This window comes from Rhineura floridana, chromosome 6 (genome assembly GCF_030035675.1).
Source record: "Rhineura floridana isolate rRhiFlo1 chromosome 6, rRhiFlo1.hap2, whole genome shotgun sequence".
In the NCBI taxonomy this organism is placed as follows: Eukaryota; Metazoa; Chordata; class Lepidosauria; order Squamata; family Rhineuridae; genus Rhineura; species Rhineura floridana.
The window spans coordinates 132,077,140-132,653,855 of NC_084485.1; the positions used below are offsets into that span (position 1 = coordinate 132,077,140).

Genomic DNA, 576,716 nt, shown 5'->3' on the forward strand with positions numbered 1-576,716 from the left:
TGCTCTGTTTATACTGTGATGTCATCAAGCCTGGAATATTAACCCAATTGTTGCTGAAATAAGAAGTGGTTCTTCTTTATTTTTGTTTTGCTTTGTTTTCGTGGTTTTAAAAATGGCAATCAAGAAAGTGGCTGAGAATCTGGAAGTAATTATGTTTCAGAAAATAATGGATGAGATTGAGATAACGAAACAAACCCTGCGACAGGGTAGTAAGGAGCTGAAAATTGAACTGAGCAAAATGACGCAGGAGCTTAAAGAAATAGGGGACCCTGTGAGAGAGGAGAATGAGATCAGAGATGAGAAAAGAAAAAATAAAGGGAAGATACAAGCCCTGGAGATTGGAACAAATGTGGAATTGGAAAAAGATCTGGAGTTTATGGATTTTAGAAATAAAATCTACTGTTTGGAATTTAACGTTATCTCTGAAGAAATTAATGAAGATATTAGAGATAAAGTTATCAATGGCTTGGATAATTTTCTGGACTGGAATGATGTGATGGAGCTTGATATAGAGAAAATCTATGGAATTAACTGCAGCCATGTGACAATGGAAAAACTCTTAAGAGATGAGCCAGTGCATTTTGTAAAAAAGAAGAACACAGATATGACTTTACAACAGTATTTCAGCAACTTATTCAGAATGGATGGCAAGAAAATATTTGGGATAGAGGAAATTCCCATCAGACTCTTATTATATGACTATGGCTACAACAGCAAGATTATTATGGAATACTGATAATGGAAGATTGGACACTGAAATTACTGGACTTAACAGGACTATTGAAGATGGAAGATGGAACTAATAGGGATAATGGAATAATGGCTATTGAAATTATTGGACCTAACAGATTCTGATGAGATGGATTAATCGAAATGTTTATTTGGACTATGGTTATGACAATAAGATTATTATAATTATTAACGAGATGGATTAATTGACATGTTTATTTGGAGAAAAATTGATAGATATATTTTTTAAAGAATTGAAACCTCTCTTTGACTTTTTGTGGAAAGAATAAAGTAATGTTTATGAGATTTGATGATTAATTAAGATAACTACTGGAGGAAAGTGATTTTATAATATGATTTAAGAGACAGGATTGTTATATATTGTAGACCTATAACTGATTTGATATGTGACAAATGGGAAGTCAACATTTTATTTTATTTTATTTTATTGTTTAATCATTTTTGTTTTGTTTTGTTTTTTGTCTTTGAATGTTTTATGATTTTGTTTTCTATGTTTTATGAAAATTTGAATAAAAATTATTGTAAAAAAAAAAAAGAAAATTCATCAGCATTTTAATATGAATTTCTCCTAATAAATACATTTTTGTGTGCAGTTTTGGCTAGTGTAAACTTTTTTGCAAGCAAATTCTCCTAATATACGGCATTTTTGTATGTTATTTTCACTAACATATTCATTTTTATACACATCTTCCCTTAATATATGCACTTTTGGAAACAGTGTCCAGTTGGAGAACTGCATGATAAAATTCAGATAAGTGCAAATTTCAAAGGATGGCTGTGTTTCATTTCTCATATTGTTTTGAAAAGTGCAAATGTCATAAATTTGGCTTTAAATGTGAACTGAATCGAATTTCTCCTTCCTCCCTAGCCTAAACATGTGCAGACCAGGACTCAAGAATCTAAAATGGCTGGCAAAATGCAGCTATCCCAATAAATAGCTTCTCAGAATACTGAGCTACATGTTCAAAGTTTAGAAGAGTCCATTTTATGACTATGGGCCTCTAATGTTGCCTTTGTAGTAGTGTGTAAGCTGCTGCATTGCATCTCCTTCCCACACAACCCAGTGGTGTCAGATGCCTGAGGTCAAGTGACAGGAGTCCATGCAATGGGAGATAGGGAGGTGAGCCAAATACATGGTCTCAGTTGAGGCACCTCATTGAAAACAATCCTTCCCCCGCCATTCACTACCTTTGCTAGTATGTACATTGCTGGGCTAAAGAGCGAGGGTTTTTTTTCTTCACTGCATTTTATCCTTGTTTTAATTTGTTTATTTATAAAAATATTTGTAGACTGCCCCCTCACATAAAATATCAGGGTGGAATACAACAGAATTCACAAGCACAATAAAATGTAAAACACTAGAAAAAGAATACAAGACAATCACAACAATAACTTACTCATGTTGAAAAAGTTTAAACAACCAAATAGGCCTGTCGGCATAAATAGGTTTTCAAGAGACATCTGAAAATGAGTTGCAAGGATGTGTGCTGAATCTCCACCAGAAATGTATTCCGCAGCATGGGATTAGGTTTCAAATGAAAGCATTTTGTGAGGAGCAGAGGAGAGGTCACACATCCTTGACATTAAGGCAGGGATTGGGAACCTGGGGCCCTCCAGCTGTTGTTGGACTGCATCTCCCATTATCCTTGACCATTGGCCATGCTGGAAGGGGCTGATGGGAGATGGGAGTCCAGCAATATCTAGAGGGCTACAGGTTCTCTACCCCGGCATTAAGCGGAGATACTGCATATTAATACAGATTTAGACTGGATAGTTGTCTATTGTCAAGGTATTATTTATCATATTTCCTGGCTGAAGAATGGTGCTCACAAATAGTTGAAAAACACAAAAAGAGATGTGTATCTTATTTTACATGGATAGTATTATTATTCTGCTTTAACGGAAGGACAAAAGACATTTATCTGTAGAGCAACAATGAAGATATATATTTGGATTACATAATGTTTTATCCCATCCGACAGAGGTTAGTCATATTTGAGGTGAAGATCAAATCTCTTTCTCTCTGATGGAGTCTATAATGCTGAGGATAATAAGATGGAAAATTCTACCTGTCATATGTGGTGAAGCTCTGACTCAAAAGTACTTGGTACAAAGCAAATCTTCACCTTCCCTAGATAAAATGGTTTCTTTAAAAAAAATTAAATAACATTTCTGTAGACTGACATCTCTGAAAAGTCCTTTGTTTATCCATGAACAGGATGCAAAATTTATGCTGGTTTTATTCTGATAGAAATTGAACAGTTAGTCTTGTCTTGTATGTATGTCTCATGGTATCCTCAGACAAGAAACCTTCCCACATTTTTGCCAGAAATCGCAACTGTTTTTTCTTATTGATTATTAAGGGCTATTAAGATTATTATTATTCCTGTTAACCATGGGGAGTGCAGTCACACAACCGATCCAGGCAAAAAGCAGGACTGAAGTCACCACTCATCAGCTGATGAGCACAAAGGAGGTAGCTTACCCCTGTCCTGCTGGCTCTGGCCCCACCACTAGGACTTGTAGCCCTGACAGATTACTGAGGGAATGACGGAGCTCACCAGGAAAAAAAAAGGTTCCCCACCCCTGTTTTATGTGATTGCATACATAAATTGCTTAACTAGAATCAAAATAGTGAAAAACAAGATTTTTACAAAACCAACATATTATAGACTAGCAGCCTTGAACCCGGCACTGCTCAGGAAGCCTAAGAAATCCCCCAAGTTTGTGCAGTTTTGAAATCAGCTGCTAAAATCCGTGCAGTTTTTTTAAGGTGTGGTCCACCATTTTGATTCAAAATGGCATCCAGTTGCATCCAAACATAGATGAACCCTGTTCCTTCACAGCCTTATAGCTGAGAGGTCAAATGGGGGCCCTGCTCCCCTTAGAGCTGTGCTTTCCCCCCTCCCCTGATTTTTGGGGAAAATTGTCATCATTTTAATTTGTGACATGACAGGCAATAACAACCTTCATTTAAAGAATGACAGCTTGTTTTAAGAACTGGAGCAATTTAAGAATAGTAGCGTCTGAAAAGTTCAATGATTAAGGTAGGGAGAGCGCACAACAAAAGCCTCATCTGGAAGAGCCCACAAAAGTCTACAAACTCAAGATTTCCCCTGATTGAAGGGTTTGTTTGTTTTTCATTATCATAATCACTTTATAATTACTTAAGTAATCCTGAAAATAATAGCCTGAATAGTAACACGACCCTTGAAGAGTTAAATATATTAGAACTTTGTATTAAGGGCTAGAGTTAGCCTCCATCCCTGGGACTTTCCTTTGCTCTGCTTTTCAGTTTCTGTTGTGTTCTCTATCCAGCCACCAATAAAAAAGCATGTTTGTTTGCCTGCAGTAAGAAGTGAGAGTTTGTTTATTCTGCATTTATCATAATGAATAGAGCAGGATTGGGTGGCTATTGCTAAAGGGCAAAATAAAGAGATAAAATGAAATGTAAAATGGCTACCCTAAGTTACCCTTTACTCTCTATAATTATAATCATAGTGGCTATTTTTTTTCTTGAGCACTTGATGGCAAAGGATGAAACAACCCTAGAGGAAAAGAACTATTGCTATGTACACTACAGTTACTGTGCTGGCTGGCTGGCTGGCCACCTGGGCTGTAACTCAGGCCTAATTTCTGATTTTCCCAATATGTGCAGCCCAGCATGAGGCCTTTTCAGGGATTGTGGACAGAAAAATCAACCAAGCAATAAAAAAAAAACCAATTAGCTTCCAAAATTAGTTTCCAATTGCTTAGATAGCCCTTTAGTTAAAAAGTTTTCCCTTGATTGTCTAACAGCAAGGAAAAGCGGAAGGTCAGGAACAAGTTTCTCAAGGAGGACGTAACAAACACACCATAAAGCATTTATTTTCTCTCTGCCCTTTGCTAAACTTGTAGTATGGACAACTTTGTTTTTCAGGTGGAACCTAAACCTGAGATACTTAATGCAGCATCTAAGCCAAGCTCAAGAGCTCACTGTCATTACCAAAGCAGTCCAGTTCAAAAAAATCAGAACACAGGGACAATCCTAGGTGAAAGAGGACTGTAGCTATAAGCAAAGTCAAGCTTTTGAGGATGTCTCAAAAAAGGGTGAGACAATTCAACAGATGAAACTCCATTCATGTGGAGGGAGAAGTGATGGGGAAGGTCACTGCCTTTCCCTTCCCCTGGCCAGGCCCTCACATCCTCTCTACCATGTGCCTCTCGCCCTCAAATGCCCCACCTAGAAATGTGACTGCCCCACCTAACAAGGAAGGCTGGCTACAGGGCTGCTCCTTGATCTCAGGGACCAACCATCATGCAAAATTTGGTTATGATATCTTAAGGGGGGTTCCAAATGTGTAGAGATCAGACAAACAACTTTCCAAAACATATAATAGTTTATTTATGCAATGTTCAGTGAAAAGTTTCCCGTTCGCTCCAAAAGTATTCCACCTCTGGGCTGTTGCTGTTTTCAATTAAATTTTGCCCTCTACCATGTAGGAAGCCCCCCTTGCTTTTATTACAACTATGACTATGATTACTACATTGAATTTATATCCCACCCTGCCTCCTGAAGGCAGCAAACACATAACCAAAATGATACCATACTCATGAGAGAGAACACACCAACCCACCTACTCCTCTGCTTGCATCTTATGTAGCCACAGTTGAATAGTCACTTAACACTCTACAAATCACTCCCTCACCTGTAAAAACCTGGGTTCAATGTGAATACTCGCCTCATCTCAAAAAGGATATTATAGAGTTGGAAAAGGTTCAGAAGAGGGCAACCAGAATGATCAAGGGGATGGAGCGACTCCCTTACGAGGAAAGGTTGCAGCATTTGGGGCTTTTTAGTTTAGAGAAAAGGAGGGTCAGAGGAGACATGATAGAAGTGTATAAAATTATGCATGGCATTGAGAAAGTGGAGAGAGAAAAGTTATTCTCCCTCTCTCATAATACTAGAACTCGTGGACATTCAAAGAAGCTGAATGTTGGAAGATTCAGGACAGACAAAAGGAAGTACTTCTTTACTCAGCGCATAGTTAAACTATGGAATTTGCTCCCACAAGATGCAGTAATGGCCACCAGCTTGGACGGCTTTAAAAGAAGATTAGACCAATTCATGGAGGACAGGGCTATCAATGGCTACTAGCCATGATGGCTGTGCTGTGCCACCCTAGTCAGAGGCAGCATGCTTCTGAAAACCAGTTGCCGGAAGCCTCAGGAGGGGAGAGTGTTCTTGCACTCGGGTCCTGCTTGCAGGCTTTCCCTAGGCACCTGGTTGGCCACTGTGAGAACAGGATGCTGGACTAGATGGGCCACTGGCCTGATCCAGCAGGCTCTTCTTATGTTCTTATGTTCTTAATAATGTACATAGTCTCACTTTGGTGCAAGTAACCCAGAATCTGAACTAGGGACAGTGTTTCAGGGAGTGGTGGTGATAAACTGAACAAAAGGCAAACCTTCTTTTCCAGACATGGCTGCAGGTATTTAGAATTTATGCTCTGGCCATTTGATGCTCCACACAATTCAAATCTGGAAGCTGCTTCTACAATACATAGCATAATATCCCACAAAAAGGCCAGAACAAGATGGATACTACTCCTGTGACTATAATCAGTTTCTGCTGCAATCACTGAGTGGCAGAGGGCCTTGTCAGGCGCTAATGAGAGAGACAGAAGGTGCTAAAATTGAACACGAAGGCTTCTCGGCCTATTAGTATCTCTGCCAAGTGAACAACTTTACTGCCCAAGCTTTTAAGAGGTTCATGTAGTTAAATGGGTCTGTCACATAATCCTTGTCTTGAGAGCCCTAGCAGAGGAGTCGTTGGCTGTGAAAATTTCAGACATGTTCCTCACTATTTAGCGACACTTCTTGCTTGAAAATTTTGTACTGAGCATAGATACTTGAGTACTGTATAAAAAAAAATCACCTGTTTTGCACGGGCTCAGAATGGTGCGTGCATGTACATTTCAATCACCAATGTTCTCAGCAAAGTGCACAGGGTTGGGATCTAAAGGTCTACATACGGTATTCAATGCATGCATGTTTGTGTGTTGTTTTTTAAAAAACAAACTAAGGGAATTACTCCAAATAATTAATACAAGGCCTCAGCACCAGGCCTTCCCCTTCTTACCACAGCCTGCTGTTGCCGCCTTCTCCCACAAAGCCACTCGTAATGTGAGGTGAGAGACCCTCCTGAATGGCTGGTCCCCTCTGCAACAGTACTCTTGAGTATTTTAAACAGAATACTGTTTCCATCACATTTGGATACAAAGGCGAGATACACATTTTAGATTTTTTTTTAATGTGCTGGTGCCATTTGTCTTGCAGTAAGAATATAAAACAAACAGGGGAAGGGGGATCCAGATGATCCATCTTGTCTAGCACACTGTTTCCAACAACAGCCAGTCAGATGTCTCTGGAAAACCTACAAGCAGAGCATGAAAGCGCCTGATCTCCCCCACTGTTGGTATGCTGTACATGGTCTTCAGAGCTGGAGTTAGAGAATTCAGTTTGCTATGATGACTGCCACTGATAGAGCTATCCTCCAAGCATTTGTCTAACCACTTTTTAAAGCTACCGAGGTACAATGAATGTTGGCCTGCACTTTCGTGTGATAGTGAAGTCCAGAAGTACATTGTGCATTACGTGAAATGGTACTTGTTTCTCTCCATTCTCTCAATCACTTTCATTGGGGGAACCTGAGCTTAGTATTACTCCTCCACAGGGATGGGGAACCTGTGGCCCTCCAGAGGTAGTTGGACTCCAACTGTCATCAGCCCCAATGGCCAGTGATGATGGGAATTGTAGTCCACCAATTATAGTGGACCACAGGTTTCTCATCCCTGTGGCAGACTAATACTGGAACTCAGGGTCTACCACATCTGTGGACTCTGTGACAATTTAAGTCTAAAGAAGATGACATTTTCATTAAGAGGCCATCAGAAGGCTATTTTCCATCTTATTTTTTAAAATGCACATTTTGAAAATATGTGCACAAAGATTATGGAATGCCCGACATGATCAGAAACTGCTTCTACATCCAGATAAAAATTAATATACAGATCTCCCTCCAATCGCTTATGTTTGCATGCCCTTTAACTGATTTGTTAAATACCTGGTTTATATTGTAGAGCATCAGTGTACATGTAATTTGGAAGGAAGGGGGCTGATTTAGAAAGTGTGGGATAACATACAACGTAATAAAACACAAGATGTTCTGATTGTTAGAATGAAAGAAGTTTTTTTTAAAAAAAATCAGTTGTCAACAAATTTAGAAGTCTGGAAAGCATCCTGTTACATTAACTCACCAGAGCTAAAATATCTTTAAAAATAAACAGGCTTTGTGGAAGATCCAGATTGAAAGGTTAATTGTTTTCAACTGAGCCATTTCAGCTTCTGTTGCCTGTGGTTCTTATGAATATTGACACTGCCTTATATCGACTCAGCCTGGTGCCATCTATTTCTGACTGACAGTGTCTCTCTGAGGTCTTGGGATGAGGTCTTTCCCAGACCTATTATTTGAGATTCTTTTAGTAAAGAGACTGGGAACTGAACTTCAGATCTTGCAAGCAAAGCATGAGCTAGGGGCCTTCCTCTGCCTTTCTGACTGTTAGAAAGAAAGGCACAGGATTTAAATCCTGGGAGAAAAAAGGCTGATAGTCTGGGATACAAAGAGAAAGCGAAAAATCCATTTTCAGGGAACTCTTTAAAAAAAAAAAATATCAATGTTGGCAAAAGGGGATGCACTAGCTAGCAAGGCCATGGGCTGCTGAGAGGGTTTAGCCCCAAATCTCTGCCACCCGAACTGAGAGTGCCAGTTCCGACCCGAAGGATCTTGCTGCCTGAAACAGGGCTGAAATAATGGGAATACCACCACCCCTCGCTAGGGGTAAAAGTTTGCATCCCTAAACTCTGAGATGTGCCAAAGCACTCTGATTACAAGGGCTGCTTGGATTCTTCACATAGGCAGGGATGCAAAGGATTGCACAAATAGTTCTGTGTGTACCCAAGCAATATTTGGGTTTGAGTTTAGGTACGTAAGATGAATATTCAGACAAGCTCTCTCTCACACACACACCAGAAGCAGCTTGCCAGGTAGGGAGGAGCCACTGTAGTAGCTTCTCAAGCAGGTGGAGCACTGTTGCTTATCAGGAGGGAGGGGGAAGGGGCAACAGAGGAGGTTGACACAGTGCAAATGCACTGGGGGAGCCAATCCAGTGCTCCTGCCAATGCATATGCACCGCACCGACCTTCCCGCTACCTCACCCCTCTTTTTCCCAGTAAGTAACAGTGGCGCACCTGTTCTGCTCCCCTCCCAATTTAGTGTACTCACGAGAGTACAAAAGGGCTTGTATTCCCTAGCCATTCTCCCAAGTGGATTGCATATCCAGCATTAGTGTGACAGCCTAGTCAATCACTGAGGAGCCCTATATGCATAGCTCCCATTCTATGCTGATGCTAAATGTGCAGGCATCAGGGGTGTTGAAGAATGTGGCAAGAGGGGAGAATATGATTCTCTCTAGGATTCTCTCTCACTGAATATTTATTTATTTATTTCCTGCCCTTTCTGCCAGAAGGATCCTAGGGTAGCAAACAAGTGATAAAACACTAAAAACACCTTTAAAACATCTTAAAAACAAAACATCTTTTAAAACATTTCTACCACATCTAAAAACAATTCCAGCACAGACACAGACTGGGATAAGGTCTCTACTTAAAAGGCTTGTTGAAAGAGGGAGGTCTCCAATTGGTGCCGAAACGACAACAGAGATGGCACCTGTATAATATTTAAGGGGAGGGAATTCTAAACTGTAGATGCCACAACACTAAACGTCCACTTCCTATGTTTTGTGGAACAGACCTCCTGCTGAGATGGTTATCTGCAGGAGCCTCTCACCTGCAGAGCACAGTGAGCAGCGGGGTACATAAGGGATAAGATGATTTTTCAGTTATCCTGCTCCCAAGCTGTAATAATAAATAAATAATAATAATAATATTTAATTTGTTTGTCGCCTATCTGGCAATTAGCCACTCTAGGCGACGTACATTAAAAGAGATAAAATACAATAATAACAGATGTAATCACATTAATAATAGGTAAAATACTGGACAGTCATCAATACATATAAAAGCAATTATATTAACAACATACGATAAATGACAGAATCATGGTGATTTACCCAATGACCTCAAAGGCTTGCTGGAATAGCCACGTCTTCAGGGCCTTGCGGAATACATCTAGGGAAGGGGCATGTCAAAGATCACATGGGAGGGAGTTCCAGAGAGTGGGGGCCACCACAGAAAAGGCCCTCTCCCTAGTACCCACCAACCTAGCTGTTTTGGTTGGCGGGATTGAGAGAAGGCCTTGTGTGGCTGATCTAGTTGGGCGGCATAATTGGTGGCGGTGGAGGCGCTCTTTCAGGTAAGCTGGGCCGAAACCGTACAGGGTTTTAAAGGTTAAAACCAACACCTTGAATCGGGCCCGGAAAACACCCGGCAGCCATTGTAGGTCAAATAATACTGGCGTGATGTGGTCCCGTTGGCGGCTGTTGGTAAGTAAGCGCACCACTGCATTCTGTATAAGTTGTAATTTCCGGGTCATTTTCAACTCTCTCAATGACCTTGCCCAAGAATGGTAAGTTTGAAATTGGGCGGAAGTTGTTTAAAATCTGGGGATCCAAGGAGGACTTCTTTAAGATGGGTTTAATAACCCTTGAGGGCTAGTGGCATAACACCCTCTTGCAAGGATGCATTAACCATTGCCTTGATCCCCTCACCCAATCTCTCTTTGCAGCTCATAAGGAGCCACGATGGGCAAGGGTCATTTAGACAAGTGGTAGGCTTTACAGATGAGAGCACCTTGTCCACATCCTCAGCAGGAAGAGGCCGAAATCGATCCCATTTGACCGGTTTGCAACTGGTTAACTCTAGCTCACTCACTGTATCCACGGCACACGGAATCGAGCTCCTCAGGTGTTCGATTTTATCAGCAAAGTGCTTTGCCAATTTGTCACAGGAGGCCTTAGACTGTTCCAAGGGTTCCTGAGCAACTGGACCGACCAGGCTTCGGACCACCTGGAACAACCTCCTGGGACAGCACTCAGCTGATGCAATAGAGGCAGCAAAGAATTCCCTCTTTGCTGCCCTTACCGCCACTTGGTAGGCAGCTATTGCTGCTCTAACCTGTGTCCGAGCATCTTCGGAGTGCGACTTCCGCCACCGGCGCTCTAGTCATCTCACCTCCTGTCTCAAAGTATGCAACCGTGGTGTGTACCATGGTGCTACTTGAGTTCTGTTCAGGGGGAGAGGACGTTTCGGAGCCACTCGGTCTAATGCCCCGGCGATCCTCTCATTCCACTCCATCACCAGGGCATCGACCGGGTGACCTTCAGCAGGTTCCAATTCCCCAAGCGCTGTCAGGAAACCATCTGGATCCATCAGGCCCCTGGGGCGGACCATTCTAATAGGACCTTCACCCCTGCGGAGGGCATGCGGCATCGAGAGATCCATCTTTACCAGATAGTGGTCTGACCATGACACAGGGGTAAAAGACTTAGCCCCTAACTTCAGCACACTACCCTCCCCTCCTGGGACAAATACAAGGTCAAGAGTATGACCGGCTACATGGGTGGGCTCAGTATTACTAAGGTGCAGTTCCCAGGAAGCCATGGTTTCCAGGAAATCCCGAGGAGCTCCAGTGAGAGTGGTCTCAGCGTGTATGTTAAAGTCACCCAGAACTAACAGCTCCGGGGACAACATTCACACGTCTGAGATCACCTCGAGCACCTCGGCCAGGGAGTCTGCCGTGCAGCGGGGCGGGCGGTACACGAGTAGGATCCCTAAACTGCCCTTCGAGCCCAACCTCCAGTACATACAATCAACAAAGCTAGTCCCACGAAAGGGAGGTCTGGCAAAGAATAACGACTCTCGGTAAATAACTGCCACTCCCCCTCCCCGCCTTCCGACCCTCGGCTGCTGTGCGTAACGGAAGCCTGGTGGGCACACAGCCTCAAGAATAGGAGCTGAGGCTTCGTCCAACCAGGTCTCCGTAATACATGCCAGGTCTGCACATTCATCCAAGATCAAATCATGAATGGTAGATGCTTTTTGTACTACAGACCTGGCATTACACATCAGCAGTCGAAGGTCAGTAGGAATCCTGCAGCCCCCAGCTTCCTTCTGGTTCTGGACAGACCTGGAACAAGGGATGGATATTATGTATCTATCCCTTGTTCCTCTCCGTTGACATGGTCTGCCCCCAGCACCATTCCAGCGCCTGCCGCCCAATCTTGTTATACTTTGGCCCCCATCCCCTCCCTCCTCTTCCCTCCCTGGTTTACACATGCCCCTATCTCCTCCGCAATCAATCAACAAGCCCAGTTGAAAAGGTCAAAGATGTTGTAAAAAATATTAAGGGATGGGTAATCAGGTCCAGTACACAACCCTTGGGTTAGTCAGTCCTTCCAATCATGCGACTGCATATACATAAACAATCATTCAATACCTTCGTACCATAAAACAACCAATCATGCAACATTCACACCACACTAATCCATACATGCATGTATACAACACAACCAACGTTAAAATTAGTCCTCTTCCAACATACAACAGCACAACAACACTTCAGTAGCAGCAGCAGACGGCACCACGCCCACACGAGCAGCACCATGCCCGGGCACTCCACTGGCAGCAGGACCGGCATGCAAGCAGGTAACGACAGGCGATGGCACGACCACAGCGACGGTAGCCAGGCAACAGCACAGTTCACAACAGCAGCCGTCCACATCCACACACGAGCAACCAGCGAACGACGTCAACGATACACGGCCGAAGGACGATCCTCCAGACGCCAACGGCGGCATCCGCATGCAATAGGCAGGAAGCAGCGAACGGCAGCAGTACAAGGCCGCGAAGTGGCATCCCGGCAGCGGCCGCAACACAGCCCGCAACAACAGCCACGGGTAGCGGCGACAGCAGCGATGCACGCTGAAGGAGGCGCGAGCCGTAACGTTGGAGACCTAAGCGGCGCCCAGCCCGAACGCGAGCACGCGGCAAGATGGAAACAAAGGCCGCAGCGGCACCGCAAACGGCCCCTCCAGCAACACTCCCGTCCCAGCAGAAAGCACGAGACACAGCAGCGACACAGGACAGAACAGCAACAGAAGAAAGCACGGCCAAGAAGGGCGGCTCTCACCCGACCCCACAGCACCGAGGGAGCGTCTCTCACCCAACCTCCGCAGCACCTGGCTTGGCAACAGATGGTAAGTAAGCTTCTGTCTGCATCGTTCTTGTGTTATTTTGTTCTTATTATGGCATTGTTGGCGTTCGTGCTGCGATATCCTTGTGCAATTTATCTTCCAGTGGTAAAAAAGGGGGGAGGAAAATATTCCTAACCCCTAGGAATGATGTTAAATGATGTTAAAGGTAGAACAGTGACGGAGCTCTAACAACAGTGAGCTCATTACGCCGCCATCTTCAATAACAGCCCTGTATAGGCCTTTATAAACCAAAACCAGTCCCTTGAACTTAGCCTGGTACTAATGGGCAGTGGGTGGGTGAGGGTGTCATTTGCCTTGGGCCTAGAAGAGCCCTATCACAATGTTCACCAATTTTGGGTCCCCAGATGTGGCTGGACCATTGGCCATGCTTGTTGAGGCTAATGGAAGTTGGACTTGCACAACATCTGGGGACTCCAGGCTGGAAAAAGCTGCCCAATTGGATCAGACCAAGAGTCCATCTACTCTAGCATCCTCTTTTCCAACCAGACGCCTCCAGGGATCTCAGAAGCAGGATATGGAGGCTGCAGCCCTCCCATGCTGTTGCTGCCGCTGCCCAGCAGCTGGTGTTCTGTGACATGCTACCATTGAACTTGGAGACTCCGTACCACTATTATGACTAATTGCTTACCTATTCTCCATTAAAAAATATTCCTCCAGTTTCTTAAACAGCAACTCATTATCCCATATTGCAAACTACTGTTGTGGAACAGCACAGGGGACCCTGTTCCAATTTTTAAAATAGGTCAAAGGCCCCACTGGGCACTCTCAAGCCTTCAGGCATGTCTACAGTTAAGTAGCTCTTTAGCAAAGGAAAAAGTCTCCTTAGAAGTTGAGATTCTGCTTCTGAAAGGAGCTTGCTAAGTGACCATATTATCACTTCCCTAAGAACCACGCTGCAAAAGGCTCACTGCGTCCAATAGCTCTACGCAGCACTCATGCCTGTAAAAACCTAATTTGACTCTTGGGTAATTGCTCAGACTAACTCAGTCAAATTTATTTTACTACCATATGTTTAGTCAGGAGACATGATGTGGGCATCACTTTTGGTCTAGAAGTGCTTTTCAATAATAATAAAAATAATAAAAAAGATGCAAGCTCTCAGAATTCCCCCGAAGAAGATACGGCAGACAAACAAGGGAAGGTTTAGATAAATAGATTGGGGGAGATATTTATAAAGTCCCTAGCCTCCCTCACTTCATTTCCATGACTGTCATTATAAGAGATTTGGGGCAGCGGTGAGGAATGCATCTGCCTACCTTGGGAAGTGTAAGTAGGAAGTAATTAGCTTCATTTCCCCACTCCATTTATTTATTTATTTATTTATTTATTTATTTATTTATTTATTTATTTATTTTGGAACCCACATCACTACAAACTCATTAAAGTTGTAAACCTACACATGACATTGGCAATGTGATTAGTAATTGCATCATGTGTTGTTTTTTAAAAGTATTCCCAGGTGCTATGGGGTGGAGATGGCAACATGGGGTGGAGATGACTGTATGATGTAATTAACTTCTGTTGATTACATCACACAGTCAGACCACACCTTACATATAAAGCAGTATTATAGCACTCAAACAGTCATGCTTCCCCCAAGGAATCCTGGGAACTGTAGCTTGCATAGGGTGCTGGGAGTTGCTAGCAGACCCATATGTCCCTTCACAGAGCTACAATCGCCAGAGTTTCATGGGAAGACAGATGGAATGTTAAACAACTCTGCTCCTATAGGAGTCTCATAATAATTCTCAGCACGCTTAACAAGCTAGCGTTCCCAGGTTTCTTTGGGGGAAGCCATAGCTGTTCAAGTGGTATAATACTGCTTTAATGTATAGCACGGATGTAGCCTGAGTTACCATTGTTGGACCAGTATTAGCTGCATCCATGGTTCTTCATTTTGTTGCTGTTGACCTCTGTTGTTGAGTTTCATTTGCACTGGCTGGCTGTTTCTCTTTGTGCTTGATTTCTTTACTCCATTGTTTCCCCTTTCCCCTCAGCTGCCCTTCACACCCCTGTCCTTCTCTGCCTTTCTCTATTCCACAAGCTGACCCAAACCAAGCAACCAACCTTCATCATTGCAGTACTCTATACCCTGCATGAATAGACCTTGCACAACACCAGTGTGGTAAATGTCCACAGAATACTTGTCTACCATCTGTTGGTGAGAGAGGAAAGCATCTCTGGCTTATTTAGCAAAGAATGTTGTGGTAGTTCATTTATAGATTTATTTATTTTCCTTTCATGTTGTGGTTGGAACAATTTCATAATATAGGGACAATATGCCACTTTGGAGTGCTTGAATACATTCATTTATTATTATTATTATTATTATTATTATTATTATTATTATTATTATTATTATTATCATCATCATCATCATCATCATCATCATCATCATTATCATTATTATTATTATTAATAACCACAATAACAATAACAACAATAAATTTGTGTTAGGAAATTTCTTTGGCCCACTAGGTTTCTCCTCTCATTCATGCTCACTGTGTGCTGGGAAAGGAGAACCCTTTCTCAGTGCATGAATGAAACATAAGCCGAGCTCCCTCTCTCTCTCTCTGAGACAGAACAGGGTGAGTCTTGTATCCTTGTCTTATGAATGCAGTGTGTGTGAGAGAAGAGGCTGTATGTGGATTGTAGTCAACAAAGTCCTCCTCAGAGTAGACCTGTTTCAATTAACAATTTAATTCAAATTCAGGGTTCTGGTTTTGGTGTACAAAGGCCTATACAGCTTGAGACCAGGATACCTGAGAGGTCATCTTAACCCTTATATACCCAGGTGAGAGCCTGCTGCAGATACCTAACCTAATCCTGTATATTAACTTCAATGGGTCTACTCTGAGTAGGACTAACACGGAATACTATCCTGTGTGTTTTGGCCTCTGCCCCATATGCCAGCTGTGAAATAAGAAATAAATCAAGAAATTAAAGCAGGATAAGGAACATATAAATGATTTTTTTATTTTATGAACTTTAGGTTTATGTATTTTTGCATGGGTTTTGTATTTATATCAGATTCAACAGCTCTAAATTTGAAAAGAGTGTGATGCAGCTTTATACATTATGTAGATCACAATATGTCTAATATAATAAAAAATATTGAGTTCCGATTTGTCACAGATCAGCTATAAGTATATAGTATATAACAGACCTGTCCCTTAATATATTACAAAATCACTTTCCTCCAGTAGTTATCTTAATCAATCATCAAATCTCATTATCATATCATTTTGTTCTATCTGCAAAAAGTCAGAGAGGTTCCGCTCCTTGAGAAATATATCCATCAGTTTTTCTCCAGATAAACATGTCAATTGATCCATCCCTACCAAGTCAGCTAAGTCCAATAATTTTAATAGCCATTCTTCTATTATCAGTATTAATTCCATCATCCACCTGCCATGCTTGCACACATGTTAATCTTGCTGTCATAATCATATAGTAAGAGTCTGATGGGAATTTCCTTCATCACAAATATTTCCTTGCAATCAATTCTGAATGTATTACTGAAATGTTGTTGTAAGGTCATTTCTCTGTTCCTCTTCTTTACGAAATGCACCAGCATATCTCTTGAAGATTTTTCCATTGTCACATATCTAAAATTAATTCTGTAAATGTTCTCTATTTCAAGTTCCGTCAAATTGTTCCAGTCCAGAAATTTTATCAAGACAGTAATAACTTTATCTCTGATATCTTCACCAGTTTCTTCAGGAACAGCATTAAATTCCAAACAGTAATCTTTGTCTCTAATATCCATCACGGCCATAAAGTCCAAATCTTTTTCCAATTCCACATTTGATATATCTGTTCCAATCTCCAGAATTTGCTCCTTCCCTTTAATTTCTTTTTCATCTTGTATTGCTTGTCCAATTATATCTTTGGTCCCATCTGCTTCTTTTCTCATATAATCCTTTATTTCTTTCAGCTCCTGTTTCACTTTGCCAAACTCAATTGCCATTTCTTGTCTACTCTGTCTCAGTTCTTGTTTAGTTGTCTTAATCTTGTCCATTATCTTCTGAAACATATCCAGAGGTGCATCCAGGGTCTCTGTCACTTCTTTGATTGTCATTCTTAAAGCCGAAGAAAAAACCCTTCAAATTTCCAATACAGCCACAATTCCCAAGCAGAGAATAATTTGCTTCTTTTCCCAGCAATAAGGGAGTTAATATTCCGAACCTGTTGACATCATCATCTTAGACAGCACAAACTGCCTTATCTCTTATGTGTCCAAGAATGCAAAACAAATTTAGTTCACAGCATCAAAATAATTAGTGGCATAGAGAACAAGCAGATTCGTCACAAACAAAAAGTAGACTGGACAAAATAGTCCCAGACATATAATTCTCAAATATTCATATAAAATCAAATTTTTGTCTTCAGATTAGATGCCCCTCATCTGTTTGTATCTTTATAATGCTCAATTCCAGGTCAGCTTTTTGCTATAAAGCCAAAGATAGGCTATTTCGATTTTCTTCCTCCTTAATTCCACATATAAAAGAGAAAAGTATGACTCACCCAGGGATTCTTTATTGCTGATTCTTTAACAGATCTCTTTTGCTGTAACAACTTAGTCCAATTGATAAGAATAGACAGAAGAATGCTTGCCTGTTAGAACCCGTTTTTCTTTGAAGAAAAAAAAACGTCTCGCTTAGTCAGTTTGAGCTTGCTTGAATTCCTTGGCTCCGTCTAGCGCTGCTGGCTGCACCTTCGTTCATAGGCGATCCTAATGAATTCCAGTCCCCAACAATCACAACGAAGCTTTTGTGGAAGATCTCTTCATTTCTCCCTTACCTGGGAGAAAGTTTTTACCAGTCAAAAAACTCTTCTGGCTGGTTTTAAAACTGAAAAAGCTTCCTCTGAGACGAGAGCTCGTCTCAGAGGCAGTTACAGGCGGAGCAATCCTTCCGGGAAGAATATTTCAATATTTTTTATTATATTAGTTATTAATTTGTTTTCCCTTTGTTTTGTTTTGTTCTTTGAAACTTTGAATAAAAACTAATTTTTAAAAAAAACAATATGTGTCCTGATACCCAATCCTTTTAGATACTTAATAGTGAACTTTCGTTAAGCTATTAATTCCAGGTACGGAAATGGTTAATGCCATTATCTGCTGCTAAGGTATTGTGTGCAATCACTCATGGGCAGCTTTTCATGCTGCATTTGCAGCATGGGAGCTGTTTTAGCACAGGTCTTTCACAAGCCACTTGAGCCATAGATCAGCCCCTTGGACCTGTGAATGAATCCCCAGGGTGTGGCTCTTCCCCATGTAGGGTTGCCAGATCTCTAGTTTTCACCAAGAGACTCTAGTTATGCGGGGTCTCCTCCAGGTCTCTGGGTGAGTCACCTTAATAGCCAGACTCTTAGCTTTCATTTTAAAAAAGAATTAAGTTTCTAGGTGGTCTGGTTCAAAAGATATAGACTAAAATGTCAGCCACCCCTCCCCGCAACTTCTGTTAGTATTGACTGCTTTACTCCCTGACCTTTCAGGTTTTTAGCCAATAAGTGAAGTCAGGGTTGTCATTGACAAGATTTGTTGACCCCCATGCAATACCTAAAGCCCATTTCAAGTTCTGAGAACAGTTTCTTTTTCCTGCTTGACTCTCAACAGGAATTCAATAAATTTATAGCTTTCAGTAGTATAAAGAGTACTTTCTCTGTATAAGATTGGGACTTGCTTCTGAGTAAACATGTATAGGATTGCACTACAAAAAAAGATCACAGCAGGATCTTGATGAGAATATACAGTAAACAATTTTAGTTATAATTATAATAAAAGTGTGTATGCATGGTTTTTAATTATTATCAAAAATGGCATATTAGCCATTTTATCTTTCGATTAATTTTTGAACAGAAGTTTTAAAATATGTACAAGCTGCAGTGTTATACTTTTCTAATTAAGGAGTCAAACAAGTTTAAATTTTACTGAAATGTTGAAGAGGACAGTTTATTTGTCTTAGTCATAACCTGTTTTGAAAACCGTCCCAATTTAGGGTTGCCAGGTCCAGGGCCTGAGACTGATCCTGTATCTTTAGGAGAAGAGAAAGTCAGCCAAGTGCAGGTGTTCTTGCAACACTGTAATGGGAAAAACCACAAGGTGGAATTCTCCCTCCCCTTGCACAACTTTTAAAGATACAGAAGACCTCATGGTTGCAATGCTAATTCCACATACCTGGCAGTTACCCCCTTTGAATTCAGTAGGACTTACTTTTGAGTAGACATGGTTAGGGTTGTGCTGAAAATCAATGGAACTTTTGAGTGAACATAGAAAAGGATTGTGTTGTAAATCTTTTCCCCTCCAATCCTTTTTTAAAAAAGCAGTTAGGCAGGCTTACTTAGCTGTCACTGCTTTTATTTGGCAGGAAACTAATACTTAAAAAAAAAACACTCTGCAATGGCCAACTGGTATTGACAATAAACTGTTATATGGGTTGTATGTATTTTTATATCTCCAGTGTGCATGTGTATGAAATATTTCCAACAATCCTGTGAGGTGGGGTTGGAAACCAAGGTAACTCACAACAAGAAATAAAGCCATTTAATGTCCAATAACCATAAAACAAGTATAAAACAGTTGCAAAACAGCTTGAAGTTGCATGATTCTAAATTCTGGATTGGGTGAGTGAAGTTCCTTATCATTGAATTGCAGTCCCATGTATGCCTCCCTGTCTGAGTAAGCACCATTGAATACATTGGGACTTGCTTCTGCGTAAACATGCATAGGATTGCACTATAAATATCTTTACAGGTTTTGTAAATAATAAACATATTTGACATTCATGCTTACATAAATATTTCTTCATACTATGTCTTGATATGTATCTAATTTCACACTATGGTTGTAAATTATTATTTATACATGATTATTTCATCTACATTTTAAGGGTGCCCATCTTCCTTGGGGTGGCCATGGTCCCCCTCTGTTGTTTTCACCCTGAGGGGCAGATTAGGCTGAGAGATGGTGCATAGCCCATGGTCACCCACTAACCTTTGTAGCTTATTTCCATTAAAAATTAATTAAAATGATTTATATGCAGGCAAAGTTTATGAAGTAATGCAGATCCACATAATACATTTAAAGCACAACCAACTTGCATTTAAAGCACATGACTTCCCCTAAAGAATCCTGGGAAGTGTAGTTTCCCCCTCACAGTTGTAGTCCCACCACCCTTAACAAATTACATTTCCCATTATTCTGTGGTGGGATTCGTGCTTCAAATGTATGTCAAATGTGCTTTCAATGCATGGTGTGGATCTGCCCTAGTATGCTGTGCATTCATTAGTGAACTGGAAAGAACAATTTTAAAAGATACTTTTTTAAACAGGGCCGTAGATCAGTGGTAGGGCACATGCTTTGCATGCAAAGGTCCAAAATTCAATCTCTGGAAGAGACTATTGCCTGGAATCCTAGAGAGCCAATGCTAGTCCATGTCGTCAGTACTGAGCTAGATGTACCAAATGGCTTGAGTCGCTATAAAGCAGATTCCTTTCGCCCTATCAATAGGAAAGAAACCCAAGGGCCACAGTGACTCCAAAATCTGTTTATGTATTTTATTTTACAACATTTATATACCACTTTAGTGTAAAAAAACCTCAAAGCAGTTTATAGAATGAATTAAAACAATAAAATTATTAGCAAAAACAGTTAAACACGGGTATTTTGAACCATTCAAAATAATAAAACCAACAATGAGTTAAAACAGATAAAAAGCATAATAGCTTCTGCATGCCAGAGTAGGCTTGCCTAAACAAAAATGACTGTAGCAGGTGCCAAAATGAGTACAATGATGGTGCCTGCCTAATGTCAATAGGCAGGGAGTTCCAAAGCATAGGTATTGGCACACTAAAGGATCGATTTCTTACAAGACCAGGACAAGTACCATGTGGAACCCGTAACATGGAAAGCACACCTTGAATTTGGCCTGGCAGCAAATTGGCAACCAGTGCAGATTTCAGAGCAGAGGTATTTTGTTCTGATAGAGTCTCACTCATGTCAGCAATCATGCCACAGCATTCTGCACTAACTGCAGCCGCTGGATCAGGTTGTGCTGCATGGGGATTTCTATGACCTTGGCTGACTGGCTACCAGGATTTTTTTAGTTTTGGTTAGGAACACTGACTGGCTCTGGAATGCAGAGTTTTCTGCTTTACTCATAGGAATCTTGTTGTGGTTGGATTTAGTGTCTTTTGTGTTTCATTTTCTATTTGTATTTCATTTATCTCCCTGGTCGCTCTGGTGGATGATTTAAGGAGGGCGTTGGATAGGGGAGAACACTCCTTCCTCGTCCTCCTGGATCTCTCAGCAGCTTTTGATACCGTTGACCACGGTATCCTCCTGGATCGCCTGGAGGGAATGGGAATTGGGGGCACTGTTTTACGGTGGTTCCGTTCCTATCTCTCTGACAGGCACCAGAGGGTGGCATTGGGAGAGGAGGTTTCAGACCCTTGGCCTCTCAATTGTGGTGTGCCACAGGGTTCTGTCCTCTCTCCCATGCTGTTTAACATCTATGTAAAGCCGCTGGGAGCTATCATCAGGAGATTTGGGTTGCAGTGTCACCAATATGCGGATGACACTCAGCTCTATCTCTCATTTAAGTTCTCACCGGAGTTGGCTGTGGAGACTATTTCCAAGTGCCTGGAGTCTGTAAGTGAATGGATGGGAGGAAACAGGCTGAAACTGAACCCTGACAAGACCGAGGTACTGCTTGTGGGAGATAAGAGAAGGATAGGAGATATTGACCTGACGCTGAACAGGGTTAGATTGCCCCTGAAGGACCAGGTTCGCAGCCTCGGGGTCATTCTTGACTCCCAGCTGTCCATGGAGGCTCAGGTGTCAGCGGTGAGCCGGGCAGCTTGGTATCAATTACATCTGATACAGAGGCTGCGACCCTACCTTCCGGTCCATCTGCTCCCACGGGTGGTGCATGCCCTGGTCTCCTCTCGCATAGACTACTGTAATGCGCTCTATGTGGGGCTACCCTTGGAGACGGTCCAGAAATTACAAGTGGTACAGAATGCGGCGGCACGGTTGATAAAAAACAGCCGCCGCCGGGATCATATCACCCCAGTGCTGGAAGATCTGCACTGGCTACCAGTTGTGTACCGAGCCCAATTCAAGGTGTTGGTGTTAACCTTTAAAGCCCTATACGGTGTCGGTCCAGTTTATCTAAAGGAGCACCTCCAGCATCACCAAATATGCCGCCTGACGAGATCTGCCTCACAAGACCTTCTCTCGGTCCCACCAGTTAAGACAGCTAGGCTGGTGTGGACCAGAGAGAGGGCATTCTCAGTTGTGGCCCCCACCCTCTGGAACTCTCTGCCATACGACCTTCGCCATGCCCCCTCCCTGGTAGGTTTCTGCCAAGGATTGAAAACTTGGTTGTTTCAGCGGGCATACAAGTCTCCTAGATAATTTTAGTTTACAGTGTATAGATGTAGGTTGGTGGATTATAATTTTTTTATATGTTAAAACTGTATTATATGTTGTATTTTTAATTATGTACGCTGCCTAGAGTGGCCGTTCATTCGGCCAGATAGGCGGCCTAAAGATAAAATTTTATTTATTTTATTATTATTATTATTATCTCTGATCTTACTCCCTTATATCCATAGAAGCAACCACAGTGGCTCCATGAGGTCAGCTCAACACACTTAAACCCAGGGCTGGTTCTAAAGGGGGGCCAGGTGGGGCACTAGCCCAAGGGCCCCTGGAACTACAGAGGCCCCTCCGCTCCCCTTCCACGATCCATGGCTTCCGAGCTGCCGGCCATCCCCCCGCTTCACCTACCTTTCTGTCTGCTGTTTTTTGCAGTGCGTGCAGAGTTGCCATAAATCAAGATGGCGGCTGAGGTTTCCGTAAGGGGCTGAAGCCTCTGTCACCATCTTGGTTTATGACAGCAATGTGTGTACATGTGTGCCATCAACCAAGATGGCAGCAGAGACTTCAGCCCCTTACGGAAACCTCGGCCGCCATCTTGATTTATGGCAACCCTGCACACAGTGTGCGCAACTGCAAAAAAACAGCAGAGAAAGGTAGGTGAAGCAAAGGGATAGCGGGGGGATGGCCCCTGCTGCGGATCGTGGAAGAGGAGCAAAGGGACCTGGGGCAGGCTGGTGCCTGAGGGCCCTGGCATGCCTGGAGCCAGCCCTGCTTAAACCCACTGATGATGCACCTTGTTATTTGCATGACAGTTTGTTTCTTGCCCAATAGTGGCTGACATCACCGCCCTCTCCTTCTTGGTCTTCTGCTCTGCAGGTTGGCACCTTGCAGGACCAGGCCCCAGGTACTCAGCCAGCTGTGGCTGATATTGTCCCTTCCTCGGAGGGGATACATAAGCCAGCTGACTGAGGTGGCTCCTGCTTTGTTTGCCTTTTTGTGGGTCTTGAATCATGTGCCTGGGAGAGAGGATTCAGAGCCAAGTGGGGAGACTTGAAAGGGCCCCAATTAGTGACGGGTAGAGGAGGATATGTTGTTGTGAGGAGGACTTGCCAGGTAAGGGGAACGCGGCCCAGGCAGTTAACGGCTGTGCCTTGTCCCGGTCCTCCCCACACCTGCAGGTTTGTTGGTTGCCCTATCAGCCAGCTCTCAGGCCTCCAGATGATGCTCCTAAATGCCAGATCGGTGCATAATAAGATCTCCCTGATTCACAATTTAATTGTGGATGAGGCAGCAGATCTGGCATGTATAACCGAGACCTGGGTGGGTGAGCAGGGAGGAGTCAGTCTCTCCCAGCTATGTCCACCAGGGTACCTGCTCCAGCTTCAGGGTAGAACTGAGGGTCGGGGAGGGGGGTTGCTGTGGTCTATAGGAGCTCCATCTCCGTCTGCAAGCACACTGTCCATGTGACTTCTGGTCTGGAGTGTTTGCACCTTGTGTTGGGTCAACGGGACAGACTGGAGATTCTGTTGGTGTACTGCCTACCCGCTGCCCAACAGACTCCCTAGCTTTGCTGACAGAGGTGGTCTCGGGTGTACTGTTGAGATCCCCCAGACTGATGGTTCTGGGGGATCTCAACATTCATGCCGAGGCCGCCTTATCCAGGGCGGCTCAGGATTTCATGGTTTCCATGACAACCATGGGACTGTCCCAATATGCCATTGGCCCAACACATGTAGCAGGGCATACTCTAGATTTGGTTTTTGCAACTGGACATGGAGTTGGTGATCTGAATGTGGGGCCCTTACATCAGTCCCTCTGTCATGGACAGATCACTGCTTGCTGAAGCTTAGACTCACAGAAGCTTTTCCTCTCTGCAAGGGTGGGGGACCTATTAAGTTGGTCCACCCCCAGAGACTAATGGGTCCGGATGGTTTCCAAAGGGCTCTGGGGAGTTTTCCGGCTGATAGGGCTGGTGCTCCTGTAGAAACCCTGGTTGAACTGTGGAATACAGAAATGACCCAGGTGGTTGACATGATTGCTCCTGAGTGCCCTCTCCTGTGTAGAGCTCGTACGGCTCCATGGTATACCCCAGAGCTGAGAGCGATGAAACAATATAGGAGACAGCTTGAGTGCAGATGGAGACGAACTCCTGGTGGATGCAATTATACACTGGTAAGTGCCTATGGTAAGCTGTATTTAGGGGCAGTAAGGGCAGCAAAAAACCAATATTTTGCTGCCACTATCGAATCATCACTTTGCCGCCCAGCGGAGCTCTTCAGAATTGTCCGGGGGCTATTACACGCTGGCCCCAGGGACAAGGTAGAACCATCTGAGGCCCACTGTAATGAATCTGCTAGGCACTTCCAGGATAAAATCTTTAGCATTCGCCAGGACTTAGATTCCAGTGTTATAGCAGATGAATCAAGCGAGGTATCCAGAGCACAGCCTTGTCCCGACTTCTTGGATGAGTTTCAGTTGGTGCAGCTTGAGGACATTGACAAAGTGCTTGGACAGGTTCGTGCAACCACTTCTGTGCTGGATCCTTGCCCTTCTTGGCTAATAAAAGCTAGCAGGGATGGAACAGCCGGCTGGGCTAGGGAGGTGATAAATGCCTCTCTGCGAGAGGGGTTGGTCCCTGGCTGCCTGAAAGAGGCAGTAGTGAGACCACTCCTGAAGAGACCCTCCCTGGACCCAAAAAATCTTAATAACTATAGGCCAGTAGCAAATGTTCCATTCCTGGGCAAGATCCTTGAACGAGTGGTTGCGGGTCATCTCCAGACACTCTTGGATGAGACCGATTATCTGGATCCATTTCAGTTGGGATTCAGGCCTGGTTTTGGCACAGAAACAGCCTTGGTCGCCCCGTATGATGACCTTTGTTGGGAGAGAGGCAGGGGGAGTGTGACTCTGTTGATTCTCCTTGATCTCTCAGCACCTTTCGATACCATCGACCATGGTATCCTTCTGGGGAGACTGGCTGAGTTGGGAGTGGGAGGTACTGCATTGCAGTGGTTCCGCTCCTACTTGGCAGGTCGCCTCCAGAAGGTGGTGCTTGGGTAACATTGCTCGTCACCCTGGACTCTCCAGTATGGGGTTCCACAGGGGTCAGTTCTGTCCCCCATGCTATTCAACATCTACATGAAACCATTGGGTGCGGTCATCCGGAACTTTAGAGTGCGTTGCCATCAGTATGATGATGACACGCAGCTCTATTTCTCCTTTTCATCCTCTTCAGGTGAGGCTGTCAATGTGCTGAACCGGTGCCTGGCTGCAACAATAGACTGGATGAGGGCTAATAAACTGAGGCTCAATCCAGACAAGACTGAGATGCTGCTAGCGGGTGGTTCTTCTGACCAGATGGTGGATGTTCAAACTGTCCTGGATGGGGTTGCACTCCCCCTGAAAGAGCAGGTTCATAGCTTGGGGGTCCTCCTAGAACCATCTCTGTCACTTGAGGCTCAGGTAGCCTCGGTGTCACGGAGTGCCTTTTACCAAATTTGGTTGGTGGTCCACCTATGTCCCTATCTGGACAGGGATAACCTGGCTTCAGTTGTCCATGCTCTGGTAACTCCAAATTAAATTACTGCAATGCACTCTACGTGGGGCTGCCTTTGAAGATGGTTCAGAAACTGCAGATTGTGCAAAATGCACCGGCCAGATTGGTAACAGGGACCAGACGGTCCGAACATACAAACCGATTCTGGCCAGCTTGCACTGGCTGCCTGTATGTTTCTGAGCTCAATTCAAGGTGCTGGTTTTGACCTATAAAGCCTTACACGGCTTGGGACCACAATACCTGATGGAACGCCTCTCCCGATACGTACCCACCCGTACACTACGTTCAAGATCAAAGGCCCTCCTCCGGGTGCCTACTCCAAGGGAAGCTCAGAGAATGGCAACAAGGGAGAGGGACTTCTCAGTGGTGGCCCCCAAATTATGGAATGATGCTCTTGACGAGGTGTGCCTGGCACCAACACTGTTATCTTTTCAGCGCCAGGTCAAGACTTTCCTCTTCTCCCAGGCATTTTAGCATGTGTTTTATACTGTTTAAATTTTTAAATTGTGTTTTAAATTGTTTTTATAAGATCTGTTTTAAATTGTATTTGTTTTAATGTTTTTAGTTACCGTAAACTGCCCAGAGAGCTTCTGCTATGGGGCGGTATACAAGTATAATAAATAAATAAATAAATAAATAAATAAATAAATGAGAATTCACATACTGGGAAGTGTGGCTTCAACTGCTCTTGTTCCCAATCTACTGCCTGTGAAGTTAGACCAAACCATGAGTGTTTTCTCTCTGTCCATTATTACTCACTGGAATTGGGTTGGCTGTCAAAGTGAGTTTAGAGCAGCCAACAGAGTAGGCAGGAAAGAGTAGAGAATCTTAACTCTTGCTCATTTCTCAAACCTCTCTCTGCAGTGAAGGGTCAAGTCTGTAAAGATGTTTGGAGCAGCCATGTTAAAAGGTAAGAAGGGCATTGCAGGCAGGGAAACCTGCTTTGATATGGATATTTTTGCAGAAGATCCCTAGTCAAGCTTTACCAACAGCACAATCCTAACAGTATCTACTTAGAAGTATGTCCTCTTGAGTTCTATGGGGCTTAGTCTCTTAGTAAGTATATTTAGAATTGCAGCCTTTAGGGGCATCCATCTTTACTCTGAGAGCTCCCATCTAACATCTCCACAACACTAAGCTTTCTTTCTACAATGGCCTTCTGGTGAGTGGCCTGGCCTGAGGGCACTTAAACCTTCTTGACAGAAGCAAGTAGGCTAGATTAAATGTTCCTGACTCAAGCTCTCTAAGCAGGTGAGAAGGAATGATCCCGTCACTTTGGTTGGACCTGGGAACACCCTCATTTAATAAGATTTCTATCTTAATTTCCAGTCAGAGAATTTCTCTGTTTGTGTGGTATGCTCCAAGGAGCTGTGGTTAATGCTTAATGTACCATGGTTAATGACATCACTAGGCCCTGCCCCATGACATCACTAGGGCCCACCCCTGAAATCTCAGGGTTTGGGATGCTTCTGACCTTTCAATCCTATCCCCATGTCAATGTCATCATAGCTTCCAGGGAGTCTCATTGGTGTGGGCAGAAGCCACAATATTAGGAAGAGATAATGGATTATGATGCAAACCTAATCTTATTTACTTACAGTTAAGGCCCAATGAATTCATAGAAACAGAATTGTAGAGTTGGAAGGGTCCTATAAGGCCACTGAGTCCAACCCCCTGCTCAATGCAGGAATTCAATAAGACTCATGTTGAGTAGGCATGGTGAGGATCGTGCCTTTAGCCTATTTCTGGACTGAATCACTTTTACATGTCTTCACCAATAAGTCCATGTGTCCTTTGTAAGAAAATTAATCCACAATAAAAACAACTGCACAAAAATTCAGATTTAAATATGCATTTAAATACACATTGTAAAAACATATTTGTATCTCAAAATACACATTTCTAGAGTATTTTCTCTCAACATTTGCATTTAAAATGTATAGTGATGTGTTTTTGGTGCTGTGAACTGCATTGGGATATTCGGGAAGTGTGAAATCTGGTAGATAACAATACACATTTGACCAGGTCATCTGAATTCACAGAGATCCTTTTCCACTAGCATCCCTAGAGGGTCCCTCGCATTCATCAATCAGCACGGAGAGGAGCTATGTCCCAACATTCCATGTGCCATGAACATGAGGAGCCCAGGAGCATTATGAGCAGTGAGTTTGATATCCTGATTAATAAATGAACTGGGAAATGGAAATACCTGGTTCATCTCTCAGCTCAGTCAATGGGCGATCTTGGGCAAGACACATGACTTCAGCTCCCTGGATTCACAACATTTATTTATTTATTTATTGTATTTATATAGCTCCCCATAGCCGAAGCTCTCTGGGCTGTTTACAATAACTAAAAACATTAAAAACAAATACACATATATGCTGGATTCCTATGCAGAGTTGTTACAGCAAGGCCAGCATCAGGCATGACTGGGCTTTTGCAGGCATCGCGGGGCTTAAATAGGCCCACCTGCTCCATCTGCCTCCTATGTGAGCAAGGCAGTGCACACACACCGTGCATGCATGCCTGCCATCACTCAAAATGGTGGCAAGGGTGATAACCCCTTCGGGACACCCCCATCACCATCTTGGGTTATGGCAGGCGTGCGCGCACAGCATGTGCACTGACACAGCAGGTAGGTGGGGCGGGCAGGTTTATTTAAGCCTGCACTGCCTGTATCAATGGAGAGGTGGAGGGCCTGGGAGCTCCTGCTCTGTGATCCACAGGTCCCACAACCTGATACTAGTGCAGAGCGGCCCAACCTGGCCACCCACTGGCACCAGGCCTGGTCCCAAGGAACACAGATAAAAAGAGCTTTGAGCATTTATGGAAAGCATTATATAAATACCATAATAAAAGCATTTGAAGTGTTTAAATTAATACTGTATCCTTAGGGCCTTTTTTGCGTGAGTGCTGCTGCTGCTGCAAGTGACAGTAGTACCAATTGTGTTGGCAGTCAGGCTACCCCTTTACGTCTTCCAGAGTTCCCCAGATCTAGCATTGTTCCAGGACATTGGGGGGGGGGACTCTACAAAATGGACATATTTTCTCAGGGAGTAAGAAAAAAACTCAAATTTTTTCGAAAAATGACATTTCAGCTCAACTCTACTAGAAATGGACAATATCTGTCATTTTTTATTTCTCTCTCATTTTTCCAGCCTTAAATCCAGTTCTTCACAATTCTGCAGCATTTCAGTCATCATGAAAACCTGTCAGCATCTGAGTGTGCATTTCTCCTTTATAAGCAATGGCCCTTAATATAATGTATTTTATTACTACTTTATACTAGTACTATATGCATTTTTATGCACACTTTCTCCAAATGTATGCATTTTGTGCACATTATTTGGTTAGAGAACTGCATCCCCAAATGGTAGAACTCCCACAGCTTGGAAAAGTTACTTTTTTGAACTACAACTCCCATCAGCCTCAGCCAGCATGGCCACTGGATTGGGCTGATGGGAGTTGTAGTTCAAAAAAGTAACTTTTCCAAGCGTAAAGTAACTGTGTTTCAGTTTGCATAATGGTTTGGGAAGTGCAGATTAGGTAGGTTTGCATTGAAATGAATAAAATGAAACAAAATTGAACTGACTCTCTCTCCTATCCCTACTGCTAATCAATTTCTGTCAACACAGCTTCTGATTCAGTGTTTTGTTGCTGTTTAATGAAAACTGAACTAAACAAAACTGTTACAATGTCTGGAGAAGCTGGCCCAGAAAAAGAAAATATCACATAGCTTTTTCTCTACAGTGAACACAAGGCTCAGACGTCTCTCTCTAGCAAACATCTGTCTCTGACATATTGACAACACACACAGCATGGCTACAACATGTGCTAATAATGGAGCACTGCAGTAGAACTACAAGTAAATAATTGATTTTTGGAATCATCCATGACATCATAAGAACCTCCCTGCACACATCACACTACCAAGCGATATATGAGGCAGACCGCATCTCTGGATATTTTCAAATATTTTTTACCTTGACTCCCCAGAAACTAATAGCAGTTGGGATCTGGTTGTGTGGTCCGGACTTGGTGCCGGCTTGCTTGTTTTAATGATGTAAGCTTATTTTATTGAGATGTGTTTTAAAGTTATTTATTGTTAATTATTCAATGTTATTTACTATAAAGAAAAACACATATGCCACCCTCAGCCACTTCACAATGATAAGGCAAGCTCAAAACCCACCAACATTCTAAAGAAATTGTTCAGTGCCCCAATCACAGCCCAACAACAATAAAAATTTATTTAGTTGCCAAGGATGTTTGAATGACTTTAGGGTATATTGGGGGTGCTAAATCCAAAAATGACATTAGTTTTGCTGAATTGGCTCTAGTTTTTGAGATAATGGATACCCCTCAAATGACAATTGTACCCCAAAATGACCAGTAGCTGCTGACATATGCAACAGGGTTTGGTCTGTCTTTTTACTCTTGAACATTGTTTTGCAAGTTTATCCATTGCATATAATATCATATTGATACTTTTTTTTTTTTGAAGAGGAATATGAGTTCGTCACGAAGAGGCTGCTTAAACAATCCTAATGCATTCTGCTACGTTTGTGGCGAACAGGGCCAGTTCCAAAAGGTGGCCAGGTTGGTCACTGGCCTGAGGGCCTCGCAGCTCTAGGAGCACCTGGGGGGCCCTCCACTCCCCTTCCATGATCCCGCGGATCACAAGATGAGCTTCCAAACTGCCTGCCATCCCCCGCCCTTCACCTACCTTTCTCTGCTGTTTGTGCAGGGTTGCCATCAATAAAGATGGTGGTCGAGGTTTCCGTAAGGGACTGAAGCCTCTGCCACCATCTGGGTTGATGGCAGCAATGCGCGCGCTGCATGCCATCAACCAAGATGGCAGCAAAGGCTTCAGTCCCTTACGGAAACCTCGGCCGCCATCTTTATTGATGGCAACCCTGCACAAACAGCAGAGAAAGGTAGGTGAAGCACTGGGGATGGTGGGGGGTTCAGAAGCTCGTCTTGCGATAAGCGGGATCACGGAAGGGAAGCAGAGGGGCCTGGGGCAGGCTAATGCCCAAGGGCCCCTGCATTCCTGGAGCCGGCCCTGGTGGCGAATACACTCTGCAAAAACAAAGAAAAAACATCACTGACTTTGTAAAACATGCATATCTTGCTTATTTTGGATTGAAGCTTGGAGATCAAGGTAAGTCTTGGGCTCCCCATAAGGTTTGCAAAACCTGTGTAGAGTGCCTACGACAGTGGGAAAATTGAGAAAGGAAACGTTTAAACTTTGGTGTGCCTATGGTGTGGAGAGAGCCACAAAACCATCATGATGATTGTTATTTTTGTGTTGCGAATGTGAAGGCTTCAATCGCTACAAGAAACGTAAGTGGGAGTATCCTGATTTGGACTCAGCAAGGCGACCTGTGCCACACAGCGAAGACATTCCCATACCAGTGTTTACCTCACTGCCTGACCTTCCATTGTCAGATGTTGGAGAAATGCTGGGCATGGAGTGTAGCACAGGTGGTAGCCCTGGAAGTGGATATGAAGAAAGCTTTTCAACACCTGAGCAGTTCTCCCAAAAAGAACTCAATGATCTGGTACAAGACATCAGTCTGTCAAAGCAAGCATCTGAACTTTTAGCATCCAGGCTAATGGAAAAGAACTGTCTACAGCCGGAAGCTAACATAACAGCTTATCGGACAAGAGAGGAGGGACTTCTTCCATACTTCAGCCAAGATGAAGAACTTGTATACTGCAATAACATTCCTGGACTTCTTCTCCAAATGGGATTACAGGAATATCAACCAGAAGATTGGCGGCTTTTTATAGACAGCTCCACCAGAAGCTTGAAATGTGTTTTATTGCACAATGGTAACCGCTATGCATCTCTTCCAATTGCTCACTCAACAAAACTTAAAGAAGAATATGAAAATATCAAAATGGTCTTGCTATCATGAGCACCAGTGGTCTATTTGTGTTGATCTAAAGATGGTGAACTTCTTGCTTGGGCAGCAAAGTTGATACACGAAGTACCCTTGTTTCATCTGCTTTGTAGGGCAAAGCGAGATCATTGGAAAAAAGTGACATGGCCTTCAAGGGAACACATGACTAGGTGCAGCGAACATCATTAACAAGCCATTGGTTGACAGAGAAAAAATCATTCTCCCACCACTCCATATCAAGCTTGGACTGATGAAGCAATTTGTTAAGGCCTTGGACAAAGATGGTGATTGCTTCAAATACATTTGTAGATCGTTCCTTGGACTGACTATGGAAAAACTAAAAGCAGGAATCTTTGATGGCCCTAAAATTCATAAACTCATCAATGATTTGAATTTCACTAAATTTATGAATGATGTTGAAGCTTCTGCCTGGTGCAGTTATGTCTCAGTTGTCAATAACTTCTTGGGTAACCACAAAGCAGACAATTATGGAGAATTGGTGCAAAACATGCCCGCTAACTTTAAACATTTGGGTACTAATATGAGCATAAAGGTACACTATCTCCATAGCCACTTAGACAGATTTCCAGATAATCTTGGTGATTTTAGTGAGGAACAAGGGGAGAGGTTCCATCAGGATATAAAGGTGATGGAGGAAAGGTATCAAGGCAGATGGGACAGACACATGATGGCAGACTACTGCTGAAGCCTCCAACGTGATTGTCCTGATGCCCCACATAAAAGAAAATCGTACACACAGCGTTTTTCTATGCATTCATTGTGATTATCTGAATCAGCTTACTTTGTTTTAATGTTATTGTACTGAATACAACACCATTAGGTATTTCATGTGTTTACTTTTGTATGATTTGAGACAGTTTCCATGTCATTTGTGGGTAGGCTATGTCTGACCATTAAATTTTTTGAATTTGTTATGTTTTTCAATGGGGGCATCCATTATCTCAAAAATTAGAGCCAATCTAGCAAAACCGATGCCATATTCGGAATCAGAGACACAGAGTTACCCTAAAATCAATCAAACATCATTGGCAATAAAATTAGTGTTGACCAGGCACTTCAGAATTTCTTTAGAATTCTGGTGGGTTTTGAGCATACCTTATAATTGTGAGGTGGCCAAGAGTGGCATGTACATCTTTTCTTTCCTGTAAATATTTCTCTAGCACTCTGCAACCTCCCTGGCTGTCCACACTTCCTGTTCTGAAAAAGCCCATGGGAGGAGTTACCTCATGACTTCTTCCCCTTGGCTTTAAATTAAGTGCAGGCAACTGGGAAGGCTGCAGAGTGCTGGTAAAATCATTTGCAGAATGAGAGAAAGGACACTTACAAAGATTCTATGATTCTTCAGCCACCGCAAAAGAAAGGTAAGTACAACAAAAACCATGCACCCAGTGCATGGGGAAACCACCAAACGTTTCTTCCACTTTGATTAGTTTTGAATGCAATTTCTTTTCTCACTGATTGATGGAGATTGGGAGGGGGGAAACTGGGATAAATGTTGAGTACAGGAGTAGCAAAAACACATAACATAATGGACAGTTTTAATTGCAATCTGCTAACATTATTATGGGTTGATATGTGGCTAAGCAATTGGAGGAGTGCCAGCAATATGACAGCTGCAAGCTCCCTACCCCTGTCTTAATTGGCTATTAGTTGGAAAATTACTTTTAACATAACATTAACAGAATAGAGATACTTTTTTGAGTCAAATGTAACTTTAAAAGACTTGCATTTGTGAGCTGATAACCAACTTTAGCCACAGCAAGATAAAATAGCTACAGGTTTTAATACAGAGAATTTAGTTGGAAAAAAGAACTAACCATGCATAAGCCAATTTGTGTGTGTTTCTGTGTGTCTGTGGTTGCTGGAGCTGTTATGTCTTGTTTCCAAAATGATCTGCAGAAAAACTCTCCTTTTTGTGTTTAACATACTGTGGTTTATCTATTTAAAGGCAGACTCTTCCCACAAGAATACAGGCATACCCCACTTAACGTCACTTCACTTAACGTAGCCTCACTATAACATACATGCTCCATATGCCTGTATTTCTCCAGAAATGCAGTGCAGCAGCAGAGGCTTTAGCACGTGGGGGTGGAAATCAGAGCTTGGAAGATTACTTTTAAAAAGTAATAAATTACAGTTACAGTTACATGACCCAAAAAAGTAGTAATTACCGTTACAATTGCAATTGCTCTGAAAGTAACTGATTACTTTACTTTTCCTCCAAAGTAATCACTACAATTACATTTCAGTTACTTTAAAAAATGCCTACAAGGTGCTGGCCTTGGCTGCTGCACATCTAAGTAGCCTGAAACAACATTAAAAATAAACAAACACATACAGAGGTAGTAGAATAATTATTTTTATTCATAAGATAGCAATGGTGGTCTCTCCGCTGGTAAGGGTGGTGGGGAGGGAGGCTGAGGCCACTACTCAGATCTTTGCACATCAAACCAAGTGCAACACCCCCCCACTCAGCCAGCCAGCATAATCTCTCTCACTTAACCACCTCCCAGACCCTGCCCTGCCACCAGCTAAGAGACACTCACTCAAGCAAACATTTTCCCCTGAGATGCAAAAAAGTTAAAATACTGCAAATGCAGCACAGTAGCCAGAGAGGGTAGTGGAGGCCACTTTGTGTGCCAAGTGCAAACACAGTATTCTCTCTCTCTCTCTCTCTCACACACACACACACTCACACACTCACACACTCACACTCTCACACTCTCACACACTCTCACACTCTCACACTCTCACACACTCACACACTCACACTCTCACACACTCTCACACACTCTCACACACTCTCACACACTCTCACACACTCTCACACACTCTCACACACTCTCACACACTCTCACACTCTCTCACACTCTCTCACACTCTCTCACACTCTCTCACACTCTCTCACACTCTCTCACACTCTCTCACACTCTCTCACACTCTCACACACTCTCTCACACTCTCACACACTCTCTCACACTCTCACACACTCTCTCACACACTCTCTCACACACACTCTCACACTCTCTCACACACACTCTCACACTCTCTCACACTCTCTCACACTCTCTCACACTCTCTCACACTCTCTCACACACTCTCACACACTCTCACACACTCTCACACACTCTCACACACTCTCACACAGTCATCTTTCACCTCCACAGTTCTTTATCTCCATTCTGCTGCTGCCTCCTTCTCCTCCTTTATCCATGTTCTTGACCTCCGGATCCTTTTTCCCTCCGCTCCATTCTTCACCACCACTATCTGTTTTTTTAAAATAATTGTTTTCTCCACTCCAACCCGTCTCACTCTCTGCCTCCTCCCTCGTCACCTCCTACCCATCCACAGAGCATGAGGAATGAGCGACACTGCACAGAAGCCCAGTTTGAGGCACAAGATTTTCATCCACAAATCAGAGGAGCAGAAAACTTCCCCTGCTCCCCCCCAAAGTAATGCCCAAAAGTAATTCTGGAAATGTTACAATTACTCCACAAAAGTAGTAAAATTACTCCTAGTTCTATTACAATCAAAATGTAAAGGAATTACCCACTCGTTACTCAAAAAAGTAATGAATTACAAGTAATTCGTTACTTGTAACTAGTTACTTCCAAGCTCTGGTGGAAATAGATGTGATCGCGCCACCACAAATCAGCTGGGAGGCGCGATCACAATCAGCTGGGAGGCGCAGCAGCGCAGCAGCAGAGGCTTTAGCTTGGGGCTTTGAGGCTCCGCATGAAGGAGAGGTAAAAAAAAGTTTTAAAAGGTAGTGCGTCACTTTAAGGACATTTTCGGTTTACGTACTCGCTCTGGTCCCATTGAATGCGTTAATGCAAGGTATTACTGTATTGTTTTGCCAGACAGATTATATAGCCACGAGAGTGGCTGTATACTATAGCCAGTAGGGATTTTTCACGTTCTACCATGTTAAATGAAAATACCCACGCACACACCTTTCTGGTGCTTTGTGTAGTCCCAATTCAAAATAAAAACTTATAAGTCTTATACTGTTGGATTCAGAACCGCTTGCTCTACAACCCTGAAAGTTTTCTTGGTGATACACAACCACCACCACCCCCGGAGAATTCTCAAGTTAAAGTGAAAAACAGGAGAGAGAGAAACAAGAAGCAGTATGGACTTTTTTCTTCAGAAGTTCTCATAATCTGTTGAAATTCATTAAAAATCAGAGATGACTGCAACATATCTCTAATCAAATCCCTGAGCTTGCCCCAAACACAGATCTTAATCTTCCGTAGGTTTAAAGTAAAAAAAAAAAGGCATGGTTTATTTTTAATTAATTTGTAAAAAAAATGCATTACAGTGGATAACATCACGCAAGTGCAGTTGTAACCAGTTCTTTCCTTTCCCTCTGACATGTGCCTTGCACTAGGCTTCTGTACAGTGTTGCTCTTCCCTCGTGCTCTGTGTTAAAAGGAAGGAGGGAGGAGGTGAAGAGCCAGGCGGTCATGGAGAGATAAAAAATGGATGGTGGAGGGAGAAAGTCAGAGGGCAAAGATGAAGAAGGCAGCAGCATAATGAAGGTGAAGAGCTGTGTAGGTGAGTGACGATGATGTGTGTGTGTGTTTGTTACCTCCCACCAGCGCTCTCTCCCCTTGCCTGCCATCCCCACTCGCTCAATCGCGTGAGCTTTTGGGAAGGAAAGAGGCAAAAAACAGGGGGGGGGAGCTTTGAAGGACTCACTGCAATTTTTTAAAAGTCTACTCAGAAGTAAGTCCCATTGAGTGCAGTGCTTCTGTGTGCTGGCAATGAGTGAGTTTGAGGAAAGGACTGAGAAAAAATGGGGGAGAGGAGAGAGCTTTGGAGGATTCACATTTGAATTTTTAAAATGTCTACTCAGAAGTAAATCCCACTGAGTTCAGTGGGGCTTACTCCCAGGTAAGTGGAGCAGAGCTTCTGTGTGCTAGCAATGAGCTTGAAGGGAAGAAAGGAGGAAAAATGTCTACTCAGAAGTAAATCACACTGAGTTCAGTGGGGCTTACTCCCAGGTAAGTGGAGTGCCTAAAAATGAGAGCGAGACCTGTCAGCAAACCAGTGCTAGGGCTGAACTGTTTAAATTGTTGACTCTTTTTAAAAAAAGAGTTTGTTTTAGAAATTTAAATGGAGTTAAAGCCTATTGTGGGTTCAGACAAGTGAAAACTGCTATTTTGAGAGAAGGGCAGAAGGAAGCAGTAATCAAAAAGTTAGTGAAGAGAGAGAAGGGGGAGAGATTCTGAGGGTTTGCACTGTAATTCTACAAATCTCTACGCAGAAGTAAGTCTCACTTAATTCAATGGGGCTTACACACAGGTAGGTGGAGTTAGGATTGCATAAAAAGTATGCGTTCTGTTAGAGAAGCTAGAACTAGACAATTTTTTTTACAAAATTAAGTTTGATTACATTCATAGTACAATCCTAACCCCAAGCCTAGTCTAAAGTAAATCCTATTCAGTTTGGTGGGACTTAGTCCCAGGTAAGAAGGAGTAGGATTCCAGCCCCTTGGAAGAAACAGTTGGGGGGCAGAGAAAGGGAGGGGAGTTTGCCTATGTGTCTGCTCATGTTGTTGTGTTGGACTGCCTTCAAGTTGATCCCGACTTATGGCGACCCTATGAATAGGGTTTTCATGGTAAGCAGTATTCAGAAGGGGTTTACAATTGTCTTCATCTGAGGCTGAGAGGCAGTGACTGGCCCAAGGTCATCCAGTGAGCTTCATGGCTGTGTGGGGATTAGGGTTGCCAGGTTCATGGCCTGAGACTGATCTTGTATCTTTAGGAGAAGAGAAAGTCAGCCAAATGAAGGTTTCTTGCAACACTGTAATGAGAAAAACCACAAGGTGGAATTCTCCCTTCCCCCTGCACATCTTTTAAAGATACGGAAGACCTCTTGGTTGCCAGACCCACCACATGTTACCAAATTCTTCCAAGCTACACAGCAAGTGGATTGGATTGTGAAAGACCAAGCCAAATTGTGTTTGCATTTTGACAAATGTGCAGGGCAGTACAATATCTCAGAGAGGAGGTCAGGTCTCCTGCTCCCCTGGTGCATTCCCTATAGCTGCCTAATTTCCCTGCTTTTTAAAGTTTGATAGAAATATCTGTGGGCTATAGGTACATTCTTAAACCGCCTATTAGAGCCAGTGTGGTGTAGGGGTTAAGGTGTTGGACTACAACCTGAGAGACCAGGGTTTGAATCCCCACATAGCCATGAAGCTCAGTGGGTGACCTTGGGCCAGCCACTGCCTCTCAGCCTCGTGAAAACCCTATTCATAGGGTCGCCATAAGTCGGAATCGACTTGAAGGCAGTACATTTACATTTAGTGAATAATAACTGGGATGAGCATAGTTATTTAGATTACACACCTTCTTTGACCCTGCTGGGTGCCAAAAAGACCTGCTTTGTTTCAGCAAGTTGGTGGCCTCATTTGCCTCCAGACCATAGCCTGGGACCAAAGCTTAAGCTGAAATCCAAAACGCACCCCCCAGGGAGCCTCTTCTCCGTCGGAGAAGAGAAGCTCCGACGGAGCTCAGGAATGTGAGCAGCGCCCGCCCAGCTACCACTTCGCAGCCCAGGAGCTCCACACCATCCTTTACGGGTCCATGCCAGGCGTGAGGCAGCAGAGCACCACTTGGGGAGTCAGACATCCTCCCCGCAGCCCAGGCAGGTGGACCAGCTCACCAAAACAAGGAGAGGGACAACTTGTCCGATGACATTATGCGCTTCTGAGAAAAGGAATGTCTCTCCTAAGACCACGTCAGCCAAGTGCAGGTGTTCTTGCAACACGTAATGGGGAAAACCACAAGGCTGGGCCTGGCAACCAAGAAGTCTTCTGTCTCTTTAAAAGGTGTGCAGGGGGAAGGGAGAATCCCACCTTGTGGTTTTTCTCATTACAGTGTTGCAAGAAACCTGCACTTGGCTGACTTTCTCTTCTCCTAAAGATACAGGATCAGTCTCAGGCCCTGAACCTGGCAACCCTAATTTTTTACTGGTTATTTCTTATGTAATTTTTTTTTTTGTAATATGTTTTAATATGTTGTTCACCACTTTGAGGGCCTTTTGGCGAAAACGTGGTATATAAATAAACTAGACAACTATACATTAACCAGTGTTATAGTTTATCTATTTTTATAGCCTTGGTAAAGTGCTGATGAAGAAAAAAATGTTCATGAGGGCAGAGGGGGGCATGATTAGTCCACATTCATTTCATATTGTCTTTTGTTCCTCCTAATTAAGATGGGGGAGAAAAATGGGAGCAACCCTTTTGACAAGGGGTGGGGAAGCCTTTTGGCCCAACAGGCCAGATCTTTATCTCCACCCCACCCCCCCACCGAACAATCATCTGATGTCATAATCATGGCCAGCGATTGAAACCTGTGAACATGCAGTGCTTTGCTCGGTGCTTCCCAAATGCCTGGCAATCCTCTGCTTGTTGGGTGCTTGGGAATCACTGTGCAGTAATCACTGTGCAAGTCTTATGCTTGGTGCTTGGGGAGTGCTGAGCACAGGGCTTGCAAAGTGCTTTGTGCAGTACTTCCCAAACCCCAGACAACCAGCTGATTGCTGGGCTATTGGGAAGTGCTGGACAATGCACTTTGCAAGCCCTGGGCTCCATGCTTCCCATGCACCAAGCGCAGGGATTGCAAAGTGCTTTGCACGGCATCTCCAAAGCACCTGACAATCAGCCGGTTGTCAAGGGTTTGGGAAATGCTGCGTAAGCAACTTTGCAGGCACTGCCAAGCAGCAGTGCCTGCCAAGCCCCTTTTCTCCCAGCCCACTCTTACCTAGCCCATGCCTGATGTCATTTGTGATGGCAGGTGCAGAGCAGGTGGGTGCAGCTTGGCTGAAATGGCATGGGGAGTGAATGAGGAGACACAGTGGGTCAAATTTAGCTTTGAGGCAAATTTGAGCCAGAGGTTCCCCACTCAAGCTTTTAACTGTTATTTAATTTCAGTACCACACATTCTGGTGCCATAATCTTTAACAATGTACGTGGCTAGAAACATTTCCAGAATACACTCTCTTCTAAATGACCCCAGTGTGGTAGATCAAAGTTCCACAATCCATAGTCTGCCATTTATTGATGTTGGTATGTAAGCCTGACTTCCATATACAATTTTGCACGAGTGGTAACAAATCGTTTCTATTTCTTAAGGCTGCCAAGCTGTCATTACCTCGGCAGCCTTGACAAACATTACTTGTACTAAACCTGCCCAAAGACTGACATGGGGGAGCACAGAGGGTGCTTTGCTGAGCCCCCCCCCAAACCCTGGTGTCAGCTCTGCCTGCTAAAATCATTTTAACAAGAGATGCTCATGATGGGCAGAGAAATCCTAAGCCTGGCTGGACAGCAGCAGGGTGTGACGGAGCAGCATAGCCGCCGCCGCTGCCTCTGCAGCGCTGCTGCGCATGCCGATTGGAGCAAAGGCAGGACGGTGTTTTGGCCCAATGTTACCAAATGAAGACAGTGGGGCCAACACAGGAGTCAGTGGCTTTGGGGCTGTATCAACCCCTCCCCACCCTGGAAAATCTCCATTTTGGCATTTCCATGCAATCACGTCCGTGGTACTTTCGTATGCCGGTGTTTTTGGCAGGCGGACACAGGTGTCACCCAACAGCAGGCAGATGGAAGGGCCGTAGCTCAGTGGTTGAGCATCTGCCTTGCATGCAGAAGGTGCCAAGTTCAGTCCCCGGCATCTCCAAGTAGGGCTGGGAATGTCCCCTGTGTAAAACCCTAGCGAGCCGCTGCCAGTCAGTGTAGGTGATACTGAGCTAGATGGATTGGCCTAAGTGTATGGCAGCTTCCTTTGCTCCTAAGCAAGGAGATGAGGGCAGACAAAGGGAGCAGTTGAGGAAGGATACAGAAGATGCAGGTCTTCTGCAGCCTTGTGACATTTAAGAGAAAAAGCTATTTTAACAGTAGGATGAAATCCCCCAAAGAAAGAAACTACACAGCATAACCTATTTGTCATTCCTTAGCTATGACTTTCAGCAATAGTAGTTTCCAGATTGCACCATTAGCACCCATCTCGATATCTGAGCACTAAGGAATATGGAAGGGAAACTCTTTTGTTGTCATTATTATCATGTATTCATTGATATAGCACCATCAGTGTGCATGAGCCTTTACAGAGTACAAGAGGACAGGTCCCTGACCTCAAGGAGCTTATATATGCTGCCCTCCCCACCCTGATCACAGAGCTGTAGTAATGAAAGACATTGTACCTGTTGCACATCTCCTTTGTCAGTTTATGACATTGCGTTTTATTTAAGGTTGGGGGTCTTACAAATTTTAAAAGCTCTTTGCATTGGAAATGCCATCACAAGCGGATGTTTTCACACCATTATCATGTGATTGGGATGGTTTCTTTGCATGTGATTTAAATATTGAGTGTGCATGTGTTGGGTGTGTGCATGTGGGGCGTGCACTCTTCCAAAATTTTAAGCTCCTATATTGTACAGCATTAAATGCTCTCCTCATGGTGGCATTTCCACATCCAAAGTAACCATTTTAGTTAATCCTTAGAGAGCTAAATACACATGATTGCAAAAACACAGGACTATCCAAAACATTTCCTTTCGTTTCCACAAACACAACATTTGTGGAAGTTTGGGGAACCACTTGCTTTAGCCTCTGAGGTTAAGTAAGACCAATGGGGCTTAGTCCCAAAGATGTGTGCCTCTGGAGTGAAGGCAAGAGAGAGAGACTTTGCATTTGCCTTATGTTTAACTAAAAATATTTGGGAATGCAGCAGGAACCTATTAAAAACCAGAATGCACGGATGCCAATTGGATTCAGTTTATCCAATCTGAATGAACGTGATGGGTCTTTTGACACAAGCTGTACTGACTAATTATTGCCTGTTTGGGTGCACTAAATCAGTGAGTGCAGCAATCAGGGGAAGGGAGCCAGACATTCAGAGTTTCTTTGATTGCCCACAGCCTAAAGGTTGGGAAGAAGATGTGTTCCGCTGATTGACTTTATTAGCATCTGTCAAGGCACCGCATGCATCCGAGATGCAACTGTCAAAATAAGCATACTGGCTCAAATTCTTCCCTCATGCTCGGTTTCCCACAAGATAGAGCAAAGTGGAGGAAGTGCAACAGTGTAAACCAAGATTCCCAGAGAACATTGAAAACCTGAGTTGTTGTGAGCACCTGATGGCTCTACTGAGGGGAAAGTGTGTATGTTTACCCACAGATGTATTTACATCCCAGGTTCCTTTTGCTAGTGATTTGTAATAGCAAAACACAGCAACATCAATTCCACTCCTCCAGAGAGGCAAAAGAGTCTTGCTTTCCATTTGAGGATTGTACTAGCACTAAAAATGTGAGGGCCAGAAATTGGTGTAACGTAGTAGCTAAGCTTGTGACAATAGCAAGCAATACAAATCTGGCTCTTGCCAATCACTCTAAGCAAGCCATGACCTCTCAGCTTTATCCCCTTATACACACACTCACACTGCCTGCAATGTGGTAAGCGGTGGTAACGCAGCCGAAGCTCTGCTCACTGCCAGAGTTCGATTCCAATGGAAGGAGGAAGTCGAATCTCCGGTAAAAGGGGTCGAGGTCCACTCAGCCTTCCATCCATCCGTGATCGGTAAAATGAGTACCCGGCATACGCTGGGGGGTAAAGAAAGGCTGGGGAAGGAATTGGCAATCCCACCCCATATATACGATCTGCCTAGTAAAAGACGTCGCCCTAAGAGTCGGAAATGACTCACACTATAAGTTCGGGGACACCTTTACTTTACCTTGCAGGGTTGTTGTAATGATTGCCAAAACAATGTACAGGAAGTACAGAAAAGCAAAAAAGCATTCTTATTTCTGTAATAGTCTAAGAAAGTATTTCAGTCTCAGCTTGGAAGACAGATACATGAGTAAGTAAATATTATGGGTTTTTCCAGACTTTTTTTTAAGATCATACAGAGATATCATGGCACAACCACCTAGAAGCAACGCCTTCTCATGGAGAAATCTTGCCTGTTGACCCTAGGTGAGTAGCTGTGTGGTTGTTCTTCCTTAACGGTGAGAGCAAATTACTCCATATGTTCAGATGCACAGCATTCAGAACAATCTTTTTCAGCAAGCCTTTAATTTCTTATTCCAGTGTGCTATCTATATCAGATGATAGATAGATGATAGATAGATGATAGGTAGATGATAGGTAGATGATAGGTAGATGATAGGTAGATGATAGGTAGATGATAGGTAGATGATAGATAGATGATAGGTAGATAGATAGATAGATAGATAGATAGATAGATAGATAGATAGATAGATAGATAGATAGATAGATAGATAGATAGATAGATAGATAGATAGATAGATAGATATGGTGTTTTTATTCATGCTTCATGGGAAGCAATTCACAGATTTAAAAAGTAAATAAAATCTTATTTTAGACTTCTCAGTGGAAAACCCAAATGAATTCAACTGGCTCCCAAGTAAGAGTGTATAGATTTGCAACCTTAATTGCAGCCAGCACAATTAAGGGGTGAGATTCACTTATGCATCACAGTCCTGTTGTGGAAGCTGCTTTTGGTAAGTTCATCTCATGGCACATTGAAAGGTCCACAACCACTTTGACAGGGCCAGTCACAATGATCAGTGAACTGGCCTTACCTGCATGGTTTGTTTATTTATAGCACAAGCCTAACCACGTCTCCTCAGAAGTAAGTCCCACAATGGCGCTTGCTCCCAGGTAAGTGGGGTTTGGATTGCAGCTTTAGTTACTATGTAACTAAGGATGCTTGCAAAGTTTAATCTTGAAAATATATTTAAAATACTATTTAAATGCTGGTTAAAAAAACAAATTAGCAGAAAGTAGATGAAGCACTCTGGGTGGAACCATAGCAACAACAAAAAATGAAACCAGTAGCATTATATCAGCAATCTTTATGGTTGATTGATCCAACAACATCTGTAGGGCCCCAGGTTTCTCACTCCTGGTCTACGTGCTTCCAGGTTTTAAATGAGCAGATGTTTCCATGCACCAGTTTCACCACATTGTTATACTGGGCTTGAGTTTGCATCCCCATATGTAAAGCTGGATCCGTTACAAGGAGCTCAGATCCAAAATTACAACTGAACAAATTAAATGGCTTGTTGATATACAATAACCAATACAGGAACAACAGTGAATTAATATTGTAGGTGCAAAATGTTTTCACAAGCACATAAGGAAACATCTATTCATATAGCACAACATGATAATCAACAACATAGAGGAAAAGCAAAGAGATAAGGAAATAATCCTGTAACAATGTGAATAAAGAAATCATTATAACGATGGCAGAAGGACACAATCAAAGCAACCAGCAGCAGTCTATGAGGGGGACAGAGCTACTACTGCCAACCCAGAGCTCCCTTGACCTCACCATCACCTCACCCTGACCAATCCCCATCCAGGCAAGCTCAGGGCCTGTAAGGACACCACCATTTCATCCCCTTGATGCACTGTTTCTGAAAGCGACTAATGGAAACAATGAGAATAATAGTATTGTCAGCCCTAAAATGCATTTTCCTACAAAAATGGCCTCCAGCGCACCTAGTGAGAAAACATCCTAAGTTTCCTAGGTGTTCTAATTGAGTAGCATTTGAGACATTGGATTCATAGCTACCAATCCAGTGCAGCGAGTCACCAATAATAATAATAATAATAATAATAATAATAATAATAATAATAATAAACTTTAATTTGTTAGTCGCCTATCTGTCCAATTTTTGGACACTCTAGGCCACTTACAGCAGCAACAAGAACAATGTGCAATACAATAAATACAACCATATTCATCAATTAAAACTAACATCAAAACATCAGTTAAAACATTACAAACTAATCTAGCTCAAAGTTCCTGTAGGCCAAGGATCCCTTTAATCACTAGGAAAATGGGAACGGGGGAAAAATGAAAGAAAAAAGAGAAAAGAGTGGGAAACCAAAATAGCCTAGCAAGACTGAGTCTCACTCAGATGGAAAGGAGGGAAAAGATGAAGGCAAAAAGCAGAATTATAGTGAGTCTGGCCTCATCTCTTTATAATGATCAGAGATAGGGCTGGACTGTTATGTCATTTTGGAACTGAAACTAGAGGTGGTCACTAGAGTTTCTCTGCCAGCTCCCCAAACTGTGTGCTCCACCAGCCCTGTCTTCAACATCTACATGTTCAGCCTTGAAATCTGTGGACAGGAAGCCTAGATGTGTGCAACTGCCCATGAATGGAGTTCCACATGATTGGGGACTCTGTACAATGAGGGTTCCCTGTTGTGTGGAAGCATACGCATGGACAGGCTTCCTCTTTGCAGATGTCCAGGCTGAATATGTGGGTGTTAATGAATGGGCCATGTGATGGGTGTTTGATTGTCATCCTTTCTTCTTAAGTCAGCCGAATGAGTATACCTAATTTTATGCCAAAGGTTCACATCTGTTCTGGTATCCTTTCCCCAAAACATTTTCTCCTGCTTAGAGTTCAAATGCCACACCTTTCTCAATTCAACATTATCATTTTTCAACACAAATTCTGCTCCCTTTTTAATGTTTGTGTTATTTGTTTTGAAGTGAAGAAATCAACACAAGTTCCCTATCATCCTGAATTAAACTCACAACTAGGAATGGAGACATGAACCTGATAGGCTGGTGCTCTTGTCAAAACCCTGGTTGAACTGTGGAATACAGAAATGACCTGGGCAGTTGACAAGATTGCTCCTGAGCACCCTCTCCTGTGTAGAGCTCATACGGCTCCATGGTATACCCCAGAGCTGAGAGCGATGAAGCAATATCGGAGACGGCTTGAGTGCAGATGGAGACGAACTCCTGGTGGATGCAATTACACACTGGCAAGTGCCTATGGTAAGCTGTATTTAGGGGCAGTGAGGGCAGCAAAAAATCAATATTTTGCTGCCACTATCAAATCATTAATCTGCCACCCAGTGGAGCTCTTCAGAATTGTCCGGGGGCTATTACACGCTGGCCCCAAGGACATGGTAGAACCACCTACGACCAGCTGTAATGAATCTGCTAGGCACTTCCAGGATAAAATCTTCAGCATCCACCAGAACTTAGACTCCAGTGTTATAGCAGGTGAATCAAGCGGCGTATCCAGAGCACAGCCTTGTCCCAATTTCTTGGATGAGTTTCAGTTGGTACAGCTTGAGGACATTGACAAGGTGCTTGTACAGGTTTGTGCAACCACTTCTGTTCTGGTTCCTTGCCCTTCATGGCTAATAAAAGCTAGCAGGGATGAAACAGTCGGCTGGGCCAGGGAGGTGATTAATGCCTCTCTGCTAGAGGGGGTGGTCCCTGGCTGCCTGAAAGAGGCAGTAGTGAGACCACTCCTGAAGAGACCCTCCGTGGACCCAGAAAACCTTAATAACTATAGGCCGGTGGCAAATGTTCCATTCCAGGGCAAGGTCCTTGAAAGAGTGGTTGCGGGCCAGCTCCAGACGCTCTTGGATGAGACCGATTATCTGGATCCATTTCAGTCGGGTTTCAGGCCTGGTTTTGGCACGGAAACAGCCTGTATGATGACCTCTGTCAGACAGAGACAAGGGGAGTGTGACTGTGTTGATTCTCCTTGATCTGTCAGTGGTTGCCCCCAAATTATGGAATGATCTCCATGACAAGGTGTGCCTGGCACAAACACTGTTATCTTTTCGGCACCAGGTCAAGACTTTTCTTCCAGGCATTTTAGCATGTGTTTTTAAATTGCTTTTTAAAAATATGTTTTTAAATTTGTATATTTGTTTTTAATGTTTTTAATTGTTGTAAACCGCCCAGAGAGCTTCGGCTACAGGGTGGTATACAAATGCAATAAATAAATAAATGAACAGTCCTGGCAGGTGATGTCACCCTCATTCTTACTGGGAGCCAGGACTGCTACATATCGAATGTGGCACAGATTAAGGGGGGGTCATGTTCTGTCATTTCTGTCCTTATATTAGGCAACAGTCCTTGTCATGCTTGAATGTGATTTCTGGAAGGAAAGGGTGTGGGTGCATGCAGGGGGAGGTGGACTCATTATTTCTGCCTAAAATTCATTAGCACAGTCAAATAAAAGGTTGCCTCTTATTTTCAGGAAAGCCATTGATTGCTTTCATGGCAAACAAGCCACAATGACTGAAATACAGAGAGAACCATTAAATGTAATAGTGTGACTTTTTTTCTCTCTCCCTCTGGCTAATGCGGCTCCTGCTCTTCCCTTTTTCCTCTCTTTAGCAACTCCAATGTAGAAAAGATAAATTTAACCTGACAGCGCAAGATAATGGGGGAAGGATTCTGGAAACATTACTATGGGTGATGAGCTGTAACATCAATTAATTTGGGAATTAAGTTTACTGAACTAAACTTCGACCATACAGTATTATATATACCTCCAATCTTTTAGGAAAGCTGTTTGGAAATGGAGATTAACTGGAAGTGGTTCCACCATAAAGTAGTTTGCATGTTTATATGAGAGAGAGGGGGGGGGTTGCTGTAAAGGGAGAACTTGAGAACAGAAGTCCAGGGATCCAGTATGCAGAGTAAAAGACTAGCTTGCCACCACCAACCAGGGCTTCTAAAAAAGTGGGAAGGGACTTCCGGGAAGGGTGACTTAGCCTGTGCCTGCTTTTGAGACGGGCTCCTGCCTCAAAAGAAGCTTATTCAGATATATCAGTCAGTTTTTTCTTTTTTTTTTTTGACTGATTAAACTTCTCCCGGGTAGGGAGAAACGAAGAGATTAACCTCAAAGCCTATTTTTGTTGGGACGACCAGATCTCATTAATTTATGGGACGAGGTCCAGCCGACGAAGGTGGGACGGATTTTCAACAGCAAGCTCTATCTGTTAAAGCGAACGTTCATCTTATCTTCTAAGAGAGAACGCACTAACAGGCAAGCACCCTTCTTTCTATATTTTTCTTTTACTTGACTTAAATTGTTGCTGTTTAAAAGAGATTTGCCAGATTGATCGGTTTTTGACATCTCACTGGGGAGCCATAACTTCTCTCTGCTACGCACTAATTAATAGCTTATCTCTGTTTTTGTTGCAAAAAGCTGTCCTGGATTTGCATTCTAAAGATACACACAGAAGAGGGATTTCTATTCCAGATTTTTATTTTGAAAAATATTATACTGTTTTGAGACTACTCTCTTTTTGGTCTATTTTATTTTGACGAATCTGTTTCTTGACGATTGCCATTAATTGTTTCGATCCTGGGAACTGCATTTTGTTTACTTAACTATTGGAGAGATAAGGCTGTCTGCTCTGTTTATACTGTGATGTCACCAAGTTTGGAGTATTAACCCAATTGTTGCTGAAATAAGAAGTGGTTTTCCTATATTTTTCTTTTAAAATGGCAATTAAGAAAGTGGCTGAGAATCTGGAAATAACTATGTTTCAGAAAATAATGGATGAGATTGAGATAACGAAAATTGAATTGAGTAAAATGAAGCAGGAGATTAAAGATATAAGGGTCCCTGTGAGAGAGGTGACCCTGGAAGGGGTCCCTGTGAGAGAGGAGACCCCGGAGATTGGAACAGGGGTCCCTGTGAGAGAGGAGACCCTGGAGACTGGAATAGGGGTCCCTGTGAGAGAGGAGATCCCGGAGATTGGAACAAATGTGGAACAGGAACAAGATTTGGAGTCTATGGACTTTAGAAATAAAATCTATTGTTTGGAACTCAATGTTATCTCTGAAGAAATTAATGAAGATTCTAGAGATAAAGTTATCAATGGCATGGATTATCTTCTGGACTGGAATGATGTGATGGAGCCCAATATAGAGAAAATCTATGGAATTAACTGCAGCCATGTGACAATGGAAAAACTTTTAAGAGATGACCCACTGTATTTTGAAAAAAAGAACAGAGATATGATTTTACAGCAGTATTTCAGCAACCTATTCAGAATGGATGGCAAGAAAATATTTGGGATAGAGGTAATTCCCATCAGACTCTTACTATATGACTATGGCTTTGACAGCAAGATTATTATGGAATACTGATAATGGAAGATTGGATATTGAAATTACTGGACTTAACAAGACTACTGAAGATGGAAGATGGAAAATGGAACTAATAGAGATAATAGAACAATGGCTACTGAAATTACTGAACCTAACAGATTCTGATGTGATGGATTAATTGAAATGTTTATTTTGACTATGGTTATGACAATAAGATTATCATAATTAGTAATGAGATGGATTAATCGATATGCTTATCTGGAAAAAAAAATTGATAGATATATTTCTTAAAGAATTGAAACCTCTCTTTGACTTTTTGTGGAAAGAATAAAGTAATGTTTATGAGATTTGATGATTAAGTAAGATAACTACTGGAGGAAAGTGATTTTATAATATGACTTAAGAGACAGGATTGCTATATATTATAGACTTATAACTGATTTGATCTTTGACAAATGGGAAGTCAATATTTTACTCTTTATTTTTTATTTTTGTTTTTTTTTCTTTTTTTCTTTTTGTTTAACTATTTTTGATTTTGTTTTTTGTCTTTGAATGTTTTATGATTTTGTCTTGTATGTTTTATGAAAATCTGAATAAAAATTATTGAAAAAAAAAAAAAATAAAAAAGTGGGAAGGAATGGTGCTGATGGTGCAGCGCCAAAGGTTCAGTGCCAAAGGGGCCCAATGATGTTCTGTTGCCCATAGTCCCACACGAATCAGCTCTACACATTACCATCTAAGTGGAAGGGAAGCAATTTCAAACTACTCCTGTTTTACTGTTGGCTCTTGTACCTATAGCAAACTTTATACACTAGTTCAATAAGGCTTAAGCATCTTCTAAACAAATCTATGGCTCTTAAAATCTTTTTCGGCTTTCAACTTTAGCTGTGCAGGGTACTGGTGCTCTTGATATGTTTTCTTATATTCCCTGGAAATTACATCACTTTTAATCATGGCTTAATTAATGTAGCAAATTTCTATTGCTGATTGGTTGTCCTCAGACACTCAATGGTTATGGTAGGGTATTTTTGTGCCTCTTCATTCACTTATATTTATTCATTTAGGAAGGACCATTTGGAACGTGATAATGGAGCTTGATTTCATGTTAGATCAGTCCTTGGACTTTCTTCAGGCATACTGTTCATCTCTGAGGTCTTCTGTGACTACTTCTTCACCCCCTTCATCTGGAGTCCCAGAGCTTGGAAAAGTTACTTTTTTGAACTACAACTCCCATCAGCCCCGGCCAGCATGGCCACTGGATTGGGCTGATGGGAGTTGTAGTTCAAAAAAGTAACTTTTCCAAGCTCCTGTATGCTATACACAGCTGTTGCTTCTGTGGTTTGACTTGGTGAGCTTGGTTTGTTTGTGGTTGATGTGGTGGTGACAGAGTGGCATCCTTTTCCTCTTCCTCATTGTGGGGTAGTGGCACTTACTGCATGTCCTCTTGCTTCCCAAATGTATCTCCATTCACAAAATTCAAGATTTTCATCTCCACCATAACGTGGTGGTGCTCTCACTTGTGCTCACAATCTCGAAAAGCAGCCAGAATGCTATCACTGTCAGCAAATGGCTGTGCCATGATTAAAGTGTGTCTTCTATATCTACTCTCCCTGCTTCCCAGCTCCCTGGTTGAGGTCACTTGATTGTTTTCTGTAGGTTCTAAAGTTCTATCAACACTTTAGACCAATATTTAGAAAAATTGATTTGCTGCAGTTTATCAAATCTCTGCTTCAGGGCGCTATTGCTGCTGTCCCATAAAGCCCCACGTTGGGTGCCATCTATTATCAGCAAGATTACTCCCTTGCCAGTGTATGCATAGGGTTGAGGGTTCTTGCTTTCTCCCTTCCCTCGAATCTACACACTCCTTGTATGTCGTACGTTAGGTCACCTAAGCTCACAGGTTATCAACAGCAGTCGTCTAGTGTAGGTGGACAGTAGAATAGAGGAGATCCCACTCAAGAATTCTTGAGTCTTGGGAACTTAATGCTATAAATACAACAGGAACACAAGCGAGATTAAAGTGAGGACAAGCCGGCTAGAAGCCGTCGGGCGGGTGGGCGGACGCCCGCTGCCCAGCTGATCGGCGGGAACGAGGAAAGGAGTTAAAGGGACTTCAAGGAATGGCAGAATAAAAGCAAACAAGCAACGAGGGAAATAAGCAGAATGATCGCGTCTGAGCACCGACGACGCCACGGAGCGAGGACAAACCGCACAAGCCGCGAGGCGAGAAAGGCAAGAGCGGGAAGAACGGAGCAGCCTTATATCTGCTGCCCAGCGCCTTCCCTGATAGGATGATTGATCTCACGTGGCTCCTAGCACTTGATTCGAGAATGTTCCCAAGTCTTCCCTGTAATTATGGTGGAGGCAAATACGCCCCTAATTAGGAACGACATTCTAAAATCTTTCTCTCCAACTCCGAAGGGAAGCAATTTCAGACTACTCCTGTTTTACTGTTGGCTCTTGTACCTATAGCAAACTTTATACACTAGTTCAATGAGGCTTAAGTATCTTCTAAGCAAATCAAAGCATATGTAAATGAATTCAGCACATTATATGCATATTTTAAGCCATTATCTGGATCTCGCCATTACAGGTAGGTGGGTGGGGGTGTAAAATCATTAAGTGCAGAATCCAAAATAACCTAACTCATCCACTCAAGGGGGGAGGAAGAGAGCAAGATAATTAATTGTTCTTAGAGTTGTCATCTAAAACATCTGGAAAGCACAAAGTCAACGAAGGCTGATTGAAGAGGTTCTGCTTAGTTAGGCTGGTGAGCACATGTGACAGGGCCTTATTAGTGGTGGCCCTATAATTGTGGATCTCTATTCCAGCTAACGTTCATTTGGCCCCTTCCCTTCTGGCATCCAAGAAGGACTTAAAAACTTATCTTTTGCCTTACTTAAGATAGTTTTGGCGATCTCAGTCACACTCTGTATCCTTTCAGTGCTTCATACTCTGCCTGAGGTTCTATCATTTTCATTTCTGTCTATGCACTACTTCGCCCTGAAAAGCAACTAAGAAATAAATGGAATGAATAAATAACCATTTAAAAAAATCATACCCAAACTTTTCTCCAAAGGTAAAATATAGACAAAGCCAGGACTGTAATTTAATGGGAATTGTTGTTATGTGCCTTCAAGCTGATTAAGACTTATGGCGACCCTATGAATCAGTGACCTCCAACAGCATCTGTCATGAACCACCCTGTTCAGATCTTGTAAGTTTAGGTCTGTGGCTTCCTTAATGGAATCAATCCATCTCTTGCTTGGCCTTCCTCTTTTTCTACTCCCTTCGGTTTTTCCCAGCATTATGGTCTTTTCTAGTGAATCACGTGTCTTCTCATGATGTGTCCAAAGTATGATAACCTCAGTTTCATCATTTTAGCTTCTAGTGACAGTTCTGGTTTAATTTGTTCTAACACCCACATATTTGTCTTTTTCGCATTCCATGATATGCGCAAAGCTCTCCTACAGCACCACATTTCAAATGAGTTGATTTTTCTCCGATCCGCCTTTTTCACTGTCCAACTTTCAAATCCATACATAGAGATCGGGAATACCATGGTCTGAATGATCCTGACTTTGGTGTTCAGTGATACATCTTTGCATTTGAGGACCTTTTCTAGTTCTCTCACAGCTGCCCTCCCCAGTCCTAGCCTTCTTCTGATTTCTTGACTATTGTCTCCATTTGGTTAATGACTGTGCCGAGGTATTGATAATCCTTGACAAGTTCAATGTCCTCATTGTCAACTTTAAAGTTACATAAATCTTTTGTTGTCATTACTTTAGTCGTTTTGATGTTCAGCTGCAGTCCTGCTTTTGTGTTTTCCTCTTTAACTTTCATCAGCATTCTTTTCAAATCATTACTGGTTTCTGCTAAGAGTATGGTATCGTCTGCAATCTTATTGATATTTCTCCCTCCAGTTTTCACACCTCCTTCATCTTGGTCCAATCCCGCTTTCTGTATGATGTGTTCTGCATATAGATTAAACAAATAGGATGATAAAATACACCCCTGTCTCCCACCCTTTCCGATGGGGAACCAATCAGTTTCTCCATATTCTGTCCTTACAGTAGCCTCTTGTCCAGAGTATAGGTTGTGCATCAAGACAATCAGATGCTGTGGCACCTCCGTTTCTTTTAAAGCATTCCATAGTTTTTCATGATCTACACAGTCAAAGGCTTTGCTGTAATCTGTAAAGCACAGGGTGATTTTCTTCTGAAATTCCTTGGTCCATTCCATTATTCAATGTATGTTTGCAATAAGATCTCTGGTGCCTCTTCCCTTTCTAAATCCAGCTTGGATGTCTGGTATTTCTCGCTCCATATACGGTAACAGCCTTTGTTGTAGAATCTTGAGCATTACTTTACTTGCATGGGATATTAAGGCAATAGTTCAATAATTACTGCATTCTCTGGGATCCCCTTTCTTTGGAATTGGGATATATATTGAACACTTCCAGTCTGTTGGCCATTGTTTAGTTTTCCATATTTCCAATTTTTTGTCAAAATGTGGACAGATTCAGTCTCAGTACCTTGTAGCAACTCTATTGGTATGCCATCTGTTCCTGGTGATTTGTTTCTTCCAAGAATTTTAAGAGGAGATTTCACCTCACATTCTAAAATTTCTGGTTCTTCATCATATGGTTCCTCCATGAATGAATCTGTCATCCTGTCATCTCTTTTATAGAGTTCTTCAGTGTGTATTGCTTCCATCTTCCTTTTATTTTTTCTCGGTCAGTCAGTGTGTTCCCCTGTTGATTATTCAACATCCCTAATCTTGGTTTAAATTTCCCTTTCATTTCTCTAATCTTTTGGAATAGGGCTCTTGTTCTTCCCATTTTGTTGTGCTTTTCTTTTTCTATGCAATAACTATTGTAATAGTTTTCTTTGTCCCTACGTACTAGTTGTTGTATAGTTGCATTTAGAGTTCTGACCATGTTTCTATCTCCTCTTACTTTTGCCCCCATCTTCTGTTTCCAATTGTATAATCAATTTGATTCCTATATTGACCATCTGGTGATGTCCACATGTACAGTCGTCTTTTTGGTTGCTCAAAAAATGTGTTGGCAAGAAACAAATTATTGGCTTCACGGAATTCAATAAGTCTTTCTCCTGCTTCATTTCTGTCTCCTAAGCCCCATTTCCCCACAATTCCTAGTTCTTCTCTGTTCCCTACTTTTGCATTCCAGTCCCCCATGATTATTAGCACATCTTGTTTTGGTGTGTGATCAATTTCCTCCTGTACTTCTGCATAAAATCTCTCCAATTCTTCTTCTGTGTTTGATGTTGGAGTGTAGACTTGGATGATGGTTATGTTAATAGGCTTCCCATTTAATCTCATTGATATCACTCGCTCAGACCTTGCGTTGTAGCTCCTAATTGATTTTGCTCCATCACTTCTCACTATTAAAGCAACCCCGTTTCTTCTTGATTTCTCATTTCCTGCATAAAATATTTTGTAGTTGCCTGATTGAAAATGTTCCATTCCTGTCCATTTTAATTCACTCATGCCAAGTATTGTAATGTTGATACGTTCCATTTACTGCTTGACAATTTCTAACTTTCCCTGGTTCATGCTTCTCACATTCCATGTTCCTATTGTGTGCGTCGTACATCTCCAGACTCTCCTTTCGCATCTGTGCGCATCAGCCTCTGGGCTTCCTTTCGGCTTTGCCCCAGCTGCGTCATTAGTCACAGCGCTACTCATACTTGTCCTTTGTTCTTCCCCAGTAGCTTGGTGAGTGCCATCTGACCTGGGGGTCTCATCTTCCAGCACCATCTTGTGTTGCATTTTGGATACTCTGTTCATAGGGTTTTCGTGGTAAGAGGTATTCAGAAGTGTTTTACCATTGCCTTCCTCTGAGTTTGGATGCATCTTAGTCTGGTGTCTCAGCTTTGACCATTCTGCCTTGGGTGCCCCTGCTAGGAGTCTAGCCTCTTGGTCTAGACTCCTGACGGCATTGCTCTCAGCTTCTTTGACACTCTCAAACCCCCTCACCACGTTAAGGTGTGCATCCGAAAGGGGGTTAGTGGGAATTGTTATCTGAAATCCAGGATAGTATGTATGGGACATCTGAGCATATGTGAATCCACAAAGTAGAATATATTCATGGCTTTCTTTCCCACAAGTGATGTGTCCCATTAGGGTTAACTGTATCATTTCTTCCACAATTATTATTGTGTTCCACTTGAGCCTGGAAGTCCACTGTAGATCCCTAAGATGTCTGTGTAGCTATATGGCTATTCACACGCTATTATAAGACTAATTGGACTTGTATATGTTTCGTTCAACTTCTAGCACAGTTTTCAAAGGTGTGATTTTGCTTTCATCTTATTTTTCATAGTAGCTAATTCTAACCTGTTCATTAAATTTAATGAGCAATCACACCAGCTAACTGCTGTTTCCTTACTGAGACCTTACCTATGCCAGAGCATGAAAATGGGACACGTGCAAACATTCAAAAATATTTAAAACTCTGAAATGCTGGGAGATTATTTAATCAAGGCCAAGTTACATCTGCCTTTTAGTGTTTCTTCCGCCCTTCTCTGTAAAATCTCTGAAGGAAGAAGGAACAGGAAGCTTTATCTTCCTCAAGGCACCTTGATCCATTTCCCTAGGATGGGCGATATGTGCAAGTTCTTGACTGGGTGGGGGAAGTTTATACATCTCCCTAGGTGGGAAATGCACACATTATCTTTCGATTGTCATGCTGTTCCTATACCATACAGAGAGGATAACAAATAGAAAAATAATGACAGCTTAGAGGTGCTCAAGGCAAACTCGCAAATATGGGAAATGTGTATCTGTGTGTACCCATAGGGTGGAGCATGCTGGTCATTGTGCAGTGGAGATGTATGTTTTGACTTCTCCCATTTCTCGTTTTTCCAATCTTCAGTTCAGTTCTCCACATTTCTGCATCAGTTTGTGAGTTTTTTTAAAAAAAGAAGTCCTTACAAAAAATTGTAAGCACTTTAGTTCACGTGTCTCCTCATATATACATTTTTGTGTAGACTTTTGCCTAGCATACACAATTTTGCAAGCAAATTTCCCCAATATAATGGTTTGCATATTATTTTAACTAATATATGACTTTTATGTGCATATATATTTTTGTCCACTTTGTGTGTGCTTGGTGTGTGGGAAAGAACTCAATTGCAAAATTCTGAGAAGTATGAATTTTGAAGGACAGCTGGCATTTCAGTTCATGTGTTGTTTGGGGAAGTGTGAATTAGCCAGGTCCCCAATAAAATGCAAATTTTGTCCCCTATCCTTAATGTGCAGCAACTGTAATGACATGTGGCAAAATTATATGCAGAAAAGGAGGAGAAACGTTGTATCTCCCACCCTTCCCAAAGTGCATGAGAAGAGCTACATTTGGAGCTCTGACTGCTCCTTTCCTGTAAATCTTGTAACTCGTATTTGAGTGACTGAAGTGATGTTGGCAAAATTCTCCATTACCTGCTTGGGGCATATCAGTCTGCCCTGTTTGTAATGATCATCTGAAATACAAATGATCTTCTTCAGCTCACATCTTCATTGAAGCCATTGTGTCTCCTCCCCAGTGTTTACAATGCTGCCCTTCAATGTCCTGATGCTAAGGAGGTAGGCCTTGTCAAAAAGGCCTGCAACTGACACCACAAAGCCCAATGAACAGAAGAAGGGAAGGGTTAAGGCTCAAGATTCAGGGGAACATAGGTTTGAATGAGGGTAGGTTTTTAGTAAGGGTGTGTGTGGCTCTGTGCAGAGACAGAATAATGCATCCTTTCCCAACCAGTGTGCCTCCAGATGTTGTTGGACCACAATTCCCATCTTTCCTGACCATTGGCAATGCTGGCTGAGGCTGATGGGAGTTGTAGTCCAACAACATCTGGAGGCACACTGGTTGGGAAAGGTTGGAATAATGAGACAAATTGGGGTGATTTAAAGAACTTCATCCCCTCCTGAATCAAGTTGAATTGGACCCCCTAGAGAGTCTTGTATCAGTCTGTCACTCTTGTTTCTGTAACTTATAGGTCTATGTTTTCCTATATCTCTATGTGTTCCAGGTCCATGGGCTTTGTGAGAAGCCAGGCTTGCCAAATTATTCCCTACACAGCATGGATGAAGTCTGTGTTGTTGTTGTTTTGTTAAGCATCAAATATTTTTTTTAAAAAAATTAAATCTTCATTTGACTTTTAAAAAACCCCTGTGTTGCTCTGCTTTAACAAAAACTTTATAAAACCAGAGCTCTTCAGAACTCCCCAGGCAACATTCTGTACAGCCTCAAGGTGGCAGAACTAATGGAGCACACAAACACTGTAAAGGACAGGCTAGTTAAAGATTTGAAACATGTATAAGAAAGAGTACACAGCACTTGAGCACTTCTTAATTCTTTTGGTAAGAAAGAGCAAGAGACAAACCCCACTCCCCCCCAAAGAGATTGTAGGGGAGAGTGAACCCCTTTTTCTTCTCCCACAAATCAACCCTTGACCTATTTGTCTGCAATTCTGCAGGCTTAATCCACTCTTGAGGGATTCTGGTGCCTGTAAATGTCATCCACTTTGGCCAAAAGGGGGGAAATTATAGCCGGTTTTAGCTTCTCCATTATAGCGAATGGAAAACACAGCTTCATTTTACAGAGAATGACTCAGAATGTGACTTCCGGGAAGGGTGACTTCGCTTGTGCCTGCTTTTGAGACGGGCTCCCGCCTCAAAAGAAGCTTATTGAGATATAAATCAGTCAGAACATTTTTTTTTTTGACTGATGAAATTTCTCCCGGGCAGGGAGAAACGTAGAGATCAACCTCAAAAGCCTGTTTTTGTTGGGAGGACTGGATTTCATTAATTTATGAGAAAAGGTCCAGCCAGCAATGCCGGACGGACTTCCGAACAAGCTCTATCTGTTTAATGCGATACTTTTATCTTTTCTTCAAAGAGAAAACAGACTAACAGGCAAGCACCCTTCTTTCTATTATTTTTTTTACTTGGTTTAAATTGTTGCAGCAAAAAGAGATTTGTCAATTTAATCAGCTTTAAAGAGCTTCTGGGTGAGTTATAACTCTTCTCTGTTATTCACGAAATTAACAGCTTATCTCTGTTTCTATTGCAAAAAGCTGTCCTGGAAGTGCATTCTAAAGATATACACAGAAGAGGGATTTCTATTCCGAGGAACATTATATTGTCTGGGACTATTCTCTTTTTGGTCTATTTTATTTTGACGAATCTGCTTCTTCACGACGCCGCTAACTGTTTTGATGCTGGGAACTAAATTTGTTTTGTATTCTTGAACATAGAGAGATAAGGCAGGCTGCTCTGTTTATACTGTGATGTCATCAAGCCTGGAATATTAACCCAATTGTTGCTGAAATAAGAAGTGGTTCTTCTTTATTTTTGTTTTGCTTTGTTTTCGTGGTTTTAAAAAATGGCAATCAAGAAAGTGGCTGAGAATCTGGAAGTAATTATGTTTCAGAAAATAATGGATGAGATTGAGATAACGAAACAAACCCTGCGACAGGGCAGTAAGGAGCTGAAAATTGAACTGAGCAAAATGACGCAGGAGCTTAAAGAAATAGGGGATCCTGTGAGAGAGGAGAATGAGATCAGAGATGAGAAAAGAAAAAATAAAGGGAAGATACAAGCCCTGGAGATTGGAACAAATGTGGAATTGGAAAAAGATCTGGAGTTTATGGATATTAGAAATAAAATCTACTGTTTGGAATTTAACGTTATCTCTGAAGAAATTAATGAAGATATTAGAGATAAAGTTATCAATGGCTTGGATAATCTTCTGGACTGGAATGACGTGATGGAGCTTGATATAGAGAAAATCTATGGAACTAACAGCAGCCATGTGACAATGGAAAAACTGTCAAGAGATGAACCAGTGCATTTTGTAAAAAAGAAGAACAGAGATATGACCTTACAACAATATTTCAGCAACTTATTCAGAATTGATGGCAAGAAAATATTTGGGAGAGAGGAAATTCCCATCAGACTCTTATTATATGACTATGGCTATAACAGCAAGATTATTATGGAATACTGATAATGGAAGATTGGACACTGAAATTACTGGACTTAACAGGACTATTGAAGATGGAAGATGGAATTAATAGGGATAATGGAATAATGGCTATTGAAATTATTGGACCTAACAGATTTTGATGAGATGGATTAATCAATATGTTTATTTGGACTATGGTTATGACAATAAGATTATTATTATTATTAACGAGATGGATTAATCGACATGTTTATTTGGAGAAAAATTGATAGATATATTTCTTAAAGAATTGAAACCTCTCTTTGACTTTTTGTGGAAAGAATAAAGTAATGTTTATGAGATTTGATGATTAATTAAGATAACTACTGGAGGAAAGTGATTTTATAATATAATTTAAGAGACAGGATTGTTATATATTGTAGACCTATAACTGATTTGATCTGCGACAAATGGGAAGTCAACATTTTATTTTTTTTGTTTAATCATTTTTGTTTTGTTTTGTTTTTTGTCTTTGAATGTTTTATGATTTTGTTTTGTATGTTTTATGAAAATTTGAATAAAAATTATTGTAAAAAAAAAAGAATGACTCAGAATGTGAAACACAGACTGAAGACAGCACAGAGTGAAACATATCAATTTTTTTTTAAAAAAATGCATGGATACAGATACAAGGTGAATCTTGGGGTGATGCATTGAGTAGTGTAGTGGCAAATTCAGAAGCACAGGGTCCCTTCGTGATACGCACAGCCATGGTCCCCCTTTTGCTGCTCAGTTGTAAATGAGATCCTTGTTAATGCTTTGTCTCACAAGAGATGTCCCTAGGTGCCAATCAGCATGAAAGGGGAGAGTGTTAACTACTGAAAAGAGTCTTCTCAATTGCTGATTCACCACTTTTTACTTTGATTGGCTCCAACCAGTAGGAAAAGACAAGGAAGCATGTTAGAAGACTCTTCTCAGTGGCTAACACATAGGTTGCTCATAAGATGTTGGAGACATAGGAACCCTGCTGGGACCCTACTCCCAAAAAAGTAAGGGGCCTAAGACCTCCTGAGACCCTGGACAACTACATCCCTGGATGCACCTGCCCAATTTCCCTAATAATGTATGTAACTGGGAGTGCAACCAGGTCCAAATTTTGAAATTCGGCTTGGGAGACATAAAGCTGTTTTCCAATTTATTTTAAAAATAACTCAATTTGCCAAGCTCAATTCCAAATGAAGCCATGGGGTGGCATTCACCAATTACTAGATGAAGCATGTACTTGGTATTTCAAGTTTGTTTAATTGAATCAGGTTTCTGCAAAATACAATCACTCATAGTAAACAATGCAGAGGTGATTTTAAGTGTAATTTTTCATGAGCTCTAAGGCACTTGTGATAGAGGCAGGCTTCAGATGTGAAGGGATTCCTTAGAAGAAAAGCAATAATATAACTGTAAGTTGTTGGTCTTGATGATCATGTGTGGAGTAAGACTGAATACCTGCAGCAGTCAATATTTCTAAATGTCTTTACAAAAAAAAGAGGGTGTATTGAAATATAGGAATAAATTGGAAAGTAACTTTTGAATCATGCAACCACAATTGAGCTAGGCCTTCTTTGGTATGAATCTCTTTTAGCAAAAGCAAAGCAAAGCAATGCAGAACCATGCTGTGAGCTGGATTATCAGTGAGAAAACATGCTAGTCGAACAAGAAAGGGACTCCTGAAGCTGTAGCAGGATGAGATTGCAAAGCCTTGTATAGCTTCATGACTGATATCCTGAAAGGATAAGTTTTATAACCACTTAAAGAATGTTCTCGCTCTGAACATTTCTGTTCATTACAGAATGGGAACTCCAAAGATGCAGAGTGGGAGGGAAAGAGAAGGAAAGACTGAGGGGTAATTAAACTTTGCACCATCAGGGGTTTTTTAATAGCATTTTTGGAAGGTAAGGCTATATGGCTGCTAATCATGATGGCTATGTATGCCTCCAGTACCAGAAGCAATATGTCTCCAAATACCAGTTCCTGGGAATCGTGAGTGGGAGGGGGCTATCCCACTTGTGTCCTGCTTATGGACTTACCATAGGCATCTGGTTAGCCACTGTGGGAACAGATGAATTTCGTCTTTGTCTGATCCAGCAAGACTGTTAGCATGGGATAAAGTGTATCTTCGTATCTGGCTTGCCTGTTATCAGAATACTGGGTCAGTATTATATTAGGATGCATCAGAGTGGCAAAAGGTGGTCCCAAGGGGCACCAATTCATGCCCACAGTTTGAGACAGTTGCCTCATTTTGCCTAATGATAGGGCCAGCCCTAATCATGCACCCTCAGGCCATGCCCTATTGTATCCCTCTGGAGTCAGGTTGGTCAACAGGTCCACTGATAAGCAGTGGTGGCTGGTGTACATTGGGAATGGTAGGGTGGAAGGCAAGGAGGCTGACAGTAGATGCAGCCACCCCTTTACTGGGTTGCCAGGTGTCTGCTATTTGGCCAGAGACTCCAGTTGTTGGGGGTCCTCCAGGTTTTGGGTGAGTCACCTTAATCTCCAGACTTTTAAGTTTCATTAAAAAAAAAGTTTCTAGGTGGTCTGGTTCAAAAGATATAAAACAAAATGTCACACACACCCCGCAATTTCTGTTCATTGCTCTAATTTCTGCTCCTATCCCTGCCCACGGTTGTGACTGACAATAGAGAGAGCTAAACCTCATTTAACGTTCTGAGAATAGTTTCCTTTTCCTGCTTGTCCCACATCAGGAATTCAGTAAATGCTTTCATCAGCATTAAGAGTACTTCCTCTGTACAGGATCGGGAACTTGCTTCTGAGTAAATATGTATAGGATTGCACTACAGCAGTCAAATAAAGTTTAAATTTTACTGGACTGTGGACAAGGGTAGCTGATTTGTCTTATTCATAACCTGTTTTGAAAACGTTTCTAATATGAAATTTTTCTGGGAGTAAAGCTGCAATGCTAATTCCACATACATGGGAGTTAACCCCATTGAATTCAGTACGACTTACTTTTGAGTAGATGTGGTTAGGATGGTGCTGAAAATCAATGGAACATTTGAGTGAACATAGAAAAGGATTGTGTTGTAAATATTTTCCCCTCTGATCCCCCCCCTTTTTTAAAGCAGTTAGCAGGGCTTACTTAGCTGTCACTGCTTTTATTTGGCAGAAAACTAATACTTTTTTAAAAAAAACATTCTGCAATGGCCAACTGGTTTTGACAATAAACTATTATATGGCGTGTATGTATTTTTACATCTCCAGTGTGTGCGTGTGTATGGAATATTTCCAACAACTCCGTGAGGTAGAGTTGGAAACCAAGACAGCTCACAGCAAGAAATAAAGCCATTTAAAATCCAATAACCATAAAACAAATATAAAACAGTTGCAAAACAGTTTGAAGTGGCATGATTCTGAATTTTGGATTGGGTGAGTAAAGTTCCTTATCATTGAATTGCAGTCCCATGCATGCCTCCCTGTCTGAGTAAGCCCCATTGAATACACTGGGACTTGCTTCTGAGTAAGCATGCATAGGATTGCACTATAAATATCTTTACAGGTTGTGTAAATATTAAACATCTTTGACATTCATGCTTATATAAATATTTCCTGATACTATATCTTGATATCTATCTGATTTCACACTATGGTTGTAAATTATTATTTACAAATGATTATTTCATTTACATTTTAAGTGTGCCATTCTTTCTTGGGGTGGTCATGATCCCCCTCTGTTGTTTTCACCCTGAGGGGCAGATTACACTGAGAGATGGTGCGTGGCCCATGGTCACCAAGTAAACCTTATAGCTTATTTCCATTTTAAAATTTAATTATAATGATTTATATGTAGGCAAAGTTTATGAAGTAATGCAGATCTACATAATACATTTAAACCACATCCAACTTGCATTTAAAGCACATGACTTCGTCTAAAGAATCCTGGGAAGTGAAAGTTTCCCCCTCACAGTTAATGTTCCCACCACCCGTAACAAACTACAGTTCCCATTATTCTGTGGTGGGATTCATGTGCTTTAAATGTATGTTGAATGTGCTTTAAATGCATGGTGTGGATCTGCCCTAGTATGCTGTGCATTCATTAGATAATTGAAAATAACAATTTTAAAATACACATTTTTTAAAACGGCTGTAGCTCAGTGGTAGGGCACATGCTTTGCATGCAAAGGTCCAAAATTCAATCTCTGAAAGAGACTGTTGCCTGCAATCCTGGAGAGCCAATGCTAGTCCATGTTATCAGTACTGAGCTAGATGTACCAAATGGCCTGACTCAGTACAAAAGAGGAAAGAGACCCAAGGGCCACAGTGACTCCGAAATCTGTTTGTTTATTTTATTTACATTTATATACCTCTTTATTGTAAAAAACCTCAAAGAGGTTTATAGTAGGAATTAAAACAATAAAATTATTAGCAAAAACAGTTAGTCAGGTATTTAAAAACATTCAAAATAATAAAGTCAACAATGAGTTAAAAACAAATTAAAAACATAATAGCTTCTACATGCATGGGTAGGCTTGCCTAAACAAAAATGTTTTTAGTAGCTGCAAAAATGAGTACCATTTGTCAATAGGCAGGGAGTTCCAAAGTGTAGGTACTGCCATGCTAAAGGATTGATTTCTTACAAGAGCAGAACAAGTACTATGTGGCATCCATAACAAGTTCAAGTTCAAGCACACCTTGAACTTGGCCTGGTAGCAAATCGGCAACCAGTGAAGATTTCGGAGCAGAGGTATTATGTGCTGATAGGGTCTCACTCTTGTCAGCTATTGTGCCACTGCCTTCTGCACTAACTGCAGCCCCAGGGCAGGTTGTGCTGCATAGGGATTTCTGTGACCTTGGCTAGCTGGCTGCCAGGATTTTTTTAGTTTTGGTTAGGAACCCTGACTCATTGTGGGATGCTGCGTTTTCTGCTTTACTCATAGGAATCTTGTTGTGGTTGGTATGGTATTGCATTTAGAAAATCATCACTGTCTTTTGTTCTTTTTCTATTTGTATCTGCCTTTGACCTTACTCCCTTATACCCATAGAAGCAACAACAGTGGATCCATATGGTCATCTCAACTCCCTTAAACCTACCGATGATGCACCTTGTTATTTGCATGATGGTTTGTTTCTTGCCCAATAGTGGTAAAAGAGAATTCACATCCTGGGAAGTGTGGCTTCAATTGCTTTTGTTCCCAATCTACTGCCTGTGAAGGTAGACCACAACATGAGTGTTTTTTCTCTGTCCATTATTACTCACTGGAATTGGGTTGACTGTCAAAATGAGTTTAGAGCAGCCCAAAGAGTAGGCAGGAAAGAGTAGAGAATCTTAGCTCTTACTCATTTCTCATACCTCTCTGCAGTGAAGGGTCAAGTCTGTAAAGAAGTTTGGAGCAGCCACGTTAAAAGGCGGGCAGGGCATTCCAGGCAGGGGGTTGCCAACCCTGCTTTGCTATGGACATTGTTGCAGAAGATCCCTAGTCAAGCCTTACCAACAGCATAATCCTAACAATATCTGCTTAGTCCTGTTGATTTCTATGGGCTAGTAAGTGTATTTAGAATTGCAGTCTTCAGGGGCATCCATCTTTACTCCTGAGTGCTCCCATCTCACATCTCTACAACATTAGGCTCCCTTCTTCCTACAATGGCTTTCTGGTGAGTGGCTGGGCCTGAGGGCACTTAAACCTTCTTGTCAGCAGCAAGTAAGCTAGATTAAATATTCCTTAGCCAAGCCTTACCCTAAGCAGATGAGAAGGAATGATCCCGTCACTTCAGCTGGACCTAGAAACACCCTCATTTAGCTAAGATTTCTATCTTAATTTCCAATCAGAGAATTTTTTTTGTTTGAGTGGTATGCTCCAAGCAACTGTGGTTGGTGCTTAATGTATCATGCTTAATGACATCACTAGGGCTGCCCACTATGACATCATTAGGCACTTCCCCTGAAATCTCAGAGTTTGGGATGCTTCTGACCTGGCAACCCTAGTTGTAAATTAGAAGGTGGAAGGTGGGGGCTGCCTAAGAGCTGACTGAGGTTGGTGGGGCAGTGCCCCATTTGCATTAAATGACCACCCTCCACTACTGATATATGAATGTGGATTCACATGGAAACTATAATCAGTTGGTTTAATGTGTAAAAAAATAGGAATATCCCAACTGGTCTATCCAACATAATCAGAAAAGCTATTGTCCTTATTTATAGCTTTAAAAAATCAGTGTATGAGTGTAGGGGAACCTCCTTTAATTTATTGATTTCTGGATTTATTGATATCTTGGGTATTTCACATGCAAGGTAGCAAAGTGAGATGGTGATAATAATTTAGTCTCCCTTGTTCACATACTGTCAAGCTAGCTTATGTACTAGAGGACCATTGAGAATGCATACATAAAATACATAGAATCTGATTCACACTCATTTGCACTCATCTGCAAAGGTAAATTGCAAAGCCAGTGTAATGTAGTGGTTAGAGCAGCCTTTCCCAACCAGTGTGCCTCCAGATGTTGTTGGACCACAATTCCCATCTTTCCTGACCATTGGCAATGCTGGCTGAGGCTGATGGGAGTTGTGGTCCAACAACATCTGGAGGCACACTGGTTGGGAAAGGCTGGGTTAGAGTGTTGGACTAGGACCTGGGAGGCTAGGGTTCAAATCCTTGCTCAGTCATGAAGCTTACCTTGGGCTAGTCACAATTTCTTAGCCTAACCTACCTCACAGAGTTGTTGTGAGGATAAAATGGAGAGGGAGGAGAACCATGTATGCCACTTGGAGGAAAGTGGGATATAAATGTAATAACAAATAGGAAAGCAAATTAAGCTGTAAATTCATCCCTTTAGAATATGTCTGGGATCATTTTCATACAGCTGAGGCATGCAGAGATTCCTCCATTGATCTTTTCTTTGAGATGGATGACACAATCTTACGCATGTTGTCTCAGAAATCAGTCCCACTGTGTTCTATGGGGCTACTCCCAGAAAACTGTGCCTAGGATTACAGCTGTAGTGTTGGTGAAGAATACCTGAAAGAGCTGTCTGTTTCTAGGCAATTTTGTACTTGGAGCAAGCAACCTTCTCTTTCTTAAAATGGCAGGCAATTTACTTTCCATGCCCTGGTCCCTCCCCCACTGAGATGGTGAGTTATATCTTAGCTTCCTATCATAGTGACAGCTCTACTTTCACTGTTATTTAAGAACCCAGGGTATCTCCTTTCTACTTGAAGCATCAATTTGGTGCCTCCCAGGTGCTCCAACTTGTCTAGGCTACTACAGCATCCAGAACAAGTGATGTACTTAGAGAGAGAAGTCTTGAGCATTTCAGTTTGCCACATTTAATTGACAAAACTGAAGGCTCGTCTTTGAGAACCAATGAATATTTTCCTTTATTCTTTTTCTTTATTAGAAAGGGGGTATACTGGGAAAAGTAATTAAGCCTACTCTCCCCTAAAGTAAGCAGAAAGCAAAATGATGATAAATGTTCTGTCAAGCCTTGTGTTTACAGTATACTTAGGGAAGTGATTAATTTCTCATTTTCATGTTATCTGACTACAGCTTCTCAGCACAGATGTTTTTGTTTTAAAATCATGAAGAAGCTGGAGTGATTATCCTCTCTACGGAGAAAAAAAAATACCAGATGAGTATGAGGAAAGCAACATTTTGTCAGCCACCAGGGAGTATAATGTCTGGCAATCAGAAAATATGTGTAAAAAGCAGCTGAGTCTGTCAGTATATGAGATGTCTACGTTTCATGAACTATTAAGTGAGCGTTTCAAAACTTCTGTATCAGTCACTGATGTAGAATATGATTAAAGCTGCAATCCTAGTCCCCCTTACCTGGGAGTAAGCCCCACTGAATTCAATCAGACTTACTCTTGAGTAGACATGAATAGGAGTTTACTTAAGGCTGCAATTCTATACACATTCACCCAGGAGTAAATCCTACTAAACTCAATAGATATTACCTTTGAATTATATAGGATCCTGTGTGTGTACATGTATATATATATATATTCATAGTCTTTGACCTCACCTGCTTCCTGGTTATTAATGAAGATACCAGGGATTGAACCTGGGACATTCTGTATACAACAAAGCATGCGCTCTGCCACTGAGCTATTGTCCCAGAAGATTACAGTTTCTACCTAGAACAGGTAGTGGGTTAAAATGCGGGTGGAATGTCAGCCCTTGGGTTGCATTGGGATTTCCCCCCTATATTTTCCTAGTTCCTATCAGAACTAGCCGTGCTTTATGATTGTGTGGAAGAGCATTTGAATTTATCTGTAATTATCTTAAGGTGTCACTGTTGTATTCCAGGGGATGGGCACAGCTAAATGGGGGGATAAAGCCCAAACACGGGTTCCAGAAGGAGTTCAGATATAGGCAGAACCATGGACAGCTCCAAGTGAAACTCAGGCTGGCAACACAATAGAAGCCCAGTAAGCTCAAATGTTGCTGAAGCAGGAGAGACCTCTACACTGAGGCTTAAATAAGGCTGCGGCTCAGTCTGAGTGGGTAGCTCCACCTCCATTGGGAGAACCCTTTTATCCTTAAAGGCCTCGCCCAATTTAATAACTGTTTGCTCTGACAACATTGGGGAAAAGGTGGCTTTGTTAGGGTTTCTTGAAGGGAGTCCTTGCCCTCTTCAGTAAATATGATGGCAGTGAGAACTCTTTAGGCCACAGAGGTGATGACAGGATGGACTTCTGAGACTCATAATGCACAAGAACTCCCAAAGGAGTCAGATTATCCAGGGTTGATGCAGAGGGATAATTCTATCTCTTACTACATCTCTTTCTCAGAGTCTATGACCTCATCCCCCAAAGGTGGGGAGTATGGCCCCAAGTTCATGAGAGCCAGTTGTTTCCAGCCAATCCCAAATTCCTAGATACTCTCCAGAAGCAACGCTAATAAAACTATGCTTGGGATTTTGTATCAAATTAAACAATTAGTTTAATTTATTAATATAGGGCGCAATCAAGCCAATCTTAAGCATCTTTAACTTGTTGGGCTTCTATATTGGGTTGAATCCAACTAAGTCATATTCAGAGTAGACTCATTGAAATCAATGGACAACTAATTTATTCCATTTATTTCAATGGGCCTACTTTTGAGTTGGATGATATAGTTGGATCCAATCTATTGTGTTTTTTCTTTCTTCTGTTTACATTGTAATTTTTTGTAGTTTGTAGTTGTAATCACTCCTATTCTGTGTTGTACATAAAAAGTTATCTCAAGCCGCTTGAGTTTTTCAAGTGTGTTCTGCATTTGACATTCTATGGTTTGTCATTTAAATTAGTAAAGCTTTTTAATTCTAATCCATCTCAGTGTTCACAGCTATTGAAATTTAATGAACTGTAACCAGGCTCCAAACTGGGGTAATGTTTAATCCTTAGAATATTGGTCTCAGCTGGGGTTTACAATTTCAAAGTAATAAATGCAAATTAGAGTATTACAAATATATTTGTAATGGTGGGTACAATCTCCCCATGTCTACAGGGTCTCCTTCAGTTCTAGAAGGGAACTGCAACATCAATACAAAACAGAACAGGAAGTCCCCATGTACAAGATGTTCTGTATATATTTCAAAGCTGTTAGATCAAAGACAATCTTGTAACATAGTGATATGTACACATCTAGTTCAATTTCAAATAGGAAACATATATGTATTAATTAGAAATATAAATAGATGCAGAAACTCAGCTTTGGGTTTATCTTTGCCATTTGCACTAATGTCTGGACCAGATCATCCTGACTCAGTCATTCCCTGAAGGTCTGGGGCTCTATAAATATGAAGCTCCCTCACTCTGAAATATTTTCTTATTTGCTTAGTGGGAAGAGCATGTGAAGTGAGTGCTCAGCTGGTGACTGTCTCTGAGAGATCTCTGCCTCAGAGGAAGTTTTTTCAGTTTAAAAGCCAGCCAAGAGGAAACTTTGACTGGCTTAAATGTTCTCCAAGGTATAGGAGAACCGATCAGATTTTCCACAGGACTTCGTTGAGCTGTCGGCTGCTGGAATTGATCAGGAAATCCCTGAGATAAGAAGGCATGCCGATCAGCTGAAGATGGAGTCAGGACTTCCAGCGAGCTGTACTGGAAAAAAGCGAAGCTTTTTTTTTCTTCTTAAAAAAACGTCCTTAACCAGCGAGCCTACTTCTGTCTAAATCTTATCATTTGGCTTAAATTACTACAATAAAAGGGATTTGTTTACGAATCAGCAACTGAGAAATCTGGGTGAGTCATACTTTTTCTCTTTTAAATATAATTAAGGAAGAAAGAAAATGTAAACAACTTATATATATTATTTTACGACAAAAAGCTGGCCTGAATTTGGAGTTTTAAAGTTTAAAAATGGATGAGAGGTAATTATTATTAGATGGAAATATATTTTGGACTATTTTTCTCCTTGGACTATTTCTTTTTGGACGAATCTGCTGTTTGTATATGTTACTAATCGCTTGGTGTTGTGAACCAGAATTGTTTTGCATTCCTGGATGTAGATAAGAACTGTGCTGTGCTGGCCGGACTATAATAACAGGCCTGGAATATTAACTCTTTTGTTGGTGGAGGAAAAAAAAAAGAAATAGACTGCCTCTAGGTTTTGGAACAGTGGTTAATATCAGAAATTAAAGGCTTCTTTCGAGAATGACAACTAAAAAAGCAACTAAGGCCCAGGAGCGAAGAGGTTCAATTGACCCACAGGAAGGGGCTATACCCCCAGATATGTTTCAAAAAATAATGGAAGGGATTAATGATATAAAACAGGAAATGAAAACTGAATTGATAGATATAAAAGACTATATTAAAACACAAGTGGATGAGATTAAAGGGACAATTGGGCAAATAAAGGAGGATGCAAAAAATACTAAAGAAAAGGTACAAATCTTGGAGAATAGAACAGATATATTAAATCTGGAATTAGAAAAAAACTTGGACTATATGGCTGTGACTGAAATGAAAAATAAAGAACATTGTTTGAGATTCCGTGCAATCCCTGAGGAAACAGGTGAAGATATCAGAGATAAAATTGTTAATGCTTTAGTAAAATTTCTGGATTTGAATGAAGATCGGATGAAATTTGAAATAGACAAAGTTTATAGAATTAATTCCAGATATGCAATGAAAAAAATTCCAAGAGATGTGCTTGTTCACTTTATAAAGAAGACGACCAGAGATATGGTATTACAACAACACTTTAAAAATACCTTTAAAATTGATGGTAAGGAAATACTGGTGATGAAAGAAATTCCTATTAGACTTTTACGTAAGAGAAAAGAATATGCTTTCTTTACAGAAAAACTTAAGCAATGCAAAATTCAATTTAGATGGGATGTTCCAGAAGGAGTGATCTTTACATTCAGACAACAGAAATATAGATTGAATACTGTTCAAAAAGCAAGGGACTTCTTGAGAAAAGCTTCAAAAGACATGGAAGAAGATAAACTCAAAGATATGGATATAATTCCTGGGAAATAAAGTCAACAAGAACATGCAGAGGAGGGGAAGGAAGATGATGGATTAAAAGGAGTATCAGGCACATTTTAAAATACACGCTTAAAGATGGATTACAAATATCTAACTTGGAATATAAATGGAGCCAACACGGCGCAGAAGAGAAAGAAAGTGTTTCATTATTTGAAAAAATTAAAATTGGATATAATTTGTTTACAAGAAACTCATATTAAGAAGAAAGATTCCAAATATTTGATTTGTAAAAATTTGGGTGAAGAATTTATTTCGGCTGGACCAAAAAAAAAAAAATGGAGTTGTTCTTTACATTAACCCACAATTGCTTCCTAAATTGGTATTACTGGATGATAGTGGTAGATTTGTGGGGGTTGAAATTACTTTACAGGGTACAAACATTTTGATAGTGGGTATTTATGCCCCCAATGAAGATAAAACAAGGTTTTACACAGGACTTATGGAAAAATTGTCAGAGTTTTCATATGATCATTGGTGCGTCATGGGTGATTGGAATGGGGTAATCTCACCAAAAATTGATAGACTTTCTGAAAAAAATATTAAAGAGACACAGGGTAAATTACCGAAGATCTGCTTTGAACTGATGGAACATTTAGAATTGGTGGATACCTGGAGATATATAAATGATAACGCAAAGGAATTTACTTATTTTTCAGAAAGACACAAAACATTCTCGAGGATTGATATGATTTGGATGTCTAAAATTCTAGCGAAGGATATTTTAAAAATGGATATATTACCAAAAACTTTTTCGGACCACAATCCTGTGATATTAACTTTAAAAAAAAAATATTGGATTTAGATGGAGACTAAATGAATCTTTATTACAGAATGACAAAGTAGTACAAGAATGTAAGAAGAAATTAAAAGAGTTTTTTTAACAATTTACATAAAGGAACAAATGAAAATATCGTTTGGGATACAAGTAAGGCATTTATGAGGGGATATTTTATTAAATGTAACTCTGAATTAAAAAAAAAGAAACAACAGAAAATGCAATTAATTTTGGAAGAAATAAAACAAAAAGAGGAAGAATTGAAAAAGAATCCAACTAAAGTTTCTATTGTAAATCAAATTAAAATGTTACAGAAGCAAGTATCAATGCTGACAGTTAGAGAAATTGAAAGGAAACTAAATTTTGCTAAACAAAGGACTTTTGAATTTGCAAATAAACCAGGGAAATGGTTAGCATATAAATTAAGAAAAGAACGTCAAAAAATATTATTTTAAAGATACAAGAAGGAGATGAGACGCTGACAGATAATGTAAAAATCAAAAAGATTTTTCATCAATATTATTCAACATTGTACAAGTGTCAGGAAATTCCATCTGAAAAAATAGAAGAGTATATATCTAAACAGAATTTGCCTAAAATTACAGACTTTCAGAGACAAGCTATTAATGGCCCTATTACGTCAAGAGAGATATCTGAAGCTATAAACAAAATTAAATTAGGAAGGCGCCAGGACCAGATGGGTTATCTGCAATGTATTATAAATGTTTGGAGGAAGAACTCTTGCTACCTTTACAGTCTACAATGAATTTTATTCTGCAAGAGGGAAAGATACCGGATAGTTGGAAAAATGCTAACATAACATTAATACCTAAAGAGGAGCAAGATTTAACTAAAACAAAAAATTATCGGCCAATATCTCTATTGAATAATGACTATAAAATTTTTACAATGATCTTGGCAGAAAGATTGAAAATAATATTGCAACAATTTATCCAGGAAGATCAATCAGGGTTTTTACCTGAAAGACAATTACATGACAACGTCAGGAATGTCTTGAATGTGTTGGAATATTTAGAACAACGAAATGATAAACAAGCGGCTTTGATTTTTTTAGATGCTGAAAAAGCATTTGATAATTTGAATTGGAAATTTATGTTTCAGGTTTTGGAGCAAATGGATTTTGGAGACAATTTTATAAAATGGATTAGATCGATTTATACATCTCAGAAGGCTCAGATAATTGTTAACGGAGATTTAACGGATTCATGTGAAATACAAAAGGGTACAAGACAGGGATGTTCATTATCTCCCCTTTTATTTATTCTGGTCTTAGAAGTGCTGCTTAGAGATATAAGGCAAGATAAAAGGATTTTGGGATTAAAGATAAAAAAAGAAGAATATAAATTGAGAGCATTTGCTGATGATTTGATAATTGTACTAGAAAACCCTTTGGAAGGAATTAATGTATTGATGGACAAATTAAAAGAATTTGGACCGTTAGCAGGATTTAAGATCAACAATCAAAAAACAAAGATGTTGGTGAAAAATTTAACTTTAAGGGAACAGAAAGAGTTAATGGACAAGACAGATTTTACAATAGAGAAAAAGTTGAAATATTTAGGTATCATTATGACAAATAAAAATTCAAAGTTGTTTCATAATAATTATGAAAAATTATGAACAGAGATTAAGAAAGATTTGCGAAGATGGGATAAACTACAATTGTCATTCATGGGTAGAATATCTTTTTTTTTTTTACAATAATTTTTATTCAAATTTTCATAAAACATAGAAAACAAAATCATAAAACATTCAAAGACAAAAAACAAAACAAAACAAAAATGATTAAACAAAAAAAATAAAATGTTGACTTCCCATTTGTCACATATCAAATCAGTTATAGGTCTACAATATATAACAATCCTGTCTCTTAAATCATATTATAAAATCACTTTCCTCCAGTAGTTATCTTAATTAATCATCAAATCTCATAAACATTACTTTATTCTTTCCACAAAAAGTCAAAGAGAGGTTTCAATTCTTTAAGAAATATATCTATCAATTTTTCTCCAAATAAACATGTCAATTAATCCATCTCGTTAATAATTATAATAATCTTATTGTCATAACCATAGTCCAAATAAATGTTTCGATTAATCCATCTCATCAGAATCTGTTAGGTCCAATAATTTCAATAGCCATTATTCCATTATCCCTATTAGTTCCATCTTCCATCTTCAATAGTCCTGTTAAGTCCAGTAATTTCAGTGTCCAATCTTCCATTATCAGTATTCCATAATAATCTTGCTGTTGTAGCCATAGTCATATAATAAGAGTCTGATGGGAATTTCCTCTATCCCAAATATTTTCTTGCCATCCATTCTGAATAAGTTGCTGAAATACTGTTGTAAAGTCATATCTGTGTTCTTCTTTTTTACAAAATGCACTGGCTCATCTCTTAAAAGTTTTTCCATTGTCACATGGCTGCAGTTAATTCCATAGATTTTCTCTATATCAAGCTCCATCACATCATTCCAGTCCAGAAGATTATCCAAGCCATTGATAACTTTATCTCTAATATCTTCATTAATTTCTTCAGAGATAACGTTAAATTCCAAACAGTAGATTTTATTTCTAAAATCCATAAACTCCAGATCTTTTTCCAATTCCACATTTGTTCCAATCTCCAGGGCTTGTATCTTCCCTTTATTTTTTCTTTTCTCATCTCTGATCTCATTCTCCTCTCTCACAGGATCCCCTATTTCTTTAAGCTCCTGCATCATTTTGCTCAGTTCAATTTTCAGCTCCTTACTACCCTGTCGCAGGGTTTGTTTCGTTATCTCAATCTCATCCATTATTTTCTGAAACATAGTTACTTCCAGATTCTCAGCCACTTTCTTGATTGCCATTTTTAAAACCATGAAAACAAAGCAAAACAAAAATAAAGAAAAACCACTTCTTATTTCAGCAACAATTGGGTTAATATTCCAGGCTTGATGACATCACAGTATAAACAGAGCAACCTGCCTTATCTCTCTATGTTCAAGAATGCAAAACAAATTTAGTTCCCAGCATCAAAACAGTTAGTGGCGTCGTGAAGAAGCAGATTCGTCAAAATAAAATAGACCAAAAAGAGAATAGTCCCAGACAATATAATATTCCTTGGAATAGAAATCAGGAATAGAAATCCCTCTTCTGTGTATATCTTTAGAATGCACTTCCAGGACAGCTTTTTGCGACAGAAACAGAGATAAGCTGTTAATTTCGTGAATAACAGAGAAGAGTTATAGCTCCCCCAGAAGTTGTCCAAAGCCGATCAATCTGACAAATCTCCTTTTGCTGCAACAATTTAAACCAAGTAAAAAAAATAGTAGAAAGAAGGGTGCTTGCCTGTTAGTCCGTTCTCTCTTTAAAGAAAAGATAAACGTATCGCTTAAGCAGATAGAGCTTGTTCGGAAGTCCGTCCGGCATTGTTGGCTGGACCTTATCTCATAAATTAATGAAATCCAGTCCTCCCAACAAAAACAGGCTTTTGAGGTTGATCTCTACGTTTCTCCCTACCCGGGAGAAATTTCATCAGTCAAAAAAAAAAATGTTCTGACTCATTTATATCTGAATAAGCTTCTTTTGAGGCGGGAGCCCGTCCCAAAAGCAGGCACAAGCGAAGTCACCCTTCCCGGAAGTCCATTCATGGGTTGAATATCTGTGATAAAAATGAATGTATTACCGAGAATGATGTTTTTGTTTCAAACAATACCTGTAATATCCTCTGATTTACCTTTTAAACAATAGCAAAAAGATATCTCTAAATTTGTATGGCAAGGAAAAAAACCAAGAGTTAAATTTAAACTACTACAAGATGCCAAAGAAAGAGGAGGACTGGGATTACCAAATCTGAGACTTTATTTTGCTGCCTGCTGTCTAGTCTGGATAAAGGAATGGATCTTATTGAGGAATAAAAGACTATTGGATTTGGAGGGCCATAATTTGAAGTGGGGATGGCATGGATATCTATGGTATGACAAAGTAAAAGTAAATGTAGACTTTAATAATCATTTTATAAGACGTCCTCTGTTGAAAATATGGAATAGATATAAACCAAGGTTTTATTCGAAAATACCATTATGTGTCTCAAGTCAAGAAGCGTTTTACAGAAGAGAAATGGCTGGAAAAGAGAAATGGTTAACTTATCAAGAACTATTAGAAAATGTACATGGAGAATATATAATGAAAGAGAGAGAACAACTGACAAAGGAAGGATATAGTTTTCAATGGTTTGCCTATTTACAATTGTTAGAAAGATATAAAATGGACAAGAAAATGTATGGGTTTGAAATAAGTAAATCTCATTTTGAAATAGGATTGTGTACAAATGATGAAAATATAATTGTGAAAATGTATAAACTCTTACTGAAAATGGATATGGAGGAAGAACAAGTAAAAGAGTGTATGGTAAAGTGGGCAAAAAAATTTGGTTATAACATACAAATGGATCAATGGGAAAATATGTGGAAAAAAGGCTTGAGATTTACACTATGCTATAATCTTAAAGAAAATTTCTATAAAATGATGTACCGTTGGTACATGACTCCAGAAAAGTTGTCAAAAATGTATAGTAATGTTTCTAATGTTTGTTGGAAATGTAAACAACAAGAAGGATCATTTTATCATATGTGGTGGCTGTGTAAAAAGGCAAAATCATTTTGGGCACAGATAGGTAGGAAGATGCAAAAAATTCTAAAGATAAATATTCAGTCAAAACCAGATTTTTTTTATTGGGTTTTATGGATAAACAAATAGAAAAGAAATATGGAAGAATAATATTATTTATGATTACGGCAGCAAGATTATTATATGCACAAAAGTGGAAAATGGAATCAACACCAACAACGGAAGAATGGCTATTGAAATTAATGGACTTAGTAGAAATGGATAAATTGACATGTCTACTTAGAGAAAAATCGACAGATACATTTCTTAAGGAATGGAAGCCTCTCTTAGACTTTTTGTTGAAAGATCAAAATAAAATGATGATATTGGGATTTGACGATTAACTAAGACAGCCTATGGAGAAAAGTGATCCTGTATGTATACATTAAGGGACAGGTTTGATGTGTATTATATACTTATAGCTGATCTGCGACAAATCGGAAGTCAACTATTTTATTTTTATTTTGTTGTTGTATTGTTATGTTTTTTGACTTTGTTTTGTTTGTCTTTTGAAAAATTTGAATAAAAATTATTAAAAAAAAAAAAAAAGGAAGAGCATTCCATGTCAATAAAGGGATACATACTTGAAGATCTTGTCTCCATTAGGGATGGTCAGGGATTCGATCTTTGAAAATCCCTATACAAAATGTCCTAATCTGTGTTTCTTGGCCTAATGTGTAGATCAGACCATGGCTATTTGGCACTTCTCTGAATGTATTCTCTGAATTTGGCACATCCTGAGTGTAATCCAGTGGACAGTGGAAGCCATAGAATAAACTGAACTCCCCTCTCCAACACTAGAGACAGCACTATGACATCGGAGAGGGAGATCCGATGTCTGATTCCAACCACCCAACCACCGTTCTCCTCCAGGACCCTGGCCTAACAAATGCCTGAGCTCTGATACTGGTAGGTCCTCAAAGGAGGAGGGTTGGGAATGGTTTATGGGTTTGCTAAAGAGCGACTGGAAAATGGCTGGGATCCAAAGGATCCAAAGCCATCACAGTCCTCAGATTTGCCCCTGAATCAGGGGGAAAGTTAAATATACTCTTGACTTCTCCCTCCCCCTTCCCTCCTCTTGTTTCCAGTGGGAAGGAAATATTTGAAAAGCTAGCCTGGAAGTGGATGGAGAAATGAAAGATGGTTCCTCCAACCCCCATGCTGCCAGCTTGAAACTGACAAGAACTTAGAATGTGGCAGTTGAACCACCTTCAGATTCCATCCCCCACTTAGGGCTGAAGCTTAAATGTACCAAAATATATGTAAATCTCTGTACTTGAGAGAAAATGCACATTTAAACATAAATTAAAATAGTATTTCAATCTGAGTTTTTATCCCCTTCCCCCTCACACATGCACACAGAAAAAGCAAGTTGCAGATTATTGCACAAACAAAATGGAGTGAAACTATGCAGATCCAAAATGGAGTGAAGCTGACATGGGCTGGAAATAGAGCCATCCATTCTTGCCCCTCTTCCCTGCTGCAGAGATACAGAGTCCAGACTCCTCCCATGAGAGAAGCTTCAGGTATGCATTGCCATGCAGAGACCATTGAATCAGACGGAATGAGTTAATAATAAAATATATTAGGTAACATAAAAATAATATTAATGACTTTTTTCTGTAACACACAACTGAAAATGCTTTTTTATTCTTTAATAATTGTGAAATCTTAATTCCAGTCATTGTGAAAAGGTTAAGGATTAAGTTTCATCAGTCTCTTTAAAAGTCAATTTAATTTTGACACAGAATTTAATAAAGCCAGGATTTCTCAGGAAGAATTAACAATACCAAAGCTTTTTATTATTATTTTAAAAACCAATATCAAAAACATTTCTTCTTTTTGGCAAGCAGAACAGTACTGCTGACACTTAGAGGCTTAGAATCAATGCATTTTTGTTTGCCAAACTGTGGCCAATAGCTTTCTTAGCTTCCTAACATGCTGAAATCGCATGGTGCCCACCCTTATTCAGGCCGGTTTTAATTATTTTTTTTAAAAAAAATAATCAGTTGAATGTCGTCTTAGCCTGGAACATTGTTTCATTGAGTTATCCAAGTTTTGAGCAAAGAAAAGCTTTCATATAACCAGGCCAGCTCCAGACACTCTTGGATGGGAGCAATTTTCTGGATCCATTTCAGTCGGGTTTTAGGCTTGGTTTTGGCACAGAAACAGCCTTGGTCACCTTGTATGATGACCTCTGTCGGGAGAGAGACAGGGGGAGTGTGACTCTCCTTGATCTCTGAGCGCCTTTTGATACCATTGGCCATGGTATCCTTCTGGGAAGACTGGCTGAGTTGAGAGCATGGTGGTGGTTCCACTCCTGCTTGGTGGGTCTGATCCAGAAGGTGGTACTTGGGGAACATTGCTCTGCACCCTGGACTCTCCAATATGGGGTTCTGCAGGGGTCACTTCTGTCCCCCATGCTGTTCAACATCTACATGAAACCGTTGGTTGCGGCCATCCAGAGTTTTGGAGTGCGTTGCCATCAGTATACTGATGACACGCAGCTCTATTTCTCCTTTTCATCTTCTTCAGGTGAGGCTGTCAATGTGCTGAATCGGTGCCTGGTTGCGACAATGGACTGGTTGAGGGCTAATAAACTGAGGCTCAATCCAGACAAGACTCAGATGGTGCTAGTGGGTGGTTCTTCTGACCAGATGGTAGATGTCCAACCTGTCCTGGATGGAGTTGCACTCTCCTTGAAGGAGCAAGTTTGTAGCTTGGGGGTTCTCCTAGAACCATCTCTGTCACTTGAGGCTCAGGTAGCCTCGGTGGCACAGAGTGCTTTCTACCAGCTTTGGTTGGTGGCCCAGCTATGCCCCTATCTGGACAGGCATAACTTGGCTTCAGTTGTCCATGCTCTGGTAACCTCCAAATTATATTACTGCAATGCACTCTACGTGGGGCTGCCTTTGTAGATGGTTCAGAAACAGCAGGTTGTGCAAAATGCAGCGGCCAGATTGGTAACAGGGACCAGACAGTTTGAAGATATAAAACCGATTCTGCGCCACTTGCATTGGCTGCCTGTATATTTCCAAGCTTGATTCAAGGTGCTCATTTTAACCTATAAAGCTTTACATGGCTTAGGACTACAATACCTGATGGAACACCTCTCCCGATATGAACCCACCTGTACACTATGCTCCACATCCAAGGCCCTCCTCCAGGTGCCTACTCCATGGGAAGCTGGGAGTCTGGCAACAAGGGAGAGGGCCTTCTCAGTGGTGGCCCCCAAATTATGGAATGATCTCCCTGATGAGGTGCACCTAGCACCAACACTGTTATTTTTTTGGCGCCAGATCAAAACTTTCCTCTTCTCCCAGGCATTTTAGCATGTGTTTTTAAATGGCTTTTTAAAAATGTGTTTTTTTTAATTTGTATATTTGTTTTTAATGTTTTTAATTGTTGTAAACTGCCCAGAGAGCTTTGGCTATGGGGCGATATATAAATGCAATAAAGAAATATAACTTGAAGTATCAGTACATGCCATCTACAATACTGAAAGAGCAATATATGATAATGAACAAACTCCCCTCCCCACAATTTGCTGGAGATGGATAGCCCAGTATGAAAACACTTGGTAAAACTATTGCAAATCGACTTCCAGGTATGTTGCAATGTATTAGACTGGCTTAAAATATGGCACGCTTTTAAAAGGACCTTTCTGAAGCTAACATAGAATATCGGTATAAAGTGGTCTGGAATGAAGCATTGTTAGATTAACTAACACAAAAACGCAGAGTCCCTAGTGGTCAAAGTAAAAGAGAAACATTTATTTTGATTTGGTATGATTTTATTTATTTACTTATTTATTAAATTTATATCCCACCCTTTTTCCCAGTAGGAGTCCAGAGCGGCAAATGATTTTGTACAATACACGAACCAGGAAGAACCGGATCAAGTTTCTTTGCCAGCATATAAATGGATATGATTTCTTTAAGTGGGTCTTTCCCCTCTTTTCTGCTTTATCCACACCCAACCCCCCCCAAAAAGGGTAATAATAAGCACAAGTAAAATAAGCAGTATACTGAAAATGGTAAATGAAAATATCCTGGCTTTAAAAGTTGAATTCCATAAATGGAACACCAACCAATATGAGTATTTTAAATTATTTTTGAGTATTTAAGTTTGTTAATGTTGCATGATTTATATATGATGTTTTGATTATGTTCAGTAATGGTGTAAAATTAATAAAGAATGATTAAAAAATTCAAGTGTTTGTGTGTGCATTTGCATGTGCGTGTGTGTGTGTGTGGTCTAAGACCTTGGACACCATTATCATCTGTAACAGAACTAAGCAAACCCTCAAGAGGATTTTTATGGCTCCAGGAACTGATAGACAGGCCCAGTAATGCTACCAAGTGTTGGTGGGGAAATCAGCTGTACAGTACCTGAGGTTGTGTGCCCAAGTTCTGAGGAGATTCCCAAATCTAGGCAGCCATTTGCTCAACACAAGACATTTTATGGCAGCCACCTTCGCCAGCCTGGTGTCCTCTAGATGTTTTGTACTACAACTCCCAACAGTGCCAGCCAGCATGGCTGTGTTGACTGGGGATGAAGGTTGTTCTCCAAAATGTCTGGAGGGCATTAAGTTGGCAAAGCCTGTATTATATGTTGTGCTAGCTGTCCACCCCTTGACCTAAGCTTTCCTGACTTTTTAAGCTTATAGTAAAACAAAAAAGAGTCCTGACTGCAAAGCCCAGCATTATACGCTCATCCCAATGGGAAATGACATTCTCATGCACTGTGCCTCCGCATCTGCAACACCTTGTCTGAGCCAGGTGTTCCATGTATAAGTGTAGACATGTGTAGATGTGCTTCATGTGATCTTTCTGCATTTGATGAAGAGAATGGCCACAGGCATATAGGCCTCCCTCTCCACACAACTGTGATCAGATGGAGGGAGACATCCTCCACCCAATGGCCTTCTCTCCCTGCCCCTGCCTATCCACATGCCAATACTATCAGGGTTTTTTTAGGAGTCACCCCAATACATCCTCCTCTAGGATGCACACTTTAACGTGGTGAGGGGGTTTGAGAGTGTCAAAGAAGCTGAGAGCAATGCCGTCAGCAGTCTAGACCAACAGGCTAGACTCCTAGCAGGGACACCCAAGGCAGAATGGTCAAAACTGAGACACCAGACTAAGATGCATCCAAACGCAGAGGAAGGCAATGGTAAACCACCTCTGAATACCGCTCACCACAAAAACCCTATGAACAGAGTGTCCAAAATGCAACACGAGATAGTGCTGGAAGATGAGACCCCCAGGTCAGAAGGCACTCACCGAGCTACTGGGGAAGAACAAAGGACAACCACGAGTAGTGCTGTGACTAATGACGCAGCTGGGTCAAAGCCATAAGGAAGCCCAGAGGCTGACGCGCACAGATGCGAAAGGGAGTCTGGAGATGTACGATGCACACAATAGGAACATGGAATGTGAGAAGCATGAACCAGGGAAAGTTAGAGATTCTCAGACAAGAAATGGAAAGTATCAACATTACAATACTTGTCGTGAGTGAATTAAAATGGATGGGAATAGGACATTTTCAATCAGGCAACTGCAAAATATTTTATGCAGGAAATGAGAAATTAAGAAGAAACGGGGTTGCTTTAATAGCGAGAAGTGATGTACCAAAAGCAATTAAGAGGTATAACACAAAGTATGAGTGAGTTATATCAATGAGATTAAACAGGAAACCTATTAACATAACCATCATCCAAGTCTACGCTCCAACGACAAACGCAGAAGAAGAGGAATTGCAGAGATTTTATGCAGAAATACAGGAAGAAATTGATCACACACCAAAACAAGATGTGCTGATAATCATGGGGGACTGGAATGCAAAAGTAGGGGACAGAGAAGAACTAGGAATTGCGGGAAAATGGAGCTTAGGAAATAGAAATGAAGCAGGAGAATATAGGAATCAAATTGATTATATAATTGGTAGAAGAAGATGGAAAAGTTCTCTCTGCGAAAACAAGACCAGGAGCAGACTGCGGTACAGATCATCACTTGGTAAAATCAAAGCTAAATAACAACAACAAAGCAATCATAATACCAAAATACAATTTAAATAACATCCTAGAAGAATATAAAGATCAAATAAGATTTGAGGCTTTACACTTAGTTGACAGAGAACCAGAACTATGGAGTGAAGTCAGAGACATTATCAGGGATGAATGCAAAAAGACAATACCTCTCATTAAAAAGAAAGACCTCAATGGATGACTGAAGAAACTCTCAAAATGGTTAGAGAGAGAAGGAAATAAAAAGCAAAAGGAGATAGAAACACGGTTAGAACCCTAAATGCAACAATACAGTGACTAGTATGTAGGGACAAAGAGAACTATTACAATACTTATTGTATAGAAATAGAAGAGGACAACAAAAAGGGTAGAACAAGAGCCCTATTCCAAAAGATTGGAAAAATGCAAGGGAAATTTAAACCAAGAGTAGGGATGTTGAATAATCAACAAAGGAACACACTCACTGACTGAGAGAAAATAAAAGTAAGATGGAAGCAATACACACTGAAGAACTCTATAAAAGAGATGCAAGGATGACAGATTCATTCATGGAGGAACCATATGATGAAGAACCAGAAATTTTAGAATGTGAGGTGAAAGCTGCTCTTAAAATACTTAGAAGAAACAAATCACCAGGAACAGATGGAATACCAATAAAGTTGCTACAAGCTACTGAGACTGAATCTGTCCAAATTTTGACAAAAGTATGTCAACAAATATGGAAAATTAAACAATTGCCCACAGACTGGAAGTGTTCAATACACATTCCAGTTCCAAAGAAAGGGGATCCCAGAGAATGCAGTAATTATTGAACTATTGCCTTAATATCCCATGCAAGTAAAGTAATGCTCAAGATTCTACAACAAAGGCTGTTACCATATATGGAGCGAGAAATGCCAGACATCCAAGCTGGATTTAGAAAGGGAAGAGATACCAGAGATTATATTGCAAACGTACGTTGGATAATGGAACAGACCAAGGAATTAAGGAAATCACCCTGTGCTTTATAGATTACAGCAAATCCTTTGATTGTGTAGATGTTGAAAAACTATGGGATGCTTTAAAAGAAATGGGGGTGCCACAGCATCTGATTGTCCTGATGCACAGCCTATACTCTGCACAAGAGGCTACTGTAAGGACAGAATATGGAGAAACCAATTGGTTCCCAGACGGAAAAGGTGTGAAACAGGTGTCTATTTTATCACCCTATATGCAGAACATAGATTACAGCAAAGCCTTTGACTGTGTAGAACTGTAGATCATGAAAAGCCATGGAATGCTTTAAAAGAAATGAGGGTGACACAGCATCTGATTGTCCTGATGCACAACCTATACTCTGGAGAAGAGGCTACTGTAAGGACAGAATATGGAGACAACGATCAGTTTCTAATCAGAAATGGTGTGAGACAGGGGTGTATTTTATCACCTGTTTGTTTCATCTACACAGAACATACCATACGGAAAGTGGGATTGGACCAAGATGGAGGTATGAAAATTGGAGGGAGAAATATCAATAATTTAAGATATGCAGATGATACCATACTACTAACAGAAACCAGTAATGATTTGAAACGAAGGCTGATGAAAGTTAAATAGGAAAACATAAAACCAGGACTACAGCTTAACATCAAGAAGACTAAAGTAATGACAACAGAATATTAATGCAACTTTACAGTTCAGAATGAGGACATTGAACTTGTCAAGGATTATCAATCCCATTAACCAAAATGGAGACAACAGTCATGAAATCAGGAGGCTAGGACTGGGGAGGGCAGCTATGAGAGAACTAGAAAAGGTCCTCAAATGCAAAGATGTATCACTGAACACTAAAGTCAGGATCATTCAGACCAAGGTATTCCCAATGTCTATGTATGAACGTGAACGTTGGACAATGAAAAAAGCGGATAAAGAAAAATCAACTCATTTGAAATGTGGTGTTGGAAGAGAGCTTAGCGCATACCATGGACTGCGGAAAAGACAAATAATTGGGTGTTAGAACAAATTAAACCAGAACTATCACTAGAAGCTAAAATGATGAAACTGAGGTTACCATATTTGGAAACATGAGAAGACATGTTTCACTAGAAAAGACAATAATGCTGGGAAAAACAGAAGGGAGTAGAAAAAGAAGACCAAGAAAGAGATGGATTGATTCCATCAAAGAAGCCACAGACTTGAACTTACAAAATCTGAACAGGGTTCATGAGAAATGCTATTGGAAGTCACTGATTCATAGAGTCGCCATAAGTCCTAACCGACTTGAAGGCACATAACAGACCCCCCCCCCAATACATGGATGGCTAGTGGGTGGTAAGGAACAAGCCAGCAAAAACAGCTCTATCTCCCCCTCTACATGATTGGAAATGCAGGGAATTGAATAATTTAATAAGGCTTATGTGTGAACAGCTTGGCTCATATACAATGACTTATGCACATGTGGATAGTGAACACAGTCACCTGCACCACAGAATGATGTGTGTGTGTGATCCATTATTTAATCCTTTCATCAACCTGGTGCCCTCCAAATTTTTTGGACTGTAACTCCCATTATTCCTGACTATTGGCCATACTGGCTTGGGCTGAAGGGAGTTATAGTCCACAACATCTGGAGGGCACCAGGTTGGCAAAGGCTGATTTAGTTGGTATGAAGTTCTGAAAAATGATCAGACTTTCCTGACATCTTCTTGTGCCTAGGGAGCTGCCCCTTCCACTGGAACAAATGTGAAGTACTCTGTGTGTATCTATATGTTGTATTTTATGTATTTTAAGGTGGGATAGAAATATTTTAAATAAATAAACAGATAAATAAAAATAAGTATCATAATGAAAAGAATCACAAGCTGAGAGATGTTTCACACAAGATATACCTTCTACTTGGAAGTGATTTATTGGAAGTAAATTTATTGTATAGTTTTACTCCATGTACAAATGGCTTAAGAGCCACAATCAACAGCTAAAGAGAAGAAAATTCCACATAGGCTATCTTGAGTGATTTAGAGGAAAGGGAAGGGAATAGAAATATTATGGGGGGGGGGAAATAGATGCACTCAAGTTTGGAAGCTGAGAATGTGGAAAATTTGAATGGAAACTCAGAGACAGATTCTCAGAGGTGTAGTTTCAATCAATCACTTATGCCAATACTAAGGATAAGTCACTTTGGCCACTGACAGCCCATCTTTCTTCTTGGATTGACTCACTGGTCTTAGCCAGATCCTCACTTGAAGAGTGATTGTCATCTCTCTGTAACTTAATCCTCAATGTTAGCTCCAAATACTTTTTGATGTGCATCACTACAACGGTTCTGTACTACTGTGTTGTTACTGTTTGTTACAATTTCAATAAACTTCAAAATAATAAAAATTAATTTGCTGTATCAGTCATATATTGAGGAGTACTTGTGATCAGTATTCCTTAGTGCCTGTGAGGGATTACCTAGAGCCAGAATATCATTGTGTTACTGAAGCAGAGATATCATTTTCTGTATGTTTAAGAAACAGAATGATGAGTCCAAGTAGACAAGACTTGATTTTATTAATAAAATGTATATATTTTTTTCCTCTTTGAGGTGACAGTTACAAACTTTGGTTTTTTAAAAACGGAATTCTGAATAGCAACCTGTTGACTTTAAAATCAGTTGTACATATAAAATGTTTGCATGATTTAAAAAAACAGCTGGAAACAAACTAGCGGAATGTTATATCAATTAATTTAAACAAATTTATATAAGAAATAGTAACAAACAATTTTTCAAGTCTTACATATATTACGAAAAATAAGTACAAAAGGATTTGTGTTGTTAAATTAGTATCTATTCTGACTACCTGGAGAAAAAAAAAGTGTGGTGAGGCCAGGGCAAATTAGTCATTTAGAAAAAAAATGCATTGCAAATCATGACTGTTCAGAAAATAAGCTCTATAACTAGCAGCTTCCTCATTGGTTGCTTGGCATCTAGGTAGAATCACGTGACCTAGACTTATTTGCCACAGTCCAGCAAACAGGATTTATGAGCAGACCCATATTTCTATTCCTGCATCTCCTTTACTGAGGGAGCAAACAGATTCTAGGAATGCATATCTAGAACTTGGGATGTATATATGGGGTCCTCCTCCTGCTCTGCCTGCACACCAGTGACAGGATGATCAGTACTGACTTCTGCACCAGCAATGTGGCAGATTCAGTGTGGCAGATCCAGTGTGGATTGCCAACTGGCCAGAAAATAAGCAACAATTTGACCTGATCTACTAGTGCAGCTTTTCTGCAAAAATCATCAGGTGAAGCTTTTAAGGTCATGTTAATATCTGCTCATCAAGCTCCTGTTAAAAGACACAGGGCAGCAGCAGGTATGCAGGTTTCCATTGTGCTCAAATATCTCTTGATTGTGACTCAAGGCATTCGGCTTCACCTTGAAGTTACAGGAGGAGAAGAAAAAAAACATATTGATGGGATGGACATATAAAATCTAAGACTTACTGTATCAAACGATGTCCAGTACTGGGCAGGAAACATTGACTGCTTTCATATAATTTAAGTACACCAGGCATAATTACATCAGATAATTGATATGGCACAATCCATAAATAACTGTTTAGAATCCAGTTTCAGTATCTATGTGACAAAATTCAGGCATTCAAAAAGGTGTGAACAATCTTGGGATGGGCCATGCATACTGGCTCTGTTCCCACCCACTGTCCCTTCTCCACTACCTATGATACTACATATAGAACATGATGAGCAGAGCATGAATGCCTCTCCACATAGATCTGGTAACATCTGACAATCCACCCATATGAAAAGAGATCCTGTCGCAACTCCTCCACATACCATCATCGCTCCAGGTTTTGGGGCAAGCACCAACATTAGTGTGGGAAGGAGCCACAGCATGGACTCTTTCCACATGGCCCCATCCAATATTACCAGAGAGGAAAAGGAAGAGCTTATGGTGCAAGAGCTCCCATACTCTCTAGACAGCAGAAGGGGCCCTGCATCACATCTTTTACACATTAGTTTTAACCATGCATATATTTCCCATTCCCAGATGTAAAATTTGATTGTTTTAGGTATCTCTGTATATGTCTATAATTTCTTGAAATGTCCTGCCATCAGAAAAGAAAAAGAAAAAAGTTTGAGGTATAGCACCATGGAACAGCACCTCAGCTGGTACTCTCCTTATTGGAATTCCTTATCACAAAGCAGTAATAGCAGAGAAGTGTGCTACTAAACTGTTTCCAGTTTTGCCACCTGAGGTTTTCCTGGTGACTTCAAATACCAAAGCTCTTGAACATCAATATATACAGAGGGATTTATTAATAATAATAATAATATTAATCAGAAAAAATATGGAATTGGACTCACTGGAAATTACAACTTTATTTTTTTTTCATAATACATACACAGTATTGACAACATAATTTTGAAATTATTATAATGTAAGAGCCAGTTGCAATTCAGGAACACATGCAAGTTTTAGAGACGGATATGGAAAGGGCAGCACTGTACTGTACATAGCATAATTACAGTTTATTAAACATAACTTCTTAGCACCTTTTATGTTGTAATAGAAGGAGCACCATGACACTCAATTTTACAGCACCAAAAAAAAAAAAAAAAATCAAGGGAGGGATGGGGTGGTGAAGGACATTCATAAAATTAACCCTGTGTTGCCTGTCTGTGCAACAGGATCCTTCATAATTTGCCAAACGAGTTTAAGTCATGTGATTCTGGCCCTACAGGAGAAATGGGTGTTTTCTAGAGAAGACATTACATGGCAAGACATATTTTCTATCCCATCCTTATTCAAAACTTGCATGTGGCATCAAGTGGATTGGTGGTAGCACCAAGGTGCATTTTTTCTTTCTTGAGGATCTTCTCTTTGCTCTAAGCTTAACCCAGGAAGCAGACTGGACCAACTTCAAATCCAAACTTCTGATTCTGATCACCAAAGTCATTGATCATCACATCAAAAATAGGCAGTTGGTCAATTTTGGGGGTATTGATTTCAATAACAGTCTTTGCATAGCCTTTTCTTGACTGTAAAAAAAAAATACACAGACACATAACAAAATGAAAAAGTTGTCAGTTAATGCAGTAGAAATCTGTAAGTTTGTCTTGGATTGTCTAGAACAGTATTAGGGAACCTTCTTTATGTCTAGAGCTCCACACCAGGGATGGGGAGGGGGGGGTCAGTGTTGAAGTCAAAAATGGTCCAGAACCAGTAGTGAGCCCACCTCTCTCTTTCTCCCATCTGTTTCTCTCCCCCCCCCGGTTGAAAACAATCCTTGAGCAGTAATTAGGCTTAGAAAAAGAGCTCCCATGGCACCAAAGTGCTGCATTGTGTGTGGATTTTTTTCGGGTGGTCACAACAAGGAAGAGAAGGATTAATGTTCCCCTCCCTGTGCATTATGACCTCCTCAAATTGTTCCCTGTATGGCAATTAGGCTTAGGGAAAAGTTTCCATCAGTGCCAACAGGAGCATCCCCCTGCCCTTAGCAAGCCTAGTTGCTGCCCAGGGGTGTGGCCCAGGAGGGGAAGCCACAGGCCGGATCTGAAGGCACTATGAGCTGGCAGGTTTTCCTGGTCTAGAATTAATCAGGCTGTGGACTGTAGTGACAGACCAGTAAGCAAACCTGGAGGTTATCCTTGATGACCAACACCAAGATTGTAGGCAGCTACCATGTGGCAAAGAGATACAGCAGCAACTTGGTCACTCAAAAGCAGGTAGGACTCTCAAGGGCCTCAGAAATGTACCTAATAAGCTGATGCATAAAAACCTGAGTTACTTTTTATGCATCTTAACCAAAGCTTAAATGACAGCCTGCATTTTGATTGGATCTAGCTCCAGAACTATGTTCCATGTCTGGCTGGGGTTCCTGCCAAACACAGCAAACAATCTAGCCTTTACGGGAGTTGGGGAAGCAGGATGGGGAGAGGGAGGATGGTGGGCGACTGGGGAAATGCAGTGATGGATTAGAATTTAAGAAGAGCCCATCTAGTCCAGCATTCTGTTCTCACAGTGGCCACCCAGGTGCCTATGGGAAGCCCAGAGGCAGGACATTAATAGCAACAGCACTCTCCTCTGCGGGGGGAGGAAATGGGTAGACTGGTGAAGGGGGTGGGTTGTCGGGGCACCAGAAAAGGTAGACAAGTAGGGGACACATTAAAAAAGAAGTTTCAAAGAAATCTATATAGAACAAGGAGAAAGACTCACATGGACACAAGTACAACCAGTGTTATGTAACCTACAGGATTCTAAAGGTTATATTAGTAATGACACAATATTTATTATTTATATTTTATTTATTATTTGATTTATATCCTGCCCTTCCTCCCAGCAGGAGCCCAATACTTGTGAAGCTTCTCAGACATGCTTTCCTTAATACCATTCGACCCCTATCAGATTTCAATGTCACTTCAAATGGCAGCTCTTCAAATATGAAGGAGATAAAAGTTAAAAAAAAAAAAGCTTTGGCATTGCTTTCACTTGCAGTTTCTGCTTTAGCGAGAAATTATATTAAAATGAGGGAAGGGGCCTTCCACTTGCAGTATTATTCATCTTTTACTGCAGCATTTGTAGAGTATAAATGCTTTCCAATTACTAGCTCACATCTCAGCACTGCCTTCTCAAGTGACTTCCCCTTGTCAGTGCATTTAGAAAAGAGCACAGTCTGACGTGTTTTGTCTTTCCTTTGCCTTAAGTTATAGCTAAGATTTCCCCCCTCCTTCTAATGTTTAAAAGTTTATTTTTTACTATTATTTTTAAAAAGAGAACAATACTGTGTGGGTGAAGAACAAACTACAGAAATGAAAGGAGACGTCCAAAGAAAGAAAGGTCTCTGGAGAGATGCATAAGAATAGTATTAAGCTGAACTCATTTGATTACTGAGCTCACTTTCCATCTTAAAGCAGAAAAGAGTATTCTGGGCTTATACTTACTGAGCAGCCATCTTGAAGAGCTTTGATGTAAGGATTGTTGTCATAAGACATCTCTTCATCGTTTGAGCCTAAGAACCTCAGTGCTTTGTCATAGCTGTCAGAAGACACATCATGCCATGCCACTGACTGATGACAATTGTACGTGAAGTTCTGTTGGGCGGAGGCACTCAGTAGTTTAAGGAATGTCATTTGGACCATATTAATGGAATTGCCTTCAGCATCCACATAAGAAAACTGAGGAGGTAAAAACAAACACAGACTCGCAAACAGGCACATAAACATGTGGTTGGTTCTCCTCTCAAAGTGCAAAACAAGATTATACTTGACACAAAAAACACATTAGCTGGCCTCCCTATAAATCAGCTGACACAAGCCTGTTTGTTGTCCCATTAAGAATTCAGTGGAACTATGAATCAGTAAATAGATTTTCTTTATGCAGCATTACATTATTATGCATTTGGGCTGCACAGTATTTTCAGAAGCTGAAAACCATCCCAAATAATGTGCTGTAACCTTGCAACAGGCAAACATTATTCTAAGGACACAACTTCAGCTCATTTTAACTTGGTGGCCTGGTTTAGAGGCTTCCCCAAGTCCTCTTCCTATTGTGAAGAAGCATATGCATCCTTTCTTCTATGCCAGTCATTGATGTCACTGTTGGTCCCAGGGGAATGATTGTGAGCATTGCATCCCAGAGTATGGTCTACAGGCACATGAGACCAGCTCCCTGCTGAAGCTATGCAGGGTCAGGTCTGGTCAGTGACTGGATGGGAGACCGCCTAGGAACTATATGTAAGCAGCCTTGGGTTTCATGAAAAAAGAAAGGCAGGGTATAAATGTAATAAATAAATAAATAAACAAACAAACCACTTTGCTGAAGCTAAGTAGGTCTGGGTCAGGTCAATGCCTGGATGCAACACCACATGGGAGCCACATATATGGATTTCATGATGGAAGAAAGGCGGGACGCAAATGTAGAAAAAATACCTAGCTAACTAAAGGGGATCCCTCTACGTATGCATAGAGGCCTGAATAATGCTATCCTTCATGTTTGAAAAAAGGGGGTGGGGGAGATCGCACACAGTGTGGCCTTCGGTGCATATATATGGGTGTCTACATTGAGCCGATTCCACATCTTACATTATGAAATGGTGGATGGGAGTGTGCTCACCCACTCCTACACTATATGAACAGAATGGCTGGCCTGGGTAAGCATCTGAATTGGGTCCAAATAGGCAAATTAATTAATTATCAGTAATGATTTCAAATTATGTGGAATGATGCACAGTATCAGGATTCATCCTTGATCACAGTAAAGTGAAGATCACCAAGGACCAGCTCAAGCATAATCCTTTTTTCACTTCAAAATGGTCACAATGGGTCCAGAGTGACTTTGGATGTAGGCTGACAAATCTAAACCTTAAGGCTTGCTTATAAAGATGTCCTTCAGGTCAAGATGGCAATTAAACTTTTGCATGCAGAACTGTGAGTAGATTCAAACATTCAGAAAGGGGCGGGGGTCTGTCCTCAAGGGACTTGTTACTTCAAAAGATATATTGGTGCTGAAAATTTAAAGTGCCCCCTCCTTTAAAATCTCCTTGCAAGGCAAAAGTTAGCATGTCAGGGAGATAATGCTTCCTCCTTAACATTTTAGCTGGAGATTTTAAGGTAAACATACTTAACTTAGTAGTTAAGCTGTGCTTGCTAGTGCCATTCGGTCTTCTGTACTCTGAACAAGCTAACTGAAGAAACAGAATAAGTGCTGGAAAGAAATTTAACTCTGAACATCTGCACATTTCCAGCTTTAGCAACTTACTATTCTCCACGTGTGGTAAAAAAACCCCTGTTTATTGTAAAATACTTTTGTTCTTGATAATGTTCCTACATTAGCACTTCAAATCGATTGCAGATTGCATCTATATCACTTCAGCTGAACTAGGCATTTGAAAAACTGATTTTACTAGCACTACATTTCTTTTACCAGTATTATATTTTGAATAACTTTCATAGTGGAAATGTGTTTTCATAGTCAGCCATACATTCTCCATCAAGAGCATGTTGAAAATAAAGTCCTCAGCAGAATACCCATTTGAAATTTAATAATCTTGCTTCTTACATTGAGGGAATAAGTAAAAAAAAATTCTTGAAAAAGAAGCTTTCTGTTGGGAATAAAATGAACATTATTTGCTGGGATATAACATATTTTCTGACCTTCCCCAAAAAATAAAAAGCTCCAAATTTGCCTGTATTTTAAAATATTCCTCCGTATTCTATTGAAGCAACTGAGAACTGCATTTATATCATGGAAACTAACTTTGAGTACATCTTTGTAGCACTATGATACTGTAGATTAATAGGCATATTTTATTAATTGTTTAGGACATGGCTCATAACAACAAAATGCTGTCAACAATTCAACATACTACTATAGCACTAAATGTTATAACACTGACAAATAGGACCAGTTCATACATTTGGTGGAACCCTATGCAATCAAGTTTTGGGAAAGCATGCAGTCATCACCATGCTTGTAGACTGCCTTAGCATGAGGCATCCATAGATATACTATCCATGTGCTTAAAATGCTTTTAGCGCTTTTGCTTGCTGCCCTTTCTGGGCTGCTTCTGGGAGGCAGGGTGGGATATAAATTAATAAATAAATGTGGAGGTGCTGGCACATAGGCAAAAAAAGTTCCATCCACTCAATACCAAACATTGCAAGCTTGGTGAATGCCTTCTTCTGAAAACTAGCAGAAGGGGAACACTGAATATAAGAACCAAGGCATGCAAAAACTGTATAGAAGGTATATAAAAACAGAGGGGCTCAACCAAAAGTGGCTTGCCCACTGGGTGGAGCCACAGCATTGACATCAGGCAGGCAAGCCTACCCAGACACATAGAAGCTGATGTGTTTTAATCTCTTTTTAGTCTACTGTTTTTAATTATTTTAAAAAAATGTTTTAATGACTGTTTTTAATGGTTTTTATTAATAACTCTTTTTGTTCGAGGTTTTTCCACCATCAAGCAGTATATAGATTCTGTTTAATACATAAACAAACAAACACACACACATGCACACACTAGCTTCTCGGCAGCAGCGTTGCTGCAGTTTACTGGGAGGGAGAGGAACAAGGTGACGGGAAGGTCAGCGTACTGCGAGCCCATGGCAGAGCCAACCCAGTGCTCCCACTGCTGTACCTGCATAGCACCAATCTCCCCACTGCCTCCCCTCTCCCGTCCAGTAGGTGGTAAGGACACAGCAAACGGGCAGCAACAGGGGAACACATTGACTGACCGAGATAAAATAAAAGGAAGATGGAAGCAATACACTGAAGAACTGTATAAAAGAGATGCGAGGATGACAGATGCATTCATGGAGGAACCATATGATGAAGAATCAGAAATTTTAGAATGCAAGGTGAAGGCTGCTCTTAAAATACTTGGAAGAAACAAATCACCAGGAACAGATGGCATACCAATAGTTGCTACAAGCTACTGAGACTGAATCTGTCCAAATTTTGAGAAAAAATTGTCAACAAATATGGAAAACTAAACAATGGCCAACAGACTGGAAGCGTTCCATATACATCCCAATTCCAAAGAAAGGGAATCCCAGAGAATGCAGTAATTATCGACCTATTGCCTTAATAGCCCATGCAAGTAAAGTAATGCTCAAGATTCTACAACAAAGGCTGTTACCATATATGGAGCGAGAAATGCCAGACGTCCAAGCTGGATTTAGAAAGGGAAGAGGTACAAGAGATCATATCGCAAACGTGCATTGGATAATGGAACGGTGCAAGGAATTTCAGAAGAAAATCACCCTGTGCTTTCTAGATTACAGCAAAGCCTTTGACTGTGTAGATCATGAAAAACTATGGAATGCTTTAAAAGAAATGGGGGTGCCACAGCATCTGATTGTTCTGATGCACAACCTATACTCTGCACAAGAGGGTACTGTAAGGACAGAATATGGAGAAACTGATTGGTTCCCAATCGGAAAGGGTGATAGACAGGGATACATTTTATCACTCTGTTTGTATAATCTATACGCAGAACATATCATATGGAGAGCAGGATTGGACCAAGATGGTGTGAAAGTTGGAGGGAGAAATATCAATAATTTAAGATATACAGATGATACCATACTACTAGCAGAACCCAGCAACGATTGGAAACGAATGGTGATGAAAGTTAAAGAGGAAAGCACAAAAGCAGGACTACAGCTGAATGTCAAAAAGACTAAAGTAGTGACAACAGAAGTTTTATGTAACTTTAAAGTTGACAATGAGGACATTGAACTTGTCAAGGATTATCAATACCTCAGCATTAACCAAAAATGGAGACAATAGTCAAGAAATCAGAAGAAGGCTAGGACTGGGGAGGGCACCTATGAGAGAACTAGAAAAGGTCCTCAAATGCAAAGATGTATCACTGAACACTAAAGTCAGGATCATTCAGACCATGGTATTCCCGATCTCTATGTATGGATGTGAAAGTTGGACAGTGAAAAAAGCAGATAAGAGAAAAATCAACTCATTTGAAATGTGGTGTTGGAAGAGAGCTTAGCGCATACCATGGACTGCGAAAAAGACCAATAATTGGGTGTTAGAACAAATTAAACCAGAACTATCACTAGAAGCTAAAATGATGAAACTGAGGTTATCATACTTTGGACACATCATGAGTAGACATGATTCACTAGAAAAGACAATAATGCTGGGAAAAACAGAAGGGAGTAGAAAAAGAGGAAGGCCAAACAAGAGATGGATTGATTCCATAAAGGAAGCCATAGACCTGAACTTACAAGATCTGAACAGGGTGGTTCATGACAGATGCTCTTGGAGGTCGCTGATTCATAGAGTCGCCATAAGTCGTAGTCGTCTTGAAGGCACATAACAACTCCTGTGCAACACCCAGAAAAATAAACCTACATGCAGAAACCTTGTTTTCTCACACTGATTGACTTTGCTGGGTCTGGGCACTTGAATATGGACCATGTATCCTATTAATTCCAAAGAAAAAATGGTAATTTACCAGCTTGCCTCTCTTAAATTCACTAAACCAGGTTCCTGGATTTTCCTTTGGCCATGATGAAATCCTTACCTGTGAGAGAGGAACAGATACAATGAGTGTTAATTATGTCAGCAAGAAATAAGTGGGAATTAAGAGAGTTTACATAAACACTGTTAAATTAATCTCCTTTTTAAAAAAAAAGCAGCCTGGGCTCTCTGCCTAGTTTTAATCATATTTGCAGTTCTGCAGAGAGAAATTTATATCCAATTGTCAGATTACATATTAAGAAACCAAATACATTAATTGGATTGTTCAGACAGATCTGTGGGAAACTGGTTGTGACTGCTTCATCTCTTGGCAGAGGGTTTGCCCAGATGGTCTTTTGCCCTCTTCAAATGTTATGGTTTTGTGATCTGAATTGAATCAGTTATATCTTCCAGTAAGACAGAGGGATGAACCATTAAAAACTAGCAGATAATATATATTATGTTGACCACAGTAGCTTAGGCATTGGTGATGTCAAGGCTAGATTACTGCAATGCACTCTATGTGGGCCTTGACCTGAAAACTGCAGTTAGTGCAGAATGCTGCAGCACGGAAGCTGACAGGAGTGAGACCCTGTCAGCATATAACATCTCTGTTCAGAGATCGGCACTGGCTGCTGATTTGTTACCAGGCCAAGTTCAATGTGTTACTATTGATATAGTGTTGGTATACGTGAGACCAGTTTACTTATAGGACTGTCTTACCCCATACATGTCCACTCATCCACTTTGATCTGCAGAATTGGCACTGTTACATTTGCCACATAATACTTGTTCTGCACTTGTACAAAATTGTTCTTTTAGTATAGCGGCACCTACACTTTTGAACTCCCTGGCTACTGGCATCAGGCAAGTGCCTTTTGCTGTATTCTTTTTGGCGCCTGCATAAGTCATTTCTGTTTAGGCAAGCCTAGCCAGATACGTACATGTTGGGTGTTTTAATCTTTTTTTAGTTTACTGCTGATTTTAATTGCCTTTTAAATGTTTTAATTACTAGTTTTTAACTGTTTTATTGATAATTTTAATGCTTCTTGTAAACTGCTTAGTGATTTTGTTCCAATCAAGTGGTGTATATAACTTTTGTTAAATAAATACAAAACAATTTTTATTAACTAAGATAAAATAAAATATTTCAGCTGTACAGTCTCAGCCGGGGAGGGAACAGCCATGGAACAAAATGTAAGGTGCTTACAGCTTCCCTTTGAGTTTAAATGAATTTGCTCTTCTCCTGTGTGATATTTTGGAGCTAAATATTCTTTGGATACTCCCTGAATATTTGGTTTCTTCTTTTGAGAAGTCCTGGCGTTCAAATTCGATTATTGGTACTTGACAGTAGGAAAAGAGGAGTCCTGCTGAATCATACAAAAGATCCTTCCAGTCCAGCATCTTGTTTTAAAGCAATACCTTGATGAGCATTTGGATGTACATTTAGTCTACGTTTACAGCTCTCAATGCAAGAAGTAAATCATATTTTGAGTGAAAATAAGTTTAGAAATATGCCTTATACAATAAGTTTAAAATCCATATTTTAACACATTTAAATGTGAATTTCAATGCAGATTTTTTATTAAAATAATAATAATTGCATATTAATGTAGAAATGGGACAGAGCAGAAACAGAAAGTGAACAGATGTGAAAGTGACTCGGACTAGAAAGAGATGTACAGTATTCTTCTATCCCTAGTCCAATGCATGCAGCGATCAGCTTATGTGCTTGGCTCTCTTCTGCAGGAGTTGGACATGAGGCTATAGGGTGGATATGCCCAATGTAAACTGTAGTCAGACGATAAGATTTAGCAGCAGAAGTCATTGGCTCCTTTCGGTGAGAAAGGACAGGAAAGCATTTCATAAATACACACACTGAAATGATTCCACAGAAACGGTTAAGAAAAAGAACTAAAAAAAGAATGACTTTGTTTTCCAGGACTGAGACTGAGCTTCATGCCCTCATTACAAATAGCTGCACAGCTGTGGCATGAGGATGAAACACGGTGCTAGCAAGCAGGTGCAGCAAGCTAACATCTGCACTGAATGAGCATTTGAGTCCAGTGGGGAGGGGCTCACATCTTTACTAACATTGTATTACCTTTTCACCACCTTGTTTAAGTTTATGTATATGTATATGTAATGGAGAAATTATCTTGCAAGGAAAGGTGCATGAACAATAACGTGACAGCATTTTAGTCACAATCTTGAAGTAACACAGCAGGAACAATCAACAATGAGCCCCGGAACAATTGGTACTTACTCCTTCTGACTTCTTATCTGGATATATGCAAGTTTGCCCGCCTGCTGTGAAATTACAGTACACTTTGAAAGAGTCCCCAGAACAACCCTGGTTAGGATCAATCCAATACTCTCCTGGAATGAATAAGAAGGGAAATTACTTCAAAGAATTCATTTGGCTGATTCTCGGGCTTTAGTGCCATCAAAATGAGGTTATAAAAAAAATTAATGATAAAATTAGACATTTTGTAGCTATGCACAGAAGAAAATGTTCTCCAATTCTTTTCTACTTTTCCAATATAAGCTTGCAAATTTGCCTTGTGGTTCAGAAAGCTCGGGCAAGAATGTTTGAAAAACCATATGGCAGTGCTGCATGGGAGCCACAAACTGAGTAGAAAGGAACAGCAAGGCACATACAGATGTCAACAAGTACTTTCTCCTCGGGCGCATACCACACTTGTAATGGGTGGCCAGAAAACAAGGATGCACAGCATGGTCTGGTGCATGATCATACCTCCATCAGGCATATGGGGGATCTCTGAAGGCAAAAATAATCTGTGCAATTTAACAAGGAAGCATTAGTTTACACATTTAGAAATATGGTTCTGCCATCTCAGGACTGTACTGCTTCAGAATGTAGGTGAGGAATCACATTTTTGAATCGTTCTCATGTATTTCAATGCTCCCTGCATGTAGAAAATCTGCATGTCAGGAAGAAGGCTAGATCTCCTTAATGCATTAGGTTTCTACAGACAAGGATTTACTGACATGGGGAAATACACAACCATATGATTTCCTTAAAAAAAAATGGTGTAGTCCCATCAGGAAGGTACTAGATGCTTCAATGAATGTGCAGGTCAGCTAAAGAGGAATGTAGCAGAGGAAGAAGACTTGATCAAAAGAAAATCGTGCCTTTGAGATGCAAGCCCAGTTTTGATACAATAGAAGCAATATTGTCTTTGATGATATCAAAACCTAAAGGTTGTATTCAACTAAGTCCTACTCAGATTAGATCTACTGAAATTAATAAACCTAGGTTAGTAATGTCTGTTAACTTCAATGGGTTTACTCTGAGTAGGACGAGCACTGGATACCACTCTAAGACTGGATCAATAAGCAATATTATTGTTTATAAACTGTAAAGTTGTGTAGTACTTATAATGAATTGCATTATGCAGCATCACATAAGACTGCTTAACTCCTCCTGAAGGCCACATATTTTTTCTTTGTGATGAAACCAATATGTTTTATACAGTGATCATAATATTTTTGTTCCCGTAAGAGAAAAAGATGTAATGAGGTGGAAACATCATGTGATAAAAGGAATAGCAAAGCAGGAAGGCTGCATGAATGCTAGCCCCTTCATTTAAACCTTGCCAGAGGGTTAAAAATTCCATTTAAGCCAGAGAACTATAAATCAGTTTCCTCTTGAACAACACTGCCTATTTCGTATTGTTTTACATCTTACTAGTTAAACCTAGTAGTGATATAAATACTATTTAAATGTAATAATATATTTGCTATTTAATGTAGGGCTACCCTTGGGTCTGGTCTGGAAGCTTCAGTTGTGCAGAATGCTGCAGCTCGCCTGGAGATGGGAACAGACTACAGGCAATACATGACATCAGTCTTAAAAGACCTGAATTGGCTTCCTGTCTGCTACTGGGCCACATTCAATGTCCTTGTACATAGGAACGTAGGAAGCTGCCTTATACCGAGTAAGTTCATTGGTCCATCTAGCTCAGTATTGTCTACACTGACTGGCAGTGACTTTCCAGAGTTTCAGGCAGGGGACATTCCCAGCCCTACCTGGAGATGCCAGGGATTGAACCTGGGACCTTCCGCATGCAAGGCAGATACTCCACCACTGAACTACAGCCCTTTCCTAGAAGTTGTACAAAGTTGTACAAAAGCTCTGAACAACTTTGGCCCAAGAGATGTTAAGGACTGCCTTACCCTGTATATCCTATTGGTCATAATCTGGGGAAGAACTGAGATAATCTGGGAGAGAACTATTAGTGGTCCCCCATGAATCAAAAACACAACTCATGTCAACGAGGAGTTGTGCCTTCAGTGTAGTGGGTTCAACTCTACGGAAATCCCATTAGAAATCAGGCAGGCAGCGTCTCTGCTAAGGTTCAGACATCAGGTTAAAACCGAATGTGACCATTGGGCCGAAAAGGTTCCCCATTCCTGCTCTGAAGGCATCTATGCTATAGACAGAAACTACCAGACCAAACAGATACATGAATGGCCACATGGTCTATGGTACTTCCCTTGGCTGGTAGCTGCTTTCTTCTTCCAGCACCCAATGAACAGATTGTTCATTGGCCGAAAATATTAAAAATTCATATGCTAAGTCTTCCTATAGTCACTGCCTGATCACTGCTTTGCAACCCTGGTGTAGTCAGACATTTTAGCAGGTTCAAGGAGGGCTGAATTTCGGGGGTTGCATAACATATTCAGTCTATTAATGCCCTTCTCAGCTAAAGCAGGAGCAAAGTTGTTGCTGGTAATAATTATTTATGTGAAGATAATGCCTGCACACACTCCCACCTCCCTGCAAAAATCTGGCAGCGGTTGCTAATGACTAAGTGAGCTCCATTCCTCCTTCTCAGTTGCTCCTTAGCAATAGTGCTGAGTGGTGCAGTCTCCTCCTCTGTCACCATTGTGTCCAGTTATAATCCCTGAAAATCTGTGGTGTCTGTCTTTGATCATGCTTTTGAAAAAGAATTCTAAACTAATGTTCACAGTACCTGTAGCACTTTTTTGCACTGTAAATTATTTTTTATTCTTTAGCAAATATTTTATAATAATTATAATATATTTTATTTGCTCCTCAGTAAACAACCTAACAGTTTTCTCTAGAACCAAAGTTTCTTCAGCTGGTATTGAAAGGTTTTAACAGGGGGGTTTTTACCTGCAAGAATGGATTTAACAAGCATTTTATTTAGCTCTTTGTAAATACTTTATTAGCCATTTAACTAGAATAAATGACCTGACATTATAACTTAGCAAATCACAACTTCAATATATTTGCCTTTGTCATGTAACGTTAGCATACCATCTGGGAAGTCCTGGTGACAGAGCTGTAGATCCTTGCATGTTCGGGCTGGATTGTTCTGAGTACCCATTGGGTATTTCATGTGCTCAATGTCCTGCTTCAGAGAGTTAAGTGAGCCAAAGATTTCTTCCATGCCATCAGTGTAATCAAGGATGCTATCAGCTGCATCAGACAACATGGCATCTGAAGATCTTCTGGTCTTTTTGGGTGACTGGATCGGCAAAGGTTGAATAACCTCACCTGGAGGGCCCTGGGGAAAACAAAACCAATGACCATTTTCTTTGTTACATCTGTTAGAAAGTCACACACATAAAAATAAAGATTTGGTAGAAAGGGATTTTAAACTATTCGCCTGGATTCAGGGTGTGAAAACAACATCTTTGTAAAAACAAGACTGCCAATTGGAAGTCCATGCACCACAGAGGATCCTCTGAGGTTCTCTGCAGGGGATGGGCTTCCCCTCCCCCCTTTGGATTTTCAGCCCTGCAACGCTCCAAACTCAGGTTAAACAAAGGCAGCCACAAGGTTTGTCTCAGTTCTGGCCCTGTTAAGCCTTTGAAAACCAAGCACAGGAGGCTTCTGAGCCTCCACATTCCCTTGTTGTCAACAGCTTTGCATAGCCAGGGGAGAGCTGGTTTGAATTTGGACTAGCTCAGAAGTGAACTAAGCTAATGTCTGTCTTGTTTAAATAAATAGCACACCTTATTTTTGAGATAAAGTGGCTCACTCATTTGTACTTGTGGCCCACTAAGTTAAACATAGCCCACTAGCCATTCATTGTGGCATGACAACCTCTGTGTTTTTGCAGGCCTAAGCAGGCAGAAAGGAGCTGCTGCTGCTCTTTTTTAGCATTCTCTTTTTTGTTCTCAAAAGCTATCATACAGATACAAATGCAAGCCAAAATGAATAATTACAAATAGAACAGGAGCTGTAGTGAGCCACTGTTGGGCCTTTGTATATGACACATGATAGCTGGGTTGCATTTGGGTCACAGACTGGGCAACAGTCTTAGAGTTAGTGAGGCTACTTGCTGATTTGTATTTACAAATAAACAACACTTAAAAGTCAGCCCAGAGTCAATTCAGGCTATCAGAAAACCAGTGCGTCTTTTATTTCACACCAGGCAGATGTCTTGGTCTGGTTTTACTGCTGCAGTATTTAACTGTGAAGTATGTGTCTCGAGTGGGCTTGATCAAATATGCACCCAATGAAATATGAACACTGACAAATTCTCTATTACTGTAAATTATAAAAGCCAATTTGAATGTTTAGTTTAAAAAGTCAATAATTGGGGGGAGAAGTCTTATCAGATTTTAAACTTCACATGACAGCTGCACTTTTTAACAGTTCCCAGTGTTGAAGCAAAACTCTCACATATCCCTATGATTTGATGTATATCTAGCGCTGCATGTTCTCCATGCTAAAGCAATTAAAGTTCTGCAGCCAGGCAATCTTAGTTGCTCACAAATAAAATAAATAACTATTGGTGATCTATATGAATCATGTAAATTTGCATCATTTCCCTAATTCTACATAATTTATTTAACATTTTACTATGTTGCTAGTCATAGCAAGTAGCTATTAGATATACTTCCAACACTGAAAAACTTAATAAGCAACTGTTATAGCTTCTGAGACTTCAGCAGGAATTGTCCATGCACTTTTAAGCATATCTGTGCAATCATCAGGGCTCTCTCTCTCTCTTTCTTTTCACAATAAAATGTGAAATACCCAGGAAGTTCAATAGCACTATTTGCTATCTTTTTCAAGATCCTGCAGAATAACAGCATACCAGTAACCATATTGATCTGCGTGAGTGTACAAGTTCCCAATAGTCCATAATGCACTTTAACATGCATAAACACCTTGTAATAATTTCTGCTTCAATTTTTATTACAGAACATTGGCCCTCCATCTACATCCCACAGAGGTCAGTGGTAAATATCCCATTATTGTTTAACGGATGTGGTTTGCGCCCAATATTTAGCATAGCATACACAACATTTGTTAGGTAAGAAGCTGCTTGACTTACAGGAGGCCCAGGGGGACCAGGTAAGCCACCATCACCCTTCTGACCACCAGGACCCTATGAAAGAATGCAAAAGAAACACCATATTAGCAGGTTCTTTAAAGAAATAACTTCATAAATTCAGTTGGAACAAGGAACAGTAAACAATGCAAAAAACGAGATGAATTTGAGAGTGAAGTGACTTACTGTTGAACCTTTAGAGCCCTTGGGACCTTGAGGACCCTAAAAGAAAAACAACACATAGGTATCAGTAGGCAGTGTTGCCTTTGTCAAGGTGCAAATGCCAAAACTGATGGGCATGGAATGAGACATATTGGGTATAGCTACTTACAGGTAAGCCTGGCGGCCCAGGAGGACCAATTGGACCAGCAGGACCAGAAATTCCCTTGAAAAGAATGGGTACAAAGTCAAGTTATTCTGGGCCACTCTCTGTTGTTTATAGAACAACATAAAAGCTAAGAGCTTACTCTGGTGATACTATGCTCCAGTAAAGTTTAGACAACAAATGGAACTATTGAATGTATATCAAGCTAAGAACACAGGTTTTTTTTTTCATAATATGGATCAGTAATATTTTATCAAGGGTTGCACTAGAATGTAATACAGAAAGCTAGCACAAATTTGTTGACCAGTGTTAAGTGCAATTGTGGTAAACGACTGAAAAAATAAAGAGAACTCTTCAAAAGAGGTGTAGGGTTAGATTTGGTATGTTATTCTGATGAATAAGCCAGCGGGGTTTAAGCAACTGTAGATAAGAAAAAATAACACAGGCTCCCAATTACTAGAAAGTTGCTAATCAACAACTTTTGGGGGGGAGCAGGACTAACCCTACTGAAATGGTATGTGGTGCTCTATAATTGTTTTTGGAAGTAATATTTCAGTGGGTCTACTCTGAGCAGGACATAGCTGAAAGCAACCAAAGTTTTTTTTGTGTTGTCTTTGTTTTGCAAATACATTAAGAACATAAGAAGAGCCTGCTGGATCAGGCCAGTGGCCCATCTAGTCCAGCATCCTGTTCTCACAGTGGCCAACCAGGTGCCTGGGGGAAGCCCGCAAGCAGGACCCGAGTGCAAGAACACTCTCCCCTCCATTTGGGTAGGGCATGGAATGCACATGGGGGCGAAGAGGCGGGGAGTTCTGTTGCACAAGCGGATATCCTTGCACTGACAGAATAGTTACTTAGCGCCACATTGGATACAACCAAATATATCCAACATCAAAACCCTTCTTGTTAATGTTAGGATTACAAGAAATAAAAACTTTGTAGGCAAGTTCAAGAGATCCATGGGATACAGTTATCCCTTCAGCCTCTGGATGAAATGGACGAGGAAGAGTGCTTCCTTTGAGGGTGGAGGGAAGAGAGCTACCCACTTTTGCTGCTAGACTGTCCTTCATGTTCTTGAATGGACAGATGGGCTTGTGTTCAAGGTGCAGAGCTGGCCAGGCAGGAATCTCCCCCAAATTGTTTTTTTTAAGTGTTTTTAAATTTGTATATTTGTTTTTAATGTTTTTAATTGTTGTAAACCACCCAGAGAGCTTCGGCTATAGGGCAGTATACAAATGTAATAAACAATAATAACAATCCCAAACAGTTGAAGCTATCAGGATTATTTCTTTCTGTTGATCCTCTGATTTTAGTAGTATAAGTGGAAATGTGCACAGAAGACTCCTTGGCCACTTTGTCATTGATCAACACTGACACCTGAACTCCTCTACATGGTGATTTTCTTGTACTTCAAACAAATCCCTCACCAGATTGATAATTTCAGTATCTGGCAAATACCCAACAGAGAAGGTCCACTTTAGTTCTACCAGCTCAGCTAATCTATGACAGAGTTCCATGTTCCACATAGGTGCTCCTCTACCTAATTAATTAGCTCACCAGTAACCTAATACAGTGAAAATTATTCTATTCTGATAGTTGATGCAGAGCATTGTCAAGGTGTTTTTGAAATATGAATAAAGAAATGCCATCACCACACCCTATCTCGAAGTTCTAAAGGGCCAACTGATAGCACAAATCCTGAGTGGAATAATGCTTCTTTAAGCCTCTGGTCTTTGGCTACGTGTTCTTGTGCCACCAACTTCCACAATGAACTTCCTAACCAGAGGCTGGAGTCAACAACCTATAGATCTATATCTATAAAAATAGCATCTCCTGTTGGTATGAGCATCTCCTATTGGTATGGAAGTAGCCTCATTTGAATGAAATTAAAAGAAATTAAAAGAAATTAAAAGAAGACAACCAAGGACACAATCTAAAATGAAGTTCTATGCAAGCTCTGCTGAAATGAAAAGGAGCCGAGCTGCCCAAGAGTATTTCTATGGACATTGGGGGGGGGGGTTAGCTCACTAATAAAATATAGGAGCTCACATTTCCAGTATGCAATTACATAAAGAATTTCCATTGTTAGATCAGACTGTAGTTCTACCATTCATATGCCATCACAAGTCTTAGTTTCCCAGTCTAATAAGCCTAAGTCCTATGCAAAAAGTTGATAGTTTGGAGAGAGGCTTGACAGTGAAAATGAATGGAGCCGATAAGCTTGTGTGTGTGCATGTCTCTGTGTGTTTTACTAACTGCATCTCCTTTTGGTCCAGTGGATCCCTGTGAGCCAGGCAGACCCCTGTCACCCTTTTCTCCCTGCTCCCCTGGAGGTCCAATCAGACCAATCAAACCAGGATGTCCCTAGGAAAACAAAAACAAAATATAAGATTACAGTTATAATAAAAAGGCTGAATGGACAATATCAAATTAAAAATAATTACATTACAAGAAAACGATGCATGAAATAGTTTTTGTGAGGGCTGCATACAAAAGACATATTTTCACGTACCTTTTCACCCTTGGAACCTGGATCTCCTTTCAGTCCAGGCAAACCAGGTGGACCCTATGGATATCAAGGAAAATAATGTTACATGGAGACATTCATTTTCGAATTCATGATATTTACCTGAACCATGAAAGGCCATACAGTGCAGTCATAATCACATCTTACAGCATTCAGCAGGTGATGTCAGTACACGCACCACAGGGCAAAAAGACAACCTTTACAATCTGCCCTTACAATCAGCTTATCAGAGTAGATCATTGCACCAATGGTAGACATAATTTTGACCCCACCTTAAATGACATTTAAAGTTCCCTGTGTGGTACTGAAGAGGCTCACTGATGCATGAGCTGTTTAAATAAGTTTTCTGATATATTAACATATGTTGCTATTCTCTTCATTTTGCTTTTGAACAGTTTCATTCGACCAGCACCAGGATGTGTGGGGTGCCTGAGAGCAACATCCAGCATATGATTGGTGCTGTCATCTCTGACAATGATGATCACTTGGAATCTAGCTGCAAACATTCCCCTGGTATCCCCTCCAACAGGTGATCAGCATTGTTGGATGACAGCACTGATAAAATGTTTATCAAGGAAGGAGATTGGATCTGTGGCCTACACTCTTCCTGCCCCTTGCAATAGGTTCACTGTAAAAACTAGCGGTGGGCCCAATGAGAACTTTCAACTCAACATTTGGGAGCAGGAACAGGAGACCCTGGAATGGCGTCAATGGATGGGGGGTTGGGGAGAAGCAAAGTTCACCACAAGATTCAGGGCTCTTGCTATTGTGGTGGTGGCACAAGGCTCTTTTTTCTTTCTTTTTAAAAACTATTTTTGTGCTGCCCAGTAGAGGGAAAGCTTTTGGCAACGGCTTTTTGGCAGTAGTCACAACTTTGGAGGGGTGTGCCATTGCCTTCCCCATAACACTAAATTATGGCATAGCATTGCCCCCAGGAATTGTGGGGTGGTAGGAGTAGAATAGTGGCCACATTATGTTGTAGGATTCTAGCTCCCATCATCCCTGATCATGGTGGCTAAGGCTGACAGCAGGTGAAGTCTTCAAATCTTTTCCAACCTGCAGAAAGATACTAGTGATGTTATTTGTACAGAATAATTTTGGGAAAAGCCATACTGGTCTATTGAGGGACAAATTTAGCCAGAGAAAGATATCAGTTTATTTACATTGACTAAGCTGCAATCCTAAGCACTCTTATAAGAGTGTAAGCCTCACTTAACAATTCCTTGAGCGCATGCTTGTGAAGATTTGAGGGGCTGGGGATAGGGGTTTGAAGTGACTCAGGCTGCAATCCTGAATTCAGTCAGACTTACTTCAAAGTAAACATAGACAGGGGCTCTCAGTATATTCTGACTGCTGGTTGCCTGCTGGCGGCAGACATCTGTGAAATCACAGTATGGTTAGGAATTATAAGTGACCCTTTCAACCAAGTGCAGATTGAAAAGAGGCCTAACTCTTCATGTGCAAAAACATTATTCAGTGTGTATCTTTTCTGTTTCTTCTTTAGGATATTATTAGATGCAGAAAGCCCAGGCAAATACATAATTCATGGACAAAAAGTGAAATGGCAGTGGTACAGGCTCTTTTTTAAAGGCGTCTGAGATGCAGAACACAATTTTCACCTGCAGCATGTTCTGTCCTCCTACTTTATCTAAGGTTTGGTATTCTCCTCACAAATGCAGTCGATTGGATATAACATGGAGTCAGCATCCACACCAAAGTTAAATCCAAAGTTTACCTTTTCATGAATATATAACTAACTAATAATACTTCTCCCCTTGCCTTTTCTATCTCAGCTTCCACATTATGAAAACCCCATGGTCTCTTTCTCTCCTTTACAATACCTTTCCAAAGCACAATCAGGCAAGCATATATATGAGATATATAATCATGTGGCTCTCCCTGTCCCCAGTTCCCTCAGAGATACCAAAATACCTGAATGAGAGAACTAGATGTGAGAGCCAGTTCAGCCATAACTTTTGTTTGCACAGATTCAGAAGCAGGAGTCACATTGCAAATGAGATCTGCATCTTCAGATTTTGCATATTACTTAAAGTGTGATGTTAAAACATGTTCCGGGACATGGCTTGGATCCTAAGGTAAGTTAAATTAAGGAAGTTCAGTTAGGTTTACCCATCCCATTCTCTTGCCTGCAGCCACCTGTCCTCCGAAAATGGGTCTGGGAGGTATCCTGAACAAGGTGGGCTGCTGAAGGGAGGGGGAAAAAAAGGAAGAATAAGTTAACTTTTCTTAGGATCAAAGCTATTCTCTAAATGAACAGATATCCAAGATATCCAAAATGATATTCAAGTTCTCTTGGCTTTAATTTCATTCAAGACATGTAGTGAGGATCAAATTCAAGTTCAGGGAAAGGAGATGAAGGCTGTAGTCCTACATAACGCTTGTCACAGTGAACTCAATAGGGCATGCTTCCGAGTATACATACACCTACCTGGGCACAATCAGTCAAGAAGTTCTGTGAAAGCTTGGACAAGAGAACCTCCTAGTAGATTTTGCAGCAAATGTCCAAATGTTTGCAACCTTGCATTTGAGATGTAGAAAGGATGCTGCACTGAATAATGTTGACTTTGGAAATAACCTTGGATTTATTCTTTTAAAAGGAGGTACAGTAAGGATCCTGAGCATGTAACACTCTACAATAGTGATGGACTGACTTCCTGGTATGCATGCCCTGACCTTTGAAACAGATTCCAGAACAGTTGTCAGGCCTGTAATAATAACACTGAATCTGTGCCTTTGATGGTGTCTTTCATCTCTGCTGCAAACCAAATAGGATTGGCTGGTGGAAGTAAAAGGCTTCCCTTCCTCCATCCCTGCTTAGCTTTATGCCCATTTATTAATGGTTCAGAATCTTTGCCCTTTGTATCTCATCACCCAAGCAGCTGCCAGTGATTAGCACTGCATATGATGCTGCTGCCTCTATCATTACTATTCGTTACCTGTTTTGGTTATGTTTTCAGAACACCCCCTTCCCCACTAGGCTTTTCCCGATTGTTAAAGCTGGACACTGTCTTCTGTATATTAGAATGATTTATTGCATTTTTGTATTTTTACTGCTGTTCTTAGTAGTTTGTACTAGTGGTTTTATTGCATATTTTTGTAATATTTTTGTTTTTTTAATTTGCTGTACATTGCTTAGAAATATTTTATACATCGTGGTATAGAAATGGTATTAGATAAATAAAATAAAAATAAAGGCCTAAAGTGGCAAGGGAACATGCCTTCGTTGTGCACTAGTTCTTGATGCACATGTGCAGAGGCTTCTAACATGATGTCACATGGTGCCATGATGTCACGGTGCCATGTGGTGCAGGATAGACTTCTGCAAATCTGAGCTGACTAGAGAAGCTAATAGCATGGCTCCATGAATTGCAAGGTCCTGACAAATCTGGCGAGAGTTTCTGGTAAATGCTGGGTTCAGTTTGGATCCAATTCTATGTCAACTACAGCTACAAAACCCAGCAGAAATGCTAATTTGGCCTGTAGTTTGGCAGCAGCCCTAATGCCTGGTGCATTATGAAGGACTCATCCTTTTAGAAAAATCCCCACAAGGAACGGTACTCACCATGGGTCCTGGTGGGCCATCCTGACCTGGTGCTCCAGGCAGACCTTGTTCTCCCTATAGGAAAGAGACAAATTAGGATTCTTTGCTAACAGCATACTATGGAACACAAGAAGTGAGAGGCGTTTAAGTGTTGGTCAATGCACTCACCACAGGACCAGGAATGCCTCGGAGTCCTTCTGGGCCAGGTTTTCCTGCAGGGCCCTGTGGTCCAACTGGGCCTGTTTTCCCTGGAGCACCTTCTGAACCAGGTTCCCCCTATAAAACATACATCAGCTGAACAAAGCAACTTCAATGGATTGTTTGGCCATTGACTTCATAGATGAAGAAAGAGGTTGTGAAGAGTTCTTCATTTAGTAAAGGAATTGGTCATCCTGTGATCTCATGTGTTCAGGATGCAACGTACTGACAACGATCCTTTCCCAATTTCTCAGAAAACTCTGCCCTAGATACGCTTGATGGCCTCAAATGCATCAGGGAAGAAGCCATGTTGCATGCCCATTGTTTAAGTTCCACTTAATGAGCATCTTTCTTACTAGCATGCCTAATCCTAGGTGTGGACTGAAAGTGAACACCATCAGTCAGCTGTCAATCTTTATTTTGTTGCTGTGGCACAGAACTCTGTTTCTCGTGTGATAACTGAAACACAGCATGGAATACAGATATAATGCACATAACTTTCTTATCATGCCGACACACTGCCCACTAATAAGGGGCAAGCTGATAGAGTAATCATGCTGTTGCTTGACAAATGAGCAGCTCATCTTTTCATATGCATTGGCCCTCAGTGCATTTAGATTAGTAAGTAAGTAAATAAGTAAATTAACTTTTATGCTTGTTTTAGGAAGCTAGGGGTACAAGCGAAGATTATTAAAAGAGAGGCAATTCCTCTGCAGCTAACACCAACCACAGCAAGTGCTCTGGAGGAAGAAACAACATGCTATTTCTGTAGCATAAAACACATCAATGTTACCTTTGCTCCCTTTTCGCCTTGCCTTCCTTCCGCACCAGCTGCTCCTGGAGGCCCCTGTCACAATAGGGCAAATGTTATGCATGTGCGATACATGTTTTAAATATACATCAAATTGAAGAAAAGTATGATCAGAAGACTTCTTTAGATTGTCTAAAATGTCAGAGGAATAAAAATAAGAAAATAATCAACTACAAAAACTGAGCTGGTTGTTTTGCTTTGACTGTCCTGCAAAAAAGCCATGGTTCAAATGTTGTTGGAAGTTCAAAGGCTTGATACATTTAGAAAAGCATCTATCTGTAAATGTTTCACATCCAATTTTCCATTAAAAAAACACCGCCAAATAAATAATAATAAATAAACTTTAATTTATAGGCCGCCTATCTAGCCCATGGCTACTCTAGGCGGCGTACAATAAAACGTAATAAAATACAATGACAATATAGCCAGTACAGTACAGTAAGAATTACAGTATTTAGTAGATCGTTCGTATTACAGTTCCAGAACTAATTCATCTTGGAAGTCTCAAGGATCGTAAAGGCCTGATGAAAAAGCCACGTTTTCAGGCCCCGTCGAAATACGTCTAGGGAAGGGGCATGTCGAAGATCTATTGGGAGGGAGTTCCAAATCGTGGGGGCCGCCACAGAAAAAGCCCTCTCCCGAGTCCTCACCAACCTAACTACCTTAGTCGGCGGAACTGAGAGAAGGCCCTGAGTGGCAGATCTTGTAGGGCGGCATACTTTATGACGTTGGAGGCGCTCCTTCAGGTATACTGGGCCGGAACCGTATAGGGCTTTAAAGGTTAATACCAACACCTTGAATTGAGCCCGGAATACAACTGGAAGCCAGTGAAGATTGTATAACACTGGGGTAATATGATCATAACGGCGGCTATTCGTAAGTAAACGAGCCGCCGTGTTTTGTACCAGTTTTAATTTCCGGACTGTTTTCAAGGGTAACCCCACGTAGAGCGCATTGCAATAGTCTAAACTAAGCCAAAGTGGTTTACAGTAAAAACACATAATAAAGAAAAACATAACATGAGAACAGATTACAACACTACCATCATCATCATCATCATAGATCTCAAGGAAGGTTACACTTCAGTCAAAACAACCATAATCCACAAATTTAGATGAAAGAGCAGTTAAAACAAGCATAAAATAAGTCATAAAAACTCCACAGAGCCTGCCTTGGACCTCATTGCAGTGGCAAACTAAAATCCTTCAAAGGCTTGGGCATACAGCTAAGTTTTTTACTTGGTGTTGAAGTGCTAGTCATGCTTTGAAAGGGAGGGCATTCCATAATCAGGGTGCCACATGGAGAAGGTTGTTTCACATCACCACATGATGTACCTTGCATAGTGGCGGGACCATGAGAAAGGCCTCCCTTCCAAAACTACGAGCCTTAGCAGGCTAATAGTAGGAGAGGTTTTTGCTTGAGACTTGGGTCTCAAGTTGTTTAGGGCTTTAAATGTTAATACCTGAACATTAAATCCATGTAAGTACCATCAAGAGCGCCACTGATTCTAGGGTGAGAAGACCCTACATGATCCTAGTGAAATTAATATTGGGACCCACAAAGTAGGAACATCAGGCCTGCAGAGCATGGGCTCTTGGGTTCCCCTTATTACATGTTCCTAAATCAGAAAGCTGGGATTGACTGAGGCTTGTTGTATGCTCAATGGCAAAGCCCAGCAAACAAATGAGGGTACAGATAATCCAGATCTCCTGAGCATGTGTTTTCCTGATCTGCAGCACCTACTGAAAACAGCTCCATATAAGCTTGCCCATGAAACAGAAAACTTGCCCCAACATTGCAGTCAATGGAAAAGCCTATGCTCACCCAAAACTCCAGATTCACAATGGGTTGTCTATAGAATTTTGGACTGATTTTAGTAAACACACCGCCCATTCTAATTGTGGTTGCTTATCAAAAGCAATAGGGCAATCCCTAATAAATTGGATTAGAATAATAGAATCATAGAATTGTAGAGTTGGAAGAAGCAGTGTACTCTTAAAAATGTGAAGTTAATGAGTTCTTTTACTACACAGTACCCACTAGAAGCAAGCTTGTAGTATGGTTAACACCAACTCTCTTCCAGTGGGAGAAGCCATGGAAAAAGTCATAATAACTATAAATATGTTTCTTGCATAATCTAGGAATGCAGCTGCAACATTAATTAGCAGAACTTAAGAACACTGATCGCTAAATTATAAGTACAATGAATCATGATTGCTAAACAAAAGGGGTGCATTCGTTATCAAACAGTGCCAATCCTGCATGGAATGCAAAGTAGGTAAATGAACAGCTCTTATTAACACACTATGATTGCCAACATTCCACAGATGGTGCTTCTACAAAGGAAAAATGACTAATTGTTATTTATCTTGCTTTCCTAGATGGTTTTGTAGTATTGTAGAATTTTCCTTTTTAACGGGCACAAAAGATCTCATCAACAAGAACATGGAATTAATGTATAAGTCTCCTATCCCCAGGCTCTGATCAAGCTGTAGTGAAAGATTGCTGGGCGACCCTGGGCTAGTCACTCTGTCTCTGTCACGCATAGGGTTGCTGTGAGGAAAAAATGGGAGGCAAAGAACGTGAGCTCCTTGGAGGAAGGGTGGGATAAAAATGTGATAATAAATAAATAAATAACAATAGTCAAACAACCAGTCTTGCTAATAACTAATGTCCTCCAATGTGCACTGTCACCTGCATCAAAAGATGCATCCTGTCACTTCAATGGGATATTTCCATGTGAATCCAGATGTGCATGGATAATTCCCATGGGAAGCCATTTGCCCATTGCAAAGGGCTGCTTACACGTCTGGTTTTCTTTTGCTGGACTGAGGCCCAGGTTTATTGCATATTTATTATTTCATCTTACACTTTGATGTGGGTGCATTTATCAAATGCAAATGTTACATGAGTCGACAAAGTGGGCAGTGGCAACTTTTCTCATTCCGCCTATTTTGCATGTTAACCTCACAAAGTAGTTTATCTTCATCTTATTCTTCAGCCTGAGGGCTTCCCTTGAAAACATGTCCGAAATGCTATTTGGAGTCATCAGGTGATTGAAAATATGCTTGATTGACTTTTAAGCAAAGTACCATTAATTATTTATCAGGCACATAAACATGACACAGCCATTTGTTAGGATAAAACAGCAACCACACGTTTGCCATATTATTAGTCTCTCTCTCTCTTGTACACACACGTACACACACCTCGTTTACAAGTTCTAGGGATATCCTGCTGAGGCAGCAAAATGCTTTGTCCATCAGAGAAAAACAAACCCAGCACAAATCATTTAAAGAAAACTGGCAGTTACCTGATCCAGCATTGTATGTTGGACCCAAGTATCTAGTACTGAGCTAGATGAACAAACAGTAGGTGGACAAACGATGCAAGGCAGCTTCCTATGACTTAACTATGCTTCAGTTTTACTTCAGCCCACTTGCACACATAGGCTTGTAATAGTAATTTGTGACACTGATAGCCAGAAACTCTTCTAGTTCCCAAAAAGTTTCCTGCTGGGCAACCTAAAGGCAATTCTTATTCATGAACAATGAAGAGATCATGTCTGCCCACAAGCCAGGTGATTAAGATTTAGATCCTATAGACAGGCATAGCTGCAAAAGCACAGAGAGATTATCCCTCATGTCATTCTCTAGCCTTGCCATTGTAATGCCATGAGAACTGATTAGGTGAATCTAGGTCTGCACCCATATCATGGGCTCTGCAGCAGGCTTGCAAAAGCTGAACAGGCTTCCAAAAGCCGAACATGCCCAGTTCCACCTCCAATAGGATCCCACCAGTCAATACTACGCTCTCAATAGCTCTGGGTAATGCAACTCTCTCTTTTGATGCTGACTTCTTCTGCGGCAGCAACGCCAACCCAAATGGTTGTGCTGGTAGCAGGACAACTTCAAACTACAGTCCTATGCAGAAGTGTGACTTACTTCTGAGTAAGCATGCATAGGATTGTGTCATTGGCTATTGATGTTGTTGCTCCGGAAAATCATTTGTTCTGTTCCTTCCCCAAACCTGTTAAACATTTTCACTGCAAGCTGTGTGTGCTGCTGTGTGGCTTGCCCTGCCCTTCTTAAGCTGCCCTGCAATCCTCCAGTGCACTGAATCACCAGTGTTAGAGCAATTTATCTGCCAGCTTAGACAACTTTTCTACATGGAATGGGTGGGCACCATCTTGTACTTACGTTCAGGTGACAAAATGCCTTTGGCCAGCCCTGGGAGTGAGAGGGAGCTGCAGTATGTTGGAGTTGCAAATCTCGTCTCCTCAAGAGCTCAGGAGTTTCCTGGAATGGTGCCCTGAAAGCTCTCAGGGACTGCCCAGCCTCTCACTCTCAGCCTCAGGGAGGTACTGCACATTTCCTTCCTAGGGTCTTGCACTTGGATGAAGCAAAATTACATGGGAAAAAGTCTTTTGGCTCAGCTCTAGCAAACTTATTCACTGTTAAATCTTCAACTGAGTCATATTCCAGTTCTGGTGAAAAGATTACTAATGACACTGTAATCATTTTCAGTGTTACAAATGTGCAGTAAGTTGGTGGAACAAATAGATTATTGTGTAAAATAGATAAAGCTAATTAAGCATGTCTGCTCACTCAAGCCTATTATATAGAACAGTTTATCTCATTTTGTTAAATAGATTACAGCTTACATTTAATGCTGCTGTATGTTTAAAAAAACTGTTCAAATTCAACTAATTGCTTGACAAAGAAGGTTTAGATGATCACACATTTGCAGAGATTATTCAGAGTGTGTATGTGTAAGACTTCGAAAGACTAATGATAGTGAGATAACTGAAGACCTACCAATGTTTTTGAAGGTTACTAAAACATTGCTATTTTTTTTCAGAAGACATTGCTTTTTATTTGGCAGTGACTATTATTCTATTTTACACCATGATCTGAAACATATTACTTAGGAGTAAACTCTACTTAAAATAATGTATTTAGAACTACTGTGTTTTCTGAGCAACATAATATAATGTAGTGGTGTGTGGCACCCTCCTGCTTTCTCAGATTGGCTCAGAAAAATTAATGGAACTTTTTCTCTCCAAAACTGAGAAATACCTGCTATATCTGGGGGGGGGGAAGAGACAAATCCATCTCCCAATCCTCCTCTGAGTCTCCAAACCTCTTCTCCTTATCTACCACCAAGCCTCCTTCCCTCCTCACTGCCTTTATTTGACATTCCCTATGAAAACAGCCACTTTGCTCCTCCCTTCACACAAGCCACGCTTAAACCAGGAAGTCTCTTATTAAACCACAGTTTCTCATTTTGTCTGAAACAGAAACTATGGTTACAGCTATGGATAATGCCAAGATATTTGAACTTGGTTTATTATCTTAGCTTGTTCCAAAGCTGGTAACCATTGCTTCCCAGTTCAGAAAAAATGGGACACTTTGGTTAAATAGAGAATTTCTCATTTGGTTGCTGCATGCTGTTAAGGGAAGAGTAGAAGCTATGTGTGTAGGAAAAAGTCTTGTACATAAGTCATCTTAAGAAGTCAATGTATGATTGCCTGAATGTGGCCAGTAAGAGAGCTTCGGCTATGGGGCGGTATATAAATGTAATACATAAACAAACAAACAAATAAATAAGTGCCGGTCACCACCATAAATATAAACTGACAAGATCAGATTATCTTGTGATGATTTCACAATCAGTGACTGATGTGTGGATTTTTGCAGTCAGGATATGTTTCTCACTCCTACCCACTTCTCCCATTCAGTTTTGTACTCTATAGCCTTTATCATCCTAGTTCATTATGCATCTACATCTTTAGTGAAATGTTGAATACTTTTCACTGGTAACGCATAACACCCCCACCCCCACCCCCATGTGGTAGTACTGAGTAGATAAACGTTAAAGGGTTCTGTATCATCAGATCTCGATAAGGTAAGTATAGTAGATTATATGGCACAATTGCATTTAACAGCCAGGTAGTTCTGGGTACATCACCACTGTTAGAGGACAATGTCAGTATACAAAGGCAATAATGTAACTAAGGGAATTGTGTCCTTGGCTTGGGCCCTCTCTATTTATCTGATCGTATTTCCTTCTACGAACCTTCTCGGCCTTTGAGGTCCTCTCGTGATCCTCTTCTTGTAATTCCTTCAACCTTTAAAGCTCAGCTAATGGGAACCAGAACAAGGGCTTTTTCTGTGATTGCTCCCATACTCTGGAATTCTTTACAAGTTGAGGTGCGGCTGTCTTCCTCTCTTTTAGTTTTTTGACGCCAGGTTAAGACGTTTTTATTTCATCAAGCGTTTAATTTAAGTGATGTATAAAATGTTTTTTAACTTTGATAGGTTTTTATGCTGATTACGTTGAGTTTAATACTGTTTTAGTATGTTAATTTTAACTCTTGTATCTGATTGCTTTGTTTGCCGCTTTGAGTTCTTTGAAAATAGAGCGGGATATAATTTTTTAAAATAAATAAATAAAATAAGATAGATGCCCTGTCCAAAAGAAACATCCCACAACTCTGACTAGTTGGCTTGATCTGTACTGCATTCATGCTTGAATGTGATTAATTAAAATCAGTTGAAGGAATCAACTAGAAGCATAATTTTATATTCTTTTTCATAAGAAGGTAGCACACATACGGTAAAGAATTAGGAAAATGAGCTGTGTGCCACTGAAATAATACAGATTTAGTGGTTCCAATAATAATTGCTACTACTAATCAATATTTTTTAAAAAGGCTTCCATTTCTGGATACTTTGTTTGACTTGCAGACTGGAGGGCAATTTATGTGGACCCTCAGCTCTTTCTAGGATCCAGACTGGATCCAAATTGGTGATGTCAGGTAGCTCATTATAGTGGTCTGATATGTGTCAGTCAATCTTGCCAAGTGCGGGTATTTTATGAGCAAGGCTAAATGCCACAGACAGTATATATATATATTTCTATCTTTTATATAGTATCATAGTAATACTTCAGTTAATGAATCCTCTAGAAATGAAGCCCCTTTTAAGGACGACTTATTTTAAAGTGAAACTGACTAGGTTTGGTTTGATAAATCTTCAAGCCTGTGCCTTTGCTTTCATATAAAACTTTCAAGCCTGTGCCTTTGCTTTGCCAGGGTGAAACTGATGAGCCTGTGTGTTTGCTTTGCATTAAAGAGTTCTCTTCTTTCTCCCAGGGCTGGAGAGGGAAGGATCCAAAGCATTCAGAGGAGAAGGGGAGGCAAAGGGCAGGGGTGCCAGGTAGGCACCCTTTAAAGCTCCTGTTGAATCTGCCCCCCACCATCTATGAGTGGGTGTAGGAACCTATCCCTATTCTTTTCATGTTATTTCTACCTCTGGTACCAAAGTTTCTGTTAAAAAAGTAATGTCCAGGAACGCATCTATTTTGTTAATTGAGCTATTACTGTATTTCAATTATTGTATGATTGGCAGGTATATCAAGCCAGAAAAAGTACCTTGGCTATTTTTCTTGTGGTTCCAAGATAAAACTGTAGAATGCATTTTTGTTTGGGCTGTCAGTCAATAGAATAATTTTCAGTTCATTAATCTGCCTTTTAAACTAATTAACCAATTTAATTTCAGTGAATTTGTATTTTACGAAAACTTTCATAGAGATAAATTTCTGAGAGACTGAACGAAGTTCAAGATAACTTGTAAGTTAAGAAACAAGAGCTAGTGATAGAGGAGGAGACCATCAACAAGACAGAACACTTCTAATTATTACATACAGCACACGGGTGGGTGGGTGTTATGACATATCATAAGTGAACTACAGCCTACTCTTGAGAATGATCCACATCTCAGCCACAGGAGGCAGACCACTGTTGGCATATAGACAGCCACCGAACCTGGAGCTACTACTTACTGGTGACAAATACACCTCGTCAACTTCACGAAAAGGAAGAAGACCTTGTTAGAGACCCAAATGTCAACTATTTCCTCTAGTCAATGTAAACAGCGTCATGTGTGGACCCCAATGGTGCTATCCACCACATCCATGGCACTTTATTTATTTATTTATTTATTTTATTATTGTTAGATTTATATTCCGGCCTTCCTCCCAGTAGGAGCCCAGGGCGGAAAACAAAAGCCCTAAAAACACTCTAAAACATCATAAAAATAGACTTTAAAATGTACTGTATTACAACAAAACATCTTTAAAAAATATCAAAACAAAACATCTTTAAAAACATCTTTAAAAACAAATTCCAATTCCAAGAGATTGCAGCAAGCACAGCAGCACAAGACAGGAGCGAGGTAGGTGAAGCATGCAGTAGCCGCACGCCCGGGACAGGCTGGTGTCCACTCATGCCTGGCACCGACCATGCATGCATGCAATCAGCGAAGATGGCGGCAGGGGTATCAGCCCGTTAGAGAAGCCTCTGCTGCCATCTTTGTTGATGGCAGTGTCCTGAGCACCCAGTGCACTGGGCATTCACAGAAAAAGAGAAGAGGAAGGTGGAGCAGTCCCACATGGTCTGGGTGGGGGCTGGGAGCAGGGAGGCTGGGGCAGGCAGGCACCTAAGGGCCCAGTCATGCCTGGTGCTGGCCCTGGTCACAAGTCAGATATGAAGAACAAAAATACTAAGAAATCAGTGGGTGACCATTTTGATCTCCCTGGAAACAGCATTGCAGACCTCAGAACCACTTTTTCTTATTAGCTCTGTATATGCACAGCATGAGATTTAGTCAAACAGGAGTTATAGAGAAGTGAAATTTGATTATAATAATTATGGGGGCTTAACAGGGATTATAGTTTCTTTGCACATTAAAATCATTCTGTTATTACTCCTCCTTTAAGAACTTTAGAATGTTTTCTCTTGAAGAGCTTTACACTAGTTTCCCCTAGTTTCAATTCAGCATCTGAAGAAGTGGGTTGTCACCTACAAAAGTTCATGACATTTTGTAATAATAAGGTTATTAAAAGTTAGTCTCAAGGGGCCATCAAAAATATTTCTTTTTACAGAAGCCTAATATTGCTTTCATATCCTATAAATATTTTAGTTTTTATTCCCTGTAGCAGTAATTCATCAGAACCAAAATAGCATCAAAAAATAAGCAAGTATGCCCCTAAGCCATAGATTTGCCGATTAAAATTTGTCCCAATTAAATGGATCAAAACTTGCTGCACTAGTTTCAATGAGTTAACATATGATAATGAGTAATAGCCTTTTAGAGAAATGCCAATTCTAGAAAAAATGACAGAGCAGGAAGAGTTTAATAATTCATTTGCACTAAATGTAAATGTACTGCCTTCAAGTCGATTCTGACTTATGGCGACCCTATGAATAGGGTTTGCACTAGGGTCTCCTAAAGCATAAAAATTGCCATACACTCATTACATAATGCAATCAACATGCATTATAGCAAGGCTGACCTTGCTCTAACATACAGTAATTGCCCATTATCACTCACCCTGTGATCAATAACTCAGGTGAGAGGATGAATTTAAGTTAGGTGTATTTATACTCATGGAGGTCAGTAGTATCAAGTGATTGCTCTGATGAAATATAACCCACAATTAATGATTCCTCTGTAAGTATGGCTGGAAACAACACGTCTTCCAAAACACACCACATGGTAGGTTCCTATTAAAATGGTTTACTGTGTACAAGTTGGATGTTAAAGTTGAGGAAAAACATATCAACTGATTCCTGTAGCCTTGCTCCTTGACATTATTCTGAAAAGAAAAATGTGTATCCTGTGCCTTTCCAGTAGACTGAGCCCAGATTGTGGGTATGTGGAAGAAATCAACTTAATCACTTCATTGGAAGCATTATAAAAGTAGTTCATCTGATTGAAGAAAACCACAGAGCACTTTGCTGTCACAACTACACCTTTATATGAATTTGAACAACATTATATCAGAAGTTGTCATGAATTATGGCATAAAGTATCTCTATATATTTTAAAGACAATATATTCTGACAATCACAAAATGTTCATATTTGTTGAAATGTGCATGGCCTTGCACTCACCAAACTAAACAGAATTCACCAGTCATGAATTTTGACTTGACAGCTGATTGACAACCTGTCTTTTTTGCTGCCACAAGCAGGCAGCAAAAGACAGGATGCTCATTGAGAGGGGGTTGGGCATGCTTAGGGATGAGTGAATCTGTCACTTTCTAGTTGTGTCATATTCATATATTTTACCTGTAGTTCCATTCTTTCTGCATTGATCTACCATTTTTCAAAAAACAATTAATCTCTCAGTATGTTTAATATGCATTTAATGTTTAGTAAATACATAATTTTGTTCGAAGTGCACATACACGTATGTATTTTGATACATTTCAGTTGATGAGAACGGTGTCTCAATATTGGAAGTGTGAAATCTAATAGCTAAATTCCCATCTGCACATTAGTCTGAGAGGTATGAATAAAAAAAATGTTATGTCAGAATTCACAGAAGGGGTTGTTCACAAGCTACATTCAATGAATGTACAATCTTTGCATCTGCGTCCATGATAGCTGAGCTGTACAAATTGACAAGTGTACGCTTTCACACAAATACTTGTAAATGAGTAGAGACAGCTTGTACCTCTGTTCAGTGTAAAATGTGAACAAGACTAAATATTGAATTCCTCAAGGTTCCCTAACTGCATTTGGGGTGTGTGTCACAAACTGTACAGGCCTAGTAGAGTCAAATACTACCTAGCTACGGCAAATCCATGACACACTGGGAGGTACAGAAAACTTAATAAAAGATGGTGAGTCTGCTCATATGTTTAAGAGTATTTAAGTAAATATAAACAGTCTCAAAACTAGAAAATAGTCTCCCTGTATATTTTGTACTAATTTTAACAGGAAAACAAAACATTGAGTGTGGACAAAAATACAGGAAAACAACATTCAGGTCAAATGCCAGAAAAACTTGCATAGAGAAGCATGACTTACTCTCTTTCCAGGAGGACCAGGAGGGCCTGCTTCACCTGAAGGACCTGGTGGACCCTGAAAAAATTAAGTGTCTGTATTAATATTGTAGAGAATCTTGGTGAGTGCCATGGAAGATGAAAAATTATTATCTTGACAAAAACCATTACAACACTTTCAAACATGCTTGATCTGGGATCCTTTGTGGAAACAGTAGTAAGCACAAACAAATCTCTCAAATTTGGTTCCTCATTTTTCCAGTTTTAAGTTCAGTACATCCAGTTTCTGCATCAGTTACTAATTTTTGCATGAAAATTTATTTGAATTTACACATGCATTTCTCCCAACATACACATTTTTATGCAATTTTGCCAAATGTACACATATTACAAGCTATTTTGCCTACTGCAATGCATTTTGCATGATACTTCCAATAACATGCCCCCTAATATCGGCATGTTTCTTTTCATTTTTTGGATTGGAGAACTACACCACAAGATTTGGAGAAGTGCAGGATCTGTAGGGTAACTGTGTGTTGGTTGTGTAGTGTTCAGGAAGTGCAAGTTAGGTAGCCTTTGCACTGAAATGCAAACAAAACAAATTTCTCCCCCATCCCTAGATAAATAGGGTCTCTGCCATAGGTGTCCATTTTGTATTGTTTTTAACACATCTTCTGTTATTTTTTGTGCTGTTTTGTACTTTTTTTTAGCTTTTATTATATTGTCTACATCACCCTGTGACGTATGTGGAAGGTGATTCAACAACAATAACAACAACTGCATGCACCTCCATTATAAGTGAATAATTGACCAGAAGGTCAGCAAGCTTTTCTTTCATCATGCCCCGGACTTTTTATTGCATACATCTAAGTTCCATAGTCAGCTGAATTAAGCACGTAATTAAACAGAGTAGCATTTCCTCTTTTATGACACTTATGACAGAGACATCACTGAACATCCCCCTTGAACAGGTGTCGAGAACCTTTGGCCCTGCAGATGTTGCTGAACTACAACTCCCATCAGCCCCAGCAAGCGTGACCAACTACCAAGGATGATGGGAGATCTAGTTCAGCAACATCTGTAGAGCTAAAGATTCCCCACACCTGCCCTAGGAAGTGGAAGTAACTTATGCATTTTACTGCCTATCAAAAACACCCATGGAAGTCATGTTAGTACAAACTACCTCTGGTGCTTATTCATCCATTTCCCCCACTTGCTTATCATTGAGAAAAAAGTTTAAATTTGAAATAAAATGTCACCCATGGTTGTGGGTTTGTTTGTTTGTTTGCTTTGAGTCCTCGTTTGATTCAGAAAAGCAACTTGCAATTTTTCAAAGGGTATATATAAACAATTCAAGCATTGGGACTTAATGAATGCTTGGCTTTCCCATATGCAGTCCTTAATAGTGAAAACTCCACAGTCCAAATACAAAAGGATTAAGGAGATTTTACTTACAGGTTGGCCTGGATCACCATCTTCACCTTTCTCCCCTCCTGTGCCATCAGTCCCCTAGGAAGAAAAATATATTATTCATCTCACTTACCATGCTTGAACTTTGAATCCTATACAAAAGATGAAGAGCTGTCTCATTCTTCTCTGATGCTGTTTGGGCTGGATAAATTCTGAGACAGTACCAGTGACACACCAGCCAATTTGTATAAAAATCCAATGTGATATAGTAGTTTGAAGAGGAAGGCAATGGTAAACCACCTCTGAATACCTCTTACCATGAAAACTATGAATATATTCTTAAGATTCATAGGGTTGCCATAAGTCGTAATCAACTTGAAGGCATATAACAACAAATAGTAGTTTGGATGTTGGACTAGGAGTGTGAGACCCAGGTTCCAATTCTCATCCTTTTTATTATTATTATTATTATTATTATTATTATTATTATTATTATTATTATTATTATTATTATTATTATTATTGGGCCAGTCATTATCTCTCAGCCTCTTAGGGTTATTGTGAGCATAACATGGGTATGTTTGGGGGGCCATGTATGCTTCCTGACCTCCTTGGACAAAGGGTCGGATATATATTAAATGAATGGAAAACACCTGCCCATGTTAAGTGGTCTATGAATGGTTAGATCTGGATTCTTACAACAAGATAATGGCACTTTTCCCATTAAAAGAAAAAAATGCAAGCAGGTCAATCTGGAGCAGAGTTGTTTGCTCAAAGCACAGTATTAACAATCAACATAGTATATTATGCATAGCATATTGTTTCAGACTCTAAAATGACAGGCTTCCACCATGCCGTATCCGGCATCAGTTGAAGCCAATGGAATTTCACTTCACTATGAAAATAAAAGTAGCCTTACAGTGCAATCCTATCCATGTCTACCCAGAAGTAAGTTCAGTGAGACTCACTCCCTGATAAACCTGTACAGGATTAATGCTCTTTATCAGAATTTTCAAGATACTCACAGCAGGGCCAGGTTCACCAGGGGGACCAGGGTCACCAGGGAAGCCAACAGGACCCTACACAAACAAAGCAAGGTAAGGCTGATGTCATCATCAACTAATGATAGGTACAAGTAACAACAAATAGTAAAGCAGGTTATGAGACTCACAGACAGGGATTTTTTAGTGAGAGAAGGAAACCTGCAATAAACGGGTTAAGCAGAGCAGAACAGAGCACCAGGTTTGCCAAGGTCAGCAGCTGGTGGGCAAGTAGATAAGAAGGAACTTGCAGAAGCTCTAGTGTGGGGGGAAAAGTAGTTTGGAGAGAGAGAACTGTGTTTTATATTTTGTCAGTGAAGACTCTTACAAGAAACTTGCCTGGCCTGGCTTATTTACTGATCTATGCGTCCCTAGAATTTCTTCTTTGTATGATCTCTATACGCACACACCGACAGGGGTTATGGGCCCAGCTTATCATACAAAGTAAGGGGTTCGAGTGACGTTGCTGCAGAGAAAAGAAAGTGCAAGAAAGAGGCAAGTAAGAGTGGACAACATGGCTGTAAACCTGTCATCCGGGATGCCGATGGAGAGACTGAATGCTGTAAACTACTCCAGCTGGAAATGGAGAATGAGAGCAGTTCTGATTAAAGAAGATTTGAATGATGTCGTAGAAAACCCCCCTCCGGCAGCTCCTTCAGCAGCGTGGATGAAGAAAGATGAGAAAGCGAAGGCTTTTATTACTCTGGGGCTGTCTGATTCTCAACTGTTGCTGGTGAGTAATGAGCCGACAGCTAATCAAATGTGGGAGAAGCTAAGGGCCGCTCATGTGCAGCAAACCGCAGGGAGCCGGCTGTGTTTAGCACGGAAACTTTATCAGATGCGTTTTACAGATGAAGTGACTATGACAGAGCATCTGGCTGAATTTCGTAGATTATTTGCTGAACTTCAAGAAAGAGGAGTGCATCATAGTGACATTCAGATAGTCTATATCCTGTTATCTTCATTTGATCGAAAATGGGATGTAATGGTCTCGAGCTTAGAAACTTTACCAGACGGATCTTTAAATGTGGACTTTGTAGAACAAAAACTTCAACAAGAATGGAATAGGAGACAAGAGAGTAAGAAGACTGAATTAAAAGAGACTGAGGCTGTACAACAACATCAATATCAAAGAAACAGGCAAGAGAATAAAATATGTTATTTTTGTGGGTCCCGAGGACATATACAGAGACATTGTTTAAGTAAGAAGAGAAATAACAGGGACTTTGGACGTCAGAGAACAAGCGTAAACTTTATTACTAAGGAGGACAATAAACTAATTAACTAAATGGCTGTTAGACAGCGGAGTGTCTAATTGCCTGATCACAGACTCTAGTTTATTTTACACATCAAAGCCAGTGCAGGAGAAGATTTATCTGGCTGACGGATCGACTCAGGACGCAATTGCAAGAGGCACGCTCAAGTTAAGTAATTTGGGAACTATATTGACAGATGTGTTATTAGTTTCTGGTTTAAAATATAACATTCTATCAGTACGAAAACTAGCTCAAATAGGTTGTAAAATTACATTTGAAGGGAATAGATGTTTTGTGAGAAAAGATGGTGAAATCTGTATGCCAGGGAAATTACAGAACCAAATGTTTATGGTAGAGAGCAAGCTTGATAAACACACGTGTGCCTGGATAGGAGTAAATCAAAACAAACACGAAAACTGCATACATGGATGGCACAGAAAATTAGGGCACGCACATTTTGAGAAAGTGAAAAATACCCCAAAGCATAGTCAAGATTTGGAACTAACACATTGTGAGCATGTGGATGAATGTGAGGTATGCTATAAAACAAAAATGACGGTGACTCCTGTCAATAAGAGCTGTGAAAGTACTACCACTAAACCCTATCAGCTCATACATGTGGATTTGGCTGGACCTTTCCAGTGCTCAAAAGGTGGGGCAAGATTCTACTTAGTGATTGTAGATGATTTTTCCAGATTTACACATGTATTATTATTGAAAAAGAAGAGTGAAGCAGAAGATAAATTAAAGGCATTTATACAGAGGACAGAGACACAATATGGGGTTGTTATCAAAAATATCAAATCAGATCAAGGTGGGGAATTTACCAGTAATTCATTTAAGACATATTTGGAAAAGAAGGGAATAATACAAAGTCTCACTGCTCCCTTCAGCCCATCCTCCAACGGAACTGCAGAGAGGAGGAACCGGTCACTGCAGGATTCAATGACAGCCATGCTGGCTGATGCAGATATGAATAACACTTATTGGGGTGAATGTATTCTGTACACTGCTTACATTCAGAACCGCCTTGTGCACAGAGTAATAGGCATGTCTCCATATGAGAAATTGACTGGAAGAAAACCCAGGGTAAAACACATAGAGCGTTTTGGAGCAAAATGCTGGGTGCATGTGTCAAAGCAGAAAAGGCGTGGTAAATTAGCTTCAAGAGCTCAGGCAGGTCGTATTTTGGGATTTCAGAATTCATATTATTGAATTTTGTTGCCTGAGAAACAACAAGTAGTGTTAAGTAGAAGCATAAAGGTAATAGATAAACCTTGGAGAGACAGTCAAACAGTGATACTTGATAGTGCAAGCAAGCAGGAAGCAGCAGATGTTCCTTTTGGGCATCAAATACCATTAAGAACCGCATTGACTGACTTAATTCAAAGTGGCAAACGTACTGTGAAAAGACTGAGGAATGAAGACATGGCAATGCAAGATAAAGAGGTGCCAGGTACTAGTGCAGGAACAAGTGCAGACACAGGTGCAGGACCAAGTAAAATTGAAAGTGAGGAAGAAATGGAAATAGATACTGTTAGATGGTCAGAAAGAAAAACGAAAGGAAAACCACCTCATAGATTCACATTGAACGTTACACAAAAGAATGATGAGACAGATGAATATCCTGTAGAATGGGAAAAAGAAGGGCCAATAGACAAAGAAACAATGGATCTCATGTGGAAATACTGTATTGAAGAATGAAATATAAATGAGTGTTATCAAATAAAAGTGAACAAAACTCTGTAAAACTTGTATGAATAAAGAACAAAAAAAAACTGAAATGGAAACGTAAATAGATACTGTAAGGAAACATGTACTGAAGTGTATTGAAATGAAAAGTTAAGAATGTATAAAAGTAACAATGACATGTAGTTTTGTAATCTGTGAGTCTCAGGTGGGGGCTGTTGTTCAGTAAAGCAAGTTATGAGACTCACAGACAGGGATTTTTTAGTGAGAGAAGGAAACCTGCAATAAACGGGTTAAGCAGAGCAGAACAGAGCGCCAGGTTTGCCAAGGTCAGCAGCTGGTGGGCAAGTAGATAAGAAGGAACTTGCAGAAGCTCTAGTGTGGGGGGAAAAGTAGTTTGGAGAGAGAGAACTGTGTTTTGTATTTTGTCAGTGAAGACTCTTACAAGAAACTTGCCTGGCCTGGCTTATTTACTGATCTATGCGTCCCTAGAATTTCTTCTTTGTATGATCTCTATACGCACACACCGACAGTTATTATTAGCAGATACACTGTAGAAACATGTAAGATAAGAGTCTCTGGAGCAGAGATGGGAAAGATTTCCAGTTGACAGGGGCCCCACGCCCTTGGAGCTAATCTGCTGGAGGTCTTGTATCAGAAACCACATGCCAACTGTGGGCAAGGCCAAAGCCAGAAGCGGTGGAGTCAAAGCCAAAAGTGGGTGGGCCATCACAACTTCTCTCTCTATTTGTCTTTCTGCCACCACCACCCTCTTTTTGATGTCCTATTCTCTCTCTTCCTCCCTCTTCCTTCTGAACTGATTGCTCGGAGAGGGCTTTCAAAATAAGGCCGAGGGCCACATAAAGTTATGCTGAGGGCCCCATGTGGCTCTAGAGCTGCAGGCTGTCCACCCACAGTAAAAGGTGTTGGCTCTATGACATTATAAACCAATAGCCTTATTTAAAAAAATAGTAGGGTCACTTACTGGATTACCCTTAGGTCCATCATCACCTGGAGGTCCTTTAATACCAGGAGGTCCAGCTGCCCCTGGTGGTCCAGCCTCACCTTTTTCACCCCTTTCCCCTTTTGGACCCTGTAAAAGACAGGCATAATTGTGATGGCTTTATGAAATTGACACACCACATAGGGGTAGGAAAGGAAATACCTTGTAGAAAGTTCTGAAGAGGTACGTCTCACATTTTTATTGGAAAAGTGTTACTGAAACATTATAGAGAACTTCTCTAATCTCCCCCCCCCCAAAAAACCCAAAAGTTCTGTAGAACACCAGGAAGGTTCATATCAGCATCCAGTTCAGAAAGTAGGCCCACTGTCAATCAAGTTTTGAAATAATTATTTTTCTGATTACAAGAAAAGGGGGAAAGCAATGGAAAGAAATGTATGAATGTGCAAGGCTTGGACCAGCCATCCCTTCAAACAAAGGACTAGCTTCTGTAAAGTAGGACATACAGCCACACTATTATAGGCAGTTCTTTAGTCAAGAGAATACTGGTAGAATTCAATCCCTAAGATTGTAGGCCAGAGCAAGTAAAAGTTTCTGGGCATGCATAGGTTCTTGCAGAATAAAGCCCCAGGCAAGCCAGCTAGGACCTGGACAGTAGATGAACCTTGGCCATTTCAGCTCTCCAGATCAACAGGCAAGAAGACCCAGTGGGCCACTTAGGTCAGAAAAATAGGCAGTTATCAGATGGGGAATCCAGAAGTTGAGGTGGACTGGAGAGCTGAAGAAATATATGCAGCCTAATGATCTAACTAACAGTCCCCCAAATCCAAAAGACTAAGTTTCCAAAGCCTGCTCAGGATATTCAGGCAGTCTGGTGATATAGGCCTACTGATGAACCAGGCTGCATTTCATTACCAACTAGAGTTACCAGATCTCCGGTTTTCGGCTGGAGTCTCCGGCTTCGGGGGTGTTTTCTGGCTCCCCGGCCAGAACACACCCCCTGTCTCTGGATCTCTGGATTTTGGCATGGTGTGGCATGGCCACCCAGCAGGGCTGGCCGCAAGGCAGGAGATCCCAAGCCCCCCGCCATTCCCCCGCTCTACTTACCTTTCTCTTTACTGTTTTTTGCAGCACGCACAGGTTTGCCATCAATCAAGATGGTGGCCGAGGTTTCCCTAAGGGGCTGAAGCCTCTGCCGCCATCTTAGTTGATGGCATGCATGTGTGCTACATGCTCGTATTACTGCCATCAACCAAGATGGCGGCAGAGGCTTCAGCCCCTTAGGGAAACCTCGGCTGCCATCTTAATTGATGGCAAACCTGCGCACGCTGCAAAAAACGGCAGAGAGAAAGGTAGGTGAAGCTGGAGAATGATGGACTGCTCTGAAGCTTCTGCCCTGCTATCCTGCCGCGGATTGCGGAAGGGGAGCGCAGGGGCCCCGCAGCTGGTCAGCCACTGTGAGAAGAGGATGTGCTGGACTGGATGAGCCCACATTGGCCTGATCCAGCACTGCAGGGCTCTTCTTAGGTTCTTAACCCACTATCCTCCATGAGGACTAGAGAGTTCCCTCCCCAGGACTGATAGGGTGCTGCCTGGATTAACCACCCTCTAATAGTCTCCCGCCCCCCTATCCCAAAAAACAAAACTGAACCAAACCCTCCTCGCACACTTGGGTCAATGCAGGTGGGCACCCCCTCATGCCACACCTCCTTGCAGGTTGACTTCAGTTTGGGCTCCTGCCAAAAGAGCCCCCCTTCCCCCAGTTTCCCTTCTCCCTCAAACATATCTTGAGCCACCCCTGGCATCCTTTCCCCCCTCCGGAACTCCCCACACTCCCTGGGGAAGGACTGTGGCTGAGTGGGCAGAGCACCTGCTTCACATGTAGAAGGTCCCAGGTTCATCTCCAGGTGGGGCTTGGGAAGACTCCCTGCCTGAAATGGAGGAGAGCTGCTGCCAGTCAGAGATAGATGTACCCAAAGGTTTGACTTGGTGGCAGGCAGCTCCCTATGCCCCCCCCTTCATTGACTGCACCTCATACACTGAGGCTCAGGTACATTGTCCCTCCTTTTGCCTTAAGATGCTGCTGGTGACGTGCACACACCGTGCACTAATTAATGCATGGCACATCTATAATCATTATAGGTTTGTAGACTCTGTGAAACAACTGCCCTGGTGTGCTTTCCGTTGCTAGACTAGAAGAGATGTGTTCCATACTTGGGTTTAGGCCTCTAGTGCTTGGAGCACTCCAGGACAACACATTTTAAAATAAGAAGCATGTGTGGGAGAGTGAATAAACCTAGAAAATGTAAAAAGTGGAGGGATTTTTAAATGAGACTAACTAGTGCTTCCAGCATAAGAAAAATATATTTCAGAAGTTCTGTAATTAATCTATAATATATCATTTATAAAATGTAAAATTTTATAGGAGAGCTTTAGATTTTAACATCACAGGATTTAGAAAAATGTTATTGGCTTAAGCAGAGGGTAATGGGAATGTACAACATGGTGTGTATAGTGGAAGAACTATTTCTCCTAAGGATTATCATAGTTACCTAAAATAATTCCTGCAGTACTTTGATATTCATCAAATCTGAACGTCTAGGTATTTGTGCAAGAGATTGGATTTATTATCTGGATAGACCATATTTCATGCTCCTGTATCCCTCTAAGATGCAATGAGTGATTTAAATAATTCATTAATTTATATTATTTGGTGGAGCTAGTGTTAATGTTCATTTATTGTTATTATTATTATTATTATTATTATTATTATTATTATATCCCGCCCTTCCTCCCAGCAGGAGCCCAGGACAGCAAGTAAACAGGACAGATCTGTCCTTGAGAGAACCTCTCTCTCTCTCTCTCCACACACCCCTCCCAATATCCCTAGGTGTCCATCTCTTGAAGTTTGCAAAGAATTTACTGGGTTCTTGCACAGAAGTCGAGAGAAGGTGTTTTGGACAGGAAAGGCATTTTTTTTGTTTGAATGGTATGCTCCAAGCAACTGTGGTTGATACTTAATGTATCATGCTTTATGATGTCACTAGGGCCCACCCTGTGACATCACTAGGGCCCACCCCACGACATCACTAGGGCCTGCCCCATGACATCACTAGGGCACGCCCCATGACATCACTAGGGCACGCCCCATGACATCTTAGGTTTTGGGATGCTTCCGACCTGGCAACCCTATTACCAACAACTTTGGGACTAAATGTTAGCAAGGGCTCAATCCTGAATATCTTTTGCTAGTTAACATACATAGAAAACAGATATAATACCTGATATAAAGGAATGACATGCCACCCCCTTAATTGTGTAGAACTATTAAAGCTCTGCTATAATCACACTTTTTCAAATGCTATCTAAAAACAGCAGTACTTACAACTGTACCAGCTTCTCCAGGAGGCCCAGGATTACCAGCTTCTCCAGGTTCACCCTATAATAATCCAGAATAAAGTTAATGCATTATGATTTCTGTTATTTGAGAAAAATCAGACACTATTTTCTACTATCACCTGAGCTCTCATCAAACAGTATTTTCTTTTTTTTTTGTCTGAAAGTAAATCCATGAGAATTAGGAAATGCTAATGGAAACCTACTTCAAAGTGATTTAATTTAATTGAAAGTGATGTTAGGTGCTCAAACTAGGGAAATAATCATAAATAAACATAGCGACAAATAATGAAATAACATGCCGACAAATAATAAACTCTTCATTGCAGGCCTCAAATGCAAACATAGCACAATTTATTGGTGATGATAGCTCTTTAGTAAACCAGATGGCTTGTAAGCCATATGTAAATCATCTGTGGTAAAGCAACATTTATACAGTAATAAAGAAATGTTTAAGTTAATTTATTCTTCCCGAGCCCAAACTCAGAATTACACAAAACCTAAATATATAATTCCAATAATGAGGACTGATGGGTGAGCTCCCCTTGGCTTGATTTGGAATTGGCTCAGAATTTATGAGGTTTCTTGGCAAGCATTTGGGAAAAACTCTTTTGTTTTCTGAGTGTTTCCTCTTAGCTTGTGACCTTGTTGTGAGCATGCTGAGGGCACTATGCACAAACACATTATCTCACTGCTCCTTTAGGAAATTGTGATTTGGTACCACCTGAATGACTGAAGTTGTAATGAACTCAAATGACACAACAAAGGCCTCAGATGTTCCCCCAGTTCATTTATCTATGCCATTCAGTAAATTAAAGGATCAATGACATTTTAGGAAGAAGCTGCCTTATTCCAAGCCAATTTATTTGTCCATCTAGCCCTGCACTGTCAGTTTTGACTGGCAGAGGTTCTCCTGGGTCTCAGGTAGAAAGTCACTCATAACACTTGCAACCTGATCCTGTTAACTGGGAATGCCAGGGACTGTTCTACACACAACGCATATAGGCTTTGCCACTGAGCAATGCTCCCTCCCCTTTCATTGAGAGCCAGGGGGTAACGTCAAAGAACTTCTGTGCATGCATATATGAAGCAGCTTCCTTTTGGGGCCTGATGTGCTGAATGCTGAGCATGCATGAGGAGAATTTCATTTAACAGTCCAGGCTGGTGGGAAAAAGCCCAGGAGAAATGATGGTCAATTTCTAATATACCTGAGCATTATATGCTGGATGAATGTGTATATAGAGCCAGGTAATTATAAGCTTTGGTGTCACCGCTCGTTATGAGTGACTATATTCTAACAACCTGATCCTTTGTGTCTAAGCTCAGAGGAATGAGTGGCATGGCATCAACACTCCTGATTCCACCCACTGTTGGCAGAAATCCTCTTCAGCCCTTCAACTGTGAAAGGGCAATTTAAGTAGAAAGGGCTGTATTTAAAATCCCTTTAACCCTGATTCTGCAACCACACAGCTTGTGCCAGTTTCCCCGTGTCCTAGTATAACTTCTGCAGCAGGGAACCTTTTCTATTCATGGAGGCTCTTTGCACAATGAAAAACTCTATTCAGAGGCCTAGTTTATATTTTTGTACTCTACTCTGTGCGATATGCTGCTTTGCTCAGGACACAGTGACATGTTACCCAAGACACAGGACTGCCACTAAAACAGCACTCCATGTAGGTTTCTCCCCCAGCTCTTTCGAGTACATGGTGATTGGAGATGCCTTGGCATCCAATACCAGTGCAGGTAGACAAAGTCCCTTCTTGAGTCTAGAGCCTGACTATCTCACTCTGCTGGTACTGTGCAGCAAAAGATTGGACATGGGTGTGAGACAGGGATGGAAGGATCTGTTGTTCAGTTCTCTCAGTTTCTCATTTCTCCAGTTTTAAATTTGGTTCTCCACGTTTCTTTGAGATTTTTTTTAAAGAATCCTTGTGAAGATTCTTCAGCATTTTAGTGCAAATTTTTCCTAATAAACATATTTTTATGCGGTTTTGACTAATGTACACATTTTGCAAGCCATTTCTCCTAACTGAATGCACTGCGTATGTTATTTTCATTGATATATTCTTTTTATGTATACTTTCTCCTAATATATGCATTTCTGTAAACTTGTTTAATTGGAGAACTATATTTTATTTATTTATTTATTTATTTATTTATTTATTTATTGCATTTGTATACCGCCCCATAGCCGAAGCTCTCTGGGCAGTTTACAACAATTAAAAACATTAAAATATACGAATTTAAAAACGTATTTTTTAAAAAAGCAATTTAAAACACATGCTAAAATGCCTGGGAGAAGAGGAAAGTCTTGACCTGGTGCCAAAAAGATAACAGTGTTGGCGCCAGGTGTACCTCGTCAGGGAAATCATTCCATAATTTGGGGGCCACCACTGAGAAGGCCCTCTCCCTTGTTGCCAGACTGCCAGCTTCCTTCTCAGTAGGCACCCAGAGGAGGGCCTTGGTTGTGGAGCATAGTGTATGGGTGGGTTTATGTCAGAAGAGGCATTCCATCAGGTATTGTGGTCCTAAGCCATGTAAGGCTTTATAGGTTAAAACCAGCACCTTGAATCGAGCTCAGAAACATACAGGCAGCCAATGCAAGCGGACCAGAATCGGTTTTATATCTTCGAACCGTCTAGTCCCTGTTACCGATCTGGCAGCTGCATTTTGCACAAGCTGCAGTTTCCGAACTGTCTTCAAAGGCAGCCCCACGTAGAGAGCATTGCAGCAATCTAACTGCAGTAATCTATATTGCAAAATTCAGATAAGTGTGAAGTATGAATGTGAACTGAATCGAATTTCTCCCTTATCTCTAGTCTGAGACTAGAAGAGTTTTACATATTTCTAGGAAAAGCAACTGGGTCAAGGGTATAAGCACTGATCCACCCATATCTTAGGGCTACAGGTGCTTATCATCAATATATAAACATATAAAATTGCCTCATACAGAGTCAAGCCACTGATACATCAAGGCCATTATTGACCTCTCTGATTAGCAGCAACTTCAAGCATCGGGGGAGGTCTCCATTAGCGCTATTACCGGAGATCCTATTAATTGGGAGGGGGGTGCCAGAGACTGAACCTAGAACTTTATGCAAGCATACTGCTCCTGGGCTATATGCCCTCCTATCAAAGCCACCACAAAAACAATCCATGCCTTTGTAAGATCAGAACTGAAACAAGAGCACCATCAGTTTAGTGATGTCTGTATGTCTCTCCAGGTCAGCATTCCTTCTTCCCTTTTATGCACTGGTGAAGAGCTTCCCCTCACCAGTTCAGAACACAGCCACTATGTGTTGTTCAAAGCCTTCCTTTCTTCTCCTTACCCCTTTCCTTAATTCCAAACACGGCTCTAAAAAGGAGAGTACTTTGGGGAGAAGTTGTTTTTTAAGCAGTTTGTGCTTAAGTGTAATAGAGGCACTTTAGAGTTCTAGCCTATGTATATATTGGTTTCAGTGAACGAATGTGATCAAATGCTGTTCTCTCAGTCTGACTAATTTGTTGGTTCCTTTTAACTATTATATATCATAATCTTACTACTGTCTATTTGTAGTCTGTGCAGGGAATATTTATTGATGGGTGGCTATACAAGTTAAATTAATTACAATAACAGAGGCATACCAAAATCTACTTCCACTCTCTACATCAGGCTGTGAATTCTAGGAAGCTGAGCATAGCCTGAAGGGGAACTTTAGGCCAAAACATGCTTCCACAAAAACACCATGGAAAGGAAACAGAGAAGAGATCAAGAAATATATAGCCTGATCTTATGGTGTTTACAGTGCAAGGAACCTTGCTGTTCCTGGAGGGTGAGCAAATTTTTAACACTGAATTTTGTAGAAGCTCAGAAATCTATACCTCTGAACTTCTATAAAATTCAGAATTTTCTTTGCACTTACAAATTTTCTTTGTGTATTTTCTAAACCTGAATTATAACTCACACAGCCATTTTTTTTTTTAAAAAAAGAAAGCTCTAGGAAGTTCCTTTGGGTTGTATTCAACTATGTCCTCCTCAGAGTAGACCCGCTGAAACTTAAGAACTAAGTTAGACATGTCTATAAACTTCAATGGGTCTATTCTGAGTAGCACTGAATACCACCCTGTGTAATTATGTGTAGTATATGGGCCCTTCCCGCTTTGGGTTTTCTAGACTTTTGTTAGAGAACTCTTAGAAAAACTTGGGGTCTTTCAGACAGTTCTACAAGAAAGCTGGGGGAGGCCAAGCCCAGGGAGGGGGGGTTGTTGACTCTTGTCCTTCCTGCTAGTCTCTGCCTTCCCTAGCAAACCTACCTTTGCACAGTCATGTGTTTGTATTGAACTGAAACTGGAGAGGAGTCTGATGATAGGAGAGGCCTTGCCGGCCTGATTTACATATATGGGAACTGTAGTTTTCAGTGCCTCCCAATTCAATGAACTAGACTGGAAATTTCTGAATTGCCCCAGTTCCAAAATTTGTCAACATTGCTGTTTAGTAATGAAGTTTAGTTGTAGGTTTTGGTTACAACCCTATACACATCTACCTAGAAGTAAGTCCCATTAACTCAGTGGGATGTACTTCTGAGTAGATATGCTGAGGATCAGCCCATAATGCATTTCTTTCAGGAAAAAAAGATATGTAAGCCTTTTGTGCCAAACGATCATGATACTGTATTTATGATGCGCTGTGCACTTCACAATGTTGATACCAGGAAGTGTCTTATTCAACAGAATTATTCAACAGAAAAAATGATGAAGCAATGGGGATAGTTTGGAAGCCTGTGATAATAGAGGGGGGATGTTGCCTTAAGGGAACCTATAGAAATAATGGGAGAAGGGGAAAAGATAAGCAGAACCAAAGTTTTGTGAAGGATGTCAACAGCAGTGGAAAATATCATTAAAAAGATTGTAAGAGGAAAGGAAAACCCAATGGTCCAGTGAGTTACAGTTCTTATTTATTTTATTGGCTTAAAATAAGTTGAAAGTATCCAACTAAGTGGCTGCATCTTCCTTTAGACAGAAAGGAAAAGTACCTGGGGCTGTAAAATAAAGAACTGCCCCCACTTTCTGGGAGTGATTAAAAAGTGCCCCATGACAAATCTATATGATTTCAAATGACCTGTGCCTTCAATCAGTAGATCTGCACCTGGAGGGACAAGAGCTGAGTAGTGTGCCAAAAAGATTATGGAAAGGACTCATGGTGCTCAGAGGCAAAACAATTTAGAGAGGGCTTCATCCGTGAAGAGTGTAAAGGGAAAGTTCAAGAGGGCTTTGCCTCTTTAGACGATTGCTAGGTCAAGAAAACAACACAGATTGGAAATCTTCTGAAGGGCCTTCAGAGTATCTTGCTTCTTTCACTGTGCCATATCCTAACACTCACAAGCAAACAAATCTACCCAGTTTTAAGTATCTGTCTGGATAACAAAAAAAAAGTTATTACTGCACAACCCATGTATTTTCATTTTTGTTCAATTATGCTGCAACTACATCAGAATAAATTATATTTCTCTAGGACGTGCCCATGTCTCAGCCTTTTGTCTTTTATATTGCTATTAGTCCTTAATAACAATGAAGCCATCTACAAACATAAAGCTTGGGCAGATCCTTCAATATGGACAGATATACTGAGTGTGCATAACGAACTATGCATAAAGCGATAACTTTAGATTTAATTTGATATGAATTTGAAGTATATCATCTCAATTTTAAAAATTCCCATGCCTTGACTTTGAGATCTTAAAAATCAGAAGGGAAAACTTAGATTTTTAAATCTGTGATTCCTCTTGGCATTACCCTCATCGGAGAAAGGTGGGGCTCAGATGGGCGAAGTGAGATAGAAACCATTTGTAAAATGTGTTTTAAAAAAGATTCTGAATTTGATCATTTCAAATATGAGACACTATTTGCTGGATTTAGATACAATTGTGCTGACATGTGCTTCTCAAGTTTATTTTTGACATGTCAATGCCACAGAAGGTACCATTTTCATTTTGTATTAATGGGTGTGAGGGTCTCCTGACAGTGCCCCACATGGCGACATCTGGTACTTACCATCTACCTATTAAAACCCAAAGTTATTGGATAAACCATTATCTAGCAATGTGAGCCAAATGGAAGAAGGCTTTGAATGTGCCACTGACTCTGGGGTTCTCAAGATTTGGACACTGCAAAAAAAACCAACTGACTGAACCACTACACTTTGGACTCCTTAATGTAATCTATTTCCAAGGATTTCTGCCACCAGTGATAGGGAAAGTTAAATCTGGTAAATGAGGTAAGTCTGATGTGTGTGTATTGCCCCATATTTTTGAGAAATGAAAAATGAAAGTCCAGCAGTGTTTAACCTTCTCAAAACTCATTTTTCCATTTCTTGTTTTTGTATTAGCTCACTATGTTAAAATGGTATTCTGTGATTCTATTAAAAAATAAATAAAACCAATATCAATACATTGTACTGCATAAATGTGTCCTTTCCCCTACATAACTGGATGAAAAAGGTCTATACTGGTTGCTAATCTACCCAGTGGTGTAGAAAAAATAGTAAAATGCACCAAATAATAAGACCAGTCTTGAAAGGGTCTTTATTTTGGTAAAATATTCATAGGTTGTGCAAAGCATTTAAGTCACTGTTGTCTACTATAAATTGAATACAAAACCAAAAATAGGTGAAATCTCTGGGATATGAGCTCATATACCTGACAAAGACACTTCCTACTGCAAAATTCCAAATGCTATTATCAGTATCAACTCCGCAGTAAGACTGATGCTGACTGATTCCCATGCTATGTTGTAAAAGCAACAAAGAGTCTTATAGCACTTTAAAGACTGTCAAATTTATTATGGCATAAACATTCAATGAGTCTGATGACATGAACTCAAGTCCATAAAAGGTTATGCCATAATGAATTTCTTGCAGTGCAATTGTGCAGGTGTCTACACAGAAGCACCCCTGAGTTCAATAGGACTCCAATAAACGTGTGTATAGAATTGCAGCCCTAGTCTTTACTAAACTACAAAATTCTTTGTTGGGATTGCTGAAGCAGACAAACATGGCTATCTCTTTGAATGATATTCTGTGACATGGTAAACTTTTGCCGAAAGGTCTTTGTCATGTCATTACAGGTGTGTATTCTTGTGCAAGAAGCTCCCAGGCAAAAAAAAATTCCTGGAAATTATGGGTGTGTGGGATATAATTTTGAAGTGTGTCATAAAGACATAGATGCATGCTCCCACCTCCCCTACTCAGCACTGCATGTGTTTGGTAAATATGTGAGTGACAGGAGTGCTACTTAGGCCCAAGCTGCATGCCTGTTCTTCCTCAAAAACTCAAATTCTGCAATATCTACTGACCTGAGCATGAGTTACTCAATACTTTGTATGCACGAGGAGAGCCTACATGTCCTGGATCCCTGGACAAGGAATATATGCACTAGCTTTCAGTCTCTTAAGTTTCCTAATCAGTTAGTTCTGGCAGCTGTTTGAACCTCTTGATTTTTAGCAGTGCTCTGTGTGCATGTTTGTGTGTAATGATGCAATCACATAAGGAGAGCTGTGTGAATTGTATGCTACTCCCCTAATCAAACTGCATGCAAAATAAATTATGCAAATTGCGCATAAAGGGAGATTTCACTTTACACAATTTTTTTTCTAATTTTAAATATGGACTGTTGGGATGAAACATGGGTCTCAGAATTCATGCCTGTCCACCTACTGTTGGGGCAACTGCTTCTCCTCATGCTGTTAGTCTACAGGATGAAGAACGAGGAGGTGCATCACTTGGAGGATTAGGCTTCCCCCATTTGGCAGATAAGCAATACTCCTATCTATGAACAATCCTCACCTCATCTTTTGTTCTGTTCCTGCTTTGCACATCTATAATTAGTACAGTTAAAAAGGTTGAATTATCCCAGTGAGAAAGAGAACAGTGGGAACGCCCTGTACAGAGCACTCACTGGAAGCCCTGCTATCTTCATTTTGAATTCTGATCCCCGACCAGACGCTACACATATCTCCAAATTTTCTCTTTAACCATGAAAGACAGTAATTTGGGTTTATTTGTGTAAAACAACCCCCCCCCAAAAAACCCCCAAGTGTGTTTCCAAATTACGACTTTATTGAGCATTCATCTTCATTTGTTTGCAGGGAGATTAGACAACATTGGCTATTTATTAAGCATTCATTGAGATTTGTTTGCAGGGAGGTTAGATGGTGTGGTGTCAAAGCAAGTGTTATCCCACACATTCCAGTGCATTCTCCCATCACTTTCCTAATTGCAAAAAGTCCAAACTTTTGTGGAAGTGGGGTTTTGGTGCAAGACCTCCCAACCAATTATAATTACGCTTCCTGAATATGTGATTGAACTCCACCAGAAAATAGCAACAATCTGGAAGTGCTCCAACTGACTGGAATATGTACACTGCCTTGCATCATAAAACGTAAGATTAAAATCATTTATATACATATGTTCTTTGCCACCCCATTCATTATAGTTGTATTTTTAAGTTGTATGCTTACTTACTTTCTCACCAACACCCCCAACAGAACCAACTGACCCTGGTGGACCTTGAGGACCCTAGGACGATAAGAACATGTAAGTTAGGTCACATGCTAATTTTTAAAAAGAAAATATGAATGCAAACACTGTTGGAAGGAAACGTTGCTTACATCAGCTCCATTTGGACCCTGGGGACCTCTTGGGCCAGGGGGACCAGGGGGACCCTGTAGGAAACAAAAAATAATGATTCAGGTTTACATTCACAAGGCTCTTTGGCATAGACTTTCACAGAACTAGCTAAGAGCTACCAATATATGACAAAGGGAGTCACAGCTACATTGTATGTACTTATTCCTGTAGTATTTAGATGGCCATATTTGGGTGGTTCATAAACTCACTTAGAAGTCTTAGATGCCTGGAGCGAGGCCTCATCTGAGAGTCTTATGACCAAAGGAAAGTGGAAGAAGGAAAGGGTCCCTGTTTTGTATGATACTCTATGTCAGTGGGACATAAGAGCCTGCTGGATCACATAAGTGGACCATTTAGTCCAGCATCCTGTTCTCACAGTGGCCAACCAGATACCCATGGGAAGCCTGCATATAACTGCATATAGAAGACTGAAGCGGGGGACGATGACTTACCATTGGACCGACATCACCATTTTCACCTTTTTCGCCTGGTGGGCCAGGAAGACCCTAGTGAGAGAAAAAGAGATTTTATATATTTAATTTTCTCAAACTCAAACAGCGCAAATTACAATCCCTGATAGATACATCTTTAAATGTAAATTTAAAACATTTCCTTATCAAAATGAATGTCGTTCTCTGCTTCTCAGTTATTCTGTTGCAGCTCTGCCTTCCAAGGGTTCATGTAACAAGTGTTGAAGCCAGTATTGGTAACTTGACCAATGTATAGCACTTTGTATGTCAAATTGTGTGAGCACTGCATCAGTTTGACAGCATTTTATTCTGTTCTGCATATTTGTGTATTTTGAAGACAAATACTTTGCTTGTTCAAAACAGTCTGCTTACACACTACAGGGCATGGAAACGGCATGTTCTGCTAATATATTGAATTACATTGAATTATACAAAGTCACAATTTAACATATAGTTTTTGTTCCAGGCTGTGTGGACCATGTTGTAGAAATCGTACAGCATGGTTCCAATATTCTCACATTACTAATCTTTAAAAAAACACCTCACACTTTACTCTGAGATTGAATGGATAACAGATTCCCTCTGTGAGGTTAAAAATTCCACCGCTGTGCCCCATGTTGTAAACGATATGCCATTTCATGATCCTTTCTTCTAATAACCCAATAAGGTTGGAAATCTTTCTCCCCAGAAGGAATGATATTCACAGGGTCTGTTTCTTACAATACATTCTAGGACTTGAAATTCATGTTCTTCAGAGGGGAAAAATGTTCTAGCATGACCTGTGGACCACTTATGTTCATCTTCTGCTGTCTCGTCCCAAGACAGGTATAAGTGAAGGTGATGGCAGTAGGGGACTAAAGCATTTTATGAGAGTTCACAATTAATGCTGACAAAAAGCTCAAGCCTTTGTGAGAATTCAGTTTTAATGCTTGCAAAAGCTCAACCACTTCCAGGGCAAGCATCAAGGTGCTTACACATCCCTAATTGTCAACATACATTTTGTGCATTCCATGTCTTGAGATCCTTTGGGTCTTTTTCTCACAAGGGCAATCCCAGTACAGCCAGGGTTATGTAAAACGGATCGTGAGTACTGCGTTTTTGACTATTAGAGTTGAGAAGCTTTTTTTTTTTTTAACTTGTTGCTGATTTTATTGTAATTTTATTGTAATATTGTATTTTAATCTTGTTTTGTTCACCGCCCAGAGAGCTATTCGCTATGGGCGGTTTAAAAATGAAATAAATAAAATAAATAAATAAATAAATAGAATCTTAAAAACACTCCCACGTGGAGCGTTTGCTTAGAGCTGTGCAAGCAGCAATTGGTGCCCAGGACTTAGACTAATAAAGGGTTATCCTGTTCAATTGCTGATTGTGTTGTTATTAATTGATGGATTTTTTAATAAAATATTTTTATTTTATTTTATGATTGTTAGTAATATTTTATAGTATTTGTAAACCACTTAGAGGTTTTTTTTAAAAAAGTGGGATATAAATTATCTAAACAAACAAACAAAAATATACTTAATATAAAGAAACACTGGATATCTGCAGAATCTCATTTTTCATTCAAAGTCAGAATTTTTTTGAAGGAAATAGTCTTCTTTTCATATTGAGTTCAAGCATTAGGATGTTATTCAAATTTATATTCAAAACCGGTGAAATTATGTTTCACTGGCATCATTGAACACAACAGCTAAATAGAGTCCCTTTGTCAAGCCTCCTTTTATCAGCTAGGAGAAGGACCAATCAGGCATTTATTTGGAAGGCACTTACAAGGCCCCCAGATTGGTCTGTTCTGATGTTTCTCCCGTTGGTGACCTGTGTGAGCGGGATCCATGTGCAACTGAGTGGCAATCTACACATTATGATAAAGATGCTTATAGGCATGTTTAGGGAATTACTTTGATTCAGTGTTGGTCATTTGTTATGTATTTATGATTTCATAATTTTATGAAGTTTTTGTTCTTTCATTGTACACCACCATGATATTTTCTTATGAGTTGGCAGTTCATACACAAACAAGCCACTTCTACACTGGCCATCACTATTCTAGAGAAAAAGCAAGAACATGGACCCAATCCAGAAAATGCTACCAATCCTCAGTTTTCTGCTGAAAATCACGCACCCTGGCTGCCATTCGAACCCCCCCCCAAAGTGCTGTTTGCAGTAAACAGTATCTTTGGAGACATATAGCAGAATGTTTTTTAAATGTGTGTTTATTGGAATGTGTAGGATGGCCCTTCACCTTCTTCAGACCAATTTTCATGAGGAAAGCTTGGTTGTTGCTCAAGCAATGAAACTTTTTTTTTTTGCATGTCTGCAGTGTTGAGTAGCAGCCTCACTCAGCCTCCTTGGGAGGGGACTTGCAGGAGCTCCAGTCATTTGCTAGGAAATGAGCCATGGAGCAAGCAAAGAAGTCACCCCGTTACACAGCATCACAATGCTTGTGTCATCCTGTGTGCTCTTTTATACACAGTTACATCTTCCTATATAAAGATGTTACATCGTCACGGAGTAATGATGTGACATACCGTGACATGGGGGCATGGCAGATCAGGGCAGCAAGCGAGGTGTCCGGGAAACAAAGATGGCTGGCATAGGAGGAAAGTGACTGGGTGGCTATGGATTGAGGCAGATGAGCAGGAGTGGATGAGTAAGGGGTGGATGAGCAAGGGAAGTGGCTGTGGGGTGGATGAGTAAGGGGCAGACGAGTGAGGGAAGCAGCTGTGAGGTGGATGAACGAGGGGCAGATGAGTGAGGGAAGTGGCTGTGGAGCAGACAAATGAGGGGAGGCGGAGTGAGGAAAGCAACTGAGGGAGGACGAGCAAGGGGCAGATGAGTGAGGGAAGCAACTGTGGGGTGGAGCAAGCAGGTAAGCAGCCAGGAGGCAAATAGCAGTGCCAGCACCGACCTGGGTGGAAAGCAGATAAGTGGGCTATGTGGGAATGAGGCCTAAGTGCACTGTGTGGCAGTGACAGTGCTGGCCTGGGCGGGAGGAGATAAGCAGGCTACCTGGAGGAGTGCCCTGGAATGGTTTGTGAATACCTAGGAGGAGGTGAGAACAGGGAGAACAGTTTGAGAGCACCTGGGAGGAGGGGAAATGGTTTGAGAGCACCTGGGAGGAGGGGGGAATGGGATGAGAACACCTGGGAGGAGGGGGAAACAGTTTGAGAATGCCTGGGAGGAGGGATAGTTTTAGAGAGCCCGGGGGATGGTTTAGGGGGGCTTAGTAGTGGCAGGGGTGAAAGGGGAAAGTCCAAGGGGTTACCATGGGTGGAGTGGGGGTTGATGAGGGGTGGGGGAGTTTGGTGAGTGGTGAGGGTAGTCAGGGTTGGTGAGTGAAGCGAGCACGGGCACAACCCCTCGTTATCTAATATGCATGAATGAGACAATCTCACTTTTCCTTACTGTAAGGTTTATCCATTTCATCCCAATTGTTTGGAAGTTTAATAGACTTTGGTGCATTCAAACAAATGGCTGTAATGGATAGTAATATGCATAACGAAATATATATATTGATTGCAATAGATGCAGGATGGCAGAGCCAATGCATTCTTGTCTCATTGCCAGTTTCTAAGTAGGAAATAATGGCAGGTGTTTCATTTGTTTAGAGGTGCACTAAATGTGGGTGTATTACTGGATGTACAGCACATCATACATACATATCCGCTGATGTGCTTTGAATTCATTCAGAATTCCAGCATATATGGACACTCAATCATTTGGATCTCTCTTCCTCTCCTATTAAGTATATATTTATTTAGTGGTTTTATTCTTAAAAGTTCACAAATATTTGCTATAATCATGTAACAGAACAGGGGTAAGCAATCTTTTTTCTTTCAAGGGTAACCTGTTAGGACCACATGCTGGACACAGTGGTGAACAGAACCTGAGTCAAAAGTGGGCAGACAACCCTTCTCTCTCTCTCTCTCTCTCTCTCTCTCTCTCTCTCTCTCTCTCTGCCACCTCATTCTCCCTCTCTATGCCAGCCCCTTCCCTTCATTTTCCCCCTTCTTTGCCACCAAGGACAACATGAAATTAGGTTGTGGGCCACATGCAACCTTTGGTCACAGGTTGTTCACCACTGTAACAGAGCCTTAAGAAGGGTTGTTTTTCAAAACGAGTCTTTCCAACACCTCAAAACATCAGCTTGCACAAAATATCAACCCTGACTGCCTAATCCTTATCAGCACAAAGACAGCCTTGTGCCTGCAGAATGCCAGTCTTCCTGTTTACAGTATTGGCCTATGCACGTGCTAAGGAAGGGGATAAAGGGAGAAAGACGCCATTGGTCTGCATTGTGATTCCTCCACTTGTACATAGCTGAGTGCCCATGGGGACAGGAATTGTGCTCTGAGTGTTAAATTAAATTCTTACATTATTTCATCAACAGATAACGTATATTATTCTGAGCAGAACATGCACTATAGAGTATCTACAAATTCACTTCCTTTGTAGGATTCCACGGGCTCCTTTTTAAACAGACTGAAAATGTAATTTTAAGGAACCATCCAAAATGTAGAATCCCATTTTGTGTAAATTACCCATCTAGGCTGCAATCTGCAATGGGAGTTTTGCTACACACTTCAATAGAAGCAGTATTTCACCCTTAGTGATCTCATTCTTTAGAAACAGGTAAAATCACAATCCATTTGTGATGGATAGTCTCTGGAGGAAAATTTGATACCAATTTGCTCATTCAATAACCAATATGCTCAGCTGTTGAGATCCTCTTCTTTATAAAATTGAAAAGATTGGGCTTCATAGTTACAATGATAATGTGTCAGTTACAGGTGACAGCAATTTGGCATTGATAGTTTAAAAGTGGGTGATGTGCATCCTGATCTGCTATCTAGTTAAATTGGTAACCTTAGATTTAAACTGATTAGAGTCCCATTGAAGTCAATGGTACTACATTTGATTTAACTGGGTTTCAGAACTGACTGCAAGTTACTCATTTTTGGAACTCAGATTATCCAGTTCATCACTTGCATTGGAATAACTCTGCAGGATTTAACCCTCTAATATATGTAATGATGCTGGCCATGATCTAGCAAGGCAGCCTTGGCTACTGAAGTAGCCTTCCCTATTGTTACCTACATAAGAGGAAAATATCCTGTGTATTTGCTTGAGCCAGAAGTGAGGGGACCACATGCTGTGAGCCTCTTAGAAGGGAGGCTTGTGAAGTGGATTGAGGCAAGAATAATCCTGCTCACAGTCAGCCATGAAGCTTACTGGGTGACCTAGGGCAAGTCACTATCACTCATCCTACCCTACTTCACAGGGTTGCTGTGTGGATAAAATGGGGGAGGGGATGAGGAACCGTATAGTCTGCCGCAAGTTTCTTACAGGAAGGGAAGGATATAAATGCAATGACAAAAATATGTGTTCAAGTATATGATCAATTTTTCTACGAATACACCGGGATTAAAAAATGCTTAACTTGATCTGGATTATGCCACTGTGTTTAGGATGGGGTTTCAAGCCACACAATAAATACTCAACTATGGAAGAGGTACACTGATGACAGAAGGGTTAGAATAATTGCAGCCAAAATGTCTTGGATGAATAATTGCCAACAAATCACTCATTTGTAGGTGTGACTGTGGAAAAGGTAAAGATCTCTGTGTTATGGATGCAAGCATCTCATCAATTACAATTTGCTGTCATGACAGATACTAACAACTTACCCAACAGTTTGTTATTAAGATTTATTGAGACATAAACCTGCCTTTAGTAATTCACATTTAGGCCCTCAATTATTTTGAAAGTTACATGCAAGTTCAACTTTTTAAACCTGTAAATGGTACTATTAATGACAATGGAAGAATAAACATGCTTCAGGTTAAATATGTTGGTCTTTGCCAAATCAGTCTTCAAATACAATCTTGCAAATAATTACATTGAAATATGTTCACTCCTGAAACCAGTGGGAACTTTGCTGCTTTGCTTTTAATGGAGCCAATATTCTCTTCTAAGTCACGAGCAGTTGTATCTGTTATGAAGTTCAATTTATTATTTTTTTAATCAATGAGCCATTTTCTGTGGTGGTTGCCAGTGCTTCTAGGGCATTTAAGTAAAAATCCACATTTTTGTTCATCCCACCTGATCAGTTCTACCTGTGATATCAATTTACATGTGTTCTGAAACATGAGTAGGAATTTCCACACCTCTCTAAATGGTATCTGTAATAGGATTAGGCAATCAATATTACCATTTAAATACAGGGAGAAACTATCATCATCATCATCACCATCACCATAATCATCATCATCTGGAGCCAGCCCTACATACTTTGTCCTGTTTCTACATACAGGTATTTCCTAGAATGCTTTCCTTTGACTTTGGTCCAAAACCTTCCCTTAAACTAAAGTCCAAATGCCCTTTCACTTGTTTACTGCTAATGATTTGTAGTTTTTGCATTAGACTTACATATTTTGTATTGTATGAATGTTTTGGGTATTTTGAGTTTTGTGACTGCGTTATATTTTTTATTGTGTAAACCAGCTTAAGAGGGATTTTGCCCCTAAAGTTTGCCTAAAATATTTTTGTCATAAAATAACTCTTATATTGAGCACTTTATTAATATTATGAAACATTTTATGATGTACATTATTAATTAAACACATTATATTTAGAGTATTGATATACTCAAGACACTGTAGAAGACAACTTTTTAAAAAGTATTTAAAACATTATGAAATATAGGGTGTGCATTGCCTTCAAACAAATCTCAGACAAGGCAGGGTGTCACAGAATAATTTTGGGCTTGTCTAAAGTGGAGTGATACCTGTATGAGGCTGCACAAGTTGAAGAAGGGACCCCTGAACTGCTCTGTGCTGCTCTGATGATCCGGACATTAAAAACATGCTGCAGACAAGCATTTACTAAAAATGAAACTATGTTTCTACACTTACCATATAAAGAAAATGCCAGGGTGTGGGGGAAGAAGGAGAAGCTTATTTCTGTATTTAATGGAAATGCCAGGATTTGGAGATGAAGCTCCTTTATGACTGACAAATCTAGCTTGTGATTAGAGGGAATGATTTTACCAGCACCCTCTGGTCCCAGTGCATTGGGGGAGGGAGCATCTTTACATGAGTGAAACTTAATTCTTTTAAGCATATGGAAGATGCCAGGATGGGAAGGGGAGACAGCTGAGAGGGAGCATGAATGACATGCAAATGTGAGACCATGAGGACAATTTCAGTACATCTGATGTGATTTTATTATTGAGAAATAGTATAAATAAAAAAGGAATAAGCTCTGCAAGGGTTTTACTTTTTATTGTGAGAACGGCATTAGCAACTAAAACAGAGCTCTTGATTGCTCAGTGGTCCTTTATTATCATCATCGTTTTTGGTATCCTTAGTACACTTGAATGAAAATGAGATTCAAGGAAACATAATTCAACGTTCATTATTTTAAGCCTCTAACTAATGGGTAGTTACCCTTATGTAGCATTTCACTAAATCAAAATATACAGAGGTGAAGCATATTACTCTTTTCAATATGAATCAAATTTATACTGTGTTTCCATTCCAAACACCTAAAAAGAGTGATGTTAATCAGTCCCTGAAATTTTGAGCACATTTCAAGCTGTGCTATATTTATATGATCATATCTTAAAAACCAAGTCTCTTGACTTAGAAATAAAGGAAAACATGTTTGATTTCCTATCCAAAAGCATTTTTATGCTAATTAATAAAAAGAAGAGTGCTCTAAATGTTGCACTCATATCAAATGTTACACCCTGATTATGTTGCTGTAATAAACTATACAGCACATTGTCTGACTGGTGCTACCTTCTAGAATCTTGCTACTGGAGAGCCCAGGAGGATCAGTCTCATGAGGCTGATGCTCATGGATCTACTGTAAAGCAATGTCTACGAGAATAAGTTGTGAGCCAATAGAGTATTAAAAGAGCCCTATTCAAACAGGATGAGGGTCCATGTAGTCCAGCATTCCTGCCTTCAAAACTGACCTGCCAGTTATAAGCAAAGCATGAAGGGAACAGACTTTCCTGACAAGGTGGAGGAGTTGTAGATGGAGGGGGGGATTTCCATATCTAACAATTGTGGTGGTTACCTGCTCTGGATGAAGGCTGCACTCCCCTTAGGGAGCAGGTATGTAGTCTAGGAGTACATCATTGTTCACAGCTGGTATGCCAGCTACGTCCATTCCTGGACAGAGATAGCTTAGCCACTATGTCCCATGCACTGGTAATTTCATGATTAATTATTTTAATGCATGTTACATGGGACTGCCTTTGGGCTTGGTTTAGAAGCTGCAACTGGTGCAGAATGTGGCAGCAAGGTTGATGAGTGGGGTGGCTAGCTGCAAACATATAACACTAGTTCTGAAGGAACTGCACTGGCTGCCAGTTAGCTACTAGGCCAGGTTCAAGGTGCTTGTGTTGACATATAAAGCCCTATGGAACCTAGGTATTTAGTCGACCGCTTACATCCCCATACACTAGCCCTGTCTTTGAGTTTAAGTGGAGATGCTTAATAGTGACACGCTTGCCAATTATGTGTTATGTGGCAAACATGAGAGGGTGATCCCTGTTGTAGCACCCAGTTTCTGCAATGTCCTCCCCTCACGGATATGGCTGATGCCAACTTTTATGAATTTTAGATGTCTTTTAAATACATTTTTATTTACTCAGGTATTTGGCTAGTTGACTGGAGGAGATGTTTTGTCTCTCTTGTGGTGCTGTAATGTAACTTTGAGTTTTTGCTGCTGTGGTTTGTGGCTTTTTTAAAAGAATGATTTTTATTATTTTTAAAAAACAATCTGAAGCCCATATTTTGTTGTGCCCCAGTCGGAGGGAGAGCTAGATCAGGGAGGGGAGTCAAATGAGGTTCCTTGGGGAGCTGGAGGAAGGGAGATGAGCGGGGAGGGTTCTGGAAGACCTCAAACTCCCATGCCCAGCACTTCCAAGGAGGCAGTTCCTGCTCCTCCTGCAAGTCTAATGCCAGAGCAGTTGGGACACAACTCTCCGATTCAGCCATCCATGCCCATGCAGGAATCCCCGCCGGACACTTCAAATGCTTCCCAGCCAATCAGCATCCAGCTTCCAGAAGTTGTGCTGTCACCTAGTGAAGCCCCATTGTCAGATGTGCCATCTGAGACTCCCCCCCCTTGCCCTGCACAAGGAGGCAGAAGAAGAGAGACTTTCAAAGGGTAGAACTCAGGTGGAGCCTTCGCTTATGCACAAAACCCTTTCCTGCTTAAGCAGGTGTCGCCCAAGGCACAAGTGCTGAGTCAACTCTCCCCAAATGCTGCAGAGACTGCTTAGTTAGGATAGTTAGGGAAAGCAGTGAATCAGAGTAGACAGATATATGAAGCACACAGCTTTGGATGTAACCATAACTTTAATAAAAAGAGAAAAAGACATCACCTCGCCTCAGTCTGAATCCTTTGGCTTTGGGCAGGACATATTGGGACTGATTTTAACGAGGTGTGGTTTATAAATCACCAAACTAAAAGCAGATCTCTACCACTTTTTATCCCCAGCATCTGGTACTGAGAGGTATATCCCCCTGAACATGGAGCTTCCATTTAGGTATCTCTTAGCCTGTTAATAGACCTATTCTCCATTAATCTCTCTAATACTTAGGAACCTAGGAAGCTGCCTTACACAGAGTCAAAACACTAGTCCATTTTGCTCTACATTGTCTGCTAGTGGCTCCTTAGAGTTTCAGACAGAGGTCTGTCCCATAGCTACCTGGAGATGCAGAGTCTGAACTTGGGACTTTCTGCATACACAACATGTGCGCTACCAATGAGCTATGGCCCTGCTCTAAATGCTGCGCTGGATTTACTTTTTAAATTGCCATATTGGCTACTAGCTACCACAACTTCAGTGAATCCCATTCACTGATTATGTGCAAAGAACTTTCTTTTTGTCGGTCCTGAATCTACTACCAACCTGAATTCCAGCGTTATTCAAGAGGATAAAAAATGTGTCTATTCAGAATGCCATCTAGCTTGTCCTCAAAAAATGTTAAGTAAAGCCAGTTGACAAGTTCACAAAACAAATCCATGTTTCCACTTGCCAAAGGTGTACTGACAATTTCACTGAGAACTGGTACAAATTCATAGTTTATGCCACTTGTCGACACATTGCTAAATCTCATAAACCATTCTGGTTGGATAACCTATCCTCATATAATTTCACGGCTACTCTGCTACAATCCAAAGTATTTTTTCTGTGCCCTGGACCTTTATTATTTCTACTGCTGAATTTGTGCCCTTGTTGTTGTCTTTGTTGTATTATTATCTCCTCTGTATGTTTACAGCATTTTAAAAATTATTTATTGTCAACAACTTTTTTTAAAAAAAGTTACAGCCTCTATGCACCTCTATCATGTCTTCCCCATCCATCATCTTTCCCCCCCTCTTTAAACTGTAAAGCCCAAAGACTTCAGTGGGGAAGGCACTCTAAGCCCCTTGATCATTTGGGCTGCTGAGGATGTTCCCAGTTCAAATCTCACCTTTAATGTACTGACAAGGTAGCCTTAGCCTAGCCACTATCTCTCCCTTTATCTGCAGTATTCACCTACTTTACAAGGTTGTTTGTAAGGATTACTGAAATAATGTTTAATAAATGATGACAATAATTAGTATTTTTTTCATATACGCTATTGGTTGTTGTTACATTACCACTAATTTTAATAAAAGGCCCCTCCAGACAGCTGTTTTATTGTGGGTATATTCTGCAACATATTCTTGACACAATAATAGTGCATTAGTGGTGGATTTACTTTGCTTTAATTTGTTCTGCAATGCTTCCTCAATGCTACCATATTATCATTGTCTGGAGGGGTCAAAGAGCGACAACAGGACTGAAATAAACTAGAACATTTGTAGCATAAAAAGTTACAGGATTTCAGCAGGAATACGGGATATGGATGGACTGGAAATGAAGAAGTGTGACCACCCCAAAACTTTAGGAGGAGCAAACAGTATTGAAAGTGGGGTTGCATGTGACTGCCCTGATAGTATCATGAGCACAAATCATCAATAATGTGCTATAAAAAGGAAGTTTCGAGCAGCCCAAAGACTGCTCATTCTCCAGTTATGAAATCCAGAATAAGCATATGCCAATTCTTTTGTGGGAAAGGGTAGAGGGTACACAAAGCAAATACAATGATATAACATACCTGAAGACCAATGGGTCCTGGAGGACCAGGAAAGCCTCGTGGACCTTCATCACCTTTCTGCCCAAACATCCCTTGCTGTCCTCTTGGGCCGTGTTCTCCATCACCTCCCTAGTAGATTAAAACAGACACAATTACCACTATAATTACACAATCCCAGATTAGTGAAAGTTTTAAAAAGTACAACTAATGTCACTTCTGTTCTGATTCAAAATTATGTGCATTCAGATTAATGAGATTTAATTCCGCATAATGTGGTTGGGATAAGACTTTGCATTTATAAAAAGAGAGCTACATTGTGAGAACATATTCTGATTTATTCATTCAACAATTACAATGAACTTAGACTTATGTTCTCTAAATACAATTAAAGTAAGTGGCCCAGTCATAATAAAGTCACCAAATGAGATTTGTTATGTACTCCATTGATCAATACAGCTACTGTGCTTAAGAGTTGGCAGATGCTGGTTAATTCTAATTCAGGAATATTTATGCTAAAAGAACAACAGTTTTCAATAGGTTGATCTGAATTTTTGATTATTTAATGTTCCATACTGCTGCTGGTTTTTAAATTGTTTCTACTAAATGGTTTAAATTGGCTTTATGTGAGAGTTGTGCTGGACTATGAAATGTTTTTAAAAACTACTATTTTAATAGGCTATGCCCTGAATGGCATCATAGAAATTTTTAAAAGAACGAATGAATAAACTATACAGTAACTTTTTAGCTACATTAGTTCTGTGAAAAGGACTGCCCTGACAATGGGTGAAAAAAAACAGCATGAATTTTGACTGCAGTTCTGTAGGCTACATACATACTACTTTCAGCTACATTTAAGCAGCTAACCATGTACTAGACTGCAATCTTTATTCCATCCTTGCAAATAAACCTATAAGAATTACTAGCTTGCAAAACAGACTTTTTAACAGAGGTCATAAAATGGCATAGGAGTTCAGGTGCTTGTCCCTGTAATGTCATAGGTACTATTCACTAGGGTACATTCCACACAACTGTAGTATCACAAATGATGTATCTTATGTGAAAGGACTAAATATTTATTTTTGAATGCAGGAAATACAATAAATTCATGATATTAGCTCTATGTTCCAAACCTCTCTAGAATACTTACAAAAGTGGTGCATTTCTTTGCCTAGAAATTGACCTGACACGTTCCTAAGTAAATAATGCATCCAAAGAGCAGGTTCCCCTACTTACAGCGTAATCCTAACAAGGAATAAGTCCTAATGAATTAAATGAGGTTTACACAGGTAAGTAAGGCTATGAATGCAGTTTGTCATATGTGCATTAAATAATGTTTTTAAAAGTTGGAAACCAGCAAGGCAGGAACCTGCAGTTATGGGTTCCTCTTTTTGTGGACACATTCCATATCTTTTACTATGTATTAAAATTGGAATATTGGGGAAATTATTGAATGTTGAAGATCAGCTTACCTACTTGATAATCTGACTGCATCATTATTTTTTTACATCAACCCCTCACATGACTATGATAAAAGACAGTGATGCTAAATCTGGCCTAGAAATCCAGGGTTGTATCCAAGCTTAGTCCTACTCAGCGTGTACCCATAAATGGATATGGCTAACTTAAGTCCATTAATTTCAATGGGTCTATAAGAAGGAGCAAAGTTGGATACAGCCCCTATTTTAAATGCTGCCCCATACACATCAACAACAATTATCAGCAAATGTGAGGCTGATTCACACATGTATGAATCCAACATCAAGTGATGGCTTGAATATGTGAAAAGACAACTCAATGTCATCTCTTTTCAGTGGAGTCAATTTACATATTCTACTGCAACTCATCAAGTGATGAGTAATTAAGTGATGAGAAACAGAGTGACCATGTGGACCAGCCCTTGGAAATACCAGCCCAGCTTCCATATGCATTCAACAATACAGCTTGGAATTAACTGAACCAAGCATTATCCCAATGTTTGTTCATTCCTTTGAATTATAACACTTGTGCAAGACTGAAGCAGCAGAATGTTGACTCAAGACTGGAGCCTCAGTAAGCACAGGAGCACGCACACACAGATGCCTTGAGGTTAGGATTTAAGAACTTCTCCATTGTATGCTACATAAATTATGTCTGAAGTTTGGTATAACTAATGAGAATTCAGGGGAAAGCGCTCATTCATTATGTGTAACAAGCAGATACTTACAGCTATACCAGGAGCGCCAACAGGACCTTGAAGACCTAGTGGTCCAGGAGGACCCTGAAATAAAAAGAAAAAAAGGTAATGCTGGCATCTAAAGCCAGATGAACAGCAGGTCCATAGGAGGGTATTTTGCATTATTCAGGGCTAATAAGCATTTCCACTTTTCTCTGGAGAGATGGTGCTGTTGCTCCAAGGTCTTTTACATTCAAGGCAGTCGAGCGTTATTTGCTCATCTCCCAAAGTCTTAAACTTGCTAGTCTACAATACATTTGAAACTGACATTTATCAATGGTAATTATGCTTACAGTATTTTAGGATATTTAAAAGTGGATGTGAATCACGACCTGCCCTGGCTTTTATTGAACTAAAAATATATCAGCCCTTTTGGAGGAGATTTATATAGAGAAAAATCAACGATAGTTTGGCTATCCATATCCAAAATGAATGCTTCTCGTTAGAATCATATTTCCCTAAAGAGGTTGTAAATTGTCTTTGGGATTGGCCATAACCCCCCCCCCTTTCAAAAAATAAAGTAGTCCAGGAAGGAGTAATACTATTTATGCTATCCTAGAAAAAAGGCATTACCGACAGAGCTGGTTTTGAGTTAGCCATGCTTGGACATATACTTAAAATGGAATTTCAAATTAAGCAGCCCACCTTTGCATGCCAAACAAGCCTGAGTAATTTCTCCCCAGAGGGGATTTTCTTTTATAAACTATATATTTCTTGAAAATATTACCTTAGGACTGCTTGTTTTCAGTCTGATAAAATTAAATGGAGCCTTGCATTTTATCACAGGAGAACACCTTTTTAAGTAGGTAAGAAAATGTAGGTTTATATGAAAAGATTATTGAACAAATTGGAATAGTAGTAGCTGTAGTAGTAATAGTAGTAGAAGTGATGTAATTGCTTCCCTGCAAGCAAATAAGAGATCCAAACATGGAACTAGGTGAAAGGGAACTGTCAACAAATCAGAAAGGAATAGTGACAGACATCTGAGACACAACCCAAATACAGCAGGTGAATATCTGGAGATGCCTATGCAAAAAAAGTGCTAAGTAGAAATTCAGGAAGAAAAGCTATTTAGACAGTGCCTATATCAATTTTTACCTAGCCCCTGACCATCATTATACAATTGATGATACATTTGATGACAGATACACTTTTTATTTTATTTTGGTTTTGCCAATCACCTTGTGTATCCCAATGATGGGATAAAAACATTTTTTAATAAGATTAAACTCAAAAGAGAAGAGGAATGCGATGGCTATGGAATCTCTCTGACTTTTACACTCTGAATACAAATCTCCCATCTTTATAGGGGAAATTTTCAGCAGAACTTTTACAATGCCTTCTTTGAAATTTGGAAAGGTTGCCAGGACAGCCACATAACAACTAACTAGCTACTCTTCCTGAACTTCTCATTAGTACTGTTTTCAGTGACTGCTTCCAGATATCCACCAGATTTGTCTCAAATGTGTCTCAAATATGCATCACTGAAAACATCTTCTACTTTAAAAAAAAAAAATTATCCCAGTATTAATACACTCAAGGTGACTTGCAAAACCAAAGTAAAATAGCAGTAAAACTGATCCATCATCAAATACTTCATCGATTTGCAGAAATCCTCACAGCATAATGATGTAAAACACCAACCACATATGCAAGCAGCAGCAGACTATAGGCAATTGGGCTTTTCTACTTCCAGATGCCATCATGAAATAAACAAATGTTTTCTCCATCTGTTGAATGTCCAAAAGGAAGTAAAACAAACAAGTCTTTTGGGAGAGGGAATTCCAAAGCCTAGAGGAGGCTCTTTCATCCATGTGCCCCTGCTGCCCTACTTTGGAGTTGAGTGAATTGACAAAGACCTCCAGTGACAACCTGAGTGATTGGGAATGTCCATGTTAGAGGATGCTGTCCTTAAAATACCCTGGTTTGAGACCCCAAGGATGCTCAAAAGATGCTAAAAAGAGAGAAAATCCTATGCTACTAGAAGATGCTGGCTTTATTTGAGACCGTCTACAAAAGAGCTGGTTCTGGAGCAACATATGTGTCCATGTCTGAAGGACAATGGTCACTGAGAACACAGAAGTTGGTCAACCCCGATAAGCATATAATACTGCCATTTAAAGGTGTTACAAAGTAACAGTGAGCCCTATTCCTCTGCTTTTATTGTTTTGGAATGCAAATGGCTCTGCAAAACAATGCCCTTTTTCCTGCTTGTTCAGCATATTGGTTTTTGAATGCTGTCTTCATTCATTTTTCCCCACCAATAATGGGGGAAGGGGGGAGGAAGCAATATAATGAAGTCAGGAGTCAGAGAAAAAGAAAACACTCACATTTTCTCCCTTGTCACCTTTACTCCCTTTTTGACCTGGTTCTCCAATTTCACCCTGTAACAGAAAGAAAGATGATAAATTTCTCCTTTAAAAGAGCCTGCTTTTCAGTTAGCTATGGTCAATACTGAAGTATCTCTAAATGTCACCTTATTCTCTGCCTCATGCCACCATTTTGCAAGCAAAGGCCTGAAAGGGGCAATTTTGCATTGATCAATCACATTTGTGGTATGACAGGTCAGTGTACGTATTAAATACCATGGTTCATAGCACAATCTGGTATTGAAACTAATTAGATTTTGAATGAAGGAAACTTCTGCTTTTGTTTATACCTCCTCATGTCTCCTTCAATAGAAAGTGGCTTTAATTGCAGTCAACTGAAGAGCAGCTTCTTGCTTCTGTCCACAACGTATCACAATTCATATTATGAGCAGCTATGTCAGAGGATTACTGTTGACTATATAAGACTCAGGTCATCATATCTTGGCTTGAAAATGGAAATGGACTGCCTTCAAGTCGATCCTGACTTATGGCGACCCTATGAATAGGGTTTTCATGGTAAGCAGTATTCAGAGAGGGTTTACCATTGCCTCCCTCTGAGGCTAGTCTTCCCCAGCTGGCTAGAGCCTCCTCAGCTTGCCACAGCTGCACAAGCCAGCCCCTTCCTTGTCCGCAACTGCCAGCTGGGGGGCAACTGGGCTCCTTGGGACTATGCAGCTTGCCCACGGCTGCACAGGTGGCAGGGCACGTAACCCCTGAGCCACTCATTGTGGGGATGATCTTTAGCTGGCCCTTTACACTCAGGAGACACGAGCAGGGATTTGAACTCACAGACTCTGGACTCCCAGCCAGGCTCTCCTCCCCATTGTGCTATACCAGCTGTAATGTACTGTACTGAGACGTAAATAAACCTTTTTGCTACCCCCCTTTGCTTGTTCCTTCACATGAGCCACAATTAAACTGAAGAGTCTCTAATTAACCATAATTTTCCATTTCATCCAAACCAGGAAACTATGGTTACTAGCTTCAGAAAAAGCCAGGATCTGAAACCATGGTTTGAAAGTGGTTTAAGATCTTGGCTTGTTCTGAAGCTGGTAACCACAGTTTTCCAGTTTGGGCCAAACTGTGGTTTTAATTAATGATTTCTGCATTACATTCAGGCCAGCTGTGAAGGGAGAAGCAAATGGATCGCATGTGTGAGCAAAGAGGTTCATTAATGGATTGTGTGTGGAGGCAAAGAGCTCATTCGTATCTTGGCACATTAAGCAGAAATATGATAATCTGAACTGGGACAATGAGAATGGACTGCATAACTGAACAGGTGGATAGTGTAATGATGGGAAGCTTGCCAACGACTAAAGGAGTGGCAAGGGAACACTTGCATGGGAAAAGCATGGGGACAGGATGGGGACTGATTATCTCTTCCCTCAGCCACCACATTTCCTTTGCAATGCCTTCTCCCAGCCAGAGTTCCTAAATGCGTTTCCTGGATAACTGGGAATAGCAGTAAGGAGAAAGGGATCCAGAAGAAAGGGAATTCCTAACACAGTTTCTGGGCAAGAAAAGCACATCTCCCCTTCAACGATACCCCTTTCTTTGCATGTCAGTGGCAAACACCAAATTGAGAATACTGTTTTCTCCTAAATATCTACTTCTACCCTATAATTCTCAAAGACTTTTATCTTATGCTCTGTCAGGAGTTTCTAAACATTTTTTGTAAGGATGCCAGTCTATTGGGGACCACATGAAAGTGGGCTGGGCTCCTGCTGGGAGGAAGGGCGGGATATGAATCAAATAATAAATATACATAAATAAATAAAATATTTGCCTGATTGGAGAGATTCACATAGCAAGCTCCCTGTATTGCATTATTCCCAACACTTGCTGCTAGTGGTTTGAGTTTGATATTTTGAGACCCCAAGCAAAATGAAAAGTATGTCCCTTCTCCCATACTTGGATATTTTCAAGTGGCTCATCATCACAAATAACATGGATCCATGAGAATAGAACAGTATCACCATTGCGTCTTGCATGTTTCATGTGCAATATTAGATAATATACAGCATCCCAGGCTATGGTCTGAAGGCACATAAGGCCAGCTCCCTGAAGCTAAGCAGGGTCAGGTGTGGTCAGTGCCTGGATGGGAGACCGCCAGGGAACCATATGTAAGCCGCCTTGGGTTTCAATCATGAAAAGAAAGGAGCGGTAGAAATGTAATATATAAATACATAAATAACCACACAGATTGCTGTTGATAATGGGCCACTCTGTTCTTACACTGCATACATTTGAGTTCTGCACAGAAATGCGGCACACCTGTTTCTTCTACTTGTACTTCATGGCCCTTTTGCCTTACTGTTTATTACCTTCCCTCCTTTCTTTCTGCATTCTTGGTCAACTGAGGACAACACGTCATGCTTCTGATTAAATCTGTTGTTTAAGATTCTTTGTTGAGTAATCCGACTTAAAACATACACACATACAAAGTTTCTGGAGTTTTGAAAGGATAAAAAATGATACATCATTGCAGTCAGCAGCAACTGACCTTGTCACCATCTTCTCCAGGAGAACCAGCTGGACCAGCAGGGCCAGGAAGACCTACGGGCCCCTGAACTCCATCACGTCCAGCTGGGCCCTGAGGACCTTTTTCACCCTGTTTTCAATAACAAAATATTAATAAAAATATATTATTGCTTGTGAATAATTGACAGTGCAGAATATTGAACTCAGCAAGGAAATATCATTCAAGCATGTTGCTATCTATAAATGTCAAACTGGTCCAATGAATGGTCAAAGCTTGACAGCTAGGAAAGTTCTGAGTGGCCTTAAAACAAGTTGCTATCTTCCAAATGGATATCCGTATCTGTAACTTTGTGGTTGTCTATAGAGGCCCTTCTCTGGGTTTACCTGCCAGCTGAAGTTGCCCGCTGAAGTTGAGACTGCCTTCTCAGCTGTGGTGCTCTGCCTCTGAAATGCCCTCTCAGAGAAGCTTGCCTGGCATCACCTCTGATGTCATTTCCATGCAAGATGAAGAGCGTTTCATTCTCCTAGGCTTTACCTATAAGCTAGATGTAGCCTTGTTTTATCCATTCTGCTAAATGTCAGATGGCTCCTCCCATCATTGCTGTCACCGTGCTCATAATAACTTCTGTGGCATCTCCACACATACAGAAGGCTCCCTGGGGCAGAAGTGATGAGAAACGCAATGACAGCAGGAGGAGCTGTGCAAGTTTGGGAGTGGGGTTAAGCATGTGGCTCTGCAGTCCCTGTCAGCATGACCACCTTCTTCACAACAGTAATGTGTGCAAAGGGCTTGGGCGTCCCATTTTTTTGACCGATACCTTTAGAGTAATACACCTGTGTTTTGATTTGTTATTATCATTAGTGGATGAAGAGGTGGGGCAGCGGTACTTACCTGACTCCTGGCAGTGGAGTTGCTGCTGCTTACGAGGAGGGTGGGAGGGGCTAGGTGGCAGCGAGGTTGGTGCTGGGCAAGTGCACCAGCAGGAGCACCATACTGGCTCCGCCTGTGTGTTTACACAGTGTCAACCTCCTCCATCCGCTCTCCAAACCCAGTAAGCAGCAGCAATACCACTGCTAGGAGGTCACCCCCATCTGCTACTGGTTACTACCAAAGAGCAAGCTTTAATGATATATTTTCATCAATATTATTCTCCTTCATGCACTATTTTAAAAAGCAATTCAAAAGAACGTAAGAAGCTGCCTTGTACAGAGTCAGACCATTGGTCCATCTAGCTCAGTAATGTCTACCCTGACTAACATCAGCTCTCCAGGATTTCAGACAGGGTTCTTTCCTAGCTCTACTTGGAGATGCCAGGGATTGAGCCTGGGACCTTCTGCATGCAAAGCAGATGCTCTGCCACTGAGCTACACACCCTTCACCAACTCACAGGTAATGTTTTCATATCTCAATGTTTTTTTTTAAAAAAGAGAGGTTATCCAATACCACCTCTCTTACCTCCATCTACACCTTTTCTCACTTCATTCATTCCACATAACTGTTCTCTGCTTAAAAGCATCTATTGATTCCCCCCCCCCTGTCACTTTTACTTCCATGCCTGGAACCATCTTGCTTCCTCTACCTACTCAATCCACCAACCTTCCCTCCTTTAAGTGATTTACAAAGGCTAGAAGGGAATGGATATCTGTGATTTTCATTTTGGCAAGCAAAACTAAGGGCTGGGGTACAAACACACATTTGTGCTTGTGTTGGCTTCAGTACGTCTCCAGCTCTGTTTTCTAAAGCTGGAGACACATGGTGCTAGTCAAACTCTACCCCTTTTTACTCCAAAACCTAGGGAAATGCAGCTCTAGTGTGTTTCTCCATGAAATCAACATGAAGTTGAAATCAAAACTGGTTGCTAGATCAACCCATTGCCACTCCATGGTGTGTCCAGTGAGAAAACGCTTTGCTGTAGGTGGGCAGACACAATGATTGGCCAAACACTTTGCTGTAGGTGGTCCTAAAAGGTCTGAGTTGCCCAGCAGAGAAGGGAGATGTGTTTTAAACTGAAGCCAGAGAAAACAGTCTGGCTGCTTTTGAGGCAGCTAATGTGTCAGCAGCTTTGATAGCCACAAAATAAGCTTTCCAAACTGTCATCTCTCTCTCTCTCTCTCCCACACAGACCTTGTTACACAATTAAATCTAGTGCACTGGGAGTTACTTGAGAAACAGATCTGCTCGGTACTCCACATGAGGAAATTTGATGAGTAATATCCTGGCATAATAGAAACACCCCCTTCCAAATGTGCAAGCCAACTGCTCACCCTCAAAGAAGAAACAATGTGCAATTGATCCCAGCCATCTACGCCTTTCAATCACAAACCATGCATATCTCATATTACTTGCGTCTGTAGTGCCTCCTGAATCTCACTACTCCTGTCTCCACTTCTCATTTGCTGTCTTTGACCTCTCTCTGCTCCTATCCTGCTTGTAAAGTATAAGCCTCTGAGCATAGACTTGCTCCTATTAAATGCTATATAGTGGTAGCTGCATCATTGTCAGTTTTTATTTATTTATTATTATTATTTGTATTTCTAAGCATACAATTTATCCAGATTTTTGACCCACGGAGCCCCAATGCAGCTAGCATTTGTAAAAACAAAAGAAAACAACACAAGCTAACAGCCAAACAATAATAAAATAGCATAAAACTGAAGAGCAAAGAAACAAATGCTTAAATCTCACTTAATATGTCTGCATAGATAAAATGCCTGGCAATGAAATTACATCAGAATAGGCACAAGCCAAGCCTCCCTGGGGTGTGCATTCTAGAAGTGGAATGCCACAAATGAAAAGGTGCCCTTTCAAGTTATCACCCACCATGCCTCTGAAGGCAGGGACTTCCTACTGAGATCTTAATGGATGAGCTGGATCATATGGAAGAGGGCAGTTCTTCAGGTGTATATGACCCAAGCCTTGTAGGTATCCACCAGCACTGTGAATTGTTCTTGGAAATGGATAAAAAGTCAGTTGTTTCAAACCTAGCAATATATTTTGCATGAATTGAAATTTCTGAACAGTATTCAAAGGCAGTCCCCAGTATAATACACTGTAGTAGTCTAATCTGGAGGTGTTTGGTAGAGACTTGTATTACATTCCACCTGACTGGCTACAGTAGACAAAGTTAAATATGTGAGCTGTGAAGAATAGAGCTTCAGGTCACTGATTGGCTGCAGTGGGTTTATTTCCAGTCTTCAGAATGGTCACATTGACACAATACATTTATTCCGCTATTATTCCACTTTAAAAAGTCATGGCTTCCCCCCAAAGAATCCTGGGAAGTGTAGTTTGTGGAGGGTCCTGAGAGTTGTTAAAAGGTAAAGGTGTCCCCGCACTTGTAGTGCGAGTCATTTCCAACTCTTAGGGTGATGTCTTGCGACGTTTACTAGGCGGACCGATGTTTACTAGGCAGACGGTATATATGGGGTGGGATTGCCAGTTCCTTCCCCAGCCTTTCATTACCCCTAAGCATATGCCGGTTACTCATTCTACCGACCACGGATGGATGGAAGGCTGAGTGGACCTCGACCCCTTTTACCGGAGATTCGACTTCCTCCTTCCGTTGGAATCGAACTCCGGCCGTGAGCAGAGCTTCGGCTGCGTTACCGCTGCTTACCACTCCTATTCTCCTCACTGAGCTACAGTTCCCAGAGTTTTCTGGGAAGAGAGACTGACTGTTAAACCACTTGGGGAATTGTAGCTCTGTGAGGAGAACAGGAGTCTCCTAACAACTCTCAGCACCTTTCACAAACTACACTTCCCAGGATTCTTTGGGGGGGGGGAAGCTGTGACTGTTTAAAGTGGAATAATAGTGGAATAAATGTATCATGTGAATGTGACGAGTAGCTTTACTATTTTAGCCATCTGATTGCTGCATTCACAGGTTTACTCTGGCAGATTCAAAGTCAGTGTTCAAGTTTTCTAAGAACCCTGCTCCTAGTAGCTCACTCAGTCACGATAAGGACTCATACATATAAATTGCAAAACTCAGAATGTTACATTGCAAAACAGCTTAAGTTGTTATAGTAACCATTGTCTGCATTTCAGAATTTCAATACATTTTTATGATAAGTACATGATAAATAACACAGAGAAAACAAAAATGAAAATGCAGATAATATACCCTGCCAGAGATTATAGACAGAAATATAAATGAAAATCTACCAAAGCAGGAAAGGAGGAAAATAATCTCAGGAATACAATTTTCCAATCTTATAGTTAATGGGATATATGTTGTCAATATAATGTAGTTAGTGTAGCGTCAATACTTATTTGGAGGCAGGGCACAGCATGCTCATGTGGGGAGGAGACCGAAATGAAGCTGAAAACACTGGCAAGATATCTACTGATGAGAGTTTATGTGAGATTTATGAAATCGATTTACAGCACAATTCTATGCATGTTTACTTAGAAGTCAGTCTCACTGGGTTTACTAGAAATCCCCTGTAAATGTACATGGGACTGCACAGCTTCAGTTTCTTACTGAAGAATGGAGTGCCTATATAGCAGGGGTAGCCAAAATGGTGCCCTCCAGGTGTTGTTGGATTACAACTTCCATCATCCCCGACTATTCACAAGCTAGCTGGGGTTGATTGGAGTTGGAGTCCAAAAACATCTGGAGGGCACCATGTTGTTTACCCATACTATAATCATCATTCTATGGACCAACAGCAAACTCTTTTTCTGAGTTTTCACCAGTATGTAGCCAAAGTGCAAGAGGGAGGTAACGGCAGGTTCAGGAAAACCTAAAGAATTGCAGAGGAACATAAAATGTTGGGGGGGGGGGTTAAGGGGACTTCCCCAAGAAGTGTACAAGGACTGTGCATTCCATAGAATGCTGGATCATGGGGGGTGGGGATGGAATGGAGTACCCTAGAAGAGGGCATTAGTCTGGATCTTGAATAAATTATCTTGAATAATATAGTTCTATATTATATAGTTCTTGACAGTTTACCTGGTCTTCATAAGGCTAAGGCTTATAAAGTTCTTGACAGTTTACCTGGTCTTTATAAGGCTAAGGCTTGACATGCGACTTTACAGAAGAAACAGATATTAATACTTGTTTCTGTTAAACTCTGGAGGATTTGTTTTCTTCAAGACTTTCTTTAAAACTTATTTAGAAACTGGTTGGTTCTCTCTCTGTGTGTGTTTTAATACTTAAGGAGCATTTACATTTACTTGTAATTTGAGGCCTGAATCCAAATTGCTTCTTAAACTTTGAATCGAGTAAGATGTTATTAGAAATATATAGTTGCTGCCAAAAACAGCAGCCATGTAGGTTTCCTCTTCTTCTTCTGTAATGTACAGTAAAACATATCATAAGCTGTGATTATTATGCTGTGCAAACCCTGCCCAGTGGATTAACTATAGTTTCTTTACGGACAACAAACCATGATATGAAGCCATGGTTCGTTGTTGGCTTATGAGCCTTGGCTTGTTTGAACGATGACTCAGTGTTATGTGCAGACCTAGCACCCATTCTTAATGATGGTTTGTTTAACCAGCCCACCACAGACACTCACCAAACTACAAAGACACAAGACAAGAGCAGCTGGAAAACAAACTGAAGTTTGGAGAAACAGTCCATTATTTGTTTGGTTGTCTGCGGGACAACTCATGGGTAGCTCATGGTATAACTCCATTAGGTGTGAATCAGGCCAATGTTGTGGAATGGAGGCGAGGAAACACTGGATGGAATGAGTTAAATTCTACAGCTAGACATTACAGAGGGGGAACTCTATGTTGTTTTCAGAATCAGCCATGTCTTTTACTTTTATTTTTGTAATGTCTAATTCCACTGTCATGTTTTGCTTATGCAGTGAAATTTTTAAACTTTTTTTCCTTTGAACTGTAGAGCTCCATGCCATGAAGTGCGTTTTGAAAATATCCTCAGCGTCAAAAGCTGACTGCCATGCACCATACTGGGGGGGGGGGGGAGGGGGGACAAGACCCTCTTGAGCTCACAGAATTTGTTTGATGAATTCTGATCCCAGGTTTCTTCTTCTACATATGCTGAGAGCATAAAAACGAGAGCTAAAAATCATCACACTTTAAAACTGTATAGTTTAATATTTGTTAGCTAATACACAGCATTTATCTTTTAGATACAATTAACACATAGAGGCATTTGTTCATAAGATGGCACTGAACTTCTAAAAATGAAGAACATGCAAAAGCTGCTCCCCTGTATCTGAGGGATATATCCATCTATCTATGTATAGCAGAGATGGCAAACCTGTAGCCCTCCAGATGTTGCTGGACGTGGGCTCCCATCAGACTCAGCTAGCATGGCCAATGGTCAAGGGTGATGGGAGATGTAGTCCAACAACATCTGGAGGGCCAGAGATTTCCCTTCCATAGTGTATAGGGTTTCACTTATAAGTTACACTTAAATAAAAACACAGCAGAAGTAAGAGTAGCTGGTGATGAAATCTGATAAGGAAATGAGAAATAAAGGTGCATTTTGTAAAACAGACAATTGGGGCACTAAGTATAAATCAGAGCTATGGTTTGACAAACCACTATTGTGCTCAGCTTTGTTTAACCCCTCTCCCTCAGCCTTAGGGTTTGATAAAGTGTGCCAAAAAATGTCACCGAGTTTAATTAAATTTATGCAGTACTCTATTGTAAATAGAAAGGGAGTATGCCAGGCACATATGCAATACAAAGGTATTGGAGTGTGAAGAGCTAACATTACTGGATATGAAAAGTAATAACTTCTGTAATATAACGGTCTTATGCGCTCTCTTTCTCTCTCTTCAGAATTACTTACCGGAGCTCCCTTTTCTCCCGCTGGCCCAGGAGGACCCTGAGGGCCAGGACGCCCTGGTAAGCCAATTGGGCCAGCGGTACCTGCTGGGCCACGTTCACCAGGTGAACCCTAGAATTAAAAGAAATAATAACTGTACAGACCATTTCAGGATCAGTAATGTAGCACATTTATGGATCAATATTGGCAAAGATTGGCAGGTGCCCTGATTCTTCCAATGAGATGCCCCACACATCCATGGTACAAGACAGGAAAGAGGAACCTCCTATCCAGGGCCAAATTAGGTCTCTCAGGAGTCCTAATTTGGCCTGAAAGGCTATTATCCCCCAGCCACAGTCAGGTGCCACATACCTGATGTCATATGACATCAGGTGTGGGCAGGTAAAGCGGCAGCTGCATAGAAATAATTGGGAGTCTTGGAATGTCTGCAAGCAGGATTTGTATTCAGTACCATTTAGATCTGGCACCAGATGCAAGCCCCACTGTGATTGGTTCCACTCAGCAGTTCCTGGCCAAAAGCAGGGCTTGCATTCATCACTGAATTTAAATTCATCACTGAATGTAAGCTCTGCTAGGATTGGGTCAACTAGGAGCAGGTTCAGGAAGTGCCAGAAAGCAGTGGAATCCAGGCCCACTCCAGAAATGCTTTGGTCCCCATCAGAAATCATGATTCTGGCTCAGATTCAGGGGCAGAATTCCATCCTAACCTTTAAGATTTGCCATTGAGTGTATATTAAACTGGAAGGCACAGACACTCCCAGTTCCTGAATTAATGTAATTCTGTCATATATGATTCCAAACATTTCTCTCCATCACATTCACACTTTACATTTTTAGGTATGCATCTGAAAGAGCTAACGGCCAAAATTTGTCACTGGAATTGCCCTGTCCCTGCTGCATTTTCTCCCCGTTTGGGTTACTGCTGCTTTATACTGAGCTGGGCCATTGGTTCATCTAACTCAGCATCATCTATAAGACCTAACAGATAGGAGCCTTCCTTGGCCTCACCCAGAGATGCCAGGGGTTGCATCTGGGACTATTTTGCATGCAGGGCATGTGCCTGAATGCTGAGCTATGACTTCCACAAGGGCCAATTTTCAGTGAAAAAAACTCTCAGAGCACAAAGGGTTAAGAAAACCCACGATTACATGCAGGACTTCTGAGGCAGTGAAAGCCTCTGCATCTGCATTGTGTGTGTGGGAAAACCAGAAGCAAATCTCTGGGGTAACTATCCATGATTCAGTGTTATGGATAGTTTGGCCCTCAGGTGGAGACTGAACCAATGTAATGTGTGAAGGAGCCCTTAGTACAGGGGTGGCTAACCTGTGGCTCTTCAGGGGTTCTTGGACTGCAACTCCCAGCAGGGATGATGGGAGTTGTAATCTAGCAACATTGAAAGGGCCACAAGTTTCCCGCCCCTGCCATAGTGACAGAGCCAACATTGCTGACTTTTCCTTATTTGCTCAACTCAAAATGTGGCCCTGTTAAAAATTAGCTGCTGATCAGAATAATATCTATTTATGAGTCACAGGATTCCTGATGCTTGTTTCTAGAACGTTTCAAAGACACTGGTGTTCAAAAACCTTTTCTCTTTGTGTCTGGGTTCTTGGAAATTGCATCCATCTGCACTGCCTACATGAGGGGATCGTTTTTTAAAATGCCCATAATGCAAAAGGTTAATGTTTGTTTGCTTCTCTCTCTCTCTCTCTCCACTTTCATTTCCTTCTGACAGAGGTGATCATATCCCTGAAATACCCAAGTCAGAAACAGGATGGCAAAGGATGAGAGCTGGTCTTAAATATTGACGTGGCATGACTGAAAAGCATAGAAAAGGATTAATGCTGTTTTGCTTTGATTAGGATTCCCAGGAAGCAAGAATTAAATTTCATAGCAATTACAACCTCACCCCACAGAGAGTAGCTGCTTTGGTCTCACATGTTTGTTCAAAAATGAATATACATGTGAAAGGCTTTAAAATCAGGCAAAAGTATCCCCAAATGTAAAGTAAAAAATAAAACCAATGAGGTAGTGGTCTTACAGCCCCTCCCCTGTGTGTATTTTACGAGTCCCTAAGGAAATGAGAGCCAAGCTACATGATCAAGAGATTTGCATACTGCATCATTTGACAGTTCAGGCACTATGACTAAACAGGAAACATCCATGAATGCAGAGGCATGAGGCCCCGCCCTCAGCATCCCTGTGCACACAAGCCCTTCCCTCTCTGTTCCTGATCTTCCCATGTTGAAGGAGGAATGTCTGAAGAGAGCTATCTACCCATGTGCACTTAAATGTGAACAGACCTCTCTGAGAAATCAGGAACCCAATACAGCAGAGGTCCGAATTACACTACACTTTTACTGTGGGGTAGAAGCCCCCCCTTCTCTGCCCCCTGCAACACAGGAAAATAATAGACAGAGAGCAGGGGCAGGGACACAGGGGACTATATGGGTTGATATTGTCCATTAAAGCACAATATCTGAACAGAGATTGTGCCACACCAGGATGTCTACAAGTAGGGAACCAGAGGAGAAAGCTAGCCTAGCCTTTTGCTCCCTCACATGTCAGGAAGTTGCTTTTATGTAGGAGAGCACACACACATGTGATCTCCTACCTCTTGTTAAAAGTGGCACATGTCAGCATGAGATGCACCACGTGATCCTGTTGTTTGGGCTATTCTGCTTTCAGTCAGATTCTGGAAGGATGGGAGGGAGGAAATTTTTACTGTACTCAGATGCAGAAAATTCTCATCTTGCCTCTCTCATCCTGGACAAAATCCACCTGTTTACATCAGACCAGAAGATTGTGTATGACTCTTGATGCACAACAGCTTTACTCTTTTTCCAAAACTTTGGACTTTCTGGTCAGGCATAAGGGTGGTAAGAAGTATTGTCTATTGCAGTTAGGGATGGAAAGATCTGTCAAATGTTAGTTCTCTCTGTTTCTCATTTTTCCGGTCTGAAATTCAGTGTTTCTGCTGCAATTTGTAGTTGTTTTTTAAAAAAATGATCATGAAAATTCTTTCAGCATTTTAGTGCAAATTTCTACTAATAAGCATATTTTTGCATGCCATTCTGACTAATGTACACATTTTGCAAGCCAGTTCTCTAATTGAATGCATATTAGATGTTATTTTCACTACTGTATTCATTTTTATGAACATTTCTCCCTAATATATGCATTTTGTAAACATTGTTTGATTGGACAACTGCATTGCAAAATTCGGATTAGTACGAATTGCAGAGGATGGCTGTGTTTTGATTCTCATATTGTTTTGGAAAGTGCAAATTTGATAGTTTTGGCTTTAAATGTGAACTGAATCAAATTTCTTCCCAATCCTTAAGTATGGTCCAACAACTGCAAAGATGGCAAGAACACTACATCTATGTTGATGTGACATATTGTGAATCAGTATAAGCTCCTTTCCTGAAGGGTTGACTGAGGAAAGGATGGGTGAACCAGTTTCTACCCTTGGGTGTTACTGCTGCTGGAAGCTGCTCAACCTTCCCCGCTTTGATTTCCAGTTCTGACGGTGTATGTTGTGATTGCTGTCATAGCAAGCTACCAGACATGAGCAGGCATTTGCAATAGCATGCTAAAAAAGCCAGTCCTCACAGAGCTCAGCATGCATCATGCGGTTGTTTCTACATACTCCCAGGACCGGAAGTCAGCATAGAACAATTACTCTCTGGCAACAACAGTCAGACCCACAATCCTGAAGATGCTGTTTTTAGCAAAGAATAACTTCAGGGGCAAAGAGCAGTGGGATGGGGGGGCACAATGATTTTCAGCAGGAAACTGAGGTAGGGCCCTGATCCAGATTAGGAGCATGTTCCCGATGAGGGCCCCCCATTGGCTTTTTCTTTAAAATAAAAATGGGCAGTTTAAGCATGCTTCCAGTCTGGATCAGAGTCCTGCAACAGTTTTCTGCTGTGTATATACGAATGAGCATATTTTTAAAGAGTGAATAACATCACCGACATAGGAACGCAGGAAGCTGCCTTATACTAAGTCAGACCATTGGTCCATCAAGCTCAGTATTGTCTACACTGACTGGCAGCGGCTCTCAAGGGTTCCAGACTGGGTTCTCTCCCAGCACTATCTGGAGATGCCAGGGATTGAATGTGGGACCTTCTGCACGCAAAGCAGATGCTCTACCACTGACCTACATCCCTTCCCTAATAGTTTGGGCCAAATTTCCATGTATTTCAGAAAGAAAGAAATGCTGGACAGGATTGCATAGCAATATTAATACACTTAAGTTTTTCAATTTACTGCCACTAGAGGTTGCTTCTCTCCCCCATCCCCCACCTTGTAATAACTAACAAAACAAGGAAACAACAGGAGGTTTCAGATGAGCCAATATGTTTATGTTCATAGTTTCTTCTGTTTGTGGACTCGTAATTACTAGAGGACTGCTACTGACAGATCTGAATGGCATACATTTGTATACTGTTCACAAGAGTACATACACATATATAAAAAGAGAAGTCATTATTCATACTAATATTTGTTCCCATGGGGGAAAACCCCATTGTCTTAAGTATCCTAATTCTACTTACCACTGGACCTGGTGGACCTTGTGGACCTTCTCCTCCTTTCAGCCCAGCTGCACCCTACCAAAAGCAGAAATGATTTATCATCATCATCATTTAAAGAACGGTGCTGCACAGCATTTTAAAGTAAATGAATACTTCTTTATTCAACTGTATCTGTAGCACATGAATATGTGGTCTATGGGTTATTTACTGCAGAACCCTTTGCTTATAAACCACCCTGAGAGTTCTACTGTACAGCAAGATACAAATTGACTAACTGACTGACCAAATAAATAAATAAACGTACAAATAAGCTTCATTATATTAAATGGGGCTTACTGTCAGGACAATGGATACAGGACTGCAGGCTTACCATCACCCCCACAAACCCCAAATCTTTATTCTAAACTGAAGCTTTTATCACCATTTAGCTTAATTAAAAGGTTGTTGTCTCCTACCACTTGTGACAAGCACTTAACCACTAATTAAGTCTTTAAGAGTTAGGCAGTCAATATTTTAAAGTGGTGTTTAGGGCTGTAGTTGTCAGCTCCTTGAGCCTGAGAGGTTAGACTTTCCCTGGCAAATCAAATCAGAGGCCAGATCCCCCTTAACCATATCACCGTTGCCTCCTGCCCAACAATGGGTTGGGGAGGCCAGCCCCTCCCCATCTCAAGAAATTGATACAAAATAGTGTTGTGGCCTGCCATCTCAATTTGGCATGGGGAAGGTGGCAGGGAATGAGAAAAAAGCAAAACAGGTATGGATGTGGCCCATCCTTGTCCAGAATGGTAAACGGACTGGATGATGAGAGTTACAGCCAACAACATTTGGAAAGTGCCATGTTGACTACTTGTATAGTACATTATTGCCTTCTCTGATTGGCAGAGTCTGAGCTTCAGAAATTATTCCAACCTAAATACCTGAAATCTCTATAACTGGAGACGTTGGGGCAGAACATGGGACCATCTACATGCAAAGCTTGAGCTCTACCACTGAACTACCTGATCCATGGACTGCTACTTGGCCATTACTAGTTTAGAGCTATGTTAATCTGTGCCCTTCTAAATTCCTGCTAATTGAAAATGAGAGTCCCAATCCAGAGAAGCAAGAGGGTTATACCCCACATAGCACAGGGCATTTGATTACTTTTTGCAAACAGCAAACCGTCACTCTACTCTTTAAGCAATCCCAAGTTTAAATAGCAGGTTCTGGTGTAGCAGGCTTGTAGACCGTGTGATCCAAGCTGAACATAGCCCATTAGCCATTGTCTGTGGCCTGTAAGAGGTTTGCCTCCCCCTACTTTTGCATTCAAGGTAGGCAGAGAAACCAGAAGGTCTATTGAGCCTCTGATGGGTTTTGTTGGTCTTGATGAGTCACAAGTTGTGTAAGCCTGATGTAGCGTGAAGAAGCTCTTAGGTGAAAAATGACATGCCTGATCAAGAGGAGAAAAGGGGTAATGTCTCCATGCACAACAGGACTTCCACTTTTATGTACCAAACAGCTGCACTTCACTCTGCACTGCAAGCTGCTCTTTAATATCTCTCATGTTTAAAAAGTGGCTCGTGGTGTAGTTGACAGAGTGCCAACCTTGAACTAGAGAGGCCAAGTTCAAATCCCCACTCACCCATGGCACTATCCTTGAGCCAATTTCTCTCAGCCTAACTTATTTTTCAGGGCTTAAGTGGGATAACTCAGCATCTGATGCTTTGAACACTTGGAGAAAGTATGAGATATAGTGTGAGGGACCACCTGAGTGCCCCACTCCAAACGCACAGTTGTGGGGGGATGACTGATCTTTATTCACAGATAAAGAGACTCACTGGACTAAGACCCAATTAACTCACAGAAATATGAGTTAATTCATATGACCTTCATTCTTATCTGTTAATTAGTGGTCTTGCACCTATAATACACATTATCTATGAACTTTGTTCTCTTAACAGTTAACATATTAATGACTTACAATGAGGTCCTATTGAATAACTCTCACATAAGTGAAGTTAAGGTTTCATCCTTGGTACCATACCTGAGCTCCTGGCAGGCCTCTTTCTCCTGGGAAACCACGAAGTCCTGCAGGTCCATCTTTTCCAGATATGCCTTGAGGACCTGGATCACCCTAAGGAAACAGATCAAAAACAAATTGCAGGCAGTTCAGCTATGATTCATCGTATATACTGGGATTTTAATAGCAATGAGATTCTGCATCCAGTCACATAAAAAGTTCTGAAAACTATGCCAGATTTTAAAGAGAAATAAAAAGTCATAGCCTTCTTTTACCTACCAGTAAAGATCTGAGACCTGAACATATGCAAATGCATCAACATTTCCAAGTAAGCTTCCTCTGCCAACTTACTTATCATTGTTCTTTTCATCAAGGAAGTAGTTACATTGGAATTATCATGTCATCCATAATCGATTCAGCTCTAAACTACCTTTAAGTGTGGATCAGTACTCCTAAGTGCACAGTCTCATGTTTCAGTGTACCTGTACAGCTTCGTCAACAGCATGTGCTGCTGGTGAACATTTTAGAGCTTTACAATGTAGGCCCACTTATATGCTAGAGAGCATCTTTCTCCCATTTGAACTTCACCCAATGTTGAGATCAGTGGGTGAAGCCCTGCACTAGCAAGGTAACATCTGCAGGTTCACAAAGAAGGGTATTTTGGCAGTGACACTCCAGTAGTGGTAGAATGTTATCCCTGAAGATAAATCTCTGATTTATGTAATATATATATAAGTGCAGTAACAAATCCCATGCTGATCTCTGAAGCTGTGGAAAACTGCCCATGAAGATCACCGCACAGGAAAATACTAATGCATTCTGCATGCTAAGGACAGCATACATCTTCATGTATCCATCAAAAGTGCACACATCAGCACTCTTACCTTAGCACCTTCTTTCCCAGCAGCACCTGGAAGGCCTTGTTCACCTGGTGGACCCGGAGGGCCAGGGTGACCTCTTTCACCAATTGGACCAGTCTCACCAGTGGGGCCCTAAAAACCAAAACAGCAGCACTATTTATTCCACGCCACCAACATATTCACCTTCACTTCCAAACAGAATATATTTGACCAAAGATCCCCACACACAGTCTTACCAGGATGCAACTCTACCCCCAAAGACAGGATGTGGTAGTACCATGTGCACACGGAAGGAGCAGTGAGCAGGGAGTAGGGAAGGAAGAAATAACTGAGCCAGCCTTCTCCTCTCCACTTACTTCCTTTATTTGCCAATCAGTGATAGGGGGAAATGGAGTGCCCACCAATAGGCTCAAATTAGAGATGTTGGAGGATTAGGGATTCCGGTCCTTACCCCCATGCATGGAAACTTGAACAAATTTATGAACAAATATGTGCATCGTACTTACAAGGTGGCCTGATGGCTGCTTCTGCCTTCATGCTTTTCAAAAACCCTTTAAAGCTGCTTAAATCAACTAGTAACTTTATTGTCACCCCATGTACCTATGGGATTAGCCATCTTTTCCCCATAAAATTCCTCAGGAAGGGACTGCACATAGGGATGTGGGAGAAATTATATATAGCAACCAATATATGAACCGAAACACAGCTATTGTCGGAAATTTGTACTTCTCTGAATTTGTGATGGAGTTCTCCAAGAAGAAAAGGTTTAAAAAATATACTAGTGTAAGTGTCCATAAAATGCATATATTAGTGAAAATAACATATAAAAATGCATTGTATTAGGGAAAATTGCTAGCAGAAATGTGTAGATTAGTCAAAGCTGAATATAAAATGTGATTGGGAGAAATTTGCACTAAAATGCTGTCAAGTTTTCATTAAAAATCACTAATTTGGACAGAAATGAGGAGAACTGAATATAAGACTGAAAAAAAAGAGAAACTGACAGAAGTGAAATTGACAGATTTATTCATCCCTAACTGCAGGTTAAGACATATGTTTGCTTCCTGGGAGCATTTTAAGTGACTTTTTGCCTGTGCAACATTGAACTAGTACATCGTTGTTTAGATAAAAGACTCTTTTAAAATGCTCCCAAGAAGTGACTGTGCATTATAACATAAAGTCTCTTCTTCGGAACTACATGGGGAACAAATTGCTGCCCCCATATACTTATGGGGCAGCTATCTTTTTCCTCCATACATTATAATGTATAGTCACTTCCTCTGAGCATTTTAAAAGGGTTTTTATCCACATGACGATGAAGTCACTAGGTGCTCTAAGCTGCTTTAAACTGCTTTTTTTTAAAAAAGAAAGAAGGCAGAAGACGGTTCTTGGATCACCTTGTACGTACAGGAATACCCCGCTATATGGACCTTCACTTTACGGACACTCACGAGTACGGACATATTTACAGTAGCACCATTCCCGTTTACATACACTCGCTTCGCCAGAACGGACACTTAACAGCATGACGCCACCGCCCAATCAGTTTCCAACTACAAACTTTTTCTTTAAAAAAGGCCTACTGTGTTTATTTTAGTTATAAATGCATTATTTATATCACTTATGCCCGTATATGACGATTGCAGCGCAGCATATGCATCGATAAATGAAAAAAGGTAGTGCTTCACTTTAAGTACATTTTCAGTTTACGTACTCACTCTGGACCCATTGCGTACGTTAATGCAGGGTATTCCTGTACAGTATTTTGTTTGTACCATGAGGATTATTTTTTTAAGGATTTTCCCTTCAAAATCTATACAAAAACAGGATAAGATGGTCCCATTACTGAATGCATGCAGGGCTGGCAGAGGGCAAAGGTGGGCTGATCCATCCATGCCTAGCTGTCACTGCTGAATTGTAAGAACATGATGAGAGATGAGCCTGCCTACCCAGCCTAGTATTTAGTGTCACGCCTTTCCTGCTCACCAGAAACTCACTTCCCAGCTTCTGCCACTCTTCAGTAGGCAGTGAGTGACCTACACCCTCCCACATATAGTGCCTTCCAAGGCACATGTAGCATGCATATGTTCACTGAATGTGGCTAATTTATTTATTTATTTATTACATTTATATACTGCCCCATAGCTGAAGTTCTCTGGGCGGTTTACAGCAATTAAAAACATTAAAAACAAATATACAAATTTTAAAACACAAAAAACAATTTAAAAAAACAAAAACAAACAAACAAACAAAAACAATTTAATAGCATGCATTGTTGGCCTGGCCAAGGGGAAGCTCCAGTGTGTAGAGTGAGGAAGCGCAAAGTAGGTCTGTATGGATATACTGTTTCCATTGACTTGTCATAATGGGAGCAAGCTCTGTAATCAGGGAAGGATGACTCCATCAGGTGCCACTGCAAAAGCCTGATTAATAGGCCTTGCTTAGTTATAGATGGGCTCCCAAATGATTCTGATGGGGCAATCTGCATTTAGCTCACTGCCCACAGATATGCATTGGAAACCAAAGTAGAGGCAAACACCATCGGCTCCAAAATATACCAAGCACTCCTTCTGTTTGTAAGGCATTATTCTAAAAGATTATAAAACAAAATTTAACACAGTGTTTTGCTACTACACTTTCATTACTCCTACTTAAGGATAAAGATCAGAAACATCAACACAGAATTGTAATTATATTCCTGATAGAAATTCATGCCCAAGCATCTTCTGTGTTTGGATGGACATAATAGAATTCATTGATTCTTTTCTTATGACAACAATGGGCTTTAAACACACACACACACACACACACACACACACACACAAATAAGAAATAAATAAATAAAAAGCCCTCACATGGAAAACAAATATAGGGAATACCAGTCCTGAGGATATAACTCAGCTGGGTTTTCGGTTATCTTTACTAAGCACTCAAACACAGCATGGTCAGACATTGGAATTTAAATAAAGCTTAGTCAATTAAAAAAGAAGAAGAAAACACCAGATAATTCAGATAAAATGTACACCAAGTAAGACCCCTGCTGTTTCACTTCACTGAAGAAATAAACAAAACCCCCCCCACACACAATTCATGTGCCTCCTGTAGTAAAACTAGTGCTGAGAGAACTTCAGAAAGGTCTAACAGACTAAAGCAGTGGAGACTGGTGGCACTGATGTCTGTGGGGCAGTGGATACACTATAGGTTTTAGTCGGAACTTTCAAGGAATTCCTTGAAATTTCAGACTAAGACCCGGAGCAGATTCACTGTCCCGCTGACATTGGAGCTGCTAGTCTCCACTGGTTTAAAGGCATTACTTCAAATGCTTGTTATAACAGTGTTTCTGGTCATGCCTGCCTTTGTGAGTCTTGAAAAATACCGTGGACAAGATTCAGAGTTCCCATAAGTAGAACTCCACTAATGGCACACTAGCAGTGAAGGAAGGTAGATGTTTTTCACCAGTTCTTCCTTTCCCATGCAGCTCTGCTCTGGAAGGTTGGGGAACCCTCTTGAACACCAAAGAAGGTGGCATGGGGGGGGCTGCAGGAAGTAGGGAAGTTGGGGGAAATTGCCTTCCCTGCCCCATGCTCTTCCTTCAGGAGAAGCCTCCACTAAATCTCAGCCTCTTCCACAAACTGAAGGAGCCCTTCTGTCTGCAGAAGAGAAAGGTTGAATCCAAGCTCCTAAATTCAGCATGAATTGAAGATGCATGTAGATTGGTCTCCATGAACCTGCCTGCTATCATCCCTCATAGGCTCTGCTTGTTATGAACCCCATGGTATCCTTTTAAAACTCTTCCACTGCTATTAGTGGAGTTTCCCATGGTTTACTGACTCCATGATTTCATACTCCACTTAAATCAGGTACATTTCCAGCAAACACTCTTATGTTCAGCATGCAAACCTTGTCCATTTCAGGGGGCTCACTCCAAAACAAGTCCATCTGATTCCAGTCTCAGTTCTCCAACTAGTATTTGGAACAGGACAAAAATCTGTGGTTTAGTGTGGACAGGTGTGCAAACTTTTCCAAGCACTGGTTCAATCACTTATGTTTTGATGAGATGATCTGAGGAATGCATTTCTCAAAAGTGTTCTCTGTGTAATAGTTTAAAACTGCTTGGACCAGCTACAAAGCATGCCACAAGGGGTACAAAAGGAGCAGCCACACATCACTTACTGAGCAATTGTACATACAGTAGGATACACTAAAGGATGTTGTATGGGAAAAAAAGATGGATGCCTAACATCAGTACATAGGGGCAGCCATATATTTCCACACATAATTACCTAGGAAACAACAGCACACTGTGATGTGCAGTAAAAAGCATTTTCATCCCATGTGGCAAGTGCCACACTTTAAAGCTGCTCCTAGCAGGTGTATATTATTAAACAAGGAAGGAAGGAAAGAAGGAAGGAAGGAAGGAAGGAAGGAAGGAAGGAAGGAAGGAAGGAAGGAAGGAAGGAAGGAAGGAAGGAAGACATTATAGGAACTCTCAGACCATAAGTAGTAGCTACATTTATTTCAATAAAATTATTATTATTATTTCATTTTTTCTGTGTATACTTTTTAGGATTTTTCCTTTTAAAATAGTCCACATGGAATAGGGACAGAATGGACTTGTTCTGGAGCACACACAGGCATGGGGCAAAAATAGACTTAGGCTATTCATCAGTCCATCGTTAGGCTATACCTGGGTCAGCTTGACAGAGATTGCTGTGTGAAAGGTACGGCCAAACTAAATGTTCCCTCCATATTTTGTAAAGCTAAATTTAGATAGAAGCATCGTACCTGAGGTCCAACAACGCCGCCAGGGCCTGGAGGGCCAGTTTTGCCTTGGAAACCCTAAGGAATGAAGAATACAATAGTTACTAATGCCAGCGCTTCTGCATATTCCAATGACGTTTCAGTGTTGAAGAGATGACAAGCACAAAGAGCAGTGTCAGGGGATTCATCTTTTTCCAAGAATAAAGGCTGCCATTTCTGTTATTACTGTATGCGCTTAAATGTAAAATATTGAAGACTCTTTCAAAGATCTATCATTTCCAATCATTCTGAGCTCTGCTCTGCCAATGGTGTGGTTCAAAGTGGTAGCTTTCACAGGTCGCACTTTCTGTGAAACTGATTAGAGGGCTATGATTGCACAAATGATATTGCTCAGATTCAGTCCAAATATATGTTGCAGACATCCACACAGATGTGTTAAAAGCAGACAAGCAAGAAGAGCTATAAAGAGATGTACTTAAAATCAGGGCAGGAAAAGCAGATGGATGAATCCTAGAAGATGTGGAAGGAATATCAATTGAGGTAGTAACAGAGAAGAGTGTGGGGAAGAAGGAAGGAGAAGCGAAGACATTTATTCCCTTTATAAAGTGGACTAACAACTTGTATAAGTGTTTTCTGTACATCCCAGGGAGGAAAGAAATGAATTTTCTCTGAGAAATTTCACAGGTCTCATAAAAAGTCTTCTAGTTCCCCCCACAAATCTTTGGGATGTTTCATCAGTGTAGGAGCCTCCAAACCAGCCATGAAATTTTGCTGAAGGCAAAATCCAGTAGCAACTCGAGATATGTGATACAAATACTACTGGAAGTAGCACTAGAAGACGGATGTTCTCCTACAGCAGTGTCAAACTACACATGTAAAAGAAAGAGATCAGCAATGCTGCAAAGTGATGGAATACATTTGAAGAGAAAACATACAAAAGTCCCCTATGGCGTGTTCTTTTGAAGGCCTATTTAGAGATGATCCTTTCAAGGAACAGTTTTGCCAAAGAATCAAGCTGTCCCTTGAGAAGTGTCATGAACCAGCAGCTCCTCTGCACTCCCTCTAATGCACACACAGTGCTTCTTCTTTAGCAGAGCTCCACTATGGCTTTCCAAGGGCAGACATAGGCATTTGGCAGCAGAGAAGAGTCTGGCAAACCTCCATTGCTGGAAGGGTCCGGGTGCAATTTTCAGTGGAGAAGCAGCAGGTAGGAGAGAATGTGTTCGGCAGTTCACCTTTCCCCTAGCAAAGAGCTCTCCCAGCCACTTCTCTCCCAAGTGGGGTTCCCACATATGACTTCTGATCCATTGTGAGGAAAAGTGAAGAGGCAGAGGAGCTCTAAGGGGAAAGCAGCAAGTGGAAGAAGAGGCAAGCATCTTCTGTGCAACCTGCTCAGTTCTTTACTGGAAATCTCAGCTGACTCTTCATGCTTTGCAACTGGGAACAGGGTTCCCAGAGTCACATCTGGTGCCAAATGTCTAGTTCTGGCCCAGGGGAATGTGTAGTGTACTAAAAAGATCACCATATAGAACAACATAAATAATACACTTACAGTTTCACCCCGCTGTCCTGGGTGCCCGGGCAAGCCATCCTTCCCAGGTGGACCCTGCAATGAGAAATAGAAACAATCAAATGATGGTTCTGAAAAGCAGACGCTATCAAGTCTAACAACCTTTGTGTTCTCTCCAGTGTGTCAAGCTGGCTTTCAAGCATCCTACTGTGGATGCTGACTAGGGGACCATCCTTTGTTAAGCTGACTGTATTCTCATCATTAAGGATGATCAATTAATAGTCACTGAACAAGAAAATGGCTGAAAATCTCTCTCCTTTGCCTTTGGAAGGCAACGCCCATCTGCTAATGGAACACAGACACAGTGCTGTTGCATTTTGAATAGGAAGGCAGATGGAGTGAATCCGAAGGCTGGGACATTTTTTGGAGTTGGAGTTTAGCTAAACTGGAAGCAGCTGGGTGGGGGCTGCAGGAGTCTGAGCATTTGCTCTCTTAAGGAATCTAACGTAGGCTCTGTGGTTTTGCTGCCAGCTGTAGGGTCCTATAGCTTCCAATATGACCTGCTATATTTGTAAATAAGAGAAATAGTAGAAAAGATACCATAAACCTCTGGTGCTCTCTCATCCAACAGAGGCAAAACTCTATAGAGCATGCCCACATTTTTTTCTTTTAGTGGGGCAGGGAGAATGTAATAGTACCGTTCTGCTTCTCCCCCCTTTCATTGATTTATACCCCCCAATTGCATAATGATTTATCCAAAGGCAATCCAAATTCGTAAGAGTGCTGGCATCTTTTTAAAGTGTACTCCATTCAATCCCAGGTTTAAACTTATGGGATTTAACAGCATGGCAAGGGATGGGTGTGTGATATTAAAATATACATTTATCAAAACACACATACACAAACAGAAAATTATTCAAGGAATCAATGATGGCTTCCCCATAAGTACATGTTACACACAAATGTGTGGAAGCTTTGGAAAAATTTGGAGCAGGTAAGTGGGAGTATTTGTGCTAAAACCTTTACTAACAGCCACTTCTTCAACCCATCCCCAACACGCGGCTTCCCCTCCCCTCACATTCCATGAGGCAAATACAGGTTTTCATTCTGTGATTCAATGATGGACATATAGATCCCTGGAGTGGGATGTAGTAAAAGTGAAGCTAGCAAATTCACTCTTGAAGTGATGTTTTGTCAACCAAGGGGAATAAGAACGAGGGATGGGGGATCAATATGATTTCAGGCTGGCACATTCTACACACTCAGACTTATTCTGCAAAGCCATATAAACCTGATCTACAAGTGGAGCTCAAACAAAGTTTCTTCCCTCCTAAGAGTTGTATGAGGGAGAAACACACAAGGCAGACCACTGATTTGACTGGCGCTGATCAATTCTACTAAGGCAAATGGGACCCTACACATTATTCCAAGTCAGTGAATGCTTCACTTCCATTTATGAATGCAACATTTTAAAGTCAATAATCCAGCTAGTGTGTGTTGTGTACTCGTTTTGGTGACAGTCTGCCAATAGCAGATCTAATAACTTTCACACTAATTTCAGCAATTTTTTTCTTGTTGGTACTGGGATTGATATAAAATGGAGAGCGACCTCTAGTGGCATCTGGTCATCCCTACAGAAAAAGACATTCTGCAGATATCTGTGTGCCAGCCAAGTTGTTGGTATCTCAACAACCTTCGTTACCATACAAATGACCTCATTTAGAGCACACAATTTTTTTTCAGTAGTAACTATGTGTGCACAATGAATGTTATAAACTGCACTGTACAGGTTATGCTACATAGGTGTATTTCAGCTAAAGCTGCAACAATGGCAAAACAGTAGGAGTGATGAGGCACACTTTTTTAGACTCCATTGCTGCACAAAAACATCAAAACTCTGCATTCTGATCACCTTACATTATTTTGATTTTTTAAAATCTATACTGTGTCTGTTATTTGTTTCCAGCAATGTCCTAGGGCTGTTATCAGATTTCCCAGCAAACACTTCTTTAAAAAAATATTAGGTTCACAGCAGAACTAGCTCAGTTATAGCTACTTGCTAAACAGGAAACTGCTTTGGGCTAATTTCATGATGCTTGAATTCATTTCTCCATTCATTATAACAAGACATACAATGTGTACTCTGTTGGCCCTGGGATGTAACTCCCCAGTTTTAACTATTTTATATACTAGGAAAATCATCTTATGCGTGCCCCCATTAGGCTGATCATTAAGCTTCTCTGAGCTGCTCTTCTACCTTTTTAAAGGAGCAACTACACACAAATACAACTTTGGAGAAAAAGTTCCATAAAACTCAGTGGGACTTGGGGCAATCCTAAGTTTTTCCCCAGCCCAGTGAGGCTTTACAGAGTGGAGGCACTACTGCCACATCTGCAGACTGGCCACACAGAGTGGATGGCAACCTGAAACTGGTGCAGTGATCCTGCCCACATTGGGCCAATTCTGTCACACAATGGTGGCCAGGCCAGCTTGGGATCACTGTCCCTGGAAAGAGTCTTTAATGGGCAGAAGGTGGAGCTCTGCACCAGCTCTAGTGGTGGTTGGCAGAGGTCAGCAAGGCTGGGTGGAAGGATGTCTTCATTCAATCCAACCAACCCCCAGCCCAGCGCAAAGAGGGCTTGGATTACTCTGCTGCTCATCTGTCTGCTCATCCATCCAGATGAGAGGGTATGTGCAAACAGGCAACCCAGAGAAGGGAATCAGGATAAGGAATCTAATTTTCTTACTGCTGTTCTTCACAACCACTTTTAACTCTGCTTTCTAAAGCCAGTATATATCTCTTAATACATTGATAAACAGTGCTTGCTACAGTAACTAGTATTTATTGCAGTCAAGTTCTGCATCACATTTGTTACATGATCATTGCATTTATCTTACGAAAATACTTACAGGAGGTCCCTTTGGTCCAGGGAATCCGACAGGCCCCTGAGGCCCTTGTGGTCCCTAATAGCAATCAAAAATGAAAAGAAAAAACATTATTAGTAGCAGGAGGAGGAAGATGGGAGCAGAAAAACTTGTGATGCAATAAACCAGCAGGGACTATGAAATCTAATGATTACCGATTGCTGTTGACGAGGTAAGCCCTCACTGAAAAACATTTTTGCTTCTGCAAATATATCCAGACACACACTTAAAATCCTGGGCAAAATTACTTGCATACAGATGACACAGTGCAAAAGTTGTCTAACGCTGTTTGGTGTAGGATGTTTCATTTCACTACAATGTTGGTGGACAAAAACGCTGTTAGCAATTCATTATAAATATTGGTTGCAAAAACAAGGAGCCCAGTATCAGCTTTACAGCGCAATCCTATGCATGTCTACTGAGAGGAAGGTCCACTGAATTTAATGAGAGTTACCCCCAAGTAACTGTGTGTAGGAGTGCAGGTTATTTTAGATATTTAAAGCACATCCAATGAACATTTAAAGCACATGACTTTCCCCATAGAATCATGAGAATTGTAGTTTGCTAAGGGTGCTAGGAAAATGTAACTATAAGAGGGGAAAACCACAGTTCCCAGGATTCTCTGGGGGTAGGCATGCATTTCAATGGGCATTGGATGCGATGAATTTAAAGTATGGTGACGATTTGCTCCTCAAAATGTCAAAATTACACACTCTCCCACTAATTTTGAAAGTCAAACTTGGAGGTAGGAACACAAGACATCTCCTTGCATCTCCTGCCTGAAGCAATTACCTCCCATTGCTTCATGGTAAAGCCAGCCCTGTGACCGCAGTTCCTTGTAAAGTATTTCCTGCTACTCTAGTAAAAAAGACAGACTATCTCAGGGTTCTTTTAAGTTCTCTCACTGCAGTCTGGCATTAGATGAAATGCATGGGGAGAATCAAATTACAGCTGTCTCTTGCAGCTGGAGAAATGTATGGGGTGTGTGCAGGAAAACATTCTGCATGGAAGGAGGAAACAACAAACAGACTGGGAGCAAACCTGGATCCTGTTTAAAATGCAATTATCATTTATATATTGTTCACATTCAGCCAAGTGGCTGCTTGGAAGAGCATCTACAATTCCTACATTCAACTGACAGCATTACAGCTGAAAACAAATGAAGGGGCAGAAAACTGCTTACAAAGCCAAAATGTTTGCTTGAAGATAGAAGCACCTTAAAAGAAGAAACATCTATCTTACGTTTTAAAAAAAATGGTTCACTGACTGCTCAGAGTCTGTCCTCCCTCCCTCACACACATTTTCAAATAAGGCGAACATAAGACACAATAATGGTTTGTTCTTTATATTTTTCCCTTTTACATTTCTGATCATCAAAGTATGGCACATTTTAATGATTTTTTAAAAAGTAGTTTGTTTTTATTCATATGAGTTTACTGATTTTAAGTCCTTGGGATGAATGGATCATATTCATTAATTCATTACATTTAGGAATGTGTTAGAATTCTGCCCAATTTGGATTTGGTACCAAATTTTCCATTAATTCACTTATTCTCTATCATTGCAGATTGGATTTTTATGTAGTGATTTTTCACAGATATTTTTGAAAAAGGATTTTTTTTAAAAAAAATCCACCTCTAAAATATCAAGAATGATAATTTTGTTAATATTTAATTTATCAATATTTTATTGATTATTAATATCAATTTTTTTGCAAAGAAAAAAAAAACACCAGTAAAAACAGCAGCTGGCAGACAAGAACCAAGTTCAATCGATATTGGCCTGTTAGGTTGACGCAATGCTTTCGAATTGGTACTGGCCAACGGATCCCTCCCTAATTACATTTATACCCACATTTTTATCCAAGCAATTCAAGGCAGCATACATAGTTCCTCTCCTTCCCAATTTATTCATCACAATGGTCCTGCAAGGTATGTTATGCTGAGAGCTAATAACTGACCCAGGGTCACCCAGTGAGCATCATGACAGAGTGAAGAGTTGAACCCAGGTCTCCTAGCTCGGCACCCTAACAATTACCCCACACTGCCTCTGTGAAAACAATATGAAAACAATGTTTGGTAATAACAAGATCACATTGTTTTATATTTTTATGTCATCATTTTCTGCCTGTTCTTTACCTTTCCTCTGATTTCTTCATTCGTGAGCTGTTAAATGTGAGAAAAATCATTCAATAAACTATTGATAAAATTGCCCTTTAAAAACCGGGTGGTTTTTGGGGAGTTTTTTTTGTGAACAGCCTATTCAGTTGTATGTAGTCATTAAGGGTATGCCAAACCACTTTCATTTTGAAGATTTTCTATGTCCTGTGCCCTAGTGGTTAGAGTGTTGGACTACAGCCTGGGAGACCAGGGTTCGAATCCCCACACAGCCATGAAGCTCACTGGGTGACTTTGAGCTAGTCACTGCATCTCAGCCTCAGAGGAAGGCAATGATAAACCACCTCTGAATACCGCTTAGCATGAAAACGCATAAGGTCGCCGTAAGTCAGAATAGACTTGAAGCAGTACATTTACATTTACGTTGCATTTTCTAAGGTCAGCCTTCCTTTCCCCCCCCTCCTCAGAGCTGCATGTAAAGAACTGTGTACTTGTTCTGCATTGGAAAGGAAAATTCAGTGGTATGTGGATTCCCCCCTTAAATTATTACTACTATTATTACTATTATTATTATTATTAGCCTTTTGGCCAAAAGACCCTCAAGGTGGCTTACAAAAAATAAACACAAATATAGAAATACAGTAGGGCCCCGCTTTACGGCGCTTCGCTTTACGGCGCTTTGCTAATGCGGTGGTCTCAATTAGACGCAATTAGACTAAAGCCCCACTCATACGGTGGTTGTTCCGCTTTTACAGCGGTTTTCAGGCGTTGTGCGCCATTCTATTAAATGAATTCCGCTTTTCAGAGGTTTTTGCTTTTTGGTGGAGATCCAGAACGTAACCTGCCATATGAGGGGCCCTACTGTACATATCAATAAAAACAGTACAATTAAATAACAAGGTAATAACATTATTAAAAAGCAATAATAGGAACTTTAAATGAAAATACAATAACAAATCACACTTTCCTAACACTTTCCTAATAAATTCCTAACAATTAGGCAATGTCTACTAGATCTTAAACGAAGCCACTGAGGAAGACTGCTGCGGATTTGTAACCCTCCTTAACTCTACAATCTAGAGAAATGTGGCCTAGAAATATAACAAATGAATGAATACACATACTTCAGGGGCTGTTCAACAGGTAGTTACTGGGGGTGGGATGGGATACTGGATGAGGGCTGATAGTCATGTTTAGAGTATCCTTCAGAAAAAGGAGGAAGTAAATGTCATAATACTGACATTTTAAAGATTTTATAACTACTTTATAAGGTTCACCTGAAAAATCAGTATAAGCATACCCAAAAATGAAAGAGGTGATTTATTATTTATTAAATTTATGTCCTGCCTTTCCTCCCAAAGGAGCCCAGGATGGCAAACACACAAGCGATAAACAGTTAAAACATCTAAAAGCAATTCCAGTATAGAAAGAGACTGGGAAAGATCTCTACTTAAAAGGCTTGCTGAAAGAGAAAGATCTTCAGTTGGTGCTGAAAAGACAAGAGAGATGGCACCTATTCCCTAACAAATATACCTGTATGGTACATGTGTTTGCATACACATTGGCATTCACACTTTACATTTTACATCTTAGGTGGTGCTCTTCTCTCAGCTTCCCAACAGGATATCTCTTGTCAGCAGGGATCACAAAGTGCAGGGATTATCACTGGGACCATAAAGCTGATGTGCTATGTCAGCTTTCACTAACCTGATGCCTTCCAGGTGTTTTGGACAACAATTCCCATCAGCCCCAGCACACACAGACATTGGGAGTTGTAGTCCGAAACATCTGAAGGGCACCAGGTTGGCAAAAGCTGGGCTATATTGAAAACAGATGAGTGGCTTATTAACCAGATACCGTATTTTACATGAATTTCACTAATGTATTTCTTTATGTAAATTAAAGGCTTCCTAGACCAAACTGTTAGCATTCTCTTTTGTGAAATTATCTTTTATAGCAGGGCTTTGATGTTTACCTTTGCATATTAATGCAAAACCACACAGATTTCATTATAGGTCTGAGGAGATGTTTATGGAAAAGGTTATATAGTATTTTGCTAGCACTCAAGTAGGATGAAGTAAATTGAATACAGAATGGAGGGGGAAATCTCCTGTGATTGGTTCATTGTTAGTTTTCTGTTGATGCCTGGCCTACTGCCAGCTGGAGCCTGGATTAACGCTATTTGAGGCACAACAGGGTGAGACAATTAATTCTAGGAAAGCTGTTACTTTCAACAGACTTCTTCCAGTGTCTGTTAATTTAAATGGCAGTGAGTGAGATGGATACAGTCTCAACAGTGGTACTCTCTGCCATGTGTTTATTGTGGTTCAGCCATACCCAGTGTTGCAGCTATATAGGCAAAATGGTGAAGCAGCAGCAGGCAAAATGAGAAAATCTCCACACAGTATTTCAATGGGCAGATTGGATATACTAATTCCAGATCTGTGAAGGAGGGCAAACACACTTTGTTCTTCCATGGGTTGAGTAAAAGTACTATCCAGTAAGATTGAAATGGATCCTCTTGAATTTACATGTTTTTACATGGGGTCTCCCCCAAATCAACATCAAATTAAATCTTACACTGATAGACCAAACAGTAAAAATCAGAAATCTGGTACTTATTATGCATGTATTCCCAAAGATCTTCCTAATGTTTGCACAGGATGGCCACAAAACCACCAAGAAATCATAGAATGTGTCTGTGACCATGGAGGTGACATTTGATATGACTTTTTTTAAGGGATCTTGTTCAAAAATTAGGATCTATAAGAATCTGTGTCTTGGATCCATGTTTTTGTGCCATGAAAGTACTAGCACTGAATGCATGGTTTTTATGGTTTATTCAGTGGAGGCAGATATGGTCTGTAATTTGATTGCAGTGTGGGGGACTAACCAGTGGAAATAATAAGGAATTTAAAGAGGAACAATTTTACTGGATCCAGGTGTGCATGCTTATGTGTACGGATACTTTCTCTGGCACTCCATTCTCTCTTGCTCTTCCCTCTGACTCCTGAGGCATCTCCATTCTGAACCTATTCAGCACTTTGGACAGCTCCTTGAAAGTTCTGACAAAAACCCAGGGCAGATTCCACTGCCCTACTGCCATGGAGCCACCATCCACCACTGTCTCCTTCCACCTGCCAGATATTTTTCCTTCCCCTCTTACCTTCCCCCTTTTGCTTTCAACAGTCACTCTGCTTTCTGTTAAGCTGCTCAGGTGCTGATCTGAGCTCTGAGAAGCACATAGAGCTGAAAGAGGATGTGGGGGGAAGTGTCACTGTTCTTCTTTCACCCAAGGCTTTGATTGGCAGCTCAGGTGCTAATTTGAAAAAAGAAAAGTGGGAAAGGGTATTACTTTTCCATCTTCCTCCTTCAGCTCTACGTACATATAAGGAGGTGGGAAGGTAACCACTCTCACCACCTCATGACAAAGGGGACAGAAAGCAGAAGAAATTCAGAGGCTTTGTGGGTGCCAGGGAAAGTCCTCATGTACTCATGGGCACGTCTTGGCAACTCTAGTCCAAATTTATTGATGCAGAGAACAGGCAGAAACACAGGAAAGACCTTGTTTCATGCTTCCCTTTTGCCTCACTTCCTGGAGAGGTTCTGGAGTGATGTGACACCATATTCTGTCGTCTCTGAAGCCCTTCTAGGAAGGGTAGAAGGAAAAATGGGCATAGAGTGGCTCACACTGCTGTAAGTGGCTTGTGACACTTCTTTTAGAGGTTAAAAAAAAAGCAAAACAATCTTGGTCCGGGGGGTCCTCAACTCTGTGGGAGGGGCAGAAATGTCTCAGCAACCTTTGACTTCTGGGTTCCAGGAGATGCCTGTTTATGTCATCAGGTATGCACTGGGACCTAGAGGTCTCAGATGCAGATCTAAAGATCTGGATTAATTTGGGATCATATGGTTTGTTTCCCATTTCTGTCACATGGAACATATCATATTAACACTGAAATTCCTCAGGGTAGGTGATGGGGAGTTCCATGGGGTAAGGGTTATGGGGCAAAAAAAAGCATGCCTATTACACTAATGTCCACTGCGTGAACTTGCAAATTAGGCCTAGCTCCTTGTGTACTACAATTGGAAGCCACAGTCCATTTTACAATAAAGCTTTCGAGGTACCATTTACCATATGATAGTGTGTTTACTGGAGTGTGGATAACTTGCAGTTTAATAATAAGCAGCCCATTCTACTCAACAGCATGCATTTTCAAGCGAACAAAAGTGTATTTAAGATACTAATTAGCCATTAGGAAAAAAAAGAAATTACATTTAGTCAGTTGGTATATAAGATCCTAGATGGTTAGCGTGTAAAATCCTCTTTGCTTATAACAGTTCTGCTGACAAAAGCACTTTTTATTAGTTTGGGTTCAGAAAGCCACAAACACTTCAGAAATGTAATTAGTTTTACTTGGGAAAACACTCAAATCCTGCCACTCTTAAAACCTCTTAGGAAAGTGTCTACACATTAACACACACTAAAGTTAACCAATAACAATTTTTCAGGTTGAAAGGAAGGAAGGAAGGAAGGAAGGAAGGAAGGAAGGAAGAAAGAAAGAAAGAAAGAAAGAAAGAAAGAAAGAAAGAAAGAAAGAAAGAAAGAAAGAAAGAAAGAAAGAAAGAAAGAAAGAAAGAAAGAAAGAAAGAAAGAAAGAAAGAAAGAAAGAAAGAAAGAAAGAAAGAAAGAAAGAAAAATTATTCCCATTGGATAACTTAAAAGATGAGTTAAACGTTGTTAACAGATATAGGGACAATAGATTCTGTGGTAAGTTCTACACAGGACATACAGTGTTAGTTTCTTGATATGATTTACCAAATGTCTTGTGAACAGGCATCAATATCTAAAAACTGCTCTGTGTTAATAGCTCACAAAATCATGATAAGCATTTGGAATCTTCATTTTGTACGGAAGAATACAGCAACATACATCCTTGTGGACATAGGCCACTAATTCATCTATGATCTAATGTCTGCACTGACTCCTTATTACATGCCAGACATAGTTCAAGATGTATCTTCTGATGTATGAAACCCTGAATCGATACCGTATCCTATGCATTAGGTGAGAATTATTGGTAAAAATGGAACTACACAAACAACATCTGGAACAGATAGGAATGCTAAACATAGAACAACAGGAAACACAGACTAATATGGACATTAGATCTCAACAGCCTTTTGTCCACTTCCTTGAGAACGATAAAAAGTATACGATGCACACAATGTACACATCCTACAAGAGCCTCCAGTGATCTTGGATGAGTTATGGACATGAATATTGTTGCATGTTAACTGTCTGCCTCTTATCTATGTTAAGTCACAGTAATAGCTATTTATTTAATATTTTTAAAGTTACTGACAGCTTTTTAAATTATGTATTTTTGTGCTGCCTAGTGAAAAACTTTCTTTTTAAAAGGTTGGATATAAATTTATTGTACAATAAATAAATAAATCTTGGGTCTGATGTATCACAGAGATAACCCTCACATCCCACAATATGTTCTGATATAATAACTACTTGTAGATGTTGAAACTCTGCCGGCAACATAGAACTTGCCTGCCCACAAGAACTCCCTCATTCAATGGAGAGGAAGCTCCCTTTGAAAAGACATGGGCAGGTAGAACTGATGTGAATTGGAGGCCTTGGTGGAGCTGTCTGGGCTGGACTTTGATTCAGAAGGCCAGGTACCCACTTAGCAGAATGAGGAGGAGGGCCCTCAAACACAGCAGGGTTGGCTTACCACATTTTGAAGTAAATGAAGTAACACACATTACCATCTAAAGTTGGGTCCCCCATAAGAATATTAACTCCAGAGTCTAAAATTACCTAACTATACATTGGAAAGATTGCACATGGATGTACTCTCAGTATTAGAAAATAATCTGGGAGATTATCAGTTAAAACCAGCCCTGTGATGGTATAATTCAACCCCCAGAGTAAGGTTTTTACTGCATTCCACAAATATCTGAAATTCAACAGCAGAGCTAGGGTTCCGACAAAGAGAGACAATCTGAATTTTTTTAGGGGGATTAGTTTCACTAATTCCCCAGAACATTGTATCTGGATCTGACTTCAGTCCTTCATCATGTCTGATTATGCTATGTTTACTGAAAGGCTAGGACATATATTATCCAAAAGATCCAAGATAAGTTAGTTGCATTTAGTGATCATTGAAATCAATGGGACTTCACTTAGTCACATTGATTTCAATGGGAACTAAGTGCAATTAATGTAGTCTGGACCAACCCAAAGTATTATTAGTATTTTGCATATTAAGAAAATCTATACAGATAAACAATTTAACCCAATGCATATTAACTCAGAAGTAAATCCCACTGTGTTCAGTGGGGTTTACTTCCAGGTAAGTGTGCATAGCATTGCTGCCATAACAGATGAATGAATCTGTTAACTAAAATGCATACTATCTGGATGCAATCCTATATACGTTTACCACAGAATAGGTCCCACTGAACTCAATGAGACTTATGTTTGAGCAGACATGCACAGATAGATTACGCTGTTAATCAATTATAACCTTCATTTTTACATGTTGTCTCTTGTTCCAAGTGGTAAGTCACAAACGGAAGAAATACAAAAATAACTTAAAGGGATGGATGACAAAATGGAGTTTAGTATGTTGAAAAATTGAAGAGGGTATAAATCAGACAAATGAAAAATAAAATAAAAGATATAAATATTTTACTCAGAAGTAGAGTAAAACCCATCTTTTATACATTGCAGGATCAGTTTGTATACACAAACGCATGTCTGGTTTGCAGGAAAGAAAAACGCCCTCCATTTTTGTATACTGTTTGCATCTGTGTGTTTACAGTTCCAACCAGAGAGGACTCTTGAAAGGCATTGATTTGGGAAAGAGGGATACAACTGAAATATAAATTGCTCCTTGCATACCCTTTCACCTGGTGGGCCAGGAGGTCCGTCATTGCCAGCAGTCCCCTGGAAAAGAACAAATCATTCAGAGATGAAAAGGAGGTTTGCATTAAAAGGAAGAGCTGGCTGTGATACTGTTTCCTAGGTTCTGTCAAATTACCTTTGGGCCAGGTTTGCCAGTTGGGCCTCTTGCGCCCCTTGACCCGCGTGGTCCCTATTGTGTTGCAAAAAAGATGCAATTTGTAATTTTTATTATTGGGCATAACCGTAGAGAAGAATAAAAAGGAAAACTTCCAAATACCACAAGGATAGCAATTAATATGGAAATGCACAAGGTAATATGAAGGGGAAGCACGGAAATTCATAGTACATACTGTGGGTCCTCGTTGTCCCCTTGGGCCTGGTTTGCCGTGCAAGCCCTGCCAAAGAAAATTCATACAAATTATGCTTAGCATTCAGTGTTTGTTTGTTGTTGTTTTGCTTGAGAAGAAAGTTTTGCTGTTTCAAAGGGGCAGAACAGAACTCTGCTAGGGATCAAACGCTATATGGGATGTCTAACTACCTCCTTTACATTTAAAGTTTAATAAATAGCGCCTTTAAATATTTACCTCTTTTTCTTAAAGGACATAACTACAAATGACAGGGGAAACATAACACTAAGGTGGGAGCAGCAGGGTGCATTTACAGAAGAGATTGGGTAGACTGCAGTGAGTGCTTGAACCTTCCCCTACTTGCCAGCACTCCCCCTGCAATCTCTTCATCCCAGATGCCCCCTCCATTTTCTCTCCACTCATTTATTTCTTCCAAGGCAAGAAAGAAAGAGACCAGGGGAGAGATAGCAAAGAAGAAATGGCAAGTGAAGAGAACCAAGAACCCTCCTACCGTATGCCAAAGCTCCCCTGCAAATGCCCTTAGTTGCCTGCATTACTGTAACTAGAAAATGCTTGCTCAGTATGTCCACCCTAAATCAAAAGCTTCTCATTTAGATTCAGGCATACCAGACTCCAGTTTCTTTTTATGAGGAACTTTCCTTCCATTTGAAATGATTTTGCGTAGTAGGCTGTTACCTTGGAGTTTACAACCTGGATAAACTGCTGCATGCCCAGCAGCATGGTGGCCCAGCAGGAACACAACAACATTGTATGTGCATTTTTGTAGTTCAGTGTTACTATATTCATTTTGCTATTGCATTTATGGATGTGTGTCTGTATCTCTGTGTGTTAGAAAAGAAGCTTACTTCATCTTCATAATTTGTATTAGTTTTTACAGCTACCCGAACCTCCCCTCCTTGGCTCTGTATGTTTCTGCCTTCTTGTTGATTGATCTGGGCTGCCTTGTTTGTTTCCTCAAATGATCTTCCCTCCCGAGGGCTCCCATTGCACATTCTGAAGCTTGGGGATTTGAGAAGCACAGTCTGATTCAGTTACTAGAACTGAGATATGAAATTGCATCATCATCAAAATCTAACTCCTCCCCCTGCCCCAATTTGAAACGACTAAAACCAAAATACCCCCAGGTATTCATTTGCTTATAAATGTGAGTTTTATTATTTATACTTGACTATTGCCATATACAGCAGAGATCTCTCCAGGCACAATTCATTTGAAAACATTTCCTTGCAACCCCCATTGAAATGAATGGAAGGCATACAAGAGCGTTGTGCTGTCCTTCATATCAATGAGTCATGCACAAAAGAACTTCCCCATGGATTGCATCTGATGTTTCCCTGCCTGAGTTTTGAAAAGGATCATTAAAAGAACGGCAATCCTTGCCCTGAGTTCAGTGGAGTCAGGTAGCAGCTTCAAAGCGCCTTCCCTCAGTATATAATCCATTAATGCCCACTTCAAGAGGGCCCTTTTCATCAAATGTATGATTGTGAGTGCAATGAGTAAGCAGACACTCTGCTGGTAGGAAGCGGGTGAGGTTGGGAACTTATTAGGCAGAGGTGAGGAGCTGTTTTCAGCTCGAGGGCTGCATTCCCTTCTGGGCAGCCATCTGGAAGGGGCCAGAGGCAAAGGTGGGTGGAGAAATGGATGTGACCCTTACCTTTGCACATGCAGGCATGCAGAAGTGAGAGTTTTTTCATATCACCCCACCCTCCACATCATTCCATCCTCCATCCATGATCACAATTCAAGGATATATTCCAGCCACTACAGGAGTGAGCAGGAAGAGTGTGATCGGAGGAGGGGGCTTGGCCTAGAGACAGTTCCAAGGGCCAGAAAAAGAGGCCTTGAGAGCCACATCTCACTTCCACCCCCAGCCTAGGGAACCTGAGATGATAACAGATAATTGCAGGCAACAATGGGCCCCAAACCTCTATGGCTACAGATTCAGGTCAGCTGAACGGATGCATTTTTTTGTAATTGATAAAAACATCAGTCTTGGGGCTCAACGAGACCCATAATTGTGCGAATGCAATTAGCATGCATGTTTCTTGTTAGGCAAATAACAGTTCTGGGGAACCTTGAGCACTCTTGGGACAATGGGGGGCAGTGAGGAGAGAAAGTTTAACTCTTTCTCTCCCTGTTGCAGTCCTGGCAAAAAACACCTATCTGAAGCTGTTTGTATTTCAAAGGAAACCTCCATTGGCATTCCTAGCTGTAAGTAAAAAGGGGGGGGGGAATTGCTATTCACTGAACTAAACAATTACTGGAGTGGGCAGGGGAAGAATATCATAATCTTGCAAGGATGCTGGAAATCCAATTCTCTCTCATCAGCTTCATATTTAATCCGGTGAATCTGCACACCTGTTTTTGTGTTAAATAAAATGGAGGGGTAGCCAAAGTAATGACATACATTACTTCAGTTTTACTTAATGACACACTAAGCTGCCATCAAGCACTATTTTCAAGCCATCCTTTCCCCTTTGATAACTTCATCACGTTCCTACCACAAGTGATCAGCCACATCCAGTTGAGCTTTATAGATAGTGATGCAGTGACCTTCTAGAGCTTGCAGACTCTGCATTACAGATTCCACCCACCAGCTTTAAATAAACAAAGCAGATACGTCTTGACTTTTTACATCCATTTAAATATGTAATCTTCAGCATGTTTGCTATATTGTTGCCTATTTGACTGGAGATTGTTTGGCGTGGGTTTTTTTGTAAATAAAAGAAGAGTACTGGTAAATTAGAATGCACAGAGATTTCAAGAGAAATCCCCTTAAGGATGAACTGCAGTCGGGCTTGATAATTCACAGGATATAGAAGGAACTCTCAGCTGTTTACTCCCCCCTCCCCACCCCCCATTCCACTGTATACTTCCTTACTAAATACTCAGCACCAGATGCTTGAGGAGAAAGGTGATGCCAGCCCACCCAGTGCATATGATCCCAAGTTTAAGCGCCTCCGGAAAAACCGTCAAAAGTTCCATGTGTTTGCTGCTTTATTTATACTTTTCTGTCAGACAATGGGCTGGTTTCACAGATGTCTTTTCATCATTAGGTGCTGGCAGCATCTAGTGGGGACTCGCATGAGGCAAGGAGGGGCCGTCACAGATATCATGCCACCTTCATGTTGCTTCCCTGCCATTTCAAACATAAGGGCTTTTCAATGGAGTCAGGGCACACCAGATGTGACGTTAAATGCATCTTTGCATTTCACATACAGGTTTTTAAAAATGAAAACTGGATCAGCTAGGGCACCCTGATAATTATGGGGAATGCAGTAGGTGTGACAGGGTGACTTAATTCTTTCTTCCCCTACTAAAATTCTGAGGTAGATTCCTACTCTGAAGCTGGTATTTGCAGGAGGGTGGGGAGAGATAACTCACTGGTGCCTATGGGGGACTTCCACCCAAAAGCAAACACCAGCTTCACAGAAGGACTTTTACCAAGGAAAGAAAGAGTTAAATCCCCCCCATGCTTGCTGTGATCCTCCTAATTATCAGCCTTCACTTGATACTACTTTCATTTTTTAAAAAATCTTGCTCATTAAATTTTGGCTCTCAGATTATATTTTATCTGCCCCAAAATCAAATGACATACATAGACATGTGAACACGGTTAATACTGGAATGAATGAGGATCCCCTCCTTTTATGGAGCTTCACATTGTTTTGACGGTGGTAATAACAGAAAACTGAAGAGGAAATTTCCCTGTGGGAAAATCACTATTTAATCTTCTTCAGCAACAGTCTTTTTATTCTTTCTACATTTTGGTCACTATCAAATATGGACAATATTCTTATAGCATTAATGGTTAAATATTCCTTGAATTCACTTGGCAATGAACTCTACATATTAGTAAAATACATTATGAAAAACACTATATCATACCCTTGCACCTTTCTCTCCATTGGCACCTGAAAACCCAGGGAACCCAGTAGAGCCCTGTAGAGGGGGAAAGCACAAATACATGGTTTATTTAAAACCTATTTATTTAATAACTTCTAAGTTGCTTTTCAAGCAATTTTTTTTAAAAAGCCCCCTCAAAAGCAGTTGACTATATATCAACACATATACAATACAATATATTAAATAATTAAAAACATTAAACATCCGTTTCCTTCAAAGCAGCGTTAAAAGCCACCATAAACCTTACAACAACAATAACTCAGTCTAATTCTTATGATCACAAAATGAATTCTGCAGCCCAGGTCATAATTAATTCCTATCGGCCATGGTGAAAAGGTGAGTCTTTACGGCCTATTTAAAAGTATAGAGGAATGGGATTGCCTGATACTAAAGGTAAAGGTGTCCCCGCACTTACAGTGCGAGTCGTTTCCGACTCTTAGGGTGATGTCTTGCGATGTTTACTAGGCAGACCGTATATATGGGGTGGGATTGCCAGTTCCTTCCCCGGCCTTTCTTTACCCCCCAGCATATGCTGGGTACTCATTTTACCGACCACGGATAGATGGATGGCTGAGTGGACCTCGACCCCTTTTACCGGAGATTCGACTTCCTCCTTCCATTGGAATCGAACTCCGGCTGTGAGCAGAGCTTTGGCTGCGTTACCACCGCTTACCACTCTGCGCCACGGAGGGTCATTGCCTGATACTACTTCGGATCAAACCCCACAATTGTGATGTCATTGCTGAAAAGGTACTATTCCACGTGCTCACCAATTGGATTGACTGGATAGCAACAGCTCAGACACCTGATGCATCATTTGCTCACTATGGATTATAATAGCATATCAAATAATTTCTCTAGACATACAAAAAACAACAACATAACAATGTCATGCAACAATAAAACCATAATAAACTAGCCGAAAAACCCACATGCAAAACCAGCACAATAAAACACTGCATAAGACACAGAATGAAAACCATCCAGTACATATGTATGAATTACCAACTGTACCACAGGCTTTAAAGGCCTGGGTGAACAAAATTCTTAACACAGTTCCCCAAAGAGAAAAATGTGGGTGCCGGACAAGCCTCCCTAGGAGGAGCAGGCCATAGCTGGGAGTCCACCAGTGATATATCATGAGGATCCTAAAAGGTTCAGTAGGGCTATCCATTATTCAGCCAATTACAAATCAGTTTATTGGACCAATCTCAATTATTGTGCCAGCAAGCAAGTGCTTAACTTTCAATGGCCACACCACAACACCAAGTTCCAACAGTTCAGATTAGAGGCCCCATAGGATGCACAGAATACAGGAAACTGCCTTATACTGAGACAGATCACAGATTCATTGGGCTCAGTATTTTTGACACTGAGTGGCAGTAGCTTTCCAGGGATTTAGTTAGGAGTCTCCCCCAATCCTAGCTGGAGATGCCAGAGGTTGAGCCTGGGACCTTCTGCATGCAAAGCATAGGCTCTACCTCTGAGATACCTATAAGCAACATAGAGTGCATTGCAGCATTATATAATTCAGTTGAAATAATATAACAATTGGTATGAACATGGTTATTGATAGATGGTTGCTTGGTAGCTTACCATAATGCTTCATGTCTGGAATGCATTAAAACATTAAGAGCAGTATCATTTTAAACTACTTCAAAACAACCTAATGACAAATAAACTCACTCGGTAATATCCACCCTCTGGCAGAATGGACTTCTGCTAGCACCAGGGCTATGGAGTCGGAGTCGGAGTAGTGGAGTCGGAAGCAATTTTGGGTGGAGTTGGAGTCGGTAGAAATGTACCGACTCCGACTTCAAAATAAATTTTGATTGACAACTTTTTTAAAATATAAATTCAAAATGTCAAAGAAGCTTCCCATGAAGTCAGCTGTAGTTGAGCATTTCACCATAACTCAAGATGGAAAACATTTTGTGTGTCATTGTATGACAAAGGACCCAGATGAAGACAAATGCTGTGATGCCAAGATCAGCGCATATTCAGGCAGCGATAAAAATGCTCCTATGAGAGCTTCCAATTTAAAAAGACATTTACAGCCCTTTCCAGGGCTGTGGAGTTGGAAGCAATTTTGGGTGGAGTCAGAGTCGGACAGTAGAAAAACAGAGGAGTCAGAGTCGGAGGTGAAGGTTTGGCGTACCAACTCCACAGCCCTGGCTAGCACAACACAACCTTTTATCCTCTGTGCATAGTCAAAAGCTGCTCCAGAGAATTAGGGTACCCTCTGGAGCAGATGTGGGGAGGGGTTGAGGGGTGGAGAGGGGGTGGAAGTCCTGTTGCATGAGTCTATACCATTCCATTCACACAGCATTATATATCTCCCATTATCAGTAGAAATAAGCGCTATAGAATTATAGAATGGGTGTGGCTCAGATGCATATCCAGTACAAATCTGTTGTCACCAATCTGCACATCAATCTATACCATACAGACAATAATATACCTCAAGCAAAGAACAGGTGCCCCCATAGAAAGGGGCTTTTAGAACAAATAGAAACAAACAAGGCCAAAAGGAAAGTAATTTCCAGTAATTGAGTAGGTCTTTCATTTCTATCACGTCTGATTATGCACGCATGTGTACATGTGCAAGCATGAACACACCTACAAAATAAGGAGGCCATTGGATTTTTCTGGATTTTTTAAATTAGTTTTGGATACACAACTAGCCCTGGTTTTCCAGTAACTTGAAAACAGTGTTCATAACAATAGAGAACATCAAAGACGTGTTTATTTTTAGCTGAACTCAGAAGAAAATCTGTTTGAAAATAATGACAATTTTATAAGCAGAAATACTTCTAATGTCTCATTACAATAATTGCTAGCAAAATTCAGTAAAAATGGCTAAAAGATGAAGCTCAAAGAAATAATAATAATAAAGACCTATACACAATTTGTTTTCTTAATGGGTAGATAATACTTGATGGGAAATAATAATTGGCTTTGGATATGGAACTATAGGAAGACTGATAAAAGAATATTCATGATCAGAAGTTAACCTGCTGCATCTACTGCTATGAAACATTTTTTTTACCCTGACTGCTGCAGAAGAGTTCACATTATACAATTTCTATGGGCAATTTAGGGAAAAGGGCATTAGTACCCAACATAGTCATTATAAATATTTTATTAATACATGTGTAAGTATTCCCCAAACTATAAAGAAACAGTTGCATAAAGATAAACTGGTGGAGTTGGAACTAATGGAGTTGGATAACTTGAAAAAAGCCATGCAATAACTTTTTTAAAAAAAAACCTTAAAAAAACATTTTTTAAAAAAACCTTAAAAAAACTTTTTTTAAAAAAAACTTAATTTTGTGGGGAGTCAGTTGTCTGCAACCTCCAGCCAACCAGTGAAACCTACAGCTACCAACAATTTCATATGTTGTCTGTACACTGGAAGAATATGCTTATTGCAGATATAATGTGAGAAGGGAATTCTAACATCTGCAGAAGTAGAGGGCAGCATCATTGGGTTTAAGACTATCACTGGGTTTAAGACTGCTATACTGGATGTAATTTTATTCCATAAAAAATGAACGGTCAAATCTGAAAGAATTGTTTAAGATGCTTGCTGAAGACTTTAAAAAAAAATTCTGCAGGCATTCTTTGCAGCTTGATCCAACCATGAGATGTATTACTGGACATGATGTTACAATTTTATCTTGTATTTAATTTTTGTTCTATGTTATGTTGAGTTTCATGTTTTTAAATTGTACACCATTTAGGCATTTTTATGTAGATTAGATAGACAGACAAACAGACAGATCTGATAGTTGTAGATAAAGTATATATGGTGTGTGTGTAAGTCTATATTTATATCTATCTATCTATAGAGAGAGAGCCAGTGTGGTGTAGTGGTTAAGGTGTTGGACTACAACCTAGGAGACCAGGGTTCGAATCCCCACACAGCCATGAAGCTCACTGGGTGACCTTGGGCCAGTCACTGCCTCTCAGCCTCAGAGGGAGGCAATGGTAAACCCCCTCTGAAAACCGCTTACCATGAAAACCCTATTCACAGGGTAGCCATAAGTCGGAATCGACTTGAAGGAAGTACATTTATATGTTTTATCTATATACAAGTAGCAAATAAGAAGGATGGGGCCCACTGACTAGTCTGTTACACAATCTTTGATGTTATTCCAGGCAGTAAGATTAACTGAAAACATTTGATTAGCGAGTATCTTTGGCTCCTGACCTTAAGTATCAGGACTAGTATGTACTAGGGCTGAGAAAAACAAATATAGATTTTTGTGTGTGTTTTTTTGTGCAGGGAGACATTAAATGAGTACCCGAACAGAGGGATGACTTTTCTAATTTCATGAGGGATGGTAAACTGAATTTGCCTCCATTGGGGTGGAGGGAACCCTTAGCAGTGCTAGTGGCACCTTCCTTAATTTTTCTTTGTGTGTGTGTGATGGGGGGAGGGGGCATTGCAACAGGCAGCAGTGGCCATGGCACAGCTGCTCTCTTGACAGCCATGGAGCTATTTTCTCTTCCCCAGAATTCTCCAGACACAGAGTCACACAATATTTTGTGGTGGCTGCCACAAAAAAAATGGCAACTACCACTCAAAACCCTGGCATCTTAAGCATTCTGGGGGAAAGAAAACGATGACTAGGTCCCTGAGAAGTTCTGACATCATCACCATCATCATCATCAAAGTTGCTCCTGACACTGCTAAGCAGAATCATCCCTCAGGATGGTGATGAATTGCTGTAATACTGGTACAATTTTTGTTAGTCAAAAAAACAAAAAAAGGCAAAAAATATTGATGTGCACCTAAAGGGCAGGAACACACTGCCATGCCAGAATGGCTGCAACATGAGCGGCTGCAGCTAGCACAAAACTCCCATGATTTTCTGGGTTGCCAAGCTTACAAACATTATTTCTGGAATCATTTATCATGGAATGAGTGCTAAACTTCCACTATATTCCACTAGTTTTCTGGAACTAGCTTTTATGTTGTGTGAAAGATCAAATAAAATGCACAAATTACGAAGCAAGAAATTGTCAGAGTAATGGAATAAAGTGCAGTGTGAAAGCAGCCATTTTTTCTAAGCTTTTGTTTTTACTGCTATTCTTGTGCTTTTGATTGCTGTCAGGGGAGCAAAGGATTGCAACTAGGGATACACTAGCACCACTTTGATATTGTGGCTACTCAATGGAGCAGGTCCGTATAATTAGGAGGCCCATCCATAAATTCATAATGTTATGTCCTGCAGCTATTAATCTACTTTGATGCTAATATTAAAACAAGATCAATGGTGGCAAACTAATTTCACTTTTAATATAATGAAGATTTAGCTTAGCAAAATTCACACTGGCATCTGTGTTTTTTTGCGGGGTGGTGGTGGGAAGACCACACGTTTTCTTTGAAGTGTGTATGTAATTTGTGTTCATGCTTCTGAATAAAGGAAAATCTCTTTGATCTTAAGAAATTTCCAGAGAGAGTTTTGAAGCAGCGACAGACAAAAAGAGAAGACTGAAATCTCCGGCATTTTGGTTAAAAGGCCAATGCATCAAAGGCCTTCTTTGAGAGATGAATATTCTTGATGAATATTTTCCTTAGCAGTAACAGTATATTGCATTAACACAGAGTGTTTACTGAAAAAAAAATAACTTGGAGTTCACCCAGGTGAAATGAAAAATAAACACAGACTCCCAATATTAAAAAGGCTAAGAAAAATCAATGTTACTTTACAATTTAAAACAATATTATTTCTTAAATGTATTAGCAATGATACTTTGCATAATCTACACACATACAGATAAAACTAGTAGCTTAAAGTGTGAATCCCAGCAGATGGGCTTTTTATATGTATTGTACTGTCACATATGTTATACTGACTCCCTGTTAACCACAGTAAACAGACTGGGAGCAGCATTGTATATGCATCCTCCCTTGCCAAAGTCTCCTTTTTTCCTCTCTGCAATACATTTCTCTCCCCCTCCCCTTAGAACAAAGAATAGATTATTAGTACTACTAGCTGCATATAAAGTTGCTCTTTATCCAGGACATGAAACCTACTATGATTCCAGTCCTTTCATTTGTTTCCATGCGGCTTCTGATGAAGAACATACTGGAGGATTGTGCCTCAAAGTAAATGTCAAAACCTCCATGGATTTAATAGACTGGGATCACATCCAAAGATGCACATTGGGGCTGAGTCTGATGTACTGTTTCAAGCTTTTGGAAGTCATCATGGAAGCACTGCACATTTGGAAAACTTCCATCAGAACTGATCGTCTATGGGCTTGTCTGCATGAGAGCAGTATCTTGCTGCAAAGACACTAATTCTACCTTCAAATTTTGTTACAGTGGTCCACACAGTGGGTTCAATTCAAGCTGGAAAGCTGGTATTTTCTAGCCATACCAGTGGGCGTTCCAGTGTGTGTTGGTTCAATCCTGAAGTTTATTTGTTGTCCCGCCTTCTAAATTGATATTCCCACTCCTTTCTTTTGTGAGCGAACTGGGCATGTGTAAAGTTGTTTGACCTGTGTGCATTAAAATGTGTTTCCTTCCAAATGTAGACATTTTTTATATGGCTTGTTTGTGCAGATTTTCTTTTTTCTTTTTGCACAAATCTGGGGGATCAAAAGAAATAGATAGATAGTGTTCAGGAGTGCACTGGAAAAAGTTACGAACGCAGCCAGAAAAGACATGAAAGCATGCAGGAAGTAGTGGGTGTGGAAAGGGAAGTAGCAGAAAGTGACAACTGATCCACCCCCAGAAAAACACTGAAACAAATAGTCTGCCACCCCAAGTTGAGCAGTATGGAGCCAGATTTTCCCCAACTATCCCTATATCGGGTAAAACTGAATTTACAGGGGGAAAGCATCAAGACTGGTGTTGTTTGAGGGTAATTAAATTAAATGGGAACGCAAACAGCTGCAAACACACAGTGAACTCCAGTGTGGACAAGCCCCGTATCATCCTTGCAGGAATGATATGATACTGACTCAGGTCTTAGGTTACTGTTAGATTCTCCTTCTGGAAACAGCTGCTGAAAAATTTGATTGCCAATTCTGATTTTAGGTTTTTCACATGTGAATGCTCCAGGGATGACTTCCAAATGTAATAACGTGAGCTCAAACTGTTGCATCAGAACTGGTGTAGCGAACACAGCTCTTTGTAGGATCCAGAGCTTAGTCTTTATGAATGAGTGAAGTCAGCAGAAGTTTTGCTTCTCATAGGGTAGAAACATACTTACTGTTCTGCTGGTTCCAGTGTGTCACCATCTCTCTCTTCTGAAAACGGGAGCACATGACGCTAGTCAAACCCCACCCCTTTTTACTGTAAAACCTGAGGGGGGGGGAGCAGCTTGAGTATATTTTTTTCAAATTCAGCTTCAAAGAGATTTTGCAACTGATTGGCAGATCAACCCGTTCCCCCTCCAGGTGTGGCTAATGGAAATGGTTTGCTGTGGCGACTAGTGTGTTCACAGCCATAGTTTCATCGAGTGCAGCTACTGTTGAAATCAATGCAACCTGCATGCATATAACAGGGACTGCAGGCAGAGTTCACAGGGATTGAGGTCTCTGCTTTTTTAAAAATAATTGTTTTATGTACAGGAACATAAATTCACAGAAATAAAAAAGCAATATTTATTATGGATGAGCATTACCTTGTACCTCATTGTACCAATATACAATACAGTACATAATGCTCTCTGTTTTGCTTTTGTCTATGCTTTCCTTTTCTAGAAGTATAGATTACACAAAGTTATAAACCAGAAACGAAGAAGGTGCCCAGTGAAGAGGTATGATGAACCAGAATGACATAAAAAAATCCAATCACTTTACAATCAATGATTCAGATGCGTGGAGAGTATTATATCACTGCCAATGGTTTTTGAGTGAGTAATTTTGTGAGTGAACATGGTTGATATCAACCTCATCAAGTTGTAGGTTATTTGTTTACATGGTCACTGTGGCCTATAGAAGCAGGTTGCCAAATCCCAGATCTGTATCTGCATGAATGTTAGTGTGCCAAATCAATATGATCATCATGGTTAGGGCATCAACACTGAATTACATTATTGAACTAGACTTCCAATAAGGAGTTGTCAGGAAAATGTATATAACTTTTGGAGTTCAGTATAATTACATTTGAATATCCAGCATCTGCTTTAAACTAATGTTCCAAATAACAACAAAACTGTAACAATCAACTTAGCACATCTGCAGACTGCTCATCAATACTGTACATTTTTCAAAGTTGGAGAGCTAGTTTACCTTTGGGCCTTGTCTTCCTGGATATCCTGGCAATCCGGGAACACCAAGTTTACCCTGCAGTTAAAAAGAAGTGTAACTCATTTTTCAGTAGCTACAACTCAGTCAATGCCCCATTCCCTCCAGAAGAAAGATGTATTTTATAAAGTTAGACTGTGATGCTAACAGGCATAGTTTGGGAATTATAGTATATGTAGTGTTAATTTGACACAGCATAGAATGTGTTAACTTGAGATAACATAGAACCAGGAAAACAAAATTCCAAGGTGCATGTGAATGCTAAATGTTCAGTTGGTGTTTGATACTTGAATGCTAGCCTTCCCCCCCATGTAACAAGATACTATTCTAAATAGATAGTGGCTCACTGGAATGCACAGCGCCAGGGGGAGGTAGGGACAGCATGGCTGAGTGATCAAGGCCAGGACGTTAGCTCAATGCAAAACAATGGAGAAGCCTGAGAAAGTTACTAACAAGAAGGAGGGGCTGTTTTAGGAGGGCTTGAAGGCATATATCACTCGTACCTTTGTAACTATGTTTTAGACTGGTTTTCAGGCAGGAGCCGAATATACCTAGTCTCTCTTTTGCAAAAGATAATCAATAAAGGTGTTGTCTTATATTTTCTGGTTTCCCATCTGGTGTTATTGGAGTTTCCTCCAGATGTAAAAGAGCCTTTTTGGTGTAACAAGACCAGGATCCAAATGAACCTTTTGCATGGTTATAAGGTATTTCTTGGTTTTTCGTGTGTGTGTGTGTGTGTGTGAGTAGTTCTATAGCTAAATAATTACTTGGTCTTTAACCAAGATCTGGCTGTGTAGATGGTTCTCCTGAATGTCTCATAAATGGATTCTTTGGAACATAGCCTTTAGCTTCACATTTCAACTATACCAAGTTTACTAGATGATATAAATACTAGCCATTTTCAGGCATTTCCTATTGTAATCATGTGAAGGGGGAGAGCAGAGCCGCACCAGCCACTGAGAATCCTGCTGGCCCTGCCTCCCCACATTTGGGGGGACATATGTCAAGGGAACCCTGCTGCACAAGCATACACTCTTGGCATGATCAGGAATTCTGTACAGTCAGGATATGTAGTCATGGGGAAGGCCAATGGGAAATATGAGGGAGGAGGTAGGGACCAGCAGGCGCAGCCACGTTCTCCCTTCCATATGATTAAAACTGCATGGAGGAAATGCATGTAGAGTGCTATAGGAGAGTTGGCATCATAACAAGTAAGGCTAAAAACCAAAAATATTCTTTTTAGAGTGTTGGAAAGTGGTATGAAAGACTACCTATGACAGCCACTTCTGTTAAATAGGTTTTGTAGATATTTTAGTTCCATACACATGTGAATCCATTTGACAGAGGTAACAAGTAGGGCAACAGAAAAGGGGTGTGTGCCATGTGCAAGCATGCTTTTATTATGACACTTCCTACTGCTCCCAGTTCCCTGGACTTTTCCTTCTGCTTGCAATTCTTTGGATCCCAATCCTATACCTGCCATAATATTTCCCTACTGTCAGCCCCCAGACTGAAGAAGCTCAACAGGAATTTGGTTTAAGCAGTTTTGGGGAAATGATGCTCATCTATTCTTGTTTTAATGGAATTGGAATTTAATTGGAATTCAGTGATGACATTCCAATTATGCTTCCATTCATCCATAATTATAATATTGGCTTTCATGATTCATGACCTTGTTAACAGCTGGCAAGATGTCTTGCAACATTGTGGGGATCATTAATTCCAAAATAACTCCCCACAGTTAAGTGAAGCTGAAAGGAACACTTTCTGGAATGAATGAACTGACTTTTAAGGTATTTTTATGATAGCTTATAAAAGTTGCTAGCATCAAATCATAATGCCATCCTTTCCTTCCCTCTCCCTGCCCCATCCATAAATTGCTCTTCCTCAAAGGAGTATGTGTGCAAAACATACAAAGTCATTTGGTAAGACCTCTCGAAAAGATCCTTACAAACAAACATGGCTTCAGGCAGGGTGCCATTGTAACCAAGGATGAACATGCTTGAATGAAATCTTCTCTCAATAATTAGAGACAACAACTTGCCTATGGAAGAGTGGGAAATAATGTGTGACAGGTATAAGTACTTGCCTAGCTGCATACACAGGATTCTTATTCAGAGGCACAATCCAACAAAAGTCCATTATGGAATGAAATGATGAAGATGGTTTTACTCTAGGCCCGTGTAAGCATTAAGAATAAGTGGACCATGTATATGGTGAGAGGGGGGACTAGGGTGCTGGATCCACCCGCGTCACCATCCCCATCACCCTGCCCAAATCAGAAGGTGACTGTCTGCAGCAGGGAGCCTGCTCTGCTCATGAAGGCTCACTGCACAATGTCGAACCCTGGAATATCAGGGTTCTAGATCATATAGGGAGCATCCACAAGTACAGGAGGTTCCCTGCTGTTAACAGTTGCCCTCTAATTCATTGAAGAGACTTGCATGTTCTGCTTACTCATGAGCATAATGTCTACATAGGGCTTCCGTTAACATTTTCAGGAGAGAGAGAAAAAGCTCAAGATAGATGTTATTCTCTCCAGTAAAAGGGTGTGCATATTCAGTCTTATCTTTAGGCCCATATTAAAATTACCCTCCATTCCTGCTCTGTATATAGAACTATTAAAAACAGACATATGTAACTCAACAGTGATAGATGGAGGTTAAAGGCAGGAAAATTGTTCCTACCCTAGAATCAGCAATCCAGAGGAAACATTTCTATTTGCTATAAGGTAAGGCTGTCCTTGCTCCCTCTTTTCTTTAATTTTTCTGTTTCCAGTGAAATTTATTATAATCATTTTTATATCTTCAAAATACTCAGACCACTTCAAGTAATTTAGCCTTAGTAATTTAACTAGAGCTTTGTAATGTAGGCCAGTATTTATCTCCCTATATTGCTTATGATGGGGACTGAGGCTAAGAGACAGTTCATTGCTGAGATAAGATTTGAACCTAGAGACTTCCTCATTCACACTTCCCACTGGAATAGCCATAACACTACAAAAGTGAATGTTGAGCTGAAGTGTATTACAGATAGAGTGAAAACATGCTGTCATAAAGATTTAGTTCCATATAGATCTTTATGAGAACTCATGTCTGGGATCCACACATGTTCCATGGACATGCTCCACAGATGGTCCTATTCGGATACCGTAACGCTGAATGAAAAACGGAATCATATGTAATTTGTGCATCCACTTTTTATGCCACATACTAATTTGCCACATGCAACACTACATTGAAAAGATGTCATGATGCCACCAAAGAAAAGTCATATTATTGGGTGACTAACCTTTTCTCCAGCTTGGCCAGACCCACCTGGGTCTCCTGTTGGGCCTGAACGTCCTTTGGGGCCTTCAGGACCATCTTCTCCTCGAGGACCAAGAGGGCCAACTTCACCCTTTAAAACAAATTTAAGGTGTAAACATAGGATGTAATAACCAGTCAACTGTTTCTGTGAAAGGTATTTGTAATCATTGCTTAAAATTATTGGATTGGCCCTTAATGGAATCCAAAGCTTGCTCCTGACTCCTCCTAATTTTAGCCAAACCATGGACTCACTGTAATTTCTAAAACCAGAATATAGGGGGGAACTGGCATAAAACTTAAGGAGGCTGGGGCCCTTCTGGTCACTCTGTAATTTGAGCACTTAGGCTGCATACACATGGATCATTTAGAGCACAATTTCCCCTCCCAAAGAATCCTAGGAATTGTAGTTTGTTAAGGGTGCTGGGAATTGTGGCTCTGTGAAAGATAAACTACAATTCCAAGGATTCTTGGGGGGGTGGGATGTGTTTAAATGTATGGTGTATATGCAGCCCAAATGTAATCAAAGATCTAGTTGTTCTGTCTTAAACCACAAAAACCGACACTATAACTAAAACTATAACTCTCATGGGGAAAAATGCATGTTCAGATGTGCAACTAAAACATTCTTGTTATGGAAGACTTTTAATCTTCAGTTTTAATCTTGGTTGAGGGCTGCACTGTATTGTTTCTCGGGACTGTGCTTTGGTAATATATTTTGCTGGGAGGTTTTTAGTAGTTATTGTATTATTGAAATTTAATGCAATATTTCCATTCTGCTTTGATGATAACATTATAGAAAAGCTAGCTATACAAACGCTGTAAATAAATAAATAAATAAATAAATAAATAAATAAAAAGTATTGCTTGCTGGTATCAAGCGTAACCAAATTTTATGAAGTGTCAACTTTTGAACATAGCGTATGCACATACAAGTTGGCAATGCTGAATAAAACACAATGGCTGAGTTAGATTTCATCCATTCTTTCATTGTTCAAAACCCTTCCCAAGAAACTTTTTCAAGTTCCATGAAATTATGACTACCAGCTCCTGGTTATTCCTACATGGTCTACACACATAATTCATCTACATGGAAGAGTGAGTGAAAGAAGCTTGCCCAGCACATGCATTCCTATAATGAGAACCAATGAACACAAAACTAATCGCATCAAAGAGCAAGGCAAATGGGATTGATGCATATATATTGTGCTCTTTGGGCCCATCTAGCTTCCCAGCAGGTGGGCTAATGTTGCTTAATGTAAGAGAGGAGGAAAGGCTAGGTGGCAGGGAGGTCAGTGTGGTGCAAAAGTACCAGCAGAGCCAATTCAGAGCTGCTGCCAGTGAGTTAGCACCACACCGACCTCCCCTCTTCCTCCAGGTAATCAAGAGCAACCCACCTGCTGGAAGCTAATGTAGTCACATACAGACACACATGGAGATGTGACAGAGAAATCGAGCTAGAAATCATCAGCATATTGCAGGCACCACGCTCCAAATCTCACAATGACCACTCTGAACAGCTTCAAATAGATGTTAAATAGCAGTGGGGTCAGCATAATCATCTATGACACTACATAACACCAAGTGCAGGGGGATGACATATGACTTTCTATCTTTAGATGCCAAGCAAAGACCGTCCTTTTCACTCAGGCCTGTGGCATGCTCTCTTAGTTCTTATTGTTTGCGTTTTAAATTTTGTATATTGTATGTTTCTAAATTAGTTTTATACTGTATAGTTTTAAAATGTGTTTTAAGTTGCCTAGAACCTCTGGGTATGAGACGACTAACAAATAAAATAAAATAAATAAATAACATTATCTGATACTGATCTCACAAATAGGAATTGAGCCACTGCAACACAGTGCCCCCAACTAGAAGTCATAGAGCGAATCTAGGAGGATGTCAGGGTTGATGGTATAAATTTAAACCACAGAGAGGTCCAGCAAGATGAATACGATTGCCAGAGCAACTCACGCTGATTCAGTCCCCAAACCAGACATGAACGCAGACTGAAATAAGTGTAGATCATCTGTTTCCTCCATGTGCACCTGGAACTGGCCCCCAACACCACTTCACATAGCATTATGATGCAAGTTATTTTTTGAACTGAATATTGTAGTACTGAGAATACTCGTATGCACTATTTTGTTTGCTTCAATTCTGTTCAGTATATGGTGAATAGCTTCCATCTTATTACTGTTATAATATCTTAATTTATCCTACCCACCCATGTTTCTTGAATTGCAAGCAAATTTACATTAGGAGAATTTGGTGGATAACTCTCAGAGTTTTAGCTCTGGTTCAAAGCCACAAACACAGGAGGAATGAGAGCCAATGCCTGGAATCTATAGCAAAGAGATTTCTTGAATGACCAGGCACCCCATTGCAGAGGGGTTTTCTTTTTTGGGGGGGGGAAGAAGAGCGACAACATAGATTTTCAAGAATCCCTCTCTCTCTCTCTTGATCAATCTGTCTATCCTGTATAGACTCAAGAGCAGGTCTCTAAATCTACTCAAAAATTTTGTTGTCCCTCATCCATGCCCCCCCAAATACTGTATATAAATGTCAGCAGGTGGATATATTCAAAATCAGTGGAAAAGAAGAATTCAATTTTTAAGAACAGTTTTGCGGTCATTTTTGTACAACTAATATAACCATAGCAATGTTGTCAGACACAGGTCAAATGTACCATTGGTCTCACCTGAAAGGTGATTTTCATAGGAGTGGGCCATCACTACGGGTAATAGCTCCACCTATCGTGCGAAGGCAAGAATGTTTTTGAAGTCAAGACTAGGGGCGTCAGGCCCCTCCCACTCTCCAGTTCATTCGTGGCGAGTCTAAAAAGAAATATCTAAAAATACAAGAACAAGGCCAACAGGCCCGCAAGGAAAATAACACAATAGTCACATGCATAATAACGTGACTCTATCATAACAATATAACAGAACTAAAAGTCTTGACTTCACTCTTACATTTAAATATAATAGCGTAACAATAATATGTAACCGATTAGAAAATATGTAACCCATTAGAAAATATCTAGTCATCCTCCAACTGGGAGGGCCGTGATGGCCCACTCCTATGAAAATCACCTTTCAGGTGAGACCAATGGTACATTTTCCATAGGAGGAGGGCCATCACTACGGGATGTACCAAAGCAGCCCATATAGGGAGGGACCACCCACGTGTTAATCCTTATTAAGAACCTGTTGCAACACTCGTCTGCCGAAAGAGGCGTCAGCAGAGGCATAACGATCAATTTTATAATGCCTTATAAACGAGTGTGGGGTAGACCAGACTGCAGCCCTACAAATATCGGCGACAGGAGCATTAGTGGCAAAAGCAGCCGAAGTGGCAGCTGACCTGGTAGAATGAGCCGTTATACTAGCTGGAACTGACAGCTTCAGAGACTCATATGCTAAAGTAATACATGCCCTTAACCAACGGGATAAGGTAGGATTGGATACTTTATGCCCCATAGACCTTGGATGAAAGGATACAAACAGAGACTCCGTTCGTCAAATCTCTTGGGTCCTAGACAGGTAGGTCTTGAGAGCCCTCCGGACATCTAACGAATGCCAAGCCTTCTCGAGAGGATGGGTAGGATTCGGGCAAAAGGAAGGCAAAACAATGTCCTGGTTGCAATGAAAGACTGAATCGACCTTGGGACGGAAGGAAGGATCAGTCTTCAGCACAACAGAATCCTTATGGAAGACGCAGAGGTGTCGAGCAGAAGACAATGCGCCCAATTCCGAAACGCGTCTGGCAGATGTGATTGCGATCAGGAACACGACCTTGAAGGACAGCATACGTAGGGGCACAGTCCTGATGGGTTCAAACGGAGGGCGTTGCAAAGCCTGCAGAACTTTCGGCAAACTCCATGAGGGAAACCGATGGACAACAGCCGGAGAATGTAGGGCGACTCCCCTCAAAAAAGTTTGATGAACGGATGTGAGGAAATATGAGCTCCAGGAGAGGACACTGAGAGAATGGACAACAGAGTGGACGCATGTCGACGTAGAGTGTTGGGTCGAAGTCCCATCATAAATCCGCTATGGAGATATTGCAGCACCTGATGCATAGTGGCCTGAGATGGATCGTGGTGGTGGGACTGGCACCACTTGGAGAAAGCCACCCAAGTATGTTGATAAATACGAGTGGTAGATGGTCTTCTCGAGGCTAAAATAATATCAATCACAGCGTCAGACAGTCCAGCTGACCTCAAATGTCCCCGTTCAAACGCCACGCTGTTAGATTGAGCCAAGTAGGGTCCTGGTGCCATACTGGACCCTGGAATAGAAGGTCTGGCCTGACTGGAAGTGTCCAAGGATCCATCATTGACATTGCCAGAAGATCTGAGAACCACGGTCGGCGTGGCCAAAATGGTGCTATCAGAACCAGCTGTGCCCTCTCGGTTCGCGCCTTCCTCAAGGTTTTGGCTAACAATGGTATGGGAGGAAAGGCGTACAAGAGACCGTCTGGCCATGGTGTTATCAGAGCATCCACTGCTTCCGCTGTTGAGTCCAGGTATCGGGCAAAGTACCTGGGAAGCTGGCAATTCCTGGGAAGCAAACAGGTCGACTGAGAGGACGCCGAACCAACACTGGAGACGATAGAAAATGGCTGGATGAAGTTTCCATTCTCCCGGAAAGACCTGTTGTCTGCTGAGCCAGTCTGCTGTCACATTCCAAATCCCTCTGAGATGTTCTGCTTTCAGGGATTGTAGATGTTGTTCTGCCCAGACAAAGATGAGGGAGGCTAAGTCCTGCAGAGGACGAGACCTGGTGCCCCCTTGTCTGTTCAAATGTGATTTTACACACGTGTTGTCTGTTCGAATGAGCACATGGTCCAAAGGGAACAGAGACTGAAAATGACGCAGAGCTAAATGGACAGCCTTTAGCTCCAGCCAGTTGATGCTTTGAGATTGCTCTGCGGTGGACCAAACCCACTGGACGTACTGGGAGTTGCAATGGGCTCCCCAACCTATGAGGCTGGCATCTGTGGTTACAACGGTTCTGCGGGGTTCTCTGAACGATGTGCCCTTGGAGAGGTGTTGAACCTTGGTCCACCAGCGGAAGGAGAGGCGCAGTGCGGGGCTCAGATGAACTTTGCAATAGTTGGAGCTGGTAATGTCCTGTTGAAAGGGCAGCAGAGTCCACTGAAGGTGCCGAGTGTGGGCTCGAGCCCATGGCACAATGTGGATTGTAGAGATGAACATTCCGAGCGCCCTGGCGAGAAGCATGACGTCTGCGGATGTTTGTTGCATCAGGGACCTTGCGATGCTCGTGATGGCAGTGATGCGATCTGGAGCCAGGAATACCATTGCCTGGAGGGTGTCCAACATTGCCCCTAGATGTAGTAGGCGTTGGGTTGGTTGAAGGTGGCTTTTGTCGAAGTCGACAATCCAACCGTAGGTCTGCAAAACATTGAGGGTGATCGTTAAATGATGATGAGCCAGCTCCTCAGACTTGGCCCATATTAGCAGATCATCCAGATATGGGTAGAGATGAACCCCTTGGGTCTGGAGATAAGCCACTAGGATGAGTAGCACTTTGGTAAACACTCTTGGAGCAGAGGAGAGGCCGAATGGCATCGCTCTATATTGAAAGTGCTGGTGGCCAAAAGCAAACCGAAGAAACTTTCTGTGGGCTATGCAAATGGGCACATGGAGATACGCTTCCTTAAGGTCAATAGAAGCCAGGAAGTCTCCTTCATGTAAACTCTCTGTAATGGAGTGGAGTGATTCCATTTTGAACCTGCGATATGTTACAAAGCGGTTGACAAACTTGAGGTCCAATACCGCCCTCCATGATAAATCTCGTTTTGGTACAGTAAATAGGAGGGAGTACACCCCTTCCGACCTCTCAGTTGTGGGGACTGGCTCTATTGCTGCTATGTCCAAGAGGTGGTGTATAGCTGTCTGCATGATTCTGTGCCTGGCTGGTGCCCTTGGGCAAGGGGACGGATGGAATCTGTCTGGTGGGGTTGCCCAAAACTCTATGGCATAGCCATAACTGAAAAGGTCCCTGATCCAGGAGACCGTAGTGAGGCGCAACCAACGGTCTCGAAAATGAAGTAATCTGCCACCTATGGGAAGTGTGTTAATACTGCTTACGTTGGCGAGGGCCTCCCCTATATGAGGACGATGAGTTGCCCCTGCGCCCTTGGTACTGACCTCTGCCCTGGAAGCGTCGGCTCCAGGAGCCCCTGAATGAATTGGGGTCGTAGGATCTGAAGTCACGGCCTCGTCCTCCTGGCCGCGTTCCTCGAAAGGGCTGGTTAGAACGGAAGGGAGGAAATCGCCTGAAAGGCCTGTGGTCGATGTTCTTGACAGTGGCCAGAACCGGTTTGTGGGCATCTTTGGGATCAACAAGCACTGCCCTTTAGAGCTTCCTCGCCGAAGAGTAAAGATCCGGAGTAAGGAGCCCTGGACAGATTCATTCTGGCCGCTGAATCAGCCTGCCAGTGGCGAAGCCAGAGGGTCCGTCGAGCGACTATCTGAGCTGTCATGGCTCGTGCCCCCAATTGAGTGGCATCCAAGGTGGCATCGGCCACAAAAGCTGCTGTCTTACGTAACTTTATCAGTGACCTTCTGAGAGCAACAGGATCAGGGTTAGTGTCCTCTAGAAGATCATCCAGCCACATCATAGCTGCTCTGGAGAAAATGGAGGCCGAAGCCGAGGCACGCATGGATAGGGCAGTGGCCTCGTGATTTTTGCGGAGGGCGAAGTCCATTCGTCGCTCAGTAGTGTCCTTTAGTTGAGATTCCCCTTCCCTGGGCAAAAGAGAACGTGAAACGAGACGAGCAATTGGTTCATCTATGCCAGGGACGTCTAACTTGGTGGCAAAGTCCGGAGCTAGGGCGTAAAACCTGTCAGCCAGGTTCTTGAAGCGGCGAGATTGGAATGGGTGAGCCCATTCTTCAGAGGCCAATTTGGCAATTGGATCCGGCACCGGAATGTAGTGTTCAGTAGGTGCAGGGGATTTGAGGACCTTGGCCCCTTTTATAGCTGGGGTGGAAGAAGTTGAAGGTGCAGTCTGGAGACCAAGGGTATTAACTACCCTGCGTGCCAGGGGCTGATAGTCTGAGGCATTAAACAAGTGATACGATGTATCCTCCTCATGATCTGAATAGTCGCTCCAGTCGTCATCTCCTTCAACGTGGTCAGTGAAGGTTGACTCCTCCGCATACGAGGCTTCGTCAATACATCTGCCTCTGGCTACATCAAAGGGATTTGGTGAACAGGAAGGATGAGCCTCATGACACGCACGTTGATCCGTGTTGAGTTGAGGTATGGCAGGGACTTGTGGTGGTGACTGCATTTGGGTGAAAAATGTCAGCATGGCTTGAAGTTGGGAGAGGAAATCAGGGGACAGCTGCAGCCCAGTTGTGGCAGATGTTTGTGCCTGAGTGGCTATTGGAGCAGATGTTTGGGGCGGTGAAATGGAGGGAGGCTGGTTAGGCGAAAGCCGAGTGGGAAAGCCAGCAAAATCTTCCTCGTCAGAGGAAGCAGCAGGGGAATGAAATATATCGCTCATGTGTGCCTGAGTTGCTGAGGTTGGCACAGAGACATAGCGCGGGCGCTTTGGTTTGCTATGGCTGGAAAGGTGTTTTGTCTTAGCCAGTGCTTTAACATGCTTAGTTTTAGTCGCCTTAGAATGTTGCGGCTTGGCTCTTTGTGACATGCCTGGCTGATCTGGCATCATATTGGCTGATTGCAACATGCCTGGCTGTTCTGCCATCTTATATTAACTTGGGTACAGTACATGGCCACAGAGGGGGCAGGATGTAAAGACCCGAACTGGCACAGTGTACGACCACAGAGGGGGTAGGATACACTGGCAGATGGCTAAGTGCACGGCCACAGAGGGGGCAGGATGCACTGTGGTATCAGCGTTAGTATAATATAGACTGTATAATATAGTCTGTATTTTAGGCTTGGTACACGGCCACAGAGGGAGCAGGATGTACAAAATATAGTTCAGATTAGTGCTGTAGGCTGGATTTAGGCGTGGTACACGGCCACAGAGGGGGCAGGATGTACAGAATATAATTCGGATTTAGTACAAGGCAGCCACTGAAATTAAAGCTCCAGCCTTGATAATACAGACACAGTAGATTTGTGTGAGTCAGCCACTGAATTAAAGCTCCTGTGTGTAAGTAAGCCCTGTGTAAGTCTGTCTACAGCCCACATACAACACACATAAAGATAGCTTGCAGGGAAGGTATCCGTTGGTTAGTAAAGGGGTAACAAAAAAGGCGGGAATTTTGAATCCAACAAAAATGGCGCCCGGAAAAAAGAGCGGGAAAAAAAATGATCCAAAAATGGTGGAGGGAGAAGAAGCAATGGCGGCCGTCTGGTAACGAACTGGGGGAAGGGCTGCCCAGCAGAGTCTCGCAGGAGGAGCCGCGGGGCTGATAGCTGCACTAGCAGCTCTAAAAAATCCCAAGAAGGAGACTGCCGAGAGAAGCCTGTGTCGGAAGAAGACGCAGGAGGCAAGCCGCAGTCGCCGCCGAGTACAGAGCTCTCCGCGGCGAAAATTAAAGACACGGAGAGAGAGGGAGAAAGAGAGCCGTAGCAACAGGCTCCGACGGGGCAGTACTCCGGCAGGCTAAAGTTGGGTGTCAGGGAAAAAAGGCAGGGAGCCGCAGCCGCAAGCTCCCGCCTGGGAGAGAATCGCAGCCGCGGTCTCTCCAAGAGCTCATCAGAGCGCTGCTTGAGAGAGCGCGGCACAGGAAAAAATAGATCCACGAGCTCCTGATGGATGCAACAGAGCCAGGGGGGAAAAGCTCAAAAGCGGCCAAAAACGAAGAGAACCGCAGCCGCGGTCTCAGAGGGAACCCTCAAACTTAAATGGAAAGTTAAATACAAAACAGAGAAAGGAAGACAAGTAAGGAAAATAAACTGAAATGAAAAGCTCAAAAATTGGCCAAAAACGTAGAGAACCGCAGCCGCGGTCTCTGTGGGGACCCTCAAACTTAAATGGAAAGTTAAATACAAAACAGAGAAAGGAAGGACTTGGAGACAAATAAACAAACAAATACGAGAGACTTAGATAAATGCTACGCTATAGATCCAATCTTGTTCGTACGAAGGCAAGAATGAACTGGAGAGTGGGAGGGGCCTGACGCCCCTAGTCTTGACTTCAAAAACATTCTTGCCTTCGCACGATAGGTGGAGCTATTACCCGTAGTGATGGCCCACCTCCTATGGAAAATCTGTGAGCTAACAGTGTGATGTGGCTGCAAAAAAGGCAAATGCTATTTTAGGCTACATTAACAGAAGTACAGTTTCCAAATCATGTGAAGTATTGGTTCCTCTCTATTTGGCACTGGTCAGGCCATCACCTTCTTTGTAAAGCAAAAGGATTTGTGCCTTTGGTATGCATATGTATTATATATGTCCATTTAGTTGTTCACAAGAAGTTGCTCGCTGCATAGCAAGATGGGAAACCTGTGGCTTTCCAGTTGCTGGATTACTACTCTCATCGCCCTGACCATCAAAACACTGCAGGTTTGCCCGCCCTTTAATGATGCCATCTAATCCATTGCTTTAACCTTCCCTAGCAATGCACGGCAACCATGCACTCACCTAGGGCTGGGTTGTCAGCCAGCTCCCTGACCCTAGCCATTGAGAAAGGCTGCATCTATCTACATAACCTTGTCTCATAAGAACAAAGGAAAAGACTGCTGGATCCGGCCAATGGTCCATCTACTCCAGCATCCTGTTCTCACAGTGCCAATCAGTTGCCTGCGGGAAGCCCACAAGCAGAACATGAATTCAACAGCACTCACCCTTCCTGCAGTTTCCAGCAATTGATAGTCAGAAGCATACCACTTCTGACAGGGGAGATAGAACATAGCCATCATGGTTAGTAGTCACTCATAGCCTTATCCTCCATGAATTTGTCAAATTGCTTTTTAAAAATGTGTTTTTAAATGTATATATTTGTTTTTAATGTTTTTAATTGTTGTACACCGCCCAGAGAGCTTTGGCTATGGGGCAGTATACAAATGCAATAGATAAATATAATAAACCTCTTTTAAAGCCATCCATGCTGGCAGGCATCACTGCCTCTTGCAGGAGCGGATTCCATAGTTTAACTATGTGCTCTGTCTGCCCTGAGTCGTCCAACATTCAGCTTCAATGAATGTACCTGAGTTCTACTGTTAGGAGAGAGGGAGAAAAACCTTTCTCTATTCACTTTCTTCACACCATGCATAATTTTATACACCTCTAGCATGTCTCCTCTTAGTCACTTTTTCTCTAAACTAATCTCTTCATCTGAAATGTATATGACAGGGAGGAAGAGAAATACTTACTCTGTCACCTTTAAGGCCCATGTCACCTTTAAACCCGGGGAAACCATCTTCACCCTTATAGAGGGAAAAAACATTATATTTACTTATCTGTTACTATGTTATTATTTATTATTTATATCCTGCCCTTCCTCCCAGCAGGAGCCCAGGGTGGCAATTATAGAGTCGCTTATACCAATAGAATGAAAATTATTAAAGAATCTGAACGAATGCGTGAGCATAATGCATGCAGCAACTGTGCCTTTTTACTGCAAGTCACAATAATATACACTGCTAACGCTGGATCATAACATGCCAAAAAATTTAGTACAGCAGTTTCTCTACCAGAGAGGGAAAACATATTGCCACAGCTGAATTGGATTACTTTTCAGATTTAAAGAGGAGAATGAATAATGAGAAAGGTGCTTAAGGCAACAGACAAATTCAAATTCAAATTCAAGAAGCTCTTCATTATGACATTACTCTTCTGGATTAAATGTCTTCTTTATATGTTCAGTTTTAAAATCTTAGGCTTTTCCCTCATCAGATGCTGCATGTTCAAAAGTCAATTAGGATATGACCTCAAAGACACCGACTAGCGATTAAGGGCTGATTAACACAGCCACATTTTCTCATGTCATTTAGTGATGACACCGAAGTTAGGAATGAGGAGTTTCAGAAGTTAAATTCTCTGGATGTACAACTCTTTAAGCCAATTTCAAATAAAGCTCAAAGTCCATAAATTTGATGCCAGCTCAGAATTAAGTCACTATGTTTTCAGTCCTTCTTTCTACTTCTCACCTGAACTTATGTGGTGATGGTGGCTGCTGCAGCAGCAGTCACAGGGAAGATGGAGATGGTGCCTCTGTTAAATTATAGAATGTTGTTACAGTGCATCCTAGGTGTCAGGAGCCTTGGGAAATATAATCCTTTCTAGGGATGTTTGAAGCCTATAACCATATTTCTCAGAGTTCAATGGAATCCAGGATGTTGCTGTACATGTTCACAATCACACCCCAGGTATCAGGAACCCTGAGAAACAACATTCTCAGTCCACATGGCCCCACTAATGGTGATCCACTGAAGGGGTGAGACTTTCCTTTTCAAATGTATACAAGTATTCAGGAACTTAAGCAGCCTGCTAGAGACTGTCCCGATTCCCCCTTGGAAGCCAGCCTTAAAAGCAGTTTTGAAGGCATGTGGACCACACCAAAGAAGATTTGGGGGCATGCAGGTGGGGAGGAGAGAGAGAGGAAGTTCTGTTGCACTCATGTTGTTATTTAGTTAGATACACCCAAGAAAACCAGTGATCTACACGGGGAAGACCAACTTCTCTATTTTGAGAGCTGCTCCATTGTCTAGACAGGTTTAGGGTGGTTATACAAACTAAATGACCCACGCACAGGGGGTGAGGCTCCATAGTACACCTGGACATGGCAATAAGGGTTGTAACAATTGCAGAAGTTGTGAACTCAGGCACAGCTAGCACTTTACTTACAAACCCCAGAGATGTTATATTAAAGTGTGAAATTTCACTCATAACCTCTGTTCCTTAGAAATGAAAACAATGGCTAAACCTTCTACTATACATTGATCAGAATGTGGGCCACCAGGGGCCATATAAAATTGCTTCAAAGGGCTGGATCCACTTGAGTCACCAGTTAGCTAAATAATCATTCCATGAAAGATTAGGGCAAGCAGGTTTGTGTCAGGACCATCTGTATCCTGAGGTAAACACTATCTCTGGGCTGAACAAGCTTATAGCAGAATGATTTACTTTAACGCTTGTGTGTTTCTTCCAAGTGATTTATAAAGTGAAGTTATATTGCTTGCTGTCAGGTAAGAAGGTCTGAAATGAATGACTGGCAGCGAGTAGCAGCTGTTGTTAAGAAGATGGCATGTCCGCTGCACTTCTCCAGTTTGTAGGAGTCGTCTATGCTGTAACTACCTCTAGTCAGAAATGCCTTCTTTTCCATTGCCAAATGTGAAGACACTTGTAACATCTGGCAAGGCTAAAACAATGCTGCCTTGCTACTCTATTCAGAAACCAAGACAATTTCTTTTTTGATTGCCACATACAGCAAAGGTGCTTCCATCCTAAGCGAGTACCCAACGGAGAAACTATTTAGATGATTTTGGAAAAAGAAATTCCAAACAACTTAATCCCAGAGCCAAAATGAAAACAAGCTAAGTGAAATCTTATGGCATGGGGCTTTTGGACAATAATGCTAAAATAATGCATGGTATCTTTTTTCAGGTCATAAATTAGAATTCTAGGTCATAAAGGAGATGTTATCCTAGAATTCTCACAATGATGTACTGATGTGGAAAACAGACCAAAAAAAAATAAGCTTCTGTTGTTGGTTTCAGAGACCAGGCAGCAATGATCAACTGATGGCCTGTGATTACATGCAGCTCTCCAGCTGGTGGCATCTGGCCTTGAGCATACATCCACTCACAGATCAGCTACTGATGTCCTGAGCAGCAATCCATCCCAAAGACTCTCTTGGGAAATAGCTCTGCCCTGGACAGCTCAGTGGGGTGCCATTTCTGACTCAGGAAACATTATCTTGCATTCCAGAATTACCTGCAGAGATGTCCAGGGGCCTTTACACCAGCACAGCAGCCCTTGGGATGTCTCTCCGTTCTAGCGCTGGGACAAATGAAGTGCAGCTGGCCAGTTCAGAAACGGTCCACATCTCATACATGTGCATTCTCCTTGGATTGCACTGCTCTCCAAGGACAGCTCAAGAAGTAGAACAGCAAGAGCTAAATGCAGAAACTCACTCTTTCCAGCACCAGAATAGAGAGTCACTCCACAGGCTGCTGTGCTGATGGGGCTTTTTTCCAAGTAGTGCTGGGACAGGTGAGGTGCTCCCAGGTTGGCTCAGAAGTGGTATCTAATCGGCAGCTGCTGGGTTAGATAGCAAAATGCAGCTCTGCACAGGTCAACAGCAGCATCAACTTGTAACACAGCAGATGCCCCTATTAGCACAAGAACAGAGGATCACTTCTCCCTAGGTGGATCACCTCTCTAGGAAGTGGTAGGCAATGTGGCATCCTCCAGATGCTGTTGGACTCCAACTCCCATCAGCTCCAATAAGCATGGCTAATGACTGGGTGATGGGAGTTGTAGTCCAACAGCATCTGCATGATATCACATTGGCTACCTCTGCTCTAGGATGCTTTCTCCTATACCTGTACCAATAGCTGAAATCTAGGAAATACTGATGGTAACCTTGTTTGAAGGAGAAAACTTGTGTCTACAAGCATTCCTTCCAGGTAACAAAATAAAGCACAAGACTTTTATTTCCTGGACATCCCTGGCATCTCTACAATATGCATCCAGTCTATATCCCATGAAGTCTATTGAAAACTCCTACGGAACTTGGTAAAGCAGGATTTTATCCTTAATAAATAAACTTTTCTGGGCCATTTCACAAACGGAAACTACTCACTTCATGATTCAGAGTGACTTTCTCTGAGCACTGGACCAAATGGGAAATTAATGAGAAAAGACATTTGGTCTTACCGTAAAACAGTTTTCTCTGTGCATGAGATCTGTGCATGATCTCAGGTGGGTAGCTAGCTCCAACTAGCGGCTGAAGGCAGAAGAGTGCTAAAGAGGTTTTTTTTTTTTTTTTACAAAGACTCTGTGCAGCTCCTTAGTTCAGTTTTTGATAACAAGCCAACCAACAGGAGGAAAGAACAAAGAGAAATAATAGGAACCATCGACACAGAACAGGAGACAACAGCACTCATACGCTCTCTGCTGTAGGCCTAAGATGAAAAAGACAGTGATGGCAGCCCAGCTCTCCTAGGGAGTGGCCCTGAGATCAGCTTTTGACATGCACAGAGAAAACCATTTTATGGTAGGACCAAATGTCTTTTCTCCTGTGCATGGAAAAGCTGATCTCAGGTAGGGCATACCAAAGCTGATCCATGTAGGGTAGGAACATCGCTGGGCTGATTACACTAGTGATCTGGGAGAACGTGCTGTAGCACTCTCCTCCCAAAAGCTGCCTCTGCTGATGCATATGTGTTAATCTTATAGTGTTTAATAAACGTATTAAGAACATAAGAACATAAGAAGAGCCTGCTGGATCAGGCCAGTGGCCCATCTAGTCCAGCATCCTGTTCTCACAGTGGCCAACCAGGTGCCTGGGGGAAGCCCGCAAGCAGGACCCGAGTGCAAGAACACTCTCCCCTCCTGAGGCTTCCGGCAACTGGTTTTCAGAAGCATGCTGCCTCTGACTAGGGTGGCAGAGCACAGCCATCATGGCTAGTAGCCATTGATAGCCCTGTTCTCCATGAATTTGAATTAGGTGCAGCCCATGTAGCTGCTCTACAAATCTCTGTGATAGATGCATGTCATGAGAATGCTGCTGATCTGGCTGCTGCCCTAGTTGAATGGGCCACTATCCTGACCGGCTGGGCTAACTTTAGAGAGGCATAGGCCAGTGTGATACATGCCTTGATCCACCCAGCGAGCATGGATGAAGACACTTTCTTCCCTAAAGACGGTGGGTGGAAGGAGACAAATAAACTATGTGTCTGACTGAGATGTTTTGTTTTAGAGATATACACTTTCAGGGCTCTTCGCACATCCAATGAATGCCATGCTTCCTCTGTGGGGTGAATGGGATTAGGACAAAAACAAGGAAGTACCAGCTCTTGCTGACAGTGGAAGGTAGACAGTACCTTAGGACAAAAAGAACGGACAGTATGTAGGACTACTCTATCCTTATGAAACATACAGAAATTCTTGTCAACAGACAGAGCATTCAACTCAGACACTCTCCGGGCCGAAGTAATGGCCACAAGGAACAAGACTTTAAGGGATAGGAGATGTAGGGAAATTTGACTTAGGGGTTCAAAAGGGGGCTTTTGTATGGCCGTTAACACCTTGTCTAGATCCCAAGTTGGGTAATGATGGATCATAGGAGGTACCGATACCATTGCCCCATGTAGAAAACTCCTGAATAACGGATGAGATTCCAGCGGTTTCTCTGGAGATGTAGACTGAACCGCCGAAAGGGCTGAAGCCTGGCGTCTGAGAGTGTTTGGCCTAAGACCCAAGGACAAGCATCCTGTAGGAAGCAGAGAATGTCCTTTATACCTGCTTTCCTTGGCATTAAACCCTTCTTTTGTGACCACATCGAGAAGGCCTTCCATGTAGTCTCATATATTCTAATTGTGGAAGGGAGTCTTGAGGCCATAGTTTCTGCCACTTGAGCTGGAATGCCTCGGTTTAAGAGGCGTCACCTCTCAATCTCCAGACATGAAGCACCAGCCATCCCGGGTCTGGGTGAAGAAGCTGTCCCTGCGACAATAGGTCTTCCCTGTGGGGAATTTGCCATGCAAGATCGAATGACAGATCGACAAGGTCTGGGAACCAGGGTCTCCTTGGCCACCAAGGAGCTATCAGTAGAACTCTTGCCCTTTCGGCTCGGATCTTTTGAAGTACCCTGGGAATGATCGGAAGAGGTGGGAAGGCGTAGAGTTGTCCTTGGGGCCACTGGGACGTCAGAGCATCTATGCTTTCCGCCTCTGGTGTCACATATCTGGAGAAAAACCTTTTCACCTGGCAGTTGATGTGTGTGGCAAATAGGTCCACCTCGACTCTGCCGAAGTGTCTCACTATTTCCTGAAAGGCCGAAGGGTGAAGCTTCCATTCTCCCTGATGCACCTTCTGTCTGCTGAGCCAATCCGCTTGGCAGTTGTCCTCCCCCTTGAGGTATTCTGCGAGGATCGAGTTCACGTGTGTTTCTGCCCAGTGGAACAGCAGAGCAGCTTCCTTCTGTAGTTGTGGAGAGCATGTGCCTCCCTGATAATTCAAATGTGATTTGGCTGATACATTGTCTGTCCTGACCAGCACCGCCCCCAATGTTTGATCTCCACGAAGTGCCTCAGGGCTAGCTGAATTGCATGAAGCTCCAGAAGATTGATTGGATGTACTGACTGCTGTGGTGACTGAGTCCCTTGTATCATCTGGCCATCACAAATGGCTCCCCAGCCTGTCAGACTGGCATCTGAGGTGATCAGGGTCCATGGAGGGTCCTGGAATGGTACTCCCCTTAGTAGATTGGGTTTGTGCACCCACCATACCAGGGAGCAATGGACTTTGAAAAGGCAATAGCGCCCACTAGAGTGGTCGAAAGTGGTGGCGCGTCCATGGTGTAGTACGATAGGTTGAGACCAACAACCTCAAGATACCTGCCAGATGCATAAGATCCACCAAAGGCGAAGATAGGAGCTGTGTAACAGCTGTAATTATCTTGTCTACTCTGTCTTGAGCTAACGTTATGAGTCCATGCAGTTAGTCTATGGTGGCCCCCAAATGTATTATGCAGTGGGCTGGACAAAGCTGGGTCTTGGTTTGGTTGACGAGGAAGCCATGATCCTTGAGGCATGCTAGGGTGATGTGCAGATCTTCCCAAGCCTTGTGGAGGGACGGAGACCAGAGCAGAAAGTCATCCAGGTAAGGAAAGACATGGTCCCCCTGCGTCCTGTGGTGTGCCACCAGAGCAACCACGATATTTGTGAATACTCTGGGGCCAGACACCAGACTGAAAGGCATGGCCCTGTACTGAAAGTGATCCTCCCCCACCACAAACTGGAGGTAACGTCTGTGAGGCGGAAAAACAGGGACATGCAGATAGGCCTCCTTCAGATTGATAGATGAGAGGAAGTCTCCCTTTCTCAATGCCTCCTTGATAGACAGTAACGTTTCCATGTGGAACCTGCGGTATTTTATGAACTGATTTAAGTTCTTCAAATCGAGTACCGTCCTCAAACATCTGTCTTTTTTCATGACGGTGAAGAATACCGAGTACATTCCTGAGAACCTCTTGCCTGTTGGAACGAGCTTTATTGCCACAATCTGAAGAAGGTGGGCAATACCTTGAAGAGTCCTTTTCCGCTTGTCCGGAGACATTGAGAGGGGGGAGGGGATAAACTTGGTTGGAGGGAGGGAGGTGAATTCCAGCCTCAGTCTGTATCTGAGGGTGTGCAGTACCCATTAGTCCAAAGACGTGTCCCTCCAGCAGTGGGCAAAGAGCTGAAGGGACCCTGGCGTCAGAATTTATGCTTATTCCCCCGAGACTGGGATCCAAAACCTGATCTATTGGGGAAAGGTTGTTGGCTTTTAGACAGGGTACACTGCCTATTCCAGAAGGGACTGCTGGTACAGGACTCCTTTGCTCTTCCGAATGCCCTGGAGCCTCAAAAGGACTGGGAGGGCAAATAAGGATGGAAAGGTCTACAGAAGAATCTTTTGTTGTCCCGTTTTTTGGCAGAAGGCATAGCTTTCTTCTTTTCCTTCAACTCCAAGCTAGGGCATCGTCGCTAAATAGTTTGCCACCCACACAGCGCTCAGATGCGAGATTAGAGCGGGCTGCAGTATCGGCCTCCCAATGACGTAACCATAGAGACCTTTGAGTGAAAACACTCACTGCTAATGATCTTGCCAAAAACTGCATGGCGTCCCTGGATGCATCTGCCATAAAGGTCACTGCTCTCGAGATTTTCAGAAGAGACTTCCAGATTTGAGCCGCGTCCTGCTGCAGGCCGTCCAATAGGTCCTCTAGCCACAGCAGGGATGCTCTTGCGAAGACTGAGGAGGCTGCTGCTGCTCTGATGGAGAGCACACTGGCTTCATGAATCCTCCTAAGGCCTAGATCCAGCTTGCACTCTGACGGATCCTTGAGGTGGACATCTGAGTCTTTCCAGTTCAGGGACGGATTTAGTAAATTGACAATGGGGGCATCGACCAGAGGAACCTTGAGTTGGTCCATGATGTGTTGTTCCAACGTATAGTATTTGTTGGCACTTGCAATCGATTTCTAGAACTGCAGTGGGGCATCAAATTCGGACTTGATCACTTTAGGCAACAGTGATGGAAGTTTTAGCACCCTTGACTTGGGTTTTGGGCCTGGACACACAGCTGAAATTCTAGATGCTGAGGGAGCTGGAGGATCTTCCAGAGAATTTAGGTTCAGAGCTTCCATTGCCTTGCACAGAAGTGGAAGGAAATGAGCCTTCTGGATAATCCTACTGGTCACTACTTCCTCTGACTCCAAATCTCCACTCCATTCTTCTTCATCAAGGACTATCAGCTCGTTGTCTGGGTCCACCGTTGCCTCCTCCTGAAGTTGAGGATACCTGCCCTGTGAGGAGGCATAAGGGTCCGGTAATAACTGAAACTGTAGAGGTTGAGCATGAGAACAGTGTGGGCTGTGCACCACCCCCTGAACTTGGAGTTCTTGAAGAGGGTGAAACGAAGGATGCTTCATCCCTCTTCTCCTGTAACGCTTGGTGAGACATAGCTGTCTCGAGGAATCCTTCAAACTCCTCAGGAGAAGACGATGTAGAAAAAATCGCCTCCAGGGTGGGATGGAATTGGGTGCCTTCCTCCTCAGATAGGGATTCCAGGTCCCTCTGTGACCTGCACATGTTGCTATGAGCCTCCTTTGGTGCAGCCCCATGGGCATCACCAAGCCATTGCCTGTCGTGACTGGTTCCCCTACTTCTCTTAGGTGCCAGTCATTGTGGAGCTACCCTGCCCGTCACAGTACACGACTCAGCCACCTCATGCCTGCTGGAAGAGGGGCAGGTATGGCTACCTCTGCCTGGGATTCAATAGAACCTAAAGGCCCTAGGGCCTGATTGGATAATGGCGGAGGCACGACTTCCATTGTAGTGTGAGGCTGAAGTGACTTAGGTTTCTTTGGTGGGCGGTCCAATTTGCATGTTGCCTTCCCCATGGGTGCAAACCACGTTGCAGGTCTTATGGGGGCTAAGGGCTGTGATAATAGCTGGGCCAGGTGCTAATGAGCTGCAGGGGGGGCAAATACGCTTCCTCCACAGCTGGAGCACCCTGCTGAGGCCTTCTGCGGGTGAGCGGATGGAGGAGGGGGTGGCAGGCACTCGGCGCCCTGGGGAGCATGCTGCAAGAGGCGTCCCTGCTCACGCCATGAAAGGAGGAGGCCATTTGGGTGATTGCCGGTAGACAGGCACAGACGCACCTGAGAAACGAGGCTGGGGGCAGAGTCCAAAAAAGAAGACAGTGGTCTCGCAGCCAAAGCAGTGGGGTGGCTGCTTCACGGTCGGCTCAGTGCCGCCACAAAGCCTTGGGGGGGGGGGAGAAACGTAAAATGACAAACCCCTTTTTATTTGTTTTAAACAAGACACACGTAGGAAAACAGTAAAGGAAGGAAAAGGTACAGACACACAATAGGAAAAAACACACCAAACTATACAAGCCTGAATGCAGAGAGGAGCTAGATCAACCGTTCTTGGTGGAAGGCAGAAGAGAAAGTGAAATAAGGAGCTGCGCAGAGCTGGAAGTCTTTGTAAAAAAAACAAAAAACTCTTTAGCACTCTTCTGCCTTCAACTGCTAGGTGGAGCTAGCTACCCACCTGAGATCAGCTTTTGCATGCACAGGAGAATATGGAATCACAAAGGTACTTTCCTAGCTAACTACTATGGGCTAATTTACTGAGCAGATAGCTTGCATAAGTGAACTATCACACCGACATAAGAAGAACCCTCCTGGATTAGACTGAAGGCCAACCTAGTCCAGGATTCTGCTCTCACAGTGACCAGCCAGATGCCAACAGGGAGCCTACAAGGAAGACATGAGTACAACATCCCTTTCCCACATGTGATCACCAGCAGCTGGTATTCAGATGTACGTCTTCACTGGCAAATATCATGTATGCAAAATGGCATATGAATACTACCACTATCATTTTAGAAGATTCCAGTTCTATTGGTGGATTGAAGAACAGGTGGGGGGTATCATTTCTGAAATTCTATCCCTATTTGTCCCAAAGGGACCCCGGGTGACAAATAATAAAATAGCAAGACAGTGTAATAATAATAATAATAATAATAATAATAATAAAAAAAAAAAACTGAAAACATTTTAAATCAAATGCCCTCACAGCTATTCTGATCTGTCCTAGTCTTTTGTAGATTTATTCTGCTTCTGCTTTTCATTATGATTATTGTAGGTATTTATATAGCACCGTCAATACACATGGTGCTTGATTTTCAATTAGATTTTCCATTAATGAGTTGTGTCCTTTTAGCACTAAAATCTAAACTATAAAAAATTAAGCACCATAGAAAGATTACCTTTTCGCCTTTGCCACCTTTCAGACCACGAACACCATCAGCTCCCTATTAGACAAGAGCAATAATGATGACGTTACTGGATAAGTTAAGAGAAAAAATACTTTTCTCATTGTTTATCAAATATAAACAAAGCTCTTATATGTACCTTTACTCCACGGGGACCAGGATAGCCAATTGGACCTTGAGGACCAGAAGGCCCCTAAAAGATATTGGATTATATTTATATTATTTTATTTTTAAATAATACATACATGCTTGTAGGTTAACACACATTTATCTCAAGGGTGATCAGGTTTTTGTGAGCATTTCACAGGCATGACCGTAACTTCTTAACCGTACCTGTAGCATTCTAGCATAATAAAACAGGATATTTCCAGGGATTTGTTGGTGTGGGGAAATTGTGGACATCAAAAGCTGACTTAAAAATACTTGTAACTTATATGTGGATTCACTAATAGGCAAAACACTTTGCGGTTTAAGAACGTACCTATAGCCCACAGATATTTCTATCCAATTTGAAAAAGCAGGGAAATTGGGCAGCTATAGTGAATGCACCAGGGGAGCAGGAAACCTGACCTCCTCTCTGAGATATTGTACTCCCTACAAATTTGTCAAAATGCAAACACCATTTGGGTTGGTCTTTCACAGTCTAATCCACTTCCTATGTAGCTTGGAAGAATTTGGTAACATGTGCCTCTGAGCATATGGTGAGTGGTGGCAACACCTGCCATCACCAAAGATAGAGAATTATATTATTGTATGTTTGTTGGTGTTCTTACTTTGCTTCTTTCCTGTGTTACTACTGTTTCTATAGAGAATCTAATCTAGAAAATTTTATTTCCCTCATTATTCATCCTAGAAATCTGTGTCAAATTTATTTTTATTAATTTCAAAGCCTTTTTATTGGTCAATGTCATATGATGGTGAAGACAGCCTTTTGTGTTTCAAATTGGACGTTATGTTCTATTTCTATTTTGGGTGCATTAACAGTGGAATCTGAAACTGCAGTTTGATGCAAAATCAGACTGATTACAATATGTTGCTACTTCGGCAATCACTCTAGCTGTTGGAAAAAAGAGGATGCATGTTTTCAGCCTGCTATGTTTAAACCACTTCATTTAAGGCAAAGTGGGCATGGTCAATTAAAAACATAGAGCACACCTAGAATTTTGCTAGAATATATTTCACCTCCCACTGTTTTATCTTGTGCAAACTGAGACACTCCTGATGTCCACTGGAGACTATTCTGCAGAATAGTCAGTGCCATTATTCCACAATTATTTTTGGAGTTTTTTTAGTGTAAATTTTGCAAAGTGTTGCTGTACTTCACATTTTCACAGAAATAGAAACAAAAGAAAACGATTTCCTATAGGAAACTTCACTAAAATTGCAAAGTAAATCAGACATATTTAAAGTGACCATCTGAACTATATCAACTGTCTTAATAGAAATATCTGTGAGCTATAGGTAAGTTCTTAAACTGCAAGGGTTTTTTTTTGCCTATTGGTGAATTTCTCTGCTTTTCAATCTGGGAGGTAAGAAATGGGATCCTGTGCAAGTTTGCTGAGAATGATCAGCAAATGATCATTTGTATGCTTATTAGGTTCAGTGGGATTTACTCCCCTGCAATCATGATTAAGATAGGTGAAACTGACCACAGGGGATGGGGAGGGCAGGAGGAGGAGGGAGGGGAGGGCAGAGGGGAGGAATGGGATGGGAGCAGGCAGGAGGAGTAGGAGGAGGAGAGGAGGACAGGTTTGATCATTTGCATGTTTATTGAGTTCAGTGGGATTTACTCCCGTGCAATCATGCTTAAGATGGGTAAAACTGACCATGGGAAATAAGAAGGGGAGGGACAGGAGGGGAAACGGGAAGGAGGGGATTGTAAGGGGATGGGGAGGGAGGGGCAAAGGAAGGGGGAGGGGACAAGAGGAAGGGGATAGGAGAAGGGAGGGTGGGTTTGATCATTTCCATACGTTTTGAGTTCAATGGGATTTATTTCTGTGCAATCATGTTTGAAAATGGAAACTGACTGCCTTCAAGTCAATCCCAACTCATGTTGACCCTATGAATAGGGTTTTCATGGTAAGAAGTATTCAGAGATGGTTTACCATTGCCTTCCTCTGAGGCTGAGAGGCACTGACTGACCCAGCTTCATGGCTGTGTGGGGATTAGAACCCTGGTCTCCCAGGTCGTAGACCAACACTGGGGGAGGGGCAGAGAGGGCAGCAGATTGGGTGGATGGGCACTGGGCAGAGGGGGAGCCCTTTTCCTTTCCAAAAGGAAAACATTGTGAACAGTATCATTGCTTTTCAGGGTTTTCCCCACCTTTTTATTCTACAGCAGGCACACGTAGCCTCCCACCCAAATTTAAACCAAAGCTGTTCCTGGCCACATCCTGGCCTTTACTTCACTTTGGACAGTCATGGCTTCTTTCAAAGAATCCTGGGAAGTGTAGTTAGTGAAGGGTGCTGAGAGTTGCTAGGAGACGCCCTGTTCCCCTCCCAGACCTTCAATCAGAGTGGCTGACTGTTAAACCAGTCTGGCCACTGGAGCTCTGTCAATAGAATAGGAGTCTCCTCTCAGCACCCTTCACAAACTACACTTCCCAGGATACTTTGCGGGAAGCTATGACTGTCTCAAGTGAAATTAAAGTCTGGTGTGGGTGTGGACCCCTGATTAGCCAAGCCCAGTAGCTGTGAGTCTGGCTTTTAGAACACTGACACTTGGTTCTTACTGAGCATGCCCAACATTCAGGGCCAGTTCCAAGGGACAGCCAGGTGGGGCACTGGCCCGAGGGCCCCTGAGGCTACAGGAGCCCCTGAGGGGCCCCTCTGCTCCCCTTCCACGATTCATGGCAGGATTGCTGCCACAGATCGCATGGCGAGAGCTTCGGGGCTCTGCCATTCCCTTGCTTAACTTACCTTGTTCTGCGGTTGCAGACATGATTGCAAAGAAATAAATAAGAAAGATGGTGGCTGAGGTTTTCCTAAGGGGCTGAACCCTCTGCCGCCATCTTGGCTGATGGCATGCATGCGTGCTGCGCACTCACATCCCTGCCATGAACCAAGATGGCGGCAGAGGCTTCAGCTCCTTAGGGAAACGTCAGCCGCCAACTTTATTAAGGGCACCACTGCGTGCGCAACCGCAGAACAGGGTAAGTTAAGCAAGGGAATGGCGGAGTCCAGAAACTCTTGCCATGCGTGAATTGCTGAAGGGGAGTGCTGGGGACTGGGGCAGGCTTTTGCCCAAGGGCTCCAGTGTGTCTGGGGCTGGCCCTGGGCACGTGCACACGTCTATGTGTGCGTGTGCACATGCGTGCCAGGGCCCAGGGCAAGCTGGTGCCGGCCCTACCAACATTATCATTCAGTTCAATGCAAAATTTCTTGAATTAATTAAAAATCAACCAAGCATTTTTTTAACTTTTAAACTACAGAAGATGAAGGTCAGAGTATGGGACAAGGTCAGTAATAGGATTACAGGTACTATGTGAACATGACTGATTTTTAATGAATTATAACAGATTATGAGAACTCTGACAGAAAAAAAGTCCAAAAGGGCTCTGGGGTTTTTTTCTCTCTTTTTAGACTTTGAACTCTCTGTTCTCTCTGACTGTTTTGTGTATCGCCATGAAAATTTACAGAGGTGTTAAGCAAGCATTTCTGAATTTTCATTTTGGTTTTGTTTTGAAATAAGTTTATGGGAAGCATCTGGTGCTGTATAATTTTTAACAGAATGGGCAGTACGTAACTAAAAAATTGTGCTAGGAACCCTCAGAACTGATTTAGGGGGTGCGTTGGGGCAGGAGAGAGAGAGATTGTTTCATTGCACAAGGAGAAATCTTTGCATTGATTGAACGGTCTGCTTTGTGCTACGTTGAATAAATCCCAGTGAAAACAGAAGGTGTAATGAACTGTGCCATGCAAACCTAATTGAGAATGAGATGGGTGGCATAATTGCCCAGCAATTCTGGGCAATTGTGGATTTCATTTAATGTGTTCCATGTAGCAAGTCTCATCAGAAGAATATGATTTTCTCAGTCTTGGGGTATCACCAAATGTCACATATAGATATTTTATCTAGGTTGCTGTATTGGCTAATGTACACCTGGGCAAGGTTGAAGAAAGTGGATTTATTTGGTGCTTAATGCTTACTGAATGATTCTGTCCCCCTAAATATCAAGAAATTATAAGCATTGTTTTTAAGCATTGCTTCCTTTATGCAACAAAATTGTTTGCAGGGTATGCTTGATTATGTGGCCTAAGACATGAGTTCAGAAATCTTCAGAGTAATTAGATTTAAGAACAGCGTTTGACAAAATGGGAAGAGGGAGTAAATAAATAATAGGATCCAGAGCTTGGAAAAGTTACTTTTTTGAACTACAACTCCCATCAGCCCCAGCCAGCATGGCCACTGGATTGGGCTGATGGGAATTGTAGTTCAAAAAAGTAACTTTTCCAAGCTCTGATAGGATCATTCTGATCTCTTTCAAACTCAGTGGCACCAATGCTACACAGACTCCAATCTGCACTCCATAGACCAAGAGATTAGTCACATCCCTTTTTTAGTGTGTTGAACTGAAGACAGGTTAGTATTTCTTTCTGATCTATCCATGCCTGGTATCGTGGAACTGGTCTTGTGAGTGGTTCAACACATGTATAGAATGCAACCTAAGTTCACCCTAATTCACCATGCCATTAGTCCAGCTCCTAATGTACTTTATTCAAAAAATAGTCTGATGGGCATGAGTGCAGCGGAGTGTGATGAGATGCTCTTTGGTGATAACCCTGAAAACATGGATGCCATGCCAGGTGAAAATTCAAAATCTTTCAGGTGGATCAATATGAGAGTCTTCAAACAGGAAGAGAGTGTTGATTCTTCATAGCACTCCTTAAAACTTTGACCATGTTTCCTAAATATCTTTTAAAATGCAAATCCACTAGTAATTGCATAATTATTTCATTTCCAGAGTGGATATTGACACAGAAAATGGAGATTTGGTGGATTCCATACGCAGAGTATACAAAATATTCTATTCCTCATACACACTCCCTTTATTCTCTCTTGCTTTATCCTGAAACATAAAGGGGCGTGCTGACAGAATAACAATCAATAAATGTCTAGTGGTGCATGCCAGAGATACTTTTTTTAAAAAACCCACAGGTTCAATTTGCAGCAAATCAGATTTTACTTGGATTTCTAGAAATTCTCCTTGACTGTAAGATGAATTGGCAGATGGAACAAGTTGCCTGGAGAAAATATGCAACCTTCTTCTCAGTTGTTGTTTTTTAAAAAAAGGTCTGATAGATATTTCTCAGCTATAGTTTAAATCGGGGCAAACTTGGGAACACAGGAAACTGCCTTTTACCTACTCAGACCACTGGTCCATCTAATTTACTGTTCTCTGCCCTGACTGGCTGTGGCTCCCTAGTATTTCAGAGAGAGGTCCTTGGCAGCCCTACCTGGAAATGCCAGAGATTGAGAATGGGTCCTTTTGCGTGAAAAGTAAGTGTACATTCTACCCTGCTGCTTTGGAAACTGTTCTATAAAGAATTGCTCAACTCTATGGGGCAATTTTGATGTCACCTTAACCCTCCACAAAGGAATCCCTGCGGGGAAACAGCTTTGCAATGGAACATACAATTTCTACACATATTTTTCAGGAACAATCCACAAGCAGGACATTGCTGCTTCTCACTGATCAGCATGGTGGGCTTTTTTTTTTTACATCTTTCTAAGTAACAGCCCACCTGCCTGTGAGCAAGCAAGCATGTGCATCTGCGTTTCCCAGTTTAACCTCTTTGCCAGCCCTGGCAGGTGAGGCACTGTCAGGAAGCTGAGAAGTTCCTAACTGTTAGAGCCATACGACAATGGAACCAATTACTTAGAGTGGTAGTGGGCTGTCAGACATTGGAGGCATTCAAGAGGCCGCTGGACAGCCATCTGTCGGGAATGCTTTGATTTGGATTCCTGCATTCAGCAGGGGGTTGGACTTGATGGCCTTATAGACCCGTTCCAACTCTACTGTTCTATGATTCTATAAGTGCTTGGCCAGTTCGCAACTTCTACCTGAGAAACAGGACCCTACCGTGACCTGTTATATCTGAAGAGGACTGAAAGGAAGAAGGGAAGGAGGGAAGAACCTGAGGTAAAGGGGCAAGAAGGCAGCAGGTCAATGCAAGATGACCAAGGGATAAGGAAGAAAGTGTGGAGGTTGTAGATAGCAAGGAGAGGGGAAGCTCACAATTCAGTACATATTCCATCTACTTATGCCCAAAATAATTCATACCTTCCTTCAGTGGAGGAGGAAAAAATGGTTCAGAATTGGCCCTGTGATCCTAATTTTCAGCAAGTCAAGATATTTTGTGATCTTCACATAAGGCATAATAAGCATCCTTCCATATGTTCCATTCTAAATGTAAGGAGAATTATACATAGGCTTACAGCAATTAAGCACAAACATACCAAGGCACCTTTCTCTCCAGACTGTCCTTCTTTGCCTGGGTGGCCCTATGTACAAAAAATGTATATGGGGAAGAAACAATATGTGAAAAATATATCATTCATTTTACAGATTTAGTTGAACACATCCACTTCTGGGTACAAATGAATTCTGCCTTCTTCTCAAACATTTATTTGATTTGAGGTGGGTTTTTGTAAGATGGGGAATGCTTACATTCAAGACTTTTAATAACCATCCTCTATTCCTAGGGAACATTTGGGAGTTCTGTAGGCTGGAGATTTCTAACAGAGTTTACAGCAATTCACCAAACCAACAATTCCAGGATTTGTTGGAAGAAGTCATAGCAGTTGAAATGAGCAGTTGCTCTCTGGGGCAACCTGTTGACAACATGTGACACCTCTGTTGAAAGCATTGCACTGGCTGCCAAGTTGCCACATTCAGGGTTTTATTACTGGTGCATAAAGCCCTATACAGTATCTATTCTTTTGTATTGGACCAGAATACCTGGGAAGCCATCTCTCCCCCTACATCCCACCCAAGTCACATGTCCCTGTGGTAAAGAAGACTGTGACTCTGGAATATTTTTCCCTTAGAAGTGAAAATTTGTTATGTTTTAGACCAGTCGTGGGGAACCTTTGGCCCCCCAGATGTTGCTGAGCTACAAATCCCATTATCCCTGGCCATTGCCCGGGCTTGCTGAGGCTGATGGGAATTGTAGTTCAGTAACATCTGGAGGGCCAAACGTTCCCCACACTTGTTTTAGATTGTTGAAAACCTTCCTTTTTTCCCAAGCCTTCCCAGATTAGTCTATTTTATCTCTGCAGTTTTAAAACCTTGCTAGTTTTTATGTTTTTCATACTGTTTAATGATCTGTTTTATGTTTTATATTTTATTTTACTACCCTGCTTGGGTATTCCTTGAATGTAGAGTGGTTTACATATTCTGAAATCAAATAAAGTGGTATAGAACCAATGTAAGTCTGTAGTGAACTTAAGAAGATTCCAGCTGGACCATCATAGTCCATTCAGTCCAGCATCCTGTTTCCCCACAGTGATGAACCAGATATTCCCTGGAAGCCCACAAGCAGGGAATGAGGATTACAGTTGCCCCCTGCTATTCAAACATACTGGAGTTTCCTTTTCTCTATTATGGCTAATAGCCATTGACAGACATGTCCTCCCTGGATATATCTAACCCCTTCTTGAGGCCATCAAAACCAGTGGCCATCACCTCAGCTTGTGGCAGAACATTCCATACGTTGGGTGGCATCCCACTAACTTGTTCTGTCAGCTTAAGGATTTCCACTTGTGCAACAGAACTTTTCTCCCCTCTCCTCTCCCCGTATGTGCACTGTGCCATCCACAAATAGGTTCTGGAGAATTGGGGGAAACAGATATAGGGGGAGCACTGGGCGATGATGGGAGGAAAGTTATGTTGTGCAAGCAGAAATCCTTGTGCTGGAGGGATACCGGGCACCAATGAAATGTGAATATGAACCTATACAGGAACAAAGTGCTCAGTTCCCCTCTCCAGTCCATTTTACTACAAGCAAATTGCTGAGGTTGGAATTAGTCATTATTATGGCACACAGTTTACTCCCCCCTTTACGAATTTCTAGTAAAAAGAATGTTGTTGTGATGTCACCATCTTGCAAATGTTCATCACCCTCTCTCCATTTCATTGGCTACCTGTTATGGGAGTGGGAAAACTGGTTCACTGCTGCACAAAAACCAGCAACCCTGCCTCTCCTCATCCAGTTTCCCCTGCTAATCTCTACTAATTCAAAATGCATGCTAGGGTGTCATCTTGGTGCAAGTTTTTCCTCATCACAAATTAATTTTGCATTCGTTGGCAGGAAAACTGGAGAAGAAGAGGCAGCATTGCTGGTTTTGATGACAGCCATGTGTCTACCATAACTTCTAGTTATTTAGAATTATCTAGAAAACATTGATTTCTATGGCATTTACAAATAATAATCCGCAGAATCTAACTTCAGATGGAAATCTCTAAAACAGGGGTAGCCAATGTGGTGTCTTCCAGATATTGTTGGACTCTAGCTCCCATCAACCTCAGCAACATAGCCTATAGTTTAGGGATGATGGGAGCTATAGATCAACAACAACTGGAGGGTATCACATCTGCCAACCCTGTCCTACAGCATTCTGAAAAGTCTATGGGAAATCAAGACATAGATCTAATCACATGGGCAGCATTACTTCTTTTCAGTGACTTTCCTGGAAATGATGAATCACTATCTGAACTAAAATGATTTTTTGAAGCTGCCGTTTTGTTTTAGGACCAATTCACTCTAGAAAGATAATGCAAGAGCATGTAAAGCACTCAAGAATTTCCCTGTTAAATGCATTTTCTCTGGAAGATGTGAATTGATTATTTTAATCTTGTCACCGAACATTACAGTCAGCACACCATGAAAGTTATGACACAACAAAATGAAAGCAAAGAGTAATGGAAATATTTTATAGCATGTGGAAATCAATAGCTGTAAGGCTTTTCCAGTTGGGCTAAATCCACATGCAGTTGAAGAGCATAATAAATCTTTAGTTTTAGTGTCCATATAGCCATCTTCAACATATCAGAATAATTATTAGTTTTATGTGACCCAGCCACATATAGCTGCCTGTGGATGTTTTCTCAGTTCAGCCAGCTTCTTTCCTTTGCTCCCTCTCTTACAATATATATGTTGCATCACCTCTCATGTCCTTCAAATCGCCTTCAAAGATCCTTCAGTCCATAAAAGCAATGAAAAAGGCACATATAAACTATAGATTTAGGCTGCAATCCTATACATACTTTGAACTCAGTGGAGCTTTACTTCAGAGTAGACATGCATAGGATTGCACTGGTTTAGATTTAGGCTTATTCAACTTATTCATTGCTTTCCACACACACACACACAAAGAAAAAAAGAGTCTTGAAGCAATTTACAACCAAATTTAAAAATACACATAAACATTATTAAAAACAGATTTAAGAGTACAATGCCACATCAAATGCCCAGGAAAACAAAAACATCTTTGCCTGGCACCAAAACAATGACAAATGTGGTACCCAGGGAGAGTATTCCATTCTTTCTCCTTAAGGAATCCTTGGAACTTCAGCTCCATGAGGGGCTAGGGTCCTCAATAGCAGAGAATTCTCAACACACTTAACAAAGTAAAATACCCAGGATCCTTCAGAGGAAGCAATGGCAGCTAAATGGGCACAAAAAACATAATACATTGTAGTGCAGATATTCCCTAAATAATTCTAGCATATGTGTGAGTCACACCATATTGAAAAGATGAAATGCTTTAATAAATAAATAAATAATAAAATGAATAGCCCTAATATCTACCCACTAAATTACCATCTTGTATTCGATGAAGCTGTTTCAACCAATGAAAATTTATGCTAAGATACATGCAGTAATGCAGCGGCAAATTCAGAAGTGCACGGTCCCTTCATGATAGTCACAGCCATCACCACCCTTTTTTTTCTTTTGCTGCTGGGTTGAGACTGAGAACCTTGTTAACACCGTCCCCCACAACAACAGATGTCCATAGCAGCCAATCAGCATGAAAGGGGGAACTGTTAGCTACTGCAAAGAGTCTTCTCCATGGCTGACTCACCTCCTTTCACTCTGACTGACTCCAATCAGCAGGAAAGGACAAGAAAGCAAGTTTGAAGATTCTTCTCAGTGGCTAACATATTCCCCTTCCTGCTGATTGGCTCGTAAGACACTGGAGACATAGGGACCCTGCTGGGACCCTGCTCCCACAAAGGTAAAGGGTCTAAGACCTCCTGAGACCCTTGTACAACTACACCCCTGAATACACGCCTGAGCCTTTGAGGCACTACAAGACACTTTGTTGTGATTACCTCATTTTACTCATTTCAATTTATATTTTCTTAGTTTTGGATCAGAGCACAAAAGCAATCACGAGCACCAGGAAGTTAAGAGTTCAGCCTCTCCCTCCACCCCTCCCAATAAGGAATCAGATAAAATAATTCTGCCATAACAGACCAAAAATATGCATCACATTTAATTTAAAAGCCAACTCTCTCCTAACATTTCCATTATGTTCATTTCCAACTCTTTAAACCCGTACAAGAGAAAATAGGCTAGACACCTAAATGCTTTTTTTTAAACTTCAGTGTCACTGCAGTTTCTTATCTGCTGTTGCAGTGACTCCTTTTGAAACTTAAAGCCCTGAATGAGAAATGTGGATCAAGTTCAAATAATAAAAGCGGGTATGTTTTACAAGTTCTGCTCCTAGCTATCAGTGATGCAGTTTCCTTGATGAAATTCATGAGCATGCAACTGCAAAGTGATTTTTTAAAAAATGACATAAAAAATGGACAAAATCTTATACTACTTACGGGGGGGCCATCAGCACCAGGAAGTCCAGCAAGACCAGGCTTGCCCTGAGGTCCCTGGAGAGAGATGAAGAAACACTTTTGAGAAAGCAATCAACAGATAAGGCATCTCGGACAAAGTGAAAATGCGATCAGTAAGAAGGAAAGAAGAGAATGCAATCTGAATGCGACAACCCAAGGAAAAGCTCAGGAATTTGCCATTTGGACATGATCTGAATTCATAACCATGGAAAGAATTATCCTAACTCATAATAATACAATTTTATTATATTTATGTATTTACTACAGAATTTGTATCCCACTCTTCTTATCCAAATGGACACGTTAAGTGGAATTTTGGTGAATGCCAGTATTCACATGTGATAACCCCAAGAATACATTTGGTTGAATGTCTGAAAGCATACATATATTCCCAGTACTTAGATATCAGTGAATTCAAAGTGTTTCATTTATGTGAATGTTATTATGCAGTGGTGGATCTTTGTGTTCTCTCTCTGTCTCTCTGTGCTTGTTTTTGGCAGGGAGAGACTGCCAACATTTGAATGATGGCATTTCCAGCTGTAACAGACACATAAAAGTGGCTAACATTTTGTCATAAAACACACACGCACACAAAAAAAAATCTACAAAAGCATAAAATCAAAAGAATAAAACAGTTGGGAGGCCTCAGAAAAAAGCCATTTTGGACAAAATTATTTTAATTTGTCTGTGAAACAAATACAGCAAGGGGATCAGGAAGGCCTCTTTGAGAAGGGGATTCCACAACAACAACAAGAAATGTTCTGTATGCATGGATATCTGAATAACCACTCTGAGCTCCTTTGCAATGAAGGGCAGGATATAAATTTAGCAAATAATTAAAAAAACATTTTATTTTATTGAATTTTTATAACAAATAAAAAGAAACAGTACCATGTCAATGACAACTGAAAAGAAAAAAAATATATCTGTACATGTCAAAGACACATTGAACCCTGTTGAGCAACTCCTAGCCACCACCACCCCATGGAAAGTACAGTTAAGAGCTATGCACAGAAGAAAGTGAACAGAAATACAGAGGGTGATGACAACTATGAAATAAATCCCAATAATTCAAATACTTCATTGGAACACGGTGGAGTCAAAATGGAGGCAAAATCAATTGAGAAAGTCTCGTATGCATTCCATATCTGAAATGAGCAATTATGATCTGGAGGTTGGGCAAGGCAGTGCCAGGACAACTTCGAGGGGTACAATCTTTCCATGGAAAACCTTTTAAATTTTAGTCCACTCGCTCTCAGGAACTGGATTTTCGACCATGATGACGCTCAAGATAGAGCAGCCATTGCTGTTGCACGCTTTTCTCCCTGGTATCCTCAGTTTAAGTATAATCATGCAAGAGCTCATTATTTTGAAGTTCTCACTTTTCCCCAGCTCAGAAGGGCATTTACAGAACTCAGGTTCCAGCAGATGCCCTCTGCACATCTCGATGGGAGATACCTTAGAATCCCAGTCACAGAATGGAACTGTATTAATGGATGTAATCAGATCGAAGATATAATCCACTACCTGCTGTACTGTCCTTTGTATGTGGATCCCAGGGAAAAATTCCTGTCAGATATTATTTGGATGTTCTCTGATCAAACGCCCCAAGAAACGGTAGTGGAACTTTTAGCTGACAAATATCTATATATCACATATTCGGTAGCCCAGTTTGCATTGGCAGCTAAGAAGCTGAGGGTTCTCCATATTAAGAATTATGCAGTATTATAAAATTTTATCTTTAAGCCCCGAGTGTTTAGCCTTTTAACGGATGTTTCATTTTAATATGAGCTTTGAGTAAGAAGGGTCTTTTAAGCAAAATTTTGTATACATTGTTAAGGCCTTTGGCTATATACAATAAAGTTCTGAAATATTTGAAAGGGTACCATGCTTTAAGAAATTTATCTGCCTTTGACATTCCTCTCACAACTCTCAATTTTGCCGTTAATTTCTCCATGAAAGCTATGTACCATATTTTTAATTCCAGTAGCTTAGAACAGCACCTTTAAGATTTCTCCAGTGTGTTGCTGCTGTACATTTTCTACATTTGACTGGGTCCTCCATGTAGGACTGTCAGGAGTCCAGTACCAGATCAGGCATCCCACACATACATAGCCTTGACTGTTGGAACTCAATAGGTAGCAAAGTACCCGTAATCTCCAATGAAAAGACCCTGTCACCATGCATTCTAACACAGCGGAAAAGTGTGAGAGCTGTTTTGTGCAAAGAGCCAGCTGAATGTTAAGGCAGGGAACTGGTTGTCTACAGGCTTCATTTGCCCTTCAATATATAAGAGAAACTTTATTCTGAGAGCCGCTTGTAATTATCACAAGACAGAATGTAACTTTTAGAAATCAAATGTTCCCCCATATGGAGTGCCATGCAGACCATGCATGCTAATAAAATGAATGAAGAAACATAGCTATGAAAGACTGATAGTGTAATCCTATACATATCTACTCAGATGTATGTCCCATTAAGTTCACTGGGGCTGACTCCCCAGTAAGCATAAATAGGATCACAGAACCAAGGATGTGCCTAGAAAATACTCAGGTCCCAAATCTCTTTCTTTATTGTAAGACAGAGTAACGGAAAAAGAGGAAATTCAGAGTCTGCTTCCACAAATCTTACCAGCTCTGCCTCTGCTCAAATTCTTATTAGAATCACTTAAGTCTTAAAGAAAACCAGAAGACCAAACTAAAATTAGGAACCCTTAAGTGGCTGAGACAAAGCAATGCATGCTGGATGACAAGATATATCTTTTTCTACCTTATATTTTGCTATTTGTCCTTGCAACTTTTACCTGCTGCAATAAGGTACAAAAAACAGCCTGCTCTCGGATATTTTTCCTCCAGCACATTCATTGTGTCAGCATTTCTGGACCGGCATAGCATAGCTGCTAACGCTGGAATGACATTCTGGCTGTTATATGGCAGCTGACCACAGTATTCCCCATCTCTTTCTCCCTTATGATGCTGAAAGTAAAGCAAAATGTGTGATGCTATGTCATCATGCAACAGATTTTCTCTGCCCCCACTCTGTTTCACCTGCTGTCACTTGCAGGAATGGGGAAATCACAACGTGATGAAATCATGCCTCATGGCTTGTCCTCCTAACAGGGTCACCATCAGAAGGCTGCTGAGGAGCTGCTGAGGAGCTGAGTCTCATGCCCCAGCAGGGATGCTGTGGCTGATCCCCAGAGCCCCCTAGCCCTCCTCCTCCTCCTCCTTCTTGCTTTGCTGTGGTTTCACCTGCCTCTCTCTAAGCATGCAGACAATGGCAAGAGCAAGCAGACAAAACAGCATACTCAGCATGCTTTGCGATCTCTCTTTGGGCGGCTGTGTAGATTGGGCCCAGGAGATGAGGGCAGACAAATGAGCAGTAGTGACAAGCGGCAAAGAGGAGGACCCATGAAGGCATCTTGCTTAGATCTGGTCTAAGGGACAATTCTGTGAACCAGAAAATCCCAGGTTGAAATCTCTCCATTGCTGTGAACTCACTAGGTAGCTTTAGGTAAGTCACCATCAGCCCCTCACTCACCTTCTACAACAACTAAAATGGGAATCGTTTTATTGCATATTTTAATAATGGATGTTTATAGCTTAATGTTTTAATTGGATTGTTTTATTGTGTATTTTAATTGTGCAGTTTAATTATGGAAGTTTATATGTTAATGCTTCTGCCGTTGGTTTTTATACTCATAAACCACTTAGAAACTTTGGGGATTCTGGACAAATTCAGAATTACAGGGTCAAATTCTGGACAAATTCAGGAACAAAGAGATTACAGATGGAAAAGCATCTCTCTCTCTCTCTCTCTCTCTCTCTCTCTCTCTCTCTCTCTCTCTCTCTCACACACACACACACACACACACACACACACACACACACACACACACACACACACACACACACACACACACACACACACACACACACACACACACACACACACACACACACACACACACACACACACACACACACACACACACACACACACTTTTTAGCAATCACAAGATGTAGAACTGAGCCGGCATTTCAAATGTAGAAAAATGGCCATCTTCCCTGAAACTGGGAATTCAACATAAAGTGGTAGAGAACACATTCTGGGGCCCTGAAACTTTGTTAGCTGACAGACACTGTTTGCTTCTCATGATGGATTGCGGGAAGTGTCTGTTATGTGCTCTACAATCTTCCTGGAATAACACTGTTGCCAGCCAAAAATCTGTGCATTGAACCCCTTCCTTGTAAAAGAGACATTTAAAGCACTTAGGAAGATATAAAATAGGGTAAGGAGAAAGAAAGAAAGAGGAAGCAAAGGAAACCAGGTAACACTATTTAAAATTTGCTAATAGTAGCATTAACAAGATATGAAATAAAGCACATTATTGCATAGGAAAAGAACAAGAAGGAAGCAAATATGTACACCAGGTGTGGAAAACTTTTGGCCCTCAAGATATTGTGAACTACAACTCCCATCATCCCTGCCCATTGGCCATGCTTGCTGGGGCTAGTGAGAGTTGTAGTTCAGCAACATCTGGAGGGCCAAAGGTTCCCTTCTCCTGACTTACACTATGCAAATATTGCAGTAGGAAAAATCAGGCATATTACTGATAGTTGGACAAGAGAGTGTTGTGGATATTAGAGAAAAGTAGATTGATACTGTGATCTACACTAGTACCTAACGCATCATGTCAAAATTAACTCTAAATTCTTGCTACTTGAAAAACTTGCCTAGTAAATTTTTGCTTCATGATTGGTTTGTTGCCTATTATCTTGTAGAAATATTAAGAAATATAATAAAAAATACGAGTTATATTTACTCTCATATTAAGCGTGACACAGCTAACATCTTGTCTTTGCTTGTTTCATCATGTCCTTTTCAACCTGTTGTTTCCACTTAACTCCCTGTTTTCAAATCATCATCTGCCAACAAGGTTAGATAATTGCTCATCTATTTTTCACCTGCTTTATTCCTATCTCCAGAAACGTAAAGGGGCCTAAGAAGAAGGAACTTGGTTAAGCTAGTCTTGTTAATATTACTTGCTAACCCAACAAAATGAACATGTTATTGGAAATATTTTTGGAGCTTCAAAGCAATTATACTGAGGGGCGCAGGTAGGGAACTCAGGCCTGTCAGGTATTTTGTTTTAAGCCTTCATGAAAACTCTTTGTTTAGAAAATTATGGCATGTAGGTAAACTGGACTTCAGAAAATTTAAGAGTGATGATACAAAACGTTTTTGAAATTAGAGATTATTCCTGACCTATGTTCAAAGATATAAACACTAGAGCCAGTTCAGAGAAACTTTCAGGAGGCTTTTGACATCTTAGCCCCTTACATCATCCCAACTTCTTTTCTTCTATTCCTTTGAGACAAGCCCAGAGAGATTTTGCTAAGACATTTTAATGAAAGGTTAGTTCCTCCAGAATTCTTAGGAAGCTTCTGAGATACATTTTTGCTTATTACAGCTTCCACTATTGTGTGTATTATTCAATGCTCTCATTTATTACATGAATACTGTGTAATATTTTGAAGAAAATTGTTTTTACAAAAACCTATTCTCAAGTCTTTTTTCCTAAATATTTTTGTCAATTCAAAATCCATTAGAGGCCACAGTGAAAGACAGGCAGATACACTTCCTTCATGGAAGATCTTACATTGCCTAATGAGCTGATAACCTAGCACCATCTAAATACCAGAGTATGAAACTCTCTTAAGAGGGATGGGCATGTGACAAGAGAATCAGCTCAGAAGAAATACTGGATAAAGAAGAAGCAAAAATGATAGATGAATAATATTATTGTGCTTACTAAATAATTAAAATAATATCTGCAGGTCTGTTCTCTGACTTAGGCTGAAATCCAGTACACACTTACCTGGGAGTAAGTCCCATTGAACCCAATGGAGCTTACTTCTGAGTAGACATGTATTGGATTGCAACCTTAGTTTGAATATAGCTGTTCATGAACTAGTTTGATAAACATATTTATATTAATCCAGTGAATTTTATGGGCACAAGATGCTCCATACAAATGCACAGGTCCGTAGTCTGCAAAAGCTTTCGCACTAAATACAGAACAGCAGGTCTGAATGCACATTTCTTTATTTAGGTGTGTATTTCCTGTGCCATCCATAGCAAGATGTCTCTGGAAGTTCCCAAGCAAGAGAGGTGAGGCCTTCCCCTCTTGTCTGTCCCCACCATCTGGAATTTATAGGTAGACTGACTCTGAACATGGAAGTTACACTGAATTCTCAGAGCCAATAAGAAGTCATAGGCCTTTCTTCTATGAATTGTGGTGTAGCAAGTACTCCAGGCAAAACCAATGCTTCATTTTTGAAGCTGAGTGAATGTTGACTCTATCTGTTCCTGGAAAAGAAACAACTGGGAGGCCTATTGAAGGTATCCTGAGCTTCCTAAAGGAAGATGGTTCAAGTATAATCAGAGTTATTGTATTGATGGCACAACTTCTTCCAAGGCAGTCAAAGGTAGTTTGTTTTGGTTTTTTATGGGAAAGTGGCCTAGGAACATAAGACACTACCACTGAGTCAGACCACTTGTCCATCTCACTAAAGACTGCCAACACTGATTGGCAACAGCTCTCTAGGGTTTCAGATAAGGGTCTTTCCCAGCCAAAGCTGGTGATGTCAGGCACTGAACAGGCTACAACTCTTCCTCACACTGATGAAATCCATACTCAGAGTAGACCAATTGTAATCAATGGACTTAATTTAGGCATAGCTTAGTCAAATACTACCCATAGTATTTATAAATGAACTGTGAGGTCTTAGAGGGAGAGCAGCTATATCCAAGACATCTTGCAACTCCTATTTGATATCTGTACTAGCAAGATTTTTTAATCACACACATCTACCTAACCAAGGTTAGTTACCCAAATCCATTGGTTACTCAGCAATAGAATGCTACTTACTTTTTCACCAGGAACTCCAATTGTGCCTTGTGGACCTGGAAGCCCCTGTTAAAAAGAACCCAGAATGTAAGGAATCACAGACAACAATAGATATATTTTCCCTGTTTAGATGATCCATTGAGTTCTTTCAGTTAAGTCTCCTCCAAAGAAAAAGAACCATGGAGTTCAGGGGGGTTGTGAGTTTTTTTTACAATGGCTCCTCTGCTAGCAATGAATACATAATACAATCCAATTCAGACCCCTTTGACAGGTGTGGTTGTTCTTGTTGGCATTCAGGGAGCTCTGGATGAATTTTTTTCTCTCCCCAAAGGGGGAGAAAGGAGGGAAGGGGAGATCTGTGCTAACTTGATATAAAAAATTGCTCCCATTTGTAGTGGGAATATTTTAAGGACAGTTATGAAAGTCTATAAGCTCACTCAGGGGGGGAAGCAGAGCTTGGAAAAGTTACTTTTTTGAACTACAACTCCCATCAGCCAATCTAGTGGCCATGCTGGCTGGGGCTGATGGGAGTTGTAGTTCAAAAAAGTAACTTTTCCAAGCTCTGGGAAAGCATACACCAACACCCTTCTTGCTCTGTATCTTTTTCTTTTTTTAAATGTGCAGATCATGGGTTGCTGAGCACTTACTTGTGGGCCTGGGATTCCTTGTTGGCCAGGTGGTCCTGGTTCCCCTTGAGGGCCCTGTTGTGCAAGGAATACATGGAAATTATATGTACACACATTTATATACCTTTGCTGTCACTGTAATTCCACCACCACTTTGATAAACTAGCATATGTAGCCTAATTTGACTTTTTGCATGATATTTCCCCCGATGACAACTTGAAACAGCCTTCAAGAAGGGCCAATAATTCCATGTTCTCCTTTATGCCCCCTGAACAATAAGTGGATAGACAGACCAAGAGAAGGACAGAGGCAGATCCACTGAAGCCTCACACAGAGGACAAAGTGAAATTTTTATCCTGCTGTATTGGATGAATCCAGAATTAGGGTTTAGATACTGAAGATGCTAATGTGAGAATAAAGGACAATGGGTGGGATCCAGAAAAATACCCACAGAAGGAGGTTGACGGAAGTTGACTTTCACAGCTTCTGTCATCCCAATTTTCTCCTGAGGCCCAGAAAATCTTTCTGAATGGAATGGGTAGTGGTGTGGGGAGCCAAAGGGGAAGGATGGGTCATGAAAAATGTGAGAATCATCTTCTATGAGTGGGATCCAACCCAAATTATTTAGTTATTTATTTTCAAGTCCCCTTGAAAATTGTATCCCCACCCCTTAAAAAAGATCTACCTACCAAGTTTCCTTTTGGACCTTGTGGGCCATCAACACCTGGGATTCCCTACATGAAAGAACAGAGCAAAACCAGTACTCATCACTGTCACATTTGTGGGAAAATTCAAAATATAATCTACTGCATTTCTTTATGAACCACATACAGGCTGTCCTGGTGGACCAGGTGTTCCTCTTGGGCCCAGTAATCCTCGCTGACCCTGTGGGAGAAAATATAATAATTAAATCTTTCATTTACAAAGAACATGAAAAGAAAATATGATAGACAAAGGTCTCCAGGAAGGCCCAGTGATAGAAGTTTATGGGGTCTGCAGCTTCATTCTGTCAGTACCTGAGCCAAATAAGAGCTCAGCCTACCTCTCCTTCCTGTCTCCCACAATGGAAAGACGGTACTTGGAATGGTAAAGAAGCATCCTGTTCCATCCTAGACAGGATTTGGTCTTTGCCTCTTCCCCTCACTTTCACCCTTATGTGAGAATGTGCAAATGACACAGGTGAAACAGGATCGTACCAAAGTCCCCCACAGGAGGCTATATTCTGGCTTTCCTTCATTTGTAGTACACCAGGGATAGGGGAGCTTAGCCCTCCAGATGTTTGGACTCCCATAAGCCCTTAGGAGCATGGTCAATGGTCAGGGATAATGGGAGTTAGAGTCCAACAGCATCTAGAGGGCCAGAGGTTACCCAACACAACTGCAGATGAACAACATACAGAATTTTTGAAGTGAAAGCCTTTGTAGAGCTCTTATATTTCTTATCTATGTTTCTAGCGCCAATTCCATTCCTAACTGGAATGCTATCTAACAATAATGCTTAAGTGACCTAGTAGATTTGTTTTCGGAGGTAAAAGGGGGCTATTTGAGTAGTTTCTACTGAATATCAGTGAGAACAAAGAATGTCTATGTCAAAATGCCACACAGGGGCAAGTCACTAAGGTTAAACTTTTTTCTGGAGTTAATCTCACCTCAGCCTTGGACTTACTACAAGGCTCTAGTGAAGTGACAATTATTATTTCTTTTTCCTGGTGGAAATTGCATGCATAATGTTATGTAATACATAAGTTGTTCCCATTCTAAAAATCCTAACGACCGAAGGACTACAACCAGCACATGTCCATGAATAAAACACAGGGACAACAGGAACCCAAAAAGCAAAACAAAGGAGTGCTTTCTTGGTAGACTTCAACAAGCAAAAATATTACTGTTTGTAGAATCATTTTTTTTTAATGGACAAAGGCAGTATAAGTCAGGTTATGTGGGCTGTATTTGTCCCTGAGGTATATTTCATTCAAAAATGAGAGCATAACTTTGCATGGACAAACAGATTCACAAAGGAGATCTTCCGGCTGAAGTGTATGAGGCACCAATACTGTGAATACTAAACAATAAATAAGCGAGCTTTGCTTACAGCTTCACCTGGGAGGCCTCTTGGTCCAACCTCTCCATCTTCCCCCTGTTGTTATCAAAACAAGATCAAAAGGTCAGTGTGCGGAATAAACATTTCCTTTAAACGTTACTGCCCATGCTAAGGGGGGGGGGAGACTATGAAGAACATACTCTCATTCCATCTTCACCAGGAGCACCAGGAGGTCCTTGTGGTCCACGATCTCCCTGGAGATAAGAGAAACCATGTTAAAAATCACACTTAAAGGAAAAGCTACGGTTATGTGCTGGTGCATACATAATAGGAAAGTACTTGAGCTTCATGCTGACATGTCATAACACATCTTTACTAAACAGATACAAATTTCTGTATAGGTTCACAGAGGCTTCCATTCAAGATTGGGATTTAATTTTTTGGCCACAATCCAACACAGAGTTACCCCATTGAAATCAGCAGGCTGGAGTGTGCCTAACTCTGCTCCTGATGGTGGCTTCTGTTGTTTAGATTTATTATAAACAAAAGAGAATATTGAAAAGGCTACAGAATCTAGCCCTGTTTGCTGGCTGTGTTCATGAGTAGACAGAAATGTGAGAAATGTTCTGAGTGAGCAGAATAAGTTTAGCATTTTCTTGGATAAATTAAAACTGATTTACACATACATATTCATCACTTGAGCCCTTTGGGGTATTAAAAAAGCAAGTGTGTGTGTGTGGGGAGGTGTTAAGTGTGTAGAGGTCACGGGGCCATGAATGTTGGTCCCACCCCCAACTTCCCATGTGCATTGGCTTCACTCTGACCTCTCTTCATTGATGCCTCCCCATGATTGGGAATCTGAGCGATTAGGGTTTCCACTCTCACAGGAAAGATTCTAAGCACGTCCAGCTGATCACATGAAGAATCCCCCTTCAGACCTTCTGCCCAACATACAAAGTTCTGGAGGAGGGGCTAATGTTCCTGTTCCTCCTTCAACACATTTTCAGGCAAATGCCTGAATAGAGCTTTGGTGGCTGCAACATCAAATGATGGCTTGCATGTGTGAATCACCCATCACAGCTCTGACAGTGCAGACAGAACTTTCAGCATCACCTGACACCTAAGACTCAAACACAGTGCTTTTCAACAGAATCAATTCACACACATTTATCTGCTGGTCTTTGAGGGTTGCATAATGAAGTCCCAAGAAATTAAGTATTGTATATGCACATGTGAACCAGCCTAAGTGAACTACTGGAGCTGTTATCTAGCTTGTAGATGGTTACATCATAACTCCAGTCAAAGAAGATCTTTGTATCTCTGAGGCTCAGAAATAATTTCTGCCCCAGTAAAGTTCGATAGATAGATATCACCCAAACATGCACACACTTCCAATTTGCACCTCTCAAAAGCTCTCAAAATAATTTGATAGTTCAACATTTCAAATTTCAATATTTGGTTTTTGAATCTTATGTTCCACGATAATGTTCAGTTTCAGATGTTCATAGCACATTATGTGCATATGTGTAAGAAGGCTCAAACATTGGTAACAAAAGCTTTCAGTCCCAGAAAGGAACCTCTTGAAAAATGAGTACCAAATGTATCTGAACTTCACTATGCAAAGAATATACTTCCATTAATATTCTGCACCAGCCAGTCTCTAAGAGTTGGCCGACGTAATCAAGATAATGGGATATGACCACAGGAAGAATAGAGAAAGTAAATAAACAGTGAGTGGTAATAGCCACAGTCTTGTTACTAAGACACTGAGATGCTGCTATAAGCACTTCAATTACTTGTTTAGTTTCCTTGTAGTCTACTGCTATAGTGACATCCATGAATATATATCAATTAATTACTGCTATAGTGGCTATGAAATCTGGAGAAAAATCCTACTTTTAAAGACCTGCAAGTAAGAAACCTCTCAAATAATGCAAGCAAGATAATTTTATTGTCAGCTATGAAATGGTTTGAGGTTCTTTTGACATTAAATAATATTTATTTGGGTGGATATGGCCAAAAATATGATGCCTAGAAAGCCTTAAACATGGCTGGCTGCATATGGGGAGAAGAAAGGTGTGACAGCAGTTGCATGTGGCTGTCCGGCTATTATGGGGTGTTTGAAATTTCAAATTGGGGTGTTTGAAATGTGTATAGAAGAGGGTATGCATGGATATTTTCATATCAGCTCCCTTACTGATAATATGACTACTGTATAAAAGCATTTAGTTTCTAATTCCCAGACCTACAACATACTATCTGTAAGTTCAGACTTACAGCCTCTGCCAAGTGTTATATGTTCCATGGATTTTGAATTCAGAATTTGTGATAAGACATTTGATTTCTGCTGAACTGTGATCTTTTTTGTTTTATCATAAAATCATGACTGCTGTGCTTTTTGCATTTGGCAAGCTCTAGTTTACAAATAACTGTATCACACGTCTAAAGGAATGTAATAGAAGCCCTTGCTGTAAACTATTTATTAGAGTTAATGGTTACATATTTGTATAAGAAACATGTCAACACTACCCAGGACATTGCAAGAGAGAGAAAGAGAGAGACAGAGAGAAAGAAGCTTTCATTCCACACCTAAAGGTCACAAAAATGCTAACTTAGTCACAACAGACAGAGATTTTTTGGCTCAGAGACAATTTGAAAATGTTTATTTAGCCATAGAGTAGCACATGAAGCATGCACAATTAGTGCTGAATGTACAGTGCCCTCTGGTGGCCACCCAGATTGTTGATTTAATCTTCCAAAAATTGCAGATTTCTCTACCCTAAAATGTCTGTATTTCATGTACCCCCTATATGGGGGTCATTGAAAAATAAAGCTTCCATTGTTAAATGTTTATCCCATGGATGTGGACAATGGTATGGAGAATCTCTAGGACTTGTCCATGAAGCACAACACACTTAAGTTACAACACTTTTTCTCTTTTACTAATATTGTGCAAAATAGAAGTCATAATGTTTAATTTTCACCCTGAAAAAAATACTCTTTTACAAGAGGAGAACTGTTTGCCAGTGAGTGCCGGCAGATAAATCACATGCGTCAAGACAGAAAATGATAGGTTGTGTATACAGCAGTATACCATAGACTTCTTACATCATTATGTCATAACAGCAGTTTTGGCAGCACTGTTAAAAATTAGGACAAACATTTCCAGTTGAGTGTGAACAAATCTCAAAAATAGAAATTTGACAGCAACAGTGAACACAAATTCAAAAGTGGGTGAGCATATTTTGGTCAACTCGAATTTTATCCCAATATTTCCTTCCTGTTTTGTCAGTGCTACATCTTCACACCCTTTAAATATGACATATTTTAGGAATTAGCCCTATAGTTACTAATTTGTTTATTTAAGGCATTTATATACCTAAGCGATGATCCCAAATTATCAGGTACACCCAACAGTCAAACTAGGAAATTCATAGTGTGGGACCCAAGTGAGTAAGCTAGCAGAGTCTGTATATATATATATACTCCAGCCTTAGAGCCCTCGTCCATCACAGAAAGGAATAGGGGTGTGCGAGATCAGCCCTGTGATTAGCAGGTGGTACAATACTTCTGGATTGGTTAAGACCAGTATCAGTACAAGAAGCCAGCCCTTCTGTCTTTCCCCAGTCAACAGAACAGTGCATTCTGCTTGCTTCACTTCAAGCTCCAGGTTCCACTTCAGGCCAGAGACCTCTGGGTTGATAGGGTGCAGTTGATGTGGGTTACGACTTTCATGAAGAATATAGGTTAATCTTATTGGCGGGAAGAGTGCCAGTAGCCATGCAGAAAGCATCAAAGGCCTACAGTCCTATACGTGCCTGGGAGTAAGTACCACTGAATGGGCTTTATGTTGGAGTATGCAAGTGTAGGGTAGCACTGAAAATATATTGGCCATGGTAAATATGCCAATTGCTTTAGATAAACATTTAAGATAAAATTTTGCTACACCCACATTTTATAGGTTTGCAGATAAATGTGCATCTTTTCTTACCCTGTGACCTTTTTCACCAGGTAGACCAGGAAGGCCATCAAAACCTCTGTCACCCTAGTGGAGAAAACAAATAAATACATTCATTTTATAACAGTCTTGATAATCTAAAGGGAGTTGACTTTAAATCTATTCTATTGATGGAAACATTTGCCCTGAAGTTGGACATTGCTTGGAGCTGCATGCATGCGTATATACACCTGAAACCTAAACTTGATACACAGAACTAAAGGTCTACACCATCCTCTCCAGACACTGACATCCTGTCTAAGGGCACCATCCATTTCATGTGATTCTATTGATATATGCTATGTATAGAAAGGAATGCCCTTACACAAACAAAATATCCCTTTTAAAGTTAACTAAGGATTTATCTCATGTGGGGCCAGTGGAGTGAATGAGAAAGGAACAGCTTAGAGCTTAATGGGATCTTCTTCCCTCTCTCCCCCTTGGGTATGTGAATAGGAGTATATTTACTCTGCAGTGAACCACTTGTTCCCTTAATGAAAGAGTCATCCTTCCAAATGCTTACCAAGCCATTTCTCTCCTCCACGTACCCCAGGCAATGTCTTATTTCTGCCTCAAGCATTAATGACTAATGACCTAGGGCTATGCAGTGAAAGAGTTGGATGAGCATATGGAAAGAAAGCATGGGCCTGTCCAAAAGCAGTGACTATTGCAACATGTCACATTCCAAAGGACAAGCCAGGAAATGGAAGGGGCAGAAAAGTGTTCTATGGAGCCTTTATGCAGATCCCTTCTTCCATGCACAGTTGGTCCCATTTGGGGATAGATCAGGCATAGCCAATGTGGGTTCCCTTCAGTTATTGTGGACTACAACAGCCATCATCCCTGACTATTGATCATGCTGGCTGAGCAGATGAGAACTGTAGTCAAAAACATCTGAAGGGAACCATATTGGTTGCCCCTGGGCTAGGTCGTGCCCAGAAATATGACAGGTGCTTTCCAATTGTCTTAAATATGATTCAAACATCAAAGTCATTGGAAGCACATCAAATTATAGTCAGCATGGCTGAATCTGCCTCTTCCACAAAACAAGATGTTATTTAAAAAAAAAACACGTCTTTGCCATCCCCACAAGGTGCAGCTCTACATACAGTGATGTGCACAGGAGTACCCCAATCGACTTAAGTGACCAGAGAAAGCCAAACCCCATTAAGTGACAGGTGCCCCAATTTCCTCCAGTTGCCAAAGTTGGCCGACCAGGGTCCTTTCAGCATGTAGTTAAAATGGTACAGGTAAAACTGCAGCAACAGCCAGCGCTAGAGCACTAAGAGCAAAGCTACTGAAACATTTCAGTACAATTCATTGTTTGCCATTCATTGTTCCAGAAGCAACTCTAAAGATTCAACCCCATTTTAAAGTCTGCAATGAAGGTATTTAGTACCTCATTGATACACACCAGGAGAATGTATCCAGTGCAAAATTATTTCAAACTTCTATTGACTAACCTTGGAACCAGATTCTCCTGGCATCCCTCTGGCTCCATCTGCTCCTGGACGACCCTAGACATTTTTAAAAAGGCAGCAGGTTAATACCAAATGTGAAGTGCCAAGAGATAATTTGCTGCCATTCCAGAATTCATTGTGGGCCCTTGTACCATACATGAGCTGCCTTGAAGCCCTCAATACCTACTCTTTTGCCAAGTTTTCCAGGCAGACCAGCTGGACCTTGAATACCTCGAGGACCCTGAAAGAAATATATATTGATTATAACCACTAAAGATAAATCACGAACACCATGAAGACATTTTGATTAATTACTATCAACTTCATCCTGTGGCTGTGATGTCCCTTTGACATGAATTAGGAAACCACTGAGGGCTTTTTTAAAAGCCACATTTGCTGTATTTCTAGTAAAATAACAATAAGAAGAAATTATCTATAACATTCTTCCAGTAATATCTATCTATAAAAGATGGAGAAAAACACATCCAGATTTACATTTTAACTATAAGGGGGGAAAACTGTACAGGAATTCTTTTAAGTTAAATTAAGAGTCCTGCTTTCGAGTTCCCAACCCACAGTGATGTCTCATGATCAGGTTCTATGAGCTGGCATGTCAAAGCGGCACCTCATACGTTCAAGAGCCAGGTCTCCTGGGATCATTCTGCAGGCACAGGAATCTGACCCCTGTACTACATCCATGGGACAAGTAGACTTGAGCACACAGCAATGACAAACAAGGAGGGAAAAATGGATGGTACTCAGTCTTGGGAAACTGTAATCATGACTAAACTGATATAATTAAAGAAGGTGGCAGACTCCAGAAAACTTGGATTTGATGAATCTGCCATCTGCTATTTCATTTCAAATTGGACCCTACACTGCCTGACTTAGGAATACACAAATCAACCTATTTCTGTTCTATGTCAGTTCTGCCCCACTTTTATATATATATATTTTAAAAGTACACCAAAAAAACCCTCACATTTAAATTGCTCACATTTTGTTGACGTTTTATATGCATTCTTCGTCAAAAATATGCTTTTCTGTATATGCATTTTCTCATTAAAAGTGCATTTTGTGCATTTTCCTTTGAACTGAAATCACATTGGAAAATTTAGAGAAGTGCAGTGATAGCTATATTCCAATCTGCATTTAAGTCCAGCACCAGCAAATCAGTTCACTTCAAAATGTGGAGCAAACGGATTTCTCCTTCACCCCTAGTCTGACCCAAGTATGCCCAAGGACCAATCTAACACTCTTGCTGGTAAAACCACAGGTTTTAAAACAAAATTCCTAATTTTACTAGGAACGCTGAATATTCTCACTATGAGATTTTATAAGATCACAGCCTGAGGTTATGTGACAGACAAAGAGAGACTCTACACAGGAAACCAGAAAAAAATTATAATTTCCCACATCCAGAATAAACATTCCACATATCCTCTTGTGACCAAGTGTTCCAAACAAGTTATAGGCTTGCATAAGTAATGTCAAATCCATAAGGGGAGAGAGCAATAGGATAGGACAATGCAAAATAGTTAGCCATATCTGTTGTTTGAATGCGAAACATATATGAAATAGACCATAATAAGGTTTGATGGCTAGCTGGTGTTTTGAATGGGAACAATAGTAAAAAACTGACTGTGTATATACCATACATTTAAAGCACATGGCTTCCCCAGAGAATCCTGGGAACTGTAGTTAAGGATGTTGGGAATTGTAGCTCCATGAAGGATAAATGACAGCACCCAAGATATTTTTGGAGACATCATGTGCTTTAAATGGTGTCTACAAAGCCTTTGACAATAGATAATGTTAATAGGTAATTCAGGAGGGCAGGAATACCTCGGGGGGGGGATGGAAAGATCTCACATCTTTCATTCCAAAGCAACACAAACTGTCTATTGTTTGAGATGAATGTCTGTTATAAACATGTACTAGGCAAACACAGCTTTGAAATGTCAGCCTTAAGGGACAATTCCCTCAAGTATTGGGCTCATAGTAAACATCTGATATTGCTGCAGCCACTTCTCTGGAGCAAGGCTTTTGCATGCCATCACGTTGGGGAGGGGGACTTGCCTGTAATGTAGTCTTACCTGAGGACCTGGGTCTCCACCCTCACCTTTGGCACCTGAAGCACCAGGACCACCCTGTACGGCAAAAGCACAGCATTGTTTTACCTTAACCTGTCACATTTTAGCAGCCGGAAAACTATTACTTTTGCATTGCTGATTACAGTAATTTTGGATGTGTTCACACAAATAATTAAACTGCTAACAACCTAATGGGGTTATGATCCTATTTAGTGCATACCAAGTAACAACCAAAAACCTAAGGTTTGCTGTGCCAGCAAGAAGTCTATTAGGGGTGCTATTCACCTGTGCCCCAGCACATGGGTCACTACGGCCAGTCTATCCCTGTCCAGCAATAGCTGGCAAAAGACACTCCTCACCATAGAGGCCACTTGACCTCCAGCAACAGTGCTAAATCTAGGAGCACCCCCAGATTACACATCAGATCCTTCAGAGGGAGTACAACCCCATCCTGGGTGCAAGAACAATCCACTGACAATATCTCAGTCTTATCAGGATTTAGTCTCAGTTTATTGGCCCTATCTGGCCCGCCACTGTGTCGAAGCACTGGTCCAGGAGCTGCATGGCACTACCTGATTCAGATGAAATAGGAAATGGATGACTTCATATAGATGGTAAACAGCTTGCAGGACAAGATGAAACCCTGCAGAGCCCGATAGCGCAAGCGCCAAGGATCTGAGGTATATTGCAACTTTTTGGAAATGGCCCTGTAGGTACAAGTGGAACCACCATATCTCTATGCCTCCAACTCCCAACTTGCCCAGCTGATCCAGCAAGATACCATGGGCAACGGTATTGAAGGCCACTGAGAAATCAAGGACAGGAAGAGGACTACACCCCATCCTTTTTCTTGAAGGTCCCCAAAGCATCAGGGCTAATAAGGCTGCTTTGGTCTCAAACCCAGGCCTAAACCCAGATTGAAATTACCTGTTCCTTTCAAGAATGTCTGAAGATAAACAGCCACTACCCTCACAAGCCACTTCCATAAAAAGGGAATATTTGTGTCTGGGTAGTAGATGAATCCAATGAAGCCTTTTTGAGAAGTCATCACACTACAGATTATTTTAGGGCAGGCATCGCCCCCTCGTGCAAAGATGCACCCATTCGAACACCCCCTTCCACCTAGATTGCAACAAACAGGGCAAGGGTCGACACATGGTCAGCCACACAGCCTCATAAATCTTGTCGAAATCCTCAGGGACCAGAAGCTGAAAGTAATCACACAATACCTGACCAGATGGTGTGCTGGATGCCTCGCTCAGAACTGTTTTACAGCTGGCATCCTTTTTGGTACAAACACTTTACCCTGAAAGTGCCTAGCAGACTTGTCACAGTGAGGCTCAGTGGAGCTTCCTCTGTATTGATGGGAGCCCTCCTCAGCCTGCTTTTTTCCCCTTCAGGAAGGGGACTGGAAAGGACAGCTGGGAACAGCAGAGATAATGATCAAGCCCTAAATTGAGCTATGCTCTGGCCAAAAGCACCGGTTCTGCTTGAGGAAAACTGAGGAGGGAGGAAGCCCACCTCCTCAAACTAGGGAGGGAGCCCTTCCCCTCAAGGGTGCTTAAAAGAGCACACAGTAAGCATTGGGCTTTCAGAAACATAATCATAGCTCATTTATGGGGGTATAATACTTGCAGCTTAGCTTAGGAAGATACCCCTTCAATGATTTCTTCCTGGAAACTCAGGCATTTGTTTATTTATTTGGTAGCATATTATAATGAGTACAGAGAGGAAAATGAGGGCTTTAACAAAAAAATCACAATGCATCATTTGTTGTCATTCCAAATCAGAGCAGCTGGATTTCTACAGCCTCCTAGTGGCTTAAAAGGAAAATAGCAAAAATACCACAACTCCTTTGCTTTACTAACCTTTTTATACAGCCCCGACTCACATTAAGCCCTGACTGAGATTTTGGACTTTGTCATTTAGCTTGTTAAATGAGTTCCACTGACATCAACAAAGCATGCATCTGAATAGATAAATGTGTACAGAATTGGAACATTTAATCCGATGTATTATTGCAATTTTTTTACTCAGCTACACAACTTGTGACAAAGCTCAGCACAGCACACTGCCTATATTATAAACAGAAGTGCTTCACCAGATAAGGTGGAGCTGCTTTGCTAGCTTCCCAGAAAGCAGATTGCTGTTGCCTTCCAAGAGGGTGATGGGGGAGAGGGGGTGGAGGGTCAGCAGGGTGCAAATGCACTGGCAGGAACACTGGATTGGCTCTGCAGGTGCATTTACAATGTGCCGACCTCAGCACCACCTCCCCGCACTCCCTCCTGGTAATCAACAGCAACCCATGTGCTGGAAAGCTAGCTTCACCCCACCCAGCGACCACTTCTGATAATACATATGGTGGCTCATCAGGAGCTTGATGAACCTCTTGTGTGTGTGTTTTTTCTGACCAGGACTGTAAAACGGTGGCAGTGTCAAGCTTGACAAGCTACTATATATGGCTGGTGGGATACAGACTGCCCATGCATTAATATATTCAGATGAAACCCACCTCTGTGTAACATCATTGGGTGAAGTGTGTTGTGTATATATGCACAAAGGAGAAAGACTTTTTTCTGGTTGGGTGCATCCAGACTTTGGACTACCGTCCTTAAGGAAGTTCAGCTGGTCCTGGACTAGATCAAGACATTTTTTATTTGCTATGCCAGGTCAAGACATTTTTATTTGCTCAGGCATTTAAACTGGCTTTATGCCCTCTGTCTGCTGCATAATCTGTTGCCTCTCACTTCTTAAGTTGCTTGAAAAACACAAGAATATAAGAAGAGCTCTGCTGGATCAGACCAAAGATCCACCGAGCCCAGCATCCTGTTCTCACAGCAACCAACCAGATACCCACAAGTGGGATCTGGACAGAACAGCAGTCCCCAACAACAGGCATTCAGAGACGTACTGCCTCCAATGTTGTTTTTATTGTTTTATATTGTATTGTACAGTATGGTTGCACACTGTCCGCAAATCTGGAAGGATGGTTTAAACTTTTTTGGAAATAAATCAATAAAAATGGTCAGTTGCATGAAGTCTGTAGGCCTCCTAGGAGTTACTTACTCCACAGAACACCCAGAGATGTCTTGCTTTGAAAAAGAAATTTACATTTGGCATCAAGTAATACAAAGATAAAATAATAATGTCAGTATCAGGGAGGCTGCCATTTGGAGCTCACTCCGCTGTATTTGGACGTAACAGCACTTTCAGTGATGGATGACAGCGAGGCTGCCAGGTTGTGCGATATCTTCCAACACAAGATATCTTGAGGTTAAGGTCTGCTGTCAGCAGGTGCCCACAAGGTTATCCTGATAGTTAAGGACTGAAGCAATAAATGCGCACCAAAAAGAACAGTTTTGTTTCTCCCACTCCAACATTTTTTTATGCAGTGTGAACTAGGAATGCAGCTACATGGTCTAAAGGATACGAATCAGAATTATTGGGGTGGGGGGCAGTTGACTACAATGCTTCATTTCACAATCAGCAAAGTACAGTTTTTAGAGAAGTGCAACGGCAAGGGGGGGAAATAGCAGGCAATATACACTTCCAGTATTTCATATTCTTAGAGGTTTGTTTGGTAGGTCAGAAGTTCCTGATCACATGTGATCAGGCTTCTGGAATGCCTACATTTATTTATATCTCATCCAAGAAACTCAGGGCAACATATATTGTTTTTATCTGTTCCTCTCCCAGTCATCTTCACAACAACTCTGTGAGGTGGCAGGTGAGACTAAGAGATAGTGACTGCACTAAAGTCACCAAGTACATTTCATGGATGAGTGAGGATTTGAATCTGGGTCTCCCCAGTCACAGTCTGACACTTGAAGCACTACATCACACTGGCTCTATAGCTCATTCTGACAAACATGGTGCAGTTTCGAATACGAGGGAGAGTTTGTAAGTGGACACTATGCCTGAGGTCCAGATTCAGCCAATGGGTCATTAGCTACCTGTTCCCATTGAAAGGGTTCCATTTGCTTTCATGATCAGCAGCCATTTAATCATTTGCTAATGCAGGGCCGAATATCCCCCACCCCTTTCACAAGGCCATTTGTCCTCTGTGAAAGTAGAGTAAGGATACATGGCAACTTTCAGGGCAAGACTGAATTCTTTAAAATAGTCACAAGACTACAGAGGATTAGCTTCCCTCTTTTTAACCTAAAAAGCTTTGGTACTGCTTCAAGTGTCATTTCTATTGAGACATTATTTCAAATAATGATGGAACATTGCCAGGTGCTGCGGCAACTCCACTGCTCTTGAAGGGATGACAAGGTGTTTGTTTTGTAAACTTCTGTTGTTTTATTTGTAAAAATAACCCCACTCCGTTTGAAAATTAGTAACTTTTGTCAAGCCCCAAAGATCATTCCAATCTTTGGGGTACATTCTGGCTGCACCCTATGAAACCAGCAAAAAAGCCCACCAAATATTTTGACCTAGTGCTATCATTTTCTTTTCACTGAAATCTCAAAAGATGATGGGAATCATAACTGAGACACAATGCTACCCAGCCTCCTTTCATCAGTCAGAAACATTGCCTACTACATTAGAAACTAAGTATATCATTTCACTCTGAATGCTATACTTTCTCTTGACCTTAGTGTCTATGTATTTTTTTAAAAAAATGTAATTACTGAGATCTCTCAGGAGACTACTGGCTTTATGCAAAGCCTGTAATCTTGGTTGTACTAACTATCATTTTATATTGTTGTAAATACACGTGGATAGCTTCTAAAGAGATAGTAACTGCTTAACTGCAGCATTTAAGTGAATCATTTGATTATCTCTGTCAGCAGAGTATCAGTTTTGTAAAAGAGGAAACCATCATTAGGAGAAAATTGCTCAGGTGATTTAGCAACTGCATGGCTAGTGTTCTGCTTTTGTCATTTAAAACAATGGCAAATGGCAAATCTCAGTCCTGTATGTCTGTAGAATAGAAGTCTGCAATTTTGTTCCACTTGTTATCCAAACTAGATATTCAACGGAGACCTTCAGTTTGCTTTCTTAAGCTCTGCACTGAAATTAGTATCTTTCATAGTTGTGAATGAATATAAGCAGTGAGAAATACGTCCATGACTGTGACAGACAGGGACAGCAGAGTAGCCCTGAGCTGAAAGTTCTCAGCTCTGTTTTTTCAATGAAAAGACCCTGGAATGATAACTCTGGACAATGATTATTCGTTTCTTAGTTTAACATACCACAGGACCTGGTCTTCCAGTGAGTCCCATAGGGCCTGGTGGTCCTCTCATGGCAATCTGTGTTTTAAACAAAAAACAAAGAGCATTTAATGTTCTACATGTGCAGAAGGTGATGGTTCCTATTCTAAGTCTAATAACATGAGCAGCATCCTAGGAATCTCAGAGTCCATTTTTATCAAATCTACACCTTACGAGTCATTCATTCACTTTCATCCTTTTTTAAAATCCTATTCCTATCCTCCTCCCAGGAGCTTAGGAAGATATAGACATAGATATAAATAAATATAATCTCCATTTAATCCACAGACAAATCCTAAGCGACAGGGATGGGCAATCTTTGGCCCAAGAGCCTCTTGAGGCCCTTCATCTAATTTCATGCAGGTAGAAAGGAGCAGGAAAAGAGGGTGGGGTGGCAGAGAGAAAAAGGGATAGTATAAAGAGAGGAAGGGAGAGAAAAAGATGGCAGAGTGAAGGGAAAAGTTTTCATTCTGGTAACGCCCACTCTTGCCTGCCCGCCACTGGTTTCAGTGCCACCCACTGCTGGCATGTGGCCCCTGACAGTCCCCCCCAAGGGAATGTGATCCTTGACAAAGAAAGGATCCCAGATATAAGGAAATTTGCCTTTATCATATGGTCATTGAAGAAAGTATGGGTGGTGGTGGTGGGGATATAAATGGTCTGTGGGGATTCACAGAGGAGGATAGGAGCTTCTTCACTCAAGAGAGCAATAAGCCATTGGCGGTCCCATGCCCATCTTCTTTAGTTCTTAGTGTGTTTCACTCTTACCCTGGCTTGCTGCAGTATAGCTTGCGCTTGAGCCTCCTGAGCCGAGATTGCTGGGCCTTTCTCGCCACCTCCACCAAAGCGGAACTGTAGACAGAAGAACAAGACTTGTAATAAAATATATCAAAACCAAATATGTTAGAAATAATCCTTAGTTCTCCAAGGTATCTACATAACTAGCTTCTTTAAATAAAAGTATTCTGTCAAATTTTCATGTGTTACTTGGTCTGAAAACATTAGAAATAGCTACCAAAAATGGCATTATTGCTTGTGATGGTTGAGATTCACTTGTCTCTGTTCAGAATGAGCTCTCCTTCAACAGCTATATTGGGATCAGACCCAAATTGACTGATGTTAAAAAAGTGCCTCATTCTGAGCTCCAAGCATCATCATGTTGCTTATGATGTCACTGAGAACATGGTAAAAACTAGGGGCTCTATAACCACAATCCCATGCCAAGCTGCCCCACCTCCTTTACCCTTTATTCATAGCATACCTTCCAGCAGCAGAAGCAGCAATGAGCAGCATGAGTAGGCCCTAAAGCAAGTGTAGCCAGCATGGTACCCTCCAAATGCTCTTGGACTACAGCTCCCATCAACCCTAGTCAACATGTCCAATGAGCAAAGATTATGGAAGTTGTAGTCCATGTTGGCTAATCACCTCCTAAAGCCTAATTAATAGGTCAAAGATATCTGGCAATCGTAGACCCAACAGAGATCAATCTTTGCACTGAGAAGGTTATCTTGGTAAGAATTTAGGAAATAAATGAAGATCCAAAGAGCAGCTCTCTCCTACATTTACCTCCCCATCACCACCACCATATTTGGTACTAGAAAGTAAGGAAAGAAGGAAGGGGGAAGGGCTATGGCAGATCAAAATAGGCCAGTTTATTTATGAGCTGTACTGAAATCCAAATGGACTTTGGCTTAGATAAATAAACTCAGAATTTCCAAAGTAATACTGCCTTTTGTTTAAACATGGGATCTTTTTTCGATGGATCGATTTAATTGCTACAGGTTAAAATAGTTACTGATTAAACAATGATTAACTTGCTAAAAGAAAATAACTGCTAGTTACTAACACTGATGTTAGTGTGGTTGTCAGGACAGCTGTAAGGCTCCACCCTCGCCACCTCTATTCCTAGGCTTGATCCCTATATCCAGTCCCCTCTACGTATCAAAGCAGCAATGACAGGGAAAGTAGTATAGAGAAGGGAAAGCCTGAAATGCTGTGGAGACATGAATTTTCAGTTGCAATTTGCAAATTTCATTCCTAAAGCACACTCAACAAAAGAAAATGTTTTGCTGAACCTAGCCTAAGGCATATCATTAAGCTTTTTCCTTGCTACTGCAACAGTATTATGAACAGTAGGTTAAATTTGGTTTTTGTTCTATGGCTTGAATACAATTTAGGTTTTTGGCACAGTTCCAAGGAGGCAGAGCCTCCAAGGAGGAGTTGTGTCACAATTATTATCTGACTCCTTAATTTTTATTATCTGTCCACCATTCTAGATTAGGGGTGAGGCCACCTGTGGCCCCTCTAGATGTCATTGGGCTGAAATTCCCATCATCCCTGACCACTGGCCATGCAGGCTGGGGCAGATGGGAGTTGAAGTCTAACAACATCTGTAGGACACCAAATTCCCTATCCTTGAGCTAGATAGTCCATTAAGAAAAATATCAGTGGTTAATTGTTCTACACTATCCCCATTTGCCTCTGGAAAGGCTGAAACTTGCAAAGGATAGTCAGACTTACCGGCAACATTAACATGGTACCTGGAGGTCCAGCTAAGCCATCAGCACCTGGGAGACCAGAACGTCCAGGTGGGCCCTAAGAGACGTAAATGTGATATAGAAAGTAAATAACTGACATAAATTGATTGGAAACATCTTGCTAGTTATAGGACATATATTCTCAATTGCAACCTTTTCCACATTGAAAGTGGGCACTAAGCTGTGCTCTCTGCATTTATCTCCTATAATTACTTAACACTGAAGGTTAGTTAAATTGTAGGAGCCGCAGCCATAAGAGCAAGGATAAGGACTTTCATCATCCTTCAGTCATGAAACTCTTGTTCCACAGAGTTCTGTGATCATCGTCAGGTCCAGAATCCACCAGTATGAAATCTAGAATATTCATTTCCCTCCAAAAATCATTTTAGTATGTACTTGATTTCACATATGCCTTTATACTAAGGTATGCTTACATACACAACAGGGACTGAGAAAAATTACGGAACAGTTTAGATACCTATCAACCATTCAACTTCTATCTTTCTTCAGGCTTACAAATTCTATAAATTAGCAACATTTCTGGGGTTGGACTACTGTCATATGTTGGGGGGGTTAATGGAACAGAAATGAGTTTCAGTTGGTGCAGCTTGAGGACGTTGACAAGGTGCTTGGACAGGTTTGTGTAACCACTTCTGTGCTGGATCCTTGCCCTTCTTGGCTAATAAAAGCTAGCAGGGATGGAACAGCCGGCTGGGCCAGGGAAGTGATTAATGCCTCTCTGCGAGAGGAGGTGGTCCCTGGCTGCCTGAAAGAGGCAGTAGTGAGACCACTCCTGAAGAGGCCCTCCTTGGACCCAGAAAATCTTAATAACTATAGGCCGGTAGCAAATGTTCCATTCCTGGGCAAGGTCCTGGAACGAGTGGTTGCAGGCCAGCTCCAGACACTCTTGGATGAGACCGATTATCTGGATCCATTTCAGTCGGGTTTCAGGCCTGGTTTTGGCATGGAAACAGCCTTGGTCATCCTGTATGATGACCTTTGTCGGGAGAGAGGCAGGGGGAGTGTGACTGTTGATTCTCCTTGATCTCTCAGCGGCTTTCGATACCATCGACCTTGGTATCCTTCTGGGGAGACTGGCTGAGTTGGGAGTGGGAGGTACTGCATTGCAGTGGTTCTGCTCCTACTTGGCAGGTCGCCTCCAGAAGGTGGTACTTGGGGAACATTGCTCGTCACCCTGGACTCTCCAGTATGGGGTTCCACAGGGGTCAGTTCTGTCCCCCATGCTATTCAACATCTACATGAAACCATTGGGTGCGGTCATCCGGAGCTTTGGAGTGCATTGCCATCAGTATGATGATGACACGCAGCTCTATTTCTCCTTTTCATCTTCCTCAGGTGAGGCTGTCAATGTGCTGAACCGGTGCCTGGCTGCGACAATGGACTGGATGAGGGCTAATAAACTGAGGCTCAATCCAGACAAGACTGAGATGCTGCTAGTGGGTGGTTCTTCTGACCAGATGGTGGATGTCCAATCTGTCCTGGATGGGGTTGCACTCTCCCTGAAGGAGCAGGTTCGTAGGTTTGGGGTTCTCCTAGAACCATCTCTGTCACGAGGCTCAGGTAGCCTCGGTGGCACAGAGTGTTTTCTACCAACTTCAGTTGGTGGCCCAACTACATCCCTATCTGGACAGGCATAACCTGGCTTCAGTTGTCCATGCTCTGGTAACCCCCAAATTAGATTACTGCAATGCACTCTATGCGGGGCTGCCTTTGAAGACGGTTCAGAAACTGCAGCTTGTGCAAAATGCAGCGGCCAGATTGATAACAGGAACCAGACAGTCCGAACATATAAAACCGATTCTGGCCCGCTTGCATTGGCTGCCTGTATGTTTCTGAGCTCGATTCAAGGTGCTGGTTTTGGCCTATAAAGCCTTACACGGCTTGGGACCACAATACCTGATGGAACGCCTCTCCCGATACGAACCCACCCGTACACTACGATCAAGATCAAAGGCCCTCCTTCGGGTGCCTACTCCGAGGGAAGCTCGGAGGGTGGCAACAAGGGAGAGGGCCTTCTCAGTGGTGGCCCCAAATTATGGAATGATCTCCCTGACGAGGTACGCCTGGCACCAACACTGTTATCTTTTCAGCGCCAGGTCAAGACTTTCCTCTTCTCCCAGGCATTTTAGCATGTGTTTTAAATTGTTTTAAATTTTAAAATTGTGTTTTAAATTGTTTTTAAAATATGTGTTTTAAATTGTATATTTGTTTTAATGTTTTTGGTTGCTGTAAACCGCCCAGAGAGCTTCGGCTATGGGGCATTATACAAGTGCAATAAATAAATAAATAAAATAACTCAGTGGCAAAAGCACATGCTTTACATGCAAGAGGTCCCACATTCACTCACTGGCATATCCTGTAAAAAGGATCTGATGTAACATGGCTGGAAAAAGATTTTCAGTTCTTGGGACTTCCACTGTAAGAACAAGGGACTAGAACAGGAGTGACCAAGGTGGTGCCCATGCAGATGTTGTTGAATTCCAGCTCTCATCAGCCCTCAGGGATGATGAGAGCTGGAGTCCAACAGCATCTGGTGGGCAGCATATGACTGTCAGGCCCAGGATGTGACTCAGGAACCAGACCAACGGCTGTAGTTAATTCGTGTTTTATTAGGGTAATGTCCAAACAAAGACTGCATTTTCTCATGAAGCAATACAGGGATACAGGTCCTGCGGCATTGGGAGAAAGTTGACAGAGCAAGGGACTTCTTCCCGCCTGTTCTTTAAGAAGGGGCCAAACAGGCGCGCAATCTTTCGCTCCTCCTTAACTGCCCCTCAGGTACTGCCCGCCTTCCCCCCCTTCTCTCCTGTCTTTTCAGCTGTCTGCGTGTGCACGGTGAGGGGGGAAGCATCACCCCCTCCTCTTCTGAAGTTTCCGATTCCAGGATGGGGGATAGGGGAGGGGCTGATGGTAAACTGCCTCCCCGCTTTTCGGCTGTGAGCAGCCCTCCCTCTTTCCCCTCTTGCTCTGAGCCTGAAAGAGGGGGAGGCGTGAGAATGTCCAGGGAGGGCTCAGGCTCCCCGTCACTAAGCGACCTTATCACTGGCAGTTCCTCTGTTTCGTCTTCGCTCCAAAGGGGGGAAGTTCCTCCCCCTTCCCTCTGCCATCCATCCGAATACTCTTCTCCCAACTCTCCGGGATCCAGCTCCCCGGGAATGGGACCCCAGCTCTGCCTTCTGACACCATCCCCCCTCCCAGGCTGTGCCCCCCTCCCCTTGTCTGGCTTGGGACGGTGGGGAAAACGTTGATGGAAAAGTTTTACCAATTCTGGAGCATGCACATCAGCTGCATCTTCCCATGATCTGTCAGCCACCCCATAGCCTTTCCAGTGAATCAAGTACTGCAGCTTGTGGCGTCTGATCCTGGAATCTAAGATCTCCTCAACTTCAAACTCAAGCTGCTCATTTACCAGGAGTGGAGCTCCGGGAGGTTCCTCCGGCCGTAACTCACTGGGAGGGGCGGCTTTCGTTAAGAGGGATCGATGGAACACAGGATGTATTTTAAACGTGTCAGGCAGCTTCAGTCGGTACGCCACGGGATTGATTTGAGTTTCTATTTCGAAAGGACCCACCCTCTTGTCTTGTAATTTTCTACATTTGCCCGGCATCTGGAGGAAGCGGGTGGACAGCCATACCTGGTCTCCCGGTTGAAGGGGGGGGCCTCCTTCCTGTGCAGGTCAGCAACTCGCTTGTACTATGTTTTGGCTTCGTTTAACTGCTGTTTCAGTGTCTGTTGCGCCGCTTGCAATTCCTTAAGGAAGTTCTCAGCTGCCGGTACCAGCATTCCTTCTGAGCTGCTTGGAAAGACTTTAGGATGGAATCCATAATTAGCGAAGAACGGGGTTTGTTGAGTGCTGGAGTGCAGAGAATTGTTGTAGGCGAACTCTGCAAAATGCAAATATGACACCCAGTCAGTCTGTTGATAGGACACATAACTTTGTAAATATCTTTCCAAAACGGCGTTCAAGCGTTCCGTCTGCCCATCTGTCTGGGGGTGATGGGCGGAGGAGAGTTTTAATTCCGTCTGCAACTGTTTCCACATTGCTCTCCAAAATTTGGCTGTGAACTGAGTTCCTCGGTCTGAGACTACGCTGTTTGGCAATCCATGCAGCCGGTAGACTTCTTTTATGAATAACTTGGCCGTTTCTTTAGCCTCTAAGGCCCCTGCACAAGGAAGAAAGTGTGCCATTTTGGTAAGTAGATCCACCACTACTAAGATGGCTGTCATTCCTTGGGACTTGGGTAGATCAGTTATAAAATCCATGGAGAGGTCCTTCCAGGGTTCGTGTGGGACAGGCAACGGTTGTAACAGTCCTGCTGGTGTCCCTGTTTGTGTTTTTGTCCGCAGACAGACAGAGCAGGACTTTACATAACTCTCAATATCCCGACGCATTTTAGGCCACCAGAAGTCCTTGGCCACGTTCTGAATGGTCTTGTAAATCCCAAAGTGTCCCGCTGTGATGGAATCATGACACTGGCATAGGATTCTGAGCCTTAATTCCCCTTCTGGCACATATCTGGCGGTTTTGAACCATAACAGTCCATTTCTCCAGTGAAAGGTTACTTCTGAGTCTTGACCTTGTCCCGTCTCCTGCTGATATTTTAGCATGTCTGCATCTTCTTGTTGTGCCTTTTTGAGTTCCTCTTCCCATGAAGGCTGGCATACTCCCAACGTTAATTTCTCTGGCGGGATTACGTACTGAGGCTGGTCCTCGGATTCACTTTCTTTGTATTGTGGCTGTCTGGATAAGGCATCCGCTCTCTGGTTTTTGGCTTGGGCATGGTAAGTAATCTGGAAGTTAAACCTAGTGAAGAACTGGGACCATCTTGTCTGTCTCTGGTTCAGCTTTCTGGCTGTTTGGAGGCTTTCAAGATTCTTGTGGTCGGAGCGCACTTCAATTCGATGAGAGGTCCCCTCTAGGTATTGTCTCCAGTTTTCAAAAGAGTCCTTGATGGCCAGCAGCTCCTTCTCCCAAACTGTGTAGTTCTTCTCTGCAGGCTTTAACTTCAGAGAGAAGTACGCACAGGGGTGCAGCTCCTTCCCTTCTTGGTCTAATTGTAGCAGGACCCCCCCGATGGCAAAATCTGAAGCATCTGCTTCCACTACGAAAGGGCAGTTCGGATCAGCAAAGCGCAAAATGGGCTCAGTAGCAAACCTTCTCTTCAGCTCCTCAAAGGCCTCGGTGGCGTTCTCTGTCCATTGAAACTTCTTCTTCCCCCTTAAACAGTCAGTCAGAGGAGCTGTTAATTTGGAAAACCCTGGAATGAACTTTCTGTAATAATTGGCAAACCCCAAAAACCGTTGTACATCCTTTTTGGTGACAGGTTGGCCCCAGTCCAATATGCAGCTTACTTTCCCTGGGTCCATCTCCACGCCTTCCGCTGAGATTCGATATCCAAGGAAGTCTAGAGACTTGAGGTCAAATCCACATTTCTCTAATTTAGCATACAGGTGATTTTCTCTCAGTCTCTTCAACACCGTCTTCACATGCTGGTCGTGGTCTTCCTGGTTCTTTGAGAACACCAGGATATCATCTAAGTAACAGATTACATACGTGTCCAACAAGTCTCTAAACACGTCGTTCATGAATTTTTGAAAAATTCCTGGACTTCCACAAAGCCCGAACGGCATGACCAGGTATTCATACTGTCCGTAAGCGGTCAAGAATCCTGTTTTCCATTCATCTCCCTCCTTCATTCTGATCAGATTGTACGCTCCTCTCAAATCCAACTTCGTGAAGATTTTTGCAGAGCGCAGTCGGTCCAGCAACTCTGAGATCAGGGGCAGCAGGTAGCTGTTGGGGATGGTGATCTGGTTCAATGCGCGATAGTCGTTACAGGGTCTGAGTTCCCCCCCCTTCTTTTTCACAAACAATAGTGGCGCTCCAGCAGGGGATTGTGAGGGGCGTATGAATCCTCGCCTCAGGTTTTTATCCAGGAATTCCTTCAGGGCCTCCCTCTCATTCTCTGTGAGAGAGTAGATTCTCCCTGATGGGATGCTGGCTCCTGGCACTAGGTCAATCGCACAGTCGTAAGGGCGGTGGGGGGGGTAAAGTCTCTGCCTCTTTTTCATCAAACACATCTTTGAATTCTTCATACTTTGGCGGCAGGGTCACTTGCTCGATCTCTTGCACTGCCCCCACTAAGGTGTTCTTGATTCCTTCAGGTTGACAGTTCTCCTGGCAATACTGTGAGGTGAACCACACCACCGCCTCCTTCCAACTTATTTTGAGTTCATGCTTTGCTAGCCAGGGCATTCCCAGAATCACCTCAAAGTTCGAGAGATCTGACACGTATAGCGAAATTAACTCTTCGTGCCCAGGGATTTGAAGTTTCACTTCCTCCGTGGCTTGTGTCACCCCTCCTGACTTCAGGGGTCTCCCATCGATAGTCTCCACAGCTAGGGGAGCGTCCAGTTTCCACCGGGAAATTCCATGATGCTTGACTAACTTTGCATCAATAAAATTTGTGGAGGCTCCACTGTCAATTAAGGCAGTGGAATTAAACACCACTCCTCTGGAAGTTGTAATCCGAATAGGCAAGGCCAACACCCCCTTTGAGGGAGGTTGGATCGTTGGGGGGCCTTTATACAATGCTGCCCCCAGTCCACCGGCCTGCACGTGGACTGGGTGTTCTAGTTTCCCGATGGCTCGGCTTTCCCCCCTTTTAGTCCACAGTCTCTGGCCACATGGCCCGGCTTTGAACAATAAAAGCATAAACATTCCCAGCGTCGTCTTTCCTTTTCTTCTTCCGACAGTCTTGGCCTAGCCCCTCCCTGTCCCTCAGTTGCATTACCTGCCACCCCTGCAGTGGGAAGGGTCTTGTTGTGGGATGCCGAGGCTGAGTATCTCGGGACCTCCTGCTTCCTTTCCAGGCACCTTCCTTCCATCCGGTGATCTATCTGTAGGCATAGCCGGATGAGCCCTGGTAGGTCAGCAGGGGGGGGAGGTCCTGGCCAACTCATCCAGGATTTCAGCATTTAATCCACTCCGGTACATAAACATCAGGGCGGCATCATTGTAACCAGTTTCCTGGGACAGAATTTTAAAAGCGTTAGTGTACTCGGAAACAGTCCCTTTAGCTTGCTTCAGAGCGCCTAGTTGCCGCGCTACTGTTTCAGCCCTTTGCGGGTCTTGAAACATCTCGGTCATCTCCTGTATAAATCCTCTGTACCTTCCTAAGACAGTATCCTTTCTCACGAGATACGGAGTCACCCATTTTGCAGCTTCTCCCTCCAGGAGGCTAATCACGAAAGCTACTTTAGCCCCATCGTCTGGAAATTCCGTGTGCCTGACATCCAGATATAACTCACATTGAGCCACGAAGGTTGCCAACTGATCACTTTGTCCCGCATATTTTGGGGGCAATCCAATGGGAACCTTTACTACGGCAGCTGGAGGGGCTGTTCGCATCTGGTCTATCATGGCCTTCAAGGTTTGATTATCCGTCTTCAGCGCCTTGACTGCTGCTAGCAGGGCTTGAACATCCGTCTGCAAATCAGCTACCTTAGTCCTCAAGAGTTCCACTTCTTCCGTCTCAGAAGTGGGGTTCGTCCCCCCCCGCTGCTCCCTTTGACATCTTGTCCCAGTCAAGTGAAGAGAGCGTTGAGGGTGATTTAGGTGGGTCTGTCAAGCTGTCAGGCCCAGGATGTGACTCAGGAACCAGACCAACGGCTGTAGTTAATTCGTGTTTTATTAGGGTAATGTCCAAACAAAGACTGCATTTTCTCATGAAGCAATACAGGGATACAGGTCCTGCAGCATTGGGAGAAAGTTGACAGAGCAAGGGACTTCTTCCCGCCTGTTCTTTAAGAAGGGGCCAAACGGGCGCGCAATCTTTCGCTCCTCCTTAACTGCCCCTCAGGTACTGCCCGCCTTCCCCCCCTTCTCTCCTGTCTTTTCAGCTGTCTGCGTGTGCGCGGTGAGGGGGGAAGCATCACCCCCTCCTCTTCTGAAGTTTCCGATTCCAGGATGGGGGATAGGGGAGGGGCTGATGGTAAACTGCCTCCCCGCTTTTCGGCTGTGAGCAGCCCTCCCTCTTTCCCCTCTTGCTCTGAGCCTGAAAGAGGGGGAGGCGTGAGAATGTCCAGGGAGGGCTCAGGCTCCCCGTCACTAAGCGACCTTATCACTGGCAGTTCCTCTGTTTCGTCTTCGCTCCAAAGGGGGGAAGTTCCTCCCCCTTCCCTCTGCCATCCATCCGAATACTCTTCTCCCAACTCTCCGGGATCCAGCTCCCCGGGATTGGGACCCCAGCTCTGCCTTCCGACAATGACCATAGGAAACTACTTTATTGAGTCTATCTAGCTCAGTACTGGCCACATTGACTGGCAATGGGTCTCCAGGGTTTCAGGCAGCGTTCTCTCGCCAGCCCTACCTGGAGATGTCAATGATTGGATCTGGGATGCTCTACCACTGAGCAACAGTCCTTCCGTGGATTTAGATGGATCAGTAGCAGACAATGTGTTGGGGCAGAGGCATTTACCTGACCTCCAGCAGGAAAGTCACTGCTGCTTACCTTCTTCTCCACCCATGTCACTACCTTCTCCACTCCAAATGTCTCCCTCCTAAATCTCCTTTCCTCTAGGAAAAGCATATACCAGGCTTTTGTTATATGAATTATGTGTGTAATGTGTAGTTTCATCCCAATTTGTCCTTTACATCATCAGATAGTAATAGAATCTAAGTCCATGGATATCTCAAGCAGTCAAATCCTACAACCCATCATTTCTACCACTGGGGGAGATGTGAAAGATTCCCCTTCCATCAGATGCAATGAAAAGGAAACAAAAAGTAGAAGTCAGTTGCACTTCCTGTTCACCCACTGATTATCACATCCAGGGAAACTCAAGATCACTTACAGATACCCTAGAAATGAGGAGAATCACCACCATCCTAGTCCCATTTATAAGTAATTTGGGAAAACCAGATTACAGATGGTGTCCCCTCTGACTCACAGACCTATAGGTCTTGATACACCATTAATTACTACGTGGAGTGGCACAGAGGGCCTCATTTATTAACTGAAGGCTGCGATGTGCTCTTAGGCCTCATTGTCCTGACTGCACTGGGGCAGAGGAAACTTACTACTATCCAGAGGCCTTCATTCAAATCCATTTTTTTTCAGTTCAGTTCTGTCTGATTTGAAATGAGCCTAGCATGAATGACTGAAACCACTGTCAGAATGAGTTTCGGTGCTCTCAGATTTCAGAGAAATCTACTATGCCCTGGATAAACTGTTATAATGACATTTAAGTTTCTTAGCAAGATGGTCTTGCCTCAGTTGTCATTGCAACAGGGTTGGGATGTTTATTTCATAAGAAGGGTATTATACTTCAAGAGACCCAGTCTGGGACACAATGTCTTCTCATGTTCATTTATAACCCACATTGACTTACCCTATCACCAGGGTCGCCAGGAGGACCAGTGGGACCTTGTGTACCTGTGGGACCCATAAGACCCTATGAATAAAGACAACATTAATTGGTTATGCAAAATAACCTTCTACAGTTGTGGTTTAGACTGCCACTAATTTTGGATCAAGGACCAGGAAAACACTTCCTATCTGAGCCAATTATCAGTTTCTCAAAAGAAACAAGGACTCACAACTATTTAAGCAGCACAATTTCCAAGAGCGCCAATCTGTTCTTGTAAAAACAAAGCAAAACAAAATGCCATGTTGTATATGTTACACTTGAGCTGCTATGCAAAATATCAGCATGAACTGTATCATGGCAATATGAACACAATTAATACTCAACCAACATATTTTGTTTTGTTTTTTAAAAAATGAAAAATAAATTTTATACTCTTATACATACCGGAGGTCCAGGAGGTCCTGGCGGTCCTTCAATAAGCATCCCCTATGAAAAAAATAAATTATACAATATCTATTGGGAAAAGGTTAAAAAGCAAAGAATATATCACAGTTAGCACAAAATTCTGAAATATCTTCCACAAATGCTTCCATGTCTGACATTTGTTGCATATTTTCGCAGCTTTCACATCAATGACTTATTTCACACATCACATTAAACCACAGTTAAAATAAACTATAGCTTAATGTGAACAAGCAGTATGTTGGTGCATGCTGCTGAAATTGCAGGTGTGTCGCTCCTCCCCTGCTCCTGCTGGGCTGGAGAAGACGTAAACCATACTCTAGCTTGTCATTATGTCAAATCCAGGCTAATGGTTTGTTTTCCCCAAAACAAGCCACAAACCACAGACAGAAAGCCAAGAACAACCTTGGCTTCTGCGCATTTACATCAAACCACACCTTATTTTAATTTTGGTTTAATGTGACATATGAACCAAGCCTAGATTTCTCCTTCACAGGCCACAGCGTGTATTTCCAGCATTTCTTATGCAACATATCAGAATTTTACTTTCTCTATGACTACTCTTTAAAAAGCATTCTTCACAAGTCTAATTAGGACACAATACCTAAATTGAAGCACCACTTCATAAATCCACTTTATAAAAATATCTACCCTTTCTTAGCGTGGAGTATATAAAGTACTTGTTTGATGCCTGGTTTGAACATTCTTGGCCCTAATGTGATTGCCTATAAAAGCACACGGGGTTGCTGATGACCTCATAACACAGCTGGGGATTGAATAGCAGTGGTAGTTTTATAAAATGGGGTTTTCACTGTGAGGTGGACACTGCAGTTTGTGCAGTCAGAATTACTCAAATCAGCTGTTTGCTGCCATGGGTCCCCCAATGATTTGGCACCATTTTTCTTTTCCCTTACTTGGAGTTTCTTTCTCCTTTGTAAATCATCTCAGCCAGTCATAAAACATCATTACACAGCCAATCAGATTCAGAACTGGTTATGTGCTAATATCACCAAGAGCAAATAATGATGAGTTAGAATAACAGTGCTTCCCAGACTAGCGACATGGCTGATCTTAGGCCATCAGGGATCACAGGGTGAACTGAAGACATCATTAAGCCTATTCAGTGCAATGCTTCTTGAACAGGCAAACATCGTTATTGTCTTTTGCAGCTAGCCCTGAAAAATCTCTGAAAGTGGTATATCAGTGCAGATTGAAGTCTTCATGAAAATCAGTTCCATTTTCTATTCAGCTCTGGTTGTACTTAGGCCCATGGGCAATCACATGGGGGACCAAGAGCCATTCTGAATTATACATGACTGTCTATTTAGACAATCAACTCACTGCATGATCAAACTGTTGCTGGACTATACCACTTCAGACTGAAGGAGTGGAATGGGGGAGGTTGCATGACTGAATACTCCACCATGAAAAGAATTGTTCATATAGAAAATAACCCTATCAAGGAAGGCTAGGCTACAGTCCTACTCCCTTGACATCCAGGTTTCTATACATAGGATTGTTTTCTTTAAGTAGGCATTCAGCCATGCAGTTTACCCATTGAAGCTTTAAGTGGCACACTCCAGGCGAGTTTTTCCATGGGATGATCTGTTTATACTGGGACCTTCTCTTATCCATCATGAACTATGATTGCCACCTTTTTTCTGGTAGGCCCTCTGCCTTCAGAAGCTGTCATAACAGACAGAAATTCAGCAGGTTTGGCATTTTGATGCACAAAGTGTAATACAAAAAAACACCCCCATTGCATTTCTGCCAGTCATCTAGCCCTTAAAGATGCCCTACATAAAAAAGCAGTCCTAAAACAGATGGCAATTTTGCAGGCAAATAATCACTTTGATGCATTTCAATAGGTTCACATTCAAACCAGGCTGATGGGGGCAGGGGGGGAGGAGGTTGAAAAGATAAAGGGTTACTATGAATAGATTACAGTCCTAGAGGACATTGTTCTTAAACCTTGGGACTCCAGATGTTGTTGGACTACAACTCCCATCATGAAATGGAGTTTTAGACCCTTCGGAGGCCCACTGTGAATTGTTTGCAAGGCACTTTGAGGGTTAAGTTGCTCGCCTCCATAGCAGTCTTGATGCCCCATCCACATCTACTGTAGTCCCCAATGAGGTGTCCAGTTCAACATCTGCTGCAACTTCTTGGGAACGGTTTCATTTGATGCGGCCTTTTGACGTAGACAAGGTCCTTGCGATGATGCGGCCATCATATCCTCTCGAACCTTGCCCTTCTTGGCTTATTAAAGCTTGCCAAGGGGGTTTGACCAAGTGGATCCAGAGTGTGGTCAACGCATCATTGAGGGAGAGAGTGGTTCCAGCCACCTTGAAAGAGGTGGTGATCTGACCGCTCCTGAAAAAGCCCACCCTGGACCCATTGGTTTGTGACAACTACCGACTGGTTGCAAATACCCCCTTCTTAGGGAAGGTGATTGAGAGGGCTGTGGCGCAGCAACTGCAAGTACTCTTGGACGAAACAGATTATCTTGACCCATCCCAGTCTGCGTTCAGGCCTGGTTATGGGACTGAATTGGCCTTGGTCACCCTGATGGATGACCTTTATTGGGAGAAGGACAGGGGGAGTGCAACCCTGTTATTCTTACTTGATCTCTCAGCGGCTTAGCATTGGGTGACTGTCTTTTGGCCCCCTGGCAGCTGTGCTATGGGGTGCCGCAGGGTACCATCTTGTGCCCCATGCTGTTTAACATCTATATGAAGCCCTTGGGAGCAGTCATCAGGACCTTTGGGCGAGGTGTCAGCAGTATGCTGATGATACCCAGCTCTATTTCTCCATAACATCTGAATCGGGAGAGGCCGTGCAAGCCTTGGACCACTGCCTGGACTTGGTGGTGGGCTGGATGAGGGCCAATAAACTGAGTCTGAATCCTAGCAAGACGGAGGTGCTGTGGGTTGGTGGTTCCTGGGTTTGGATAATTGGTCAGTTGCCTGCTTTGGATAGGGTCGTATTCCCTCTGAAAGAGCAGGTCCGTAGTCTGGGGGTACTCCTGGATCCATCTTTGTCACTAGAGGCCCAGGTGACCTCCGTGGCTAGGAGAGCCTTTTATCTGCTTCGGCTGATAAGACAGCTGCAGCCGTTTCTGGACCAGGATAGCCTGACCACATTTGTCCACTCACTGGGAACCTCCAGGGTGGATTACTGTAATGCACTCTATGTGGGGCTGCCCTTGAGGTTGGTCCAGAAGCTGCAGCTGGTGCAAAATGCAGCGGTGAGACTGCTCACTGGGGCAGTGTATCGCCAACATGTCACCCCACTGTGAAAGAATTGCACTGGTTGCTCATTTGCTACTGGGCCAAGTTCAAGGTTCTAGCTTTGGTGTACAAAGCCCTATACAGCTCGGGACCAGGATACCTGAAAGACTGTCTTACCCCTTATATACCCAGTTGATCAATGCGCTCTGCAGGTGAGGGCCTCCTGCAGATACCATCTTATCAGGAGGTTCGTTCTGCACAATATAGGAAACGGACGTTTAGTGTGGTGGCACCCACCCTGTGGATTTCCCTCCATTTAAATATTAGGCAGGTGCCATCTCTGCTATCCTTTCGGTGCCTTTTGAAGACTTTCCTCTTTCAACAAGCCTTTTAAGTTGAGACCTATCCCGTGTCTGTGTTAGAATTGCTTTTAATATATTTTTAAATGATGTTTTTAACCCTTTTTTAATAAAAAGATCTTTTTAAAGCTTTTTTTTTTCAAAAAATGTTTTTAATGTTGTTTTGTCTTAATGTATTTTAAGGTCTTTTTATGATGTTTTAAAGTGTTTTTAGCTTTTCTGTTTGCCGCCCTGGGCTCCTGCTGGAAGGAAGGGTGGGATATAAATCAAATAATTAATAAATAAATAAAAATCATCCTTGGCCATTGACTAAGCTGGCTGCGGCTAATGGGAATCTGACAATATCTGGGGACCCAAGGTTGAATAACAGTGCTATAGGGTATTGTTTGTATTGTGTCAATAACACACTCGTATCCATGTGCATTTAGAAATAAAGTCACATTGAGTGCAAGGTAGGTTATTATTAGACAGTGGTCCTATGTACCAATGTCTTGGGTAAACTACTACTGGGACTTGAGTAGTATGTGCAGAATCAGACTACAAGTCTGAGTGATGAAGTACAGTTCTGTCTACTCAGAAGTGAGGCCTATTGAGTTCAATGGGATTTCCTCCTAAGTAAGCATTTATAGGATCTGCAGTCTTAATTGGGTTGCAGTTTTGGGGGCAATAATGCAGGCATGAAAGGAACTCAACAAAGTGACTTAATGTCACATTTCAAGTCCAAATTAAACCATAATCAAAGACATGGAACTCTTGAGGGTCTTCCTTTGCGACCATCCGTTTGGTTTTGAAAATCTTTCTTGCAGAAACTGAATAATAACTAGATACTTATTGCTTCAGTAGTATGTTGTGTTGCTTCAAAAGCTCCCTAGTACTCACAATTTTGTTGGTTTAGGATGGTTGTATTTGTACTGCCTTCCTCAAGCTGCTAGGGAGGGATTTTGCATGTCCCCCAGACACAGAGGTTGGAAAAATTACTTTTTTTGAACTACAACTCCCATCAGCCCAATCCAGTGGCCATGCTGGCTGGGACTGATGGGAGTTGTAGTTCAAAAAAGTAATTTTTCCAAGCTCTGCCCAGACGTTCTGTGGGACCCAGACGTTCTGTGGGACACTTTCATGCAAATATATGTCCTTATTATTGACAGTCTGTTCCATCTCTGGCTTCTGACTCAATTTCTTGTTCAGTCCCATAATCATCTGTGACCAGCACAAATATCTACATGCTTTTTCTATAGGAGATGCTGGAGAGGGGAGGGAATTCTAGCTAGTGATGGAACCACCATTCAGAATTGAGAGGGGTAGAGGATGTGAAAGTGAACTCCCTCCATTTGGAAAAACAGAGCCAAGGCTAGACCTTTCCAAGAATTTAAGTCTGGCTCATAATGGGCTTGCATAGTAATGGCCGGTCCCCTCTCCTTTCCCAAAACATTCCTTTGCAAAGGGGGAGAGGCCAGTGGCTGGGTGGGAATGCAACAGGAATGGAGGCCCAATCTTTAAGGCCTGGATACTTGAACACCAAAGTAGGAGTATGGCAACTGTAGCCTACAATGCCTCCTGTGAGTTCTCTGAACTGAGAAACATTGAAAACCACATTAGACCCAGAGTGGTGTAATGGTTAGGGTGTTGGACTATGATCTGGGAGACCAGGGTTCGAACCCCCATTCAGTCAGAAAGCTCGCTGGGTGACCTAGGGCCAGACACTGTCTCTCAGCCTAACCTACCTCACAGGGCTGTTGTGAGGATACAATGGGGAGGGGGAAACCATGCACACCACCACCTTGGGTTCCTTGCAGGAAAGGTCTGATATAAATGTAATAAAATAAAATAAGAAAATAAAATATCCATGCTCTCCAACAGTGATGCACACTCTTCAGTGTACTCAAGTGGATCCTGCGCTTAAAGATGAAACAGCAATGGAGCATCCAGGCCTGAAAGATGAGGCCATTGCTTTAACTGCTGCTAGCAGGCTGTTGGTCCCCTCTCCCACCCTTCGCAAGGTGGACCTGTGGAAAAGAGAGGTGGGGAAGGCTGGCAGAGAAGTCACCTGGGTTTCCTCTGATAGTCCTCCAAAGTGAGCCAATTCCCAGCTGAGATTGTGGAAGGTGGGGATTTGTCCATTGCTAGTTCTTACTCTCCCATCTTGTTGTTTCCTGGTATAGAGGAATTTACAACCCACTAGCTTTCCTAGATTTCCAGTTAGGTGTAAATATGTGGTAAAATGATCTTTACCACATGGAGGGATACTGCGGAAGCTTCTCAAACAGTTATATGCCCATTCTAGCATGATATCACCAGGTAACTGGACAGCTATATTAACCTATACAAGAAGTCAGGGACATGATTTGTTTTATTTCCTGCGTTTCTTTGAGCATTTAGTATCTTGCTCTTCAGGGCAACAAGGATTCTCAGAGTGGCTTAAATCAATTAAAAATCCGTAATCCAAATGATAAAACAGTAACAATACAAAGCAACCCAAAGAGAAAAATAATCTGCAAACCTAATGCATACTTACCTAGGTCTGTAAGTATACACAGGGATTTACTTCCAAGTAAGCATGCATAGGATTGCACTTTAAAACTGCAATCCTATGTACATTGACCCCAAAGTCAGTCCCATTGGACTCATGTGGCTTACTTCTGAAAAAGAATACCGATAGATGCCTTATACTGAGTCAGACCATTCACCCATCTAGCTCAGTATTGCCTACACCAGCCTTCCCCGATCTGGTGTCTCCCAGATGTTTTGGACTTCATCAGCCCCAACCAGAATGGACAATGGTCAGGATGGGGGGTGTTGCGGTCCCAAAACATCTGGAGGGCACGAGGTTAGGGAAGGATGGTCTACACTAACTGGCAATGGCTCTCCAAAAGGCCAAGGAATGAGCCAGCAATCTTTGACATGCAAAGCATGTACTTCATGGCTTTTTCCCATTGCACAGGACTGTGCTCTAAGACTTAAAACTGGCAGATCTAAAAGGCCAGGATAATTTTTAAAAGGACTTCATGCCCCCAGTCACACAAGGAAGTCACCACTTGATGTCCCATTTATCAAGAGTTGAACCGACCCACTGATCTTCACAAGAACTAATTTCTAAAATACTCACAGGCTCAATCACGGCTGCTTCACCCTTCTGTCCTTTTTCCCCGTAAACACCATGGCCATTCACCTGCCAAGTCAATATACAGAAAGGCAAATATATTAGAATGTATACCAGGCCAAAAGACCTTACTTCAGGAGTATGCAATATTGTTTTGATATTCTCAGAATTTGCAGATCTTTAAGCAGAGATGGGTATAATGTTAAAACTCTTTGTGTGACATTCTAGAGATAAGCATGAGTATTTAGATCATGGTAAATTTGGGGAAAGATCTTGGAAGAGCTCAATTCTGATTATAGCTGCATTCATTTTCTGAGTACTTCCTAAATTATATCTTCACAAACAGAGGTTGGGATTAGGTTCCAATGTGAGTCAAATCATGTTTGGATTGCCTCTGTTTTCATGTTCAGCTTGTCATAACTCAAGCTCAGATTGCTTTAAATTAGGATCTTATGGGTTGTATCCAACTAAGTTCTGTTCAGAGTAGATCCACTGAAATTAATGAAATTAAGTTAGTCATGTTCATTAATTTCAATGAGTCTACTCTGAGCAAAACTAACATTAGACACAACTCTGTCTCTATTTGACTAAACTGAAGAACACCTGTCTACCAATTCAGACCATGAAAGGTAATTGAAGAGCTTATTTATTTATTTATTTATTTAAAGTATTTCAATCCCACCCTTCTACCTTATAATAGGGCACTCAGGGCAGCTTACAAAAATAAAATCAAACACGTACATAATAAAATTGTAAACAGTAAAATCACAAAAACATTAAAATAAATTAAAATACATAAAATACAATTAAAATACATAAAATACTACACACACACACACACACATATACATATACACACATATATAGGGGGTGGTACTAAAGGGACTACAAAGGTAAAATATAACATAGAATGCATAAAATCAGTGTAAGGATCTACCTTCAGTCCCTCTCAGCTTGAGTCTTATATTTATTTATTTAGACATCCAAGCAATTATATCCCCTTACAAATGGCAATTTGCCATTTTATCACTCCTGTAAGCATAATTGAGAAAAGTACTTATGTATCTCAAATAGATTAAATATGAGTAGAAATTCTTTTCTTTTTTTAACCTCCCCATCCCAAAGATTGCACTGTAAATTCAAAGGAAAATTGCTTTGGCTCTTGGCTGTCTTCTGTATGACAACCTCCACTGAGATAAGATCAGTTACAAGATGTACATAATACCGCAAGTAGCACTTTAGGTGCCAAGCTGTTATTTAGGTCAGGGGGTGAACTTTCTGTTAATGATGCTGCCTTGAAAGTGTCTTTTATATTTGACCTGTATCTGTTCTAAAAAAAATAAAGCAGTATAGAAATGACTTAAATAAATAGATAGATAAATACTCCCTAAAAGCCGAAGTTCCTTTAATGCAGGGATGGAGAACCTGCGGGCTTTCTGCTGTTGTTGGACTACAGTTCCCATCATCCCTGAACCTAAGAACATAGGAAGAGCCCTGCTGTATCAGGCCAATGGCCCTTCTAGTCCTGCATCCTGTTCTCACGGTGGCCAACCAGATGCCCATGGGAAGCCCACAAGGAGGACCTGAGCACAAGACCACTCTCCCTTCCCATGGTTTCCAGCAACTGGTATTCGGAAACATGCTGCCACCAACATGACCATTGGCCATGCTGGAAATGACAGGAGATGAAGTCCAGCAAGATCTGGAGGGCTACAGGTCCCACACCCCTGCTTGTTTGGGTCCCCTTAGTGAAATAAATGGAAACTGTATGAGGGGAGGGTTGCACTCTCCTCACAAATCAAAAATGCGTCTCTCTGATATAATAGTGAAAATTATTGCTTCCAGAATTAGCAACAATGCCACTCCTTTCTGGTTTATCTTATCCTCTTCTTGAATGAAAATAGGAAATGAAACCCACTGAGACCAGTCACACCATTACTGTGCTGTACGAAGGAAGAATTCCCAAATTTAAGGGAAAGGGAGAAAAAACACCACACTTCATGGCAGTATGACTTTCATGCCAATCAGGATCCCAGGATCTCTCTGACCTGGTAACAAATCCCTAAACCTTGAGATGAGCCATATGAATGCAACTATCAGCTCTTGTACTTGTTTTGCTTGATAAAGGATTTACACATTCATTGTTGATCTTTGTCATAGACAAATGCTGCTTCCAATGTGTCCTGCAGCTACATCTGTGGCCTGTTCTACTCGGAAACCCATAACCCCTTGGCCCAAGACTTCAATCAACTACTTACCTTTGAAAGGAAGAGAAACAAGTCATGTGTGATAATAAGCATTTTATCTGAGGGATTAAATGCATGCTGAATGCTATATGCCAATGATACTTCAATGTGACATGTTAAGCGAGGAGTTAAAAATTTGAAGTTTTTGTGGAACCCAGTGCACCTCCCTAATCATACCCTTCAAAGGCCTCTCTCTCTCTCTCTCCACACACACACACACACACACACACACACACACATACGTACACATGCATGTAGATACACTGAATAACTTGAATCTAGAAGGTTTTATATCTGTACCACGTAAAATGCATCCATGGTCAAGGAAAAAGGGCATGACAATGTCTTCAATTTATATCTAAATGACATAACGACATAATTGTGGGAGACAAATGCTCTTTTCCCAGGGAAGGAGTTCCATAATCGGGGTGCCATCATGAAGAAGGCTATATCTGGAGTCACTGCCACATGACCCATACTTTTATACCTGATGATTATTATTATATTCTCCTCCCTTCATCCAAATGTCTCAGGTGAGATCACAAAAGTTTTAAAATACTCAATTGAAAACAACCTAAAATTGCATCACGAAAAATTGGAGGAGTCCTAAAAATATACGTCTCATGTGTCAAAGGCCTGGGTAAAGAGGCGCATCTTCAGCATTTGCCGAAATGGTACAGTGAAGTTGTCACATGCACCTTGAGGGAGTTCCACAACTTAGGGGCCACCAAAGAGAATGCCCTCTCTCAGGCCACCACCACCGAGCTTCTGAGGGTGTCAGAACTACTAAAAGGCCCCCTTTGCTGATCTCATCACCCAAGAGGGTCTGTAGGGAAGGAGATGTCTTTCAGATATTTGAGACCTAAGGTGTTTAGGGCTTTAAACACTAATATGAGCACTTTGAATTGGGCCTGGAAACAAACTGACAACCCATATACAAGCCATACATTTAAATCAGGTTGTTAAAATTTATATAGTTTCAGTCTTTAAGTCATATTATTTGTATAAGCTATATAACTATTTCCTCCTCTTCACACCCATCTCCATTCACATATGCAAGAAAAGCAGTGCACTCAAAGACCACAGAAGGCTTTCTACTGCCTTCAGTGACTATAGCTCATAGACTGGTGTGATTAGACCATAGGCCACATATGACTCTCCAAGACAGTTTTTGTGCCCCCCCCGCTTCCCCATATTTGCCATTTAAAAATAATAATAAAAGATTATTCTTTTAAAAAATAACAGCTAATATAGCACTCCATCCCCTACTGACTATGATACTGTGATTCCTGAAGTTTTTTGTGGCCCTCCAAATTATTATAATATTTTAAACAAATTAAAATGTAATTTAAAAAACAATCTTTATACTTTATATATTTATGCTTCCATATGTATCTTTGATGGCAAGAGGTTTTTTTATGGCCCTCCAAGGTAGGGAGTTGTGGCCCTATTTTTTTAAAAAGATATTACTTACTCCCATGGGTCTCCTGCTATTATTCTCTGATGCCAAAATATATTTGTGACCCCCCGTCCTCTAAAATGTGTCCTTTAAAAAAAAAGAAGTGGTTGCACCCACTTTTACACTAAGGCCATGCCCACTTTTACACGTGGCTCCTGGATGGTTGACCATGGGTCAAGGTGGCCCTTGACCTGAAAAAGGTTAGCCACCCCTGTCATAGACAATAACAGAAAATACAGACAGTTATATTTTACTACTAACCACCCAGCGTATTTAAACAGTATCTTCAATGTGACCAACTTACGCTTGTTTCTGTGATATCAGTCTCTGCTGGAACACCAGGCCCAAACTCCTCATTAGTGGGATTGGTTGGCTTCTCTTCATATTCTTTATATTCATAAAAATCATATTCGCCTAATTCTCCATCTACCACAACTTCAGATTCACTGTGGTCTACTCTTCTGTTTCCATAATCTGTTTCCTCAGTTTTTTTAGTCTCTGAATCATACTCCTCTCCCGTTACGTATTCTTCAGCAAATACTTCTTCAACAGGATTTTGCTATTCACATAAGTGGCAAAGTTTGGAGAATAGGATGAATATGTGGATTACTGTTAGTAAAGCAATGTAAGCATTCAGTGGGTTTGAAGATAATGTTTGGTGAAATTATACAACTGCACTATAGCCTGGAATCTTTTAATTTGTTCCTGAAAGACTGGGAAACCAGTGTTTCAGAGGTATTAAAAGATCACCCAATGCACATACCATTAAATGAAACCCTAGTGCTACTGAAGTATTTAGAAATATTCAGCAGCAGACTTCCATCAATCCAGGATTTCACTCATTGATTTGGTGGGATCTGCCATACGCAAAGCTAGCATTGCAATGCATCATTTTTATGCCAGGTTACATCAAAGTTTTCGTACTTGGCTTCACACTTTTTAATATCGGTCACACTGTTAAAAAAGAAATCATGAGGGCTTGTATCCAACGGCGTCACTCAGCTAACAGTAAGACTTCCATCAGTAGAATGAGAGGAAAGCAATTTTCAGATATTTCCCTCCTTCCTATAGCCTTCCCATTCCCTCCTGAGTCTGCCCTGAAGGGTCCCCCAACTCTCTGAAGCAGATTTTAGGGGGTCTGCGGGGGAAGGATAATCACTGAAAATTGCTCCCCTCCCCATTCCACTACAGGGGAGGGGAAATAGCCAGAAATTGGTTCCTCCCTGTTCCACTGATGGAAGCTTTACTGTCAGCTAGGGATGTGCTGGAATTCCACCCAATTTGGATTTGTTACCAAATTTTCTATTAATTTGCTTATTCTCTATAGTTGAGGGTCAGATTTTAATGTAACGAATTTCCGCAGCTATTTTTGACAACTGACTTTTAAAAAAAAAAATCCACCTGCAAAACATCAATTGTAAGAATGATAATTGATATTTCCTTTAACAATATTGATTTCCTCTGAAACATCATTATTTCCTTTAAAAATATAAATATTAATATCATTATTTTTTCCAAGTTGGGGAAAAGGACAGATTGATAAAAGCAGCTGCTAAAGAACGAACTCGAATTGATGTCAGCCTGAGTTGACAGAATGCTTTCAAACCAGCACCAGCCAATGGATCCCATACCTACTTTAAGCAAAGATACCATTGGGCACAATCCATGGAATACAGGTTATGGGGCCAATCATGAACTGTGGATTAATATTATGTGACTTAATGTCCTCTGCTTTTAGTGTGCTAAAACTGCATTTGCTGATATATGATAAACACAATTATCTCATGGACATTAAAAAAGAACAAAACTAAATATTTTAAGAATAAATGCTACTCTGAAGCTTTGCATTGTTGAAGTCAAATTCTATGTCTCTCACAAGGAAAAGATGGCTTGCATTTCTTCTGCATGTAATGTTCATAGATTATGATGATTAATACATCCAGAAGGCTAAGTCCTACCTCTAGGATTTCATTTTTCCAGTTATGAAAACTGTGTGAAACCAAGCAGATAACTTTTAAGCACCAGCATTATTTGAATAGCATTTTCTTCAAGATGCACAAAATAATTAAAAACAAAATTTTTGGAGGCAACTGATTTTGTTTATGGTTAGGGGTATAAAAATGATTTGGAACAAAAAAGGCCCACTTGAAATATCTTTTATGTGGATCCTTCTGAGAAATGAATGGGAATTGTGCAAAAGTAGAGCTCTGCTGTTAGAAGATATAAGAAGCAATAGGAAATGGGAACTTTCCTATTGACTAATGCTACATTCCATATAAATTTCAGGGCAGCAGGGGACCAACTGTGCTTTTATACAACTCTCATGCATCTAAGTGGAAGTTCCACAAAAAAGAAATGCATGCTCAGAGCTGTTTCTTCCATTGATGAAATTAACAGGGAAACCCATGAGTGAGCCACTCCATATGCCTACTGATGCATGGGTTTAATGATATGCAAACTCAGTATTTTCTCAAAGTTCATTCTGAATCTGCTTTGGACCGTACCTCCATCAAGAGAATTGGATTTTGTACATCTTACAAGCATTACATGTTGACTGCAATTTATTTTGTTAACATTTTTTTATTGATACCATACCTTAGCAACTTAAAGTATGTGTTTATTTCAGACTTTCGGTTTTATGAAAGTACTTGTTTTAATGCAATTTCCAATGTAATATACTTTGCATTTTTTCATGATGTAGTTGAAATATGAAATTATTTACAAAAGCCTCAGGTGAGGCTCTAAAATACATTTACTTTCAGCATAATGCAAAAGCTTTGGAAATCATAGTTTAATAGCAGGCCAATATTTTTGAAGCAAAATATCCACATTCATAAATGTCAGCTGACTACACCCTCCAAAAATGAGAAGATTTAAACAACTGAAGATAGTTTTCAATAAGCCATTTTATTAATGATCAAAAGGAAGATGTATTTGAGATCCCAAAGAACATTCTCACAATGCAACTTGATTCTGCAGAGATCTAGACACAGACATCCCAATCCAGTAAGAGAAATCTACACATGAAAGCGCTTTCTGCATATGGACTCCTTTACTGGGTTGGGAGCCGTGTGAACTGACCAGATGTGTATAAATGTGTATGTGTATGTCCATCCACATTGTGTTTTGCTTCCAGATGGGATCCATGCATCTAATTAATCCCCATTCACTATGTGGTGTGAATGAGACGCATGTTTCCATTCACATTGCTGTGTATGTGGGAATGTGCATCCTGATCACTCTCTTGGAGTAGGTGCACATTGTTGTGCATTGTTGTGCATTATTCTATCTACATTGGGGCTATGAGATTCATGGAGGACATAGTTACAAGCATTATCAGTAGGATGGGAAATAGAGGGCCATATTCAAGACTACAGAGATGATTATGACAATTCTCTACCTCCAATAACAATCCAGCCACTGCATTCTTTTCCCTTAAATAATTAACCTCATTTGGGCCATGCCTTTTTCCTCTACAATGCCTACAGACAGCAAACTAATCCTTCATCCTATCATCCTTATACCAGAGAAAGCATTAATGTGTGCAAGATCTTATGTCAGAATTGCATTGTGCTGAGCCAATACTGCACATTCTGCTCAACATCCAAAAATATGATTGAAATCTGAGAGACCTATTTTTGAGGGCTCTTGGGGTCATTTCACAAGTAAGAACTGAAAAGATAAGTACCAGATATTGTGGATCTCAGGAATTTAACACAAGCCAGTTTGGTCTTTAGGGGTTCTCTTATAAAACAAAATGCGGACAACCGATTATGACTGGTTATTGACTAAGATCTTTGAAGTATCCTTGCCTGTATATTTTTCCATTCCTCATTACCTCATTTGGTCCTGTCGTTTGACTAGAAGTTGTGGTCTGGTAGCCCTCCGAGGTTCCATAGTCAGTTTCACCCACACTATATTCATGATACTCATCAACAACATTGGCCTAATAGGAAAGAGAAAGCATGACTTTAACCACAAAAGAAAAAGGCAAGCATGCAGGAAGATACAGTATAACTGGGATATAGTATTAGCGAGAGGTGTATTCATCTACTGGGGGTTAGAGGCAAGCTACTTTTGTTTCTCAGCATCAGAGATCTTCCAGGCTTGGTCTAGGAAAGATCTTGATTCTTTCTCGGCTACCTTTACCCCTATTTTGCCTTTTGCTGCGGCTTGATAGCTTTTCTTCCTCTTGGATGAAAATGTTTCAGATTTTTTGGGTGGGAACTTTTGGGGATTGTTCTTTGAGGCCACTGTCCTCTTCTTCTTTGGGGCTTTGTTCTTTTTCTGAAAAAAGGTGGTGAAAGATGGAATGGAAAAACATAAATAAATGAAAGGGGAACAGCAGTGAGATGTGAAAGGAAGCAGCATGAGCACAAAAGACCAAAGGTAAAAATAAAAAAGTGAATTTTCTAACAGTCTTCTGGTCTTCCACTGCTGGATGAAAATTAGTTTTATGGAGAAACAGGAAAGGAAGGAGGGGAAAAGGAATGGAAGCCTTAGCCAACATGAGACACTGCATGACAAAAACCACGTGACAGATGACAGGGACGTCACACAACAAACACAGCACATGCCGTTACCTCAGTCTGTGTGACAGTCTCGTCGTACAGTGGGGGTCCCTCTGTTACAGTGTCAAGATCTTTATAATCTTTATAATCTGGATCTCCATAGTCATAGTCATATTCAATTAAATCTTCAGTTGCGTACTAAATTGCAAAAAGGAAAAATACGAGGCATTGCTGTGTTAGTGGCTGCAAACTATGTTAGCTGTCATGGAAAGCTCTTTAACTTTTATTCTCTTGGAAGGAAATGTTAAGAGAATTAAGGCACCAAACTTGCATTAGTAAGATCTCTTTATTTTCTTTTTCTTTCAAATTTATATAAAATAAACATGAATGTAATGAAAAAGCAAGGAGCGTTTGCAGAAAAGGTGATCTTTTACTGAGATACACTGAACTAGGAATGTTGTGGTGTGGTTTAGGATCGGCAGATATTTTGGTTATTATATGCGTTAGTTACATAGAACATGTATGATAAAACAATGCATTGAAAGGTTTTTCTTATGTTTTCTTACTGATGTTAATTAGCTGGCTGGTCCTATTGACAGTGCCTGAAAGCAACATATTATCAAAAATTAATAATAATAATAATAAATAATAATTTTATTTATTGGTCGCCTATCTGTCCAGGTTAATGGTCACTCTAGGCGACTTACAATAAAAAACAATACATCATATACAATATACAAAATAAAACACAATCATAGTCAATTTAAAATCAGTTTCCAATTAAAACATCATAGAACCCTCCCCAATCCCTTAGGCCTGCCTGAATAGCCATGTTTTTAAGGCTCGGCGAAAACCTGTCAGGGAGGGAGTATGTCGAAGATCAAGAGGAAGGGAGTTCCAGAGGGTGGGGGCCACAATCGAGAAAGCCCTCTCTCTGGTCTGCACCAGCCTAGCTATTTTAACCGGTGGGACCGAGAGAAGGTCTTGTGAGGCTGATCTTGTCAGGCGGCATAATTGGTGACTCTGGAGGCGCTCCTTCAGATAAACTGGGCCGAAACCGTTTAGGGTTTTAAAGGTCAATACCAACACCTTGAATTGGGCCCGGTAGACAACTGGTAGCCAGTGAAGATCCATTAACACTGGAGTGATGTGATCACGGCGACAGCTGTGCTTGATCAAGCGCGCCGCCGCATTCTGTACCAGCTGTAACTTCCGGACCGTTTTCAAGGGTAACCCCACGTAGAGCGCATTACAGTAGTCCAAGCGAGAGGAGACCAGGGCATGTATCACTTGTGGGAGCAGATGAACAGGAAGGTAGGGACGCAGCCTTTGTATCAGACGTAATTGATACCAAGCTGCCCGACTCACTGCTGACACCTGAGCCTCCATGGACAGCTGGGAGTCAAGAATGACCCCAAGGCTGCAGACCTGGTCTTTCAGGGGTAATCTCAACCCATTAAGCATCAGGTCTGTAATACCCAGCCTCCCTTTGTCTCCCACAAGCAACACCTCGGTCTTGTCAGGATTCAGCTTCAGCCTGTTCTCTCCCATCCATCCACTTACGGATTCCAGGCACTTGGACATGGTATCTACAGCCAACTCTGGTGAGGACTTAAATGAGAGATAGAGCTGAGTGTCATCCGCATATTGGTGACACTTCAGCCCAAAACTCCTGATGATGGCCCCCAGCGGTTTCACATAGATGTTAAACAGCATGGGAGAGAGGATAGAGCCCTGTGGTACTCCACAATTAAGAGACCAAGGGTCTGAAACCTCATCTCCCAAAGCTACCCTCTGGTGCCTATTTGAGAGATAGGAATGGAACCACTGTAAAACAGTGCCCCCCATTCCCAATCCCTCAAGGCGATCCAAGAGGATACCGTGGTCAACGGTATCGAAAACCGCTGAGAGATCTAGGAGGACGAGGAAGGTATACTCCCCCCTATCCAGCGCCCTCCTCGTATCATCCACCAGAGCAACCAAGGCTGTTTCAGTTCCATGCCCAGTCCTGAAACCCGATTGGAATGGATCTAAATAATCCGTTTTCTCCAAGTGTGTCTGTAACTGTTTGGCCAACACTAGCTCAATCATCTTGCCCAAGAATGGTAAGTTAGATACTGGGCGGAAGTTATTCAGTTCTCGGGGATCCAAGGAGGTTTTTTTTAAGATGGGCTTTATCACCGCTTCCTTGAGGGCTAATGGCATTGCACCCTCTTTCAAGGATGCATTTACCATTGCCTTGATCCCTTCGCTCAGTCTCTCCTTGCAGCTCATAACAAGCCACGAAGGGCAAGGATCAAACAGACAGGTGGTTGGCTTCACAGTACCGAGCACCTTGTCCACTTCCTCAGAGAGAAGAGGCTGAAACCGATCCCACCGGACCAGAATGCAACTGGCCAACCCTGGCCCACTACCTGTATCCACGGCGAGCGGAATCGTGCTCTTCAGGCGCTCGACTTTATCAGCAAAGTGTTTAGCAAAATTATCACAGGAGATTTTTGATTGCTCCATGGGTTCCTGAGCAACTGGACCAACCAGGCTTCGGACCACTTGGAACAATCTCCTGGGACAACACTCTGCTGACGCAATAGAGGCAGCAAAGAACTCCCTCTTTGTTGCCTTTATTGCCACTTGGTAGGCAGTTATTGCTGCTCTAACCAGTGTCCGATCGTCTTCAGTGCGAGATTTCCACCACCGGCGCTCAAGTCGTCTCACCTCCTGCCTCAGACCCCGCAACCGTGGTGTATACCAGGGTGCTGTCTGAGTTCTATTCAGGGGGAGAGGACGTTTCGGGGCCACCCGATCCAAAGCCCCAGTGATCTCCCGATTCCACTTCATCACCAGGGCTTTGACCGGGCGACCTTCAATCAGCTCCAAATCACCCAGCGCATTCAGGAATCCCTGAGGTTCCATCAGGCATCTGGGGTGGACCATCTTAATAGGTCCTTGTCCCCTATGGAGGGTGTGCAGCATCGAGAGGTCTATATTTACCAGGTAGTGATCTGACCATGACACAGGGTTAGAAGAAACAACCCTCCCTTTCAGAACACTTCCCTCCCCTCCCGAGACAAACACAAGGTCAATAGCATGACCGGCTACATGGGTGAACCCTGTATTACTAAGGTGCAGATCCCAAGAAGTCATGGTTTCAATGAAATCCCGAGGGGCTCCCATGAGGATAGACTCGGCGTGTACGTTAAAATCCCCCACAACCAAAAGGTTGGGGGAACGTAACCGCACGTCCGAGACCACCTCAAGCACCTCGGTCAGGGAGTCTGCTGTGCAGCGGGGTGGGCGGTACACAAGCAGAATCCCTAAACTGCCCGTTGGGCCCAACCTCCAGTACATGCAATCAATAAACTTGGTCTCATGGAGAGGGGGCCTGGCGAAAACCAGAGATCCCCGATAGATGACTGCCACACCTCCTCCCCGCCTACCAATCCTCGGCTGCTGTGCGTACTAGAAACCCACTGGACACATGGCCTCAAGTATTGGAGCTGAGGCCTCATCCAGCCAGGTCTCCGTAATACAAGCCAGGTCTGCGTTCTCATCCAAGATCATGTCATGGATGAGTGCTGTTTTTTGTACCACAGACCTGGCGTTACACAACAGCAGTCGAAGGTTGGATGGAGTTCTGCATCCCCCAGTTATCTTCTGGTCGTGAACAGGTCCGGAACAGGGGATGGATTAAATTAACCTCAGTTCTACCACTGACAATCATTTAACAAGGCTCAATAAAAGTAACGCCAGGTATGCAACAAGCAAAACCTTACTAATCAGAGAGACTGACATTTAAATCAGAATGGCAGCCTCTACACACGCAGTGTTTGCTTGCCAACAAAGTTCTCTGGTGTGCTAGGACTGTGTGGGAAGGGACCAGTGGCTCAAAGGAAATGTTTCAATGCATTTTGCATGCCCAGAACACTTTGGGTCCCCAGATGTTATTGGAGTACAACTCCCATCAGCCCCAGCCAGCATGGCCAATGGTCATGAATTATGGAAATTGTAGTCCAGCAACATCTAGGGACTCAAAGGCTGGGAAAGGCTGACCTATATATGACATTTAGTACAACTTGCCTACCATTTTGCTTTTACAGTACCGACCCAAACCCTGTGTTCTTTATCTGAAGCCCTTCTCCATGTGCCCCCTCTGAGGGAAGTGTGGAGGGTGGCAACATGAGAACGGGTCTTCTCAGTTGTGGCTTCCTGCTCTCCCCAGAGAGGCACACCTGGCACCATCATCTATTTTTTAGGTGCCAGGCAAAAACATTCTTATTTATCTGGGCTTTTGGACATTCATTTGAAGGGATTCAGATATTGATGTCCTCTTTTAGGGTGGCAGGTTTTGTAATACCTGTCTTTTATCCATACAGGTGTGTTTTTAGATGTTTTGTATTGTAATTATTAGTTTGCTACAATGGATTTAGTGTTTTATTATTGTTGCAAGTTGCTTTGGGTGGCAAAGGAATTGAGAAATAATCATAATGATGATGGTAATAACAAGACAATATGTCACTCCATCTCTGTCAGCAGCTGCCGATAGTGTGGAATGGTGTGTGTTTGTGTGTGTGTGCGTGAGGGTGTGCATGTGTGAGGGTGCATGTGTGCGGGTGCTTGCATGCACACAGCATTGTGACACCATGAGATGAAATAAGTTGCTTCTGAGGGGGCAGAAGGAGACACATGGCTGCTTCTTTCAGTATTATTATTATTATTATTATTGTTATTATTATATTATATTATATTTATTAGTCGCCCATCTAGCTGGTTGACTAGCCACTCTGGGTGACGTACAAGATAAAATACATTGAACATTAAAAAATTAAAATTTAAGAACCCAACAGTAAAACTTAACCCATTCCAAAGGCCTGCTGGAAAAGCCAAGTCTTTAAAGTCCGGCGGAAGCTCATCATAGAAGGGGCATGGTGGAGATCATTTGGGAGAGAATTCCATAGGGTGTGGGCCACTATTGAAAAGGCCCTCCCTCTGGTCCTCACCAGCCTAGCTGTTTTAACCGGTGGGATTGAAAGAAGGTCTTCTGAGGCTGATCTTGTTGAGCGGCATCCCTATCCTTCAGATAGACTGGTCCAAAACCGTATAGGGATTTAAAGGTTAAAACCAACACCTTGAATTGGGCTCGGTAAGCAACATGCTTCATCTAATAGTGCTTCCAAACCTGGTTTACTTCTTGCAGTGCTTTTTTACTTAAAAACATTCAAAAACATGACCTCCACCTGGACTTCAAAGTGGAAAGTCCAGAATTCTACCACCTCAGAGGCAATGCAGATGTCACTGCAGCCAACATATATGTGCAAATAAACATGGCCCATGTAACATATGAGGTGGGATATAACAAATATTGCTGTGGCACACTACATTTTTTCTGATCACAGAAGATGCCACTGGAATCTTCAGTGAGGCCTCGTGCTACGTGTTACACTGTTTATGTGAGGCAACCACTCACACAGTAATTAACACAGACATGTCTGCAGAAACCTCCAAACCAACCATCTCATTCTACACACTGTGTAGAAAGGTTTTAATTTTCAATTTAGGGGAGTTACAATCCACATCCAATGAATTTACTACACCTAGTTACAAATGAAAGTGACACAAAGCATATTAGCCAGTGACAATGAACTACATATCATTCACAGGGCAATCTTATGCATGTCTACTCAGTAGATACCATTGAATGTGGACAGGATTGTTAGACATAGCAAAAAAAACCACTTTGTTCCTATAAGCATGACATGGACCTCTGCATTTGGGAATTTTCTCCATTAGAGAATTCTAGTCTGCTTTCTGAACTATATCTACGTACAAAGAGACCACCATAATTAAGGAACTGGAGGACAAGTGATTAAAATATTTTGCTTCAACATCTTTTGCTTTTCCATAAAATGAAATGATTGTATAAGAAAGCTTGCATTTCTAAAAAGAAAATAGAGATTATTTTTCAATCATTCAGCAGTCTTAATGCCCATACTACTCACTCCAGGTCATTTATGAACATTTGGGGACACCCCCCCTTCTTACATCCCTTTACTGTGAGAACTATTTATTTCCACTCTCTGCTTCCTGTTCTTTAACCACTTACCGACCAGCCAAAAGAAAATATAAACCTTCCCCAAAACATTTGTGTGGGGAAAACAGTGGAAGCCATCACAGAAATAAAATCCCAGAATCTGATTCAATCTGATTTAAATACAGTATGTTTTTTAAAAACCATGTTGATATCCAATGGTGAATACCTTTTCATCATTTTAAAAATAAAGCATACCTGTCACCCCCCCCCAAAAAATCACCCAACTATCCACAAAATATTGACATACACAAAATTAAAAATAACAAAAGCATGGGTCACTTGCTCATTCATGTAGAAATGACATGCAGGAGGGGCATTGTATCCACTGGCCTTGTCCACTAATCCCCATGAGTTCATCTGATTTGGGGGCATCTGCTAGGGACTCAGTTCATGAAAGTGAGCTGTCAGCCTTGGCCTCACTGTGGCACCCTGTTACTAGAAAAGGTACTCTAAACAGAAATCACCTAATGTGGTAGCAATGGGTGAACTGTCCCCATTTTGGAAATCTATCACTGGGAGCACAACGAGGCCTAGAAAGTCCTTCAGCAAGCCGACACCCTGACTACAAGGACCTGCTACTTCCCTTTCTGTACCCTCAAAATGAATCTGTAGCAGCAACCACAAGAGCTTGTGACAGAACCTGTAAATGTCTGGGGCCTCAGAAACCACAGGAACAGCATGTCGCATAGTATCTGCATATTGCCTACTGCTGCACATCCTCATATCACTATCCAGGCTGCCACAAGCATAAGGAAATGGAGTTCCAATTGTTCCCTAGGTCCTTAGCAGGTTCCCTTACTGACAATACACTTCCCATAATTTCAGAATTAGGACCTAATGGAGGCTTCATTCCAAGCCATTTTTGTTGCCATGGGCAAATAAGTTTGGATGGGAAAAGGAAAGAATGGTGTCAGGTAGGGCTCACAATATGATGAGTCCAAGACAAACCTGACTTGAACATGGAAAGGCCATGACCATAATTTGTAATGGGCTTGATAGGGCTGAATTCGGCAAGTTCATTTCTGATGTCTATAATTTTGCCACTATCGGTATTTGGTATCTTCTGCACACTGCAGGAGACGAAAGGCAGTCACACGCAAGTTATATTTCAGGAAGCCTTCTGATGCTACCAATCTCCTTTCTAAGGAACTCCAGGGTTTTGGAAGGTTCTGTTTGAAAGCTACTGATTGTGGGATAGCTTTAAAAGCATGAAGGTGATCACACTAATACAGAAAGCTCTTACATCAGGGTAGCCCTTCAGATGTTGCTGGATCAGAAGACCACACCATGGCAAGACACTTTCTGTTGGTATGCCTGGGCAATCTTGACCTCACCGCTGCCCTGTCCCAACCCTGCAATACCCAGGAAAGCAGAAGCAACACCACTGTTGGGAAGTTGGCTCTGTGGCACCACTCTACCAAACTGACCACTTCTCTGCTGGTCTACAATTCCCATCATCCCTGATTATAGGTCAGTATTCACAACATTTTTGTGAAAAAATTAGTCAATGCAACAACATCTGGAGGGCCATAGGTTCCCACCCCTGTCTTAGGTGAATGGGGGCTTCAGGTCATACACAGATCCTGTAATAGGCTCTCCGTTGTAAAGGAGCCATACTTCTAAGTTCTTTTCAGGCATTACTCATCTTAAAGGGGCAAGCTTCATGAAAAGGGCTGCAAGTTCATGTGTTTGGTCCCTCACCCCCGAACTATCATGTGTATCCTCCAGTCCCCACCAATACCAGAATTGTGTTGGGGTATAACTACTAATGCAGAGGGCCTGCTCTACAGCTGGAGATTCCCTGTGTGATTCAGAAACCCTGTGTAATCACACATGCAACAGCCTCCCACTCCAAAAGCAGAGGTAAGGACCTGTGTGACTTTGGGGGCAAGGCTTAGCACATGACCCCTGCTGCACCATCACATGATTAATGCCTGAGGAGGGCTCAGTCCAGTTCCTAGCTACTGTAAGTCCTGTAGTGGTGGTGGTACTCAAACATGCAGAAGCATCACATGCACATCACTGCCCGTATAAGGGCTTTAAATTAGGGCAATTAAGACTGAGACTAGACTCTGTACTGGGTAAGAAGCAAACAGTTGTCAGGGGATGGCTGGTTCACTACTACTTTTCACTCCCATGCCCAGACTCATCTACTAACATCCTTCCAGTCACACACACCCCTTTTTCCCTTTAGACAATTAATTGTGATCCATGGTCAACTGGTGGCTCCTGGTTAACTTCCAGGTAGCTCTACTTCTCCCATCTAAATCCATCATCTATAAGCAACCATTCTACCCAGCTGTAGCATAGAGAGAAAGGTGAGACAACGCATCTCACCCCATTGGCTCATCTGGGACCAATTTCCATTTGGCTCCTCATCTCCCAGGACTGTCTGTCTCAGCAGTCATAACACCATGTGTCTAACTTTATAAAGAATTGGTGCTTGCATTTTTTTGCTTTCCCGCTTGCTGTCCGGCTGTTTGTCTTCTGGTACTGTCTGTACTAGATTGTAGGCCTGAGGGAAACGCCTTGGTGATTTGGACAGCACTGAGAAAATTACAGTCACTTTATAAATAAAAATGATAAAGGCAAGGCTCAGGGGCCAAGTTCAGCCCTTCAGTCCTCTGCATCTGGCCTTGAGTGACTCTCCCTAGACCATTCCCCCTCACCATCCCTGCTCCACACACTCTTCAAATGTTTTTGCCTGGCTGGCATGTGACCTTGAACTGTGACAATGCCTGTTCCTTGCTGAATATCAAAAAGGATATTATAGAGTTGGAAAAGGTTCAGAAGAGGGCAACCAGAATGATCAAGGGGATGGAGTGACTCCCTTACGAGGAAAGGTTGCAGCATTTGGGGCTTTTTAGTTTAGAGAAAAGGTGGGTCAGAGGAGACATGATAGAAGTGTATAAAATTATGCATGGCATTGAGAAAGTGGAGAGAGAAAAGTTCTTCTTCCTCTCTCATAATACTAGAACTCGTGGACATTCAAAGAAGCTGAATGTTGGAAGATTCAGGACAGACAAAAGGAAGTACTTCTTTACTCAGCGCATAGTTAAACTATGGAATTTGCTCCCACAAGATGCAGTAATGGCCACCAGCTTGGACGGCTTTAAAAGAAGATTAGACAAATTCATGGAGGACAGGGCTATCAATGGCTACTAGCCATGATGGCTGTGCTGTGCCACCCTAGTCAGAGGCAGCATGCTTCTGAAAACCAGTTGCCGGAAGCCTCAGGAGGGGAGAGTGTTCTTGCACTCGGGTCCTGCTTGCGGGCTTCCCCCAGGCACCTGGTTGGCCACTGTGAGAACAGGATGCTGGACTAGATGGGCCACTGGCCTGATCCAGCAGGCTCTTCTTATGTTCTTATGTTCTTATGAATGGAGGAGGAAGATATGTGGGGGCACAGAAACCTCTGATTTTTGCATGGCTGAAATACTGTACGAAGGCCAGAGTCGCTTCCATTGCACTGCCCCCTTTTGCCTCTGGCACTGCCCACCTTTGGCATGTGGCCATGGACAGGTTCTACACAAGGCTCTCCCAGCCTTGATAAATAGAAATACTGCAGTATTTTGCACACTACATTCTAACACAGTCCATCCATTCTGTACTCTGATGCCACACAGGCAGGTTGAAGAGAATGGGGAACAGGTAGGCATTTGTATATGTCAGTGACCAACAGCAAGCCCCAAGATTTCTGGCAAGGGTCTGTGTTCTGAGCAGAAGCAGTGCTCCTGTGCACTTACCAGTTGCACAGCAGGCATACACAGGCATACATTTTCCTACCATGGAAATACAAAGATGGGAAATCATTCACCTGTGGAATTTCTGTCTGATGTAATACTGTTAAAGGCACAGGAGCTTTGGTGATAAATGTTGGTAACCCTATCTGCCACATTGCTGGCACATAGTAAATGTTGAGGAGTTGTAGCTATAAAATGATAATAGTCATAGCAGAAGTGGTGGTGGTGGCATTTGCTCTGGGACCCAAGGTCTGTTAGAGGCCTGTATATAGAATCTGAGGCCTAGCAGAGACCCATGAAGAACTATCACCTTTTTATGCCTCTAAGGAACAAGCAATTAAAAGTACAAGGGCCCACAGGTATTAACAAAACTGGTCCAAACATATCAGACTAGCCAACTCTAGCTCCATTGAATTCAGAAGTGAGCAACCCCAAATAAGATCTTCAGTGGGTACTTAATCAATTATAATGCATAGGTCTGAGGGTTTCAAAGCCAAATTAAAACATGCAAAGAAGACTTCTTTACACACTGCACATGTCCCTGAAGGTGATTTTTTTAAAAGCACAACTCCGTAAAAAATAGTTTCTCCACTGTCACTGCCTCTGTGAAAGCTCTATTGATAGAGAACAAATAGGTTGTGTCCACAAAGGAATGTAACACCTCAATGTCTGTCTCCTCAGCCAAGGAGGCTCAATTGCATGCATTCATGTGCTACTCTGGGCAAACAAACAAAAATGAATGAAAATTTGTCACTGATGAAAACTACACTGAGTACACTACAATCATTTTATGATGGAAGGTGAAGGAGAAAATCATTTAAGCATGACAAATAGATACAAAACACTCTTGTGGTTGGGTTCAGATATTTTAAATTAAGCAGTCCAATTATAAATACTTTCTACTGCAAGGCTTAGATTCCTATCTGTCCAGGTTCTGACAAGTCTGGCTGCTGCACTTTTTAAAATGCTCCGGCTTATTTTTATTTTATTTTTAAGGACCCATTATTTAAGGCATGGGTGGGGAACCTGTGATCCTCCAGATGTTGCTTAATTATGCCTTGAAGCATCTCTGATCATCAGTGGAGACTGGTGACTCTGCTGAGAATCTGCTCCAGGTTTTAGCTGAACTTTCAAGGAGCTGTCCAAGATTCACTGCCCCACTGACATCAGAACCACCAGTCTCCACTGATGATCATTGGACATGCTGGCTGGGGCTGATAGGAGCTATGTTATGTTATGTCATTTATCAAAATGTAGATACAGCTTGATTATAATAAAACCTCTAAGTGATTTACAAGAAAAATAAACATTATCAATAAAAAGGTAAAAACAAGTAATTAAAAACATTTGAAAGATAATTAAAATTTACAGTAGACTAAACAGATATTAAAACATGTCAACTTCTACGCATCTGGATAGGCTTGCTTACACAAAAATGTTTTAAGCGGGAATCGACAAGAGTACAGCATAGGCACCTGCCTGGTGTCAATAGGCAGCGAGTTCCAAAATGTAAGTGAACCCCAACAACATCTGGAGAGCCACAGGTTAGCTATCCCTGCCTTAGGGTTCCTACAAAAACATACTGTTGCATGCCACCCCAACCTCCAAGCGGTGAGATTTCAGGGGTCCCTGCGCTCATCCAGGGTTTGGTTTCCTTTGGGAAGAAGGTCAGCGGAGACTGTGGTGTCTTTATGAAATATGGTTTGTTTATTTACACACATTCCAACCTGAGCTTAGGATGGAGGGGTTCAAGGCATCAGCAGTCCAATATCCAGCTTTTCCATCTGGGTTGCAGGAGGCATCCTAAAGCCATGGTGCAGAGGGACAGCCTCTCTGCCTGCCTCCAGTTCCCAGGCATTCTCAGACAACTCTCAGCACACTCAAAGCACAAACCTCTGCTAGCCACCAGGAGGGGGGGAGGCTCTCCTGAAGAGTTTCAATGACAAAAGGATATTTCTGGCCCATTCACCAGTTGCTGGGCACCTAATAGACCCATTAACAACCTGGCCACGCTATTAGCTTAACAAAAGAAACTCCAGCAGAGCCAGCCCCTCAAACCAAGACACAGGATTCCAAATCAGAGGCTGGAAGGGGACTCACAGGGATCATCCATTCCAACCCCCAAGCTCACAACAATACATTAAGAGGTAGCATACTTAAGACAAGGCTTAACTTTCAGAGTAATTTGTCTCTGAGTAATTTTCAGAATTGCTGTAATGTAGTAACTAAGAGTGTGAATGTTGTGCAAGGAAGCACCTGGTTCAAATCACCTCTTTCAGCTGTGGCCTAGGGCACTGATACTGACCTATGTTAAAGTGTTGTATGACCTAAACACAGCCAGCCAGTCATAAGAGAGGGCTGCAGTTCAGAGGCAGAACACATACTTTGCATGTGGAGTCTCAGATTCCGTCCCTACCTTCTTCAGGTAGGACTGGGAAATCCTGGAGAACTACTGCCAGTGAGTGTAATTGACAATTCTGAGGAAGATCAACCAATGGTCAGCCAATGCATAACATGTGTTCTTATGGCACCTGGCCAAGGAAGTCAAGAAACTTGTTTCTGGAAACTGCCTAGAACTAAGAAAATAAAAGGAGGCAGAATAAATTACCTGGCAGGTCAAAATCCATTGCGAGTGGGTCATAGCCAGCTTAGCGGGTCACACATTGAGCAGGCAAGCCTACCGTGTCACTTAGTGCTTTCAACATTCAAGTAGTATACTTCCTATGTCCATATAGTTAGATGGATTAGATTAATGCATGGAGGATAAGCCCATCAATGCCTACTAGCTATGATCACTATATACTATCTCAAAATACAGGATGCCTCTAAATACAGTCACTGGGAACAACAGCGGGGGGGAGCTATTGCCCTTATGTTCTGCTTATAGGCTTCCCACAGGCATCTGGTTGGCCACTGTGGGAGACTGGATGCCGGACTAGATAGGCCTTTTGTCTGATCTAGCAGGGCTCTTTTTATGTTCCTACATCGGATGCTGCCTTACATTTGCTTAAACCAGTGGTGTCTGGTAGCTCCATGTCAGTGGGGCAGTGGATTTCACTCCAGCTTTTAGACCATACTTTCAAGTAGTTGTCCAAGGTGCTACCAACTGCCACTGGGTCAAACTATTTGTCCTAGGCCAGTATTGTTGTTGACAATGACTGGCTGCATTGCTTCAAGATCTCAGGCAGAGATCTTTCCCAACATCTCCTGCCTGTTAATTGATGAATGGATGGATTTTTAGTGGAGATGCCAGGGATTGAACCCAGAATCTTCTGCATGTTTTTCCAAGCATGTGAGGTATCACTGAGCCGTGGTAAGGTATAAATGATAAGTATTATTATTTATTTCTAGCACTCAGATCAGCAGTTATTCAGCATTTAAAACAGGATTGCATGCCACTTAATAATACTTTTATTTAGCTAAATGATGATGATGATGATACGATCAGTCTAACAGCAAAATTAGTTACTGCTCTGGACTGTGCCAATCTTGTGGCTAATGCAATTGCTAAGAGCAAGTTAGAAAAAGTTTTTCAGAGACCGCAAAACAAACAGAAACATTGACTGAATCAAACAATCTGTGCCAAGTATGCTAGATTTTTTAAAAAAGAAAAAGGCACACAGACAGTGAGTAAATTGATATTTATGCTAAGCATTGCCAGAGGCACAGTTTGAAAAGCCAGTCATTCATGAATGAGAACAAGTGAAGGCACATATAAAAAGCAAGTATATTTAGAGGGCTGAACTGCATCATACATGATCGACTGCAAAATATTTTTGTTCTTCTAGGATGTCACCTTTGACATTTCAACAAACTGTAAGGTCACTAAAACAAGGCCGCCTTTGGTTGCACTTTCTATTCACAGAACAGAAATATATGCTCCTTGAGACAAAATGTGGCTGCAACTTTCCTTCCATTTTGAATTATTCTAAATTTGTGGAGAATTCAATGGCCTGTTGAAATATAGTATGTCAGGATACATAGGCAGGGGCATCGCAGATTAAGGGATGCCCAGCGTGGTCCAAAAGGATTCCAGTCAAAATCCAAGAGATTGTGAACTCACTGGACATTATTAGGCAAGTCATGACTTCTCAGGTTCAGGTTCCAACTTGAACAAAAGAAATAACTGCCTTTCACCTAAGATACGTTGAGGATCAGTGATACTGATGATAAATGTAACTTAACAAGGAAATGTTGCAGTGCATCCTTGTCCTGCAGTAGGAGTGTTCCTGTTCTAGATTCTTGCCAGACAGACAGCCTTCCCTCCTTCATTTCCCACTTGTCTGTTGCCATTTTCATTTCCAATTGACACTCAACAGTCTGTGCTACAGAGCATGCCCAATCCTTATTGGGCTTTTGGGGGAGGTGGGATTGGAAGGTTACTCCCTTAGGTTGTTTACTTGTTTAAAATATGTACTTCTGCAAAACATGGGGGGTTCTCAGAGTGCATCTCCCTCTTGTTTCTCAGTGGCTGTCTTCTAGCTCAAATCCTGTTGGAATTCACCACTCGAGTTCGCTATTAGAGGAAAGGACGTTGCCATAGGCATGTGCTAGATAAGACAGACATCTTCCACCTCGCTGATTCCATAACATGTCTGGTATAGCAGTAATTAAATGGCCCTCTGAATTTCATGGCCCATTTGAAGGATGTGAATTGCAGGGGGCATTCTCCCATTTCAATAGTAGGTGGTGGCAGAGGTCGTTCCTTTATTCTTTTTTATTACTTAACTTCAGTTTGATTTCATAGCCACAGCACAGCTCCACCCTCAGTGCCCCAGTCACCATTTTCTTAGCTCTAAAACCATCTTGACACAGATATTTTTGGTGGGGAAAAACATGATGCCCACCACACCGCAGCAGCAACATAAAGCTACAAATAAAAATGAAAAATGCTCCTACCGCTAAAGGTAAGGCTTCCTTAATGGCAGCTACATTTACACACACCTTGCTCAGGTGTCTGAATCCCATCCTCCCCAAGCAAGAATCACCTGAACAATATGTTCAGGCAGTCTTCGTCCCACCCCTTGTGGACAGGCTTCCCGCACCTTAGCAGTGTAGAAGAAGGAATATAGCTACACCCGTTGAAATTCCCTCCAGCACAAACGAAAATGTGAATAGTCTCAAGGACAAGCCAAGAGAGTGAGAGGAAGAATTCAACCCATTCAAATACGAGTGACAGGAAGGAGCAAGAAACAGGGATTACAGATTATGCAAGAAGCAATGGTACTTGAAAACCAGTCAAGTAATCTGCTGCTCAGACAAAGGGCTATAGACAGCCTTTGAAATATTTATAGGCAACGGGGCAAATTGCCAACCTTTGTCAATGCATTATGGAAAGAAAAATGGCTAACTGGCTACATGAAAAATCTTGCAGCCAAGCACTAAATCACGGTCCCATCACCAGAAGGGTTTCCGCTTATTCAATGAGGCTTTCCCCTCTCCTCCCCCCTGCACGCTACCTAAATCTGTTCTACTGGTTTCCCCAAATCTCTGGAGCAGATTTGGAGACGCTGCTAGGAGTGTGCAGGGGGGGATGGGGGGAGTCCCAGTGTGCAAGCGGGCATTCTTGTGCTGATGGGCCATATCAGTTGGATACCACCTATGAATCCCACAGCAATCTATCAGAGGCAAGGGCCTGAGATCAAGTCTTTGTATGCCTGACACTGAGCTCCCTTTAGCACCCTCTCCTGGTATCCTGAGCTGTTTGCTGGATTGTGATTCTGTCATGCATCATTTGCTTCCTAGCCAGACCCATTATCCTGAAGTAATCAAGGCAGAAGGAAAGGGGAAGCAGCCGCACTGTCTCAAGAGCCTGAAGCAAAGAACTGCATCTGAGCTACCTTGGACTATGTGGCCTCTGGCCTTGGAGCCCTTTTCAGGCTCTAAAGAGAACAAGGACATGCAGCATGTTTCCATTTACTCCACTTCGGCACCTTACCTCAGGAATCCTGGCTTGAAAACACCCCAAGTTTGGGTTGGCCTCACCTTGGTCTGGACACAAAGATGTAGCAATGTCCACTAGTATTCCTGTCACGTATACCTGCCCAGACCCTAATATCAACTTCAGAGGCTCTTCTTTGGGTGCCTCCACCAAGTGAGGTGAGCAGCTATGAAGGAAAAGGTCTTTTTGGAGGCGGTGCCCTCCTCAAAGAGGCATACCTGGTACCTATGCTGTGGTCTTTTTTGTGCAAGTGAATAACTTTTTATTTGCCCAGGCTTTGCAGTGTTAGGGCTAGATCTATGGCACTACTGTTTCCTCTCTTGATGGATTTGCCTTGGCTTTATTCTGATCCTGATTCACATTTGTTTCTGATCCTATGTCCATGTTGCATTTTCTACTGTATGGTGCGTGTTTTTATTACAAAACAATTCTATCTACTATCCACCCAGATAATGATTTTGTTAATGGACGGTCTAAAAAATGTTTTAAATAAAGAATAAGCCCTGGGATCTCCTGTTGCCTTCCTTTCTCTATTTTTAATTAAGGCAGGGCAGACCGAAATGATACAAGGTGGGGTGGGAGGAAAGGGCAAGAGAGAGGTCCAGTAAAGATCAGCATATTTGTTCTCAGGCATATTCTGGTGTAATGCAGGTAGAAAAGAAGGGCAGATACTATATTTCAGTGTGTTGGTTGTTTTTTCACATCCTGCTAAAGTAACTGTAGTAAATGGTTTATTCACTATGATTCAAAGGGATTAGAAAGCTTTCCTTTTTCTTTTTCATTCTTTCTGATTATTCTTCGCACAGGTCAGTGCTTGCTGCGATGTTTTTGCTCTCAGCAGTGACAGCAGATGCCAAAGACTTGGCTAGAAAAAAGATCTTATTTGTATAACTACAACCACAAATAACATAAATTATATAACGTGTGTATCTTGTGTATGTCTATGCAAAGCTTTCAAGTGATTGCTCAGAAGTAGCAGGGTAGAGTCCCAAGTTGGAAGGAGGGACTCTTGGCAGAAGGTACTCTGTGTTCTGCACTCCCCAGTTAGCAATGCTTGTTAAGAGTGCAAGCCTATCCATATCAACTCAGAAGGAACTCCAACTGGATTGAGTTCAATAGGCCTTGCTCAGAAGTGGCTCATCGCCACTCTGCTAACTTCCTCTCAAGCTGTTGGGAGCGCCAGATTGCTCTGCCTCTCAGAAAGCTAGTGTAGCAGCTTGATTTCTGGGCTCACTCCCAGGTTAATTGGATTCTAGAATAGAGGAGATGATGGGGTAAACCTGATTGTGGTGGTGGAGGAAAAGCAGGGGTGGGGAATGGTTTATGCAGCTGAGTGGGGCTACCACACTTGGAAGACAACTAAGAAAGGGGGATGGTCCTCCTGGTGGTGCAACAAATGCTGCCACCTAACCCCAATAGTGTCTGTGTGGCTACAGTAGTTGTTACTGGGCTGCAAGTTTCAGTTTAAAATATTTATACACTGCTTTTTTTAAAAAAGAAAAATGCTTAACAAAGCAGTGTACAATAATAAAACCAATTCCTAATTTTTTGAAAAAGTAAAAGCAAAAAATAAAAAGGAGCACATAAGAAAACAAACTACAGCGCTGTTTAGAGAGATTCAGAGCTGCTGATTCAAATGGTGGTAGGTGGCAACACATTCCTTGTTCTTTCCCGGTAAAGCATGTTGGTCACATGGGGCTGATGCTACCCAAGGAGGAGGAGTAAGAGGTTGTGATTGGTTGCATGAGCTGCAAGGGCACCACAGGATAGCCTGGATGGGTTACAGGTGGCTGTTGCTGCTTCCTACCCAACCAGGCTGGGGTATAGGGAACAGTCCTACTCACCTGCACCAACAAGCCCTACTTACCTGTGTAAAAATCATCATCACCAATGGTGCTCTGGCGAGTTCTAAAGTAAAAGGCTGGCATAAATTCATTCTGTGTGACATGGGTGATGTTTGGGAATCACAACTAGGGATGCTTTAGGAATTTGTTATTTGCAAATTACAGCATGAACTGACCTAATCTGCACCTCATGGATTAACCTGCAGATCAGAATGCAGTTATAATTCAAATTTTGCACTTCTCCAAATTCTGTGATGCAGTTCTTGGCTCAAAAAAATGCACCAGAATGCTTATTAAGTGGTTATTTTAAGGTAAAATTACTGTTAGTAATGCATGCCGTGAGAGAAAATACATTTAGAAATCTGCATTTTCTGAGAAAACATTCACATTTAAATCCATATTAAATCCATATTATATTAAATCCATACAAATTTTCATGTAGATTTTTTTTGTGTGGAAAAATCTCCATATCTGCTGCCTCTTAGTTCTGATATCAGCTAAGGAGAGGCTAAGGAGGCAGAGGTGGCCCTTCTCTGAGATCTTTTGGAGAAGTATATTTTCTGTGTACAAAAAAGAGGTCCTCCTCTGTAAGTAGGAACATTGGGAGCTGCCTTTTACCAAATCAGACCATTTGTCTATAACTCAGTATTGTCTATGCTAATAGGCAACGGCTCTCCCGGATTTCAGACAAGGGTCTCTCCCAGCTTCTCCTGAAGATACCTGGGACCTTCTGCATGCAAAGCAGATGCTCTTCCACTGAGCCATAGCCCTTCCTCATGGTGCCACATGATGTCCTGACTGTGTAAAGTCCTCCTGAAAAGGGGGGGGGCACCCGCTTAAAACCACTTTACTCACCCAGGCATTTTAGTTTATATTTTTTAGCTAGTTGAATGGTTGTATTCCTCATCATTTTATTGGGTTGCATCCAACATTAGTCAGACTCAAAGACCCATTGAAACCAATGGACACACCTAACTTAAGTCCATTAATTTCAATGGGCCTATTCTGAGCAGAATTTATTTGGATGCAACCCATTGGAGCCATATTATGAGGACCTGCTTGCAAGCTTCCCACAGACAACTGGTTGACCATGTGTGAACAGGATGCTGGACTAGATGGGCCTCTGGCCTGATCCAGCAGGCTGTTCTTATGTTGAGAGAGAGAGAGGGAGAGGGAGGGAGGGATTGAAGAAGCCAGTTTATGTTTGGATTTCTAAACTCTGGCACCTCTACTGAGTCTTCTCTGGAGATTACTTGGAATCTGCCCTGGCTGGTGGCTGCACTCTTACCATCCCTTCTCATCCTGTACATCTTTAAATAAACAGGCTGTTTTCATTTTTTTTCTTTGATAATGAGGCTATGTGCTCTAGTGTTCCGAACTCCACATGAAAGGAAACTGACCCAGCCAAAACTGTCCCACTGTTTAGGAAAGGGCAAAGGAACAGCAGGAGCACATCCCAAGGGCCAAATAGTTCCATGTTTGATCACTGTTTAACAGCTACCTTCTGAAATGTCACACACATATTCTGAGGCTTAGCAATAGCATCTTCTTGAACTGTAAGTGGGGTCTCACATGGTGGAATTCATAACATGAATGAATGAATCCTGCCCACAGAAAACTTGATGTCAAGGGAAAGTGTTCTAGCCTAGTCTTCTAGCCTAGCCTTCTCTATGACCTCTGGTTTATTTATTTATTTATTAAATTTATATCCCACCCTTCCTCCCAGTAGGAGCCCAGGGTGGCAAACAAAAACACTAAAAACACTCTAAAAACATCATAAAAACAGACTTTAAAATATATTAAAACAAAACTTCTTTAAAAACAAGTTAAAACAGAGCGTCTTTGAAAACATCTTTAAAAGAAAGCTTAAAAACATCTTAAAAAGCAATTCCAACACAGACGCAGATGCAGGTCTTTACTTAAAAGGCTTGTTGAAAGAGGAAGGTCTTAGCAGGCACCAAAAAGATAACAGAGATGGTGCCTGTCTAATATTTAAGGGGAGGGAATTCCAAAGGGTAGGTGCCGCCACACTAAAGGTTCATTTCCTATATTATGCAGAATAGACCTCCTAATAAGATGGTATCTGCAGGAAGCCCTCACCTGCAGAGCGTAGTGATTGACTGGGTATATAAGGGGTAAGACAATCTTTCAGATATCCTGGTCTCAAGTGGTATAGGACTTTATACACCAAAACTAGAACCTTAAATGTAGCCCAGTAGCTAATGGGCAGCCAGTACAATTCTTTCAGCAGCAGGGTGACATATTGGCGACAACCTGCTCCAGTGAGCAGTCTCGCTGCCACATTTTACACCAGCTGCAGCTTCCAAACCAACCTCAAGGGCAGCCCCACATAGAGCACATTACAGTAGTCCAGCCTGAAGGTTACCAGTGCATGGGCAACAGTGGTCAGGTTATCAGAAACCGTTATCTATGTGAAGGGATTTTTATTTCTATTTTGAGCTTTTTCTATGGAGAAACATTTAATCAGAGGGTTTCAGATGAAGGATGAGGCTTACTATCATTCTGGGATGAGGCTTACTATCTCATCTGCTGTTTGTGAGAAATGGGCTTGAAACTGCTGCTCAGATTTATGGAAGTACGAAAAAGATATGGGTTTATTTGTATCCCACACCATCCCATGGGCTCAGAGCAGCTTATAGCAATTTTGTTTTGCTTTGTTTTCTTAATGGATTCCAAACGAAATTTATGATGTGGGTCACAGGGTAAAATTTAATCTTTAGTGTATGTGTGGAGCAAGCAATACATTGAGAACATTTGTTAAAGTATTCATTATATTAATTATTGTCATTAATATATGTTATCCATCATAAATTGCACTATGAATACATTTTTACTGTCAGTGTGTGTGTGCATGTGTGTGCATGCGCGTGCGTGTGCGTGTGTGTGTGTGTGTGTTGCGGGGAAATAATACATGTCTTTTCCTTTTCACTGGCTTACTATCTTCAGTGAAAGCAAGCAAATAACTTTCTGAACAAACATCGCAAGACGTCACCCTAAGAGTCAGACACCTTCACCTTTACCTTTTTAGCCAACATGGAGCCTTCCAGATGTTGTGGACTACTACTCTCATAATATCCTATCACTGGCTATGCTTGCTCGGGCTGATGGGAGATGGAGTCCACAACATCTGGAGGGGACAATATTGGCTATCCCTGGATTAATCAATGTCTGCTGCAACTTCTTGGGAACGGTTTCAGTTGATGCAGCTTGATGACGTGGACAAGGTGCTTGCAATGATGCAGCCAGCAACGTGTCCTCTTGACCCTTGCCCTTCTTGGCTTATTAAAGCTTGCCGAGGGGGTCTGATTGAGTGGATCCAGGGTGTGGTCAACACATCATTGAGAAAGAGAGTGGTTCCAGCCACCATGAAAGAGGCGGTGATTTGACCACTCCTGAAAAAGCCCACCCTAGACCCATTGATTTGTGACAACTACCGACCGGTTGCAAATACCCCCTTCTTAGAGAAGGTGATTGAGAGGGTTGTGGCACAGCAACTGCAAGTACTCTTGGATGAAACAGATTATCTTGACCCATCCCAGTCTGCGTTCAGGCCTGGTTATGGGACTGAATCAGCCTTGGTCACCCTAATAGATGACCTTTATCTTGAAACTTTAATTTAATTGCTCAAAGCCATAGGCCGCCGAAATAAAGTGCAAATACAAGTACAGATACAAATACAGATTCTAGGAACATATATAAACGTTAAAAAGTGTGACGGGGCATGACATAGGGCAGTTAACAAGGTCACCTTCCAACCCAGGATAAAAAGATTAAAAAGCATCGGAAGTTAGGACAACTCCTGTGCTGCCACTAATTGTTTTGCATATTTGGCTCTAATTTTCCCTGCGGCCAAAGCAAAGTTGGCCACTTGTTGCGTTAGAAAGGCATCACTGCCAACTAGGAGGATATTTGTTCCAGGGGGGCCCTGTTTGACATGGAATGGATAATAGGGAGAAGAAATTTCAACCTCGGTTCTTTATAGAGGGGACATCTCAATAGATAATGGACGATGTCCTCAACTTCTCCTGATTTGCAAATACAAACGCGGAGGTGAATTGGGGTGTTATTGTATCTCCCTTCTAGCATAGCTGAAGGCATAGTTTGGAGATGCAAGGCCATGAACGATCTTCTTAGTAGGGGGGCAGATAAAAATGTAGGATATTGCTCCATGATAAAACTCATTTTGAACCGGGGGTACCAGAAAGAGGGAGACGATTTAGAGGACCCATCTTTTGGAGTACAGATAAATTCTTTCCTTCAATAGTTGTTTCGCCCGCATAGAGGGATGGGAGGGTAGAAAATCTATGTTAATCCCATAAACGGCCATGATGGATTTAGTCCGGTTTAGCCATGTAGTGTAGGAGGAAGTCTGTGATTGTTCAAATAAAGCATTTTTTGGGGAGGCAGGCATCACTCATGCATGCGAGTCTTAGCCAATACGTGGCCAGAGCAGCATGAACCAGGGACTCTATAGGATAGAGGCCTGTCTCTAACCTTAGAAAAGATACAGGCATGCCTCAAGGAACTGCCAGGATAAATCGGATGAAAGCATTTTGAACTTTCTCTAGAGGGGCAATGTTGGCGTGACCCCATATCTCTGCACCATAAAGAAGCTGCAAGATTATTTTCTTACGAAAAACTTCTATGGCAGGGGGAACCAGACTACCTCCTTTGAGTTTAAAAAAACGGCAAAGCAGTTAGGAGGAGTGGGTGGCTTTCAGTGTGACTGATTCAAAGTGGAATTTCCAGGAGAGATTAGATTTAAAATTGAGTCCCAGGTAACGGAAAGTACGTTGTTGTTTGATGGACTTATCGTTACCTATTTTTTCCCAAATACTACCACCTTTGTTTTAGAATGGTTAATTAGTAGATGTTCCTTAGAGCAAAACAAACCCAGACTTCTTAATAATCTCCTCATGCGAATTTGGGTGATGGAAATCAGGGCTAAGTCATCGGCGTAACGCAACACCGAGAGTTTAACGTTTAAGTTTGAAGCAAGAAAGTACTTTAAACCGGATAGTTCCTGGATGATATTATTGATATTACTGATGTAAAAATTAAAAAGAAACGGGGCCAGGAGACCCAGGGCCTGCAGGAAGAGAACATCACCGCCCAGGGAAGGAGAGGCGGCTGCTGCTGCTGCTGCTGCTGTGGGATCACCACCTCCACCATCCTTCCCTGTGGGACTTCTGCCTGGCAGACCTGCATCCTGCAGGACCAGGCCCCAGGTACCCAGCCAGCTGGGACTGATTGCTACCACCTGTCCCTCTTTGGAGGGATACATAAGCCGGCTGGCTGGGGTGGCCTGGGAGACCCAGGGCCTGCAGGAAGAGAACATCGCCGCCCAGGGAATGTGAGTCTGCTGCTGCTGCTGCTGCTGCTGCTGCTGCTGCTGCTGCTGCTGCTGCTGCTGCTGCTGCTGCTGCTGCTGCTGCTGCGGGATCACCACCTCCACCACCCTTCCCTGTGGGACTTCTGCCTGGCAGACCTTCATCCTGCAGGACCAGGCCCCAGGTACCCAGCCAGCTGGGACTGATTGCTACCACCTGTCCCTCTTTGGAGGAATACATAAGCCGGCTGGCTGGGGTGGCCTGGGAGACCCAGGGCCTGCAGGAAGAGAACATCGCCGCCCAGGGAAGGAGAGGCTGCTGCTGCTGCTGCTGCTGTGGGATCACCACCTCCACCACCCTTCCCTGTGGGACTTCTGCCTGGCAGACCTGCATCCTGCAGGACCAGGCCCCAGGTACCCAGCCAGCTGGGACTGATTGCTACCACCTGTCCCTCTTTGGAGGGATACATAAGCCGGCTGGCTGGGGTGGCCTGGGTGTTTGTTTGTTTGTTTTTTGTTTGTTTTTTGTGTGCTGCCTTTTTTTTTTTTTGGTGGGATTAAGGAGGATTAATTTTATGATGTTTTAATTGGAAATTGGTTTTAAATTGTTTAGGACTGTGGTTTGTTTTTGTATATGTATATTATGTATAGTTTTTTGTTATTGTAAGTCGCCTAGAGTGTCCACTAACCTGGACAGATAGGCGACCAATAAATAAAATATTATTATTATATTATTATAAAATATTATTAACCCTGGCGAACCCCTCTATTGGTGGGAATCGCTTCTGATAGGAGTCCATTAGCACCAAGCCTCACCCTGAGAGAGGTGTCAGTATGGAGCATTTGTAACAGAAAAAGCAGGAGAAGGACAGGTGGAGTGCAGCCCTGTGGTTCTTACTTGATCTCTCAGCGGCTTTTGATACCGTTGACCATGGTATCCTTCTGGGTCGACTTGGTGAGATGGGTATTGGAGCCACTGTTTTACAGTGGTTCCAATCCTATCTCCAGAGTCGTTCTCAGAGAATAGGATTGGGTGACTGCCTTTTGGCTCCCTGCCAGCTGTGCTGTGGGGTGCCGCAGGGTACCATCTTGTCTCTCATGCTGTTTAACATCTATATGAAGCCCTTGCGAGCAGTGGCGTCACTAGGGTTGGTGTCACCTGGTGTGGTAACTCATGGTGTCACCCCCATGGACCTCCTCCCGTATCAGACCATACAGAATCCTTAGTAATGTTTTTTGTACTAATGTTACTCGTAAATCGTAATTCCCATATATCACTGAATGTAATGGCAATAGTAGTGACATAAACAACTAGCAAAATTAAAATTACACCTTTAAATTACAATATCATACGCACAGCTCAAATTCTTGCTCTTATTACTAATGGGAGTTAATTATCTTGCATATGCCCATAGTAAATTTTCAGATACTTTCAGACCCTCAGCAATTTTCAAGTGGTCTATGTAGAAGAAAGGTTTGGGAACCCCTGGAATAAGATGCCTGCTTATGTCCCTATGCTGCTGTCTCCCCTCATTTAGGTGCCTGGGATGCATGCGTGTGGGCACACCAATTTACAGTTATGGAAAGTGATTCTTAATAATAAGTCTCCAGACACAAAGTTACATAGGTATTTATCAGTTGTTTAGTAGAAAATTCAGAGCTGCAGGGTCCCTTCATGATAGTTACAGCCACGTACACCCTTTTTTGCTCCTGGATTAAGAATGAGATCTTTGTTAATGCATTCTCTCACAACAACAAACATCTCTAAGAGCCAATCAGCATGAAAGTGGAGAGCGTTAGCAACTGAGAAGAGTCTTCTCAGTGGCTGACACCTCCTTTCACTCTGATTGGCTCCAATCTGCAGAAAAGGCAAGGAAGCATATTAGAAGACTCTTCTCAGTGACTAACACACTCCCTTTTCATGCTGACTGTAGGATGCTTGGAGACATAGCGACCCTACTCCCAAAAAAGCAGAGGGACTAAGATCCCCTGGGTGACTACCCTCCTGGTGCTTATGGACATGACCGTAATATATTTTGTGACATGCAAGTTCAATATTATTTATTAAGTGTGTTTAGGATTACACTGATGGCATTCCCAAATATGTACTTTCACACAGACTTTGGTTTTCCATAACACAATGTTTGTCCAAGCCTCCACACTTGGGGGGGCACAAACTGCACACCCTTTCCATAAGCACATTTTCTGGCCTTGCAATGAGGTTTACTAGACACTGCCACAGGTCAAACAAACACTTCACTGATTGGCTGCAATCCTGAACGGGCGGGGTTAAAGCTACAAAGTGCTATACAGTAGTTTAAAAAAAGATTTAACGGGGGCGGCTGACGTTTTTATGTATATCTCGAGAACCGGACCACCTAGAAACTTATTATTTTTTTAAATTAAAGCTGAGAGTCACTCCCCTCTGATGGTGTCACCTGGTGCGGTCCGCACCCCACGCACCCCCCTAGTGACGCCCCTGCTTGGGAGCAGTCATCAGGAGCTTTGGGGCGAGGTGTCAGCAGTATGCTGATGATACCCAGCTCTATTTCTCTGTAACATCTGAATCTGGAGAGGTCATGCAAGCCCTGGACCACTGCCTGGACTCAGTGGTGGGCTGGATGAGGGCCAATAAAGTGAGTCTGAATCCTAGCAAGACAGAGGTGCTGTGGGTTGGTGGTTCCCGAGTTTGGATAATTGGTCAGTTACCTGTTTTGGATGGGGTCATACTTCCTCTGAAATAGCAGGTCTGTAGCCCGGGGATGCTCCTGGATGCTTCTTTGTCGCTAGAGGCCCAGGTGACCTCTGTGGCTAGGAGTGCCTTTTACCAGCTTCGGCTGGTGAGACAGCTGCGGCCATTTCTGGACCGGGATAGCCTGACCACTGTTGTCCATGCACTGGTAACCTGTAGGCTGGATTACTGTAATGAGCTCTATGTGGGGCTGCCCTTGAGGTTGGTCCAGAAGCTGCAGCTGGTGCAAAATGCGGCTGCAAGACTGCTCACTGGAGCACGGTATTGCCAACATGTCACCTGCTGCTGAAACAATTGCACTGGCTGCCCATCTGCTACCGGGCCAAGTTCAAGGTTCTAGTTTTGGCATACAAAGCCCTATACAGCTCGGGACCAGGATACCTGAAAGTCTTATCCCTTATATACCCAGTCGATCACTGCACTCTGCAGGTGAGGGCCTCCTGCAGATACCATCTTATCAGGAGGTTCGTTCTGCATAATATAGGAAACGGACCTTTGGTGTGGCAGCACCTACCCTGTGGAATTTCCCTCTCTTTGATTATTAGGCAGGTGCCATCTCTGCTATCCTTTCGGCGCCTTTTGAAGACTTTCCTCTTTCAACAAGCCTTTTAAGTTGAGACCTATCCCAGTCTGCATCTGTGTCAGAATTGTTTAATATGTTTTTTAATAATGTTTTTAACCCTTTTTAAGGTTGTTTTTAAAAATGTTTTTAATGCTGTTTTGTTTTAATGTATTTTAAGGTCTGTTTTATGATGTTTTAAAGTGTTTTAGTGCTTTGTTTGCCGCCCTGGGCTCCTGCTGTGAGGAAGGACGGGATACAAATTAAATAAATAAATAATAAATAAATGAATTAAAATAATAGGGTGAAGAATTTTTCTTGGTTTCCTTGTATAAGTTTACCACCTGATGGGACCCACCACATGAGCCTTTTGTGGGATATCTGAATATCCTCATCCTTCATCTCTCCTGAGACCCCCAAGCAATGACGGCAGTAGCTGAAACTTTTCTGTAGTAATGCTGCTGCGATGTATAATTACCTGGCTTGGCATATGAACTTGTCTAGCTCAAAATGCTCAACTGCATTACAAATTTGTCCAGCTTGTTTTACAAATGGAGCCCCGTTTCCCCAAGAGGTTCTTCTCCTACTTAGAATGTTCAATAATATCCTGTGCACTCCACGTCAGCTTTAAGCAAACCAGGCACACTAAGCCAACTACTTCTTGGTGCAAGCACAGAAGTTCTTCAATCCTAACTCCTTGTTCTCAATAAAACTCTTAGGCTACAATCCTATGCACAATTCCCTGTAATAACCTGCTGTAAACAATGTGAGAAGACCACAAGACCAAGCAATGTATCTTTTCTGTTGGGTCAATTAGTTGTTTTGATTGTTTCTTGCAAACATTTTGTGTAACTCTTGGGGGCCCCCACCTAGATCTAAATCTCTCTCTTGTTCCCAAATGTGCATGCTGGTGGGTGTAGATGAATTTCTATAGCCTGGTGCAGGACAGCTGCAACCCAAGTTCAGTTCTCAGGGGGTAATACACCAATTGGTGTGGCTCCATCCATGCACATGTGCCAACATTTTTCTCCCCAGATATCCACTGAGAACTTGTAAACCTATTTCAAATCAAGCCAAGGAGCACAAACTCATAACTTATCATTTCTAAAGGAAATAAATTGTACTGTTAGAAATAATCAGAGCAGCTGAGATTAAAAACTGCAAAGAGTCTGTGATAATGGGGAAACTTGGCCAGCAGCCATGAAGATGTCTTAAAGATATGATTGTATGATATTTCACAGGTCATGAATGCATGCCGTAACCAATCAACACAACTCCTATCCTGACAATGATGAGTTCTCTGGTTCAAGTATTTCCCCACAACCACAATCACACAAACACAAAAAAAGGAGAGAATTTGACTTGGTATATAAAAGAAACTGATGACAAAAATGCCTAGGGAAATCAAAACCAATGCAATAATATACATTAATAGTGCTCCTCTTGAGGCAGAGGAATACCACTACGAAGTGTGTAGATATGTGGTTGACAGTGGAATATCCTCCAATGGTGTCTAGTTGTGAATAAGCATGGAGGCCTAATTAAGAAGTAGACCAGCCACATCAGTGATGTAAGAGTGTAGCAAAGTTAGGTGGTACAACCTACAGAAAGTATCTACAGAAACACGATGGCACCATGACTCTCCAAAGAGATGTACTCTTTTGAACTCACAAAAAATTGAAGTGTGACTCCATCACTTCATATACTAGTATACTCCATATACTATCCAGCAAACTCATGCAACCATCTCAGCTCCAGATATACTGACAACTGTCCTTGCTCTCAATTCAGCATATGAGATCAAGAAAAGGACTCAGCTGCTGGGAAGGGTTGACTCTCCATATCACTGACCCGCCTTTTGCACAGTACACTATGAAGAGAACATTTGGTTTTTGCTTTCACCCAAAAGGAATGTAGCATATCTATTATTTTACAGAAATGAGTGTTTGCTGTGATAATGTTCCTGGTGTCTTCATGCAGTCACTGAAAATATCAAATCAGGAAACTTGCAACGTTGCTGGCAGACCCAAATGCCTTTCCCTGTAACATGTGTCTTGGCTCCCCTGGATGGGTAATCCGGAACTCTCTGTTCTATAGGCATCTTGGTATGCTTTGTTTGCTACTTCTAGCATATCAGAAGGTGCCTTAGATTAGGCATATTATATTGTTTGTTCATCTAGCCCAGCACTGCCCACTCTTTAATGGGCAACAATGCTTCAGGTGTCTTTCACATCACATGCTATTTGATTCTTTTTAATTGCAAATACCAGGAATTGAACTTGGGACCTTCTGCATGGAAAGTCTGAGGTCTACCAGTGAGCAATGGTTTCTCTCCAATGTAGCTTGGGGGCAGTTAATCTATGGATGGTTGTGATCATATTTGGAACCTGCCTTTAGGCAGGTTTTTCAGTTTTACCCTTTAGTTCATTGAGCCTTCTGATTTTATGAAGGATCAGAGTCACAGACAGTTTCATATAGGAGCCCTTGGGCCTCTAAGCTCTTCCATACTGCAGAGACATCATGCTCAAGGCCTTAGAAGTCTTAGCTACAATGCAAATAAAAGCCACAGCAAGGACTGAAGTCCTAGATGATGGTGTTCATGTGTAGCGGACTGGAAGGGTGGGATATAAATGAATGAATGAATGAATGAATGAATGCTTGCACCCACAGAAACTCCAGTTTTCCCTTGTACCCAACATCCTTGGACACATAGACAGGAGCTTCTGCCCCAGCTTTGGCCTTTCTTTATTTTGCCAGGAATTGAGCTTTTTCTGCCTTTCTCAGTGGGATGGAAGTGAAGAGTGCCCCATTTGTGACAAGAACATTCACAGCAGGATTTGGGTATCAAAGTTCTATCACATAAGAATGTCACTGTTATGACCCAAGGCCTCAAAGCTCAGTCTGGATCTAAACTGACCAGCAAGAGGCAGACGGCTAAAATCCAGGAAAGGAACTGAAGGCAAATTGTATTATGCTTCCCATGTAACTTCAAAAAAAAAAAAGGTGAAGGGGAGGGAACTGTCCAAGCTCCAGTTGCAGAAACAATTTGCATAAAGTTTCTTTTCTAACATGACATCAGAAGTGTGAAAACATATTTCCCCTCCTGCCACTTCTTTAGAATGTCTGATGTTACAATAAAGCTATGTTTTCCTAATAAAGATCCATTCGTAATCATTATTGCACACGGATGGGTGTTTTGATGCAAAGTTCAGGGATGAATAAAACCTGGCATTCTTTGATGCAACACTACATTTCCATTATGACCTCATGCATTCTTTACCAGAAAGAGAAGCCTATTTGTATTACACAACTTGATCAATATGCAGTTCCAATGAAAAGAACTGTTTTTTTCATTAGATGCATTTTAGAAGAAGCAGTTCACCAACGTAAAAAGGAAGAAGCTGAACTGTAGGGAATTTTCCAAGCGGGGGAAAAAAATCCACCTTGTTTTGGAAGTGTATTTTTTTCTAGGTATTGCAAGGGCAAAATATTTTAAACTTTTGAATCAACTTTGCTTTTGAAAAGAGTTCCAGAGGATGGATTTATTAGAACCAGGCTTAAGACAGATGACAATTTAATAGACGTTTTTAAGACGTGCCTGGATTCACTAAATTCAAAATAGGCAAGGTTTATATATTAGTTCAGGAGTTTCCACATTGTGGTCCGTGGAGCACCAATGATCGATGAGATTTGTAGCTGAAGATGGGAGATGATGGCACATCCATTACATTAAATATTCACATTGATTTTTGATCGTATTTTTATTGCTTCTTTTATTTCTTATATTGTATTTTATTGTATTACATAAAATACAACATATAAGAAATAAAAATAGAATTTAAAAACCATGCAGCATCTAGCACAACACATTACACTTGCTACAATGGGCAGAAAAAGCATTAAGTAGTCTGCTAAGTCCCTTAGCAATTTTCAAGTATTCCATGGGGGGAAGTACTCGCTCACAGGTGATAAGACAGCATGTAAAGGAGGGGATGTCTTCCAGCATGTAATGAGTGTAATCTTTGAGGTGTGCACACACACTCAAGAAAGAGGAAGAAAGGATGTCTGAGCTTCCTCACAGAGTGCTTGCTCCTCATATATTACATTATGGGTATGGTGGAGAGAAACAGCTCAAGACTGCAAGCAGGATCACAAGGTTGGCAAGTGTTTGAAAGTGATCTATATGGAAGACTGCTACAACAAAGTACACCTTAATCAGAATGTTCATCTCCCATCTCTGCATAATGAAATTATGTACCTGCCCAGTCACTAAGATCATCGTCAGAGGCACTCCTTGTGCCACATTCTGCAGATGTCCATCTAGGGACAACCAGGAAGAAGGTCTTTTCTGTGGTGGCACCAATATTCTGGAATGACCTTCCTGCCCGCCACCAAAAAAAAATAAGGCATGCACTGACTTGGACACAATATCAGCACATACTAAAAGCTATCTTGTTCACTGTGGCCTTTGCCAGATGTTAATTCAGAATAATGTTACAGCACTGTAAGTACAGGCATACCCCGCTTAACGTCACTTCACTTAACATTGCCTCACTATAACGTACATGCTCCATACTCCACCATACCCCACTTTAGCATACATGCTTCGCAATAACGGACACTGACGGAACTTGCGTTCCACGTGCCACGTGCGTTGTGAAGCGTCATCTTCTTAGCGATCTGAGCGATCTGAGTGGAGCGACTGAGCGATCTAGCAAACTGAGCTGCTGCTGCCTTGGAGACAGAACCTTTTACAGTACTGTAATCATTTAAAGATATTTTATTTTACATTTAAGTACAGTACTTTACTTTACAGTACTGTAAAGAGCGATCGGAGCTCTGCCTGCCCTGGCCTAGGTTGGTGGCGGCAGTGTGTGTGTGTGGGGGGGGGGCACCTCGTGCTTTTTAGATCCCCCTGATTTCATTTTAGATCCCCCTGATTTTATTTTACTGTCCCATTTTATACCTCTCCCTCTTCATTGTCCCATCTGCTTTACTGTAATTGTTTGTGATAAAAAATAAAAAATTCTTTAGATCACCCTGATTTCATTTTATACCTCTCCATTGTCCCATTTTATACCTCTCCATTGTCCCATCTTCCTTTCCTGCTTTTTCTCTCTGTCTCTGCCCATCATTAGTTCTGGCTTTTGCTACTGCTGGCTTGTGACTCCCAATAGCGTGTGTGGGGTGTGTGTGTGTGTGTGTTGGTATTGTTTTCCCTTGCCTTCAGTACTGTACAGTACAGTACTGTACAGTATTACAGTACAGTACATAATGGCAGATACAAAGAAAAGTTGTAAATCTATCACCTTAGATATGAAGCTTAAAATGATTAAACTGTCTGATGAAGGTGTTTCTCAAGCTGAGATAGGCCAAAGGCTAGGCTTCACTCAAACGACAGTTAGCACAGTCAGGAGGAGCAAAGAAAAAATTATTGCAGAAGTTAAGAGTGCTACGCCAGTGAACACAACAAAAATTAGAAAAAGGGATAGTGTTGTTGCAGATTGGAGAGACTCTTAATACTTTGGATAGAAAATCAGACTGCAGCCAGGTTCCTGTAAGCCAGGCAATGATTCAAAGTAAGGCCTTAAGCCTATTCAATGACCTGAAGGCTAAGAAAGGTGAGGTAGTGAAGGATGCTGAATTTGTTGCAAGCCATTGATGGTTTGACAGGTTCAAGAAGAGGTCTAACCTACATAACATCAGAGTGCAAGGAGAGGCAGCTGCTGCAGATACGAGGCTGCAGAAAGCTATCCACACGACCTTGCCACAATTATTGAAGAGGGAGGCTACTCCAAAGAACAAATTTTTAATGTGGATGAGACTGGGCTGTTCTGGAAAAAGATGCCTGCAAGAACCTTCATCGCCAGAGAGGAGAAAACAATGCCAGGCTACAAGCCAGCTAAAGAAAGAATAACCCTTCTGTTAGGTGGCAATGCCTCTGGTACCTTGAAACTAAAGCCTATGCTAATTTATCGTTTGGAAAACCCTAGAGCTTTAAAGAATTACGTTACAACTAGACTTCCAGTGCATTGGAGGTCTAATAGAAAAGCATGGGTGACTGCAGCCGTTTTCGAAGATTGGTTTGACACCTGCTTTGTACCAGAGGTGAAAGCCTATTGCAGGGACAACAATATCCCTTTTAAAATTTTGCTCCTTGTAGACAATGCTCTTGGCCACCCTCGAACATTAGATGAACTGAACCCTAACATTCGAGTGGAATTCCTACCACCGAATACCACCTCACTCCTGCAACCCATGGATCAATGTGTCATAGCCACCTTCAAGTTGAACTGCTTGAAAAGAACCTTCAGCAAGTGTATTGCAGCAATAGCAAATGGAGAGGGGACAGGGCAAGAAGTCCTAAAGAAATTCTGGAAAAGCTATAACATCTTGGATTGCATCAAAACTATAAGAGATGCTTGGAATGACATCAAGGAAACAACAATGAAAGGGGCCTGGAAAAAATTATGCCCACAGTTATTTGATGATGTCAAAGCCTTTGAAGATCCTGTAGCTGATGTTACTGAAAATATTGTAGAGATGGCAAGGCAGTTAGAGCTGGAAGTGGAGGCAGAAGATGTTGCTGAACTTATGGCGTCCCATACTGAACCCCTCAGCAATGAAGATCTTCTTGAACTTGAAGAGGAGAGAGAGGAAGAAAATGTGCCAGATGAGGATGAGACCATGGAACAGCCTGAAGGCCTAACTTCAAAAGTTCTCTTGGAAGCTTTCCATCATCTTGATAGCGCCATGGCTCTTTTTGAAAAGCATGATAGGGACTTTGAAAGAAGTTCCAAAGTCAATGCAAACATTTCGGGGGCTTATGCCTGTTACAAATAAATCTACAGGGAAAAGAAAAGAGCTACAGTTCAAACCTCCTTAGACACATACTTTCTCAAAAGGCCAGCAGCAGCACCCAGTCAATTTCCCAGACCATCAACATCCACTGATCCATCTCTAGCATCAACATCAGCCCCAAGCCCTACTCCTACTTCAGGTAGTCCATCCAAGTCGCCAGCAAGAAAGCGTCTAGCCCTTGACGACTCGACTTATGAAGTAGAAGATATGCCCTCTCTTTCATCCTTCCTGCAATACATGTAAATTTTTGTTCATCCATTTCGCATCTGCCAGCTGACATTAAAGGTAAGCTTACTTTATTTTATTTTATGTTTATTTTAGTTATAAATGTGTTATTTACATCAGTTATGCCCATATATGACGACTGCAGTGCAGTACATGCATCAATAAGTGAAAAAAAAGTAGTGCTTCACTTTAAGTACATTTTCACTTTACATACACGCTCTGATCCCACTGCGTATGTTAAAGCGGGGTATGCCTGTATTCTTACTGATTGCTTGATTAAAATTGATTTTCACTATATTTGTATAATTTTGTATTGTATTATATGATATTACTGGGCCTCACCTTGAAATGCCCTCATAACTGGCTGTATATAAACATATTTATTTATTATTTATTTATTGCATTCATATACTGCCCAATAGCCAAAGCTCTCTGGGCAGTTTACAAATTATATGAATAAATAAACGATAAAGCATGCTGTAAGTTAATACTTGCATGTGCCTGTTTTCTGCCATTTTCTATGGTGGGGGGAGGTCACACATTAGGGATGCTTTAGGTTTTCAATCTTCACAAATTCCATTACTGTCTGACCTGATCTATACATTCCAGACTAATGGGCAGATTACAATGTACTATCTATCAGATTTCACATTTCTACTAATGTTGTGACATAGCTCAAAAACATTAAAATCCATGCAGAAATGCACATTTTGACAAAAAAATACAACTGTAAATGCACATTTTCATGCTTTCTTTAATTAAAAAAAATCAGATTAATGTGGAAACAGGCCAAGAAAGACTTATGAGTGAGCACATGAGGAAGTGACATAGACTGCAAGAAGACTGATCTGTCCATCACTATAAGGCACCCCAGGTGAACAGCCTGCTGCTATTTTTCTCTGTGACAATCTACTCCAATCTGGTGCCCTCCACATGCTTGGACTACAACTCCCAACAGCCCCTGCCAGCATTGAGAATGGGCAAGGATGATGGGAGTTGTAGCCCAAAACATCTGGATAGCACCAGCTTGGGGAACAGCCCAGGACAACATGCATTTATGATACCATTTTCTTTCTAATTTAAATAGCAACAATTTTATGGATTGCTTCTAGAGTTAATATTTGCCTCCTGTGTTATCTTCTTTTTTTTAAAAAAAAAGTTGCAAATAATAGATGCTACTGAAGTATGGAAATATTTAGAATTACCAATGGATTTTGGGTTCTGTTTGAATCATTATGAGCTGTGTCAGAATGTCCAGGAACATCTATTAGTGAACAAAGTCACCCAGCATGCTAAATCCTAGATAACAGAGCAGACAGGAGGCAGACTTTGGTAAGCCTGAACTAAAATTGGATCAGAACTGATGGGATTCACCTATTCCTACTTGCCTCAGACTTCAGGAAAAGAACTCTAAATAGTTTCTGAAAAAGGAGCCCCTTCAGCTGATTGCCTCCCTCCTATTCCATGTAGCACAACTTAGGGGCAAACTCCTTATCAAATTAAATCATTTGAGGTAAAGCTGCATTGACGAGGTCGGTTCCCAAGGACTGTACAAAAATCAATGGTCCCTGGAATATTTATGAGTTTCATTACTCTAATTGCCCTCGGGAAATACACTAAAATGCTTTCCTAACTAGAAAGTTTATTATCTCTACAGATTTCAGCCCTACAGGTACAGCTAAATCCTGCAGGCCAGACATGAAAATGGTGCCTCATATGATCTGTGTCTCTAAGGAAGCAGAGATTTAGCAAGTCAGCTAGTCCATGCAGGAAAAAAATGGGCTCAATTAGCATTGCATTTTTTAAAAAAAAAAACAGCGCACAGAGTCCCTCAAAAGAGCTCGGCTAGGCTTCACTTGGTATCTTCACTTCTTACAAAGTATTTCATTTAAAGGCATCTCTTTTATTTCTCTCGCATAATCCTTGCAATTGGGACACAGCCAAAACAAATGAAGCAGAGCTCCCATTTGGGAGCAATTTCTCCATCTCGAGTCAGGCTGTGAGATTTATGAGGCTGTGGGATACTGTTCCAAGCAAAGAAATGAAGGGCCTTTGCTATGAGGCCTTTTCAAACCAGACTGGACTGCGCTCACTAGAATATATTCTACGGGGAACAATCCAGCTTTGAGTAAGCCGGGGGGATACATGACTAAATAGGTCTTCCCCCCCCCCCACATCTCTGACTTCTGAAATGTGGCTAAATGTGATTTGTCTGGACACAGTTCAGTGCATTTGAGTTTACAGTGCAGAGGGAATATTTACAAAAGTCAATGCTGAGATTTTTCAAAAGCTTCTAAGGGAGAGAGAGGTTCACATTCAAAAGGCTGCTATTGTTTTATTTAAATATTAATATTTAACATTTTCAATGTACCAAATTTTTAAAAAACAGCAATAAAAATATTCTACTAGGGTGTAGGGGAGGAGAATACAAAAAAACCAAAGGAGAAACAAAATAATATATATATGAATGTGCCTAATCATTTTTAACACTGTTTAGCAAATTTCATAGTGCAACTCCACAATGCGTGAAAAAGTACATCCTTTTGTCTGTCCTAAACACTCAGGTTCACTGGATGACTCCAGCAAGACAGAAAAACTTCTATCAACTTTCTCCACACTGTGCATAATTTTGGTTGCCCTTTTCTGCACCTTTTCTAGCAATATCCTTTTTGAGGTGAGGTGATCAGAATTGAATACATTATTCTAAATGACATCCCACCATAGATTTCCATAAAGGTATCAGGTATTGTCAGTTTTATTTTTGATCCTTCTCATAATGATCCCTAAGACAGAATTTGTCTTAATGGTACCACTTCTGAATTCCTTGTCAAACCACAATTTATCTGGTTTATACAATGATATTTGAAATGTGCATAGCTCTGCAGTAGCATGAGGCAAAAACTAAATTCTCAGCATGATGGCCTGCCATTAGCAATAATTTTTCTATACACAGTTCTTATCAAATAATAGTCAAATAACAAATCAATGAATATTACTTAATTCTCATTCAATTAGTATCACTCAAAACCTCAGTTAGATTCATACAAGACACAGATGTGCAGAAACACATGCTTCTACTTTTTACACATCACCTGTAAGATGTAAAGCCGAGACTCATCAATCTGGCATGCACTGAGATTCATAAGTCTCAGGTTACCCAGGAGCTCATGAGTCTTCCTGGATCCCACTTTGTGCATTAGCACAGAAGTAAGCATTTAGCTTGTGGACTCTGGGGAGGTAGGGAGGGCAGCCCCTTAGTACATCATCTCAGTTAGCCACTGCAGTGGCTTATATGGGGAATGGCCATAGTTCAGTGGCAGTGCACATGCTTTGACTGTAGAAGATCCTACCTGCATCTCTAGGTAGAACTTAGAAAGACCCATCTCTGAAACCCCCAGAAGACTACTAGCAGTCAGTAACATTGAGCTACATTGACTTTTTGTAAGAATACAGTCCTTACTGGCACTCTCTGTTACAAAATGCCACAAGTGGAAATATATGGTACAATCCTCTTCCATCCTTCCTTCATCTCCTACAAAGACCCTTCTCCATCACCGACTTCTCCGTTACCTATCCCCTTCTCTTCACTGTATGAGGACCACACTGACCAAACAGACGGATATCCATGGCTAACTCCATGGCATATGATAGTATTCAAGGGACAGGGTATGTGTGTTTTAAAAAAATGAAGTTTGCTCCTCTGAAAATCTGGAAAAGATTCTATGGATTCCCAGTCACCAGCACTGTAGATAGATAGAAAGCCTGCACTCTGGCATAGATTACATCAAGCACATACAGCTTGGCAAACTAAACTGAGCTGGTGAGTGCCAACAGGACTGTAGCCGAAGTGAGTCCACCGAGGAACAAGAGGAAGGCATCAACATGCTTAGGAGATGCTCAAGGGGTGCAAAAGTTATACAGAGATATAGATACACACACATCCTAAGGGAGCACCAACAACCCAAAATCAATCCAATGAGGGCTGAGCATGTTCACTGGTCACAGAATGCTGGTGAGGGCCTTTCTGAAAACTGGAAGAAGAGGATGGCATGGAGTATCCTAGAAAAACGTGTGACTGGCTGGCTGGCTGGCTGAGACCATAACGAGAAGCACTCTACCCTGCAACCTTATGTTACAGATAATAATAATAATAAACTTTATTTCTACCCCACCCTTTTTCCTATAGGACTCAGAGCAGCTTACAACTAAAAAACAACACCATTAAAACATACAGAAATATACAATTAAAAATAGAATTAAACTATGAGAAAAATTAAAACCATAAAACATACGTTAAAAACAGCGGACAATTTAAAATAATAAAATCATATACTATAGTCACCAATCCTATGACACTTAATCCTGGTCGTTCTCTATCCCAAATGCCCGTTGAAATAAAACAGTCTTTACTTGTCGCCGGAAAGATGGCAAGGAGGGAGCTAATCGCACCTCACTTGGAAGAGAGTTCCATAGCCTAGGGGCGGCCACCGAAAAGGCCCTATCTCGTGTCCGCGTCATATGTACTTGCGAAGGTGTGGGGAGCACAAGAAGGGCCTCACCTGAAGATCTCAAATCCCAGACAGATTCATATAGGGAGATATGATCTGTCAAATAGCCTGGACCTGAGCCGTATAGGGCTTTGTAGATCAAAACCAGCACTTTGAATTGTGACCGGAAACGAATTGGCAGCCAGTGGAGCTGTTGTAACATGGGAGTTGTATGGTTCCTGTAACCAGCACCGGGTAACACTCTGGCTGCAACTCTTTGTACCAATTTAAGTTTCCAAACAGTCTTCAAAGGCAGCCCCACGTAGAGCGCGTTACAGTAGTATAAGCGGGATGTAACCAAGGCATGCATCACCCTAGTCAGATCAGGAAGCTCCAGGAACAGGTGCAGCTGGTGCACCAGTTTTAATTGGGCAAATGTGCTCCTGGATACAGCAGTAATCTGGGCCTCCAAATTCAAAGCTGAGTCCAGGAGTACACCCAAACTGCGAACCTGAGACTTCAGGGGGAGTGCGACCCCATCCAGCACAGTTTGAATCCCTATTCCCTGATCTGCCTTCCGACTGACCAGGAGTACCTCTGTTTTATCAGGATTTAATCTCAACTTGTTTGCCTGCATCCAGTCCATCACTGATGCCAGACACTGGTTTAGGACCTGTACGGCTTCCTTGGCTTCAGGTGGAAAAGAGAAATAGAGTTGAGTGTCATCGGCATACTGATGGCACCAAACCTCTCCCAGCAGTTTTATGTAGATGTTAAATAACATGGGGGACAAAACTGAACCCTGAGGGACCCCATAGGTCAATGGCCAGGGGGTCAAGCAGGAGTCCCCCAGTACCACCTTCTGGGTTTGATCCTCCAGGAAGGACTGGAGCCACTGTAACACAGTGCCCCCAAGTCCCTCTCAGCAAGGCATCCCAGAAGGATACCATGATCGATGGTATTGAAAGCCACTGAGAGGTCCAGTAGAACCAACAGAGACACACTCCCCAGTTCTCTGCGTAGGTCATCCACCAAGGCGACCAAAGCAGTCTCTGTCCCATAGCCAGGCCTGAAACCAGATTGAAATGGATCCAGATCATCCGTATCATCCAGGAATCTCTGGAGTTGGGCAACCACCACACGCTCTATTATCTTGCTTAAAAATGGAATATTGGAGACTGGCCGGTAGTTACCTAGTAAAGAGGGATCCAGGGAGGGCTTTTTCAGCAGTGGTCTTATAACTGCCTCCTTTAAGCATGATGGAATTCTGCCTTGTTGTAGAGAGGCATTAACTACTCCCCTGACCAGTCCCCCTCTGGTACTTCTAATGAGCCAGGAAGGGCAAGGGTCCAGTACACAAGTGGTGGCACGCGCCGCTCCAAGGATCTTGTCCACATCCTCGGGCAGAACAAGTTGAAAAGAATCCATTTTAATTGGACAAACAGGCACCAAAGTTACATCCGCAGAGACTGTATCAATTTTAGCGTCCAAGTCAGAGCGAATCTGAGCGACTTTGTCTGAGAAGTGCCGCGCAAATTCTTGACAGATGCCAATTGTCTTTTCCTAACTGTGTTGGATTTGATTTGATTTTTGTGTTTCTATTCTTGACATTTTCCAATGATGGGGCCACATCTTGGAAGCATCTGAATTGTTCATGTAAGCTGCAACATTTGAGCCATGTGAACAAGACTAGAGCAAGCAGGAACACTGCATGAGCAGGTGTGGTAGTCCACAGCTCAAAATGGCATGTTTCCATGCTTACCCAGCAATGGGAGTAGCAATGCGCCTGTTTATAGAAGTGAGAAAATGCCAAGGGACATTTGGGGGAAATCAGAACTTCTTTAATGATACATTCACTTCCCCAGGATAAAATCCAAGAGTGGAGCACAAATCACTTGGTGGGTTAAGGGATGTGTTTCACAAAGAAGTTGGTATATGCAGGCGTGCACACAGACAGATAAGTAGATAGATAGAGATGGAAAAATATAGAAGCCAGACATATTTTTCTAGAAGTCAGCCTGCAAAGACGGAGAAACAAAGACCTGTCTCAGTGAGAGGTGAAATCCTGTGCTTGTTGGTATATTCTGAACCCTCCCATATATTCTTCAAGGCAGTGTTGCTCAATCCTACTTTGGAAACCACAGCCTCTGACCTGGGAACCCCTCCTCTAATGAGGAGCTGTTGACTGCAGTTAGGAATAAAGTAGGAATAAGTTTTGTCCGAGGATCTCAATATCCCTTGGGCTCCACTCCATTTGATTTTCAGAAGGAATTCTTTTGCCACACACACTGATGAAATCCTTTATCTGCATTAGCTACAAGCCATTGCAATTAAAATGTATTCAGTAAAAACAATAGAGAGCAAATATACAACTTAATCAGATTTCCTGCTAAGATTCTAACATTTCTATAAGATACCAATCAATAGAATTAGTGTATCCATGGTCCCACATGAGATGGATAAGTAAAGCTAGCAATAAAACACTATACCACCATTTGCACTCTTAAGGAAAATAAAATTTAAAAACTGAGAATCTTGTGAGGCGGGGAAAGGGAAGAGTTACTTTTAAAAAATTTACTGATACTGTCGTGTGTTTTTGTATGTGAGAAGACAGGAAAGGTAAGAGGAATTTCCCCTCACCCAGTTCGAAAATAAAATCCAGAAATGTAATGGATCCCAGCATTTTGAGTTACACTCTAGTGAACATATCCAGAAAAGACAAACCTCAAAGAATTAGGCAAAATTCAGCAGAGGCAAATTCCATAATCATATATCTGAGGGAGGATTAGGAGGTCCCAACACAATACAGGACACATGGGAGGAGAGAATGAAACTGCTTCCTTCAGCAACCCAGTCATCAAGGCCAATTTTTAGCTGCCAATTGCATTTTTGTACCCTTTTACACATATCCGTGACCAACAAATTTTGTACACTAACAGAATATTAGTCCAAACCCTCTTTGTGCCAGGCTGCAAGGCAACCGGCTGTCCCTCTGCCAAACATTGCTAGCTCATTGGCCTCCCATCAGTTGCTGCCTGCGGAGTGATGCCAGTGTCACCCTGCTGATGTGGAGCTCCCCTTCCACCCGCCAAATGTGCAGACAGGTGGAGGTGCCACCAGTGGTATCCCCGCCGGCGGCAGCCAGCAAAAAGCCCCCAAACAGGGCTTTCCATATGTGGAGTGAGGACAAGCCACCCCAGGAGTCATTGGATCCTGAGCAAACCTTTCTGCATGATCACACTGTCACAGCTATCTGTCTGCGCCCTCTCCACCTGCCACGCACAACAGGGCTGCAGATGCAGTGGTAGTCCTGCTTCTTCTTAAAGCCTCAGTGTGCTGTGGGATAGGTTAGAGTTACACACTTTGTTCTCCCCTCCCAAGTCACCACAATTTTCTGTTCAAGCAATCTGTAGCACAAACTGCAGCTCATGCCAGTGAGCTAAGAAGGGTTTCAGTGCCCAGCAAGCTTCTGTTCCCAGTCTGTTTTTAAAAACTCCTCATAGTAATAATGGAGTTTTATGGGGACCATACTCCCTCCCATCCTCACTCTGTTCAGAGGAGCTGCATAATAATGGCTAACATCAGTTCTGTACTGCTCTGCAGCAAGATAATAAAAGTCATGTTGCCATAGTTGTGTTAGAGGTGAGCTGAGATCAGATCCCAGCAGAAAGGCACTAATAGTGACCATCCCATCCTATCTCATTCAGAGGTCAAATATGCATGCACCCAGTAGAGATAGGGGAGAAATTCGATTTAGTTCGCACTGAAAGCTGAATTTATCAAATTCACACTTTCTGAAACATGAACAGAAACACAACCAACCTTTGACATGTGCACGTAGCCAAATTTTGCAATGCAGTTTTCCCAACTATACAATGTTTTCAAATATGCATATGTTAGGAGAAAGTGTGCATAAAAATGAATATATAGTGAAAATGACATAATAAAATGCAATAAGTTAGGGGGAAATGCTTGTAAAAATGTGTACCTTAGGCAAAACTGCATACAAAATTGTGTTTAGTCGATTTAATTCTCACTAAAATGCTGGAGAATTTTCATGACAATTTTTTTTACAAAAAATTGCCAGTTGCTCCAGAAACATAGAGAACTGAATTCAACATTGGGAAAATGAGAAACTGAGAACACTGGAATTGACAGATCCTTCCATCCCTAGCACCCAGCCACCCACTGCCTCATGATACTCACTGGAAAGGATCTGGGCTCTTTTACCTCTTGGTCACCACTCAACAGCAGTGGCCAGTGTCTACCCATTGCATCACCTCCCAGGCTACTTCTAATTCCTGCTTAATAAATGACATTAAAGTGTGCACTGGGAGCATGTGAAGGATCAATTCTGAATCTCTCAAGGCAGATAAAAGCCATTTATGTTGGGCAACAGAAATCACAAGCACTTACCCTTCTAAGAAAGAGTATGTTTTAAGTTGGACTCGACTGGCCTTATAGGCCCCTTCCAACCCTACTATTCTGATTCTATAAGTAATGTTTAGGAAGCCATTAAAATGGAAGAAACTTGAATAATATGAAAAGTTTCAGAAGGTGGGCTTTATGAGGTCTGGGCACAGTCAATTATAAATACACTTGCAACACCTAGAGTATGAGGATAATGTAAATACACTTGAGGCTCAGGTAGCCTCGGTGGCACGGAATGCATTCTACCAGCTCCGGCTGGTAGCCCAACTACGACCCTATTTGAGCAAGGAGCATCTTGCCTCAGTTATCCATGCTATGGTAACCTCTAGATTGGACTACTGTAATGCACTCTACGTGGGGCTACCTATGAAGACGGTTCGGAAACTTCAGCTAGTGCAAAATGCTGCGGCCAGAGTTCTCACTGGGACAAAGAAATTTGACCATATAACACCTGTCCTGGCGCAGCTGCACTGGCTACCGATATGTTTCCGGGCCAGATTCAAAGTGTTGGTTCTTACCTATAAAGCCCTAAACGGCATCGGACCGCAATACCTGATGGAGCGCCTCTCTCGCTATGTACCTACCCGTTCACTACGCTCGACGTCGAAGGCCCTTCTCCGGGTCCCAACCCATAAAGAGGCCCGGAGATCAACAACTAGATCTAGGGCTTTCTCGGTGGTGGCCCCCGAACTATGGAATGCCCTCCCAGACGAGATACGCCTGGCGCCTTCTCTGTTATCTTTTCGGCGCCAGGTAAAAACTTACCTTTTCGCCCAGGCTTTTTAAATTTTGTAAATTTTTAAATATTTTAATTTAACATTTTAAACTTAATATGATCTTAATTTAAATCTCAATGGCAATTTTATTAATGTTTTATAATTGTACTATATATATATTTTTTTTCCACACTTGCTCATATTTTAATTGTGATTTTATTTGTTGTACACCGCCCTGAGAGCTTTCTGCTATAGGGCGGTCTAGAAATGTAATTAATTAAATAAATAAATAAATAAATTTAGCTAACAAAATGAAATTCTGGATTAAATTATGAAATTACGTATACAGTGATACAGGTGTGTAGAATCAGATTCTTTTATGGAAAAAGTGATAGTTCACTGTTCTTTTAAACACAATCTACAGAGAGCAATGTTAGGCAGCATTTTAAAAAGCATTTGAGAGAGATGGCTAAGCACATGTATTAGTAAGGAAAGCGTTCTCTTTCCACTGTAAACAAATGCTCTGAGAACATGAATCCAGAATACCCATTAAAAGTGCAATAAATCTAATAAAACATGACTCATTACTCACCTCATCAACTTGAGGTTCTTGAGCTTGGGGAGCATTGGGCACAGGGGAATCACAGTCTGGGCTATAATGTTCACAATAGTCGTAGGCTACTCTGGGATCTCCGATAATCAAGAGCTGCTGGATATCACCCTGTTGGGAAACAGAAGAAGATTATAAATTAGCAACCATTTCAGGTCACGGGGGTAATGAAAAGGAATCCTTCTCTGCAAAGCAACCCTGGTTAAGTGAGGTGCATTGAACAGAAGTTTAATTATTCTGCAATGCCCATTAATGTATCAGAGTAATTTATATTTGTCTGTTATGGCTTCAACATGACTTGTTAATGGGTTTTGTTGTGTACAAATAGGTGTTTCATTAGGAGGTGAAATCATTTTGTGGCAAGAGCCAAATGTTAAAGCCTTTATGTACACGATGGTTGCATGCAGGCTGCTGCTATCTTCTTGTGATTTAATAAATGGTAACAATGCCACTCATCTATTATCAGACAAAAGGGATGAGTGGAGAGGCAGCTTTGATGGCTGTCTCTTTGGGTGTGTAGAGAGTTTAAGCAATCGCGTCTGCAGTGAGTCAGCAGCCATATTAGTGTGCCAGAACCTGTGATAATATTAATAACTGCCAGTATGCCACATGTAAAGCTCGCTTCACATTAACCTTTCTGCATGTGGTCATATAGCCATCATGTGAAGGAATGTGGCAGTGCACATCTACTCTCCGAGATGGGATGAACCATTAAATAAAATTAAATAATAAACTGGAGGCAGGGTGGGGTGAAATACAACCAATACAGATTATTGCCTTGCAGAACCGAGGCATGGATTGCACTGCTGTCCACAACCAGTTTAAATGCACTGACTCTGTGATAGATTGTGGCCATAGTTGCAGCCAACCAGTAACATCCCTATTGCATGTTAGGTTAGAGAAAGACGATAATTTTTAAGAGAGCTGAAAGTGGCCTGAAAGAGCTTTTGCTTCCTATGGTGTACCAAGGTCCAATATTTTGAACTGAAAGAGTACCAAAAACTCCTAACCCTGTTTAAAGGAAGAAGAGAGCGCGCACCATAAACAGTAATCCTTCTCCCACCTTCAACTCCCCATTCAAAAGCTATGATAAAGATTGACACACACACCCCGCCCAGTGTCTCAGGCATATTAATGAATTTTCTATTTGCATATTAAAAACAGTCCCACTATGACACCAGTAAAGCAAAGAAGAAATCAACCCCATGGCTGTTATTATGACTTGTTCTGTATTTATTCCTCTTGTTAATCGAGCACATAGAAGACTAATGCTTTAATCTTATTTTACTTACGCTAGTGCAATTGACTCACAGTTATTCCTATTACCCTTTCCCCCATTCGGATGTTTTATAATCTAATAATCATCCAGATGCAAACAGACAGTACTGTACAATCACGCAGAAGATTCCTTGACTTTAATTACATTTGCTTATGAATATTGCTTTGAATGTTCAAAAGTGACGACTTTTAACATAAGCATTCTTCCCCCACCCCCACCCGTTCGTTCACATTCATGTATTGCTTCACAAATGTACATGAATTGAACTAGAAAAGCTACAAGTTTTGGCTTGAACATTTCATCTCTTTTGGAGGAGCTATAATTCCTGCTCTTTCTTTTCTGTGCTGTCGCATTTTTATTCACTGGGAACTAATCTAAAATTCCTAGAGGGCATAATCCAGGACACTTTCCTCTGCTAGAATTTAAATTGGCACATAAAGTGCGCGCATCCCTATGTGCAGGTTCACACATGCATGTTCATTGCTTGATGAAAACAGGAAGGTTCACTCACCATCACACATTGGAAAAATGCTTGAGATGATCACAGTACACCTGTACAACATGCAGGCTACCCTTTACACTGAATGTGTGCAGTGGTAGTGTCACAATTATGTATCGTGACCCTCTCACATTCTTTCAGCTCATGGAGGAGTTTGAATGAACTCCCCTCATTGCATCAAGCAATGGCTTCTACAGGTAAGGGGTCGTTGCAAAAGTAACACAGCTGATAAAACTTCTGTATTGTCAGACACCCCCCTATCTGTGCTCTGCTGTCCCATGTGGAGAATCTTTGAGGCTTTTCCTTGCAGCCACATTCACAACGCTGCATGAGTAGATACCTTTTAATTTGCATGTTAAAATAGTCTACACTAAGAACCCCGAGAAGGACCTCTGTAGGACTCTTTATTTAATGAGCAAGTTCCAAGGCCCTTTGCATAGGTTGAAAAAAATACTGGAAGGAGAGAAGTCACAAAGTCACATCAGCAATCTCTGTTTCTGCTGCCAAGAGACACAGTAGCAACACCACCCACCATTGGTGCATTCAGCCAACGTGTGAGGAGACTTTATGCACATACTGATGTCTGCCCATAGTGGGGGACCTAGGGCCAGCGCCTGCTCCCATACAAAAGAAGAGCAACTCACATGTGGCCTATGTGGGCAGTGGGGGAGGGTGGCCACTAAGCGTACCAGCAGTGTGGCAAACCTGTGCAGTTCTGCTACCCTGATCACATGTTCTATCAACGCATGGTGGGGGTCATCTGAACCCCTTATTTACTACACTCATGTCAGACAACTTATTTATTTTATTCAAATTAGATTTCTGAACCGCTTTTCATTTTTACAACCCCAAAATGGTTTATGACATATAAAGGCAATAAAACAATCATGAAAAAACCTGTAGCTATACAGTATGCCCACTTCCTGTCCTCCCCTTAATTTAACTGCTTCAATATAACACCAATTTAACTGCTTCAAATATAACCCTGCCAGCATTTCTATTACAAATTCCTAAAAAAAACCCAACAACAACTAGTTGAGCCTTGAAACATATGCTAAACTTGAAGAATAAGTCCTCCCCTCTCTTCTGGAGTAAGTATCTCTCTTCTCTGCCACTAAAATGGAATTTGAGTGTTTCACTATTTTGCTAACACAAGGGACAGCCAATGTGGTGCCCTCCAAGTGTTGTTGGGACTCCAGCTCCCATCAGCCCCAGCCAGTATGGCCAACTGTCAGAGATTATGGGAGTTGCAGTCCAAAACATTTGGAGGGCGCCACATTTTATTCATTTATTTATTTATTTATTTATTTATTATTTTATTTATATCCTGCCCTTCCTCCCAGCAGGAGCCCAGAGCGGCAAACAAAAGCACTAAAAACACTTTAAAACATCATAAAAACATACCTTAAAATACATTAAAACGAAACAACTTTAAAAACTTTTTTTAAAAAGAAAGTGTTAAAGACATCGTAAAAAAGGGTTAAAAAATATATATATTTTTCTAAAGTTAAAAATTCCAACACAGATGCAGACTGGGATAGGTCTCAACTTAAAAGGCTTGTTGAAAGAGGAAAGTTGTTGAAAGAGGAAAGGGACACATGGGCTGTTCTAACATGATAAAATGTCACCTTTCAAAATAAATGAAATCTGAAAACATCTTACCAGAGATACCAGTAACCACTAGGGTTACAGATATTAGTAAATTTATAAAATAGATCAATGGTTTGAAAACTATTCTGGTCTACTAAAAAGGTGCCCTGCTTAACTGGGCAGTTTTCAAAACACACACGATCATTTTTAAAGCAAATAGTTACAAAAGCTATAGATGGCAAGTTCTCTCTTCTCCATGCAAAAGCAGGAGAGAAGCCTCCTCTAAGATGATACCTGCTGGGCGTCTAGGGATGTTGCATACACCCAATCAAAGCCACTCAAAATAAATTGGCACGTGCAGTTTAGTTTTCTGAAAAGCCGTGAGGGGCTTTTCAAGTAATCAATCTGCACTTGACAATGCCAGATTAGCTACCATTCCCCCTTCCCTACTTCCTCTAAGCACGCGCACGCACACACAATCTTGCCTGGAGGAATGGGTAGCAGGCAGCAGATGACTCTATTTAGCACAAAAGGGGCCCATGGTGACTTCTCCTTGGGAGCAAATAAAGCACAGAGGGCCTTCCCCACAAGGGGTCATGTGGGCTTGACTATGCCCACTTTGCAATTTTTGAGCATCCCCACATCAAATAATTGTCCCGTCCCTATGCCTGAACAACTGTGTATTCTCTTTAGAACTATTTTCCCTGTCTCTTATACAAATATATGCAGATTTAATGGACTTGCATTTTCTTAACTAAGTGACAGCAGTAGTAACTACAAATAAAGATGTCAGACATCTCAGTTTGCAAGGCATTCTTTTGATACAGTTCCAAATATTATTATCCCCCAGTAGTTTTGTGTTAACATTTACCTAGCTCTGTGATGTGCTTTTATATCTAATTGATGGCTATTTTCTACATGGACAACAATAATACCACAGCTGAGATCACCGATACATCTGAGAAAAGTCTCCAGTCATTTCTACTGCCATTATTTACTCAGGGCCAAACCAGATGTCATGGTGGCTGTTCTGTGTGCTCAAACAGAACCTTTCCCAATCAAAACAGAAAGATGGTGGCTGGGTGTGAGTGTTGTTTCATTTATTTATTAAATTGGTACCCCGCCCTTCCTCCCAAAGATGGAGCAAAAGGGGAGAGTGTGCAGGTGAGGAACACAGAACCCTCCCTCAATGAACCCAAAAGATGGAAGCAACAATATTTCCTAAAACAATCCCCGTAAGTGGCTCTTTTTCTAATTTTGCTTCCCTCCATCTGAGTGAAGCAGGAGGGTGGGAGTGAAATGGAGCAAAGAAACGCAAAGAAGAAAGTTCTTATTTACCTAGAAATAGAACAGTTTCTTGCAGTGCTCTGTCTCTCTCTCACACTCACTCACTCTCTCTCTCCTTATGCTTTGGGATCCTGTCCAGCTTTGCTCCTGTCCAGCTTCACTCCACGCTCTTTGTCTTGGGTGAAAAAAGCAAAGACCCTGTAGGACTCCATAGCTTGGACTGCCTGCTGGGGCCTTGTTCTTGTGCTTGAGATGCTCATATCCATCAGCCTCTGCACTGAAGCAGCTGTTGGGTATATCCCCAGGGGGAATCGCCTTGCAATCACTCTCTGTTTAGTTAGGCAGTTGTATTTATGAAAGCCTGTTGAGGCTGGGCTGCCTGGATGCTGGATTTTGCTGTGTGTTGCACTTAAAACTGGAATTCTGGCAAGGGCTCATTCTTGCTTGGACCATGTGTTTGCAAGAAGCACACAGGGTCTTGTTACGGTTTGGCACCACACAGAGAAAATTACTTAAAGCTGCTGCTGTTTCACTGGCCACAGCTTCCAGACCCTCCCTTCTGGGACCAAAGAATTGGGAATTGGTCAATAAACATCCACATTTGAGTAAGACTGCAAGGGTCACATTCTGGAGCTCAAGGATTAGGTGATACACATATTTAAAAGTGAAGACAATGCTGGCTATTAGATGATTCCTCGTCTGTTATCTCTGTTAAAACTTTTACAGCATTCCATGTCACTCCCAGCTGATACACCACATTTAGAGTGGCTTCAAATAGGGATTGAGGAGAAATTTGATTCAGTTCACAGTTAAAGCTGAAACTATCAAATGCACACATTCTAAAACAATATGAGAACTAAAACACAGCCATCCTTCAAATTTAGCGCTTATCTGAATTTTGCAATGCAGTTCTCTAACCAGTGTTTACAAAAATGCATGTATTAAAATGTGCATAAAAATTAATATATTTGTAAAAATAATATACCAAAATGCATTAAATTAGTAGAAATTGCTTGCACAAATGTAGACATTAGTCAAAATGACACATAAAAATGTGGACATTAGTCAAAACGGCACGCAAAAATGTGTTTATTAGGAGAAATTCACAATAAAATGCTGATGAATTTTCATGGTATTTAAAAAAATGCAAATTGCTGAAGAAACTTACAGAATTTAAGTTTAGAAAAAATGAGAAACAGAGAGAACCAAATCGGGCAGAGCCTTCCATCCCTAGTTCCTGACTTTATTCAGCAATTATATTTGCCATGGGTACAACTGGCATTTCCCACACTGAGCACATAAACTGTGAATGGCAAACCTGAGATTTGGACACTTAATTCCCAGTTCAGACTTCTAGGCAAACAATATCTACCTGTGGTGGGGGCCACAACATGGTCTCAGGAATGACATTTGCTATGAGTCAGGTTATCATGCATACAAAAAAATCACTCTGAGGATGCATGTCTGATTTGGACATTGACAAAATGGAACTTGTAAAGGGAAAAGTGACCCGGATGGTGAGAGGTCTGGAAAGCAAGTCCTAGGAGGGATGGGTATGTTAGCCTGGGAAATTTAAGGTTAAGGTGGAACTTGTTAACTGTCACAAACTTGGTTACTCCAGAGGGCAGGACTTGAAGGAATGGGTGGAAATTGCACAGAGGAGCTGATTGACAGTGGAACAGACAGACTGCACTAGGAAGTTGTGGGCTCTCATTTGCTGGAGGTATTTAAGGAGAGACTAGATGGCCATCTGTCAGGGATACATTATTTATTTATTTGTTTGTTTGTTTGTTTATTTATTTATTTCATTTGTATACCGCCTCATAGCCAAACCTGTCTGGGCAGTTTACAACAATTAAAAACATTAAAAACAAATATACAAATTTAAAAACACATTTTTAAAAAGCAATTTAAAAACATTGGTTGCATCATGCATTGTAGATCTTGCATTCAGCAATGGATTGGACTTAGGGATGTGCTAGAATTCTGCCCAATTCAGACTTGGTACTGAATCTTCTATTAATTCACTTATTCTCTATCATTGCAGATCAGACTTTTATGCAGCATTTTCCCTCAGCTATTTTTTTTAAAAAAGATCTGCCTCTAAAATATTAAGAATGATAATTTTATCAATATTTCCTTTCATTTATAAATATTTCCTTTAAAATTATTAATATCAACATCAATATTGTGGGGAGGAGAAAAAAAATGGATTGGTAAATGCAGTGGCTAGTTGACAAAGAACTCAAAACGATACGAGCCTTTTAGGTCAATAGAATGCTTTCGAAGCAGAACCAGCCAACGGATCCCATCCCTAGTTGGACTAGACGAGTCTCCAAGGGTTCCATCCAACTCTATGATTCAATGCCATTTAGATAATGCAGAACATACATGATCCCAAGGTCTGTCACATGGAAAGCTTCCCATCAGGATTTTGCAGCAGCTGTGGCTTTTGTTGGTGGATTATGACACTTTAGGCAGCAGGTGTTGTACTCAGTGTTTGAATGCTCTCCCACCTCCACCCCCGAAAAAAACTCACTGCTGGACATACAAAATTAGCAGACCAGCGAGAAGATTCTAAGCTAGGCTTTCTCCCTAATACACTCATTTTGAACACACTGGGAACATTTATTTATTTATTTTCACAAGTGGAAGCACTCAAAAATCTACCACCCCACTGGGAGTCCGATTCAGAAGAGTCCGGCTGTGATGCGGAGCCAGTCATACTAGGGCTAAACTGGACATTGACACTAACTGTGTGAAGGCAATTAAGGTGCACATTAAAAAAAAGTTCAACTAGCAGCTGCAGGGGAGACTAAGTAGGAATGGAAGGCCACAGGGGATGAAGAGGACGTTCCCCTTCCCCTTGGTCCTGATGAAAAATCAGCCCCATGAAGCCTGTATTTGTATTGGGAGTGAGTGGGGGGGGATTTTTGTTGGAACCATGGGGGATAATCAAACTTAAACTCACTCTCTCTTCTCCCCCCAATCCCCTGAGGCTGCTCAGCCTTTTGTCAGTGCTGTTTTTAAAAATGTCACATTTCATTTGTACATTTAATATCACATGTAACTGTGCTCTAAGACTAGCCATGGGGCTCCGCCTCAATCGTTAAGAGACAAATAGAGACTGTTAGTGGCACTAGGGTTGAAAATGGAAGTTCCCTACAGTCTTCACTGCTGCCCCCCTTCCCCAAACAAGCCTACCCTTGTGGAGTAGGGAATAGTGGCACGAAACTGGTAGGCCTCGTCTTTAAGGCATAGAGCCTCTTCAACATGATTGGGAGCCTACATTGAGGCCAGAATGCTTGGAACTTGTTGTTTCCAGTGCCTGCCGTCCCAATTCCTTGAATTAGGAGGCACTGGAAACTGCAATCCCCATGCATCCCTCCTACCGTCTTGGCCAGCAGTTCCCTCCCTCACTGTGGGAAGAAGCTGCTTGGGAAAAGGAGGACCAACAGGGAAGGAGAGCTGGAAGCCAAGTCTGTCATGAGCTGAGCCCAAATTAGGAATGTGTTGCAGTAAACGTACCACTTTCACAAATACCTCCATTCTTCACAGTGGTGACAAAATTCTCCAGAGAAAAGTAGTTCAAAGCACCTGCCATCAAAATGTCAATACACTATAACTTCAGAGTGCGAAAAAAACCTGCATGTTTGCATCAGCTGTGAACAAATACCTATGTATGAAGCTAGAACTAACTGCTCACCTGCATAAAAAATGTTGAAAGCCATGAATATGGAATTTAGCTCATTCAGGCATCTAGGGGATAAACTTTTTGAGGGGCAGTTGCAGAGAAAAAGTATAACAACCTGGACCATTTAGGAAACAGTGGTCACATTTGGGCCATATATTTAAAGCACTATTATACCACTTTAAAAGCCAAGGCTTCCCCCAAAGAATCCTGGGAACTGTAGTCAAGGGTGCTGAGAGTTCAAATAGGACAGGCTCACCATTGCAGACATTCAGCCCCGACATATGGGGGGCTGCAGGAATGGTGATGGGAGCTTGCAGGATGGGGCTCATCCCCTCGTGCAGTTAAGAAAACAACTGAATAGGGCTGCAATGACATGGAACCATGAACACAATGCTACTTATTCAAAGTACCAGGTAAGGAATCTCCAGGATTAGGAATGTGCAGAATATCCTGCCTCCAACAAAAATGATTGCCCTCTTTTTTAAAAAAAGGTGTTCTCACTATAATCTTTGCAGTGTGCACCATTTTCCCCTGTTAATTTTTTACCAATCTTGCAACTATTGCTAAAACACTTTTTCATTTATAATTTTGGAAAAAAAATATGAGTGAAATGCTGCTTAAATGAAAGACTATTATGGCACAATAACACATGAAAAATTAAAGGGGGGAAACTTTCTGGTCACTGCCTTTATGGCCTCATACTTTCCCCAGTAATTAAACACTTTTAATCAGTACTTCCATTTTAAAACAAACATTAAACACTTTGGCTATTGACATTTCATGGATAGCAGTGGACAATCATACAGCCCTGGGCTCCTGCTGGGAGGAAGGGTGGGATATAAATCAAATAAATAAATAAATACAAAGGATAAATTATTTAAATTATCTTTAAGGACTGCTCAGATAAACCTCACCCCACTTGAATGGTCACTCGGATGAATTGGACCTTCCCCTTTCCCGCCCACGGCAGCTATGCCGCACCCACAGATATGGACAGAACATAGCACAATGAGCCAATGGCGGCTGGTGCCTAGCACGTCAGAGGGGCAACAGAATCCGCTCCAGGTTTTGGTCTGATTCCAGGGGATTCCACTGTCCCACTGACATGGGAGCCCCCAGCCACCACTGCAATGAGCATACAGGAGGGGAGGGATGCAATATCCCTGATGGTGTGGAAAATCAATTGCAATTTCACATGTGGCTTATAGCAGAGAAGCAATGAGCCACACATCTGGAAACAGTCGGAGAGGAAAACCAGTAAGTTACATATTCACGTTCCAGCTATCAGGAATCCAATGGGCTTATTGAAACTATTCATCTAACAGCAGAATCTCAAGCGACTCAAATAAAAAAGCCTGGGTAGGTGCCACGCACTTCTAATTAGTTGGTTGATATCAAAACCATAGACTGAAAATAACAGCAGTCTAGACAGCCTGGATATCATTACTACAGATTTGGAATGACCTGCTGCAGAATTAATTTAATCTTCCTGCAAAAACGCTGGAGGAACTGAAGATTTCCAGAAGCTTTTAATACAATATTCAACTACCCAAAGTCTGCTGCAGACAATAACCGCAGAAAGACATTTTTACACCAGGCACCTGCCAGGTTTCTCAAATGCTGGGACAGCAATACGTGATGAAAACAAAGCTTTCAACCACCCATAGAAATCACTGACACCAGCCACTTGATACTTCAACCCTAGAAGCAAGGTTCAAATCAGAGGCAGGTGTTGCAAAGAGAGGAGAAAAGAGGTGCAACTTGTGCTCAAAAGAAGTGGGAAGTGTGAGCTAAGGGCTCTTTTCATACCTTTGCCCGCTTCCATTTTTCCAACAATGACTCAATCACTGGAGCTTTCTCCAAATCCAATCTCCCCCTCAGTTTATGTTGACTTCAGGAATAACCCTGAGGATTAAGCCACTGGGGAGGAGGAAGTGGCCTCCGATGTAACACCACAAATAGGTGTGCTGTCTTAAAAAAAACCCCTCCTCTGCCCTACAATTGCTTCAGAGATGGAAGAAGAAAAGAATTGGGCAGTTTGTTGTGTTGGCTGAGTGGATCAAGGAGGATATTGCACTTCATATTGAATTCCATGATTCTTTTTGCAGACTGCTTTTGTTTTGCAATATACATTTGAGGCTGAGGCTGCAATTTGAACTGGGTAGCTGATGTGGAAGGGCTTTCCCCTCATGCCACTTGCCCACAAAGCACTGCACCCCTCAAATTGTTCTCACACCTGGCTGGGGAGAAGATACAAGGGCAGTGTGGTTTAGTGGTTAGAGTGTCGGACTAGGACCTGGGAGACCAGAGTTTACATCCTGACATCACTTTAGGACAGTCATTCTCTCTCAGCTTAAACTGCCTCACAGAGTGGAGAGAGGAAACTATCACCTTGAGCTCTTTGGAGAAGAGGTGGGATATAAACATAATAAACAAATAATAAAATGAATAAAAAGGACCCCTTTTTGGGGGGCATAACTAAGGGAAATGTAACAATCACCACCATGCCACATCAGTTTCCCCCTTCAAACTGCAACTACAGTAGCTTCATTTTGTAAAACAAAATAATTTTGTAAAAAGAAGAATGATGCTATATGGAACATACAGTTGCGCCCTCAGTCAACAGAATCCTCAATCCCAACCCCAGTTTGGCAAGGGATATTTCCTAAGAGGAAAGCATGCACACACAGTTCTCACCTGGGACTTGCTTTTGTGGTTTGGGGGTTTTTTTCTATGAAAGTAGAGGCTCTCTTCTGTAAAGATCCCTTACACACACACAGGGCCCTGCAATATCTACCTGTTGACATTCCACTTAAAATATTAATTCTACTTCAATTCCAGTGAGTTCTGACATTTTAAAAATTGGGTTGATTAAATGCTTTGTCCTCACCCATTAGTATTTCTTTTCTTCTATCATAGCCGATTGTTGTGGGCAGACATGACTATACATGGTAATGTAATCATATAATCAAAAACAGACCCTTTTCAAACAGGAGGAAACTCAGAGACAGTTTTGTTTTCTGTTGTCCCAGATTTATTTGTTTATTCTTTCTAACTTTTTGACAAAGTACTAGGATTGCCTTGGGGAGTTTTCTCTTTCAGAGATTTCCAGACAGACTCTGCTCTTGTTTGTAGCTGCAATCCTCCACCGTCACTCCACAATGAAAGAAAAGGACTGTTACACAGGTCTTGGGCAATGAGAAAGTTCTGGCTACTCCCATTTACGAATAATTGGTCCCAACTGCATGACTAAAGCTAAAACTTTCTCATAGTATCAGGTGAGAGTAAATCATATAAGCCACAAATTCCCCAATCAAAACGTAGCAGCAAGAAGATCTCAAGCAAAGATGTATATATACTTCCCAAATCACACAGGGGAGTAAATAAATATAGTATTTCTTTGGGCAACTCAGGAGAGCCACTTCGCTTGCACTCAAAATACTGACATCACTGAACTGGACAGCCGGGATTTTGCCTTAGGCAGAAGGAAAAGGACATTTTTTCTTATTAACATCAGAGAAGGGGAGGAAACACAGTTGCACAGAGAAAACATTTGTCCACTGATTTTCCACTAATTGACCTTTGTTAATTTATTTTATTTTACTCCCAAAAAATAAACATAAAAATAAATCCAGACATGTTGATCAGACCAAAGGTCCATCCAGTCCAGTCTCCAACAGTTCCTGGAAGTCTATGAACAGAGCATGAAGGAAGCAACCCTCCTCTGTTATTTATCCCCTGCACCTGGCATTCAGAGGTACATGCCTCTGAACATGGAGGGGTTTTTTAGCTATCATGACTCATAGCTCTTCATAAAACTATCCTCATGAATTTATCTATTTTTTTAAAGGCACTGCCACTGAGAAGCTTGGTTCATCTAGAACTTTGCACATGCCCCAAGGCTATGTGTTTATTTTGGCTTTGCTCTGGGGAATGAGCCCAGTACCATTACAACGAAACAGAGAAAACTGTGGTAGTTCAGGGTAAATATCACTGCCTTCAGGGAAGGTCTAACGGTTCCCGCAAAATATCTTCTCTACAGTAGATACTGTGCAGGGAAATTTCCTTGCAATAATTAATATGCATAATTAATAATGTAAGTACAAGCCAAATTAGTCCCTGGAACTTCCACCACATCTAACGCAATAAGACATGCTTATTTGACATCCATTACTTCTAGGACAGTGACAAGAAGGTATCCTCCAGCAAACACCTTTCCCCCCAAATTGGATTAGGTCGAAATTTACACTTCCTGGGAAGCACCTCCACCTTCCTTCACAAGGGCCCCCTCAGACAATATGCCCTTTCCATCCAGCCCTGCCCTTAATGAGAACAGGACATCTTTTTATTGTAACTGGGCACCTCTCAGCCCCCACTTTGTTCCGCCAATGAGACTGCTCCACTTCATTCACTCTTTTGCCAAAAAGAGATTGCATCACCTGTCCAGTCTTCCCCACTCAGACTGTTCCACGGTTCATGTATTGCATTCGTTGGACTGCTATACAGGGACACAGGAAGCTGTCTTATATGGAGCCAGACCATTGGTCCATCTTGCTCAGTATAGTCTACACAGACTGGCAGCGGCTCTCCAAGATTTCAGAGAGGAGTTTCTCCCAGCTCAACTTGGAGATGGCAGGGATCGAACCTGGGACCTCCTTTTTCACAGCAGATACTCTACCATTGAGCTATAGCCCTTCCCCTTCCTCCTTTCCAAGACTTCTTCTTCAGCTTAGCTAGTCCCCTTCTCATTATTTCTCTGTTTCTTAGCCATGTTTTTCTCCACTTGGGTTAATGAGGACCCTTTCAGGAAGCACAAGCCAGTGTTGTCCTAAAAGAAAAATTTGATATTTTTGAACCATATTTGGAGGCTCTAAGGAACTCAGGGTAGAATCAGACTTTGGCTCTGAGTCTTCCTACAAAGACTTGTCTACCTTTGATTGTCCCATCACAGTCTGACCCTACTGGGTTCCCTTTCAGAAGGAAGAGGCAACTAGCTGTCTCTGCATACGGAGGAGAGCCACCACTCACTTTTTAGAATCTGTGCCATACTATCCAGACCCATATTGTGACCATGTAAACACAGGTTGTAGTGAAACTCAGGACACTGCTTCTCTTTGCCCTCCCTTCCTCAGGACAGGTGATGATGATTATTATTAAAATCCTTCTTCTTTTTGTATTTATTATTTCCCTAATTTCACTGTCTGTGAATTCCCATGCTAGTCCAAACCCCAGTTATTTGCATCTGATCTCCTTTCATGCTAGGCCATAGTTTGTCTTAGCGTTGTGTGCAAACCAGCTCAGCAAAAGCAAATGAAGCATGGCTATTTCCCTCTCTGACAAACCCTTCATGTTATACATTTGCCTGAAGACCTGGATTAATTAAGAGTTCATGGGGGGGGGGTTCTAAAGAGACACAATTGTTCAATATGCTCATGAACCACAGGATTTCATTGAATCTTTCAATGCTCACTGTCAGATTAGCCCAGCTTTCAAAGTGGGAGGGAAAGCATCATTTGATTCATACAACTATGCAATAAACACATGGAATGAGATGTATGTGTTTACTACCACACATCTTCAGCACTTTATGTGTAACATTTCTTCAAAAATGTTAAACAGTCAATTACCACACTAGATCAAAACAGAAGATTTAATTAATCCCATGCACAGGATTTGCCACATTTCAGTAACAGGCTACAACTGAGATGCTATAATGTTAACTTATAAATTTAATTATAAACACTTTGTCTGCACGCAGTTTTGGAGCTCTTAGAAAATGCAGATTATTTCCAGATTTCTATAAACAAGACTGAACTCAAAGCAATTACTGGAAGCTTTCTTCTTATCTCTTCTTTTTTAAAAAGGCAGAACAAAATGAAGAAAATGGAAATTGATTCCACATGCCTTTATTGTGCATGATGAATCAACATCTTCCCAGCAAAGGTGTTTTAAAAAAAACCGGTAAAAACTTTGAGAACTGATGTTACATTTTATTTAGAAAGCTCTGGAAAAAGAAAGCCTTTATTTTTTTCCAAATTCTTTCTATGTACTCTATACATTTTTAATAGCAGGATGCTAAGAGTGACAGTAGAAGTTTTTAGTAGCATGTTAATACAGAATGGCTCCACTCATATGGCGGGTTACGTTCCGGACCCCCACTGTGAAGCAAAAACCGCTGTAAAGTGGAATCCATTGAATAGAATGGCGCGTGATGTCCAAAAACTGCCGTAAAAGCGGAACAAGTGCCATATGAGTGGGGCTTTAGTCTAATTGCATCTAACTGAGACCACTGTATTAGCGAAGCACTGTAAAGCGAAGCGCTGTAAAGCGGGGCCCTACTGTAGTAGCAAATCTAGATTGGATTTGGATCAGGACAATGGTGTTGGAAGAGGATGGCTTTAACACTTCTCCCTTTAACCCACCCGGGGGGGGGGACATAACAGAGTCAGAAAGCTATTAATAATGCAAAGAACATGGATAGCATTTTGTCTCTCTCATGCGTAATACAACAGCCCTCTTCAGACCTTCTCCACACATACACTACACAAGACTTCCCCAAATCATGGCCCTCCAGATGTGGTCGGACTAGTGCTGAGCCAAAACTTTCTCCCACATTTTTTCTACAATTTATTTGGTGCTTATTGCTAAGGAGTGAAATAAAGAGAAAACTTAAAAGTGTTGTGAAAAGAAATCTACCCTAAGTTACCCTTTACACTTTTAAAGGACTCACTATACTCACAATCATAGTGGCTATTTTCCCCCTCTTTGTCTTAAATACTTGATGGCAAAAGATAAAAGCAGTCCTAGAGCAACACAAACATTGCTGGGCACATTACAATTAATTACACCTTGGCTGTAACTCAGTCCTAATTTCTGGTTTTCCCAATGTGTGTGTCCCGTCCAGAGCCGGAACCACGTGACTGAGACGCGGGTGCAATTAAATCTCATTTTATTAGAGTAATGGATACATCAAAGGCATTGCGCTTCATAGAAAAACCTACACTAACTCACTTAGAGTCCCTAACTACACTTTAGATATGCTCTGTGGCGAATGAAGGAAGTTGACTCAGCAACACACACACCCCATGCGCTGCCAGCTTAAGTAGGGAATGTTTTCGAGCATAATCTCTGACTCCTTCGCAAATCGTGTCTCTGCCCTGACCGCTTCTCACAGAAGCGGGAGCGAGGTGACGGGGGGCGTGTTTCCAACGGTTCATCAGAAGACACCTGCTCCAGAGTAGGCTCGAGGTCAGGAGGCTGTGTCATGCTGGCGGCATCCTGAGAACTGCATGGCGAGGGAGGAGTTGGCACATTCTCCTGAGCTTCCCCCAATGGCTCCTCTGCGACAACTGGGGGCGGCACACTCTCCTCTTCTGAGGGCGCGCTATCAGTGGGAATTGGCTCAAATTCAGGCTCGCTTCCCCTTCCAAGGTCCTGCTCAGACTCAATAATTCCTGGATCTTCCGCACCCTCTGACAGCTGAGGAGCCTGCAACTCATGCCTCCCCCTTTTCTGCCCCTGAAGGGAGAGCTGAGGCTCAACAGTGTGCAGCTCAGCACAAGACCTTTTCAGGGTTTCTGGGCAGAAAAATCAACCCAGGAACCAATTCATTTCCAATAACTTAGTTTATTCTTATATAGCAAAGTTCAAAAGATTTCCCTCGATCATCCAACAGGAATGAAAATCTAAAGGTCAGGAGCAACACTAGAAGGAGGAATCCTCAAGGAGGAGTTAACACACCCTAAAGCATTTATTTTCTCTCTGCCCTTCCCTAAACATGTAGTATTGTTTTACAGGTGGAATCTAAGATACCTGAGTTACCTAATTCAGCACCAAAGCCAAATTTAGGAGCTCACTGTTATTACCAAAGCAGTCCAGTTCATGAAGAGTCTGGTATTTCTGGGGATCTCTCAAAAGAGGGTGAGACAATTCAACAGATTAAACTTCATTCATGTAAGTTAACACACTCTTTGGAGGAGGGAGGAGGGAGATGACAGCCTTTCCCTTGTCCTGCCCTGGCCCTCACATCCGGAAGAGGGGAGAGATTGGTTGGTGCTATGTGCCTCCTCCCAAAGAATGTCCCACCTAGAAATATGGCAGCCAAAACTAACAAGGAAAACTGGCTTCAGGGCTCTCTGCAGCCTTCCTGGGTGCCTACACTTCAATTGACGCTTAGGGAACAAATCAGGAGGTAACTTCTCCCATGGTGTTTTTTCAAAACAGGAAGTGTAGGGAGCCAGGCTGGCTGGAGAGTGCTGGAGAAGTGTCTTCTGGAAAGTAACATACATACATACATACCCTTGTGTACCTCACAATGAGACAAACTCAAAACCCTACACTGATCAAACTCTGAAAGAAATTATCAAGTGGTCTGGGAATAAAATATAGTAGCCTCTTTCACAGAGGAAGAAAACTCCTAAGAAACGGGATGAGAAATTTCAGCACAGCACTAGGTTGGACTCAAATTTCCATCAGACGCCAATCAATATTTTATGGAAGACATTCTAGCTAATGCTGAGCCTAACCAGGTTTCTCTAGAACAGGGAGGGGGAACCTGTGGCCCTCCAGATGTTTTGGACTAAAACTCCCCTCAACCTCAGTCAGCATGACCAATGTTCAGGAATAAGAGGAGTTGCAGTCAAAAACATCTGGAGGGCACAAGGTTGCAGAAGGGTGGGTTAAACCTTTATAGTGTGCAAATGATCAGATATGAGAAATACTGAATTGGCTGATTAATCTTTAGACAGGGCCAGTACATACATTAAAAAATTAAGTGCAAGACTCCTTATAATTTGACTTTATGACAAACAGGCTTGCAAAAACATAAGACCACAAATTTGATTGATTGATTGATTGATTGATTGATTGATTGATTGATTGATTGTAATCTTGCATGCCCGAGATGAGTGACTATACTTACAAAGATTTCTAGGGCAAAGAAAGAAAGAAAGAAAGAAAGAAAGAAAGAAAGAAAGAAAGAAAGAAAGAAAGAAAGAAAGAAAGAAAGAAAGAAAGAAAAATAGATAGATCTCTGTTCTGATAATAGTGGGGCGGTGTAATGGGACCCCCCCCAAAGACCAATTGTAATATTGAGGAGTGAGAGTGGGGTAATGCAAATTTTCCCTTTGGTGCTATCTCTCCTTCATGTAAACTACATGCCTAAGCTTTCCCATGGGTCCCATGAGTAAGTTTAGGGAGTGCAGAACAGCCACATGATTCAGGAGTACCAGCTGTGGAATATGAACAACTCGGTTGTGACTAAGTCTGCTTAGAACTGTGTTCCTCAACCTTGGCTCCCCAGATGTTGTTGGACTACATCCCCAGACAGCATGGTCAGGGATGATGGGAGCTCCAGTTCATCAACATCTGGGGACCCAAGGTTGAAGAAGACTGGATTAGAGGATAGCCAATGCACAGGTGTAACTGATGAAGTATGGCTCAGCACCATGTGTTGGAGCCTTTGGTGAGAAAATAGAATAAAATTCCCAAGAGAGCTCAGAATGACAAACCTCTCTGTGTGTAAGGATTGTGATATATGCCATAGCTGACTGGCCATGGAGTCTGTCTGTTACTGCAGTGGGGTTCCCGGTAACTGAAGGGACTTGCTTCCGGTACCTGCCTTTTCCTTTCCTCTTTCCTTTGCTGTTAATATCATGCCTCTACTTCTACATCAGATCTGGGAAAAGAATAAACCTGGTGTGGTTATTGCCTAGTCTGAATCCTGAAAGAACCTCTGTCCCTGCAGAACATAGAGGGTGTGAAAAGATAACCCTCTCCTCCCTACGCACCGCCTTTTCAGTCAGAATTTGGCTCCCCACATCTGTGATGATTTAAAGAAAAACAAGTTACATAGTGGCATGCTGTAAATAAGCAAACATCTAGTTTAGCCCTCATATAATGGCTGTGACAATTTCATTATATTTTTCTTGTTTAAAACTGCTTTCATGGATCAGCTATCACTCGCTTTTTATCATATTCACTAATAGGCAAGAAAGATTTTTTCTTTTCTTTTCTGAAATAAGTGAATTTCTCTGCTTTTAATCCAGGAGGTAAGAAATGGGATCCTGTGCAAGGTGATGAGAATAGATTGATTATTTGCATGCTTACTGAGTTCAACGGGATTTACTCCCCTGCAATCATATTGTGGATAAGTAAAACTGACCATGGGGGGGAGGAGAAGGGGAGAGGGGAGATGAGAGTGGATGGGGAGGAAGGGGAAGGGGAGCAGGTGGGAGGGTAGGTGGGGGAGGAGGCATGCTTATTGAGTTCAGTGGGATTTACTCCCATACAGTCATGATTAGGATGTGAGACTGACCACAGGGGAGGAGGAAAAGAGGGGGGGGAGAGCTGGAGTGAGCAGGGAAGGAGGAAGAAGGAAGAGGGGAGGGGAGGAAGAAGGGAGGAGGAGGGGAGAGGGGAGGGAAAAGGAGGGAAGGGGAGATGGGGAAGGGGAAAGGCATGTCTACTAATCTGCATGCTTATGGAGATCAATGGGATTACTCCCACGCAGTCATGATTAGGATAGCTAAAACTGACTATGGGGGAGGAGGAGAACGGGCAGGAGAGAGGAGAGGGAAGGAGGAAGGGAGGGGAGAGGGTAGGGGAAGGGGTAGGGGAAGGAGCAGGAGGGGACAAAGGAGGAGGGAGGGAAGGGGCAAGAGGGAAGGGATAGGAGGGGAAGGAGGGGGCAGGTTTGTTCATTTGCATGCTTTTGAGTTCAGTGGGATTTACTCCTGTACAATCATGCTTAGGATAGATGAAACTAACCTGGGGGAAGGGGGAGAGAAGGGGAGGAACGGTAGGAGTAAGGAGAAAGGGGGAGGGGAGAGGGAGAGGAGGAGATTGGTTGGGTGGGCACTGGGCAGAGGGAAAGCCCATTTTCTTTCTAAAAGGAAAACATTGTGAACAATATCATTGTTTTTCGGGGTTTCCCCCATCGTTGTATTGTACAGCAGACACATGTAGTCTCCCATCCAAATTTAAATCAAAGCTATCCCTGGCCACACCCACACCAGACATTTATTCCACTTTAAACAGTCCTGGCTTCCCCCAAAGAATCCTGGGAAGTGTAGTTTGTGAAGGGTGCTGAGAGTTGCTAGGACACACCATTCCCCCCCGAGCTACAATTCCCAGAAGAGGGGCTGACTGTTAAACTGCTCTGGCCACTGGAGCTGTGTCAGAGGAACAGGAGTCTCCTAACAATTCTCAGCACCCTTCACAAACTACACTTCCCAGCAGAGCCGCCCCTAGACACCGGGAAGCAGCGCCCTGCGCTTGGCAATCTGCTCACCAGCCAGCTCCTCCCTCCCTGCCTGCTCACTCGCTCTCTTTCTCTCTGCCTGGGACAGGGGCTCGCCCGCCTGCCCGCCATGCTGAAGCCGCTGCCGCCACCGCCACTCCTGCTGCAGTCAGCGAGCAGTAGCCTCCCCGGGGACAGCGAGCTGGGCCGGCAGTCCTGGGAGTGGTTCCTGCGCACCTACGACGACTCAGCCAAGACCAAGACGGTGACCCGGAGCAAGTACCAGCACATCGCCAAGGTGCTGCAGGGAGGAGCCGGCGGCAGCAGTGGTGAGAAAGGCAAGTTGCCTAGGAATAAGAGATGTCTCCCCACTCCAAGGAGGAAAGCCATCCACCTTATACTGCTAGCTTCATTGCTTAGCCAAAACAACAACAAGAACTGGCATCTTCCTCTCTGGCTTTTTTTCTTCATGGCTGTCCCTGTGGAGGGTGTGACTTTTTTGGCTCAGTTGTTGTGGCACCTAGTGAAAGCTGTATTGATCTTCACAGCTCACTCCCAAGTTCAAATCCTGTGGAAATCTTGATTCACCACTTTCTCTAGTTTCTTAATTTTACATAGATCATTGTTGATTGTTGAGTTGGGCAGGAGGCTTATTATTTGAAGAAGCATTGCTTTAATTTTTGATTGGTTGAAGACTGCACTAACTATAAATGTACAGTAATGTGTCCTAATTTCCTTCCTCCAACAGATTTTATGTTCTGTTTTGTTGCAATATGTCTCGAGTTATTTATTTAATAATTAGCATTTATTATATATATTGCCTGCCCTTCCTCCAAGTGTCTCAGAGCAGGGTACATGGTGCTTCCCTCCACTTCATCTTCACAGTATCTCTATCATGTAAGCCAGAATGAGAAATGGGGATTGACCCAGTGAGCTTCATGGCAGAGTGGGGATTTGAACCTAGGTTTCTCTAGTCCTAGTCATACAGCCTTACTGCTACAATATACTGGTTCTGCTGTACAATCCTATGTAGTTGTTTTTTGGTAAAAAATGAGGTACCAGTACTCATATATTGATAAAAGTACCATGGATGTTAGCACAAAATGGCTGCAAAAATATGGGCAACAAAAAAGGAGGTGCTGGTACTCCATACTAATGAGTACTGTCACAAAAGACGACCAGATCCTATGCATGCCTATGTGGAAGTAAGTCCCACTGAGTTAAATGAGACTTATTCCCAGGTATGTTTAGGATTGCAATCTGAGAGCATTCAAAGCACTTTGCATGCATTATTTCAGAAATCCTTCCAACAACAAATTGAGCTTGAAGGCAAGGTGGAATATAAATGTAATGGTAAATAAATAAATGAATTCTTAAGATTACTTAGTGAATTTGTGGCTGAAGCAATAGTTGGACTCCTGTTTTTCTAGCTCGCACACTTAATCACTACGATACACCAGCTCTGTATATACTATTCCATCCCACTTGAGATATTTTCTCAGGTAACTAATGCTAGCAATTTGTGTTCCTTGTGGTGTCGTTTACATTAGTAAGAAATGATTTGTGTAGTGTAGCGTGAAAACAGTGTATCTAGTACTGTTCGCGTTGGGGAAAAAAATAGTGCCAAGACAACAGAGGCGTGAATTTGATTATAAAAAATTGTAAATATTATAATTACATATATTCGTAAATAAAATCTCTCTCTCTCTCTCTCTCTCTCTCTCTCTCTCTCTCTCTCAATATATATATAGAGAGAGAAAGAATGTGGGGGGGGGGGCAACTATGCTTTCATCCTGGGCCCCATACATGCTAAGGGTGGGCCTGCTTCCCAGGATTCTTTGGGGGAAGCCAGGACTGTTTAAAGTGGAATAAAATGTATAGTGTGAGTTTGGTCCCCTTATTAGCCAAGCCAAACAGCTGTGAGTCTGACTTTTAGAACACTGATGGCTAGTTCTTATTGAGCATGCCCATTCTTATCATTGACTCCAATGTTAAACTTGTTAAATTAATTAAAAATCAGCCAGGCATTTTTTTTAACTTTTAAACTGCTGAAGATGAAGGTCAGAGTATGGGGCAAGGTCAGTAATAGGATTACAGGTGCTCTGTGCACATGGCTGATTTTTAATTAATTTCAACAAATTATGAGACCACTGACAGAAAAAAGTCCAACAGGGATCTAGAGTTTTTCTCTTGTTTTACACTTTGAACTCTTGATTCTCTCTTGAGTGTTTCATGTATCGCCATGAAAACTTAGAGGGTTGTTAAGCAAGCATTTCTGAGTTCAGGACTATAAGTTTTTTAAGGCTTTGTTTTGAAATGAGCTTATGGGAAGCAGCAGAATGGCATGGGGGCCATGTTAAATTTTCAATTTAACATTGTGTAATGCGAAAAATCCCTGCTGGCTATAGTATGCAGCCACTCTCGTGGCTATATAAATGAAGAAGGCACTCATTAATATGAAGCAAATGGCTTTTGTCTCTTGTTTAGCAACAAGGTCTAGAAAAACACAAGTATACTGTCTCTGTACATGGAGTCTGCATTTAGTTTTAGGTCCATTAAGTTGTGTAAGCATTTCTGAAACTACTTACTTCTCTTCATACCCCCCCCAAAAAAATGCTTTCCCTTAGACTTTGCTTGTGTTCATTGTTTGTAGGCTGATTTTATTGTGATATTTTGTATTTTAACTTTTTTGTACACTGCCCAGAGAGCTACTCACTATGGGCGGTTTATAAATGAAACAAATAAATAAAATAAATAAATAAAATAAAGGGAGGGGAGAATAACAGAGCTGGAGGGGGCCTTGTTGGCCATCTAATCAGTGCAGGAAATCCCAAGCTAAAGCATCCCCAACAGATGCCTGTTTTCGACTGGTGCAGAGAGAAACACTTGGGTGACTGTGAGGATATCCTGCTCCTTTGCAGGACTGGCAGGGCCAGCACCAGGCATGACTAGGCCCTTGGGCACCAGCCTGCCCCGGGCCTGCAGTGCCATAGCCGAACACCACCCCCATATAAGCAGCAAGGGACTAAAAAGCCCACCCACGTGCCCTGTGCTGTTTGAACGATATGCATGCATAGTGCGCATGCCTACCATCAAACAAGATAGTAATGAGGGCATCAGCCCCTTAGGGAAGCCCCCACCATCATCTTGGGTGATGGCAGGCATGTACACACAGCATGTACAATGTTCACACTGATGGGAGAGTTAGGGAGTTAGGGCGTGTGGGGGCTCCCTCTCTGTAATCTGTGGCAGGGTCAGGTTGCAGGACATGGGAGTACCATCCTCCCACCCTAAGGAGGGGCCCTTCAGGAGCCCTCGGCCAGGGCCCTACCTGGTTGCCCTCTGGCGCCAGCTGTGACAGCTGGTGCTGCTATAAAACTAGATACTAATAGCCCAGCCTTTAACCACTTGTGGCTACTTGCAGTGAGTTTTTGTTTTTGTTTTAACATAGAGAACAGTGGAAAATATAATTCGCTTTGTCTCCATACTGCAGTAGAAATGTCCATTCTACCATCAGCGTTTTATCACCTCATACTGCTGTATGAGTAGACCAGGATTTAATGGGAATGCAGCCCATGACTACTAGTCATATAACCAAATGGAGCATCCATGTTCTGAGGCAGTATCCCTTTGAATATCAGTCAGTACTGGGGACAAACAATAGTGGGGGGCTGTGCTGTCATCCACTCCTTTTGAGCTTCCCAGAGGCACCCAGCTTGCCACTCTAGCACTAGACTATATACTCCAAACCAGCAGGGCTCTTATGGAGTGATGGTGATGGTGTTGGACTAAGATCTGGGAGACCAGGGTTCAAATGCCCACTCAGCCATGAAGCTCATTGGGTGATCTTGGGCCAGTCACTGTCTCTCAGCCTAAGCTACCTCACAGGGTTGCTGTGAGCATAAAATGGGAACAGGAGGACCAAGTACACCACCTTGAGCAGTTGGAGAAAAAGTGGAATATAAAAGTAAGAAATCAATATTTTGTGCTACTTAGTTCTGGCTACAGCTAGATTGGTTGTTGAAATATTATGCGTTATTATTGCAGCCTTCCCCAATGTGGTGCCCTCCAGATGTTTTGGACTACAACTATCATCATCCCCACACATTGGGCATGCTGGCTACCATTGATGGGAGTTTTATTCCAATACATCTTGAGGGCCAAAGTTTCCCCATCCCTCTTCTAGACAAGCCACGTTAAGTTTAGCATTGGCTAGAATGTCTTGCATAAACATCTGGTGGCTGCAATCCTATATACGTTCACCTGGATTTAAGTCTCATGTGTATGATTGTGTCCTTAGAGTGTGTTTGTATTTTGATGTGGGGCAGAGCATCACAATAACTTCCCAGTAGGTGGGCCACTGTTGCTTACCAGAAGGGAGAGGCAAGGGGCAGGGAGACTGATGCAGTGCAAACTCACCGGTGAAGTCAATCTGGTGCTCCAGCCACCTCACTCTCCCAATTATCAAGAGTGAGCCACCTGCCGAGAAACTAGCATGGTACCCTCTCCCCCAGTGACCCATGTCTGGTTTTCATGTGGTATTGAGTAGCCTTCTGGGTCCTGTTGCAACCAGAAAAGCAAAATATACAAAAAAGCAAGAAATAAGTTGGTGATTTTGAAGGACCATTTCATAAAACATAGGGGAGGGGAGGGATCCAAAATTAAGCACTTTTAGTTCCACTGATTTGAAGGAGAGAATTAAGCAGGTGTTTCATTTTCACTTCTGTATCTGACTTTAGCCAGCTCATAGTTTATCCAACGTTTGCCAGGGGTAACCAAACATTATGGTTGATCCAGCCCAAATCCTGATATTTCAGAATACCGCGAATTATTCCTAGCTGTGCAATGCAGCTTGCAGAGGGTCAAAGAAGGGCATGTCCCTTTTTGAACTCTGCTACGTTAAGTTCACTGAAGCCTAAGATTTTATTAGCTAACAAAGCTCATTACTGTCTAACATCGATTAAAGTGTTGTTAGTAGAGCTAAGGGCATTCAGCACCTGACTGGATCAGGCCCATCACTTACATAAGTATAATTGTTGTTATCGCCTGTGTAATTGCCAGATCATTCCAAAATCCAGCTATATCACTGACCTTCTTTGACCCACAGGAGCGGTCAATTGCAGTAAGGCACATACACACATTAACTTATTTTTTCCCTTGTCCAGTGCTGCACCTGAATGCATATATATGCTTGTATTTGTATGTATGTATGAACGCAAGTCAGCCAATTTGTCTTACAAATTTTATTTTAAAGTTTAAATGAACAGTGTGACCTCTCACTTTGAAATTTTCCAACTAAATCTTATCTGAGGCCTCTCAGACATGTGCAACAGAATAAGGAGATAGAATCCAAATGGCGGACTGTACCACTTTACATTGCAGGTGGATAATATGTTTTTGAATGCTGACTCACATAAAAACTCTCTGCAAGGAAAAAAAACTAGCACATCAGGATCAAAGCTTCTAACCCATCACTAACCTAATTCCTCTCCAAGCTCACTGGCCACATCAGCCAGTTTATAGGCAAAACAATTCTTCGGCTTGCTGATCTGGCAACACCAAGCAATAGCATTCTTCAAAGCTCCTTACAGCCCTTGTACCTTACAACTGAATCTGGAGAACTGAAACGCAATCTAATGCCACATTAACATGTTAAACTCCACTGTTTTCACTCTCATTGAAAGTAATGGAACATATGGCTCAAACCAATGCAAGTCTACACCCACTGTGTTCAGTGAGGATTACCCCCAAGTAAGGATACACAGGAAAGTGGCCTTAAATTGCTTAACTTCAACTGGATTGAGTCCCAAAACTATATCAACCAACATCCAAACAGAGTGAGTAGAAGGAAGGTACCATACATTATTCTTGGCTAAATTCACAGCTATTCTGCATTTTGACATAGTCAGATTATGTGATGTTCATTTAATGCTGAAGATTATAAATTGTACTAAATAAACAAGACACAACTGCACTCCATCCCCTAAGCATGCGTACTCAGAAGTTAAGACCTATTAATTTCAATGGGGCTCACTTCAAGGAAAGCATTCTTAGGATCACAGCCTAGGCTGCAGTTCTGTATTCACTCACCTGGGATTAAACCCCACTGAATTTCTTGAAACTAATTCTGAGTAGACAGAGCATAAGACTGTGCTTGTGAGAGATGCCACAAATCTCATCCCATGTCTGCAACACACCTGAAGCTTTTGAAACAGTACATGGGAATTTGAGGTACACAGTGACACACTTTCCTACGAAATATGTTCTTAAATTCATTGGGATGCCTGGAGCCTGTTCTGGGACAAAGAAAGCTTAGAGAAGTTGGACAGTGCAAACTGATCATATTTTACTGATTTGCATTTTGCCTATCCCAGATTCACAAACAATAGGTCTATTTTGAAAAAAAAGCTAGCTTCTCCACACCACAATTCAATGGCAGCCCTAGATAAAATGAGTCCATAGTTTTTCTCTCTGTCAGATTCTGCTATTGTTGTCGCTGTTCCTCCTCACCAAAAGATCTTTGGTGATAATACCATAGTAATACCAATGAAGGCTCTTTTGCACCTTACAGGAAGTGCAGGGAGGGGGAAGGAAACATAAGCAGCTCACATTTCCTCTTTTTACGCTTCTGCTAGCATACTTCTCTCCAATGGGGGATGCATTAGCTGCAGAGTAAAAAAAAACAACCCACACACCTCGCACATTTCCCTACAGAGGAGATAAATGAGTTCAAGCCATAATGAATTACAGCAAAGGAAAGAAGGGCAAATCAGCCATGCACTCTTTTTCATTGCTTCCTGTAGTGAGAGAAAGTTCCCTAAGAAACAGACTCTTAACTTGAGCTACTTTCCAATTTATAAGGTTCAAAGTTGTACATTCTCCACATGCATACGTTCATGAGCATAGATGATAGTCATCTGCAAAACCACAGCCACAGCGGGGAAAGAACAAATAGAGTTGCATCTGGAAGAAATACTTAATGGAAAAGTCTCGTGTGGTTTTTTCATTCCCAGTGGCAATACTGTCAGAACAGTAGTTCCCCTGGTATTTTTTGGCACTCCCTATTCCATTCCTATCCAAACCCTAGATGTCATAGTGTGGAAAATCAAATAAAGTATTTGAGATGCAGCAGACAAGTTTCCAATCAAATCTGGTTCAGCAGAATGTGTTAAGAATAGGATGGGTTCAATCTTACTGCAAACTACTTTCCTTTCTGTTCCTAGTAAGTTTTGGATTTGATAATCACAGCAACTACTACTTCCTTGAATTCCCTTACAATTCTGCTAGACAGCTTTGACTGGGGTTACAGCTGTGCTCTGTGGTGGCACTGTGTGGCCTGAGCCAAGAAGCATTTCTTGCGTACACAGAAAGCATGTAACATAAGCTAACAAAGAGAGCTACAGAGCCCCCATTTTGCTAGGGATATGAAGAAGGACCCATAAAGAGATGAATCATTAATGCCAAGCCACTAGGGATTAGAATTACTCAACTCCCTGGATTTCCTAAAATATAATTCGACCCTCCTGAATCCACCCATCCGACCCAGTCACGTAGCTCCATCTGACATGTACATCTCCCCATTTATTCATTTCCTCTTTGATTTTATTTACATCCTAGATCTTTCTCAGTTGTGTCAATCTTCTGAAGATGGAACAGCCATGTACCGCAAAATATGGTGATATCACCCCACCTTAATTTATCAAATGGTCAATAGCCCAGAAAGGAAGGAAGTGCAAAGTACAAAAAAAACCCTTAAATACTTAAGCAGCCAGTTAGAACCTGGAGGAAGAACTCTATGCAGCCCCAATCAAACTGACCAAGTTCACAACTCTCCACACCCACCTTGAGCTTGAGCAGTAAATGGGTGAGAAGGAGAATACTTTTTTTAAAGGGAATTACAGCATTAGGAAGATCCTCTGTGGCGCAGAGTGGTAAGCGGCGGTAATGCAGCCGAAGCTCTGCTCACGGCCGGAGTTCGATTCCAATGGAAGGAGGAAGTCGAATCTCCGGTAAAAGGGGTCGAGGTCCACTCAGCCTTCCATCCATCCGTGGTCGGTAAAATGAGTACCTGGAATACGCTGGGGGGTAAAGAAAGGCCAGGGAAGGAACTGGCAATCCCACCCCATATATACGGTCTGCCTAGTAAATATCGCAAGACGTCACCCTAAGAGTCGGAAATGACTCGCACTATAAGTGTGGGAACACCCTTTACCTTTACCTTTTACAGCATTAGGAATGAGCTGGAAGAGAACAATTCACAAACCAACACCTCATGCCCAACTGTGTGCCATCTTTAAAATGCCCAATAACCATCCACCCCACCCCCATGGATAGGGCACCTAAATTCTCCTACCTTTGGACCAACACACCAACAGGTCACTATTCCAATAAGTATTTACCTCACACCAAAAATACTACATTCTTCCTTCTTGTGTGTACAGTTCTATGGCTATGCTGAATGCTATGCAAATGCTACTGTTCTGAGTGCTGAATATTTATATCCCAAATAAAGCGTATATTTGGAAGTGATGCTGTTTCTCTAACGAGTTATTCCCATTTTTGCTTCCCCTTTCGCTATTCAGTAGTGGCACTATACAATTCTAATATATTAAGCTCCAAAATTTTGCTGGAATGGTTCACTCGGTACTGTTTTTTCCCCATACCTTTTAGAACACAGGTTCCATTGAAAGGTCTGTAGAAAACTATACCTCAAGTGTTTGAATAATAACCTATATATGATATAAATTATATACTCCAGATGTCTGGGGAATCTAGGATCTTAAAGTCTTTCTGTGTTACACATATTCTCCTAAATCCAGCCGATTAAATCTAGCCGATGTGTGGAACAATGCTTCTTTTTTATTCAAACATAAGAAATCCATTAATCCCTGGGATGGAGATGGGGAATAAGAACTCCAATTCAAAGGAATCATGCCTGAACCGCTTTCTGCTAGGTATCAAACCCCACTGATTACATTTACAGAATAAAACAACAGGAGATCAAGCTCATGGTTTTCATTCTATTCTCCCATTCACAAATTCCCATTTTATTTTTGAAAGTGCAATGTCTCAAATGCTATTATGACTAAGAATGAGTATCCTCATTGTTTGATTACTACAACATCAAAGCCCTATTCAGGCATTATAATTCCCACAAAGAGCAACACATGAGCTGGAAGCAGAGTCATGCCACTAAGTAGTCATGCCTCTGACATCACATGCATCAGCTAGCCTTGACCCTTGGCATCCACACTTATAATGTGAGTGTGCCTTCTGGAGTGCAGGGAGGGGGCTTTCACATGTACATGTGAAAGCCTCCTTCCAGTAAGATGTACTCTTTGGACCTGTGGATTCCAGAAGGCATGGCTTCTCAGCACAGCCCCACTCCCTGCTCCTCTGTTCCTCTATGTGGGAACTATACTGCTTGAACAAAGCTAAACTGATGATCAGCATATATGAAATGGCCATCACAGATCACACACCACAGACAAAGGGGTGGGGAACCTGTGGCCCTCCAGATGTTGTTGGACTCCAACTCCCATCAGCCCCAGCCAGCATGGCCAATGGTCAAGGGTGATGGGAGTTGTAATCCAGCAATACCTGGAGGACCACAAGTTCCTCATACCTGCACTACAGCAAATGCAGTAGTTTTCGGCTTACTGATACATTCCTCATTTAGCTATCGTGAGATACCAACTGATGCTGATTTTTCACAACTCTACCTCTACAATCAAACACAGAGAGCCAAATTCATTATCTGATAATGAATTGGATCCAATAATCTTGTTAGCCTTTTCATAGACCCATGTATTCAAAAGAACTCTTGCCCAGAAAATATACAATTTCTGAAGGTAAAGCCTAAAGGAGAGTAATGGAAATGATATAGAAATTGTGCAGTTCACAGCTTTATCTTGTGTCCTCCAGTGCCCTCCTCTAGAAACTTTGTAAATCGGAATGTGAAGAACCCCTGTGCTAAATTTCACGAGACTTATCAAAAGTCTTCCAGCTTCCCACAGAATTCCTCAGATGTTCTACCTGAGGCAAAACCTTCATTCAAATTTCTCTTTTTTTGGAGGGGGGGATCCTACAATAGCCAAGGGATGTCCATAACCCAATGATGATTTTTTTTTTATAGCCTTATCTAGACTCTTGTGGCTGTTTGGATGTTTTTCCCAAAGATCAATGCCCAAATTTGCCTTGAATTTTACTTTAGCCCAAATTTTAAAGGCAACTTTATATAGAATGTATGGAATTCATACAGTTACACGACAAATGGTATATTTTCCAGGAACTAATGTGGTTCCAAATTAAAGGGGGACATAACAACAACAACAACAACAACAACATGTGCCTTGCTAATAAACTCTTCATGGAACAAAACAACTAAGCACCACCATATCTATTCTTACAGTCTGTCTTTCAAGCTTGCAATATTTTCATTGGCAGATGCTAGGTTTTTAAAATCAGATGCCTGAAAATATAAATGTCCTCCAGCAGTCTGTTAAAATAATCTTTCTAGGCAATACCTCCTATATAGAGTTCAGTCTCCCATATACATTTCTCTAAACAGATGTATTTCAGTCTTCTGTATAATCCTTCTTCCTGGCTTTTATATAGTGGAAAAATATACTTCCTTTTGCCAAACCTTCTCTAGTTACTGGAAAGACTTATCAAATAAATAAACATCAGAAGGCCAGAGTCATAAACAGAGTTCTTTCAGGGGCACCTTCTCATTGACGGCATGAAGGCCACAATCGTGCACTCATTTACAGACACTGGCACCTTAATCTTATACATATTTTCTTGGAAGTAAGAGCACATGCTATAAAAATCACGTGACGACTGCTGGAAATGGCTTCCAAGTGATGATTTACCCCTCACTGTCTGTGGTAACATGTAATACAACCCCTCATGTCATTCTTGTGCCTGACCCAGAGAATTTCCATGGTGGAGGCAAGCACTCACACAGAAGCTGTTTCCAGCCACCTCCATGTGATGTTTGTAATGAGCGTTCTCACTTTCTAAGTCCCATGGATTTAAACAAAATAAGCTTCCAAGTAATTTCAACTTGGACCACAGTCTTACAGCCCAGTCTTAATAATCACTGACTTTGAATATTCAAAACAAACAGAGGGAAAGGAAGCACGAGAGGCCCGTTCCACACAGAGACACAGATCCATTGCATCTGCAGCGCATGCATCACCCTGCAGAGAAAGATATGTAGGCTGAGCGTTGGATATTCAAAATACGTGACAGAGGTGTTGTGCTTCCCCTTCCCTCTCCTGTTCTAAATGTCCAAAGTCAGTTGCCAGACAGTCCATACAAAGGTCAAAAGAATTCCAGGGACAGCTCTCTTTTTACCCCAAGAAAGTGTGGTCATCTGCATCACACTGCCAAGTGATAAGGCGAATTATGCCACTCAGCATCCATCTGAGAGGTAAAATGGGTGATAAAATGGCCAACTCCATTTATTTAGTTTGACAAGCATAAAATACCATCTATATGGAACCTTAACGTGATTCCGTTGACAATGAACAACATATCACTTAGAAAGATCAATCCCCATTTTGTTTCTGAGGTAGACTCTTTTGTCTACCTGTCCTTCATTTTCTGCATATGTGCCACACCTCCTCTTTCGTGGTTGATCAATGAGTCACACATTTTAGAGAGAAGTCCCTATACTGACTGGCAGCACAATCCCATGCGCGCCTACTCAAATTGAGTTGCAATGGGTGTTAAACCTAGCACCAGGAAAATGTGTATATATAGATTAATATAATCTCGAAAGGAGTTTGGCTCCTGTTAACCTGGTTTTAGACTGTTAACCACCCTACAAAATAATAATCGATATACTAGGGCTCTTATTCCTCCCATTTGTTGGCAGCTTTCTTTATATTGCAGCATTTGCCCATTTTGAAGTATATATTTAGGAAGAATCCATTATTCCCCATATTAGGACATTCTTTATCAATGGGGTGATTTTTTTCATTATGAAAAATAGGTGTTATAAGGGAGATATCTGTAGCAAGTTTGTCCCTCATTCCCCCACCCCACTTAACATTAATGCCTTCATCACAGGATTATTCTGACTCTACATTGGCCAAAAATTTGTTCTAAATTACAGCAGCACCTGCAATGGTGTCTCTTTTTCAGATTGTTCTATATATTTCAATCTAGTATCTGCATAACCTGCAATCCAACCTGCCACCAGACAGTCATGTGTTAATTTAGGTAAGACTGACAATGTTACAAAATCTCTCTTTTTTTGAGCTATTAAAAATGTTGTTCTGCTGCTGTCTAAGTACATTGTGATTATAACGGATTTAAGGAAATTAACGGAATATCCACTGATATATTGGTTAGTATTCTAGGTGTCATTTAATACCTGTGTATTATGTAATTTAGTTTTTGTACTTTAATTAAACTTAATTACTTAAGTAAAATGGCCAATCTATATGATGTTATCTGATCTGCATGGGTGAGTTTCCATGCTGGCCTGTAAAAGAACTGCACACCAATTATTCTGTGGGGATAGGGGACTCATGATGAATATAAGGAATGTGCATCAATCACAAGATTTGGTACAGACCCCAATTTGGCATTTTGGAAAACAGCCCACCAACGGTTTTCAGGCTGCCTATTTTAGCTCAGGGCCTGAGTTCTCTTTAGAAAAAAAACACAAGGCTTTGTTTCCCTTCCCACACACTAATATGGAAATATCAGGAAATTGCTGTGATTTTTTTCTCCTTTTGAGAGAAGGGAATGAAATTTGCAGGCATAGTAGCCCCCTCCAGAATGTGGATAAAGCCTGCCAAATTACACTAAACAGGTCCAGGACTTTTTGTGCTGGGTAGCTTTCAAGTATGATTTTTTTTCTTAAGGAAACAGCTATAACTTTTTAAACTTTGGGCAGAATTTGATCATTATCATCATCATCATCAACAACAGCATGGCAGACTGTGGCATGGCAGCAAAATAAATAATAATCATTTGATAAAGGCTAAGGTGTATGTTTGAAAAAGCTGCAGCAAACACACACACACACACACACACACACAGATGCTAAGAATTTCATAATCTAAGACAGACTATCGCTGAAATCACTTGAGACAGACTAAATAAAGCAGGCTACACTGAACTTAAAGCAAACTCCTTAGACCTGAACTGTTCCAAGGGAAGGGAAGAATCCACTAACTCTGATATTATATTATATTATACAAGACTCAACACCAACACAAGATTAACTCAAAAGGAATAAATAAAAAGAACAGTAGGATTTTGAGAGAAAAGGGTGGGTAAAATCTTTTAGGCTGAAGCCAAATAAAAGCTTCTCTCCAACTGCTCCCATAGAACTCTTGTGATAATGCCCCTGCTCCTTATAGCCAGAACTTGCAAAGAGCAAGAAGCACATTAGACTAGAACTACTTATTTATTTCAATATCATCTCTTCCCCAAAATACTGGGATTGGAAAGTCCAAGTAAAATCATTCCCTCTGATTATAATCTTGACTTGTCAGTCACAGCAGAGCTCTCATTTCCCCCTCCCTGGCATTTTCCTTATGTGCTAATGAGAGAGATTGCTTTTGCTTTTAGCATACACTTGCCTGCGGCGTTTTTGCTTTGCTTTCTGATGTCTGAATCACCAGGGTTCCACAAAGTTTTGGGGATCACAACTTATGGTGCCACAACTTATGGTGACACATATAGATCCTGCTTCAGCTCGAACAAGTCCAGAATCTCCCAGAAGAACCCTGATCTATTGCACACCCCTAATGAATATCCAGTCCTAGCTGTGGGGATTCACCAATTAATGGGACTGTAATATTTTACAGCAGTGCATGGATGGGGAAATGGCATGCCACATAGAAAAGGTAACATTAAAACTGATCCTCAAAGAGTCAGAAGGGTTAGGCACACACAACTGAATGGAGAATTATAGCCAATATTTGTATTATAAATTTATCTTTGAATATAGAGTCCCAAAGGGTCACATTTCTTTATCTCTTCTTTAAATTTCAATTACCTTAACACTTTTTTTAAAAAAAAAAATCTTATTCCTAGGCAACCGTGAAAGAAGTCAAGAATTCTTTTCCAGCTAAGTCAAAATGTGAAATGTGATTTCAAGAGCCTTATATAGGTATCGTTCTAGACAGCTGAGATGAAATCCTACTATTTTCTCCTTTCATAGGTACTCTGTACTCTGTTCACAGACAAAACATTTAATCCCCTGTCATTTGATGGCTGAACATTTACCTCAAAGACTTCCTCATCAAGAATTCTGGTTCCAAAGACGGTGATGCCATTGGTGTCAACAATCGCTCGGTCACTCCTGGCAAGTGGTTTTGTGGTTTTCTTCTTGCAGTCCACAATCATGGTAACAGCTTTCTTCTCCACACTAATGGCTACCCGATGCCACCTAGAACAGGAACATAACTTTTTTTTGGTAAAATAGGAATGACTTTCAAAGTGTGCTTGCAAATTCCAAAAATTGAGAAAAAAGTACTTTTATTTATTCCAAATATTTATATCCCATCCTTCTTCTAAAAAAAAAAAAGTCTTCTAGCATCTATGGCTGAAGATATGATTGCTATTAAACAGAAACCTTATTTGGGCATTTAAGTCATGTGAAAATAATTGTGGGGCTGCACTTACTTGCTCTACTCCCACTGTTGGAGCCTGGGCTGGCCCTTACCTAATGCTGTTTGCACATTTAGAAGCGTGTCTAAAATGGGGCAGCCTACCAATGCACACAGGTGAGAGGGGGAGCACCAATGTGTATTACATGTGCAGTCCTGCTCTCTTGCCCCATGTGATTGTCCTTGCATATTTTGAATGCCTGCATAGGGCTCATGAGCATCACTGACTGCTCGATGGGCCTGCTCAGGGAGCCAGTGTGTTTGGAAAAGCCCTAACTGTCCATGCAAGGACATGTCTATTCCAGCTCTTTTTTACACAATATATATGTAAGCATACACATATCTGTGGTGTGCAACCTCACCACATATCCTGCCACCCAGTTATTGGGGCTATGGAAACTGGCACGTGATGCAACAATGCGATTAAAGCAAAACCACCCCACATTATCAGAGTTTCATACATTACACTGGTGATGCTGACGTGAGACTACAGGAAAGTGCTTCTGGCAGCTACCTTGCCACTCGTAATGTACGGATTTGGCAAGAGAATTTTGTATTAACTAGAAGCACCTATCCATAAATTTATTTGGCAATGGAGGAGATGCTGTGGCTAGTTGCATAGCTTTAAGAACCTTCTATACCATGTCAGGGGAATAGCTGTCACAGTTATTGCTTCCTACACATCATGATGATTGTTTTAATTTGTGGGCCTAAGGCAGGGTGCCCTCAGCTGTTGTTGGACTACAACTCCCATCAGCCACAGCCAGTGTGGTGAATGGTCAGGAATGATGGGAGTTGCAGTCGAGCAACAACTGGAGCGCACCATGTTGGCTTCTCCTGTCCTAAATCCTTGGATCATACAAAGCAAAGTATATCTGGAAGCAACCAGGAAAGGTGGAAAAGATGCTAGGCAAACCCTGGTGGGAAGTCATAACTCAGTGGTAAAAAATATGCTTTGCAATGCAGAGGTTTCGATCCCTGATGACTCCAGTTTAAAAAGGTTCAGGTAGCAAGTGGTGTGACAGTGAAACACCCTGAAGAGCTGCTTCCAGTAGAAGAGATAGTACTGGGCTGGATGGAAAGTGGTCTGATCTGGAATGAGGGAGCTTCTCCTCAGTTCCATACCCTTTCCCCAGTTCTTTCCCTCCTCCTCGGATGGCTTTTTGGCAGCAGTGGTAGGAAAGCTGGCTTTCCAGGAAACTTTTTGGTCATGACTCCTCTTGCTATTGTGGAGTTCCTGGTAAGCTTCCAAGCTTCTCTGGAACATAAACGGGGGTGGGGGTGGGGGGTTGAGAAGCCATATCAATCTTCATTGTATTTTTTCGCTTACTTTCCATCAGCAATATTAGTCATTCTGAAGAGGGGATAATCTTTGGTTAATTGGTTAATGTTAACCAGGCTTAGGGTTACATATGAATAGTGCTTTTTTGTAAAAAAAAATGAAGTGCTGGCACTCATACCATGATAAAAGTCCTGCAAGTGCCAACACCCAACGGTTGCCATGGGCAACCAAAAAAAAGGTGTTAGTACTCTGCACTGGTGAGTTCCTTCACAAAAAAAGTCCTGCATGTGAACCAGGCCAGTGACTTATCCAAAGTCATTCAGTGAGCTTCATGGCGGAATGGTGATTTGAACCAGAGTCTCCCAGATGCTAGTCCAGCATGCTGCCCACATTTGGCGGTATCCAACTAAACAGCTCCGCTAGTGCAACAGAACTTCCCCTCCCTCTACTCTCCCTGTGTACCCCCTGTGCCCCCACGATATATGCTCCAGAGTGTTGGAGGAAACCCCACCACAGATTTTGGGGGTGTGCATGGGGCATGCAGGAAGAAGAGAGGGAGCAGATTTTCTGTTGGGCAGCCAAAAAGTGCTTACGCTAGTGGAACTCTTGAGTTGGATATCACTCACAGGCTCGCTAGGGTGCCCTCAGGTCAGGGATAGCACTGATGAGGCCTGCAGAACTTCATTATCAGCCACCCTACATTCAGTGAGCGTCTGTGTTCAGTGTCGGAACACCTCAGACACTCCATTAGAGCTGTGCATTGTATGGGAAGATCAGTGGTGCTAGGAAAATGGGCTTTCAAGGATTCTTCTTGGCTGTTACTGATCTTGCCATTGAGGAATTCCTGATAAGCTTCCAGGCTCCTCTGGAATACAATTTGAAGAGAGAGAAAAACGTGATCTGCATCATCTGGCTGCAGCCATTAGCTTTGTTCACCTCATTAGATGCCATATTTCACTTACTTTCCATCAGCAATATTAACCGTTCTGAAAAGGGGATAATCTTCTGGCACGGGCTTCCCATTTTGATCCTCAAACAAGAAGACAGGTGACCGGCCAACCTCAATGCCGACTTGCTGGATGCCTTGTTCATTGTAGACAGATAAAAGAAAGGACTGGGTCCCTTTTTTTGGTTTTATTGTAAACAGTATTGAGAAGTTTTCAGGAAAGTTTCCACCTGTCAAGAGAAAAATGCAAAGTCACCCATCTTGTAGAGTAGAAATATGACTGGTGTGAATGCACACCATATACATGGACCCCAGGCCCAGCCAATCCCCAGGCCTCTCGGTCTGGCCCTTGGGACGACTTGGCCACATCCCTGACCCAAGCCGCCCCGCTCACTGGCCCTGCTCTGTGCCTTCCCTGAGAGCTTTTGCCTGCCTGGAAGGCATCCGTGCGTGCGATTATGCCTCTTGCTTGCCTGGATGGAAGTATCCGTGAGAGGTTTTCATGGCTGGACTGTAACCTACCAAGGTGGGAGTCATATCTATTGCCCCACCCACTTTTATCTCTGGCCCCACCCACTACAAGCACACAGCCCCAGAAGGTTTCCCACAAGGGCATGTGGCCCACGGACTAAAAAAGTTACCCCACTCCTGACCAAAAGGGATCAACCTTTTTATCTCTTATCTTAAAAATGACTACTGCAAATTACAAACACAAGAATACTTCTTTCTTTAAAAGCATTGTGCTTTCTTTCCCTTTCATGCCGCTAAGTAAGTACTTAATTGTATGGCTACTTCTGAACCTTAATCATGATTTCTTTAAGTGTAGTAAAGTGGGAGTAATGAATTCCTAAGTCCCATTAAAACCAATGAAGCTGAGACACTAATTTAAATAAAGACTCACACGATATTTTCAATCACTACCTTTATTGTCTGCACCTGCTTCTTCTGGGATATGTATGATACATAGAACCTGTAACCCCTTTTCTCCTGTGTTTAACTGCAGTTGTTACTGTTTATTATTTGACAATAAAAAAATATTTTTTAAAAAACAAGTACAACTGTTATACCATATTTAATCTGATCTATTTTTTTAGTTTCATTTTCTATTTTCAAATAATACAGAAAAGGAACTATAACATATGTATAACATAACTCCATCCTCTCTGATGACCCGTTTTGTTCTATGAGGGAGCTGTTACAGTGTTTAAGTCAAACATAAGAGTTCACCAAGCCAACCACAGTCTGGTAAAGGGTTTGGGTACTTGGCAAAGATTTTCCTCCTTGGTTGTAAATTCAATAAAGGGCATCCATTGGTCCATGAAAGTATCTTTCTTCTTAGTGCCTACTGCTAGTTTCAAGTGTGTGTCAGTTTCTCCAGCAAAGCAAATTCCCATAATTTTCTATACCATCGGTCCATTGATAGCCCATCTAGGTTTTCCCAGCACCAAGCAATCAAATGAAGAGCAGCTATCAGCATGAATCCTATTAACTTTTTATACTGTAAATCTGAGTTTTGGTTAATAAAAAGATTTAATAAAGCAAGTTCCGGTGTGAGTTGTATTGTTTGTCTAGTTATTTTGCTTATTTCTGTTTGTACCGCCCCTCTACAATTTCTGAACATTCTCACATTCCCACCACATACAGCTGTAACAGCCGAGAGCATTGCAACCTCTCCAACACAATCTAGATGAAGATCCTGAAATTTGTGCTATTTTGATTGGGGTCATGTACCATCTATGTATAATTTTAAATGCTATTTCCCTTACGGAAATGGACGCTGTTGAATATGGAAACTCGTCCCATATGGTATCCCAGTGTTCTTCATCTATTTGTATTTTCAAATCGTCCTCCCAGAATTTTTTTAGGGCTAAGTTGCCTCCCATATCTTTACATAGCAAAAAGGAGTAAATTTTGGAGACTGAGGGCTCATCCAAACGGAGCGGGATATTCCACGTTTTCCATATTCGTTTTGTCATCTGACAGTCCTCACTTTGCCTGTTATTCGCTCTTTCCCGATAAAACAACCATGGTTTTTTTGTGCCCACACACGCAGCAGGAAGATCCCTATATTCTTTTCGCTTTTTCCCAGCTCCTCCTGTAAGACCACCCCCTATCAGCCAATTGGCCCACAAAAAATGACATGTGCTCCTCTCCCCCTTTGCAACGAAGCACAAAATGCGAGCGCGAAAGTTTGAATTTCCTGTGGCTGTAATGGAGTTCTTTGCCGCTCGCCACTCTGGAGCATTTGTAGTTTTGTATTTCTCAGAGCTTGGAAAAGTTACTTTTTTGAACTACAACTCCCATCAGCCCAATCCAGTGGCCATGCTGCTGGGGCTGATGGGAGCTGTAGTTCAAAAAAGTAACTTTTCCAAGCTCTGGACTATTTCTGTTAGCTCATATTTGCGATATTTTGCAAAACCAACTGTATGCTTTTCTACCTTTATGCATTTTCTGTTTCTGGAGTTTCTGGAGATACATTTAAAAAAAAAAACCTGCATGAAATAAGAGCTTATACCCAGCTACTATTTGGGTTCCTATTGCATTGTACATAACTATATTTCCCTTTCATGAATTCAAGCTGCCATAAGAGTTAAACATCCAGCAACGAAAGAGAACATTAGTTCTTGCATGAGGGGATGGGATCGTTATACTTTGCAACTGTTTACACTTCAATGTGAAATTGACAAGCAGTAGTAGCAGCAGCAGCAGCAGCCCCTCTGCAGAATGCACGTAAAGGGATGGGATCATTATCCTTGGATACAATGTTTCCGCTCACTCCGAAATTAACAAGCAGCAGCAGCTCTGCAGAACGCACATAAAGGGATCGGATCATTATCTTTCCACTGCAATGTGAAATTAACAAAAAGGCAGTAGCAAAAGAGGGGCAAAATAATTTGAAAGGGAAGAAGGGGCAGGAGAGAGAAAAGGGGGAAAAAAGCCTAAAAGATCTTAAAAGCCCAGTAGAGCATGGTGTTCAGGGCCAGATCTGTGCCGATCTCCTTTGCCCTGGAGCCAGCATGAAGCAAAGGAGGCTTTCTTGTGGCTACTGCGGCTTGCTGCCTGGGCAGTGTAGCCAACCGATCAGCTGTGAGGCGGCCGGCGATCAGCTGCGGCTGACGACCAGCTGGCCGGCGGTCCACTGCAACCTGCCACCCCTCGCTAGCTTGCGCAGAAGTGGAAAGATGAATTAGGCTGGCAACCACCACTTCTTCCCTACCTACAACATGGCTGCGTAAACTGCAGTATCTCCTTGTGTGCAAATGCGGAAATGCACATTTCTGCACCTGAGAAGTACAACGTAACATCCTGTGGCTCTGATTGGTTCAGTTTTCCGGGCTTTTCCAAGCACATTCGCGCACATGTGCACAAGTGAAAATCCATGATTGGATGGTAAAGACGGAAGGGGTACTGGGACACGCCCAAGGTCCGCCTATGGACCGCCTACAACTCTATAAACTGCGGTTTTGCATCCGAGCCCCTAATGTTGCAGTGGATGATTACTGGTTTAAAAAAGCAAATCGCATTTTTGCCGGTATTGGAAGGAGCGGATTTAATCCGCGAAAATGCGTAACAGCATGCGACGTCATTTGGACGACTGAAAAATAATAAACACACATAGCGCGTGTGTCACACATTTTGCAGTCGTCTGGATGAGCCCTAAGCCTCTATCATTGCTTTCCATATTCATTATCAATCTTTCTCCTGTTGTTAATTCCTGAGTTCCTTGTGTTTTTATATGGGGCTTGCATATAAATGAGCTCAATTCGTACCAAAGTAACCAGGGGACTCCTTTTTCCTGTTGTTTATTTCTGCATGTGTCTGTAGGAAGCGGGCTAGGGCCATTGTAACAATCTTTTAGTCTGAACATGTTCAGCTGTATGAACACAGAATCATTTACTGGCCTATCTGGTCTGTAGAAGTCAGGATCTTTGCTTATTGGAGTCAATGGGGATAATCCAGGTAAAAAGATTTATTTTCTGTGTTTCCAGACTTCAAAAGCCAATGACATTGTAGATCTATGATTTTTACTAGCTGTTTTGGTTTCTTTTTTAATGTATGGGATGCCTTTGCTGTTGTTTTGATCAAGCAGATGTGCCTCAATTTGTACCCAGTGTTTTTCGATTCTAACATCCATAAACGAAATGATATGCCTAATTTGGAAGGCTTCATAATATAAATGTAAATTGGGTACTCCCCATCCTCCCTCTTTAACCCCCCTATATCTAATATTTTTTGCCAATCTGGGTCATTTTGAATTATATATAGATGCTTTCTAATTTGTTTTGCCATGTTTTTATGTGTGGCCAATTACTGTAATTAGCAACACATAAAAGAGATAGGTAAATCTAGGGAGTACCATCATTTTTATTAGTGCAATTCTACTAGAAAGGCCCATATTCAGTTTAGATCAGTTTTTAAGGTCTGCTACTGTTTTTTCCATACTGGTGTGTAGTTAAAATGGAATAATTTATACTGATTTTTAGAAATATGGGCTCCCGGGTACCTGAATTTGGAACTAACTACTGGAATTCCCAGAGAATGTGAAATATTTAATTGTATGTTAGGGGGGATATTAAGGCATAATTTTATGAAATCATGAACAGTAAGGCCTGAGACTGCTCCAAATTGTCTAAGTTCCTCTTTCAGCTGTGGTAATGCTTTTTCTGGAGCTGATAGCATTAATAGTACGTCATCAGCATATAGGTTAAGCAAATGTTCTGTTTGGTGCACGTTCACTCCTTGTATGGCTGCTTTAGTTTTCAATCTGTTTGCTAAAGATTCCATGACTAAAGTAAATAGGAGGAGTGATAGTGGGCAACCCTGCTTAGTTCCAGCATTTAATGTCAAATTCCTCATTGTTGTACCATTAAATAAAATTTGGGCTGTAGATTGGGCATATATTGATCTTAATACTGATATAAATTTAGGGCCAAAATTATATTTTTCTAATGCTTGTATTAAAAATTGCCAGTTAACTTTGTCAAAAGCTTTATAAATATCCAGGGAAAGAATGGCTAGAGGAGAGTGGTTTAGTTGACTGAATTTAATTATACTAAACAGCCTCCTTATTGGATCTGCTATGAACCTGCCTGGAATGAATCCGTATTGATCCAGGTGGAGTACTTTGTAATTACTAATTTTAACCTGTTGGCCAAAATTGTTGTAAAAAATTTATAGTCTGTGTTTAGCAGTGACATTGGCTGATATGAATCTGGAGATGTAGGATTTTTGCCTGGTTTTAATAAGACAATAGGTGAGGTCTTCCAGGTAGGAGGCAAACGAGCCCGTTAGAATAGAGTTAAATAATGGCAATAAATGGGGTACTAATAATTCTTTATATGCCTTATAAAAAAATTCCTGTGAACCTATCGGGTCCTGGAGCTTTGCTTAGTTTTAGTGATTTAATTGCTTCTAAAATTTCATCAGCTGTGATATAGTTTCCCAATATTTCTTCTACTCTAGACAGCTTGGAGATATTTGAGTTATCCTGATAATTCTGAATGAGTGTGAGGTCTTTTTGCTCATGTTTATATAATTGTTCATAAAAATTAGCAAGAACCTCTTCTATTTCCAAACTGTCATTTACTAAGGGAGAAGTAACATTCCCTGTGTGTATAGTCCGGATTAAATTATTTCTCCTTTTTTAATTCTATTTGCTAATAATTTAGAGCCCTTTCCATCAAATTCATCTATATCTGCCAATTCTGTTCTTTATTGTTCCATTTTTCTCCTTATTTTGGCAAATCCTGTTCTTTTATATACCTGTGTTAGACTTGTCAATTCTTTTTCTATTTCTTCTAAGTACTGTTTTTTTTACTTTTTTGTGAGACCATTCATTAATGCATATTCCTCTTACCATTGATTTCATTGCCTCCCATCTAATTTCCTCTGATATTTCCTCATTTGTGTTATCAGTAAAGTAGTTAGTAAGACACTCTCTTATTTTCTCCCTACTGTGCTTAGAAGCAATTAAATTTGGATTAAGCCTCCAATTATAACTCCTTTTGGCAGAAATTTGTTGTTTCAATATTAAACTTACAGGAGCATGATCTGTGACTTTTATTTCACCAATGTGTGCATCTCTAACTTGAAGCCATATAGATTTGGATAAAAATATGGTATCTAACTGCGAAAATGAACCATGTACTCTAGAAAAGAATGAATGACTGGATATAATTCTGACCACACCTCTCTCAGGGCTCATCCAAACGGAGCGGGATAATCCCCGTTCTCCATATCCGGTTCGTCACTTGACAGTCCTCACTTTGCCTGTTTGTTCGCTTTTTCCCAATTAAAAGAACTGCTGTTTTTGCGCCTGCACATGCAGCGGGAGGACCCGTACTTCTCGCTTTTTCCCAGATCTGCCCATAACACTCCCCTCTATCAGCCCATTGGTCTGCAAAATATGAGGTATGCTGTTCTTCCCTTTGCAACAAAGCACAATATCGCACAGGTGCTTGACCATATCAGCGCAAAACTTTGCATTTCCTGTGGGTGTAATGGAGTTCCTTGCCGCTGGCCACTCTGGAGCAGCGGGGTGGTGGTGGTGCTTATATGCCACTAATTCCTGTATTTTTGTGTGCTTGTATTTGCAATATAACGCAAAAATGAATGTATGTGTTTTTGCCTTTATGCATATTAAACATTCTGGAGATAAACAGGGCTGGCAAGTCTCAATCAGCAGAGAGAGCAGAAGGCTGCAGGCAAAAATGAAATCCTGGCCTGGAGCCAGGGGCTCCTAGCCAAAGGATGCTGAATGCACTCTGGAGAGGGGGAAGGGGCGCCTGGGCACCTGGCATCCCTTTCTTCTCCATTACCTGCTGCCCCTTTTGCTCAGCATCTTGCCTGGCAGCACCCCCTGCCAGCTGCTGCTGGGCTGTCCTCCCCTTTTCGCCACTCTGGCTGGCTTCTCTGATCCACCCCTGGTCTTCCAGGGCGCTCTAGCCCACGACTTCGCCATATGAGTGGCTGGAGCGAAGGGGCGGCAAAAATGATCCCCAGCTCTCCCAAGGAGGGGGCCAAGGGCTCCAGTGGCTTTGTGGGGAATGGGGCATCCCTCCGAGAGCCCTCACCACCCCTCATCTCCCCCTCCTCCACAACAGCCAGGCTTGCACTGCAACCGCCTGCTTCCTTCCTTTGCTCTCTCTCTCTCTGCTCCAGCTGCTCCATGTTAGGCAGCCGTTCTCCCCCCCTTCGTCAAGCCACTGATCAGCTGGGCTGACAGCTGAGCCATCACAGCGCCCCACAGCTGATTCGGCAGCCCCTTTCCCCCACTGCTCAGCTCTCCCTCAGGCTGGCGAACATAGCTTCAAGCAGCCTGTGGGAGAGAGGCTCCTGCGAGGAAAGGGGTTGCCTGGGAGCCTCCCTGGGGTCTCCCCCTGTGTGGGCGTGGCCTGACATCACTGCTCTCTCTCTCCCCAGCTGGCCCTCGCCACCAGGGACCCCTTCCTCCGCTCTCCTTCCAGAGCCTCCTTAGATGGTTGCGGGTGCCCATCTAGCAAACCACTTATATGCCAGTAATTCCTATGGGTTTTTTTATTGTATTTGCAATATTTCCAAGATGTATTCCTTATTGGTTTCACCGCCATCCACCCCAACGCCTTTCTCCTCTGGGAGATCCAAATGCAGGATTTTCAAAATATTTTTTACTTCTTTTATTGTTGTTGCCAAATGTGTTGTTCCCTTGTATGGGACAATGAGGCGAAATGGGAATCCCCAAAAGTATTTAAAGCCTGTGTCCTGTAGCTTTAAGGTATGGTCTCAGGCGCCTCCATCATTGCAGAGTTTTTTAACAGCTTCCAAGCTCATTAGCTATTTTAAAAGGCTCTTTTTTGTGTGAATTTAGCAAATTTGCATTGCTAAATTTGCTTTGATTTGGATTCCTGCATTGAGCAGGGGGTTGGACTTGATGGCCTTATAGGCCCCTTTCAACTCTACTATTCTATGATTCTATGATTCAAAGCAAACAATAATGTCCCTGGAGTCCTCTTTACAACGTGGTCCCAATGCTCTGTGAGACCTTCCAAGATCGTCTTCCATGAGTGGGAATTCAGATAGCAGTGACTTCAGCCAATTAACAAAGAATGATTTGATATTGCCTTTTTTATATCTTCATCCAGCCCACGAAATCTCAGATTCCCTCTTCTATTTCAGTTTTCCAGGCCTTCCAGCTTAATCTTGGTCTCTATATTGTCGTTGTGTAAATTTGTATATTTGTTAAGCAGAGAACAACAGCGGTCTGAAATGCATTTGTGCCAGTGTGTGCGCTTACCTAAGAAAGCAGGCTTTTACCTTGCATTGAGATCACTGAGACTTAAGACTTAGTAAAATAAGAAAAGCTTCTTTATTTATAGAAATACATAGTAGATAGAAAGGCATACCTAGTTCTAACTAACTAACTAAGTTGGAGGCGCAACACCCAGGCTTGAGAGTCGCCATGGCTCAGGAGGGAGAGAGCAGAGACAAAGGTGTCTCCTCTCTCTGGGACAGTTGGAGAAGGAAAGAGAGGAAAGGGCGGAAGGAGGAGGGGCAGATAAGCTTCCTTTAAGACGTATCAGTCTAACAACGGAAGGAAGTCAGTCAGAGCATCGCAGGTAAAGGTAATCAAGCCTATTCATCTAACTCTATCTCCCTTCTGGAACATAAACAAAAGAACAAAATAGGAGTTGCTCTTGCCCCACTTCCAACATATATAAGCCTTTTTGAGCATTTTAATGTCTTTTCCCTGTTCTGCCATCTCTTCTCCCATCTTTGCTATACAGTAGGGCCCCGCTTTACGGCGTTCCGTTTTCTGGCGTTCCTCTGATGAGTTGGCTTTCAATTAGGGGAAATTCCCCGTTTTAAAGCCGATTTTGCAGCATTTTCGCATGACGTGACCATTATAGTCAATGGGTTCTGCTTTACGGCGATTTCTGCTTTACAGTGGGGGCCTGGTCCCTAACCCGCCGTATAAGCGGGGCCCTACTGTACTGGATTCCGATTTTTCTATTCTGGTTGTTAAATCTCCCAGCTTTTTATCCAAAATAGTAGCCCAACTTTCTATAAGGTCATTTTTGAATGCTTGGAGTTGGGTTTGTATTTCTACTCTGGTCGCTACAGCGACTGCTTCTTGTATCCCAACCATATCTTCAGGCTGCATATCATTTCCAGGCTTAGGGGAAGACGGTGCCATATTTACTAGTGACTCTTGTTTCCTCAGATATAGGCCTTGAGCTAATGCTTCTCCCCGCAGGTCAAAAGTAGTGCATTAAATCCAGATTTTTGTTTCCAGCTGCTCCAGCGATCATCCCCTATCGGGGGTGCATGAAATACTGGTCAGGTTTTAGTGTCTTTCATGCAGACAACAGGCATAAAAGAATACAAGGCAAAGGAGCTCCCAGACTACGCCACCATCTTGCAGGCCCACTGGCTCCGCCCCCCCTTAATCTGATCTATTTAAAGTCTCCTCAATTTCAATAGAATTCACCTGCAAGTAAGGATGCATCAGTAGGCTCCAATTCTAAATGTATATACATGGAAGTAAGACACAACAAAACAAATGGGACTTACTTGTGAGTAAACTTGTTTAGGACTCTAGTGTTTGTCCCATTCATTTTAGTTTGATTTAGGCAGACTTAACACTGATCACAGCAATCCATGTGCTGGTAAACCTCTCAGTTAGAATTTTTCTGTTTAGGCAAGCCTTTCCAGACACATAGATGTTGATCTGTTTTAATCTTTTTAGTTAGTAGCTGCTTTAATCATTTTAAATACGTTTCAATTATTTGTTTTTAACTTTTTTTTGATAATTTTAATGTTTTTTGTAAACTGCTTAGAGATCTCTACACTCAAGTGATGTGTACATTTTGTTAATAAATTAAAAAATAGATTACTGTAATGCACTCAGTGTGGGGCTACCCTTGAAGACAGTACAGAAGCTGCCACAGTTTTGAGCAGTGCAGTTTATCAGAATCATATAATCCCAAATCTGCAAAATGTGCACTGGCTGCCTATATGCTACCAAGCCCAGTTCAAGGTGTTGTTAACTTATACAGCCCTAAATTACTTGAGACCCATTTACTTAAAGGAGAACCCCTCCCTAAACCAGACTGACTGAGCCTTAAGATTCGCAGAGGACACCCTTCTCATTCCATCCATGGGTGTTTCCTGTTGTATGGCTACACAGGATAAGGCCTTCTCCATGGTGGCACCTCAGTTGTGTGCCTCATGAACAAATAGGTGATATGCAAATAAAGTTAGAGGAAAATCCATAGCTTTTTGAAATTATGAACTTAATGCCTCAGGAAAGCCATATCCATCTGATATGCTGTCCTTTTTCTTGCCATCCTTACCAAAAGGTTAACATCAGATTTCCACAAGGGGCACAGGCAGACTCAAACGGTTTGGAATATTTCAAAATTTTCAGTGAGTATAATCTGTTTAAACCCTCTCTCACTTACAGTGGTTTTAAGGAGCTTAAGCAATTTGAAACCTGTAGAGCATCTAATGTTGTTTAAGCCCCACAAAGCCACTTTAATGACTCAGCTTCGGTGGTTTTATACTACTCCAATGCAAATTGTGTTGGAGCCCATCTCACTGGGGTGCTAAGCGATTCTAATTTGGGCTTTAAAAACAAACTTGCTTTACTCTTTCTTTTCCTCTAGATGCATGAAGAGCTTCAAGTGTTTAAAACATGAATGGTTCTCAATATGTACAGCTGTTACATGGACCTACAAGTCCCTTGACAAGTTCCCTGACTTGGCTGAGAGTGTGGGGATGCCTATCAAATTTGCAAATGACACTAAGCTGCAGAGGAGACCCTGTAGAAGACAGAAACAAAATTCAAAATGCTCTTGGCAGGCTAAAATATTGGGCAGAAAAGAAATCAGCAATATAATTTTGTGTTTTTCTGTTTTTATACCATGTTTTCATGCTGTGTTTTGCTATGCTTTTCTGTATATCACTTAAGGTTTTTTTTAATGTTAGGCAGGCCTTCATGTTTATTTAGTTACTGCCTCACCTCCCTCTCAAACACCCTCCCTCTACCATGTGTACCAAACGATATGTAGGAGCGGTGAGGGCGGCGAAGAAACAACATTTCGCCGCCATTATTAAGTCATCTCTCTCCCGCCCAGCGGAGCTTTTTAGAGCTGTCCGAGGGCTACTCCATCCTGGCCCACAGGACATGGCAGATACATCGGTAGCCCGCTGTAACAAGTTTGCTGAGCACTTCCAGCATAAGATCTTATGCATTCGTTGGGACCTAGATTCCCATTTTATGACAGTCAGTCCTAATGAGGTGTCTGGAGCACAGTCTAGTCATGTTTTGTTGGATGAGTTTCAGTCGGTTCAGTTCGAGGACGTGGACAAGGTGCTTGGACAGGTACGTGCGACCACTTCGGTACTTGATCCTTGCCCCTCTTGGCTTATAAAAACCAGCAAGAATGGAACAGCTGGCTGGGCCAAGGAAGTGATAAATGCCTCTTTACGAGAGGGAGTGGTCCCTGGCTGTCTGAAAGAAGCGGCGGTGAGACCACTCCTGAAAAAACCTTCCTTGGACCCAGAGGACCTTAACAACTATAGACCAGTAGCAAATGTTCCATTCTTGGGCAAGGTCTTGGAACGAGTGGTTGCTGACCAGCTCCAGGCGCTATTGGATGAAACCGATTATCTAGATCCATTTCAGTCGGGTTTCAGACCTGGTTTTGGCACTGAGACGGCCTTGGTCGCCCTGTGTGATGACCTATGTCGGGAGAGAGACAGAGGGAGTGTAACTCTGTTGATTCTCCTTGATCTCTCAGCGGCTTTTGATACCATCGACCATGGTATCCTTCTGGAGAGACTTGCGGAGTTGGGTGTTGGAGGCACTGCTTAGCAGTGGTTCCGCTCCTACTTGGCGGGCCGCCTCCAGAAGATAATACTTGGGGAACATTGCTCGACCCCGTGGGTTCTCCAATATGGGGTCCCGCAGGGTTCGGTCTTGTCTCCCATGCTTTTTAATATCTATATGAAGCCGTTGGGTGCGGTCATCCGGAGTTTTGGAGTGCATTGTCATCAGTACGCTGATGACACGCAGCTCTACTTCTCCTTTTCATCTTCTTCAGGTGAGGCGGTCGAGGTACTGAACCGGTGTCTGGACGCGACAATGGACTGGATGAGAACTAACAAACTGAGACTCAATCCTGATAAGACTGAGATGCTGCTGGTGGATGGTTTCTCTGGTCAGATGGTGGATACATACCCTGTCCTGGATGGGGTTACACTCCCCCTAAAGGATCAGGTTCGTAGTTTGGGAGTCGTTTTAGACTCTTCCCTGTCACTTGAGGCCCATGTAGCCTCGGTGGCACGGAATGCGTTCTACCAACTTCGGTTGGTAGCCCAGCTACGTCCCTATCTGAGTAAGGAGGACCTTACATCAGTGGCTCATGCTCTGGTAACCTCACGTTTGGACTACTGCAACGCGCTCTACGTAGGGCTACCTCTGAAGACGGTTCAGAAGCTACAGCTAGTGCAAAATACGGCGGCCAGACTGCTAACAAGAACTAAGCGGTCTGAGCATATAACACCTGTTCTGGCTCGCTTGCACTGGCTTCCAATATGCTACCGGGCCAGGGGCGTGGCTAATATCCCCATTCCTTGATATGACACTGGCCGCTATTAAGAATTTCTTTACTAAAGAGCACACACTATTTATAGTGTTATTTCCATGAATTGAGACTATTAAATGCATTCTAACTGAGGACAAAACAGTTTGAAAATTAATGATTTGTGTATTAAATAAAATTAAACTTAAATGCTTCAACTGTCACATCAGACCGCCAAATGTCAACGCCCCCCTAATGAACCCAAACACCCCCCTAAAGTTTGTAGTCATGCCAACCCCCCCTGAAAGGCTGTAACGCCCCCCAGGGGGGTGCTACCACCCACGTTGGGAATTGCTGCTCTAGCATATATATTGTATTTATACATACATAAATGCTCATTTTGTTTTATCAATAATTTTATTATCTTCTAAACCAAATTTTATTGTCTTTTAAACACCTTCTAAACCAAAGTAAGACACTTTTCAGTTTCTTTAGGTTGTATTTGTACACTGCAATGTTTAAGCATCCACAGAGTCTTTCAATGCAGGAGGATGGGAAGAAAACCAGACCTTGGCCACGCCCCTGTGACCTCATAGCAGCCCCACCAGTTTTAGAGGGCACTTTTTGTTGACTCTAAATAGGATATATAATGAAATATCATCCTATGTGTGCAAAATATTTTGTTCACAGCTGAAAATATGTATGTTGCACATTATCGCTTTTCAAAAGATTAAATGCCAAAAGTGACAGCAAAAGGGAGAAAAAGAGCAGGCCTGCATGAAGGAGGGCCAGATGGATGGAGAATGTCAGACTTGAAAGAAACTGAACACCTGCCTTGTCTGAAGAGTTAAATCTAATCTAAAAGATATGCTGAGAATGCTTAAGGCAGGTGGCACTGATTCATCTAGTCTGGGCATGTGCTTTCAGGTTAATAGAACAAAATGTAGATAGTAAACCTGTGGAAAGATTATGGATAGAAGTTTTGAAGCTTTCTTCCAAACTGGCCAGTAGTCAGCATTAACTTTAAAAAACAAAACAAAAACTTTACAAACCTCTTTCCTGCTCACTATAGAAAAGAAGCCTTTATATTCAAATTCAACTGAATAGCTGCAAATATTATCCTTTTGCCACCAAATGTGACATTTTTCATTCAAAAACTGAATGCATTTATCTGAAACGTAAGTTACTTAAGTCCACTGATTTCAATAGATCTACTTTGAGTATAACAAACTTTGGATATCACCCATTATCTTTACTACATTGACTTGAAAAAAACCCACAATCCTCTCACATGCTTACTATAGAAAAGAAGTTCTAGCATTCTTTTGCCATCAAAACATTAAACGTGACATTTCTTATTCAAAAGTTTCAAGGCATAGTTTAAACATATCTCAAACTTTAAAATCTGACTGATTTGTTGGCATGTCTTTTTCCTTATTGCAGCAAGCATCAGAGATGAATTCATAAACTGCCACTTACTATCACATACATCATTTGGTCTGTTCGGTGCACCTTGATATTCAATACCATTCCAGGCAAATATTAAAATACTATGAAATGGTAACTCAGCTTTGTAAAGAAGTCTGCACATGCTATTAGCTTGTATAAAATTTTATGAGCTCTCCTCTGCAGAAGCACACTGCATTGCTAATAGGAGGAGTGGAATGCATCATCTGTCCTTGGCCAGCCGGGCTAGTAAGTAAATACAAGGCTGCAATAATTACCACAGTATACAAAATCCATTCAAGTATTAAATACAATTGCATATCAATGGTCAAATATTACTGAACGTCAATTGGCATGTGCTGTCAAATATCAAATATTTAAAACTAATATCACCATGCAAAAATTGTAGTTATAAAATATTCTAAGATATTCATGAAATATTTCAGTAGTGTGCAATAATTCAACATCAGACTTGGCACAGGAGAGCAAATGAGTTTCAACACTCCAGCAGTTGTCAACCGAGTGCTGATACCTTCTCCTGATAAGCCCACCTTCATATTTGTCCCCAGTTGGTCCAGTGCCCCCCAAACAATGCTGCTTCAGGGAACTGTGGGAAACTTAAATGATGGCCAGCTTGCAGCCACCCATCCCACATTGCAACACCACACTGGCGCCACTGTGTCCACAAAGAGCATTGGTTTTGGGTAACCCACTAAGAGAGACCCAGCCAGAAGCATCTCAACTCTAGGTTCTGCAGTGCTTTAGAAAGAGCTTCACATTCATTACCTCAGTAATAAGAACTCTGTGAGGTAAATCTATATTAGTGTGTCCATACAGCAAATGAAGAACTGCAACCGAGTCTAAAACCACATCATTAGCTTGTGATTGAGATGAGATTGAACCTGGCATTTTCTAGCTTAGACCACAAATATCTGAAAGAGGGTCTCCTTCCTTAGACCCTATTAGGTATTAAGATAATCGGGGGGAGGGGCTCTTGGCAGCTCCACCACCCTCAGAAGTTCAGGGGGTAGCAGTCTAGCATTCTCTGTGGCAGCCCCTAAACTGGGGAATTCCCTCCTGGCACCTACCTTATGTAGTTTTCAACAGATGCTGAAGACACATCACTTTACCTTGGCCTTTGACACCTCAGATAAATATTTCAGGGCTCACCCTATTCTCTTGATTGTAATCCGTTTTAACTTTTAATATTGTATTTCAAAATTGTTATAATTTGCCCTGAGATTACATCATCATTACCAGGTCTCAGGGTGTGTGACAACTATTTGAAATTCAATATTAAAAACAATTTAAAACAGTTTAAACCTTCATGGTGAAGGGTGGTAAGAAATCTAATAATAATTATATATATATATATATATATATATATATATATATATATATATATATATATATAAATAAATAACAACTTACGCCTTGCACTTTAAGCCAGTTCAGTACCACTGCTCTGAACATTCATTTGTTTATATCGTTATATTTTTTGTCTGCCATTCCATTAAATCATAAATGTCTAAGGCAGACCTTAAAAATCTCTGGCTGTCTTTTGCTGGTATGTAAATGTATTTTTATGCCAGCAGGTTTTCTCCCGTTAAGCATCTGCTGTATAGGCCATGTTTTATTTGGGATCTCTGCCTGTGTTGCTGTTGTTGTTGTTATTGGACTATTGTGATTTAAAATTGTTGTAAGACACTCTGAATAGTGCCTAGAAGACCAGGATCATCATCATCACAACAACAACAAAATCACGCAAAATGCTATACATAAAAGAGTAAGCCAACAAAATAATAATAAGAAAAAAGAATGTATATAAACATTCATAATTCAGTGACATCCTGGGACAAGTCCTTCCAGCCATGTTGCTCATCAGTTTATCTCTTTAACAAGGCCGTCTCCTCTAGTATACAGGCATACTCCGCTTTAACGTACGCAATGGGACCGGAGAGTGTACTTAAAGTGAAGCAATTATCTTCACTTGTACTGCACGCAATCACCACTAGATGGCAGCGGCGTCATGCCAATAAAGTGTCCGTTATTGCGAAGCGTGCGTACTTTAGGTGGGGTATGGTGGAGTATGGAGCATGTACTTTATTGCGAGGCTACTTTAAGTGAAGCTACTTTAAGCGGGGTATGCCTGTATTAGGCATATGTGCGTGGGGGAAGTAGCTAGATGTTTAACAGAGCACCGGCATGTCATTTTAGCATACAGTAGGGCATTTCACCATATCCATTTCTCAGCCATATTTGTATGGTGCCACTAGGCCAGACTTGGTGATGGATCTAGTTGCTGACACACTAGCACTGATCCATGATTTGACATTGGCATTATTATTTTAGTCTAGCTCACAATGATGATGCAGCATAACAAGAGGCAATACTGCAATGAACTTGCACAGCACTCAATGTGCATCACCTTGAACACAGTTCTGCTAATGTGCTCCACCTTTTCAAGCTCAAGACAGTGCAGCAATATAAATTTGCAAGTTCAAAATTTCAAAATAACAATAAAAGCAGCTCTTGCAGTAACAAAAACCTCATAAGGCAAATGCTTTCTTGAATAAATAGATTTTGCAAAACTTCTGGAAAGAGTGAGATGAAGGGGAGATGTTGGGAAGGGAACTTCAGCAGGAGACCTGCTGTACTCATGTGGGCACTCCACACAATTTAGAACTCTGATCTTCCAGAGTTCTACATTGCACAGGGAGCCTATATGAGTAGAGAAGTGTCTCCACTGCAGAAGTTCCCTCCCAACACATTGAACGCAATAACGCTGGCAATAGGAACACAGCAGAGTGGAAGGGGCTAAGGGACTCATCTTCACTTTTTCCTCTTCACTGCATGAACCTTGAATGCCTGAAGATAGGGGGTGGTCTGTCTCAGATGGGGGGGAAACAGCTGTGTTTAGGTACTTCATGAGTGAACTGAACCTGTATTTGTCCTTCTTTTTGGATTTCCTGTTTTAATAGTTGCTTTCATATTTTGAGAGCCAGTGTGGTGTAATGGTTAAGGTGTTGGACTATGACCTGGGAGACAGCCATGAAGCTCACTCGGTGACCTTGGGCCAGTCACTGTTTCTCAGCCTCATGAAAACCCTATTCATAGGGTCGCCATAAGTCAGAATCAACTTGAAGGCAGTACCGTTACATGAGAGCCAGTGTGGCGTAGTGGTTAGAGTGTTGGACTACGACCTGGGAGACCAGGGTTCGAATCCCCACACAGCCATGAAGCTCAGTCACTGCCTCTCAGAGGAAGGCAATGGTAAACCACCTCTGAATACTGCTTACCGTGAAAACCCTATCCATAGGGTCGCCATAAGTCGGGGATCGACTTGAAGGCAGTCCAGTCAGTCAGTTCATATTTTGGATGCCCTTCCTGGAGGTACCAGAAAAGACCACTGGGGGTACCATAACACCCATGGATGCCAGGTTGGTGACCCCCAGTTTACAGGCTTCATTTTGTCAGGGAGAGGTAAATGAAGGGCCTGGGTGCAGATGACAATTCAAGAACCTGCATGGGTGTTCACCCCAGGTGACCGGGTGTATGTCAGGATTACGGTGCTGGTGAAATGTGGATTCCTGCCACTGTGACCCAAGCCACGGGCCCATTGTCCTACAGGGCTCAAACACCAGACGCCCATGTGTTACATCAGCATGTGAACCAGATGAGAGGACGAAGCCCAGCTCCATCTGTTCGCTCTGAGGATGTTGGAAATACTCAAGTGAAAGAGAGAATGAGCCAGTGGCTGCTCCTGATGCCGGACAAGAGCAGTTGCGCCTGGACCCTGAAGTGGACCAGCATGAACCAGAGCCAAATGGGGAACTAGGGGATGCACTATCAGCTTCAATGCAAAATTGTTGTCGATCGACCCACACCAGGGCTCGACCCAAGTATCTTCAGGACTATGAGAGCTAGGGGGGAGGGGTGTAATGTATTACTCTCCAGGCTTGCCATACCAGGAACTGCTGAGTCAGCCCCAGGCCGTGACAGTTGCAGTTCCAGGCCTGCCTTACAAGCAGCACCATGCTGTGGGCCTTGTTCCCTGTATATGATTAGTTATAGTAAAGTTCTTGTTGTTTAGATCATCTGTGTGGCCTCTTCCCTCGTGATACTTTTCAAAAACATTAAAAAGGTTTAAAAATATATTAAAAAGCAATTCCAACACAGATGCAGACTCTCGAGACTCTTGCAGACTCTTTTTCTTGATCCTATTATCCTGGCTGCCATAAGACTAACCTATACTAAACCTTAGTGCTCTCCACAATCATAATTCTTGTTAAAATAGGGAATGTAAACTAACTGACAACCTTTAAGTGATTGTACTGTGTCCACCGAGGGCTTTGTGCTTAGTTCATTAAACTTCATATTCCCTCCAGTCATTTTGTTCAGTGGAGAACTATGTACATCTTTTCAAATGCTTTCTCTTTCCCTCCCTGCCCCTCCCTGTTCAAATGGCTTTTTAAAACCACCTGCAATCCCAAAAAGAAAAGCTCTTGAGGCCAACTGGGGGCATATATGATAGTTGCTTAGCTTAGTTCTAATGCAAGAAATCCTGCAAATGTCACAAAGGAAGAAAGGGGGAAGGAAGCAAGTAAACTAAGAGCCAAAGGCTATTTTAATTTAGGTAATTACCAACAAACAGCATAATGAGCGTATTTACTTTGGCATCCAAAATAACCCCAAAAATGAGCAATTCCCATGTAGCTGCCAAACCTACTAACTATATTACAGTGTCATTCAAAACACAACAACAACAACCTTGAGTACAAGTTAACACAAAACTTATTTCCCATCAAAGGAATGTCTACTCTGCACCCTCCAGTCCTGGCTTTGGCAGAGGGCATTTATTCTTTGCTAACAGCTTCTAAAAGGCAACAGTCCAATGACCATTCAAGAGCTTTCAATGGCAAGGTCACTGTGATTTAAGGCTGAGTGACAGCTCTGCTCTACCAGCAGTTCTTACTTGTGTCTGTGAGCCTTAAAAAAAAAGCTCTCTGACTGAAGTATTAGGTGGCAGGAAAGCACTGATAAAGCAAGGGGACTCTTTAATATGTCCAAGAGAAACTCTGAAAAGAATGCCATTGTTCCTGATCAACACAAAGCTCATTTTCATAGACTGAGTGTGAGCTCCTCCTTCCTCAAGAGCAGACAGGTGTATGATGACCAACAGTGCGCGAGAAACTCTGCTTACATACAGCACAAGATTGTGCACAATTAGACTGCTTTAATCCCATTGAAGTGAATGGGATTTAAGCAACCAATTTGCCAGAATGCAGCCACTGAGTTGTACATTCCAGCATGTTAAATCTCATTTTTCTTCTCTTTATGCTTACTACCTGTTCCTTATTTCAAGGCAAACAGTTCCTTATTTAAAAATATGAAATGTTAATACAATCTCTGTACTCGAGGTATATATACTAACTGGTCCAGTGAGGTTACCACTGCATACATCAGACAAAGTGACCCTCTGTGCCACAAAAGCTTATACCATACTAAGTGTGATACTCTTGGAGATGTCACAAGACTGTTGTTTTTGCAAGTTTGTGGATATGACTTCAGCCAACTTACAACTCTCTCCATTTGTGACATAGGCAGGTTGCAGACAGCATAAGCCACAGCTGCCACAGGGGGTGCTCTTCTCCCTTGAAAAGTATATTCAGCTGAAGGAGGAAATTGGAAGAGTGACACTCTCTCCCACTTCCTCTTTCAGCTCTATGTGCTTTTCAAGGTTCGGATTAATTATACTGGATCCAACTTTTATCCAGATCCATTGGAAAAGCAAAGTGTGTGCATATGTGCGTTCTTTTCTCTCGGTGTGCGGCAAGATAAGTGGGAAGAGGAGATGGCATTCACAGCAACCACTCAAAAATCCAAATGTTCCAATGAGCCTAAAAATGCTGGCAACCACATTTTGCCAGAATTGGGTGTGAAAATTGGCTCCATGGATTGTCTTGACAAGTAACAAAATTCCCACATGGAAGACACTTCAACAGCAGGAAATAATGTGACCCTCAATTTATCATATATTTCCACCATTTCAGCCCATAAGAAAAGGGGAACAATATGGTATGTGGCATGAGAAATCTTTTTTGTAAACCACTTAAAGGTTTCTACAATCAAGCAATATATAAATAAACTCACTTATCCTTTCATGAAGCTGTGGCATAGGCACAAAAATGAAACCTGTGAATGTAATAGCAATATCATAGGCTGTAATCTTATGCACACAGCAGGTTTTACTTCCGAGTAAACAGGCAAAGGATTGATCTGAAAAGTGTTCTTGCTGCTTTCAGGATAATGAATTCTTGAAGAGCTCAACAATCTTTTCAGATGCTGAGAGTTTATATACTGAGAAGCAAAAGACACATGCATTATGCTCACATGTCAATGCAAATTTTATTTATTTTAAATGCTTCATTTGAAAAAAAGGTGAAAACGGCCAGTATCTTGTACTGGAGGGTGATCTTGACGCTAATGAATGAAGAACAAGAAAGATGATTTTGAAAGTCGGTTGGAGAGAGGGGACCACAAATTTTTGTTGTCCTTGATGGGCTTAGCCCATGTTCTTTTATACCAGGGTGGGGAACTGGAGCTGGCCAGTGGCCAGATCCTTAATTCCTATACCTCCTGTGGGCCAACTTTGACAGATGGGTACCCCTGCCAAAGATCAAAGGGGCTTGCTATAACTGCTGATCAGCTGGTTGACAGTTACAGTGAGCCCCTTCGAAGTCTGTCTGAAGGTGTGGCTTGGATTCAAGTTCTGTCGGTAAATGGCACTGATAATTATGAGTCCCCTCAGCTGCACTAAGGAGTTCCTGATGAGGAACTCTTTTGTACAGCCAATCTAGTGGGGCCCGCCGTTAGAGAGCCCAGCTTGCAAAGGAACAATCAGGAACTCACATTAAGCTCCCAACTGTTCGTTTGTAACCTTGTTATTACATGCTATTGTCATTATGCACTATTATATATATTATGATGTCAGGTGTGGGGCAGGTGTTCATGGTTTGGGGGAAATGGCCTCACGGCCCAAACTGAGACCCTTGCTGGGCGCAATTAGTCACACGGGTTGGAGGTTCCCTGTCCCTATCCTATCCTGTAATTTTTATAGGGATGTTAGATCCTATTTTATCTGCCCAGTACTTTCTTTACATCTGGGGAACTCAGATGAATTTTATGCCTCAGTTTTAATGGCAGATTCTAAACCTGAGATCACAGAAAATATAGCCATGTTCCTTGCTGTAGGCATCAAATATAGGTCACAACCCTTAAAAGGAAGATGAATTGTGAGTCAAACTGATTTGGATTTTTAATTATTTCTGATTGTTTACGGATTTTGTTATGCTCTCATTTTAAAAAATACTACTTGTTTGCAAGTATATTGCCTTTTTACTTTCACTGTTCCTTTTTTGCTCTGGTTGACTTGATAACCCTACACTGTATTTGATGTTTATGGTCTATAGACCAAATAGATGGAACTTAAATTGACTTGATAGGCAGCCAAAATTTGTGTTTACGTGCATCCCTGACTCTGCCCCTCCTCTGAGAGGAAGGGATAAAGTCTTGTACATGACATGCGGCAGAAGCGGCTCTGGGGCCCAGCTTAACTCAAGGCAAACTCTTGTTTTTTCTGACACACTGTGACTTAGGCTCAGAGGAACGTTATTATTATTATTATTATTATTATTATTATTATTATTATTATTATTATTATTAAAGAGGTTCTACCCTTTTCTGAGGCCTAAACAGGATATGAAGTGGCACTTGACCTCACACTGAATCTTAGAATGACTTGGAAAGCAGAAAGGCACCTTGCTGCTTTCTCACTTTCTTAGAGGCTCAACTCACCAAGGAGTTTCCCCTAATTTTCCTTGGGCTCCAATAAAGGGAAAGAGCTCTCAACAGAAAGGGGGGGGGAGTGCTTGCCAATGGCAAGCTGGTGAGTAGATTCCTGGCTGGAGAACTAAAAGTGCTGCTTATTTCATGCCAAGGAATCAGACAGATAGTACGGAATCATATTGGAGAGAACATAGCACCATGTGGGCTAGCACCATCCCCCAATGCATGTTCAGTTGGCATGGGAAAGAGCTGTACCCACGTTTAGATGTGTGGCCATAGAGCTTCTCCACATGAGAAGGGACTGTGGGGTGGGGTATTAGATATTGTTTGACTACAACTCTCATCGTCCTTAATCATTGGTCATGCTGGCTAGGGCCAATCAGACTTGGAGTTCAATACCATCTGGGTAACTATGGGTTCCTCATTCCTGATATCAAATCTTAGTTTGTAGTCTGAAAACAGTGCAATCCTATGCCCCACTAAGACCAGTGCTGCTTACTCCTGGGTAAATATGCATATGGATTGAGCCTAAAACAGTTTTCTAGTTCAGTTGTAAAGGGAAGCTATGATTTATTAATTTATTAATTTACAAAGTCCTGAACAACTTAGGTCCAGGGTATCTTAGGGACTGCCTGAACCCTTATATCCCAGCTCGATCACTTGGATCATCTATAGGAACAGCTTTGATCATCCCCGGAGTTGGCAAGGCTCATTCAACATTGACATAAAATCGAGCCTTCTGTATCATTGGCCCAGTTCTCTGGAATGCACTGAGAACAGAGATTCAGCAGGCACCATCTGTTTTAACTTTTAAGCTCTTGCTGAAAAACTTTCTGTTCTGCCAGGCTTATGCAGGCAATTGAGAAGATTTTTTTTTTCGCAAGAGTTGACATTTGTTTTTATTGTATTTTTAATGTTTTTATTGTGCTGTGTTTTTTTTTAAAAAAAACTTGTAAACTGCTTTGATGTTTGTAACGAAAGAGCTATATACAAATATATTTATAAATAAATAGATATAAAATAATAAATAATTTTAAAAAAATCTTCCATTGTGGCACAATAGCGAAGGGAAGAAGGAACAGAAAGAGGGAGGGGGGGTCTAATTTACACTACTTATTTCTAAGCTGTCTGAAATCTACAGTGTACTTTGTCATGGCGTCTGCATAAATTTACCCGTAAGATGAACCTTCACCATCAATGCCACACATGGTGCTTTATCTGTACTTCTAATGTAGGGATGGGGAATCTCAGGTCCAGGGTGCTAATGTGGCTCCTCAGGGCTCTCTGTTTGGACCTTGGGATTCTCCCCAGGCTATACCCCACTCCCAGACCACACTCCAGTCAGGTTAGCTCTGATTTGTACTCACCTGGAGTGTTTTCACCTGGCTGGCAAGCATCCTTGAACGGTGATAAAACATCTGGTTTGCCTACTTGGAGGACAGACAGGAGTGTGCAGAAACTATCCTGCTGTACAAAGGTAAGGTCCATATTTGTTGCTCTGCCCACTTTTGCACCTGTGCCCACCTACCACCAGCTCATGGCCCTAGAAATGTTGTCCAGAAGGGAATGTGATCCTCAGTGTGTGTGTGTGTGTGTGTGGGAAATTCCCAGTCCCTTTTCTAATTGTTTGTAAATGATATTTAACTGTAGATTTGGGATATCGTTAGCTTAAAAAACAAAGTCAAGAGACTGCTAAAACTCCAAAGAACAACTTCACATAAAAACTAAAACAATTAACCGCTCACAAACAGCTCCCCTTACCTGGATACAATTGTTTGGTTGGAGCACTGAGTTGTGCATTTTTTGAAACTCTGTAGGCAACATCTGATCCTTTGGAATTCCTTCTGTTTACGCAAAATCCTGCTGTTTTTGATATTCCTTCCGGTGAATTATGAAACTCTAATGCTTTGAGCACGTCTACTGGTTCAGCTGAAAAACAAGAGAAAAAAGAAAAAAACATTATTTACACTCCTTCCAAAATATTGTCCTGGCTCACCTCTTAAAAACTGAACTGATATATTCAGGAGCATGTACAGTTATTCCACATCATTTTGTATTTTACCACAAATAGCTCCGGTGATGCAAATCTTATTAGCAATCATCTGACTGGACAAATGGCAGAGCCAGCCCTGGGCTCACTTGCTTGTGCTGTGTTCTGTCAGCAGTCAAGACCATGTCAAATCTAAGACAGGTCTGAGTCATGACAAAACCCAACAGGCCAGTATCCCTCCAATCCACTAATTGTTAAACCTCTCTGTCGTCTTTTTCTCCAGCACAGATACAAGAGCGCAGAGGAAGCAGAAGGAAGATTATCAGGGAATCAAAAGTAAAATGTGAAGATATGACCATGCATATTCCAAACCAATAAGGCAGAGTTCCTCTGGATTAGGCTGTAACATACTCAGCTCTGGGTAATGATAGTGGAGAAGTAGTTTAAGCCACCTTCACATTATATGAACAATGGTGCATTTGCTTCTAGAAAGTCAAATCATGTGGCTATCCTCCATGCAACTAACTGTTTATATCAAGAGCTGCCTACACAGGTCATTTGGGAGAGCTTTAATCAAGCCAGCAAACCCCCTGAAACCAGCAGAGTTTTCCTGACATGGTAAGAACCAACCAAAATTACATCATTTCTCACAAATGACACAGAGGTGTCCACATGGCTCAGTTTTCTAGGGACACCAACCTCAGGGACATATATAAAGGATGAAGCAATCCTAAGAGTGCAGCCTATATAAAGGTATAAGTGCAGCAACTCAGATCAGTAATTAAGCTAAGGAAACCACATGGTGTCTAAGAGATAAGGCTATGATGAACTCAGATCAAATGACACCTCTGCCCTGGGCTCACTAAAGGGTGAACTACTATCTCTCAGCCCCTTCATCAGCAATATGAGGAAGTGATGGGGGGCAGCGGCTCTGTATTTCCACAAATCCCCAAACAACATGGTGAGTATATTACAAAATATTCTCAGTTCTCTACCCTTCTATATTTTTTTTAAAAAAACTAAGTAACATATTTCCTTTTACATGGTAGCTGTTTGAGGGACTATTCAGAATGATGTGGACATAATGTACCATCAAAACAGACTTTTAATGCTGTCCACAACCCAAGCAAAGCAAGCACAAGGTGTAGGAAGAACTATACTAAGTGGTACACAACTAATTAAGAAGTCTCATTCAGAAACTCATTATGATTTCAGGTCTGGTAAGAACCTTAAGTACATCTTATCAACTCCTGCACAACAGGATTCCCCTGACACTGGATCCCCCCCCCGAATATTCCCTTGAATATTTGTTTAAAATTGATTTTACTCACCAAGCTTTAGAGAGTCTCTAGAGATTCCTTAACATAGGTGACACTCTCTAGCCTTGCCTGCTAATCTCTGTAGTGTTAGCCTGTCAAATCATTAAAAGGCAAGCCTAGAGACTAGATATTCTTACCCATGTTAAGGACTCTAGGCTTGCTGAGGATGAGGTGGGGGATGGAGGGCACTGAAAGCTGCTTTCCTCCTTTGCTTTCCAAAAGGAAAACAGCTGGTCTCTGCTTGTTAATATGAAAACTGACCAGCCTCAGTCATGGCGGCGGAAAGGGCAAGGTGTTGAAACTGCTTTCCCTTTTATTGTTATTTCATTTATTGATATTTCATTTATCAATATTAATATCAATATTTTGGGGAGGAAAAAAATCAGACAGGTAAAAGTAGCGGATAGCAGACAAACGAATCGATACTGCTTGTTAGGTCAACAGGATGCTTTCGAAGTGGCATCGGCCAACAGATTCCATCCCTCATTGCAATCATGTTACTCCTTTTTTGTTCTGTACATTGGCTCTCACTTTCCTCTCAAATTCTGTCCAAACACCTTCTGTTGACTTTCAAATACCTTTATTCTCTTACTCCCACTTATACTGCTCTCTCTCTCTCTCTCTCTCTCTCTCTCTCTCTCTCTCTCTCTCTCTCTCTCTCCTATTTTCTCGTTCTCTGCTGTTTCTTGCTTTCTTCACTCCTCTGGAATCATTCTCATTAAGCCCGAAACATCAACCTCCACACAATTGTGTCCTTTTGCTCCTTTTACTATTAGAATGCTTCCTGACCTTCTCAAAGAGGTGGGGGAAAATCCTATTGATTGATTGATGCGCACACACAGCTGTCAGTCCCTGTGAGCACTTTAGAAAAAGTAATGGTAATAACAACAACAAAATAGGTCTAATGAAAAGAATGATCTGGTAGGCCCAAACATTCTTAAATAGGTGCTTAACAAATATCTTCTATGCAAAACCAGAATATGATGTGAAGCGAAGATGAAGGACAAAAGGAACATCAGGCAAACCTAAATGGGGTCATTGGACAAATGGGAGCTCTGTCCCTGGTGCAAAACCTAGAGGGAAGACATCAGAAGCTTATCACTAGAATAATTTAACAGAGTAAGCAACACACAGCTGTTTCCTGGCTGTTGGTTCTGCCTCTTTGACTATGCAGCTGAAAACAGTTCAAGAAAAAGAAACACAGGAAATTTTCTTATGTTGAAAAATTCCCTGTGTTTGGCATTCCCCTTGGCATTTGAGTCCATGGATGGAGCAAAGGGGCAAATATTAGTTTGCCTGAGGTACTGTCTTTGCTAGGTCTGGCTCAATATAAGTTGTTCAGTAAACAAGAGAAATTCATAATATCCAATTAGTTTGGCATACACAAAGGTTCCTTCTCAGTTAATTCCCAGTCAGTTAACTGAACACATTTATTTTGTTTTATAAATTTGTATACCGTTTTTCAAGACAAATACTTCCCAAAGCAGTTCACAAGCCACATATCAGATACAGTAAAATGCAACTTGAAAGACCACAAAAATCTCAAAACAAATTTTCACATTACTAAGAGCCAAAAGGATTGACATCAATCTTGCATAATATAAAATTATCAAAATCAAGCAACAATCTTCAGCTCAAATTAAATCAATTTATAAAGAGGTAGGTCTTTAAAACCCACAAGACTTGTCTGGTGTCCCATGGAGCTCCTACTAAGAATTGTTATGATGTATCAAATATTGGGAATTTTTAATCTTTGATTCATCTTAGTGAACCAGAGTTTGAAAAGGCCTACAACAGCAAAGATTCCTGGGAAACAGCCCCTCTGTGACCTCTGAGTACATATCTTGCAATGCCTGAAGGTATAGACTTCCTGACTCATGGAAAATGTGGGATTTGTCACCCAGTAAGAATAGGCGCTCCTTTCAAACAAAGGAAATGTTTATGATAATCTAGGCCATCAGGAGGAAACAGAATAGCTCCTTTCAAACTAGGAGGTGTTGTGCATTTCTAAGCCTTTGGAGAAGACAGGATAAACTCCTGTCAAACAAAGAAACAAAGATCACACCTATCATCTGGGAACTTATCAGGAAATGAGTGGGTTCCCACCTTCCTGGTCACATTTACTTTGGGTTTACTTTGGGGTCAGTTTAGTTAGGAAAAGGTATAAAACATGAGGAGTGAGAAGGGGAGTTCAGTTCATCTTCTGGGGGGCTGCGACAACTGCTTTTCTTATCAACGCACGCTAGCATCTTTGGGACAATTTCAGAGCTATGGATTTGGGTGAGAACTTTCAGATCTGGCGCTGGTTACAAAGGGTGGAGCTTTTGCTCATTGGGCTAGATACGAAAGTCTCTCTCTCTCAGCTTTAGGCTTGCAGCAACTCTCCAGGAAAGGTATATGCAACTATCTGGGCCTTTTTCTTTCCTTTTTTCTTTCTTTCTGTGTGGGTGAGCTTAATGTGAAAGTGTTTATAGGGCTAGTCTCTTTGCTTTAGTCTATCCAGTGTTGCTGAATGAATGAATGAATAATAGTTAGAAAACTACTCATAGTTAACTGCAATTGTAAACTGCAATATTTTTCCTTGTTCCTTCACTTAATAAAACCACTCTTTATTTTACTTGCAGTGTATGTGTTATTGAGTTAAGGGTAAAATTATACATGTTCTGGGGGTGACGTGCGGGTAACTCCAGCAAAAGATCCTGCTGCTCTCTTTTGGGGAATTTGGATTTCTAGTGAGCTCTGCTCATGAGGAAGTTCAAGGTCCCTTCGTAACAGAATGTCCATCTCTGTGCTCACCAATCTAGCTTCCTTTATAGGTGGGTACCTCAGTAGGGCTTTAGAAACATCTTAAGGCACAGACAGGTTGGAACAGATGCAGGCAGTCCTTAAGGTAACCATGTCCCAAACCATTTAGGGCTTAAAATGTCATCACCAAGCCCTTTAAATCGGGTTTAAAAATGCACTGGCAGTCGGTGAAACTGGTACAATATAGATGTAATATGTCTGTCTCTTTCCTGACTTGAGTAAGTGAGCAACATGTTCTCAAGGCAATTCCCAAGATAAAAAAGTTGTCAGACTTAGTGTATCCTATCCTAGGTATGGAAGGATATGTCAATCTCAATTTCTCTGTTTCTCATTTTTCCAATCTGAAGTTCCATTTGCACCATTTCTGCCTTGCTTTGAGTTTGTTTTAAAGAGGTTTGCACAAAAACTCACATACACTTTCATTACCGTTTCTCCTAATATATGCATTTTTCTAAGCAATTCTGCCTAATATTTGCATTTTGCATGCAATTCTTATGTATGTCTACATTTTCACTAACATACTCATTTTTGTATGTGCTTTCCCCTAATATATGCAGTTTGTACACGTTGTTTGACCAGAGAACTGCATCACAAAATTCAGAGAAGGGCAAATATCAAAGTAAATTGAAAATGTCATTTATTGTGTTTCTGTTTGCATATTGGTCTAGGAAGTGCTAATTAGGTAGGTATGCATTAAAGTGCAAACCAAATGATTTTTTCCTACATTCCTATCCTATCAAATCTCCCATCCTCCAGTTATTTCTAAGTTTAGAAGAAAGGGTGGGCTTATGTTCTATAACCAAATGTAAGTCTTTCCTGTCTCAATACTCACCACAATAGGGCTGCTTTCACACATGGGGCTTATTGAGTTAGTTTTGTGGATTAAAATGGGAGTGCTTCTGTGCCAATTTCTAAAATTATTTTCACACTGCAGTACCTGTTGTATTAATGAACCATCCTTGGCTTTTTCGGCCAAAATACCAGCATTTCACACAAATGTCTTTCACACTGCTGCAATGAACATCTTGTTTTCATCCTGCACCCATCATACACATGTGCACTGTAGTTCTCCCATAATTCACTGTGAGTGTCTGGTCATGGGGGTAGTGGGAAAAAGAGGAAGGGGAAGCTGCTACCCGCACCTATGCTGGAATACTGGTACAATTTTTTGTCAGGCAAAAATAAAATTGATGTGTGCCTAAAGGGGCAGGAATGCATTGCATACCAGGATAGGGTTGCCAGGTCTCCGGCTTTCTGCCAGAGTTTCAGGGGAAAGAGGGCCGTCTCCGGCCTCCGGCTATACTTCATTTAAACAGGAGGATCTCCGGGTTTTGATTGGCCCCCTCAGCCACACATGCATGATTGACACACGCATGCGTGAAGGCTGTGGCTGGCCGCCTTCCCGCCCGCGTCTGCGACAACATGGGTGCCTTGGTTGAGTCGGCGCTCCTGCAGGGCTCCCCCCAGCAGCAGCGCCGGGCGTCTGCCTCAGCCGTCATGGTGTGGGCGCCGACAGGCGGGAGCGGCCGTGATGGGACTGAGGAATCGGTTCCGGGGTAAGAAGGCCTCTAGGTTAGAGGCTGGCTCGGGTCGTTGGTAGGAAGGTCCTCGCTCGGTGGTCGTTGCGCAGAGGGCAGTCGTTGCCGGGGTAAACAGGGCCTTGCGCACAGAGAGAGAGAGAGAGAGGAGAGAGAGAGAGAGAGGAGAGAGAGGAGAGAGAGGGGGGGCGTTGGGCAGATGTTGCATATTTAGAGTTTACACAGCTAAGAACTGCCCAAGGGATGCTCTTGTAGTCAACTCTTGTGACTATTAAGAACTTTATGAGTTTCAAGAAACTATAAAAAGTAAAACAAAAACCCAAATCTCCAGCAAACATATTACAAAAACAGTTACAGTCTCTGCCAAGTATAAGGCAGGAACTCTGCAGAGCTGTTGAATATTACTCTGACATCCTCCACCAGCAAAGAAATAAGGATTAGAACATGATGCAGGCAGGAGCTGGAAACAAACAGGATGGATCCCTACTGTGGAAGAGCCCAAAAAGTTTTGTCCTCCAAACCAGGGCTGAGTTGTGCAAACTGTCATATGAAATGGACTTGAAAAAGATTCAGGAGGTGGCACAAAACTGCTTAACAAGTCATTTTTATATATAGTACTAGAGAGAGTAGTTTCAAAAGTGCAGGATGCTATCATGCTACTCTAGTCTTAGGAATACAGAAAAATCAGGCTCCCCTTGTGCCTCATACATTTTCCTATAAGTCTCATACAATGAACCACACACAGATCCCTTGTATAACCAACAGCTATATTTGTTTGTTTGTTTGTTTGTTTATTAAATTTATTAGTCGCCCATCTGGCTGGCAATCCAGCCACTCTGGGCGACGTACAAAATTAAAACATATAGTTACATTAAAATATTAAAATCTCAACCAATAATAATAAAACCTAATCCACCACAAAAGCCTGTTTGAAGTGTTCTGTATCAATCAATCTCTTGTTTGGCCTTCCTCTTTTTCTACTTCCTTCTGTTTTTCCCAGCTTTATTATCTTTTCTAGTGAATCCTGTCTTCTCATGATGTGTCCAAAATATAACCTCAGTTTCATCATTTTAGCTGCTAGTGACAGTTCTGATTTAATTTGTTCTTTGTTGTTGTTATGTGCCTTCAAGTCTATTACGACTTATGGTGACCCTATGAATCAGCGTCTTCCAAGAGCATCTGTCAAGAACCATCCTGTTCAGATCTTGTAAGTTCAGGTCTGTGGCTTCCTTTATAAAATCAATCCATCTCTTGTTTGGTCTTCCTCTTTTTCTACTCCCTTCTGTTTTTCCCAGCGTTATTGTCTTTTCTAGTGAATCCTGTCTTCTCATGATGTGTCCAAAGTATGATAACCTCAGTTTCATCATTTTAGCTTCTAGTGATCGTTCTGGTTTAATTTGTTCTGACACCCAATTATTTGTCTGTTTTGCAGACCATGGTATCCGCAAAGCTCTCCTCCAACACCACATTTCAAATGACTTGATTTTTCTCAGGGGGGGGAGGGCAGAGAGGTGCCGGGGCTGAAGCGGCCCAGAGATCACCAAGGTTGCCTGGCCCAGAAGGCCCTGGCGTCGAGGCTGGGTGGGGCGGCTTCGGGGGGGAACGGAGGCAGGTGCTCTGCGCAGTGCACATGCTTATTGCTTAGGAGGAGGCGCTCTCTTCCTTTATTTTTATTTTTTTTATTTTTCTGGTCCTCCCCTCCCTCCTGCTGCCTGTCGGTCCTATATAAGGCCTCGTAAAGTAGAAAGGCAATTGCTGCCTACACTCACCCTGCTTGTATGGCCATAAATATTAGGGGACACCCACTGCAGTAGCCAGCCAACACATAAAGTTGCAGTGCCTTATGGATAACTTTGTGGATGATCCCCAGTCAAGTCTTAGCAACAGCACAATGCTGACAGGCAGTTGCCAACTGCTTGTCTAGAATGCCCTCCCTTGTCCTTAACATGGCTGCAACCATATCTACTCAGAAGTAAGTCCTATTGAGTTCTATGGGGCTTAGTTCCTTAATAAGCATGTTTACAGTTGCTGCCTTCAGGGGCATCCATCTGTGCTCCCATCTAACATCTCTGCAACACTAGGCTCCTTTCTTCCAATAATGGCCTGGCCTGAGGGCACGTAAACCCTTCTTGCCAGAAGCAAGTAAGCGAGATTAAATGTTCCCTAAAGGCATTGAACTGTGACCTGGCAGACCAGGGTTCGAATCCTCACACAGCCATGAAGCTCCCTGGGTGACCTTGGGCCAGTCACTGCCTCTCAGACTCAGAGGAAGGCAATAGTAAAACACCTCTGTCTGCACACTGCTTACCATGAAGACCCTATCTGGGATCAACTTGAAGGCAGTCCATTTCCATTTTGCATCACCCTAAGCTTGTGAGAAAGAATGACCTTGTCACTTCAGATGGACCTAGGAACACCCTATTTTAGGTAAGATTTCTATTTTAATCTCCAGAGAATTTTTTTTGAATGGCATGCTCCAAGCAACTGTGGTTGATACAATGTATCATGCTTAATGATGTCACTAGGGCCCGCCCCATGACATCACTAGGGCCCGCCCCGTGACATCACTAGGGCCCGCCCCGTGACATCACTAGGGCCCGCCCCCATTTTCTCAGGTTTTTGGATGGCTCCGACCTGGCAACCCTATGCCAGGATGTCTGTGATGCAAGCAGCTAAAGCTAACACAAAACTCCTGCAATTTTCCAGGCTCCCAAGCTTGCCTATGGATTATTCCTGGAAATCATTTATCACAGAAATGAGGCTAAACTTCCACTAAATTCCACTAGATTTCCAGAAGTAGCTTTTGTGTCATGTGAAAGATAAAATGTGCAAATTGCCAGATAAGACAGTCAGAATAATGGAATAAAGTGCAGTGTGAAGGCAGCCTAAGCTTCTTTCACAATGGATAGAGGTATTAGCTTGGGTTCCACGGTAATTTGAGAGTTTAAAATACTGGAAATTATGGGATAAAATAATGCAAAAACAGAAAATGAATGCTTATGTATCTCATTTGCATCCTGCTGTTCCTTCAGGGTACTCATAGTGGATAAGAAGGTTTAACCCATTTTATCCCCAGAACAACCCTGTGAGGTCATTGAGTGAACTTCATGGCTAAATGGGAATTTGAAGCCAGTTCTTTCTAGTTAAATTTCAGCAGTCTATCTGTTCTTTGGCTTTCACTTCAGTAAACATTTTCTGAAAATTGCCCCAAAGCACAATTTCTAACTACAGCTCCCCCTACCTAAGATGATCTCAGGGAAATTATCGCACTGTTACAACAAAGCTGCATAAACATTCACTAGGGGTAACATGTTTATGGATTCTTAATCTAGAGACTGGATTAGGGAACTCTCAGGAGACATTCCAGCTTTATGATCGTATGATAGTGTTTGTTAGAAGCCAGACTCAATAGTTCCAATTACTTTAGATATATTACATCTAACAAACATTCGATCCGATCAAGTTAACCACTGGCTAGATGATGTTGTATAAAACTAAGTGAAGACTTATCCTTGACAGAACAAAATATTATTTACATATTAGCATTCCTGTAATGCAGATATGGGGAACCAGCTACCTTCCAGTTGTTGCTGAACTCCAGCTCCCATCAGCCTAGTCAGCATGGTCAATGATGGCAGCTGTAGTCCCACAGGTTCTCCGGCCCTGTTTTAGGCTGCAATCCAGTACATGTCTACTCAGAAGTAAGCAGCATTGGGTTCAATGGGACTTACTCCCACATAAGTGTGCATTGGATTGCAGCCTTAGTGCCTTATTTTATTACCTCAGCAGAGATGTTAGAAACCGAAAGACTGGAAAAACAATTCACACAACTATTTTTAGATGGCAAGGCTTTCAGTTCAATGTGATTTTTCTCCTCAGTTTTCACATGGTAAATTAGAAGGGAGGAGCAATTGCAAGGTCACAGTACATGGGTGATCATTCACCTCTTACTCCCATGAAAATTGAAAGGAGTAGTAAAACCTTAATTTTCACACAATGAAAATTACTTTTCGTAATCAAAAATGGTTGTGTGAATTAGTCTGGCTTGTGTTCTTACTTACTTGCCCCTTCAAAGTTCACTACCATATAAAAATACATTCTGTATTGCATATTTTTCACTTACATAGAAAGTGATGGTTCATCCGACCCTAAATACTTGACTCATATGTATTGATCAAAGACAACCTCATCCCTAAAGAACAACTTTCATTTTAGGTTGTCAAAACATCCTCAGGCTTTTAGAAATGTACATGAAGCTTGATCAACGGAAGATATGTTTCACATAAACAGTGATTAGTTTGCTCCTAATGTCACCAAATCCAGGGCTGTTATCTCTGTTCAGTAACATTGCTTTACTATCAGTTCAGCAGACAGAAAATCCCTGGATGTTTCAGGAACAACCCCTTTGCTTTCCTTTCAGGTCACCAGGGGTTATATCCAACAATGCCCTACTCAGAATAGACACACTGAAATTAATGGGCCTATGTTAGTCATGTTCAGTCATTTCAATTGATCTACTCTGAGCAGAACTTAAATACAATTACAGGTCCTTGCGTGGCATTCTGGATTCGTTTTCCAGCATACTTTGGCTGTGATCATGACACTCAGTTACTTATTTGGTGTTTCTTAAGAACCCTCTGCTTCATCATCATTCTGTGTCTCCCCTCACTTTATCCTCTGATTCACCTTTTGAATATGTAAATTGGATGACTTTAAAAGATTAGACAAATTCATGGAGGACAGGGCTATCAATGGCTACTAGCCATGATGGCTGTGCTCTGCCACCCTAGTCAGAGGCAGTATGTTTCTGAAAACCAGTTGCCGGAAGCCTCAGGAGGGGAGAGTGTTCTTGCACTCAGGTCCTGCTTGCGGGCTTCCCCCAGGCACCTGGTTGGCCACTGTGAGGACAGGATGCTGGACTAGATGGGCCACTGGCCTGATCCAGCAGGCTCTTCTTATGTTCTTAAAAAAGCCAGTTTTTCAGTATTACAGATCATGCAAACAAGTTCAGGTGTTGTTCATGTGTCAGGCCTGGTTCATTCCTAAAAGGAGGCAGCAAAAGATGTGTGCAGGCAAAAGGACCTGGACTCTCCTTTCTATCCCTCTCTCCATCTTACCTTCTGGGGCTTTGGGGCTGCAGACACTTTTCTCCCAACTTATCTCTGATACCAGTACTGAGTTCAACTGGGGAGAAAAATATTTGAAGCAACCAAGAGGTTAAAGTGGGGGAAGACAGAATTAGAGCAGTGACCATAGTGCTATTAAATTAAACATACATGTAAATGGCCAATTGCCAAGAAAATCCAACACGGTCACTTTTGACTTCAAGAGAGGAAAGTTCACAAAAATGAGGAGATTGGTAAAAAGAAAGCTGAAAAACAAAGTCCAGAGGGTCACATCACTCGAAAATGCTTGGAAGTTGTTTAAAAACACTATATTAGAAGCTCAATTGGAGTGCATACCGCAGATCAGAAAAGGTACCGCCAGGGCCAAGAAGATGCCAGCATGGTTAACGAGCAAAGTCAAGGAAGCTCTTAGAGGCAAAAAGTCTTCCTTCAGAAAATGGAAGTCTTGTCCGAATGAAGAAAATAAAAAAGGACACAAACTCTGGCAAAAGAAATGCAAGAAGACAATAAGGGATGCTAAAAAAGAATTTGAGGAGCACATTGCTAAGAGCATAAAAAACAACAACAAAAATTTCTATAAATACATTCAAAGCAGGAGACCATCTAGGGAGGCGATTGGACCCTTGGATGATAAGGGAGTCAAAGGAGTACTAAAGAACGATAAGGAGATTGCAGAGAAGCTAAATTAATTCTTTGCATCTGTCTTCACAGTGGAAGATATAGGGCAGATCCCTGAACCTGAACTAACATTTGCAGGAAGGGATTCTGAGGAACTGAGACAAATAGTGGTAACGAGAGAGGAAGTTCTGGGCTTACTGGACAATATAAAAATGGACAAATCACCAGGCCCAGATGGCATCCACCCGAGAGTTCTCAAAGAACTCAAATGTGAAATTGCTGATCTGCTAACTAAAATATGTAACTTGTCCCTCGGGTCCTCCTCTGTGCCTGAGGACTGGAAAGTGGCAAATGTAACGCCAATATTCAAAAAGGGATCCAGAGGGGATCCCGGAAATTACAGGCCAGTTAGCTGTCCCTGGAAAACTGGTAGAAAGTATTATTAAAGCTAGATTAACTAAGCACATAGAAGAACAAGCCTTGCTGAAGCAGAGCCAGCATGGCTTCTGCAAGGAAAAGTCCTGTCTCAGTAACCTACTAGAATTCTTTGAGAGTGTCAACAGGCATATAGATAGAGGTGATCCAGTGGACATAGTGTACTTAGACTTTCAAAAAGCGTTTGACAAGGTACCTCACCAAAGGCTTCTGAGGAAGCTTAGCAGTCATGGAATAAGAGGAGAGGTCTTCTTGTGGATAAGGGATTGGTTAAGAAGCAGAAAGCAGAGAGTAGGAATAAACGTACAGTTCTCCCAATGGAGGGCTGTAGAAAGTGGAGTCCCTCAAGGATCGGTATTGGGACCTGTACTTTTCAACTTGTTCATTAATGACCTAGAATTAGGAGTGAGTAGTGAAGTGGCCAAGTTTGCTGACGACACTAAATTGTTCAGGGTTGTTAAAACAAAAAGGGATTGCGAAGAGCTCCAAAAAGACCTCTCCAAACTGAGTGAATGGGCGGAAAAATGGCAAATGCAATTCAATATAAACAAGTGTAAAATTATGCATATTGGAGCAAAAAATCTGAATTTCACATATACGCTCATGGGGTCTGAACTGGCAGTGACCGACCAGGAAAGAGACCTCGGGGTTGTAGTGGATAGCACGATGAAAATGTCGACCCAGTGTGCGGCAGCTGTGAAAAAGGCAAATTCCATGTTAGCGATAATTAGGAAAGGTATTGAAAATAAAACAGCCGATATCATAATGCCGTTGTATAAATCTATGGTGCGGCCGCATTTGGAATACTGTGTACAGTTCTGGTCACCTCATCTCAAAAAGGATATTATAGAGTTGGAAAAGGTTCAGAAGAGGGCAACCAGAATTTTCAAGGGGATGGAGCGACTCCCTTATGAGGAAAGGTTGCAGCATTTGGGGCTTTTTAGTTTAGAGAAAAGGCGGGTCAGAGGAGACATGATAGAAGTGTATAAAATTATGCATGGCATTGAGAAAGTGGATAGAGAAAAGTTCTTCTCCCTCTCTCATAATACAAGAACTTGGGGACATTCAAAGAAGCTGAAAGTTGGAAGATTCAGGACAGACAAAAGGAAGTACTTCTTTACTCAGCGCATAGTTAAACTATGGAATTTGCTCCCACAAGATGCAGTAATGGCCACCAGCTTGGATGGCTTTAAAAGAAGATTAGACAAATTCATGGAGGACGAGGCTATCAATGGCTACTAGCCATGATGGCTGTGCTCTGCCACCCTAGTCAGAGGCAGCATGCTTCTGAAAACCAGTTGCCGGAAGCCTCAGGAGGGGAGAGTGTTCTTGCACTCGGGTCCTGCTTGCGGGCTTCCCCCAGGCACCTGGTTGGCCACTGTGAGAACAGGATGCTGGACTAGATGGGCCACTGGCCTGATCCAGCAGGCTCTTCTTATGTTCTTATGTTCTTACCCTCCCCCACAAACACGTTTGTGGCGTAAAATGGACCTCCACAATTTGTTTCAGACAAAGCAGGCCCCATCTGCACTATTCAGTTAAAGCAGCATCATACCACTTTAAACAGGCATGGCTTCCCCCAAAGAATCCTGGGAAGGATAATTTGTGAAGGGTGCTGAGAGTTGTTAGGAGATCCCTATTCCCTTTGCAGAGCTACAATTCCCAGAATAGTTTAACAATCAATTTATCTTCCCAGGGAAACCTGGGAACTATCATTCTCTGAGAGGTGTTTAAAGTGGTGTGACACTAGTTTAATGGTATGGTGGAAATGGGGCCATTAACAGGGAGCATGCAAATAAACCACCCTGGCTGCCTCTGTCACATCTAGTTTGGTTCTTTGTAAAATGCAGTCTGAGAGCAGACGGAATAGCATAAGATGTCTTTATATTGTCACCCTCGCCTCCAGCTTCGATCTTATTCTTAGGCCTTCCCTGAGAATTCCATACCAAGTGAGGATTGTCAAAGCAAGGAGCAAGTGTATTTCAAAGGCTTCCTCCTGAGATCTGTAATTCCTTCCACTCTTCCACTTGGCCTTTGGTTCTGCTGCCACTTTTTCATTATTGGTCTTGTTCTTGTTGGCTGTTGAGTTTGCTTTATTTTATTTTAATTGTGGCTCTATGCCACCTTAAGGCTGGAAAGGTTGCTAATGCATAAGTGGCACTCACACAAAAAATGTTGCCATGTATCTCAGCTCCTAACAGCTGTACTTCAGGTCAGGGATGCCACCAGTTGCGCCTTGGGATACTCCATACCACCACCATCACCTCTGCTTGCCATTTTTCTTTTCTGACATTTTGTGGCTGCTCAGCGTGTCCCATCCTTATCAGTTTAGGGTGGATAGGGTGCCCATGTGTCCTACTTTACACAGGTTAGTTCTCTATTTGAAGATTGTGTGGCTTAAAACCAGTTTAAAGATTAAAAGAAAAAAAAGGAGGGAGAACAGGAGCCTTGAAATCACCCATCTCTCTTAGCACCTTGATAGCAGACAGAGCCGGCACACAGGTCACCTGTCCACAGCCTTCCTGATGATGTATCTATTTCCATTATAGTAATTATTTCTAAATGTGCCTGTATACAGTTAAATCAGCACATGCACAACTTATGCAAATCTGTGCCCTCTTTTGTCCTTTTCTTTTTGGCAATATGCTAGTAGCCGCTATTTTGCAGAGGGGTGTGTGTCTCCTTACATGGCAACATGCTGATACCTCAGTCCTCTCACTGTCCCATTGATTCCATTCCTGTAAGAAACCCACCATCTGAATTCACTATAAGAGGAAATAATAGCAGCAGCAGAATCCTATACATGTTTACTCAAAATTAAGTTTACGCTGCCATAAAATAAATGGCAAGAACTTTTCTGAGCACCATTTCACGCAAGACAAAAATAGATATCCTGTCTCTTTTGCCTTCCAACTATAATGCCTGTGCTACTAAAACTCAGGTGTTTAAATGGGGCTCAGAATGTTGTATTCCTCACACACTTTAGAAAGATATAATTTTCTTAAAACAGAGCAAACAACTGCTAAGAATCCTAATGCTTCATAAAACGAAGATATGGAAGACAAGGGGAGAAAATCAGTCCACAGTGGAAAGGAGTGTAAATGCTTTTGCTTCCTTAGTTTGTATCTGATAGTAAAATGACCATGCATTATGTCCCCAACTTTCCATTTTAGCATTTCATAAATCTGCATATTCTTTGTCCAGGAACACATGGTGGCAAACCTGGAATTACTCAGTGCGCTCAGATTATAGCTAGCCTGAAGGCCAATATCAACAGCTACTGAGTATGTGACTAAATATAATATTGCCTAGTGAATGTTCTAAAGACACACATTCTAGGTTCTCTTTAATCATTAGTATCTTTTTATAGAGTTCCTTCCACCTAGAAATAAACAAAGCATAAAGTAACCTTCAAGAGCCAGTGGTGTTTCAAACTGTCTCACAGGAAACCCTGAAGATGCCTTGGGAGGTTCTCCAGAGTTTCTCACTGAAGAGTTGAATAATGGTTCCTGAAAGATAGCTTGGGCAGTGCTACCAGTCTTCTCTATACAGTGCACAGCTGTGGGGAAGATCTGGGCACATTCTGGGTATATTCTCAGTTCCCACAGATCAATGTTGAGGTCTGCTGAGGACGGCTCATAGCTCAGTGGTAGAGCATCTGCTTTGCATGCAGAAGACCCAGGTTCAATGCCTGGTATCTCCAGAGAGCACTGGGAAAAGATCCCTGCTGGAAACCCTGGAGAGCTGCTGATCTAAAAACATCAATGGTTTGACTCAGTATAAGGCAGCTCCCTATGTGCCGGCAGTCCTGGCCTGCATCCTGAAGATAGTAGGATCAGAGCAGGTGCCATAGGGAAGCCAGGTTGGGCCCTGTTCTGCAGAGGGGCCCCTGAAGGGCACCTTAGAGTGGGGAGGGTAGCGCTCCCGTTCTGCAATTTGTGGCAGTGTCAGGTCCCAACCTTTCCACGGATCGTGGAGAGGGAGCTCCCAGACACCTTCCCAATACAGTCAGCATGGACTTCACTAAGCCAGCATGCATGCCTCACCTACCTCTCCTGTCCCTGAGCATGCCATGCATTCTGTGCTTGCATCCTTGCAATAAACTAATCTTCTGCAATGCATAAGAATTCTATGTATAGCATTCTATTGATTTCCCAGAGCTTGGAAAAGTTACTTTTTTGAACTACAACTCCCATCAGCCCGATCCAGTGGCCATGCTGGCTGGGGCTGATGGGAGTTATAGTTCAAAAAAGTAACTTTTCCAAGCTCTGTGATTTCCAGAAGAAAGGTTACCTGCAGACAGAAGATTTTAAAACCCTCTTTTAGCTGATCTAAAAATAATCTGTTATTTTTCTATGGGAGTCCATAGGCATGAAAAAAAGGGGCCACTGCCAAAAACAGATGAACAAAGGATAAGAGACAAAACATTGAAGGGATGCTGAGATATATAAAACATTTAATGAGAAATATCAAATGCCCAGACTACCTCATCACCGAGAATTAGAGCAATACTGATTGTGCCAAAAAGCCAATACATTGTGAATTACATTTAATATTCTCTTCCTCTCATATACATCAGCTGCAAATATCTTTCTATTAACATTTTGAGCATCAATATCAAGCCATCAGAATCACATCAAGGCAGTCATTAAATCATTTAACATAGAGTTCTGATAGATATTTTCACACATTACATTCAACAGGTGTAGACAATAATTGAGCTGGACATTCATACAATTAATGAGAATATAGTCTGTGTACCTGGGAGCACAATAGTTGAGCTGTACAAATCAACAAGCATACACTCTTTCATATAAACACATGTACATATGTAGAAACTGGACGTACCTGTGTTCAGTGTAATGTGTGAACAAGTCTTATGTAACAAACTATGGGGCAAAATTTATAACTCCAATACACATTTCTATCTGTGTATACTCAGAATTAAGACTGGGTTCAGCGGGGCTTATTTGCAAGGAAATGTGAATAGGATTGCCGCCTAAGCCACAATCCTATGTACACTTTCTTGAGAAAAAGTAATGAACACAGTGGGAACTACTTGTGAGTAGATATTGAGTAGATTTACATAGGTCTTTGCTGAAACGATGAACTGGCATATTCACATATGAGAGTGAGATCCACAGGGTTGATTAAGTGAAAGACCTCCACCACACACAGAGATGCATGTCTGAGGGTATCACTCCATTTCCAAGGTTCACGTTGTGAGTGTCATTGCTCATGTAGCCAAAACAGTATCACACACATGCAAGAAGCTGCCAGCAAGGATAGGTGAACCCTGCAGTCTGCAGAAGTATATTTTTTGTTAGAACAAACTCTAAAGGGGGGCAAAAACAGCCCAATGAGGATTAAGCATGCTCAGCAGCTATGGAACACTGACTGATTGTGGAGAGAGAGTGGGAAACCAGGAAGGGGTGGGAATGGAGTGACTGGAATCTTGAACAGAGAATGCTCCACACTGCAACTTTTTGCTGTAGTTCCATAGTAGCAGATGGGGTGATGGGATGGAGGCACTTACCAGGCCTCCCAGCAGGTGAGTTCCTACTGCTTTCCAGAAGGGGAAGGGCCAAGGTGGTAGGGAGGCTGATACGGTATAAATGCACCATTGGGAGCACCAGATTGCCCAGCTGGTGTGCTGCACTGCATTGAACTCACTGCTGCTTCACTCCTCCCGGTATGCAGCAGTGACTTACCTGCCAGGAGGTCAGGCAAGCACCTCTGCCGCCACCATCACCACACACCATCTTTGTGCCAATCCCCTTTGTTGTTATTTATAGTACCATGAACAGGGATACCACCCACCAAAACCAGTCCTGCAATTGCTTTTCTTTAGTGCCTTTGGTGTCTCTATGCCAATAGCAGGGAAATGCCCATCAACCTGAACTGGAGTTTGGAGTTCAGTAACATCTGGAGGGCCACAGATATTCCCCATCCTTGCTCTATGCTCATTATTGGAGCTGACACGTTTTGTGCACATTTGTATGCCTAGTGGGAGGCTAACAGTTCTGCATGGGGAGGGATACAGCCACGTGAAAGTTCACCCTTAAGAAGGACTGGGCTGTGTTTTGTAAAAGCATTCCTGTATTGTCTTCAATCAATGCAAGCATTGGTGGAGCCTTTCATCACAGACATACAACACCTTTCCAATGATGGTGAAAGAAATTGCCAAACCATTTCCCCCCACCCCCAATAAATGAGAGCAGGTTTTTAAACGTGTATACACAAAATCACAGCTGATTAAATACTTCCAAATTAGTCTGTTTCCAAATGGTTGCATGGTTGTCTCATTGCTCAAGTTCCCTTTGTTTACTGTTCAAAATTTTTCTATCACAATTAATGCAAGTGAGATTTGGAAACGAGAACCTCTGTCAGAAGTGAGAGCCTTTTGCTCGCCAGTTCAAGAACAGGGAGCAGTGTACACCCCTAAGCATATGTCAGAGGATACAGGCCTGGTCTCACACAAAAGCTCTGGCCACTAAGACATTCATTAGGGGAGAAGGCACTTTTCATTCCTGGCGTGTCCACTGCAGCCTTGGTTTTGCTCCAAGATGTAACTTGCTGCCAGCAGCCTATAGTGTGGCTGAAGATCTATCAACAAAATACCTTAGCAGTGAGAGGGGAGCTTTTCCAGGGTTGTTGTTGATGACTGTCCAGTTCTTGACTCCATGTTGTGGGGGTCCAATTTTATATGACCCATTTCAGCATCCAGATCAAAGTTTCAAAAACAAGGATGACATAGCTCAGGTCTCTCCAGGTGTTTGTCGGCTTGGCCTTACCTTGCCAACTCCCCCCTGCTTTGCATGATTTGCCTGGGATGATGGTGAAGAGCCCCCATAGACATGCACTGTGAGCAAAGCTCCTGAGCGTCAGGTTTCCATGATGTTCAGATACCATTTTAATTATCCCAACATTTCCCACTACTCTTGGCTAGAGCAGCACTAATGTATTGGGGGAGAGAGTCCACCATTTCGTCCTACTTTCAGTTATTGCTGGAGCATCTGCAAGGAAAGTGAGGGGGAAGAGCTGGAGAGTTGTGCGTGGTGAGGTGAGTGGACTGTTTGGAGGCAAGTAGGTGAGATGAATGGAGTTCTTCTCCAGCCTGAATTAAAAACCAAGCGAAGTAAGAACTGGGTGGAGGGGAAGGTCATGATGCTCACTTCATATTTGAGCATTATGAATCATCAAGGTTCATATTCTGTCCCAAGGAATTATAGATCTCAGCAATATCTCTATTAATTACATACCACTGAAAGCTTTTTCTCTGCCTGACACTAATGCAGTCATTTACACAGCCCCACTGTTTGAAGCAGATGTGTCAGTAAACCGGTCACAACAATCTTGTGCTTTAAAAAAAAAACACTCAAAACCATTAACAGGATGCTTAATCTCTTAACTGAACCAGCTGTACTTAATCATAAGATAACTCCAAGCATCCCAAACACATTCAGAAATGTTCTGAATAAGCAGCTTTAAGAGAATAGGGCTGCATTCAGACAGCAGTTTATTCCATTTCCCCAACATTTCCTTACCTGATAAATTTTACCTGAACTTTCACACAACGTAAAAGCCACTTCTGAAAATCCAGTGGAATATAGTGGAAGTTTAGCACTTATTTCCATGCTAATTGCTTCTAGAAAAAATATGTTTGAAACCCCATTAACCCAGAAAATCACAGGGGTAAAGTGACAAAATTTGGGGTGTTATACCAGCATACAGTTCTTTCCCTTCATTTTCATGAGGGAATCATGGGGGAACTGAAGTACGTATGTGCGGAAAGGGTAGGGGAGTAGCGATATGTCCAGTGACATTCACAGTTGTGCCACACCACACTCAGGGGTGTAAATGAAATTTAGCAGGACTTGGCAGCATATCAGTCAAAAAGCCACAGTTCCATAATGCAACAGGTACTGCAGTGTGAAAGGAATGTTAGAAATCGGGACAGAAGTGCTACCGTTGTCATCGGTAAAATGAACTCAATATGTTGGAATATATGGGGTTCAACTCCAACTTGTGGGTTGAGGCTGCATGGGGCTAAAGGCATAGCTAGAGTGAAGACCTCTTGGTTGCTATGCTATATCTGTCCTTTGATCTCCTGCTGTCTCTTCCTTCCTGCTAGACTGATATGCAAAGGATGTTGATCTCAGTTCCTTCCCTCCTTCCAGTTTTCTTTGTTCTTGAGAGGGGAGCAGACATCTTTCCTTTGTCTCTTCTCTCAACCAGCATGAGGGCTAGCACTGGGACCAGTGCCGGGTGCTCCGGCATAGCTAGTTAGCTAGATGTAGAACTCTTTCCTATCAAGTATGTACTTCCAGAATAAAGTAGTTCTTTCTTATTTTAAAGCTTAAAGTCTATGTCTGACTAATTTGCAGGGAAGGTAGAATCTTAGCAAAGATTCAAACACACAAACATAAGCTCGCTCAAAACTCTCCATTCCGCTACGCAACTCTGCAGGGTCCTACAGGATATTGGGCCCAGCCTCCTATACAATAAACCCCATATCTGATGCATCCTAGGTTTTATGATTCCTTTCCTGTCAACAAAACGGTTCCTTTATTTCAGTGGATGTTTGCACCTTTCCACTTGCTGGCATCCCATGTGTGAGCCATCCCTCTGGATTTTCACCTTAGCCTACCCAATCCAGAAAGAGCAGGGCAATATTTTCCAAAGTATGCATGCATGCATAAATAAATAAATATAACATTATGATGCATGCCACAGAAGGGGAACCTGTGGCACTCCAAATGCTGCTGGACTACCACTCCCATCATCCCAAACCATTGGCTGTGCTGGCTGGCGCTGATGGGAGTTGAGAGGGCCACAACATCTGGAAGGTCAAAGGTTCCTCCTGATGTGCCCTAAAACTATCCTATGTGTGCTTGATCCCAGCCACTGTAGGCCAATCCTGGCACAAAGTTCTGACACGTCTCCTGGGTTATATAACAATATGAGAATCACCTTGCTGGATGGGACCAAGGTCCTTCTACTCCAGCATTTTTAACAGTGGTCTAGAAGGGCTTGCTAGTGAGGGACACCACAACCACCCTTTGCTTCTTCCCATCATCTGATCATCTGTTGAATTTCAAATTGAAAAACCCTGATTCAAACAAAGGGAAAGCCCTTGCTCACTAAAAAGCCACACAGCTTTCATCTCTTCTAAATGCTCTGACTACTACATATGTCAGACCATATGCTAACTTAAAACACTGTTTTCTGACTCCTTGCTGCCAAGCAATAGGAATATCCAGGCAGCTGCTAGAGGTAAAGGTAAAGGTGTCCCTGCACTTTTAGTGCGAGTCGTTTCCAACTCTTAGGGTGACGTCTTGCGACGTTTACTAGGCAGACCGTATATGGGGTGGGATTGCCAGTTCCTTCCCCGGCCTTTCTTTACCCCCTCATTTTACCGACCACAGATGGATGGAAGGCTGAGTGGACCTCGACCCCTTTTACCAGAGATTTGACTTCCTCCTTCCATTGGAATTGAACTCCGGCTGTGAGCAGAGCTTCGGCTGCGTTACCGCCGCTTACCACCCTGCGCCACGGAGGATCTGTAGGCAGCTGCTAGAGTGACAGTTTCTCTGTGAAGAGGAAGTATTGTCAACTGGTGGCATTTTGTCTAAATTAAAGTTACATCAACTAGGATAAATTAGGCATGTGCCCCCACCAATCTCGCAGCTGAAGACCTAGCTGGGAGGTATCCTGCTGGTTATTTACATCCCACTAGCCTGGCTTCTTCCCTAACTCTGAGCTAGACTTGCTCCAGAGCTCTGTTAAGTCTACTGGTCACTGCTAGCTGGACTTGCATCTCCTCTTAAAAGGGTCAGGACATAACTAGGATGGTATCTGTGTTCAATGCACCAGGCATGTAACAGCTTCAGTTGGAGAAGGGGTTGGATCTGGCAAGTAGGCATAGCTGGCCATCTGTCAAACAGGGTTGCCAGGTACAGGGCCTGAGACTGATCCTGTATCTTTAGGAGAAGAGCCAAGTGCAGGTGTTCTTGCAACCCTGTAATGGGAAAAACCACAAGGTGAAATTCTCCCTTCCCCCTGCACAACTTTTAAAGATACAGAAGACCTCTTGGTTGCCAGGCCCGGCCTCCAAGAGATCTTCTGTATCTTTAAAAGTTGTGCAGGGGGAATTCCACCTTGTGGTTTTTCCCATTACAGGGTTGCAAGAACACCTGCACTTGGCTGACTTTCTCTTCTCCTAAAGATACAGAATCAGTCTCAGGCCCTGAGCCCGGCAACCCTAGTCAAACATCTGATGTCTCAGGTGACAACTGATTAATACTAAGAGTGAGCCCCTTTGAAGAACGTTCACAGATGTGATTTGGATCCATACTTGAAGCTGCTGATCATTCCTTTGCAACCACATCTTTACCTGCCCCACATACCATGTTATTTTATAACAGTACTCACCAGTATGGAGTACCATCATCTCTTTTTTTGCTGTCCATGGCTGCCAATTTGTGCTCACACCCACAGCATGGGTGAGGTCATCAGGAGTTATGGAGTGCATTTCCAGCAATATGCTGATGATACGCAGCTCTATTTCTCCTTTTCATCTTCTTCAGGTGAGGCTGTCAATGTACTGAACCGCTGCCTGGCCGCGATAATGGACTGGATGAGAGCAAACAAACTGAAGCTCAATCCTGACAAGACTGAGATGCTGCTAGTTGGGGGGCCCTCTGCTCAGATGGTTGATGTCAGACCTGTCCTAGATGGGGTTACACTCCCCCTAAAGGAACAGGTCCGTAGTTTGGGGATCTTATTAGATCCGCTTCTGTCACTTGAGGCCCAGGTAGCCTCAGTGGCACGAAATGCGTTCTACCAGCTTCGGCTGGTAGCCCAACTACGACCCTATCTGGACAGGGAGAACCTAGCCTCAGTTATTCACGCTCTGGTAACCTCTAGATTGGATTACTGTAATGCTCTCTACATAGGGTTACCTTTGAAAACGATTCGGAAACTTCAGCTAGTGCAGAATGCTGCGGCCAGAGTTCTTACTGGGACGAAGAAATTCGACCACATAACACCTATTCTGGCCCAACTGCACTGGCTTCCAATATGTTTCCGGGCCAGATTCAAAGTGTTGGTCCTTACCTATAAAGCCCTTAACGGCACTGGACCGCAATATCTGATGGAACGCCTCTCCCGCTATGTTCCTACCCGTTCACTCCGCTCGACGTCTAAGGCCCTTCTCCGGGTCCCAACCCATACAGAGGCCCGGAGAACAGTAACAAGATCTAGGGCATTTTCGGTGGTGGCCCCCGAATTATGGAATGCCCTCCCAGATGAGATACGCCTGGCGCCTTCTCTGTCATCTTTTCGGCGCCAGGTAAAAACCCACCTCTTCACCCAGGCATTTTAAAGTATTTAAGCTTTTAATCTTATTTGTTTTTAGTTTTCTTTCACTTTGTTTATATAATGTTTATATTGTCTGCGCAATACACACTTGCTGTATTTTAAATATTGTGGTTTTATCATGTTGTACACTGCCCTGGGACCTGCTAGCTATAGGGTGGTTTAGAAATGCAACTAAATAAATAAATAAATTTATTAATATATGAGTCCCAGCACCTAATTTTTTACACATAAAAAAAGGAATGTCCACACATGACACTGCGTATGACATCAGGTGTGGGGCAAGTAGGCATGGTTCAGGGAAAACAGTCCTCTGCCAGGCCTAATTAGGCCTAGTGCCTGGAGATCCCCATCTCTGAATTAAGGTATGTTTAAGGCAGAGCTTGGAAAAGTTACTTTTTTGAACTACAACTCCCATCAGCCCAATCTAGTGGCCAGGCTGGCTGGGGCTGATGGGAGTTGTAGTTTTAAAAAGTAACTTTTCCAAGCTCTGGTTTAAGGGTTATAACTGTTATGACAAAGAGAGATGCAGGAATGAAATGTTGCTTTTAAAAGGAAATATAACACAAAAATTGATTGACTAGTGTTTCATTAACAGAGATTCCAAAGCAGTTGTTTCACTTTCATAGCAGAGGAGTCTTGCCTAGGTTTCACAAGGGAAGAGTTCCTCTGGGCCAGTGAATCTGGAGACAACTTATTTCCCAAATCATGCTATTTTTATGTTGTGTATTTTGGGGGCAGTAGGTCGTTGGGGGGATCCAACCAATCAGGGGTAATGAACTCTGCTTGGACAACAGGGTGTGAAGTATCGTTCTCTGGGTTTCCTGCTAGACCGAAGAACTCTTGGTATATCTGGAAGGGGGGGATACATGTCAGTTTGTTTAGGAGATTATGGCTGAGGAGTTTCTTTGGACCAAAATGTGGAGTTCAAAGTAGGTATGGAGGAAGAATCCGTTGAAAACAAATTTCTACACGGAACTTGGCAATTCTGTGTCAATTGATCTTTGCTCGCATTGGACCGCCTCTTGTATCAAGCGACTGCTTTTGTCCACACTGTTTGATTAACTATTTGCAAAATTATATTCAAAAATGTATATTATATGTTTAATACGTGTAAACGAGTCAAGCCCCATGCTGTACAAAATTTCTGCAGCATACTTGTGTAATTATATTAATCTATACATATTTTTATACAGTTACATGCTCTCTTCTATGTATCTGCTTATGTATTGGTTACTTTGGAAAACCTGCATACAACATGCATATAATATTATACATATAACAATGTAACACATTGTTTGTATTTTTAGCAGAACCGGCAGAGGTAGCGCGGGGGGGGGACTTGCTACTTATAGAGATAAAGGAGTGAAACAGGAATTAGAAAAAATCTGTGCATATAAGCTTGGCACCCACATTCAGAGACAAGGCACTTGCCAAGATGAACTGGAAGGTAGAATGGAGAGATTCTTTACCTACCCTGGGACTGCAAATTCTCCTAAGGCCATTTCCACCCCTGAATCCCTTGCTAGGCTTATATCTAAGTGCTAAAGCTGGGGTGGGGAGAGGCAGGTAAGAACAGTGTATGAACATTTGCAGGAGGGAATCAACAGATGGGGAAAGGGCTGAGCACCTCTCCTGCCCATGATTCTGCTTTGCAGTTGCCTTTCCTTGGCCCAGCATTGGCCATACAAGGAATTCATGGGGTTCCCCATGCCTTTTTCATAATTCACATTACATTCGAATATGGTGGTGGACAGATACCTTGAGCTCAGTGATGATGATGATTCATATCTGCATGACTAAAAACATTGTTTCTTTAATACAAGTTTTTTATCTTTTTGAAAAATGATACCCCCAAAGTTGAAACAGTGGTGCCAAGTTAAATTCTTGGAATATCTTTTCTTTGTGATCATATCTGATCAGAAGAATAAGAATAATCCTTGGCAACTCAAGGATTGGTAAAGCAGTGCAAGAAGCACGATGTTTTCTCTGCTTGAAGGATGCCCGTATCACAATGAAATGAGAAATAGAGAATAAGAAAATGTAATTGACAGCTTTGTTGCTTCCCAAATTATTCTTGAAACCTTGCAGATAGTGCACTTGTACATGTTGCACTGCTACAGGTGATTACAGGAGCATTCAAACCACAGCACATGGCTACACAGTAATCAGGGAGCCACAGCACAACTAATAAACATAGGGGTTAATTAATTAAAGCAAAAGGGAAATGTTAGGTTGTGAATGAACAACTATAATTTCTTCTTCTGGCCACTGGCAATCAGGGAATGGAAACCAATGCAGCTGACTAGCTATAGGTATGGTCCAGTTTTCATCTCTTTGACTGAAAGGGCAAAGAGTTTCTAGCACTGCAAAAGAATAAGCTGTCTCTAATTGTTTTTGTTTTAGCAGTTACACTTATTGTTGATTTGACATGTTGCAAGCCACTTTGGATACAATTTTGTGGAAAAGCGACATACAAATAAACATTATGATGATGAACCAAAAAGAGGGTTATGATCAGGAGGAAGTAAACATGTGAACACAAGGGCTGCAGAAGCAGTCACTGGTAGGGGTTTTAAAGATACCTTGCAGTCTCAAACCAAGAACTCGAGCGGCAAAGCCCAGGTATGTTACTCAGGCACTTACACTTTGCTCACTGTGGTAGGTTACCAATGGAGGAAAATACTGGTGCAATCTTTCTTGCACCATGGAGATGGGTGGTGATGCAGCTACCAGACCAACTGGGAGCAGGTAGTGCAAGGAACCAATAGGACCCCAGCTGGACCAATAAAGCTGCTGAGTCAGCACCAGTTCCTCAATCAGAGGAATGCCCTACACGAAATAAGGCACTTGTAGGCTGCTGGTGTCTCCTGCAAAGTCATCTTGGCAGAAGGTTTGGGCTAGATCCAGGGGGCTAACCCCAATTTGGGGGCTGATCCCCCCCATTTTTCTTCCTGACCCAAAACCCTAACCAATTTGGGTGGCAGTTGCAAAAGAAAAAGACCCACAGAGCTGGGTGATAAACCCCATCCTCAACCAGCCTGCATGGATCATCTGAGGAGGGTGTGTGTGTGTGTACCTTGAGAGAGAGATGCATCAGCAAACCATCACAGCACTCACATCACAGAGTTTTCCTAACATCTCACATCACTATACCACAATGCTTTTCCAAGGGTGCCAGCTTGCACATTGAGCTGCAAGTCACCAAAAGCTCAGTTTGTAATCAAGGAATGCAGAAATTAGTTCTGTGTGTATGTGCATGAATTGGTTTTTACATGGCACCTGCAATGTCCTAGGACCTAGGTGCAAAGCATAACACAGCACTTTAAAGGAATTGGATAGTTGTTCTAAGTTGATATAGCAGCTTAAACCCTCACGGTTGAATTCAACATAGCTCTAAGGCAATAGTTGCGCCAGAGCAAGGATTTTTCCTTGCACATCAGAATGATCCCCTTTCTCCCCCCTTGTACCCCCTAAATCTGTTCTGGGGATTCCCCCAACCATCCAGAGCAGATTTGGAGATGGCATGGGGCATGCACAAGGTGGGCAAACTAAGGCTAGTCCTTCGCCGTTGGGGCGCCGCGGCCTGGGTTGCCTTGCCTCTGCTGCCGCTGGGTTGTGGACCGGGCTGTTGTGCTGCGTTCGGGCGGTCTAGGTGCTGCCGTCGTTGCCGCTTGCTGCTGCTGCGGGGCGTCTTCGCCACTGTCGTCGCTGCTCCTTCTTCGGTCCTCTGGCTTTTGGTCGCTGTGGCGCTGCTGCTCTTGGGCCGCTGTCGTCGTGGGTGCCATTGTTGCCGCTTGGGGTCTGCCCTGTTGCTGCTCGTTCTGCTCTCCGCCTTGCTGCGTTGTCGGCCGTTGCTGCTGCTGGCTGGTTGTGTGGACGTTGCTTCTGCCATTGTTGTCTTCGCCATTCTGTTTTCGTCATCATCGTCATCGGAGGCAGATTAGGGTCATCGTCTGTCTTTGGGGGTGTGAATGCTGCATTTGCTGCTCTGGGATGCTGTTGTGACTCTGTCTCTTTTGTTTCATTTGGCCATCATTGTTGCTGTTGCTGCGGCTTCTTTAAGTGCGGCTTGTTGCCAATATAGTTTAGCCTCTGAGATTGTAACATCTTGTCTCATTGTTGCCACCTGGAGGCAACTAATATGGTTGCATGAGTATTATGTGTGAATGATTGAGTTGGTGATGTATGTGAGTTTTATTTTTTTTATTTGGAAGTTTTGTAGTTATTTTAATATTGTTTGGTTGTATTATATGTATGTTTATTGTAGTGTGTGATTGATTAAGTGCGTGTGTGTGTGTGTGTGAATTTAGTGTGTATTGGTGTGAATGTGCATTGTGTGGGTGTCTGTGACTTGGTGTGTGTGTATATGTGAGTTTTATTTGTTTTAATATGTGCCTGGGAGAGAGTACTATACATCGACCGGGGAGACTTTTGGGGGCCCCAATTAGTGTAGTGACGGGAAATGGGAGGTACGGCGTTGTGAGGAGAACGTGCCAGGTAAGGGGAACTCGTTTCAGACAAGTAGTGTCTGTGACTTGTTCCGGTTCTCCTCACATCCCCAGGACTGCTGGTTGTTCTATCAGTCAGCCTTCGGATCTCCATGTGCTGTTGTTAAATGCCAGGTCGGTTCACCATAAGATCTCCCTTGTTCATGATTTAATTGTGGAGGAGCCTGCCGACCTGGCATGTATAACTGAGACCTGGGTGGGCGATCAGGGAGGCGTTGCTCTTTCCCAGCTCTGCCCACCTGGGTATACGGTTCAGCATCATGGTAGAACCGAAGGACGGGGAGGTGGGGTTGCTGTGGTCTATAGGAGTTCTTTCTCACTCACCAAGCACCCTGTCCAGGTGACGACTGGTTTGGAGTGTCTCCACCTTGTGCTGGGCCAGAGAGACAGACTGGGAATTTTGTTGGTGTACCGCCTGCCCTGCTGCCCAACAAATTCCCTAACTGAGCTGACAGAGGTAGTCTCGGAGGTATTGTTGCGGTCCCCTAGACTATTGGTACTGGGGGACTTCAACGTCCATGCCGAGACTGCTTTATCTGGGGCGGCTCAGGACTTCATGGCCTCCATGACAACCATGGTGCTGTCTCAGGTTGTTACCGGCCCAACGCATGTGTCGGGACATACTCTTGATTTGATCTTCGCCACTGGGCATGGAGATGGTGATCTGGTGGTCGGGGATTTTTCATCTACCCCATTGTCATGGACAGATCACCGCTTGCTGAAGTTTAGGCTCACAGCGACCCTTTCCCTCTGCAAGGGTGGGGGACCTATTAAATTGGTCCGCCCCTGGAGACTAATGGATCCTGAGGGTTTCCCAAAGGGCTCTGGGGGATTTTCTGACTGAGAAGACTGGCGCTCCTGTCGAAGCCCTGGTTGGATTGTGGAATACGGAGATGACCCGGGCAGTTGACACGATCGCTCCCATGCGCCCCCTCCTATGTAGAGCTCATATAGCTCCATGGTATACCGTGGAGCTGAGAGTGATGAAGCAAGAGAGGAGGAGGCTTGAGTGCAGATGGAGGCGAACTCCTGACGAATGCAATTATGCCTTGGTAAGTGCCTGCTCTAAGCGATATACAGCAGCGGTGAGGGCAGCAAAAAAGAGATATTTTGCTGCCAGTATTAAGGCATCACTCTCCCGCCCAGCGGAGCTCTTTAAAATTGTACGAGGGCTTTTACATTCTGGCCCTCGGGATATTATGGATTCATCTGTAGCCCGCAGTGATGAGTTCATGAGGCACTTCCAGGATAAGATCGCATGCATTCGCCGGGACTTAGACTCCAATGTTATGGCAGTGAGATCTAATGAAGCATCCAGAACATGGTCTTGTCCTTATTTATTGGATGTGTTTCAGTCTGTACAGCTTGAGGATCCTTGGACTGGTGCGGGTGACCACATCTGTTCTGGACCCTTGCCCCTCTTGGCTGGTGAAAGCTGGCAGGACCGGAACCGCTGGCTGGGCCAAGGAGATAATAAACGCCTCTTTGAGAGAGGGAGTGGTCCCTGACTGCCTAAAAGAGGCAGTAGTGAGACCGCTCTTGAAGAAACCCTCCTTGGACCCAGATAACCTGAACAACTATAGACCTGTGGCGAATGTTCCGTTCCTGGGCAAGGTACTGGAACGGGTGGTTGCCGGCCAGCTCCAGGGGCTCTTGGATGACACTGATTATCTTGATCCATTTCAATCCAGTTTTAGGCCTGGTTTTGGCACCGAAACAGCCTTTGTCGCCCTGTATGATGACCTCTGTCGGGAGAGGGACAGGGGGAGTGTGACCCTATTGATTCTCCTTGATCTCTCAGCTGCTTTTGATACCATCGACCATGGTATCCTTCTGGTAAGACTCACGGAGTTGGGAGTTGGGGGTACTGCTTGGCAGTGGCTCCGCTCCTACTTGGTGGTTCGTCACCAGAAGGTAGTGCTTGGGGAACATTGCTCGATACCCTGGACTCTCCATTGTGGAGTCCCGCAGGGATTGGTACTGTCCCCCATGCTTTTTAACATCTACATGAAGCCGCTGGGTGCGGTCATCAGGAGTTTTGGGGTGCGTTGTCATCAGTACGCTGATGACACGCAGCTCTATTTCTCCTTTTCATCCTCTTCAGGTGAGGCTGTTAACGTGCTAAACCGTTGCCTGGCCGCGATAATGGACTGGATGGGAGCTAACAGACTGAAGCTCAATCCAGACAAGACCGAGACGCTGTTGGTGAGTGCCTTCTCTGCTCAGATGGTGGATGTTCATCCTGTTCTTGATGGGGTTACACTCCCCTTGAAGGAACAGGTTCGTAGCTTGGGAGTTCTTTTCGATCCTTCCTTGTCTCTTGAGGCCCAGGTGGCCTCGGTGGCATGAAATGCTTTTTACCATCTTCGATTGGTAGCCCAGCTACGTCCCTATCTGGACAGTGATGACCTCGCCTCAGTTGTTCATGCTCTGGTAACTTCTAGATTGGACTACTGCAATGCGCTCTACGTTGGGCTGCCCTTGAAGACTGTTTAGAAACTACAGCTAGTCCAGAATGCAGCAGCCAGATTGTTGACGCGGACCAGAAGGTCCGCTCATATAACACCTGTTCTGGCCCGTCTGCACTGGCTTCCTATTTGTTTCCGGGCTAGATTCAAAGTGCTGGTTTTGACCTATAAAGCCCTACATGGCATGGGACCGCAATACCTGGTGGAACGCCTCTCCCAATATGAACCTACCCGTACACTGCACTCAACATCTAAAGCCCTCCTCCAAGTACCATCCCATCGAGAAGCTCGGAGGGTGGTGACTAGAGCTAGGGCCTTTTCAGTGGTGGCCCCCGAACTGTGGAACAGTCTTCCCGATGAGGTGCGTCTGGCGCCGACGCTACTATCTTTTCGGCGCCAGGTGAAAACCTTTTTATACTCCCAGGCATTTTAAAGTGTATTTTAACAGCATTTTTGTATTTTGGACGTTGTTTGGTTCTTTTGTTGTTTGTTTGTTTTGTTTCTTGATTTATTGTATTTATTGTATTTATATATTGTGCTGGTTTTTATCTTTTTGTACACCGCCCAGAGAGCCTCCGGGCTTAGGGCGGTATATAAATTAAATTAAATAAAATAAATAAAAATAGTGCAAAAAGTTAGTTGAACACTGCCCTCAAGCTACTGGTTATCACATGAATGGCTTTCAGTACTTGAACTGAGCCAGCATGTGACCCATCAAGGAAAACACAACCCATCACTACGTGTTTTGTAGGTAGGGTTGCCAGGTCAGAAGCGTCCCAAACCCTGAGATTTTGGGAGCAGGCCCTAGTGATGTCATAGGGGTTGCCTGAGTGATGTCATGGGGCAGGCCTGAGTGATGTCATTAAGCATGATACACTAAGGATCAACCACAATTGCTTCGCATATGCAATTCAAGCAAAAACATTTATCTGATTGGAAATTAAGATAGAAATCTTATCTAAAAGATGGAGCCTGGGTAGGGAACATTTAATTTAGCTTACTTGCTTCTGGCAAAAAGGGTTTAAGTGCCCTCAGGCCCAGCCAGTCACCAGAAGGCCATTGTAGGAAGAAAGGAACCTAGTGTTGTGGAGAAGTTAGATGGGAGCACTCAGGAGTAAAGATGGATTCCCCTGAAGGGCTGCAATTCTAAACACACCTACTAAGTGACTAAGCCCCTACTCAATAGGATGTACTTCTCAGGAGATATGGTTTGGATTGTGTTATTGGTAATGCTTGACTAGGGATCCTCTGCAAACATATCAATATCCAAACAGGGTTGTCAACCCCCTGCCTGGTATGCCCTGCCCCTACCTTTTAACATGGCTGCTCCAAATTTCTATACAGATTTGACCCTTCCATTCAGAAAGAGGTCTGAGAAATGAGTAAGAGCAAGAAGATTCTCTACTCTTTTCTGTCTACCCTGTGGGCTGCTATAAACTCACTTTGACACCCAACCCAATTCCAGTGAATAATAACTGACAGATAGAAAGCACACATGGATTGGTTTACATTCACAGGCAGCAGCTTGGCAACAAAAATAATTGCAGCCACACTTCCCAGTATGTGAATTCTCTTTTACCACTAGTGGGTAAGAAACAAACAAGGTGCATCATCAGTGAGTTTAAGAGGGTTGAGCAGAACACATGGAACCACTGCTGTTGCTTCTATGGATGAAAGGAAGTGAGGATAAAGGTAAATGAAATGCAAATGGGGGGGAGAGAGAAGACAGTGATGCTTTCCTAAATGCGATACCATGCCAACCACAACAAGATTCCTATGAGTAGGGCACAAAACTATGCATCCCACAACCAGTCAGGATTCCTAACTAAAATCCAAAACTAAAAAATCCTGACAGCCAGTTAGCCACTGTCACAGAAATCCCCACTTAGTGCAGAATGCTGTGGCATGATTGCTGACATGAGTGAGACCCTATCAGCACATAATACATCTACTCTGAAATCTGCACTGGTTGCCGATTTACTACCAAGCCAAATTCAAGGTGTGCTTTCCATGTTACGGGTGCAACATAATATTCATTCAGCTGTTGTAAAAAATTAATCCTTTAGTGTGGCAGCACGTATGCTTGGGAACTCCCTGCCTACTGACATTAGCAGGTGCCTTCATTGTACTCTTTTTGGCACTTGAACATAACATAAGAACATAAGAAGAGCCTGCTGGATCAGGCCAGTGGCCCATCTAGTCCAGCATCCTGTCCTCACAGTGGCCAACCAGGTGCCTGGGGGAAGCCCGCAAGCAGGATCTGAGTGCAAGAACACTCTCCCCTCCTAAGGCCTCTGGCAACTGGTTTTCAGAAGCATGCTGCCTCTGACTAGGGTGCCAGAAACATTTTTGTTTAGGCAAGCCTACCCAGACATGTAGAAGCTATTATGTTTTTATCTATTTTTAACTCATTGTTGGTTTTATTATGTTGAATATTTTAAATACCTGTCTTTAATTGTTTTTGCCATTTCTGTAAACTACTTTGAATTTTTTTATAATAAATCAGTATATAAATGTTGTAATTAAATACATAAATAAATTTTGGAGTAACTGTGGCCCGTGGGTCTCTTTTCCTCTTTTAGGAACAAAGGAATCTGCGTTATACAGACACAGGCCATTTGGTACCATGTAACTCAGTACCAATGACATGGACTAGCATTGGATCTCTGGGATTCCAGGCAATAGTCTTTTCCAGAGATTGAATTTTGGATCTTCGCATGCAAAACATGTGCCCTACCACTGAACTACAGCCCTTCCCGATTAAAAATTAACTTTTAAAATTGTTCTTTTCAATTCACTAATGAACACACAGCATATCTAGGGCAGATCCATACAATGAATTTAATGCACATTCAACATACATTTGGAGTACATGAATCCCACCACAGAATCATGGGAACTGTAGTTTGTTAATGGTGGTAGGCAGGGCTGGTTCTAAAGAGTGGCCAGGTGGGGCACTGGCCCGATGGCCCCTGGAGCTACAGGGGCCCCCTCAACCGCCCCTCCATTCCCCTTCCATTATCCGTGCCCCCCATGCCCCCCCACCTACCTGTCTGCTCTCTTTTAGCATTGCCCTTAACGAAGATGGCTGCCGCGGTTTCCCTAAGGTACTGAAGCCCCTGCTGCCATCTTAGTTGATGGCAGAGATGCGCATGCATAGCATGCACGCGTGCCATCAACAAAGATGGCGGTGGAGGCATCATCCCCTTAGGGAAACCGCAACCGCCATCTTCGTTAAGGGCAATGGTAAAAGACAGGAGACACGTAGGCGGGGGCATAGGGGGCCATGTGCGTGTGTGCACACACACACACAAACACACATGCCGGGGCCCAGGGCAAGCTGATTCCGAAGGGCCCCAGCATGCCTGGAGCCGGCCCTGGAGGTGGGAACTATAACTGAGAGGGGGAAACTACAATTCCAGGATTCTTTGGGGTTCATGTGCTTTAAATGCGAGTTCGATGTGCTTTAAATGTGTTATGTAGATCTGCATTACTTCATACACTTTGCCTGCATATACATTGTTTCAATTATTTTTTTAAAAATGGAAATCAGCTACTTGGTAACCATGGGCTACTCACCATCTCTCAGCCTAATCTGTCCCTCAGGGTGAAAACAACAGAGGAGGATCATGACCACCCCAAGGAAGAAGTGCATACTTAAAATGTAGAAAAAATAATAATGTGTAAGCATAGTGTGAAATCAGCTACTTAACGAGACATAGTATGAAGAAATATTTATATAAGCATGTCTGTCAAAGATGTTTATTATTTACACAACCTGTAAAGATATTTATAGTGCAATCTTATGCATGTTTACTCAGAAGCAAGTCTCAATGTATTCAGTAGGGCTTACTCAAACAGGGAAGCGTGCACAGAACTGCAACTTCAACTGATAAGAAACTTCATTCACCCAACCCAAAATTCAGAATCTTGCCACTTTATGCTGCTTTGCAACTGTTTATACTTGTTTTTATGGTTATTGGATTTTAAAGTGATTTATTTCTTATTATGAGCTGCCTTGGTTTCCAGACTGCAACTGTACCTTCACAGGGTTGTTGGAAACACTCCATATATACACACACACTGAAGATACATACACCCCATATAATAGTTTATTATCAAAACCAGTTGGTCACTGCAGAACATATTTTTTTGAAAAATCAGTATTAGTTTCCTACATAATAAAAACAGTGATACCTCAGTAACCTCTGTCTTTAAACCTTGCTTTAAACCTTTAAACCTTGCTTTAAAATAGGATTGGAGAGAGAGAGAAAGATTTACAACACAAACACAATTCTTTGCTATGTTCATTCAGAAGTCCCATCAATTTACAGCACAATCCTAACCATGTCTATTCAAAAGTAAGTCCTATTGAATTCAATGGGGTTTACTCTGGGTATGTGAGATTACTCCCAGAAAAGCAAGTACTGGATTAAAGCTTCATATTTGGGAAGGTTTTCAAAACAGTCTTCAACAACCCAGGAAAATTTAAACTTGTTTGACTCCTGAACACCAGAGAGAAAAAGACTGTAAGCTACATACTTACTCAATTTATGAGATTTTCAGAAAAGCAGGAAAAAACAAGTTTTCTGACTTGCAAAGCGCTCTAGATACTGCCTTGTCAATCACAACCCGGACTTCACTTATTGGCTACAAACCTGAAAGGGCGGAATTAGAGCAGCCAGCTACAAGTTCATTTAACTGAAGTTGAGGGTGTGTGTGTGACATTTTGGTCTATATCTCGGAACGAGACCACCTAGAAACTTAATTTTTTAAAAAATGAAAGCTGAGAGTCTGACGATTAAGGTGACTCACCCAGAGACCTGGAGAGCACCCCAAAAATCCATTCCATTGGAATTTCATCATCCACATTTTTTCCTTTTGACATCCTGGGGTTCCCCCCTCCTTTTCTCAACTCTGCCTCCTTGGATGCCATCCACTCCTGCCAACCCTATTTGTAACCCTCTTGGTTTTACATCTGCCCTGGTATTGCAAATCTGGAGTGAGGTGAGTGAGCAGGCAAGTTGCCCTGTGGCTAGAAAAGGAAAGGAAAACAGGACCTTACTCCAGTCATCATTCAGAGGAAAAAGTGCTGCTGGGAAGTTTACCTCATCTATTCCTGGGGGGGGGGGAAGCATAACTACAAACTGCTTTCAGAATCACTGCCATAAGGCAAGAGCTATTTCCAGGGCCGGCCCCAAAGAGCAGCCAGGTCGGGCCCTGGCTGAGGGCCCCTGGAGCCACAGAGGCCCCGAGGGGCTTCTCAATAGGGTGAGGGAGGAGTAGCACTCCTTTTCTGCAATCCGCAGCAGAGTGTCTGCCGCGAATCACAGGGGGAGAGCTTCTTCCACCCACCCGTTCACTGGCTCCACCTACCCATCTCTCCTGTCTTTTGCAGCTGTGCATGCAAGACTGCTATTAACCAAGATGACGGCCAAAGTTTCCCTGAGAGCTGAACCCTCCACCACCATCATGGCTGATGGCAGCAATGCGCGCGTAGCAGCCCGCGCAGCCACAAAAGACAGGAGAGACGGAATCAGCAAATGGGCAGGTGGAAGAAGCTCCCTCCCTGCGAGAGACAGGTGTGCATGTGCGCGTGCATGCGGGTCTGTGTGCGTGTGTGCCTGGGGCCCAGGACAAGCTGGCTATTTCAGATGCACTCATGGAATGCCTAGGAAAAAGATCAACTGCTGTGGGAGGGGGAGTTTCCCCCTTTTAAAAAAATCAAAATATTTTCATAAACCACTCAGATCCTTTGGGATGGAGAGGGGTCCAAATTGAATGCATACATATGTAGCTGGTGATCTGTGTGTTCAACTCGGCCAATCACAACCTGCATAGGCCTGTCCAAAACCGTTTTCTCTGGAGCAGTCCTATTGGCTTGCATGACTCTACAACCTCAATGAAGTCACACAGATTTAAACCTATCACACACAGGATGCTTCAGACACATGTTGTGTCAATCCCAAAGGCAGCTCATACACTCTAGTCACTAGAGTTAATAGGACTGCTGCAGAGGGAAATGGTTTGCGGAGGGAGGGGTATAGTAAATATTACAGCTAGGCATTCAGCAGCAGCAAGCAATCACAGCTCTGCTAAGAGGAATAATATAATGCCAACTTCCATTCTGAAAAACTTGATCTCCCTTTCTTTTGAAGACTTACACACATTTTTCTACTGGCAAAACATGCAAGCAAATCAAGTTTCCAGTTTTGAGTTGCAAGATTTTGAATAAAAATGAAATGGAAAGCAAGAGCCACGTTGCTGTTTATTCCTGTGTGTCTGCAAGTTTTGCAAAAGGCAGGCAATGCATTGTTGTTTGGCAAGGAAGGGGCGCAGCTCAGTGATCCCTGGTTCAATCCCCAGCATCTCAAGGTACCACTAGGAGACACCCCCATTGGAATCCTGCAGAGCCACTCCCAGTCTATGTAGACAATACCGAGCTAGACAGACCCGTGGCCTGACTCAGTGTTAGGCAGCTTCCTATGTCCCTGTTGCCTTATTGTGCACTCTTGTCTTATTCCTTGGCGATATGTGCATTTTGGCCTCCACAATATGCGCTCAGGTATCAGAATATCAAAACACACGTTTAAAGGATACGTCACTTCTCCTGGCATCTGTTCTGGTTTCTACTGCCACTGGAAGCCACCACCGCACAGGTGGCCCACAGTGGAGGCTGATCCACCAAAGCAAATGGGGCTCTGGCCCACCACCCTCAGTCTGCCCTCAGCCAGCCCCCGCCTGCCCATCCTCTTACGTACGTTCAGTCCAGGGGGTGGCCCTGGCTATGAGCTTTCTGCTCCTTTAACCTTAGTGTTGCCTCTCATAGAACTCAGCAGGGAGCTGTGCGTGTTGGTTTGACAGGCATGCAGGCTTTAAAGACCCTTGTGATTCAAACTGTCGAGTCTGTTACTCATTTGAAAAGGCTTAGAAATCAGGTGTTTGCCAGAACAGATGTAGCAGCACAGCTATATCAGGGAGCTCAGAGGCAAATCTGGACAGCACAAGGACGAGAAATCAGGCACTAGGGAAGTGCAAAATTCAGGGCACATACATGTATACGGAAAACAGCAAAGACAGAGATATAGGGATAAATAAAGGAACAGTCAAGTTGGCAAGGGAGGCTGGTCCATTATGGCAAGCGGGATACTGCCACATCAACCTCAGTCTGCCCTCAGCCAGCCCCCACCTGCCTGCCTTCTGACTTAACAACCAGTCCAGGGAGTGGCAGCACTACCTGTCAGCTTCCTCAAGTCTCAGCACTGTCCCTTGTAGAAGGGACAACGATGGGGACAAAGCTACAGTTAGTCGGCTCTGCCTGCCACGGGGGTCTGGCTCCACCTACTGTTGGCCTCCCTGCCTTCCACCCTTCCACACAGGCACCAGCCACAATTGGTGGCCCAAGATATTTTGCTGCCTGAGGCAGAGCAGCAGACGGCAACCCTGTCCCCTCATCCCCTATCTCAGGGGGCAGAAAAGGAAAGCGTGGAAAATGCTTTAAGGCAGCCCCCACACTCCCGTTTCAGCAAATGGGAGCACAGAAGCTGTCCTGAAGCCTTTACAAGAACCTCTTTGAAGTAGCTTGCGCGTGGGAGCTGCTTCACAGGGCACTTTGCACAGGGTTTTAATCCCCACGCAACTGATGAGTGGAGATTTAATCTTTTTGCTTCCTTGGCTGTGCGATCTTGTTCCCTGCTGGGAACAGGATGGTACAGCCAATGCAGGATCAAACCCTGTCCTCCTGTCCATCAGCTGATGTCACTGATGACATCAATGGTGGGGGAAATGGCCTCGGGACCCCCTGAAGGGCCATGTTTGGACTGGAGAGCTGAGGCTCCCTACCCCTGTGCTAGATCAAGGGAAGAGGGCTAGGAGGGCTCTGGAGACTGGATTGTATTGAGGGAACAGTGCACAGTTAATCCACTGTGCCTGAAAACAATACAAAGAGGTGGGAACACTTCAGGGGCTTGCTCTAAGAACCCCTAATTTCAGATCTTAATAGCCAGCACTGAATAAGCTCACTTCTGTTTCCCATACTGAATGCATTATCATTTTGGCATACGTTGAGATCTAAAGCCTTGCACTTACAAGAGTTTTCTTTTCCTTTTTTCTTTTTAAACAACCCCTTAAGTGTGATTATGTGCTGAAAGAACTCCACAATTGTCGGCTCCTGCTCAAACATGAATAAGAAGGTCAACAATTCTCTATTAACATGTGCAGTTTGCAAACATTACGTTGCAAAACTCGATACTGTAATTATGATAAGTGGTAATGGGCCTTTATGCGCTAGTCCAGAATCACTAAATAGATGAGGTTTTCTTTTCTTTTTTGCCTTTGGGGGCTCTCTCCATTCCAAAAACCAAACCTTGATCGCTTTGCAAGAGCCTGCTTTCTTTCTCAGAAGCACAAGATATGTCTCCTGCGCTCCATTTACTTCATTTGCCCCTTATTATCCTCAAGCCCAACAGCAAATTAGCAAACGGTAAGAGGATTTCTTATGAAAGGAAGCAGAGAGAAGGGCAGCGAGAAAAAGAAATAAACATTTTAATCACACTGGCAGATGGAAAGCCTACTGTTTTGGACTGCACAAAACAGAAAAACACACCAACAAAAGTTTGAGGAGCATAACTGCTCCACTGTTTTAGATATCATTTCATGTTTAGCAATAATGTAATAGTTCTTTTGTTATGTGTTGCCTTTTCTCACCTTTTCTGGCAGGTAGGGCAATGTCTGGATCAGATCAAACCACCACAGGGCAGGAAAGCTACTGTGCTGAATGTGCAGTTTCCTTTACCATGGTTTGCAATAGGGTTCAGAAGAAACTGGAAGTGCCAGGGTGAAATCCAGCCTCCCGGGATATGCCGACTGCCCTCTCCCCACAGAAGTGCCCTCTTTATGGCATCAGAAGTAGCTAGAGACACCCTTTAAGGGGCTGGGAGTTGAAATACTGGCCCACCATCCCTCCATAGTCTTGCGATTAGTTGCTGATTAGGGGCTTCTATGCAGAATATCTCTCTTTAGTCAGTAATACGCATGGCATTTCAGATTTGATTGGGGGAGAAAAAGATTTCGGTGCTGGGAAAGCGAAAAATGAGCAAGGTCCACAGGCCTGCTCTTGATGATATTCAGAATTAAACTGTAGGGAATATCAAAAGTTGCCTTACATCATGTCAGACTATTTGTCCACCTAGGCCAATTAGCCTGCTTTTCAGCTTTGGGTTCTCAGATGCTGCTAGACCACCTGACCATTGGCTAAGGTGGCTGGGGATCATGGGAATTTTTGTCCAGCAACACCTGGAGAACAAAGGTTGAAGAACACTGATTTATCAGCAGCTGCTCTTTGGGATCTCAAGCAGAAAGAGGTCTTCCACATCATCTGCTACCTTTTAGATCTGGTGTGGGGCACCTTTGGCATGCCAGATGTTGCTGAACTACAACTCCCAACATCCCTAACCATTGACCATGCTTGCCGGGGCTGATGGGAATTGCAGTTAAGCAACATCTGGAGGCCAACAGTTCTCCACACCTGTTTTATATGGAGATACCAGAGACTGAACTTGAGATGTACTGCATGCCAAACACATGTCCTGTCATTGAATTGTAGTCCCCTCCCCAAAGCAGTGTATTTTAGTAACATCTGTTGTGGGAGTTTTTGACATATAAAGCTTACAAGAACTACAGCAATATTATCAACACAGACTATACTGGAACCCTCGTTTTTTAAGCAAACAGAATGTGTGCTTTGGCCATGGATACTTAGAACACAGACCCATTAATTGGTTCTCAGTAGCGCAGTCAGTGAGCAGGCCTGAGGAATAATATTTGCACGTGGTACCCAGTGCAAAGCCATCCCTTAATGGTACCTCTCCAGCAGTTAACATGTAAACCAAGACTTCTACTTTACAGGAAAACATCAACGGAAGATATATTTGGAAGGAAGGAAGAAGGCACTCTTTTTTTCACTTTAGCATTCATATTACAAAGAAAGACTATCACAATTAAGATGGTTTAAGATAAATGTATATATATATCACTTCTATGTTATAGAAGAGGTAGATTTCCTCCCCCTGCCCATACATTTTAAAATACAGAAATTAAGCCCAGAAATGCAAAACCTTCTCCCACAAACACACATAAAGACTGGCTTTGGGGGGAGGGGAAATTCACCTTCCTTTTCTTTCTGGGGTCTTTCTCAAGCCTTCTTGTAAAGGACAAGGAAAGGGCTGCACGACCTGCACAACATACCAGGCATATTTCTGTGTCAGTTGGCAAAGGGGGGGGGAGATCACTTTGGCCACCGGTCTATTGCAGAAATGCTTGATTTTAAGAACAAATTATTTGACAGGACTCTGCTTCCTTTTACTGCCCAGGATCAGGGCATTGAGGAAGATACGACTATTCAACCTGCTGATCCCTGGGGCTCAAAGCAATTTATTGGAAATTGGGACCATCTGGGCTTATTCCACATCTTCTCTCTTCATTCTGCGATTCATCCATCCGTTCTAATGTATTTAAAACACAAAGTTCTTGGAAGAGGCAGCATCTTAATAATAACAGCATTCCATTCCCCGCCCCAAGTATCAAGTATAAAAAGTGCCTTAACACAGCATGGTTGGATCCAGAAAAAGGGAAGGGTTGCGGCTCAGTGGCAGAGCACCGGTTTTTTATGCAGAAAGTCCCTGGTTCAATCCCTGGCATCCCCAGACAGGGTGGGGAGACCCTTGCCAGAAACCCTGGAGAGCTGCTGCCCATCAGTGTAGACAACGCTGAGCTAGATGGACCAACGGTCTGACTCAGTATAAGGCAGCTTTGTATGTTCCTGTGAATCTAGTCACCCTCAGTTCCCACTGAAATCAATGTGGAAAGTTAGTCAAGGCTTCCCGTTGATTTCAATGAGAACATCAGATGCCACCCTAATCCTACTTAGCTGGGAGTCAGCCCCATTGAATTCAATAGGACTTACTTCTGAGTAGTTATGTTTAGAATTGCAGCTTAAGTGTGACTGACTCGGTCTGGACCCAGCCCAATGTCACCAGGTTTTGTTTTTTTTTACTTGTACTGCTCCTATGCTTTTAGCGGCAGCTTGCTCCACAAAAATGTAGCAAGGTGAAGCTTCCTCCACTTATCTCCACTGAAAGGAAAGTTTCACCTGCTTAATTCTTGATTGAGTTTCTAATGTTAAATGCACAAAAGCCTGGCCAAAATATTGGCAATGGTACTTAACGCATTGGTACACTGGCCAAAGCTAGAGTGAAATAACAACACAAGCCACACTGAGATATGAGGAACTCTTCCTGTAGTCTGTAACCAATAGAACCAGTAGTGTAGTGGCAAATTCAGAACTGCGGGGTCCCTTCATGATAGTCACAGCAGCACACCTTCCCATCCTTTTTTTTTTTTTTGCTGCTAGGTTGAGAATGAGATCCTTGCTAATGCTTTCTCCCACAACAACAGAAGTCCCTAGGAGCCTATCAGCATGAAAAGGGAGAGTGTTAGCTACTGAATAGAGTCTTCTCAGTGGCGGACTCACCTCCTTTCACTTTGGCTCCAGCAGCAGAAAAGGACAAGGAGGCATGTTAGAAGACTCTTCTCAGTGGCTAACACACTCCCCTTTCATGCTGATTGGCTCATACAATGCTGGAGACACAGGGACCCTGCTGAGACCCTGCTCCTAAAATAGTAAAGGGTCTACGACCCCCGGAGACCCTGGACGACTACACCCCTGAGTAGAAGAAACTCATAGGGACACAGATTTAGATGAGTAGCCTGCCTGTTTAGCTCAAGGATATACAAATCCCAATTTTGCAGTCAGCAACTTTGAAAGGACTATAGGAAGATGGCTTCTGCTGAGTCAGACCCTTGGTCTATCTAGCTCAGTACTGTAAACACTGACTGGCAGCGGCTCTCCAGGGTTTCAGGCAGAAGTCTCTCTCAGCCCTACCTGGAGATGCCGGGGATTGAACTTGAAACCTTCTTCATGCAAAGCAGATGTTCTACCACTGAGCTACAGCCCTTCTCCTTCAGCACCAAAATGGCTTTGTGCTAACTGCATGCAATTCCAGAGGGGAATCTGGATTGTTTCTTACAGTATTTCATTATAAGCAGAATAGTACACCATTTATAATCAATTAAGAAACTGTTTCAGTTCCTCTCTGGAACAGAAATTCTATGCTCATTCTATTCCTGTTTCATACAGTTAGGGTCATGTTTCCATTCTGTGGTTTCTGTGAATAGCTACATATTTTTCAAAAAAAGGTTTAAAAATGGCCATTTAGAAATGTCCAGCCAAGAAAAGTAGACCCATTTTTTTCCTACTATTTTTCATTCAGCAGTTACACTAGCTTTAAAAGTAGCTTGGAAAGCACAACAAATCCCCTTGTTGATCTTTAAAGGTGCTTTCTTTTCATTAGACTTGCAAATAAATCCACAGAAGTTGCTAACCCATCATTTTTCCCTAGCCTGCTTACCCTTCACTCCTCTATGGATAGCCATTAATGTACCATGCCAGCAGTCCAAATAGAAAGGGGGAAGAACCAACTCTTACAAATGTTTCCCTGATTGGTCGCCTGCAGGAGGCTGTTACTCACACTAGGTGATCAGGCGACTGGCTATTTATAACCTCCCTTTAAATTCCATAGAGTAACTTCAGTGTTGATTGTTGCAAGCACTCAGGTGAAGCTAAGCAGATCTGGCCAGTGTCTGGATAAGAGACCCTATACATACCACATTGAATTTCATCATGAAATGGCAGGATATCAATGCAGTCAATTAAACAACATTCACATCATCATATCGTATTCAGAAAATCACATCAGAATGAATATAATCAGAATGAATCAATGAGCACACATTATTCCAACGATCATCTGTGTTTCCATTTGCCTGAAAACTGGCTTTTCAGAGGTTGGAGTATTCACTGAATATTTTGCTTTATTTCTCATTCACCATCTCACTGGGGCATTCATACAAGGGAACCTCACAAAACTGTATCATAAATTGCTCATCTTCTGTAGTTATTATCAATAAAGGTGCCTATACATCCAAGGACCCCCGCCAACAGATTCCATATTAAAAAGGTGAGAAGGCGAATCAAAAAAAGTCTTAGATATCCAAGTATACCTGAACTAAAAGAAAGCATTTTCTGCCAAGGGTTACTTAAATTGGAGGCAAGGATTGTGGACTAATTCCTGAGGCATCCTGGGCCATAAGAATCCTAAGAGACCAAATGGGATTCTCCACCAACAGCCCCATTATGAGCAACAATCATATTATCAAATCTTCAAGTGAATATCAGAATTCTGCAGAGGTTGTTCTGTGGTTGCAGTTCGATGCACACTTACTTGGGAGTAACCCCTATGAACTCAGTGGAACGTACATTCATATTAATTAGCATGCATAGCATTGGGTTATGGCTGCAGGAATGCCATCAAACCTATACATGTTTAAGAAGTAACTTTCAACACTTTTAATCTATTTATTATCTGTTAAATTTATAACCCACTCTTCTTCCTCCCCTCCCCTCCAAAAAATCTGCATGGGAGCACAGGCTTATTAGTAGTTAGTTACTAAATTCTAAGGAAACCTGTTCAAGATGGGATGAAAACCTGCTTGAAGTAAAATTGTAAGAAATACTAAAACATGATATTCATATTTGCACTTTGAAAAAGAAAACTTTTATACTAGAGGCTGAAATTCTAACTGTAATAATTGTATTTTACCATCAACGGTATTGTGTTGCATTCCCCCTCCCCCATTTTCTCCCTCTCTTGGGAGTGAAAGTCCTTGAACTTATTAATAACTCTGAGGACTTGTTAAACAACAAGAAGGGAGTAGAAAAAAGGATGTGACTACGAATCTATGATGGTTAGAAAGGCAAGATGAGATCCAATTCTCCCTGGAGTTTAGTTCCCACTAAAATGACCAAGAGTTCCAAACAATGTGCTCTAAACGTTTAGCCCAGTTCAGTGAACTACTTAAGGGTTTCTCTAGGCAAAGAAACAAAGAACGGAATGCCAGGGATTTCACAGAGTCCCACAAGAAGAAAGGTATTTGAAGGAGGCAGGAACTGGACAAAAGCCTGATTTTTAATAATCTTGTCAGTTTACCATGTGACATTAGATTTAAGCATACACTTGGAAGTCCCCTCTGGTTTAGGCAGGGCTTCCTTCCAGCTAAGTGTGCTTAAGAGGATCACAGCCTTAGAGAGATCGGCACCATGCAGCAAAACTCTTGCCAGGATATTTTTTTCAGTCATCTGAGCTGCATTTGGAGAAAGTGAGTTTGATCCCATCTGAAACAACCCGCAACCCTCGCTTTTCATTTCCTTAAGGAGTTCTGTAGAACAAAGCAGATAGCCAGAGGGCTGAAAGCAAAAGAAAGTTTAAGAAACCAGTAACCGGTCTTTCATCTTCACCATTCCTTCTTAAATGGCTTCGCTTTGCATGAATTAAGTCGTATGTATATTCCTGCACATGTCCTGGCCCCGGGGGTGGGGAGAAGGGAGTGTGGGAGTAATTCATGACGGCATGCAAGAGGTAAGCTGTAGCAGAGATTGACTTGTCCTCCCCTCGGCAAAGTTTCAAATCAAGCCAGCAGGGGGCAGAAAGACTGATGGATGTGACTGACAGTCAAGTCCAAGAGGTGATCAGGCACCCAGAGGCTGAAAGGGAACTCTCAAAGAGCACCTTTCTCTCTTCTACAGTGACTACCTTGGATTCGGATTGTGAGCTGGACCAACAGATACACAAACCCGAGACCCACTGAAAGAGAGAGCGAGAGACGAAAAGAAAGTCATCATAATGATTTCCTTCAGAAATAACTGAAGTTTTGTCTCCAGGGAAGGCCAGTGCTTAAGGATGCAAAAGCTGCAAGACCAACCAAAAACCAACAGCACACCATCACCCCAACAACCCGATCACTTCGACAGATTCCATTGGACGGGAGAAGTTAACAAAGAATGAGGTCACGATGTAGGACCCTGGAGAAAGGAAACACTGCACAGCCCAGCAACGTTATCAGCAGATCTCTGCAACAGGCAGAGGCGAGAGTCTCACAGGTTTCCAAGGAGCACCTCCCTTCAAGCTGCTCTTATCATGGTCTGTCATAGGACTGCTCAGCTGATGCAGCATTGAGATTGTGCCCTGAGCCACGCTCCCCTTTGCATCAACCCCCATATGTGGGTAAAGAAGGCACCCTTTCCCGCGATCACCCTCTTCCCGGATACTGGAGCCCCCCTCCTCCCAGCAGCCCCTCTCCTCCTTAGAGTTACGAACGTCCCTCCAGAGCCTGCAGACTCCCAGGGGTTGCACCCTGCTAACATGTACCCACAGACACCTAACGGACCACTCACTCAGCTCTGCTCCTTCCAGCCCAAGGATGCACCTAAGGAGAGGGGAGGGGAAAGGGAGGAGATTCCTTCTCGGCTCTGCACTGAGCTCCTGTTCACAGCCTTGCCACGTAAGCTGGAAAGAGTCCGTCGGGGCTCCCCTTCTCTCTTTTGGTCACAGGTCAGAGACGCAAAACAGGTAAGGCGATACCTTGGCCTGACTCACGGCTGTTGCTCTCAGGATGTGCAAGCCTTAGAGTTACACAGAAGATGTCATGGGTGCTTTACACGCACGCATGCACACAGAGAGATGAAGATCTCTGTGCCACTCAAAAGCTTCCACACTCGGTCAGCAGACAGATGCCAGTCCACTGAAATGTGTCTCCGTAGCCAAGAAGTGAGTGATCCACACTCCCATACTAGGAGTGTCCCAGTTCAGTTTGTCTCCGTTTGAGCTCAGTTCTTTCTACCTGCGGGACGTTTAAGCTCTAAGAGAGTTTGCTCCTGCGAAGATTTTTTTTTTCCGTTTGAGAAAGTAGCACGTCTTGGAAGTCTACAGCCAGTGTGTCCCATCTCCAACTTAAAGCGCTCACAAAACCCTCCTCTCCCACCCTGCGCCTTCCTTTCAGCCCCTCTTTAATTTCACTTTGGCCAAGATTTTGTGAACTAGATCAGCTGAACGACTTCGGCAAGTTCAAGAAGCGCTGCGGTGGTGGAGAAAATTTGCAGGAACCATTTTTTCCCTCCCCGACGGGTTTTTTTTAAAAAATTGCCACCCACACAAAGAAAAATAGCTTTGTCCCGAAAGCCCCTTGCCTTCTTTCTCAGTTGTAGCATCTTCCCACCACTCCTCTCTCCCGTCCACCTCCCCGGCGCTCCATGACATCCAGAGGCTTGCAGCCCGATCCTATGGACGTTCGCCGTTCGAGTGCAATGGGACTTGTTCCCAAGCAAGCAGGGAAGTTGTACCTTCTTTGACAGCGAGAATATGAAAAGAATCATCGCAACCCCCCTGTTCTTAAGAGGGATGCTCCCTCCAGCCAAAAGCGCGCCCCCAGCTTTCTCCCCGGGACTTCATCGATATGTCAAATCTTCCCTCTTAGGGAGCTCTTAGTTGGAGCGAAGGGTTAGCCCCAAGTTCCTCCCGCGCCGAGGAGCTCAACAGTCATGAAAAATGCCTTCAAGTCGCTCCGGACTCAAGTTATGGCAACCCTATGAAGAGGCTTTTCATGGTAAGCGGTATTCAGAGGGGGTTTACCATTGCCTTCCTCTGAGGCTGAGAGGCAGTGACTGGCCCAAGGTCACCCAGTGAGCTTCATGGCTGATTGGGGATTCGAACCCTGGTCCCCCAGGTCGTAGTCCAACACCTTAACCACTACACCACACTGGCTGAGAAGATAAACCCCTTGAGCATGTACAGAGTACTTTCCTCCCTCCCCCAATCACTCCCAGAACAAGTTTTCCGGGATGTGATTCGTGGGAGACGACTTGAGGCTATCTCTGACTAGAGACATCAAGGACTGCCCTGCCTCGTATCTTTCCCCCCTCCCCGTCCAAGGAGGCAAAGGAGTGTGGAGAGGGGGAGCTGGCAGTCTGGTCTCGGGGGTCCTTCTTTCTTACCTCCTCTGACCGCCGCCGCCTCCAGCAGGAGCGTCCAAGTGATGAGGAGCGCGGGGAAAGCGGGATCCCAGAACCACCGTTTCGTTTTCCACCTTGTGGACCATCTCCGCCTCGTCGCCATGGCACGGGGCGCCCCACCACCGAGTAGGCGAACGCGCGACCCACCCGCCCAGACCTCCGGGGCGCCTTCGCCCCCCTCCGCGCGGCTCTTGAGCTCGGCTCGCCCGCCGTCGCCTCCTTCCAACTTATATTCCAAGAGACGCCTCGTCTTCTTCTTTAGAGATCCATCGGATCAAGGTGCCCAAGGGAAAAGGTGCAGGGAGTGAGAGGAGGAGTGGGGCAGGGGCGGCTGGTTCTGGATCGTCGCTGCCGGTGGAGTGGCTGTTGCGGGTCTCCGCAGCCCGGCTCCAGGCCCTTCCGATCCGTTCTCCCCGGTCTCCTGCCTTCACACTGGAGGGAGATGAAGGGCTTCAGTCCAAACGCGAAGAGCGTAGCATCCCCCCTAAAGGTTGCATCCTGTGAAGAGGGCTGGCTGAGAGGCGCACGGGGAGAAGAGCAGCCAGCGAACGGCCAGCCTCCCTCCTCCCTCTCCCCCCCCTCCTCCCCTCCTCCTTTTCTTTCACCCCCTTCTCCTCCTCCTCTTCCTCCTCCCACCCCCAGGCGCCTAAACCGACAAGGAGGCTGCCGGTCAGAAGCCAATGGCACGCCTCCTTTCCCACCCGGAGCCACGCCCACAGCCCTCCCCTCCCCCTTGTCCGGGAAGACCCGAAGCAGAAGCAGCGACCCTCCGTTCCGAAGGAGGACTTTTAAAGTAACCTGGGAAAACGAGAGAGTGAGAGTTAACCATGGATAACACCCAAAGCACCGTGAGGATAAAAGGAATGGCAGAAGAGTGGGAGCCTGTGTAGGATGACATCCTCCTACCCCATCAAACAAATAAACATTGATACCCAGGCTGCACATAGCCAATGCTTTCCGAGGTTGAGCTCAGCTTTTGAAAATTATGCCACAAAAGATAGGAGAGCTAAAACTTTTTTTTTTTTAAGTGTATTCACCTGCCTGCATGAAGGGCACCTCTTTTAGCCACTGGTCGTCTTGAAGAAGGACAGAACCAGAATTGTAAATTATTCCTGCTTAGCCATGGCTCGGCTCTGACTCCCCATAGGTGACCAGGCAAGTGGCTAATTACAAGCCTGCTTGAATCTTGGCAAGAACCATGGTTCCATGGAAGAAGGTGGTCTAAAATCAGTGTTTTTGAGATTAGGCTCCTAGCCATATGGCATAAAGTGGTGGAGAGGCCGAAGAGCACAAGGATGGTAAAACACCTGGTGCAGACCGAGTAGAAATGGCAACAGAAAACTGCAGCCCTGTGTGAACATACAACTCGCACTAGATTCATTTGGACTAGGGTTCTGAGTAGAGGACTGACTGCATGTGGCTGGTTATCTGTCATTCCTAGTAATATAAAGCTCCTCTTCTCATATTATGTACATAGCCACTTCCTTCCCCTCCACCTGCAAAAATAAACGCACTATAGGGGAGAAAAGGGTATAGCTTTCATCAATCTCATTTTTGACAGGTCCCATCAGCTAAAAGGAATGTCCCACCTTCTAGCCTCACCCCTTTTGATATTAATTTAATATAATAATTATAGGCCCGGCCCTTTTTATATAAAAAAACATAGGTCACGCCCTATAATTTTATATTAAATTATAGGCCCCACCCTTTTGATGTCATTAATATCAGTTTATAGTCACACCCCTTTTATATTAAATTAATATTGATTCATAGGCCCTGCCCCATTTTTTAAAATTCCCCTTGGGTTTTTTCCCATCGCCCTGTGTATGGCGTCCAACAAGAGCCTCAGGTAGTGTTCAGGCTGTTCTGAGCTCCCCCTCCCCACCCTGGAGCATCTGTGTGTGGTGTGTTCAACAACAGCCTGAGACAGTGTTGTGAGCTCCCTCTGGGAGGAGCTTGTGTTTTGAGCCACCCATTTCATCCCTCCCCAAGATATATTTTGTGGGGGTGGCTAATACAGTTAACTAATACCACCCTTATTATAAAGGGAGATGGTAGGAGTTCAAGCTTACTCAGAAGTAGCCCTTTGGACTTGTGTAACACAAATGAGGAAGATGCACAACTCTATGCATACTCAGATGCACTTTTTAGCATAATGATGGATTGTTGCAAAGCAATGCAGAAACAAACACACACAACTCCAGAGCTTTGTGACACATGTGGGAAGAAGAGGTTTGTGAAAAGCTAAACAGAACTTCAGTTACTATTCCTTCCAGCCAATCTCACCGGTGGGGAGGGGGGAGCATTTTAAAATGCTCATTCAATAGCCTTGGTGCATGCCTGCAGTATTAATAATAATAATAATTTAATTTATGTGTCGCCTATCTGGCCAATGGCCACTCTAGGCGACGTACAAATCAGTTGCAGTAAATGCAGCACAATAAAATACACATAAAATACAATATAACAAGGAAACTATAAATAGGAATGATAACAGTTCAGAGTAATAGGCAGTTAGTCCTGAAAATTAACCCTCCCCGGAAGTCCCAAAGGCCTGTCTGAAAAGCCAGGTCTTCAAGGCTTTGCGGAATACATTCAGGGAAGGGGCATGCCGAAGATCGTATGGGAGGGAGTTCCAGAGAGTGGGGGCCGCCACTGAAAATGCCCTCTCTCTAGTCCCCACCAACCTAGCTGTTTTAGTTGGTGGGACTGAGAGAAGGCCCTGAGTGGCTGATCTTGTCGGGCGGCATAATTGGTGACGCTGGAGGCGCTCCATCAGGTAAACTGGTCCGAAACCGTGTAGGGATTTAAAGGTATTGTATTCCTGGTACCTTTTTGCACATTTCATGGCAGGGATTTTGTAATGCACACAGGGATACTGATAATTAATAAACACAGTAATGAGATGTAATCCCCCATGCACGTAACTACAGTTCAGAAGAGACATAGAAGACAATGGAACATCCATGTTCAGAGGCAAGCTATCTCTGAACTGGGGAGAAACTTACAAAGAAATGGGAACAGAGTATGCTTCTGGGCATGCACAGAGTGCTTGCACTTTTTATTTTTTGCAAATTCTGTGTCAAATTTTAGATAGGGATCATTTATAAATCATTTATGTATTTATTTATTTATATCCCGACCTTCCTCCCAGCAGGAGCCCAGGGCGGCAAGCAAGAGCACTAAAAACACTGTAAAACATCATAAAAACAGACTTTAAAATACATTAAAACATAACAACTTTAAAAACATTTTTTAAAGCTTTGAAGACATCTTTTTTAAAAAAGGTTAAAAGCATATTGTTTTTTTAAAAAAGTTTAAAAACATATTAAAAAGCAATTCCAACACAGAAGCAGACTGGGATAAAGTCTCAACTTAAAAGGCTTGTTGAAAGAAGAAGGTCTTCAATAGGGGCCAAAAAGATAACAGAGATGGTGCCTGTCTAATATTTAAGGGTAGAGAATTCCAAAGGGTAGGTGCTGCCACACTAAAGGTCTATTTCCTATGTTGTGCAGAACGAACCTCCCGATAAGATGGTATCTGCAGGAGGCCCTCATGTGCAGAGTGCAGTGATCGACTAGGTATATAAGAGATAAGACAGTCTTTCAGGTATCTTGGTCCCAAGCTGTATAGGGGTTTGTACACCAAAACTAGAACCTTGAACTTGGCCCGGTAGCAGATGGGCAGCCAGTGCAATGCGGGGTGACATGTTGGTGATACTCTGCCCCAGTGAGCAGTCTCACCGCCGCATTTGGCACCAGCTGCAGCTTCTGAAACCAACCTCAAGGGCAGCCCCACATACAGTGCATTACAGTAATTCAGCCTGGAGGTTACCAGTGCGTGGACAACAGTGGTCAGGCTATCCTGGTCCAGAAATGGCCACAGCTGTCTTACCAGCTGAATCTGGTAAAAGGCACTCCTAGCCACTGAGGTCACCTGGGCCTGTAGCAACAAAGATGGATCCAGGAACACCCCCAGACTACGGACCTGCTCTTTCAGAGGGAGTACAACCTCATCCAAAGCAGGCAAGTGACAAATTATCTGAACTTGGGAACCACCAACCCACAGCACCTCTGTCTTGCTAGGATTCAGACTCAGTTTATTGGCCCTCATCCAGCCCACTACCGAGTCCAGGCAGCGGTCTAGGGCTTGCACGGCCTCTCCCGATTCAGATGTTACAGAGAAATAGAGCTGGGTATCATCAGCGTACTGCTGACACCTCACCCCAAATCTCCTGATAGCCATTCCCAAGGGCTTCATATAGATGTTAAACAGAATGGGGCACAAGATGTTACCCTGAGGCACCCCACAGCACAACTGGAGGGGGCTGGAAGACAGTCACCCAATGCTATTCTCTGCACACAACCCTGCACACGACCTTGGAGGTAGGATCAGAACCACTGTAAAACAGTGTCTCCGATACCCATCTCACCAAGTCGACCCAGAAGGATACCATGGTCAATGATATCAAAAGCCGCTGAGAGATCAAGTAAGAGTAACAGGATCGCACCCCCCCTGTCCTTCTCCTGATAAAGGTCATCATTCAGGGTGACCAATTCAGTCCCATAACCAGGCCTGAACCCAGACTAGAACGGGTCAAGATAATCTGTTTCATCCAAGAGTACTTGCAATTGCTTCGCATTCAACATTTCTCTGCTGCATGGATAGCAGGATTATAAAACTACAAGTAGGCACCAAGGCTACTGAATATCCATTTTAAAAAATGAACATTTTTTTCCTGTGAGTGGAAATTAAATTAATATTAAAAGGGGTGGGTGTAGGAGGCAGGACATAGAGGGCCATTCTCACTTCTTATTGACTGTGGCATTCTCGATTCCTGTTGGCTGATGGGTCCTGTCAAAAAATGAGACTGATGAGGGCTATACCCTATTTCTTCTTAGGTGCTAAAGCACAAATCAATTTGCATCCTTACCAGTGTTTAGTAAGGTATTTATCTCCAAACTAAATTTCAAGATGATGTTTATCATCTTCATCCATTCTCCCTGCAAAAATCAAGGTCAACCTGTGCAAAACCAAACAAAAAACACCTCCCCAACCACTCCCCTTGGTTTAAGCATGCCTAACTATGGGTTGGATTATGCCCACTCACCTCTCAGTACTGGCAGTGGTAAGACGAGGAGACAGGTTTTGGCTGTCTTTAAGGGCAGCAAAGTAGGAGACTGACAAATCTGACCCACGGACACTGCCTACCAGGAAACCCGCACTGAGGCCCAAACTAAGAACAGAAAAACAGACTCAACTCTTTAAATGTGGCATCACCAATCATATAATAAATAGCTCCCGGAGTCCAATTTAACCCCAAAAGGGGAGCAGAATGATAAATCCTTCCCCCACCCCAGGCTGACCTCCAGTTGGGATGAACTAGAGATGTGTAAAAGCACCAAACGGATGAGGAGTCATCACCCTCTTCAACTAGAAATTGGAACCCCTAGCCTTGCTTAGGGGTAGGGATGTAAGAAGCTGCCTTAACCTGAGCTAGACTCACTGGCCCATCTAGCTCAGTATTGTCTACACTGACTGGCATCAGCCCTTAAGGGTTTTAGGCAGGAGTCTCTCCCATCCCTGCCTTGACATGTTGGGGTTGAACTTGAATCCCTCTGCCTGCAGAGCTGATGCTCTACCACAGATCTATGGCCCTTCCCTTTAAATGTGACAGAAGCAGATCTATATTTAATGAGAGTGGCCGGCTCTACCATGCCCATTTAATTATATGGATTCTAGTCCACAGTAGCTTGTTTGTGTCATAACAACACTGTTAGACTTTAAGGTGCTATGGGACTTCTTGCTTGAGGGCTAGCCCTGTTATTCCAGTGTAAAAACAAAAACAAACTTTGTGGAGTCACAGGAGTGTAATGTTAGTACCTCTTCATGGATTCATCCAAAAAATGAAATCACATAGCCAGCATGACTTTTCCCCACCTGAAACAATTGCTTTAATAATTGCTTTATAGTATTTACCTCCCTATCTTGTGATTGGTTCAAAAATATATTAAGAATTTAGTCGAGACAGCCAATGGAAAGACTTCATTGTGGCAATGCAGAGCAAGAGAGACAATACTTTTATAAGCCCAGCTCATGTTTAAAATGATGGAACGGATATTTCATTACCTTTTTGTAAAGACTTCCAAACAGTGATCTGGTCCCACCATGAAGTGGATGGAAAAACACACTGTATACGTAGTCAGGAAATGTCTGGATCCACCCTAAGGAACAGATGATCACACCCAAGCCTCTGAATGAATCAAAGAGACAGGCACATATAACTGGATGCCTTCATGGATGCTGGTAAGAAGGATGAAATAACACATTTCTTAGAATGTACCACAGTCCTTCCACATTATAGGTTTTTATGCTGCTGATGGTAGTTCAGAAATCACCAGTTAGGATCAGATTTGTAGTTAGATAAATTTAATTTTGGCAGTTAGAATTTAGCTGCCTCTGCAAATAAGTTCTTAAAACTTACTAGCCCACAAAAATGTTTACTACTACCCACATATTCCTATGTTAATCATTTTTAGCCTAAAAGAAAACACAAGACCAATGTTCCTGTCTGGTTACCTAACAGTGAGTCTTGCCACAGGTGACTAGGTGAGTGGCTTCAAAAACCCTTATGGTGTAATCCTACGCATGTTTTCTGTGAAATAAGCCTTATTACTATGTTCAGTGGAGCTTACTTTTAGCCAAATGTGCATAAGAAAAGTACCCTTTCAGTGCAATCTTACGCACATATACTCAGAAGTAAATTCCATTGAGCTTAATGTGGCTTACTCCTTATAAGTATATATAGGATTGCACATTACAGGACATTCCTATCGAGTCAAACTCAGAAATAACTTATGTTGAAATTGAGCTTACTATCAGATAGGGATGGGTGAACTGTCAATTTAACTTTGTTTCTCCTTTTTCTAATCTTAAATTCAGCTCTCCGCATTTCCATATCAGTTTGCAATTTTAAAAAAAGTCCTCCTGAAAATTCATCCACATTTTTGTGCAAATTTCTCCTAATCTACACATTGTGTGGATGCACATGTGCATAATATACACATTTTTGCAAAGCAATTTTTGCTAAAACAATGCATGTTTGTATGTTATTTGCCTTAAGATACACATTTTTTTATGGACAGTGTACCCTAGTACAGGTGTTCAGCAGTGTGTCTGTAAAAAATACTATGAAAAATCATACTGCATCTAGCACAGAACATTACAATTTGTGCAACACAGAGAAAAATTATTAAGTGGTCCATCAAGACCCGCAGCAATTTTCAAGTGATCTGTGGGGGAAAAAGTTTGGGAACCACTGCCCTAATATATGCATTTTTGTACACATGGCTTGCAAAATACGGAGAAATTTGAATTCTGAAAGATGGCTGTGTTTCAGTTCTCAAATTGTTTTGGAAAGTGCAAATTAGGTAGGTTCACCTTTAAATACAAACTGAATCAAATTTCTTCCCCATCCCTATCTGTCTTCTGGTGCAGTGTCATGGCTCAGAGTAGGAACTGTCAGGCATGGGCCAGAAAGGTTATGGTCTGTAGGTGAATTAAGCATTAGGCAAGCCCCCACCACACCACCTAAGAGTGCTATAAAGGAATAGTAGTACTGACATGTAAGGATTATTAATGTAAATGATACATTCTGAAAACATTGTAAGTCCAGAGGACCTGGTGTGTTTTCTTTTTCATAGGTCAGTTTCTAAAAAGAGTTTAAAGAGAGATGTATGATCTTCCAAGGAAACCTATTCAACAATTAGACTTGAGAGAGGTCCAGAAAAGTCCGATCTTTGCACAGAGGTAGTTAGTATATTGTAGCATATAGGACAGCTCTGTATGCAAAGCTGCTGAGAACATTAGAACTAAGATGATGCAGAGTTTGCTATTCTTTCTTTGTTGTCAAAAGTGGGGAATCTGTGGCTTTCCAGATATTGTTGAACTCCAACTCCCATCAGCCCCAGCCAGCCAGCATGGTCAGTGATTAAGGATGATAGGAACTATAATTCAGCAACATCTGGAGGGTCACAGACTCCCCACTACTGGATGTTAGTGTGTGTGTGTGTTTGGGTTGCCAGGTCAGAAACATCCCAAACCCTGAGATTTCAGGGGTGGGTCCTAGTGATGTCACAGAGGCAGGTCGTAGTGATGTCTTTAAGTATGCTCTTGCATCAACCACAGTTGCTTGGAGCATACCAGTCAAACAAAAAAAATTCTCCGATTGGAAATTAAGACAAAAATCTTAGCTAAAAGAGGGTTTTCCCAGGTCCAGCTGAAATGATGTGATCATTCCTTCTCACCTTTTAGGAAGCCTGGGTAGGGAACATTTAATCTAGCCTACTCACTTCTGGCATGAAGGGTTTAAGTGTCCTCAGGCCAGACCAGTCACCAGAAGGTCATTGTAGGAAAAAGGGAGCCGAGTGTTGTGGAGATGTTAGATGGAAACAGGAGTAAAGATGGATGCTCCTGAAAGATGCAATTCTAAACACCCTTACCAAGGGGCTAATCCCCATACAAATCAATAAGACTTACTTCTGAGTAGATATGGGTAGGATTGTGCTACTGCTAAGGCTTGACTAGGGATCCTCTGCAAAAATATCCATATCAATGCAGGTTTGGCAACCCCCTGCCTGGAATGCCTGTCTCTGCCTTTTAATGTTGCTGCTCCAAACTTCTTTTCAGACTTGGCACTTCACTGCAGAGAGAGGTTTGAAAAATGAGTAAGAGTAAGAAGATTCTTCATGCTTTCCTGCCTACTCGGTGGGCTGTTATAAACTCACTTTGACAGCCAATCAATTCTAGTGAGTAATAATTGACAGAGAGAAAACACACATGGTTTGGTCTATCTTCACAGGCAGCAACTTGGGAACAACAGCAATTGCAGCCACATTTCCCAGTATGTGAATGGATATAAGGCAGTGAGGTTAAAGGTAAATTAAATGCAAGTAGAAAAAGAAAAAGACAGTGATGATTTCCTAAATGCAATACCATACCAATCACAACAAGATTCCTATGAGTAAGGCAGAAGACTCAGCTTCCCACAACCGATCAGGGTTCCTAACCAAAAAGTAAAACTAAAAGAATCCTGGCAGTCAGGCAGCAAAGGTCACAGAAATCCCATGCAGCACAACCTGACCCAGAGGCTGCAGTTAGTGCAGAATGCTGTGGCATGATTGCTGACATTGAGTGAGACCCTATTAGCACATAATACCTCTGCTCTGAAATCTTCATTGGTTGCCAATTTGCTACCAGGCCAAGTTCAAGGTGTGCTTTCCATGTTACAGGTGCCACATGGTAATTGTTCTGCTGTTGTAAGAAATCAATCCTTTAGTGTCGCAGCATCTATGGTTTGGAATTCTATGCCAATTGACATTAGTCAGGAGCTTTCACTGTACTCTTTTTGGCACCTGCCAGAAACATTTTTGTTTAGGCAAGCCTACCCAGGAATGCAGAAGCTATTATGTTTTTTAAATCTATTTTAACTCATTGTTGGTTTTATTATTTTGAATGTTTTTAAATACCTCTCTTTAACTGTTTTTGCCAATAATTTTATTGTTTTAATTACTTCTGTAAATTGCTTTGATTTTTTTGGTTTTTTACAATAAATCAGTATATATATGTTGAAAATAAAATACATAAATATATTTTGGAGTCACTGTGGCCCTTGGGTCTTTTTCCTCTTTTAGGAACAAAGGAATCTGCCTTATACCGACGCAGGCCATTTGATACCATGTAGCTCAGTACTGATTACATGGACTAGCATTGGCTCTCTGGGATTCCAGGCAATAGTCTTTTCCAGAGATTGAATTTTGGATCTTCGCATGTGAAACATGTGCCCTACCACTGAGCTACAGCCCTTCCCATTTAAAAATTAACTTTTAAAATTGTTCAATTCACTAATGAATGCACAGCATACCTAGGGCAGATCTATACAATGCATTTAATGCACATTCAATACACATATGGAGTACATGAATCCCACCACAGAATCATGGGAACTGTAGTTTGTTAATGGTGGTGGGAACTATAACTGAGGGGGAAACTACACTTCCAGGATTCTTTGGGGTTCATGTGCTTTAAATGCAAGTTGGATGTGCTTTAAATGTATTATGTGGATCTGCATTACTTCATATGCTTTGCCTGCATATAAATTGTTTCAATTATTATTTTTTAAATGGAAATCAGCTACTTGGTGACCATAGGCTACTCACCATCTCTCAGCCTAATCTGTCCTTCAGGGTGAAAACAACAGAGGGGGACCATGACCACCCCAAGGAAGAAGGACATACTTAAAATGTAGAGGAAATAATAATGTGCAACCATAGTGTGAAATCAGCTACAGTAGGGCTCCACTCATACAGCAGGTTACGTTCCAGACCCCTGCCTAAAAACGAAACCCGCCGAAAAGCAGAACTCATCAATAAAATGGTGCCCAATGCCCCAAAAATGCCTTAAAAGCAGAACAAATACCATATGAGAGGGGCCTTAGTCTAATTACTCTGAAAGCTACCGTATTAGCGGAACACTGAAAAGTGGAATGCCGAAAAGCGGGGCCCTACTGTACTTAACAAGACAGAGTATGAAGAAATATTTATATAAGCATGACTGTCAAAGATGTTTATTATTTACTCAACCTGTAACGATATTTATAGTGCAATCCTGTTGCACTACAGCTGACTAACAGCTAGCCTAGAAGATGCTTGCTCAATGGTTTTTGATGGCTGATGGCTACTGGGTTCCAATGTGTTAGGTCTCAAGCCTCCATCGTATAGCAATGCTGTCAGCGCAGATCAGACAATCAACTCACACTGCTCTCTACCCCCAAGGAAAGGGAATGGAGTCCTTGGCATGTACTCTTAGTTCATAAGGTCATATATAATGGTTTGTAACAATGGTCACTTAGTGTGCTTTGGCCAGAAATGTAGGTCATCTTGAGACAAAGTCAAATGTGTCATGAGACAAATAGAAAGGGGCATAATTTTCCTTCTGAGGAATAAGTTACGGCATTTTGTCTGCCCCTCCCTGCTCAGCTATACTACTGATTGTTGGGTGTGCCAGGAGCCCTCATGTTCCTTGCCAAGCTGCTGTAGGATGCTGGAGCCCCTGATGGAACACTGAACATCATCCATGGACAACATGCAGCTGTGAATTTTATGTGTGACCATCCTGATATCAAAGCCATCAGCTTTGTGGGTTCTAATCAAGCTGGAAAACTATGAAAGGGGTTCCAGGAATGGCAAGAGAGTGCAGGCCAATATGGTAAAACTATGCATCTGTTTTGACATCTCTGTTCATAGGACTGCTTGCGGGCTTCCCCCAGGCACCTGGTTGGCCACTGTGAGAACAGGATGCTGGACTAGATGGGCCACTGGCCTGATCCAGCAGGCTCTTCTTATGTTCTTATGTTCTTAAAGCTGTTGATGATCCTGAAAACACTTTTAAAATAGTGATAATTTTAATGCCTTGAGTTGTAATTCTGATGTTTTGGTATTTCATTTGAAAATGGCAAACTTTGAAATCATTATTGACATACAGTATATTTTGAATATGATTAACCCAAAACCTTTAAATACATATTCAGTAACTCTTAATTCTCTAGCAGAAAATTTCAAATATATAAAAAGCTTTTTGTGACTCCCTTTAGTCCTTGCTTTGTATTGGTAACACAGCTGTATTTTCCTTGAAGGTCTGAGTTGTTTAAAGATTAAGGTTTCATTCATGTTTATGTATATGGATATTGTTTATGTATTTTGCTTTGTAAATTAATTTGATATGTTTTTATTGTACCTTATGTATTTTATTGTAAACCACTTTGAGATCTTTTAGATAGTAAGTGGTCTATAAATGGAAATAATAATAATAACAATAATCCTATGCATGTTTACTCAGAAGCAAGTCCCAATGTATTCAGTGGGATTTACTCAATGAGGGAAGTTTGAGTATGCACACAACTGCAACCTCAAGTGATAAGGAACTTCACTCACCCAACCCAAAATTCAATATGATGCCACGTTAAGCTGTTTTGCAACTGTTTTATACTTGTTTTTATGGCTATTGGATAATAGCCTTGGTTTCCAATCAGCAACCCTGCCTCACAGGATTGTTGGAAAGACTCCATATACACACACACTGGAGATGTAAAAATACATACACTCCATATAATAGTTTGCTGTCAAAACCAGTTGGTTATTGCAGAACACTTAAAAAAAAATCAGTATTAGTTTCCTATCAAATAAAAGCTGTGACACCTAAGTAAGCCCCGCCTAATTGCTTAAAAACTAAGATTGGAAGGGGAGAAAGATTTAAAACACAATCCTTTGCTGTGTTCAGTCAAAAGTCCCATTGATTTCCAGCTGAATCCTAACCATGCCCACTCAAAAGTAAGTCCTAATTTAATTTAATTTAATTTATTGGATTTCTTAGTCGCCTATCTGGCTGGCCATCCAGCCACTCTGGGCAACATACAAAATGAACAACATAACACAAAATGACACACCAATACAATAACATTAAAATCTAAAAGCGATAATGATAAAATCTAACCCACCCCAAAGGCCTGGCTGAAGAGCCAGGTCTTCATGGCCCGGCAGAAACTCATTGTAGAGGGGGCCTGGCAGAGATCATTTGGAAAGGAGTTCCATAGGGTGGGGGCCATGATTGAAAAAGCCCTCTCTCTAGTCCTCACCTGTCTAGCTGTTTTGACTGGTGGGATAGAGAGAAGGTCTTTTGAGGCCGATCTTGTTAGGTGGCATAGCTGATGATGCTGGAGGCGCTCCTTCAGACAGACTGGGCCAAAACCATGTAGGGATTTAAAGGTCAAAACCAACACCTTGAATTGGGCCCGGCAAGCAACTGGTAGCCAGTGCAACTCTCTGAGCACTGAAGTTATGTGATCTTGCCGGTGGCTGCCTTTAATCAGGAATGCCGCCGTGTTCTGAATTCAACAGGGTTTAGTCCCAGTTGTGTGGGATTAGCACTGCAACTTTACTTCCAGAAAAGTGAGTATAGGATTAAAGTTTCATTTTTTTAAAACCCAAAATTTCAATTCAGAGCTTGTCTGACTCCCCCCCCCCAGCCATAGAGGGTTAAAAGCTTTCAGACATAAGGTATTTAAAAGAATTCCTTGACTGTGTCATATGTTTCAAGGAAGCAGGAAAAACTCTAAAAAACATAATATTTTCAGCAGCCTAATATGGAGTAGGGAGAGAGCTGTCTGCTAGCTAGAAGTCCCTCTGTGACCTGCCTTCATCCAGTATTTAGGGTGTGTTGTACCATATTATCCAACATGCGGCAAAAGCATTCAGCAAGGAATAATCACCTGGCAAAATACTACACAAGGAATTGGCATTAGGCAAGCTGGAGTCACTCACAGTTGAAAACCCTACGGAAAGACATAGCATGCAAAACAACTGGCCAGAATGTATCCACCATATGCGACCCATTCCCCATATTTTACTGTGAGCAACACTCAAATTTAGCCAAAGCCTTCATTGCCCTATTTCGAGAATCCCACATGATAGTCAGATAAAGGAAATGTAAGCTATTTGCTAAACCAGTCATGCAAATCCCATTCTCCAGTTGTATTTGAAAGTTAAGTCAGTGTGGCTTCAGGTATTTCATAGAAATGTAAGGCTGCAAATCCAGGCACATTTACTAGAAAGTAAGTCCCACTAAAATCCATGAGATTTACTTCTGTATAAACTTGCTTAGAGGATTGGGCTACAAAAATCTCAGCTCTTATTTTGAGTGCTAATAGTGATATAGCACAGGGCTTGAGAAACTGCTATGAACCCAGAAGCTCCCAGTTTGAATCTCATCTCTGCAATGAAAGATCTAGGAAGCCTTGGGCAATCTTCTCTTACTCAGCTTCAGCCCTGAATCAGGAAAATGGGGACAATGGTAACTACAGTGTACTTGGGCACTTTCACACTACAGTGTATTGTGGGCACAGTGCTACTCATGCAAGCAGGGTTTTGGTTTTTTGTGGGGTTCTTTTTTTGTAGCATCCATGCAATGTGGTCCTCATCAAATGTCATCCCATATTCTACCCACCCCATTTAATCCAAATTTACCCTTTCTACAGTTTTTTTAAAAAAACCCTGAGTGGATTTTCTGCAGAAATGGTAAATCTGGATCAAAAAGGGATGTAATATGGGACACATTTTTGATGGTGATGATGATGTCATGTGGATGTTGTGCAAAAGCTGTATGCATGCACAGAACCAAATCCATAATAAACTATTATGTGGAAACATCACAGTTGTAAGGATTAAAAGAGGACATGAAGTGTGTTGAACACTCTGAAAATTGCTATGAATCACACAAGTAACTGTCACTGCAACAGAATGTTTTTTGCACTTACGGCTAAGTTGGGAAAAAATCCTAAAAGCCTGATGTCATGCTGTGCCCTGAGTCAGTGATAACAGAAGGCATGCTAGATTTTTTTATTAAAAAAAAAACTCATAGTGCTGTATGTACGTTTAGGAATAAAAAGGGGTGAAACCCCACTTTTCCATGTTTTGTTAGGACTCCATACCTGCCTATTCCTACTTGTTTCCATCTCAGTCCAAAGGCAATGTGGCCACTGTAGTAACATGCAAACAACATGATTGATCATGTAGGTGGTCCGATGGTCAGAAGAAAATGACACCTTCAGCTTGAGTTCGGAGTTTTATGTGGCACAGTGAAGCCTCAAGGAGATGGGTTGTCAAGCCAGGTTATTCTGCAGTGGCCCCAATGAATAAATGGGGTAAAGCCCAGACAGGTGTTGATTTCTGAGAACTATTTGAGCTTATCCCTTAAAAACAAGTAAATAAACATAGCCTAAACAGGAGATGATAAGACTGCTAGAAAGTTAATGGTTTCACAATACTTTGTTGTAGTGCACAACAGCGCAGCCTTGTAGCTATGGGGCGGCAAATGGATGTGCTACTCTCCCCGAGCTGTGCTTCATGCCCCTGGACTTTCTTTTTTTGTTTTGGAAGATTGTCTTTTTAATTTGTGGCTTGTCAGACAATGACAGCCTCCATTTAAAGGATGACAGCTTCTTTTAGGAACAGGAGCAGTTAAGAATAGGACCCTCTGAAAAATCCGGTAAATAAGACAGGCTGAGTGCACAACAAAAGCCTAATCTGAGAGCCCTCAAAGTCTCCTCACTCAACTTTCCCCAACTGAGGGTGGATTTTTCATCATCACAATCACTCTACAGTTACTTAGGTGATCCTGAACAGTAACATGACCCTTGAAGAGTTAAATATTAGAACATTGTATTATGGGTTAGTGTTAGACTCCACTCCTTGGACTTTGCTCTGCTTTTCAGTTTCAGTTGTGTTCTCTACCCAGTCAGCAATAAAGAAGCATGTTTGTTTTCCTGCAGTAAGAAGTAAGAGTTTGTTTATTCTGCAGTTATTATGATAAGCAGAGCAGGATTGGGTGTTTATTGCTAAAGGGTGAAATAATGAGATAACTTAAAGTGATGTGGAAAAAAACTATCCTAAGTTACCCTTTACTCTTTTTAAGCACTCACTATACTCACAATCATAGTGGCTATTTTTTTCTTCTTTTTCTTGAGTACTTGATGGCAAAGGATGAAAACAGCCATAGAGAAACACTGTTGTGCACACCAGAATTAGAGGTCTGAGGGCCACCTAGGCTGTACCTCAGGCCTAATTTCTGATTTTTCCAATGTGTGCAGCTCAGCACGAGGCCTTTTCAGGGTTTCTGGGTAGACAAATCAACCCAGCAACAAGTAAAAAACATTCAAATTGCTTTCCACAATTAGTTTCCAATTGCTTAGTTAGTCCTTTATATAGGAACCAATTAAAAAGTTTTCCCTTGTTTGTCCAACAAGAAAGACAATCTAAAGGACAAGAACAAGACAAGAAGGAGGGACCCTCAAGGAGGATATACCTTTTAGTATCCCCTGTCCACTGTATCCTTAACATCATTTTTTCTTATAAAACAAAAAAAATGCCAGACATTTAATTCCTGGTGTTCATTTTAAATGTTCTGTTTTGACCTTTACATAGTCCATGATGTAAGGTAACACACTCTCTGCATGGAGAAGAAGTGAAGGGGAAGGTCATTCCCTTCCCCTGACTTGGCTCTCACATCCTCTCCATCAGTGAGTGGGTGGGGAGGGGAGATTGGCTGGCCCAACCCCCAAATACATTTCCCACTGAGCAATGTGGCTGCCCCTCCTGACAAAGAAGGCTGGCTACAGAGCGGCAACAGGGATGGATGGATCTGTCGGCTTCTCAGTTTCAGTTTTTCAATTTCCCAGTCTTAAGTTCACTTCATCACATTCCACCTCAATTTGTGAAGTATTTTTCACAAAAATGTGGCAGCATCTAAATGCACATTTTTTCTAATATGCACATCTTTGCATGCCTATTTTCATAATTACATGTTTTTACAAGCAATTTTCCATAATATAATGGATTTCTGTATGCTAATTTCACTATGCGTCTCTATGCACACTTTCTCCTAATATATGCAATTTTGTACACCGTTTTTGCTTGGAGAACCACATCGGAAAATTTGGACAAGCATGAATTTTGAAGGATGGCTGCATATTGGTTCACATTGTTTCAGGATTTGTGAATTACAAATGTTAACATCAGTCGCAAATCAAACTGAATTCACTAATAGGCAAAAAACCTTGCGGTTTAAGAACATACCTATAGCCCACAGATATTTCTATGCAACTTCAAAAAGCAAGGGAATTGGGCACCTATAGTGAATGCACCAGGGGAGCAGGAGACCTGACCTCCTCTCTGAGATATTGTACTACCCTATAAATTAGTCAAAATGCAAACACAATTTGGGTTGGTCTTTCACAGTCCAATCCACTTGCTGTGTAGCTTGGAAGAATTTGGTAACGTGCCTCTGAGCATATGGTGAGTGGTGGCAGGGAAGGGGAAGAAGGGGAGGGGAGGGCAAAGGAAGGGGGAGGGAAGGGGCAAGAGGGAGGGGATAGGAGGAAGGAGAAGGGAGGGTGAGTTTGATCATTTGCATACTTTTTGAGTTCAATGGGATTTATTTCTGTGCAATATGTTTGGAAATGGAAATGGACTGCCAATGGCTGAGGCTGATGGGAGTTGTGGTCCAACAACATCTGGAGGCACACCGGTTGGGAAAGGCTGGTGTAGATCATGAAAGACTATGGAATGCTTTAAATGAAATGGGGGTGCCACAGCACCTGACTGTCCTGATGCGCAACCTGTACTCTGGACAAGAGGCTACTGTAAGGACAGAATATGGAGAAATGGATTGGTTTCCAGTTGGAAAGGGTGTGAGAGGATTATCACCCTATTTATTTAATCTATACGCAGAACATATCATATGGAAAGCGGGATCGGACCAAGATGAAGGAGGTGTGAAAATTGGAAGGAGAAATATCAGTAATTTAAGATATGCAGACAATACCATACTACTACTAGCAGAAACCAGTAATGATTTGAAATGAATGCTGATGAAAGTTAAAGAGGAGAGCACAAAATCAGGACTACAGCTGAATGTCAAAAAGACTAAAGTAATGACAACAGAAGATTTATGTAACTTTAAAGTTGCCAATGAGGACATTGAACTTGTCAAAGATTATCAATACCTCAGCACAATCATTAACCAAAATGGAGACAATAGTCAAGAAATCAGAAAAAGGCTAGGACTGCGGAGGGCAGCTGTGACAGAACTAGAAAAGAGCCTCAAATGTAAAGATGTATCACTGAACACTAACATCAGGATCATTCAGACCAAGGTATTCCTGATCTCTATGTATGGATGTGAGAGTTGGACAGTGAAAAAAGCTGATAAGAGAAAAATCAACTCATTTGAAATGTGGTGTCGGATAAGAGCTTTGCGGATACCATAGACTGCAAAAAAGACAAATAATTGGGTGTTAGAACTAATTAAACCAGAACTGTCACTAGAAACTAAAATGATGAAACTGAGGTGATCATACTTTGAACACATAATGAGAAGACATGATTCATTAGAAAAGATAATAATGCTTGGAAAAACAGAAGGAAGTAGAAAAAGAGGAAGGCCAAACAAGAGATGGATTGATTCCATAAAGGAAGCCACAGACCTGATCTTACAAGATATGAACAGGGTGGTTCATGACAGATGCTGTTGGAGGTCACTGATTCATAGGGTCACCATAAGTTGTAGTCGACTTGGAGGCACATAACAACAACAAATCCCTTAATAGCAATATTTTAAATTACCTTAAAATAATGTTAAGCAGTTGGGACAATAAAAAAAAAGTTGTTGCCTGTTACCAGAAGGTCATTAATATTGGCATTAGGTGAGCCTCGCTAGGGAGAGTATTTCACAATTGGGGGGCACTGCTGAAACGGCATTCTTCCTTGTAACCATCTGCCATACTTCTGGCTGAGGGGGCACTCTGTTGCTTATCTTAGGTACAAATAGGAACAGGTGATCATAGGTACAAATGGGAACAGGTGCTACCAAGGACCCAAGTTTTTAGGTCAAAACCAGCACATTGAATTGGGCCCAGAATGAGGTTCCTAGTTGTGCAAGGCTGATGGAACTGGCATATTGCAAGTTGAATATGTGTCCCCCACATCTCTTTATTAAGCCAAAATTGGGCCTGTATCTCTTTAATGAGAAACTGAATACACTTTCTGGACAAGCTTTTAATGTGTGATGCCTCATTTTATACTGTTTCCACTCTAAATATGTAACAGAGCAATCCAACTAGGGGGAAACTGGCATAAAGTTTCGTCCCATCCATTTGCCATTTAAGGACCTCTGGGTTGGCTGAACACCAGCTCAGCCGGGAACTGTACATAGGGACCAGAAAGTAAAAGCCTGCTCTCCCAAATATCCCTACTAGGGAGCAAACCCTCTCCATTGACTTCTTTTGTAATTATTTTCTTAGACACTTCTTTTTGCCAGCGTAACTTTTGCCTGAACTGGGATCTGCAGGAGCTCTCTGAACATGAGTTGCACGTGGTCTAAGTTCCTTCAGTTTGGCCACTCCTCCAACACACCCCTTTTTCAGGACTTACACTGGCTGCACTTGCACCGTTCTTGGCTGAGTCAGCTGGGTCCCAGCTCAGCCCGGCTGAGGGACTTAACGCCAGCATAGCTCAGGGACCCAGCCCGCTTAGCTGGAGATCCACCGCATCCAACTCCCCTCAGCCCAGTGTAAATGCAAGTTGAGTTGCACCTTAACATATTTTACTTTGGTGCTGTAAAGGTTTTTGGTTTTAGTTGGTTGGATTATGCTCTCTATTATTGTTTTAAAAATCAGTTATATTTGTAGTTTTTATTGACTATGTGGTATGGTTTTATCATTGTTAATAATGTTTATTACAATATGTCATCATATAATGAAATAATAATTATTGTATTATACACTGCTCTTGGTACTTTTAGCAGAAAATTAAAATATAGAGTAATTGTTGTTGTACAGGGTGGGTGTTAGTTAACTGGAAAGGCAGAAATCTCCTGAATATTACTGCTGGGATGAAAAACTCATTTCATTTATTTATTTATTTAAGCAATTTCTATACCATTTTATATTATTTGGGAAACAAATCTCAAAGCAGTTTACAACCTAGATTAAAATATGGAACAAAACATCACAAATTATTAAAAGAAAACATTACAAATTCAGGCCAAATATAAAAGACACATGCAAAACAGCATAATTAACAGAAAAATAAAAGGTTTTCTGCCAACTCATGGCAATATCGATATGCGTGCTGGCTCTTAGTAGCCGAGGGTTGTGCCATTACATGGTCTAGGTTTTTTTATGGACTAGCAAAAATTTCATTCTATTTACAGGGCTAAGCACCACAAAGTGCTGGATTCAGGAAAAAAATGGACTGTCTCTCAGAAGGATTAGGCTCTGTATATTTTGCATCATCACCAATTCCTAAAGACCAAGGCTTAAGAACATATTTTAGTCCTAATTTGTTATTTGAGGTGTGGGACGTTTTGCTGACACATGCTTCCTGTGGTGGTTCCTTAGGAAATGTGTATGTGATATCTTACAGTGTTTGAACTTCTGCCCAACAGAGCCAGAGCAATGACTTACTATTATTCTTGCAACAAGAGGATGTAAAACGAAATGTTTGTGAAGGACGGCATTAAGAAATTAGCTGTGTTTTCATTGTCAATATGCACCATTCACAATACATTAATCTTCATGTCAATTGGCTTCTTGCTTGTGTTTTGTTTCAGGGGTTTCTGCTGACTTTCTTGACCTTATTAGATGTTAGAGCTGAGATACTGACTAAACATTGTATGACACTCATTATACTGTCTGCGCAATGTAAGCACACGAGACGTTGCTTAAATGTTAGTTGCTTTCTTCTGTCCATACAGATGGGTCATTGTTGTATTTTCCGCCAGTGGGGGAAGGGTTAAGGAGTAGTGAGTGGAGAATGCATTTCTCTCCCCTCCTTCAGCCCCCTTCTTCCACATTCTTTTGTTTGTAAACTCAGACAAGAGGATACAGGTTTACTACTTGTAGACACTTATAGCTCAATCATATGGCTTCTTATTCAGGAATATGTCCCAATGAGTTGAATGGGAACTTGCTGTTATGTCAGGGTCCATAGGACTGCAATCTTGAATGAAAATTCTTATCTACCATTAAATAATCCTGATGATTACCTATGGACAAATCCCACCCCTTTCAAATACAAATGGGTCATTAAAAAAAGCACCCACACATGTCAAATGAAAGTAGAAAGCCTCTGACTCTCCAAAATATCCCAGCACTCATTAGAGAGTGAATGGCCTTTAGAAAGAGGATCAGATTCCTGGCAATTCATCTGCAAACAATATTAAATCCCAATCCTAAACAAAATTAGACTTTCTTAAGGAGAGCTGAAAGCAGTTAAGAGCTCAGGGTAATACGGTGAAGAGCTGAAGGTGGTGATCTGAGGGCCACTGAAATGAGGGGAACTTACTTTTAAGCAGTAGTGACACATTTAGAAGTGCAGGACCCCTTCATGATAATCATACCATGCCCCCTCTTACCCACACCCCATTCTAAGATTATACAACATTCTCAGACTATACAATACAAATAAGCTTTCAGTCTCTGTGATTGATAAGTGAGCTGTTTGGACACCAGGAATCCCTGGGGTCCTATGGAGCTACTGTTTCCCCCTCCACTGCACTTCACTTGTGGCTTCTGTCTCCTTGTAATCTCCATTTGAGACCAAGTATTCCTTATAAGTTACTTTCTGTAGATTTTTCTACATAGTAAATGCAGGTAGATGTTTAAAAATCTAAAGGTATACATGTCTACCCATAGAATCATAGAGTTGGGAGGGGCCTTGTAGGCCATTGAGTCCAACCCCCTGCTCACAGCAGGAAATCCACAGCTAGAGCATCTCCTGCAGAAGTAAGTCTCTTTGTATTTAATGGGGCTTACATCCAGGCAGGGCCCTTGGGCACCATCCTGCCCTGGGCCCATGGCACCTGCTCAACTGCCCCACCTAACTCTTCCACTGCAGCAAATGCTGTGCACACTGCATGGACGTGCTTACCAGCAACCAAGATGGCGGTGGCGGCCTCCGTAAAAGGCTGATGCCTCCACCACCACCTTAGTTGATGACAGCTATGCATGCACAGTATTCACCACAATGGGAGAGGTAGGTGGGGAGTACAGGCAGGTGGCGTGGGCCTGCGTGGTTGTATGAGGGGGTGCTTGGGAGCTCCATCTGTGATCCGTGGCAGGGGCAGGAGCCAATGCTGCCAGAACGGGAGTGTTACCTTCCATCCTAAGGAGGGGCCCCTTTGGGCTGCAAGGGCCCTCGGCCAGGGCCCAACCTGGCCACCCTTTGGTGCTGACCCTGAAAATGAAATGGAAAATGGCCTGCCTTCAAGTTGATCCCGACCTATGGCTACCCTATGAATAGGGTTTCATGGTAAGCGGTATTCAGATGGGGTTTACCACTGCCTCCTTCTGAGGCTAGGCCTCTCCAGCTGGCAAGGGCCTGCTCAGCTTGCCACAGCTGAACAAGCCAGCCCCTTCCTTGTCCTGGGGGGCAACTTGGCTCCTTGGGACTATGCAGCCTGCCCACGGCTGCACAGGTGGCAGGGCACATAACCCCTGAGCAGAGCTTGGAAAAGTTACTTGTTTGAACTACAACTCCCATCAGCCCAATCCAGTGGCCATGTTGGTTGGGGCTGATGGGAGTTGTAGTTCAAACAAGTAATTTTTCAAGCTCTGCCTCTGAGCCACTCACTGTGGGGGTGATCTTTAACTAGCCCTTTACACCTAGGAGACACAAGAGAAGATTTGAACTCACAGACTCTGAACTCCCAGCCAGTCTCTCCTCCCCACTGAGCTATACCAGCTGTTATACTGTGTTATAGCTGCCCTGCACCCAGGTAAATCAGTACAGGATTATAGCCTTGGCTTCCTTTTGAGGAATGGGCAGAGAAGGGTTCATGGTGAAAGGGCTTCTCAACTGGGACTTCTGCATGCATCTGAACATAGAACAATAGAACAAAAATAATAATCAGCCAGATTGGTTGAAGCCTGGGGTTGTACTAAGAGGGGTGGAAGGTGGAGATAAAAACATTTCCTTCCTTTATAAAGATGTATCACTTTGGTTAAAAAGAAGCAAAGTTTGATGCCTGTCATACAAGCACTAAGCCCCCCTTTCCAGCCATTTTATACCTCTTATATCTTCACAACAAGCTTGTGAGGTAGGTTAGGCTAAGGGATAGACCGGTCCAAGGGCACCAAATGAACTTCATGGCCAAGTGAGGATTTCAAATGCTTTTTGCTCAAGAATGAAAAAGAAAAAATGCTGTAGTTATTATGAAGTACTAATAAATAACCACAACAAATGAATACAGTGCTTGATTTTTAACTGTTTAAATCTTGAATTTATCCCAGCATGAGCATCTGAACAGAATTGTGGTAAATCTTAAATCACTTTCAACCCCCTCCATTTGAAATACAATGCCTGATCTGGAACTGAAAGTAGCATTGCAAGCCTAAAATCAGCAGGTGAAAGACCTACAGTAACTCCACCCCCCCCACAAACATCCAGACTCACACCAAGCTATATTGAACTAGAAACACATACATACACACTTCCCCCTCTCCTGAATGTATTTTTTTCTATCTCTCTTTACCTCCCTAACTCCTGGCTTTGGGCTAGAACAAAACTACACATTTCCCCCCAGTCCCTGCACCATTCTGCCCGTTCTGCACCCTTGCCATCTCGACATTATATTTTGGATCATGACAAAATATTCCAATGCAGCTGCATAATTTCTATTTGAGCATTACAATATTGGCAATTTTATTTTCAATCCATTTCCTAATAAGCCCCTAGCATGGAATTTGCCATCTTCTCCCTCCACTCTTTTTACACACTGAGCTGATGTTTTCATTGAGTTACCTTCCCCAGCCCCAAGAACTCGTTCCTGGGTGGCTGCAAACAGTTCACTTCCCATCCCATCAGTAAATTTGTGAACTAGGGATGGCAGGGTCCCTGCTACCCCCAGTAAGGGTCCCTGCTCCCCCCCCCAGTTGTTGGGCTTATCAGGTCTTCCTTGCAAAGATGGGATGCCCTATCTAAGCTGCTTATCCATTCCCAAATATAGGAGGGCATTCTCATTGGCTTGATTTAATGTCCTACCTTCTAAACTTTTGGAGGGCAGATACAACAAAATTCCAAGTAGCAACAGATGCTGTCCCTGTGATAACGACGAAGCGGAGTCTATCTTACACGTTCTGTTCAATTGTAGATACTATGAAAGGGCCAGAAAAGATCTAATCTACCTTATTATGCAATCTTTCCTAGGGCGCCCCCTTCAGTCTCTTCTGACTGTTTTACTCAAGGGTTCTGATAAGGCAATTACTGTGCAAGTGGAAAATTTTTGAACTTGGCCATTTTGACCAGACCCTGTAAGATTGCGAATGGTAATTAACTGAACTGCTTTTGCTGTTTGCCACAGTTTTTGTTTTTAAGTAGTTTTACCCTTTAATACTTAATACCATGCTTTGTTTTTGTGGTCGGTTGACTGTGAATAAAGATTGTTGTTGTTGTTGAACTAGGGATGAGCAAATATGTCAATTTCGGTTTCTCTCAATTCCTCATTTTTCCAGTCTTAAGTTCATTGTGACATCAGTTTGTGAATGAAAATTCATAAAAAGTTGTCAGCATTTTAGTGCGAATTTCTTCTAATATAGACATTTTTGTATGCAGTCTTGATGAATGTGCACATTTGCAAAGGAATTTTTCCTAATATAAGGCATTTGTATTTGTTCTTTTCACAAACATATGCATTTTTATTTACACTTTACCTTTATATACACATTTGCGTACACATTACTTGGCTGGAGAATGGCACTGCCAATCCAAAGTGCAAATGTTAAAGGATGGTTGTGTTTTGCTTCACACACTGTTTCAAAAAGTGCAAATTAGGTAGATTCATCTTGAAATGCAAACAGAATCAAATTTCTCCCCCATCCCTATTGTGATTTTTGGGGGGGGGGTTTGCATCGCTTGGCACTTGTGTTTATCTTCATTTGCTGTTTTCTTGCCCGTTTACAAAGTTTGATCTGCTTGCAACACTTCACACTCTGCTTGGTTTTCACTATTCTGAATAATTTGGTGTCATCCGCACACTTGACAACTTTCACTGCTCACCACCAACTGCAGGTCTTTTATGAACAAGTAAAAGCTCAGCATCGCTCCTGGTGGGGCTCACTTCTCTCTTTTGTGAGAATGGCCCATTTTCTCATATTCTCTGACCCATGTAGAGTTGCAACTTCTTATATTTATTGATGATGATGATGTAATGGCAAAAGAAAGAAAAAAGCATCTGCTGCAAGCAAAACGTGCAAGTCAGTGATAGGGATGGAGGAGAAACCTGATTCAGTTTGCATTTTCAAAATATGAATTTCGCATTTATTCAAATTTTGTGATGCAGTTCGCCAACCAAAACATGTTTACAAAAATGCATATATTAGGGGAAAGTGTGCATGAAAATGAACATATATGTGAAAATAACATACAAAAATGCATCATATGATGAGAAATTGCTTCCAAAATGTGTACAATAATCAAAACTGCCTACAAAAATATGTTTTTAAAGTGAAATTAGTACTAAAATGCTGGAGAACTTTCAAGAGAATTTTTTAAAAATCAGATTCACAAATTGCTATAGAAATGTGGAGAACTGAATTTAAGATTGGAAAAATGAGAAACTTAGAGAACCGACATTGACAAATCTTTCCATCCCTAGTTTGTCATCACCTAGGTAACTGAGGGTGCAACTGCTATTTACACCAGGCTGAAGGGAGTTGGATATGATGGACCACCCAGATGAGTCAACTGGATCCCAGCTCTGCTGGGCTCCACTGTTAGAAGCTCCTCATTCCTGCTTCACTGTGGCGGACTGGTGCCCAGCCAGCTCAGCTGGGGGTCTGCCAAGGAAGCCCAGCCCGGTGGAAGAGGGGCTGGCAGAAGTCCCCCAAAGGGGGCATTCCCGGGGCATGTCAGAGGAATGGCTGAGAGAGGGTACTTAGGCTACATCCACCTCATGTTGGGAGCACTCCTGCAGGTCTCAGTCCATACAAAATTATGCCGGGAAAAAGGCCAATCTAAGAAAACAATTGCCATGGAAATCAATGGACAGCCAAGGAAATCAATGGAGAGTGCTTACTACCCAGCAGGGTTATTTGCGAGGGCAGGCTCTTCCTTTCCAGTCCCTGTGTGCAGGTCCCGGCTGAGCTGATGTTCAGCTGGCCCAGAGGCTTCCAAACGACAGTTGGTTGCCACAGACCTTCCCACTGGCTCCTCTTCTGCCAGCTTCCCCCGAGCTGGATCGCTCAGTAAGATCCTTTGCTTTACAGTGTAGTATAGATTTTAAAATATTTATATAAATATTAATTTTACAAATGAAATCTATGAATGTTCCCTGCTAAAGATCTTCCAGACTGGGGGTGGGGATGGGTTTAATTTTAAAATGAGTTGTTAAGATTTCACAAACAGGTCATTGGCAACAGTTTGTTGTTGTTTTACTGATGAGATTTCCCCCTACAGACTGAGATGAAATGGAGGGGCTCAGGAATACATTTTGAGGCCAACATTATTGTATGCAGGTTCTTTCTTTCTTTCTTTCTTTCTTTCTTTCTTTCTTTCTTTCTTTCTTTCTTTCTTTCTTTCTTTCTTTCTTTCTTTCTTTTTGCTGTCACTCAGCACTCCCTACCAGACTCTGGAATATTTGGCAAAATGAGAAATGAACCGTAAAGGTCAAACTATGTAGGGATGTTTTCATACATGAGGCTCCAGGTCTTTTGCTTATAAATCCTACCATGAGCAGAATACCTATTCATGTTACAAATGTTTCTCTTCTTACCTTCTACATTTATAACATTCAGACATTAAGTAAAATAGTCCCAGAGAAGCTCAAGCGTGAAAATAGTCACAGGGAGTGACTGCCCACTGGGATATACTTCTGACCTTAATTCCCCCTGCTCACTCTTCAGTGATGTGAGTTATCATCATTTGTTAGACACTTTATAGAAAAAAGTCTCAAAGTGACTTAACCACAAGGTAAAATGCAAACAGGTAAAATAAATTAAAAGCTAAATTAAAAACAAAATTCTTAAAATGCTCAATCAGTAATGCAATAAAAAGAACAAGTCCGCAGTGGCTTGCTAGGTAATAAAAACATAAGCTGGAGGAGGCCAAAGGCCCAGCATCCTGTTCTCACAGTGGCCAACCAGATGCCTTGGGGAAGTCCACAAGCAGGACCCGAGTGCAATGGCACTCTTCCTACTTGTGACTCCCAGCAACTGAGTGTCTGCCTCCAACAGTGAAGGGAGAACATAGCCATTGTGGCTAGTAACCACTGATAGCCTAATCCTTCATGCATTTGTTTCATCTTCTTTTAAAGTCATCCAAGTTGGCGGCCATCCTTACATTGTGCGTGATTGAATTCCACAGTTTAACCGTGCACTGCATTAAAAAGGCTGTGTAGGTGTCAAGGGGAGGAAGACATAGAGTGTATTTCTCCTAAAGATCTATGGGGAATATTTTTAGGCGCCATTTTTTGTAGTCTCCACCTGTCAGGGGGGAAAAGAGAGTGCAACGTGAGGTTAATTCATTATTGTGGTTGCTACAGCAACTGCTCTCACTTCACACTTTATGTGCTTCATTGTATTTGATGCTTTGTAGAAGGGCAAGCAGTGTTGGCCTAGGAATGGGGGCATTAAAGAAAACTCTGCCTTTGTGGCTTTGGGAACAATGCAGCCTTGTGTTCTTCACTGGCACCAATGAAAGTGTCAGCAGAGCAGGTGGAAGGAAGAGGGCAGAGTGACATATTGCCAGGAAAGCGCTGGGTGTCATCCAAGGTATGTGCTGAACTGGGTGGCTTCAGGTATGACAGTCAAACAGTGGCACTGGCTGTGCAGGTTACCCCTGCCTCTGCTTTTTGAACATCTGGTGTAGTGTGCAAAGAGGAAAAGCACACATCTCCTCCATGACTTTTTTCTTCAGGTCTCATTCAGGCCTTGTGAAGAGCAGATCTGTGGCATCTCCATAGTTTGCCCACCCTTTTTCCCTAGCAACCAAATGCATCTTTGCTGTACTAGATACACCTGAAATCAGGTAGTGCCTAGAAGTTATTTTTCTGCAATTGCCACTACACAATAAGAGTGGGTGAATGTTAAAGAATCCCTCTCTCCCCAAAAGGCAATTCTGAAAATTTTGCAGAGGCTTAGGAATGTCTTCCGCTCTGCAGGAGCTAAAGACCAGGGACTCATTAAGAATTCACTATATAGTTAAAATACAGTACAGTGGTGTACTCAGAAGTCTCTTTGTATTTAATGGGGCTTACTTCTAGGTAAGTTAGTACAAGATGGCAGCCTAGGCTTTTGTTTAGGGTTGGCATTGGAGAAAAACAGGGGTTTTGTGCCTTTAACAGCTTTATGGCAGGCAGAAATTCAACAGACCAAGCCCTTTTAGTATGGAAATACAATTTTGTATTATGCTGCGCCTCCATGGCAGCCATTTTGTGACTGGTGTCTACATCACTCAAAATTTGAAGTGTGTCCTCTGGTCCAAAAATATTGGTGACTGCTGCTTTAAAGGAAATAAGTTTTTATTCAAGATATAGCTGTGATTTCAAGCCTTTTCTGATTTGATCAATCTTGCTACTGATAAATCTTACTACTGTGCAGCCACACTTCGGAGACCTCTGTTTGGCACCGGGTACCAAATACCAGGTGTGCTTAACCCTCACTGAAATCCTCAATGTGGGTGAGTGAAATAGGTCTCACTGGTTTCAAAGAAACCTGGTATGCCAGATGGTGCAGACTCTGGATTGACATCAGCAGACTACAACTGGAGAGTGTAAGGGCTTATCCAAATGGAGTGGGATAATCCACGGTTTCCATATTCGGTTTGTCATTTGATAGTCCTCATTTTGCCTTTTAGTTCGCTCTTTCCCAATTAAAAAGAACGCTTGTTTGCACCCGCACACGCAGCGGTAAGACTCCTACATTCTTTTCGCTTTTTCCAAGCTCCGCCTCTAAAACCTCCCCCTATCAACCAATTGGTCAGCAAAAAAATGACGTATGCTCCTCTCCCCCTTTGCAATGAAGCGCAATATGGCTGTAAAGGAGTTCTCACCTTGGAAGGAAAGGCTGCTGGTCGGTTTCACGCCTGCCTTGTTTGCATTTGCGATATTATGCTTAAATTAATGTATGTTTTTCTGCCTTTATTGATATTTAAGGAGATACACACGCTGGCAATTGCACTTATTTCTCCAAAAAAGCAAGAATCGTGTTGCCCCCCCCTTCTCCCTTTCCTTCCCACGGAGAATGAAATTGACAAACCTGTCCAAGCAGGCTCAAAACCGACCAGAAGCCCTTTTCTAAGTTTGTATTTGCGATATTACACTTAAACGAATGTATGCTTTTCTGCCTTTATTGATATTTAAGGAGCTACACACGCTGGCAACTGCACTTACTTCTCAAAAAAAGCAAGAAACGTATCAACCTCTTTCTCCCTTTCCTTCCCAGGCGAATGAAATTGACAAAGCTTTCTGGAGCAGGCTTGAAACCGACAGGAAGTCCTTTTCTAAGTTTGTGTTTGCGATATTACACGTAAACAAATCTATGCTTTTCTGATTTGAAGCAAAAACCCCAGCAAGTACAATGAAATTGACAAAGCTTTCCAGAGGCAGGCTGAAACCGACCACCACACCTTTCTCGCTTGCTGTGCATTGCAGATCTCACCCAGAGCAGCCGCCTAGTTTGCAGGCTGGCAAAAAATAAAATGCATCTGTGCAGTAGTTGCAGACCTCCCCCCCGAACACCCCACCATTGCGATGATTGGTTCAATTTTCCCTGGCTTATTCTGGCACATGTGCAAAAGTGCAGATACATGATTGGCTGGAATGAGGAGAAGGGGCAAGGGGAAACGCCCAAGAACCGCCCATCAGCTGTAAAGTCAGCGGTATTGCATCCTAACTCCTGAAGGCACAGCGGATGATTCCCGATTTTAAACAGCAAATCGCATTTTTGCTGGTATTGCAATGAGCGGATTTAACCCGCGAAAATGCGTAACAGCGCAAGATGTCATCTGGACGACCGAAAAATAATGAACACACATAGCGGGCATGTCACACATTTTGCAGTCGTCTGGATGAGCCCTAAGTGAATGACAAAGTGCTCTGTTCAGGATTGCTCCCAGGATCCATATAGTTCATCATTCTCTTTCTGGCAGTGGCTAACCAGATGCCTCTGGGAAGCTCACAAACACCACATACAGGTGGTGGCCTTATAGCAGCCATTTTTGTTGACATTCATGCTTCTCAGCGCTTCCTGCTGCTCTCTGGCTTAGCCATCTTGGTAGACAGCTGTTTTATGCCTATGGTTCTATGAATTTGATCTTGTTAAGAGCCATACAGGCTGGTGACCATCTCCACATCTTGAGGTAGTAGCCCCTTTTCTTCTTTTGAAGGGGGGACTAGGGACGTAGGAAAATAGCAGGCTGCCTTTTACTGCAGCCTTTCCCAACCAGTGTGCCTCCAGACGTTGTTGCACCACAACTCCCATCAGCCTCAGCCAGCATTGCCAATGGACAGGAAAGATGGGAATTGTGGTCCAACAACATCTGGAGGCACACTGGTTGGGAAAGGCTGTTTTACTGAGTCAGACCATTGGTTCATCTAGCTCAGTATTGTCTACACTGACCCTCAGCAGCTTTCCAAGATTTCAGACAGAAGACATTCCCAGCCCCTCCTGGGGATTGAACCTGGGGCCTTCTGCATACAAAGCAGAAGTTCTACCATTCAGCTAACTCATCAGTGCAAGGACATGAAAGCAGGGTGCCCACATATCCAGCAAATATAGAAGCCCAGCCCTGGCTCACAACTGTTCCTGGCCCCTCTTCCTGACAGCTCCATTCAATAACTATGGGAAAGGAAAAGTTACACTACTGGACAAAGGTGGTTCCTACAGTTACTCAAGTGAGATTTCTGGCTGACTCAAGTAAGTTCCTTGCTCTTCTGTGTGGCAGCTTTAGCTTTTTGGAGTACAGACTCAAAGGCGTACCAGAAACATAATAAAGTACATTTGGACGTTTCCCTGACATACTTCAGCTGTCCCACTGTGCTGCTCATATTTCCTGCAATAACATGGCTTAGCTTCCTGCAAAAGGATCCAGTAGCATTGACAGAACCACTGCTGGCATGGAATACAAGAGCAGGGGCAAGCTGCACTCGAAATATTTTCCCACCATCTGTCTATGTGCTTAATACAAGTATCACATAATTTCATGCCTACTGGGATCAGTTTACATCAGACATTGATCAGCACAAAATATTTGATTATCTTTTTTAATAGAACAAATAAATGAGTGTCCCAAGGCTGCAACTGTGGCCATTCTGGGGCTATAATTCTGAAGGGTTAGGCCTACTCCAGGCCCAGATTGCTTTTCACTTCACCCTCCACCTTCATGTGTGATAGCTGCTGCTACCCCTTTCCAGAGGCAGATGAAGAAGCGAAACTGAGGCCTCATCCGCACCTTACATTTTAAACACTATGTTACTCCTTTAAACAATCATGGCTTTCCCCTCAAAATCCTAGGAATTGTAATTTGTTAAGGGTGCTGAGAGTCAGGGCTGGCACCAGACATGACTGATCCCTTGGGCACCAGCCTCCCCTGGGCCTGCGGCACCATAGCCCAACACCCCCCCATACATGCAGTGTGTGGCTAATAAGCCCACCCGCACACTCCACCTACTTCTTGTGCCATGGGAATGCCATGTGCACATAGCATCAGCCCCTTAGGGAAGCCCCCACTGCCATCTTGGGTGATGGCAGACATGCATGCACAATGCACAAGGCTTTCACAATGACAGGAGAGGTACATGGGGTGGGCGGATGGGCTTATTGAAGCCCGCACTGCCTGTAAGGGGGGGTGCTTGGGAGCTCTCCCTCTGCAATCCGTGGTAGGGTCGGGTTGCAAGACTTAATGCTGCCATGGATCACGGAACGGGAGCACCACCCAAACACCCTAAGGAGGAGCCCTCTGGGATACAAAGGCCCTCAGCCAGGGCCCAGTCTGGCATCCCTCTGGTGCCAGCCCTGCTGAGAGTTGTTAGGAGACCTCTATTCCTCCCCACAGAGCTATAGTTCCCTGGAAAGAGGGATGGATTGTTAAACCACTCTGGGAATTGTAGCTATTTGAGGGGAATAGGGGTCACCTAACAACTCTCAGCACCCTGAACAAACTCCCAGAATTCTTTGGGGAAGCCATGATTGTTAAAGTGGTATGATAGTGCTTTAAATGTATAGTGCAGATTGGGCCCCAGTGTCACTGCTGTCCACCGTCCTATGTTCACATGGTGCTAGGGTGATAAAGAGTGGGACTATACCACTTCAGGATACAAGTAAGGGATACTACTTTTGAACATTCCTGTATGTAACAAGAAAGAAAGAAAGAAAGAAAGAAAGAAAGAAAGAAAGAAAGAAAGAAAGAAAGAAAGAAAGAACGTTCCTAAAAGTATATTAATAGTACAGCAGGGGGCAGACTGGGTTAAAATTATGACTGTTGCAAAAACGTCTCCCCAGATTCATTGTCTAATTTGTGGTTGTCAAACAGGGAAGTAGGGTTCATCTTTTTTCAAGGTGGGTAGGGAAAATCTTTACAATTTGGGGGGTTGCCATTGACAGGTGGCAGGGCAGCATTTTTTATTTTTTTGAAATTTGTGTCGCCATCTTAGTGGCAAAACTCGCCCAGAATGGCCCATGTTGGGGAAGACTGCTTAAAGAAATAGTATTAATCACAAAATCAAGAAGACATTTATGAAGGGTAATGGTGTTGAGCATTACCTGATATGTGGGATATTCCAGGTGGAAATCAGCAAAGCAAAGGGAAATAATGTTGGCATAACATTCTTGGTACATGAAGACAGCGTCATTCTGAGGGAGGTTCTTAACGCCCCTCCCCCCAAGTTTAAAAAGAGGAAAAAATAAGGGGGGAAACTGTTGCCAAGCTTCCCACCAAGGGTAAGTATGCCTCTATAACTATGTGTCTCACTTCTAAATCTCCCTCCCTCTCAGTTTCAGCCCCTTTCAGCATTCCTCCAGAATTCATGCCAAAAGTAGTGGTGCTAGAAAACCAACCAACCAACCAACCCTGTAAACTTGGTACATAGTTTGAGAATAATCAACAAGATATCATCTGCCTGCAGTTAGGGACAGATGAATCTGTTACTTTTGATTTCCACCAGTTTCTCATTTTTCCAGCCTTAAATCAGTTTTCCACATTTTTGCATGAATTGGAAGGATTTTGTTTCAACTTCGCTAGTATTTGGCTGCATTTTAGTGCAAATTCTCCAAATATATAATTTCTGTATGCAGTTTTGACTTAAATACACATTTTGCAAGCATATTTCCTTAATGTAATGCATTTTAGTATATCATTTTCATGAATGTATGTGTTTTTATGCCTAGTTCCCCCAATATACATGTTTTTGTACACACTGTTTTTGCTAGAGAACTGCATTGGAAAGTTCAGAAAAGTGCAGATTGTGAAGGATAGTTGTGTTTCAGTTCACATATTGGTTTAAAAATGTGGATTAGGTAGGTTTTTGTTTCATGAAAATGCAAACAAAACCAGATTTCTTCCCATCCCTACCTGCAGTATGGCCGGCCCCACTCTACCACCTAATAACACAAATAGGTTATTTTAGACTCTCAATATATTGGTCTTACAGAAGTCCCCCTCCTCAGTTAGTAAACTTGTGTAGTTCTTTACTTGCTTCAAACTGTGGTAAGCCGGCACTGCTGCATTTGAGGGCCTTCCTGTAGATATTGCCCAGTGGGGCTCTGGAGTTCTGCCTGAAAGGGCTACCCTGGTAGCATCACTACTGCCACCTCTTCATTCCCTCTGAGCTACAATTCCTAGAGAAGTTTGACAGCCAGTCCTTCTTCCCAGAGAACTCTGAGAACTGTAGTTCCATGAGGGGAATAAGGGTCTCCTAACAACTTGCAACACCCTTCACAAACTACACTTCCCAGGATTCTTTTGCAGGGGAGCCATGACTGTTTAAAACGATGCTTTAAATGCAGAGTGCAGATGGAGCTTCATTTTGCTGCAGCGGTAGACCTGGCCTGCCTGGAAAGATCAAGTAAACAGTTTGCTTATCTTCTCCTACCCTCCACAGAAGGTGCCACATTAGTCCAAAACAATTTGCAATTTGCAAACCCTCAGTCTCCACTCCTGCCTCTCGGGCTCTTGGCTCCTCTAACAGTTGCACAGAGAAGAGAATATCACCAGGTGTTTGTTTTTCCATCAAAATACTTTGGACCCTATAAACTGACAGTCAAAATCTGCATCCCACCTGGGTCAGTGGAAGGATTCCCTTTGATTTTACCAAGGAAGTGCATTATGTCTGCATAAATTTGCACCGTTTTCACAGGCAGCAAGGTTTGTCCTCTTCTCCCAGGCATTTTAGCATGTGTTTTTAATTTTTTTTTTAAAAAAAAATTAAATTGTGTTATGTGTACAGGCATACCCCACTTAACGTAGCTTCACTTAACGTCGCCTTGCTATAACATACATGCTCCATACGCCACCATACCCCGCTTAACGTACGCGTGCTTCGCAATTACAGACACTTAATGGCATGACGCCACTGCCATCTAGTGGCGATTGTTGTGCAGTACATGCACAGATAATTGCTTCACTTTAAGTACATCTTCACTTTACATACACGCTCCGGTCCCATTGCGTACGTTAAAGCGGGGTATGCCTGTATATATATGTAATCTGAAGTTAACACATGTCTGCAAGGCAATGGCAGCTGTCCAAGTCCTGCAGTCTACCAGGCAGACTGCCCAAGCTATAAAATAATTAGTTTCATTTGTAGCAGTTTGTACTGAAGCAAAGAGTAATAAGGTCTACATGACTGATGGGAGTACAGAAATGTACAAATGAATTTTGAAAACCAATCTGCATAAGAAAATATATTTCTTTTTTTTTAAAAAGTAGGACCACATCTGGCACATCATTCATGACCAGCTCCATTATAGCAATTGAATAACGCCATGGAGGATAAGGCTATCAATGACTACTACCCATAATGTCTAGGTTCTACCTTCACTGTTGGAGGCAATATGCCTCTGTATACCAGTTCCTGGGAATCACAAGCACTGAAAGCACTGTCGCACCCAGATCCTGCGTTTAGGCTTCCCAAAGGCATCTGGGTGGTCACTGTGAGGAGGCTGGATTATGATGAGCTTTTGGCCTGGACCAGCAGGGTTTTTCTTATGTTCTTAATAATAATTCTAATGGAGGGAGGGGTTGTTAACATTCTATTGTGTTCATGAGGAATTACAGGTGGGCCCCGCTTTACAGTGCTTCGCTTTTTGGCATTCCGCTAATGCGGCATTGCGCAAATGCGAAAAGTCCCCGCTTTAAGGCGCCTGTTCTGCTTTTACAGTGGTTTTTCTTGTTGCGTGCCATTTTTGCATCATTTTCACATGACGCACACCATTATTGTCTATGGGTACCGCTTTTCAGCGGTTTCCGCTTTTCGGCGCCAGTCTGGAACAGAACATGCCTTATAAGCGGGGCCTGCCTGTACAGCTTGCATTCTGCAAGCATAGATCTATATCCTGTAGTATGCAGTATGGTGGGACTGCAGCACTCATCTGACCTTCCAACAGTTGAGTCGCTGCTGCTTACTGGGAAGGAGAGGGGAGGCAACAGGAAAGTTGGCAAGATGCAAACACACTAACAGGAGCACTGGATTGGCTCCGCTTGTGTGTTTGCACAATGTTGACTTCCCTGCTGCCTTGCCCCTCTTCTTCCTGATAAGCAGCAGCGACTCAGCTTTCAGGAGCTCAGGTGAGTGTCACCCAGGGCCGGCACCAGGCATGCCGAGGGCCCTTGGGCACCAGGCATGCCGAGGGCCCTTGGGCACCAGCCTGTTCTGGGCCCCAGCACACACGTGCACCACCTACTTCTCCTTGAAGGGCCTCTCCTTAGGGTGGGTGGGTAGTGCTCCCTTCTGCGATGCACAGCATGGATTGCGGGAGGGAGCTCCCAGGCATCTCCCCACTGCTGCGCATGCCTGCAACGGCCACCTGCAACATGTTCCACCTACCTCTCCCTTGAGATAAATGCTGGTTGCCAGGGCTGGCACCAGGCATGTTGGAGCCTGTTGCACTGCGGGCACAAGCCTTCCAACAACCAAGATGGTGGCTGAGGTTTCCCTAAGGGCCTGATGTCTCTGTTGTCATCTTGGTTGATGGCACACAAGCGCCCATGCCTGCCATCATCAGGGGCATCAGCCCCTTAAATAAGCCTCTGCCGCCATCTTGATGGTAGCCCTGCACGCACAGCATGCACAGCAGCAGGAGGCAGGAGAGAAAGGTAGATGGAGTGAGTGAATGGGCGGGCAGCCTGGAAGCTCCCTCCCTGCGATCGGCTGCAAGGAGCCTGCTGTGGATCATGGAAGGGGAGCACTACTCTCCCGCCCTAACAGGAGACCCTTTAGGGGCCCCTGTGGGTAGCAAGGCCCTCAGCCAGGGCCCAAACTGGCCACCCTTTGGCACCAATCCTGGTGCCACCACCCCTTCACATCATCTGCTACTGATTATACCTGATCTTTATTAAGCATTTGTTCTGCTTTGTTTGCAGGGTGGTTATACAACAATGAGCATTTGTCCTGCATTCATTCTGATTCGCCTGTGGGGTATTTACACATCTTTCCATTAGTCTTTTGTTGTTGTTGTTGTGCTAGGGATCTATTTTAATCTTTTTAGTTGGTAGTTGTTTTAATTGTTTTAAATATGTTTTTGGATTATTTGTTTTTAACTGTTTTATTGATAATTGTAATGTTTTTTGCAAAGTGCTTAGAGTTCTTTACATTCAAGCGGTATATTAATGTTGTTAAATAAAATAAATAAAAGGAGACAGCCCTTTAATCCTCTTTAAATGATCAGACCAAAGTTTCTGGTAAGTACTTGAATCCCTCCTGCAAAATAGTGACAGTTTGGTGGTGCCCTGAAAAATGCCAAATAAATAAATATTCTGTAATATGCTCTGAAAAAGTGCCCTGTACATCTGCTTCCATTTTATAGTATGTTAAGAGAGTCTTGAATTGTTTCTTCAGCTATTTTTCCAGATGATATATGCAGAAATCTCATTGTAAATACCCCCTTTGTCCAATCCCCTAGCTATATAAAACCCAGTGTTTCTTCCCTAAATATGCTACATTCAGCTTTCTCCAGCTGTTCTATATATCCTTTTCTGTACTGGCAGGCTTCAATTGCTGTGTGTCTGGCAATTACAGAGGCCATTTATACTGCAAGCAGGGTTGTCAAGTCTCCAGTTTTTGCCCAGAGACTCTGGATTTTTTGGGTCCTCTCCGGGTAAGTCACCCAATCTCTGGACTCTCAGCTTTCATTTAAAAAAAGTTTCTAGGTGGTCTGGTTCAAGAGATATACACCAAAATGTCACCCCCCACAACCCATTAAATTAGCTTATAGCTGGCTGCTCTAACCCTGCCCTTGCAGACTTGTAGCCAATAAGTGAAGTCCAGGTTGTGGTTGACAAGGGATTTGTTGACCTCCAGGCAATAGCTAGAATCCATTGCAAGGCCAGAACATTGTTGTCTTTTCCTGCTTTATAGCTTTCTCTCTGTGTGCAGGTTAGGAAATGTACAACAAAAAAAATCACAGCAGGATCTTGGTAGGCAATTGTTTACTGTAAACACTTTCAGTTATAATAAAAGTGTACATGCAGGGTTTTTTAAATTACTTGCAAAAATAGCATATTATAAATTTTATCTTTCAAATAATTTTTGAACAGAAATTTAAAATAAATGTACCTGCAATTTGTATAGATTTTCCTGGCCTATTGAAGAAGGCAGTTTGTCTAATTCATACCCTGTTTTGAAAACCTTCCTAATGTGAAACTTTAATCCTATACTCCACTGGAAGTAAACCCCATTGAATTCAATAGGACTCAATAAGATTCAATAGGACTTACTTTTGAGTAGACATGCTTAGGATTGTGCTGTAAATCAATGGGACTTTTGAGTGAACACAGCAAAGGATTGTGTTTGTGTTGTAAATCATTATCTCCCCTTCCAATCCTATTTTCTTAATGCAATTAGGCAGGGCTTACTAAGGTGTCACTGCTTTTATTTTGTAGGAAACTAATACTGATTTTATTATTTAGAAAAAATGTTTGGAATGACCAACTGGTTTTGACAATAAACTATTACATGGGGTGTATGTATATTTTACATCTCCAGTGTGTGTGTGTCTATGGAATCTTTCCAACAACCGTGTAAAGTAGGGCTGCCAGTTGGAAACCAAGGCAGCTCACAACAAGAAATAAATCCTTTTAAAATCCAATAGTCATAGAACAAGTATGAAATAGCTGCAAAACAGCTTCAAGTGGAATGATTCTTAATTTTGGGTTGGGTGAGTGAAGTTCCTTATCAGTTGAGGTTGAAGTCCTGTGCCTGTTTCCCTGTTTGAGTAAGCCCCATTGAATACATTGGGACTTGCTTCTGAGTAAACACGCACATGATTGCATTATAAATATATTTACAGGTTGTTTAAATAATAAATATATTTTACACTCATGCTTATATAAATAGTTCTTTATACTATGTCCCAGTAAGTATCTGATTTCACACTATGGTTGTACATTATTTCTTCTACATTTTAAGTGTGTCCTTCTTCCTTGGGGTGGTCATGGTTCCCCTCTGTTGTTTTCACTCTGAGGGGCAGATTAGGCTGAGAGATGGTGAATAGCCCATGGTCACCCAGTAAACTCTGTAGCTGATTTCTATTTTAAAAAATCGATGAAAATGATTTATATTTATTAAGTAGTTCCACGCAATATATTTAAACCACATCCAACTCCCAAGTGTAGTTCACAGGTATAGTTCCCACCACCCTTAACAAACTACAGTTCCCATGATTCTGTGGTGGGATTCATGCACTTCAAATGTGTGCTGAATGTGCTTTAAATGAATGGTGTGGATCTGCCCTAGGTGTGCTGTGCATTCATTAGTGAATTGAAAAGAACAATTTTAAAAGATACTTTTTTTAAACAGGGGAAGGGTTGTAGATCAGTGGTAGGGCATATGCTTTGTGTGCAAAGGCCCAAAATTCAATTTTTGGAAGAAAAAAACCTATTGCCTGGAATCCTGGAGGGCAGGGGTATAGTCATCCAGGGTCTCGGGGTGTGTGTGTGCTTTACACCCTTTACTCTTTGAGGAGTAGGATCCCAGCAGGGTCCCTATGTCTTCAGCATGCTATGAGGCAATCAGCATTGGGCCCGGCAACCAAGAGGTCTTCTGTATCTTTAAAAGTTGTGCAGGGGGGAGGGAGAATCCCACCTTGTGGTTTTTCCCATTACAGAGTTGCACGAACACCTGCACTTGGCTGACTTTCTCTTCTCCTAAAGATACAGGATCAGTCTCAGGCCCTGAACCTGGCAACCCTATGACAGGCAGACCCTCCCATTGCATTCACCACTTAAGACACATATCCTGAGAAACAGGCAACTGAGAAGAAAGCTGCTTCTCCTTGCTGATGCAACCAGAAAGTGTATGCTTAAGGGGTGGAGCTGCATGTGTTGATCAAGTGAGCATGTGCAGTTTTCTAAACTGCTAGATTCTGCATATGCAGCAGGCAAGCAGACTAAAATTCTTGATTTTTCCAGGACAACTGTGGTGTCTCTCATTGGCTAATAACAATGGAAGGCGGGAATTAGGGCTGCCAGGTCAGAAGCATCCCAAACCCTGAGATTTCAGGGGCAGGCCTGAGTGATGTCACAGGGATGGGTCCTAGTGCTGTCATTAAGCATGATACATTAAGCATCAATTACAGTTGCTTGGAGCATACAATTAAAAAAAACATTTCTCTGATTGGAAATTAAGATAGAAATCTTAGCTAAAAGATGGAGCCTGGGAAGGGAACATTTAATCTAGCACATTTGCTTTCGGCAAGAAGGGTTTAAGTGCCCTCAGGCCAGGCCAGTCACCAGAAGGCCATTGTAGGAAGAAAGGAGCCTAGTGTTGTGGAGATGTTAGATGGGAACACTCAGGAGTAAAGATGGATGCCCCCGAAGGCTGCAATTCTAAACACACTTACTAAGGGACTAAGCCTCATAGAACTCAACAAGACTTACTTCTGAGTAGATATAGTTTGGATTCTGCTGTTGGTAAAGCTTGACTAGGGATCCTCTGCAAGATATCTATATCCAAGCAGGGTTGGCAACCCCCTGCCTGCAGTGCCCTGCCCCTATCTTTTAACATGACTGCTCCAATATTCTTAACAGATTTGACCCTTCAGAAAGAGGTCTGAGAAATGAGTAAGAGCAGGGCTTGGAAAAGTTACTTTTTTGAACTACAACTCCCATCAGCCCAATCCAGTGGGCATGCTGGCTGGGGCTGATGGGAGTTGTAGTTCAAAAAAGTAACTTTTCCAAGCTCTGATAACAGTAAGAAGATTCTCTACCCTTTCTGTCTACCCTGTGGGCTTCTATAAACTCACTTTGACACCCAACCCAATTCCAGTGAGTAATAATGGATAGAGCAAAAACACACATGGTTTGGTCTACCTTCACAGGCAGCAACTTGGGAAAAACAATTGCAGCCACACTTCCAAATATGTGAATTCTCTTTTACCACTATTGGGCAAGAAACAAACCGTTATGCAGCCGACAAGGTACATCATCAATAGGTTTAAGGGGGTTGAGCTGAGCGCATGGAACCACTGCTGTTGCTTCTATGACTGTAATGGAGTGAGGTTAAAGATAAGTGAAATGCAAACAGAAAAGAAAAACAAAAGACAGTGATGCTTTCCTAAATGCAATACCATACCAACCACAACAACATTCCTATGAGTAAGACAGAAAATTCAGCAACCCACAACTAGTCAGGATTCATAACCAAAAACCTAAACTAAAAAAAATCCTGGCAGCCAGTCAGCCAAGGTCACAGAAATCCCCATGCAGCACAACCTGACCTGGGGACTGCAGTTAATACAGAATGCTACAGCGTGATTGTTGACATGAGTGAGATCCTATCAGCACATGATACCTCTGCTCTGAAATCTGCATTGGGTGCTGATTTGCTACCAGGCCAAGTTCAAGCTGTGCTTTCCATGTTATGGGTGCCACATAGTACTTGTTCTGCTCTTGTAAGAAATCAGTCCTGTAAAGTGGCAGCACCTACACTTTGGAACTCCTTGCCTATTGACATTAGGCCGACGCCTCCTTTCAGCACTTGCTAAAATCACTTTTCTTTAGGCAAGCCTACCCAGGCATGTAGAAGCTATTGTGTTTTTAAATCTGTTTTTAACTCATTGTTGGTTTTATTATTTTGAATGTTTTTAAATACCTGTCCTTAACTGTTTTTGCCAATAAATCTATTTTTAATTCTTTCTGTAAACCGCTTTGAGATTTTTTTACAATAAAGCAGTATATAACTGTTGTAAATAAAATACATAAATAAATTTTGGAATCACTGTGGCCCTTGAGTCTCTCTTTCCTCTTTTAGGAACAAATGAATCTGCTTTATACTGACTCAGGCCATTTGGTACCATCTAGCTCAGTACTGATGACATGGACTAGCATGGCTCTCCAGGATTCCAGGAGACAGTCTTTTCCAGAAATTGAATTTTGGACCTTGAATGCAAAGCATTTGCCCTACCAAAGAACTACATCCCTCTCCCTGTTTAAAAAAGTATATTTTAAAATTGTTCTTTGCAATTCACTCTTGAATGCACATCATACCGAGGGCAGATCCACACCATTCATTTATAGCACATTCAACACCCATTTGTAGGACATGAATCCCACCACAGAATCATGGGAATTGTAGTTTCTTAAGGGTGGTGAAAACTATAACTGTGAGGGGGAAACTACACTTCCCAGGATTCTTTAGAGGAAGTCATGCGCTTTAAATGTGAGTTGGATGTGCTTTAAATGTGTTGATCTACTTAATCAACTTTGGCTGCATGTAAATTGTTTTAATTAATTTTTCAAAATGGAAATGAGCTGTAAAGTGTACTGGGTGACCATGGGATACTCACCATCTCTCAGCCTATCTGCCCCTCAGGATGAAAACAACAGAGAACCACAACCACTCCAAGGAAGAAGGGCACACTTAAAATGTAGAGAAAAAAATCATCTACAACCATAGTCTGAAATCAAATACTTATTGGGACACAGTATGAAGAAATATTATACAGGGGCTGTTAAATAGGGTGCTGTTTTTATGGATTTGTATTTTGCGGCGGGGGTAATCACTATGTTTCAAATGGTTTTTAATTTTATAGTTTAATTACATTGCATGTGCGTGTGTGGGTGGATGTGTGGCAAAACTTCTACAGGTTTACAAAGCAATATAAACAGCAATCTCAACATTTAAAAAAAATAAAAATTCAATATATTTGCCAGCAACATCACAAACCACTTGTGGTTCATTTTGCATACATTCAATATAGTACACCCCACTCCAAGAGACACTGCAATATATGGGGCCTCTCTTTTGCCCTCACCCCACACATCTTAACAATTGGCATTTTGCTAGTGTTTCCCCACCCCCCATTTGAAAAATAGAGCACAGACTGCCTCGAAAAGGAAATGTTCCTATAAGCATGAAATCCACACAGATCACCAATAAAAACCATTTTGGCATGTGTTTAGATTGCAGGCCAACACACACTCGGCAAGCAGTGTGCCAGAATGGAAGACTGCTGGATTCAGTTTGATGCTAAACCATGCACAAGACCAGGATGGATCTGGTCCAAACGTTATCTTGCTAGGGAGTGGGGAGGGTTATGTGTGTCTTTAGTGAGAAAATGACCCCTGATTCCAGCTGAGCACCAAACAGCTTACATGAGAGGCCAGTTCAGTCACAACTCCATGTTCTTGTTTCTCAAAGCATGAGGCGGAACAAAGAAAGCTGAACCGTTGCCTGGCCTCGACAATGGACTGGATGAGAGTTAACAAACTGAAGCTCAATCCAGACAAGACTGAGATGCTGTTGGTGGACGGGTTCTCTGATCGGATGGTGGATATATACCCTGTCCTGGACGGGGTTACACTCCCCCTAAAGGACCGGGTTCGTAGTCTGGGAGTCTTTTTAGACTCTTCCCTCTCACTTGAGGCTCAAGTAGCCTCGGTGGTTAGGAATGCGTTTTACCAACTTCGGTTGGTAGCCCAGCTACGTCCCTATTTGAGTAAAGAGGACCTTACATCAGTGGTACATGCTCTGGTAACCTCACGTTTGGATTACTGTAATGCGCTTTACGTAGGGCTACCTTTGAAGACAGTTCGGAAGCTACAACTAGTGCAAAATGCGGCGGCCAGATTGCTGACAAGGACCAAGCGGTCCGAGCATATAACACCTGTTCTGGCCAGCTTGCACTGGTTGCCAATATGTTTCCGGGCTAGATTCAAAGTGTTGGTATTAACCTATAAAGCCTTATACGGTGCGGGACCATGATACCTTGCAGAACGCCTCTTCCGATATGAACCGGCCCGTGCACTACGTTCTGCTACGAAGGCCCTCCTCCGGGTTCCAACTCACAGGGAGGCCCGGAGGGTGATGACAAGATCTAGGGCCTTCTCAGTGGTGGCCCCCGAACTATGGAACAGTCTCCCTGAGGAAGTACGCCTGGTGCCGACTCTGCTTTCCTTCCGGCGCCAGGTCAAAACCTTCCTATTCTCTGAAGCATTTTAAGTTACATTGATCTAATTTTAATAATGTTTATTGTATTGTTGATTGTATTTTAATATTATTATGTTATTCATTGTATTTTTATACTATTTTATGTTCACCGCCCAGAGAGCTATCGCTAGTCGGGCGGTATATAAATTTAATAAATAATAATAATAATAATAATAAAAGCACACATATCTGGAGGGAAAGGCTTGGAGACTTCTCCTAGGTTTCTCCTGTTCATCTGCTTGGGCTCTTTCATATATTACATGCCAGCAAATTTAGGTTTGCTACCAAATGTGCACTTAACTGAGAGCTGCAGCCAATTATGGCTCCCTGATGAATGTACCTGCATGATAAAAAATGAGGAGAGCCTGGCTGGGAGTCCTGAGTCTGTGAGTTCAAATCCCCGCTCGTGCCTCCTGGGTGTAAAGGGCCAGCTAAAGTTCACCCCCACAGTGAGTGGCTCAGGGATTATGTGCCCTGCCATCTGTGCAACTGTGGGCAAGCTGCATAGTCCCAAGTTGCCCAGTTGCCCAGTTGCCCCGCAGCTGGCAGTTGCGGACAAAGAAGGGGCTGGCTTGTGTAGCTGTGGCAAGCTGAGCAGGCCCTAGCCAGCTGGGGAGGACTAGCCTCAGAGGAAGGCAATGGTAAACCCCCTCTGAATACCGCTTACCATGAAATCCCTATTCATAGGATAGCCATAAATCGGGAGCGACTTGAAGGCAGTCCATTTCCATTTTCAAGGGTAGTGGGAACAATAACTGTGAGAGGGAAACTATACTTCCCAGGATTCTTTAGGGGAAGTCATGTGCTTTAAATGTGAGTTGGATGTGCTTTAAATGCATTGTGTGGATCTGCTTAATAAATTTTGCCTGCATGTAAATTGTTTTAATTATTATTTTTTAATGGAAATGAGCTATAAAGTTTACTGGGTGGCCATGGCCTAATCTGCCTCTCAGGATGAAAACAGCAGAGGAGAAGCATGACCAACCCAAGGAAGAAGGGTACACTTAAAATGTAGAGGATGCAATAATTTACAACCATCGTGTGAAATCAAATACTTAAACATTTATATAAGCATGACTGTCAAATATATTTATTATTTACATAACCTGTAAAGATATTTTTAGTGCCATCCTATGATTGTTTACTCAGAAGCAAGTCCCAATGTGTTGTTACAAAGGGAGCTTGAACTTCCTCATGAGCAGAGCTCACTAGAAATGCAAGTTCCCCTATCAAGCAAGAGCAGTAGAATCTTTTGCTGGAGTTACCCGCACGTCATCCCCAGAGCATGTATAAATTTACCCTTAACCCAATGACACACACTGAAAGTAAAATAAAGAGTGGTTTTATTAAGAGAAGAAACAAGGAAAATATTGCAGTTTACAATTGCAGTTAACAATGAGCAGCTTTCTAACTATTATTCATTCAGCAACACTGGATATACTAAAGCAAAGAGACTAACCCTATAAACACTTTCACATTAAGTTCACCCACACAGAAAGAAAAAAAAAGGACAGGAAAAGGCCCAGATAGTTGCATATACCTTTCCTGGAGAGTTGCTGCAAGACTAAGGCTGAGAGAGAGAGACTTTCGTATCTAGCCCAATGAGCAAAAGCTCCGCCCTTTGTAACCAGTGCCAGATTTGAAATTTCTCACCCAAATCCATAGCTCTGGAATTGTCCCAAAGGTGCTAGCGTGCGTTGATAAGAAAAGCAGTGGTTGGAGCCCTCCAGAAGAGGAACTGCCCTCCCTTTCTCACTCCTCATGTTTTATACCTTTACCTAACTAAACTGCCCCCAAAGTAAATGTGATCAGGAAGGTGTGAACCCACTCATTTCCTGATAAGTTCCCAGATAATAGGTGTGATCTCCCTGCTGTAGATCCCTGATGATTCCTCAAGGTTAAGATTATCATAATCCTTGTGTAAAACAGTTTCTTTGTTTGACAGTTTATCCTGTCTTCTCCTAAATCTTAGATTATCATAACCATTTCCTTTGTTTGAAAGGAGCGCCTATTCTTACTGGGTGACATTCCCCAAATTTCCATAGGAGTCAGGAGGTCTATACCTTCAGGTATTGCAAGATATGTACTCAGAGGTCACAGGGGGCTGTTTCCCAGGAATCCTTGCTGTTGCCGGCTTTCCAAACTCTGGTTCACTGAGATGAATCAAAGATTAAAAATTCCCAATATTTGATTCCTCATAACAGTGTTCAGTGGGGCTTACTCAAACAGGGAAACGTGCATAGAACTGCAAACTCAACTGATAACGAGCTTTATTCACCCAACCCAAAATTCAAAATCATACCACTTTAAGCTGTTTTGCAACCGTTTTTCTTTTTATGGTTATTGGATTTTAAAGGGATTTATTTCTTGTGAGCTGCCTTGGTTTCCAATCGGCAATCCTACCTCACAAGGTTGTTGGGAAGACTACACACACACACAAGATGTAAAAATACATAGACCCCATATAAACCAGTTGGTCATTGCAAAACATTTTTTTTAAAAAAAATAACATCAGCACAGGAGGGCCCCGCTAATATGGCGGGTTAGGGACCAGGCCCCCGCCGTAAAGCGGAAATCGCTGTAAAGCGGGGCCCCATATACTATAATGGGCCGTCATGCAAAAATGATGCGAAAACATCGCAAAACATTGCAAAATGGCAAAATCGGCTTTAAAACAGGGAATTTCCTCTGATTGAAAGCCGCCGCATCAGCGGAACGCCATAAAGCGGGGCCCTCCTGTATTAGTTTCCTACATAATAAAAGCTGTGATACCTATGTAAACCCTACCTAATTGTTTTAAGAAATAGGATTGGAGAGGGAAAGAAAGATTTACAACAAAAACACAATCCTTTGCTATGTTCACTCAGAAGTTCCATTAATTTACAGCACAATCCTAACCATGTCTACTCAAACATAAGTCCGACTGAATTCAGTGGGGTTTACACTGGATATGTGGGATTGGCATTGCAGCTTTACTCCCAGAAAAGCAAGTATTGGATTAAAGCTTCATATTGGGAAGGTTTTGAAAACATTGCCCTCTTCAACAGCCCAGGAAAATCTGAACTTTTTTGACTTCTACACACAACAGAAATAAAGACTTTTGATACTGATGAAAGGTGTATACTTACTCAATTTATGATATTTTCAGATAAATAGGAAAAAAATAGCTTTCTGCCTTTGCAGTGCAGTCTGGAGGCCCAGAAATACCTTGTCAATCACAACCCTGACTTCACTTTTTGACTACAAACCTGAAAGGGCAGGGTTAGAGCAGCCAGCTAAGAGATCATTTCACTGAAGTTTTTTTTTGGGGGGGGGCAGCTGATGTTTTGGTGTATATCTCGTGAACTACACCACCTAGAAATTTACTTTAAAAAAATTAAGGCTGAGAGTCCAGAGATTAAGGTGACTCACCCAGTGACCCAGAGAGGACCCCAAAAATCCAGAGTCTCCAAGCGAAAACCAGACATCTGGCAACCCTTCTCCTTCCACTGTGAAAAAACCACCACCACAACAAAAACAGATTTTGGCTACTTCCTTCCCAACCTTCTGTAGTCTAGTCTATAGAAACAGCAGATAAGTGGTCAAACTGTTCCCTGGACTATACCACTTTAGGCTGAAGGAGACAGGAAGGTCAGGGTCAGAAACAGTTCACCTGATGGGGCACAGCTGCAGCAATAACTTCCCAGCCGTGATGTTACTGGTGTTTACTGGGAGGAAGGGGTGAGGTGTCAGTGAGATTGGGGTTGTGCGGATGCACCAGTGGAGTCAATCTGGTGTTCTCACCAGTGTGGCCACACAGCCCCAACGTCACTGCTATCTCCCTAATCCCTTTCTCTGTAAGAAGCAGTTATGCCTCTGCCAGGAGGCTATTGCTGCTGCTCCATCTCGGGGGGGGGGGAGAGGCATCACAGCTTTGAGAAGCTCCCCAGGAAATGGAGGAGAAACACCAGACACAGAAAATTAGCATATTAGGAAGCCAGCTGAAATGGAACTTTTCTCTCTGGGTTGCTGCTGCTTACCTAGAGGGAGAATGGGAGGGACAAGGGAGGTTATTGCTGTACAAACATACTGGCAGAGCTAATACATGCTCCTGCTGCTGCTTTTGCACAGCACTGACCTCCCTGCTGCTTTGCCTCTTTCACTCTCCTTCCTGGTAAGCAGCACTGATCCACCTCATGGGAGGTCAGGTAAGCACAGCCACCCCACTCCTCCCTCTGATAATATCCAAGGCAAGCTATATTTGCAGCTGAGACCAAAGATTGCAAAAAACACATCTCCCCTACCCTAGCAGTAAGAATACAATAAGTTGAATAACCACCTTTTATGATACCCAAAATTAGTTATCTGAGACAGTCACCTCCCTTTTCCTAATGCTAAGGAACCCCTTTTGCCCCAAAAGCAAAGTAGGGGCAAATTAAGGATAGCAATTATCAAAGTAAGGACAGCCCATTCTTCCCCCAGAAGCAAAATAAGGGGCAAATTAAGGGTACAGAATTATTACAGGCAGGAGCCAGAAAATTGGTTTTGTCCCTTCTAAATAAGCACTACTTATATACACTGGAGTGTATATAAGTCATGTTTAATTCTGCCCTTAGAGTGGAATAATGTTCAGAATTCTTTGGAATCTGCAGTTGTGCTAACTTTTCTGCCCTTTTCTTACTTAGGCTGGAGCTATGAGCTCCAGATGTCAAAATGTAAAGTTCTATAATTGAAGCTATTACAGGAGTGAAGCTTCTCTTTTTCTTCTCTCTTTCTCTCTGCCAGGAATGCAAGAAATGAAATACCTGTGAGGCATATGTTAAATACCTGAGTATGTTGTCCTTCACGACAGACTTCACAAGCTTTGGAGCCACTGAGTTGGGAGTTGCCTCTGGCTGTCGCTTTTCTTAACTCCTCTGGGGTTGATTCCTCCCCCCCAACCCCACGCAAATCTCTTTGTCTTTCAGACTGATGTTTTCCTCTATGGCTTTCCATAGCCTGCGACTGATAAGTGTGCTTTTATTTGCTTTGAATATGATGTTTTTCAGAAGCTACCTTTTGATTATTATTATGTTAGCCACATATTTCGTGACAATGGGTAGGAATGACCTATGTCTTATATTGTGAACTTCCCAGTTTCAATCCCAGCATCTCTGGTTAAAGGATTTCAGGCTTCAGGGCTGGAAAAGCTGATGCCCATCAGAGTAGACAAAACTGAGCTAGAGATGGGAGAGAAATTAGTTTGGTTCATCTTTTAATGCGAAGTTACCGAATTCACACTTCACAAATAATATATGAACCAAAATGGGAGCTATCTTTCAAAATTTGTACTTCTCCGAAGTTTGCACTGCATCTCTCCCTCCCTCCCTCTCTCTCTGTATATATATATTTGACCTGTACTGTACACAGATGTGGAGACACCAACTCTACAGTTGGAATGCATCCATGGGTCCCTACCTGAATGCCCCCATTTCATTCTCTGAGATAACTGACCTGGTAAACCAGCTAAAACCAGGTAAGGCACTAGGCTGTGATTATATCCCTCCAGAATTAATTAAAAGAAACATCGATTAGTGGGCCCCAAGCCTGGCCAATCTCTTCACCTATGTAGACAAAAATGTTTATATCCCCCCCGACTGGGGCTTGGCTGTTATTATTCCCATTTTTAAAAAGGGAAGGAAGGACAATCCAGCAAATTACTGCCCAATTAGTCTACTGACTATAATCAGCAAACTTTATGCCAGACATCTTTACTGGAAACTTCTAGCCTGGATGGAACATGAAAACATCCTAGCCGACCAACAGGCTGGATTTAGAGCAGGCCGATCTAAACTTGAGGCCACCACAGGCGACTGTCGCTTGTTACTCCTTATATACAAATTACATGAGAGCACCTCCTTAAAAATCAGGTGCAATTCAGAGGGCCTTCTTTCAGACCCAACTTTTAAAGGTGTAAAGCAAGGATGTATACTAGCCCCATTGCTGTTTAATTTATACATAAACTCACTGCCCACAGTCCTTGTCCGTTCCAATACTCACCCTCCAAAGCTAGCCCATAGGCACTTATCAGTACTACTATATGCTGATGATGCAGTAATTTTGTCCTAGACACCTATATGAACGAATAGAGTCTTGCGACCTCTCGCTCAATATTGCCACAATGAACAGCTGCAAATAAACTACCAAAAAACAAAGGTCATAGCTTTCGCTAAAAGACCGAGGATGTACAGATGGTCTATAAGTGGACATAAGATTGAACAGGTAAAGACCTTTAAATATCTGGGTATTGTTTTTCAGACAAATGGTAGCCGGAAGGCCCATGCAGAGTATGTTGCTCAGACAGCCCAAAGGAGTGCCTCTGCTATATTAAATTTTATCTGCACTAGAGGGGGTCACTATATACCAGCGGCAATAAAGCTATTTAAGATCAAATCATTAACACAGCTTTTATATGGAGCACAACTTGGACCCTATTCCAGTTTTACACCTCTGGAAGCAGTACAATCTAAATTTCTGAGGGCTGTCTTTCAGGTACCTCACAGTGTCCCAAATGTTGTTCTACGTTTAGAGGCTGGCCTCCAGAAGGCCGAAGCCAGGGCCTGGCTTGTTATTCTCAAATTCTGGCTGAAACTAATCTTTTTCCCAACTGGTTTGGCTCCATTAATGCTACAGGATGAGTTCCAGTCAGTATGGAAACAAACCTTGCCTCAAAAGCTCCAACTTTATGGACTCTCCCTGGGTTATCTTATCTCTCAAGGATATGATATGGCTATAATAATACTCAATCAACGTATTGCTGATATTGAGCACCAACAAGATCTGGGCCTATCCTCTAACTATGCCTCAATTGATAGAGCATTACAACCCAACAAACCTGCAAACTATCTTTTCACACTCCAGGTTCCAAAGCATCGTAGAGCTTTCACAATGGCACGATTTAATGTCCTTCCCTCTGCAGTTCTGGAGGGTAGATATAAAAAAATCCCTTACCAAGATCGTAAGTGCCCTTGTGATGCTGGAGATGTGGAAACAGTGACTCATATCCTTCTATACTGTACATTTTATCGCGACCAATGAAGATCTTTAATTGAACCGCTCCTATCAGAAACCTTAGGACAATCAGATGCATATTACGTCCTTCTACTCCTCTCTGGTCAAAATATTTACACTACTCTTAGTGTTGCCAAATTTTGTGCTGCAGCGATTAAAATTTGCCACGAACTGACTCTAGCCATCTTGTAACTCCTGCCCTTCATTGGGATTATAATATTATGTCTTAATATAGCATAACATAATTGAGCCTCAACCTCACCAACTCCCTGCCTCATCTCAGTTCCATCCAGGTAAGCTACAGAAACCCTGTTGGGGGGCTGCATCTGCAGTTCAGCCTCACCACACTGGGTGGTAATAAAACTGAGAGAAACCAAAACTGACCAATTTGTCCATCCCTAAGGATGGCCAATGGTCTGACCCAATATGAGGCAGCTTCATATATTTATATGGATTCTATAATTTGGAAACATGAATTTGTATTTATGCAGACCTGAAAAAATACTATCATTATCAAGTTGGGGGGGTATTTGTTTATAATATGGACTTTTTGTTGTTTGCTGTTGCTGCAAGTGGCAGCCTGCCTCTGTGTTGGCAGCCTAGCTTTTTTTCCTAGTGAAGTGAGGAAAAGAAAAATATCAGAAATGTTCTCAGAAAAATGTCTTCTGAGAACTTTTGCCTCAGCTCTACTTTTTTCTGCCATGCCCTTCCTGTGGATCAAAGCACTTCAGTCAGTAGCAGCCAGGGGCTCTTCTACCTACTTTCTCTCTTTGTGACATCACAGCTGCTCAACCAATTGCCAGAAGCATAAACATCACCACCATTACAGTGGGATTGGGACCAATGAAGGATTTCCAGTGTTATTCATAGTTAGAGTAGACCCATTAAAATCAATAACCTGACTTTGAGTTACGTTGGGTATTACCTGTAGCACTTAATTACACAATGATTTTATGAAGTTGAGCTATTTGTATGAGAACACTCTCGTGAGTCATCAGTTTATAATTCTAATTTGTTGGTAGTTGCCCATTGCTCTTTTTCCATGATGGTTATATCCATGAAAGTAAAAAGGGATTATTTTAAAATGATAGTTTATTTACTTATTGTGCTCTAGCTGTTTTGGTGAAATGCTCTTAATAGAATTAAATGATACAAAGAGGGATATTAAAACATTATATACTTGGAATGTTGGTCTCTAGAATACAATTTGCTCTGTCACATTAGTTACTCATAAATTTTAATGCACTGAGTCTACTGAGCTGGCCAGGCAATCTTCAAAAACAGAAAGAATGCAAAAAGTCATTTGAAGCAAAGCAAGACAGTAAAGTCTACTGATTTTTCTGTACTGACCACAAGATTGCATTACTCATGTTTTTCTCTTTAGCTTCCAGCTGCTGGAACCACAGGAATGGGATACAGGCAGAGAATTGGGCAGCCCTTCAGTAGGGCTGTATCCCATCCTCTCCTCCCTCCTCAGAATGGTCTGCCCTGAAAAACACAGAGCTGCTTTCTACTCTAAAGAAAATAGCAGGAAGTAATTGTGGGTTTATTTTGTGCCTGCACAATTCTGTTGAAAGATCTGTATTCCATAAAATGATCTGGCACATACTTCATGCTTGCTTGATTGTCCATTTTGTAGCTGAGAAGGATTTCACTGTCAGCAACAACCAAAAATTGGAAGGGCTTTTTTTGTTGTTATGTGCCTTCAAGTTGAATACAACTTACAGCAACCCTATGATTCAGCGACCTCCAATAGCATCTGTTATGAACCACCCTGTTCAGATCTTGTAAGTGCAGGTCTGTGGCTTCCTTTATGGAATCTATCCATCTCTTGTTTGGTCTTCCTCTTTTTCTACTCCCTTCTATTTCCCCCAGCATGATTGTCTTTACTAGTGAATCATGTCTTCTCATGATGTGTCCAAAGTATGATAACCTCAGTTTCATCATTTTAGTTTCTAGTGATAATTCTGGTTTAATTTAACACCCAATTATTTGTCTTTTTTGCAGTCCACGGTATGCACAAAGCTCTCCTCCAACACCACATTTCAAATGAGTTGATTTTTCTCTTATCCGCTTTTTTCACTGTCCAACTTTCTCATCCCTACATAGAGATCAGGAATACCGTGTTCTGAATGATCCGGACTTTAGTCTTCAGTGATACATCTTTGCATTTGAGGACTTTTTCTAGTTCTCTCATAGCTGCCCTCCCCAGTCCTAGCCTTCTTCTGATTTCTTGACTGTTGTCTTCATTTTGGTTAATGACTCTGCCAAAGTATTGATAATCCTTGACAAGTTCAATGTCCTCGTTGTCAACTTTAAAGTTCCATAAATCTTTATTATTTATTTATTTATTATTTAATTTGTATCCCGCCCTTCCTCCCAGCAGGAGCCCAGGGCAGCAAACAAAGTGCTAAAAACATTTTAAAATGTCATAAAAACAGATCTTAAAATACATTAAAACAAAACAGCGTTAAAAACATTTAAAAAAAATAAAAAAGAATTAAAACATTATTACAAAACATATTAAGCAATTCTAACACAGACACAATCTCCTGTTATTACTTTAATCTTCTTCATGTTCAGCTGTAGTCCTGCTTTACTGCTCTCCTCTTGAACTTTCATCAGCCTTCGTTTCAAATCATTACTGGTTTCTGCTAAGAGTATGGCATCGTCTGGATATCTTACATAATAGATATATCTCCCTCCAGTTTTCACACCTCCTTCATCTTGGTCTAACCCTGCTTTCCGTATGATATGTTCTGCATATAGATTAAACAAGTAGGGTGATAAAATACACCCCTGTGTCACACCCTTTCCGATGGGGAACCAATTGGTTTCTCCATATTCTGTCCTTACAGTAGCCTCTTGTGCAGAGTATAGGTTGCGCATCAGGACAGTCTGTGGGTCATTATTTAGTTTTCCATATTTCTTGACAATTTTTTGTCAAAATCTGGACAGATTCAGTCTCAGTAGGTTGTAGCAACTCTATTGGTGTGCTATCTGTTCCTGGTGATTTGTTTCTTCCAAGTATTTTAAGAGCAGCTTCCACCTCACATTCTAAAATTTCTAGTTCTTCATCATACGGTTCCTCCATGAATGAATCTGCCATCCTTGCATCTCTTTTATAAAGTTCTTCAGTGTATTGCTACCATCTTCCTTTTATTTTATCTCGGTCAGTCAGTGCGTTCCCGTTGATTATTCAATATCCCTACTCTTGGTTTAAATTTCCCTTTCATTTCTCTAATCTTTTGGAATCAGTCTCTTGTTCTTCCCTTTTTGTTTTTTGTCCTCTTCTATTTCTATACAATAACTATTGTAATAGTTCTCTTTATCCCTACATACTAGTCACTGTATTGTTGCATTTAGGGTTCTGACCATGTTTCTATCTCCTTTTGCTTTTGCTTTCCTTCTCTCTTTAACCATTTTAAGAATTTCTTCAGTCATCCATTGAGGCCTTTCTCTCTTTTTAACTAGAGGTATTGTCTTATTGCATTCTTCCCTGATAATGTCTCTGACTTCACTCCACAGTTCATCTGGTTCTCTGTCAAGTAAGTTTAAAGCCTCAAACCTGTTCCTTATTTGATCTTTATATTCTTCTGGGATGTTATTTAAATTGTATTTTGGCATTATGATTGCTTTGTTCTTCTTTAGCTTTATCCTAATTTTTGATACGACCAGTTCATAATCTGTACCACAGTCTGCTCCTGGTCTTGTTTTTGCAGAAAGTATGGAATGTTTCCATCTTTTTCTACCAATTATATAATCAATTTGATTCCTATATTGACCATTTGGTGATGTCCACATGTACAGTCGTCTTTTTGGTTGCTCAAAAAATGTGTTTGCAAGAAACAAATTATTGGCTTCACAGAATTCAGTAAGTCTTTCATCTGCTTCATTGCTATCTCCTAATCCCCATTTTCCCACAATTCCTAGTTCTTCTCTGTTCCCTACTTTTGCATTCTAGTTCCCCATGATTATCAGCACATCTTGTTTTGGTGTGTGATCAATTTCTTCCGGTACTTCTCCGTAAAATCTCTCCAATTCCTCTTCTTCTGCATTTGCTGCTGGAGCATAGACTTGGATGATGCTTATGTTCATAGGTTTCCCATTTAATCTCATTGATATCACTTGCTCAGACCTTGTGTTGTAGCTCCTAATTGATTTTGCTACATCACTTCTCACTATTAAAGCAACCCCATTTCTTCTTAATTTCTCATTTCCTGCATAAAATATTTTGTAGTTGCCTGATTGAAAATGTTCCATTCCTGTCCATTTTAATTCACTCACGCCAAGTATTGTAATGTTGATATGTTCCATTTCTTACTTGACAATTTCTAACTTTCCCTGGTTCATGCTTCTCACATTTCATGTTCCTATTTATTTTATTTATTTTATTTATTTAATTTAATTTATATACCGCCCTAAGCCCAAGGGCTCTCTGGGCGGTGTACATAAAATAAAACAGTCAGGAATATATAAATACAATAATACAATAAAATCAAGCCAACAAAGGTAAACAACAATAATCAAACAGCAGCAAAATACAACAATACATATAATAAAATGCATTAAAATGCCTGGGAATATGAAAAGGTTTTCACCTGGCGCCGAAAAGATAGCAGCGTCGGTGCCAGGCGCACCTCATCGGGAAGACCATTCCATAGTTCGGGAGCCACAACCGAAAAGGCCCTATTTCTAGTCACCACCCTCCGAGCTTCTCGATGGGATAGTACTCGGAGGAGGGCCTTAGATGTTGAGCGCAGTGTACGGGTAGTTTCATATTGGGAGAGGCGCTCCACCAGGTATTGCGGTCCCATGCCGTGTAAGGCTTTATAGGTCAAAACCAGCACTTTGAATTTAGCCCGGAAACAAATAGGAAGCCAGTGCAGATGAGCCAGAACGGGTGTAATATGAGCGGACCTTCTTGTCCGCGTCAACAATCTGGCTGCTGCATTCTGGACTAACTGTAGTTTCCGAACTGTCTTCAAGGGCAGCCCAACGTAGAGCGCATTGCAGTAGTCCAATCTAGAAGTTACCAGAGCATGAACGACTGAGGCGAGGTCGTCACTGTCCAGATAGGGACGTAGCTGGGCTACCAATCGGAGATGGTAAAAAGCATTCCTTGCCACTGAGGCTACCTGAGCCTCAAGAGACAAGGAAGAGTTGATAAGAACTCCCAAGCTACGAACCTGTTCTTTCAAGGGGAGTGTAACCCCGTCCAGAACAGGGTGAACATCCACCATCTGGGCAGAGAAGGCACTCACTAACAGCGTCTCGGTCTTGTCTGGATTAAGCTTCAGTCTGTTAGCTCCCATCCAATCCATTATCGCGGCCAGGCAACGGTTTAGTACGTTAACAGCCTCACCTGAAGAAGATGAAAAGGAGAAATAGAGTTGTGTGTCATCAGTGTACTGGTGACAATGCACTCCAAAACTCCTGATGACTGCGCCCAGCGGCTTCATGTAGATGTTGAAAAGCATGGGGGACAGAACCGATCCCTGCGGGACTCCACAATGGAGAGTCCAGGGTATCGAGCAATGTTCCCCAAGCACTACCTTCTGGTGGCGACCCACCAAGTAGGAGCGGAGCCACTGCCAAGCAGTACCCCCAACTCCCAACTCCGTGAGTCTTCCCAGAAGGATACCATGGTCGATGGTATCAAAAGCAGCTGAGAGAGCAAGGAGAATCAATAGGGTCACACTCCCCCTGTCCCTCTCCCGACAAAGGTCATCATACAGGGCGACCAAGGCTGTTTCGGTACCAAACCGAGGCCTAAAACCGGATTGAAACGGATTGAGATAATCAGTGTCATCCAAGAACCCCTGGAGCTGGCCGGCCACCACCCGCTCCAGAACCTTGCCCAGGAACGGAACATTCGCCACAGGTCTATAGTTGTTCAAGTTATCTGGGTCCAAGGAGGGTTTCTTCAGAAGTGGTCTCACTACCGCCACTTTTAGGCAGTCAGGGACCACTCCCTCTCGCAAAGAGGCATTGATTACCTCCTTGGCCCAGTCGGCGGTTCCGGTCCTGCCAGCTTTCACCAGCCAAGAGGGGCAAGGATCCAGCACTGACGTGGTCGCCCGCACCAGTCCAAGGATCTTGTCAACATCCTCAAGCTGCACAGACTGAAACTCATCCAATAAATAAGGACAAGACCGTGTTCTGGATGCTTCATTGAATCCAGCTGCTATAATATTGGAGTCTAAGTCCCGACAAATGCTAGCGATCTTGTCCTGGAAGTGTCCAGCGAACTCATCACAGTGGGCTACAGATGAATCTATAGTATCCCGAGGGCCAAGATGTAAAAGCCCTCATTTTAAAAAGCTCCGCTGGGCGGGAGAGTGATGCCTTAATACTGGCAGCAAAATATCTCTTTTTTGCTGCCCTCACCGCTGCTGTATATCGCTTAGAGCAGGCACTTACCAAGGCATAATTGCATTCGTCGGGAGTTCGCCTCCATCTGCACTCAAGCCTCCTCCTCTCTTGCTTCATCGCTCTCAGCTCCGGGGTATACCATGGGGCTGTATGAGCTCTACATAGGAGGGGGCACATGGGAGCGATCGTGTCAACCGCCCGGGTCATCTCCGTATTCCACAGTTCAACCAGGGCTTCAACAGGAGTGCCAGTCTTCTCAGTCGGAAAATCCCCCAGAGCCCTTTGGAAACCCTCAGGATCCATTAATCTCTGGGGGCGGACCAGTTTAATAGGTCCCCCACCCTTGCAGAGTGAAAGGGTCGCCGTGAGCCTAAACCTCAGCAAGCGGTGATCTGTCCATGACAATGGGATAGATGAAAAAACCCCAACCTCCAGATCACCATCTCCCTGTCCAGTGGCGAAGATCAAGTCAAGGGTATGTCCCGACACATGTGTCGGGCCAGTAACAAACTGAGACAGCCCCATGGTTGTCATGGACGCCATGAAGTCCTGAGCCACCCCAGATAAAGCAGTCTCGGCATGGACGTTGAAGTCCCCCAGTACCAGCAGTCTAGGGGAGTGCAACAATACCTCCGAGACTACCTCTGTCAGCTCAGTTAGGGAATTTGTTGGGCAGCAGGGCGGGCGGTACACCAACAAAATTCCCAGCCTGTCTCTCTGGCCCAGCGCAAGGTGGAGACACTCCAATCCAGTCGTCACCTGTACAGGGTGCTCGGTGAGTGAGAAAGAGCTCCTATAGACCACGGTGACCCCGCCTCCCCGACCTTCGGCTCTACCATGATGCTGAACCGTATACCCAGGTGGGCAGAGCTGGGAAAGAGCAACTCCTCCTGTATCACCCACCCAGGTCTCGGTTATGCACGCCAGGTCAGCCGCCTCGTCCACAATTAAATCATGAACAAGGGAGATCTTATGCTGGACCGACCTGGCGTTTAACAACAGCATATGGAGCTCTGAAGGCTGACTGATAGGACAACCAGCAGTCCTGGGGATATGAGGAGAACCGGAACAGGTCACAGACACTACTTGTCTGGGACGGGTTCCCCTTACCTGGCAAGTCCTCCTCACAACACCATACCTCCCATTACCCGTCACTACGCTAATTAGGGCCCCCGAAGGTCTCCCCGGTTGGTGTATAATACATTCTCCCAGGCACATATTAAAACAAATAAAAGCACCAATACACAGACACCAAGTCACATTCACACGAATAATAAAACACACAAAACACACACACACTTGATCAATAATACAAATACAGTAAACATACACAAAATACACTCAAATAATATTAAATCGTTCCAACACATTCCAACTAAAGACACATAAACACTAACAGCTCAATCATTCACAAAAAAACATAATACACATTCAGCATATGTATTACATCCAGGTGGCAGCAATGAGTTAAAATGTTGCAGTCTCAGAGTCGCACCTAGGTTAACAACACTGATCGTTCTTAAAGGGGCCGTATACACACTCATACACAACATGCATTCAGCAAACACCAAACATCCAGTTAAAATTCACACATCAAACATAATCTCGCACTCCGCACATGGACGACAGTCCTGGTCCTCTCCTCATCGCAGGCACCGTCCTCAAACGTCAAGACGAAAATTCAAATGTAGTTCAGATGACGGCGATGGCAAAGAAGTGCAAGCTGCCAAGGCCAAAGGCACCCCGCAGTGATAAGATGAAAATCCCAAACGGCAGCGAGAGACGCGGCGATAGCACCAGCAGCATCAGACACAGCCACGCCCACGGCAAAACGCCGCGAACGGGACCCGCAGCCCGGCAGCGACCAGCCACTGCCCCCCGACAAGCGACAAGGGAAACCAACCACAGGGAGGAGAGCAGAGCCCGGCAGCAGCAACGAAGAGGGCACAGCAACCGCGACGAAGGAAGCAGCAACCAGGACACAGCGACGGTGACGGCGGACGGGAACGCTGCGGCGGCAACACCAAAAGCCGCAACGAAACACAGCGACACAGGCAACGGGGATGACCCAGGTCACCCCAGCAGGCAGCACGCAACGGCAGCAGCCCAGCAAGATCATGCAAGCCGCAACAAACAGCCGCCGCAAGAGGCACGCAGCGCAGCACACACCAGCCGACAAAGGTAAAAGGCCTCACTCATCCCCGGCCTCGATTTTCCATTCCCTTCAGAGCCCACCGCGACCACTATCCAGCCACTGCTCCACTGCGCCACTGTTCTCAAGGCAAATTCTCGGGGTAAGGTAAGATGAGTAATACCAAATACAGTCCCAAGCAACTTCCTCACACTCCTGAACAGGCACAGGCACAGGCATAGAATATTTATGTCCAAAAGATGTTAAAATGATGTTAAAAAATGATGAGTGGCAGGAGCTCCAAACACAAGCTCCTACACCTAAGCCGCCATTTTGAATCAGCATCATATAACTCTGGACTCTCCTTTTGCATCTCTGCGGTTCAACCTCTGGGCTTCCTTTCGGCTTTGACCCAGCTGAGTCATTAGTCACAGTGCTACTCGCACTTGTCTGTTGTTCTTCCCCAGTAGCTCCCTGAGTGCCATCTGACCTGGGGGTCTCATCTTCCAGCACCATCTTGTGTTGCATTTTGGATACTCTGTTCATAGGGTTTTTGTGGTAAGAGGTATTCAGAGGTGGTTTACCATTGCCTTCCTCTGAGTTTGGATGCATCTTAGTCTGGTGTCTCAGCTTTGACCATTCCACCTTGGGTGCCTCTGCTAGGAGTCTAGCCTCTTGGTTTAGACTCCTGACGGCATTGATCTCACATCAATAATTAATAACAAAGTTCCTAAAGGGTCTTTATGTAGGAACTGTATTATTAATTACTGATGTTCACAATCATTATGTTGCAGGGCAGGTAGAATGAGTGTGAAAATGGATCATGGCCCTGACTACCACCTAGACAAGAAATTAACAAGGTTGCCATCTACTACTCAGTATGGGTGTTTGTGTGTGTGTGTGTGTAATAGCTGTGAGGCATGAAGAGATCTTTTCCAAAGTGTGAGGCAGGAAGAAGTGTCAGATGTGAGAAGCCAACTCTGCCAAACTTTGCTCAGTTTCACAACTGTAAATAAAAGACACAGGGGACTCTTTCATGTCAAGTTGGAGGCAACCATAGCAATAGGCTTAGCAGATTTTCTTCAGCAATTCCCATTGCATGACTAAAACTGAACCTTTCTGGAAGAAAATGTCTGTGATAGTTCAGTCTATCAGAACATAACAGCGTCTCAGGGTACATTTTGGAGCTACGATGTAGACCAGGGAGGGAACATGAAGTAATATCTTTCTTGACACTGGCAAAATTGTCTGTTTAATTAGAAATATCCCTCTTTTAAAAGATAATTTCCTCCTCTCTCTGTCTAAATATCTCTCTACTCCAAGGGGAATTGTTCTCCATCTATGAGCACTGCATAAGAGCTGAGTTATTAGAATAGGAGCTGTTCTCTCTTAGAATAGCGGCTTTTATTTTCATATATCAGGTCTTTTTAATACATGCACATTAATGAGGTACTTTGCCTTGCCTAACGTCAAAGGCAGAAAATGGAGAGGCTAGTTGGGTAAGTAGCAGGAAATTAACCAGATTTCTAATCGCGTTTGTGGCTCAGGGTGCAATCAAGGTCTTAGGTGCTACCTGGCGGGGTTTAACAACACATGCTTAAACCTGCTGATCACACTGGACAGGGCGAAAGGTAGGTGACACAAATCATTACACCAGGCTGGAGCTGGCACAGTGATTCAGCCCAGACTGGGTCCAGTGCCGTCATGTAATGGCAGTGGGGCCAGCTCAGGATGCAGACATTTTTTGATTACCCAAATAGTGAATGAAAGTGTGTGTATGGGGGGTTGGGAATGAATGTGACTCAGATCCATTGAGCTGAATCAGGTTGGTCCATGCTGAATCAGGCTGTTTTACAAAGCATCAGATAGGGGTCCAAACTGAATCTTAGTTTTTTTTCCCCATGAACCACTTGAAAATTATTGAGAGTCTTGGTGGACCACTTAAATGATTTTTCTGCCTGTTGTAGCAATTGTAACTCACTATGCTAGATGCTGTACGATCTTTAATTGTATTTTTACAAGCACACTGTGGACCACCTGAATGAAACTCATGGAACACTGGTGGTTCACAGATCAGTTTGGGAACCTTTGCTCCAGCATACTACAATGAACATATTACATATGCTACATGTTAGCATCTTACAATTACATATTGAGAGCCAGTGTGATATAATGGTTAGAGTGTTCAACTATAACCTGGGAGACCAGGGTTCGACTCTTCATGCAGCCATGAAGCTCACTGGGTGATCTTGGCCCAGTCAGTATCTATCAGCCTAACCTACCTCATAGGGTTGTTGTGAGGATAAAATGGAGAGGGGAGAACCATGTACAGCACCTTGAGCTCCTAGGAGGAAATATGGGGTATATAAATGTAATAAATAAATAAAAGACTAAACAAAGTGCCAAGCAACAGCAGCTAGTCCCCTAAGACTGAGCGAAAATGAGAACATAAGAACATAAGAACATAAGAAGAGCCTGCTGGATCAGACCAGTGGCCCATCTAGTCCAGCATCCTGTTCTCACAGTGGCCAACCAGGTGCCTAGGGAAAGCCTGCAAGCAGGACCCGAGTGCAAGAACACTCTCCCCTCCTGAGGCTTCCGGCAACTGGTTTTCAGAAGCATGCTGCCTCTGACTAGGGTGGCACAGCACAGCCATCATGGCTAGTAGCCATTGATAGCCCTGTCCTCCATGAATTGGTCTAATCTTCTTTTAAAGCCGTCCAAGCTGGTGGCCATTACTGCATCTTGTGGGAGCAAATTCCATAGTTTAACTATGCGCTGAGTAAAGAAGTACTTCCTTTTGTCTGTCCTGAATCTTCCAACATTCAGCTTCTTTGAATGTCCACGAGTTCTAGTATTATGAGAGAGGGAGAATAACTTTTCCCTATCCACTTTCTCAATGCCATGCATAATTTTATACACTTCTATCATGTCTCCTCTGACCCGCCTTTTCTCTAAACTAAAAAGCCCCAAATGCTGCAACCTTTCCTCGTAAGGGAGTCGGTCCATCCCCTTGATCATTCTGGTTGCCCTCTTCTGAACCTTTTCCAACTCTATAATATCCTTTTTGAGATGAGGCGACCAGAACTGTACACAGTATTCCAAATGCGGCCGCACCATAGATTTATACAACGGCATTATGATATCGGCTGTTTTATTTTCAATACCTTTCCTAATTATCGCTAGCATGGAATTTGCCTTTTTCACAGCTGCCGCACACTGGGTCGACATTTTCATCGTGCTGTCCACTACAACCCCGAGGTCTCTCTCCTGGTCGGTCACCGCCAGTTCAGACCCCATGAGCGTATATGTGAAATTAAGATTTTTTGCTCCAATATGCATAATTTTACACTTGTTTATATTGAATTGCATTTGCCATTTTTCCGCCCATTCACTCAGTTTGGAGAGGTCTTTTTGGAGCTCTTCGCAATCCCTTTTTGTTTTAACAACCCTGAACAATTTAGTGTCGTCAGCAAACTTGGCCACTTCACTGCTCACTCCTAATTCTAGGTCATTAATGAACAAGTTGAAAAGTACAGGTCCCAATACCGATCCTTGAGGGACTCCACTTTCTACAGCCCTCCATTGGGAGAACTGTCCATTTATTCCTACTCTCTGCTTTCTGCTTCTTAACCAATTCCTTATCCACAAGAGGACCTCTCCTCTTATTCCATGACTGCTAAGCTTCCTCAGAAGCCTTTGGTGAGGTACCTTGTCAAACGCTTTTTGAAAGTTTAAGTACACTATGGCCACTGGATCACCTCTATCTATATGCTTGTTGACATGCTCAAAGGATTCTAATAGGTTACTGAGACAGGACTTTCCCTTGCAGAAGCCATGCTGGCTCTGCTTCAGCAAGGCTTGTTCTCCTATGTGCTTAGTTAATCTAGCTTTAATAATACTTTCTACCAGTTTTCCAGGGACAGAAGTTAAGCTAACTGGCCTGTAATTTCCGGGATCCCCTCTGGATCCCTTTTTGAAGATTGGTGTTACATTTGCCACTTTCCAGTCCTCAGGCACGGAGGAGGACCCAAGGGACAAGTTACATATTTTAGTTAGCAGATCAGCAATTTCACCTTTGAGTTCTTTGAGAACTCTCGGGTGCATGCCATCCGGGCCCGGTGATTTGACGCTATGTCAGCTGGGGCCTTGACGCTTTGTCAGCTGGGGCCTTGACGCTTTGTCAGCTGGGGCCTTGACGCTTTGTCAGCTGGGGCCTTGACGCTTTGTCAGCTGGGGCCTTGACGCTTTGTCAGCTGGGGCCTTGACGCTTTGTCAGCTGGGGCCTTGACGCTTCGTCAGCTGGGGCCTTGACGCTTCGTCAGCTGGGGCCTTGACGCTTCGTCAGCTGGGGCCTTGACGCTTCGTCAGCTGGGGCCTTGACGCTTCGTCAGCTGGGGCCTTGACGCTTCGTCAGCTGGGGCCTTGACGCTTCGTCAGCTGGGGCCTTGACGCTTCGTCAGCTGGGGCCTTGACGCTTCGTCAGCTGGGGCCTTGACGCTTCGTCAGCTGGGGCCTTGACGCTTCGTCAGCTGGGGCCTTGACGCTTCGTCAGCTGGGGCCTTGACGCTTCGTCAGCTGGGGCCTTGACGCTTCGTCAGCTGGGGCCTTGACGCTTCGTCAGCTGGGGCCTTGACGCTTCGTCAGCTGGGGCCTTGACGCTTCGTCAGCTGGGGCTCCCTCTAGCTCGTGGAGCAGGCTCCCTCGCTAGGGTGCTCTGACTTTATATGTGTGGCTGGTTCCTCCCAGCTACTGCTGCCAGCCAATGATGTGTTACTTGAGGCTGATGGCTATCAGCTGGGGCTTAACTCTTTAGTATTCTCTCAGGCTTCCTTCCTTCCTGAGCGAGGGGCGGGGCTGTATAAGCTTTTGGCTGCTTTTAATCTAATCAAGGAGCTGCGCCTTCCAGGCAAGTCTTTTGTGTTTGTTGTTTTCCCACCTAGAACAGCCTGGCTCCCCAAACATGGCTCCCCAAAATTCTCCTTGCTATTTGTGGGTGGAGAAACAGGGGAAGGGCTGTCAAATACTCTTGAAATTATCCAACTTCTGAGAAATTTCTACTCATGATACTGAATGAAACTCTCTTCTTAGTTCCTACTGGTAGGCAAAAGATGCAATGCGCTAAGATGGAAGACTGGAAGAAGGGGACAAGATGGGTTCCTTCAACCATATTCAACGAAGATTAAACAATAGTAAAACTGGATCCACATTTCCTCCTAAAAGTCATGGATGGTGAAACTGGGAGCCCATTGCACTGAATATTCTCTAAGGGAAGACTGAAACTCTCCAACAGTTCAGAAGGAGCTTAAAAAAGAGCATTCATATTCAAACACTTGTCAGAAAATTCTTTTCAGAGAAATTTCAGCTCAGCCCAAGCTGACCTATGTGGACCATTCTCTGCTATCTAAGCAAGAAAGTTTGCACTGGGGCTGGCAAAGCCAAGCAGGGTACAAAGATGCTTCTCAGAGAAGGAGGCTTGAAACTGGCCTTTAAAAGTGGTCCCTGTACATGCAATCTGCTACAACATGAAAGGACTTCTTCACTTGGACAGGGTTTCCACATTTTAAATCCAATCTAAATCAAACCACACACTCCTTCTACGTAACTACATTTCGGCTGCTGCTAAAAATGGCATTCCAATGTCAAGTACACCTCCCCCCCTTCCCATGCCCCTTGCATACAGTAACATCTGGTTCAACATACTCCTGATATCTTCTGATGTGTATTTCTTTGTCCAGGATATGGTCTTCATGTGACATGGGAATAATATTCAGGCTTCCCCTCCCGGGTGTAGAATGCTTTTAGTGTAAGCTGTGTGTATATTGTTGCAATTTGTAAGCCCCACCCACTTCCTATTATCTGCAGTAAATGAAAAACATTATTATTGTTGTTGTTGTTGTTGTTGTTATTTTCATTTATAGACCGCTTAATATCTAAAAGATCTCAAAGCGGTTTACAATAAAATACACAAGGTACAGTAAAAAACACATCAAACTAATTTACAAAGCAAAATACATAAACAATATCCATATACGTAAACATATACGTAAACACAGTATAAAAGTCATAATTCACCAAGGGAAGCCCGTAAGCTGCCCTCCCTACTCTATGAAAGTGTCAGAAAACTGAAATTATGTTGACCACGGAGGAGGGCAACAAGCAGGTAAAAGGTTATCACTCACCTGGTGTGGCTTGCTGCCATTTCTCTTGCCTCTCCTTCCTCCTGGGAGGGAGCGCGGTGGGAGCGCCTGCTGGCTGCGAGGCTCCAGGACTCAAGCCTCGGCAGGCTGGTGTGTCCATTGTTCTGAAGGCGGAGCATCTCTCCGGGAGGCAGGTTGTGATCAGAGAGCAGGGCAGGCTTTAGCTGGGGGCTAAAGAGGGTGGCTGTCGATGTTGATGGGGGACTGCATGTGACCCTCACAATAGGGAAAATCAGAGGCCCACTCTGCCTTGTCTGCATAGTTCCAGTGACTGGTCTCATGGCCAGGAGGACCTGCCTCTGAGGGGCCCCCCTCTGAATTTTCCTTGCCGGTGTCTCCGTCTGCACCAGCAAGTTGGGCGGCCAGCAGCAGCAGCAAGAGCAGGAGGTGGTGTGGTGGGAGAAGCCCAACCTCAGCCTCTCCCAGACATGCATCCTAATCATGGTTCCACACGGGGTCTCTCCAAGCCTGTCAGAGCATGCGAGCATCATTTTTTGCTATGTCTCCAGCAGCTCCTCCAGCTCTGCGTCCTGCGGGTATGAGTGAAATCATATGAGTAAAATCTATTTGCACATGGACATAGGCTTGTAGACCTTGGTTCACAGCAAATGTTCTATGCACAGTGGCAAGATGTGGAAGTTCACTTCTCTCTATGCCTCACTACCTGTATTTTAAGCCCATTAAATAAGACGACCATGGGGGTTCTCCTACAAATGCCAAATCTCTTTAGTCTCTCTTTACTCACATGCACATTAAAAATCTGATTCTGCCCTATCCTATTCTCACTACTCTTTTGTAAATTACCAATCTCTGTCTATTTGGCATAAATCAGAAGCATAGGAAGCTTTCTGATACTGAGCAGACCATTGGTCCATGTACAGTAGCTCAGTATTGTCTACAATGACTGGCAGCAGCTCTCCAGGGTTTCCCACAGGTTTCTCCCAGCCCTACAGGGATTGAACCTGGGACTTTCTGCATGCAAAACACTGCTCTATAGCCCTTTCCCATTTTTTACCTAACCAGACTAAACTGTTAATCTTCACCTTGTCCATTTGGTATACATTGCTTGCTTTCTCCTAGCCTGAACACGTCATAAATGCCTTGTGTTGCCATTGATGTAAGACTGGAGCAAAAAGACTCCTCTTGATACGAGATGGTGAGTCAATATGTAGAGGTATTGATGCCAGTCCTACAGTCCTTGCTCAGATATGACACTGCTTGAAAATTAGTTGCTGACCAGGTGAGTAGCCACAGTCATTGCTATTCATAATAAAAGCTTTCCAGTTTTGAAGAGCTAACAATTGCCAACTTGTATGTTACACACATCTTCAGTTTTGTTAAGAGAGGCATGTGGCTGTCATCCAGTTCTTCTGTTGCAACCAATGTCCTGAGCTCCCAGTTCTATCCATTTAGGATCCAGACTGATGTGCATCCTGCTTGCTATCACTTGACTTGTTGGAATAAATTGCTTGTTACTCTGAAGCTACTTCTGGTTAGTTTCAAAACTGATAGCATCACTCTCTTGCTCGCTACGTATTTAGAATTCAAGATCCAAAATATGGTTCTTTTTATTTTGGTTTAGTAATTGCTTATGTCTTCCTGATGTTATTGTAAGGGCTGGTAAGGAGCCACACAGACAGCTTAAGACAGAAAGTTGCACACTGCTAGGTCTGTTTTTGCTTACAATGTGCCTGATAGTTCAGTGTGTACAATCTGAGCACTTTTTAAGTTGAGGACTTGAAGAGGACTACTGTTCCCTGACTGAAGTCCTACATTCAAGCCAAGTGAGCTGATTATGACACCTACCACTGGGAATTTGCTCCAATGTTCAGGGGATATCTAGTGGGCAAGACCTTCTTGATTTTGATGACTAACTGAAAATAAGGAAACCAAATGAATCTGTTAATTGCAATTTCTCTTAGCTTCAGATTTTTAAAGTGTTAAATTAAATTATGTTCTCTGCAATCCCGCATCACTTTGCAAATTTTGTTTTAAAAATCCTTATGAAAATTCATCAGTGTTTTAGTACAAATTTCTCCTAATATACATATTTTTGTATTTATGGAGCCCAAGGTGGCAAACAAAAACACCAAAAACACTCTAAAGCATATTCAAACAAAAGAACAGCTTTAAAAACATCTTAAAAAGTAATTCCAACAGAAATGCAGACTGGATAAGGTCTCTACTTAAAAGGCTTTTTGAAAGAGGAAGGTCTTCAGCAGGAGCAGAAAAGATAACAGATGGCACCTATCTAATTTGGGGGGGGGATTCCAAAGGGTAGGTGCCATAACATTAAAGGTCCACTTCCTGTGTTGTGTGGAATGGACCTCCTGATAAGATGGTATCTGCAGGAGGCCCTCACCTGCACAGTGCAGAGATTGACTGGGTATATAAGGGACATGATGATCTTTTAGGTATCCTGGTCCCAAGCTGCAAGCGCTTTATACAACAAAACTAGAACATTGAATTTGGCCCAGTAGCTAATGGGCAGCCAGTGCAGTTCTTTCAGCAGTGGGGTGACATGTCGGCGATGCCCTGCCCCAAAGAGCAGTCACGCCACTGCATTTTGCACCAGCTGCAGCTTCTAGACCAACCTCAAGGGCAGTCAAACATAGAGCACATTACAATATTCCAACCTGGAGGCTACCAGTGCATGAACAACAGTGGTCAGGCTATCCTGGTCTGCAGCTGTGTTGCCTACCAAAGCTGGTAAAAGCCACTCCTAGACACGGAGGTCACCTGGGCCTCTAGCGACAATGCCATTTTCCCTGATATAAATGCATTTTTAATGTTACTTTCTGTAATATATGCATTTTTATGCACACTTACGCATCCCTGATACATGCATTTTTGTATACATTATTTGGCTGGAGAACTTCTTTGCAAAATTCAGAGAAGTGTCAGTTTCTAAAGACGGCTGTGTTTTGGTTTGCATATTGTTTCACCTTTAAATGCGTGCTGAATACAATTTCTCCCTAATCTCTCTTGTAGAGTATCATGGTCTTGGATTCTGCTTCTGCTGCTAGGAAATCCTGCTACTGAGTACCCCCTTCTGACCATCTGATATGTGTGGAGCTCATCAATAGACCAAGAAGTGCCAGATAATATAGTATCCGTCAATTTTTATTTATTTATTTATTAAATTTATATCCTGCCCTTCCTCCAAGAATGCTTCCTAGTTAGCACTGATTGACAATACGTGTCAATGACCTATTAGGATTTCAATGAAAGTTGGGATTTCTCTTGGGTTTGCGTTGGAGCAGATTGTTTGGACTGTTGGACTCTTTCAAGGCAACAAAGAACTGCCAATCAGAAGAGGAAAAGAACCAGAAGAGACCAGGGTATGACGTACCTCTCCATATCATTGGCTTCATATGTCCATAGTGAATCTCAGTCCAAGCTTCCCAGGTTAACAGGGAAAAATCTTTGATTCTCATTGGAGTTAATGTGCCTTTCCCCTATTGCAGCAAAGTGTGCATACCCTCCTTGTGCCACTGCCACCATCACCAGCAGCACACTTATTCCTGAATGGAAAGATAGAGTTCTCCATGGGGCCTCCCCTCACAGATATGCCAGTGAAAATCAACAGGTGAAAGATCTGAGGAATTTTGAGGGAAGGGAACTCTCAGGAATGGGTCTGCACATGCATATATATTTCCACTGAATTGCATCTAAATCAAATCCTTGCAGCAGCTGAGAAACCCGGTGGCAAAATTCACTTGACAAGACTGACTTCATATCTCATTGTAAACATTGTGAGAACAGAAGATATACCTCAGAGCATTAAAACCTGAATTGTATGCATCATTCTTAAATCATCCTGCTGTGCATATGGAATGATGGGTGAAACCATAAGACTTTGCAAAAAGGGGGAATGACAAAGCATGGTGAAGAGCCACCAGACAGGTTCTTGAAACAGGAGGTTGGATTGAGCTTCTTAAGAAGGGGCTAGGCTGTTGAATAATGTTACAACCCATTACTCATTAGTCTTTGCTTGTGGGTCTCATCATTTGCAAAACCAGTCTTCAAAGAGGGCAAAATGTGAAGTTTCTACAAAATGCTCTGGTTTCCATTTCTCTCACATAAATGGGAGAATTAAGGCCAAAAAATGCCAGATAGAATTTCCTCTTTTGGCTTTATGAAATGTTGAAATGAATTGAATATTTTAAGGATGCAAATATTTTTGTTATATTTCCAAGTCCCCCTCTTTCTTGATGAAACAGAACTATTGCACATGCAGTTATAACCTTCCCATAGAAGTGCCACTGAAAAGGTCACCTTAGCAGCATTCACCCTCAGCTATAGCCCTGCCTCAGCTCCCCATGTGCAGGAGGAAACTGGCTTTCCACGTGCACAACCAGTGTGGATGCCCATGTTGATCTGGGCAATACTGAGCTATTATCTTTCAATGGAAATTTGCAGGACTCTTGTGAAAAGATTAATATTTGTTGGGAGTATGCACTCACTGATCACTTGGACAAGTGCATATGATTCAATGGTAAAATGTGCTTCTTTGAAATCACCATCCATTTATATACTGAAACCTACCTATAGATGCCAAACCAGAGATATACAGTTTTTCATTTTTATTTTAACAAAACTTAATTGTAATTGATTGTAATTGAACCATCTTGATTGTAATTGAACCATTAAGCAGTAGTACATGCATACCCATGTACTACTGTGTATGCCTAGCCACCCAACAGATGACTTGCACAACAAACTTTGATAACGCCAACTACTTGTTTAGGTAGAATGAAAGAGAACACTGAATCCAGTGCTTAGTGCTACCATCAGAGAAGGACTTTGAGGCAGAAGTCCTGGGCCCAGCTCAGCAGAACATGCAGGAGGGCCACAAAGCACCGCAGGTCTGACTTACCAAATTTTGAAGTAATTTACATGTTGCCATCTAAAGAGCCCCACCCCTGATAAGACCATGAAGTCCAGATTCTGGCTGCATTTGGTTAGCAGTTTGTTTCATTTTTCCAACATTTCCTTCCTCTATAATTTTTATATTTTATCTGATATTTCACATGACATAAAAGCCACTTCTGGAAATCTAGTGGAATATATTGGACATTTAGCACTAATTTCCATGTTAATTGCTCCCAGAAAAAATCAATTTCCAACTCCATTAACCCAAAAAATCACAGAACTCAAGTGACAAAATTTGGGATGGTATATTGGCATACAGTTCTTTTCCGCCATTTTCATGTGGGAATCATGTGTGGAAGTGTGTGGAAGGGTGGGGGAGTAGCGATGCGTCCAATGACATTCATTGTTGTGTCACACCATGCCCACTGGTGTGAATACTTCCTGTCTTTGCTTCTTGATGGGAAAAAAGAAGGGGAACTATGATCAGGCCCCATTCCTCTCAAAGGTAATTGGTATTAAATTTATCTTTAATTATATGTCCGTGAAGATGTGGTTGCAAGGTCAGATCAAAACAGGTACCTCTCCTAGTCTTTAGAAATGAGAAGGAGATAAAGGTAAACTTTCCCCGCTCCTTCCAAACCAAGATTTCATGAAAATAAATCAAATTAATAAATAGGTAGCATCAAAAGTAGCAGTCAAGGGATGTCTCCAGCTTGACAGGAAACCCAAAGGGCAGCAAGGTGCTCTGTCACATGGCTTAGTTCTTATTCCTTAAAGCGCACAAAAGCAACGTCAGTTGAACTGAGATCATTTCTAGCAATATGCTCTAGTTCATCTTTGGCTCTGACCCAGCCTTAATTGAACGCAGCCTGTCATGCACATTCACTACTGCTCTGGCTGGGGATTTGTATTTCTCTCTGCATCAAAAGAAGCATCCAGCAAGTTCAGTGGAGCCTGGATGAGATTCATAATGAAGATGCATATCCACGCTGGTCAAGCACATGGAAGGGCAGTTTCCTCACAACGACTTAGTTCCTTGCAGACTAAGGGAATGTGGCTTCGACAAAATATGCCATCCAAAGATATTTGGCAGCTTGAGGCAAAGGTGCCCCTCCCTCTCCCACATGCAGAAGCCAACCAGACTGGCAACTGAATCTTACTTCAGTGCTGGTGATGGACCAGTGTTTTCCACTGTCACCCAAGGAAGCAGGCTAGTTTAGGGAGAGGGACTGTGTAGCAAGAACAGCTCTGTTCTCCGGCAGAGGGGAATAGCCAGGGGACTCAAGAGAAATAGCCAGAGGGCTGATACTGCCCCACAGCATCTACCACCTGAGGCAGTTGCCTCATTTTGCCTCATGGTAGGGCTGGCCCTACAAGATCAAATCTTCCAAATCAGTGCAATTTCAAATGCGACCGGTAGTGCAGTGGCAAATTCAGAAGTGCAGGGTCCCTTCATGATAGTAACAGCTACGCCCTCTCATAGCCAACCCCCTTCTAAGATTATGCAATAATCTGGCCAGGCTTGAATACTCCTTTCTACTTCTCTATCACTGTCACCATTTGATCTTTCTCACTGACAGATATTGCTTGAAATACTGAAGTCAGTGCCTACACATTTATCTCCTACTGCTACCAAACTGCTTGATGATGTAGATGGGATGCAATAATCAAGATTCACTGTTTCTTCTTCTGCAGTTACAGAATGCTCACTTGCCACAACTTGGCTTTTTGAAGCAGGAACTAATAGGAACTCCTTTCACTCTGATAAACTCCAATCAGCAGGAAACAATAAGGATGCACTCTTTCAGAGGCTATCATACTCCCCTTTCATGCTGATCGGCTCATAGGATGCTGGAGAAATAGGGACCCTACCGGGACCTGGCTCCTAAAAAAGTAAGGGGTCTAAGACCACCTAGGACTCTGGATGACTACACACCTGACAGCAACAAGGAATACTTGAGACAGAGAATGGCAAAACAGTAGCACTCTGAGGGCTGGTTCACACTGAGATTTAATGTGAGATGGGCACCACCTGCACCCCCGTTTAATTTGCACAGTTTACATGATGTTGCAGGCAGAAGGAAGACATGCCACTGCTTTTCCCTTTAAATCCGAAACAAAGCAACCAGCTGAAAATGCAATAAGGAAAAACTGTCTCCGCTTTGCCGTGCTCCTCTCATGTAGGCTCTTTCCTCCGATGTTTCCCCTTTCTTCGCCCACTAAACTCTACATGAATTGCTTTTGCCCCTTACTCACCCAGTAAACATTACACTATCCTCCAACTTGGTACTCTCTAGATCAGAGGGGAACATGCATCCCTCCACATGTTGTTAAATTCCCAACAACTGCCAGCACATTTTCAGCATTTTCAGCAGGTTGCCCCTTACTCGCCCTGAGCAGGGGGGGGGGAGTAACAGAAAGAGACGCTTGGTCAGACACACGTGTCAGTGTGAGGAGTGGTGAGGAAAAGGGGCAGGAATTGGGGCGGCGACCACCTTGTCCGCTCAGAAGGCATTTTCCTGTAGGAAAGGCACAGCCCGCTTGGGAGTGGGACAATGAAGCTCTGGAGCTTGTGTGAATGTTTCCTCCAAAATAAGCCCCGCTGTGGTCAGTGGACCTCCTTTGTAGGCAAATATGTATCAGGCTGCAGCCTTGTGTATTGACTGCTTGCTTGAGGGTAAGCCCTGTTGAGGCTTACTTCTAAGAAAATAAGGACTGGGTAGTCGTTTGAGGCTTCAGAAGGTGTGTCCACGCACACACATACACTCTTCCACTAAAAATTGCATTTCATAAATACTTTAAAAGGGGGGTTGCCCTCCCACTCTTTCCCAGCTTCAACGTGCAATTGACAGAAATAATGAAACAACCCCCCTCCCCTTCTCCATGAGTAATACTCTGGAGCGAGTAAACATGTAAATTTGGGGGCGGGGCCACAAGGAAACAGCAATACTAAACCTTTTGATAGGAATGCCAACTATGTGAATGGAAAACAGCTGGTTGGAAGGTTGTGGAAAACAGCGGATTGGAACGTAGTGTGAACATTGCAAATATATCATAATGGGAAAAGCTTCATCTTCAATATGAATTTTAGCTCCTGTGTGAAGCAGCCCTGAGACAGAGAAAGGGGGATAAAATTTATTTTAAACCATGTTTAAGACTGTTCATAAAAAAAGCGGTACATGAATTGCATCTGAGTAATATTTTGGGTTTCTACAAACACTGAAGACATTGAATGAGTTGAACACAGACTTTCCTAGACTAATGGTATGCTATCCTTTTTAATCCTGATTTTCTCTTTACCTTGTTTTGTAATTATGTTTCATTTCACTAAGGTGTGAATCATGCAAATTGTTTAAAATTTCAATTGAAGAAGGTAAAATATGTTTATATTGATGTAAATTGGGTTGGGCAGGCTACAGGCTTGTTGGGTCTACTTTGATTTTTATGAGAAGTGGAGAATCCAATGAACCGGAGCCAGGTGTAAAAGACACGTAACTAGAATGAAAGAGTAAGATGTCTCTGAGAACATTCTGAGCCTGGGAATTTGTTTTCAGTTCCAGAACTGAACTCACATTTCTTTCATGCAAGAGTCTACTCATGGTTAGCTATCTTCATTTCTGCCGCCTAATTTTATTTATTAATTAAATTTCTATCCTGTCCTTCCTCCCAAAGGAACTCAGGGCAGCAAATACATTTGCAATAAAAATGCAATCAAATCAAAATATATTTAAACATATATAACATATTCAACATATATAACAACTGTTAAAAACATCTAAAACAATAAAAACACTCGTGTAACCAGAAATGTTTCAGCAGGCATCTGAAAGAATACAATGGTGGCACCTGCCCAATGTCAATAGGCTGGGAGTTTTACAGTACAGGTTTTGCCACACTAAAGACATGACTCCTTACACTGTGTGGTATTTGTAGAAGTGCAAGTCCTGCAGATTAAAGTGACAGTTGGAACGTGTGGGGTGGAAAAAATCATTTAGTTGTTGCTATTGTTCAACTGGGAGTCAGATACCCTTGCTGATCTACTGCAAATCACCCAGAGATCTACCAGTAGATCCCAATCATCCTTCTGTCCGCTCCTGAGTAGGATTTTTAATAGACCAGTTAAATTAAAGGAGCATTTGCTTTCTCTCAATAGTGAACAACAGGGTGGCCCAGGCAAGGCTGCATTGCTGACCTGGTTTCCCAACACCATGTACCTCTACCGGTTACCAAGAGGGAGAGGGGCAAGGCAGCAGTGAGCTTGGTGAGGCATGCGTGCAGTGGCATGAGCATTGAATTTGCTTTGATGTGGCACCCCCACCGAGCTCCCCTGCCACTACTACCTTCCTTAATTTTATTTATTTATTTATTTATTTATTTGATTTATATCCCGCCCTTCCTCTCAGCAGGAGCCCAAGGGGGCAAACAGAAACACTAAAAACAATTTTTTTTTTTTCAATAATTTTTATTCAGATTTTCATAAAACATACAAGACAAAATCATAAAACATTCAAAGACAAAAAACAAAATCAAAAATAGTTAAACAAAAAGAAAAAAAGAAAAAAAAAACAAAAATAAAAAATAAAGAGTAAAATATTGACTTCCCATTTGTCAAAGATCAAATCAGTTATAAGTCTATAATATATAACAATCCTGTCTCTTAAGTCATATTATAAAATCACTTTCCTCCAGTAGTTATCTTACTTAATCATCAAATCTCATAAACATTACTTTATTCTTTCCACAAAAAGTCAAAGAGAGGTTTCAATTCTTTAAGAAATATATCTATCAATTTTTTTTTCCAGATAAGCATATCGATTAATCCATCTCATTACTAATTATGATAATCTTATTGTCATAACCATAGTCAAAATAAACATTTCAATTAATCCATCACATCAGAATCTGTTAGGTTCAATAATTTCAGTAGCCATTGTTCTATTATCTCTATTAGTTCCATTTTCCATCTTCCATCTTCAGTAGTCTTGTTAAGTCCAGTAATTTCAATATCCAATCTTCCATTATCAGTATTCCATAATAATCTTGCTGTCAAAGCCATAGTCATATAGTAAGAGTCTGATGGGAATTACCTCTATCCCAAATATTTTCTTGCCATCCATTCTGAATAGGTTGCTGAAATACTGCTGTAAAATCATATCTCTGTTCTTTTTTTCAAAATACACTGGGTCATCTCTTAAAAGTTTTTCCATTGTCACATGGCTGCAGTTAATTCCATAGATTTTCTCTATATTGGGCTCCATCACATCATTCCAGTCCAGAAGATTATCCATGCCATTGATAACTTTATCTCTAGAATCTTCATTCATTTCTTCAGAGATAACATTGAGTTCCAAACAATAGATTTTATTTCTAAAGTCCATAGACTCCAAATCTTGTTCCTGTTCCACGTTGGTTCCAATCTCCGGGATCTCCTCTCTCACAGGGACCCCTATTCCAGTCTCCAGGGTCTCCTCTCTCACAGGGACCCCTGTTCCAATCTCCGGGGTCTCCTCTCTCACAGGGACCCCTTCCAGGGTCACCTCTCTCACAGGGACCCTTATATCTTTAATCTCCTGCTTCATTTTACTCAATTCAATTTTCGTTATCTCAATCTCATCCATTATTTTCTGAAACATAGTTATTTCCAGATTTTCAGCCACTTTCTTAATTGCCATTTTAAAAGAAAAATATAGGAAAACCACTTCTTATTTCAGCAACAATTGGGTTAATACTCCAAACTTGGTGACATCACAGTATAAACAGAGCAGACAGCCTTATCTCTCCAATAGTTAAGTAAACAAAATGCAGTTCCCAGGATCGAAACAATTAATGGCAATCGTCAAGAAACAGATTCGTCAAAATAAAATAGACCAAAAAGAGAGTAGTCTCAAAACAGTATAATATTTTTCAAAATAAAAATCTGGAATAGAAATCCCTCTTCTGTGTATATCTTTAGAATGCAAATCCAGGACAGCTTTTTGCAACAAAAACAGAGATAAGCTATTAATTAGTGCGTAGCAGAGAGAAGTTATGGCTCCCCAGTGAGATGTCAAAAACTGATCAATCTGGCAAATCTCTTTTAAACAGCAACAATTTAAGTCAAGTAAAAGAAAAATATAGAAAGAAGGGTGCTTGCCTGTTAGTGCGTTCTCTCTTAGAAGATAAGGTGAACGTTCGCTTTAACAGATAGAGCTTGCTGTTGAAAATCCGTCCCACCTTCGTCGGCTGGACCTCGTCCCATAAATTAATGAGATCTGGTCGTCCCAACAAAAATAGGCTTTGAGGTTAATCTCTTCGTTTCTCCCTACCCGGGAGAAGTTTAATCAGTCAAAAAAAAAAGAAAAAACTGACTGATATATCTGAATAAGCTTCTTTTGAGGCAGGAGCCCGTCTCAAAAGCAGGCACAGGCTAAGTCACCCTTCCCGGAAGTCAGAAACACTAAAAACAATTTAAAACATCATAAAACATAATAAAAACAGACCTTAAAATACATTAAAACAAAACAGAGTTAAAAAACATTTTTAAAAAGCTTTAAAAACAAGCTTTATGTTTTTAGCCTGCCTTTTATCTTGTTTATGGTTGGCATTTTAAAATATAGTATTCATATGTTTCATGGATAGCTTTATTCACACTTTTGTAAACCACCTGGAAACTGTCTAACGAAGGGTGGTTAAGAAATGTTTTAAATAAAAGAATATGAATTGCAAGGTTAGCATCAGTATCAGAAATGCCAATTTACTGAGAAATAGGCTGATAGTATTTTGGCACTGCAGCTGACTATGAGAAAATACTGCTATTGACACAGTATTCTTTAAAGAAAAGAAAAGACATCATTAGTTTTAAATGGGTGTCAGTAAACAAAACTACCTCCTCTGCATGACTTTCTCCAATTCGAATGGGCAATAATAATATATATCTGTAGGCCTCATTACCCACCTCAAGTGAAGAAGACCAACACAGAATTAATTCGTTTGCCAACATTTTGCCACTGTGGCTAAAGCCAGAGTTTCTATTACTTCAGAAACAAGAGTTCTGTTATGGAGCCCAAGAAACAGCTCTCTTAACTCAGGCTGGCTGAGTTTATATTATCGTCAGCCCAGACTACTTTACAACCAATAATCCTTTCAGGCTGTACACAGTGGCCCCCTTTTTTTCCAGGAGACTGATTGTATTTGACCATCCATTCAACCTATGCTTCATGTTTAAGTAGGGCTGGTGGTGCCAAATATGGCAAGTTGATCATTATAGCACTTTGATAGTGCTCTTTTTATGCAGCCAAACCAAACATTATCAAACTCCACAATTATGGATTACCAGCCTAACCGTTCAAACACAACATCCTGCAGCATAACATAGTCATTGAAAGTCACAAAGGCAGGATTTAGTCTATCACAATCATATAATTATGAACACTCCTGGCAGCTACTGTTATAAAGAAAAAAAAGGCTATTGACAAATTAAAGGGACACTTCAGAAAATGAGTGAACATTCATTTGTAACTTCATGAAATCAACAAGCCAGAGGATGTTTCCTTATTATATTATTAGGCTATCTATCTGAAGATGCAGGAGGCGTCATCAGCTCACTCATTAATAGCAGTGTACTTCCATAAGAGATAGAATGTTGATTTTTCCCCCACAGACACTTACATGTAGGTTCCACCTTGCTTTCATCATGGAACCCATAGCTGTGTACATGTGGTTCCCATGTGGTCATCCATCCAGGCACTGCCAGAACCGGAATTGCTTAGCTTCAGCTAAGATGGTGGCCTCGTGTGCCTTCAGACCATACTTTCAGACTCTTTTCAAAACTGAGGCCATGAAGCAAGTCTCATAACAGCTGCCAATCTTTCACCGCAGAACATGTCAAGACACAGACGGATGAATGTTCGGGCTGTAGAAGATTAAAGGTATTCAAATGTCACCTTTCATAATGTTTTCCCAAAGTGGTTTACAACGCAATGTAAAACAAAACAATAATAAAATATGCAACAAACCAATTAAAAGTAGTGCACAAAAAGTAGAATGAATGCAACAAACAAATTAAAATAGCAAAATATCAAAATAAAACTTCAATTTCAGTGTTTCAAAACAGCATCTTCCCAACACTGTTTTAAATTATAAGCCATTAAAATGTAACTTTTTTGTTACATTGTAACTTTTGTAAAAGTTGTAACTATTTTTATTTATTTAAGATATTTACAACTTTTCCGGTGGAGCTGACAAAGTGGTAAAATTATTACAACAAAAAGCAACAGTTTTAAAAAAGGTAAAATAAAATGGAAAAGACTGCATTTAAAAGAAGCAACAACTGCTGCTTTTCAGTCCTGTCAGGGCAAGATGGATCTGCAGAAGCCCGTGGTGACATTTGGAAGAGCGAGGTGACCCATACATTTATTTATTTATCCAGAGGATCATTTATATTCTGCATCTTTGACTCTCAAAAGAACCCTCGGAGTGGCTTATAAAACACCAAATCCTATCAAAACAACAAACTGTAAAACAAACAAGTGAGCCCCGCAATAAAATGTTGCAGTGTGGAACACTTCTGTCCAGTGTTTCATCTTCCCTCCCCCCATTTTCCTTCCCCCTCAACAGTCTATCAGCACACTTTGCTCACTGAGCATGCTCAGTTCTAATTGGGCTTTTTTTTTACATTTCCCTGTCCATTTAGGGTTTTTTTGGGGAGGGGTGAACACACCCCTTCCCATCCAAGCACCAGTGAATTCTGTAATTTCCCCATTGATATCTATAGACAGCTATCTCGTACATCCTTGGGATATTTAAAAATAGCTTTTCAGTGTGAACTCGGAAGTGACCACTTCAGACATGAGATGGTTTATACCAGAGATTGGAAGATTACTTTTAAAAAGGAATAAATTACAATTACTGTTACATGGCCCCAAAAAGGGATAAATTACCATTACAATTACAATTGTTCTGAAAGGAATTGATTATTTTACTGTTATGCAAAAGTAATCACTTAAAAAAAACACTTGAGTGCCTACAAGGTGCTGGCCTTGGCTGCTGCACACCTAAGTTGCCCAAAACAACATTACAAATAAACACACACACACAGAGGTAGTAGAATAATTCTTTTTATCCATAAGATAGCAATGGTGGTCTCTCCGCTGGTAAGCGAGGTGAGAGGGGAAGCAGAGGCCACTACTCAGAACTTTGCACTCCTCCCTCGTTGCCTCTTACCCACCCACAGACCATGAGGGAACAGAGAGGCTGCACAGAAGCTCAGTTCGAGGCACATGATTTTCATCCACAAATCAGAGGAGCAGAAGATTTCCCCTGCTCCCCCCCCCAAGTAATGCCCAAAAGTAATGCCGGAAACATTACAATTACTCCTCAAAAGTAATAAAATTACTCCTAGTTCTATTACAATCAAAATGTAAAGAAATTACCCACTTGTTCCTCAAAAAAGTAATGAATTACAAGTAATTCGTTTTTTGTAACAAATTACTTCCAAGCTCTGGTTTATACACGTCTCTGTGTGTTTTTCTATCCTCCTTTTCCATACATGTCTCTCTGTATGTTTCTCTGTCTGCCTTTTCCAGCCCCTCAGTTTTATTCAATGCTCCCCTCCTGTTGCCAGACTTGTTTTTCTTCTCAGTCTCTCTCAACATACCATTCACGTATTATGGGCTGTTTAGGGGGATGTTCCCCCCATTAGGTTTCTTTCCTGCAGATTTTTTTTGTACATGTGGGTTTGTCCTGAGTCTGCTAGTATTTCTCTCTTGTTGTGCATCAGTGGTGTGGTTTTTGGCTATATTAGCATGAGTATAGGGAGGCTTGAGTCTGTATTAAGAGATACAACTAATTCAGCAGCAATGCACCAGACAAAAACGTACAGCAGAAAAACCAAAGAAAACAATTAGAGGGGAAAACAAATTCAGCGATACTAAAACAAAACCTTTAAAAAGGGCATTTCAACTTGCAAACACACAAAATGAGGGGGGCAACTCTTACCATCCCTGGGTTTTTTCAAGAACGATCTGCCTGCCCTGAAGAAAGACAGAAGGAGAGAATGCCAGGCCAGGGAGCTAGTGCCATCAGCTCCTGATGTCAGCTTTAGAATATTTTCTACCATTGTTTATATTTTAAAGTGTATTATCTGCTTTGGGTGTCTTGGCAGAAAGGCAATATATAAATACAATAAATAAACAAAAAATAAAAACTGTTTTTAAACCCCGCTTCAAATTTCTTGGATATTTCTCCTTGAAAACAAATAAACAAATATGATAGAAATTTCATATTTTGTTCAAAAATGTGATTTAGGCCACAGTCAATGGCAACTGCACTCCAGTTCCTGCTGCTTGAAATTTCTTCACAAGCCCTGAACTCTGAACACAGAGCGTCCAGTGTTGATGAGAATAATAATATAGCTTGGCCAAAAACCTGCAGTGATATTTTCTATGAGCCCTAGATAGGGATGTGGATAATCCCCCTTCCCAGAACAATTTTGACAGTCTAAATAAGAACTCCCTCAAAATCCCTTTGATGTTTTTGTCTAAGCGGGAACCTGCAAATTTGCCTCCAAATACCACTTTAGCTGCCATTTTGGTGACTACTCTAAACAGTAAGGATGCCCCAACTTTGCAAGGATATAGTTTTTTGGAAGATAGCTTAGGAAAATAAAAGTAGCATGGTACTAAGTGGTTTCTTAGAAGTCCAACGTGATTCCATATATCAGCTGTGCAATGTCACCCCATCCCACCCACTGCCATAAAGCCCTAGTTGCATTGCTCAGAATGTATTTGCTATTCACAACCCCCATTAAAGCAGCATTTGCTCTGTGTGTTCCAAATTGCCATACTCAACACCTGTTATGAGTGTCATTGTTTCAGCGGTTAGGCATTTAGATGGCTTGTTCAGCTGAGGGAGGGAAATAATGGAGGTCAGCTGGTTCTTTAAACTCTTTTATCGGTTTACTTAACGTGGTGTCTAAATAGCCAGAGATCAAAGGTCAAAAGGTCATCCTGCCCTTTAGGATTGGAGGGTACCACAGTTCAGAAGCTGTTTTCTCCCACCCGCAAAACGCACATTGATTCCAGTGGGGCTATGATTTCAGCTGGGTGGAGATGAGACATATGGCAAACATCCCTGGAGTGGGGGGAAAACCCACACAGCATTGGGAACATGTGGATAAGAGTCAGAAGACCTCATCTAAATCTTATTACATTCCACGGAAAGATTCCTCTTTTCCATTCTTTGGCTGCAGCCAGACCTGAGAGTCCTGAACATAAAAAAGAAACAGAGAAAAGTTTCCATCCCACCTGGACTTCTGTAACAGTGGCAAAACAAAAAGCGATTTATCATTGAGAGCTGAGTTAAACACCTCAGGCAAGAAGCCTCCCATGGAATCATGGGAGACTCATCATCAGGCAAGGGGAAAGAGGCACTGCTGTGGGCAGCTGTAAATTTTGACAGATCAAGGCAAGAGAGTGAGATCGTTCAAATGAAAAATAAAAATCAGCAGAAAGAAACCATTTGATTCCATACCGAACCTAGTGAAGAACTGGCTTATTTTATTTTGATATACCGACTGAATGATCCTAAGAGTTGTAGTACTGGGACTTAACAAGCATCAGAGGGAGTTAAGCAAGTGCCTCTGCCCTCTGTTGTGTTACTTATCAGCAGTGCAGTGACATTACACCAGCCTGCAATCTACAATGCTCTGTAGTACCAGCATGCAAGATTTCTAAGCTATAGCATGCATCTTTTATACAGGATGCAGAGAGGCTTATACTGGGAAAGAAAAGTAGTCAGTCTCTTCAGTTGAAATGACTTAATCCTTCTGCTTATTATTATTGTTCCCTCAAAGCCAAATGAAATATGATACTATTAATACAATCAACAATTCTGTGATTTTTTAAAAATGTGTAAACAGAACATGTCCAGGCCTTGATCTGGATCAAGACTCAAGTAGAAGATGGAGGTGGGATTTAACCCTTTGCCTCTATCCAGATCATGCCCCCCATACCTGCTATTTATTTACACTGGAAGCCCCCATTCATGACAATGGGAAATTGGGGAGTTAAATTCAGATCTGGGCCACAATGGGAGCAAAACATTAAAGCTCTCCCTTCCTCTCCCACCATTTTTCCAATCCAGATAGGGGGGGTGTCTGCATATCTGCCATTTTCACTTTTAAAAAATGTTCACGCATTTGCAGGTGCCACATTTAATTTGGCCCTGAAATTCTTATACTGAATTTGGAATAGTGTACCCAAACAAGTCTACAGTCTTCCATGCTGTAAAAGCGAGGGTTTATCTTTTTTTACAATACTTCGTGCACTCACATGTAGATACTAAAGGAGTACCAGAATTATGCATCTAATGTCCATGGTGAGCATACATGCATTTAAATTGGTGCTTCCATGGAATGCATGGAAGCAGATCCTGAAAAAGATCCTTCTTGCCATGTATTTTATTTATTTATTTAGACTATTTCTGTACCACTTAATATATGAGGTGTACAGAAAAGTAAAACAACTACAAGTATTATAAAAAATACACAATAAAACCATAGTATATACATAATACAGCTGCAGCACTAGGGGACTGAAGAAGACCTGCCCTGGGAGTGAGTATCTGAGCATCTGGGTGCTTGCTGCTCGCTCCCTTGGGTTGCTGTTCCTCGAGACAGCTGAAGTCCCTGGTAAGTGCTGTAAGGACTGGGACCCCCTGCCTGGCCCTTGCTCCAGAGAGAGGCTGTGGTTAATCTTGCAGCCTCTTGCATCAGCTGCTGGCTGGGTCAGGAGGCATAAAAACCCAGCTGCCCTTGGGCGGCAGGTCTGCTGCCAGCAGGGTTGCTACCGAACGGGCAACACCAGCCCCTTAGGGAGTCCCGAGGGCGAGGGCACTACTCCCTTTCTATTACCTTTTAAAAAATGTGTTTTATTATTTTTTGGTTAAGCCAATCTAGAGATTGGTGGTGGGGAGGGCGTGTGTTGCATGTGTAGTTCCTGCACAGGATGAGAGTCTGTGCAGTGAACTGAATGATAGGAGAAAGTTGCTAGATGCCTTCAGAATGAGAGTCTGTAACTGGCAGAAGGCTGGCCCTCCCTGGGTGTGAGACAGGAGGGGGAGTAGATGGGCCCTGTGTGAAAAAGTTTGAATGAGTATGACTGTTCCCAATCCTCGCAGAGGTTGTCTGGGATAATTCGCTCCAGCATGTTTTGTTGGTGGGCTCGTGTTGGGTCCATATCAGCTGTTTAGGAGGAGTCTTAGTACGGAGGAACATGGATGATGCCACCCCAATTTCAGTGATCACAGGTAGAGGGAAATATAGCCATGGGGATGTGGTGAATTACCATAGAAGATGAGGGCAAGGCTATCTGCGCCTTGTTCCTTTCTGCCACTCTTCTCATGGAGGAGTTCCTCATTGCTCATCTGTTGTGTGCACTGGCCTGTGTGTGTTGTTGTTTAATGCCAGATCGGTACACAATAAGACCACTTTCATCCATGATTTGATTGTGGATGAAGGTGCCAATTTGGTGTGCATTACCAAGACCTGGGTGGGTGAGCTTGGAGGAGTTGATATGACCCAGCTTTGTCCACTTGGATACTCAGTGCAACACCAGCACAAGCTATAGGGATGGGGGGGGAGGAGTTGCTGTGGTCTATAGAACTTTCATCTCTGTCACCAGGAATCCACTCTGTCTTGGAGCTGGCTGTAAGGACCTGCACCTGGTGTTGGGCAGAGGAGACAGTAAACTAGGGTTGCTGCTGGTGTACCATCCACCCTGTTGCCTGGCAGCTTCTCTGACCGAGCTGGCGGAGGCCGTCTCAGCTGTGGTGTTGGAGGAGCCCAGAACGATAGTGCTGGGTGATTTCGATGTCCATGCTGAGGCTGCCTCTAGTGTTCCAGCTCGGGACTTCATGGCCTACATGACGACCATGGGGCTGTCTCAAGTTGTCATTGGCGGACACATAAGGCAGGGCACACCCTCAACTAGGTTTTTGCTCCAGATGGAGAAAGCGGTGGTCTGAAGATAGGGGAGGTGAATGTCACCCCATTGTCATGGTCAGACCATTTCCTGGTGAAGTTTAGACTTATGGCTCCAATCCCTCCCTGCAGGGGTGATGGACAGATTCAGATGGTCCGCCCCCAGAGACTAATGGAATCGACAGGATTCCTGAATGCTCTGGGGGAGTTACCAGTAGATAGAGCAGGTGACCCTGTAGAAGCCCTTGTCACACTGTGGAACAGCGAGGCATGTCGGGCTCTTGACATGGTTGCCTGAGTGCCTTCTCTGGCATTGTGGAGCCTGGTTTGCACCTTGGTACACCAGTGAGCTACAGGCAATGAAACAGGCTGGATGATAGCTAGAGCGCAAGCGGTGAAAAACGTGCTGTGAGGCTGATCGGGGAGGAGTAAAACATCATAACCGTGCCTACTGTGTGGCGATGAAGGCGGTGAAGAAGGCCCACTTCTCTGCCTCCATCACATCCTCAAGTAGCCGTCCAGTGGAGCTTTTCCGTATTGTCTGTTGACATCAGCTTCAGGAAATGGAGTTTTAGACCCTTCGGAGGCCCACTGTGAATTGTTTGCAAGGCACTTTGAGGTAAAGTTGCTCACTTCCATAGCAATCTTGATGCCCCATCCACATCTACTGTAATCCCCAATGAGGTGTCCAGTGTAATGTCTGCTGTAACTTCTTGGGAAAGGTTTCAGTTGATGCTGCCTGATAATGTAGATAAGGTGCTTGCGTTGATGAGGTATTAAAGCTTGCCGAGGGGGTTAGACCGAGTGGATCCAGAGTGTGGTCAATGCAACATTGTGGGAGGGAGTGGTTCCAGCAGCCTTGAAAGAGGCAGTGATCCGACCACTCCTGAAAAAGCCCACCCTGGACCCATTGGTTGTGACAACTACCAACTGGTTGCAAATACCCCCTTTTTAGGGAATGTGATTGAGAGGGTTGCGGTGCAGCAATTGCAAGTACACTTGGATGAAACAAATTATCTTGACCCATCCCAGTCTGGGTTCAGGCCTGGTTATGGGACTGAATCGGCCTTGGTCGCCCTGATGGATGACCTTTATCGAGAGAAGGACAGGGGGAGTGTGACCCTGTTATTCTTACTTGATCTCTGTGGCTTTTGATACCATTGACCATAGTATCCTTCTGGATCGACTTGGTGAGATGTGTAGTGGAGGCATTGTTTTACAGTGGTTCCAATCCTATCTCCAGTGTTGTTTTCAGAGAATAGCATTGGGCCACTGTCTTTTGGCCCCCTGGCAGTTGTGCTGTGGGGTGCCATAGGGTACCATCTTGTCCCCAATGCTGTTTAACATCTATATGAATCCCTTGGGAGTGGTCATCAGGAGATTTGGAGCGAGGTGCCAGCAGTACACTGATGATACTCAGCTCCATTTTTATGTAATATCTGAATCAGGAGAGGCCGTGCAAGCCCTGGACCAGTGCCTGGACTCGGTGGTGGGCTGGATGACAAATTGAGAAAAAAATGAGTCTGAATCCTAGGAAGACAGAGATGCTGTGACTGTGGGTTGGTGGTTCCTGAGTTTGGATAATTGGTCAGTTGCCTGCTCTCTGAAAGAGCAGGTCTGTAGCCTGGGGGTGTTCCTGGATCCATCTTTGTCGCTAGAGGCCCAGCTGACCTCAGTGGCTAGGAGTGCCTTTTACCAGCTTTGGCTGATAAGACAGCTGTGGCCGTTTCTGGACTGGGATAGCCTGACCACTGTTGTCCACACCCTGGTAACCTCCAGGCTAGATTACTGTATGTGAGGCTGCCCTTGAGGTGGGTCTGGAAGTTGCAGCTGGTGCAAAATGCAGCAGTGAGACTGCTCACTGGGGCAGGGTATCGCCAACATGTCACCCCACTGCTGAAAGAATTGCACTGGCTGCCCATTTGCTACCGGGTCAAGTTCAAGGTTCTAGTTTTGGTGTACAAACCGCTATACGGCTTGGGACCAGGATATCTGAAGGACCATCTTATTCGTTATATACCCAGTCGATCACTGTGCTCTGCAGGTGAGGGCCTCCTGCAGATACCACCTTATCAGGAGGTATACTGCACAACATAAGAAACAGACCTTTAGTGTGGTGGCACCTGGCCTTTAGAATTCCCTCCCCTTAAATATTAGACAGACACCATCTCTGTTATCTTTTTGGCCCCTATTGAAGACCTTCCTCTTTTAACAAGCCTTTTAAGTTGAGACCTTATCCCAGTCTGTGTCTGTGTTGGAATTGGTTTTTAATATGTTTTTAAAACTTTTTTTTTTAAAAAAACAATGTTTTCAACCTTTTTTAAAACAAGTTTGAAAGCTTTTAATTTTTTTTTTTTAAGATCTTTTGTTTTAATGTTTTTAAAGTCTGTTTTTATGATGTTTAAAGTGTTTTTAGTGGTTTCGTTTGCTGCCCTTGGCTCCTGCTGGGAGGAAAGGCAGGATAGATAGATATAAATAAATAAATAAATAAATACTGACACAAATTCCTTCACACTTCCCCGCTCAACATCTCTCAACTCCTGGCTCCCACACAGAAAATTGCCAAGAAAATGTATTTATTACACATTAGCATGTCCTTTTTCAACTCAGTGCAGTATACATGGAAGTTATAATCTCATTTTATCCCTGCAATGGCCCTGTTAAAGAGGTTAAAGTGAAAGACAGAGACTTGTACAAGGTCATCCAGTGGGCTTAACAGCGGAGAAAGGGTTTGAACGTAACCCATGTCTTCCCAGTCTAATATTCTGTCCACTATGCTGCGCTGGCTCTCGTGTGAATTGCGTGATGCATGGATTTTGAACTTGAGTATTTTGTACACTATTACTGAAATGTGCATGTAGCAACAGAGAGGTACATATCTTTTGTAATTCGTTATTTGTACCTAAGTATGAAAAAAACCCATAGGAAGCATCACCAAGTCTGCAGAGAAAGTCTCAAGTTTGAATAGAATGCAAAACTATTTTTTAAATGATAACAGAGCCGGTTCTGACGGTCCACTTTTGAACCAAGAATAAATCTGCTAAAAAGCATCTATTAAATACAGAAGGTAGCCACACTAAACTGGTGTGATATTTATTCTCTCTCCTCAGACAACTCTGAGAAGTTTAGTTCTGTGAAAGGATGGTAACAGGATGTTAATCATAACAAATAATTTTCAGCACTCCCGCCACAATGCACTTCCCATATTTTTTTTAGGGGGGAGGAGGAATCCATGATAAGAAAAATGCTATCAACTATAGACATATTTTTAAACAGAGGCAAACTATGAACAGCTGGAAAATACAATTTTGAACAAATGTAACATTGCTCCTGGATAGTGATGCTGATTTCCACCTGACAGTGATGCCATCAGCCCTTTATATATTAATATTTTTCACAACAGTTATAATGCTGGTCCCTGTAATCTGAATACAACCAAATACTAAGTAGCTATTAGTAGTAATTATAACTACATTACACTGAAGACTGCCTGACTACAGGAGTACACAAGGGTCCAGTTATCTTGCAATACAAGTTGACTCAGTCTCTAAGATGGGGAGGGGGAGCTCTGCTTGTGGTCCTCAGTAGGATTCATGGTTTGAGGACATGCAGCAGGGCCTTCCCCATGGTGGCATCCCAACTTTGACATACCCTTCCCCTGGATCTGTATATGTTTTTCTCATTTTTTTTACATTCAGACATAAGTTGAAGAGACTTTTGTCTACTCAGACTTTTACAGATTGATATTTCATTGCTTTTAATGCTCGTGATCTCTGTGTTTTAATAATTTTATTATTTTATATATATTTATATAATGTCTTTTATCAATGTGTTTTGCTGTTTTATTTTTTATTGTACACTGTCTTGGACTGTTTCTTTCTGGGAGAACAGCATAAATGCATTCAGTTAAATCATTAATAGTCTGTATATGCAATCAACAGCAAGTCAATGACCTCTGTAGCCCATCAGCTTCAGCCTAGGATGAGTGTCATCCAACAGTGTTTGGCACAAGAGTAATGGTTTACTTTCCAGCATTATCTGTGTCAATAAGTGCCAGGATATAGTGTTATACTTTTGTCAATGGCTAAGGTGAACCTGCTGCTAAACTGTGTGATCAGGCCATCCTCAAAACAGCTGTCAAGGCCAGTGGGTATATTTAGAATGTTCCAGGTTTTTCATACATAATCCCTAACAGCTTTCACTATCCTGGTGCCCTCCAGATGTTTTGAACTACAACTCCCATCTTCCCCAGCCAGCACACCATGCTGGTTGGGATGGGCAGGAGTTGACTCCATAACGTCTAGAAGGATGGCGAAGGCTGCCCTCGACAGAAGCTTTTAAATGACTTTTTTAGATTACTGAAACATCCTGTGATTCAAAAAAAGCTTTCTATCCTTTATGTGCCTGAATGATTACATTCCCATCCCACATAACTTCCTAGCCATTAATTGCCCGTACCTCTCTTGCAGCCACCACATCACCCTTTGGAAAACTTTGGTAACTGACCAGAGCAAATGGTTCAGAATTACTAGCAGTACCATGTAGATTTCAAAGGAAGACTTGGAATCCAATTGGACTCATACATTTCTTGGTGTCGGGGGGGGGGAGAGGGACTGTGTACCATTGTCAAAGGGTTGCAGCAACTAAGGGGACAGGAACATTGAAAGATTCCTGCTGCATAACTTCTATAGATATTTCAGATAAGAAAGCCAGACATACTACTCAAATAAACAAAAGGGTTTATTTGCCCTTTTTGTTGCATCACAAAAATAACAGAAAGATAAAGTCCTTTAAGGCAGAGGGTGCAACGCCCCCTGCTGGACAAATCAGGCATTTTTCTTTCACTACGTCAGAATCTGCCCTTCCAGATATAAACTCTTTTCTGCAAGGTTCAGCTCCACCTTCTCAATATTTGGATCTCATGAACCAGGGTTAGAGAAAGGGAAGTTTGATACCATGATTTTCTGACCTTGTGTCTTCCAGAGGGCATTTGAAAACCTTCAGGAGCGCCCCTCCCTCAGGACAACAGGCAGGGTCCAGTCAAATAGATCCTCCGTAGAGGGAAAGGCCAGCCTGCATCTCCAGGCAGGACTAGTAAAGGTAAAAGCACCCCCCTCCAATCAACTTCTTCCAGGAACATAGCATCAAAAAAGTCCCAAACAACCCTCTGTACAAAATATCCTGTGTACCACCCCCCTTTTAAGTGGGTTGCTATTCTTTATAGACTGGGGTGGGAAACCTGTGGCCCTTCAGATGTCAATGGATTCCAACTCCCATCATCTCTGACTATTGGCCATGCTGGCTAGGGCTGATGCATGTTGTAGTCCAACAATAGATGGAGAGCCACAGGTTCCGTTATACACAGATACAAGGATCTGAGTAATTTTTCCAACATGCTGAATCTTCATTTTAATATCATCTGAGAACAACCGATTAGATTCAATAAACTGGGAGGACAAATATAAAAAGTATCAAAACATCTGGGCCAAATCTCATTAAGCCTCTGAGTAACACCAACAAATAATATAAAAAACTTCCCACTGTTGAACTCAGCTGGTGGATGGCTTCTTAATAAAGATATGTCGTCATCATCATCATCATCATCATCATCATCATCATCATCATCATCATCATTTTTACTTAACCGTAAATTACTTTTCTCCTTAGAAATTTATCTGAACTTGCAAGCTCTGGGTCTCATTAAACAGAAAAGAGTTTCCATGGATCAAAATGAAATGATATACCTTATTTTCCTTTCTGGAAGACTGCCCTTCTAATGTGCTTCTGATGTTCATCGCTACCAAAGCACATTTCCATTAACAGCAAAAAAGCATATGTGTCTTTAATGAGTTAATACACTAATGCTTGCAAGTGCACTGCAATTACAAAGCATGAAGAGGGAGCCTTGTGCATTATAAAGCACTGGTTCCCTGTGGCAGTAGGGTTGCTGGTTGGGGGGGGGGGAGGAGCTGCTGCTGACAGTTCAAGCCAGGACACAATCATAATGCCTCAGTCTGAACCTTCTTCCTAGAAATCACATGACACCCGCAAACAGTTCAAGGGCAGTGCCTTCTCTAAAGCTCCCAGATGTTACCCCACCCCTTCCTTTTATTCTGGACACATTGGGAAAGGGAGCTGGGGGTTAACAGACCCTTTGTGTCAATTGCTCAGTCAGACAGCTGGTTGACTGACATGTGGATGCACAGATGCCTCCTTGTGGACCTCCTGGTTTGCTGCATGTCTGTTTACTCCAAGCACTTCCCAGCCCTTAGACCTGAGCACATGACAAGGAGAGCAACAAAAAGGAAACAAACAATTCTGTATATTACAGTGTAGGAATTTTTTTGTGCTACTTTTTCCCCCCAGGTTCCTTGTTTTGTCTGATTTTCTTAGGAGGACACCACAAGACATAGCATTCTCCCATTAAGGAAATTAGTGGTGAGGGGTGGCTGATTCTGCCTTCCAGATTGAGAGGTGGACTTGATAGGTCTTTGATGCCTGCAACTCCATGATTCAATGAAATAGCCTATACTTTTAGTTTAATAAGATGAGTCCTACCTTGCTGATTCATCCATCAACTTATGCTATTCCATGGTCACGGAGAATATTTTAGGGAATATCCCAGATCAACGTTGTCAAATACTGGCAAAGATTTAGCACTGAGTAACAGTAGGCTGAGGAGAACACAGTGTTTGGAACAATTCCTTCCATGGCTAACAGGCTGAGGGGGGAGGGGACAAGATAGAGATGATCTGTTACAATGTTCTCGGCAACATCCCAACCAGCAGTTCTGTCTATGAGTCTCTTTCCACTTGCACATCATAAATGAAAAGAACATAATGGAAAAATACATTGCTAATGCTCCAGATTGCCAAAGCAGGACAATGAGCTTATATTATTCATTCAGATAGCTGTATTTTAGTCTATTCTCATGCAATCTGAGGCAAGCAATATCTGGCATGCTATCTCATATGTACATAGGAAGCTGCCATATAATGAGTCAGACCATTGGCCTATCTGGTCCAGTATTTACTCTGAGAGTGGCTCAGACATTTCCTAGACCTACCTGGAGATGCCAGGAATTGGACCTGGGACCCTCTGTCTGCTGTCATCTACAATCCTTCTCCAACAGGGGTGAGTAGAAAAGACAAGATTTGGATCAAAACTCACATCAACAACTCAAAGAACATGAACTTTCACTCAGACCACCTTGGACACAGTCTGCGTCAGCTTGGATCTGAAGCCTCACCTCAGATGTGAGACTTTGTATACCTCATTGACTATAACAGGGATATTAACCAATGGCTTTAACTTTTTTTTTTTTACTTGTTCACAGAAATGGGTGAAATCTGCAGACACAGTAGCTCCATCTGAGTAGTAGAAGCCTGCCAAATGTCATACAAATAGGTGCAGGTATTTTTGTGATAGGTGTGCCTTTGATTTTTTTTTTTTAAGGAGTGCCTTTAACTTTTTCTTTGCCAAACTGGATGAGATTTGCAAGTATGGTTGCCTCTTCTGGGGGGATGAAGCCTGCCAAATTTCAGACAGAAAGGAGTAGAGAGTTTGTATAAGGTGAGCCTTTAAAGTTTTTGGATAAAAATGTTTTTGTTTACTCCCTTCATGTTTTTGGAGGTAAATTATATTAAAATGGCATACACTGAAATGGTGTCAGAAGGATAAGAGCCGGAGTTTTGTGCAAGGGAACAGGGATTTTTTTTAAGCTTTGGGAGAAAGGCATTAACCAACCTATGGTAGTTTTTTGGGCAATTCAAATGAAAACAACATACATCGTAGAGGGATGACAGGTAAATAATTTGTAAAATTTTAGAAAAGTGAGCACAAGGATGTTACAGAGTTCTGATGAATGAAAACAGTATGCATTACATATAACAGTTATTTCAAAATAAATTCTAAGATGGACACCAATAAATCATGCCTAGGGACAGATTAAAGATGCCAAGTTACAGTTTAATTAGCTCCTTGGACTCTGCACCGAACGATTTGCTGTAGTAGCTTTTCTTTCTTGGAGTGTGAGATGACCGAGTGAGAAGACAGCAATGGAATATTTAGCATTCCTTTTGCTACTACATCCTTGTCATTACTGCCCCACCCAAGTATTCAGTTACATTTGTTTTGGTACTAGGAATGGTCTAGCTATGATTAGGATGGAATACAGTAGGACTCCTTAATATTTGAAAAGGAAATGTTTGGCATTCTTGACCATATATCAACACCAAATATAGAAGTGTTACTGGATTTACTATTTAGCTCTTTCCTTCTGCTTTTATAGAGGCTTTCACATTATGGATGAATATAGACAACCAAGAAATTGGTAGATGACACAAATACGAACAACATTGGGTGAATATTTACCAAGTTATCAGTAAATACATGAAAACTTACTTTACTGTGCATGTAATCACTAGGTAAGCTGGCTATCGTATTACCCTGCCAAGTAGTGGGGGGGAAATTATTTCCCTGCTTCCCCATATTTCTGATCAGAAGCAGAAGTGTGCTAAGATTTGCCCCACAACTTGGCAGGGCAATATGATGGCCAGCTTACCAAGTGGTTAATACATGCTGTAGTAAATAATTATTTAGGTAACATTCAGTATTCTTTAGTACCCATGCATCCAATTAATTTCTTAATAAACCTCCTACTTATCTTAAAGAAACATTTATTTGAAAGGCATCTGTAAGAATGTAATGGTCTGCCCAAACACAAAACTCAAATTTGCAGTATTATTGCTTTCAAGTTTGTTAGTTATCCAAACAAAAGAACTAAGAAGTTATAGACATTTGTTTCTCCTTGTTTGTGCATGCCTCAGCACTGTTAAGTCCAAATGGTGGCTGCCAAGCCTTGGAGGGAGAATGCTGCCTGGAGTGAGTTTACGATGAGGGTTTTGCACCTAGAGCACCATAGTGAAAGTTGCTTGGCTTTTGATGTGAGCAAAACTCAACCAGTAGTGTTACTCCTGAGTTAGCAAGGCGACTAGAGAGAAGATGGCCGACGGCACTGGTCGCATACTGACTGAGCTCCCTCTCCGATAAGTACTTTTTTGGGTCCCTTAAATTCATGCAGTTAAAGAATCTTTATTGCTCTGGAGAGTAGTAACATCATCTATCTAATTCCAGAGGCATAACTTTAAATGTTTTATTTTCTCTCTTAAGTAAAGTACTCCCTAGTCTTGAGAGAGCGGACTTATAGCATTGCTACGAAAACCTGCTCTCCTCTCTCTCCCCCATGTTATTACGGATACAGCTGCACTCACCGTGGGTGGCGACGGTTAAGGGATGATTTGAGAACTAAGCCAACCAAGGTCACAAGACAAGATAAGGAACCAAGGAAAGGAAAGGAAAGGGGAAAAAAAGCAAAGGCTCCAACGCCCCCGCCTCGACTCCTTTAACTCTGTAACAAGTACAGATCAGTTCCAGCTGCCGTTTTCCTTCATTTCTTGCATAATTTCCCTCTGTCACGAGTTTTAAGTGCCACTAAAAATATGGTACTAACAAGGAAAAGACTTAAAGATCTGCAAGTGATTGAAGCGTCCACACTTGAGCTACAACCTAAGATCACCCATTTTTTCTCACTTGAGACTGCTGGCCAGAATGAAGATGTTCATTCCCACTCTCTGCCTCTGGTTCCTTCCACTTCATTGGATTGGTCCTTGGACCATACAAACGCTATCTATAAATTGAATGACGGAAATTCTTCCATACCAAACCTAGCTAAAGAATTAGAAGAGGCCGATATGCAACGCTCACTCCAGCCAATTCCTTCCAATCCAATCCTGGATCCAATCCAATCCATCTTATTCGAATCCGATTCAGAGTCTACCAGACCCTCAAAGCAGTCACAAAATTCCCCTTTGGACTTAAATAAATCCGGTGATACCACGAAAGGAAATATTAACCCTGAGACAGCTTGGCTCCTTCTAATTTTAGAAGAACTTGGACTCATTAAGAATTTTATCTCTGAATGTAACGCGTTACTAGTTACTCTGGTTGGAGCTGCTAAAGACTTACAGCAAGGAAAAGACACCGTAGAGATCAACTCTCCTTACACAGATTTAAAGAGAGTTCCTTCTCCACCGAACAGGATATATAACCATCCTCATCGTCCTTGGAAACGACCATATAAACGAAAACATGACGCCGGCTGAAAAGGGAAAACTCTATACATCAAAAAGAAGTCTAAGAATATTAAAAACTTGAAACACTCGAAAAATAATAAGTTAAATTTCAAACCTCTTTTCGATCTACTCGATGCCTGCTCTAATCCATCTTCCAAATTGCCTACGATGACAAAATCATCAAAAAAACCAAAGAAAAAACTTTCTCCTGGGCCAGGCCCTTCAACCCAGTCCCCCCAAATGGAAGAGATTCCTCTCTTATCGACGACGCAACATGCTCGAGATGTAAGATCTCCTTGCTTTTCTTCCCCTCCGTCTATGCAGAAAACACACCTACGGCCATTTTTGCCAAAGATGCCTTGGAACCTGATCTTGATCCAAAAGAAACTGGTTCTGTTCCCCCTCCCCAAGCCATCACAATTTTTGCAGCAAAACCAGCGCAAGCAGTTCCTCTTGAAACTTCTGGACTCTTTGCTTCCCGGCTATTTTCACCTTGCTGATATTCTTCACATTGCTTACCTTCCATATGGCTTCAAATCCTTACATGCTATTATCTCATTCACAAAGCCACAGCATGTAAATAAACTGTATGATCATAGAAACTTGTTAGCAAGTTCTGGAATCCACATCACAAGGTATTTTATAAATATGTGTCCCCCTCAACCTCTGTTTAATTTTCGTTTACATTGCCCTGCTCATTCCCAAAAAACTGTAGCAGACCCAGCCGAATTACAAATCGAGCCAGCAATCCCTTCCCCCTCTCCCATCTTGGTAACACGTGAGGAAACCCAATTGTGTCAGCAAGGCTCCTCTCTAACCTCTTTGGAGGAGTCCCTAGAGTCAGAAGACATCCAACTCCTGGAGTCCTTTGGCGATCTCCCAAAGTCTGAACAATCTGCAATCATCAGAAGATTGGACTGCCTGAAAGCTAGCCTATTCCTTCTCCTACCTGAAAATAACAAGCAAGCTGAAATTGGTGAGACGCCTCAATTGCCTAGATCAACTGATAAGATCACAAATACATCTGTCCCCCCTTCATCTTCTAACTCCCATCCTCAGAGATGTTCTACCAGCCAAATTACAGTTGAAATTTCTAGACCCCTTCCTTCTAACCCACTCCATACTTGTGGGGCTATGATTACCGGTAACCATCCAAACAATATTTCTATACCTTTGAATGGAGTAACGTGGACAACCTCTCACTATCTTGACCTAGATGAATTGGGCTCCCCACTAAAGCAGAGGTGCCCATCTGAGTATCCATCATACACTCCCAGCCAAATATTTAAAAATGGTTGTATTCAGTACTCAAATCTAGATCAAATCACTTATTTGAATAAACCCTCAGCTTGACCACTTACAAATCTTCCTGGCACTATTGTAACACCGATAGTGCCTCCAGTTCTGTCTCCTTTCCCAACCCCACGTATAATCCCAAACTTAATGGCTTTAGAGTCTTCTCATTTAACAAAATTAATATCCTGGAACATAGCAGGATGGAAGAATAAATTGGGCAACCCAGAGTTTATTAACTACCTTAAAACTTTTGATATCATCTGCCTTCAAGAAACCTGGCTTCTAAATGATGATCTAATCTTTCTTGAGGGCTTTACGACTTGGGCTAAGTCGGCAAAGAGAACGTCCAATAGAGGCCGTGGCAGTGGGGGTATAGCCATTTTGGTTGCGACTTTTTTAGACATCCAAAGGGCTGAATTACTAGACACTGAGCTGGATACCTGTCTGGCCCTTAAGTTAACAATTCCAGGTAATCCGCCTTTTATCTTTATTAACGTGTACTTCCCTCCCCAGCAACCTAACCTAGCCTCCCAAACTTGGCTAGATTTTAATGATTTTATCGATGAACTTATGAGTGACTATCCTCTGAGCCTTTTTCTTTTTAGCGGTGATTTTAACGCAAGAATGGGAACAAACTACCCCAAAATCTATGATAACCTTACCTTCACTTCGAGCGATACAACCTTACCCCCTCGGTCTTCGAGAGATAAAGTCATTAATAAAAATGGCCAAAATCTTTTTCAATTTATAATTAAGTTTCAACTGTTCTGCTTCAATGGTTCTTACCTAGATTCCTCCCAGGGCTATTTTACTTTCCTTTCAGACAAAGGAGCCAGCGTGGTAGACTACATTTTGGGCTCATCCACCCTGTCCTCCCTTGTAAAGGAGTTTGCAGTGGAGGATAGGATGGATAGCGACCATCTCCCTTTAAAACTCACTTTCCAAGGGCCTTTTCATACTATTAATGCGTTCTCGCATGTCCCTTCGATAAATAACCTCCCTGGGTTGAAACGTCTTAGATGGTCAGATAAAATGGCATCCAAAGTCAGTTGCATACTGAATTCTCCCGAGATGTCTGAGCTTCGTCAACTGGCCCTTACATCTCCAGAGAATATATACAAGATATATGAGGACATTGTCGTTGCCCTCAAACCAATAATGACCACTACAGTTAGAAATAGAACACGTAAGGGTTATAATCTTTGGTATGACAAGGACTGTGAGCTTAGTAAAAAGGCCCTTTCTGTTCAGATTAGGGCCTTAAAGCGCGACCACTCCGCAACTGCTCTGTCCCATTTGCTTCTTCAAAAAAAATCTCATAAAAATCTAATTAAGGAGAAAAAGAACTCTTTTTTTGCCAACAGCTGGCGTGAATTGGGATTGGCGGTTCTTCAGAAAAATGACCCAGAGTTCTGGAGACTGGTACAAAGTGGCATGATTTGCAATCCTATTGCCTTAAATTCTCCAATTCCTTTGGCATCTTGGGTCTCTCACTTCCGTAAAATCTTTGGGAAAAAAGAAAACCCTAATCTAGCCATTGATTCCTCTCCCCTCCCAGTTTGGCCACCTGTTAGCTGCGCGGAAGTTAAAGAACTAATATCTACTCTCCGCCCTGGCAAAGCTTCCGGGGAGGACTTGTTACCTCCAGAATTATTTCTGGCTGACCCCGATTGGTGGAGTCCCATTCTGGCTGCTTTATTTTCTAAAATAAATACCACAGGCATCATTCCTTCGGGCTGGTGTACCAGTATTGTGGTGCCAATTCATAAGAAAGGAGACCCGCTAATCCATCAAACTACAGACCAATTAGCTTATTAGACGTAACATCTAAATTATATGGTTGTTCTCTTTTGAATAAATTAACAGATTGGGACATAAATCACTCCTTCATCCATGTCGAACAAGCGGGCTTCAGGAAAGGCAGGAATACCCTTGATCATGTCTTTGTGTTACTCCATCTCATAAACAAAGTTAAATCCAGGGTTTACAAATCCCTCTACCTGGCTTTTATAGATTTCTCATCGGCCTTTGACTTAATTGATAGAGACCTACTGTGGCAAAAACTATCCCACACAAATATAGATTTAAGGTTATTACATCAGATTCAATCTTTACACCAAGGTAATAGGCTGAGGGTCCGACTTGATAAAAACGGTGCACTCTCTCATGAAATCCCAGTTGGCCAGGGCATTAAACAAGGGTGCATTTTGGCCCCATTCTTGTTTAACTTTTTTATCAACGACCTAGTCCCCATAATGGCCTCTCCCAAATTTTTTCCCCCTTCGGTGGGAAATAGAAAGATAGCGTCTCTGCTATATGCGGATGACTTGGTACTGTTGTCTTAAAATAAAGTGGGATTGAAGAGGATGCTCTCCCGATTCGAAGAATATTGTGAGGCTTGCCATCTCCAAGTAAATTATGTTAAAACTAAAATAATGGTTTGCGGGAGGTATAGTAGGACGAAATCCACCTGGTTCCTGAACGGTCACCAATTAGAACAAATTAATACCTTTAAATATCTAGGTATCTGTATTAACAAAAATCTTTCTTGGACCCCTCAATTTGAAATGACTAAACTGACAACATTAAGATCAAACGGCCAACTGAAGAAATTTTTTTACTCTCGTGGCGGTCAACTCTTAGGCCCAATGTTAAAAATCTATACAGCCAAATTGCTTCCAAAAATCTTATATGGCGCAGAGCTTTGGGAACAGTCGATGAAAAACCGACTTGAAGCCCTCCAAAATCAATTCATGAAACAAATTTTGGGGCTCCCCAAGAATACTCCCTCAGCCCATATAAGGGCAGAATTGGGCCTTCCGTCCATGGCTGCCAGGACTGATTTGGCCCTCCTAAGATTTTGGAAAAGATCTAGATCCTTGGACGATTCCTCCCTTATAAAACTCTGCTGGAATGATCTTCAGGGAACGCCTGACTGGGAGAGAAAAATCATGGAGTTACTAACACTTTATGATCTCACTCTAGCTAGATTTTTAAGCTTCACTCCCTCCGATCTCAAAAACTGGATCTTTGACCAAGATGCATATCAGGATAGAGCCTCAATTGTGACAGCCACTTATTCCTCTTGGTTCCCCCAAATAAAACTCAATCATGCTCCCCCATTTTATTTTACTACCTTGACCCGTGCACCTTTACGCAAGGCTTTTACGGAGTTGAGGTTCCAAGTCATGCCTACTGCTGTTCTGGAAGGCCGTTACAAGGGAGTCCCATTCGCAAATCGCCTTTGTATTTTTGACTGTAAGGTCCCCGAGGACCTAGTACATTACATGCTACTGTGTCCTCTTTATACCCACCCTAGAGAAAAATTTCTGGCTTCCCTTCCATGTTACACCAGTGGTTTTTCCCATAATGAACTGATAACCACTCTTTTGTTGGATAGCAATAATCAAATTACCATTGCGGTGGCAAATTTCGCTCTGGCCGCTAAAAAGATTAGAGAGAGATATGTTACCTCACAGTGTAAATAAATTGTTGAATTACCTATCCATGCCTAATGTACTCTTGAACAAATGTTATATTGTACTGCTTTTATAGTTCTATGTTGCAACGGCCTATGGCCATAAGCAAATAAAGATTTGATTGATTGATTGAGTTAGCAAGGCTTCTGCTATCCCTTATTGCTGTCTTCCCTCCATAGCTGCTGAGAAGGCACAAATGAACAAACTCTTCAGATGCCCATAGAGGGAATGTTGGTGGAAGGAGGTTGATATTGCATCTCCAGTCTGTGGACAAGACTACATGCAGTATGTACACATGTAGGGCTGTTCCCAGGAGGGAGCACATGCATAGACCTTTAAATCTCCCAATGTAGCAGGAGACAAGGAAACTGTGCCTTTGATTGTCCATTTCTCCCTGGCTTTGTTTCCTAACCTTCTCTCTGACCTGCTATAAATGATCAGGGCATCAGAAAGGCCACATAGCAAACAGGGGAAGGGACCGGATTTGTGTGCCGGACGTATTCATGGCTTCTTTATCACCTAATTCATCGGGGCAACTTTCACTGTTTGCTACCTACAGTTCTGTCCCCATGTCCTTCCTCTCTCCATTTGGTTTCCATTGAGTACTGCTTACAGCTGGGGATAAATGGATGACAAAAGCCCTGTTCGGAGAACTAGGGATCTTTGGCTTTCTACATAGCTGCTTCATACAAGGAGATATAAGGAGATATAACTACAGCTCGGAACATCTCCATAACAATGACAGTTATGTGTGTTCCAACTCCGGATTGGTCCTGCTCACCCAGGCTGGTTATTGGGTCCTCCTGGACAGGAAAGGTATAAAAGATTTACTGCTTGGGCTCAGATCTTGTTTGAGCAACAAGGCCTTCCTGGCTCTGGTGTATTTCTGGGGATATATTCTCTCTGAATCCTGGCTCAGTTCTGACTCCCTGGCTCAACTTCTGGTTCACATTTACCTGCTGAATACGACAGCTCTGACTCTCAGATCACATAAAGAGATAGTGAAGTTCAACAGCCCTGTCTGGCACCCCATGTGACAGTCTAGAACAGCCTTTTTCAACCAGTGTGCCTCCAGATGTTGTTGGACCACAACTCCCATAAGCCTCAGCCAGCATTGCCAATGGTCAGGAAAGATAGGAGTTGTGGTCCAACAACATCTGGAGGCACACTGGTTGGGAAAGGCTGGTCTAGAAGATAGTCAAGAATTTTCTCCAACATGCAGCTGAATAGGTCTGTGTCAGGGATGGGGAAACTTTCTCAGCCCTAAGACCCTGGGACCTTCCAGGGACCACATACCAGTGTAGGCAGGGCAAGAGGCAAAAGTGAATGGAGCAATTAATATCAATTTTACCTTTGTACAGTAAGTTTCCACATCCATTCACACATAGGGATGGGCAAATTGGTCAACTGCAGTTTCTCTCAGATTGTTATTTTTCCAAAGTTCAGTTCTCCACATTTCCATATCTGTTTGTGATTTAAAAAGAAAGCTTTCATGAAAATTCATCAGCATTTCTCCTAATACACACATTTTGTATGCATTTTTGCCTAATATACACATTTTTGCAAAACATTTTCTATAATATAATGTATTTTTGCATGTTCTTTCACTGATGCATGTTTATGCACATTTTAGTACATGCATTTTTGTACGCATTCCTTGGCTGTAGAACTGCATTGCAAAATTCAGAGAACTGCAAATTTTGAAGGGGGCTATGCTTTGGTTCACGTTTGTTATGTAATTTGATGGGTGGTTCACCTTTACATGCAAACCAAATCGTTTTTCCCTCCATCTATACTCACATACCCCTCTCTATTCTTCATCCAGGCAAGGAAAAGGCATTATTTGAATTCCAGGACACATTCCAGCCATGCAAAAACACTTGAGGAGGGTGCAAACATTTGGATAGCGGTTGAGTTCCAAGGGACAGGTAGAGTGGCCTTGAGAGTCACATTTGGGCCCTAGGGCTGAGGTTCCTCAACTCTGATCTATGTGGAAAGTGTTATCTGAAGATAGGAAATCTGAAAACCATTGCTCTGTAGTTTATAATTTCTAAGTAATTTATAAATCTATTTCCCTGCAGTGGGTAGTATATGGAACCATGTATAATCTCTCTAAAGGCAACGAGTCTACTTATACAAGTGAGAGCATGCAGAGTCCCTTAGTAACTGATCTCACAGACATTGTAATGTCTGCAGTACCACTGCTGAAGCCAAATGACAAAACTAATTAGAGCATTGTGTAAAAAACCTAGTCATCCAAAAAGGATTAAGACATTTTAGAAATAGTAAGTATGCAATAACATGGATCCATTCCAAACACATCAGTGATTCTCACTAGCATTTATGAGAGGGTGATAAATAGAGGTCAAAGAGAAAGATGCATATACATTTCTTAAGGAAACTTTGGTTTATTTTTAGGTACACAGCAGCCAAACTGCAGTCATTTGAACCAACAGTGATGTTAAATTATGATCCCGAGTCAAGCCCTCTGGCAAGATTTTCTCTCTGGTTAAGGCTGCTGTGAACAGAATCAGACATTCCCAACAGAGGTAGTTCAGAGCCCCTCATGGTTTAAAACAAAGACAGCAGTAGTTCTGTTTGTCTTGAAAATATTGGCCGACGACAAAAAGGTCTTACACACAAGCAAACTGGATAGCAAGATATCCCGTGTTTTAAGATTCTTATAGCACAAGCAAGATAGAGGGATCGAGTGTGTTGGGATTATAATGTCATAGATGTATTTCTTTCCCAGGAGAAAAACATATCCCTTGCATACAGCCTTGGACAAAGTCTGTTAAGCCCCCAGAATGTACATTCTAGACACAATGAACTGTTGGACTGAGCCTTGCCCCCCACCAGTACACACACCACAGTTGAACACTTAGGCCCCATCCACATCATACACTTAAAGCAGTATCATACCACTTTAAACATTCATGGCTTCCCCCAAAGAATCCTGGGAACTGCAGTTTATGAAGGGTGCTCAGAGTTGTTAAAAGACCCCTATTCTCCTCACAAAGCTGCAATTCAGAGCTCCCTGAGAAGAGGAATTGACTATTACACCACTCTAAGAATTGTAGCTCTGTGAGGGCTATGCAGACACTAGCCTACTGTACACAGGTAACATTAAGTGTTCCACCCACTTTTGTCTCTGGTCCTGCCCACCACAGGGTGCCAGACTGCCCAGAAGGGAATGCAACCTGAAAAAGGTTCCCACCCCTGATTTAATGTGAAAACCTATGTGCATTCATCTGCATGTTGATAGGCTCCAGCTCAAATGATCACAGAAAAAAGAGTGGCTGAGGAAATGGCCTATATGCATATAAAGGGTTTAGTTCACAGTAAATATTCTGCATGTGGTATGTAAGTGTATATGAGTGAACCCAAGGCTTGTCCTCAGCCTCTCATTGCATATTGGACTTACATGCTGCAGGTCCACCTGGGTTGCCAATGGGATAGCATCCTCCCCAACACCTGAGGGTAACAGACCACTTTGGGAGGTACAGGACAGGGCACATACTACATCCAATAGAGGGGAATGGCTAGAGGGAGGCTGCTGGAGATAGCTTCCCCATTCTGCCTAATGGTAGGGCTGGCTAAGTCTGCTTAGCTTGTATGTGAACCACAGCCATGTAGACACACAATGCATATTAAAATGACAATAGTTCTGGTCTTGCGTTTTGAATTCCAGTACTTCCCACTTGCTGCACATCACACATATGTAATGGCGACCAGCAGAAATTGTCATAGTGTATTGTACTTCTTGGTAATAGTTCCGAGGTCCCATGGCAATGATTCTAGTGAGGATTAGCTTATGAAATTAAACCAATTTCATTACCAAACCTTTTCTATGTAAATATTATTATATTTTTATCCCATCTTTCCACAAAAGGGCTAAGGGCAGCACACACAGTCTGTTCTCACTCTATTTTGTTCCTACAACGACTCTGTGAGGTAGGTTAGGCTGAGAACTGGGGAATGGCCAGTGAGCTTCATGGCTAAATGGGGATTGGAACCTAGGGGTTGTATTTTACTCAGAGTAGACCCATTGGAATGAATGAACCTAAGTTCATTAAGACTTTCTTGTTACAACAGGCATTTTAAGGTAGTGTTTAATTTTATGATGATTTTATTGTTTTATTTTACGTATGGCTTGTTTTTATATACACTGGTTAGATATACAAATAATAAGTAATAAAGTTAGTTATGTTTATTAAATTTAATGGGACTACTCTAAGTAGGTCTAGCATTCAATACCACCCTAGGTTTCCCTGGTCTTAGCCCAGCAGTTTAATTATAATACCACAATGGCTCAACTAATGAACTAATGCTGTCATATACTCTACATGTATATTTCCAAAAGCATTTTAAGAGGATTATTTTTTTAATTAGCTGAGGATACACTTTGGGGGTGGGATAAAAACAGATATGTTTACCCAGTATTAGGCAAGATATCTAAATATAGTGTGCTTGTGGTTTTTGCTACTACTGTATGTATGTTGTCCAAATTTAAAACAGATTTGCCACTGCGTTTGACTATAATGGGGATGTGGGCTAAGTATATGAGCTACACATGACTGTACAAAATTCTGATGCTAGACATTCCAGCTAACCCTTTGCAGACAAGAATGTGCCTTTGTCTGGGCAAGCTTTTGAGAGCTAGGGGTGCTTAGTGCTAAGACATGCTTATCGACTGAATTCAGATAATTCACATTTAAGATAATAAGGATTGGCATCATAGAGGCCTGCGCCTCAAATCTATCCCAAAATATTTCCATCTGGGCTCTCGTAGAGGTCTTGGCCCCAACTACCATGTAACTCAGCCATTTTCTCCGAAGCTGAGGCACAGGCAAAGGGTTCTTCCCGTTCCCTCTTCTGCAATGCAGATGGCAAAAGAGCTTTGGTAGAGTCCTCTCCCCTTACTCTGGACTGTAAAGTTTATATGCAGAAGTCAAGACTGAGGGAATGGTAGTGAGCAACTGAGGTGCCTAAAGAAGAGCTCTTCCAGGGTGTACAGTTTAGGGTAGAATATTTCCCCAAATCGATGTGTGCCAAAGTAGCATGGATAGTTGGCTGCAAATGACTGCATTTGCAGAGGAGCGGGGTAATGAGTGAGAGGGGTTTAATAGGGGAAGGGCTGTCCATTGCTCAGTGGCAGAGCATCTGGCCTGCATGTAGAAGGTCCCAGATTGAAGTCTCCTCTACTTCCATATAGTTATATTCTTTATAATCATGCATTTTGAAAACTCCTTTCTAGCCATGGAAAGTTAAGACATTGGTACATGTTCCAGAGCATCAATGTGCATTGCAGAATTGGTGCAAAAAAGAAATAGACCCATCAGAAGCACACAGCAGGTAAACCCCATCAGCAACAGCTCTGATCCAAATATCTCCTCCTCCTCCTGCATCACCACCACCCTAAGGCTGCTTTTAGCGATCAACTGTAGGGCGGGGAGCTCCTGCGTTACAGCTGAGTGGGGCCCCACTTTCCAGCAGTTTTCGCTTTCTGGCAGGGGCCCGGAATGGAACCTGCCATATGGGTGGGGCCCTACTGTAAACAAGCACAGAGGTGTCCCCAAATTCTGGTTAGAAGGGACATCTCCCTATTAAAAGCATGCAAGCTTCCTTATCCCAACAATTTGTACTGAGGGGATTTTCAGTCATGCTCCCACCTGTGTTTACATTTGTACCATTATGTTTGATGTTTTCTCAGATACTTAACTCAAACAATAGTGAAGTGCATCCTCATTAAACATTTCTTTTGGCATTTGCAGCACACTACCTTGGCAGTGCAGGTCTGGCATTTGTTATGGAATCAAGATCAAATGCTTGAAATCAGGATGATTTTCCATTTGTAATTTGCTTTTCAGAGGTTTTTGTTGTTTATACAAAACTACATAAATGGTTTGGGATACTCATCTTCCACTTGGGAACTGGTATAGCTCTAAGCTAACTTTAGGAAGCTATACCTTTGTGTGCTAACAAACACAACATAATTGGATTCAAGTGGTAATTTACACCAAATGATGTCTATTAAAATTTGGCTAAATTCCTTGTAGAGGAAAATAGACGAATATATTTTTGAACCCTGACAATGGGTTCCAGTGCCTTTATATTGAGCACAACCTTCTTGCCTTATCCCAAAAGCACTCCATAGCATTGCCCTATCTCGTGGCTCTTACCTCTTCATACATCTCCCTATGACTTTTGTTCCTACAACTATAGAACCCTCTATCACATTATGATTTCCTGCTCCCTTAAATGATTTCACCCTTTCGAAGCCAGTGTGGTGTAGTAGTTAGACTAGGACCAGGGAGACCAGAATTCAAATCTCTACGTGGCTATGAAGCTCACTGGGTGATCTTGAGCTACTCACCAGCTCTCAACCTAACTTACCTCTTGATACAAAGATAGTAAGCTTGCTCAATGTGGTGTGTGAAGCTGTGGATTATATTTTATGCTGTTTTAATGTTGTTTTATTATGTACTTGTGGTTTGCTTTCTTTTATACACCATTTCTGGATTTTTTTTATTAAAGCTATATATAAGTATTTTAAATAAATAAGTAAAATTCTGCAAAGCATAGGGTCAGGGCCTGCTCATCCAGTGCTGCCCCTGATCTTGATTTCATCCAACCATGGTTTTCCTAACCCACCCACCCCCTATTAGAAATAAGAAGCATTAGTTGGGAAAATATTGAGACAATGTTTAATTGTTTTAATTATACAGACACGAGAGTGGCTGTATACTATAGTCAGCATGGATTTTTCACATTCCACAAGGTTAAATTGAAAATACCCTCCATGCCATTCTGATGCCTCCCATAAACTCACTTCAAAACAAAACCTTACAAAACTTATAGTCCTGAATTCAGAAACACTTGCTTAACAACTCTAAATTTTCATGGTGATACACAAAACAGTCACAGAGAATCGAGAGTTCAAAGTGTAAAAAAGGAGAGGGGGGAAAACAAACCTCTTTTGGATTTTTTTGTCAGAGTTCTCATAATCAGTTGAAATTAATTAAAAATCAGCCATGTTCACAGAATACCTGTAATCCTATTACTGACCTTGCCCCATACTCTGACCTTCATCTTCTGCAGTTGAAAAGTTGAAAAATTCCTGGCTGATTTTTAATTAATTTAAATTTTTTAGCATTGAACTCAATAATAAGGCTGGGCATGTTCAGTAAGAACCAACTGTCAGTGTTCTAAAAGCCAGACTCACAGCTGCTGGGCTTGGCTAATCAGGGGGCCACACCCACACCACACATCTATTTCACTTTAGACAGTCATAGCTTCCCCCAAAGAATACTGGGAAGTGTAGTTTGTGAAGGGGACTGAGAGGAGACTTCTATTCCTCTGACAGAACTCCAGTGGCCAGAGTGGCTTAACAGTCATCTGCTCTAACTGAAGGTCTGTGAGGGGAACAGGGCATCTCCTAGCAACTCTCAGCACCCTTCACTAACTACACATCCCAGGATTCTTTGGGAGAAGCCATGACTGTCTAAAGTGAAATAAAGGTCTGGTATGGATGGGGCCAGGGACAGCTTTGGTTTAAATTTGGGTGGGAGGCTACATGTGCCTGCTGTAAAATAAAAAGGTGGGGAAAACCCTGAAAAAGAATGATACTGTTCACAATGTTTTCCTTTTGGAAAGGAAAGGGGCTTCCCTTCTGTCCAATGCCCACCCATCCAAACTCCTCCCCTCCCCCTCCCCTTCCTGTCCTCCTCCTTTCCTCCCTGCCCCACTCACAGGTCAGTTTCACCTATCCTAACCATGATTGCACAGGGGTAAATCCCATGGAACTCAAAAAGCATGCAAAGGATCAAACTGCCCTCCCCTCCTCCTCCCTCCTATCCCCTCCCTCTTGCCCCTTCCTTCACCTCCCCATCCCCTTCCAATCCTTTCCTTCTCCCTCCTCCTCCTTTCCCTCCCCTCCGCCCTCCCCCTCTCCCATGGTCAGTTTTACCTATCCTAGGACTATGACCTGGGAGACCAGGCTTAGGTTCCCCACACAGCCATGAAGCTCATTGGGTGACCTTGGCCAGTCACTGCCTCTCAGCCTCAGAGGAAGGAAACCACCTGTGAATACAGCTTTCCATGAAAACCCTATTCACAGAGTCTCCGTAAGTCAGAATTGACTTGAAGGCAGTCCATTTCATTTTCAAGCATGATTGCATGGGAGTAAATCCCATTGAACACAATAAGCATGCAAATGATCAAACCTGCCCTCCCATCCTCTTCCCTCCCATCACCTGCTCTTACCTTTCCTTTCCTTTGCCCCTCCCCCTTCTGTCCCTCTCCTCCTCCCCCATGGTCAGCTTTTCCTATCCTAGCCATGATGGCACAGGAGTATATTCCACTGTACTCAATAAGTGTGCAAATGATTGGACCTGCCTTTCCCCTCCTTCCCCTCTCCTTCTCCCTTCTTCCTTTCCTCCCCTCTTCCTTCTTCCTCCTTCCCTGCCCACTCCAGGCCTCCCTCCTCATGGTCAATTTTACCTATCCTAAGCATGATTGCAGGGGAGTAAATCCCACTGAACTCAATAAGCATGCAAATGATCAATCCATTCTCAGCAAACTTGTGCAGAATCCCATTTCTTACCTCCCGGATTAAAAACCAGAGAAATTCACTAATAGGCAAAAGACACTTGCAGTTTAAGAATGTACCTATAGCCAACAGATATTTCTAACAAACTTTAAAAAGCAGGGAAATTGGGCAGCTATAGTGAATGCACCAGGGAAGCAGGAGACCTGACCTGAGATATTGTACTGCCTACAAATTTATCAAAATGCGAACACAATTTGGGTTGGTCTTTCAGAGTCCAATCCACTTCCTGTGTAGCTTGGAAGAATTTGGTAACATGTGCCTCTGAGCATATGGTAAGTGGTGGCAACACCTGCAATCAGCCCAAATAACAGAAACAAGACATGTGCTGTCCTGATCTTGTTTTAGCAGAGAGGATGCAACTATATTAAAACAGTTGATAGAGTTCAGATAGTCACTTTAAAAATGTTTTATTTACTTTGCAAGTATCCAGTGCGATCTCCCAGAAAAGGCAGCAGCTAAAGCACTCAATCTCTATCCAGTATCCAGTATCACAGTCCCAATTGTGAAGTATTGCTCATTTTGGGGCTCCTGCCCACTTTTACCAAAGCTCATTTGTATGGATGGAAGATATGAGTTCCTTATCAATCCCATTTCCAAAGCCTCAGAAAGGCCAAGGATAACTCAAAGTCAAACTGGGTGTTGGTTTGTATATGGCAGAAGCCTAGACCATGCTGCGTAAAAATCCAAGGTGGAGCTTGTGATGTTCCTGTATATATAATACTGTAAATATGGTAAGTGCGGGTTTATTAGAGTATATGTGGTAAGTAGACTGAGTGAGAGGGGGGAGTACATGGGTTGGAATGCTGATGAGTGTTGTATGATGATTGGCTGAGCAGTTGAATGTGTGAAGGTGTAAATGAAAGGATGACAGTTGGTTGGTTGGTTCTGTGGGTTGGTTTTGGAGGGTTGGATTGGATTTAGGAGGGTAGTGGGGCAGGTTATTGATGACTAAGAAACATAAAGAGTAACACATCTTATGAAACCACATGCTTGTTGACTAAACCTTTAAGTAATCTTGTTATTCCCTGTGTATATAAATAAATAGTTCTTGGTTTACCAAAACGCCTAATCCTTGGCTGGGCTTTCACAGACCAGAAGGGTGGGCAGGGCATATACTAAGGTTGGGAAACAGTATCAATGGTGGCAGCGGTGAAGAGATAGTGTAACATCATCAGGTATCCAGAGCAACCCAGGGCTGTAATCTTTATAGGCACAAAGATACGGGGGGTTGAGGCCTGTAAGTGCACCCAGACACAAAGTAGCAATAAGCCAGGAGGACACAAAGGCACAGTCTCAAGGCAATATTGTTTACAGGGAATGTCTGGTGGTGGTGCCTAGCAGGGGGATCTTGAGAGATCTATGCTAGAGCCGGTGAGAGAACAGTTAAGAGAACAGGACCCTGAGGTGGGATTGTGACAAGGCGGTGACCACACAGGAAGGGGCCCGACAGAGCTCATCCCTTTTGCTACGCATGGTTTGAATGTTAACTTTCTGCCATGAGTACTTCACCTAACAGATCCTCTTTATGCTCTACGATGAGATCATCTGGATGGAGGAGAAAAGAAGTAATAATTATTTGTATTTAGTGGTTAAAGTGTTGGACTATGACTTGGGATACCAGAGTTTGAATCCCCACACAGCCATGAAGCTCACTGGGTGACTTTGTCAGTCACTACCTCACAGCCTCAGAGAGGCTTACCTCTTACCGTGAAAACCCTATTCATAGGGTCACCATAAGTCAGGATCAACTGGAAGGCAGTCCATTATTATTTCATTATGAATAGATTTATATCCCACCTTTCCTCCAAGGACCCCAAGGTGGCACACATGCTTCTCCCCTGGCCCATGTAATCCTCATGACTACCCTGTGAGACATGTTAGTCTAAGAGACAGTAACTGCCCAATTAAGGTTAATGGCTGAGTGGGGATTTCAACCCTGGTCTCCCAGGTCATACTCCAGCTCCCTAATTCAGGGGTCACCAATCTTTTGGGGAATGTGGGCACATTAGAAAAACCAGGAAAACTATCATAGGCTTTACATCCTGTGGCAACCACGCACAAATTGCAATCAATTCTGTTGGCTACAAGAGAATGTTTGAGATGATTTTCAGTAGGGAGATTGTGTGGGGACCTGAGAAGGTCTCTGTACACATAAGTGTGCCTCTAGGTGACACCTTGGTGCCCCCTAACCTAATTACTGTAGCATACTGACTCTCAGTGAGGAAGTGGTACCTTCTTGAAGTGTCTTAAGATGCTGTAATACTTTCAGGGGGTTGTTCTCTTTCCCATTTCTTCAGAAGGTAAATAATTGATGTAGGGACAAACTATGTTGATGAAACAATGGGAGTGGTCATAAGAAAAGCAAAATGATTAACTTCTCCCATCTTCCAAGGTTTCCAAAATCTTTTTGAAATGGAGACCTGCCTCCTTCTTACACATTTAGCCAGATTGTCACTCACCTCATAATAATTTCCCCTCAGCACTGGACATTTCTTCACCTGAACTATGACAGCCAGTTGTCTACACCCCCTGGTCATTGGAGCTCACACAGATGATTCAGATATCATTTTCCTTCTTGCTGACCAGGGGATGGACTTTGCATTATTTGCAGCAAGTTTGGAAGAGCTTACATAGCCTTTCCAAGGTAGGACAGAATAGGGAGGTGGTGAGAATTTGGGCTGTTGTGTCTGTCATGAACATGGGACACCTGACACACTAAGGCTTGACATGTGTTTGCTATACTGAACATCATGGACAGTGCAGCAAGGAGTAGGACCTAACAATAAAACCTTGTCAAAAGACCATCCAAAACTTGGAGATGGTGCACAAAGGAAAAAGGCAAGCCACCTTATCTGAAGCATTTAAAGTGGCCTTTAGCATCATATTTTGAGAATAATCCCCCCATGACTGGAGAAGGATGGTCCTCTAGGGTTCTAGGTGGATAGTGATAGGACCAAAAATCCTGCTTACATTTCCGCTTTCGAAGTAACTCCTTAACTCTATAACCCCATCTAATAAAATGGTTCCCTAATAAAATGGCTCTCTTTCTAATCCCTTAGCTGCCACTATAACTGCCTAGCTAATAAAAAGGCTCCCTAACTAATAAAATGACTATCACTTGCTCTCCTCCTCCTCGCTATCTCTCTCCCCTCTTCCTCCCTCCCTCCCTTACTACCTCTCTCCCTCTCCCTCCTTCGCCTTACTCCCCACAAAGACTTGCACTTGTCAGTGTTCTCTGCTAAGCCATCCAGCACAGTGACATGTCACAATGCAGGACATCTCACTGTTACTTAAGCAGTCTGGTCACCAATGCATATTGCCCCTCTCTTCGTGTTCATTTTATATCTTTCAATGGATTAAACTGTTTTATTTATTTATTTTTAAAAAAATCTACACCACTTTTCTTCTAGTGCTTTCCAGTGCAGTGTTCAACCATAAAAATATAATAAAACAATACAATATCCTTCAAACAAACAAACAAAAAATAGAAGCAAAACTATCAAACCAGAACAATCCCTGGTGCCCAAAAGATTGCAGTGTCCTTGAAGGTAGTGGAAGTTTAACATATTCCATCTGTGTTTTAAATCTCTCTCCAATATTCAGCAGGCCTTGCTAGTCAAACCCACTTGTAGATGTGGATGGATGGAATGGTTGTTGATTTGATCACTTATACTTGAGATATGTAGGGCTTCTCCCAAGTCGTTCCCTACCTAGGTGCTTCTAACCAGGAGAGATGGACAGGGAGCTTGGCCACTTGGAGGTGAGATTTCTGGGCTCCTTCCTTCTAAGTGACCAATCATCCCTCACACTTGCTCCCAAACTTTGATGCTATGAAGTCAGTGGAAATCATGTCACAGCAGATGAGATCATCATGATGCTCCTCTGCAGCCTCAACATTTAATTAATGTTGCAATAGTCCAGATACTCTGTTTCCTCCAAGCATGATTAAAGATTTCTGTCATCAGCGTCTTCTCCAGCACCTTGCCCCAAAAGAGCACCATCTTAATAGGTCCACCACCCCTGCAGGGGAATCTTGCTACAGCCAGTCCAAACTTCCCATTTGTTACACTGCAGCCAACTCAGAAGGGACAGGAAGGGGGGAGGCATGAGTTTCAGGCACCTCCGCAGCCAGAAGAAGCAGAGTTGGGGATTGTTGTGTCTGAGCAGGAGCGAATGGGAGGAGGGCAGCCTGCTCTTCAGCCAGTTCCCACGAGTAACGCCCTTCCCGAGGAGCTGAGAGCACCGCCCCCAGTTGATGCAGAGAACGGGTGGGGGGAAGTTTCAGAGTCAGTGCCAGCTCCTCCTTTTCCAAGCAGTTCCCAGGAGGATTCCAGTGAGGCACCGCCCTCTGACCTCAAGCCTGTTGCTCGGGAGCAGGTGTCTTCTGATGAGCAGTTGGATGCGCGTCCCCTGTCTCTTCGTTCCCGCCGGCGCAAGAAACGGACAGGGCAAAGACAGGAGTTATGAAGGAGCCAGAGATTACATTCAAAAACATTTCCTATATAAGCCTGCCACTCCCAGTGGGGGGTCGTTGAGTCAACTTCCTTCGTACGCTGCAGAGCATGTCTAGAGTATAGTCAGGGGTTTTAGTGAGTTAGCATAAGGTTTCCTATGAAGCGCAATGCCTTTGATGTATCCATTACTCTAATAAAATGAGATTTACTCGCACACACACTCCAGCCTCATTCTTTCAGCTCTGGACGGGACAGCTTGACTCAACCACCATCCCTACTCGAACCTGTTCCCATGGCAGATGACATGGACCAGAACAGAGCAAGAGGGGGAGTACCTATCACCATGGAAACCTTGTATGCCGAGATCCAGAACCTCCGAGTGACTACGCAAGCCCTACAAGCCGAGAACCAAACCCTCAGAGCCACAACGCAAGCCTTGCAAGTGGATAACCAGAATCTCCATGCCTCGGTCGCCCAAGTCCAGGCTGCGCCTCCCAGGGTGGCAGCTCCTGTGAAATCTCCAGTGGGGCTTCCCATGCAATACGGGGGCCAGAGTGAACAGTTTGCCACGTTTCTAGCCCAATGTGAGTTGTACATTCAAGTGTGCAGGGCTGAGTACCCAACTGACGACGTGAAAGTGGCATTTATCATCAGTTTATTGGAAGGGGAAGCAGCAAAATGGGCCACCCCATATTTGATTTGCAATGACCAGATACTGCGCCAGTTTGACGCTTTCAAGAATGCAATGGGGGACATGTTCTGAGATCCACAGAGGAAGGAGACGGTTGCCCGCCAGTTAGGGACCCTGAGACAGGGAAAGGCGTCTGTAGGGCAATACACAAATGCTTTTTGTGTTTTGTCTCAGGAGGTGGAATACAATGACCCAGCCTTGATGCATTTCTACCGAAATGGACTGAATCCAGAAGTGTTGGATGAACTGGCACGCTCCACACACCCCGACTCACTGAGAGGTTTGATTCAACTGAGTTTGCAGATAGACAGCCGCTTAGAAGGAAGAAAGTTGGAGCGGAGAATGGAGCCTTCATGGAGTCAGGTTGCTGTTCCGCCGCCCCGTGCACGCCTCATGCCCAATCCTGGCATCCCTATTGTCTTGGGTGAGGAGCCCATGCAGATTGGGGGGGCTAGACCGTGATTGACAGAGGAGGAGAGGGAAAGGCGCCGGAGGGAAGGACTGTGTCTCTATTGCGGAAGGTCTGGACACCTCACCAGAAATTGTGCAGTCAAATCAGGAAGATCCCAGCCGCCGGAAAACTTCACATCCCAGCTCTCGTAGAGGCTAGAGAGTTGGGGGGTGCTACAGACACTGAGCCTCCGTTATGACCCCTTCCCTCCCAAGGAGCCCTTCTGTTGCCCATTCACATCACCCTATCCTCAGGCGACAGCTTCTCAGCCAAGGCTATGATCGACAGTGGAGCACCCTCTTGTTTCATAGACCGAGAGTTGGCGCTACACCACGTTATTCCCACAAGAGAACTGAGCCAGCCGTTGGCAGTGGAAATTATAGATGGCCGGCCTCTGAAGTCTGGGGGGGGTGACTCGGGTGACTGAGTCCGTGGAAGTGAAGGTCCCTGGGCATCGGGAAGACCTGTCGTTCTATGTGGCGTCATTGCCGCATTTCCCGGTGGTGTTGGGTATGCCTTGGCTGGTTAGGCACAACCCCACAATCTTTTGGGATGAAGCTGTAGTGGTTTTTACCTCCAAGTACTGCCATCAACATTGCCAGCCTAAAGAAGAGCCACAGGTCTTGGCAGGGGCGTCTCCCCCAAGGGAGATAACTTTGCCCACCAAGTATGGGAGTTTTCAGGACGTCTTCGATAAAAAGGAAGGGGAGCAACTCCCTCCTCACCAACCCTGTGATTGTGCCATTGATTTGGTGCTGGGAGCACACATCCCTGCCGGGAGGATCTACTCTCTATCTGAACCAGAGTTGGCAGCGTTAAGGGAGTTTCTGGATGCCAATTTGAAGAAAGGCTTCATTCGCCCTTCACAGTCCCCTGCTGGTGCATCCCTGCTGTTTGTGAAGAAAAAAAAGGGGGGAGCTCCGTCCCTGTAATGATTATTGAGCCCTAAACCAGCTCACTATCCCCAACAGTTACCCGCTGCCGCTCATTAGGGAATTGTTGGAGAGGTTGCATTCCGCCAAAATTTTCACAAAACTGGACTTCAGAGGAGCTTACAACTTGGTGAGGATTAAGGCAGGCCATGAATGGAAGACTGCGTTTCAGACCTGTTATGGTCAGTTTGAGTATTTAGTAATGCCTTATGGGCTGTCGGGAGCACCTGGAGTCTTCCAAAGTTTCATGAATGACATCTTCCGGGATTTTGTGGACCACTTCATGATAGTTTATCTGGATGATATTTTGATTTACTCAAATACTCCCGAAGAACATGACTCACATGTGCGTGCAGTGCTGCAGAAGTTATGGGAGCACCATCTTTACGCGAAGCTGGAAAAGTGTGGGTTTGACCTAACCACATTGGACTTTCTGGGGTATCGGATCTCTCCAGCAGGAGTAGAAATGGACCCAGAAAAAGTTTGTTGTGTACTCACGTGGCAACCCCCCAAGACCAAGAAGGATTTACAATGCTTCTTGGGCTTTGCGAATTACTACCATCATTCATAGCCAACTACTCCCATCAGACCGCACCGCTCACGGATTGCCTGAAGGGCTCAGAACCTTTCCAATGGACAGAAGCTGCACAAGAGGCTTTCGAGAGCCTGAAGCAAAGGTTTGCTACCAAACCCATACTACAGCATGCCGACCCGGTGCTCCCTTTTGTGGTAGAGACGGATGCGTCGGATTTCGCGATCGGGGGGATTCTTTTGAAACCGGCCGAAAAAGGGGGAGAACTGATGCCTTGTGCTTACTTTTCCAGAAAGCTAACCGACTCTGAACAAACTACACTGTGTGGGAAAAGGAACTATTAGCCATTAGAGATGCCTTTGAAGCCTGGAGACACCATCTGGAAGGGGTGCAGCATGAAATTGAGGTGCGCACAGACCATCGTAATCTAGAGAGTCTTCATACCGCCCATAAACTCAATCAGAGGCAAGTGCGCTGGGCTCAGTTCTTCGCACGGTTCCATTTCAAAATTCACTATATCTCCCAACCACAGAATAAGCGGGCTGATGCCCTCTCAAGGAAGCCAGAATTTAGGAGGGATCCCACCCCAAGACCGTTGCAGTACATAATCCCTCCCGAGCGGGGAGTAGTAGGGGCCTGCCAAGATTCTTGGGAAGCTGAAGTGTGTGAAGTGCAACAACAGGACCCTTTCGTGCAGGAGCAGCGGGTCGAAGAGGGCGCATCACCCCAGGCAGAACAGAAGGACCTTATATGGAAGGATGGCATACTGCACCATCAGGAAGCTGTTTATGTGCCCCCCAGAGAACTGCGAGCAAGGGTGCTATGTCAGCGCCATGATGCCCCTACGGCAGGCCACTTTGGGGTTTTTAAGACCATTCAAGCTGTCACTTGGGAGTTCTGGTGGCCCAAGGTGAGAAGGATGTAGAGCATTATGTTTGCTCTTGCCCCACTTGCATGAGGGCTAAACATGCCTCTGGGAAGCCACCAGGGCTACTGGAACCCCTCCCTACTCCAGGAGGACCTTGGCGAATGATTACTATGGATTTTATAACAGACCTTCCACCTTTGCAGGGGAAAACCACAGTTTTGGTGGTCGTTGATGCCTCCTCGAAAATGGCTCACTTCATTCCGTGCGCAGGGCTTCCAAACGCTCAAGACACCGCCAAGTTGTATGTGCAAAATGTGTATCGGCTGCACGGTCTGCCAGACAGCCTGGTGTCCGATCGGGGCACACAATTCACCTCGCGTTTTTGGCAAGCGTTGTGGAAGTTGCTGCAAAGTGAGTTAAGACTGTCGTCTGCCCATCATCCCCAAATGGATGGGCAGTCCGAGAGGGTCAACGCAGTGTTGCAACAATATTTACGTTGTTTTGTGGGGTATCAGCGGGACAACTGGATGTCCTACCTGCATTTAGCAGAATTTGCCTATAATAATGCTGTGCATTCGCACACGCAACAGACTCCTTTCTTCGACAATTTTGGCTACCACCCCCAAGCCTTCCCTGCCCCAAAAGACAGTCTCTCAGTCCCAGCTGCTGAGGATTACTTGCAAGAACTTCACGCTATGCAACAGCTACTCCAAGAGCAACTTGAACAGGCCAAAGTGGATTACAAACGTGCAGCTGACCAGCATCGGAGAGAGGGGGACCTCATACGAGTGGGAGACCAGGTCTGGATCTCTACACGTTTCCTAGCTATGCCTGGCCGGTGTCGTAAACTGCAAGATCGTCGGATAGGGCCCTTTGAGGTGGAGGCTCAGATTAACCCCGTGGCTTACAGACTAAAATTGCCACCCACCTTCAAGATGCACCCAGTCTTCCACAGGGCACTGTTGACCAAGGACGCTGCCCCAGACCCTCACCGTCCGCGAGTGGAGCCCGTGCCACCGTTGTTGGTAGAGGGGGAGGAGGAATACAAAGTAGAACAGATTTTGGACTCGTGAAAACGCCGAGGGCGTCTTCAGTACCTGATTCATTGGAAGGGGTATGATCCAACTGAACGTTCCTGGGAAACAGAGGAGAATGTGCATGCTCCGACTCTGGTGAGAGAATTCCATGAGGCTTATCCAGAGAAACCTAGACCTCGGGGTGGGAAGGGTTAAAGCATGGAGGGGGGGATGATGTTACACTGCAGCCAACTCAGAAAGGACAGGAAGGGGGGAGGCATGAGTTTCAGGCACCTCCGCAGCCAGAAGAAGCAGAGTTGGGGATTGTTGTGTCTGAGCAGGAGCGAACGGGAGGAGGGCAGCCTGCTCTTCAGCCAGTTCCCACGAGTAACGCCCTTCCCGAGGAGCTGAGAGCACCGCCCCCAGTTGATGCAGAGAATGGGTGGGTGGAAGTTTCAGAGTCAGTGCCAGCTCCTCCTTTACCAAGCAGTTCCCAGGAGGATTCCAGTGTGGCACCACCCCCTGACCTCGAGCCCGTTGCTCGGGAGCAGGTGTCTTCTGATGAGCAGTTGGATGCGCGTCCCCTGTCTCTTCGTTCCCGCTGGCGTGAGAAACGGACAGGGCAAAGACAGGAGTTACAAAGGAGCCAGAGATTACATTCAAAAACATTTCCTATATAAGCCTGCCGCTCCCAGTGGGGGGTCGTTGAGTCAACTTCCTTCGCATGCTGCAGAGCATGTCTAGAGTATAGTCAGGGGTTTTAGTGAGTTAGCATAAGGTTTCCTATGAAGCGCAATGCCTTTGATGTATCCATTACTCTAATAAAATGAGATTTACTCGCACACACACTCCAGCCTCATTCTTTCGGCTCTGGACGGGACACCATTAGATGATCCATCCATGACAATAGGTTTATCTCCCCACACAAACCTTCATTACTAAAAAATCACTGCCCTCCCATTTTATTGTACAAACAGCTCCAGAGCAAAAACTCCAAGGACTGGCCCTTATACCTGCAGTTTGAAGCTGCCCTTGATCTTGACTTTGTCCAACGATGCTTTCCTTTGCTCAACCACCTGCCGCTCTGTGAAAACAGTGTAAGTTAGAGAAATACTGGACATTTCTTTTTAAAAAATAACATACTATTTATTTCAAAAAGATACAAAATACCTGTAAAGTAATAACCTCCTCAAAACTCTCCCTGCCCAGTACTACATGAGACATGCGTTGTGACATCACCCAGAAAAGGCATCAGCTATGAGCTCAGTCTCTGCTGTCCAGTCCCATTTGTATGATACTCTATTGTTCACTCAGGGTTGTCTGCCCATTTCCACCAAAGTTCAGACACAACTAAGGTGTCAATTCCTTATCAGTCCCATTTCCAAAGCCCCAGAAAGGCCAGGGAGAACTCAAAGTCAAACTGGGTGTCGGTTTATATATGGTAGAAGCCTAGACCATGCTACCTTAAAACCAAGGCAGAGCTCATCCCTTTTGCTACTCGTGGTTTGAATGTTAACTTTTCTGCCATGAGTACTTCACCCAACAGATCGTCTTTTTTCTCCTATAAATCCTCTATGATGAGATCATCTGGATGGATGACAAAAAATGATCAATTCTATTCTATTTATTAATACATTTATATCCTGCCTTTCTTCAAGGAGCCCAAGGTGGCATACATACTTCTCCCCCTGCCCATTTTATCCTCATGACAACCTTGTGAGGCACATTAGGCTAAGAGATAGCAACTGCCCAAGGTCACCCAATTAAGCTTAATGAATGAGTGGGCACTTGACCTTCGTATCCCAGCTCCTAGCTCAGCTCCCTAATTCAGGGGTCACTAATCTTTTGGGACAGTGGGCACATTAGAAAAACCAGGGAAACTATCACAGGGTTTACATCACACTGTAACCATGCACAAATTGTAATCCATTTTGTTGGCTAAAATAGCATGCTTGTTTCGAGCCTAATTTCAATGGGGGCATCAGAGAAGACCTCTGTAGGCATATGTGTGCCTGCAGGTGGCACCTTTATGCCCCTGAGCTAACTATTGCAGCACACTGACTCTCAGTGAGGAAGGTGGTGGTGGTACCTTCTTGGCAGGTCTTAAGATGCAGCAAATTTTTGGGAGGGTTGTTCTGTTTCCCATTTCTTCAGCAGGTCAATAACTGATGTAGGGATGAACTCTGTTGATGAAACAATGGGACTCCTTCTTACACAATAAGTCAGATTGTCACTCACCTCGTAATAATTTCCCCACAACATAGGACATTTCCTTTCCTGAACTATCAGAGCCAGTTGTCTACACCCCCTGGTCATTGGGCCTCACATAGATGACCTGGATATTAGTTTCCTTCTTGCTGACCAGGGGATGGACTTTGCACTGTTTGCAGCAAGGTTGGAAGAGCTTGCATAGCCTAGGACAGAATGGGGAGAAGGTGGTGAGAAATTGGGTTGTAGTGCCTGCACTGAACTTGTGACACCTGATACCTCCAGGCCTGACATGAATTTGCTGTCCTGAGCATCTTGTGGACAGTACAGAAAGGAATAGGACCAAATGGTAAAATCTTGTCAAAAGTCCTTCCCAAACTTGGAGATGGCTTCTATGTAATTATGTAAGGAAAAAGGCAAGCCACTTTACCTGAAGCATTTAAATGGGTCTTGAGAAACCTCTTTTGAGAAACCTGCCATGACTCTGGAGAGGTATGGTCTCCTAGGGTTCTAAGTGAATTGTGATAGGACCAGAAATCCTACTTACATTTTAAACAATATTATTTCTTCTTTCGCAGTGGCTCCCTAGCTCTATAATCCCCCTAACGCTATGATCCCCTAACTAATAAAATGGTTTCCTAACTAATAAAATGACTCTCTCTGACTAAAACTGTCTAACCTGCAAGGCCCACTCTGCCTAACTGATAAAATGCCTCCTTAATTAATGAATTGACTCTCTCTTTCTGCCTAACACTGTCTCTCCTCCTCCTTTGCCTTACGCCCCACAAAGACTTGCACTTGCCAATGTTCTCTGGTAAGCCATCCAGCAGAGGGACATGTCATAATGCAGAGCTTGTCACCGTTACTCAAGCAGCCTGGTCAACAATGCACATTGTCCCTCTCTTCATGTTAATTTTATATCTTTCAGTGAATTAAGCTGTTTTATTTCTTTCTTTTCCACCCAAATATTCTAGACCATTCTTCATCTAATGGCTTCCAGTGCAGCATTCAACCATAAAAATATAAGAAGTGATACAATATCCTTCAAACAAAATGAGACTGAAGGGCAAAAGCACAAAACTATTGAAACAGAACAATCCCTGATGCCAGAAAGATTGTAGTTTACTTGAAGCCAGCAGAACTGTTATATATTCCATATCTGTTTTAGTACTGACTAAAAGAATGAATGAAGCTTGTACAAAATGTTCCTCCTGCTATTGCACTTACCAGATCCTGTACAGTAATAGCAAATTCATTATCTGACTGGATCCTTCTGTAGTCAGAATAGCATCATCAACATCCAGGAGTGTGGCATGAGTAGGCTCAGGGAAACTCCAAGGTATTTGCAGAAGTTCAAAAATAAGGGACAAACCTGGCCAGACCACAGAGTAAAGAAGGCTCATAGGTATACACAGTGAAAAGAGGGGGAATCTCAGGCCCACCCCATACAGAATCTGCCATGTGATTGGGCAAACAAGTGTATACCCTGACTATGCTTATCCTCTACTGTTGTGATCCATCTATTCCCTATGGGTCCACCGTTGGGGCAGATTGTAGATGTGAGGAATCCGGGTGGGTTACAAATTCAAGATTTGCTCCTGCATCGCAGAGTGTGCAGATCCTACAAACCAGGTCAATATATGACCAGGAATCCTGTTAGCTGGAATGCAACATACTTTGGCCTATTTCTTGCCACTGAGGTAAACTAATTTGAGGGTGTATTACTGGAAAGGTGTTTGAAAAGGACATTCAAAAGTCAACAAATTTGCCCAGCTTGGAATTAGCAAATTCAAGTGCATATTCAAGCAAATGTCTTTGAATGCTGCAAAACTGGTTTTTAGTGGTGAAATTAAGATGTTGATGTGCATGACTCAGCCACATAAACATTGATATTTGACAGCCCACCTATTCAGAGACAAAGTTCCCCATATTGAAAAGACAGTTTTTACTTCAATGTATGCATTTGATTACTTCCAGTCTGGATCTAGACTACTAGATTATCATTTTTTGCTTGCATAAAACAGTAATTTATAAAAAACAGAAGTAACCATGATGATCCATAAGAACAAACTCCAACATCCACAGTTGCACAATATCTTTATTAGGAGGAACCAACCACAATGTCACAATATATTTGAATTTTCCACAAAGGTGGCAGTGAAGAGGGTAAAGAATTATACAGCCACAAGAGTGGCTGTGTACTATAGCCAGCACTGATTTTTCACATTCCACCATGTTAAAATGAAAATACCCCCATGCAATTCTCCTGCTTCCCATAAGCTAATTTCAAAACAAAATTTTGCAAAATTTATAGTCCTGAACTCAGAAACGCTTACTTAACAGCCCACGAGGTATTCATGGTGATACACAAAACACTGAGAATCCATGCTTGAAAGTCTGAAGCATGAGTAAAAAAATGCAGACCCCTATTGGACTTCTTTCTGTCAATGGACTCACAATTTGTTGAAATTAAAAATCAGCCACGTCCATAGATTATCTGTAATCCTATCACTGACCTTGCCCCGTACTCTGACCTTCATCTTCTGCAGTTTAAAAGTTAAAAAATGCCCAGCTAATTTTAATTAGCTTAAGAAAATTAATATTAGAGTCTATGATCACACAGCCATGCTCAGTAAAACCAACTGTCAGTGTTCTAAAAGCCAGACTAACAGCTGTTGGCTTTGCTCATCAGGGGGCCACACCCACACTAGACATTTATTCCACTTTAAACAGTCATGGCATCCCCCAAAGAATCCTGGGAAGTGTAGATTGTGAAGGTGCTGAAAGTTGTTAGGAGACTTTTAGTCCCCTAACAGAGCTCCAGTGGCCAGAATGATTTAACAATCATCCCCTCTTGCCAGAGAATTCTGGTTAGTGTTGCTCTGGCCTGCCCAAGATGCATGTGTTCAGCCTGCTATGTTTAAATGACACCACTTAAGGAATGGTGGGCATGGTCAATTAAAAACACAGAGCACACCTAGAAATTGGCTAGAATATATTTAACCTCCAACTGTTATGTCTTGTGCAAACTGAGACGCTCCTCATACCCACTGGAGACTATTCTGCAGAATAGTGTACCATTATTCCACAATTGTTTTTGGAGGTTTTTAGTGTAAATTATGCGAAGTGTTGCTGTACTTCACATATTCGCAGAAACAGAAATAATTTAACATAGGAAACTTCACTAAAGTTGCAGCGTAAATGAAACATATTTAAAGTGAATATATGAACTACATCAACTATCTTAATATTGATGCTTCCTCCCTGCTGAAACAAGATCAGCACAGCACAGCACATGTCTTGTTTCTGTTATTTGAGCTGATTGCAGGTGTTGCCACCACTGACCATATGCTCAGAGGAACATGTTACCAAATTTTTCCAAGCTATACAGGAAGTAGATTGGACTGTGAAAGACCAAACCAAATTGCATTTGCATTTCTACACATTTGTAGGGCAGTACAGTATCTCAGAGAGGAGGCCAGGTCTCTTGGTCCCCTGGTGCATTCACTATAGTTGCCCAGTTTCCCTGCTTTTTAAAGTTTGTTAGAAATGTCTGTAGGCTATATGTACATTCTTAAACTGCAAGGGTTTTTTGCCTATTAGTGAATAATAATAATTTTAAAAATAGTGTGGATGTTACAGTCATAAGGTCAATCTGTAGATTCAGCACCAAGATGGAGATTGCTGGCTATATAAGTCTCTGCTGGGTGTTGCAGATATTAGGTTAACTATCCAGGATTCTGGGATAAAGAAGCTATTGCTACTCCCCATTATTGAGAAAATAAAGCCGAGCTTCCTGTAACCCAGATCTGTCTCATGCTTTCAACAAAACTCACAGGTTCCTGTTTAGGCAGAGAGCGGAAAAATAGCGTTCCTGTAAAGGGGCGTATTTAGCCTTCACCCCATTTAGGGAAGACGCGGGAAGGTTCTCGAAGTTAAGGCGTGCCGCCACGTGAGATCGCCCATCCAATCTGGAGGGGGTGGAGCAGCGGATATAAAGCTGCTCCTTCCCTCACGTGCTTGCCTTTTTGCCTTGCGGCATATGCGGTTTGTCCTCGTTTCCTGCGGCTCCGTTGGTGTGCTGAGTGATCGTTCCGTGTAATCCTTTATCTTGCCTTAACCACCCCCCCGCTCCCGTTTTATTACCTTTAGTTTGTGTTTCTCCGATCCCCTTTTTGCTCTTCTCCCCGCACATTAGCTGGGCTGCGGGCGTCCGCCCACACGCCGACAGTTGCTCCTCGGCTCTCCGGCTGTTTAATTTATTGTTGTGTTTCTTTTGGGGTTTAAAGCCTTTGCTCTTCTCAACGCTCGTCAGCTGGGCTGCGGGTGTCCGCCCCTGCGCCCGGCGGCGGCGCGCCGGCTTGTCGGCTGCTTATTTCCTTGTGGTGTCCCCTTTTGAACTTTAAAGCCTCAGCTCTCCTATTGTGCCTTTTAAAGTTTTTCCTTTGGGGGTTGGAGTTCGTTGATTTTTTGCTCTTTTTATTTCAGATTTATTTGATAAAAGTCTCATTGTTTTCGCTATTGTTGCTTGGCCGTTGCCACCTCCCCCCCGCCCCCACTATCTTCTTTAGTGTAATTGCAGTTGGTTCCTTGAGTCCATTTGTTTGTTAAACAACATCCCCCTCCCCCCCCTTAGTTGCTAGTTCATTCAGTTTTGGCTGTTTGGTATTTATTCCATTCATTGATATAATTTCAGGTTATATAAATATAGTTCCTGCTTATTATAATTTATATGACAAAGAGTTATATTAATTGGATAAGTATATAACGGTTGATTGATTCATTCCCTTCCATTTAACCCTTACCCCCCCCTCCCCCTCTTTAGAAATATATATATATATATATATATAAACATATTAAATAAATATAAATAAACCAAAAATATTTTAATATATATAAATATATAAAGACTTAAATATATATTTTTTTTTAAAAAAATTTTTTTAGAGTTTCTTGGTTATAGTTCTCTTGTTATTATTGTCTGAGTTATTATTATTACTTTAAAATTTCTGGAAGTTGCTTAGTCAAATTTTGATTGAATTCTAACTTCTCTTGCATCATTGTTGTTGATTGGTTTTTCTGATCATGCCGCCCAGGAAAGTTCAGCAGAAGAAAGGGGTTCGGGTGGTGAAGCAGGCTGCAAAGCGCCCTCCATCGCAGCATACTCAATCTTCTGATGAAGAGGAGGATTTGGGGACTATCCGTGCTTTGGTGGATAGGGTGGTGGCGTTGGAAAAAGAACGCAGGCAGCCAATGGACGTAGAGGCGGGCCCAAGTGCCGCCCCTGCAGGTAAGAAATCAGCCCGCTTGGCGGCCAGAATCCCTAAATCCAGTATTCTTGCTGATTTGGTTTCCAGGATTGGTGTTTTGGAAGCTACCTCTCCTATTGCGGAAATGGTAGTTGCTGTGCCTCCAGCTGGTTTGACTGAAGTTCAAGCTACCATCTCTTCTCCCGCGGTTCCAGTCCTACCTGCTGTTGTGCCTCCTCGAGTACAGATGCCTTTTTTGTCACCAGCAGCCTTGGCTGTGCCTGTTGGAGCTTCGGGAGTCGTGGCACCGCCAGTGGTTGCCTCTCCTGCTGCTTACACAGGTGAGGAATGCGCACATTCACATGCTCACGACACACAGGTTCAGGATTCCAGTGCCCCTCTTCGGGCTGCTCCAATGGCTGGTTCTCAGTTGTCATGTGATACTACCCACCCAGTGGTGTTTATGGGAGAGGTGTTGGTTCCGCAGCAACCCCAACTTCCTCGGCTGACTGCTGCTGTGACTCCATGGCAGCTGCCAGAGGCTTCCTCTGTTCAATCTCCTGCTTTTTTGCCTCTCCCCCAGGGAGTTTATCCACATGGTGACACATCCCTTCCTCTGGGAGATCATTTACTGTTAGCCACTAAAGAAAAAATTTGGCGTGGAGAGTACATTGACTTGTTCACTCTCTTGTTTTGTGAAAACGAGATAAAACCCAAGGAAGGTCAGGAATTTAAGGAGCGTGAGGCAGCCATGAAAAAGAAGGTCGATCGTGTGTGGCCTAATTGGTTGAGCGCCTATACTATCTATATGGGCGTTATGACTCAGGCTCACCCATCTAGGGCTTTGTCCATGATTAAATATCAGGACATTGTTCATCGGGCCTTCCGTGAGTTTTCTGGGACCGCTTGGTTGCGTTCCGATCAAAATTTAAGACAGAGAGCAGCGTTGGACCCCACCCTTCATTGGGATATCGAGCACACTGGCCTGTGGCTCCGCTCTATGACTCCTGCCAGGCCCACTTTAGAAGACAGAGCTGATAGTGGACATATATTAGCACGTGTACAAACTTCCGCCTTCGGCTCAGGCCAAGGCGGGCGATGGGTTCAATCCCAGCATGTCTGCTGGACATTTAATAGTACAGGCCGTTGCCTCAGACGGCCATGTAAGTTCAGACACATCTGTGGTTCATGTGGGGGCAACCACCCCAGCTCATCATGCCAGCGAGCGCGTACAGCTCGACAGGGTACAGGGGAACAGCAACAGCCCAAAAGAGGGCCTGGCAATAGCGGCGGTACGTCGCAAGGCCAGTAGCCCAATCAAGTTAATTCCTTTGGAAAGGTTGTTGAGATTTTACCCCAATAAGCAAGCTGCTAGTTTTTTGTTTCATGGTTTCAAGGAAGGCTTCTGTATTCCATTTGAGGGTCCTAGGACAGCTACTTCCTCATCAAATCAGCCCTCTCTCAGCAACATGGCTTCGGTGGTGTTAGCAAAAATTAATAAGGAAATAAGTGCTGACCGGATATCTGGCCCTTTCTCTTTTCCACCCTTAAAAAATTTGAGGATATCTCCTATAGGTATTATTCCCAAGAAGCAGCCTGGGGAATATCGTTTAATCCATAATTTGTCATTCCCAAAAGGCGCCTCTGTTAATGATGGGATTTCTCAGTCCTACACATCAGTTAGATATACGTCTTTTGATGAGGCAGTGAGAGTAGTTCGCAAAGCCGGTAGGGGCTCTTTAATGGCTAAGTGCGACATAAAATCTGCTTTTCGCCTCCTACCTGTTCACCCTGAGGATGTGGATTTGCTTGGTTTTAAATTTCAGGGTCAGTTTTATGTAGATAGGGCTATGCCAATGGGTTGTTCTGTGTCGTGTGCTGCTTTTGAAGCATTTAGCACATTTCTTGAATGGGCATTGAGGAAGAAAGCCTCTTCATCCTTCTCTGCTCATTATCTGGACGATTTTTTGTTTATTGGGCCAGCTGGGTCTTCACATTGCCTCCATCTGATGCAATCCTTTGCAGCTTTAACTAAAAAACTGGGGGTTCCTTTAGCTCCAGAAAAGTCTGAGGGTCCTACTACTTCTCTAATTTTTTTAGGGATCCAGTTGGATACGGTGGATCAGTCATCCAGTTTGCCACAAGAAAAGTTGCTTGCCCTTCGGCAATGGCTTTGCGTGGTTCTAGGATTGAAAAAGATTACATTGGCTCAGTTGCAGGAAATTGTGGGTCATTTAGTATTTGCATCAAAAGTTATTTCACCTGGTCGCACATTCCTCAGGTGTCTTTGTGATGCCATGAAGGGTGTTCGATCTCGCTTCCACTTTATTAGAATTACTTCTGGGATGAGAGCTGATTTAAATATGTGGCTTGAGTTTTTGATGAAATTTAACGGCCTCTCTTTCTGGCGGGAGGAATTATTATTGGAAGCTGAATTACAGGTGCATTCCGATGCTGCGGGAGGCCTCGGCTTTGGTGTAATTTTTAGATCCCAGTGGTGCGCTGCAAGATGGCCTGTCAAGTGGCAGGCATCCCGGATCACTTCTGATTTGACATTTTTGGAATTTTTTCCAATAGATGTAGCAGTTTATATCTGGCCGTTAGTATTTCAAAATCATACAGTGCGTTTCTGGTGTGACAATTTGTCCACAGTTAGCGTTATCAATGCTCAGACTTCCAAGTCGCCGCATGTTATGCGCTTGGTGCGAGCCTTTGTCTTGCAATGCTTGCGTTTCAATATTTTATTCATAGCCAAGCATGTTCCAGGTTTACAAAATTGCGTTGCTGATGCTCTTTCCCCCTTACAGATGGCGCGCTTTCGGGAGCTTGCACCTGGAGCGGAACTGGATCCAGTCCCAGTCCCACCGTTCCTGTGGAACCTTGGCAATTAAAAGTCGGGGCCGCTATTGCAGCCGCCCTTGCTCCCAGTACTCAAAAAGCGTATGAGCATTCTTTTGCAAAGTTCCAGCATTTTCGCACCATTTCTGAATTGCCTATGGCGTGGCCTATTCCTGTTTTGCATTTATTGCAGTTTATGCTATATTTAAAAGGGCACAACAATTCTGTTTCCACTATCACTGGGCACCTTTCAGCGCTGGCCTTTATCTCTAAGGCGCGGGGACTGCCGGATCATTCTGTAGATTTTAGGGTCAGAAAGGTCCTTGAGGGTTGGTCGCGTTCCGCTCCCAGGCCCGCTGACCAGAGAAGGCCAATCACGCCCGATGTCCTTCTCCAGATCCTGGCAATGTTTCGTTCTTTATGCTCATCTCAGTATGAGTCGCACCTTTTCGCCGCAGTAACTCTGACGATGTTCTATGGTGCTTTTCACCCTAGTGAAGTATTGGTCCCCTCTAAGCGCGATGTTGCCTAAAGGGTCTTATGCTTTTGCGATTGCACGCTAGGTGCTGATATTGTGAGGTTTTCCCTACGAGTCTCTAAGACGGATCAAAAGGGCCGTGGCAGTATTGTGTCTTTGTGCACTTGCCAGGTCCCTGAATTATGCCCTGTGTCTGCAATGCGGCAATTCTTGTCTATTTGGCCAGCGGGCCAGCGTTATCTGTTCATACATGCGGATGGTACAGCCCTGACTCAATTTCAATTTTGGGCCGTTGTTCGGCGGGCCTTGTTGGCCAGTGGTTGCATTGCGGGAGTCTGAGCTACACTCATTTCGGATTGGTGCGGCCACGGCCGCGGCCCTTGGGGGCTTAAGCGTTAGCGATATCCAGGAGATTGGCAGGTGGCGTTCTGATGCATTTAAGTCTTATGTCAGGTTTTAACTACAATGTACTGTGTTTTTGTTTCCATTAGGTTTGTTGAGCCTCTCAGTCCCCATGAGGATCGTACTGTGTGGCCACTCTATCTTGTTTTGGGCGCACCGGCGTGCCTCTTCGTCGATACCTGGAACACAGCTGCAGCTTTCGGCCATAGCTACGGTTCGATGGGAAGCCCGGAGGGGCATGTTATGGGATGCACTGTTGCCATCAGTTTGCCGGATTATGTCTTTGGCAGATCGGCCTCATGTATTGTTGATTCATTTGGGGGAAAATGACTTGGTGCAGCGTCCAGTGATGGACCTGCTTATCAAGGTCACTCGAGATCTCACGTGGCTTATTCGTTCATTTCCCAACCTCCTTCTGGTTTGGTCGGATATGTTAGTAAGGAGGGTGTGGAGGGGTGCTTTTCATCCTAATAGGATCGACAGATCCAGGAAATGGGTGAATAGGAAAGTCAGGGCTCTAGTCTTATCTCTTGGTGGGGCATATATTCCTCATGATAGGATTAGGTTCCATGTCCCACAATTGTTTCGGGATGATGGGGTTCATCTTTCAGAACAGGGGTGTGATTTGTTTTTAGAGGATTTGATGCTGGGATTAAGGGGTTTGTTCAATTCTTTGGGTTGAGTGGACCAAGCTTTAGCTGATCCACTCTTGTGGCATAGAATTCGGGCAGGTGAGGTATTCGGGGGTTAAATTGAGGTGTTTAAGGCATTCTCAAAAAGGGGCACTGCTTAGGGAACCATCAGGGCTTCATGTCTGGAGGGGATCTGGGTAGTGCCCTTGTGGAACCGGCTTGCGCATCATGGTGAACGCTTGTACGGCGGGGCCATGGTGTGGAGGTTGGAACCACATAACTGGCTCTAAGAGCAAGGAGGGAGAAATGCACCCATGTCCTTGACTCTGGAGTTACAGACTGATGAGAGTTGTTGCCTTTAGAAGGTGAGGGTATAATCCCTCATAGTTAGGCTTAGCCTCACCTGCCCGAAGTATTTTAAGCTGATAATTGGCTGTATTGCATTTGATCTAGTATGTTATATTTAATAAATATAACATTATTCCAGTCTTGTGTCACGAGTCTTCCTTGGTGTGGGGGCAAAAGAGGAACATGACTATCTCTATATTGGCATATTTCCATACGTACTAGGTAAAAAGAAAAGAAAAAGTCAGTTGAAGCCAAATTGTGTAGTATTACCTAGTGGTTTGAGGGGATGTAACTCTCAAAATGCAAAGACTGTCTTCATGTGGCAGATAATTGTCTTCCTCAGGTTGCAGATACCACCCTGAATGGCTAGATTCAGCATTCTTCAAGGCACATAAAAAGCAAAGGTAGACATGTTGGCCCATGGGTGGAGGGGGTCCATTTTTTACATTGCTGGAAAGGCAGTATAAAAGTATGAAAAAATGAAAATAAGTCAATACCCTGTGTGTAACATCGCCACCTGCTGTGTTGATACCTGCCTTAACAGTCTCTTAGGAGAATGCAGCAAAAGAGAGGGAAAACAGATTTGCTGATTTGCAATTTTTATGCCAGGGTTTGGGAGTAATTTGGAATGTGTCCAATATGGAATATTCTTGGCTGCATAATTTGGTCTTGTCTGGGTAATTGGAAAGACTCTTTGTCTGGAGTGGAAGATCCTTCCAAACACATATTGCAGGGAGGGGATTCAAAAAAATATACAAAACAGGAATCACCATTTGGAAATTATTGTAAGAGATTATGATAAAGTCAGACTTCAGAAAGTATTAGATTCGTAAACCACAGGAGTTACAGTCAAGAATATTACTGTACATTTTCCTCTTTGTTTTCTATTATTGTTCTGTTAATCATAGTAAGTCGAGGGATTTATTTTTCACTCCAGGCCCTGGCATACAGTAGCCATTCAGCTAACTATTGGCATATGTTCCTGCTTGACTTGCCCAAAAGGTGACCTACAGACTAAACAAAATATTAGGAATGTGGAACCATTGTTATATTTAGCTGAAAAGAATCCATTTTTAAAAGTCGTTGTGAGGATGCAAAGCCATCTTCCTGCTTTTATTGAGTTTTGTTTGTTTTTATTTGCAAACGACCATTTTCATCAGTTGTATATGGTTCTGAATCATAATGTAAAGACAAGGTAGCTAATGCAGTGCCCTCCAGATGTTTCAGGAATACAATGCCCATCATCTTTGGCCATTGACCATGCAGGCTGAGGCTGATGGAAGATGTAGTCAAACAACATCTGGAGGGCATCACATTGGCTATCCCTGAACTGTAAAGAGAATCTGTGTCATGGGCTTTAGGCTTTAAAGGAGGGAAGGAGAACCTCAAGCCCGGGGGCCAATGTGGCCCTTCTGACCTCTCCATCCAGCCCTCAAAACTCTTTCTCCCCAGGCCATAACTTTCACTTGCCTTGCTCCATGCCCTTCTTAAGTGCTTTTCCCTGGCTAGAATATGTTTCTAGGAGCAAAGTTTAAATGTCTAATTTCCTTTATTTTTGTTGTATTGCCAAGAAGTGTAGGACAGCCAGTGTGGCATAGTGGTTGGAGTGTTGGACTACGACCTGGGAGACCAGGGCTCGAATCCCCACACAGCCATGAAGCTCACTGGGTGTGCTTGGGCCAGTCACTGCCTCTTAGCCTCAGAGGAAATGAAAATGAAATGGACTGCCTTCAAGTCGTTCCCGACTTATGGCAACCCTATAAATAGGGTTTTCACTGCAAGCGGTATTCAGAGAGGGTTTACCATCCTCTGAGGCTGAGAGGCAGTGACTGGCCCAAGGTCACCCAGTGAACTTCATGGCTGTGTGGGGATTCAACCCTGGTCTCCCAGGTCGTAGTCCAACATCTTAACCACTACACCACACCTCAGAGGAAGGCAATGGTAAACCCCCTCTGAATACCGCTTACCATGAAAACCCTATTCATAGGGTCGCCATAAGTCGGAATCAACTTGAAGGCAGTCCCTTTCCATTTGCCAAGAAGTGTAATGTTGCCTAACAGATGTAATATTGTTATATTTACAGTGTTGAAAACGTTTTTGTGTTTTCTGTGGTATTTGCTGTTACGTTACTATTTTATTTCTGCTCTTTTATTATTTTTGTCATTATGACATTATTTTTGTAATTGCTGTTTACTTTGTTGTAAGCTGCTTTGAGCACAATTTTTTTGTGGAAAGGTGGCATACAACTAAAAAGGATGATGATGATGCCCTTGAGCTGTGACTTTGTCTTTTGCATGGCTGGAATGTAGTCATCAATGGGTCGTCTCTAAGAATGACTAATATTGCATATCACTCATATATTAAACTATTTAACTTTCAGTTTTCTTTTTCTCAGAGAACAGCATGTAAATATCCCTGATAGTTTTCTTACATGCAAAATGGGATTGTAGTGAAAGATTTTAAAGCTGTTCGATTGAAATCCTGCTTTTTTGTTATTGAAAAATAATACATTCAAAGGAAGAAGACAAATCTTATGAAAACTACAAAACTTAATTTGTAACTATAAAGCAAATGTCTGTGTTCCCCAAGAACTGTGTAAGGCTTTTTAGTTCACAAGTTTTAAATAAATTATGGTGTACCGGTTAAGATGCTGGACTACGACCTGGGAGACACTGCCTCTCAGCCTCAGAGGAAGGCAATGGTAAACCCCCTCTGAATACTGCTTACCATGAAAACTCTATTCATAGGGTCGCCATAAGTCGGGATTGACTTGAAGGCAGTCCATTTCCATTTTTCCATAGCCCTAAGCGTCATCTATGCCCTTAAATTTGCGATAACTAATTTCCATGGACCATCAAAACCACAGGACACGATCCTGACACTATGGATCCATTAACTTCAGTGTGACTCATTAAGAGTAACTATCCAACAAAGTCCTATTCAGAGTAGACCCATTAAAATTAATGAACTTAAGTTAGTCATGTCTATTTAGTTCAATGGTCTACTCTGTTGTGAGGTAGACTAACATTGAATACCACCCAGTGCTTTGGGAAATGCATTCATATAGTCATTAAATCATAATATAATCTAAATGGCCACTTTGGTTTGTTGATTTTTTTTTCTTGGTTTGTCAAAGCCAGACAGATATTTTCTCCACCTCAAATCTATCCATATTTATGTTATGTGTTAGGTTACTCCACAACCCACCAAGGGCCTTCTGAACTTGGTTAGAAAAGTGGTTGGTGATGTAACTCAATGGCTACTAGTCATGATAGCTGTATATTACCCCCAGTATCAGAGACGATGTGTGCCTGAATACCAGTTGCTGGGGAACATGAATGAGGAAAGTACTGTTGCACTCATTGTCCAGCTTGTTGGGCTTCCCATGGACATCTGATTGTCCACTGTGGGACACAGGATGCTGGACTCAATAGGCTTTTGGTCTGATCCAGCAGGGCTCTTCTTATGTTCTCAATTGAAGATGCAAAGTTTTTTGTCCTGCAAAAGGATTAGTCCTCTGCTGTTCTGAATGTGGATCCAGGACATCAAGACAGACCTGGTTAGAAAATCTTAGGTGGTCAACAAGCAGAGGAAGAGACCACCTCTATAGCTCAGAGGTGCCACTGCTTTCCAAGAGTACACATCAGCAGTCTGGATTTTCTCCTACTATTTTAACATGTAACAAATATAGTTTCATGATGCTCCTCTTTTAGCCATTCTTGGAACAATTAAATGAGACATTCAAATGTCTTCCTTTGTTTTCAGCAAAGGTGTGACCACATGTGATGACCCAGTAATATATTTCACACATGTGATGTCTTTCGTTTGGGTGTATCTGTAATAAGGATTAGCACAGAAGTGGGAAGTTGAGGTCCCTTGCTCAGTGGTAGAACACATGTGCGGCACACAAAAGGGGCCAGGTAGAAGGATTCAACTTGGATTCCTGGCATGTCAAGACAGGGCTGGGAAAGGCCTCAGCATGACATCCTGGGAGCCACTACCAGTCAGTACTGACTTAGATGGACCAGTGGTTTGACTCATATATGGCAGATTCCTGTCACTTTGGAAAGAATACAAGAGGTGAAGGTATTTGTCTGCATCATGTTATCAAAATTTAGCACAAAAACGGAAAGTTTGAACATTTCCTTCTCCTGCTGACATGATAAATTGTAAAACAGGTTCATACAGGCTTATTCATAAAATCATGTGAGAAAAACGGCCCTGAGGGTTCTTAGGTAAAGTAGCAACTGCAATCTGAGTAGTATGGCTGCAGGGCCCCCTGACCATTTTTTTTTCCTTCAGATGCGCAAAGAGCTGTTGGCTTAGATGTCTTTTTACATCCCCCAACCCTCACACATATATCTGTAGCTTTAGATCAAAGTACAAGATACATTTTAGAACATTCTAAACCTCCACTAAAAGTGTGAAATCTAGTAGAGACTTAGCATTATGTGCTGTATACAATTTGGAGTTGGTGGAGGGGACCACTGAAAAATAGACCTTAAGTTTTGGTTATTCATGAGAATGCTGTAACACAGAGGTTCCCACAATTCTAATCTCTTATCTGCTTCTCTCACCTGGATCTGCTTTGGTTTTGTTGTATCCACATTGTTGAAATCTGCCAGTATGCCTCTCCTATAGGAAAACTGACAATAGATCAGGCTATTACTGAGACCAGCAATCTATTATCACACTATTATTTCTAAGCATTCATGATCTTATTAAAGCTACCAGATGGCAGATGCAAACTGATATGTTATAGAATGATGAAGATGATACATTAAGAACCTAAGAAGAGGCCTGCGGGATCTGACATCCTGTTTCCTGCAGTGGCCAACGATACCTATGAGAAGCCCACAAGTACTAATGGCTCTCTCATTATTTGCCAGCAGCTGGCACACTGAGGAAAGCTACCTCTGATCCTGAAAGTAGCACATAGCCATAATGACTAGTAGACATTAATAGCCTTAAACTCCATGAATTTGTCTAATCTGTCTTTAAAACCATCTAAATTGATGGCCATCACTGCTACTTGTGGGAGCAAATTCCATAGTTTCACTATGTCCTGTGTGAAGAAGTACTTCCTTTTGTCTGTCCTGAATTTCCCACCATTCAGCTCCCCCATTTTGGCTTGGAGGCTTCAAGCAGTGGCATATAAACATCCAGACATGGTGTCCAAATGTATCTGGGATACATATTTTCTACCCACAGCCCTAGGAACAGTTCATGGTTTTCTTTCTTAATTGTAGTAGTCTTTTTTGTTTTAATGTTGATAATTCAAGATGTTTCAGGATAGATAGATAGGCTGTGACTAGGGTTGCCAGGTCCATGGCCTGAGACTGATTCTGTATCTTCAGAAGAGAAAGTCAGCCAAGTGCAGGTGTTCTTGCAACATTGTATTAGGAAAAAACACAAGCTGGAATTCTTCCTTCCCCCTGCACAATTTTTGAAGATACAGAAGACTTCTTGGAGGCCAGGCCTGGCAACCAAGAGGTCTTCTATATCTTTAAAAGTTGTGCAGGGGGGAGGGAGAATCCCACCTTGTGGTTTTTCCCATTACAGAGTTGCAAGAACACTTGCACTTGGCTGACTTTCTCTTCTCCTAAAGATATATGATCAGTCTCAGGCCAAGAACCTGGCAACCCTAGCTGTGACCCATGCATGGTGTACATGCATAGTGTAGGGAGGAGGGTAAGAGAGGAACTGCCAGTTTTCAGAACAGCTTGCTTATTTATTTATTTATAACATTCAGATCCAGCCTTTCCTCCAAGGTACTCAAGACAGCTTACATGATTCTCTCCACTCCCCCCACCCACATTTTATCCTCACAACAACCCTGTGAGGTAGGTGAGCTTTATGCTGACTGGGTATCTGAACCTGGGTTCCTGCAATTCTAACCACTTCACCACACTCTCTTCCTTCTGGAAGGGTGCAGAAGCTATGATAGGAAAGGCCTTGAAAAGCCACCTGTGTTCTTTGAGTAGGTTTTGGTGGGTATGATACTGTAGGCTGGATGTACTCACTGCTAATAGTTGTGTAAAAGTTTGTTTTCAAACACGGTTACCACCTTTAGTTGATAGATTAATCAACCCAAATGCTAGCGGATTAATCAGCAGGGACCAAGTTTAACGACTGAAGTAATATTCTAATAGTTGAGTGTGAAAGTTAAAAGTATGTTTGCTTATTTTTCCCACACGGTTACAGTTTTGATATGTTTCTGTAAATAGGAAATTAAGAGGGAAAAATCTAAAATCTTAAAAATCTTTTCTGAAAATATTTCATACTAACATTCTGTGGGCTCTGTTATTAAATGGCAAATTATCTCACCCTTCAGTATCTCAAAAAAAGACACCTATATTGACTTTTTAAGTAGTATTCAAATATATCTTAATTTAATGGATTAATTCACTGCTTAATTGGATAAAAGGCAAGTGATTCCTCAACTGAAATTCTTTAATGAACAGTGAGAGAAGGAAGAGTTACTTCATCAAAGAGAAGGTTTTTTCCTGTTGGCAAGAGATTTTGTCAAGAGGGTATTAATAGGTGTAAATATTTGATGAAGGTAAGGCATAAATATTTGACTGTATTCACAGCTCTTAATTTTTGATGCATTTATTTGTTTGTGCCTTTGGAAAAAAACAAGCCTGAACTTGACTTTTTTTTCCCTTGGCAATGTTAATCCCTATCACTGACTAATCAATCATCTTGTCAGAGTAAAACATCTGTGGTTTCACTAGATTGTATTCAGGCAATATTTTATCCTCAGACTCAGTTCAGTTAATTATATCATAACATGGTTACAGTTGTTTGAATAAACATGAGTGTTCTGCTAAGGCAGTAAAAATGTTTGGGGTTCATATTTTAGTGTATGTAGCAAGGCACTTCATACATAAATGGTTTACAGTATGGAGTGATTTCAATAGCTCAGGCCTGTTTATGAGATTGAAACTGCTTTGGTTGAGTTGGTGGGCAAGGTATGTCAGGTATAAATGTAATAATAAATAAAATAGAATAAAATAAACAGAGGGGGTAAGAAAAGGATGAGCTTCCATAGGAAAGGAGTTCCACCATTTTGAAGCCACTGTCAAAAGGCCCTGACCTGGACTCAGAGCTTGGAAATAATTTGCTAGGAAAAATGAATTACTTGTAATTTATTACTTTTTTGAGGAACGAGTGGGTAATTTCTTTACATTTTGATTGTAATAGAACTAGGAATAACTTTATTACTTTTGAGGAGTAATTGTAATGTTACCAGCATTACTTTTGGGTGTTATTTGGGAGGGGGAGCAGGGGAGACATTCTGCTTCTCCCATTCGTAGATAAAATTCACGTGCTTCTGCACAGCATCATTCTTCCCTCATGCTCTGTGCAAGTTTAGGTGATGACGAGGGAGGAGATGGAGAGCGAGACAGGGGTGGAGTGGAGAAAAAATGGTTTAAAAATGGGTGGTGGTGGAGAAAAATGGAGTGGAGGGAGAAAGGAGCTGAAGGGCAAGTGGCAGAATTGACATGAAAAACTGAGGAGATGAAAGACGATGACTTGTGTGTGTGTTAATACTGTGTTTGCACTTGATGCAAGGGAGTAGTCTCCCGTGGTATGTTGCTGCATTTGCAGTTTTAACTTTTCTGCATCCCAAAGGAAAATGTTTGCTTTGCAGCAGAGCAGGGTCCAGGAGGTGGTTGAGTGAGAGAGACTATGCTTGTTGGTAGGGGGTGGGAGGTTGCACGTGGTTTGGCGTGCAAAGCTCTGAGCGGTTACCTCTGCTGTGGGGCAGGTAGAAATTAAATGGAGTAAGCCTTTTCTACTATGGAAATACAATTACGGGGAAAGCTTCGCCTGTTAACATTCTGTTGGTCAGACATCTTATTACTTGTGTGTGCCCCCCTCCCCAGATTTACTTTTGATTTGTGAATGTTATTACCATTGCCATTCCCTTCCCCTGTTTACCTTTGTACAACCCTGTGAGGTAGCTTAGACTGAGACAATATATGTACATAAGCAGCAGTTGGTAGTTGTAGTTGGTACAGCATTAATAAAGTATAGCCCCTGAAATGCTGAAATGTACTATGGTGGAGTCCAGTTCTATATATGTCTATTCCAAAATAAACCTCATTGAGTTAAATGGATAAGTATATAGGATCGCATATTAATTTTTACCTCTGAAAGATGCTGTCAGACATAGAATTTAAGAGACATACTTTTCTGGACATGTTTGGAATAGGTGGGAAGGGAATTGTGTTAATCTAATTGGGTTGTCAGCATAGTGCCCTCCAGATGTTGTTGAACTACAACTCCCATCAGTCTCAGACAACATAACCAATTATCAGGAATGATGGAAATTGTAGTCCTACAATATCTGGAAGGCACCATGTTGGTTATCCTTGGTCTGTAAGGCCCCACAAGTAACTTTTGTTGTTTGTTGCAATACATACAAGAACATAAGAAGAGCCTGCTGGATCCAACCAGTAGCCCAACTAGTCCAGGATCCTGTTCTCACAGCGGTCAATCAGATGCCCTAAACAGAAGCCCACAAGCAGGACCTGAGTGCAGAAGCAACACTCTCCTCACTTGTATTCCCAGCAACTGATATTCAGAATCATACTGTCTCTGCCAGTGGAAGTAGAACATAGCCATCATTGCTAGGAGCTGCTGATAGCTTTATCCTCCATGAATTTATCTAATCCTCTTTAAAGCCATCCAAATTGGTGCCCATCACTGCTTCTTGTGGTAGCAAATTCCATAGTTTCACTATATGCTGTGCAATACTACGTTTTTAATTGCAGGAGAAGGGATAACGTTTATTCTGGTGGATTATTTTTGACAAGTGCATTTTTGTTTACCTACGTTATGTCTCCTAAGTTCTACCTCTGACAGTTCAATCGTGCATACATTTTTACCCAATGAGTTCAAGGGGACTTACTCCCAGGTAGGTATGTGCTTAGATTACCTCTAAATTATACTGCTGACGAAAAAAAATCACAAAGGCAGCATATATAGTACTAAGGTTTGCATTTTTCTTTGATGATAGGGGATTGCCATATTGATAAAAATGTGTTTTAGTTGAAAGGGGTTCTGTGGTGTTTTTTGCAGCACAACACAGGCATGCCTTCAAGCGCTGCAATAGAACGCCTGTTCAGTACTAGTGGCAACATAATGACTGTAAAAAGACATTCTTTGTTTGGCGTGCTCGTTGAGCAAAGATGAGACATAACAGAAATGTATTGTAAAAGCAGCATTTCAAGCGTAAAATTTTATTTCAAGTAAAAAAGTATGCATGTGTGGGGATATTACCATTGCTGGGGTGGAGGTTGGATGTGAGATTCTGTTATGCCATTCTGTTAATCTGATGGATAAAAAAATATATTCTACTACCCACTGTGTGTGTCTGTGTGATTTTATTTTTAATGTTGTTTTAGGCTACTTAGATGTGCAGCAGCCAAGGCCACCACCTTGTAGGCACTGCATTTTTTAAAAAAGTAACCTAAGTGTAATTGTAGTGATTACTTTTGAATAAGAGTAATCGGTTACTTTCAGAGCAATTGCAATTGTAATGGTAATTTATTACTTTTTGGGGCCATGTAGTTGTAATTTATGAAAAGTAATCTTTCAAACTTTGCCCAGATTACCATCCACTGTACTGCAGATTGTGGAGAACAAGGCCTCTGAGGAACATCTCAAGGAATGGGTATTATTATTACTATTATTGATTGATTGATTGATGATGTGACTCCTATGCCTGTAAACAACGTGGGATGTATATAAAGAGTTCACAGAGTTCATCCACAACAATGTCTAAATTAATTTCCATCATTCTTATAAATTGTCCCCTGCTGCAATTGACATTCATGAGGTATCACTTATACGGTATATGTTGTTGGGGCAAAGTGCCAGTAGTCGTGAGTGACAAAAGGAGGCCAAGTTGATGTGTGAATAAACCCTCTGGAGCACCATAAGTTTTTTTTTTCATTGCTCTTTCAAGAATTGAAGAAAACTAGTTTCTAGATGCTCACATACAATGTGAAGTCAGACTTATTTTCCCAGATGTTTCTCAGCATCCTTTCTATACAATCTGGTTTGGATCCAAAAACCTGTAGAGATTGTTTTCCCATAATCTTGGATTTCTTATGTATCCTGGTATTTTATTAACATATTCCAAAGCAAGCTTACATGTGTTTATTTATTAACCATTATTGCTATTCAACCCTCTTCCACGGAATGTTCTTTTTGAGACATCACATATCTCTTACGGGGCTTTCATGTTTATCCTGTGCAATTTCCATAACTATGTGCTGTAAGGGAACAGCTATTTCTGGAACAGAATTACTTGCTCAGATGTGTCAGTGAAGTTATCAAAACATGTTCTATATCTCTGTGTTCCCTGCCTTCCTCCCTTCTTGGTGTGTGTTGACAAACAGAATCTTGACTTTACTAGTTAAGCATGTGTTCTGCATTTGGGTCAAATATGAATTATTATTATTATTATTTATTAATTTATACCCCGCCTTATGGCCAAAAGGCCCTCAAGGCAGCTTACAAAAACACAAATATACATACATCAATAAAATAATGCAATTCTCAAAATTAAATAACAAATAACATTATTA

At 42.2% G+C, this 576,716-nt stretch overlaps 1 protein-coding gene, 1 long non-coding RNA gene and 1 pseudogene across 2 annotated transcripts; 2 read left to right on the forward strand and 1 right to left on the reverse strand.

The window, feature by feature from the left end:
- Positions 1-33,186: 33,186 nt before the first annotated feature.
- On the forward strand, positions 33,187-79,856 carry LOC133386784 (uncharacterized). Its single transcript, XR_009763288.1, has 4 exons — positions 33,187-33,260; positions 36,290-36,456; positions 42,798-42,886; positions 79,561-79,856. It is a non-coding gene; the product is annotated as an uncharacterized LOC133386784 (long non-coding RNA).
- Positions 79,857-85,547: 5,691 nt separating this feature from the next.
- COL11A1 (collagen type XI alpha 1 chain) lies at positions 85,548-438,198 on the reverse strand. The gene is made up of 67 exons (XM_061633852.1): positions 437,665-438,198; positions 390,292-390,459; positions 366,690-366,903; positions 364,063-364,225; positions 330,204-330,332; positions 286,687-286,812; positions 285,942-286,049; positions 282,408-282,662; positions 278,405-278,467; positions 271,692-271,733; positions 271,269-271,331; positions 261,838-261,912; positions 260,086-260,169; positions 259,300-259,356; positions 254,105-254,158; positions 252,196-252,249; positions 252,012-252,065; positions 250,543-250,596; positions 246,752-246,805; positions 246,603-246,647; positions 245,343-245,396; positions 245,201-245,245; positions 244,533-244,586; positions 243,907-243,951; positions 236,955-237,008; positions 232,577-232,621; positions 226,257-226,310; positions 226,112-226,156; positions 215,995-216,048; positions 205,657-205,764; positions 202,351-202,404; positions 194,080-194,133; positions 190,174-190,218; positions 189,960-190,013; positions 189,821-189,865; positions 180,773-180,826; positions 177,905-177,958; positions 176,377-176,430; positions 171,616-171,723; positions 170,756-170,845; positions 168,754-168,807; positions 164,198-164,305; positions 157,447-157,554; positions 154,905-154,958; positions 152,566-152,619; positions 150,384-150,491; positions 139,198-139,251; positions 138,727-138,780; positions 138,581-138,634; positions 130,073-130,126; positions 126,712-126,819; positions 122,767-122,820; positions 121,787-121,840; positions 120,357-120,410; positions 109,460-109,513; positions 108,637-108,744; positions 108,490-108,543; positions 104,892-104,945; positions 104,636-104,743; positions 102,386-102,439; positions 102,241-102,276; positions 102,058-102,111; positions 100,026-100,275; positions 96,984-97,096; positions 94,713-94,781; positions 89,677-89,910; positions 85,548-87,774 (listed from the first exon to the last, which is right to left on the reverse strand). Exons 1-67 carry the CDS (start codon positions 437,783-437,785, stop codon positions 87,628-87,630), a joined length of 5,460 nt encoding a protein of 1,819 aa, XP_061489836.1. The 5' UTR covers positions 437,786-438,198; the 3' UTR covers positions 85,548-87,627.
- On the forward strand, positions 318,184-327,772 carry LOC133386472 (tigger transposable element-derived protein 1-like; annotated as a pseudogene).
- Positions 438,199-576,716: the final 138,518 nt, after the last annotated feature.

What these genes read in the sequence shown, in the direction of transcription:
- COL11A1 (XM_061633852.1), bottom strand. Translation starts at nt 437,785, where the DNA reads ATGGCGACGAGGCGGAGATGGTCCACAAGGTGGAAAACGAAACGGTGG. An exon ending in CTGGCAAACCTGGCCCAAAG is followed by an intron (nt 189,866 to 189,959) that starts GTAATTTGACAG and finishes GTTCTTTTCCAG; the next exon opens with GGGACTGCTGGCAATGACGG. An exon ending in ATGGTGATCCAGGCCAACCT is followed by an intron (nt 120,411 to 121,786) that starts GTAAGTAAAATC and finishes TAATTTTTTCAG; the next exon opens with GGTCCACCAGGTCCTTCAGG.